Genomic DNA, 576,716 nt, shown 5'->3' with positions numbered 1-576,716 from the left:
TAAGATCCAAGTATATAATATCAAAGTTATGCCCTGCATCCAGTTCCTTTGTGACTGCATCATAGTATCCAATCAAATTGGTCAAGCAAGACTTCCCCTTAACAAAACCATGCTGTGTCCGAGCTATAACTGAAGTCTTGTCTAAATGATCCTGCAGTGCTTCTTTAACTAGTGCCTCCATTAATTTACCTGGAACAGCAGTTAAACTCACAGGTCTATAATTACTTGTGTCAGCCTTTGATCCTCCTTTGTGAATTGGGGTCACATTTGCACATCTCCAGTCTGTGGGTACCTCCCCTGAGTCCAAGGAAGCTCTCATAATTATGGCTAAGGGTTTGCTTACTTCCTCTGCTGCCTCCTTTAATATAACTGGATAGATCCCATCCACCCCGGGTGCCTTTCTTGTGTTTATCTTCAACAATTTCTCCTCCACTTTACTCTCAGTTATTACAAGATTCTCTAGCTTACTGCTAGAGTTGAATACACCTCTGGCTTTCCCCTCGCTAAATAACTCCTCATGTGTGAATGTCGATGCAAAATATTCATTTAGTTTTTTAGCTACCTGAGCAGGATCATCAACAGTTGACCCATCGATATCAAGTGGACCAATCTGATTCATCCCCTTCCTTCTAGAGTTTACATAAGTAAAGAACTCTTTGCTGTTTTTCTTCGCATCCCTTGCCAAGGATTTCTCGTAATCTGCCTTCGCCTGCCTAACCTCCTTTGTAACTTGGTTACAGATCAACTTGTATCTATCATAGGCTTCTGTGTCATGTGTTAATTTGTATGTATCCCATGCATGTTTCTTCTCTGCCATATGCCTCATCAGTTCATCTGACATCCATTTAGGTCTAAACCTCGAACAATATTTCTTGGTTGGTATGTAAAGCCCAGTAGCTTCCAAGATAAGTTCTTTGAATGCTTCCCATTTTGCATTTGCTGTTGGTAACATCATCAGTTGGTCCAACTGTATAGAATTTAAATACTGTCTCAGTCCATCGTAGTCGCCTTTACAAAAGCAATAACCCTACCCTTTACCCCTAATGGTAGTTACCTCTTTGAGTAAATCCCACTTCAGCACACTGTGATCACTGACACCTAGTGGTTCATTTATCTGCAGATTCTTAATGCATGAAGAATCACTGCTGATAATCAAATCAAGAGTATTCCTCCCTCTAGTTGCCTCCCGAACATGCTGATGTAGAAAACAATCATCCAATAAATCCACAAAAGCCTTGCTAGTGTGCGAGTGACCAGCCCCTAAATTCCAGTCAATATCTGGGAAATTAAAATCTCCCATTATAAGACTCTCTGATTTACTGGCCCACTATTTCCCTCTACAGTTTCTTATTATAATCATGAGTCATTAGGCCTATAGCACACTCCTACTCTCAATTTTGATCTCCCAATGCTTATGTCACACCAAACTAACTCGACACTGCACTGTCCAGCGATGTCCACTGGCTTCTTCCTTGGATTTTATGTATTTCTTAACTAATAGCATAACCCCTCCTCCCCTCCTATCCTTTCTGTAGACGTTGTACTCCCCAAATTCCAGTTCTGCATTCCTTATATCTGTGTGACAACACGTCTCTGATATCCCAACAATATCTGCCTTTGATGTTTTGAGCAATACCTCAAATTCATCAAATTTATTTACTAAACTCCTAGCATTGGTGTACACGCAAGTATACATGCACCTATTTCTATTCTTAGCTACTCTAACACAACCCATGTGTTTACTTGTACCGCAATGACTCCCAGCAGTCTCTGAAATATCCTGCATCTTGTTTTTCAGGCTTCTGCTCATTCCAATAGAAGCAGTGCAAGAATCTCTTTCACCTCTGCCAGTGGCTACTGTTAATCTATTCGTCTTTGTCTCCCCCAAAGCTAGCAGTTTTCTGACCCACCTAACACTGCCTCGATAGCATCAGCAAATATACTTGCACCCTTTTTATTTAAGTGTATCCCATTCCTGTAGAAGCAATCTCTCCTGTTAACAAGTACAGTCCAGGCTGAAAAAAATTCTATCCCTTGAGCCTTGCACAATCTTTCCAGGGCCGAATTGATCGACAAGGCTCTCATCATATACTCCCTCCTCTATAGATTATAGAATACTGTCATTATTGCAAGATACAGTAAAGGTGGATTGCATTTGAGGAGACACACTTATAAGTTAATGAAGTACAGCATAGAAGTACACATGAACATATTTCTGCTTATGAAAAAAATCACTATAGCTTTGGAGCTGTGTGAAAAGAATGGTTATTATTACTTAAATAGAAATAAACAATCACAGAAGTAGCACTTTTCTAACTCATGCTTAAGACTGATTAACCTCTAGCTTCTTCAAGTCCAACTGCAATGTGCTTAGCGTAAAGGAAATACTCCATACCTTAGAAACAAAAGCTGCAATACCAGCATTTAAGTGTTTAATAATGAAATGCACTTTCATTTGCATACAAATGAAATATTTAAATGTTTGGAACCCTATTACAGTAACTTAATGATTTACAAATACCATATATTCCTGAAAATATTTCATTCCCACCCATTTTATTTTCAGAAGGTAGTGGTGCTTTTATAAAAGCATGGAAAAGTTAATTGGTCAAAAGCTCATAAATCAGGAGATTTTAGTATTAGCCATATAATGCAAGGAAGCCACTGGCTTTTGCTGCACTAGACAAACAAAAAAAAAAAAAAAAGTATATAAAAAAATACAAATTATGCACTTCCCTCCTCATGTTGCTAACTATCCAGATGACCTTTGAATTCCTTCAAACTGTCAATCACAACTACCTGCAAATGGGGGCACCGCTCATGCCAAGTGGAGGCATGAGCGGTGCCCCCAGTGACCAAGTGATAAGGGAAGATTAGTTAGTGTGTTAATAACTTAGTCCTATATACAAAAAGAAAGTTGTCTTGCCTTTCTGTCGAGTGAGCTAACTTCTTTACTTCAGAAGAGCAAAATTAAATAACTTTACAAAAAAACACTATACTATATAATCAACTGCACTTTTAAGTAAATCGCTGGCAAAATTGCTCAGGAATTGCTATAGTCACTCGCTTGGCACTCAGGGCCAAGTCTGAATCACGTTTCCCAGAACAGAGTGCAATGTAAGTTGAAAGCAAAGGTATAATGAGAGTGGGAGTAATCTACACACCAGAAGATTGTGACGAATATGACAGGAGTTTTTACATGCAGATGGAATGAGCAAACAAGAGTGAATGTCTTATTATGGGTGACTTTAATCTGCCTCAGATTGATTGGAATAAGTGGGGAAAGATTTTTTTTTAAATACTTTAGACGATTATTATTCATACTAGCATGTTAGAGAAAGTACTAGGGATGAGAATATTCTTGACATCATTATTACTAATGAATCAAATGATATCACAGGGCTTAAAGTACAGGAATCATTGTCAGGAAGTGAATTGACCATGCAATAGTCAGTTGGAAGATGAAGAAAGATGGTGCAGTAGTTAAAGGTAAAAGCACAGGTTTTAATCTCAGAAGCAGTGGCGGATTTCTGCAGAGGCGCACGCCTGGGGCCTCTTAAATCGAGGGGGGGGGGCCCTCAAATTTCATGTCTCAAAAAAAAAAAAAAAAAAATTTGTTTCATTTTAAATTTTTACACTCATCTTTATTACCGTTACTGAATAAAACTATAATTTAAGATGAGAAGTTAGTAAACTCTTATGCGAATATCCTATTGGATGATTGTTTTCTACATCAGCATGTTCGGGAGGCAACTAGAGGGAGTAATACTCTTGATTTGATTATCAGTAGTGATTCTACATGCATTAAGAATCTGCAGATAAATGAACCACTTGGTGGCAGTGATCACAGTGTGCTGAAGTGGGAGTTACTCAAAGAGGTAACTACCATTAGGGGTAAAGGGAAGGGGTATTGCTTTCGTAAAGGCGACTACAATGGACTGAGACAGTATTTAAATTCTATACAGTGGGATCAACTGATGATATTGCCAACAGCAAATTCAAAATGGGAAGCATTCAAAGAACTTATCGTGGAAGCTACTAGGCTTTACATACCAACTAAGAAATATTGTTCAAGGTTTAGGCCTAAATGGTTGTCAGATGAACTAATGAGGCATATGGCAGAGAAGAAAAATGCATGGGATACATACAAATTAACACGTGACACGGACGCCTATGATAGATACAAGTTGATCTGTAACCAAGTTACAAAGGAGGTTAGGCAGGCGAAGGCAGATTACGAGAGATCCTTGGCAAGGGATGCGAAGAAAAACAGCAAAGAGTTCTTTACTTATGTAAACTCTAGAAGGAAGGGGATGAATCAGATTGGTCCACTTGAGATCGATGGGTCAACTGTTGATGACCCTGCTCGGGTAGCTAACAAACTAAATGAATATTTTGCATCGACATTCACACATGAGGAGTTATTCAGCGAGGGGAATGCCAGAGGTGTATTCAATTCTAGCAGTAAGCTAGAGAATCTTGTAATAACTGAGAGCAAAGTGGAGGAGAAATTGTTGAAGATAAACACAAGAAAGGCACCTGGGGTGGATGGGATCTATCCAGTTATATTAAAGGAGGCAGCAAAGGAGGTAAGCAAACCCTTAGCCATAATTATGAGAGCTTCCTTGGACTCAGGGGAGGTACAATATTGACTGGAGATGTGCAAATGTGACCCCAATTCACAAAGGGGGATCAAAGGCTGACACAAGTAATTATAGACCTGTGAGTTTAACTTCTGTTCCCGGAAAATTAATGGAGGCACTGGTGAAAGAAGCACTGCAGGATCATCTAGACAAGACTTCAGTTATAGCTAGGACACAGCATGGTTTTGTTAAGGGGAAGTCTTGCCTGACCAATTTGATTGGATACTATGATGCAGTCACAAAAGAACTGGATGCAGGGAATAACTTTGATATTATATACTTGGATCTTAGAAAGGCTTTTGATACTGTTGCACATGGAAGACTGCTGCACAAATTGGAGCAGTGTGGCATTGGAGGCAAGTTGCTGCTATGGATAAAGGGGTGGTTGAGGGGGAGAAGACAGAGAGTGGTAATCAATGGACACTGCTCATCGTGGACTAATGTTATTAGTGGAGTCCCTCAGGGTTCAGTATTGGGGCCTTTATTGTTTTCTGTATTTATAAATGATATTGATGATGGTATATCAGGCTTAATGTCCAAGTTTGCAGACGATACGAAGGTTGGCAGGGTTGTCAAGGACACTACTGACACTATGCTGCTGCAACAGGATTTGGAAAGGTTGAGCAGATGGGCTTCGAGGTGGCAAATGAAGTTTAACATTGACAAATGTAAAGTACTACATATGGGAAACAGCAACCCCAGAGCAGCGTATCAACTCTGTGGTACTACACTGACAGTGGTAGAGAATGAAAGGGACCTGGGGGTGGTGGTGCAGGCAGATATGAAGTTCTCTGAGCAGTGCAGACGAGCTGCAAGAGTAGCTCATGGTGTATTGTCAATGATATATAGGAATTTTTCTAGCAGGGATAAGGAGGTGATTATTCCCTTGTATAAGGCAATGGTCAGGCCACACCTAGAGTACTGTATACAGGCCTGGAGGCCTCATTTCAGGAAGGATGTAGAGCTGCTGGAAAGAGTACAGAGAAGGGCAACTAGATTGGTGAATCTGACAAAGGGGTTCTCTTACGAAGAAAGGCTTAAGTTTTGCAAATTACAGTGTCTGGAAACTAGGCACCAGCGGGGTGATCTGATAGAGGTGTACAAAGCCTTGAATGGTTTGAGCATGCTCAATGCTGATGGGATTCTTCCTCTAGCTCAGAAAAATCACCTGAGTGGGCATAAATTCAAATTGAGGAAAGACAGATGTAGGATAGATGTGCGGAAATTTGCCTTTAGCCAGCGGGTGGTTGGTGGGTGGAACAGACTTCCATCCCTTGTCGTGGAAGTTGATAGCCTAAATAAGTTTAAGGCTCAGCTGGACAGGTATTTCGAACGAACAGAGGGGTGAAGTGGAAGTGGTTATTTTTATTTATTTATGTTACTTTTTTTTTTTTTTTTTTTTGGCTGATGCTGCATAAGCTTGCTTTCTTGCATCAAATGCCTCTACTAATGCTAATGCTAATATCATATGAAATATCTATGCGAACTAAGTGAATCTGAAGTAGAATACATATTATCATTAATGCATAAATTAAACAGTTTCAGTTTTTTCCTGGTGGAGGTAATTCCACGAGTGAAGAACCCTGTGATGATATTGCTCAAGAAATGATATTAGATTTGTTCGCGGGGGCAGTTCAAAACTATTCGCAACTAATTGGGAACCAATAAGCAAGCGCAGTAGTCTTTTAAAGCCTCTGAAATCACTACTGCGCTGACTCACATGTAACGGAGCATCATCTCTTTTTAATAGCTATTGGGAACTAACATATCCCTCACGAATCTGTTACAATTACTAGAGTTTGGTGTGGTTGGTGTTTTAGTGTAGGAGTATTTTTGTTTTGTTATCAAGTAAGTATCTGTAATATCTTACGTATTGTTTATGTATTTATCAAAACTGAATTGCTTGACATTTATAGCAAGTGATAATTGGGAATTAATTTTTTAATTCCCAATTAATAAAATATGTATGAAAGAATTGCACAACCAAAATGATTAAAACCGCAACACCAAATCTAGAGCGCGTGCTATAGTAAAAATGTGCACGTAGAATGCACACTGTAGTGGTACCGAAAATATTTAGAGGGGGGCCTCAAAACTGAATTACGCCCGGGGCCTCTCAAGTGCTAAATCCGCCACTGTTCAGAAGAGTGGATTTGATTTTGACAGTTTAAGATGCTATTATGACATTGGTGAATTGTGTGGATTGCCAAGGGATGAAGAATACATTTGAATTTGCAATACTTTTAAAGCAAAAATCACAGAAGCCATGAATGCATATATACCTTTAAGAAATTATTACAGGAGGAGGAGGATGCCAAAATGTATGACTGCACAAATGGCGAGTCAAATAGGGCATAAAAATATACCGTGGGACAGCTACAGAGCGATGAAAAGTATTGAAGTCTACAACAGGTATAAGTTCATCTCTTATACCACAAATAAGGTTAGGGAAGCCAAGGCTGTACATGAGAAAGCATTGGCTAAGAGTGCAAAGAATAGGGACAAGGAATTTTTCATGTAATAGTAATACAGTCCATTCTGGTTATTTGGGACACATCGGGACTACTACATTTTGGCCTGATTAAGCGGCTGCCCCAATTATCCAAAGTTTCACGTAAATATTTAAAAATACAATGTATCCCCCCCCCTTTTTACGATTAGTTCACTGTACAATCAAATCATGTTACGACAAACTCAACATAGTAAAGTACCGTTCATTATACGATGTGCAGTAAGCGCTGGTCATTGTGATCACGTTTGTGAATTGAATTTTAATTCTATTAACTAGTGATTCTAATTAGCAAAAATAGGAGGAATATTATCCACAGGCTATAAAAGAAAAGATATATTAAGCAGAAATTTACCCTTTATTACCTTACCAATTAAAAAATGTGAAAATCGGAAGAATATACATGATAATCAGAATAATTATTAATATGTACTGTAATATGTACATATGAACTAGTTGACATTTCTGTTCACTGACATTTGTGGGTGAGGGTTAAAATTTAAAACAGTAAAAAGATAAGCAATCAATAACAAAGATCACAGCACACACAAATTGCAAGTAACACAATACTCGCAAGTGAGAATGGAGTAACGAGTTATATTATGATGAATAACCCACAGAATTCCAGCTGTCAGTGTTATTGAAAATTCAGTAAGATCGAGTTTACTGTCCGTTTATGATAGATTCACTAACAGAAAAGCCCAATAAACAGGTGACTGCTAATTATTTTTATTGTTTTATGGTTGACCTCCAGAATTTCGACCAAACCACGTGGTACTGTCGGAGACAATCGTAGGGTAATATCCAGTGCTGAGGTCTCCTGCCCCGATTAAACGGCATGCTGTCCCAATTAAGGGAAGTAAACCTGGCTATTTTCTCGATTGGTTTCTGTTTTTTAAGATTTGCCCCAAATAAACGGCTGCCCTGATTAACCGGTGGCCCAAATAACCGGAATCCACCGTAGTAACATGTAATGCAAGAAAGAAAGCATATTTGGCTAATGCTACATAAGCATCAGCCAAAATAAAAAAAATATTTAAAAAAATTCACACAACCATTCCCTCTAAAAGTTTGTCCAGTTACTCCTAGAATTTAACCAGCAATTAACCACCCAATGGCTAAAGGCAAATTTACACACATCTATTCTAGAGCTGCCTTGCCTCAATTTGAATTTATGCCACCTTAGGTTCTTAATCTGAGCAAGCGGAAGAATCCCATCAGAATTCAGCATGCTCAACCCATTCAAGGCCTTATACACCTCAATCAGATCACCTCGCAGGCGCCTAGTTTCCAGCCACCGCAATTTTCTTTGTAGAACTTAAGCCTCTCTAGGTAAGAGGACCGCTCACCAGTTTTGTTGCCCTTCTCTGTACGCACTCAAGCAAATCTACATCCTTCCTAAGATGAAGCTTCCAGACCTGTATGCAGTACTCAAGGCATGGCCTGACCATTGCCTTATACAAAGGGATAATCACCTCCTTTTCCCTGCTTGCAAAATTCCTGTATATCACTGATAAAACCCCATGACCTGCTCTGGCAGCCTGTCTACAGTGCTCAGAAAACTTCATATCTGTCTGCATAATTACTCCCAGGTCTTTTTTTCTTTTCTATCACCCTAAGTGTAGTACCACACAGTTGGTACATTCCTTTGGGGTTACTTCTACCCATATGCAGTACTTTGCCTTTGTCAATGTTAAACTTCACTTGCCACTTCTCAGCCCGTGTGCCCAAATTTTCTAGATCATGTTTCAGTAGCACACTGCCACTGCGAACTTTGCATCATCTGCAAACTTTGACACTAAGCCTGATATAACTTCATCAATATCATTGATAAAAATACAAAACAGTGAGCCCAACACAGAACCCTGACAACCAGCATCCATTGATTATCACTTTGTCTTCTCCCACTCAACCACTGTTTTAACCATTGTAGCAACTTACCCTTAATACCATTCTGCTCCAATTTGTACAATAGTCTTCCATGCACAACAGTGTCAAAAGCTTTCCTAAAATCCAAGTATATGATATCAAATTATTTTTTGCATCCAGTACCTTTGTAACCACATCATAGTATCCAATAAAATTTGTCAGACATTGCTGCAGTCTTGTCTAGATGATCCTGCAATACATCTTTAACCAGTGACTCCATTATTTTACCAGGAACAGAAGTTAAACTAACAGGTCTGTAATTACTCATGTCATCCTTCGATCCCCCCTTTGTGAATTGGGGATATAGTTGCACATCTCCAGTCTTTGGAGACTTCCCCTCAGTCCAAGAATGCTCTCATAATTATGGCTAAGGGTTTGCTTAGTTCCTTTGCCACCTCCTTTAATATAACTGGATAAATTCCACCCACCCCAGCAGCCTATCTTATGTTTAACTTCAACAATTTCTCCTCCACTTTGCTCTCAGTTATTTCAAAATCATTAAGCACCCTGTTACAGTTTGATAAGCTTCTGGCATTTACCTCCCGTAAAGCTCCTCATGTGCAAAATAAACTCCTTTATGCAAAATACTCCTTTATGCAAAATACTTTCAGTTTTTTAGCTATCTGAGCAGGATTCAACAGTCGAAACATCAATATCAAGTGGATCAATCTGATGTATCCCCTTCCTTCTGGAGTTTATATAAGTAAAGACGCCCTGCTGTTTTTCTTAGCATCTTTTGCCAAAGATTTCTTGTAATCTGCCTTCACTTCCCTAATCTCCTTTGTGACTTGATTATAGAGTAGCTTATAGATATAAGCTACTCTAACCAGGCGATAATTTATACTCAACCCCATGCATTTTTCTTCTCTGCCATGAGTCTCATTAGTTCATTTGACAACCATTTCTTAACCGTATTTTTATCCCATCCCCCATAACCCTAATTTTCAATCTCACTTGAAAATTGGCCCCCACTGAGAGAAACTAATAATTTCCATAATTTCTAGTCAATTTACAAAATTTAAACTCTCAATATACATAAACAGAAGTATATTCTTTGATTTCCTACCTTTAGCGCTCAGCAAAAACTATTAATTCATTCTAAAACAGCAAAAACTATTAATTCATTCTAAAACAGCAAAAATGTACGTTCACATTTCAATTTATTAAATTTTGATGTCGGCAAAACAAGATCCAAGCTTTGTAGGTAAAACGCGTTACAGCATTTGTTCAAAAATTCACGCCTCAGCTCGGCCTCTAGCTAAAAGGAATCAACACACGTGGAGAGATAATTCACTGGTGAAGCTTATGTCATTAGCATTACCAAGGTGATATAAGGAGAAAATAAAACTGTAAACAACTTTCGTGGAAAACAAACAGTTGAGTATCATTACTTGCAAACACTATTTTGCATGGCTCTCTCACAACAGTTTGCTTTACTGCTTTTCGTAACTGTTGTACGAAAGAACTGCAACAAATTGGTTTTGAAGAACAAAAATATCTTCTTTCTTTTCTTCAGTATGTATTGTATCTACTAACAAAAAAATCATGGAAATTCATCTATTGGAAGCTATACTGGAAATGGAAGGAAAAAAAAAAAAAAAACTGTCATAAAACTGATCACCACAATGCGCATTTCATAAAAAAAAAAGTTCCCTTTATTGTAATTGTTTTTAGAGGACTAAATCGGAACAGCAGTTTCATGGATGTATATTTGATCTTCTTGCGAACTTTCAACAAAATATTTCTATTGATAGCTGCATTATAAACTTCGAAAACTTATGTCGAAGAAACTTCGCCTTCATCTCACCTGGTGTGCAAACGAAAGAGAAAAAAAAAAATGCGCTCGAGTAACGGATTGTTTTCACAATCCATTACTTCGATATTTCCTTGATATGCATTTGATACCATCAAAAATTTGAGGCAAAAATTGAATTTTCATTATCACACACACGCTCGAAAAATTCACCATAAAGCGTCATATGTTTGGATGCCTGAATTTCATTCTGAGCTGCAAATGTAATTTCACTTCTCTTGCACTGACAGAGTAGTTGTTTGCCGAATGAAGGAAAACAGAGTTCATTTTCCTGAAATTTCCAGTTCCTTTCATTCACTTTGGGGAAAAAACTCCTTAGGGGAGAGAGTTCTACTTTCTAATCCAACCCTAAGAGAAAGAGACAGAGAGAGAGAAATAAAAATACTCTTTTGGTGGTGGGGAAGGCCAAGAGATTGTCAAAGGTCCACAAATGTAACTTTCACATCACAGATACTGAAGTTCTAGTAAGTCAGAACTTCATCGCAGATTCGAAAGTTCTAAGTCTATTTCTTTATTGCATTCAGTTTCACAACAACAGATGCTAAAGTTCTAATAAGTCAGCATCATCGTAGAATGCTTAAGTTCGGATTAGTCGATTTTTGTCCGGTGTGCATTCGATAAAAAAACTCTTTGTTTTACTGTAATTGTTTTACGGAACAATATTTTGGAATAATCCCTCTGGAAATAGCCAGTGAACTGCATTATATATTTCAAACATCGCTGTATAGCTTGTCCTTGAATACAAATGACTACGGTTACTTTCCTTTGAGTTACCGCCTTGTACAGATGTTTTATTGTGGACACTTCCTTCCAGTCAGTAAAATCATCACTAGTCGTCCTTTATTGTACCTAAAGTAATTCGTTATGTTGGGGGAAACAGTTTTTGCTCCTAACTGAAGTAGCACTTTCGAATTTAGCCCAAGTCGATTATCTGAACACATTGAAAATTAGAAGGACAGTAAAAGAGTTGATAATTGGTGCCATTGGTGGGCAGCATTTTGATGAACAAATTTTCTGTTTATACTCCGGGATGACCAAACGGTCAGAGATCCCGAAATAGAGACAGAGAATACAAGAAACCGCACCGCATTTACTTCTCTTGTTTTGCTCGCAAAACAAGAGAAGTGATGGGGAGAAAAATCTATTTTTCAGCGGGGTTTTTCTTTTTATTACAGCTCAGAACAGCAGATGACCGTGGATTAATTCGGCTTCTGTACTAAAACAGAATTTCTCCCTTTGTGATGACATCAAAGAGTAACAAGCAAATATCTTCTAAGAATACATTTTGAGCAGCCGTTAGTCGTAATCTGTTAGCTTTGTATCGTTAGAAATATTGCAGTTTTGTGAACAATACACATTTCAAGAAACAACCAGTTATTTATAGCGGATGATTTTTTTTTTCCTTTCCTTCGATGCACAAATTTTCGAAGTTTATAACGCAGCTATAAATAGAAATATTTTCTCGAAATTTCATTAGAAGATCAAACCCAGGAAACTGCTGTTCCGATACTGTTTACTAAAATCAATTACAATAAAGCAAACTTTTTTTTTTTTTTAATCAAATGCTTATCAGTTTTACACCAGTTTTTCCTGTTTCCAACAGATGAATTTCCTTGATTTTCTGTTCTAGGAGCAATATACGTTGAAGAAAGGAAATACGTTCTGTTAGCCCTTTCATAAACAGTTGTTGCTACTGTTTCGCTTTATCGACTAACAGTAGCTCGCCGGTGTCTTTTTTTTTTATTTTCTTAGCATCCTGAAGTAGCCGCGCAGAGATATAAGAACGTCGTTTGGCCCCCTCTCGATGCAGCTGTATCTAGGAAGTGTGATGTAACCACCGGCTTCTTTTTCACACCTCGCTCCATTAAAACAATTTCGCTCTGTAAACAGAAACTCCTGCTCCAAAACAAACAAGCGAATCAAGTATCGTGTTTCATAAGCCATACGTTAATTAGGGTGGGTTTAGAAAAAGAAAAATAAAATCAGAAAAAGACCTAAAAAAATGCACAATTGATGTCATATTTTTGTCATTTGCATGAAATTCAATAGAAATTTTTGAAAATTGAAGTGAGAAAATTGAAGAAAACAGTTCTGGCTTCACCTATAGCGAATTTCAGCTCTGTCCACAGAGTAAAAATTATAGAATTTATTAGTTGACCTTTGAACTGGGTCCACCAAACCCAAGGATATAAAAATACGGTTTTAATCAGTATGAAAAGCCTAGTAGCTTCCACGATTAATTCCTTGAATGCTTCCCACTTAGAATTTGCTGTTGGTAACATCATCAGTTGGTCCCACTGTGCAGAATTTAAAAAATCTCTGAGACTACTGTAGTCAAAGTTAAGAAAGCAAAAACCTTCCCTTTACCCCTGATGGCAATTATATCTTTAAGTAAATTCCACATCAGTACACTGTGATCACTGCCACCTAGTGGTTCCTTTATCTGCAAATTCTTAATAAGTAAATAATCACTGCTGATAACCAGATCAAGAGTATTACACTTTCTGGTTGCCTCTTGAACATGCTGCTGAAGAAAACAATCATCCAATAAATCCACAAAAGTCTTGCTAGTGTGCAAGTGACCAGCCCACAAGTTGCAGTCAATATCTGGGAAGTTAAAATCTCCCATTATAAGACATTCTGATTTACTAGCCCACTCTATTTCTCTGTACAATTGTTCATTGTACTTATTGGAGTCATTAGGCCTATAACACACTCTTACTCTTATTTTTGCTTTCCCAGTGCTTATATCACACCAAACTGACTCAATGTGAGAATACAATGAAGAAGAAAGCTTATCAGATTGGACCCTGGTGCACCAGGTGTGGGAAAGTCTTAGGTAAAGCTGATGTTGCAGATGAATTGAACAGGTACTTTGCATTGGTCTTTACTGACAAAACTCTTCATGCTGAGAAGATGCTATGTGAGGGAGGCTGAGCCATATGAAATTAGTGATTTTGTAATTACAGATATATTAGAAAAACTTTTGAGCATAAAAACAAGTAAGGCTCCAAGAGTTGATGGCATATGCCTCTAGTTTTGAAGGAGGCCACCAGTGAGTGTACTGAACCATTGAGATTAATTATGAGGTCATCTTTGGATTCGGGGTGAGATTTCTTTGGATTGGAGAAGTGCCGATGTATCACCAATACATAAAGGCTGTTCTAAGAGTAAAGTCAGCAACTACAAACTGGTTAGTGTGACTTTAGTGGTAGGAAAAATATTAAAGACAATGATGAGGAGTACAATCCAGGAAGATTTAGTTAGATATAGCACTCTGAAGGACACACAACGTGGCTTTGTAAAGGGAAAAATTATGTTTAACTAACTCATTTACTATTTTGACAGTTACTCAAGAGCTGGGTTTAGGGAACAATTTCTACATAGTTTATTTGGATTTTAGCAAAGCATTTGACTCTGTCCCTCGTGACAGTTTGGTGTATAAGCCTGAATGGGTTGGGATTACTGGTAAGATTCTAAGATGAATTGCTGTGTGGCTGCACGGCAGAAGGTTTGATTAATGGATAATCTTCAGATTGGTGTAATGTCCGGAGTGCGGTTCCTCAGGGATCGGTTCTTGGACCACTGTTGTTTCTCATTTTCATATATGACATGATGAAGCAATAGAAGGTGTGATGTCAGAATCTGCAAATGACAAAGATTGTCAGAGTCATTAATGATCAACACCATGCAGTGCTCCTTCCGGATGACTTGAACAGACTTGAAAGATGGTCAGAGAAGTGGCAACTGTGTTTTAATGCTGCTAAATGCAAGGTCTTACACTGAGGAATAGCAACGCTAAAATAAATTATACACTTGGTGGGTTTGAAGTAAAAACAGTAGAGGAGGAAAGGGATCTGGGAGTTATGATACGGGCAGATATGAAATTTTCTGAATGGTGTAAGCAGGCAGCCTAGAAAACTCATGGTGTCCTATCAATGACTTATCAAATGTTATCCTATAGAGAGAGAGATAGAGGTTATAATCCCACTGTACAAGGCAATTGTAAGACCACATTTGGAATACTGTGTTCAAGTATGGAGACCTCATCTGAAAAAATACACTGAGTTTCTTGAATGGGTCCAAAGAGGGATTATTAAAATGAATAAAGGTGGAATGAATTTTCACTGTTATAAAGAATTCCAGAACTAGGGGCCATAAATTCAAACTGTTAGCCAGTGAGTCACTTATTGCTGGAACACTTTGCCCATGTAGGTAGTTAAGGCTAACAGTCTGAATAAATTCAAAGATCAACTGGATGTGAGGAGGAGGAGGAGGGAAGCATATACTTTGTATTCCTTCCCCAATAGTGCAGCAAAAGCATGTGGCTTTCTTGCACTATATCACAAATACTATAACCCATGAAAATAACAACTCATTTAAAGTGGCTGTGATGTAATTTTGTTTTGCTTGCAGCTCTGCCCTGAAGTTCCAAAGGGGCAGGATATTGTCCTCTTACTGAGCCGATAAGTGAATGAAAATGTAATTATACAGGTTCTGGAACATGATGCTATTCATAAAGATAATTATCATGGTGTAACAGTATATAAGTTGTATTATCTCTTAATGGAAATTGTGAAGATAACAACTTGTTTAAAGTGGCTTGCTCTGATAAAAATGGTTTTGATATTCTCAGTGTTGCCCAATCTGTGGGATGTAATAAACATTCCACAACCAAAGTGGTTCATCTTTAATAATTTTTATCTACTACTAAAGCTAAATAAATACTATAATACTACTTAATAATAATATGAATAAGTGATTACACCTTCTTTATGTTGAATGATGAGAAACAGAATTATCACTTTTATTAGCAGAATTTTTTTTTTTTATTTAACATCCCTTATTAATTGCACTGTTCCCACATGTGAAAATGAAGCTAAAAGGGAGGCGGTTTTCCAGTGATGAGGACCTTCTACGGGCTTGGGACAACGAGTGTGCTTTACTCCCTAGTGAAACTTGGCAGAACTGGTTTAAAGATTGGTTTCGGAGGATGGAGAGGTGTATTGAATGTAGAGGAAATTACTTTGAAAAAATTAAATAAACAAAGCTGTATTGCAAAACTTTCCTAGTACCCTTTGTATAGTGTTTAGAAACGGATCATTTCATGAAAAATACGGTATCTGAAAACACCCATTTATGTAACTTCACTTTTGGTTTTTGAAAGCCTGGTAATCAACTTTTACCATGGATATATGTCAAGAAATTTTGGACGTTTTCAAAATCAAAAGCATCACGGGGTTGTCTTGTATATGGTCATGTCAAAAGAAAAAAATGTTAACTTACAAAATTTTTATTTTAATGTAACAGGAAAAAATTTGTACTTCATTTGTACATTTGTTCTTCTCTATGAAGTTCTTCATAGTGTTCTTCATAGAGTGATGCATAGCTTTTTGTATAGCTAGTAGCTACTAATATAATTAGGAAATGACATTCCGTGGTGATTTTCCATGAAAGTTTACTCTAGAAATAAGCACTCTTATATCACTTGGGTTTTTTTTTTTTTTTTAGTTTTTTTTTGTCTTGTGACCACTATACCAGTGGTTCCCAAACTAAGATCTGCGGACCCTTTCAAAAATCAAAATAAGTTTATGGACACCTTCAAAAATCAAAAAAGTTTGAGGACCCCTATATATATATATATATATATATATCTATATAAGTATGTAAGAATAAGTAAGTCTGATGTTTGCATAGATGGAGGTAAAAAGTACACAAAGTGTCAAGGACTAGAAGGGTAAGAAAAGTAAAAAAAAAAAAAAAGTATTGTAGGTTTGTAAAAGGCGAAAGAATGTTAATATCCTAAAAGTTATGATGAATTAAGACAATTATGGGCTGGATTGCAAAGCCAATTATAGGTGGGGAAACTAAAGTAAAATGATTAAACAAATAAAATAAAATAAATAAAAATAAAAGGTGATAAAGCTGTCATCAGACATATGCGGGCAAATTTTATACATATATACAGGGTGTCTCAAAAATATTGGTACGGATGTTTGGGGGAGGTGGGTGACGTCTGAAGGAGTGTCAATTGTGTAGGAGCCCGTAACCGGAAACGTCACCGTAAGTCGGTACACGGCGCTGTTCATCAGTTTGCCAGAGGGAAAATTTCTGATTTATTCATTCAAGCAGTAGTCGCCGCACGAAGAGCATGCATCGATATACGAAATGTGAGCTGTCAGACATGCACCTAGTATATGGATTAGTAGAGGGCAATGGATGAGCCGCTCAACGAATTTATGGAGAACGCTTCCCAGACAGACATGTACCGGACCACTGTTTTGTTTGCACGTGTGCATCAAAATTTGTGTGATTATGGGTCATTTAGAGGTAACAGGAGTAGTGCGGGCAGACCACGTTCGACGTGAACTCCTTCCATGGAAGAAAGTGTGTTAAATGCTGTCCAGAATAATCCTACTACTAGCACACGTGCCATTGCCTCTGCCTTAGGAGCGTCTCGTTGCAGTGTACAGCGTGTCTGGCACGACGATTCCTTACACCCTTTTCATCTCCAAAGGGTTCCCCCAAGATCATCCTGCATGTGTGGCTTTTGTGCAATGGTTTCCTCCAAGAAAGTGTTCAAGACTTGAATTTTTTAGCCTATATTTTGTTAATGGATGATTTCACTCAGGAAGGCTTATTCAATCAGCACAATGCTCATGTGTGGGCTCACGACAACCCACATGGTGTGCACCTCCATGCGGTACAACATCGCTTCCCAATAAATGTGTGGGCAGGTATGGTCGGTGACTGCTTAGTCGGCCCATACCTGTTACCATCCTCATGAACTCTGCTAAATATCGGATCTTTCTTGAACAAGTTCTACCAGAGTTACATGATGATGTCCCAGCAAATGTGAGATGCAACATTTGGTTTCAACATGACGGGTTGCCTGCCCATTATGGAAGATGTGTTCGTGACCATTTGAACAGGCGTGTTGGGCGTCGATGGATTGGCTGTGGTGGACCGGTTGCCTGGCCACCTGATTTATCGAGCCTCGATTTCTTTCTGTGGGGGCCCTGAAATCTATCGTGTATGAATCGCCTGTGGAGATGGAAATGGTCTACACTGCTGCTACTGTCAAAGACACTCCAGGTGTGTTCGACCGTATCCGCCAATCGATGCTGCATCGGTGTCACGCATGCATCGCGTTTCATGGTGGAACCTTTGAGCATCTGTTGTACCATCATGAAATGAATCCATCTCATACTCCATTATTAATATGATGTCAAATGAATGTTTGCCACTAATTACTGTCTTGTGTCATTTCTGCTTCTTGTGCCTCTGCTACTACTTTCCTGTGACGTTTCCGGTTATGGGTTCCTATGCGATTCGCATTCCTTTGAGTGTTGCCTGCCTCCCCTAAACGTTTGTACCAATGTTTTTGAGACACCCTGTATATACACAGTATATATGTGTCTCTGTGTGTGTATATATGTTTGAACACTGGATGTTCTGAAAAGAAAATTCAATTTTATGTTTAAAGCAACTCAACTTTATTCTTATTTTTCCATTTGCATAAATATATAATAACTTTATTTATCATCAGTTTGCTACACATAGAACGAATAATTTGACCAGTTCCAGAGGGTATTTCGCAGACCCCCTGGTCTACGGACACCCAGGGGTCGCAGGCCCCTGAGTGTCCATAGACCAGTTCCAGGGGGGGAGCACTGTACTATACAATTAGTTAACTTTTCCGAAACCTTGCTGTAACCCATCATCATACAATACTTGGCTGCACTAAAGGACAAAAACAAATGTTACAATTAATTAATTAAATTATCCATTACTACAAACCAGTTATATATAATTTGTTAGTTTTATGCAAATAGAGGAAATAATTAATTGTTAGTAGTACCCTTTGACAGAAGGAAAGTCATTTGGCGAGACAGGAGGCAGTTAATAGATAATCCAGCATCTTATTTACTTTTACTTTATTTTACCTTCATTTATTGTTTGTAGTAATGCATAAATTAATTGTAACAATTCGTTTTTCTGCTCTTACAGTTAATTATGATCTGAAGATAGATACGGGCAAGGTTCCCATAATGTTACATAGCTGTATAGTACATTTAGTCAAGGCTAAATGAACTGATTTTTACTTAATTAAATGAACTAATTTTTACCATGTGGTATTAGTGGTTGTTTAGAGACATTTAATGGCTACTTATTACTACTACTTACTACTAATGTTGTGCAATGTTTTGTAGAATATATATGTGAATAAGGAATATATGTAATTTTTTTTTTTATGTAAACCCCAAACACGAGGGGTATTAGAACCTATAGTACTTAGTACCGTGCTTGGGTTGGAGGTTGAGAAGACGAAAGAAGATATTTGTTGATATTGGACTTGAACTTTTGTAGACTGTAATTGTCGGGAAATACGTATGAAGGAAGGTTGTTCCAGAAAACGGCAGTTGAATGAATAAATGAGGAAGATGAAAAGTTGGTTCTTTGAGTTTGAAGTTGGACAGTAAATGTATGTTGGCTGGTGGCTGCACGTGTTCAGACTTTTTTGAAAGAGAGAGAGAGAGCGAGAATTATAGAAACCAATTCAGAAGAACAGTGCCCATGGAAATATCTGTAGAAGAGTCATGCAGCAGAAAGAGTACGTCTATGAGACAGCGAGTGGAGAGACTGTTAGAGATGAATCATTAATTAACCTAACTGCCTTCCATTCTTCTGAATGGAATCAAGAAGCCTGAGAGAGGTTTTGGGGGCACCACCCCAGATGTGGAACAATATTCCATGGTAGGGCAGATTTGCGATTTATACAGAGTAAGCAGCTATTTGGAAGAAAAGTAAAGGCGAGAATGAAAGAGAAAACCAAGTTTTTTAAATGCAGAGGAAGAAATATTTGTAATGTGCATGTGCCAGGAGAGATTAGAAGTTAGGGTAATCCCCAAAAGAGATATATCATTTTGCCTAGAGATTGGAGTGTCACCAAAGATAAGCATAGAAGCAGAAGAATCCTTTTTGCGAGATATAAACCATGACTAGTTTTAGAAGGATTGAAATCAACTAAGTTGTCTTTGCCCTACTGGAGAATTACCTGAAGATCGTATTTAAGGAATTGGTAGCAGATTTTCGAGAAGTTGAAGCTGATTGAGCAGGGCAAGGTTTCTCAAAATGGAAAGTGGAATGCAATGTGCTATCATCGGCAAAACTATGGATAGGATTTCCAGTCAATGGAAGAAAGTCATTAATATACAAGAGGAAAAGAGTAGGGGAAAGAACTGAACCTTTGGGTACACCGGCATTAGTGGAGAAGTTAGAAAACAGAGAGCCATCTACCATCACCCTCAGTGAGCGATCAGAGAGAAAACTGGATAACCAATTACTAAAAACAGTTGGCAAACCATAAAATGGAAGTTTGTTTAGAAGACCTTTATGCCAAACACGATTGAAAGCCTTTGAGATGTCAAGAGCAACTACTTGTGTTTCAGCAAATCTTTCCATTGAATTAGTCCATAAATGGGTAATATAAGCTGGAATATCACCAGTGGATCGAGACTGATGGAATCCATACTGGCGATCGTTGATCACACGGAAGGCTTCTAGGTAGTTTAAGAGTTGGCGGTTAATTGATTTCTCCATTACTTTAGAAAGAGTAGAAGTAATTGCAATGGGACGATAATTGGATGGAAGGGATTTGTCACCCTTTTTAGGAACTGGCTGGATATGAGCAAATTTCCAAGCAGAAGGAAAAACACTTTGGAATAAGAAAGTGAAAAAGGCGGCAAAGAATAGGAGTAAGTTCAGGAGCACAGGTTTCGAGAACAAGCGGAGAAATATCATCAGGACCTGGAGCTTTCTTAGCATCAACATTCATCAAATTGCTTCTGATATCCTTTTGGCGGAAGACCACAGGAGGCAATGAATGGAAGCGTGTTGGGAATGGTGGGAGGTGTTTTATCAAGATCATTAATACATCAGCTGGAAGAAAAATGGGATGCCAGCGGGTCAGCTTTATCCTTGGCTGAAGTGACAACAGAACCATCTGGTTTGGACAGAGGTGGGAGCAGAGATGGGCAAAAGTTGCGGCCAATAGCTTTGGCAAGAGACCAGAATGCTCGGCTACCATTAGGGCAAGAAGCGAATTTTCTACTCTTAGTCTGTTCAGACTCTAGTTTGGACTGATTAATAACTGCTTTAGAATTGTTGCGATCTTTGGTGTAGGCAGAAAATGAAACTAAGGAATTGGAAACAAGCCAATTACAATATGCAACATTCTTCTCTTGAACAGCCTTAGCACATTTATTGGAAAACCAAGGTTTAGATAAAGGACGAGATTTTAAAGTGGAGTGTGGGATAAAGGATTCCATTCCTGCAAGAATAATTTCACTGATACGATCTGAGCAAACGTTGACATCAGAAGTTTTGAAACAGTAATCCGACCAAGGAAAAGAAGAAAAGAAGTCTTGCAGGTCATCCCATTTTGCATTCTTGTAATGCCAAACAACACGAGGTTGGGAATAGCCATGAGATAAAGGTTCCATTGGAGAAGAGACAATCACCACGTTGTGATCTGAAGTGCCTAAAGGACCACTCACTTCGACCGTGTACTTGGAAGGGTTGTTTGCGAGAAAAAGATCAAGCGTATTGGCTGTATGATTAGGATTGTCCGTTATTCTAGTAGGTAAATGAACAATCTGTGTTAAGTCATTAATAATTGCAAAAGCCTCAGCATCTCGACCTGCTGGATCGGTGTGACTAGAAAACGGAAGCCAGCTGGAGTTGTGAACATTAAAATCACCAAAGAAAATTACCTCACTGTTAGGAAAGTTGGACTGGAGAAAGTCAAGTTGCAAAGAGAGGAAGTCAAGGAGCTCCAAGTGATTAGTGGAGTTGGGAGAACGGTAGAGACAACAGATGAATTTTACACAATGAGGTATAGAGATTTTAAGCCAGAGAAGATCAAAGAGACGAGATTCCAAATTGCCAAGTCTCTGACAGGGAATATCAGAATGCACATATGCACAAGTACCACCTTTGAGGCGAAAGGAATCATATAGCGAATAATTTGGGCATCTGAGATGAGCGGTAGTTGAATCAACCGATAACTGAGATTCTGTCAGAAAAAGTACATGGGGTTTGGCAGACTGCAAGTGGAAATGGACATCGTTGAGATTAGAATTGAGACCATGTATATTTGTGAAATGAATTAGGAAGTGCTTGGGAGGTTTAGATCTTTTCGCAGATAAGCTTGCTCTATTAGTTTGACAATTCATGGTGTATTCAATAGTTAGAAAAAGTGGGTGGGACATGCTGTATGAAGTAATGAAATTTTTGATTATGGCGTACACATGGTAAAAATATACCCAGATCCTGGACATAACATGGCCTCAACAATGCTCCCCGCATACACACTACTCGGACTCCCTCCAGTCACTATCTGGCAGAGTAGAGGTAGCACGATTATACACTAGTTGATCTGGAAGCCTCCTAGAGAGTTACCAATAGGTTCAGTCCGGTCTATTAACAAGCGGCCGGCCTGCGAACACCGTTTTAGAGCTGTACCCTCGAAATGTAAGGAATATTGGATCTCGCCACGACGTTCATCATAACCTCAAAAGTCATAAGTCATACTGCATGATGGAAGAGATGGGGAAGGGTTGACCAGATCTTAGCTCTAGAGACTAAACATGGGTTCCACCACTTCAAGGAAAGTGGTGGTATTGCACCGGTTGATGAGTCATTTACCACCTAGTACTGCCTGGTAACATAGAGGGCCGGCATTCCTCCATGTGGTGTGGGCGCTACACCTCGACCCCTGCTTATCTTGGTCTACACCTGTGTCTGGGTGGTCACCCACTATGCACTTGTGCCTGGAAGTTATACCTAGGATTACTAACAGTCCCACCATCGTGAAGGTGCAAGCAGAGGATTTGGCTGTCACAGACTGTCCGGATTTCGCCAAAATTGGGTCCACTTGACTTGAGTGTCACCCGAATATCAGTTCCATCAGCGTTTTAGACTCCCAGGTAGTAAGTAGAACTTGTCTGGCCTATCTGAGAGGATATCTATGATAACCTCAATATCAATAATAGAATATGTATGTATGTATGTATATAAAGAATATGTATGTATGTATATAAAGCCTTGAATGGTTTGAACATGCTCAGTGCTGATGGGATTCTTCCTGTTGCTCAGAATAATCGCCTGAGAGGGCATAAATTCAAATTGAGGAAAGAGTTCTAGGATGGATGTTTGGAAGTTTGCCTTTAGCCAGCAGGTAGTTGATTGGTGGAACAGACTTCCATCTTTTGTTGTGGAAGTTGATAGCCTAAATAAATTTAAGGCTGAGCTGGACAGGTTTTGGAACAAATGGAAGGGTGAAATGGGAGCGGTTTTTTTTGACTGATGCTGCATAAGCTTGCTTTCTTGCATCGTATGTCTCTGTTAATGCTAATGCTAATGCTAATTGTTTCAAGTATTTACACTTTTTTTTTTTCTTAAACCCTCTTCTATTTTATAAACCCAAGTAATATGTTCTTCAGAAATCAAACTTTTTTGTTCCGGTCCCTAAATAAGCTCTTCAGTTTTGAAGTACAGTAAGACCCCCGTATCCACAGGGGATACATTCCAAGACCTACCATGGATGGCTGAGACTGCGGATATAAGCGAACACCTGCTGACCCCATATATAATGTGATTTTCTTGTACATACATACATACATACATATAATAAAGTTTAATTGATAAATTAATATTGCTTATACATAATTATTTATATTTATTTATATCATTAATATTTATATGCTATAAATTAATATTGCTTATACATAATAATAATAAATTGCTATCAGTATTATCGTAAATGCAATTAGATCAAATTTACTACTAGTTTATAACAGATTCCACTAGCAACTGGAAATTGTTTTTATTGTTTTATGGTGGTGACCTCCAGAAACGTGCTTTAGTAAAATTTGAGCTAGTGAGGTCTTAATAGCGTGTCTCTGCCTTTACAGTGTTGTTTATTCAGTTGCTACACGCATGCAGCTTTGTTTATGTATATCAAGCGTGCCTTCTCGTTTTGTAATTGTGCTTTATTCCCTAAAAATGAGTAAAATACTTAAAAGGTGTGAAAAGGAAATGTCCTGGTGAAACCACTACAGATTCAAAGAGAAAAAGAAAAGAAATATCAATAGACAGAGGCAGACTGGGTCAAAAATTCTTACCCGGGAAAATATGTAGCAGCCTCATACTAGCATTTATGGACGAAATCATACCAACCTCCATCGTCTTTTGGCCTCCGGGCCACTGGGGTTTCCGCGGTAAGGTTTATGGCTAGTCCACCTTTGTCGATAGAGAAAAAATATGAAACTGTGAAACACTTTGAGCGAAATGAAAGAAGATGTGATATTGCATGTGCTACAAGCCTAAATGAGGCAATGCCAAGAATTAGAAAGAATGCAGAGAAAATAAAAACAACTTTCATAGCAGGAACAACTCAGAGTGTAACAAAATCCATTAGATCAAGACACAAAGAATTGGAAGAGATGGAACGGCTGTCATCTGTTTGGATAGAAGATAAAACAAAGAGCATTAGCATTAGTAGAGGCATATGATGCAAGAAAGCAAGCTTATTCAGCATCAGCCAAAAAAAAAAAAAAAAAAACACACACCACTCCCATTTCACCCCTCCGTTCGTTCGAAATACCTGTCCAGTTGAGCTTTAAATTTGTTTAGGCTATCAACTTCAACAACAAGTGATGGAAGTCGGTTCCACCAACCAACCACCCGCTGGCCAAAGGCAAATTTCCGCACATCTATCCGACATCCGTCCTTCCTCAATTTGAATTTATGCCCTCTGAGGTGATTATTCTGAGCAAGATGAAGAATCCCATTGGCATTGAGCATGATCAAACCATTCAAAGCCTTATACACCTCTATCAGATCACCTCGCTGGTGCCTAGTCTCCAGACTCTGTAATTTGCAAAACTTAAGCCTTTCTTCGTAAGAGCAACCCTTTGTTCCATTCACTAATCTTGTTGCCCTTCTCTGTACCCGTTCCAGCAGCTCTACATCCTTCTTGAAATGAGGCCTCCAGACCTGTATACAGTACTCAAGATGTGGCCTAACCATTGCCTTATACAAGGGAATAATCACCTCCTTATCCCTGCTAGAAAAATTCCTGTATATCATTGACAAGACACCATGAGCTACTCTTGCAGCTCGTCTGCACTGCTCAGAGAACTTCATATCTGCCTGCACAATTACCCCCAGGTGCTTTTCATTCCCCACCACTGTCAGTGTAGTACCGCAGAGTTGATACGTTGCTCTGGGGTTACTGTTTCCCATATGTAGTACTTTACATTTGTCAATGTTAAACTTCATTTGCCACCTCTCAACCCATCTGTTCAACCTTTCCAGATCCTGTTGCAGCAGCATAGCGTCAGTAGTGTCCTTAACAACCCTGCCAACCTTTGTATCATCTGCAAACTTGGACATTAAACTTGATATCCCATCATCAATATCATTCATAAACACAGAAAACAACAACGGACCCAACACTGAACCCTGAGGAACTCCACTAATAACATTAGTCCACGTTGAGCAGTGTCCATTGATTACCACTCTCTGTCTTCTGCCACTCAACCATCCCCTTATCCATAGCAGCAATTTGCCTCCAATGCCACACTGCTCCAATTTGTGCAGCAGTCTTCCATGTGCAACAGTATCAAAAGCCTTTCTAAGATCCAAATATATAATATCAAAGTTATTCCCTGCATCCAGTTCTTTTGTGACTACATCAAGTATCCAATCAAATTGGTCAGGCAAGACCTGCCCTTAACAAAACCATGCTGCGTCTGAGCTATAACTGAATTCTTGTCTAGATGATCCTGCAGTGCTTCCTTAACCAGTGCCTCCATTAATTTACCCGGAACAGAAGTTAAACTAACAGGTCTATAATTACTTGTGTCAGCCTTTGATCCTCCTTTGTGAATTGGGGTTACATTTGCACATCTCCAGTCTATGGGTACCTCCCCTGAGTCCAAAGAAGCTCTCATAATTATGGCTAGGGGTTTGCTTACTTCCTTTAATATAACTGGATAGATCCCATCCACCCCAGGTGCCTTTTTTATGTTTATCCTCAACAATCTCTCCTCCACTTTCCTCTCAGTTATTACAAAATCATCCAGCTCACTGCCAATGTTTACTTTACCTACATCATTCTCCTTCCTGAATAACTCCTCATGCGTGAATGTAGATGCAAAATACTCGTTTAGATACTTGTCTAGATGATCCTGCAGTGCTTCCTTAACCAGTGCCTCCATTAATTTACCTGGAACAGAAGTTAAACTAACAGGTCTATAATTACTTGTGTCAGCCTTTGATCCTCCTTTGTGAATTGGGGTTACATTTGCACATCTCCAGTCTATGGGTACCTCCCCTGAGTCCAAAGAAGCTCTCATAATTATGGCTAGGGGTTTGCTTACTTCCTTTAATATAACTGGATAGATCCCATCCACCCCAGGTGCCTTTTTTATGTTTATCCTCAACAATCTCTCCTCCACTTTCCTCTCAGTTATTACAAAATCATCCAGCTCACTGCCAATGTTTACTTTACCTACATCATTCTCCTTCCTGAATAACTCCTCATGCGTGAATGTAGATGCAAAATACTCGTTTAGATTGTTAGCCACCTGAGCAGGATCCTCAACTGTTGACCCATCAATATCCAGTGGACCAATCTGATTCATCCCTTTCCTTCTTGAGTTTAAATATGTAAAGAACTCTTTTCTGTTTTTCTTTGCATCCTTTGCCAAGGATTTTTTGTAGTCTGCCTTTGCCTGCCTAATCTCCTTTGTGACTTGGTTACAGACCAACTTATATCTATCGTAGGCTTCCATGTCATCCATTAATTTGTATGTAACCCATGCATTTTTCTTCTCTGCCACGTCTCATTAGTTCATCTGACAACAATTTAGGCCTAAACCTTGAACAATATTTCTTAGTTGGTATGTAAAGCCTGGTAGCCTCCAAGATTAGTTCCTTGAATGCTTCCCATTTTGAGTTTGCTGTTGGTAACATTATCAGTTGGTCCCACTGTATAGAATTTAAATACTGTCTCAGACCATCATAGTCGCCTTTACGAAAACAAAAACCCTTCCCTTTACCTCTGATGGTAGTTACCTCCTTGAGTAAATCCCACTTCAACACACTGTGATCACTGCCACCTAGTGGTTCATTTATCTGCAGATTCTTAATGCATGAAGAATCACTACTGATAATCAGATCAAGAGTATTGCTCCCTCTTGTTGCCTCACGAACATGCTGATGTAGAAAACAATCATCCAATAAATCCACAAAAGCCTTGCTAGTGTGCGAGTGACCAACCCACAAATTCCAGTCAATATCTGGGAAATTAAAATCCCCCATTATAAGACTCTCTGATTTACTGGCCCACTATTTCCCTGTACAATATCTTATTATACTCATCACAGTCATTAGGCCTATAGCACACTCCTACTCTCAATTTTGATTTCCCTATGCTTATGTCACACCAAACTGACTCGACACTGCCCTGTCCATCGATGTCGACTGGCTTCACTTCCTTGGACTTTATGTGTTTCTTAACTAATAGCATAACCCCTCCTCCCCTCCTGTCCTGTCTATCCTTTCTATACACATTGTATTCCCCAAATTCCAGTTCCGCATTACTTATATCTGTGTGACACCACGTCTCTGATATCCCAACAATATCTGCCTTTGATGTTTTGAACAATACCTCAAGTTTACAAGTAAAGTTTATATAAGTAAACAAGTTTGCTTATGACAGAAGCAAAAGCATTAGCAATATTTTATTACAATTATTTATTGTGTTTGGTAATGGTTTTGGTTACTTTGGTTTTACTGGCGCATTAGCTACTAGGGCTATAATGTGCCAAGACCAGGTCATTTATAAAAATTTTTAAATTTTCAGTGACCTAATTAGTTAGGTCACTATGTCAAAAGGTATAACAAATATATAAAAGAAAAATGTAAAAATTTTATATACGAGTAAAAATATTTATTGTTTTTAAAAAGCTAAAAACAGCAGACACGTTGTCATAGTCAGATAAAATCTGACTGAGTGTATACGGCTCAGTCAGATGGTTAAAAGCGGTAAAACGGATATTGGTAAAATCTGGACATTCAATTAAAATGTGTCTAATTGATAAAATTGTGCCACAGGACTCACACATAGGAGGGTCATCAGCCCTCAGCAAAAAAGAATGAGTCAAATGACTATGTCCTATGCGGGTCTGGGCAAGAACAACTTCCTCCTTACGATTCCTGCGCAGACTAGACTGCCACGGTTCAATTACAGGCTTTATACGATACAGTTTATTCCCAGTCTGTCCATTCCACAAATCCTTCCATTGGGAATGTACCTTCTGCTGTATTGTTTGCCTGTAGTCTGTATAGGGGACTGACAGGCAGCGAATCCCAATGTGGCTGGGAATCCAGCAGAAGCGGATATCATATTCATGTCCAAGGAGAAAGTGAATCTTCTGCTGAATACTAGACAGGACTGGATGAGGATTATATCTTAGAGATATTAAAGCCTGTAACACGCTGAGAGAATCGGAATATAAAATGAACCGTTGGTATTGACATTCACTAATGTGATCCAAGGCTAACTCTATAGCATGCAGCTCTGCAGTAAATATACTGTATTCAGAGGGAATCTGCTCCGATGTAGTGCTGTCTGTAAAGACAGCAGCAGATCCCACATATGATTCCGACTTCGAGCCATCTGTGTAAACTGGCACGAAGTCAGAAGGTTCAGCTCAGTGTGCTGAATAAAGCTGCAGGTAGACTGATGATGGAGTGTCCGACTTTCCCCAATTTCTAAGGGACAAGTCGCATGCCGGGACACGAGCATGCCAGGGTGGAAAGGGTTGCTTTGGTGTTTGGGCAACCTTGTCTACCTTAATATTAAGTTCTTTGAGTAGCTCTTGGAGACGAATACCAAAAGGACGATTGGCAGTCTTACGGCTATTGTATAAATTTTCCCATCGTGGCTCAAAAACGGATGGCCACGTAGGATGGTCTGGCAGGGATTTCAGTTTTAAAGCGTACTTTAAAGACAACTGCTTACGTCGAAGCGATAACGGTGGTTCGTTTGCTTCGACGTATAATCACTGGACAGGAGATGTGCGATATGCTCCAGTAGCAATACGTAGGGCCTGATGATGGACGGGGTCCAGCCACCGCAGGACACTGTCTCTGGCTGAGGAATATACCTGGGACCCATAATCTAGTTTGGATCGCACAAGTGCACGGTAAAGCCGAAGAAGGGTACATCGGTCTGCTCCCCAAGATGTAGAGGAGAGCGAGCGGAGAATATTAAGCCCACGTGTGCACTTTGTGCGGAGTTGACGAATATGATCCAAAAAGGTTAGTTTTTTATCGAATATGAGTCCCAAGAATTTTGTGTTCGTTGCTACTGGAATAGCATTTTGTCCGAGCCTTAATTCAGGTTCAGGATGAAGATTACGCTTGCGACAAAAGTGTACGCAAACGGTCTTCTCCGGCGAGAACCTGAAGCCATTAGCAAGTGCCCAGGAATTCAAACTATCGATGGCTTTCTGCAGTTGTCTTTCAATAACCCTCATGTTGCATGACTGACAAAAAATGCTAAAGTCATCAACATAGAGGGCACTGTTTACAGTCGGAGGAAGTTGTTCTGTGATGGAATTTATTTTGATGGCAAAAAGCGTGACACTTAGTACTGATCCTTGTGGTATTCCCTCCTCTTGGCTAAAGGAGCGAGAGAGCGAGGCTCCCACACGAACTTGGAACGATCGATTGGCTAAAAAGGTTTGAATGAAAAAAGGGAGATGCCCTCTAAGGCCTAGGCTATAAAATCTTTTAAAATGCCAAATCTCCAAGTTGTGTCATACGCTTTTTCCATGTCAAAGAACACCGACACCAAGTGTTCGCGTTTTAGGAAAGCATCCCGGATGGATGCTTCCAATCTAATAAGATGGTCCATAGTGGACCGGTTCCTTCGGAAGCCGCACTGGATGTTGGAGAGAAGGTCATTTGATTCGAGATACCATATTAAACGAGAATTAACCATTCTCTCCAGGATTTTGCACAGACAGCTAGTCAGAGCAATAGGACGATAATTGGTGGTGACTTTTGGATCCTTTCCCGGCTTAGGGAAGGCGAGAACGATTGCCTTTCGCCAGGAGTCCGGAAACTGCCCTTCAGTAAAGATTCTGTTATACAGAAGGAGCAGACAATCCATAGATTTTGGTGAAAGATGTTTAATCATTTCATAATGGATGCCATCTGGTCCAACAGCACTTGCTTTGGAAAGAGTGAGGGCTCTTTTCAGTTCCTCTATAGTGAACACCCCGTTGTAGGGATAGAGGCCCTTGAACTTAAAATTAAGTGCTTGTTTTTCCAGCTTATGTTTCAGGACCAGGAACTCTGGGGAGTACGAGGATGTTTTGGAGATGATAGAGAATGTTTCCCCAAGAGCATTGGCTATTGCAGTTGGATCTGCAATAACGTATCCATTATAATCTAGGATTGAAGAAGGGTGGGATGTATATTTCCCCTTCATTTTCCGGCTTTTATCCCAGACTACCTTAGAGTTGGTAGACTGGTTAATAGAAGATGTAAAACGGATCCACGATTCCTTTTGACTCTGACGATGGATGAAGCGTGCTTTGGCTCGTGCACGTTTAAAGGCTATAAGGTTGGTCATGGTAGGATATCGGCGGAATATCCCCCACGCTTTGTTTTGAGCCTTTTTGGCTGCTGTGCATTGTGAATTCCACCAAGGTTTGGGAAATGGTGCAAACCGGGCTGATGTTTTTGGGACAGCATCAGCAGCTGCTTGGACGATGATTTCTGTGATGTACTTTACTGCGTCATTGATCGGCTCCCGACTGACTGTACTGAGGTCGAAATTTGCCTGATGTTGGAAGGCATTCCAGTCACCGTGATCAAACTTCCACCGTGGTAACCTAAAAGGAAGACATGGTCTCACACTGTGTAACAAGGTTATCACAGGGAAGTGATCACTTCCGTATGGATTCTCCTCCACTTCCCAGGTGAGTGAAGGGAGTAGAGAAGGGGAGCAGATAGAGAGATCAATGGCAGAAAAAGTACGGGTAGGCATGTGGAAGAAGGTGTTTGTTCCAGTATTTAGAAGGGAAAGGTCATTGTCATTGAGCATACGCTCTATGACTCGTCCCCTTCCGTTGATGTTAGCACTACCCCACAGGGTGTTATGTCCGTTAAAATCCCCGAGAAGTAAGAAAGGGGGAGGCAGCTGCGTTAGAAGATCATCAAGGTCTGCCTGGGAGATGTCAGTCCCAGGTGGCAAATAAATGGAGCACACAGTTATTAAAAATCCCACTGAAAGGCGAATTGCAACAGCCTCTATGCTGGTTGTAATTAGCAAGGGCTGCACTGGGGTCTGGTTACCCACAAGGATAGCCACTCCCCCATGTACAGAGCCATCCGCAATTCTATCCTTTCGAAAAAATGTGATGTTGTGCATGGTGGGATCATCATTTGCCTTTAGATATGTCTCCTGCAAGCAAAAGCAAACTGGCTCGTGCTTTTGCAGGAGGGCCTTGATGTCATCAATATTTCGCCGGAATCCACGACAATTCCATTGTAGGAATTTAGCCATTATTTTGGCTTGGTGGGTCCATCAGGCGGCTTCCGAGGTGCTGAGGGCTTACTTTTATCAGTCTTGGATTTATCTTTTTTGGGGAAGAATGGACGCTGTCCCGTGTCCATTTCCTCCTCCGCAAAGAGTTCCAAGACTGAATCTTCGGGTACCTCCTTCTGCTCGACATCCATCTTTTCTTGGGTACTAGGGGGGATTCCCCTTTCTTATTCTTTTCTTTCATAATTACCTTTGTTACTTGTGGAGCATTAGGAGGTACAGATATAGGAGTGGCAGCTGATTGGTCCTTTTGTGCAGGTTTTGGAGAACTTAAAAGATATCGCGCGATGGGAGTGAAAGACTCCTTTGGAGGAATGGTCATGTCCGTCTGAGTTCCGACGGAACATCTCCCTGCTACCTTCTGGGCGTAGGTAGGTTTGTTGATATTCAGGGTTTTGACCGATTTACTTGCCTCCTGGTATGATATATTTAGCTCTACCTTCAGCCGTTCAATTTCTTTTTCTTCTTTCCGCCTCTGGCATGCTCGTGAGGAGGCTGGGTGTTCACCTTCACAGTTAACACAGGTGGGTTTTGCGGCTGAACATGCTGTTGTTTCGTGGTCCTTTGCACCGCATCGAGTGCGTGCAAGGAATCCACGGCAGGCCATTTGAGAATGTCCATACTTCTGGCATTTTAAACACCGTAAAGGGTTCGGAACGTATGGATGCACTGAACAGTTGATGTATCCAGCTTTAATCTCGTCAGGAGGTTTAGGAGAGTTAAAAGTCAGGATAACGCTCCTGGTTTTAACAATTTTTCCGTCCCTTCGCGCAGTAATTCTCTTGACGGCAGTAACTCCCTGTGGTTTTAATTCAGAGCAGATTTCCTCCTCGGTTACGTCGAGAAGGTCCCACTCCGAAATGACACCTCTCGATGAATTGAATGTTCTGTGTGGTGTCACTGTTATAGGGATTCCTCCAATTGATGTTACTCATAGTAGATGTTCAGACTGCCTGTCATTTTTTGTTTCAATCAAGAGGTCCCCAGAACGGAGCCTCTTAACTGACTTGGGTGAACCTGCTAACCCATCCAACCCTTTTTGTATAAAAAAGGGTGACATTTTAACAATCGGTGTTTCATTCGTGGAGTGCATAATTAAGAACCTTGGGACAGGCCCTGATGGTAGTTCGGTTCGCTGCCTCTTTGTAGCAATAATGCTATCTGCCTCTCCGTCTCTGTTTTCAGATAGGGACCGGGTTGGGGCCCCTGAAGAAATATATTTATCAGGATTCATGAAGTTTTGAAGTGGTTCATTGCCCGGGCTCTCCACCCACCACGGAGCCCAAAGGGACGCCCACTACCCGGCATGCAATAAATGCGCTCGGGAGTGGGACGCCATTGCTACCCAGACACTATACCAGCACTGCCGCCAGCCTGAATCCTGTCCCTCGGACCATGAGGGTAGGGGCGTGGCATTGACACGGTTGACCCTCGCAGGCGAGCCTACTAGCCGATTGATCCTAGCCGGGCCTTCCAGGACCACTTGTCTTGTTGAAGCAGGGGCCAAAGTGGTGTATTGAAGCTGGGCCCCTCAACCATTCTGGATTCCCCTTTCCGAATTTCCACAGGTCGCAGCGCACAGCAAACACGCCGGATTCCATTTATGTAAGCCTGAAACCTGGGATGTGGGCGTTAGATCCCAGTGAAGCTAGTCTGGAAGTCCAGCAGCGTCACTGGGAGGTCCCTTCACCACGTACAGGTGCCCTCGTCGAGGGGGGTTTTGGTTACAAATATGTGTTCAATCTTGGGTGGTCGACACGCAACCCTATTTTTCCCATAGGGCCTGTTATTTATATTGCACGAGGGTTTCTAGGAACATAACTGTCATGCTATACGAGGACTGACTGTACTAGCTTGGCAAATGGTTTGAAACTTATGAACCGTCTATTTTTTTTATTTCCTGGAACTTTCCAAATTTTTTCTTTTTTTTTTTCCGTGGTTAACAGCGGATAACTGAATCAGCGGATACAGGGGCACAACTGTAACGCACTTGTCAATTGAAAAAAATTTTTTCTTCTTCATCAATATCATTAGTGTCTTCATTTTTTTCAGTATGCATAACCACGTTAACTATTTCATTGTGTAAAAATATTTCCAAGAGATACGTGACTTTCTAGTTTTGAATGAAGTTGTTTAACATGAAAAAGTTGGAAGCACTTCATCCTGCTATCACATGTTTCATGGCAATTTTGCAGCCCACTTGTCAGGAACAGTAAAGTAATACAGTGAACACTATTGAACTTTTATAAAAGCTCAAAAAGATACCTAGCTCTTAACTTTTGTTCATCTATACAAGTAGAAGTTATAAAAAAATTTTCTATATATACATGACTTTCTAATTGGTTTTACATACAAAAATTGTGAGTGCTTTGTACCCACCATTAGAGCTGTTTTGTCTTCAGCTGTGTTTCATGGAAAATCTTTTTCAGCCCACAATGCTCATCAGTAATGCAATGGCAAAGTGCACAGTGAATGTACACTGAACACTCTTACCCAATGGCATAGGAGAATACTTAGCTTTTGACCTTTGTCCTGTGTGGAACATCCTCTTGGGTTTCTGTTTAAAAATTTCCAAGTGGTACATGGCTTTCTAATTTTAGTTGGAGCTGTCTGTTTTGTGTATGAAGTTAGACATACTTGCCACTAGACAATATAGTGAAGTTGTCACTGTGTCACATGGCAATTTCTGCTTACCAATGGTATAGGATATCTAGCTTTTTTAACTTTTGCTTTTTTCAGAAGTTGCTTTTCATTCAAAAGTTAGCTACATTTGCTAGTGGTTGATAACAGTGTCACAATGACTATCAGCCAAAGAGCATACACAGCTATTAAAATTTGGCCTTTTACACCAAAAATCTCTAAATAATTATATTTCTTTACTGCTAAAACTTTGTGTACAGCGAAAACAAAACTGTAAAAGGGATGAACAAGTTGACATGTTACAATGCAAGAGACTCTCTTCATTGAGCATGTAGTGAGAAAGTTACCTTAGCATGTAGCAACATCACATTTTCAGATTTTACCCTGAATCATACTGATTCTTGATTAGTCTGAATTATGGGATTCTGAATTATGGGATTATGGGATTCTGATTCTGAATTCTGAATTAGATTTTATTTAATGCAGAGTGTGAAATTCCCTAACTCATCAATTTTCTATATGTGGCAAAATAAAAAGGTTTCTCTACAACTCTCTGAACATAAAATCAAACATAACAGCATTAAACATTAAATTAGACAAATTAAACATCCTGAAGCAGGAGAACAAGTTGTTGATACCTCAAATCTGAGAAGAGAGCAGTATGGGCTACTGTTAAAGCTTTTGTTACAATCAAAGAATTTTCAAAAACTGCAACTGCTTCTCATATTGTTAATTTGACTGAAAGGTTATTCAGTGTTTTCTGGGATCATTAAAGGATCTGTGATATTATTAGAAACGAATCATTACATAATGATTCATTTCTTATAATATAATTTTAAAAAAAAGGGGAAAAACTGCTGAAACAAAAATTAATATATTTGTTTGCTTCTTTTGATTCTATTTTTATGTACCTTTAAAGAGCAGCAACTCTCAATAATTTTTGGAGTTAGAAAATATAAAGAAAAAAGTTACCTTATTTTTTGGGTATTCAGAAGATACCATATTTGGATATTTTTCAGATATAACATTTGCATTTTGGAGCATCTGAAGTTCTTGCAGTTTCATATCAAGCACGCTTCCCTAATTTCAAGAATATTTTGTTATATATTTATTATCAGATTTAAGACAAATGTAAGTTTAAGTATTATGTAGTTTACATAAATAGCATAAAAAAGAAAATGATTTACATACAATATAGTCAGGGAAGGATGCTGCATGGTTGTTTTTCATTAAGGTTATTATTAAATTAAAACCACTCTTATACCACATGAAATTAATAATATACAGGTAGTTCCAGACTGAGTTGATTCATTCCTAGCATGCACTCGTAAAGCGGGAATTTTTTTTCCCCATAGATAATGTTAAAAATAGGGATTATGTTTTCAACAATGAAATTAGTTAGCTAATTAGTTTATGTTTAAACAATGGTTGATTTATCCAAAGAAATGAAAATGTAGCCTGTAAAAATCAAGCAAATTTTAATAATAAAGGAATTATTTATGACTTACAAATGTTAAAGAATGTTTATTCTTCATCATCATCGACTAAATGCACTCTCGCTGATCACTCATTATTGGCTCGGCACTTGTTGGTTTGTCACACAAGGAGTCATCTTTTTCAGAAATGCTTCAAGAGGCATTTGTTTTATTATTATTGTGAGCCATATGGTGCAAAGAAGCCTGAGGCTTATGCTGCACCAGTCAAAAAAAAAATTTGAGTCACCCTGAGTGAGAGAGAGAGAAGTAGAAGGGAATCACCAAGAAAGAGAAGAAAGATGATATCCAGCTCAGGACCCTGGGTTTGCCAAGCCCATACTCACCAGATATGAGCTTGTTTCCAAGATAATCTTCTCTTTTCTTTATAAATTTTAATAGCATGTGTAAGCATTTTTTAACGGAATGCACAAATTGCAACTAACACGATTTGCACGGAGTAACAAGTTTACAAAGCTTTAAAAAAAAAAGGAATGAGGAGAAGATCTGAAAATTTATGTTTTTTTCACTATAATAACATAAAAAAAAACCACACAATTCCAGCTATCGGTATTTTCGCAAATGCAATAAGATAGAGTTTACTACCCGTTTATAATTGCTTGCAGTACCAGAAAAGCCCAATACACTGGAAAGTGCAAATTGTTTTTGTTTTATGGTTGTGACCTCCAGAAATGTGTTTTTGAAAATATCAACAAAGGCATTCAAAATTGATTCTTATAACAGAACATATGATAACGATGAAAGTGTAGTGCATTTTAACGATTTTAATTGGTAACTAATACAATTTACACTACAAAAACGACCTTTTAGACAGTTATATAGCGAAAATTTTAAATTCTGAGGTTGTGGAATGAATTACCAAAAAACAATGTGTTATTGGGTTCGCATTACAATATTTTCACGACATGATGGTGCCTCTGAAACAGATTAATTAATATCGTAATTAGCGCTTGGCTATTAGCTAAGCGCGTGGTTTGAAATGTGGTATTTATGAATGTTTAACATTAATTTTTTGCAATTAATATTCATATTTTCGATTTTGTTGATACTTGAAAAAAAAAAAAAAACCCTCAAACCTGGGAACTCAAAGCGAAAACTCGTAAAACAGGAACTGCCTGTAGTTTATTAGGCTGTCCGTCTACATTACTAAACATTACGATGATGTTTCAGGTATCTTAGCAATACCCATCATCAGACCAAACTGAAAAAATAGAAAGAGTTACAAATTAACATCAAACATTTCTTTTTTTTGTGACTGCTGCATAAACATTTAGGGAAATTCTGACTTACGTAGAGTTCCGTGGAATGCAACACTTATATATAAGTCGGGGAGTGGCTGTATATATACTGCAGTTTGAAAATACAAATGATGCTGTCATGGTCACATATAAGTTGCAGTGAGTAACTTACTTGGTGCATACAACAGGGCCATGCTTACCATGGATGAAGAATGGCACTGAACAGGAGGTAAATCAAATTTTACCAGTATGAACTGCCCTCTAGAAATCAAATTGAATCATCACTGGATTCAAAATTGAACCAAATCAATGAAACTTTGCAGGACCCTATCCATACAGTCTTTATTGGTGTGAAAGGAAAGTATGCACAAATCACGACTGCAGTGTTTGAAGTCTGAGAAAATTACTGTTACCATAAGTAGAAGAACCACTACATCGGAAAAACTTCAAATTGTGTAAATTAGTACTAAGCAACTCATCTTTAAACAAATGCTGACACCTTAAATGAACTGCAGCACTGTCACCATAGCAACTACAACTTGACACATAGATATCCATTCCAGCAAAACAACTAAAAGTTAAGTGTTATTCGCAATTACTTCATTGAATGATTTTTCAGGTTTGTACATCAAACTTAATTCATGCTAGATACAACAGAGAACTTGAACAACTACAAAAATGTTATTCTTGTAATTAAATGTATTGAAATTATTTAAATGGCTACTTCCCACTTAAATCTTAGATCTGTCCCTAAGTCTGTGAGATCCTCCACTCAGTAGACCATGAGTCTACCAAATGGAGCTGTCTGATAGGTTTTCTAAACTATGTTGGTTGTTTGACACTGTCATCTTTTTCCTTCACTGTACTACTTTTTTCCTCCATATCCCAGAACTTGGAAACTTGAAGAACTTCTTCAACTGTATTCAGATCTGTAACAGTTGATCAACAAGACAATGTCAACACCATTATCTGTTTTGTATCTTGTAATTTTACAGATATTAGGAATTAATAAGTCAGAAGGGGGGAGGGTGGATGACACATGATATGCCATCATATTACATCATGTGACTTTTGGATTGAGATATATGATAGTGGAGATACATTGTACTGGCCACTTCTCAAACAATGAAAATTACTCCCTTTTCTGTATTTCAGCTTTCAATCTCTTAATAAAGGAAGCTGAAAACATGTTTTGTTAAATCTGTAGCGATGACAATTATTTTCTTATTTAATTTACCTGGATGACTTCTATAGTTTATGTGAAAGTTATCATGTGAAATATACAGAATACATTTCATGTGATAACATTTACAGAATATAGTTAACATTTGTAAAATAATAAGAGAAGTTTACCTCAATATATAATTAAGGAAGGACGCTATGTGGTAATAATAACCTTTCCATTAAGGTTATTATTATATTGAAACCACTGTTATAATATGTGAAAATTAATAATATAGTTTATTAGGCTGTTCACCTACATTAATATACATTAAGGTGATGTTTCAAGTATTTTACCGATACTCGTCATCAGACCAAGCTGCTGACAGACTCTTATTGCTGATGCTCCTGGAAACTCCCTATTTGCACACCAGGTTTCTGGGAGCATCAGCAAGAGGAGTCTGTCAGTAGCTGGGTCTGATGATGGGTATTCTTAAGATACCCAAAACATCACCTTAATATATAGTAATGTAGGCGAATAAACTAATAAACTATATTATTAATTTTCATGTGGTATCAGAGTGGTTTTAATATAATAATAATAACCTTAATGGTTTACAGAATAAATAATCTTTATTTTTCTTACCAAATGATTTATAATAATGAAATATACATTCAAGAAACAAATTCCACGAATAGCAGTACAGTGCTAGGCAGTATTTATACAAACATTTTTTTTTATTATTATTATTATTGTTTTCCTCTATTTTCTCATGTTAACAAAATCCAAAAAGTCATTGTCAAATATTAATCTTGTTACCTTTTTTTAACTGTATTGAGACTTCAGAGTAGCAGTGGTTCACTACTTTAAATTTTGAAGCACTAAATAATTTAGGTAAGCAGCAGTCAAACAAAACTGCCTACCTAAATTATTTAGACATCTTTCAAAATATATCCACTTGTAAATAAACAGCCATATCATACCATTTACAAAATTCTGCCAAGAATATAAAAAAATATGTAACCTCCTATTCAGTTTCAAATATCTCTATCCTCGGGTAGATGGTAAACATTTCATTTATTTAAAGGCTTTCTTTTACTTAAAGATATCGAAAAAATGTGGGTGGTTATAATAAGGTTGTCATCACCTGACTGGTCAATAATCAGTGGCTCGGGATATTTAAAACCTCCCTGATACATGAATAAAAATTATTGGTTAGGAGACACCCCTAGGACAGACAGACAGGGCTGTCCCACGATGTCTCCTAATCACCTCATAAAATTTACGCTTTCATCGGTGAAATAGATATAGTGGTACTCAAAAAAAAATTGCATCACTTGCAAAATTCACTGAATTTCTGTGAAATTTGGCAATATATCACCATTTTGTAATAGTATTATCCTATTGCATCATCCATCTCTAGAGCTCTCTTAGAGTGCATAAGCCACGAGCACAAATACAGTACATATGCCATGTGATATATCATCGACAGTATTCTGTGCTATTGCAATGGCTAAGGTTTCACAACACGTAGGAAAAGTGTTGCTGCTGCACTGAATGCGGAGGGACATTCTAATTATGAAATAGCTAAACGAATTCACTGTAATCAGTCAGCAATGGTATGTTTTCAGAAATTGGCAGTCTAAACAGAAAGAAAGGAAGGACGCAGACATCCATGAATATCTTCTACAGTGCAGGACAAATTTCTGGTCCATCTGTGTGTCCAAAACAGAAGATCCTCATCAATAGATCTGAAAACAGCATGGAAGGAAGAGGAGGAGGATACAGGAGTAAAGGTAAGTACTGCTACAGTACATAAACACCCAGTTCTGACAGCCAACAAACTGTTACACGAAGAAGAGAAGAATTTCATTCGGACTGTATTGTCTCCACAATTGCATCTCAAATGATATGGTGCTGTATTTCATAGAAGAGTTGGTCACAGAATTTGTGAAGGGTACAGTGAATGCTGAGGTACAAGGACATTGACATAAAATTACTTTCCACAATTAGAGATCACTATGGGGATGTTGCCAATTGCATTTTTCAGGAAGACTGCTGTCTAAGAGCCAAAACCATAAGTTGCTAATCATAAAATTAGCAAATGTTTTTTAATTTTCATAAATTTAAAGCATTACATTCTTGCTTAAACAATTTATTTTTCTGTCTTTACTGTCCAAAGGTGCAAAAAATGGTTGAAGGATAAATCAATTCACAACAATGGCCTGGGAAGAGTCCAGACCGCAATCCAGTTGGAAATTGTTGGAAAAAATGGGTGTTTCAGTAATGCAAAAGAAACCAAAATCACCCAGGAACCTTATCCAGTTGATGCCATGACAATGTGCAGCAGTCATCAAAGCAAGGGATAGGCCAACGAAATATTGTGTGCACTTATTTGTGTTTTTTGGTTATATTAGCTGCCTGTCATCCTAGTATAAGCAACTAAAAAAAAAAAAAAAAATCACTGCTTTTAAAGATTAGCTGCCAGTATATGGACAAACAACCTAAAAAAAATGAGATAATGTAATTTTTTGAGCAATATTGTAAATTCAGTGGGAATTCCATAGTAGATAATGAACATATTACACAATTTTTGTACAATTAACTTTAAGAAGTATAAATAAAATAGTGCATACATGGGTTATTAAGACTGAGGTTCTAGTGGCTGAAAGCTTTAAAAAAAAAAAAAAAATCAAATAATATTATAGTCTGACTATAGTGATCCACTCATTACTGATTTATTACCTTCACAAAATTACTCTCACACTGTTTGAAAACTGAAACTTCTGAGGACTAATTTTTGTATATAGTACGTCATGTTATACCATCTTAATTTAGCGCACTGTTTTTTTTTTATTTTTATTTTATATTTGATATCATTAAAATAAATAAAATTAATTTAGTATCAATAAAATCACTGTTTTCTAGCTGTCCTATTATCCAACTGTCTGGGTCTTCTGTACTCAAGTAAATTACTGTTTAAATGAAAATTCCAAGTTATTTTAAAATTACTAGCATACTAAAGTTGAAATATCTCAGTGGACCATAAGGAAATTTCATCATTTCCATTAGATATGCTGACACCCTGAGGTGTCAGCATATCTAATGGAAATGATTCTACAAATGAGCCACCTGATTTGTAGAATCTGGAATATGACATCAGCTTGATAGAGCTCTTATTTGTTTGGACAGTTGGGATCGCATGCCTAAATTTTTGTAATTTAAATAACTTAAGTGTCTCTAATTTCAGAGACTTGGGTGAGCCACTACAATTATACAGAGTGTTTCAAAAATGATGGTCAATAATTTAAAGGTGAAAAGTACAAACTAAAATAAGCAAAAAAGTCACTGAACATTGGGCTGCAAATGAACCATTTTCAAGTTAATGCACATTTTCTGTTAAGATCCTTCACTGACTATGGGAGCACTAGTTTAGCAAAAAGCTGTGAATCCTTTGCTAAGGATGGTTTTATTAAACATAAGATAATAAATTTTTAATTTTTGGTTTCAACACCACAGGATTTTACAGATGTTACGTGTTACAGGATATTACAAAAAGTGTTCAAAATGCTGTCTTTGCATCCATAAGCAGCTTTGTAGTCTTTGCATTGAGTTGCGAATCCTCTCAGGCATTCCTAATTTGCGGAAAGGGTCTTTCAACCCAATGCTACAATTCCTCAACTGTGTTAATGTCAGAAGTGTACACCAAGCTTTTTACATGACTCCAGATACAAAAAAAAAAAAAAAAAAAAAAATCCATAGAATTTAAGTCTGACAATCTGGGAGGCCACACTACAGGCCCACCTCTACTTATCTACCATTGACCAAACCTTCTAGTTAGACAGATGTTAGACAAAGTTAGATACAGAGTCAAAACTTCAGCAAAATGTTCTGGCATTGCTGAAGCGGAACATTATCACCATCAAGGAGGTCTGGAAGAACATTCTGCAGGAACTGAAGGTACAGCTCTCCTGTTAGCCTGTTTGGCAGAAAGTGTGGTCCAATTAGACGGTTTCCTAGTAGTCCTGCCCAGACATTCAATGAGAAATGCTGCTGATGTTATGACTCATGAATTGCATTAGGATTTTCGTCAGACCAAACGTGACAGTTATGAAAATTAAAAATACCATCACAAGTAAACCCAGCTTTGTCAGTGAACAAAATGTTGTTTAAAAATTGTGAGTTGAGGACACACTGTTGTTGCATCCACTGGCAGAAGTTCACTCTGGAAGGGTAGTCTGTATTGCTGAGACCTTGTACACGCTGGATATGGTAGGGGTAACTGGCAATGTAAAATTTGCCACACACTGCTATGACTCAGTACACACTCTTGCAGAGCAACCCTTTTTGTCGAAATTCCTGGATTTTGTTCTATTCTTTCTAACACCCTTTCCTCAACATCAGGTGTTATGCTTCTGGGTCTACCTGCTCATACTCTATGTGTGAAGCGTCCGTGTTCTCTATGTACCCTGATGAATGTGCACCTGTTGGGCTGCCTTCGGTGGGGAAATGCTTCTTGGTACAAATGTGCAGTCTCGAGTGCATTGCCATTTACTTTACCATACATGAAGTGCATGTCCGCATACTCTTCATTGCTGTAACCTCTTTCCATGTTGGCTATCTTTTGACAAGTACTAGTATGTCTGCTATGTCTCAGAGCACTGAGAGAGGGGAAAGGGAGAGAATGAGCATAACCTAACCTAAAAAAACAAGTCAGTGGCGGATCCCAACTAGAAATGTGCAATATCTTGAAAAATATCACTTAAAGGACACATGTTTACTAGACTTTTTTTTTTGGCATATTGTAGTCAGTACAGTTCACCATTAAGTTATTGACCATCACTTTTGAAACACCCTGTATATTTTTTAATTAAAATATTAAAAAGTAATTATTTGTCAGTATATTATGGGATTAGAAAAAGAACTTCAGCAATGAACAGATGTTCAGTTATATTTTAAAAAAGTTAAATACATAAAAAGTGATGAAGAGATTTTCTGTTGATTAATTTAGAAATTAAAAATATTTTTGGCTGCATTAAAACTTTTCTCAGGCTAGCTGCAAGCAGAAAGAAAGCATCTTACAGACCAGACATGGCCCATGAGCTACAAACTGAATAGCATTATCACATACAATTGATGAACGAATGCCAAATGCTTTACTAAAATTTCACTGGATAGTTTCTTTAACAATGCATATAGTTTTCCACAATTGATAATGACGTGCTTGTGTTTTGAACTACACTAGCGATGACATTTATTTCACAGTTCACATTGCACATATTCAAATACCCTTTATGGCTTGTAAAATTTAAATAGCATGCCTTTTTATACCTGGAAAAAAAAAAATGCAAGGACATAATTATGATCTTCTCTCCAAGTAACTTTAGTCTTCATGTTGTTTTAAAGACAACCAGATGTAATTGGTTAGGCCATCTTTCTTCATCATATTCATTGAACCAATAAGATTCATTCCACAATAGAGTGGAATGAATCTTATTTTCCACATTAAACTGATAGTTTAATGCCTGTACCATGACTTCATCATACCATTTCCCAAGCATATTAAAACTTTAAACATATCAGTTGTGAAAAAAACTACACTGGCTTTCCTTTTAAGCAGCATATTTAAAAGGCAAATACAAATGAAATATACTAGTAAGAGGGGTTTCCGAAAAGTAAGGTAACACTTTTTTTTCTTAATAATGGTGAAAGGGAATGAGATGAAACGCGGTGGACAGACAGACAGACCCGTTAATAACGTTCAAAAAGACCACCAGTACAGTGTTGCGGTACTGTCGCCTCACAGCAGATTCCAGTTTCAAAATGGCGGCTACCATGCGAGTGTGGTCCAAAACACGTGTTCGTGAAGTTATTTGCTTTTTCTTGCAAGAAAAAGGGTCTTTTCTTGCAAGAAAAAGCAAATAACTTCACGAACACGTGTTTTGGACCACACTCGCATGGTAGCCGCCATTTTGAAACTGGAATCTGCTGTGAGGCGACAGTACCGCAACCAGTCCACAGTGAATGTCACTTGGTGAAGACGAGTGGTTGTAGAGCAAAGATCAAATGCCGCTCTCTTGCAGCTGCAGGAGTGGGCACAAATGCACATGCTCAAAATATCGCCTGAAAAAACCAAACAAATACTTCTAAAAGGTAATTTGGACATGAGAAGACGTCCACAAATCAAAATTAACACAATCACTATAAAAATGGTAACAGAACTAAAATATCTTGGAGTGGTCTTTGATTCAAAATTAACTTTTTACCCCCATTTGATCTACTTGGCGAAGAAAGTGCGAAATTATGCAGGTATGATTGCCAGGATCAGTCGAGCAGACTGGGGACTCAAAAGAAAGACCTTGGCAATCATATACCGTGCAATGTTCCTGCCTGTTATCACCTATGCAGCCGGTGCGTGGTTCATCCGCTCGGCCATAGTAAGAAATAGGACTAAATTAGAATCGATACAAAGGACAATACTACTCACTATTACCAGAGCATGTCGCACGGTAAGCACACCTGCACTACAGTTGCTGGCCGGAACTCTCCCACTTTACCTGGAAGTAGCCAAAAGAGGCTTATATTATAGATTTAAAAAGGTCATACCCACAGAATTTCTGGGGATAGCCCTTGATACAACCAATACCTTCAATGATGAAAGAAAAAGAATAGCCACAAAGCTCCACGAGCTATGGCAAACAAAGTGGGAGCAGGAAACCAGAGGTCTGGTCACCAAACGGTTTCTGCCACTGGTGTCAATGGTTAGCCCAAAGCCACCTAAGTGGTATGCCCCTGGACTTTTTACAACATTTATATTGACAGGGCACGGCTCCCTAAAGGCGAAACTAACCTCCTTAGGCCTGACCGATGACCCAAACTGTACCTGTGGCGAAAGTGAAGACTGGGCACACATTCTCTATGAATGTATAATATATGACATCCCCAGAACAGAGTTAATAGCACAGATTGGTCCCCTTCCCAGGGGAGAAGAGCATCTCTTCATCATAGAAGAGCAAAATTATAAAGCTTTTACATCTTTCACACAGAAAGTTTTCGAAATGCGCAGAGCAATTTCAGCCCCCCCAGCAATTAAACAATAATCAATAGTAAAATTGCCCAAGTTTCCCACCACGCCCAGATGATGACTTAAAAACTGTTAGGATAGCAGTATTCTGCACCCTGACAGAAACCTGACATAACAAAACTCCCCATGACTACCATGCCATGTGTAGGAACCTGGGGCCCCAAACCAATGTAGGGGAGGGGGATGGGAATGCATGCAGAGAAAGTGAATGGGAGTGAGCAGAAGAGCAAATGTAATTGGCCGAAAGAATACAAAGTTAAAAATAACTTGCATTACTTTATATATACTGTACCAACAAACATTTACAAACCACATAAACACTATCACTGCATTCTCCCCTGGCCTGCAAAAAAAAAAAAAAAAAAAAACCTTGCAGCTAGGCCTGCACCACAACTGAAGAATAACAGTAAGTTGCGGTGCCCAGAGAGTGCAGTGCAGAAAGAAAGAGTCGAATAAATGAGATGAGAGCTAGAAGAATGAATAAAAGTGCAAGCGTGAGAGAAAAGAAAACAAACCACAAATGCTAAGTTAAGTACACACTAACCCTGGTTTTAATTAGTATTTAAATTTACGCTACCCATCATTGCATCCCCTCCTGGTGTGTGAGAAAAAGATGAATGAGTTGAGTGAAATAAAAAAAAAAAATTATAAAATAAGAAAAAAGTATAAAAAAATAAATAAATAAAAAAAAAATAATAAAAAATTATAAAATAAGAAAAAAGTATAAAAATAAATAAATAAATTAAAAAAATTATAAAAAAAATAAAAATAATAATAAATAAATAAATAAATAAATAAAAAAAAAAGAATGCAAGTAGAGTGAGAATGCACATTACGAATGAAGTAAATGTGTGCGTCTCCCCCCCCTTCACCTGGTAGGTTCCCCACTGCCAGCTAACATATCCCACCCCCAGAGCGGGATGGGCAGCTGGACCTTCATACCGGATTCGACACTCCTTGGACAAGACACCGACGAAGACATTCTGCGGCTTTGCTGCCAACACGCCATTGGCGATCCGAACTGGGTACTCTAACCTGGTTCCCTTTAAAACCCCATCCCCAGGCAGGGAATGGAGGAGACGGATCTCTGTCTCCTCTCCTCCCTGCCTACCCCCCATATTTCGCCTGGTGGGGCTCGTCTCCACTGACCTCTTTGGGGATGCCTACTCTATCCGTCCCTATTCTTCTATCTGTTTCCTCCCCAGTCTTCAATCTCCCCCCCTCTCTCTCACTAAATCGACTGAGTACACCCCTTAACAATGCCGCCAAATTATAACCAACGTCTAAATTCTACCGGTTTTGTGCAAATCTCTAAGATATCTAACACTATCAGCTTTTATCTAGCGTTACATGTCTAAATTTAATAACATCAAAATTTTGCCCGACCTATTTGGCCTTTAACACATCTCTTTAGTGTTCAACCCTAACCAGCGATTTCCTAACAGCAATCCCATTAAGCATTAATGTCAAATGCATAAACTTTTATTTTATTTTATTTTATTTATTTATTATTATTTTTTAAATAGGCCCTAGCCACTGAAATCCCAGGAAACTAGGTGGCAGGACCTGCCAGAGCAAATTGTTGTGATACTGGATACACCCGGCTAGCCTCCACGTGGCAGGGTATGGGCAACGTTGGGGCCCCACTAGGGGCCTGGCGGCCAATAAGCCGGATAAACAATGGGCACAACATATCACACTGCACAGACACGACCCACACACTTTCAAGTCTCTGGCTTGACAGTGTACTGTCCTCGATACAGCGAAACACACGCGGAGATGGGAGAAATCCCAGGTGCCGTCTGACACGAACATACCTTATGTGGGCTGGTTGCTGTGTATGGAAAAAAGGTGATGACAAAGAAGCAGGTGTGTTTGTGGTGCAATGAATTTAAAGCGGGCCATGTTAAGATTGAAGATCGACATCAGGCGGGCAGGCCTTCATCGAGCAAGACAGAAGACAACATTTTGCGCATTAAGGGCATCGTTCTTGAAAACAAGCGGGTGAAACTGCATGAAATTGCACAAATAGTGAACGTGAGAAATCGTTCATGATGTCCTTGGCTTTCAAAAGGTGTGCTGCAGCTGGGTGCCCCGACAATTGTCAGAGGACGACAAAGCAAAATGCATGGGGATGTGTCTGGAGAACCTGTTGCAATACAGCGATGAAGGAGAGGATTTTCTCGCTTACATAGTCACAGCAGATGAATTTATAACCATCACATGGGTTCATCACTTTACCCTGGAGAGCAAACAAGATTCCATGACGGAAACATTCGCAATCTCCTGTGTGCAAAAAATTCAAAACTGTTCCCAGTGTCTGAAAAGCCATGGCCATAGCGTTCTGGGATCGCGAAGGTGTTCTCGCCTGGTTTATTTCTTGCAGAAGGGAAGAACAATCAATGCACAGCATGCAACATTGGAAAAACTGAAAGCCAGCATTCAAATCAAACGACCAGGACTCCTGACAAGCGGCGTGATTTTGTTGCACAACAATGCAACTCCACACACTGCCAACACCACTTGTGAGTGGTTGCGCTGTAATCATTGGGAAACTGTAACATCCCACAGCCCAGACTTAGTGCCTTCAGACTTCCATTTGTTCGGCCCTCTTTAAAAACACCTTTCAGGAAAGCATTTCACCATGGATGAGGAAGTTCATCAGGCGGTGCGATGTTGGTTACTGCGTGTGGGCACAGACTTCTTCAGTACTGGTGTTGATAAACTGATCCATCGTTGGGACAAGTGCATCAATAAAACTGAAGACTTTGTGGAGAAGTAGTACATGTTCACTTATTTCTTGTATAATTTCAAATTCTTATTATTAAACAACCAGAGAAAAAAATGTTACCTTACTTTTCGGAAATCCCTCGTAAAATAGTATTAGTATATGTTGCAAGGAAGCCCCTCAGGCTTTTGCTATAAAAGCCGAAAAATATAAAAAAATAACCTCCTTATTTGTGTTTCTCTTTGAACAGGAGCTGACCTTTGAATTTCTCCAAGCTGTTGGCCACAACCACCCATGCTGTTAATTTGTTTTAAACTTTCAAATTTTTAGCTAAAAAAGAAAATAAACCTTCCTGCAATCATATCTAAAACTCTTTGGCTGTAATTTGAATTTATGATTCCTAGTTCTAGTGTTATTTATAACCATGAAACTTTCCTTCAATCATTTTAATATCTCTCTCAAAACCTTATATGGCACGATCAGATACTACTAAGTCCCCACACAGTTGAGGTCTTTTCTCCTGAGAGTGCCCTTGTGCCAATATTACCAAGTGCGTTGCCCATGTGTAAATATCTCTCTCTTTCTCCCCCCCCCAGTGCAATCTACCTACTTGGATGCACTATTCTAAGTGAGGTCTCATAAGAGATGGAAGGGGGATAATAATTCCACTATATAAGAGCTTTATACAGTGCGATTATGATCAAATGTTCAATAAATCAGAGAAGGTATCACACAGCCCTCCTTGCCACAGCGAATGGTGCACTTTTGTTTTCCTGTTTAGAAACCTACAAATCTCTTCTTCCTCTACTGTTTTTAATTCATCTCCTCCAAGCATATAAGTTATTCTGGGGTTAAGACCTTGCATTTTGCATCGTTAAAACTTAGTGGCCACTTTTCTGACCATTCCTCAAGTCTATCCAAGTTGCCCTGAAGGAACAGTGCTTGGTGTGTGATCATTAACTACTCTCCCAACGTTGACATCATCTGCAAATCTTCAAGCAACTTGGGCACCAGGCTGCCATGGCAACTAAGAAATCCAGCCTGGCTGCTAGATTTTTACAGATCAGTCTAATGGCTATAAGGAACTACAAATTCTTCGTTTTATGATTGCCACAATGCAATCTTTTCCACAACTGATAATGACCTATGCTTGGGCAATGTTATGATGAAGTCATGGTACAGGCACTAAACTATCAATAGCACTCTATTGTGGAATGAATCTTATTGGTTCAAGGAATGTGATGAAGAAAGATGGCCCAACCAATCACATCTGGTTGTTTTTAACACAGCATGAAGAATTAGTTCTCTTGCATTTTTTTTTCCCAGGTATATAAAGTTATATGGCATGTCATTTAAATTTTAAAAACCATAAAGGGTATTTGAATATGTGCAATGTGAACTGTGAAATAAATGCCATCACTAGCACAAATACAATCATCATATCACATGAATCTTTGGGGAGGGACGATTTGTTTCCAATCAAGAAAGCCATTGAGAGCTATTGCAAAAGAATATAAAGTATGAATGGTAGAGCGCCTCCGTAGCCAAGTGGGCAGGAGCAGCAGTGCGTAGCATGCACTTCTTGATTAGACCAGGGTTTGAGGCCGTGACCACCAAATACGGATAATGCGGAAAGGTCAGTGAATGACCACGCATATCCTCGGAGCAATATGGCCTTAGTTGCTAATGCTCCTATAAACCAAATAACAAACAACAACAATGAATGGTAGAGAAAACAAAAATGGTTAAAAAGTAAGTAGTTAACCAGCATATGAAGAGAAGTGAGAATTGACCTTAGGCAAACATTTTTTCTTTATGTAGTTTGGTATTTTCTTAACTTTTCCAAATTTAGTTATGCTATATGTATCTAGCATTCGTGGGGGAAAGAGATTGTTTCTATTGTAAAACTAGAATAAGGCTAGTCAGATATGATTCCATTTGGTAAAATACAAAATGTTTAATAAGTTTCCAGGTTCTCACAGATGAGATATATTTTTGAAGATTTTTTTTTCAATAACCTGAATCTTCAAATGAATGCATACAAAATAGTTATAATTCATAACTGACAACACTCTGTTTTTTAGGTTGCTGAAGTCTGAGCCTGAATATATGGAAAAATTGAACATCAAGCTGTAATAAAATATCTTTATTTGATGTACACGTTAGTGAAAATGCATAATTTTAGTACACAACAAACTAATAAAGTTGCTAAAGAAATGTCATTTAAGTATATCTCATATTGTGAAGACCTTCACAATGAGTTGCCATGATATTGCACTACCTCAAATAAGTAAGGCTTCACCAATGGAAAAGACTTTTGTTACTTATTCTTGGGAGATACCCTAACGGTACCATTTTGAAGCTTATTGGCTTTTCATCAGTGGGTGGGTAGATGTATCCTGGTGTTGCAATAATGACAACCCAGTTATGAAATATAACTCCACAATATGAGAGATGCCTGATGGTGTGCAAATAGATCAGATTAAAAAGTATTTTAGGGTTAAAGCCTCAGGTTGCATAGAAGTTAATTGAGATTAGCGCAAATGCATCATTTAAGTACTGCATACTAAAACGATGCACTTTAGACACAGCATTAATTCATGCCGTAATGAATTAAGTACTGCGTACTAAATTCATTACGTACACGGTATTAAAATGATGCAATTGCAATAACCTGTCGTTAGTTAACTTCTACGCAACCTGAGGCTTTAACCCTAAAATGCTTTTGGTCTGATCTATTTGCACACCATCAGGAATCTCTAATATACTTACATCACAAACCAGTTATACTTCATAACTGGTTTGTCATCATTGCAAAATCAGGATACCTGCCTACCCACCAAAGAGAGGCCAATAAGCTTCGAAACGGTGCTGTCTGGATGGTGGTATCTGCCCAGAATAAGTAACAATAGTGGTGAAGCTTTACTTATTCAAGGTAGTGCAATATCATGGCAACTTCAGGGGCTCACATCTGATGAGTATGGGCTTGGCACATCCAGGAATCCTGAGCTGGATATCATCATTCTTCTCTTTCTTGGTGATTTCCTTTTACTTTTGACTCTTGTGTTTTTTTTTCTTTCTCTGTCTGTCTGTCTGTCTGTCTCTCTCTCTCTCTCTCTCTCTCTCTCTCTCTCTCTCTCTCTCTCAGAGTAACTCAATTTTTTTTTTGGCTGGTGCAGCAAAAGCCTCAGGCTTCCTTGCACCATATGGCTGCTAATAATAATAACTTGTTGTGAAGGTATTCACAACATGAGATATACTTAAATGATGCCAATTCTTTAGCTACTTTAGTAGTTTGCTGTGTACTAAAATGATGCATTTGCACTAACCTGTACATCAGTTAACTTCTACGCAACCTGGTGCTTTAGCCCTAAAATGATTTTAGTAATATCCTTATTTATAAAAAGAGATTATCAAGCAAGGATATTCATAAAGATGGGGTAAATTAATTAGGAGAGGTTCTACCACATCAAATGTAACTGTCAAAAATTGGGAAGCTAAATTTCACCATGGCAGAATCCAGACTGAAAGTGAACAGTACAGTGGGTGTCCATCAGCAGTAACCAATTCAGAAAAGATCAATAAAATTCTTTTTTTTTTTTTTTTTTTATTTTGGTAGTTGTTGACGCATTGCCTTCTGTGGCCATAGTGCACCTCCCAAGGTTTTTGCAGTACTTTGATCCAAGCCCGAGGCGGGATTGGAACCCGCGACCTTTGGGTTGCCAGGCAGGCACTTTACCCACCTGGCTAGCCCAGTCGGGCAAATAAAATTCATGACATGATGATGGGTGATTAGTGAATAACTGTTATAGAAAGAGTGGTGGCCACAGCCTATTCAACTGAACAGGTGTAAAACAATCTCTCAAATGAATTAAGTAGATCAAAAGATTTCTACATGATTGGTCCCCTCACCTTTTTTACAACCAACCAGAACTGTCTTTTACTCAAAACTTCAATACAACTTTTTGCTCATCACGCAGATCCTGAATGGAAAAATTGAAAAAAACTTTCTGATCAGGTAATATGTAACTATGAATGAAACATGGCTTCATCATTATGAACAGCATCAAAACTGCAATCAAAACAATGGAAGCATGCTGATTCACCGTCTCCAAAAAAGGCCAAGTCAGTCCCATCAGAAGGTAAGAGGTATAGAGTGTCTTCAGGGAGTCAAAAGGGATAATAACAGTAAATTATCTTCCAAAGGTTGGAAGATAATTTACCGTTAAACAATAAGCCGGAGAAACAATAAACGATAATAAGCGAGTTTGACAAATGCCAAATTGTAATGGCCAGATGACTGGGTCAGAGCATATCCGAAACGACATGGCTAGTAGGGTGCTCACGGTCAGCAGTAGTTAGTACCTACCAAAAGTGGTCCAAGGAAGGAAAACCCACGAACCACCAGCGAGGTGTTGGGCAACCACGGCTCGTCAATACTCAAAGTGAGCGAAGGCTCTCCCGGATGGTACGTGGCAAAAGAAGGGAGACTGTGGTGCAACTCGCCGGTAATTGGAATGCTGGTGATGGGAGTAATGTGTCACAACACACAGTACATCAAACCATGCCGAAAATGGGGCTGCGTAGCCGCAGACCTGCTCCGAGTGCCCATGCTAACCAAGGTTCAACCGGCGATAGCACCTACAATGGGCACGCGAGCATCGAAACTTGACCTTAAGTGATTGGAAGAAGGTCGTCTGGTCCGATGAATCACATTTCCTGTTGCACCATGTGGATGGCCGGGTACATGTGGGTGGTTTACCTGGGGAATTGATGGCACTTGGATGCACCGTGGGATGCACAGTGGCGGCAGTGTCATGCTTTGGGCGATGTTCTGCTGGGATACCCTGGGTCCAGTCATCCACTCTGATGTCTACCACCTACCTAAACATCATTGCTGACCAAGTACACCCTTTTATGGCAACGGTCTTCCCCTCTGGTGGTGCCATCTCTCAGCAGGATAATGCGCCATGCCACACTGCCCGAATTGTTCGAGACTGGTTCGCAGAACATGAGAAAGGCTTCCAGGTATTGCCCTGGTCTCCAAATTCCCCAGACATCAATTCCATCGAGCATCTGTGGTTTGCGTTGGAACAGCAATTCCGATCTGCAGCGTCTCAACCACAGACCTTACAGGAGTTAAAGGATCTGCTGGTTACATGTTGGTACCAGATACCACAAGACATTTTGAAATCTTGTAGAGTCCATTCCTCGCCGGGTACGAGCTGTTTTGGCTGCACATGGAGGACCAAAATCATATTAGATAGGTGGTCATATTGTTTTGGCTCATCAGTATATAGCATCGGCCAAAAAAAAAAAAAAAAAACCTTCCCATTTCACCCATCCATTCACTCCAAATGCTTGTCTAGTTCTGCCTTCAACTCATTTAAGTTTTCGACCTCCACTATGACGTGGAAGTTTGTTCCAACTATCAACCACCTGCTGGCTAAAGGTAAATTTCATGGAATGGTCTGTCAGGGAGTTCAAGCTTAAAGGCATACACTGTAAAGACAACTGTTTTCATTGAAGCAACAAGGATGGTTCATTTGCTTCAACATACAGACTTTGGACAGGTGATGTTCTGAATGCACCGGTAGCAATATGAATGGCCTGATAGTGAATGGGGTCAAGCCACCGAAGAAAGCTAATTCTAGCAGATGACCTGAGACCAATAATATAATTTTGACCATACAAGTACATAATACAGATGGAGTAAAGTGCACCAGTCTGCATCACAAAAAGTAGAAGAGAGAGAGAGAGAGCATGGAGAATGTTCAGCCCTCTCACGCACTTTGTGCATAGCTGAAGAATGTGTTGGAGAAATGTCAACTTCTTATCAAATATTAAGTCCCAAGAATTTTGTCTCTGCCACTATTGGAATGGTGCTTTATCCAAGTCTTAATTCAGGTTCAGGATGAAGCTATGCTTGCAACAAAAATTAATGCAAATGATCTTCTCTGGTGGCAACCTTAAACCCTTGACCGTGACCAAGGAGTTAAGACGGTCATTGAATTGTCTCTCAATAACCCTCGTGTTGCATGATTGACAAAATATGCAGAAGTCACCGACATAGTGTACTGTTTATGGTTGGAGAAAGTTGTTCAGTAATGGCATTTACTTTAATGGCAAAAAGCATAACACTTAAAACAGATCCTTATGGTACTCCCTCCTCTTGGCAAAAGGACTGAGAGAGAGAGGGTAGATCCTACATGAACTTGAAAAAAACAAAGGGACAAAAAGTTTTTAAAAAAAAAACAGGAAAGACTGAGGTTATAAAGATCTTTTGAAATCCCAAATCTCTAATTTGTGTCAAGCTTTTTCCATGTCAAAAAAGATGGACACTTGGAGGTCTCTTTTTAGGAACACATCTTGAATAGATGGTTTCATTCTAATTAAGTGGTCCAGAGTGGATGTGTTTCTTCAGAAGCCACACTGAAAGCAGAAGAGATCATTTGATTCTAAGTAAAATAAAAGATGAGCATTTACCATTCCCTTTAATATTTTGTACAAACAAATTAGAGCAATAGGACAGTATTTTTTTGGAAATTTAGGATCCTTTCCTGGCTTAGCAAAAGCAATAATAATCGCCTTGCTCTGCTGTCCAGAAACTGCTCTTCAAGAAAATTTCTGTTGTATAGGAAGAGCAGGTGGTTTTGTGGATTTGGTGATGAATGTTTAATCATTTCATAATGGATATCATCTAGTGCAACAGCATTTGCCTTAGTAAGCATGAGAGCTGTTTCCAGTTCATGTATGGCAAATGGCCCATTATATGGGTAAATACCTTTTGAAGTAAAATCAAGGGTCTGTTTTTCAGTTTGTGTTTAAGGACCAGAAACTGAGGAGTAAGATGACACTGCTGAGATGTTAGAAAATGTTTACTCAAGGGCATTGACTATTGTAATTGAGTCTGCAAGAATGCATCCATTATATTCCAGGACCAATGACGTGTGTAGTATTTTCTCTTCATTTTCCAGATTTTATCCCAAACCACCTTAGATCTGGTTGCTTGGATAACAAAAGTAAAACAGATCCAGGATTCTTCTTGGCTCTGACTTCAGATATAATGTGCTTTGGTGCATGCATCTTTAAAGGCAATGAGATTAGCTGTGGTGGAACATAGTCAGAATATCCCCCAGGTTTTGTTTTGTACCTTTTTTGCTGCTGAGCATTCTGAATTCCACCATGGTTTAGGATATGGTGAAAACTGGGTGGATGTTTTTGGAACTGCAATTTCAGTTGCATAGACAATACTTTCTGTGACGTACATGACTACATCACTGATAAGCTCCTGTCTCACTGTAGTAATATCAGAATTTGTCAGATGTTGAAAAGCATTCCAGTCAGCCTGACCAATCTTCTACCGTGGTAACCTGCTATATAAGTGAGTTAACACAGGGAAGTGATCATTGCCATACAGATTTTCTTTCAAAAAAAGAATCAATAGCAATGGAAAGATCAATGGCAGAAAATGTACAGGATAGCCAAGTGGAAGGTGTTTGTTCCCACATTTAAAAGGGAGAGGCTGTTGTCAGTGAGCATATGCTCTATCACTCATCCCCTTCCACTGATGTCAGCACTACCGCACAATACTATGGCGATTAAAATCCCAAAGTAAGAAAGGGGAAGCAATTGCATAACAAGATTTTCAAGGCCTTTCTGGGGGATGTCAGTCCCAGATGGCAAATAAATAAAACAGACTGTTAACGAAAACCCCCAGTAAACTGCAATAGCCTCTATGCTGGTTTAAGTTGCAAAGTCTAAAATGGAGTCCTTGTCCACAAGGATAGCAACTCCTGCATGAGTAGGGCCATCCACATCCTTACGAATAATACTAATGTTATGCATGGTGGGGTCATCATTTGCTTTTAGCTAAGTCTCCTGTAAGCAAAAACATAATGGTTATCGATTTTAAAGGAATGCCTTGATGTCTTCTGCATTTTGCCAGAATCCACAAAAATTCCATTGTAAGAAGTTAGCAATTACTTGGGCCTGGTGGATCCACTGGTCCACTTCCAAAGTGCTGAGGGCTTACTTTTTTTTCAGTCTTGGATTTATTATTTGGGGGGGGGGGCGTATGGAAAGAGTTTCAAGACTGTTTCATCAGGTATCTCCTTGGTTTCTACTTCTATGTTTTCTTATATTAGTGGCTGTTGATTTTTCTGAGTGGTTACCACTAAATATTTGTAATGCTAGAGTGCAAGGAGATATCGATATGGAAGTGGCAGCTGACTGAGTAAACACCAGGCAATGGGTGTAAATAGCTCTTTCAGTGGTACAGTCATTTTCGTTTGGGTCCTAATAGAACATTTCTTTTCACCCTTTTCAGCACAAGTTGCTTTGTCGCTATTTACTGGTTTAACTGCTTTTATGGCCTCCTGGTACGAAATGTTGAGCTCTCTATCAAGTTGTATTTCTTTTTCTTCCTTTCACCTCTGGCATGCTCGGGAGGTGCTCTCCCTGGCACTTATTATAGATGGGTTTCGCAGCTTTACATGATGCAATTTCATGGTTCTTTGAACCAACAGAGCATGCAAGAGTACCATGGCAAACCATTTGTGAATGTCCTTATTTCTAACACTTGAAGCACCTTAAAAGGATTTGGAACACATGGACATACTGTGCAGTTCAGATAACCAGCTTTAATTTTATTAGGAGATGGCATATTAAAAGTAAGGATGTTGTTCCTAGTCACTCCTTGCGATTATAGTTCTGAACAGATCTCTTCAGACACTTTCAGAAGATCCTATTCAGAGATAATGCCTTGGGATGAGTTCAGTGTCTTGTAGGGTGTTACGGTAATTGTCATTCCCCCCCCCCCAATAGAGGTGGTTTGGAGGAGCTATCTGAGTGTTTTTGTACTTAATTCAATGAGGATATTCACAGAATGCAGCCGTTTTACAGATTTAGGGGAAGACTGCCAACCCTTCTGAATAAAGAAAGGTGACATTTCCCTCTTGGGCCTCTTTGCCGAAGTAGTGGTGTCTGCATCCGTGTCGTGATTCAGTGGTAGAGACCATGTTGGGGCCCCAGAATTTCAGAAAGTTCAGATTATCAGGATCCATATTAGTTTTTATTTTGGTTCGGTGCCCAGGCTCCCTACCCACCAAGGAACCCAAATGAGATGCCCATTACCCAGCAAACAATAAATGTGCTCGGGAATGGGGCAACAGGGCTACCCAGACACTATACCTTCACTGCTGCCCAGCTGAATCCTGTCCCTATGACCGTGAGGGTAGGGCATGGCATTTGACATGGTTGATCCTTGTAGGCGAATCTACTAGCCAAATGATCCTGGATGAGCCATCCCAGGACCACCCATCTTGTCAAAGCAGAGGCCAAAGTAATGTGTTGAAGCTGGGCTCCTCAACCACTAGGATCCCATTTTCCAAGTTTCCATGGATCACAGCACACAACAAATTATGTTCTATGGCAAAAGATGTAAGTAAATATTCGTCACATGACATCATTGGCATGAAATGCAAGATCTATTTTTGCATTTCTTGGTACACATTGAACATTCTCTTAAGGCTATTTGTTTGTAAATGTCTGATTATATCATGTTTCCCACCACTTTAAATTGAAAAATCACATCTACACAGAGCACAATGCAAATTTGTTAGTTTTCAGATTTAACAATACATGGAAAAATCTTGCATATATGCCTTCTGAAAGACATATTTAATTAGCTTTGTAGTACATAATTGAAATATGAAATGAAATGACTGAATAGCACTGTTACAGTACATTTCTATTTTGAACATATACCACGGCACAACTGATGACTAATTCGTTAAAAATAAGAAATTTGCAAAATTTTTAAAAGAATTCAATTTTAATGTAATTTTATTTATTTTTTTTTTTTTGAAAAGAGATGGAGAAGAGGAAAATCAAGTAAAAGAGAGAGAGAGAGAGAGAGAGAGAGAGAGTCTGTCATAAATCTGAAGAGCTGGCAGCTATGCTAATGTATTGAAATGATGTAAATATACGGCATTTAGTTTATATCTTCTGATCAATACCACTGGGAGGACACAGACTGAGAAATTATATTATTTGGTAGGGGCCACAGAAGCAGAACCCACCTGGATTGACAGGTGGGTTCAGTTTATTCTTTTAAAAATAAAAAACAGACAGTGCTTATTCTGCTGGTAGTTGCAACACTACCACCAGAATAAGCACTGTCTGTTTTCTTAGACCAGTATTTTATTTACTTTTCTTACTGTTACATAAAAGCTTACTAAGAATTTATTTAATTTTTCAAATAAGCTTTCAAAAATTATATATACTATTTTTGGCAGTTAACTGAAAAACATATACTGACCATCCACTGCCAAAATAATGGTTCCCCTTCCTTCCAGAGAAGATAATTAATTAATAGTTTATTTTCTCTTTCTAACTGGCTGATATTCTAAAAAAAAAAAAAAAAAAAAAACATGAAAAATTCGGTAATCTAGTTCAGGCAAAAAATGTTAAAATTCATAATTTATGAAAATCTTCCCTTAATGGTTAAATTTTATAAAAAGCAACAGCCTAACATTATCATTTGGTAACAATCACTAAGTCATCATTGATTAAATTGTAGTAAAATAAGACTAAGCTCGTGGTCCTTAATGGGGCAACGCCAACGCCTCCCCTCATGTTAAACGGAAGGCTGACAGAGAGAGAGAGTTGACAAAAACGAACCGGATATGGAAATAAAAGCAAGGATTGAAACGGCCATGCAGTATTTTCTTAAAATGAGACGCACTGTGCAATGGAAACCTGGATCTCCACATTAGAATTTAGATGAGATGTTATGTTTGGTCAGTTTTGTTGTATGGTGCCAAGACATGGACACTGAAAACTAACACCTTGAAAAAACTAAGCATTTGAAATGTGGACATACAGAAGAATTCTAAAGATACCATGGATAGCAAGAGTGACCAATGAGTATCCTGCAGAGAATATGAAAAAACCCAGGAATTTCTGAAGGACCTAAACAAAAGAAAACCCATGTATCTTGGACACCTGATGAGGAACAACAAATATGCAATTCCATGTCTAATTATTGAGGGGAGAATGGAAGGAAGAAGAAAGCACGGGAGAAGATGTACATCATGGCTTGATAACATTAGGAATTGAACAGGACTGAACACCGAGCAGCTGTTCAGAGATACCAGAGACATTTGCCATGGTGGTCACCGACCTCCATTAGGAGATGGCACAGAGAGAGGTAGCAGTAAAATATATGCTAGATAATTATTGTAAGAAAAATAATTCTGCTTCTCTATTAAATGTTAGATTTTTTATATGCAGTTTGCTCAGAAATGGTCTCTGTCCCCTTACTATGCATGCATGGGTGATATAATGTGTAGTTTTCCAGCTTATGATTGCCATAACTGGGAGACAGCTGTTTATGTTACTATCGAATTAGAGAATGGTAAGGCAAGGAGTGAGAGTAGCAACAGGCTTAGAAAGACGAGTTGTGTATATATACATGAGAGAGAGAGAGAGATCATCAGTAAATAAGTCATGAAGTATGGGAAAAAAATAAGAAGTGGGAAACTAACTTGAGTTATTTGTTAATATAATTGCCAGAAACAGTTACCCACACACACTGGTACTGTCAAATTCTGGAAACCCAATGCATACCATTTTCAACCTCCACAGTATCAGAAAAATGTCTACCAATGAGATATTTTTCAAGTGAACCATATAAATGGAAATCAATATGGACAAGGTTAGGCCTCCTGCGAGGATTTTCAAGAAGTTCCCACTGTATGCAGCCTTGTGTTGCAACTTCGCTTCTCAATGGCCAAGGTTGATTTTCTACAAGTTGAGTCCCTAAGTTCTTTCAAAATTATGCAATACAACATAATTTATGGTGCCTCCAAGCTTTTGAAAAGACAAAAAATATCATGACCACCCCAGAAAACAGTTAACATTAACTTCCCTGCTGTCAACACAGCCTTAAAATTCTTTGTGGGTGCATGAGACCTGGGGCAAACAGGTTCACTGAAACCCCCTTTCAATATGCCTGGGACAAATGACCTGCCTGCTTCCCTAGCACTGATGTATATTTCATAGCTTCCAACTTTTTTCTAACTTGAAAAGCTGGAGATTATATATTTGTAAGCAGGAGGAAAACAGGAAAGTTTTTTTTGGCCAAAACAAGTTAAAAAAAAAAGGGGGGGGGGGTTGTATAAAGCAGTTCTTCTCAAAAAACAGAATGTAAACAGGGAGCATTTTTAAAGTCCACCAAAAATTAAATTTCACTGACAAAATACACATTTTATATTAAAATACAGCCCCAAGATTGTGTATCACACAGTACATTTTTAAAGATTAGCTTACCTAATATTTTCTGTCTGTATTTCTGTTTGGATTATCTTTAGACATCAACTGATTATGATTGCTAGAAAAGAGAGATACTGAAGCAGATCTTTCATCTCTTTAGAGATGTTGAGTCAAAGTTTTGTTTATAACAACAGCACTGCTGTTCAGACTTGGTTGTCAAGAGCATTTCCAAATCTATATCAGAAAGAGATCTGAATTCAGTTTTTTCCTTTCTGGTTGTTCTCTGTTGCTCAGCATTGCTATGGGAAATTATTAAAATGACAAGAATAACGTTATGTTTCAAGCTTCCTTGTAGAATTGTCAGTTCTCCAACCAAGGACCACTATACATCAATTCTTTCTTTCTTTCTTTATAATGATGTGTGGTATATTCACACACTGATACTGATGGAAATGATATGAAAAATGCTTATTTCTTTACCTTTGATGATACTGAGAAATAATGGAAACTTTTTTTTTTTTTTAAAGAAATGAATTGGTTTCAGTTTGGTTTAAAAAAAACTAGTCCTCCAAATGGCATTACTGAACGATGAATTAGTTTTTAAATACAATTATACTGAAGTTAAATAATATTTAACTTAAACTTCCGATAAGCTAGTTACACAACCTATCTTATGAATTCTTTTGGAGCTAGCAGACTTTCAACTGTTATAATGAAACACACTTTAATCTTAGAAATTCACAAAGTCAGTTGGCCACAAAATTAAGTCCACACTTTACCAAATTTATTCATAAAGTCATACAGCTGCTGTGAGTGCATTAAAAATTCTTGAAGTTGTAATACTTCACTGGAATGTATCAGCATATAAATCACTTCAATGGCACAATGTGTAGCCAATTGATCAAGCACGAGAGTGCAGAAACATACACATTTGAGTAGACTGGTTCAAGACTGCATGGCTCCTAAATACAAGTGGGGGTTAATAAGTATTTATCCTCATCTAAATTATTTGAGTTAGGGATTTAATATTATGTATATGAAATGTGGCAATCAAGTTCCCGGACTGGTGCTGTTACAGTCATGTTCGATGAGTTTGAAAATAAATGGAAGTAGCATGTTGTAGTTCAAACTTCCTCCAGCACATGGTGGTAAGGAGATTATCCAGTAGGCTGACAGGTTGCAAATAACAATGAAAGAATATGAAATTTTGGTTTAATCTGGGAAAATCTACAACAGAAAAGTAAGAAGTATTAAAAACTATTTACAGCATTAAGTTGTCCCAGTGTGTTCAAATGGTATTAATGATTCAAAGACAGATGTGAGGGGCGCCTTCGTAGCCAGGTGGGAAGGAGCAGCAGTGCATAGCACACACTTCTTGATTAGACCGGGGTTCAAGCCTGTTGCCACAAAGTATGGAGGATGCGGAAAGGTCGGGGAATGACCACTGCATATTTCCAGAGCAATATGGCCTTAGTTTATAATGCTCCTAAAAACCAAATAACAACAACGGATGTGAGGATGCTGATCACCCAAGAAGTGGGCATCCTGGAGTTTTTGAAATAATTCTGAGGTATTTTTATTTTTATAATACTAAACAGTAGTTAATATATAGTTTGAATTCCTATAGTCAAGTAGGTTAGTTTATATTTGGATTTAGATAAGTATTTGAAAAGCTACAGCTTAATATTCAGATAGCCTTTACTATTGTTATTTTGGTGGAAAATTTGTTGAGTAGCTCAAATTTAATCTCACTAGTGGTTAAAAGATTTACCAGCAGTATAATATCTGTAATACTCTGTTAATTTAAATTCTGTAGTACATTGTTAAGTTTAAATTTGTGAAGTATTGTAAGTTTAAATTTGTCTTCAGATAGCCTTTGTTATCAATATTTTGGCTGGAATTTCATAACTTTCATTTGGCTTAAATTTAACTTCTTTGTTGATTTAAGCTTTGTCAACAGTTTAATTTCTGCAATATTTTGTTAACATAAATTCTGTAATATGTTGTAAATTTAAAGTTCGTAATCATTCAAAAGTCCAAATTTGACATAAATTATGGTTGCTACAAGATCCACTTACAATACAAAATCCAGGAACATCGGGGTTCAAACAGAATTCATTTCCAGTGCGAGTCACGACTTTGTAGTTTGTATAGCCTGGGGCATGTATTCTAAGGCTGGTCTAGAAGACAGACCTAGCTCATCTGGCAATTCTATTCTTTGCAACCGATGTAAAGAATGTACCGATCTCAAATTACAAATTGGTTGCGTTATGAGAAGAATTTGAGTCACTAAAGAAATCATGCTTGCCCTGAAAACAAATGGAACTGGGAGCTCGTCAGGGACTCAAGTATCTCATAACCTGCCAAGTGATGCACTCCTGATATGGATCCCAGAAAAGGATAGTCAACTACAGACTGCTCTGTTCAAAGGTCATCTAGTTTTATTAAGAGCCTCTATAGGCAGAGAAACAGGTAACATTTTTTGTAATAAAGATAGGTGGCCCAGAACCACAGTGTTTGCCAAGAGCAACGATTGATGATGTTACCAACAGATTGCCAGATTTCAAGGGAGGTAAAGGAGAATTATTATTCATGTCAGGACTAACAATATTCAACGTACACGACCTAACCATCTGCTGGATAAATATAGGACTATGCTGAAAGAATGCTACAAGTTAGGTCAGAATGTGTATGCAATTCTGCTCAGACACAATAGGAGGGATTGGACATTGAAACCCTTGTGGATTAACTCAAGATATAATGGAATCTGAAAGGCTCTAGGGACGAAATTTTTATCAACATGGCCAGCATTTAGCATTAGCAGTGGTACATGATGCAAGAAAGCAAGCTTATACAGCATCAGCCAAAAAAAAAAAAAAAAAAACCAGACAACCCTTCCCATTTCAAGGATCCATTCATTCCAAATATTTTTGTCTAGTTCTGCCTTGAATTTATTTACTGTTTTGGAAACTATCAACTTCCACAACAAAAGATGGAAGTCTCTTCCACCAACCAACTACCCGCTGTCTAAAGACTGTCTTTCCTCAATTTGAATCTATGCCCCCTCAGGTTTGCAATCTGAGCAAGAGGAGGAATCCAATCAGCATTGAACCTGCTCAATCCATTCAAGGCCTTATACACTCAATCACATCACCTCACAGGTGTCTAGTCTCCAGAAGCTGCAATTTGCAGAACTTAAGCCTTTCTTTATAAGAGCATCCCTTTGTTTCCTTCACCAGTCTTCTTGCCCTTCTCTGTACTCATTCTAGCAACTCTACATCCTTCCTAAAATGAGACCTCCAGACCTGTACGCAGTACTGAAGGTGTGGTCTGACCATTGCTTTATATAAGGAGATAATCACCTCCTTGTCCCTGCTAGCAAAATTCCTATATATCATTGAAAAGACTCCATGACCTACTCTGGCAGCCCATCTGCACTTCTCAGAAAACTTCATATCTGACTTATAGGGTCTCTTTCATTCACCACTACCCTCAGTGTAACACCACCCAGTTCATACATTTCTCTTGGGTTATTGCTACCCATATGCAGTTCTTTGCATTTGTCAATGTTAACCTTCAGTTGCCACTTCTCAGCCCATTTGCCCAACTTATCTAGATCCAGTTGGAGTAGCATACTGTCTTTACTATGGTTAACAACCCTGCTAACCTTTGTATCATCTGCAAACTTTGACATTAAGCTTGATATACCTGCATCAATATCAGTGATAAATATACAAAACAACAATAGACCCAACACCAAACCCTGAGGGATACCACTAATAAAATTAGTGGTGTCGGAGCAGTACCCATTGATTACCGCTCTATGTCTTCTCCCACTCAACAATCCTTTTACCCATTGTAGCAACTTGCCCTTAATGGCATACTGCTCCAATTTGTACAGTAATCTTCCATGTGCAACAGTATCAAAAGCTTTTCTAAATTCCAAGTATATGATATCAAAATTATTTTTTGCATTCAGTTTCTTTGTGGCAACATAGTATCCAATCAAACTGGTCAGACAAGACTTCTCCTTGACAAACCCATGCTGTGTCGAAATTATTACTGCTTCCTTGTCCAGATGACGCTGCAATGCTTCTTTAACTAGTGACTCCATTACTTTCCCTGGAACAGAAGTCAAACTAACAGGTCTGTAATTAATTGTCACCCCCTATCGTGAATTGGAGATATATTTGCACATCTCCAGTTTGTGAGGACTTCCCCCGAGTCCAAGGATGCTCTCATAATTATGGCTAAGGGTTTGCTTATTTCCTTTGCTGACGTCTTTAATATAACTGAATAGATCCCATCCACCCCAGGTGCCTTTCTTATGTTTAACTTCAACAATTTCTCCTCCACTTTACTCTCAGTTATTACAAAATCATTCAACTCCTCGTCAGAGTCTGATAAACATCTGGCCCTCTTCTCCTTGAATAACTCCTCATGTGTGAATGTAGATGCAAAATATTCATTTAGTTCGGCAGCTATCTGAGAATGATCATCTACAGTCAAACCATTGATATCAAGTGGACCAATCTGATTCATTCCCTTCCATTTAGAATTTATATAAGTAAAGAAGTCTTTGCTGTTTTTCTTTGCATCCTTTGCCAAAGAATTTTCATAATCTGCCTTCGCTTGCCTAACCTTCTCTGTGACTTGACTACAGACTAGCTTCTATCTACCATAGGCTTCTGTGTCGCCTTACAATTTATGTGCATCCTATGCATTTTTCTTTTCTGCCATGCATCTCATTAGTTCATCTGACATCCAATTGGGCCTAAACCTAGAGCAGTATTTCTTAGTAGGAACAAAAAGCCTAATAGCTTCCAAAATTATTTCCTTGAATGCTTCCCATTTAGAATTTGCTGTTGGTATCATCATCAGTTGGTCCCACTGTATAGAACCTAAAAAATCTCTTGAGACCACTATAGTCACCTTTACGAAAGCAAAAACACTTCCCTTTACCCCTAATGGTAGTTACATCTTTAAGTAAATCCCACATCAGTACACTGTGATCACTGCTACCTAGTGGTTCCTTTATCTGTAAATTCTTAATGAATGAATAATCACTGCTGATAATCAGATCAAGAGTGTTACTCCCTCTTGTTGCCTCTTTAACATGCTGCTGTAGAAAACAATCATCCAATAAATCCACAAAAGCATTGCTAGTGTGTGAATGACCAATCCACAAGTTCCAGTCTATATCTGGGAAGTTAAAATTCCCCATACTGGCCCACTATTTCTCTGTATAATTGTTTCTTGTACTCATCAGAGTCATTAGGCCTATAACAAACTCCTAACTTCGTTTTTGCTTTCCCAGTGCTTATGTCACACCAAACTGACTCAACATTGATCTGTCCATCTATGTCAACTGGATGCACTTCCTTAGATTTTTTGTGTTTCATACCTAACACCATAACCTCTCCTCCCTTCCTATCCTGTCTGTTCTTTCTGTACACATTGTAATCCCCAAATTCCAATTCTGCATCCCTTATATCTGAGTGGCACTATGTCTCTGATATCCCAACAATATCTGCCTTGGATGTCTTAACCAGCACTTCAAATTCATCAAATTTATTTACTATACTCCTAGCATTGGTATACATGCACCTGTTCTTACTCTTAGATACACTAACACAGCCCATGTATTTACTTGTTTCATGATCCCAGCAGTTCCTGAAATCCCCAGCAACTGGCTTTCCAAGCTGCTGCTAATTCCAATAGAAGCAGTGCAAAAACCATTTCCACCTCTTCCTGCGGCTACTGTTAAACTATTAGTCTGTGACCCCCCCCCCCAAGCTAGCAGTTTTCTGACCTACCTAACATTGCCTCAATAGCATCAGCATTTGTAGGTAGAAGGAATCTATTTTGTAGAGATGGTATTCATTTCAACAAAGGCAGTGCAAGGATTTTTGTCAGTATCATTAACGATACCCTAAGGGTTAAGGGAAAATGTTTGTTGGGGAAGAACGGTAATTTAGATCTGCATTTACCTGATGGTCAAAGTAATACTTGCACTCACCTCATAAATTCTTGTGTTGCCACAACAGTGAATATTCTGAGGATAGAAATGTTTCAAAGGAAACCTTGGATATAACCCTAAATAACTTCGAGGGATGTGATAGGTAGTAAACTGAAGAAGATTAATATCAGGAGTGTTGTCAATAAAATAGCTGAATTTGAACTCCTAGTTAGGCCAACTAATGCCAATATCAGAGGGCTAACAGAAATGTGGTGCTGCCTAGAAATTGGTGATGAAGAGTTCCACTATGGTATGTTTAATGAATTTAGGAAAGATAGTGAAGACAGAATGGTGGTATCATGCTTCTTATCAAAAGCAGCTGTTTGTTTCTTAGTTATTTGGTTTTTAGGAGCATTAGCAACTAAAGCCATATTGCTCCGGGGATATGTGGTGGTCATTCCTCGACCTTTCCGCATCCTCCATATTTGGTGGCGACGGGCTCGAACCCTGGTCTAATCAAGAAGCATGTGCTACGCAGTGCTGCTCATTCCCACCTGACTACGGAGGCATGGAGTAATCTACAGACAAAAAAATTCTGAAGAATATGACGACAATCTTCCCATGCAGATGGAATGGGCAAGCAAACTTATATAGCATCAGCCAAAAAAAAAAAAAAAAAAAAACCCCTTCCCATTTTGCTCATCCAGTCACTCCAAATGATTGTCTAGTTCAGCCTTGAATTTATTTCAGCTATCAACTTCCACAGCAACAGATGGAAGTCTGTTCCAGCAATCATCTACCTGCTAGATAGAGGTAAATTTCCCCACACCAATTCAACAAATGTCTTTCCTCAATTTGAATCTATGCCCCACTCAGGTTCTTAATCTGAGCAAGTATACGATCAGTATTGAGCCTGCTAAAACCATTCAACGCCTTATACACCTCGCATGTGCCTAGTCTCCAGATGCTGCAACTTGCAGAATTAAGCCTTTCTTCGGACGTGCACCCCCTTGTTCCTCTCACGAACCTTGTTGCTATTCTCTGTACTCATTCTAGCAACTCTACATCCATCCTAAAATGAGGCCTCCACACCTGTATGCAGTACTCAAGGAAGGTGTGGCCTGACCACTGCCTTATACAAATGGATAATGACCTTCTTGTCTCTGGTAGCAAAATTCCTATATATCAACAAAACTCCATGACCTGCTCAGGCAGCCCATTTTCACTGCTCAAAGAACTTCATATTTGTCTGCACAATTAGCCCCAGGTGTTTTTTAATCTCAAACTCCCTGAGTGTAGTACCACACAGTTGGTACATTTCTATTAGGTTACTGCTACCATTATGCAGTATTTTGCATTTGTCAATGTTAAAACTTCAGTTGCTAGTGCTCACCCTCTGAACCCGCTTTGTGAATTGAGGATACCTTTGCACATCTCCAGTCAATGGGGACCTCCCAGAATCTAAGGATGTTCTCATAATTATGGCCAAGGGTTTGCTAGCTTCCCTCGCTGCCTCCTTCAATATAACTGGATAAATTCCATCCATCCTAGGTGCCTTTTTTATGTTTAACTTCAACAATTTCTCCTCTACTTTGCTCTCTATTATTACAAAATCACTTAGCTCCCTGTTAGTTCAGTAAACCTCTGTCTTCCTCCTTCCTCATGTATGAATGTAGATGCAAAATACTCTGCAATTCGGCCCAGACACGACAGAAGGGAGTATATGATGAGAGCCTTGTCGATCAATTCGGCCCTGAAAAGATTGTGCAAGGCTCAAGGGACAATTTTTTTCAGACAGGTCTGTAGTTGTTAACAGGAGAGACTGCTTCTACGGGGATGGGATACACTTAAATAGAAAGGGTGCAAGAATATTTGCTGCTGCTATCGAGGCAGTGTTAGGTTGGTCGGAGAACTGCTAGAATGGGGGGGGATACAAGGACTAAAATGTTAAAAGTAGCCACAGGCAGAGGTGAAGGTGATTCTTGCACAACTTCTATTAGAATAAGTAGCGACCTGGAGCGAGGGGGTGTTGGGGGTTTCAGGGACAGATGGCAGTCATCGTGAAATAGGTGGGCATATGGGATGTGTTAGTGTAACTAGGAATAGGAGCATGTACGCTTGCATGTATACCAATGCTAGAAGTATGGTAAATAAATTTGATGAATTTGAAGTATTGGTCAAGACATCAAAGGCGGATATTGTTGGGATAGCAGAGCTGTGGTGTCACACAGATATAAGGAATGCAGAACTGGAATTTGGGGAGTACAATGTGTACAGAAAGGATAGACAGGATAGAAAGGGAGGAGATGTTATGCTGTTAATTAAGAAAAACATAAAATCAAAAGAAGTGCACCCAGTTGATATAGATGAACAGTGCACTGTTGGGTCAGTTTGGTGTGACATAAGCACTCCGAAAGCAAAAATAAGAGTAGGAGGGTGTTATAGGCCTAATGACTCGAATGAGTATAATGAACAATTGTACAGAGAAATACAGTGGGCTAGTAAATCAGAATGTCTTATAATGGGGGATTTTAACTTCCCAGATATTGACTGGAACTTGTGGGTTGGTCACTCACACACTAGTCAGACTTTTGTGGATTTATTGGATGATTGTTTTCTGCAGCAGTGTGTTCGAGAGGCAACCAGAGAGAGTAATACTCTTGATCTGGTTATCAGCAGTGATCATTCGTGTATTAAGAATTTGCAGATAAAGGAACCACTAGGTGGCAGTGATCACAGTGTACTGATGTGGGATTTACTTAAAGATTTAATTACCATCAGGGGTAAAGAAAAGGGTTTTTGCTTCCGTAAAGGTGAGTACAGTGGTATCAGAAAGTTTTTAAATTCTGTACAGTGGGATTAACTGACAATGATACCAACAGTAAATTCTAAGTGGGAAGCATTCAAGGAATTAATCATGGATGCTACTAAAAGTTTCATACCTATTAAGAAATATTGTTCAAGGTTTAGGCCTAAAAAAAAAAAAAAAAAGGTAAACTACAGCCATTATCAACCCACTGCAGGATGGAAGCCTCCTCAACAATTCACGTTGAGAGAAATGGACCATAATCTGCCACGCTGGTCCAGTGTGGGTTGGCAGATCGACCGTATTTAGCAGTCAGGGGCTTGAAACCCAGGCTACTCAAAGAGCATGTGCTACTGCACTCCCGCTCCTGACCATTTGGCTACAGACAGTTATATAATGAACTAATGAGACTCGTAACAGAGAAGAAAAATGCATGGGATGCATATAAATTATCGAGCGACTCAGAAGCCTATGGCAGATATAAACTAGTCTGTAATCAGGTCACAAATGAGGTTAGGCAGGCGAAGGCAGATTACGAGAAATCCTTGGCAAAAGATGCTAAGAAAAACAGTAAGGATTTCTTTAGTTATATAAACTCTAAAGGGAAGAGGATGAATCTGATTGGTCCACTTGACATAGATGGTTCGACTGTTGATGATCCTGCTCAGATAGCAAACAAACTGAATGAGTATTTTGCATCTACATTCACACGTGAGGAATTATTAAGGTTTGAAAATGGCAGAAGGTTATCAAATTGTAGCAGGGTACTTAATTATTTTGTAATAACTGAGAGCAAAGTGGAGGAGAAATTGTTGAAGTTAAATATAAGAAAAGCACCTGGGGTGGATGGGATCTATCCAGTTATATTAAAGGAGGCAGCAAAGCAACTAAGCAAACCCTTAGCCATAATTATGAGAGCATCCTTGGACTCAGGGGAGGTTCCCACGGACCGGAGATGTGCAAATGTATCCCCAATTCACAAAGTGAGATTGAAGGGTGAAACGAGTAATTACAGACCAGTTAGTTTAACTTCTGTTCCGGGTAAAATAATGGAGTCACTGGTTAAAGATGCATTGCAGGATCATCTAGACAAGACTGCAGCAATAATTCAGACACAGCATGGTTTTGTTAAGGGAAAGTCTTGTCTGACAATTTTGATAGGATATTACGATGTGCTTACAAAGGAACTGGATGCAAAAAAAAAAAAAAAAATTTTGATATCATATATTTGGATTTCAGGAAAGCTTTTGACACTGTTGCGCATGGAAGACTATTGTAAAAATTGGAGCAGAATGGTATTAAGGGTAAGTTGCTACAATGGATAAAAGGATGGTTAAGTAGGAGAAGAAAGAGGGTGGTAATCAATCGGTGCTGCTCTTTGTGGACTAATGTTATTAGTGGAGTCCCACAGGGTTCGGTATTGGGTCCACTGTTGTTTTGTTTATTTATCAATGATATTGATAAAGGTATATCAGGCTTAATGTCGACAGATGATACAAAGGTTGCCAGGGTTGTTAATGACAGCAATAGCAGTGTGCTACTGCAACAGGATCTAGATAATTTGGGCAGATGGGCTAAGAAGTGGCAACTGAAGTTTAACCTTGACAAATGCAAAGTACTCCATATGGGTAGAAGTAACCCCAGAGAAACGTACCAACTGTGTGGTTCTACACTTAAGGGTGGGGAAAAAATGAAAAAGACCTAGGAGTAATTGTGCAGTCAGATATGAAGTTTTCTGAGAAATGCAGACAGGCTGCCAGGGCAGGTCATGGGGTTTTGTCAATGATATATAGGAATTTTGCTAGCAGGGAAAAGGAGGTGATTGTCCCTCTGTATAAGGCAATGGTCAGGCGACGTCTTGAGTACTGCATACAAGTCTGGAGGCCTCATTTTAGGAAGGATGTACATTTGCTTGAGCGTGTACAGAGAAGAGCAACAAGACTGGTGAGGGGAATGAAGAGATCCTTTTACCAAGAGAGGCTTAAGTTCTGCAAATTGCAGTGGCTGGAGACTAGGCACCTGCACGGTGATCTGATTGAGGCGTATAAGAAGTGGCATGAATGGGTTGAGCACACTGAATTCTGATGGGATCCTTCCACCACTTGTTCAGATTACGAACCTAAGGGGGCATAAATTCAAATTAAGGAAAGACAAATGCAGAATAGATGTGCAGAAATTTGCCTTTAGCCAGCGGGTGGTTAACTGCTGGAAGAAACTTCCATCTGTCGTGGAAGTTGATAGGTTGAATAAATTTAAGGAGGAACTGGACAGGCATTTGGAGGGAATGGTGTGATTTTTTTTTTTTTTTTTGGCTGATGCTGCATAAGCTCATACACTTGCTTTCTTGCATCACATACTACTACTACTACTACTACTCCTTCAGTTTATCAGCTATCTGAGCAGGATCATAAACAGTCGAACCACCAACATCAAATGGACCAATCTGATTCATCTCCTTCTTTCTACAATTTACATAAGTAAAGAAGTCTTTGTTGTTTTTATTTGCATCCTTGGCCAACAATTTCTCATAATCAGCCTTCGCTTGTATAACCAGGAGGTTATGATAGAAACAAAGGATTGTGACTTGATTACAGACTATCTTATAACTGCCATAGGCCGCTGTGTCACCTGATAATTTATATGCATCCCACACATTTTTCTTCTCTGCCACAAGCCTCATTAATTAAACTGACATCCATTTAGGTCTAAATCTTGAACTGTATTTCTGAGTTGGTATGAAAAGTAAAGTCGTTGCTTCCAAGATTAATTCCTTGAAGGCTTTCTATTTAGAATTTGCTGTTTTAAACATCATCAGTTGATCCCACTGTATAGAATTTAAAATCTGTCTGAGACCACTGTAGTAACCTTTACAAAAACAAAAACTCTTTTTTTTTTTTTACCCTTGATGGTAGTTACATTAAACGAATCCTTATTACTTTAAGTGAATCCTACATCAGTACACCGTGATCACTGTCACCTAGTGGTTCCTTTATCTGCAAATTATTAAAGCATGAATAATCACTGCTGATAATCAGATCAAGAGTATTGCTCTCTCTGGTTGCCCCTCAAACATGTTGCTGTAGAAAACAATCCTCCAATAAATCCCCAAAAGTCTTGCTAGCGTGCAAGTGGCCAATCCACAAGTTCCAATCAATACCCGGAAAGTTAAAATGCCCCATTACAAGACATTCTGATTTACTGGCCCACTCTATCTCTGCACAATTGTTCTTTGTACTCATCAGAATTATTAGGCCTATAACACCCACCTCCTCTCATTTTCCATTTCCCAATGCTTACACACTAAATTGTCACACTAAATTGACTCAACATTACACTGTCCACCCATATCAACTGGATGCACTTACTTAGATTTTATGTTTCTTAACTAACAGCATAACTCCTCCTTCCTTCCTACCCCGTTGATTCTTTCTGTACACATTGTACTTCCTAAATTCCAATTCTGCACTGCTTATATCTGTGTGACACCGATAACCGAACAATATCTGCCTTTGATGACTTGAGTACTTCAAATTCATCAAAATTTATTTACTATACTTCTAAGATTGGTGTACATGCACCTGTTCTTACCCTTAGTTACCCTAACACAGCCCATGTATTTACTTATTCCATGATGACTCCCAGTAAGTATATGGAATCCCCAGAAACCTGCTCTCCAGGCTGCTGCTCATTACAATAGAAGCAGTGCAAGAATCACTTTTGCCTCTGCTTGCAACTACTGTTAATCTTTTAGTCAATGAACCCCCCCCCCCAAAGCTAGCAGTTTTCCGTCCAACCTAACTTGCCTCTATAGCATCAGCAAATATTCTTGCACCCTTTCTATTTAAGTGTATCCAATCCCTGTAGAAGCAGTCTCTCCTATTAGCAAGCACAGACCATGCTTATTTGGGTGACTTCAATCTGCCCTAGAGTGACTGGAATAAGTGAAAAGGAAACTCGTCATTGATGAAAATTTTTTTTTGAAATAAACTAGATTATTTGTATCAGCACATTAGAGAAAGTACTAGGGGTGAGAATATTCTTATCTCATCATTACTAACAAATCAGATGACATAACTTTCCCTGATTGCTACTGAGCAGACTGTGTGCATATGCCAGTACTTGTCCAGCTGTTGCATGAAGAGTTTTTTTAGTTGTGTGTCACTGATGATCATTTTGAAGCAAATATCATGTCAGACATACAGATTGAACAGCCATATATGATTCATTATTGTGTCAGAGGGGCTCAAATGCATTGGAAACAGTTAAAGAGATGAATGAAGTGTATTGAGTGTCTTGGTAGGATGGCCATATTTAAATGGTACAAGTCATCCAGTGAAGGCCATGAGTGTTGTAGATGACCTATAATCTGGTTAGCCTTCCTCCTCACCAACTCCTGAGCAAATTGCAAAAGCCCAGGTAATCTTGGATGAAGACAGGCAAATAACACTTTGTGAATTAGCTGTTAGAATGTCCATTTCGTATGGCAGTGCTCACAATATTGTGAAAGATCACCTGAAAATGTCATGAATCTGTGCACGCTGGATTCCCAACAATTTGACTCCAAAACAAAAACAGCAAAGAATACACTTGTGCAAAGAAATACTTGATAGTTTTGAAATGCAGGGTCAAAACTTCTTAAATTGAATAATGACTTGTGATGAAACTTGGATTTTTCACTATGATCCAGAGACAAAACAACAGCCGAGTGGAAGCATTCTGATTCACCAAGACCTAGGAAATCTTGAGTTTCTTGTTTCTCACAAGTGGCACTTGCCGTGCCATTTGTGAGAAACATCAGAACTTTCCAGTGTGAAGTCGTTTCTTTATCAAGACAATGCCAGGCCCTATACGGCTAATATTGGGCAGCCAGTGATCACTGCCATAGGTGCTAAGGTTCTGTCACATCCCCTAACTCACCGTACATAACTCCCATGTGACTTCTTTCTGTTTTAACGTGTCAAGAAAGCTCTGAAAGGCAAGCATTTTGTGTCCAACAATGATGCTCGCAGAGCCACAACAAAAGTACTTCAGTCTTTTGAAAAATGGCACGACGAGGGCAAAAGTGTGTAAATTTCAAGGGAGAGTTTTTAAAGAAAGAGAAATTCATAGAAGATTCTGATCATGACGATTAAGACAAGATCTTGCACACACACACACACACACACACACACACACACACACACACACACACACACACACACACACACACACACACACACAGTCTGCAAATTAAATGATTGCCCCTTGTATTACTAACCTACTGAAATGAGGACAGAGTTGCAAAAGTTCAGAAATTGTGGCAAGAGATCATCATTTGAACCTCAGAATGATAGCTGATTGTTGGATAGGAATAAGGAAACTATTCATCAAATTCTGCATTGAAAATTTAGAGAAAAGGGATGTCCATGCAAAATTTGTGTCTAGCAGATGAGCAGAAGCAACAAAGAACAGCATCTTGTAAAGACTTATCCAGAATTGTCAAGACTAATTTCTTTGACTGTATTGTCACTGGAGATCATTGTTGGGTGTTTCAGTACAACTTAGAGACAAAGCACGAATCATGCAATGAATTTCGAAGTCATCACCAAGGCACAAAATTTTGTTTATAGAAGTCCAGGATCAAGGCAATGCTAATCATATATTTTGACAAATAGGGTGTGATTCACAAGGAATTTGCAGCTGATTCTTGTTGAATGAAATGGTCCCCGCGAATTCCACACTTGTTATAAAGACATTTCTATGAAACATACCATTGTACTGATCAACCATTCACCCTACTCTGCCAATCTAGCAACACTTCTTTCTCAAGGTGAAAACTGCCCACAAAGAAAGAGATTTCAGGATGTTGAGGTCATAAAGAAAATCATAACCACCGAACTGAACATCTCTTTGGATGCCTTTGCTGATCATTGTACTAAAACATAAAATGAATTGTACAAGTGAATTCTTCCCTTGTACAATTCATTCCCTAGTAAGTGTTGTAATCCTACAGATTCATTTGATGCTGTTATGGATTTCAAATATGCATTTCTGATACACTAATAATAGGATAATAGAATAATAGAATACATTGTAATAAGATATGCTTTACTGTGAGTGGCAAATAACAAAATGAGCAGGCAGGTGGATCTTCTATGGTAAATTGGAAAAGATGCATTGAAAGATTATGATCAATGTATACTCAAGCAAGGACGACTTCTTCGTGTCAGGCTTTTCATTAGCTGGAATTCCATGCCTATGGTCTAGGCTTTAATTGTAGCAGATTATTATGCCTTTAATTCTGCTGGATTTCATCCACCACTTAATACACTCTTGTATAATGGGTTTGAGTATAGGGAACATGGAAGAGAGTCCTAAAATCGCTCAAGATTTTATTTTTCATGACCAAATAAGATAAAGATTTATTTTCTGTAGTAACAGTACTTAAAGCGTCAGTATATATTATGATCATAAGTTAGGCAGACTGTTAATATTGTCTAATGCCAATGTGACAGTAAAATGTTCAGCAGCATAAACATTCCATTCAGATGGAAGCGAGACAGACACCAGTTGGTAGTGAGAAAGAACACAGTAGATTTTGGGCCATCAGTATATAATTGAAGATCTGAGTTTGCTGAAGAGTGCTCTGCACACAGCTGCCAGATATTTAGATTTTTAAAAGTGTTTTCCCCACTAATGGAAGTTTTCCACGGAGTTTCTGCTTCTTCTTCTCTTTTGAAATATGTTATTCAGAACGTTCCACATTTTGAGTAGCACTGCTCTACATAAATGCTCTGAACTAGGAATATTCTGAAAGCCCCTAGGGCTATTTTAGGAGCACTATGCTGAATTGGATTGACCCAGCACAAGATGCTTGACCTTTTAGCATTAGGACTTAGCATTAGTGGAGGCATATGATACAAGAAAGCAAACTTATGAGGCATCAGCCAAACAAAAAAAAAAAATACCCTGCTCCCATTTTACCCCTCCGTTCGTTCCAAATACCTGTCCAGCTGCCGTAAATTTATTTAGGCTATCAACTACCACAACAAAAGATGGAAGTCTTTTCCACCAACCAACTACCCGCTGGCTAAAGACAAACTTCCGCATATCTATCCTACAACTGTCTTTCCTCAATTTGAATTTATGACCTCTCAGGTGATATTCTGAGCAAGAGGAAGAATCCCATCAACATTGAGCATGCTCAAACAATTCAAGGTTTTATACACTTCAATCAGATCACCTCGCAGATGCCTAGCCTCCAGACACTGTAATCTGCAAAACTTAAGCCTTTCTTCGTAAGAGCAACCCTTCATTCCATTCACTAATCTTGTTGCCCATCTCCGTACTCATTCCAGCAGCTCTACATCCTTCTTGAAATGAGGCCTCCAGACCTGTATGCAGTACTCAAGGTGTGGCCTGACCATTGCCTTATACAAGAGAATAAACACCTCCTTATCCCTTCTAGAAAGATTCCTGTATATCATTGACATGACACATGAGCTACTCTTGCAGACCGTCTGAACTGCTCAGAAAACTTCATGTCTGCCTGCACAATTACCCCCAGGTCTTTTTCACTCTCTACCACTGTCAGTGTAGTACCAGTGTTGATATGTTACTCTGGGGTTACTGCTTCCCATATGCAGTACTTTATATTTCTCAATGTTAAACTTCAGTTGCCACCTCTCAGCAAATCTGTTCAACTTTTCTGTATCCTGCAGCAGCAGCATACTGTCATTAACAATGCTTCGTATCGCCTGCAAGCTTAGACATTAATCCTGATATACTATCATCAATATCATTAAATAATACAGAAAACAACAATGGACCCAACACTGAACCCTGAGGGACTCCACAAATAACATTAATCCATGATGAGCAGTGTACATTGATTGCCAGTCTGTCTTCTCCCACTCAACCATCCCTTCATCCATAGCACCAATTTGCCTCCAATGCCACACTGCTCCAATTTGTGCAGCAATCTTCCATGTGCAACAGTATCAAAAGCCTTTCTAGGACCAGGATATGTCTGCCAGGTGCAAAGGTTGACGACGTTGTAGATGGGATCTATCCATTTATATTAAAGGAAGAAGCAAAGGAAGTCAGCAAACCCTTAGCCATAATTATGAGAGCTTCCATGGACTCGGGGGGGGGATACCCATGGACTGGAGATGTGCAAATGTGACCCCAATTCACAAAGGAGGATCAAAGGGCGACACAAGTAATAGTAGACCAGTTAGTTTAACTTCTGTTCCAGGGAAATTAATGGAGGCACTGGTTAAAGAAGCACTGCAGGATCATCTACACAAGACTTCAGTTATTGCTCGGAAACAGTATGGGTTTGTTAAGGGGAAGTCTTGTCTGACTAATTTTCTTGGATACTATGATGTGGTCACAAAACTAATGGATGCAGGCAATAACTTTGATATCATATATTTGGATCTTAGAAAGGCTTTTGAAACTGTTGCACATGGAAGACTGCTGCACAAATTTGCACAAATTGGAGCAGTCCGGCATTGCAGTTAAATTGCTGCTATGGATAAAGGGATGGTTTAGAGAGAAGACAGGGTGGTAATAAATGGACACTGCTCTTTGTGGATTAACGTTATTAGTGGAGTTCCCCGGGGTTCAGTGTTGGGTCCATTGTTGTTTTCTGTATTTATAAATGATACTGATGATGGTATATCAGGCTTAATGTCCAAGTTTCCAGACGTTACGAAGGTTGGCAGAGTTGTTAAAAGTTCAGCACATGGGCTGAGAGGCCCAAATGAAGTTTAACATTGACAAATGTAAAGTACTACATACGGGAAGCAGTAATCCCAGAGTAACGTATCAACTCTATGGTACTACATTGACAGTAATAGAGAATGAAAAGGACCTGGGGATAATTGTGCAGGCAGATATGAAGTTTTCTGAGCAGTGCAGACAGTCTGCAAGAGTAGCTCATGGTGTCATGTCAATGCTATATAGGAATTTTTCTACAAGGGATAGGGAGGTGATTATTGCCTTGTATAAGGCGATGTTCAGGCCACACCTTGAGTACTGTATACAGGTCTGGAGGCTTAATTTTAAGAAGGAAGTAGAGCTGTTGGAATGAGTACAGAGAAGGGCAACAAGATTATTGAATGGAAAAAAGGGTTCCTCTTATGAAGAAAGGCTTAAGTTTTGCAGATTACAGTGTTTGGAAACTAGGCACCTGCGAGGTGATTTGATTAAGGTGTATAAAGCCTTGAAAGGCTTGGGCATGCTCAATGCTGATAGGATTCTTCCTCTTGCTCAGAATAATCATCTGAGAGGGCATAAATTCAAATTGAGGAAAGACAGCTGTAGGATAGATGTGAGGAAGTTTGCTTTTATCCAGTGGATAGTTGATTGGTGGAACAGATATCCATCTTTTGTTATGGAAGTTGATAGCCTAAATAAATTTAATGCTGAGCTGGACAAGTATTTAGTACGAATGAAGGAGTGAAATGGGAGTGGGGGTTTTTTTTGGCTGATGCTGCATAAGCTTGCTTTCTTGCATCATACGCCCATACTAATGCTAATATATAGGAATCTTGCGGCAGGTATGAATGGAAGGAATGGAGGGGTGAAATCGGAGTTTTTTTTTTGGCTGATGCTGTCTTGCATCGTGTGCCTCTACTAATGCTAAGTTCCAAATATATGATATCAAAGTTCTTCCCTGCGTCCACTTCCTTTGTGACCACATCATAGTATCCAATCAAATTGGTTAGGCAAGACTTTCCCTTAACAAAACCATGATATGTCCGAGCTATAACTGAAGTCTTGTCTGGATGATTTTGCAGTGCTTCTTTAACCAGTGCCTCCATTAATTTTCCTGGAACAGAAGTTAAACTCACAGGTCTTCAATTCTTTGTGTCGCCCTTTGATCCTCCTTTGTGAATTGGGGTCACAAGGCCTCCGTAGCTGAGTGGTCAGGAGTGGGAGTGCAGTAGCACACGCTCTTTGGGTAGACCGGGGTTCAAACCCCTGACTGCTGAATACGGTCAATCTGCGAACCCGCACTGGACCAGCATTGCAGGTTATGGTCCATTTCCCTCAGCATGAATTGTTGAGGAGGCATCCATCCTACAGTGGGTTCATAGTGGCTGTAGTTTACTTTTTTTTTTTTTTTTTTTTTTTTTTTTTTGCACATCTCCAGTCCATGGGTACCTCCCTTGAGTCCAAGGAAGCTCTCATAATTATGGCTAAGGGTTTACTTACTTCCTTTGCTGCCTCGTTTAAAATATAACTGGATACATCCCATCCACCCTGGGTGCCTTTTTTATGTTTTTCTTCAACAATTTCTCCTCCACTTTACTCTCGGTTATTACAAAATCATCTAGTGCAATGTCACAGTTTAATTCACCTCTGGCATTCCCCTCCCTGAATAACTCCACATGTGTGAATGTAGATGCAAAATACACAGTTTGTTAGCCACCTGAGCACGATCATCAATAGTTGAACAATCAATATCCTGTGGACCAATCTGAGTTATCCTTTTCCTTCTAGAGTTTACATAGGTAAAGAACTCTTTGGTTATTTTCTTTGCATCCTTTTCCAAAGATTTCTCATAATCTGCCTTTGTCTGCCTAATCTCCTTCTGACTTGTTTACAGACCAGCTTATATCCATCATAGGCTTTCATGTCACACATTAATTTGTATGTATCCCATGCATTTTTCTTCTCTGCCATGTCTCATTAGTTCATCTGAAATCCATTTAGTCCTAAACCTTGAACAATATTTCTTAGTTGGTATGTAAAGCCTAGCCATTTTGAATTTGCTGTTGGTAACATCATCAGTTGGTCCCACTGTATAAAATTTAAATACTGTCTCAGACCACCGTAGTCACTTTTAAGAAAGCAAAAACCCCTCCCTTTACCACTGATGGTAGTTACTTCTTTGAGTAAATCCCACTTCAGCACACTGTGATCACTGCCACTAGTGGTTCCTTTATCTGCAGATTCTTAATGCATGAAGAATCACTACTGATAATCAGATCAAGAGTTTTATTCCCTCTAGTTGCCTCCCGAACATGCTGATGTAGAAAACAATCATCCAGTAAATCCTCAAAAGCCTTGCTAGTGTGTGAGTGACCAATCCACAAATTCCAGTCAATATCCAGGAAATTAAAATCCCCCATTATAAGACTGATTTACTGGCCAACTCTATTTCCCTGTACAGTTTCTTATTATACACATCAGAGTCATTAGGCCTATAACACACCCCTACTCTCAATTTTGATCTCCCAATGCTTATGTCACACTAACTGACTAGACACTGCACTGTCCAGTGATGTTGACTGGCTGCACTTCTTTGGATTTTATGTGTTTCTTAACTAATAGCATAACCCCTCCTCCCTTCCTATTCTGTCTATCCCTCCTGTACACATTGTTCTCCTCAAATTTCAGTTCTGCATTCCTTATATGTGTGTGACACCACATCTCTGATATTCCAAGGTTTGGTTTGGTTTGGTTTAGATTTTATTAGTGCATTAGCAAGTAAGGCTATAAAGCGCCAAAACCAGGTGATATATAAAAAAATATAAGCTTTCACTCACCTAATTACTTAGGTCACCATGTCAAGATATAAAATAACAAAGGTATAAAATGTAGAAAAGATAAATCAATAAATAAAAAAAAACATGTAATTTTAAATACAAGTAAAAACCTTTATTGATTTAAAATAGCTAAAAACAGCAGACACATTGTCATTGTCGGATAAAATCTGACTGAGTGTATACGGCTCAGTCAGATGATTAAAAGCGGTAAAACAGATATTGCTAAAATCTTGACAGTCAATTAAAATGTGTCTGATTTATAAAATTGTGCCACAGGACTCACACACAGTGTTGCCATTTTAGCGGTTTTCCCGCTAGATTTAGCGGAATTGCTTCAGGTTTAGCGGATAAAAATATGAAATAGCGGATAGCGGATTTTTTAGCGGGAGGAGTGTAAATGTTTAGCATTTTATGTAATTTGGCAATGTAACATTTAAATTAAGAAATATTCATTTAAGAAATATTAAATTAATTGTTCAATTGATTATTTAATTAATAATAAAAATAATTCATAATTGAAATAGTAGGGATATCATATTTCATAGTTTTTTTTTTTATAAATCGAAGAATCGGTTTTATATTATTCTGGATTTCCCTGAGGAGAACCCCAACAATTTTACATAGTTACGCTCGCGGTCAAACGACCTGATCATTGGGTCATAGCTTTAAATTGTTGGATCAAATCTAAAAATGTGGAAAAAATTCTAATGACGCCTTTTTTTGAAACTGCGAAGGAATGGCATTGGATAATTTTTCTTCGTCGTATTTGTTTGGCTTCAAAGAAATGCGATCCGAATTACCGACATCTCTTTCAACGTTTCTAATAACCACAGAGCAATAAGTAATAAGAGTAATAAGTAATAATTATTTCTAATAACCACAGTGTAATAATATCTTAGTATAGTCAGTCCTCGTATAGTACGATAGTTGTATTCCTAGAAATCCTCGTGCAATATAAACAACAGGCCCTATGGGAAAAATTGGGTTAGGTGCCGACCACCCAAGATTGAACACACATTTGTAACCAAAACATTACCAAACACAATAAATAATCGTAATAAAATACTTACGTATTTTATTACGATTATTACGTATTTTTTTATTACGTAAAGGTCGTAATAAAATATTGCTAATGCTTTTGCTTCTATCGTAAGCAAACTTGTTTTTTGTTTGATTTTCTATCCAAACAGATGACAGCCGTTCCATCTCTTCCAATTCTTTGTCTTAATCTAATGGATTTTAATTACACTTAGTTGTTCCTGCTATCAAAGTTGTTTTTATTTTCTCCGCATTCTTTGTAATTCTCGGCGTTGCCTCTCATTTAGGTCTGTAGCACGTGCAATATCACATGGTCTTTCATTTCGCTCAAAGCGTTTCACGATTTCATATTTTTTTCTCTATCGATAGAGGCGAACTGGCCATAAGCCTTACCTTACGGGATGGCGGACAAAAACAAAACGAAATATACCCAAAATTTTCGGAAGGAATGGTTAGCTTTTCCACAATTCAAAGGCTGGTTAGTAGAGATTCCAGGACATCCAACTCGAGCAAGAAGTAAATATTGCAAGTCTGATTTTACTGCTAAAATTTCGGACATTAAAAGTCATTTAAAAACTTTCAAACCTATTAAGTCAGCAGAACCATTTTCACCTAATAGATCAGGCAACCAATCTAACTTAAATTTTCCCACCAAGAATTTACAAACAGCGGAAGCTGAAGCAAAGTTAAGTTTGTTTGTTTGTGCTCACTCGTCAATACTGGCAATAGACCACCTTGGTGAATTATGTAAGAATGCATTCCAAGATCAAACAGCCAAAACTTTAAAAATTCATCGAACAAAATGCAGCGGCATTATAAAATATATCCTACACCCCCGCTTTCAGAAAGATTTATTGAAGTCAGTGCTCAATGGCTTTTCAAACTATAGTTTGTTACTAGATGAATCAAACGATATTAGTGTAACAAAACTATTAGGTATTGCAATTGTGTATTATGATGAGCAATTCGATAAAAGAGTTTCTACATTCTTAGCTCTTGTAGAATTAGATAAGTGTAACGCTGAAAATATTTCAAATTCAATTAAAATAACGCTGGGAAATTTTAAACTTCCTTTAAATAATCTTGTGGCATTGGGACAGATAATGCTAGCGTTATGATTGGAGTTAATAACAGCGTTTATACACATTTGAAGTCCGATGTACCGAACTTGATATTAATTAAATGCGTATGTCATTCTTTGCAATTAGCAGTATCTCATGCAACCCGCGAAACATTCCCTAGAAGTCTAGAATTCATGATAGCTGAAACTTATAATTGGTTTAGTAAATCCACCAGCCGACAAAATCAATTCAAATATTTATACAGTGCCATAAACGATGGTGCAGATCCGAAAAAGATAGTTCATTCGTGTCAAACAAGGTGGTTATCCATTGAAGTTGCTATAACAAGAATTTTAGAACAGTATATTGAATTAAAAGCCCATTTTGAAATAACTCGTTTGACTGACAAATGTTATACTGCAGAACTTCTTTATTCAATGTTTAAAGATGAAAGTAATTTAGCGTATCTTTTATTTTTGAAACCTGTCTTATCTGAAGTACAAAGAGTAAACAAATCTTTTGAATCAAATACTGCCGATCCTACATTATTACTACATGATTTAAACACGCTATTGTCGATGATTGCCAATAAAATGTTTTTACCAAATACACATATTGAAAGGATAATAATAATTATTTAGACCCTAATCCATACCAATTTGAAAGAAAAATAAATGAATTAATAATGAATAAACTTATCACAACAACAGATGAAATGGCAATAAGAGAGAGATGCCGTATTTCTTGATTGGTTTGTATCAACAATTAAAACAACGCCTTCTAGACAACATAAAAGAATTAGAAAAAATATCATTAATCTCAGTTAACAATATATTAAAGAAAAATTTTCTGTTAAATTTATTACAAAAACTTAAAATTGTCTGAAGTAGAAATTGAAAAAATTGAGAAACAGTATATAAACATTACTCTCATTAAATGGGAAAACTTCAACAATACAATGAAGTTTTGGTTAGAAGTTTCGAAATATCGATATGCAAGCGGTGAAAATCCATTTAAAGAAATTAGCGAATTTGCATTGGGTATTTTAATTTTGCCATTATCCAATGCAGATGTGGAAAGAATATTCAGCAACTTAAATCTAGTAAAAAACAAAACACGCAACAGAATGAGTGTTGGCACGGTTAATGCAATCTTATCAGTACGATACGGGCTCAAAAGAGTTGAAAAGTGTTGTAAAAATTATGTTTTACCTGAAGAAGGTAAAAGATGAGGCGGTATTGAATTTCGAAATTAATTTAGATTTTTAGATATTGATTTTATATTAAAAAGAGAAAAATAAATAACTATTTATATGTACTATTTGTTTGTTTGTTTTTATTCACTACAAAGTACAAACAAATGAAAATTTAAAAAAATTGGCGGGTCAAGTGCTAAAAATAGCGGATTTTGAGTATGCGGCTAGCGGGAAATATTATTAAGAGTTGGCAACACTGCTCACACATAGGAGGATCATCAGCCCTCAGCAAATACGAATGAGTCAAATGACTATGTCCTATGCGGGTCCGGGCAAGAACAACTTCCTCCTTACGATTCCTATGCAGACTAGACTTCCACGGTTCAATTCCAGGCTTTATATGATATAATTTGTTCACAGTGTGTCTATTCCAAGAATCATGCCATTGGGAGTATATCTCTTGGTGTATTATTTGCCTGTAGTCTGTATAGGGGGGCCTGACAGGCAGCGATTATTATTGGGAATTGCTGATTTGGCTGCGGTGGATATCCCAAGAATATCTGCCTTTGATGTAGTGAGCAATAAATTCATCAAATTTATTTAACAAACTCCTAGCATTAATGTATACACAGAGTATACATGCTCCTGTATTCTTAGCTACCCTAACACAACCCATGTGTTTACTTGTACCACAATGACTCCCAGCAGTCTCTGAAATACCCTGCATCTTGTTTTCCATGGTGACATGGAAGCCTATGATAGATATACGCTGGTCTGTAACCAAGTCACAAAGGAGATTAGGCAGGCAAAGGCAGATTATGAGAAATCCTTGGCAAAGGATGCAAAGAAAAACAGAAAAGAGTTCTTTACCTATGTAAACTCTAGAAGGAAAGGGATGAATCAGATTAGTCCACTGGATATTGATGGTTCAACAGTTGAGGATCCTGCTCAGGTGGCTAACAAACTAAACGAGTATTTTGCATCTATATTCACACATGAGGAGTTATTCAGGAAGGGCAATGCCAGAGGTGAATTAAACTCTGGCAGTGAGCTAGATGATTTTGTAATAACTGAGAGGAAAGTGGAGGAAAAATTGTTGAGGATAAACATAAAAAAGGCACCCGGAGGGGATGGGATCTATCCAGTCATATTAAAGGAGGCAGCAAAGGAAGTAAGCACACCCTTAGCCATAATTATGAGAGCTTCTTTGGACTCAGGGGAGGTGCCCATAGACTGAAGATGTGCAAATTTGACCCCAATTCACAAAGGAGGATCAAAGGCTGACACAAGTAATTATAGACCTGTGAGTTTACCTTCTGTTCCAGGAAAATTAATGGAGGCACTGGTTAAAGAAGCACTGCAGGATCATCTAGACAAGACTTCAGTTATAGTTCGGACACAGCATGGTTTTGTTAAGGGAAAGTCTCACCTGAGAAATCTGATTGGACACTATGATGCAGTCACAAAAGAACTGGATCCAGGGAATAACTCTGATATTATATATTTGGATCTTAGAAAGGCTTTTGATATTGTTGCACATGGAAGACTGCTGCACAAATTGGAGCAGTGTGGCATTGGAGGCAAATTGCTGCTATGGATAAAGGGATGGTAGAGGGGGAGAAGACGGAGTGGTAATCAATGAACACTGCTCATCGTGGACTAATGTTATTAGTGGAGTCCCTCAGGGTTCAGTGTTGGGTCCATTATTGTTTTCTGTATTTATAAATGATATTGATGATGGTATATCAAGCTTAATGTCCAAGTTTGCAGATGATACAAAGGTTGGCAGGGTTGTCAAGGACACTACTGACACTATGCTGCTGCAACAGGATCTGGAAAGGTTGAGCAGATGGGCTGAGAGGTGGCAAATGAAGTTTAACATTCACAAATGTAAAGTACTTGTAGGCATATCAAGGGCATGTAGAGCCCACAGGAAATGTTTGGAGATTCTCTGTCCACCAGCATATGTCTCAACAAAAATAAATTAGTTTTCCTTTAATTTTTTGAAACTGTTTACTTTTCTTTTGAATCACCTTATATTTAATAACATGAATCTTACCTATTTCCTTACCTCACAGATTAGCTCATAACTATCAAGTATTCCACCCTGAGTCATGTTCAGATCAGAAGCAAAATGCTTTTTGGCTTTTTGATGAAACTAAAATAACAATAATTATAAATAAATTTATAATAACCATAATTTTTTCATTACCACAAGTTAAAAAGTGAATAAATTAGATAACTATTTGTTATCCTGAATAAGGGTGGTAAAACCTGATTATTATTATTACTCATAATTGTTACTAAATAATATGAACCAGATACATCGGCAGATAATGAAAATCTTGAACTGACTGTAATTAAAGTAATGCATCACTATCAAATGAAAATTCAATTATGATTAAATCTTCAAATGTTGTGGAATGATAAACAATACTAAGTTCTACGTACCGACTATTTTCATTCTTTTACCAACTGCTAATGAGTGTGATTGAGAGGTTATAATCAATTTGATTATTACAAATCATTCAAATGATTACTTAGTAATGATAAGCATAGCAGAGAGGTTAAAACCAATACATTGAAGGAAACTCATCGAATTACACTCATATAATTCAAATCATTAGGAGTTAGTATATTTACGTGTCAACATCTCAGTTAATGACAGTGTTCACTAAGGACATTCCAAAGATGGTTAATATTTATTACTCTTCTTTGAGGGACTATTTTGAATAATTTCAGTCAAAATCAAATTGGCTTCCAGTCTTTTAACTATTTCATTTATCATTTGCATATCAAATATAATATTAAGGATATACATCAGCTCATCCTGCTATAAGATGCCATCTTACAATGCACAGAAATTTGAAGTTATTAGCATGAAACCCATCATCATGTGTATGCTTGTTTTGAGTGTGGGCAATTTTTGAAGAGGAAAATGAGGAAAAAAAGTAAGATAGGCGAACAACTTTATTTTCATCCTTCTTTTAAAAAAGAGAAATGAATAGCCCAATACAAGATTTCCCCTCCGCTTCCAACTGAAAAAATAGCCATCCAAAATGAAATAATACTCTTATGTATGTATGTATGTTTTCTTTCAATTAATAACCTTTGAGGTTTTAATGTTATTTATCATCATAGCATAATATGTAGCAATAAAAAAAAAGTTTGAGAATGGGGTTATTATTGACAGTTTATGAAACCTATCCCTGCCTGTTATATTAAAACGTGAAAGCTGTAGGGCATATTGCTACTGTGAACAATTTTTTTTTAAGAACATATGTCCCACATTGCAGAAAGATGAGCTAGTGATGGACATAATCAAAATAATCAATTATGGTATAGTAGTAGTAGTGGTGGTGTCATCTGATGCAAGAAAGCAAGTGTATGAGCTTATGCAGCATCAGCCAAAAAAAAAAAAAAAAATTTACACAACCATTCCCTCTAAATGTTTGTCCAGTTCCTCCTTAAATTTATTTAACCTATCAACTTCCACAATGACAGATGGAAGTTTGTTCCAGCAATTAACCATTCGCTGGCTAAAGTCAAATTTCCACACATTTATTCTACATTTGTCTTTCCTTAATTTGAATTTATGCCCCCTTAGGTTCATAATCTGAACAAATGGAAGAATCTCATCAGAATTCATCAGGGTGCTCAACCCATTCAAGGCCTTATACACCTCAATCAGATCACCACACAGGTGCCTAGTCTCCAGCCACTGCAATTTCCAGAACTTAAGCCTCTCTTGGTAAGAGGATCCCTTCATTCCCCTCACCAATCTTGTTGCCCTTCTCTGTACATGCTCAAGCAAATCTACATCCTTCCTAAAATGAGGCCTGCAGACCTGTAAGCAGTACTCAAGGTGTAGACTGCCATCTGTATAAGACCATTGCCTTATACAGAGGGACAATCACCTCCTTTTCCCTACTAGCAAAATTCCTATTTATCATTGACAAAACCCCATGACCTGCCCTGGCAGCCTGTATGTATTGCTCAGAAAACTTCATATCTGACTGCACAATTACTCCCAGGTCTTTTTCATTTTCTACCACCTTAAGTGTAGTACCACACATTTGGTACATTTCTCTGGGGTTAGTTCTACCCATATGCAGTACTTTGCATTTGTCAAGGTTAAACTTCAGTTGCCACTTCTCAGCCCATCAGCCCAAATTTCCTAGATCCTGTTGCAGTAGCACACTGCCATGACTGTCATTAACAACCCTGTCAACCTTTGTATCATCTGCAAACTTCGACACTAAGCCTGATATACCTTCTCAATATCATTGATAAATATACAAAACAACAGTGGACCCAACACCGAACCCAGTGGGACTCCACTAATAACATTAGTCCACGAAGAGCAGCACCCATTGATTACCACCCTCTGTCTTCCCCCCCACTCAACCATCCTTTTATCCACTGTAGTAATTTACCCTTAATACCATTTTGCTCCTACTGGTACAGTAGTCTTCCATGTGCAACAGTGTCAAAAGCTTTCCTGAAATCCAAGTAAATGATATCAAAATTATTTTCTATATCCAATTCCTTTGTAACCACATCATAAAAAACAATCAAATTTATCAAACAAAACTTTCCCTTAACAAACCCATGCTGTGTCTGAATTACTGCTGCTTGTCTAGATGATCCTGCAATGTATCTTTAACCAGTGACTCCATTATTTTACCCGGAACAGAAGTTAAACTAACTGGTCTGTAATTACTTGTGTCACCCTTCAATTCCCCTTTGTGAATTGGGGATACATTTGCACATCTCCAGTCCATAGGGACCACCCCTGAATCCAAATATGCTCTCATAATTATGGCTAATTGTTTGCTTACTTCCTTTGCTGCCTCCTTTAATATAACTGGATAGATCCCATCCACCCCCCAGGTGCCTTTCTTATGTTTAACTTCAACAATAAGAGCCTCCGTAGCCAGGTGGGCAGGGGCAGCAGGGCGTAGCACACTCTTCTTGATTAGACCGGGGTTCGAGCCTGTGACCACCAAATACGGAGGATGCAGAAAGGTCAAGGAATGACCACCGCATATCTCTGGAGCAATGTGGCCTTAGTTGTTAATGCTCCTAAAAACGAAATAAACTTCAACAATTTTTCCTCCACTTTGCTCTCAGTTATTACAAAATCATTAAGCACTCTGCTACAATTTGATTACCTTCTGGCATTTTCAAACTTTAATAACTCCTCATGTGTGAATGTAGATGCAAAATACTCACTCAGTTTGTTTGCTATCTGAGCAGATCATCAACAGTCGAACCATCGATATCAAGTGGACCAATCAGATTCATCCCCTTCCTTTTAGAGTTTATATAAGTAAAGAAATCTTGCTGTTTTTCTTAGCATCTTTTGCCAAAGATTTCTCGTAGTTTGCCTTCACCTGCCTAACATCCTTTGTGACTTGATTACAGACTAGCTTATATCTGCTATAGGCTTCTGTGTCGCTTGATAATTTATATGCATCCCATGCATTTTTCTTCTCTGCCACGAGTCTCATTAGTTCATTTGACAGCCATTTAGGCCTAAATCTTGAACAACATTTGTTAATAGGTATGATACTTTTAGTAGCTTCCATGATTATTTCCTTGAATGCTTCCCACTTGGAATTTGCTATTGGTAACATCATCAGTTGATCCCACTGTACAGAATTTAAAAACTGTATGAGACCACTGTACTCACCTTTAAGGAAGCAAAAACCCTTTCCTTTATCCCTTATAATTACCATATCTTTAAGTAAATCCCACATCAGTACACTGTGATCGCTGCCATGTACTGGTTTCTTTATCTGCAAATTCTTAATACACAAATGATCACTGCTGATAACCAGATAAAGAGTATTACAATCTCTAGTTGCATCTCGAACATGCTGCTGCAGAAAACAATCATCCAATAAATCCATAAAAATCTTACTAGTGTGTGAGTGACCAACCCACAAGTTCCAGTCAATATCTGAGAAGTTAAAATCCACCGTCATAAGACATTATTAATAAATTCATTATTAATAAATAAAAAAATGATAATGGAAAGATTTGGTATTGCAAGCAAGCATGCTAGTATGACTATTGCTTGCCCAAGTGGTAATAACACTAGTTTTGATAACATCAGATTGAATACCATCACTATCATTTTTATTATTCTTTTTGTCAATTTCATAATCAACTAATTGGCATGTATTTAATTATTTTGATTATTCAATTATGCCCATCACTAGGATGAGCTATATATGTTAACACTGATCAACAAATTTAGTAGTAGTAGAGGAGGTGATGCAAGAAAGCAACCTTATGTAGCATCAGCCAAAAAAAACTCCATTTCATCTAAATGTTTGTCCAGTTACTCACTGAATTTATTTAAGCTATCAACTTCCACAACGACATATGGAAGTTTGTTCCAGAAATCAACTATCCGCTGGCTAAAGGCAAATTTCCGCACATCTATTCTATAACTGTCTTTCCTCAATTTGAATTTATGCCCCCCAGGTTCGTAATCTGAGCAAAAGGAAGAATCCCATCACCATTGAGCCTGCCCAACTCATTCAAGGCCATATAAACCTCAATCAGATCACCTTGCAGATGCCTAGTCTTCAGACACTGCAATTTGCAGAACTTAAGCCTTTCTTGGTAACACCCCCTTTCATTCCCCTCATCAATCTTGTTGCTCTTCTCTGTACTTGTTCAAGCAACTTTTGGCTGATGCTTCCTAAAATGAGGCTTCCAGACTGGTACGCAGTACTCAAGGCATGGCTTTGACCATTGCCTTATACAAAGGGATAGTCACCTTTTCCCTACTAGCAAAATTCCTGTATATCAGGATTTCTCAAAGTTTGTCCGTGAACAACTTATTTGAAATATACTTACATAAAACTATAAGAAAATTTTCTGAAGAAATGAAAATGTAATAAAATACCAAATACCAAGTTATACTCAAAATACTCCTTAAATAAATATTTATTTGCCCAAAAACAGACTCAAAAATATGTTAATTTTATGTAAACTTTTGATAATAAACAAAGAAATGAATTACCTATCTTTTAATATAGGAGGGAGTATATGATGAGAGCCTTGTCGATCAATTCGGCCCTGGAAAGATTGTGCAAGGCTCAAGGGGTAGAATTTTTTTCAGCCTGGACTGTACTTGTTAACAGGAGAGATTGCTTCTACAGGGATGGGATACACTTAAATAGAAAGGGTGCAAGAATATTTGCTGATGCTATCGAGGCAGTGTTAGGTGGGTCGGAAAACTGCTAGCTTGGGGGGAGACAAAGACCGATAGATTGACAGTAGCCACTGGCAGAGGTGAAAGAGATTCTTGCACTGCTTCTATTAGAATGAGCAGAAGCCTGAAAAACAAGATGCATGGTATTTCAGAGACTGCTGGGAGCCATTGCGGTACAAGTAAACACATGGGTTGTGTTAGGGTAGCTAAGAATAGAAACAGGTGCAGGTATACTTGCGTGTACACCAATGCTAGGAGTTTAGTAAATAAATTTGATGAATTTGAGGTATTGCTCAAAACATCGAAGGCAGATATTGTTGGGATATGGGATATCAGAGACGTGGTGTCACACAGATATAAGGGATGCAGAACTGCAATTTGGGGAGTACAACGTCTACAGAAAGGATAGACAGGATAGGAAGGGAGGAGGGGTTATGCTATTAGTTAAGAAACACATAAAAACCAAGGAAGTGAAGCCAGTCGACATCGCTGGACAGTGCAGTGTGGAGTCAGTTTGGTGTGACATAAACATTGGGAGATCAAAATTGAGAGTAGGAGTGTGCTATAGGCCTAATGACTCTGATGAGTATAATAAGGAACTGTACAGGGAAATAGAGTGGGCCAGTAAATCAGAGTGTCTTATAATGGGAGATTTTAATTTCACAGATATTGACTGGAATTTGGGGGCTGGTTACTCACACACAGGACTTTTGTGGATTTATTGGATGATTGTTTTCTACATCAGCATGTTCAGAAGGCAACTAGAGGGAGTAATACTCTTGATTTGATTATCAGCAGTGATTCTTCATGCATTAAGAATCTGCAGATAAATGAACCACTAGGTGGCAGTGATCACAGTGTGCTGAAGTGGGATTTACTCAAAGAGGTAACTACCATTAGGGGTAAAGGAAAGGGTTATTGCTTCCGTAAAGGCGACTACAATGGACTGAGACAGTGTTTAAATTCTATACAGTGGGACCAACTGATGATGTTACCAACAGCAAATTCAAAATGGGAAGCATTCAAAGAACTTATCTTGGAAGCTACTAGGCTTTACATACCAACTAAGAAATATTGTTCAAGGTTTAGGCCAAAATGGATGTCAGATGAACTAATGAGGCATATGGCAGAGAAGAAAAATGCATGGGATACATACAAATTAACACATGACACAGAAGCCTATGATAGATACAAGTTGATATGCAACCAAGTTACAAAGGAGGTTAGGCAGGCGAAGGCAGATTATGAGAAATCCTTGGCAAGGGATGCAAAGAAAAACAGCAAAGAGTTCTTTACTTATGTAAACTCTAGAAGGAAGGGGATGAATCAGATTGGTCCACTTGATATTGATGGGTCAACTGTTGATGATCCTGCTCAGGTAGCTAACAAACTAAATGAATATTTTGCATCGACATTCACACATGAGGAGTTATTCAGCGAGGGGAATGCCAGAGGTGTATTCAACTCTAGCAGTAATCTACAGAATCTTGAAATAACTGGGAGTAAAGTGGAGGAGAAACTGTTGAAGATAAACACAAGAAAGGCACCCGGGGTGGATGGGATCTATCCAGTTATATTAAAGGAGGCAGCAAAGGAAGTAAGCAAACCCTTAGCCATAATTATGAGAGCTTCCTTGGACTCAGGGGAGGTACCCATAGACTGGAAATGTGCAAATGTGACCCCAATTCACAAAGGAGGATCAAAGGCTGACACAAGTAATTATAGACCTGTGAGCTTAACTTCTGTTCCAGGAAAATTAATGGAGGCACTGGTTAAAGAAGCACTGCAGGATCATTTAGACAAGACTTCAGTTATAGCTCAGACACAGCATGGTTTTGTTAAGGGGAAGTCTTGCCTGACCAACTTGATTGGATACTATGATGCAGTCACAAAAGAACTGGATGCAGGGAATAACTTTGATATTATATACTTGGATCTTAGAAAGGCTTTTGATACTGTTGCACATGGAAGACTGCTACACAAATTGGAGCAGTGTGACATTGGAGGCAAATTGCTGCTATGGATAAAGGGGTGGTTGAGGGGGAGAAGACAGAGAGTGGTAATCAATGGACACTGCTCATCGTGGACTGATGTTATTAGTGGAGTCCCTCAGGGCTCAGTGTTGGGTCCATTATTGTTTTCTGTATTTATAAATGATATTGATGGTATATCGGGCTTAATGTCCAAGTTTGCAGACGATACAAAGGTTGGCAGGGTTGTCAAGGACACTACTGACACTATGCTGCTGCAACAGGATCTGGAAAGGTTGAGCAGATGGGCTGAGAGGTGGCAAATGAAGTTTAACATTGACAAATGTAAAGTACTACACATGGGAAACAGCAACCCCAGAGCAACGTATCAACTCTGTGGTACTACACTGACAGTGGTAGAGAATGAAAGGGACTTGGGGGTGGTTGTGCAGGCAGATATGAAGTTCTCTGAGCAGTGCAGATGGGCTGCAAGAGTAGCTCATGGAGTATTGTCAATGATATACAGGAATTTTTCCAGCAGGGATAAGGAGGTGATTATTCCATTGTATAAGGCGATGGTCAGGCCACACCTAGAGTACTGTATACAGGTCTGGAGGCCTCATTTCAAGAAGGATGTAGAGCTGCTGGAACGAGTACAGAGAAGGGCAACAAGATTAGTGAATGGAACAAAGGGGTGCTCTTACGAAGAAAGGCTTAAGTTTTGCAAATTACAGTGTCTGGAGACTAGGCACCAGCGAGGTGATCTGATAGAGGTGTATAAAGCCTTGAATGGTTTAAGCATGCTCAATGCTGATGGGATTCTTCCTCTAGCTCAGAAAAATCACCTGAGAGGGCATAAATTCAAATTGAGGAAAGACAGATGTAGGATAGACGTGCAGAAATTTGCCTTTAGCCAGCGGGTGGTTGGTTGGTGGAACAGACTTCCATCCCTTGTGGTGGAGGTTGATAGCCTAAATAAGTTTAAGGCTCAGCTAGACAGGTATTTTGAACGAACAGAGGGGTGAAGTGGAAGTGGGTTTTTTTTTTTTTTTTTTGGCTGATGCTGCATAAGCTTGCTTTCTTGCATCAAATGCCTCTACTAATGCTAATGCTAATGATGTTAATGAATAACTAATTGCATTATTACTGGTATGTTAAATGTCCTAATGGTAGTGTCATTGTTTCCTGAAACTACAAGTATAATTATTGAAAATACTTTCATTTACAGCTATAGGTGGCCATGAAAAAAAAAAAAAATCTGTGAACACCGGTCCACGTTTCAAAAAGTTTTGGAAACTCTGCTGTATATCACTGACAATACCCCATGACCTACTCTGGCACACTGTCTGCACTGCTCAGAAAAGTTCATATCTGACTGCACAATTACTCCCAAATCTTTTCATTTTCTACCGCCATAAGTGTAGTACCATACAGTTGATATGTTTCTCTGGGGTTACTTCTACCTATATGCAGTACTTTGCATTTGTCAATGTTAAACTTCAGTTGTCACTTCACAGCCAATCTGCCCAAATTTTATAGATCCTGTTGCAATAGCACGCTGCTATTACTGTCATTAACAACCATGGCAATCTTTGTATCATCTGGAAACTTCGACATTAAGCCTGATATACCTTAATCAAAATCATTGATAAATATATAAAACAATAGTTGGCCCAACATCGAACCTGGGAAACTCCACTAATAACATTAGTCTACAACAAGCAGTGTCCATTGATTACCACTCTGTCTTCTCCCACTCAACCACCTTTTTTATCTATTGTAGCAACTTACCCTTAATACCATACTGCTCCAATTTGTACAGTAGTCCGCCATGTGCAACAGTGTCAAAAGCTTTCCTGAAATCCAAGTAAATGATATCAAAATTATTTTCTATATCCAATTCCTTTGTAACCACATCATAATAACCAATCAAATTTGTCAGACAAGACTTTCCCTTAACAAACCCATGCTGCGTCTGAATTACTGCTGCAGTCTTGTCTAGATGATCCTGCAATGCATTTTTAATCAGTGACTCCATTATTTTTCCCAAAACAGAAGTTAAACCAACTGGTCTGTAATTACTAGTGTCATCCTTAACTCCCCCTTTGTGAATTGGGGATACATTTGCACATCTCCAATCTGTTGGGACTTAACCCAAGTCCAAGGATGCTCTCATAATTATAGCTAAGGGTTTGCTTACTTCCTTTGCCGCCTCCTTTAATATAACTGGATAGATCCCATCAACCCCAAGTGCTTTTCTTTTGTTTAACTTCAACAATTTCTCCTCCACTTTGCTCTCAGTTAATACAAAATCAATTGGCTCACTGTTAGAGTTTGATAAACTTCTGGCATTCCCCTCCTTGATTAACTTCTCATGTGTGAATGTAGATGCAAAATACTCATTCAGATTATCAGCTATCTGAGCAGGATCATCAACAGTCAAACCATTGATATCAAGTGGACTAATCTGATTCAACCCCATTCTTCGAGAGTTTATATAACTAAAGAAGTCCTTGCTGTTTTTCTTAGCATCCTTTGCCAAAGATTTCTCATAATCTGCCTTCACCTGCCTTACTTCCTTTGTGACTTGATTACACACTAGCTTATTTCTATCATAGGCTTCTGTGTCGCCTGATAATTTATATGCATCCCATGCATTTTTCTTCTCTGCCATGAGTCTCATTAGTTCATCTGACATCCATTTAGGCCTAAACCTTGAACAGTATTTCTTAATCGGTATGAAAAGCCTAGTAACTTCCCAAATTACTTCCTTGAACGCTTCCCATTTTGAATTTGATGCTGGTAACATCATCAGTTGGTCCAAATGTATACCATTTAAAAACTGTCTGAGACCACTGTAGTCTCCTTTATGGAAGCAAAAACCCTTCCCTTTACCCCTGATGGAAGTAATATCTTTAAGTAAATCCCACATCAGTACACTGTGATCACTGCCACCCAGTGGTTTTCCTTTATCTGCAAATTCAAAAATAATCACTGCTGATAACCAGATCAAGAGTATTACTCTCTCTGGTTGCTTCTCTAACATGTTGCTGTAGAAAACAATCATCCAATAAATCCACAAAACCCTTGTTAATGTGTGAGTGAATAACTCAAAAGTTCCAGTCAATATCCTCCATTATTAGACAATCTGATTTACTGGCCCACTATTTCTCTGTACAACTGTTCGTTGTACCCTTCAGATTCATTCGGCCTATAACAACACACTCCTACTTTCATTTTTGCTTTTCCAGTGCTTACATCACACCAAACTGACTCAACATTGCACTGTCAACTAGATGCACTTCCTTAGATTCTGTGTTTCTTAACAGCACAACCCCTCCTCCCTTCCTATCTGTACACATTGTATTCCCCAAATTCCAATTCTGCACTGTTTATATCAGTGTGACACCATGTCTCTGATATCCCAACAATATCCACCTTTGATGTCTTGACTAGCACCTCAAATTCATCAAATTTATTTACTAAACTCCTAGCATTGGTGTACATGCAAGTATACATGCACCTATTCTTATTCTTAGTTACCCTAACACAGGCCATGTATTTATTTGTTCTGTGATGACTCCCACCAGTCCCTGAAAACCCCAGCACCCTGCACTCCACTCTAAAAGAAGCAGTGCAAGAATCACTTGCACCTCTACCTGCAGCTACTATTAATCTTTTAGTCTATGAATCTAGCAGTTTTTCGACCAACCTAACACTGCCTCAATAACATCAGCAAATAAACTTGCACCGCTTCTATTTAAGTGTATCCCATCCCTGTAGAAGCAGTCTCTCCTGTTAACAAGCACAGACCGTGCTGAGAAAAATTGTACCCCATGAGCCATGCACAATCTCTGCAGGGCCAAATTGATTGACAAGGCTCTTATCGTCTACTCCTTCCTATTGTGTCTGGGCAGAATTGCAGACGCTTTCAAATTTAACCCTAATTCACAAAGTTTTTTCAACATTGACCTATAATTGTTAAGTAAGTCTGCAGATCTACTCTTAATGTCATTAGTGGCAATGTGTACAACAATATAACCCTTTGTGCCCTTAAAATATTATATCTCCTCTATAATGTCAACTTTTTCCCCGGCAGACATATCCTGGTCCTATTCCACCTATCCTTTTTTACAAAATATATTACCCGTCTTCCCGACAATGGAGTCACCAAACAATAACTATCTCCTGAGGGACCAGCGCATTCTGACTCGGAGATAGCTTCTGTGTAGCCTGATGCACAAGGGGTAGCTGTCATTGAATTGAGTAGCTGAGAGCTTGATGGATCCATACCTAATATTTCCGAGGGCATTTAGCCGACTCTTCCAATTCTCATAAGGCTCATCAGAATGCTGAGTTGGTGCCTAAATTCTTGACACTCTCTGCACTTAGCATACACAAAGACATCCTTCTTCGCTAGATCATGTCCTGTTCCAGAATGATCTGCAAACATTTCACAAGCCACACATTTGAGGATGTGATGCATTGGAGAACCACCCTCCTTGGTTCTCCTCCAAGCCACAGCACTCCTGCTACTTTGTGTCATTGATTTGCTGCTCTAGTATATTACCCGTCTCCCTGACAATGAGAGACTAAAATGTGCTGGTCCCTCAAGAGATAGTTAATGTTTTATTGCTTTTAAGATAGTTTTCTTACATCCTTTGGTTTGCAACATATCCAACAGGTTTGCATACACATTAAACATTTTTTGTCTTCATCATGCCCTTCTGCAGCAGATTTTCAAGAAATTTTATATTTGCATTAAAATCAGACCAATCTGGCATTTTTTTATATATATATATATATATGTATAATTTTGAGTTATCCCTGTACATGAATCAAAGTATGCTTCAGATGCTTGAACACTGCAATATAAGGAAAAGGCAGGTTGATACCAAGTTTACAGAATATGCTCCTTTAGTCATTGGATTTATTCCAATTCAATATGACCCACCCCAGTTCCCCACCCTCTACAGAAATCTATATTAGTTTGGAATATGGAAATTTTCTTGAGAAGAGAGAGTCATATCAATACCAAACTTTCAGAATGTTCTGTTGGTTCTTTTGAAGCTTTTAGAGTTAACTGCAAAAGACTTCAGAACATTAACATGACACATTATCATGTTGGAATAGTTTATTTCTCAATGGGTATCCATATCACCCACAAAGAAAATGTCTCTTTAAATGCATGATTAAAACTTCAGAATGTATTTAGAATATTATTTTAGACCATCATACCAAATATCATGTCAACAGGTTAACTCATATGCATCCCCCCCCCAAAAAAGAATCAATAAACAAACCGCATCTCGTGGCTACATCACATGGTGAGGTTTTAGCAAATAACTCAAGTACAACATATAAGTTTTAACTCCTGTTATTTGATAATCAAACGTGCCTGAAATGGAAAGAAATGTACATTATCTAACTTTACATTACCTAACTTTATATGTATATATTACTTTGAAATCACTATGACTTATGTCATAGTGAGTTCAAATATGAGAGAAAATTCCCCAGCATCCAATTGTTCAGAAATTTCCACCTTGTTTTGCATAAAAATACAGTATTACAAAATTAAATGACTATTCAAGAAAAGGGAAATTAAAAAAAAAAAAAAAAAAAAAAATCAATTGATAAAAAAAAATCTGTGATTTGGCACAAACATTGTATCACAGAACTAGTAGTGTAGTATCAGGTAGTGGAATTCTGGGGTTTTAATGGTGGTAAATAAGTAGCTTGTAGATTGGCTTTTATTTATTTATTTATTTTTTTAGCTCAGAAATTTTATTTCTAGTAAGGAAATAACTAATTTAAAACTCTACGAACATAACAGCATAGCACAACACATAACGTAGACTTGGTGTAATACATATTATTTCATTTGAGTATCTATTCATTTAGTGTAGTATTCTCTCAAATTAAACTGAATTTAAACAGAAATTGTGTTCAGACTAGTGCACCAAAGCATCAGGCTCAAAATATTAGAAGTACTGCAGCTGGAAGGAGAACTGAAGAGGAAGGGTCTCCTAAAAATCACAGCCTTACAAATTGTGCTGCTTGTGCAATGTTTGCAGCTTTTTTGGAATGCAGCATGATACAACCAAGGGAGATTTATGTTTGGCAGAAAGAGTATGGAGGAAATTGGGCACAAACTTAGTTTTTTGAAAGGCATTTATGAGAACTTAAAGAATAGGGTGAATGCCCTCAAAGGAATTAAAATGGGGAGCCCATCAAGCTCTCAGCTGCCCAACCCAATGCCGGAGCTTACACTTGTGCATCAAGCAACACAGTGGCAACCCCCAAGGCAGAATGTTCTAGTCCTGCAATAGGTAGTTATTGTCAGTGATTCTATTATCAGGGAAATGGGAAATATATTTTGCAAGAAGGACAGGTGGAATACGAGCAGATGAAAATGAAGTTGTAGAGCAGATATCCTCTTTTAAGGCACGAAAGATAGTATTGAGTACATTAATGATACTAAGAGTAGGAGATCTGAGGCTTACTTAAAAAGCACAGGGTAATATTGGAAAAAACTGAGAGTTAGAATTAAGTTTGAAAGTGTCAGCAATTCTGATCAGACACAAAAGAGGGGAGTGCACGCTGAGAGCCTTGTCAATCAATTGTGCCCTGAAGAGACGATTCAAGGCTCATTGGGATAGAATTTTTTTCAGTGTGGGCTGTGCTTCTTAACAGGAAAGACCATTTTTACAGAGATGGGATACATTTAAATATAAGGGTGCAAGAATATTTGCTGTTGCTATCAAGGAAGTGTTAGGTGGGTCAGAAAACTGCTAGCTTAGGGTGACATGAGGTGTGGCTATTAAATAATGAAACTGTTGCAATGAAATAAATATAATCAAATATTTTATACCTTACAAGTTATTCCCTTCAAAATAATTGCCTTGGGCTTGCACACACTGTCCCATATATTTCTTCCAAGCACAGAAATAATTCTGGAAGTTATCTTCTCTAAACACTATTAACACTTCAGCTTATTTTTTTCCTGAGTGTCCAAATATGAGAGAATTTCGCAGCACCCAATTTTTCAGAAATTTCCACCTTGTTCTGCATAAAAATACAGTATTACAAAATTAAATATGTAAAAATGGGTTCCCTTAAGTACAGTTTTCAGTTTAGGGAGGAGAAAAAAGTCACAAGAAGCTAGGTCTAGTGAGTAGGTTCCATGTGCACACACAGGAATTTTGTTTTTTGGCCAAAAACTGGCAAACAGACAGTGGCAACGTGTGCTAGACATTATCTTGATGAAGCATCCAATCATCCTTCCATGATTCAAATCTCTTCCTTTGAATATTTTTTCACACAGCCTTTAATCAGTCAGAACTTCAATGCAGTAAGTTTGACTGACAGTCTGATTTGATGGGACATACTCAACCATAATAATTCCTTTAATATTGAATAAAACAAGCAGCATGGTTTTCATTTTTGATTTTGACATTGCTATTTTTTGGTTGGGGTGATTGTTTTGTCTTCCATTGCATTGACTGTATTTTAGTTACTGGGTCATACTGTTCCAGTATTTTATTATTTCTGACTACTTTAATTAATTTCATTGCAAGTAATTACAGTAGTCAGAAAGTCTAGATCTTCAATTTTTTAAAAAACATCTTCTCAAACTTGAAGTCTTCTCATTCTTTGACCTTCATTCAAAATTTTTGGTACCACCTTGGCATACACTTTTCCCATGCCTAACTTTTCAGTTAAAATTTGTCTAACTGTTTCTCTGTACATATTGAGTTCTGATGTAACCATTCTAATGCTTAAACAATGATCACTTCTAACGAATGTACTTAACCAATCCACATTTTCAGTAGTTTTTATGGATAACAGATGGTCTGGATGTTCACTGTCTTCCACATTCTCTCTTCCTGCCAAAAGCCTTTGATGCCATTCAAACATACCAGCTCTTGACATAGTCTCGTCCCTGTAAACTTGATGTAATAACTCAACTTTTAATTGGTGGGGTTTTTTTTTTTTTTTTTTAGTTTTGTTAAAAATCTGAGGTTGATTCATTATTTCATTCTTTTGTCTGTCATTTTTCCAGCAAACCACAAAAACACAAGGAAATGAAAACCTGTCTCACAAATAGGGAAAGATTCAAAGTCAACTGCTGTGCCGTAGTGGCTGCACGTGCAGTCCTGCTATTTAATAGCCACACATTGTATAGAGACTAATAGATTAACTAGAGGATTCAGGCAGAGGCTGCACAACATTAGCAATAGCATCATTAAATGCAAATGATGCAAGAAAAAGCTTATTTAGTACCAGCCAAAAAAAAAAAAAAAAAAAACCTTTTTATTTCATCCATCCACTCGCTCCAAATGTTTGTCTAGTTCTGCCTTAAATCTATTTAAGCTATCCACTTCTATAATGACAGATGGCAGTTTGCTCCAGCAATCAACCACCCGCTAGCTAAAGGCAAACTTCCACACATCTATTCCATCAGCACTGAGCATACTCAAACCATTCAAGGCTTTATACACCTCAATCAGATCACCTTGCAGGTGCCTAGTCTCCAGACACTGTAATTTGCAAAACTTAAGCTTTTATTTGTAAGAGCAACCCTTTGTTCCATTCACTAATTTTGTTGCCCTTCTCTGTACTCATTCCAGCAGCTCTACATCCTTCTTAAAATGAGGCCTCCAGACCTGTATACAGTACTCAAGGTGTGGTCTGATCATGCCTTATATAAGGCAATGATCAGGCCACAAGAGACTAATAATTGGATAATCACTTCCTTATCCCTGCTAGAAAAATTCCTATATATCATTGACAATACACCATGAGCTACTCTTGCAGAATGTCTGCACTGCTCAGAAAACTTCATATCTGCCTGCACAATTACCCCCAGGTCCTATTCATTCTCTACCACTGTCAAGTGTAGTACCACACAGTTGATACGTTACTCTGGGGTTACTCCGTCCATATGCAGTACTTTACATTTGTCAATGTTAAAACTTCAGTTGCCACCTCTCAACCCATCTCCTCAACTTTTCTAGATCCTGCTGCAGCAGCGTAACAACCCTGCCGACCTTCCTATCGTCTGCAAACTTGGACATTAAGCCTGATATACCATCATCAATATCATTAATAAATACAGATTTATTTCTGGTTTCAGATGAAGGTTCCATTTGCAACAAAGATGTATGCAAACAGTCATCAGAGCAGAGAACCTGAAACCATTAGTTACTACCCGGGAGCTGAAGTAGTCAATAGTTTGCTGTAATTATCTTTTGACAGTCCTCATGTTGCACGAATGCATAAAAAATACTGAAATCATCAACAAAGCGGGTACTGTTTACAGTTTGAGGAAGTTGTTCTGTAATAGAATTAAATTTGATAGCAAAAAAAATATGGCACTTACGGCTGATCCTTTGGGAACTCCTTCCTCTTAGCAAAAGAGAGAGAGAGAGAGAGAGAGAGAGAGAGAGAGAGAGAGAGAGAGAGAGAGAGAGAGAGAGAGGCCCACATGAACTTGAAATGAAGTTCATTTTGCATAAAATCCAGTTTGTATGAAGATTATTTAATTATAAAAGAATTGCAACATGACCCACACAGACAGAAGTACATCTTTTAAAATTCTAAGTCTCCAAACCAAGTTATTATTTTTTTTTAATCACAATGTTATTTTATTTTATTTTTTTATATATATATATATATACACCAGGCCCCCGTTATAATGCAGTTCGCTTTACGCTGATTCGCTATAACTCTGTTCTTATATTATAACCCGTATCTGACTATAATGCTGTCACAGATCACTATAATGCTCTTTTACAGATTGCATTTCTGGCATATTTAACAAAATAGTTTCATTTGATGTAGTCGATAGCTTGAAAATGAATAGCAAAACAGCATTAAAACGTTTCCCATGCCGACTTGAAAAATTTTCCCACACTCAGTGAAATTTTCTGGAACGCTAATTTAATTGCAGTACAGTGACTTGTTACGTAGTTTCGAGATCAACGTTTTAAAAAATGATCAAGTATATTGCTTGTAATATTTGCGTTTTATGCATTTATCCGAAGTCTAATCATCACTCAGTACAGTATTAGACATTGTATCGTAATTAATGCAACCAAAGCAGTTACATTTTAGAAGAGTTAATAATGGCCGATAAGAATGAAAAAGCAACGTCTGAGCACAGCACGAAGACTATAAAAGTAAGAAAAAGACTGAATTTGAAAATTAAATTAGACATTTTGAAGCAAATTGATTCCGGTCAACAACAAGCAGATGTATGCCATAATTTAGGACTTGCAAGTTTAACTGTAAGAACAATTATAAAAAAAATAGAGAATTAATTTTAGCAGCGGGAAAGATAGCTGTTCCATTGCAAGCAACTAGGGCTAGGCCGGCTATTAGGATTGAAATGGTAAGACTAACTAATTTTATTGAAGATAATATCCAATGCAGAATTCAGTTAAGTTAAATATTATAAAAAAAAAAAAAAAAAAAGAGAGAGAAAGAGATTAGCCAATATGATTATCCGAAAAAAACTCACCTAAAAAAAAAAAATGTGGAACCATTTAAAACTGGTAAGGGCTGGTTGAATAGATTTAAAATCCAGGGAGAAGCCACAAGTGCAGATCAAGGAGCCGAAACTTTCAAAAAAGAACTTGTTAAAGTTATTGAAGAGGGGTATTATGTGTTATACTTTTCAACAAGTTTTTAACATAGATGAAGCAGGACTTTTGTGGAAACGAATGCCTAAAAGAAGTTTCATATTGAAAGAAGAAAAAAACATGCCAGGTTTCAAAGCAGCGAAGGATTGGTTGACTTTATTGTTGAGTGGTAATGATGCAGGGGATTTAAAATTAATACCCCCTTTAGTTTATTTGGAAGAGGGCCAAAGTTCAATCCAAAATCGACACATTTTTCATGATTATATTCATCAATTAAATTAAATCAATTTAGATCAATTAAATTCATGATTTTAATTGGAATTTTAAGTTGAATTTTGATACTTAAATAGTTATATACATATGTAATGTAGAATATTTTATACGTACAAATATTTGAATATTAAATATTTTGACTGACATTTGTGCATCTTTTCACTACCGTTTATTATTGATTAGGAAATATTCTATGGCACCGACCGCAACTCACAAATACATACGTTACCTTATGGAAATGTGGTGCTCACTTAACGGATTCACTTAGCACTCTGATTTTCCGGAACAAATAATCAGCGTTAAGCGGGGGGGGGGGGGTCACCTGTATATCAAAGAAAACACTTAGTGCTCACATTTGAGGAAAGTATCTTCTCAGATAGATTTTTTCCAGTCAAATTAAATAGTCAAGGGTTGATCTGTTCCTCCAGAATCTATACTGCAACCTGTATAGGAAGTCATTTGCTTCCAGACACCACATAAGGCAGGCATTGAGGAACCTTTTTCAGGATCTTACACAAGCAGCTGGTCAGAGCTACAGGGCAATAGCTGCTTGAGATTTTTGCTCCTTTCCTGGTTTGGGAAAGACTAGCATGACTGCCTTATACTAAGATTTTTGAAACTGCTCTTCAAGATGGATTCTGTTGTAGAGACAGAGCAAGTGATCCATATATTCTGATGAAAGATGTTTGTTTATTCATGTCAAAATGAATGCCATTAACCAACAGCTCTTGCCTGTGAAAGTGAGAATGCTGTTTTAAGTTCTTGCTGAAGGAACAGCCAGTTGTAAATCTCAGAGCTGTTAGAAGACAGCTTCAATTTTTGTTTCAAGTTTCTTCTTCTGAGCAGGAAACTTTGGGAAATACAATATTTTTGCAGACACTGTAGCAAATGTTTTGAACAGAGTGCTGGAAATTGCAGTGGGGTTGCCAATTGCACATCCACTATGTTCTTGGATCAATTAAGAGTACAATATATTTGCATTTCAATTTACAGACTGTTTCAGACAACCTTGGGAATGGTTGACTTGGCAATAAAAGATGATCCCCAAAATGACTAAAAATGACTTTTACTGCCGCTACCAATAACACACACCATCTGTGAAGTTGTTTTCATATCAGGTTAAAACAGCAGGAAAGGGGGGGATAAACACCCTTAGACTGAGGCAGTCTGGAGGGTGTATCCGTAAATAAAATTCAGCCGTGAAGGAATTACACTCAAACTCCAATAATCTGCTTGTAATAATGAGAAAAAACTAATCAATACATTGTTATCAATTTCTATTGCCACTACCAATAACACGCACCATCTGTTTAACGAGAATGCAGGGAGAAACTGCGATAACGAGAAATGATTTTTCCCAGTAAGTTTTCCCAAAGTTTCTGTTGGTTCTCGTGTTGGCTTTCTTTACCTTAGCCAAACCATAATGTCTTTAAATTTACTTACTGAATAATTTAAGGCTAGCATGAAAGTATATCAAATCATTTATAATACTCAACTGAGAATTAGATTAAATACATAATGCCATACATATAAAAATGGTGCTTACATCGTCTTGCAACTTAAGCCTTCTAAGCTGAAGAGAAAGCAAGGCTTTCAGAGAAAACTTCAGATGTCCAAAAGACCACATTAACTGCTGAGCCTCATCTGAATTTGAACTGGAAAATGAAGTTATTTTGCTATGCAGTTTCTGCAAGTATTAAAATGCTTATAAGTTCAAAATGGAAAATTTTATACATTTTTTTAAAATTCACTCAATGCATTTATGTCCCAAGAACATTATCCCTATCCTTACAAAGAGCTTACAAAGTTCATAAGAACAAGTAAACATTCAATTCATAAATAAATGTAATATCTGTATAAATAACATTACAAAATAAGATTGTAATAAAAATTTTGAGATCTGATTATATTCAGATTATAATTTCAGATACACACTCTTAAAATAAGCCGTTTATCTTTACAACTGACAACAGTGTAACTTGTTCATATAGGTCGTTCCATGTGAAATTACTAAAGAGTTGTTTTTTATTTTAATTTTTTTATGATTTCTTTCCACATCATGGTATAACATGAATTAACTTTAAAGAACATTTGGGTAAGTTGCACATTTGACCCCTTCTGAGATACAGATCAGAATAATGGCCTGTTTAGATCACTTTGGACTATAAAGCACTACAGGATTTTGGGCCCCTATATTGCATTTCTTAAATTGCCTTCATGTTATGTTGGCAATTCAGATTTGATTTCCATAAAATCACGACAAGTGGGGGGGGGGACATGTTTTAATGACATAATGACTGTTGAATATGGCATACACTATATTGCTATAGATACATGAGTATAAGTCAACCCATTAGTTTTGGGCCTCAAGAAGTCAGAAAATGTACCCACATATAAGTCAGTATCAGAAAATATGCACTGGGGACATTGCCAACACTGCCCAATTTTGTACATTTCAGCATAACCAAACCATTTCAACATAATCAAGTGCAGATCTATTTGATCCTTTTTTTTTTTTCAACAATGAATTGAATATTTTTATTAATGTGTTGTATAAAATCAGTGTATATCACTTACCTTAATATTAAATGACTAAAGTAAGTGATAAGTAGCATTTTTTTGTAGTATCTTTTTGTGACCTCTACTAAAATAAGTATTTCAATTTAAAGGCTGCTTCATATGCACTTATTTTCAATTTATTTCAGCCATACATCCACTTTTTATGAAAGAATTAATAAAATTGGTTTTTACGTGATTACCAGTACCTATCAACTGTATTTCTGATTAAAACGAAAGAACTTTAATATCAATTTCCAATTACTGTAAAAAGACAAGTGTAGGCACTATAAAAGTTGAAAAATAAATGCATGTATTTGTTATACAAAACACTTGGCAATAAAAATTAGTAGCAACTAGATGTGCACTAATCTATGCCTCACACTCACTTTCTAAAGAACTAAGAACAAGATAATTTTTTTCCAATAACATTAAAAAAATTATTTTAAGTTGTTAACATAAAATTTTCTCTGTACTTAGAAAGGTGACCTGACTCATAAATAAGATAATCCCATACTTTTTGATTTTTAAAATGTCCAAACTTACTTGACTTACACTGGAGTATTCACGATAATTTTTTTTTTTTTTTTTTTTTACTATTGCTGTATGTTATTAAACTTTTGAAAAACATTTCAAATTCTGAGGGCCTTGAATATTGGGGGCTCTAGGTGTATTTCTATGCTTAAATATGTCACTGGGTCAGACAGCATGCTGAAGTTGGCAAAGTGATTTCCAATAGCACAACTATCAGTGCTACTGATATGCAAGAGTGTAGGAAATACTAACAACCTGATCTACCACAGCAGATATAATATAAACTGTGCCATCAAAGTTCAAAGTCAATGATACTACTCTGACAAAATTCAAATCCCATGAAGGGAGAGAAAGAAAAATGTTTTTGTTTTGTTTTTTTCCCTCCCTCCCTCTCTCTCTCTCTCAGAACCTCACCTGGTGCTTAAAATGTTTATGTAGTTCAAGTTGTGATGCGGCCCCTTTCTAAAAAAAAAAAAAAAAATTTCATTAGAAAATTTGTGAAAATACACTACTGTATTCTAGTTTGAAAACCAAATAAGCGATACTACTAAATGCATTGGTAAGTTAGTTTTCCTACACCTACTTGTCTATTATTACAGTGACTTTTGTTGTTATGCTCACCTGTCCAATTTCAAACTCTCATGTGTCATCCAGGAGTCACTGACCGAATGATCAGGAGCAGGAGTGCAATAGCATAAGCTCTTTGAGTAGACTGGGGTCAAGTCCCTGAATCCTAAATACAGTCGATCTGCCAACCCGCACCAGACCAGCGTGGCAGATTATGGTCCATTTCCCTCAATGTCAATCATTGATGAGGCTTCCATCCTGCAGTGGATTGATAATGACTACAGTTTTCCTTTTAACATGGGTCATTCTATGCAAAATCACTAAAGTGGTAGCTACATTTTATTGTATTTTTTTTATGATTTCTTTACATGTCATAGTACAACATAAGAACATCTGGGTAAGTTGCACATTTGACCCCTTCAGAGTTGGAAGTAAGAACAGTGGCCTATTCAGATCAGTTAGGACATAAGTGTGTCCACTCGTCCATTTTAGCAATTTCAGCACTTATTTTTAAATAAAGGCATAAAAAGATATCTAGCATTTAACTTCTATTTCTGTATGCAGGGTCACTGTTAAAAAATTCCCATGTAAGTTGGCATGATTATTCCATAAATGACATTTCTTTTTATTTACTAAAGCTTATTACATTCAGCAAATGTAAATTTCTGAGTGGAACTGAATTTTATCTCCCATCAGAATCCATCCTCCTGCTGTATCTGCTACAGCTGTATTTCCCTCAGTGACCTCTGAGCACTGCTACAGCTCATGCAAATTCAAGCCATCAGAGCTAGTTCACTGTCTGCATGTGTTACAGCCATGTTTCATGGGATTCTTTTGAATCTGGGCTGCAAAAGAATCCCATGTTTCATGGGATTCTTTTGCAGCCCAGATTTGGCAATGATTAAGTTACATATCATTTTTTGCCAATGGCATAAGAGGACACCTGGCTTTTGACATTTGTTTCTGTAGGTGGGATCATTGCTAAAAAATTTCTAAACAGTATGCAACTTTTTTCTTTTAATGGGAGCTATTTTACATGTAAAAGTCAGTACACTCCATTCTTGCTATTGGAGCTCATTTTCCCTATGTGTTACTGCATTTTTTAGCAGCCCAGATGGGGAATAATAAAGTGAATTTTTTACCAACATAAGAGGATACCCAGACTTTAACATTTGTCTCTGTATGTGGAGTCATTGTTAAAAAAAAATTTTCAAAACTACATATCTCTCTCTCTCTCTCTCTCTCTCTCTCTCTCTCTCTATTTACAGAAAACCTACTGACACTGGATCTCTCCTCTGTTTGCATTATCAAACAATAAATTAAATACAAAAATAGGTATACTGAAAGGCTTCATCCTGAGGGCCTGAAATTATGCAAAGGCCAGGTTCACAAGGGTAAAATCATCCAGATAACAGACATCTTCAGTAACTGTGGTAATAGTCATATAGTGCAAGGAAGCCACAGGCTTTTGCTGCACTGGCCAAAAAGGGGAGGAAAAAAAAAAAAAAAAAGACTAGATAAGAAAATGCAAATTATTTCCTTTCCCCATGCTCACATATGTAGGTAACATTAGTAGAGGCACATGATGCAAGAAAGCAAGCTTATATAGCATCAGCCAAAAAACCCTTCCCATTTCATCTCACTGAACGATCTCCATCCATTCACTCCAAATGTTTTAGTTCTGCACTGAACTTATTTAAGTTCTTGACCTCCACTACAACAGATGGAAGTTTATTCCAACTATCAAAAACCTGCTGTTAAAGGTAAATTTCCACACATCTATTAGCATTAGATGTGCAGAAATTTACACATCTAAAATTTGTACCTCTACTACAACAGTAGTAGAGCTTCCAACTAACAAACTTCCATCTGTTGGAACAGATGGAAGTTTGATAGTTGGAACAAACTTATCTGTTTTGGTAGATGGAAGTTTGTTCCAACTATCAAACACCTGCTGCTAAAGGTAAAATTCCACACATCTATTAGCATTAGTAAAGTCTTATGATGCAAGAAAACAAGCTTATACAGTATCCCCCCCCAAAAAAAAAACAAAAAAAAAACTTCCAATTTCACCCATCCATTCGCTCCAAATGTTTGTCTAGTTCTGCCTTGTTTGTCTAGTTATTTCCACTTCTACAACAGATGAAAGTCTGTTCCACCAACAAAATATCCGCTGGATAAAGGCAAATTTCCGCACATCTGTCTTTCCTCAATTTGAATTTATGCCCTCTCAGGTGATTATTCTGAGCAAGAGGAAGAATCCCATCAGCATTGAGCATGCTCAAACCATTCAAGGCTTTATATACCTCTATCAGATCACTTTGCTGGTGCCTAGTCTCCAGACACTAATTTGCAAAACTTAAGCCTTTCTTTGTAAGAGCAGCTCTACATCCTTCTTGAAATGAGGCCTCCAGACCTGTATACAGTACTCAAGGTATGACCTGACCATTGCCTTATACAAGGGGACAATCACCTCCTTATCCCTGATAGAAAAATTCCTATATATCATTGACAAGACAATATGAGCTACTTCTTGCAGCACATCTGCACTGCTCAGAAAACTTCATATCTGACTGCACAATTACACCAGGTCCTTTCATTCTCTACAAAACCCTGAATGTAGTACAGGTCGACCATCACTAATCCGGGCCCACTGCTAATTCAGACATAATTTCTACGAATGTAATTTCAAATTTCCTGGATCGGCGCACCGACCTGCCGCTACTGTTTCGGCGGCTTTCGTTGCAGCATCAGCTGTTGGCACGAACTCGTAAACACTGGCAAGCCATTCCCACTTGTTTTTCTACATTTATTATTATAACCTGCTCATATTCAGCCCCAGCCATGGTTCCAATGCATAAAGGAAGTGCCACTAGTGGTGTAAAGCGCAAACACAGTACATTGTCCATAACAGATAAAGTTGAACTTCTGAAAAAACTCGACAGCAGTGTGTCTGCAAGAAGTTTAACTCTGCTTAATTGTAAATTCCAGCACTTTCTCTAAGTTCCTCTTATCTTAGTAATTTTCTTTTAGCCATTCCTTTTTAGATTTTTTTTTTTTTTTTGTTACAACACACTTATACAAACTTGCGGAAAACACAATACAATATGATGGATAATACAGCGTGCTAACGAACTTGTTTTCACAAAACCTCTAACAATACTGACAAACTTATTGCGATGTTTTAGAGTTTGTTTTATCGTAATTAGTTTTATTGCAGCGCTTACTGCGCATGTAATAAACTAATCACAAACAACCTTCATATGTATGCCGTAATAGCGACACACGTATGTGGCCACATCGGCCACATATATGTAAAATAAAAAAAATAAGAAAAAAGACTTTTTTTTTTTTTTTATATTTTAAGCGAAAGACTAACATTACAATATTATAACATTACAACACTAACATTACAATATTTATTTTAGAATTACTAATCAAATTATTTCCTAAATTTTTTTGACCCTGGGGAATTTTTTTCTTAAACTAACTTGGCAGGCAACATGTTAAAGGCAGGTGGTGGTTAGCTGTTGGGTAAAATGTATGTGCTAAAATAACCACTGGTGATCCGAAAAACTCACTAATCCAGCACCCCACAGGTTCCAACACTGCCAGATTAGTGATGGTCGACCTGTAACACACAGTTGATACATTACTCTGGGGTTACTGCTACCAATACACCGTACTTTACATTTGTCAATGTTAAACTTTAGTTGCCACCTCTCAGCCCATCTGCTCAACTTTTCTAGATTCTGTAGTAACGTACTGTCATAGTGTCAGTACACTACAGCAACAGTAGCATACTGTCATTAGTGTCATTAATAACCCTGCCAACTTTGTATCGTCTGCAAACTTAGACATTAAGCCTGATATACCTCCATCAATATCATTAATAAATACAGAAAACAACAATGGACCCAACACTGAACCCTGGGGAACTCCACTAATAACATTAGTCCACAAAGAGCACCGTCCATTGATTACCACTCTGTTTCTCCCACTTAACCATTCCTTTATACAAGCAGCAAATTGCCCCCAATGCCATACTGCTCCAATTTGTACAGCAGTCTTAGATATGCAACAGTATCAAAAGCCTTCCGAAGATCCAAGTATAGGTAAAAAAAAAAAAAAAAAGTAAACTGCAGCCTTTATCAAACCACTGCAGGATGGAAGCCTCCTCAACAATTCATGCTGAGGGAATTGGACCATAATCTGCCACGCTGGTCCGGTGCGGGTTGGCAGATCGACCATATATAGCAGTCAGGGGCTTGAACTCCGGTCTACTCAAAGAGTGTGTGCTACTGCACTCCCACTCCTGACCACTCGGCTATGAAGGCCGGTATATGATATCATAATTATTCTTTGCATTCAGTTTCTTTGTGGCCATATAATATCCAATCAAATTGGTCAGACATGACATCCCCTTAACAAATCCATGCTGTGTCTGAACTATAACTGAAGTCTTGTCTAGATGATCCTACAGTGCTTCTTTGATCAGTGCCTCCATTAATTTCCCTGGAACAGAAGTTAAACTAACATATCTGTAATTACTTGTGTCACCCTTTGATCCTCCTTTGTGAATTGGGGTCACATTTGCACATCTCCAGTCCATGGGTACCTCACCTGAGTCCAAGGAAGCTCTTATAATTATGGCTAAAGGTTTGCTTACTTCCTTTAATGCCTCCTTTAATATAACTGGATAGATCCTATCCACCCCAGGCACCTTTCTTATGTTTATCTTCAAAAGTTTCTGCTCCACTTTGCTCTCAGTTATTATAAATCATTTAGCTCACTGCCAGAGTTTAATTCGCCTCTGGTATTCCCCTCCCTGAATAACTCCTCATGTGTAAATGTAGATGCAAATTTATTCTACAATTGTCTTTCCTCAATTTGAATTTATGTCCCTGAAGACAAATAATCTGAGCAAGAAGAAGAATCCCAGTAGCATTGAGCTTACTCAAACCATTCAAGGCCTTATACACCTTGTCAGTTAGATCACCTTGCAAGTGCCTATTCTCCAGATGCTGCAGTTTACAGAACTTAAGCTTTTCTTGGTAACAGCAACCCTTTGTTCCACTCACCAATCTTGTTGTCCTTCTCTGTACTCGTTCCAGCAGCTGTACATCCATCCTAAAATGAGGCCTCCATACTTCTATACAGTAATCAATGTGTGGCCTGCCCATTGCCTTCTACCACAACAATCAACTCCTTATTGCTGCTAGCAAAATTCCTGTATATCATTGACAAGATATCGTGAGCTACTCTTGCAGCATATCTGCACTGCTCAGAAAACTTCATATCTGACTGCACAATTACCCCCAGGTCTTTTTCATTCTCCACTGATACGTTACTCTGGAGTTACTGCTACCCATATGCAGTACTTTACATTTGTCAATGTTCAACTTCAGTTGCCACCTCTCAGCCAAATTTTCCAGATCCTGTTGCAGTAGTCTATCATTACTGTCATTAACTCTGCCAACCTTCGTATCATCTGCAAATTTAGACATTAACCCTGATATACCTTTTTCAATATCACTGATAAATACAGAAAACAACGGGCCCAACACCGAACTTTTGGGGACTCCACTAATAACATTAATCCACCAAGAGCAGTGTCGGGCCCATTGTTGTTTTCTGTATTTGAATTTATTCAAACTGTCAACCTCAACTGCCTGTGAAGGCATCTTGTTCCAGCAATCAACAACTCACTGGCTAAAAGAAAACTTCCCGCAATTTAATCCCTTGTAATTTGAATTTACGCCCCGAGATCTGGAATTCTCTATAACAGCAAAAATTTTGCCTTCATTCATTTTACCAATCCCTCTCAGAGCATTATACACCTCAATCTGGTCCTCTCAGGTTCCTAATTGCCAAGCTCTGCAGCCCAAATAATCAGAATTTTTCCTCATATGGTCTCACCCTTTTTGTCAATCTAACCTTTTGGCAATTCAAGATGGTCAATGTCTTTTTTCAGATGAGGTCTCCCTACTTAAACACAGTATTCCAAATGTGATCTTACAATTGCATTATACAGTGGGATTATGACATCCATATCTCTACAGGAAAATGTTTGATAAATCATCAATAGGACACAAGGGCTTTTCTGCCTGCTGTTTAAACTACTCAAAAAACTTCATATTTGCCTGTATTATAACTCCCAGATCCATTTTATCCTCTACTGTATTCAACCCCACCAAGTGTACAATTCATTTTGGGGTTGCTATTCCACAAGTGTAAGATTGCTGCATTAAAACATTGCTGCTTTTCTGACCATTCTTGCCTGTTCCATCATCCTGAAAGAGTATTGCTTAGTACTAATCATTAACTATTCTACCAAATCTTTATTGTCATCTGAAAATTTTTACATTCGAGCCTTCTATCCCATCATCAATTTCATTTATTAAAATCATAAAAAACAGTGGTCCAAGAACTGAGCCTTGGGCAACCCCACTTCTGAGTTCACCAATCTGAAGAATATCGATTAATCACAACCCTCTACCTTCTGCCCTACAGTCACCCAGCAATCCATCTTAGAATTTTCCCAGTAATCCCAACAAACATGACCCAAGTTATACAGTAATCTCTCATGAGGGACTGAGTTAAATGTCTTGCCAAAATCCAAATAAACTATAGCAAAATTGTTCCCTGCATCCAGCTCATAAGTAGCTGTCAAAATAGCTGTCAAGTTAAATAAAGATGATTTTCCCTAACCAAGTTGTGTGTTATTCAAAATGCCATATCTATCTAAATGTCCTTTAATTGCTCTCTTAATCATTGCCTCTAAGATTTTTCCTACCACTGAAGTCAGATTAACTGGTCTGTAGTTGCCAGCTCCTCTCTTACAATCATCTTAATGTATTGGTGATGTGTTGCCACTTCTCCAATCCAAAGGTATCCCACCCAAGTCCAAAGATGCTTTCGTAATTAGTCTCATTAGTTCAATACATTCAATGGAGGCCTCCATCAAAATTATGGGTATATGCCACCAACTCCAGGAGTATTACTTGCCTTTGAGTGTGAAAGTTTTTCTAATAAACAGTCATCTGCAATTTCAAAATCAATAATTTCATATGACTTGGCCTCACTCACACAGTCTCTTCTCAGCATGATCTTTCTTCAGTAATGACAGATGCAAAGTATCTGTTCAATTCATCTGCAACATCAGCTGGGTTGCCTAAGAATTTTTCACAACAAATACACAAGGGTCTGATCTGATTCACTTTTTCTTCCTTATATTTGTATAAATGAAAAAGTCCATGTTCCAATTCTTTGCTCTCTTAACCAGTGCTTTCTCATACTCAGCCTTGGCCTCTCTAACCTTATCTGTGGTACTATTACAAATTAACTTGCAGCTGTTGTAGACCCCAATACTTTTCATTGCTTTTCAACTATCTCATGCTCTTTTTTTCTGCTCTATTTGACTGACCAGCCCTGCATTCATCCATTTCAGAATTCTCCTCCTGCAATATTTTTTTAATGGTATGTATGCATTCATGGCTTCAGTAATTTTTTCTTTAAAGATATTCCATAATTCCAATGTATTTGCCTTCACTCTGCAGTCTGCCTAATTGATAGATACCATATAGTGCCTTACACTGTAAAAGTCCCCTCTTCTGAAATTAAAACCCATGCGTGTACTTCTAACAACTGAAGACTGAGTGATCACTAACTGCCAATGGTTACTGTATTTTAAGCCCTGTGATGTAATCTAATTCGTGAGTAATGATGAGGGCAAGAATATCCTCATCCCTTAAGAGGCTTAAGTTCTGCAAATTGCAGTGGATGGAGACTAGGCACCTGCGCGGTGGTCTGATTGAGGTGTATAAGGCCTTGAATGGGTTGAGCACACTAATTCTGATGGGATCCTTCCACTTGTTCAGATTACAAACATAAGGGAACACAAATTCAAATTAAGAAAAGACAGATCTAGAATAGATGTGCGGAAATTTGCCTTTAGCCAGCAGGTGGTTAATTGGTGGAACAAACTTCCATCTGTCGTGGAAGTTGATAGGTTGAATAAATTTAAGGAGGAACTGGACAGGCATTTAGAGGGAATGGTGTGATTTTTTTTTTTTTTTTTTGGCTGATGCTGCATAAGCTCATACACTTGCTTTCTTGCATCACATGCCACCACTAATACTACTGGTCCACCTATCTTTCTTACAAAAAATATTACCTGTTTCCCTGTCTCCCCATTATAACTAAATCACCTTCAACCAGAGCAGTATTCACTTTACTATTCTTATCTGGGATCTAAATCAGATGTGCATCACCTGGTAGGTCAAGAGATATCTGAGTTCCAGACGAGTTACATCACATTTGTTTTAAGGGCAAACCCTCGTTTCCTCAGTGACTCAAATTCCTCATGTAATGCACCAAGTTCTAATTTGAGAGTGGCACACTCCTTACATCAGGTACAAAGACAAGAATTATCAGTTTAACTAGGTTTGTCCACAAGATCAACCTTAGAATATATGCCACAAGCTATACAAATGAACTCATGACTTATACCAGAAATACCCACAGGCATTTCCGTCTGGTCAGGAGATCCTTGGACTTTGTATTGTAGCTGATCTGGTAGCAACCATTATTAACAATTCCTATCAATCACCCTAGAAACAGAAGATCTTAACTGGTAAAGTTTTCCAACAATATTATTTAGATTATATAATTTAGTTCATTTATTTAACTTTTGTCTTATTCCATTCTATTTTAATTTAAACAATATTTATTTGTATTTAATTTTTATCACATATCCTTAAATGTGTATCAACATCCCCCCATTACCCATTAAGCCAATACCTGCAATAACAATACCCTCAGGGAACAGATAAAACCTGGGGTTGAGACTACAAAATACAATCCCTTACTCTTTTCTACCAAACAACCTAGTAATAAGATTAAGTAAACCACAATATATATACGTTTCACCCATAAACAAATCAACACCTGGTTCTTGTGACTGAAGTGATCAGTTGTGACAGTGATGTTGCAGAAACAACTGGTAAGTGTTTAAATATTATTGTTATTTACTATATAAAAATTAACCTTAAAACAAAATTCTTCAAATTAAATCTTAGTTTTATTTACTAAAACTTTTAATTCAACTAAAAAATTTTAATAATTCCATAATAATAACCCTTTGTTACTGTCTTTACATTCACAAAAGTGATAAAAAAAAAAGTACCACAAAAATATTTGATCCCATTATGTACATAATTCCAATTTGGAAATAAGCATAATAATACCAAGGTAGGTAGGTTTTGAGACTGTGTTAGTGACATCTCCATTATCCCAATATATTTGTTTATCCAAATTTAGCTAAAATGTCTGACAATGAGAAAGATGAAGTGGAGTCTGAGCCCTAAATGCCATCAACAGAACATCCCAAGCCTCAATGCAACTTGAAAGTGTTGACAGGCACCTCATTGCCTCTGAAAAGCAAATAACCCAGACACAACCATGCACAGTTCTTGTGATTGAAGTGATCTGACTGAACTGACTCACCTTCTCCACTTACCACTCTTTTGGAACTTCCCAGATGAGACACTGACTTAACAAAATTACCCACAAAGGATAAAGAAATCTGCATACCTGATGGCACCCCCTTGGCTCAAGTCATGCATATCGGGGTTGAATTGGAGAACTGTGGCCAAAACAAAGATAATAAGCATCTGGAGCAAAGTAGACACCATCCTTCTTAACCTACATAAAGATAACGAGCACTTTAAAGCTCAAACTGACCTCTTGTCCATGAGTTGTAGGAACCAAATGCCACAGCACCTCTGCTCATATCTGAAGTGCTGAGGACCTGTACTGAAGCTACACCTGCATTTAGGAAGAGTCTTTTGAAGGCTTAACCTCATCATCACTCAACCAACCAAGGAAACTAAACTTTAATCGAGAAAGCAGTTAAAGACACAGTCATTAAGAAACTAACATCACAGTTCAAGACCATCAAAATAAATTGCATTCATAAAAATAGAAATCCTAACATCATAACCAAGACAGCCACCAGGGAGGAGGTTGACATAATCATACATAACTCTAAAGTTGCCAATATTGCCCTGAGAGCTGAAGGCCACTCAGGCAAGAGGCCCATCAACTGTCATCATCAACATTGATAAGTCCTTAATATCTGATAATATGATGGATGAGATCCACCAGCACGACTTTAGAAATATCATGGACAGCCAGACATTCACCAAAGAATTTGTTCCCAAGAAATCCAATACCTCATGCATCTGGATGATTGAACTGACACCCAGAGTTTGGAAAATCCTTAAAACACAAGAATTTCTTCCGCCACTGAAAAATGGCTTCATCTTCATACAAGCATAATTTGCACACTTCCGATGGGTTCCATTTCCTTAAACAGTTTGAGATTTAAACATGGTTTTTCAGAATGATCGACACAATACTGGAAATGACACAAAATTTTAAAGCAATTTTTGTTTTGTTTTTTTAACACCCCAACCCACATTATTAAGCACTTCCTAGGTGGTAGATGACTCTCATCGACCAGTACAATACCAGTTGTTAACAGGAGAGACTGCTTCTACAGGGATGGGATACACTTAAATAGAAAGGCTGCAAGAATATTTGCAGATGCTATTGAGGCAGTGTTAGGTGGGTCGAAAAACTGCTAGCTTGGGGAGATTCACAGACTAAAAGGTTAAAAGTAGCTGCAGGCAGAGGTGAAGGTGATTCTTGCACTACATCCATTAGAATAAGCAGTAGCCTGGAGCGAGGTGTGCTGGGGGTATCAGAGACTGATGGCAGCCATCATGAAACAGGCAAATCTGATGAATTTGAACTGTTGGTCAAGACATCAAAGGTGGATATTGTTGGGATATCAAAGACGTGGTGTCACACATATAAAGATGCAGAATTGGAATTTGGGGAGTACAATGTGTACAGAAAGGACAGACAGGATAGGAAGGGAGGAGGGGTTATGCTGTTAATTAAGAAAAACAAAATCAAAAGAAGAGCATCCAGTTGATATAGATGGACAGTGCACTGTTGAGTCAGTTTGGAGTGACAAAAACACTGTGAAAGCAAAAATAGAGTAGGAATGAGCAGGAATGTGTTAAAGGCCTAATGACTCGAATGAATACAATGAACAATTGTACAGAGAAATAGAGTGGGCTAGAAAATCAGAATGTCTTATAATGGGGGATTTTAACTTTCCAGATATTGACTAGAACTTGTGAGTTGGTCACTCGCACACTAGTAAGACTTTTGTGGATTTATTGGATAATTGTCTTCTGCAGCAGCATTTGACAGGCAACCGGAGAGGAGTAGTAGTAGTGGCATGTGAGGCAAGAAAGCAGGTGTATGAGCTTATGCAGCATCAGCCATAAAAAAAAAAAAAAAAACACACACCATTCCCTCCAAATGCATGTCCAATTCTTCTTTAAATTTATTCAACCTATCAACTTCCACAACGACAGATGGAAGTTTGTTCCAGCAATTAACCACCCGCTGGATAAAGGCAAACGGTAATACTTTTGACCTCGTTATCAGCAGTGATCATTCATGTATTAAGAATTTGCAAATAAAGGAACCACTAGGTGACAGTGATCACAGTGTACTGATGTGGGATTTAATTAAAGATATAATTACCATCGGGGGTAAAGGTAAGGTTTTTGCTTCCGTAAAGGTGACTATAGTGGTCTCAGAGAATTTTTAAATTCTGTACAGTGGGACCAACTGATGATGTTACCAACAGCAAATTCTAAGTGGGAAGCATTCAAGGAATTAATCATGGAAGCTACTAAAAACCTATTTAGAAATTAAATGGTTGTCAAATGAACTAACGAGACTCGTGACATGGGATGCATATAAATTATCAGGCGACACAGAAGCCTATGACAGATATAAGCTAGTCTGTAAACAAGTCACAAATGAGGTTAGGCAGGCGAAGGCAGATTACGGGAAATCTTTGGCAAAGCATGCTAAGAAAAACAGCAAGGATTTCTTTACTTATATAAACTCTAAAAGGAAGTGGATGAAGCTGATTGGTCCACTTGATATCGATGGTTTGACTGTTGATGAACCTGCTCAGATAGCAAACAAACTGAATGAGTATTTTGCATCTACATTCACACATGAGGAGTTAAGGATTGAAAATGCCAGAAGGTTATCAAATTGTAGCAGGGTGCTTAATGATTTTGTAATAACTGAGAGCAAAGTGGAGGAGAAATTGTTGAAGTTTGTTATTTGGTTTTTAGGAGCATTAACAACTAAGGCCACATTGCTCCAGGGATATGCGGTGGTCATTCCCTGACCTTTCCACATTGTCCATATTTGGTGGTCACATGCTCGAACCCCGGTTTAATCAAGCAGTGTGTGCGATGCACTGCTGCTCCTGCCCACCTGTCCACAGAGGTGCCTATTGTTGAAGTTAAACATAAGAAAGGCACCTGGGATGGATGGGATCTATACAGTTATATTAAAGGAGGTAGCAAAGGAAGTAAGCACACCCTTAGCCATAATTATGAGAGTATCCTTGGACTCAGGGGAGGTCCCCAAGGACTGGAGATGTGCAAATATATCCCCAATGCACAAAGGGGGATCGAAGGGTGACACGAGTAATTACAGACCAGTTAGTTTAACTTCTGTTCCGGGTAAAATAATGGAGTCACTGGTTAAAGATGCATTGCAGGGTCATCTAGACAAGACTGCAGGAATAATTCAGACACAGCATGGGTCTGTCAAGGGAAAGTCTTGTCTGACAAATTTGATTGGATATTTTTATGTGGTTACAAAGGTACTGGATGCAAAAAATAATTTTGATATCATATATTTGGATTTTAGGAAAGCTTTTGACACTCTTGTGCATGGAAGACTATTGTACAAATTGGAGCAGAATGGTATTAAGGGTAAGTTGCTACAATGGATAAAAGGGTGGTTGAGTGGGAGAAGACAGAGTGGTAATCAATGGACACTGGTTGTCCACAGATGATCACAGTATCTAATGCTCTCTTTCCAGTAGGTCCCTAAAATGTTGAACTTGTTGAATACTGAAGGAGTTGAGAAGAGAATAAGAGAATGGAGATTCAATGTCATGTTCCTGAAATTAGTTAGCAACCCGTCAGGCCTTGTGGCATGTTTCATTTTCTTGTTAATTGATGCCAGAGTTGTCTGGATCATTATGAAGGGGATGGGCCTGGTCAGAGACAATAGAAAGGCAGGCATTCCATAAAACCATAATTATCTGATTGCAAGCATCCTGCAAGCTCTGATTACAAATCAGAAGATGCAGGCAAGCCACAAAAACAGTCCCCAAACCATAACAGTACCGCCTCCAGCCTGCCAAACACAACAGTGCATCCAAGTGCCATGGCCTCATGTTGCTTTCTCTAAATGTGGATAAGCTTGTCAGCATAATACAATTGGAATTCATCAGACCAAGTGACAAATTTCCATGTCCATGGTCCAGTTGGTGCTGATATGCCCGCCGCCTCCGTAGCCAGGTGGGAAGGAGCAGCAGTGCGTAGCACACGCGTCTTCATTAGACTGGGGTTCGAGCCTGTCACCACCAAATACGGAGGATGAGGAAAGGTCAGAGAATGACCACCCATATCCCGGAGCAATATGGCCTTAGTTGCTAATGCTCCTAAAAAACCAAATAACAATAATAACAAGCTGATATGCCCATGCAAGGCACAGTTTATTGTGTCTCACAGTAAGCATGGGTACCAGTTGACTGCTACAGCTGATATGAGTTAATGTCTGACACATAGTGGGTGGTTAGCTGGGCCACTGTACTGCACTGCTGCTGCATTACAAGAGAAGACACGTGACGCATACCAGGTCCATGGACCACACATCTGTTGCAAGTGTAAGCTTTCTTTGGTTGTTCAACTGCTGCTGAGACAGTCACTGTAAACTCATGACACCACAGAACAGAGCACTTAACCATTTTGGCTGTTGTCAAGATACTGGCACCTGCGAGTCTTCCCCCCCCCAATAATCATTCCTGTTCAGTGTAAGAAAGAACTCAATGCCAACTCATTCTTCCTTATAGACACACAAAAGCCAATCGTCACATGTGCAAACTAGAATCTTATATCAGCTGTTCTGGACTTTGAACCCTCACCAGCATCATAAAACAGTCCATTTCTTATACAAGGGAGGTACTGCTAATGCAAAACCAACTCAGTGTATAATTCAAAAAGATAGTACTAATCTCACTCAAGGAAGAAAATGATTATAAACATTTTATTTGTCTAACTTTATAAACTGCTCTTGTCTCTATTAGGGGCAGGCATTCCCATCATAAACAAGGGAACAAATTTTGCCTGCTGATTCTTTTCTCAGGAAAAAGGTTTTGTCTAAAGATAACAGAGGTAAGAATTTTTCTTGATTCAAGCTTTGATACTGACAAATTAATGTTACATTGCAAAATAACATATGGTGATAAAGCAACAAGTTACACAAAATGAATCTTTTAACAAATATTGTTATTCAAAATTTATTCTTAGTTTTCTTTATACAAAACAGCATGCTAAAATTGCAATACTAAATTATATTTCATTATCAACAAGTTCAAATTTTTTATTGCATGTCTTTTATATGTCTTTCTTACTTGTTCTGAATCATAATCTTCATGCTTACGAACTGAAGTAGTATTATACAGTTCTGATAGGAAGTCCAGTGGTTTAAACATAGCCATAATCCACCCTATTGCAAGCAAGATTTCTCTACTATTTACATAGCTGTTATGGATGTCAAAGAAATTACCACATTCATATCCAAGATTAACAAAAAGTTCCTTCTGTATCACATCAGAGCCTGAAGAATCTGAAATAATATTCAAAATAAAAAAAAAATAAAAAAAATAGGAATTATGGAAACTTGACAGTGAAAAATAAAAATTTGCAATTATTTACTTCAGATTAACAACAGGTTCTTAGCTACACTATTATTTAAAGTTATACACCGGTTTGATGCATTCTAATCCAATAACTTCTCCTTATGGTGGACACACTAGCCTTCAACACTAACTGGAACAGAAGTTATGAAAACAATAGCCCATAACAAGAATGACACCTCAATGAAAACTGGTGTACAAGCAAGCAAAAAATATATAAAGAATTTAAAGGATTATAAGTAAATTTCAATCAGAAATTTATATAAAAAAATTCATAAAAATTAGTTTTTAATTTTGTATGAAAAATCTGTTAAATTAAGGGTATTCAAAAGTAGAAAATGTGCTGAAAAATCAATGAAAGAGAATAGAAAAGGTTGTAATTAATTAAATAGATAGTGTAATGCCTAAAATCTCATAATCTCAGGACCTGGAGTTTGCCAGAATAATAAACATAACTTAATATGAAATGTCAAAATGCAAGCAGGGATAAAAGGGAGGATTCATCAGCAAACAAAGCCATATAGTTTTTGATAATTTTTCTATGCAGTTAATTTAATTTTATTAACTATTATTATTCTTATTTATTCTTTTATCACTTAGACCATTGAACAAAATTTGGAAACAAGAAACTTGAGATAACAAAATAACCACAGCAATCACTTACAAAAATCACTCCAGTAATATCCATAAAAAAAATACAATAAAATAATGAGAAAAAATACAATAAAATAATGAGGAAAAATACACAGAAACAAAATAACACACAGGAAACTTTTTCACTATACAAGACTTTTTACAAAAAAAGGCAAAGGTTTCAGGATCTCTCCCACACATTGCATGAACGACACTGAACACTTTCACACTGCTTCATCAGCCAGAAATGTTTTCCATGACATTAAAGTGATATATATATCTCCAGGTATGAAAAAGCAAATATTAAATGTTATAATAAATATAAATATTATAATAAATATTAAGTAGTCACATAACCAATTAATGCCATCTAGTACGATTAAACATTACATCGGTATGTATAAATATGAATATGAGTTAAGTTGATAGTGGTAAGAGTTTATGCCTAACAATAATTATAGCTCTTTCTATAATTTTAATTTAAAATTTTGGCTATCCGTCGGGCTAACAGTCATCTTGCCAGCTTACTGCTAAATTTTGGATTAATTAACAAAATTTTATTACTACCATTTGGCTCTAAATAACTAATTTTATTACTACCATTTGGCTCTAAATAACTAATTTTATTACTACCATTTGGCTCTAACTTACTACAAAAATTTTATTCTCGTCACTACCTTTTGGCTCTAACCTACTACAAAATTTTATTCTCGTCACTACCTTTTGGCTCTAACTTACTACTATTTTACATATATTTGGACATAGTTATGCTGGACGATGACTACAGAAACGGATAGCTCGTTAATTATGGTTGATACATTGAAAGGGTTAGCCCTCGAAAAAGTCCCTTTCAATGTATCTTATTGCCATAATTAACATTTTAATGGTATTTTTATATATGTTTATAATTTATTGCTTATGTCATAGCATAGATTGATTTTTTCCAGGTCACGTCGGGTACCCGCAATGGTTTATGGTTTGTCTGATAAGCTAGTATATCATATTTTACCTTTAAAAACTCTTACCACTATCAACTTAACTCATATTCATATATATATATATATATATATATACAGGGTGTCTCAAAAATATTGGTACAAACGTTTAGGGGAGGTAGGTAACATCTAAAGGAATGTGAATTGCATAGCAACCCATAACCGGAAATGTCACTGTAAGTCGGTACACGACACTGTTCATCAGTTCACGAGAGGGAAAATTTATGGTTTACTCATTCAAGCAGTAGTCGCCGCACAAAGAGCATGCATCAATATACGAACTGTGAGCTGGCAGACATGCACCTAGTGTATGGATTAGCAGAGGGCCCACACGGTGTGCAACCCCATGCAGCAGAACATCGCTTTGCAATAAATGTGTGGGCAGGTATGGCCGGTGACTGCTTAGTCAGCCCATACCTGTTACCATCCCACATGAACTTCACTAAATATTGGATCTTTCTTGAACAAGTTCTACCAGGGTTACTTGACAATGTTCCAGCAAATGTGAGACGCAACATTTGGTTTCAACATGATGGGCACCTGTGCATTATGGAAGGTGTGTTTGTGACCATTTTAACAGGCGTTTTGGGCGTCGATGGATTGGCCGTGGTGGACCTGTTGCCTGGCTCCCAAGCTCACCTGATTTATCGAGCCTTGATTTCTTTCTGTGGGGGGCCCTCAAATCTATTGTGTATGAATCGCCTGTGGAGACAGAAATGGATCTCGTGGCAAAAATCGTCTGCGCTGCTGCTACTGTCAAAGAAACTCCAGGTGTGTTTGACCGTGTCCACCAATCCATGCTGCGTTGGTGTCACGCATGCATCGCTTCTCGTGATGGAGCCTTCGAGCATCTGTTGTAACATCATGAAATGCATCTATCTTGTACTCCATAATATTATGTCAAATTTGACATAATATTATGTTAATATTATGTCAAATAAATGTTTGCCACTAATTACTGTCTTGTGTCATTTCTGCTTCTTGTGCCTCTGCTACTACTTTCCCCATGATGTTTCCAGTTATGGGTTCCTATGTGATTCACATTCCTTTAGATGTTACATACCTCCCATAAACGTTTGTACCAATATTTTTGAGACACTATATATATATAAACCGATATCAAATTAATTTAAGAATATCATGATGCAAGAAAGCAAGTTAATACAGCATCAGCTTAAAAAAAAAAAAAAAAAAACCCTTCTCATTTCACCAATCCACTTGCTCCAAATATGTTTGTCTAGTTCTGCCTTGAATCGGTTTAAGCAATCAACTTCTACAATGACAGATAAGTTTGTCCCAGCAATCAACCATCAACTGGCTGGCTAAAGCCAAACTTCCACACATCTATCCTACAACTGTCTTTCCTCAATTTGAATTTGTGCCCTCTCAGGCAATTATTCTGAGAGCAAGAAGAAGAATCCCATTAGCATTGAGCATGCTCAACCCATTCAAGGCTTTATACAACTCAATCAGATCACTCACAGTTGCTTAGTCTCCAGACACTAACTTTCAAAACTTAAGCCTTTCTTCGTAAGAGCAATTAGTGAATGGAACCCTTTGTTCCATTCACTAATCTTGTTGCCCTTCTCTGTACTCTTTCCAACAGCACTACATCTTTCTTAAAATGAGGGCCTCCAGCCCTGCATACAGTACTCAAGGTGAGGCCTGACCATTGCCTTATACAAGGGGATAATCATCTCCTTATCCTTGCTAGAAAAATTCTTATACATCATTGACAAGAAACCATGAGCTACTCTTGCAGACCATCTGCACTACTCAGAAAACTTCATATCTGCCTACACAATTACGCCCAGATCCTCTTCACTTTCTAACCCTGACAGTGTAGTACCACACAGTTGATACGTTACTCTGGGGTTACTGCTTCCCATACGCAGTACTTTACATTTGTCAATGTTAAACTTCAGTTGCCACCTCTCAGCCCATTTGCTCAACTTTTCTAGATCCTGTTCCAGCAGCATACCGTCATTAGTGTCATTAACAACCCTGCTGACCATCGTATTCTCTGCAAACTTGGACATTATATCTGATACACCATTGTCAATATAATTAATGAATACAGAAAACAACAATGTACCCAACACTGATCCCTGGAGGACTCCACTAGTAACATTAGTCCACGAAGAGTAATGTCAATTGATTACCACTCTGTCTTCTTCCACTTCTCCCACTCAACCATCCCTTTATCCATAGCAGCAATTTGCCTCCAATGCCACGCTGCTCCAATTTGTGCAGCAGTCTTCCATGTGCAACAGTATCAAAAGCCTTTCTAAGGTCCAAATATATGATATAAAAATTATTCTTTGCATCCAGTTCCTTTGTGACTACATCACTGTATCCAATCAAATTGGTCAGACAAGACTTCCCCTTAACAAACCCATGCTGTGTCCGATCTGTAACCGAAGTCTTGTCTAGATGATCCTGCAATGCTTTAACCAGTCCCTCTATTAATTTCCCTGGAACAGAAGTTAAACAACTAGTCTGTAATTAATTGTCTCCCCCTTTAATCCTCCTTTGTGGATTGGAGTCACATTTGCACATTTCCAGTCTATGGGTACCTCCCTAGAGTCCAAGGAAGCTCTTATAATTATGGCTAGGAGTTTGCTTACTTCCTTCACTGCATCCTTTAATATAACTGGATAAATTCCATCCCCCCCCCCAGGTGCCTTTATGTTTATCAGCAATTTCTTCTCCACTTTGCTCTCAGTTATTACAAGATTATCTAGCTTACTGCCACAGTTTAATTTAATACACCTTTGTCACTCCCCTCCCTGAATAACTCCTCATATGTGAATGTAGATGCAAAATATTCATTTAGTTTGTTAGCTACCTGAGTATGATCATCAACAGTCGAACCACCGATATCAAGTGGACTAATCTGATTCATCCCCTTCCTTCTAGAGTTTACATAAGTAAAGAACTCTTTGCTGTTTTTCATTGCATCCTTTGCCAAAGATTTCTCGTAATCTGCCTAACCTCCTTTGTGACTTGGCTACAGACCAGCTTATATCTATCATAGGCTTCTGTGTCACCCGTTAATTTATATGTATCCCAAGCATTTTTCTTCTCTGCCACATGTCTAATTAGTTCATCTGACATCCATTTAGGCCTAAACATTGAACAATATTTCTTAGTTGGTATGAAAAGCTTAGAAGCTTCCAGGATTTATTCTTTGAATGCTTCCCATTGTTAATTTGCTGTTGGTAACATCAGTGGTCCCACTATATAGAATTTAAATATTGTCTCAGACCACCGTAGCCATTTTCAATCCACTGCAGGATGAAGGCCTCACTAGTAACTTTCCAGTTCCTTCTGTTTTGTGAAATGGCCATCCATTTACTACCCACAAACTCATGCATTTCATCTGTCCATCTCCATCATTGTCTTCCAGGTTTTCTTCTAGCTCTCTGGGTAGCATTCTGTTATTCTCTTAGTCCATCTGTAATTTTTTCGAGCTATGTATCCTGCCCAAGACTATTTTAGTTCTTTAGTTTTGATAGGATGTCCTTTATTTGAGTTTGCTGCCTAATCCATGTGTTGCTCTTCTTATCTAACAGTCTGATTACCAATATAATTTGTTCCATTCGTCACTGTGTCATTCTCAGCTTCCCTTCCATTCTTTTGTTGAGTCCCCAAGTTTCACTTCCATAAGTCATAGTGGGCAGTATACACTGGTTCATTATTTTACATTTCAGACAAATTGGGATATTGCTCCTCAGTAGGTGACTATATTTCCTGAGTGCTATCCATTCAAAATTTATTTTCTCTGGATTTCCAGCCATTTATCATTATTACAGCTAATGACTTGTCCCAGGTAAGTATATGAATCCACCTTTTCAGTTACTTGAATGGTTATATCCCTTTCTGTGGCACACTTTTTCATCATTACTTTTGTTTCAGCCATATTCATCTTCAGTTCAAAATCCTTAATAACTCTGCATAACTGATTAATATTTTCCTCTTTGGGATCATGGCTTATGACCACAATGTCATCTGCAAATCATAAATGGTTTAGGTACTCTCCATTCACATTGAATTCTTTCTGAGACAAGTCTGATCTTCTGAGAGCTTCCTCAAGGGCAGCAGTAAACAACTTTGGAGATGCTGTCTCCTTGTCGAACACCTTTCTCAATTTTAAATTTGCTACTCTCTTTGTATAGTCTAATAAAGGAGGTAGCATTCTCATATATTTTCTTCAAAATCATAATATATGGGGTATCTATGCCTTTTTCTTTCCAGTGCCCGAAACATTGCCTTACACTGTATGGAGTCAAATGCCTTTTCATAATCCACAAATTCCAGGCATAATGGTGTTTCATATTCATTTGCTTTCTTCATTAGCTGTGACATTACGTGAAGGTGATCCATAGTTGAGAATTCTGTCCTAAAGCCAGCTTCCTCTTTCGGTTGATTCTCATCAAGTATTCTTTCTAATCTGTTAGTAATGACGCGTGTGAACAACATCTAGATGTGGGAAGACAAGCTAATTGGTCTATAATTTCCAATTTCTGATTTATCTCCTTTCTTATGCAGTTTTGCTGCATAAGAAAGGAGATATACTCAATTTTCTCCTTGTCAGTGTTTACTTTGCTCTTCATTTGTCGTCTTCAGTTCATATGGCTATTTTTTTCTTCTTTGGATTTCTTTTTACCTATAGGTTTCTTGGGCTTTATCACTTTCAGAAAGTTGTAATATTCCTCGTTGATATCTTGGTCCTGAGCAGTCTGCAGAAGCTCAAACTTGTTCTTAAGTTCCAGTATATACTGTTTTTTCTCCTCTTCTGTTATCTAAAAGACCTTCTTATTATTTAATCGAGTCAGTTTTTTCCTTTCTTTTCTTACATCTATATCAACGTTGCATCTTACCATTCTGTGATCACTTACAACATTTACCTTGTTCAGGATGATAACGTCATTCACAATATATCTCCTGTTAGTGAGGGCAAAGTCAATTTCATTAGTTGTTAATACATTTCGGCTCTTTATATCCACTTTCTGTTCACCAATTTCGACAATCCTCGAGATTCTGTAAATTCTACTAGTCTTTCACCTCTTTCGTTTCTTTCACCAATTCCAAAATTTCTTATAGTTCCCCTTTCTGCATTGTTTTGTCTCTTTCCAATCTTAGCATTGAAGTCACCCATAATGATAGTGTAGTGGGTTTTCTGCTCATCTAGAAGACTCTCAATTTCGGTGTATATTTCTTCAACCCTCTTCATCATCATGGCTTATGTCACACCAAACAGACTCAACATTGCATTGTCCACCAACATCAATTGAATGCACTTCCTTAGATTTTATGTGTTTCTTGACTAACAGCATAACACCATCTGCCTTCCTGTCCTGTCTATCCTTTTGTACACATTGTTTCCCAAATTCCAATTCCGCAAGACTTATTTTTTTTTTATGTAAACCCCAAACGTAAGAGGTATTAGAACCTATAGTACTTAGTACCGTGCTTGGGTTGGAGGTTGAGAAGATGAAAGAAGATATTTGTTGACATTGGACTTTAACTTCTGTACACTGTCATTTTCAGGAAATACGTATGAAGGAAGGTTGTTCCAGAAAACGGCAGTTGAATGAATAAACGAGGAAGATGAAAAGTTGGTTCTGTGAGTCTGAAGTTGGACAGTAAATGAATGTTGGCTGATAGCGGCACGTGTTTGGACTGTTTTGAAAGAGAGAGAGTGGGAATTATAGAAGCCAATTCAGAAGAACAGTGCTCATGGAAATATCTGTAGAAGAGGCATGTAGTAGAAACAGTACATCTATGAGACAGCGAGTGGAGAGACTCTGTTAGAGATGAATCATTAATTAACCTAACTGCCATCTTCTGAACAGAATCATGAAGCCAGAGGTTTTGGGGGCAGCACCCCAGATGTGGGAACAATATTCCATGGTAGGGCGGATTTGCGATTTGTAAAGAGTAAAGAGAATTTGTAAAGAAGAAAGAGTTTAGAAGAAAAGTAACGTCGAGAGTGAAAGAGAAAACCAAGTTTTTTAGATGCAGAGGAAGCAATATTTGTAATGTGCTTGTGCCAAGAGAGATTAGAAGTCAGGGTAATCTACAAAAGAGATATATCATTTTGCCTAGAAATCAGAGTGTCACCAAAGATAAGCATAGGAGCAGAAGAATCCTTTTTGCGAGATATAAGACAAGACTGAGTTTTAGAAGAGTTGAAATCAACTAAGTTGTCTTTGCCCCACTGGAGATCGGCATTTAAAGAATTGGTAGCAGATTTTCGAGAAGTTGAAGCTGATTGAGTAGAACAAGGTTTCTCAAAATGGAAAGTGGAATGCAATGTGCTATCATCGGCAAAACTATGGACAGGATTTCCAGTCAATGGAAGGTCATTAATATACAAGAGGAAAAGAGTGGGGGAAAGAACTGAACCTTGGTTGTTTGTTATTTGTTATTTGGTTTTTAGGAGCATTAGCAACTAAGGCCATATTGCTCCGGGATATGCGGTGGTCATTCCTTGACCTTTCCGCATACTCCGTATTTGGTGGTGACGGGCTCGAACCCCGGTCTAATCAAGAAGCATGTGCTACGCACTGCTGCTCCTTCCCACCTGGCTACGGAGGCGCCCGCTGAACCTTGGGGGACACCGGCATTAGTGGAGAAGTTAGAACACAGAGAGCCATCTACCATCACCCTCAGTGAGCAATCAGAGAGAAAATTGGATAACCAATTACAAAAAATAGTTGCAAACCATAAGATGGAAGCTTGTTTAGAAGACCTTTATGCCAAACACGATTGAAAGCATTAGAGATGTCAAGAGCAACTGCTTGTGTTTCACAGAACTTTTCCATTGAATTAGTCCATAAATGGGTAACATAGGCCAGAATTTTACCAGTGGATCGATACTGAGGGAATCCATACTGGTGATCATTGATCAGACAGAAGGTTTCTAAGTAGTTTAAGAGTTGGCGGTTAATTGATTTCTCCATTACTTTAGAAATAGTATAAGTAATTGGAATGGGACAATAATTCGATGGGAGGGATTTGTCACCCTTTTTAAGAATTGGCTGGACATGAGCAAATTTCCAAACAGAAGGAAAAACACCTTCGGAATAAGAAAGTGAAAAAAAGGCAGCAAAGAACAAAAGTAAGTTCAGGAGCACAGGTTTTGAGAACAAGTGGAGAAATACCATCAGGACCTGGAGCTTTCTTAGCATCAAGATTCATCAAAATCCTTCTGATATCCTTTTGACGGAAGCCCACAGGAGGCATTGAATGGAGAGTGTTGGGAATGGTGGGAGGTGTTTTACCAAATTATCAATACATGACCTGAAAGAAAAATGGGATGCTAGCAGGTCAGCTTCATCCTTGGCTGAAGTGACAACAGAACCATCTGGTTCGGACAGAGGTGGGAGCAGAGATGGGCAAAAGTTGCGGCCAATAGCTTTGGCAAGAGACCAGAATGCTCGGCTACCATTAGCGCAAGAAGCAAATTTTCTACTCTTAGCCTGTTCAAACTGTAGTTTGGACTGATTAATAACTGCTTTACAATTGTTGTGAGCTTTGGTGTAGGCAGAAAATGAAACTGAAGAATTATAAACAAGCCAATTATGATATGCAACATTCTTCTCTTGAACAGCCTTAGCACATTTATTGGAAAACCAAGGTTTAGATAAAGGACGAGATTTTAAAGTCAAGTGTGGGATAAAGGATTCCATTCCTGCAAGAATAATTTCACTGACACGATCTGAGCAAATGTTAACATCAAAAATTTTGAAACAGTAATCCGACCAAGGAAAAGAAGAAAAGAAATCTCACAGGTCATCCCATTTTGCATTCTTGTAATGCCAAACAATACGAGGTTGGGAATAGCCATAAGATAGAGGCTCCATTGGAGAAGAGACAGTCACCAAGTTGTGATCTGAGATGCCTAAAGGACCTCTCACTTCGACTTAGAAGGGTTGTTTGTGAGAAAAAGGTCAAGTGTGTTGGCTGTATGGTTAGGATTGTCCGGTATTCTTGTAGGTAAATGAACAATCTGTGCAAGGTCATTATTAATTGCAAAAGCCTGAGCATCTCGACCAGCTGGGTCAGTGTGACTAGAAAACAGAAGCCAGCTGGAGTTGTGAACATTAAAATCACCGAGGAAAATTACCTCACTGTTAGGAAAGTTGGACTGGAGAAAGTCAAGCTGCAAAGAGAGGAAGTCAAAGAGCTCCAAGTGATTAGTGGAGTTGGGAGAACAGTAGAGACAACAGATGAATTTGACACAGTTAGGTAGAGAGATTTTAAGCCAGAGAAGATCAAAGAGAGGAGATTCCGAACTTCGAAGAACCCACCCAGACCTGCCACCATGGTTCTCTCCAGGTCTTCTGACTTCATACCTTCTTACTGGCCACGGGGCCATTAGAGCGAAGCTAATCACAATGGGATTAATGGAAAATGCTTCCGGTTCCTGCGGTCTCCTGGAAACATGGCAGCATCTAATGAATCATTGTCCCATCTATGAGGACTTAAGATGCATCCTAATCACAAGAATCCAATTCAACCACAAAGACCAGGAGCATTTTCTGACGGAATCTCAAGAAACATAACGCTTTCTCCTCTTTTGCCCAGAAGCGTTTTGGAAGATGACGAACCCTTCCTTCACCATAAATCCAGAGACTGGAGCACCAGTCAAAAGTAACCAGACCTCACCAATTATGGAAAACTTAAGATATACCTGCAACAACTACCAAGTCAGGGCTCTGGTCCCATGCCAGTCCTTATCTAGTCCCATTATGGAACCTGACCAGTGGACACACACACATGAATGGGGCACCAACACAGTCAACTGTTAGACTTATATTAAAGAATGCAACCAAGCCACATGATCTGCCACAATCTTACCGGCCCATTGCACTGCTTCCAGTTTTCAGCAAACTTCTCAAATGGATGATCTCCCATAGAATAGAAGCCCACTACAATGATGCTGGTCTCTCCTCGCCTAACCAGTACAGTTTCCGGAACGGACACTCACAGTAGATGCACTGGAAACAATCATTGAAGCTGCTACCAACTGTAACTCCAAATACTTTCTACTAATCTCCAACTTTGCTGGTGCCTTTGATTCCCTCTGGTGGCCCAGCGTTCTGAGCGGGCTCCAGAGGGATCTCAGAAAACTTATATAGATGCATCCAGAACCGGCAAGTTGCCCAAATGGAAGTGACTGCCAACGAGGCCATCTCTACCCTTCAAGCTTGGGCAGAGCATAACAACCTAAAGACCCCCCCCCTGGAGAAAACCAATTCAATCCTACTAAAAGGTACCCTTGATCCGAGAAGACCACCCCAAATTAAGGTCAATGGTGTTACAATCAAACTAAAAACAGCTTAAATATCTAGGTTTGATCTTAGACAAAAACCTTTCCTTCACCTCTCATCTAGACCAACTCACGATTAAGATCAGGAAGGACGCTTCTCAAGTCTAAAGAGTTGCCCGGAAAGACTGGGGCTTGAAGAACAGAACTCTCTCCCTCTTCTATAAGGCAGTTTTCATCCTGTTTATCACCTATGCCTCTAGAGTCTGGTACAAGAAGGCCAATACAGCTGTAAACAGATCACACCTAGAAACTATCCAGTGCTCTCTTCTTCTGTCCTCGCATGGCTGTCATATTGTCAGCACCCATGCACTCCAGGTCCTCACTGGATCCCTTCCCCTGTAAATTGTTCATCATGGATTGCACTACCAATTGGCCAAAGGAAGAGCAGTTACCTGCACAGGTTTCACCACTGACCCAGCAAATAATAGAAACACTGAAAAGAGACTTAATGAACACCTAACAGACACCTAGAAAGAAAGATGGCAGATCCCAGTTAAAGGTGCTGTCACCTAAAAGATTCCCCCCGGATATCAGGGCCTCTTACCCCCTCACACGTGGCTGGTTTTCACCGGGACTCTACACTACCTACCTCCTCACTGGACATAGCTCCTTCCAGAAAAAACTACGTGTCCTCTGAATTACAGACTCACCCCTCTGCCACTGTGGAGAGGATCAGATGTGGGAGCACCTTGCCCACAGCTGTGAAATCCACGAGAACTTAGGGAGGATCCTAAAAACTAAACTACACTTCAGCTACCAAAACCAAGAACGCCTCACTCTACAGAATGAAGAAACTTACCTAGCCATCATCCAATTTGCAATGGACCTATTTACCAGTCAGAAAACGCTACCACCACCATAGTATCCGAATCAATAGGTCAAACAACCATGGCTGCAAACTGTTGCTGCACATCACTGAGCCTCGGATGCTAATGCGTTGGACCAAACTTACACAAGACTTGACCAACAAACCAACCGGTGGAGAGAACCTAACTTGACCCCTCACATTTTGAGTAGTTGACTGGTCTCCCCACCTGGTTGGGACAACACAAGTGGTGCAATCAAAGACAGGGTTCCCACACACACCTTGACAAATGCCTCATCATTGACTACTGGACCAACTTCCCCACTGCATGTGACCTCATCAAGAAGGCCCCTGGACTTGACTATTCTATCTTGAACTCCCGGTTTTGACCTCCCCACTATTTATTATCAGGGACTACTGGACCAGCCTTCAGTCTGATGCGACACAGAGTCACCAAATGATGACACCTGGACTAGACCTTCCCGAACATGACCTATCCACCATAGCAGCACACGTGCCGCTGGCGCCTCCACTCAAATGCTGATAATGTGACAGGCATGCGAGGACAGGAGGAGGAGGGAGCACTGGATAGTTTCTAGGTGTGATCTGTTTACAGCTATATTGGCCTTCTTGAACCAGACTCCAGAGGCATAGGTGATAACCAGGATGAAAACTGCCTTATAGAAGAGGGAGAGTTCTCTTCTTCAATTTCCACAAGTTGTTGGCTCCTACTGACTGGCCGTGTTGTTTGTACCTACCCTGCACTTGTGGGGTATCTCTTTTTGGGGGGTTGCCCCACCCCCACTCTCCCTCTGGTGAGGCATTGGGCATGCCACACTGTTTGCAGGGGCCATCTTCACTATCGGCCCCTTCCTTCTATTTCCTACCCTCCAGTCTTCTACCTTCCCCCTTACTTTCTCTTATACATTTTTTTTTCATACCCCAAAGGTCTAAATCTAAATACATCGAAATTATTGCCCAACCTATTAAGCCCTAGAACAAGCTATCAGTGAACAACCCTAAGCTCTGTTAAAATTACAACTGTTGCTCAAGAAACAGCAATCATCTCCTTCTCAAATCTGGTCATAGCCACTGAAATCCCAGGAAAGCAGGTGGCAGGACCCGCCAGAGTATTCTTCATCAGTGGTACACCCAGTCAGCCTCCCCGTGGCACGGTGTGGTAACGCAGGTCCCAATAGGGGCTTGACAGTTAATAGAAAAACAAAGCACAACACAACATACCACTCATGATCCCCACACACCTTCAAATCTCTGGCCTGATACAATGTATACTCGCAGAGAGGAGCCGTTAGACACTAACATACCTTACCTTACTTATTAACATTGTCAAACCTGTCCAATGGGAAGACTACCACTTTCCTAGACTATACCACAGACATAACTAACAACTGGTCAACAGAAGAAAGATGACTCACCATCTACCTACAAAAGATTTGGCAGCAGAGATGGGAGACCTCTGGAAAAGGGGCAATAACCAAGAAATTTATACTGGATGTAGGCAAAACCTTTCTGAAATCCCCACCCTGGCTATTCGCAGGCCTGAGAACCACATACCTATTAACCAGCCACGGTGCACAAGAAAAATACACAGCTTTCTCAAAATTTGCCCAAAATCTCTTTGCGAGATGCTGGACAAGAATCTCGCAAAACAACCTAACACACTCACAAGTGACTATAAAAAAAACTAAAAAGAAGACACCTGCATCAAGAGCTTCATCATTACATTTGACTTTTGATCTGCATCATTAACTGTGTTAGAATTTGAGAAATACTGATGTAAAATATTAAAAAAATCACCAAGTAGGCATGTGTGCACCAAATGATTGCTCCTGTTATTATTATATTATTTTTTTTTTGGTTCATCTGCTTGAGGGTTAATTTATTTTTATTTTGGATCATGCCAACCATTTCAGAAGTGAGACATATATACACACACACACACACACACACACACACACACACACACACACACACACACATACATACAGGGTGCTTCAAAATTATATACAGGGGCTCACATCTGGTGAGTAAGGGCTTGGCACACCCAGGGTCCTGAGCTGGATATCATCATTCTCTTTCTACTTTTGGTGATTCCCTTCTACTTCTACTTTCTTGGCGATTGCTTTCTACTGTATTCACTAATAGAGAAGCCTATTGTTACTTATTCTCAGTGGGCACTACCACCCTGACACCACCATTTCAAGACTTGTTGGCCTTTCATCGGCGGGTGGGTGGGTGGGTGGGCAGGTATCTATGTACGTGATAATGTTTAAGTATGACTAAATGCAACTAGGCATAATATTTTTAAGAGTATAATTATCTATATAATATTGGTGTAGATACACCATAGACAACTCAAACAAAAAACTATGATAGTAGTGTAAAGGACCTCATTTCACCTGTATCTCATATGCACAATATGCACAAAACCAAAGGAAGCACAGCAATAAGCAAGGCCTCTGTTTCTGTTATGATGTATACGTGGCAGAAGTGAGCAGACGTATACATCATAGCCGACCCAAGAGAGAGACCTGACAGAAAAGGAATAAAAAACTAAACCAATATAATAATAAATTAATAAAAAGTAAAATGCAAAATTATGCTAAAATTAAAACCAAATGATTCCCGTTAAAGAAAGAATGAAATGGAAAAAATAGAAAGATAGCAAACAATCCTACATAAAATTAAAGAAAAAAGCATAATTTCAGGACAAAAGAAAATAGTCAGGAAATGACAACTTACTGATGAACCGAGGGAAGCAAAAGCAACAAGGCTGTACTGCAGACCAAAGAAGTAAGCCAATAGTTCCTAGGGAATTTAATAAAGTAACCAAGAGTGTGTGTGTGTGGGGGGGGGGGAAGGCGTAAATTGGTCAGAGTGAACCGTACCCATATGACAGAGAAGTTGCCAATTAAACAAATGAAGCAAATGAATTTTGATTTGATTTGATTTGATTTAAGAGTTCTTGGCGCAAGAGCTACTGTGGCTAAAATGCGCCTGTAAGATTTAATCTTTCGGTTTTGTTCTAATTGGTATATTGCTGCTAATAATTTCCAAGAGTAATAGATAATACTTGGTTTTATATTTGATTATAGTAATTTATTTTCTTGAGGAACTGAAAAACATCTGGTATATTTTTTCTATCTTCCAGTATGGTTTTGAGAGTGAGAGGGTGATGTTTGTTTAGCTCCTTGAAGGAGTTTCGGCGATCATCTGCAAAAGCTGGACAAGTAATCAGTACGTGTTCAACTGTTTGTTGTGTGTGACAGATAGGGCATAGGGGGGGGGGGATCTTCTCGCAAAAGATAAGAGTGACTGAAATACGTGTGTCCTATCCTTAACCTAGCAAGTATCACTTCATCGCGCCTATTTTTCTGAATGCTGGATTTCCATGGCTGGAGTAATATTTTAATCTGATGCAATTTGTTAGTGGTAAGTACTTGCCATTGCTGCTGCCAGTGATGTTTCCCACTGCGATCAATAACGTGTTTGTAGTCAGAAAAAGAGATATATTCTGATGCAGAAATATTGTTCTTGGTTTCTTTAGCAGCTCTGTCTGCTTTTTCGTTACCATGTATTCCGACATGGCTTGGGATCCAGCAAAATCTAATGTTACGATGTTGTTCAAGGAGTTTTGATATTTTGTATTGAATCTGCTGTTGTAGTGGATGTTTGTTAGAACTGATATTTTGTATTGCCATCATGGAACTACGGGAGTCAGTAAAAATTATGCTGTTTTGAAAACTTGAATGGTCAATTTCGTTTAATGCTAGCATAATGGCTTGCAGTTCTGCAGTATAAATGCTACAGTCTTTGGGGAGTTTTTGAGCCAATGTGATGTCAGAAAAGTAAACTGCCGCTCCCACATGAGAATCAGTTTTGGATCCATCTGTATATAGAAAGCAATGATCTGAAAATTGTGCCTTATAAGCAGCGTGCAGCTGTTGATGGTTTATATGAGAAAGGGTTTGTTTTCCCCAAGTGTGGAAGGAAAAGTCGCATAAAGGTTGTCGGATTATCCATGGTGGGGTAGACTGCTTCGTCAGTGGAATTATGTTATCCAGGTTAAGCTCTCTACTGAGAAGAAGGTTTTTTAATCTCACATTCGCAGGTTTATTGATTCTTTGTTGTTGCTGATAATGTTGTTCCCATTCAGAAGTAAAAAGAGTTTTCTGTAGAGGGTGGTCTGGTAAGGATTTTATTTTAGCTGCGTAAGAGAGTAATTGATTCTGTCTTCTGATTTGCAGAGGAGGTTCTTGGGCTTCAGCGTACAGGCTCTGCACGGGTGAGGTGCGGAAAGCTCCAAGGGCTAAACGGAGTGCGCAGTGATGTACCGGGTCGAGCCATCTCAGGGCACTAGGTCTTGCCGAGTCAGACTGGGGCACCATAGTCTAGCTTAGACCGAATGAGAAGGCGATATAAACGTAGTAGGATTGTCCTGTCTGCTCCCCAGGATAAAGCGGATAGGACCTTCAAGATGTTCATTTTCTTCAAACAGTGGACTCTTATGTGACTGATATGCTCTAGGAAAGTCAGTTTTTTGTCAAAAACTAATCCTAAGAAACGGACACTATTTTTAACTGGGATGATCTGTTCTTTCAGCCTGAGTTCTGGGTCAGGATGGAGATTCCTTTTTCTGCAGAAATGTATACATGCAGTCTTTTGTACCGATATTCTATATCCATTTCTTTCTGTCCATTTTATGACTCTGTTAATGGCTACTTGCAATTGCCGTTCTATTGTCCTCATATGCTGCGCTTGATAAGAAATGCTGAAATCATCAGCATAAACAGTTGTAAAAATATTGTTTGGGATTTGTTCTATTATTGTGCTGAAGTGGATTGCAAAAAGTGTGGCACTAAGTACAGATCCTTGAGGGACCCCTTCTTCTTGATAATATATATTAGAAAGTGTATTGTTCATTCGAACTTGGAAGGTCCGATTCTTAAGGAAGTTATGTATGTAGAGGGGTAGATGTCCTCTAAGGCCAAGTTGATGTAACCTTTTAAGTATACCATATCGCCACGTGGTATCATATGCCTTTTGGATATCAAAATTAACCATGACTTGGTGTTGTTTCCTGAGAAAAGCATTTCTTACTTGATTTTCCAGTTGTATAAGTACATCCAAGGTACAGCGATTTTTTCTAAAGCCAAATTGTTCTGAGTTGGGAAGACCATTATTTTCTAGATACCATGTTAGTCTATTGTTGACCATTTTCTCTAAGATCTTGCCTAAGCAGCTAGTCAAAGCTATGGGACGATAGCTCTGTGGGTCTGATAGATCTTTTCCCTGTTTTGGGAAAGCTAGTATTATTGCATGGTGCCATTTGCTTGGGAAAGAATTTTCAAGGTATATTTTGTTGTATAGATCTAACAGGGCTAATTGGGACTGTTCATCTAATTGTTGTATCATTGCATAGTGGATTTCGTCAGGACCGACGGCACTGTGTTTTACCTGTAGCAAAGTTTGTTTTAGTTCTGCTACAGTGAGCGGCAAGTTGTATTGTTCACACTGATTGCTAGAAAAGTTTAGTTTTATTTTTTCGGCCTCTTTCTTGTACGTTTTGAAAGCAGTGGGGTATGCACAATTAGCAGATGTATTTGAAAAATTTTCACCAAGCACATTGACTATATCTAAGGTATTTGTAACCAACTGTCCCTTCCAACTTAGCAATGGTGAGGGGTTTAATTGAGAACTGTTTGACATCCTTCTGATCTTTTTCCAGATAAGTGTAGCTGGTGTGGAAATAGTTATAGTGGATGCAAATTTCATCCAAGCAGCTTTTTTGCTTATTTTTTGTACTTTCCTGACCTTAGCTCTGGCTCTCTTGAATTGTATCAGATTGTCTGTTGTTGGATTTCTGCGAAAGAGGTTCCAGGCTCTATTTCTCTCTTTTTTAGCTTCCCAGCACTCTTTGTTCCACCATGGTTTTGGATATATTCTAATGTTAGAAGATGTTTTAGGTATTGTCTTTTCCGCAGCTTGAAGCATACTATCAGTAACATAGGCTACCGATGTTTGTACTGATTCTCGTTTAATAATGTTGCAGTCTAACTTGGCTAGTAACCTGAATGTTTCCCAATCTGCATCATATATTTTCCATCTGGGGTGCCTACTGGCTTGACATGGCGTTTTCTTCATGATTTTCAAAATAATGGGGTAGTGGTCACTGCTCAATGGAGTCTCGTGCACGCTCCATTTAGTCATAGGGAACAGTGTTGGGGAACAGATTGATAAGTCTATTGCAGAACTGCTTTTTGATGGAAGGTGGAAATATGTGTGTGTGCCGTCATTTAAAATCATTAGGTTGTTATCGACAACTAATTTTTCTATTTGCTTACCCTTTTGGTCTATTTTGGGATCGCCCCATAGTGGGTGATGTCCATTTAGGTCACCTAAGATACAGAATGGAGATGGTAGTTGAGTGATCAGCTCTTCGAAATCCTTAAATTGGAATTCTTGATTAGGGGGTAGGTATATTGAGGCTATGGTAATGTTGAATCCTATTGCTAGACGGACTGCAACTGCTTCTAATGGTGTGTTCAATGGTATTGTTTGGGAAGGTACATGTCTGTTAACTAATATTGCAACTCCTCCTCTCGTTGTTCCATTCGTTATGCGATCCTTTCTATATATGATATAAATTTTGATTATACTATTGTCCTGTGGTTTTAAATAGGTTTCTTGTAGGCAGATACTTAGTGGGTGGTACTGGGTGATGAGGTCTATAACATCATTAGTGTTTGAGCGAAAACCTCGACAGTTCCATTGGATAATTGTACCTGTCATTTGAGGTTAGATGTTCCCTCGGATTGCTTCCTTTGGGCTGATTTAACTTTGTCTACCTTGGTTTTGTCTTTCTTTGAAAAATATGGTCTACCTGTATCCATTTCTTCTTCAGTGAAGATTTCGAGAATTGGTTCCTCTCCTTGGTTTCTTGCATCTGTATCCATTTGTTCTGCAATCTTTTTTCCTGTATTACCTATCTTTTCTTTGTTTCCTTTTCGCCTTACATTTTCTGAATTATCTGGTGGGAAAGATAACGGAGTATTGATAATCTTTTCTTGTTTTTGTGATGGAGATGGTTTGTAAAACTCACGAACCCATTCTGAGATGGATTCTCCTGGGGGGGATTGTGACATCCGTTTGTGTGCCACGACATTTTGAAATGGGTAATTTAATTTCCGGAGCCTTTTTGGTTGTGGTAATCTGCGCATAAGAAGGTTTGTTTGCTATATTTATTGTAATCGCCTTTTTAGCTTCCTGATATGAAACTCCATTTTCTGCTTTGTATTTTTGTATCATTTTTTCCTTCTTCCAAATTTCACACTCCCTTGAGTATGCAGTATGTTCCCCTTTACAATTTACACATTTATGATTTCCAGCTGTGCAAGTAGAAGTGGCATGTTCTTGCGAACCACAGTTTGCACATGTTAATTTTCCTCTACATACTGTCTGCGAGTGACCAAACTTCTGACAGTTGAAACAACGGAGAGGGTTCGGGATGTACGGTCTTATATTGCAGTGTAGATATCCAGCTTTTACTGATCTGGGTGCTTTAGGCGTGTTGAAAGTGAGTATCAGATTCCTGGTGGGGGTGATTATCCCTTCTTTTTTAATTGTAATTCTTTTAACACTAATGACTCCTTGTTCCTGAAGCTCGATTTGAATTTCCTCTTCGGGCACATTTAGAAGGTCCCATTCCGTAATGACACCTTTTGAGGTATTTAATGTATTGTGTGGGGATACCATTACTGGTATTCCTGCAAAGGTTGTCATTTGTTATAATTTTTCGGAGTGTTTAGTATTGGCTGTTTCTACCAATATGTCGCCTGATTTTAGTCTTTTAACTTGTTTTGGTGGGCCAACATAACTCTCAAGAGTCTTTTGTATGAGAAAGGGTGACAATTGCCCTACCGCTTTCTCAGTATTTGAATGGATAATAATGTATGTTGGGGAAATTAAAACTTTAACGTCTGTTTTTAATCTCTTTGTGGAGACAGAGTCATTTGTATCGCCTTTTCTGATTGCCTTAGAGGTGTCTCCGAAAGAACTAGATTTCTCAAATCTTGGGTCAGTTCTATTCGGGTCCGTTGACCCAGTGGATTCCTGGGTATTGGAGTCAGTTCGCTCCATTTCGCCCTGGAAGGGAGAGCTTTTCCCTTCCAGGTTACCAGCCCCGCCACGTGGAGGCAAATGAATCAGCAAAGGATATTGATAACAATATTGATATTAACAATGTAATTGCTGGTTGATCTCTTTTTACATTCAGGCTTGTACATGTGTAGTAACATATCTCCTAGCTTCTGTTGTGTCTCACGGTGTTGAAAGCCTGTGCCCATGGATTGGCTAACTTTGGGAGTATTATATTTTTGTCTTGCTAACTATTTGGTCATCTTTATTATTTTAAGTTAAGTTCAGTATGATATTTGTAATAACAATACCATTACTGACTTAAACACATGAGGCATATGTCCAGGGTCCTACTTTTGGTACAGGTTATGCAACCCTAGACTGTCTGAGCACTACTATACATCCCTTCTTCCATTTACTTTCTGCTGTTCTTAAACTCTACATCTTATATCTCGTACACAATTAGGCTGGCCGAAAGCAATATTTGAGATACTATTTTTCTGCTATCGCTCCTTTTTTTCTCCTAAAGCAAAGTTAGTCTTTTTAATGCTACTTTGTCAGGCTAGATCTCTCCCCTTTGCAGGTTCATTTGCCTCATTTGTTTAATTGCTGACTTCCCCATCACATGGGTACAATTCACTCTGACCAATTTACACCTTCTTCCCCTCCCCGACACTTGGGGTTACTTTAGTTATTATAAATTTTCTGGGAACTATTGGCTTACTTTGGTCTCTATTACAGCCTTGTTGCTTTTGCTTCCATTGGTTCGTCAATAAGTTGTCATTTCGTGACTTTTCTTTCATCCTGAAATTATGCTTTTTTTTGTTAAATTTTACATAGGATTGTTTGCTATCTTTCTTTCCCCCCCCCCCCATTTAATTCTTTCTTTAACTGTAATCATTTGGTTTTAATTTTGGCATAATTTTGCATTTTACTTTTTATTAATTTAGTATTATATTGGTTTAGTTTTTTTATTCCTTTTCTATCTGGTCTCTGTCGGGTAAGCTATGATGTATACATCTGCCACGTATACATCATAACAGAAACAGAGACTGCTTACTGCTGTGCTTCCTTTGGTTTTGGCTGCCGGCCCTTGATGACATAGTTAAAATCTTAGGACATACAGCATTAAGTAGCGCTTATATATTTTCATTTAATTTAATTATATAAATTTGTTATGTGATCTGCTTTTATTTTTCAGGCTCTTAATTTTTTCCATTGTTGCCATACCTGTCAGGTCAACGCCCCTACCCATACACTAATCTATTTTCCTATTTCATTATGGTAGCTGGGCATTTCTACTATTACTGTCCCAGATCCATATTCCATTCTAAGATTTTTTTTTTCGTTCTTTTTTAGACTTTCCGTATATCAATACAATCAGTCCTCGTATAACACGTATTTACACTGCATGAATTCAATCATACACGATTTATAAATAGGGGAACGATATCGTATATAACACAAACCGAATTCGCTTATGCGTGATTCGCCTTTGTGTTTACAAGAAATGGCAGTCGGACGCGGAATCACCCCAACCGAAGCAACACGATAGGAATGAAGAGAAGATTCTGAAAATGTATTTATGTTTTTTATATCAGTGAAGGGGAAACACATTTCACAATAATAAAGTAAAATTTCAGCTATCGGTATTATCGCAAATGCAATTAGATCGAGTTTACTACCAGTTTATAACAGATTCCACTAGCAGGAACGCAACTGAAAATTGTTTTTATTATTTTATGGTAGTAACCCCCAGAAATGTGCTTTAGTAAAATGTGAGCTAGTGAGATGTTAACAGAGTTGTCTCTGCCTTTACAGTGTTGTTTATTCAGCTGCTACACGCACACAGCTTCATGTGAATCAAGCGTGCCTCCTCATTTTGTAATTATGCTTTATTCCCTAAAAATGAGTAAAATACTTAAAAGGTGTGAAAAGGAAGCGTCCTGGTGAAGACACTACAGATTCAGAGAGAAAAAGAAAAAGCAATATCGATAAATAGAGGCGGACTGGGTCAAAAATTCTTAGGCAGGAAAATTTGTAGTGGCCTCACAATAGCGTTTATGGCCAAAATCACACCGGCCCACGGGGGTTTCCCTGATAAGGCTCATGGCCAGTCCGCCTCTGTCAATAGAGAAAAAAATATGAAATTGTGAAACACTTTGAGCGAAATGAAAGACCATGTGATATTGCACATGCTACAGGCCTAAATGAGGCAACGCCGAGAATTACAACAAAGAATGCAGAAAAATAAAAACTTTCACAGCAAAAACAACTCAAAGTGTAATTAAAATCCATTAGATTAAGACACAAAGAATTGGAAGAGATGGAACGGCTGTCATCTGTTTGGATAGAAAATCAAACAAAAAACATGTTTGCTTATGATAGAAGCAAAAGCATCAGCAATATTTTATTATGTAATAGTTGTATTAAAATACTTAAGTATTTTAATTATGATTATTTATTGTGTTTGGTAATGTTTTGGTTATAAATGTGTGTTCAAATCTTGGGTGGTCAGCACCTAATTCTATTTTTTCCCATAGGGTCTGTTGTTCATATTGCACGAGAGTTTCTAGGAACACAACTATCGTGCTATATGAGGACTGACTGTACAACCTATTTTTATTAATTATATAACACACACATATATATTTTTTTTTTCCCCCCACTCATTCATCCTTTTTCTCACACACCAGTGGAGATGCAATGGTGTGTAATGTAAATTTAAATACTAATGCATAATAATTAAGCTAAATAAGAAAGAATATAAAAGATTAAAACCAGGGTTAGAGTGTACCTAACTACTTACTCTTTCATTCATTCTTATGGCTTTCATTTCATTTGTTCAACTCTTGCTTTTCTGCACTGCACTCTCTGGTTTTTTTTTTTTTTTTTGATTTGGTAGTTATTGGCGCATCGGCTTCTGTGGCCATATTGCACCTCCCAAGGTTTTTGCAGTACTTTGATCCAAGCCCGAGGCGGGAATCGAACCCGCGACCTTTGGGTTGCCGGGTAGGTACTTTACCCACTCGGCTAGCCCGGTCGGCGCACTCTCTGGGCACCCCAAGTTACTATCATTCTTCAGTTGTGGTGCACGCCTAGCCACAAATTTTTGCAGGGCAGGGGAGAATGCAGAGATAGTGTTTGTGTTGTTAGTAAATGTTTCTTAGTATATATAAAGAAATGCAAGTTCCACACATTCCCATTTACCATTCACTCATTGACTCTACTTTCCCTCATGCTGGGTCGCTCTTTCTTTCACCAAAAGTGAAATTTATTTCCTTCTACCATAATTCCTAATTCATTCTTTTACTCCATGCCCAGCCTATTCATTCTGTCTTTCATTCATTCATTCATTCATTCATTCTGTCTTTCATTCTCGTTCATTCATTCATTCTGTCTTCTTTCATTCTACATTGCATTCCCTTGCTACTAGCTTACTGATATTTTTCAGCTAATCTGCTTCCCTGGCTGCCTGCACATCTCCCAGCACGTGTTTTATTGGGAAGAGACTATCACCTATGGGTGAAGTCCTTCCAAAACTGAATAACGTTGAGGTTGTTGACACTGTCCATGGCCTCAAAGATTCGGCCCATACAACTCTTCATGTAGTTGGCCGTAGAAGCCTTGATTACCCCCTGGTCGAGCAGCAGGTTAAGGGATAGAAAGACACCTCTGTCTTCATTTGCATCATGTGAGAGTCCTGGGACATTGTCTAACACAAGGGGAACTTTAAATGGAAGGCCCTTTTCCTCCAGGTATTCCTTGACTTTGGGAATGAAGCAGTGGTGGAACCAGTTCAGAAAGAGGTCCTTTGTCATCCAGGCTTTTGTATTCTACATCCAGTACACAAGCAATATATTCTTGTTACGTCCTCTAAGAGCTCTTGGGTTATGCGTTCAGAAAATTAGGAGAGGCTTTGTCGTGTGGCCTGCCATATTGATGCAAACTAGCAGTGTAACTTGATCTCATGCAGCCTTGAATCCTGGAGTCTTCTTCTCTTTGACAGCTGTACAGGTGCAATGAGGCATCTTCTTCCAGAATAATGCCACCATCTCATCGACATTGAAAACCTGTTCAGGTTTTCAATCTCTTCTCCTCAATGAGCTTCTTGAGTTACGCAGGGTAGGCCTTAGCTGCCTCATATCAGCTGAAGCAGACCCTCCCGTAATCCTTGCATTACAGAGTGAATAACGGCTTTTGAATTTCTGGAACCAGCCTATGCTGGCAAAGAAAGTGGTTTCCGTTGTGCTGCTGGCACAGGGGGTTGCTGCTTAAATCTGTTGAAAACAATGAGGGCCTTAGCAGAAATCATACAGATGTTCACAGGTAAGTTTTTCTTGTGCTGTCTTCAACTCAAATAAATAGTGAATTCTCCATTTTTAATATCACTTTATCATGTACATAAGCCGCATATTTAGCAGTAAAAATTCCATCAGTTTGCACTGCCTCTCTGATCTCAGTTTCTTTTTTCCTTATGTATCGTACTGTACTTTCATTGATACCAAACATGCGGCCTATGGCCGCATATATGACTCGATCTCAACATTTATCTAGAATCTGCACTTTCTCATTCAAAGTCTGCACTTTCTTGGCCCTTTTAGGTTTTTGTCTGCCACTAGACGCCTTTCATTTAGAATCAATGGGTATTCACATTAAGCTCAGTAATATTTTAAGCACAAATGGTCAACACACAAAGGTCACAAGCCATTCTACTCAGATGACACTCACACTGCGAGAATGAAGACATGCATGCCCACCTTCACTCAGGGTAAATGCAGTGACTAACAGCCAAATTTTTAGTATAAATTTTGCGACTGCCAACATGTAAACATGAATCCGCAATTTTGGAGACAATCTTATTGCACTATCATAAAACACACACACACACACAGTCGAAGCTCTTTAGAGTGACCCTCTTTTTAACATACCACACATTATAACATCCTATGCGGTTGGTCCCAGCCAATTTCTCATTAATCTAATGTTATTTTAAGAACAATCAATATAATACCCTTCCAACATAACAACAGTTTTCTCATTCTCCTGGGTATGTATCAGATTGAAATATCATAGTACCTCACCTCCATATCCTATGGTGGTCAGTCTGAAAATGTTCAATTTTCCCACCTTCATTAGGTTTTATGTATGTAGTACTATTTTTCCGTAGCCGAGTGGTCAGGAGCGGGAGTGCAGTAACACACACTCTTTGAGTAGACCGGGGTTCAAGCCCCTGACTGCTGAATACGGTCGATCTGCAAACCCGCACTGGACCAGCGTGGCAGATTATGGTCCATTTCCCTCAGCATGAATTGTTGAGGAGGCTTCCATCCTTTACCTTACTATATTTTGCGTAGACATACCAGTTTTTATCCATAGTGTGATAGTTCACCTTGCCATAAGCAAAATCTAATGCTTTGCATTCCTAAGAGAGTGCTTTTATTAAAATAAGATTAAAGAAGACATCACATACTACAGGTACATTGATGATGTACTTGTCATCAACTATGGAGATTTCGACAATATGGCTAAAAAAATTTATCACGAAGAATTGACTATAGAAAGAACCAACACAGAAAGCAACCTACAAGCCACCTACATAGATAGTCAAATCACAATAACAAACAACTTTGTATAAGCCAAACACTATGATAAAAGAGACCGGTTCAGCTTCTCAGATATTAAACTAACTGGGAAACTAAATTAGCCAAAAATATACATGGAAACATGATCAGAAACCAAACCAACAGAATCATACCCAGAATAGCCAACAAAGCATTATGGATTTGAATTTGAATTTGATTTTGGGTTTATTGGTGCAAAAACAACTAAGGCTATACTGCGCCAGGAAATGATTAAAATAACAATAAATATAAATTCTGGTAACCTTTAAAAAGGTTACCTCGTCAAACTGTTATTTTTATATATATATATAAATATGTATAAAGCAGTATAAGTTTAAAAATAAATGATCCAATTTATATATGTGTGTATATATTAATAGCTTGTAAAAACTTAAAAACTGCTGACACATGGTCGTTGTTGTCTGATAAAATCTGACTGAGTGTATAAGGCTCAGTCGGATGAGTAAAAGCGGTAAAATATATATTGCGAACATGCGTAAAATTAACGCAATCTATTAAAATATGCTTTATTGATAAAATGGTGTCGCAAGACTCGCACATAGGAGGGTCATCCGCCCTCAGCAAAAAAGAATGTGTCAGATGACTGTGTCCTATGCGGAGTCGAGCAAGAACAACTTCCTGGCTCCGATTCCTGCGCAGACTAGACAGCCATGTTTCTATTACAGGCTTTATTTGATATAATTTATTTGTTCTCTGTCTGTGCCATAGTTCTTGCCATTGGGAATATATCTTGTTGCGTATTATTTGGCTGTAGTCTGTATAGGGGACTGACAGGCAACGATTATGAGTGGGTGTTGCTGATTTGGCTGCAGCGTCAGCCAAATCATTTCCCTTTATCCCAATGTGGCTAGGAATCCAGCAGAAGTGGATATCAAACTTGCATTCATGAAGAGAATGTCTCTTCTGCTGAACCCGACAAAGAACTGGATGAGAATTATGTCTCGTACATAATAAAGCCTGTAATACACTCAAAGAATCGGAATATATTATTGACCTTTGGAATTGACAAGTTCGAATGTGATCCAAGGCTAGCTCTATAGCATACAGCTCTGCAGTGTATGTTTTTTTTTTTTTTTTTGGTTTTTAGGAGCATTAGCAACTAAGGCCATATTGCTCCGGGATATGCGGTGGTCATTCCCTGACCTTTCCGCATCCTCCGTATTTGGTGGTGACGGGCTCGAACCCCGGTCTAATCAAGAAGCGTGTGCTATGCACTGCTGCTCCTTCCCACCTGGCTACGGAGGCGCCTGCAGTGTATGTGCTGGATTCAGGAGGAATCTGCTGAGATATTATAGTGTCCGGAAAGACTGCAGCAGATCCTACGCACGATTCAGACTTCAAGCCGTCTGTGTAAACGGGCAGGAAGTCTGAGTGCTCAGCTTGGTGTGCAGAGTAGAGCTGCTGGTAGACAGATGATGAGTTCTCAGACTTTACCCATTTCTTAAAGGGAAAAGTCGTACAGTGGGGGATGAGCATGCCAGGGTGGAAGAGTTTCTTTTGGTGTTTGTGCCACCTTGTCTACCATGATGTTAAAATCTCTGATTAGCTCTTGGACACGAATACCAAAAGGTCGGTTATGATATGTTAAGCTCTGCCTTCAGCCGCTGAATCTCTTTTTCTTCTTTCCACCTCTGGCATGCTCGTGAGTAGGCCGGGTGTTCGCCTTCACAGTTAATACAGGTGGGTTTTGCGGCTGAACATGCTGTTGTTTCGTGGTCCTTTGCACCGCATCGAGCGCATGCAAGGACTCCACGGCAGGCCATTTGAGAATGTCCATACTTCTGGCATTTAAAACACCGTAAAGGGTTCGGAACGTATGGATGCACTGAACAGTTGATGTATCCAGCTTTTATCTCGTCAGGAGGTTTAGGAGAGTTAAAAGTCAGGATAATGCTCCTGGTTTTAACAATTTTTCCGTCCCTTCGCGCAGTAATTCTCTTGACGGCAGTAACTCCCTGTGGTTTTAATTCAGAGCAGATTTCCTCCTCGGTTACGTCGAGAAGGTCCCACTTCGAAATGACACCTCTCGATGAATTGAATGTTCTGTGTGGTGTCACTGTTATCAGGATTCCTCCGATTGATGTTACTCGGAGTAGATGTTCGGATTGCCTATCATTTTTAGTTTCAATTAAGAGGTCTCCAGAACGGAGCCTCTTAACTGATTTGGGAGAACCTGCTAACCCATCTAACCCTTTCTGTATAAAGAAAGGTGACATTTTACCAGTCGGTTTTTCATTGGTGGAGTGCATGATTAGAAACCGCGGGATAGGCCCTGATGGTAATTCAGTCCGCTGCCTCTTTGAAGCAATAGTGCTGTCAGTGTCTATATTTTCAGATAGGGACCGGGTTGGGGCCCCTGAAGAAATAAGTTTATCAGGATTCATTGAGGTTTTTATATTGTTCAGTGCCCGGGCTCCCCACCCACCACGGAGCCCAAAGGGACGCCCACTACCCGACATGCAATAAATGCGCTCGGGAGTGGGACGCCAGGGCTACCCAGACACTATACCCGCACCGCCGCCAGCCTGAATTCTGTCCCTCGGACCATGAGGGTAGGGGCGTGGCATTGACACGGTTGACCCTCGCAGACAAGCCTACTAGCTGGGCCTTCCAGGACCACCTGTCTTGTCGAAGCAGGGGCCAAAGTGGTGTACTGAAGCTGGACCCCTCAACCACCAGGATCCCCCTTTCCGAATTTCCACGGGCCGCAGCGCACGACAAAAACGCCGGATTCCATTGATGTAAGCCTGGAACCTGGGCTGTGGGCGTTGGATCCCAGTGATGCTAGTCTGGAAGATCAGCAGCATCACTGGAAGGTCCCCTCACCACGTACAGGTGCCCACGTCGAGGGGAAGCATTATGGAAGCTTTAATAAAACTGAAAGACACACTCATCAAAAACAATATACCTGACAATTACAGCAGACACTACATAAACACAGACGCACAAGCTAAACTCAAACAGCAACTTACTAACATTAATCCTAATAGTATATTTTCCACGGAACATAAACAGCTCCATTTAGAGCTGTAAATTGGGCCCCATTTGAACCCCAGGTAAATTGCACATAGGTGAGGCTCATCACCTATCCACACAGTACCTGGATGTCCAAAACCAAATCCCCACTAGCAGAGTTATTAACGCCATGAATGAAAATACACAGGTCATCATCACCGTGCAGGTATATTGCATTCCACTAAAACGAGATTTATGTACAAACACGGAATATAACGAGAAAATTGATAAACGTCGTGGCGAGATCCAATATTCCTTACATTTCGAGGGTACAGCTCTAAAACGGTGTTCGCAGGCCAGCCGCTAGTTAGTACACCGGACCGAACCTATTGGTAACTCTCTGGGAGGCTTCCGGATCAGCTAGTTTATAATCTTGCTACCTCTACTCTGCCAGATAGTGAATGGAGGGAGTCCGAGTAGTGTGTATGCGGGGAGCATTGCCAAGGCCACGTTATGTCAAGGATCTGGGTATATTCTTACCATGGGTACGCCATACCCAAAAATTTCATTACATCATACAGCATGTCCCACCCACTTTTTCTTACTATTGAATATACCATGAATTGTCAAACTAATAGAGCAAGCTTATCTGCAAAAAGATCTAAACATCCAAGCACTTCCTAATTCATTTCACAAATATACGTGGTCTCAATTCTAATCTCAACAATGTCCATTTCCACTTGCAGTCTGCCAAACCGCATGTACTTTTCTCAGAGAATCTCAGTTATCGGTTGATTCAACTACTGCTCATCTCAGATGCCCAAATTATTCGCTGTATGATTCCTTTCGCCTCAAAGGTGGTACTTGTGCATATGTATATTCTGATATTCCCTGTCAGAGACTTGGCAATTTGGAATCTCCTCTCTTTGATCGTCTCTGGCTTAAAATCTCTCTCTACATCATTGTGTCAAATTCATCTGTTGTCTCTACAGTTCTCCCAACTCCACTAATCGCTTGGAGCTCTTTGACTTCCTCTCTTTACAACTTGACTTTCTCCAGTCCAACTTTCTTAACAGTGAGGTAATTTTCCTTGGTGATTTTAATGTTCACAACTCCAGCTGGCATCCATTTTCTAGTGACACCGACCAGCTGGTCGAAATGCTGAGGCTTTTGCAATTTCTAATGACCAAGCACAGATTGTTCATTTACGTACAAGAATACCGGACAATCCTAATCATATAGCCAATACGGTTGATCTTTTTCTCACAAACAACCCTTCTAAGTACACGGTCGAAGTGAGAGGCCCTTTAGGCACTTCAGATCACAACTTGTGATTGTCTCCAATGGAACCTTTATCTCATGGCTATTCCCAACCTCGTGTTGTTTGGCATTACAAGAATGCAAAATAGGATGACCTGCGAGACTTCTTTTCTTCTTTTCCTTGGTCGGATTACTGTTTCAAAACTTCTGACGTCAACGTTTGCTCAGATCATGTCAGTGAAATTATTCTTGCAGAAATGGAATCCTTTATCCCACACTTCAATTTAAAATCTCGTCCTTTATCTAAACCTTGGTTTTCCAATAAATGTGCTAAGGCTGTTCAAGAGAAGAATGTTGCATATCATAATTGGCTTGTTTTCTAATTCTTCAGTTTCATTTTCTGCATACACCAAAGCTCACAAAAATTGTAAAGCAGTTATTAATCAGTCCAAACTAGAGTTTGAACAGGCTAAGAGTAGAAAACTTGCTTCTTGCGCTAATGGTAGCCGAGCATTCTGGTCTCTTGCCAAAGCTATTGGCCGCAACTTTTGCCCATCTCTGCTCCCAAATCTGTCCAAACCAGATGGTTCTGTTGTCACTTCAGCCAAGGATAAAGCTGACCTGCTAGCATCCCATTTTTCTTTCAGGTCATGTATTGATAATTTGGTAAAACACCTCCCACCATTCCCAACACTCTCCATTCAATGCCTCCTGTGGGCTTCCGTCAAAAGGATATCAGAAGGATTTTGATGAATCCTGATGCTAAGAAAGCTCCAGGTCCTGATGGTATTTCTCCACTTGTTCCCAAAACCTGTGCTCCTGAACTTACTCCTATTCTTTGCCGCCTTTTTTCACTTTCTTATTCCAAAGGTGTTTTTTTCCTTCTGCTTGGAAATTTGCTCATATTCAGCCAGTTCCTAAAAAGGGTGACAAATCCCTCCCATCCAATCATCGTCCCATTGCAATTACTTCTACTCTTTCTAAAGTAATGGAGAAATCAATTAACCACCAACTCTTAAACTACCTAGAAACCTTCTGTCTGATCAACGATGGCCAGTATGGATTCCGTCAGTGTCGATCCACTGGTGATATTCTGGCTTATGTTGCCCATTTATGGACTAATTCAATGGAAAGGTTCGGTGAAACACAAGTAGTTGCTCTTGACATCGCAAAGGCTTTTGATCGCATTTGGCATAAAGGTCTTCTAAACAAGCTTCCAACTTATGGTTTGCCAACTGTTTTTAGTAATTTGTTATCCAGTTTTTTGTCTGAGAGCTCACTGAGGGTGATGGTAGATGGCTCTCTGTCTTCTGACTTCTCCACTAATGCCGGTGTCCCCCAAGATTCAGTTCTTTCTCCCACTCTTTTCCTCTTGTATATTAATGACCTTCTTCCATTGACTGGAAATCCTATCCATAGTTTTGCCGATGATAGCACATTGCATTCCACTTTCCACTTTGAGAAACCTTGTCCTGCTCAATCAGCTTCAACTTCTCAAAAATCTGCTACCAATTCCTTAAATGCCGATCTTCAGGTAATTCTCCAGTGGGGCAATGACAACTCAGTTGATTTTAACCCTTCTAAAACTCAGTCTTGTCTTATATCTCGCAAAAAGGATTCTTCTGCTCCTATGCTTATCTTTAGTGACACTCCGATTTCTAGGCAAAATGATATATCTCTTTTGGGGATTACCCTGACTTCTAATCTCTCTTGGCACAAGCACATTACAAATATTGCTTCCTCTGCATCTAAAAAACTTGGTTTTCTCTTTCACTCTCGGTGTTACTTTTCTTCCAAACAGCTGCTCACTCTGTATAAATCGCAAATCCGCCCTGCCATGGAATATTGTTCCCACATCTGGGGGTGGTGTCCCCAAAACCTCTCTCAGGCTTCTTGATTCCATTCAAAAGAAGGCAGTTAGGTTAATTAATGATTCATCTCTAACAGAGTCTCTCCACTCGCTTTCTCATAGATGTACTGTTTCTGTTGAATGCCTCTTCTACAGATACTTTCATGGGCACTGTTCTTCTGAATTGGCTTCTATAATTCCCGCTCTCTCTTTCAAAACAGTCCGAACATGTGCCACCATCAGCCAACATCCATTTACTGTCCAACTTCAAACTCACAGAACCAAATTTTCATCATCCTTGTTTATTCATTCAACTGCCATTTTCTGGAACAACCTTCCTTCATGCTTATTTCCTGAAAATTGCAATCTACAGAAGTTCAAGTCCAACGTCAACAAATATCTTCTTTCGTCTTCTCAACCTCCAACCCAAGCACGGTACTAAGTACTATAGGTTCTAATACCTCTCGAGTTTGGGGTTCACATAAAAAAAAAAAAAAACCACAGGGTTAATATTCACAATAAAAGAGGCTATATATATTTGTAAATAGTTATCCCCAAGGGCATATACAGGGCTGACGTGCTTAGAAAAGCATTGCCAGTCCACCACCTAGGAAAATCATGTTTAATTTTAAGATCTATTATTTCAGTTTAATTTTAATACTACCAAGTCAATTTTTTCTATTTATTTCTATTATTTTTCATCTTTGGCTTAAATTGATATATTGTATCTGCTTCCCACAATAATACAAGCAAAAATATACAATTCCCCAAGCTTGAAATTATAACTAACATCCAGCCCACTCTCAGGAATGCAAAGCATTAGATTTTGCCTACGGCAAGGTAAACTATCACGCCACAGATAAAACCTGGTACGTCTGCGCAACAAATAGTACTAAACACATAAAACCTAATGAAGGTGGGAAAATCAAACATTTTCAGACTGACCACAACAGGATATGGAGGTGAGGTACTATGATGTTCAATCTGATACACTTCCCTGAATGTAGTACCACCCAGTTGGTACGTTTCTCATGGGTAGCAATAACTGAAGAGAAACGTACCAACTGGGTGGTCTTACACTCAGGGAAGTGGAAAGTGAAAAAACCTGGAGGTAATTGTGCAGCCATATATGAAGTTCGCTGAGCAGCGCAGATGAGCTGTCAGGGCAGGTCATGGAGTCTTGTCTATGATATAGGAATTTACTAGCAGGAACAGGGAGGTGATAATCCCATTATACAAGGCAATGGTCAGGCCACACCTGGAGTACTGTGTACAGGTCTGGAGGCCTCATTTTAGGAAGGATGTAGAGTCGCTAGAATGAGTACAAAGAAGGGCAACAAGATTGACGAGGGGAACAAAGGGGTGCACTTACCAAGAAAGGCTTAAGTTCTGCAAATTGCAGCACCTGGAGAGTAGGCACCTGTAAGGTGATCTGATTGAGGCGTATAAGGCCTTGAATGGGTTGAGCAAGCTGAATGCTCATGGGATTCTTTGTCTTGCTCAGACTAAGAACCTGAGGGGGCACAGTTTCAAATTGAGAAAAGATAGTTTTAGAATAGATGTGCAGAAATTTGCCTATAGCCAGCAGGTAGTTGATTGGTGGAACAGGCTTCCATCTTTTGTTGTGGAAGCTAATAGTCTAAATAAATTTAAGGCCGAGCTAGACAGGCATTTGGAACGAATGGAGGAACGAAATGGGAGAGGTTTTTTTTGGCTGATGCTGCATAAGCTTGCTTTCTTGCATCGTATGCCTCTACTAATGCTAATCTCCTATCACAGTTTGCTGTCATATAAGTAAACCACCCTGTTTATTTAAAATTAAGTACGTAATTTAAAAATTTACTCTCATTATTCCAAATTATTCACCAAGTAATTACCTAAAGTTAACCTAGCAAAACTGTTATAGAGATTACAGAAACGGGTATGTATAATACATTACTCTAGTAGGGCTATATGTCTGCTTAAAGCCCTTGACAAAGTAGCAGAGGTATGGCCATGAGGGAGAATGTTAATTTTCACTAACTTTTGCTAATTTTCTCCAGCTTTCTCTAATCTTCCTTAAATTTACATTAATTTGTTGTTTTTTTTATGTATTTATCTAAGTTATATATTTTTATATATAAGGCTATCCATACCAGGACTAGATTTATATATAACTTGCAGGTTGGTTAGGGTCACTACAAACCTATGCTCCCAAGTAGTACCATAATAAAGTTATAAAATTCTTGTAGTACTGTGATAATAGACTAAATATAAAAATAGCGAAATGCTTAAAGTGCGGTACTCACCTTGAATATAATCTGCAATAGTTTTATGAAAAGACTGATGGCTAAATATAAGGTGGAATGGTTAAGTTAATGCATTAAGGTGGGATGAGATTTAATTTAACGGAATTTTAAAATAAGCGCAAGGAAGCAGAAGTGCACTACTCCGTCCCTGGTTGTCATAAAGTAGAAAATAGTTAATCTCCAACATAAAAGAATTGATATTGCCAATAGTCGTGACGACAGACTTTCGTTAAGTTATAACGTCTTCAGTTGGCGGTGTTAAATGAGAAGTAACGCATGCTGTATTTTAAGGAATTTTCTATACTCTCGTGATGCTCTTTGGGACACGTGGGAATCTCAGATGTGAGAGATTCCAAGCCGAGGAAAGGTGAAAGGGAAGTTTTGCATTTTGGATATTGAGATTAGTATTGTGTCGAAACCATTCGATAACGAGGGCTTCATAGTGAAGAATTTTGTGGCTGGTTTTAAGTCTTATAATGGTGATAGCGGAGTCAATTAAAGGAGTGTGATTGTGGGTTTGGACATGAATGGTGAGTTCTGTACTAGCTTGTTCCGATCTAAGACTATTATAGTGGTAGTACGCGCTAGTGTTGGAGGTTTTGGTAGAACCAAACTTGGTAGTAGTACTACCAATATAACAGGCATCACAGTTTGGTTGACATTTAATCAAGTAAATTATATTGTTCAAATTGTTGGTTGGGTATTTGTGTGTATCTTGTAAGTGTTGAATAAGGATCCAAGTTTATTATAAGCTGAAAAAATAAGGGAGATATCAGTACCTGTAAACACAAGTCGGAATTGTCCAGCAAGTTCATTATGGTATGGGAGGATGATGCATATATTTGCGTTGGTGGTGGATTTTGGTGGATTGTTAATTTTACTTTTGGCAGTGGAAATAGTGTGTTGAATGAGTTGGGTTGGGTAGTTCCTAGCTGTAAATTTTTCTGTGAGGTATTGAAGTTCATTGGTTAAGTCATTTTGTGAGGTGCTATATTTGAGGGCATTATGTATTTGGTTGTATAAAACTGCTTTTTTTGTGCAGAGGGGGTGGTGCGAAGCAAAATGTAGGTATTTGCCTGTATGTGTATTTTTTCTGAAAATCTTTGTGCCTAGTTTGGTACCTGTTTTGTAAACAGTGAGGTTGAGAAAATTAATTTGGTTGTTGGTTTCAATTTCAAGAGTGAGTTTTAACCTATCATGTATTGAATTAAATTTTAAAAAGAGATTGTCTATAGGGGACCTATTGCCTATTATGAGTATGTCATCAGTGTAATGGGTGTATAATTTTATTTCTGGGGGAAGGGTTGTAGGATTTGGTTCTCTATTGTGGCTAGGTAAATTTCTGACAGGGGGGCAGAGATACCTAAACCCATGGGTAAACCGAATATTTGTTGGAAAATTTTATTATTGAATCTGAAATATCGGGCATCTAGTAAAAGCGAAGTAAGTTCAAGGATGTTATTAATAGAAAGAGAGGTACGTTTAGTCAAAGTGTTACCTGTTGTTAAGAATTTCCGTAAAGCCTGTAAAGTGTATGGGATATGCACGTTAGTATATAGAGATATTACGTCAAATGATGCTAGGATATTTCCATCAGAAATTGTAGTATTGCTTATTTTCTGAAAGGCCTGATTGGTGTTACTGATTTTGAATTCTGAGAATCTGATAAGAGGAGATATAATTTTAACTAAGTAGGTGGATAGATTTGCAAAAGCTGACTTACTGAAAGAGATAATTGGTCTTAATGGGTGGCCAGGTTTGTGTAGTTTGGTGATGCCAAACATGTGAGGAAGGATGTTGTTGCGGATTCCTATCTGTTGCAGTGTGTATAAATTGATTTCTTTATTAAAACCAGACTTAAAACCAGCCACAAAATTCTTCAATATGAAGCCCTCATTATCGAATTATTTCGACACAATACTAATCTCAACATCCTAAACGCAAAACTTCCCTTTCACTTTTCCTCGGCTTGGAATCTCTCACATCTGAGATTCCCACGTGTCCCAAAAAGCATCACGAGAGTATAGAAAATTCCTTAAAATATAGCACGCGTTACTTCTCATTTAACACCGCCAACTGAAGACGTTATAACTTAACAAAAGTCTGTCGTCACGACTATTGGCAATATCAATTCTTTTATGTTGGAGATTAACTATTTTCTACTTTATGACAACCAGGGACGGAGTAGTGCACTTCTGCTTCCTTGCTCTTATTTTAAAATTCCATTAAATTAAATCTCATCCCACCATAATGCATTAACTTAACCATTCCATCTTATATTTAGCCATCAGTCTTTTCATAAAACTATTGCAGATTATATATTCAAGGTAAGTACCGCACTTTAAGCATTTTGCTATTTTTATATTTAGTAGTACCATAATTTAATGAGTAATAATGTATAAATAAGTTAAGCACGTTTATAACCCATGCACATATAATGTCTAATTGTCACAGGACAATAGCATTAACGTAGGAGCCAATACGTAAACCACCCATTTTAACTATTTAATATTTAAATCTAATTGTCATTAGACATATATATATATGTCTAATGACATATATATATATATATATATATATATATATATATATATTTTTTTAACACATGCAAAAAAATAAATAAAAAATATTCAAAAAATTTTTTTATGAAAATCACAAAGATGTAATATGTTTGGAAGTTTCAAAAAATAATAATAAAATATTTAATTTCATTTATAGAGGGTCTATAAAATTAGCACTTGCAAAAAAGAAACAAAAAAATAAAAAAATATATATACAGCCACACCCTGACTTATGTAATACTCCACTTACGGAAATTGGACTTCACATAAGTTTTTTCTGGCCGGTGCAAATTTAAAAAATTCATGGAAACGTATTTTGCATCCCATAGGAATAAATGGAGGTATTGTGAAAATATCGTAATGTGAACCCAATAACACATTGTTTTTTTGTTTTTTTTTTGGAATTCATTCCAAGACCTCGGGAGTTGAAATTTTCGCTATATAACTAAGCTATTTATCTCTATAAAATGTCATTTTTAAATGGAAATTGCACTACACTTTCATTGTTATCATATATTCCGTTATAACAATCAATTTTGAAGGTTTTGTGATATTTTTCTAAAACAAATTTCTGGAGGTCGCTACCATAAAACAATAAAAACAATTTGCACTTTCCAGTTTATTGGGCTTTTCTATTAGTGAAATCTATTATAAACGGGTAGTAAACTCGATCTTACTGCATTTGCGATAATACCAATAACTGGAATACTGTGGGTTTTTACGTTATGGTATTATGGTGAAATGAGTTCCCCTTCATTGAAATCTTCAATCATAGAAAAAACAAATTTTCAGAATCTTCTCTTCATTCCTATTTACTTATTACAATGGTGAATGGAAAGGACCAACCAAAAGTGCAAGTGCTGGCAGTGCTAGGAAACAAAACAAAATTGATTTAGAAATGAAGATGATTAATTAAGAAGTAAGACAAAGTTTGTCATCTATTGCGCGGAATTAGGTCTCGCTGCTTCAACAGGGAATGCTATTTCAAAGAACAGTGCATGTATAAAAGAACATGTTACAGGATCAACGCATTTAAGATCAACAGTGATCACAAAACAGCGTTCAGGTGCTATATCGAAGATGGAACAGCTATGAATAATGTGGATGGAAAATTAGATTCAGAAGTGAGTACCCCTGAGTCTAATGACAATTCAAGCAAATGCAACAAGTATTTATGAAGATATTAAGGATTACTACTGCGAACCCCAAGCCAAGTTCGTGGCAAGCAACGGGTGGTTTAATAGGTTCAAGCACCGCACTGGTTTCCAAAACATTAAAGTATGCGATGAAGTCACCAGTGCCGATTCTGCAGCTGCAGAGAAAAACTTGCTGCCTTGTCTCCTCTCTTTTTTGTAATTTTATATTTTTTGTAATTTTGTACACTTTGTAATTTTTCCTGCACATGACATAAAAAAAATTGAATAAATAATTCTAATTACATGTTCGTCGAACATTTATTGCTTCAATCAAATTTGCAAGTGCTGCATAAGCATTTAGGGAAATCGACTTATGTAGAGTTCCACAGAACGCAACCCTTACATAAGTCGGGGAGTGGCTGTGTGTGTGTGTGTGTGTGTGTGTGTGTGTGTGTGTGTGTGTGTGTGTGTGTGTGTGTGTGTGCGTGCGTGCGTGCGTGCGTGTAAAAACACGTGAAAGAAAAAAATAAAAAATATTCAGAAGTGCACAAATTTTGAGGAATCTACCCCACGCAACCATTTGTCTCACAAGAACTTCACTCTGCAGCAGTCACAAGATGTAACAGCTGCAGATTGAAATTCTAAAATAACAAAAAACTGTTCAATGGAAAGAGGGATTACTTCTGACTGGGGCTAAAGATGTAACATATAACAGTATAGCATAGAGGAGAGTGGTGAATCGAAGGCTAATAATCCAAAATACTCCAGAAGGAATATTTGTACTATCATAGTGACCTCTACACTTACTTTAGTAAAACAGATCTGGAAGATGATAATGTAAGAAGATAAGTTAAATAGACTTGCTACGATAGCAAATGACACTTTTTTTCCTCGAGATCAATTTAACACCACTGGGACATGGTATTCAGAATATTTTTTTATTTTTTCTTTCGGCCACTTAATTTTTCTTTATCCACTTTACAATTGTGGCAAGCAACGGGTGGTTTAATAGGTTCAAGCATCACGCTGATTTCTAAAACATATTCTATTATGAAACTTGTTTCTTTTATTATCCATTGTTAAGGAATAAATTTTTTTGTTTAGCCTGTTATTATGCCAAAACTGTTGTTACGGGCAATTGTTATGTTTGCTCAATAGTTTGAAAAAGTCCTTGCAGGAATCTATACTACAGCTGAATAATTCAATTTTGGGTGACAAATGAGGTTATTCCTGAAGCTATCTCAGCAAGTTTCTACTTTTAATTATACCTAATACAGAATACACTTTTATATTAAAAAATTACTTTAGTATTAAATGTAAAAATGAACTCACCATCTAATAATTTCTGTACCTCAGATTTTATGCCTTCATCAAATTTTCTTTTTTTAATGCAAAACACAAGCTCTCCTAGCAATCTCCATAATGTGGTTACCTAAACATGACATAGAAGTACTGTTTTATTATTAAACACAAACACAAAATAAAAGTTCTATATTTACAGTGGTTACATTCTCAAAAATGCAAAAAATATCACAGTAATTTTAAGAGACCAAAAATAAATAATTTTCAAAATACAATAGAATATTATTTTATTTTTGATTTACAGTCTTCATGTTAGTTTGTTGCTGTCAGCAGTAAAAAAAATTAAGTAACTGCAGTGCAAACTGTAGTGAAGTTCTGTAAACATTGTGGTATACTAAACAGTAAAAGAGATGAGATAAAAATTATACTGTATTGGACCAGTTTCTTGCATATAGTTAGTTGGTTGATATGTTATTTAATGGCACAAGGGATGCTAAGGCCATATTGTGCCTAGTTTCATATAGAAAACACCATCCAACTAGTAATGTGCATAATCAAGAGGTGTTAATCGATTATTTTAATTATAACAAATCATTTGATTGTTTCAAATATATCATTTAAATGATTGATTCGATTATGAAAAATCATTAGGTTATATTATTTGAATATAATTCAATTCATACAATTATAATATCTGAGTGATATCATCTAGTAGCATCATTTCATCTAATTATGTCATTCTGTTATTTCATTCAAATGATATTTGATTATTTTTATCACTGAAATTGTCTCGATTACTAATCATTCGATTATAACCATCACACTACATGCAACTCTTATCCAAAATGGACTAACTCAGCTACAATATGAAAAAAAAAAAAAAAAAGATTTCCTGTCTAACACCATGCCACCTATTTGATAATGTGCAGACTGCTTCTACTACTCAGGTGAACAATGTGGCGGGCAGATACCCTGATATTGCAAACATGCCATCACATATATTATACCATAAACCCATATCATATTTGGGCTGGCAGGTACCCTGCATTATCAGGGTACCTGTCTGCCCACCGAAGATAAAGCCAACTAGCTTCGAAATGGTGCCGTCTAGGTGGTGATGCCCACTGAGAATAAATAACAGTAGTCTCCTCTACTAGACGAGCGTTATTTATTCAAAGTAGTGCAATACCTAATATCTCGTAGTGGAGGCAGCCACAACATGAGATAAAATTAAATGATGCCTTTACACTACGTATGTAGTTAAATTTATAGGTTAACTATGGTGTATCTATACCGATATTATATAATATAATATAATATATTATAAAACTTCAATTGCCACTCTTCAGCATATCTGCCTAATATTTTTAGATCTTGTTGTTGTTGTAGCAAACCTGTTTACTGTCATTAACCAACCTATGCATCATCACCAACCTTAGACACGAATCCCGATATGCCATCATCAGTGGCATAGCTACGTTTTTTGGGCTCTTAAGCAAGAAAATCATTTCAGCCCCTTATTTTTATTAGGTATAATATAAAAAAAATGTGAATCATTTTAATAACATAAATATTTTATTTACAATTTCTTTATAATTTTACAAACATCAAAAACATGAAAATTAATATTACAATATTATACTACTTCTTATTAAATACAATTTGACAAACAAAAAATTATACTATAGCTAATAAATTTAAGAAAAAAGTTAATGTTACTTTTAGCGCTTTTCCATTTGCGAAATCATTAATAAAATCCATTTTACTGGCATATTTATACTCAATAGCCAACATTGCAAGATAGCACAGTCTACTTCGATCAATGGCATTTCTTTTATAATCTTTTATTATTCGCAATTTACTGAATGATCTTCTTTTGGCAGAGGCAGCTGGCAGGGTAATAAATAACATAAACAAAGCAAAAATTCTGAAAAGTCAAATAAAAAAATTGTCTGATAGACATGTCTGCTGATAAATTTTGTTTAATAAGTGTGATTAACTTCATTCTTTCAAAACGAGTTTTAATTTGTATTATAATTTTCTAAAACAGTAAAAAGCACTGATTTAAAAAAACCAAACTAATCTCTATTCATCTTCAGCAGCCATTTTCAATCCACTGCAGGATGAAGGCCTTTCCAGTTCCTTCTGTTTTGAGCACTGGCCATCCATTTACTACCCAATAACTCATGAATTTCATCTATCCATCTCCGCCTTTGTCTTCCAGGTTTTCTTCTAGCTCCTCTTGGGTACCATTCTGTTATTTTCTTAGTCCATCTGTCATCATGTCTTCGAGTTGTGTGTCCTGTCCAAGACCATTTTAGTTCTTTAGTTTTGATAAGAATGTCCTTTACTTGAGTTGGCTGCCTAATCCATGTGTTTCTCTTCTTATCTAACAGTCTGATTCCCAATATAATTCGTTCCATTCTTCGCTGTGTAGTTCTCAGCTTCTCTTCCATTCTTTTGGTGAGTGCCCAAGTTTCACTTCCATAAGTCATGGTGGGAAGTATACATTGGTTCATTATTTTATGTTTCAGACAAACTGGGATATTGCTCTTCAGTATGTGACTATATTTCCTGAATGCTATCCATCCAAAATTTATTCTTCTCTTGACTTCCGGCCATTTATCATTATTACAGCTAATAACTTGTCCCAGATAAGCATATGACTCCACCTTTTCAATTACTGCTACTTCAATCATTATTTCCTTTTCTGTGGCATACTTGTTCATCATTACTTTTGTTTTAGCCATATTCATGTTTAGTCCAAAATCCTTACTAACTCTGCATAACTGATTAAGATTTTCCTCTAATTCTTTGGGATTGTGGTTTATTACCACAATGTCATCTGCAAATCGTAAATGGTTTAGGTACTCTCCATTCACATTGACTCCTTTCTGCGACAAGTCTAATCTTCTGAAAGCTTCCTCAAGGGCAGCAGTAAACAGCTTTGGAGATATTGTGTCTCCTTGTCGAACTCCTTTCTCGATTTCAAATTTCCCACTGTCTTTATCTAGTCTGATAAAGGAAGTAGCACTCTCATATATGTTCTTCAAAATCATAATATATGGGATAGCTATGCCTTGTCTTTCCAGTGCCCGAAACATTGCCTTATGCTGTATGGAGTCAAATGCCTTTTCATAACCCCAAATGCCAGGCATAATGGTGTTTTATATTCATTTGCTTTCTCCATTAGCTGTGATATTACGTGAAGGTGAGCCATAGTTGAGAATCCTGTCCTAAAGTCAGCTTGCTCTTTCGGTTCATTCTCATCAAGTATTCTTTCTAATCTGTTAGTAATAACCCTTGTGAACAACTTGTAGATGTGGGATAACAAGTCCCACATCTATAAGTCTAATTGGTCTATAATTTCCAATTTCTGATTTATCTCCTTTCTTATGCAGCAAAACTATGATTGCATTATTCCACTGCTTAGGCTTCACACCTTTTCTAATGCACTTTGTGAAGAGCCCTGCCAGTTTTTGTGTTATGTCTCTTCCTCCCAATTTTAACAACTCTACAGTAACTTCATCTTCCCACGGAGCTTTCTGATTCTTCATTTTCTTCAATGCATGTTCTACCTCATCAGGAAGAATATCGGGTATGTTGTATGTGTTGCTACTTTGCAATCCATCTTCCCCACTGCTGGCATCATTCCCTCGCTCCTTATACAAGGAGCGAGGAATTCTCTATAGTAGTCTTCTGTATTTGAATTATGCCTTCTCTGCTGTTTATAAGTACACCATTGCTATTCTTCAGTTTCAGTATCATTTGTCTTTCTGTATTACTGCTCATGGCTGCTGATTTAAATCCCTTGTTTCCCCTTAATGCTTGTTCTACTTTTCTTGTGTTAAATCTTCTTATGTTCTCTCTGAGTCTCTTTCTAATGGCTTTGCATAACTCAGTATACTCAATTTTCTCCCTTTCAGGGTTTTTCTTGCTCTTCATTTGTCGTCTTCGGTTCATCATGACAAGTGTTTGACTAATTTTTTCTTCTTTGGATTTCTTTTTCCCTATACGTTTCTTGGGCTTTATCACTTTCTGAAAGTTGTTGTATTCCTTGTCGATATCTTGGTCCTGAGCAGTCTGCAGAAGCTCAAACTTGTTCTTAAGTTCCTACATCTATCCTACATCTTAAGTTCCTTTCCTACATCTATATCAAGTGTACATCTTACCATTCTGTGATCACTTCCAACATTTACCTTATTCAGGAAGGTAACATCATTCACAATATATCTTCTGTTAGTGAGGATGAAGTCAATTTCATTAGTTGTTAATCCATTTGGACTCTTCCATGTCCACTTTCTGTTCACCCTTTTCTTGAAAAAAGTGTTCATTACTGACATTCCTTGAGATTCTGCAAATTCCGCAAGTCTTTCACCTCTTTTATTTCTTTCACCAATTCCAAAATTTCCTATAGTTCCTCTTTCTGCACTGTTTTGTCTTTTTCCAACCTTAGCATTGAAGTCCCCCATAATAATAGTGTAGTGGGTTTTCTGCTCATCTAGAAGACTCTCAATTTTGGTGTACATTTCTTCAACTTCTTCATCATCATGGCTTGATGTTGGTGCATAAATCATTATAATCTTTTAACTTGTACCTCTTAGAAATCTTGAGTATTAGTCTTGACACCCTTGGTGATGTACCTTTGAATTCCAAAATGTTGTTTTTAAAATCTTTATGGACCAGAAACCCAACTCCACCTTCACTCCTTTCCATTGGTGTACAGCAGATTTCCACTTGATAAACTTATAAGTGATTCATTTCTTCTTCTTGTTTCAGCCAAACCGATGATATTCCAATTCACATTTTCTAATTCCTTTTCCAGCTCTAATATCCTGTCTTCACTGATAAGTGATCTTACATTATAACAGGCCAAGTTCAGTTTCCGTGCATGGCAGCCTGGTCGTACCCAGAGATTCTTAGCACCCTCTGCTTCCACTCTGATCCTCTCGCTGCCGTAAGAGGGAGAGTTAAAGCTGCTGGAGACTGAGGGCCATTTGCTTTGTTGTGCTGTCATATGCTGGAGGGTTTGGTCTTTTCCTCTTCACGCTGACCAGGCGTCTTGAAGAGAACCACTCTACACATTTGTTGCCACCTAAGTTACGTAACAGGGCTTACCATCGAGCAGGTGTGCATGAGTGGATTTTAGGGAGGCAGGCCAACTGGACTTCTAAATCTTCTGTAATAGAGAGATATTGGATCCATCAGTGTTTCAGGCTGAGTGTCTGATAACACACAGGATACCTATTCCCCTCTATTATCAAACAAAAAATCTGAAGCTAATTCATAGTACTGTCTTTTAGTTCTACGTTGTCGTTTGTCTTCAAATTTAGAATCTACCTCGAACTCCTTGGCAATTTGCTCAGATTCATATTTAATTTGTTCGTATGAATTTCGAACGTTTTGTAAATTTTTAGTAACTCGATCCAATACAGAAATACAGAAGTACGAGGTCTATATCATGCTTCTGTAGAGTTTTTGAAGCATAATTAATTTCGCACATCATGTTGTTCAAAAATATACAAATGAAAATAAAATCAAATGTCATCATTTGCTTCATTATTCTACGCATTTTTTTTTTTTGGTTGATTTAAGATACATTTCTGTCAAAGCTTTTATAATATCTGCAAAATAAACTTTCACAGCTGTTATTGACTGTAATCTACCAGACCAGCAAGTAGAGTTGAGTTTTTTTAATGTAACTTAAGATTGTCCAGTAAATTTAGAAAGCAGATCCCATCTTTTTGTACTATTTCCAAAAAAATATATACAAAATTTAATGAATGTCAAGGAATGATGAAACGTTATTAATTTACGCTATCATTAATAACTAAATTTAAATTGTGACTTGCAGCACAAGGGATGTACTCGGCATTTGATTGGATCCTTTTAATGTGTGACGACACACCATTATAAACCCCACTCATGGCATTAGCCCCATCATATCCCTGACCATAACATTTTTCAATGGGAATATTTAGTTTGTGTAATATTTTCATTATATTATCCATCATCATTTCTGCCAAATGATCAATCACGTCATAGAATCCTAAAAATGTTTCACAAATTTCAAAATCTTTGGATTTTTCATTTTTGTCGCGAATTATGTGAACATGTCATACAATAACACTTAATCTTTTTTTGTGAGATCTTGAGTAGTATCCAAAATTAGTGAATAGAATGGTGCTGAATTAATTTTGAATGTAACACTTTTCTTTTGTTAATTTTGTACCTAAACATTCTATTAACTCATTTTGGATAGTGGGGCTTAAATAAGTTATTGAACCAGATGGCTTATTAATAATTTGTTTCATTACATCATCATCATAGCAAGAAAGTAAACGGACTTGCGATAAAAAATTGCCATTGTAATCTTCTGAAAATCCTTCCCGATGACCGCGAAATGCTAAAGAATTTTTAGCCAACATAAGCGTTATCCAAAATAACTGTTCTAGTACCATTTTCCAAAATGAGGATCTGTATCTTACTTGTTACTCAAGATCTTTATCAATCACTGCGTTTTTTGCCACATTTCACGTATAGCGCATGCCTCGATATGATGTTGAAAAACACGTAGTTTTTATCCGAAAAAATAGATTTTTCCAATCTCGTAGTCCGGAGTAGCGCAGCCACAATGAGAAACTGGACCATATCTTGAAGCAGAATAGTAGTACTTGTCACTAAAACTTCTATTTTGTTGTTCAGGATCTCTTGGAAATGGTCCTTTAGGTCTCTGAGGTGACAAACTCATGTTTATTTTTGTTTCATCGGAAATGTTGATGTCCATGTATTCTCCAAGATCGCTTGAGGGAATAAACAATGCAGTGCATTCAACACTAATTTCCAACAAAGGCATATCTATGATTGTTGAATTGTTTTCATTTGATGACCCTGCTTGATTTAAATGATCTGCAGATATATTTACACCAGCAGCATTCTTTTCCGCATTTTCCGATTCAATACTGGTCTTTTCTTTACCTTCTTCTGAATATAATTCATTAGTGTTTTGTAAAGATGTGATCTAAGTTAGGTAATTTATTGACTACTTGTTCTTTTGCTTTCTCCATTGTTCTTTTTTGGTCTCAACTCTTTCCCTTTTTCTTTTAAACAAAAATGTTTATTAATTTAAATGCAAATAGCAATAATAAACAAATACATTTTTGTATGTCAATTGCTGTTTTGATAATGACTTGAACAAACTTCAATTGAAATTAATCAACTAACAACTTTTGACCACCGTATTAGCTAAATGTTTGTATACAGTGGGGCCTATCACCCCTGTCCTCCTGTCAAGTTGGGGAATCCCGAACACCATAAGATATGACACATACAGTAACCGAACAGGTGTCCGATCAATATACAAAGTTGCATTTGTGAAAGCAAAATAAAGACTGCTGCCGCTTGGGTTTATGTTTTGCCGATAAGATATAAGAATTCCTTCCTTATTCTACATGTTCTTTTGTTGATTGTCGAGGAGCTCAGTGAGAAAAATATTATCATTACATATTGAATCTGTCTACAGGCCCTAGCATAGTACAGGCAACCCCTACTTGCATCTGTTTATGGGCCTTGGTGAAGTAGGGCCCCCTGGGCTTACCTACTTTTGTTATACAGTAGATATGCCCCTGGCTATAATTAATAAATATAGAAAACAACCCTGAGCACAGCACTGAACCATGCAGTTGACTATAGTATAACTGCATTCCTGTCTAACTGCATAAATTCTTTAATCAATGACTCCATTATTTTTCCTGGAACTAAGTCAAACTAACAGGTCTGTAATTACACATCACCCCTTGATCATCCTTTGTGAATTTGAGATACATTTGCACATTATCCCAGATTCCAAAGATGCTCTCAAAATTATGGCTAAAGGTGTGCTTCCCCTTACATCATTGGAGAGATCCCGTCATGCCCAGGTGCCTTTTTTTTATGTTAGGCTTCAACAATTTCTCAAAATTCTTCATGTCTGAATGTAAATACAAAATATCTATTCAGTTTTTCAGCAACCTGAGCAGGATAATCAATAGTTAAACCATTCATATCTAGTAGACCAATGTGATTCATCCCTTTAGTTCTTGTTTTTACACAAGTAAAGATGTCTTTGTTGCTTTTCTTTGCATTCTTTGCTTTGCACATCTAGTAATCTACCTTTCATCAGTTGGTCCTACTGCACAGAATTTAAAACTGAGACCATTTCAGTTGCCTTTACAAAAGCCAAAGCCCTTCCCTTTACTGTTCATAGTGGTTACATCTTTAAGTAAACCCCACATCATTACACTATGTTCACTGCCATCTATTGGTTCTTTTCCTGCAGTTGTAACTTGCTTGCAGACTAATATATATATATATATATATATATCTGATAATTAAAATAAATATGATATTTAAAATAAAAACATCAGCCATAGTAGTACGGCAATAATGCAGAGGCGAAACGAAACGCAAAATAATATAAAATAAACAAACAAGGAAGGGAAGATAGAGATAAAAGGTAGTCGATAACCCCCTGTAAAATTTAGTCATTAAACCCAATTAATAAAAAATGTAAATTTAAAATAATGCCAATTATAAATAATTTAGCGGTACCCCCCTCGAAGGTACCAGTTCCAAAAAAAGTGAAATATCACCAAAAAAGGGTTAAAGAAACTACCAAAAAACTAAAATATCAAAATGATAGACTGACCATCATGCCCCATATCGACAGAGGACCACGAGACCAATAATGGTCATGGAATCGCTGCATTTCAATCGTCATACAAATCATCGCAAAGGCAGAAATATCGAAGAACCAAACCACCCTTCCATTCTCCGATAGATCAACGAATGCAGAGGGTTTGCATGGCGGTGGTCCTTATGCAGCGAAAAATAAACTATAGAACAGAGAACACTCTAGATCAGAGCCACACCACTGACATAATGCAAGCTTAACCAGCTTATATAATAGAAAGGAAAAGAATAGATGGCGGCACAGGCGCTGCTTATTTAGCATATCAACCCACTACTACCACTAATTTATATTATATGAGGAAAAAGTTAGGCAAAAGTAATAAAAATAGATAAATATGGCTATGTAGCTATCATTAGAGGCAGCAAATGCACATCCTCCACATGATGCCTAATTATATCTGATAATTAAAATATGATATTTAAAATAAAAACATTCCATGACCATTATTGGCCTCGTGGTCCTCTGTCAATATGGGGCATGATGGTCAGTCTATCATTTTGATATTTTAGTTTTTTGGTAGTTTCTTTAACCCTTTTTTGGTGATATTTCACGTTTTTTGGAACTGGTACCTTCGAGGGGGGGTACCGCTAAATTATTTATAATTGGCATTATTTTAAATTTACATTTTTTATTAATTGGGTTTAATGACTAAATTTTACAGGGGATTATCGACTACCTTTTATCTCTATCTTCTCTTCCTTGTTTGTTTATTTTATATTATTTTGCGTTTCATTTCGCTCTGCATTATTGCCGTACTACTGGCTGATGTTTTTATTTTAAATATCATATTTATTTTAATTATCAGATATAATTAGGCATCATGTGGAGGATGTGCATTTGCTGCCTCTAATGATAGCTACATAGCCATATTTATCTATTTTTATTACTTTTGCCTAACTTTTTCCTCATATAATATATATATATAGTTGTACATGGTGTCACTAATGATATCAAGAGTAGGAGACCGGCAGAATTACTTAACAAGTAAAGGTCACTGTTGAAAAAAAGCTGTGAATTAGGGTTGAATTTGAAAGTGTCTGTAATTCTGCCCAGACACGATAGGAGGGAGTATATGATGAGAGCCTTGCCGATCAATTCGGCTCAGAAAGATTGTGCAAGTCTCAAGGGGTAGAATTTTTTTCAGCCTGGACTGTACTTGTTAACAGGAGAGACTGCTTCTACATGGATGGGATACATTTCAATAGAAAGGGTGCGAGAATATTTGCTGATGCTATAGAGGCAGTGTTAGGTGGGTCGGAAAACTGCTAGCTTGGGGAGATACAAAGACTAATTATTTTAACAGGGGAGAAAGTGATTCTTGCACTGCTTCCATTGGAATGAGAAGCAGCCTGGAAAACAAGATGCAGGGTATTTCAGAGACTGCTGGGAATCATTGTGGTACAATAAACACATGGGTGGTGTTCGGGTAGCTAAGAGTAGGAACAGGTGCATGTACACCAATGCTAGGAGTTTGGTAAATAAATTTGATGAATTTGAGATATTGCTCAAAACATCAAAGGCAGATATTGTTGGGATATCAGAGACGTGGTGTCACACAGATATAAGGAATGCAGAACTGAAATTTGGGGAGTACGTCTACAGAAAGGATGGACAGGATAGGAAGGGAAGAGGGATTATGCTATTAGACAAGAAACACATAAAATCCAAGGACGTGAAGCCAGTCACCATCGCTGGACAGTGCAGTGTCGAGTCAGTTTGGTGTGACATAAGCATTGGGAGATCCAAATTGAGAGTAGGAGTGTGCTATAGGCTTAATGACTCTGATGAGTATAATAAGAAACTGTACAGGGAAATACAGTGGGCCAGGACATCAGAGAGTCTTATAATGGGGGATTTTAATTTCCCAGATATTGACTGGAATTTGTGGGTTGGTCACTCACACACTAGCAAGGCTTTTGTGGATTTATTGGATGATTGTTTTCTACAGCATGTTCGGGAAGCAACTAGAGGGAGTAATACTCTTGATTTAATTATCAGTAGTGATTCTTCATGCATTAAAAATCTGCAGATAAAGAAACCACTAGGTGGCAGTGATCACAGTGTGCTGAAGTGAGATTTACTCAAAGAGGTAACTACCATCAGGGGTAAAGGGAAGGGTTATTGCTTTCATAAAGGCGACTATGATGATCTGAGACAGTATTTAAATTCCATACAGTGGGACCAACTGAAGATGTTACCAACAGCAAATTCAAAATGGGAAGCATTCAAAGAACTGATCTTGGAAGCTACTAGGCTTTACATACCAACTAAGAAATATTGTTCAAGGTTTAGGCCTAAATGGATGTCAGATGAACTAATGAGACATATGGCAGAGAAGAAAAATGCATGGGAATCATACAAATTAACACGTGACACAGAAGCCTATGATAGATGCAAGTTGATCTGTAACCAAGTTACAAAGGAGGTTAGGCAGGCAAAGGCAGGTTACAAAAAATCTTTGGCAAGGAATGCAAAGAAAAACAGCAAAGAGCTCTTTACTTATGTAAATTCTAGAAGGAAGGGGATGAATCAGATTGGTCCAATTGATATCGATGGGTAAACTGTTGATGATCCTGCTCAGGTAGCCAACAAACTAAATGAATATTTTGCATCGACATTCACACATGAGGAGTTATTCAGCGAGAGGAATAACAGAGGTGTATTGAACTCTGGCAGTAAGCTAGAGAATCTTGTAATAACTCAGAGTAAATTGGAGGAGAAATTGTTGAAGATAAACACAAGAAAGGCACCTGGGGTGGATGGGATCTAGCCAGTTATATTAAAGGAGGCAGCAAAGGAAGTAAGCAAACCCTTAGCTATAATTATGAGAGCTTCCTTGGACTCAGGGGAGGTACCCACAGACTGGAGATGTGCAAATGTGACCCCAATTCACAAAGGAGGATCAAAGGCCGAAACAAGTAATTATAGACCTGTGAGTTTAACTTCTGTTCCAGGAAAATTAATGGAGGCACTGCTTAAAGAAGTACTGCAGGATCATCTAGACAAGACTTCAGGTATAGCTCGGACACAGCATGGTTTTGTTAAGGGGAAGTCTTGCCTGACCAATTTGATTGGATACAATGATGCAATCACAAAAGAACTGGATGCAGGGAATAACTTTGATATTACATACTTGAATCTTAGAAAGGCTTTTGATACTATTGCACATGAAGACTGCTGCACAAATTGGAGCAGTGTGGCATTGGAGGCAAATTGCTTCTATGGATAAAGGGGTGGTTGAGGGGGAGAAGACAGAGTGGTAATCAATGGATACTGCTCATCGTGGACTAATGTTATTAGTGGAGTCCCTCAGGGTTCAGTGTTGGGTCCATTATTGTTTTCTGTATTTATAAATGATATATCAAACTTAATGTCCAAGTCTGCAGACAATACAAAGGTTGGCAGGGTTGTCCAGGACACTACTGACACGATGTTGCTGCAACAGGATCTGGAAAGGTTGAGCAGATGGTCTGGGAGGTGGCAAATGAAGTTTAACATTGACAAATGTAAAGTACTACATAAGGGAAACAGCAACCCCAGAGCAACGTATCAACTCTGTGGTACTACATTGACAGTGGTAGAGAATGAAAAGGACTGGGGGTAATTGTGCAGGCAGATATGAAGTTCTCTGAGCAGTGCAGACGGGCTGCAAGAGTAGCTCATGGGTCTTGTCAATGGTATACAGGAATTTTTCTAGCAGGGATAAGGAGGTGATTATTCCCTTGTATAAGGCAATGGTCAGGCCACACCTTGAGTACTGTATACAGGTCTGGAGGGCTCATTTCAAGAAGGATGTAGAGCTGCTGGAACGAGTACAGAGAAGGGCAACAAGATTAGTGAATGGAACAAGGGGGTAAGGGGGTACTCTTACGAAGAAAGAGTTAAGTTTTGCAAATTACAGTGTCTGGAGACTAGGCACCAGCAAGCTGAGAGGTGTATAAAGCTTTGAATGGTTTGAGCATGCTCAATGCTCATGGGATACTTCCTCTTGCTCAGAATAATCACCTGAGAGGGCATAAATTCAAATTGAGGAAAGACAGATGTAGGATATATGTGCGGAAATTTGCCTTTAGCCAGCGGGTAGTTGGTTGGTGGAACAGACTTCCATCCCTTGTTGTGAAAGTTGATAGCCTAAATAAATTTAAGGCTCAGCTGGACAGGTATTTCAAATGAACGGAGGGGTGAAGTGGAAGTGGGTTTTTTTTTTTTTTTTTTTTTTTTTGCCTGATGCTGCATAAGCTTGCTTTCTTGCATCATATGCCTCTACTAATACTATATATATATATATACATACACACTGTAGCTGTAGGCTTCTGTAGTGCCTGTTACAAAAGGAGGCAAGCTTGCCTAATATCCTTTACTACTGTGGAACATATCTGAAATCATCACAGCTTTACATTTGAGATGGTTGTCAAAACAATCTTTGGCAATATGCCTTTGTTTAAAAATCAAAAAAGTGAATGAACCATAAATGTGGAACAATTCTAAAGTAATCAAGGCCTCCCCATTTCAGTTTACTAACTAACATCCTTGTAGGGGGATAAGGTATGTCATCCTCCACACACCAAAAGTGAATAACCTTATGCCCTTTTTTAAAAAATGGAAAAGTGAATGAATGGTTAAAGTGAAATAAATCTGAAATTATTACTACTTTCCTTTTCAGATTATTAACAAACAACCTTATGGGGTTAGAGGATCTATTCCTCTCAGGCTAATGTTTAAAAATGGGAAAAATTAATGAATCATTAATGTCACACACTTTTAAAATTATCATTACCGTACTTTACTTTTCAGAAACCAACAGCAATATTATCTAATCAGTTAATCCTTACTGACAGCGAAACTTAGTTTAATCAGTTTAACATCATATTGTTTCATGCTATGCTATATTATTTTATTCATTAAAATTTAAAGTAAATTTCTTTAAATTTTAATGAAAATAACAATATAGCACATTTAATGAATATAAAATTATAGTGAGGATTAATTACTATATACTTAATTAACCCTCAGTATAATGTTAACTAAATCTGTATCTGATGTACTTACAGCTACAAACAGGTACAAGATAGAACTTTAGTTAATCTTTCAGTGCAAGTTAATTGAATATGATAAATATAAATATTATTTGGTTTTCATTTTATTTGGCTTTCTGGGTGCTCTTTTTTTTTCTTGCATTTAATTATTCGAATGGTGACACTGCAAGTACTATATTTAATTAGTATTAGTGGTAGAAAACAATGCAAAGAAGCAAGTTAATACAGCATACATCTAAAAATAAAACTTAATTTAATTCCTCCTGAAATTTATTAAAACTACCCACTACAACACATGGAAATTTGTTGTAACAACCATTATATAACAGAAAGCAAACTTCAACTCATCTATCCTGCAACCATCCTATTTCAATCTAAATTTATACTCTTATATGCAAGGATGCCATCAAAATTTTGCTTACTTAATCCATTCAAGGTGCTAAATACTTTAATCAGATCTCCTTACAGATACCTATTTCCCAGATGCTACAATTTGCAAAACTAAATTTTTCCTTGGTAAGAATACTCTTTATTCCCCTCACTAATCTTGTTACTCTTCCTGCTCTCCAACAGTTCCACATCCATTATAAAAATGAGGCATCAAGATTTCTATGCAGTACTCAAGATGTGGCCTGACCCTTGCTTTACACTGAAGAATAATTACTTCCTTATTTATGCCAGCAAAATTCCTGTATATGTTTGAAAAAACCTTGAGTTGTGTGAGCAGCTCATCAGCACTCAGAGAACTTCATGTCTCACTGCACAATTATCACCATGTATTTTTCATTCACCGGCAGCTTGGGTTTGATGTTATTCTGGGATTTGAATACCCCTAAGCAGGACTTCACATTTGTCAATTAAACTTGAATTGCAACTTCTCAATTCCTCTAATTTCTGTAGAAATTAGAGGAGTTGAGAAGGAAATTTCGGTTACAGTAGCACATTAGGAGTTGAGAAGAAAATTTCTGTTACAGTAGCACATTACAGGAGTTGGGGAAATTTCTGTTACAGTAGCATATACTGCTGCTACAAATTGGAGCAGTATGGCATTAAGGGCAAGTTTTTGCTATGAATAAAGGGATGGTTGAATGGGAGAAGACTAAGTGATAATCAATGGACACTGCTCTTCTTGGACTAATGTTATTTATTAGTGGAGTCCCCAAGGGTTCGGGGTGTTTGTTCTCGTTGTTTCTCATATTTATCGGAAGGCATATCAGGCTTAATGTCCAAGCTTGCAGACGATATGAAGATTGGCAGGGTTGTTAATGACAGTAGTTACTGCAACAGGATCTAGAAAAGTTGGACAGGTGGGCTGAGAGGTTGCAACTGAAGTTCAACATTGACAAATGCAAAGTACTACATATGGGAAACAGCAACCCCAGAGCAACGTATCAACTCTGTGGTACTACACTGACAGTGGTAGAGAATGAAAAGGACCTGGGGGTAATTGTGCAGGCAAATATGAAGTTCTATGAGCAGTGCAGACAGGCTGCAAGAGTAGCTCATGGTGTCTTATCAATGATATACAGGAATTTTTCTAGCAGAGATAAGGAGGTGATTATTCCCTTGTATAAGGCAATGGTCAAGCCACACCTTGAGTACTGTATACAGGTCTGGAGGCCTCATTTCAAGAAGGATGTAGAGCTGCTGGAACAAGTACAGAGAAGGGCAACAAGATTAGTGAATGGAAAGAAAGGGTTGCTCTTACGAAGAAAGGCTTAAGTTTTGCAAATTACAGTGTCTGGAGACTAGGCACCGGCGAGGTGATCTGATAGAGGTGTATAAAGCTTTGAATGGTTTGAGCATGCTCAATGCTGATGAGATTCTGCCTCTTGCTCAGAATAATCATCTGAGAGGGCATAAATTCAAATTGAGGAAAGACAGATGTAGGATAGATATCCGGAATGCCTTTAGCCAGTGGGTAGTTGTTGGTGGAGTAGACTTCCATCCCTTGTTGTGGAAGTTGATAGCCTAAATAAATTTGAGGCTCAGCTGGACAGGTATTTCGAAAGAACAGAGGGGTGAAGTGGAAGTTTTTTTGTTTTTTTTTTTTTTTTTTGGCTGATGCTGCATAAGCTTGCTTTCTTGCATCAAATGCCTCTACTAATGCTAATTTTCCCTGGAACACAAGTCAAGCTAACAGTAAGTAAGCTTGACTTCTGTTCTAAGGAACAAAATGTGATCTGTGAAGTGAGTAGTCTGTAATTACTCACTTCACACTTTGTGAACTGGGAAAACATTCACAAATCTCCAATCCACATAGACTTTGCTGAATCCAAGGAATCTCATATAATTATGGCTCAAGAAATGTTTCTTTGCTACATCTCATTCTAAGATTAAATGGATGCCATCCACCCCAGGTGCCATTTTTATGTTTGGCTACAATTTCCAGTTTTCTCTCAGTTAACACAATTTCATTTAGAATTTGATATGCTTCTGGCATCCACATCCCTAAATAATTCTGCACATGTGAATGTAGATGCAAAATAATTATTCAGATTACTAGAAAACCTGAACAGGACTATCAACAATTATACCATTCATATATAGTTTATCGATGTTATTTATCCATTTCCTTCTAGTGTTAAGTAAAGAAGTCTTTGGTACTTTTATTTGCATTCTTTCCCAGAGGCTTCTTCTAATCAGTTTTAGTTTGCCTAACTCTCTTCATGAGTTGATTGCAGACTATACTGTGCTTTCTGTAGGCTTCTATATCTCCTCATAATGTATATACATCCCTGCATTTTTCTTTTCTGCTACTAAACCCATCAGTTCATCCAACATCCATTTATGTCTAAGCTTTGCACAGTATCTCTCAGTTGGTATAAAAGCCTAATATACTTTACAGTTACTTTCCTGAATACTTCGAATTTAGAATTTGCAGCTGGTCTTGAATAAATCTTAAAAACTGTAATCATAGTAATCATTTTCATAAAGAAAAATCCTTTTACACTTAACAGTAGTTACATCTTTAAGTAAATCCCACATCACTACACTGTGATTGATCACTGACACTGTTTCCTTTATCTGGAGATTCCTAATGCACTAAAGAGTCACTGCTGATAATCAAATCAAAAGGACTATCACTGCCTCTAATATGTTAGCATAGAAAACTGCCATCCAATAAATAGAGAAAGTCTTGCTACCAGGTGAATGACCAATTCACTAAATTGTTCCCTCAGAAATCCAATCAATAACTAGAAAGTTAAAATAAGATATGATCTATTGGCCCACTCCATTTGCCTGTATAGCTGTTCTTTATACTAATCACTCATTTGTCCTATAACACACTCGTACTCACATTTTTGTTTCCCTGTACTTATGTCACACCAAACTCACTTTTGCATTGGCCATGCATATTATCTGGGTGCAGTGCCTTAAATCTCATGTACTTCTTAATCAAGAGCATAATTCCTCCACTCCCTCCATTCTGTCTATACACTGTACTAACCATATTCAAATTCTGTATCCCTTATGTTTGAGTACAATCAGGTTTCCCATATATATATATATATATACACACACACACACACAATGGCTACTTTTCAATATTTAACCAATACTTAAAATGTGTTTAATTAAATTAATATAACCTAGCATTAATGTACAAGCAAATATACATGCATCTGTTTCTGCTCTTAGTAAGCATAACACAATGTGTTTACTTGTCTCATGAGGACCCCAGGAAATCTCCAGCACCTCACTTTCCAGGCTGCTTTATGTCCCAATAGAAGCAGTGCAAGGATCACTTTCACCAGTGCCTACAACTGCTCTTAATCTGTTAGTCTGTTTCCCCCATCCCATCCCCCAAGAAAATTTTCCAACCATCAAGACAGCATCAGCAAATATTTTTTCTCTCCACTATTGTAAAAAAAGAGTTTCTCCTACTGACAAATACAGTCCACTGATAAAAATTCTATCCCGTGAGCCTTGCACATTCTCTACAGTGCCAAATTAATTGACAAGGCTCTCATCATGTACTCCCACCTATTATATCTGGGAAAAACTGCAGATTTAATTCTAACTTGACTTTTTCTCAACACTGCCCTGTACTTGCAAATCCTCAGATCTCCTACTGTTAGTATTATTACCAACATATACATGTATACTCTTAAAAGATGACAGCTGCTCAACTTTTCTCTTAGTAGCCATACTCTGGTTCTATTCAACTATCTTTTTTGCAAAATAAATATCCCCAAGTGTCACTGACAATAGCTACTTCCTGTGGGACTACAACAGAATCCTCCATGGTGCCATGTAGTAGTAGTAGTGGCATGTGATGCAAGAAAGCAAGTGTATGAGCTTATACAGCAGCAGCCAAAAAAAAAAAAAAAAAAAAAACACACCATTCCCTCCAAATGCCTGTCCAGTTCCTCCTTAAATTTATTTAACCTATCAACTTCCACAACGACAGATGTAAGTTTGTTCCAGCAACTAACCACCCGCTGGCTAAAGGCAAATTTCCGCACATCTATTCTACATCTGTCTTTTCTTAATTTGAATTTATGCCCCCTTAGGTTCGTAATCTGAAAAGTGGAAGGATCCCATCAGAATTCAGCATGCTCAACCCATTCAAGGCCTCATAACACCACAATCAGATCACCGTGCAGGTGCCTAGTCCCCAGCCACTGCAATCTGGAGAACATAAGCCTCTCTTGGTAAGAGGATCCCTTCATTCCCCTCACCAATCTTGTTGCCCTTCTCTGGTACACGTTCAAGCAAATCTACATCCTTCCTAAAATGAGGCCTCCAGACCTGTAGGCAGTACTCAAGGCACAGCCTGACTATTACCTTATACAGAGGGATAATCACCTCCTTTTCCCTGCTAGCAAAATTCCTATATATCATTGACAAAACCCCATGATCTGCCCTGGCAGCCTGTCTGCATTGCTCAGAAAACTTCATATCTGCCTGCACAATTACTCCCAGGTCTTTTTCATTTTCTACCATCTTAAGTGTAGTACCACACAGTTGGTACGTTTCTCTGGGGTTACTTCTACCCATATGCAGTACTTTGCATTTGTCAAGGTTAAACTTCAGTTGCCACTTCTTAGCCCATCTGCCCAAATTATCTAGATCCTGTTGCAGTAGCACACTGCCATTACTGTCATTAACAACCCTGCCAACATTTGTATCATCTGCAAATTTTGACACTAAGTCTGATATACCTTCATCAATATCATTGATAAATATACAAAACAACAGTGGACCTAAAACCGAACCCTGTGGGACTCCACTAATAACATTAGTCCACGAAGAGAAGCACGCATTAAATACCACTGTCTGTCTTCTGTCACTCAACGATCCTTTTATTGATTGTAGCAACTTACCCTTAATACCATTCTGCTCCAATTTGTACAAGTCTTCCATGCGCAAAAGTGTCAAAAGCTTTCCTGAAATTCAAATATATGATATCAAAATTATTTTTTGCATCCAGTTCCTTTGTAACCACATCATAATATCCTATCAAATTTGTCAGACAAGACTTTCCCTTAACAAACCCATGCTGTGTCTGAATTATTGCTGCAGTTGTCTAGATGATCCTGCAATGCATCTTTAACCAGTGACTCCATTATTTTACTTGGAACAGAATTTAAACTAACTGGTCTGTAATTACTCGTGTCACCCTTCGATCCCCCTTTGTGAATTGGGGATACATTTGCACATCTCCAGTCCGTGGGGACGTCCACTGAGTACATGCTCTCATAATTATGGCTAAGGGTTTGCTTAGTTGCTTTGCCGCCTCCTTTAATATAACTGGATAGATCCCATCCACTGGAAACAATTATGCGATGCATAATTGTCTCCAGTGTTCTGCTCGGCAGCTGACTGCTTGATTGGCACCTCTTTTTAATTTCTTAGGGCACCAGGACATCTTGAGGATAAGCGCTGATTCCCTTCAGGGAACCAACCCTTTTCCTCAAGCCATTATATAAGCCCATCAGAATGGTGAATTGATGCTGAGTGGAATCTTCTCAACGAAAGCACACTCATCACACTACCACATTTAACTTTAACAAAAAAGGAGAAGAGCAGCACACTGTATGCAGTTCATATTCACAAACACCAGTTTTATTCCAAACCAAAGCATTCCCGCAGCTGTGTGTTTTTTGCTTTACTGCTCTCCTTTGAGGTATGATTTTAGTTTAAATGAAAATTAAAAGTATTTTCACTTCAAGATTTATTTTTGGGTTTCAGATTTTTTTTTTTGCATTTTTTCCAGGATTCTTATTGGATGGGCAAGGCCTAAAGCAGTAATTATTACAATCAGTTTTCATCATTACCTGACTGTAAAAAAAAAAAAAAAAAAAATCATTTACAACATAACAGAGGAGCCTATAGCCCCCCCTCTCCAGTACCACCACTGCTTGGGGCTAATGGAAACAACTCTTTCAAAACTAGAAAATGCTTTCAGCCCTCCTACGATACATTTATGTAGGAACAAGCTCTCTGCCAGGATTTTGGCAGTAACTTTTTACCCAAAACACTGGAGAAAATTTACAAGCATTTAAGATGGACCAAGCTGGCTTGCTCTGAGCTACACACTTTCAGTCAACTTTTAGAGGTGGAAGATGCCACCCTGTTGTGCTGCTTTTTTTTTTTTTGTAATGCTGGCAGGAAGTGTTTCATAAAATGGATGGCATTCACCTTATTCCACTCACTTGAGTCCTTTGTATTGCTCATTTTCTTCAATATTATATCTGACAACCCAACACCACAATGGTAAAGCTCGCACAAATGAACAAGAAAATTACAAACCATAGTGGATCCAAGAGGATTTAACAACCGTCTGAAGGAGTAGTGCATACACAGACCATGGCTGTTTTCACATTTACAACCTAAAATAATACACTCAACTCAAGCCCGGTTATGCATTGCTGATTTGGGTCCAACATTGTTTTTAGCATTAGTAGAGGCATATGATGCAAGAAAGCAAGCTTATGCAGCATCAAACAAAAAAAAACACTACTTCCACTTCACCCCTCCATTCATTTGAAATACCTGTCCAGCTGAGCCTTAAATTTATTTCAGCTATCAACTTCCACAACAAGAGATGGAAGTCTGTTCCACCAACCAACTACCCGCTGGCTAAAGGCAAATTTCCGCACATCTATCCTACATCTGTCTTTCCTCAATTTGAAATTATGCTCTCTCAGGTGATTATGCTGAGCAAGAGGCAGAATCCCATCACCACTGAGCATGCTCAAACCATTCAGAGCTTTATACACCTCTAGCAGATCACCTCGCCGGTGCCTAGTCTCCAGACACTGTAATTTGCAAAACTTAAGCCTTTCTTCATAAGAGCAACCCTTTCTTCCATTCACTAATCTTGTTGCCCTTCTCTGTACTCGTTCCAGCAGCTCTATATCCTTCTTGAAATGAGACCTCCAGACCTGTATACAGTATTCAAGGTGTGGCCTGACCATTGCCTTATACAAGGGAATAATCACCTCCTTATCCCTGCTAGAAAAATTCCTGTATATCATTGATAAGACACCATGAGCTACTCTTGCAGCCCATCTGCACTGCTCAGAGAGAACTTCATATCTGCCTGCACAATTACCCCCAGGTCCTTTACATTTTCTACCACTGTCAGTGTAGTACCACAGAGTTGATACGCTGCTCTGGGGTTGCTGTTTCCCATATGTAGTACTTTACATTTGTCAATGTTAAACTTCATTTGCCACCTCTCAGCCCATCAGCTCAACCTTTCCAGATCCTGTTGCATCAGCATAGCATCAGTAGTGTCCTTAACAACCCTGCCAACCTTTGTATCGTCTGTAAACTTGAACATTAAGCTTGATATACCATCATCAATATTATTTATAAATACAGAAAACAATAATGGACCCAACACTGAACCCTGAGGGACTCCACTTATAACATTAGTCCACGATGAGCAGTGTCCATTGATTACAATTCTCTGCCTTCTTCCCCCTCAACCACCCCTTTATCCATAGCAGCAATTTGCCTCCAATGCACACTGCTCCAATTTGTGCAGCAGTCTTCCATGTGCAACAGTATCAAAAGCCTTTCTAAGATCCAAGTATATAATATCCAAGTTATTCCCTGCATCCAGTTCTTTTGGAACTGCATCATAGTATCCAATCAAATTGGTCAGCCAAGACTTCCCCTTAATAAAACCATGCTGTGTCCGAGCTATAACTAAAGTCTTGTCTAGATGATCCTGCAGTGCTTCTTTAACCAGTGCCTCCATTAACTTTCCTGGAACAGAAGTTAAACTCACAGGTCTATAATTACTTGTGTCAGCCTTTGATCCTCCTTTGTGAATTGGGATCACATTTGCACATCTCCAGTCTATGGGTACCTCCCCTGAGTCCAAGGAAGCTCTCATAATTATGGCTAAGGGTTTTCTTACTTCCTTTGCTGCCTCCTTTAATATAACTGGATAGATCCCATCCATCCGAGGTGCCTTTCTTGTGTTTATCTTCAACAATTTCTCTTCCACTTTACTCTCAGTTATTACAAGATTATCTAGCTTACTGCCAGAGTTGAATACACCTCTGGCATTCCCCTCGCCGAATAACTCCTCATGTGTGAATGTCGATGCAAAATATTCATTTAGTTTGTTAGCTACCTCAGCAGAATCATCAACAGTTGAACCAACGATATCAAATGGACCAATCTGATTCATCCCCTTCCTTCTAGAGTTTATATAAGTAAAGAACTCTTTGCTGTTTTCCTTTGCCAAAGATTTCTCCTAATCTGCCTTCGCCTGCCTAATCTCCTTTGTAACTTGGGGACAGACCATATATCTATAATAGGCTTCTGTGTCACATGTTAATTTATATGTATCCCATGCATTTTGCTTCTCTGCCATATGTCTTTGATGGATGTCTCTGCCATAGTTCATCTGACATCCATCAAATTTATGCACATCAATTCCACAAATGTCTTTCCTCAAATTCTATGCCCCCTCAGGTTCTTAATCTGAGCAAGTGAAAGTATTCCATCAGCATTGAGCCTGATCAAACCATTCAAGGCCTTGTACACCTGAATCAGATCACCTCGCAGATGCATAGTCTCCAGATGCTGCAACTTACAGAAATGAAGCCTCCCCTGGTAAGAGAACTCCTTTGTTCCTCTCACCAATCTTTAGCATTAGTAGAGGCATACGATGCAAGAAAGCAAGCTTATGCAGCATCAGTCAAAAAAAAAAAGCTCTCCCATTTTACCCCTCCATTTGCTCCAAATGTCTGTCCAGCTAAGCATTAAATTTATTTAGGCTATTTGCTTCCACAACAGATCGAAGCCTGTTCCACCAATCCCCTACCTGCTGGCTAAAAGCAAATTTCCACACATCTATTCTACAACTATCTTTCCTCAGTTTGAAACTATGCTTCCTCAGGTCATTAGTCTGAGCAAGAGGAAGAATCACATCAACATTCAGCTTGCTCAACCCATTATAAACCTCAAGGCCTTACAAACCTCAATCAGATCACCTCACAGGTGGTTACTCTCCAGGCGGTGCAATTTGCAGAACTTAAGCCTTTCTTAATAAAGAGCACCCCTTTGTTTCCCTCACCAATCTTGTTGCCCTTCTTTGTACTTGTTCTAGCAACTCTACATCCTTCCTAAAATGAGGCCTCCGGACCTGTACACAGTAATCTAGGTGTGGCCTGAACATTGCCTTGTATAACGGGATAATCACCTCCCTGTCACTGCCAGCAAAACTCCTATATATCATTGACAAGACACCATGACCTGCATTGGCAGCCAGTATGCACTGCTCAATGAATTTCATATTTTATTGCACAATTACCCCCAAGTCTTTTTCACCTTCCAATTCCCTGAATGTAGTACCACTAAGTTGGTATGTTTCTCTTTGGTTACCGCTATCCACATGCAGTACTTTGCATTTGTCAATGTTAAACTTCAGTTGCCACTTCTCAGCTCATTTTCCCAACTTATCTAGATCCAGTTGGAGTAGCATACTGTCTTTAATGTCATTAACAAACCTGCCAACCTTTGTATCATCTGCAAACTTGGACATTAAACCTGATACACCTTCATCAATATCATTGATAAATATACAAAACAACAATGGGCCCAACACCGACAAATGTTGTTAGGCCCGGACAAATGTTGTTAGTGGTGTTCCCTGGGGAACACCACTAACAACATTTGTCCACGAAGAGCAGTGTCCATTGATTACCACTCTCTGTCGTCTCCCACTCAACCATCCCTTTATCCATTGTAGCAACTTACCCTTAATGCCATACCTCTCCAATTTGTACAGCAGTCTTCCATGTGCAATAATATCAAAAGCTTTCCTGGAATTCAAGTACATGATATCAAAATTATTTTTGGCATTAAGTTCTTTTGTAACCACATCATAGTATCCAATGAAACTGGTCAGAAAAGACCTCCCTTTAACAAACCCATGCTGTGTCTCTTAACTATTACTGCAGTATTGTCTAGATTAGTGTTTCCCAACCTTTTTTTTACCATGTCCCACCTAAGTCTTTCTAAAATTCTGATGCTCCCTATGTAACATATACATATTTTTTATATTCAAAAATTAAATTATTCCCTAAATGAAGCCTAATTACAACTTGTTCAGGACACAAGACTTAGGTTTTAGGAAGAAATCATTCGGAAATTAAGAAAAAAACAGTAAGTAAATTTTCAAAACATATAACAGACAACTAAAATTCAAGTACAAAATATGAAAGATTTTTCTATAATATTTTAATTTTTAGTAATTATTATTTAATTGTTTAATAATTAAATGAGTGCACTAAATTTAGTGAGACCCTTGTGCTTGATGCTTGCCGCACAGCTTCAGTCTCAAGTCTCCTCGTTTTGTAATATCCAGTCAATTTCTTTTCTTTAGTAACAAATCATTTATGGCACTAAACCCACATTCAACTAAATATGAAGATGGAAACGGTAACAATAGCTCTTTTGCAAAGTTGGTTGAATTTGGGTATTTAATTTCTGTTTCATCACAAAGCCATGCCATCGCTCCTTTTATATTGAATAAAGTTTTAACTGACTCATCATTTTGCATTTCTGAGAGTTCTTCTTGATACTGCATTGATACATCAGACAAATCCGCTAACATTGGTTGCATCATCCAGGTTGGAAAATCAATTTGTTTTGAATCAGAAAACCTTTCTTTTAAATCAGCGGACAGCAATTTCAGATGATCGACAATAACAAGTACAGCGGTATCAGTCACTTCACATTTTTGCAGCCAACGAAATTGTTCAAAATTTTTGTTACAAATATATTTTTGACCTAATTCAATAAATGTAATGAAACCAAATATCTTCGCTTTTGCATCGACAAGAGTTTTACTTGTTCCTTGAAGCTGTTTATTTAATATATTTAGTTTTTCAAAGATATCGGCAAAATAACTCACAAATACTTTACCATCGACCATTAACAGATGCTTCATTTCAGGTTTGTCACTTAAAAAGTCACTAATAGTTTCAAATAGTTCCATAAATCTTTTCAAGCAGTTCCCTTTTGAGAGCCACCTTACTTCAGTGTGAAGTAAAAGTCTCACATGGTCTGCATTTTGTTCTTCACAAAAAAGCTTGAAGAGATGCTCACATTTGGCATTAGCTTTGATAGCATTGACACACTTGACAACTGATTTTAGTACTTCATTAAGAACAGGCAAAATATTTTTAGCTACCAAGTTTTCCCTATGAATAACACAATGCACAAGACGCATTTCTGGATTCTCATCTTTCATCAATTTTAAGCAGCCATTTTTCTTGCCCATATTAGGAGCACCATCTGCAGCACAAGATGTTATATTTTTCATTCGTATATTATTGTCATCTATGTAATTTTTTAGCTTATATATATATATATATATATATATATATATATATATATCTTTGGAGGTAGTGGTGCTCTAATGATTTACAGAATAACATTTCTTCAGCAAAATTACCTTTATCAATATATCTTACATAAGTTATCAGTACAGTTTCACTGTGTCTCAAAGTTGATTCATTCATTTGCACTGAGAATTTTCTTGTTCTCAGCTTTCCAACAAGTTGTATTTCAATATCTTCACTCATTTCATCTATTCTTCTGCTAACAGTATTGTTATTGAGTGGCATAGCTTTCACGTCTTTGTCATCTTTTTCCAGAACTGTTTTAAGAAATGCTGATATTGATGGTTTGATTAAATTCTCTCCTATAGTATGATTTTTTCCAGATTTAGCAATGAGTAAAGAAATTTCAGAACTAGCCTCAAGAGTACGATTGACAGTTGCAGTATGAGCAATAAACAGTGACTTTAATGTTGCTCTTTTTTCAAAATTCTTCTTTAAAGTTTGAAAGTAATTTAAATCTGAATTTACATGAGCATTATGTTTTGCCTTTAAATGCACTTCATTGATTCGTTGGTCAAGCATTGTTGGCATAAAAGACAAAAAGGTGACCTTTGATCGTGGACAGCGGGTAAAAAACCAAATTTTAAGTATTCCTCTGAATACTGACACACTTTTTTTTTACTTGCACTACTCATTTTACTGTGCAACTGAAAGAAATAAATATAAGATAAATCAAAAACTAAAAATAAACTATGCATTAAAGTTAATTTAATTTTAATATATCAAAATTATTTATTAGTATGCTTTTTGAATGAATAAATCACACAAATTACTGAATTCGGGCTATTAAATCTGTGGTCTCTGTGAACAAGCAGTTAAGTCTAATTTGTCAAAAATTAGTTAAGTGTACTATAATAAAGTATTTGTTATTTACTATTATGTGACATGCAGATATCTTCGTTATTGCAGTTTTAGCGTGAGTAATAAATATTTGTATATTCGAATATATGCATGTTTATGAGAGTGTGAAGTTTATTTTTCCTCTCCTGCAAATTCGAGTTTTTGGACTTATTTGCTTATTTACTGAGACCACAGAAATATACATATACGACAAATACATACCATTGTGTATCACGGTTCTTCATTAATAATAATTCTGTGCACAGACAAAGTAATTTTTTATTTTAATCTGAGATCCAAACCTATCCAAATGTACAGTCACGACACCCAAACGAGCGTTTGTATGAAAGGAATTACCTATTTCCTATAACATGCAGAGTTTACAGTAGGCTACAGTAGACAACCACTTTGCTTGTGCATGCCATAAGCAATCGTCCAGTACAGTGCGCACTATTCCTTCACTAGGCATAGTAAGCAATACTCTCCGAGCAAACTGTAGTTGATATTACTCCAAACTTTCAAGTGCAGCTCTATAGTAAGTACAACATTTAACGAATGCTTATTTCAAATTGAGATACCAACAATTCTTCTTTTGTACAAGTTAAATCATAGTAGGCAGTTGTTTTAAACTCCAGACGAGCAATTTTTGAATTGCCCCCCCTGAACAATCAAATTTCCCCCATGTGGGGCGTGGGACCCACGTTGGAAAACACCGGTCTAGATGATTCTGCAATGCTTGTTTAACCAGTGACCATTATTTTCCCAGGAACACAAGTTAAAGTAAAAGGTCTATAGTTACTTGTGTCACCTTTTGGACTTCCTTTGTGAATTGGTGATACTTTTGCACACCTCCAGTCCGTGGGAACCTCCCCTGAGTCCAAGGAAGCTCTTATAATTTCATTCGGCTAAGGGTTTGCTTACTTCCTTTAATACAACTGGATAGATCCCAACCACTCCAGGTGCCATCCTTATGTTCAACTTCCTTATGTTTAACTTCAACAATTTCTCCTCCACTGTGCTCTCAGTTATTACAAAATCACTTAGTTCCCTATTAGCATTTGATAAACTTCTGGCACTCCCCTCATTGAATGACTCATGTGTGAATGTAGATGCAAAATACTTATTCAGTTTGTCAACTACCTGAGCATGATCATCAATAGTCAACCCATCTATGTTAAGTGCTCCAATCTGATTCATCCCTTTCCTTCTAGAGTTTAAATAAGTGAAGATCTCTTCGCTGTTTTCCTTTGCATCCTTTGCCAAAAATTTCTCGTAATCTGCCTTCACCTGCCTAACCTTCATGTTAGGCAGATGTGCGAATGTATCCCCAATTCACAAAGGGGGATCAAAGGGTGACACAAGTAATTACAGACCAGTTAGTTTGACTTCTGTTCCGGGTAAAATAATGGAGTCACTGGTTAAAGATGCATTGCAGGATCATCTAGACAAGACTGCAGCAATAATTCAGACACAGCATGGGTTTGTTAAGGGAGAGTCTTGTCTGACAAATTTGATAGGATATTATGATGTGGTAACAAAGGAACTGTATGCAAAAAATAATTTTGATATCATATATTTGGATTTCAGGAAAGCTTTTGACACTGTTGCGCAGGGAAGACTATTGTACAAATTGGAGCAGAATGGTATTAAGGGTAAGTTACTACAATGGATAAAAGGATGGTTAAGTGGGGGAAGACAGAGGGTGGTAATCAATGGATGCTGCTCTTCTTGGACTAATGTTATTAGTGGAGTCCCACAGGGTTCGGTGTTAGGTCCACTGTTGTTTTGTTTATTTATCAATGATATTGATGAAGGTATATCAGGCTTAATGTCGAAGTTTGCAGATGATACAAAGGTTGGCAGGGTTGTTAATGACAGTAATGGCAGTATGCTACTGCAACAGGATCTAGATAATTTGGGCAGATGGGCTAAGAAGTGGCAACTGAAGTTTAACCTTGACAAATGCAAAGTACTGCATATGGGTAGAAGTAACCCCAGAGAAACGTACCAACTGTGTGGTACTACACTTAAGGTGGTAGAAAATGAAAAAGACCTGGGAGTAATTACTCACTCACACCATCGACGGTACTCCAACTCAGATCTTTCTTACCCGGTGTGACAGGACGGCGAGTCTACCAACTGTGCTACCCACGAGGGCACCGAATCCCAGATTCTTCTCCGCCAAATGAAGTTTTCTGAGCAATGCAGACAGGCTGCCAGGGCAGGTCATGGGGTTTTGTCAATGATATATAGGAATTTTGCTAGCAGGGAGAAGGAGGTGATTGTCCCTCTGTATAAGGCAATGGTTAGGCCACGCCTTGAGTTCTGCATACAGGTCTGGAGGCCTCATTTTAGGAAGGATGTAGATTTACTTGAGTGTGTACAGAGAAGGGCAACAAGATTGGTGAGGGGAATGAAGGGATCCTCTTACCAAGAGAGGCTTAAGTTCTGCAAATTGCAGTGGCTGGAGGCTAGGCACCTGTGCAGTGATCTGATTGAGGTGTATAAGGCCTTGAATGGGTTGAGCATGCTGAATTCTGATGGGATCCTTCCACTTGTTCAGATTACGAACCTAAGAGGGCATAAATTCAAATTAAGAAAAGACAGATGTAGAATAGATGTGCAGAAATTTGCCTTTAGCCAGCGGGTGGTTAATTGCTGGAACAAACTTCCATCTGTCGCTGTTGAAGTTGATAGGTTGAATAAATTTAAGGAAGAACTGGGCAGGCATTTGGAGGGAATGGTGTGATTTTTTTTTTTTTTTTTTTTGGCTGATGCTGCATAAGCTCATAACATTTGCTTTCTTGCATCACATGCTACTACTACTACCTCCTTTGTGACTTGATTACAGACTAGTTTATACTTGCCATAGGTTTCTTGTTATTTGTTATTTGTTTTTTTTTAGGAGCATTAGCAACTAAGGCCATACTGCTCCGGAGATATGCGGTGGTCATTCCCTGAGCTTTCCGCATCCTCCGTATTTGGTGGTCACGGGCTCGAACCCCGGTCTAATCAAGAAGCCACTGCCGCTCCTGCCCACCTGGCTACGGAGGCGCCCATAGGTTTCTGTGTTACCTGATACTTTATATGCATCCCATATATTCTTCTTCTCTGCCACGAGCCTCATTAATTCATCTGACATCCATTTAGGCCTAAACCTCGAACGGTATTATTATTATTATTATTATTAACTATATGGTGCAAGGAAACCTGAGGGTTATGCTGCACCAGCTTAAAAAAAAAATTCCGAGTTACCCTGAGAGAGAGAGCTAGAAGGGAATCACCAAGAAAGAGAAGAGTGATGATATCCAGCTCAGGACTCTGGGTGTGCCAAGCCCATACCAGATGTGAGCCCTCGGATTAAATTTTGTTTCACTTATTAAAAACTAATTTTTAGCTTTATTACTGAATTGAAAATTTTGATCTATTAATTATGATTTACTAAACCAATTAAAAATACTGAATGAAAATAACGATTGTTATCGCTTTCAAAATTTTCTGTTCATGTGGCATCTTGCAAATGCAACACCAATGTCTATTTTTGTCATTTCAAGTATTTGCATATTTCCTTTCTTATTTCTAAAGTGTCACCCAGGGAAATCAAAGCTCAATGTGAAGATTAAATGCCTATCAGTGGTGTCTCACAGGTACCACATGGGAATGGGAGTTGCCTAAAAGAAAGGTAAATGCCTTTGCTCATCTGGCATCTGTTAACATATTTGCTGCCAGAATGCAAACAAACTGAAAATTTTTGTGTTGCAATGCAAATATGCATCCATTCAACTGCAGTCAATACATATGTGCTGTAAAGGGAAAAGCATATGAAATAAACTAAGTGACATTGGCACATTGACTGACCAATGGACTTGCTGAAATTTTTCTTAGCATCAATCAAACTAACTAGCAAGTGCTATAAAAGCTGTATTCTTGGTTCACAGTTTTATTTGTTCTGTGCTTACGTTGAAGTTATTTTATGTAGTTTGGTATTTTCCACATGAAGAAAAGGTAAAATTTTTTGAAAATTATGCCTCTTGAATTTTAATTCCTTAGTTTGTGACAGACAAAACATCATCCTTATAGTGTAAAATGTGTTTTCCTATAAAATTTTACCCAACAATTTTATAGGAAATTTTAGTGAAATAGAATTCTATTCAAGTGATGCAGATTCTGAATCTCATTCAAATGCATTTGTTGTTATTAGATTGCTGTAAACAACAGAGGCTGGCATTACTTGGAGGGCCGATTTTTCACAGATGAAATTCATTTATTATAAACTGCCTACTTGTTCCAACACTCATGAGAAGCACTGCACAGCAGGCATAAAGGACCCTTGCAAACATAAAAGGCAGTGAATGTGTTAATGCAAAAATAAAAATTTGTAACCTGCTGATTTGCAGGTAGCAAACTTATTAATTTACTAACAAATTTATTAATTCATAGTATATTGAAATTAAAATATTAAAATATATATATATTTTACAAATAAAAAATAAATAAAAGTGGTCTCTGTCAGACACCATGTTAGCAATTGAATGTTAAGGTCCATTTTATCAGCTTTTTTGTGTTCCAGTGCGGTGAATTCATTTAATCTGGTTGTGGAATTTCTTTTATAACCTTTTATTATTAAATTTAATTTGTCAAATGATCTCTCATCATTAGCCACTATTACTAGAAAAGTAAGATTTCTTATCAATTTGATTCAATACTGGATTCACTTTTGTTCTGAGAAATTTTTAAAAAAAAAAGTTTTTTTAATTAAAAAATGTTTTTTCACTCACCAAATTGGCTTTGGTTAGTTTTTACAATCTGGTACCCCCTCTGATTGATTGCCGCAATCAGCAGTGATGACATGCCTAGCCATTTTGGTTAGCCTTAGGCAGTGCTGTACTTACACTTCTCAGAGCCTGAGGCACTAAGCTTTTGCGGGAGACATCCTTTAAAGATACAAGGGCAAAAAAAAAAAAAAAAACTTGCACATAAATATAATCTGAAAAAAAAAAAAAAACATTATTTTTACCAATCTGTTTAAATACAAACATTGTAATACTGCAAAATATAAAGAATAGTACTGAATTAAACTCTGTGTCACACATTGTTTGCACCTCTGGCCTTTAGGCAATAGAGCTGCTGCTGTAGAATGCGCAAATTAAGATCTTAAGGGATATTCCACAATTTACCGTATCCATAATACATTTACAACCAACTCCCACATACTGTATTGAGTAGTTACACTGGTCAACTACTTTCTTGTGTTCACAGTCTGTGGAAAAGATTGTGGCATATTCCCGATATGGATAATATGCTGTGTTCTACTGTTACACCCTATTAGAGAATTAGGAGAGAGTGATTTTCCTTTATTCTGGAAATTAATCTGTTCTTTCGCAGAAATGAGTCAACCACACTCTCAGTACTATTTTCACCTGTTTCTGCTTATGGTAGATACAACTGGCCCTAGTTTAGATCAGGGCATTAAGAAAAGAAATCGCTTTAAAAATTTGGGATCACTGAGGCCATGCAAGACCACTCCTCAATGGGGAGGCCAGAGGCTAGCGCCTCATATGCCTGTTCATAAGTACCGCCCTGATCTTAAGGTGTTTATTCTTCTCTTGCCACTGTTTTAAAATCGGGAATTCGTTTTCGGTTATTAAAAAAGAGTCAAGGTGGGGATAAACAACCTAACCAAGACTAACCATAGTGGGCTAGGCATGTCATCACTGCCACTCGCAACGATCAATCGTAAGGGATAACAGATTGTAAATAATAATGAATATATCTTATTTTTTTTCTATCAGTGGTATTCAACCAGGGGTGTGCATACTACTCCTCGGCATGCGAGGTGCTTTCAGTGGGTACGCTGGCTTATGAAATCGGCTTTGTTGAAAAATCACCTGTAAATCTATTTTTTAATACTATATGGTAAATGTATTTGTATCATCTGTTTGGGGTTAATTCGTCAATCGCTATCTCGAAAATATACGCAGGAGACATATTTCGTATTAAAAAACAAAAAAACATGGGGACACAGTATTGCTCGAGAAAATTGTAAGCGATATGACAATAAAAAAAAATGTTGACTACCATTGTTCAATATGTTTATAAAATCGTAAAATATTTCTCAGTTGGAATGAAAAGCCTAGTAGCCTCCAAAATTAAGTCCCTGAAGCCTTCCCATTTAGAATTATGTTGGTAACACCATCAGGTGATCTCACTGTACAGAATTTAAAAACTGTTTGAGACCACTGTAGTCACCTTTTCGAAAGCAAAAGCCCTTTCCACATCAGTACACTGATGTGGAAAGGGAAATTTCCACGTCAGTACACTGATCACTGTCACCCAGTGGTTCCTTTATCTGCAAATTCTTAATGCATGAATAATCACTGCTGATAATCAGATCAAGAGTATTACTCCCTATGGGTTGCCTCTTGAACATGTTGACGTAGAAAACAGTCAACCAATAAATCCACAAAAGTCTTGCTAGAGTGCGAGTGACCAATCCACAAGTTCCAGTCAATATCTGGAAATTTAAAATTCCCCATTATAAGACATTCTGATTTACTGGTCCACTATTTCTCTGTTACCCTTCTCGTTCTAGCAAATCTACATCCTTCCTAAAATGAGGCCTGTATGCAGCACTCTAGGTGTGGCCTGACCATTACCTTATACAAAGAAATAATTGTTTGCTAGCAAAATGCCTATATATCATTGACAAAACTCCATGACCTGCTGTTGCAGCCTGTTTGCACTGCTCAGAGAACTTCATATCCGACTGCACAATTACCCAGGTCTTTTTCATTCTCCACCTGCCTGAGTATAGTACTATACGGTACGTTTCTTTTGGGTTACTGTTACGCATATGCAGTACGTTGCATTTGTCAATATTAAACTTCAGTTGCACATATTGTCACTTATCCTAAAAATAGCTTTACTGCAACCATTAAATGCACAAACCTGCAAGTCATATTATCATCTTCATGCTAGACAAAAATCTGAAAAATGAAGTCTCCTTTTATTTTTTATTTCTATTTCACTGATTATTAGATAGTTGATTTATAAAATACAGTAACTTACCCCGGAAACACGATTAAATTTTCCTTGACGAAATATTTCTGGCTCAATCTCGGAAAACCCATGAATGCTTAAACAACTACACAGCCTCTGAATAGCTTCCCTAATTTCCATCTGAATTTTAATTTACATGAAATTCATATTTGTAAGTAATATCACATGCAGAATCGCCATCTTCTAGTAGTATTCAACGATAACCTGATACCATTTGTAGTCACAATATTCATACTACTACTACTCTATCCTTACGTGATGTCAATGCACCGAACGTTGGGTTTGCTGATAATTTTTGAAACGAACGAAACAAGAGAAGTGCCGTTCACGAACCAAATAATCAAAATGAATGGGCCATCAAGACAACCATGTAAACAAAACTATTTTAATTAAGGAAACGATCACCGACAGTACAGTGTGTAGTTTGGATAATCCTACACTTTAGTGTCTTAAGTAACGGCCAAGCCACTGCCAACCCACAGAGTAGTATCTTACTTCTCTGTGCCAGTGTTGCCAACTCTTAATAATATTTCCCGCTAGCCGCATACTCAAAATCCGCTATTTTTAGCACTTGACCCGCCAATTTTTTTAAATTTTCATTTGTTTGTACTTTGTAGTGAATAAAAACAAACAAACAAATAGTACATATAAATAGTTATTTATTTTTCTCTTTTTAATATAAAATCAATATCTAAAAATCTAAATTAATTTCGAAATTCAATACCGCCTCATCTTTTACCTTCTTCAGGTAAAACATAATTTTTACAACACTTTTCAACTCTTTTGAGCCCGTATCGTACTGATAAGATTGCATTAACCGTGCCAACACTCATTCTGTTGCGTGTTTTGTTTTTTACTAGATTTAAGTTGCTGAATATTCTTTCCACATCTGCATTGGATAATGGCAAAATTAAAATACCCAATGCAAATTCGCTAATTTCTTTAAATGGATTTTCACCGCTTGCATATCGATATTTCGAAACTTCTAACCAAAACTTCATTGTATCGTTGAAGTTTTCCCATTTAATGAGAGTAAAGTTTATATACTGTTTCTCAATTTTTTCAATTTCTACTTCAGACAATTTTAAGTTTTTGTAATAAATTTAACAGAAAATTTTTCTTTAATATATTGTTAACTGAGATTAATGATATTTTTTCTAATTCTTTTATGTTGTCTAGAAGGCGTTGTTTTAATTGTTGATACAAACCAATCAAGAAATTACGGCATCTCTCTCTTATTGCCATTTCATCTGTTGTTGTGATAAGTTTATTCATTATTAATTCATTTATTTTTCTTTCAAATTGGTATGGATTAGGGTCTAAATAATTATTATTATCCTTTCAATATGTGTATTTGGTAAAAACATTTTATTGGCAATCATCGACAATAGCGTGTTTAAATCATGTAGTAATAATGTAGGATCGGCAGTATTTGATTCAAAAGATTTGTTTACTCTTTGTACTTCAGATAAGACAGGTTTCAAAAATAAAAGATACGCTAAATTACTTTCATCTTTAAACATTGAATAAAGAAGTTCTGCAGTATAACATTTGTCAGTCAAACGAGTTATTTCAAAATGGGCTTTTAATTCAATATACTGTTCTAAAATTCTTGTTATAGCAACTTCAATGGATAACCACCTTGTTTGACACGAATGAACTATCTTTTTCGGATCTGCACCATCGTTTATGGCACTGTATAAATATTTGAATTGATTTTGTCGGCTGGTGGATTTACTAAACCAATTATAAGTTTCAGCTATCATGAATTCTAGACTTCTAGGGAATGTTTCGCGGGTTGCATGAGATACTGCTAATTGCAAAGAATGACATACGCATTTAATTAATATCAAGTTCGGTACATCGGACTTCAAATGTGTATAAACGCTGTTATTAACTCCAATCATAACGCTAGCATTATCTGTCCCAATGCCACAAGATTATTTAAAGGAAGTTTAAAATTTCCCAGCGTTATTTTAATTGAATTTGAAATATTTTCAGCGTTACACTTATCTAATTCTACAAGAGCTAAGAATGTAGAAACTCTTTTATCGAATTGCTCATCATAATACACAATTGCAATACCTAATAGTTTTGTTACACTAATATCGTTTGATTCATCTAGTAACAAACTATAGTTTGAAAAGCCATTGAGCACTGACTTCAATAAATCTTTCTGAAAGCGGGGGTGTAGGATATATTTTATAATGCCGCTGCATTTTGTTCGATGAATTTTTAAAGTTTTGGCTGTTTGATCTTGGAATGCATTCTTACATAATTCACCAAGGTGGTCTATTGCCAGTATTGACGAGTGAGCACAAACAAACAAACTTAACTTTGCTTCAGCTTCCGCTGTTTGTAAATTCTTGGTGGGAAAATTTAAGTTAGATTGGTTGCCTGATCTATTAGGTGAAAATGGTTCTGCTGACTTAATAGGTTTGAAAGTTTTTAAATGACTTTTAATGTCCGAAATTTTAGCAGTAAAATCAGACTTGCAATATTTACTTCTTGCTCGAGTTGGATGTCCTGGAATCTCTACTAACCAGCCTTTGAATTGTGGAAAAGCTAACCATTCCTTCCGAAAATTTTGGGTATATTTCGTTTTGTTTTTGTCCGCCATCCCGTAAGGTAAGGCTTATGGCCAGTTCGCCTCTATCGATAGAGAAAAAAATATGAAATCGTGAAACGCTTTGAGCGAAATGAAAGACCATGTGATATTGCACGTGCTACAGACCTAAATGAGAGGCAACGCCGAGAATTACAAAGAATGCGGAGAAAATAAAAACAACTTTGATAGCAGGAACAACTAAGTGTAATTAAAATCCATTAGATTAAGACAAAGAATTGGAAGAGATGGAACGGCTGTCATCTGTTTGGATAGAAAATCAAACAAAAAACAAGTTTGCTTACGATAGAAGCAAAAGCATTAGCAATATTTTATTACGACCTTTACGTAATAAAAAAATACGTAATAATCGTAATAAAATACGTAAGTATTTTATTACGATTATTTATTGTGTTTGGTAATGTTTTGGTTACAAATGTGTGTTCAATCTTGGGTGGTCGGCACCTAACCCAATTTTTCCCATAGGGCCTGTTGTTTATATTGCACGAGGATTTCTAGGAATACAACTATCGTACTATACGAGGACTGACTATACTAAGATATTATTACACTGTGGTTATTAGAAATAATTATTACTTATTACTCTTATTACTTATTGCTCTGTGGTTATTAGAAACGTTGAAAGAGATGTCGGTAATTCGGATCGCATTTCTTTGAAGCCAAACAAATACGACGAAGAAAAATTATCCAATGCCATTCCTTCGCAGTTTCAAAAAAAGGCGTCATTAGAATTTTTTCCACATTTTTAGATTTGATCCAACAATTTAAAGCTATGACCCAATGATCAGGTCGTTTGACCGCGAGCGTAACTATGTAAAATTGTTGGGGTTCTCCTCAGGGAAATCCAGAATAATATAAAACCGATTCTTCGATTTATAAAAAAAAAAACTATGAAATATGATATCCCTACTATTTCAATTATGAATTATTTTTATTATTAATTAAATAATCAATTGAACAATTAATTTAATATTTCTTAAATGAATATTTCTTAATTTAAATGTTACATTGCCAAATTACATAAAATGCTAAACATTTACACTCCTCCCGCTAAAAAATCCGCTATCCGCTATTTCATATTTTTATCCGCTAAACCTGAAGCAATTCCGCTAAATCTAGCGGGAAAACCGCTAAAATGGCAACACTGCTCTGTGCTCCAACCTGTCGTGAATCGTATTCTGACGGGCAGTTCCGACCTGCTGAGCATGCGTGACACTCACCCTATCTTCTGGTTGCCACTGTATCTGCCAGTCTAGTCTGGGCAGGGAATTGTCACGGAGCATGCGCGACACTCTCCGTATATGGCCGTTAACATATTCTGACGAGCAGTTCCGACTTGACTGAGCATGCGCGACATTCACTATATCTGCCGGTCTGTGTTTTTAATTGCCAGGGAGAAAGTGTGATACTCACAACATCCCCTGGCCTATCTGTACACTGGCAACGTACTGCGTTGACGCAGTAATTTTTATTTATTTATTCGTTTTCAGAAAGAACTTCTTGATTTAAAATTAGATTAAATAAAATTAGATAGTTATAAAAACAATAATGGACAAACCTATATACCTTTTTTTTTTTTTTTCGTTCTCACAAAGAATAAAAAACAATTTCCTGACTACATAAGAATTTTATTATTATAAAAATAAAAGTAGATACAGTAGTTATAAAACAGATAATGGAAATAGGTAATTATTATTATTTTCAGGTAATATATTTTGTATTTGCTGAAAATAATAATATGAGTAGAAGCTTACATTCTCTAGTTTCAGGTGTAAATACCCCTGTCACCCCTCTCTTACGCAGCACTGTAATATACTGCAAAGACTGCGACAGCTTCTGCATAGGAGAGACTTCGAGACCGCATTGCAGAACACGACGAGGTTGAAGCTAAAAAGGCTAGTGGGAGTCAGAAGTGTTCAAAGCCGCTAAGTGGATTTTCTTATTTATTGATTTGAAATTATTGTTTTTCTAAAACTTTTGATTTAAATTTAGTTGTATGGCATTATTTTGTGATTTTCTGATTAATCTGATATATTTATTCTATACTCGGCCTTGTAATTGCATAAAAGTATTGGTAAGGGTGTCAAATCCACGTGTTACAAGTTGCAGCTCCGCTGAACGAGAAGTTTTTAGCCATATTTAGCCGCTTTATTGACCAATTGTTACATCAAATTATTTTCTATAAGTAGCTTATCGTCACCGTCCTCCCCACACTGGGTGGAAAAGGCCTGGGTTCGAATCCCGTCGATGACGCAAAGAACTTTAATGGGCTTTTTTCACTCCGTGGCTGAGGTAGTTGGTCTCAGGCGTAGATAGCAAGGTTTTTCTCCCCAGTAACTGGCGTTTTTTCGTCCAGCAAAACAGGCAAATCAACCATAGAACATACGCAATTTACAGACACAAATACGGGTTAATGTATTTAATTACGGATAACCATAAAATAATATTTTTTTAAATTTTATCCCCAACTAGATAGCGTAAGCTTAGTATAGTACAGTATATAATATAATATTGTCAATTAATCAGTAAAATCTATTAATTTTGTTAAACTTCGTTGTAAATTAAATTGTACTTTTAACTAAATACATATAACGACTTAAATACATATAAATCAAAAGAAGTGCATCCAGTTGATATAGATGAACAGTGCACTGTTGAGTCAGTTTGGTGTGACATAAGCACTGCGAAAGCAAAAACAAGAGTAGGAGTGTGTTCTAGGCCTAATGACTTGAATGAGTACAATGAACAATTGTACAGAGAAATAGAGTGGGCTAGTATATCGGAATGTCTTATAATGGGGGATTTTAACTTCCTAGATATTGACTGGAACTTGTAGTTTGGGCACTCACACATTAGTCAGACTTTTGTGGATTTATTGGATGATTGTTTTCTGCAGCAGCATGTTCGAGAGGCAACCAGAGAAAGTAATACTGTAATCTTGATCTCGTTATCAGCAGTGATCATTCATGTATTAGGAATTTGCAGATAAAGGAACCACTAGGAGGCAGTGATCACAGTGTACTGACGTGTGATTTACTTAAAGATTTAATTACCATCAGGGTAAAGGAAAGGGTTTTTGTTTCCGTAAAGGCGAGTACAGTGGTCACCGACAGATTTTAAATTCTGTACAGTGGGATCAACTGACGATGTTACCAACAGTAAATTCTAAGTGGGAAGCATTCACGGAATTAATCGTGGAAGCTACTAAAAGTTTCATACCTATTAAGAAATATTGTTCAAGGTTTAGGCCTAAATGGTTGTCAAATGAACTAATGAGACTCTTATCAGAGAAGAAAAATGCATGGGATGCATATAAATTATCAAGCGACTCAGAAGCCTATGGCAGTTATAAGTTAATCTGTAATCAGGTCACAAAGGAGGTCCGGCAGGCGAAGGCAAATTACTAGAAATCCTTGGGCAAAAGATGCCAAGAAAAACAGCAAGGATTTCTTTACTTATATACACTCTAAAAGGAAGGGGATGAATCTGATTGGTCCACTTGACATCGATGGTTCAACTGTTGATGATCCTGCTCAGATAGCAAACAAACTGAATGAGTATTTTGCATCTACATTCACACGCGAGGAATTATTAAGGTTTGAAAATGGCAGAAGATTATCAAATTGTAGCAGAATACTTAATGATTTTGTAATAACTGAGAGAAAGTGGAAGAGAAATTGTTGAAGTTAAACGTAAGAAAAGCACCTGGGGTGGATGGGATCTATCCAGTTATATTAAAGGAGGCGGCAAAGCAACTAAGCAAACCCTTAGCCATAATTATGAGCATCCTTGGACTCAGGGGAGGTTCCCACGGACCGGAGATGTGCAAATGTATCCCCAATTCACAACGGGGGATCGAAGGGTGACACGAGTAATTACAGACCAGTTAGTTTAACTTCTGTTCCGGGTAAAATAATGGAGTCGCTGGTTAAAGATGCATTGCAGGATCATCTAGACAGGACTGCAGCAATAATTCAGACACAGCATGGGTTTGTTAAGGGAGTGTCTTGTCTGATAAATTTGATAGGATATTATGATGTGGTTACAAAGGAACTGGATGCAAAAAAATAATTTTGATATCATAAAATTGAATTTCAGGAAAGCTTTTGACATTGTTGCACATGGAAGACTATTGTACAAATTGGAGCAGAATGGTATTAAGGGTAAGTTGCGTTGCCAAGGCAACCAGTCACCCCCCTTTTATTCTAATATGTAGTTACTACAGCAGCTGTCTATTAATAATTGACATTATTCAAATCATAAACATATTCCGAATCTGTTCAAGACAAAACAGATTCTGTGTGAATCAACATTTTCCAAGTGAAAGTTTTGTGTTTCCTGCTACGGAAGTTAATCTTTTTCAGAGACATTAAATCCGCCACAAGTCTATACTTTCCTTAGTGCTAGAGTCAAGGAGACACCCAGTAATTCCTGGTCATTACCAAGTCTGAAACATAACTGAATGCATAACTGAATATCGTTTATACATCAGGGAATCACATTAAGAATGGTGATCGGTTTTGACAAAGAAGGGGAACGTATATGGATAGAACTCTCAAAAGGGAGCGAATTGCTATTTTATTAGTTGGGGATTTAAATTACAAGAGAGTTAACTGTTTTGTTTATGAATCTAATTAGACAGAAAAAGCTCTGCTATAAAAGTAAAGGCAAGTCTATATTAGTTAAATACATTCATTGAATATGAAAAAAAAAGAATACGAAAAGAAAGTTAAGTCACCAGTCTCGCCCACATCCTGATTCCTGTCACAGATAATGTTATCAACAGTACCAGATGGTGAATGCTGCAGTGGTAAGCGAGAAAGGAAATCGAGTTAATGGGCACAGCCTTGTACACAAGGATGCAGAGATAGTGGGCCTGCAAGTCAACAGGATGGAAGCAGATGCCCAGCCAGCATGTGCGTAGGTGCGTGCACCAAGACCTGGAAAGGTCCCACTAGAGGGCTGTTGACATTGTCTCTAGGTCATAATCCTCATTGGACGGCAAGGGTCGCCCCAGGAATTTAGTGTCCAATCCGAAACTCCTTTATGTTTGTGAGGTTATGTAAAAAGGGAAGGCGCGGAGCTGAAAAGAGGAAGAAGCCAGGTCGTTAACGTAGACCAGGAGTGAACGTCTTACCCCCCCTACCCGTAGTGCGGTCGCCACGTCCACGGTGGACACGAGTCCTCAAAAATTCGCCTGCATCAGCATTCTTCCCAGTTCTCCTTAGAAACTACTGACGTTGAAGTACACAAAAGTCCGTGAAGTTGATCGGTAAGTGCTCCTTCTTCCAAGCGTTTGCTTATTTAGGCACCCCGGACTCGTGACACCGCCCCACACACACACATACCCACTCCACACAGATCAGTACATCCCTCTTAGGTAGACAGCTCCCGAACCGAATTCCAACAATGCTAGGGTTAAAGAATTATGTAATGTCGTGAATCATTTAATGGCGTGATATTGATCATTGAATCAACTTAGTATAAACGAATAAGGTAATGTACCACTACTCAGTTGTCTAAGGGCCCACTCTAGAGAGGTAATTGTAAGGTGTATGGCCAATAACTCTGTTGTCTTGACTCTTGCCCATAACCACCATATGTGGAATAGTTGTATTGTTAATAATCCTGTGTTTTATTAAAATGTTTATCTATTAATCCATTAATGTGTCCATGATCCTTTTATTTACTTGGGGGCATAAACTGAACTAAGAGTCATATATAAATAGATAAGTGAACAGATATATATATAGAGAGAATCTAGTTAGAGCAAGAAGTCTCTAGATAAAACAAAACCGACAACAAGCATAAAGGTGGGAATAAATCAGCTAAGTAATATCATTTTAATACGGGTTATTGCGGCTCTAGGTTGAAAAGGAAGACCCAACCTGGAAAACCTAGGTATTACACAACGCACTCTAAAGGTCTGACCCTGCAAGTGAAAATAAACCCTTTTCACGATGGGGGGCGGATTCGTCCTAGACTCTTCTTTGAGTTGAAAACCACTAGTCCCCAGTTGGAGGTTTAATCGCCAACTGAGCATTAGCTAACGATTCCATTTAATGATGTTATTATAAGGCCAGGGGATTATACCTCACAACAATATTGGTGCCGTAACCAGGATTATCTTAATTATAACAAATAGAACAATATTGGTTTCCATGTCCAGGATTATCTTAACTATAACAAATAGGACAGTTCGACTGTAACATTCTAGTCTCCCCTAACTTATTATTATTGTCAATTGCCGTCTATTATAGTAAACAACAAAAAAAAAGGATACACGTATATATATGTATATATATATATATATATCTTGCATAAGTGTAAGTGTTGAGAACTTGTTTGGTATGAAATTATGGGAGTGATAATATGTTTAATAAAATGTTATAGTTTCAGAATGAGGAGCTCTTCGACAACAGAAAGGTAAGATAGAAAAAAAAATTTGTGTTTTGGTAGCAATTATTTCTAATTTTAGTTGACTTGAATGTCAAGTGTGTTTGTGTGGGAAGGTAGCGTACATTCCTTAACGTATTATGGAGAATAACATGGAACAGAATGGGCAGGATCAACTCAGAGCTGCCGCACCCCTATTACAACCCACAATTGCTGGATTTTCTAACCTAGTACCTGTGTTATCAGGCTCGCCAGAAGATTCAATTTCCCCTAGCCATTTTTTTGATAGTTTAGAGGAAATAGGTGGTCTAGCTGGGTGGAACGACTTAGTTAAAATTATAGTGGCAAAACGTCGCCTGAAGGGACCAGCATTTGATTTCCTATGTGAATCAACGGATCTGAAAAGAGAAGTAGACTTTGAGCAATTTAAACAAGCTTTCATAACTCGATTTGAGAAAACTGAATCGTTGATAGTGCAGTTGCAGAAGTTTAATTCTGCCAAACAGGAGAATGGAGAGAGTGTGGTTCAGTTTGCTACCAGGCTGAAAAACCTGTGCCGTCATGCATTTAAGACTAGAGGAGATAACGAAGCAGCAAGAGAATTAAGGGATCAAACTTTATTGTCTCAATTCTTAGCTGGGCTGCAAAGTAAAATTAAGAGATTAGTGTTATCCCAGAATCCTCCCGATTTTGAAACAGCTTTTGCTTGCGCCAAGTTGGAGGAGGAGAATGAAAGTTTAATGAAGAAACAGTCTCATGTTGGTGTTTTAGAAGTGATGGAAAGAAAATCTAAGAGTGGTAAGGAGCCGAATAAGAGTCCTAGAAGTTTGGAGGAGCCGGGCAAGAAAGAGGCTCAATCAGACCTAGGGATAGGGAAGTTAGAAAAACAAATAGCAGCGTTGAGCACTGCAGTAGAGAATCAAATGGTAGATTGGCGACATAGAGTGGAGCATTCACAACCAGTTGTTTCTCCCTCGGCTGTGAATCAACCTCTGACAAGGGAACCTTTAATTCTCTTGCCTAATGAGGACACTCTAACTCTGCAGCCAGAAAGATCAGGAGGGCGGTATGTGAATTATGTACCTGTTGATAACCAGTACACTCCACAAGGGCTGTCGTCTAACATCCCTCGCTACAGGTATGGCAATCAGAGTCCATTATCTTATTGTAGTTCGGATGCACAAGGTTTTCGACCACGGTTTTCTCCAAGAGGAAGGAGGGTGCATTTTGATATGGCACCACGCCCACAAAGGGAACAGTATTTTCCTCCAAATCGAACCTATCGTTCACAGGTGGGCTTCTATCAACGAATGCCCAGGAATGCGGCTGTGCAACCTACTCAGAGATGGTCTGGTGTGGGTAATACTCGAGCAACTTTTCAGTCAAACCGACAAACACGAGAAGGAAGGTATGCTACCTACCCTAAAGAGAGATGGCCCCCTAGACAACTTACTCCGGTACAGAATGTTTCACAGTCTAATACGCCTGTTAGCTATAATAATCCAAGCGCTAACCGGAAAGTAGCAAATCGAGTCTATCCTTCCGACACAAATTGTGAATATAAGGGTAGGAGGCCTCAAACGGTCAATAACGTAAATGTAAACGAAACAGGGGGATTTTCGAATGATTGTGAGTGTTCTGAGCAAAACGATTCTTGACTAACTAAGAGAGGTAGGTTAGGCGCGAGGTCAAAAAGGGTTAAATTTGAGTGCGGGAGCGTATCGAAATTAGATGATAATATTTTGCCTATTGTTAAAGGCCTAGTCCAGGGTATTCCAACCTTGTTTCTGGTAGATTCAGGTGCATCGGTCTCATTGCTCTCCCCTGAGATATTTTCTAAAATACCTCATAATGACCAATTGCCAAATAATCAAATATTTTGGGGGACGGTTTATTCTGTTACGGGTCATGAACTTCCAGTGCAGAATAAAGTGACTTTACGCATTTCCTTAGATGGTGTGGAATTCATTGAAGATATTCTTGTCTCAGAAAGTAAACTGAGTGATAAATATCAGATGGTTTTGGGGGCTGATTTGCTGCGGAAGCACGACTTCGTAATACACATGGGGACAGGTATGATTAAGTCAGTGCCAAGGCATGTCTGTATGCGTGAAGAAGGTGTTAGGGACAGAATAATGAAGTCATATGAACATACCCCAGGTAGAACTGTTACACAGGAAATAATTCCACCTCTCACGGAACGTGTTCTAATGCTACAGTGCAACGATCAGTTAAAGGACGAGTGTGAAGTGGTTATAGAACCTAACCCTAAATTTAAGAATGACTCTTTGGCAATTAAATGTGTTCTTTCATGTCTCAATGACAAAAGACAGGCCCGTGCTGTCATAGCTAATTTATCTACAGAACCAGTACGCCTGCAAAAGAACTCTAAAGTAGTTCAGGTTCACACCATAAGTGACCAGCAGTTTAAGTTAGCTTCTGAATCTTCAGGAGGAATGGATGAAGACATTATTACTATGGACGATTTTGAATTAGATCATTTGAAGATGCACGAGAAAGAACAACTGCAAGAGTTGTTATCGAGATATTTGGATGTCTTTGCAAAAGCACCGCATCAGTTGAGTGGTTCAGATGTTCTCAAACACAGAATTAAACTCACAGATGATAGACCTATCAAACTGAAACAATATCGTGTTCCACATGTTTTCAGACCTGAAATCGACCGCCAAATACAAGAATTGTTAGATGCCGGAATTATTGAATATAGCAAGTCACCATTCGCGGCACCATTAGTGCCAGTTCGGAAGAAAGATGGCAGTTTACGCATCTGCATTGAGTTTAGGAAATTAAATAGTATTACTGTACCAGATGCTTATCCAGTGCCAAACATGGAAGATACTCTTAGTATGATCGGGAAGGCTAAACTATTTTCGAAAATGGATCTTGCATATGGTTACCATCAGCTATTTGTACATGAAGCTGATCGTTTCAAGACAGGCTTCATCTGTCATGCCGGGTTATTTAATTACCGACGCTTGCCTTTTGGGCTTCGAAATGCGCCTGCAACGTTTAACCGTGGCCTTCAATTTGCTTTAAGAGGTCTCCAATCCGAAGCCATCTTCATCTATCTGGACGATATCATTTTGTGTTCAGAAACGTTCTCTGACCACCTCCGCAAACTTGAATTAGTGTTTGCAAGATTGAGACAATATAATCTGAAATTAAAGCCTAGTAAATGTGAGTTTCTGAGAACTGAGATTGATTTCTTGGGACATGTCGTTAGTGCCGAAGGAGTGAAACCCGACCCCAGAAATGTGAAAGCTGTAAGGGAGTGTAAACCCCCAAAAAACGTGAAACAAGTTCGTGGATTTTTAGGAATGTGTAACTTCTATCGCAAATTCATCCCAGACTTTGCTAGTATTTGTCTTCCTTTGACAAAACTAACAAAAAAATCAGTGCAGTTTGTATGGGACGAAGCTGCAAATAAAGCTTTTGAGAAGTTAAAAGAACTGTTGACTTCTGAACCAGTTCTTATATATCCTAATTTTAAGAAGGAATTTTATTTAACTACAGATGCCAGTGAAAAAGCGATCTCTGGAATTTTGGAACAATGTGGACAAACTGGTGTTCGCCAACCAATAGCGTATGTGAGTAGGCAACTAAGGGCGGCCGAGTTAAATTACAGCGTTACAGAAAAAGAAGCATTAGTAATTGTCTTCTCCATTAAACAGTTCCATCCTTTCATATATGGACGACAAATGGTTATAGTAACAGACCAGAGACCCCTGCAATACTTACTTCATCTGAAGAATCCAAATGCACGTCTTACACGTTGGAATCTTATGTTGATGGGGTACGATTTTACATTTCAGTATCGCCCGGGAAAGAAAAATCAGAACGCAGACTATCTGTCTAGACCAGTTAGTGCACTAGACACACAGATGCCAATTGACTTGAACCAGGTCAGTCAAGATGGGAGCAATAGCAACAGTGGCGATCCACAAGAGTTCACTCGTAAATTGCAACAAGAAGATCCAAAACTAAAACCAATTTTGGAACAATTAGAAGGGAAGACAGAGTCTCTTTCCCCCAAATTAGCAAACCAATACTTTGTAAGAGACGGACTGTTGTATCACTATTCCCTACCATCAGATAAGTCAACTAGGGGTGAACCTTTGGAACAACTAGTAGTACCAAGCAAATTAAGAGGTGAGATATTAAAAGCATGCCATGATGCACACTGTTCAGGACATATGGCTCTCACCAAGACTCTTCAGAGAATCAGGCAGGACTATATATGGGACAACATGTACTCCGACACAAAGAATTATGTTAGTTCTTGTCCAAGTTGTATGGAAAAACGAGGTTTTAAACCTAAAGCCAAAGCGAATTTGGTTAGAGCTGAAGCGGAAGCAAAACCTTTTTATAAAATTGCAGTCGATGTGTTAGGACCGTTACCAACTTCAGAAGAGGGTTACAAGTATATCTTAATGGTAGTGGATCACTTTACACGGTATGTGGAGGCATTTCCTATGCGTACTCAAACAGCTCAGCAGGTCGCGGAAACCCTCATCGATGGAGTATTAAGTCGTCATGGGATACCATCCATAGTACTCTCAGATCGTGGCAGTAATTTTGTATCACAGTTAATGCAAGAAGTGTATGCAAAACTTGGAGTTAGAGCAGTACGAACGAGTGGATATCATCCCTCAAGTAATGGAAGATGTGAAAGAATAAATCAGACATTAGAGAATATCTTGTCACACATGGTGGCCTCTGCTCAACATGAATGGCCTAAATTTTTGCAGATTGCTTTGTTAGCCTATCGCTCTGCATTTCACAGTGCTACAGGAGAAACTCCTAGTTTTCTACTGTACGGACGTGATATTGTATTGCCACAGCACATCTGGAAATCTGATGTTCAGCCAACATATTCGTCATTAGAGAATTATAGTGAAGCATTGTGTGCACGACTGAAGAGAACTTATGAGATTGTCAAAGAAAACCTAGAGGAGGCTGATGAAGAACAAGAAGCCTATAGATGGCGGAAAGCAATTGACAAGAAAATACGAGTTGGCAGCGTAGTTTATTTGTATGTGCCTAGAGTGAAAAGAGGTTTTACACGTAAGCTGGCTCGACAAAATGTGGGACCGTATCGAGTTATTAGTCAGACATCTCCTGTAAATTATGAAATTCAGAATTTAACAAAACCAAAAGACAGACAACTCGTACATGTGGATAGACTTACAAAGATTACTGAAAGGAAACCCTTTTTGGAAGTGAAAACTAGAATAGAGGAGCAAACCGCTCCAAAGCATATGGAGGTACACCCTAAGGCGACCTCAGTTGAAATAGAGGAAGGAGAGGAGAGCGACCAAGAAATTTGGTGGGATGCTCTCCCTGGTCAGCTGGGTAGGACATATCGGCAAATAAGATCGGTATCCAGACCAACAGATGAGTCAAACAGGACAATTAAGCGATCAGTATCATCGGAGCAAGTTCAACAAGCACCACGAAGTGACCCACAAGAGTATCCTGACTCTAGAACATGGTTAAGTCGACCAACACATCACTATCACTTAAGAAGTAGAGATCGCCAATTAGAACGAACCTCAGAAGAAGCAGATGTCAAGAGTGCTGATGAAAGGCGTAAGCCAACTGTTATTTTTTTAAGCCAAGAAAAGGAAATTCCAACAGATGGCGAGGCATCACTATCCACAGGTGAAACAACTCATGAGTTCGAGGTATCTCCAACGGAGGAAGATGATGTAACAGATGACGTTGAGACAGATAATGATGTTGAAGGAAGAAGACTATCCACAACGGAAGGAGTTTCAGATGTTGAGGGTACGGAAGAACGGTCATCGCAAGATGCTCTAGAATGGTTTAAAGAAACGGTTGGTAGATGGAAAATTTAAATAAAAAAAAAAATAATAATAAAATAAAAATAATGAAATAAAAATATATTTATATATATATATATATATAACAAAATGAAAAAGTACATCATCTCCTGAGGAAGATATTGATGGAACAGGTGAGGAGCATCTACATCCTCCAACTTGCATGTTTTCTAAAGGCTTTGATAAGTGGCTTTGATAAGGTAAATAAACAGAATACATATATACTCATAGTTTGTGTGCATATGATTACTTCGTATTCATTCATCTCATTCAACTTTGTACCAGTTGGTTTTACCTTGTAGGTTTCCTCCTGTGAAATAAGGCTATACTGAAAAGGCAAGACTAATAGAATCATAAATATCATGAGTCCATGGTTTGAATCTTTAATATCACGGAATGTATGGATGATAGGATGTTTATTAATTATAATAGTAAAGGAAGCTGAGGCTTATGAGATAGAAAAATGTACCATAGTAAACGGCAGTTATCGCTGCACATTTGTAAAACCAAGTGAAGTGAAGCTCGATTTAATGGTAGAAGGCGGATGTGTTAAAAATAAATGCAGAAATTGTTTAAAACAGTGGGTAACAAGAATACTGTATTCCAATGGATCATTGGGTATTCCTCAACACTTTATTATTAATCAAGTGATGCGTAGAAACGGTACTTCTCAGGTTTATCGATGCCAAAAGGAAGGAAGACCTTGTCACTGTTCACGTCAGAAGTGTAATGGGTCGATGGAATTCTGTTTTCAGATGGAATGCAACCAACAGTCGGATTGCATTTGTGATATCGAATCAGCCGAAACAAGATGGTTAGCATTAACGGATGGAGGAATTTCAGTAAATCCAACGCTTATCTCTTTTAAACGCTGCACTGTGCTGCGACCGTCTTCGAGGTCACATCGACAGTTATTAGCTGAGGAGATGGCTAAGTTTGAGGAGCAGGGAATTAAAGTGCTGTTTACGGATTCAGTATTTACATTAGATAGGAAAGGAACTTTAATTATTCGAAAACAAGGTATCGAAAAGATAATGCGTGTCACTGAACCTTTACAAGCCCAAGTACCTTTAGAAATGTTAAGAATCCCAGGAGCATTAAAATTTTCCTTCATTACTGAAAAGGGCAATGTACTGCAGGGTGTAGTACATGTTTCTGGAAGAAATGAATGTTATCAGTTGAATTGTGTTTTTTGTTGGGAGCTGATTAAAAATAGGCATTGTCTACCAGAAACTTTAGTGTATTGTACTTATGTAACTGTAGGCATTACGACATTAATGGCTGTCTACTACAGTAAAGTACTGATACAATTATTGTGGCAAGTTATCAGAGCCTTAACATTGCTATTAAGGGCCGGATGGCGGTTAGCGAAATTAGCAGGTCACATTTCAGCCATCGCAGGAATTAATACTGGTGAAAGAATAGCCCAAACGACTGAGCGAGTCAGTCAACATTTTGAGAATCATGCGAGAGGAATGGGTAGAGTAAATGATCAAGGGCCATTGATTGCAACTGTTATTATGTTGCTAGGGTTAATAATAACCACGCTAGCTGTAGACGAATGTAGTAATCATCAAGTTATACCATCCGAAGTACGTGAGTGTGATGGAAACGAAGGCACAAATCCTTGTGAACTGTTTACCCATGCTCGAGTTACACTGAGGAATCTTGAATTTACGCAGTGTCTATGGTTCACCTCAACTACTGATCAAACAGTGTTTCAGCTAAAAATTACATTTAAAGAAGTAAAATGCCGATGGTCAACAACGCGACTTTATTATACGTTTCCTGTGGATGAGCATCTAGTCAGCCAAACTAGCTGCCCACAAAATCAGTTCTGTCGTTGGGGAGATGTATGCCACAGAGACTTCAACTTCCCCGCTTTGACAAAGGAATCTTTAAGTTGGCCTGGGATTACGAACTGTCTAGCTGGAGATAGCGGTTCGATATGTTTGATAATCGATAGTCAATCATGTATCCATTACCGAGTATGGCTTGTCCCTGACTTTACGAAATCATACGAAGTAAGAAAAATCAATGGTATGTCTTGTTCCTATGTAGTCATTGCTCACACAGAAGAGGACGGACGCGATGAAGAAATAATCTTCGAGGAGTATGCTCGAACACAGAAGGGAATAGAAATGCAAGTGGTTGGTGCATATGACCAGCCAACAGGAATCACGGATTCCCAGTTAATTTTGCGAGTGGGACAGCCCCAGGAGGCATACTTGGATAAGGCTGCTCCTATATCAAGGCCGAAGTATGGTGAGATAGGAGACGTCCAGTCTAACTATGGTGTTTCGAAGGATTTCATTTTTGATGAAAATATGATCACATGTCATTTGTACGAAGCAAGAGTTACTTGCGGTAGGAAAGAGTCATATTTGCTGAGGATGGTGAAAGGAAAAATTAACAAATTGCCGAAAACACGAACATATCATCAGTTCTACACAGAGCAGTCGGGACAATTATTATCAAAAATGCTTCGATCTGCACCTTTAGTGCTAGATCTGAACTTTAATGGATATACATTCTTCATGGAAACTCATACTGTATGTCCAAAACTATCACCTGAAATAACAACTCCAGTGGGATGCTATGTTTGTGACACAATGGTAGTAACTCGGGTGACAGCATCATCAACCTGTTTAGCCGGAAGAGTTGTTGTCACTTTTAAGAATATTGAAGTAGCTACTAAATCTTTATATTTGACTACCACAGCCACAGATTTTGAAATACAATTTAAAACGGATCAGAAGTGCCATGAGGAAAAGATTTGCCTCATTGGACGCACAATCTCGGATTGCCGCGATTTGAAATTTTGTTTAGACGACCCTACAATACTAGTAATGCATCTAAACTATTCACAGGTAAAGACCCAACCAAGTTTCACGCCAGGAGAAAATCCATGGGAAGCCTTTGTAAGGCTTATTCGAGGAACCAGTATGATTTCTTGGCTCCTCTATCCAGCGATCCTAGCTGCCATTGTTTTAGGAAGTTTATTTATGATTGGGGCTTGTTTGGCCTGTATAAAAAAGTAAGTCACAGGAAGTTCAAGGAATGCTCAAGAAAAAAAAAAAAAAAAAATATGCATATACAGATATATCTCATGATTTTGGCATCTCATTTTAACCAACAGTATTGATTAAGAACTTTAGGAATCTAGAATAATTGGATAGGTAGTAAGGAAGGTTAATTAGGTTGAAGTTCAAGGGAGAAGAAAGGTGTGAAAATTTGCCGGTCTCATCCTTTCTTTATAACTTACGAAGAAATGGAATGAGAGAAGAGCTAGAATAGTAAATTAGTCGTCATCTCTGTCTCTTTCTTTACAGAAAAGAGAAAAGAAGAGGAGGACGTATTGTAACGTTCGGAAAATTTGACTAGCAGTAGCCCTCGCCACAACTTTCTACTGAAAACAATGGAATGGAATCACCGAGTCACAGGAACATTGGAAGCCGCTATTGCACAACAACTATCCACTGTCCCCACAATCTATTATACCAGGTTGACGCGTAATGCGTACGAACCAATGCGAGAGACGTTTCCATCACTGGGGTATGTAATTCTAAATCCAAGAGGATGTGTGATTCCGTCTGGATCACATCGAACCATTAATACTGGATTAAGGATCCTAATACCACCTGGTTGCATAGGTTTTGTTGCCCCTCGTGAAGGCCACACGGTGTTGCCATTAGGGTTGAGATTGGAAGCTCAAATAATTACTCCAATAACCACTGAGCCACTACAAATCACTTTTTTTAATGTCAGTTCCAGGAGACTTGTGATTGGGCAAGGCGTGAGAATGGCCTGGATAATCTGCGAGCGTGTCGAATTCCCAGATCTAATGGAGAGACGATTAGGATGCAATGTCACTCCTCATAATACTGAACCCTCTTTTTCGATTCCTCAACAGGTCCTGGGAGAAGAATTTTATCGAATGAATCACAGTACGAAAGGAGTTTGTGTGATCTTGTGTAACCGGATATTTGAAGTAACACCGATAAGATGTGATGAGATGAGTGCTTCTCAGGATGCGGAGCGTGTGCGTGGGTGTTTTGCATCCATGGGATTCCTAGCCCAGATTTATTATGATGCATCAGTGGTAGAAATTGGTACGATCTTAGAGGGCATTGCGGCTGAAGACCAGTCACATGTAGACTGCTTTGTCTGCTGTATCATCACCCATGGGGAAGATAATAAGCTGCTTGCACGAGATGGTTCGTATACTTTTGATCACATCACCTATCCCCTCCTGGAAGTGAATGCACCTACTTTGAAAGGTAAACCTAAAATATTTTTCATCCAGAACTGCCATGGTGTCGGGCTAACCGGCTCTGAAGTACCGCCGGCAGAGATAAAAATTGACCCATCAACCATTCAACCCTTTGCCCATGCAGATTTTCTTTTAGTACATTCAGCAGTACAGGGATGCCAATCCTGGCAAATGAAGAAAAGTGGTAGTTGGTTTCTTCAACGTCTTTGTGACAAGTTAGAAGGAGCCAATGGAGCAATCAATTTATTAGGGGTTCTCACCACCATGAACAGGGAGTTTGTGCAGATTTTCGAAACAATGCAAGACCCAAAACCAGTACCCATAGAGGGAGTACCATGTATCGCGTCTTGGTTGACTAAATCAATATATTTTGCTCCAAGTCTCAGCCTCTTGGCTATCGAAGATCCCTGGGACATACTTGACGCCCTGGAGGGTCCAAAGACCCCAGACCATTCAGACGGCCCCAGCGACAAAGAAAATTGCGTGGAACTGATAGGTTAGGGAAGATGAGCATTCATAAATGATCAAAAAAAAAAAAAAAAAAAAAAAAAAAAAAGGGGGCCACCATTATTTCAAAAAAAAAAAGGGAAAAAAAAAAAAGGATCAAAACAGACCTCTTTGTTTTGTAATTTTTATACAAAAAAAAAAAAACTGTATATCTATAGATATATATACTAATGAATAACCACACTAATAGTAATAAGAATAATCTTTGGGAAAAATGTTATTGATCAAAAAAAAAAAAACCCAACATTCTCAACCACTCTGCCTAAGGCAAACTCATCATGTTACAGGCAAGTCAAGACAGCAAGGAAAATCTTAGCAGGGCATGGCTACCAGAGGAGCTGACCCCGTAGAGGATATCGAGGAGGTATTGAATAATTTGAGAATGGAAGTGCATCAGGCCCAAAGATACTATCTACACCCACGGGTGTCCACAAACTTGACTACTCAGGAATGGTTGCAGCAAGCTCTGACGAATTCACTACGTATACAAGGACTATCTGTCCTGTGCCTCCGTCAGACTGAAACCTTAGTCTCTACGATCGAAGAACGAACCGAGAAAGAAGCTCTGTTCGCATCTGTTAAGAAACACATCCTGAGTATGTATCCCGATTCTAGAGTATCGATAATTGGTTCAACCTCTACTGGACTTGATACATGGAATTCGGACTTAGATGTCCATGTGAAGTTGTCAGGTGTGCACTCTAAGGTGAGAAAGGTCTCCGAAACAAGAGTACTAGAAACCATATGCTCTGGACCTCGGAGGCGCACGAATTGTATGGGAGCAGACGCCATTGTTCAGGCCCAAGTTCCCATAGTTAAAGTACTCTATAACAGCCAGGGTCCAAGACGAGAGACTATGTTGGTCGATATATGTCTAAACAATCGATTCGCCGAAGCCAACAGCGCTTTACTTCGTTTGTATGTGGAGATGGATATAAGGGTAAAGACTCTTATCCTAAATCTAAAACACCTAACGAGGAAGTTCCATATTGAAGGAGCAGGGCATAATGGGATATCGTCATACACAATCTCACTAATGGTAATCTATTATCTGCAGAAGGTTCATCCGCCAGTTCTCCCAGTCCTACAGGAGTTACCTGGAACTACCGAGGACTACTGGAAAAGGAAGTCTCCTGCCCACATTCAGCATGAAGTAGAATGGACATCTAAAACTTGGCCCGGACGGGAAAAGAATCGCGATGGAGTCGGGGAGCTATGGCTCCGAATGCTATTATACTATAGCGAGGAATTTAAGTACCAAAACGTCATTATTTCGGTAAAAAGAGATGAAATGTTGTTTAGAAGTGCCAAACCGGCGTGGAGCTCACCGCTCGTAGTCGAGGATCCCTTTGAGGACGATCGTAATCTTGGAAGACCACTCAGTTGGCCGAATTTCAAGATGTTTCGACAGGTTCTCAGATCTACACTCTTCGTGGCTACCACCACGGAAACTATCTTGGAAAGAAAGACTGCTGAAGTCTTAAGAAGGAGTAAAAGTACCTTCGCCAGCTCAGGGAAATAATCTGTACAAAAAGACAAACGAAGTGAATAACCAGTGACGTAATAAAAAAAAAAAAATGTAAATAAATAATAAATCCTTGTATTCGCTATTCGAAAATGCAAATATTGAATTTTCTTCATCCTGGAAATAAAAATTTGGATATTTTTGTTGCTGTTAGGAATAGATAAAATAAAATCTGAACGGAAGGTATGTCTATTATTTAGGTATAGACCTAAGGCTTTCAAGAGGACACGACAGAGATGAGTGGAGTAATGATTATAATCCTTGGAGTCTTCCTGACCTATATCCAGGCTGTAGTCACCGAAGACGTTTTTCTCATGCAGCCGATCAATCGGACGGCTATTTTGGGGCAATCAGTGATCTTGCCGTGTAGCAGTACAACCCCGGTGAAAAACTGCGAGTGGTTTAGAGATGGTAGATCCCTAGGAGATGAATATCATATTGGAATCTGGACCAGATATGGTATTGTTTCCACTGTGGCGAATACATACAATCTGCAAATCAAGCCTGTCGAATTGGAGGACGAAGAGAGTTTTCACTGTGAATTAACCCTCCTTGATGGGAGTGTAAGTGTTTCCTCAAGAGCTTTTCTGACAGTATTGATTCCCCCAGATTCACCCTTTATTGTGGAAGGTGCCCAGTTTAACCTAATAGAAGGACAAGAATTAATACTGACCTGTCGAGTGATCTCAGGTAAGCCATCCCCAAGTGTATTTTGGAGAGATTGGGGTCAACAAATAGTGACGTCAGATGTGACGTTAAAGGAGCGAGTAGATTCTGTGAACAAGACGACAATTGTAGATGTAACGTGGAGCCTAAAATCGATCAACGATTCTTGGGACCAGAAAATCATTACCTGCGTCACGGAGCACCCGGCGCTGACTGAAATTCGTTATGCCTCGGTTGTCATTAATGTGAAATTCAAGCCTAGAATAACTATGCAACTTATGAAGAGCCCAAAAATGGTGGGTGATGACCTACAAATTTTCTGTCATGCCAGAGCGAACCCCAGCAAAATGAATTATTTCTGGTATCGGAATAATATAACACTTCATGAGACCAGTCGACCCTTATTGGAAATACGCGACTTGCAGGAAGAGAATGATGGAGATTTAATTTCCTGTTTAGCGGAAAATCAATTGGGGTTCTCAGTCAAATCCTATCGTATTGACATTATGTATAAACCTGTATTATTGTCCAAATTAAATGACACTGCCGCCCAGGTCGGCGAAACAGTCATTCTGAATTGTACCGTGCGTGCAAAACCCCAAACACAAATTAAATGGAAGAAGGATGGAGTAATTCTCCACAATGCCCACTCACAGGAGTTAATCATTGACAACTTGCAAGAACGAAAAACTGGAAGATATGAATGCTACGTTTCTTGTTCCCCATTTCCCACGATTCAGGATGATTGTCTTGTATTTATTTCAGGTCCGCCTCTGGTGCACTGTAGGTTAAACCACGAAGCAGAATTGGAAGAAATTCTACACCTCCCATGTATGATTAAGAATGTGCCACCAGTCAGAAACTGGTATTGGTCGTTCGAAGGACGGGCGCTTCCAGACCAATTTCGATGGGATCTTAAGGTTCACAACTATACCAGTTACACTCGTGTTACATTGATCCTTATAAGAGTCACCTCTGACACCTATGGTCAGTACATCTTTCACGCGATCAACGAGTGGGGAACAACAGAAATAAAAGTGATGGTAAGTCCACAGAAAACGAATTTTGAATTTATAACTTTAGTGTTAGCAGTGGCCAGCAGCCTAGGGACACCAGCAGCTACCTACTTAGCGCCAATAGCTGGAATTGTTGAATACGAGGTAATTCTTTAAAAGGATTAGTCTAAAACAAAAAAAAAAAATAACAATAATAAAAAAAAAAAAAAAAAAAGGGAGAGATGTTCTTTTCAACCTCATCTACCTCATAACTCTACAATCAAAAAAAAAAAACAATATTCACAACTACAAATTCAGAATGAGTCGGTGGAGAAGTTTTCAGAGTAGTAAAGGTCGTGTCGTGTGTAAGTACACTTCCCCCACAGCGGGCGAACCACACACAGGGTGTTCTACAGTTTCAGATTTAAAAGGCCAATCTCTCACTCGCTATGCGATGGACTCAACAGAAGAAACCCACTGTGAGATGTGTAGAAGAGTCCGTAAGCGTAATCGAGACGTAAAGCGAGGTGCCATGGAGTTTGTTAGCCAAATTGACCAGATTCGCAGTCCATTCTTACATGTCTGGAAGAAATATTGTCAACAAAGAATAGACACTTAGTATTAGTAACGGCCATATGGTGCAAGAAAGCCTATGGCTTATGCTGCACCAGCCAAAAAAAAAAAAAATCCGAACAAAACAATGATAAAAACAAAAATTAAATAAATAAATAAATAATAATAATTAATAAATAAATAAAAATAATAAAATGAAATTAAAAATTAAATAAAAAGGAAATTAATCCTATCATCCTATGCGTTTCCCTTACCCGAAAGTACTATCCAGATGACCTTTGAATTTCCCCAAACTGTCGGCCTCTACCACCCATGAAGGCAACTTATTCCAGTAATTTATAACTCGCTGGCTAAAATAAAACTTCCTGCAGTCCAATCTAAACATTTCCCCGCGTAACTTGAATTTATGAATCTATAACACTTATCCTCTGACAAGAAGTGTATCAACACAAACAGTCATCAGCATCGTAGAGAGTAACGTTATGAAGTCGGGACATGTAGCCAACAATTTAAGTACCACCGAGAACTCGAAACAACCGGATAGTGCAGATTGGATCTATGATGAAGAGGCCCTTCCTCCTTTACCACTTTTATGTCTTCTCAGAAATTAAAAAAAAAAAAAAAAAAACATTTAAGTAGCTTGAGAGTCGTCAACTTTTTGAGAGTTACTATCGCTACATCATGATCATCAGAGTCGATTCCGACATCAACTAATATTGCTATGTGTTAAGTAATCACCACATATAGTATGTGTATCATGAACAGCATATAACCTATGCACTAAATATGCCTACCTCTAATATATACATGCATAGATAAAAGAAGGAAGTAGTTAAGAAATTTAGTAAAGACAAGAAAGTTGTTCTTATAAACCATTATTTATAACCACACGAACACCCAACGCTTACAAGAAAATTCATCATTTTACAGGCGAATAAATTCATCAAGTGGACAAAAAGAGATCAATTATGGCAAGTGGAGGAGATGAATCGGTAGAAGCCCTCGAACGAGAGTTGACCATTTGGAAGATAGAAGATCCGCACACTGAGGAATGCTGCCCACGCTCACAACTTTCTGCCGACATGCCATATGACAGTCAAAATAGGGTGATACAAGCACTGGCTAATCCACTACGATTACGGGCTTTGACTACATCTTGTAATCGCCATACCTTCAAAAAGAACCCCACCAGAAGCGAATGGAAGGAGAAGGAAACATTATTTGCGTACGTTCGAGGATACATCTCTAAGACATATCCTGGCTCCAGTCTATCAGTTATTGGTTCCTCAATTACCCGACTTGATGCCTGGTACTCAGCGTTAGATATTAATGCCAATATTCCAGTCCTCGAATCCGAAGAGAAAAGAATTTTAGTGGAGAGAACCATCGAGGAAATATGTACAGGTTTGAAAATCCACACATTGTGCATACAAGCAGACGCGATTGTTCATGCACGAACACCAGTGGCGAGATTAGATTTTAAGAGTCGTGGGCCTCGACGAGAAAAACTAAGAGTTACAATTTGTCTGAATAATTCACTTGCTGAAGCTAGCAGCTACCTTCTCCAAACTTACGCAAGACTAGATGTAAGGGTGAAGATCCTCGTAGGAAGCCTAAAAAAGATCACCAAGAAACTTCACAAGGAAAAGGTTGGAAAAAGTGGCCTACCCTCCTACGGACTATCTTTGATGGTCATTTATTACCTACAACAGGTTCGTCCACCCGTTCTCCCGGTGTTGCAGGATATACCCGGAATGACAAAAGACTGGTGGATAGAGCGACGGCCTATATCTTTTCAGAATACCATAGGAGAAATAATCAACACTTGGCCCATATGGAAAAGGAATCAAGATCAAGTTGGAGAACTTTGGTTACGTATGTTACTCTTTTACAGCGACGAATTTGATTACCAGAACACAATCATGTCGATCACACGTGGAAGAATGTGCTCCAGAAGGGCTGAGTGGGAATGGAATTCCCCACTAGCCATTGAAGACCCACTTGAAATAGAACGAAATCTAGCAAGGCAAGTTAGCCGATGGAATTTTCTTCAATTTAGACAAACTCTCCGGTCAATACTCATAAAGGCTGCCACTACGGAAACAGAGTTAGAACGAAAAGCGACCAAACTGATTGAGAGTAACCCTTCCTTTGATAACCTCGAGGAAGAAATTGCTAAAAAAAAAAAAAAAAAAAAAAAGGTTGTATACAACCTTGCCTTCCAAATATTATTTTGGGTAATCCATTGGTAGGTAAACTATGTTAAGACGCAATGTTAATTTAATTGGTGTATTAAGTATGCACTCTATTCCTTCGTAAAATATTCACATTGTAAAGAAGTCCGAGATTAAATGTTACTTAGATGAAAAGGTTGCTGACAGATGATAAGTAATATTCTCAATGCATACTTATATGTAATGATTTAAACTTCTTTGGTTTAATTTCTGAAATTGAGAGGAAGGATGTTAACAAAATATATATATTGTAATAACCTTTTTAATGAATATTGTTAATTCGATGTAACTTTAATTGAAATGGTTAGTTTATGGTCATGTCATATTACTATATTCATATTCTTATATCATATGATATTATTATATCTCACTATGAGTATGTTATCTCAAGATATTAGGTAACTTAACGTATTGTATCGTATTATAGTATATCCCATACGGACATTTAACTATGTAGTTCCATTTGAACTGGGTTGGTTTCGGATATATCAAACGAAAAGCCACCCAGAAATGTATTTTTGAAGTTTAAGAAGTTAATTTGACCATGTAACATTTAACTTTATCATTTGATGTTTAAGGTACTGTATTTATCTATTTATTATAGTGATATGTATAACTAAGATATAGTGTTAAATCAAGAAATATAACATTGATTGAAATGGATACTAATAGTCAATTGTAAAATGACCTAATATATCATACTATGAGCTGATTTGTAATACTGATATTACGTTTTGTTCTTTTTCTTTCATGTAAATGGGCAATGAGTGCTGACAAGAGAGATGTGCCATCATCAAGGTTGGGCCGATGTTTTCTTAGTGTTTCTCAATGTATTAGGACTTGTCTTAATGTAAGTGCCATTTAAAGAAGAGAAATATAGATCTATGTAACTATGTAACTCCCTAGGACTCAAACACACCAACATCCTATTCCGTTCTTCTTCAGACAGACTAGAACTTTGTTCAAATAAGGACTTGCTCTCCACAGCGACGCTGTCGTTCCAGAAGTGAATCCGTTAAGTAAGGCTATTTGTGTTTTCCTACAAGATTTTCGCAGAAAGCTGTTGTCGAACTTTCCAAATTAGACTTTTAGTTCCACCTTCCTAAAGTGCCAACGAACTGTTCCAGAAGTGTGTGTGATACAACAATGAAGATTTGTTCACCAACTCTGGTGATCTATTGTTGTTAAATTTTGTTTTGATAAATTAATATGAAGTTTGGTAAAGAAATTGGATCAATGATCAATGTAAATTTCTCACAAGTTACAGGTATAACTGCGGAAATTAATTTAAAAAAAAAAAAAAGGAAGTGTCGATCTGGAGTCGTTATACTCTCTTCTTGTATTCGAGATTCGGTGATAACTTAGCAAACTTTAAGCGCAAACGAGACACATACTTAGAAGATTCGCGTTTCACAATTTTAAGCTCAGTTATTACTCTTTCCTGATAGCATACCGTAAATTAGAAAGGGTGGAAAGGGCCTGCGGCTCCTAACGGCACCCTGAAACTTCTTCAGTCAGTCGCACTGAACTTTTACCGAGGAGAACTCCTACCACACAAAAGAACGCACTCATATCACGTACCTTTTTAAAAATAATGATAATAATAGATAAAAAATAAAGCAATAAAAAGAATAAGAGGAATAACAATACTACTAGTAAATAAATGGTAAAGTTTATCAGCTTACATTTGGTTTACCTCCGGGGAGGGAGAGTGTTTTCGACCAATCCTTGGTCTTCACAGTTGGTGAAGGGAGGAACGTTGCCAAGGCAACCAGTCACCCCCCTTTTTATTCTAATATGTAGTTACTACAGCAGCTGTCTATTAATAATTGACATTATTCAAATCATAAACATATTCCGAATCTGTTCAAGACAAAACAGATTCTGTGTGAATCAACATTTTCCAAGTGAAAGTTTTGTGTTTTGTTCCACAGGCTTTTCCGTCATATTATGCTCTTGCCTATCAATATACTCGTGAATCACTCGCTACAGCAAGAAGCACAATATCATGTGAATTCCAGAAAACCCTGGGTTTTGAATGATCTGTCTAGCGGTTCAAGTTAGGACAAATATATCTAGCGTTCTACATTTACTCTGAGAAGTAAAGAGCAAATGGCAACAACTAGACGCGTTGTGTTTTTCATCCCGAGACACCTCTTAATCAAGGGCTACTCGAAATGCCGCCATTATTGATTCTTTAAAAAAATGATTGTTAGTGATTTGCATGTATTGAAAAAGAATGATCACGACATAATTTTAACAAACAAAACAGGTTTATTTAACATATATGTATACAAATAAGTACAATATAATTGGTACATAAGTTAGATTAGTTGGTATGTAATTGTTAAGTAAACTAACTGGATACAAGCAGTATCTTGCTTTAGCAATATTATAATTTTGTAATGTTCTTCATGTGACTTTTACACTAATTCTCTATCAAGTACAAAATTCTAGAACAGGGAATTATATTAACAGGAAAAAACTAGAACAGGTAATTATATTAACTTAATAGTGTAATTAATATTCGACCATTAAATTAATAAGTCGCATTTTCCATTAAAACTGAATACTAAGAAAATAATACAATTGTCGGGGTATATTTATGTGAGGAAAGGTGTCTTATAAATGCATTAAAACGTATGCAGATAATAGGTTGGCTTTTGGGTGATTTAATACAGTTTGTTATTAAACAATAAGGGTTGTCTTACCCGAAAATATTCTGCAACGCCTCGGGGGGGGGGGGGAAATCTGTATCAGACATCAATACGATTCTTTTCTCATCTTTTCCTATTAATTATTAATTTACCTCTTCTTCACATAATGACAAAAATCGGCCAAAACTATCACTACTCTTTCTTCAGTCATGTCTTGCACCAAGATCACTGTGTCTCTGTGTGTCCGTCTTTTTTCCCCTTTTCCAATATATACCTCCGCATCCCCTCAACTGCGCTCCCTAAGAATTGTCTTATTCTCACGAGTCAACTATGTGGGGGGGGGAAGAATTAAATGGATACTGTACCATGCACGGAGTCGTAGTGACAATTAATATCTTTATAAAGGTCTTGTTATGCAAGACCTGCTGTGTCTTGTTCTGGTAATTTCTACTCATATACAATTCACCGTTCTTCGGACCTTTGCGTTCGATCAACATTCTTGTCCGCTCAGGAGAACGGGTGACGTCACTGTGGTGTAGTATTACGGCGAGCGCACCCCTGGGGTGTTTGAATTCGAAAGTAAAAGCTTAGCTCAAGTGACGCTATCGTTATATAATTTAGTTGTATAGGCCGTGAAAAATATATCAGGCATTATTAGGCCAAATACCTCTTGAAAATAAGTGAAAGGGCTGAAAATGAAAAATATTTTTCACACACCTTCCCCCTACGGATAAGAAATTCTGAGCGCCGAGAATTTCACAAGCTCAAAATTTCTCAAGTTTTTTTTTTTTTTTTTTTTAAAAAAAACGTGTAACATGAATTCTACCGGTGTAAAAAAAAATGAAGTGACAGACATCTTTCCTCTTACAGAATTCGGATTGTTCTCCACTATGATAAATGGTACCCCAAACAAAAAGAAAAAATGTGTCTACATACTTTTCAAAATCTTCTGAGTCCTCTAATCCTACCTTGGATGAGCCAACAACTTGGTCTGCAGACCTTAAACAAAATCCCATATTAGCAAGTAAATTTTCACAAGAGGTGTTTATCATATATGCAATGTCTATATTGTAGCAATGTTTATTTTTGTATTAACACAAATTGTTGTAGTATGTTGCACTGAATGTTCTCTACACAAACGTCTGAACTGGACAATTGAAGCACTGGAATACTGATAGGATTGTTCATTGTTGGTCAGGGAAAAATACTGAAACTTCTTCTCAAAGAATTCTTTGGTCACATTTCCTTTATAACAGCATTGACTCCGCACAATAGTATTACATGCAACAAAAAAAATCAAAGAATCTGTATCTATTCTTTTTAACATAATTAGTATAGTATGACACTAGATATACTATTCATTATGACAGTTAGCAACTGAGACAACACAAATGTTCAATACATATGACATCCTTTTATAATAAATGTATTTAAAAATATATCAAGTAAACAGCAAAAAAAAAATATTCTTCTAACAGGTGAACATTTATTTTACTTATTCTATCTTATTTATTTATTTATTTACCCCCTTTTTTTTTTTTTTTTAAAGAAAAAACATAGCAAACATCAAACATTAAATGATTATATGATATAAATCCTCAAATATAATTAAATTCCTGCAACTAATATACAGAATTTGCAATAAGAACAAAAAATCAAAGAATACATTGAATAAATATGGCTACAAGTACTAACTTATTCTTGCAAAGTTATAAGACTACAAACTGAACTGTAAAAATTTAGGCAGTTATATCAACTGACCAATTGTATAGTTTTAACTGTTCAGCACCTTCTGATGGTGCAACCATCATCTGTGGAGAATATCTCACTAACTCTTCAGACATAGAGAGAGTTCTTGGGTTCACAAATCCTTAAAGTTTAAGGCCACTGAGTACACTTGTCAGCTGTGAAGACTGCATCATATTCCTTGAGTGATTTCATGGAGATAGTCCTTCACTATTAACTGGAACACCATGTCAGAGCATGAGAAAGACTAAATGTTCACTACAGTTCTGAATGGGAGAACTTTTTGCATGCCTTCAGAGGAAGGACAACCATCATGCACATAAAACTGAGACTTCCTAAAAAAATATCCTCTAAGCAACTGAGCAAGAAGATAGTAAAATGTTAAGTGGATCTCATTTTCTCTTTTTGTCTTTCTTTTTTTCTTTCTGGACAATTTGTTCAACTGATAGGTTCACAAACTTTATTCATCTTTTCAGATTTGTTTTGACTTGTAGGAGAGAGGGTGAGGTCTCATGCCATTTACCCTTCATCTATACCTTTCCACTCACTTTTCTTGTACTTATTCACTTTCCAAAACTGTCACCTCCTTATTTCCTTTCATTTCTTTTCAAAAAATGGATTTTTCTCTTCATTTTCTAAACAGAAACACACAAGTCACTCATGACCGATAAACAAGATTCCCATAAAAGGAATTGGTAACCAATCTCTAAACTTGAAAAAATGAGCACTGATCTTCTCAATCAGTGCACTATTTTAATTATCAGCTATTTGGATTATCAAAGGCAAGAGCACAAGATTGATACTTCAACAGTTTGCTTTCTGTTCCCTTTTCATTGTAGTTGATATTGACCAAGTATGAGTACTATTCAAACTCTCTTTACATTAATACAATATCATTAACCTTTCTAATGTCATGCATGATAAAGTTCCAATTGGTGGATAAATTTCCTTCCAAAAAAAAAATATTGGTGGAACTAGAACTCTGATTTATATTGTTTCAAAACTTTAACTCAGAATGAGGCTGAGTATTCTTTTTCAAAATGGTACAAGGAAAGATTCTCTTATCTTCATCTAGAAACACAGGTGTTACTATTTATTACACTCTACTCTTCTCTTCGGAGGAACGACAAAACAAGCAGTAACTGGGCGGAACCAGCCGTCCTCAGGCCACTTATTACATCCGATCTTCAAAAGAAAAAGCCTAAATATATATATAGACATATTCATATCTTCAGAATCTTTTCTCTTATACTGTAATTTTAGTCAGCAATGAGAGAGAGAGAAAACAAAAGAAACTAGGGGGTGCACCCAAAAGGCCCTAGTATCCACTGCAACCTTCCTCTCAAAATTGGCCTATACAATTGCAACATGTTTTTGTGGAATGAGGGTGATAATATAGGTTCCATAAGAAAATATTTTCCTCAATGGTCAAATTTGAATAAGAGTTCTAGTATTTATCTTCTTTTACCTCCTCTTTTTTTTTTTTTAAAACAACTCCTGAAAATAACTCTTGTTTTTATTTGAAATCCAGATTCTCTTTCCATGTTTTCACCTTCATCCTTTAATCCCCTTTGCTCACTGCATCATCCATAACAAAACTGCTGATAAACACAATGCTTGTGTCTGATGAGAACTAACCTTTCTTTTCCCTTTGTAAATAAAAACTTCATGGGTCTGATACTCTAATTAATCAGAAACTTCATTTAATGTATCTCTTAGCTTATAATCAAATCATCTTCAACCGAATGCAATATTCATCTCATGACACTATGCATCAATTTAGCATGATACTGGAATCATTATTCTTATATAACTTTCCCTTTCCAAGAACTGACTTCTTTTTTTTAGAGATGGAGGAAACACAATAACAAACTTTTCCTCATACTGTTTTCTCTTTCTCACAAATTTCAATTTTGCTTCTTTTTACTTTTAATCTCTCCACGCATCTCTGATAAGACCTGCAAAATCAAAACCCTTATCACTATTTTGTGAATCCAGTCTCGAAGCAAGTGGACCTAGCATCCACTGAATAGTCCTATCTAATCCACTGGGTTGATCAGCGTGATCAGCACTTCCATGTTCTTCTGTATTTTGATCAGAAGATTCGCCTCTCTGCATCTCTGTTTCATGAGAGGAGCTTCCATGTTCTGTTCCTACTCTACTGTCAGAAGCTGATTCGTGAATTCTCACTTCATTTTGTGACGGTGGATTGAGGGTTACCACATATGGTGTGTGAGTTACACGACTACGACTGCGCAAATTATAGTCATGTGTCTGTGCTGGCTTATGGGTAGATTCAACTGTCTCTTCAGACTGTTTTATCACTGACGGCCTATTTTGGTTCTCATTTGAAGATGTCGTCATAGGTTCTGAAATAGGTGCAGTTCTGGTTGGCTGCAAATACACAGGTTGGGGGTCTATGGGTGGGATTAAATCACATTCTTCTATTATGGGGTCATCAAAGATCCATGTTTCTTTTGGCACTTTTGGCACCGTCTCTGTACCAGATTGATCTTGTATTTCACCATCTTCTGATTCTTCTGACTCTTCTACTCTAAGTTCAGGAAACACTTTCCTATTTACCACCTTTGTCAATCTGTCAACATGCACTAACTGCTTGTCCTTAGGTTTATTTATATTCTGTATTTCAAAATTGACTGGAGAGGTCTGATTGATCACACGGTAAGGTCCTGTACTCAATCGAGCCAGTTTCTTCGTGGTACCGGCTTTCACCTTAGGAGTGAAAAGGTAAACAAGACTTCCTACTCGAATATTCTTATCCACAGCCACTGCTGCTCTACGTTGTTCTTGTTTCTGCACTGCTTCCTCCAAATGTTCAGAGACCATTTCATAAGCTCTACGGAGTCGTGCACACATTTCTTCTGAATAGTTCTCTAAGGATGCGTAACTTGGCCTTAATTTTGCATGCCATAAATCTGAAGGTAACACTAAATCTCTGCCATAGATTAAAAAGTTGGGTGTTTCTTGAGTAGAACTGTGAGTTGCAGCATGATATACAGCCACAGCCAATGGAATCATTTCGTCCAAGTCAGTCTGAGTCTGATTTATGACATGGGATAATATGTTCGCTAAGGTACGATTTATACGTTCGACTTTTCCGTTTGCTTGTGCATGGAAGCTAGATGTATGTAGTTGATGAATGCTCAACTTCTCACACACTTGTCGCAATAATGAGGACATGAAATTTGTACCTTGATCTGTGAGTATGTATTTAGGAATTCCATGTCTCGCTATCACATTGTTTATAAATGCTGTGGCTACTTCATCTGCCTTCTGAGTTTTGAGTGGAACTGCTTCAACATAACGCGTGAAATTATCCACTGCTAACAATAAATATTTGTGTCCTCTCAAGGACATAGGAAGTGGTCCTAGGATATCTAATGATACTCGCACCCAAGGTGAATTTTCACTGGGAACTCTCATCAGAGCTGCTTTAGCTTTCGGATTGTACCCTTTTCGTTCCAAACACGATGGACATGACTCAATATAATTCTTAATGTCGCTGTAAATCCCAATCCAGAAAAAATTCTTTTTTACCTTCTCTAATGTCTTCTGTAGAGACCAATGGCCTCCGTTGTCGTGGCATGCTTTCAATACCTCCTCTGTCTTCAAGCCCACGGGGACCACTAATTGTTCTGTTGGCTCTTCTCTTGTCGCTCCAGGGTCAGATAAAGTGTAATGATATAGTATTCCCTCTTTAGATAAATAGAAGGAATCTGGGATTTTTGCTGATGCCTGGGGTATTCCTTCCAATTGTTCAATTAAGTTTTGCAAAATTGGATCTTCTCTTTGCAGGGTTTTAATTAAATTTCTGGTTTGTTGCTGGGGCATCACCAATGATTCCATGGTTAAATCAGCTGATATTGGAGCTACTAACTCAGTTGTTTTAGCCTTTCTTAGCCCTTTTTTCTTTTCATCCTCTTCTAACACTGGCCTTGAAAGAAAGTCTGCGTTTGAATGTACTTTACCAGGACGGTACTGAATTTGGAAGTCGTATTCTTGTAAAAGCATACTCCATCTCGCTAAGCGGGGGGAAGGATTCTTCAGATTGAGCAAATAACTCAAGGGTTGGTGATCTGTTATCAGGGTGAAATGATTGGACACTAAAAAAGGTCTGAACTTTGTTACTGCGAAAACAATAGCCAAAGCTTCTTTCTCTGTCGTACTATAATTCAATTCTGACTCCTTTAATAGCCTAGAAGCATAGGCAACTGGCTGTCTTGTATCTTCATCCATCTGAAGCTCGAGACAGGCCCCTACACAGTACGCTGAGGCATCAGTAGATAAGAGAAATGGTTTTGTAAAGTCAGGAAAAACCAACAGAGGTTCAGTTGTCAAGGCAGTTTTCAGTTGATCGAAAGCGTGCTGCGTGGAACAGTCCCAAACAAAAGGTTTTTCTTTTTTTGTTAGCGAAGTGAGAGGTCTTGCTATCTCTGCATAATTGGGAATAAATTTCCTATAGAAACCTGCCATTCCAAGAAATGATCGGACTTGTTTTACGGACCGGGGGGGGGCGTGCGTCTCGAACGGCGACTAAGTTTTCTCGATCCGGACGGATGCCTTCAGAACTAACTAAATGCCCAACATATTTAAACTGTTCTTTCAGGAGCTCACATTTCTTAGGTTTTAGCTTAAGGTCGTATTCTCTCAGACGCTGGAAAACCTTTCGCAACCTCAAGAGATGCTCATTAAGGTTGGGCGATGCAATAATTATATGATCAAGGTAAGCGAAAATCGATTCTTCACCGAGTCCATGAAGCACTAATGATAAGGCTTTCAAGAATGACGAAAATCCATTCTTTAATCCATGTGGCATTCGAGAAAACTCAAATAAGGCTTCTCCAGTAGTGAAGGCGGTTTTGTGACGATCAGCTGGGTGCACCTCAATTTGATGGAATCCACTTCGCAAATCAAGTGAAGAGAAGTAGCGCGCTTTCCCTAAAAGTTGGAGAATTTCATTTAAATCTGGGACAGGATATGCATCTGAAACCGTTTTCGCATTCAATCTCCGAAAATCAATACACAGCCTATATGATTGGTCCTTTTTGCGCACCAAAACAATTGGCGCTGAATATGGGGAGTTGCTTGGTTGTATGATGTTGGATTCCAAAAGTTCATTTACCTGCCTTCGAACTTCATCTTTCAACAAGAAAGGAACTCTATAAGCTGACTGCTTAACCGGTATACTGTCCGTCAATTTAATTCTATGTTTATATACCTTTGAATTTCCTAGCTGAGCTGGACACTTGGCAAAAATGTCTCTATATTCATACAACAAGTCTGATAGTTCATGTTTCTGATCGCCAGTCAAATGATCAAGATTAAAATCACTTAAAGTCACAGGAGATGTCTTATTGTCTTCTACTTCCTTACCTGCAAGAGTAACTGGATTAATTTCAACCCTTTCCAAACTAGCAATACCCATCCCCTTTGGAAGATATAAAGGCTCAGTTGACAAATTTGCCACCAGGACTGATACTAATCCATCGGCCTGTACTTTGTCCACTGAACAACGGACAGCTAAGTCCTCATGACCAAGGTTATAATTAGGCTCTGTAACACCAGTTGTTCTGTGGAAACAGCAAGCTGGTTACAATAGGCTGTCAAAACCCTTTCGGACGATCCTGGTAGTACATGTTTACATGTGAGTTTAGCTACCATGGGTTTAGAACTCATAATTCGTTCCTTAACACCTACTTCTCTTAAACAAATATTCAATGGGATTGAGCGAACCATTTTTTTACCTAAGTCAATTATGAACGAAAAACGTCTCAAAACATTCAATCCTAATATAACATTATATTGTCCGGTGAAATTTCCATTAGCTACCAAAACATTATCTTGAAAACATGCATTATCCAGTTTAATGTTTACTGTAATTTCAGTATGGATCGGCACTACATATCCAAAAACACCCGTTCCGTCAAGTTTGGAGCTCTTGGATTTAGAGATTTATCTTTTTTAATTTTATTAAATAAATCTGTACTAATTAAAGTTACGCTAGCGCCTGAATCTACCAAAAATTTAGCCTCAACATTTTGAACTGATCCCATGATCAACGGCAATTGAGAATCGTTATCTAAGATATAAACTCCATGTTGCACATTTTTGTGGTTGGCATATGATTTAGCTCCTCTATAATAATTTTGACCTGGTAACACATTTCTATGACGCTGATAGTCCCTTCTATTTCCTTCAGACATCCGTTTATGTCAGAAATACCTATCGCTACCTTGTCTGTAACTTACATTATCTACCTGGTTAATTTGCCTACCAAAAATCGCTTTAGGGTGAGTTTGCCCCTGATTAAACTTATTTCTAGGCATTTCTTTTGTTGCCCCTGTGTAAGAGTTCATATCTGTCCTATTTCGATTATTATAATACATTTGGTTTGCATTTTTCACCCCATTTCCATTAAAATTGCAACTTTGTGTATTAACATAGGGCGGCCGATATTTTGGTAACGCAGTGTATTCACGCGCTCCGCGACTCGGGCACGGACGGTTAGAATAAGTTGGCGTCGGTCGGGAGCTGCTCGGACGACGGCAAGCGGCATAGCGTCTTACTGCCTGTCTTGCTTCGTACGTAGGGTTACAGTATACATGCTTCCCAGCATAGCACGGAGCAGGAACGCGTCTCTCACTTCTGGCGAGTTCATTGCTACTGACGCCTGAGGGCATAGCGTCTCTTCGTTCGTCAGACCGCGAACACGTATAACTGGACGCTCTATTATTGTAGGGTGAAAAATATGGATAAGCCGCAGTATCAAAATTTTGACATCGTTCCGTTTCGTAAATTGGCGTTTGTAAATTATTACAAGTCGCGTTACTTACAGCTAAGGCTTTAAACGATTGTTGTAAATCTAGTATTTCATCTTGTAAAGGTTTAATAAATTTTTCAAAATAATTTTCCTGCTGGCTACCGACTACTTCATTATTAGATTGACAGTATATGGCATTAATTGGTCTGTGTTTTGTTTCTGTAATAAGTTCATTTGTCTCCTCTCGTTTCGAAATAATAATTGCTTGATGGAAAGTGAGGGGGTTTTGTGACAAGACTATCCTTTTAATTTTATTTGAAACACCCCTAAGAAATTGGGCTAACATTGCCTGATCTAAAATCGACTTTGCTTCAGGGGTTTCATTTTGTATCTTAAACGCCTTTCTTGCCAGATTTTGAATTCGGGCTCCAAAGCTGGCGACATTTTCGTCAGGTTTTTGCACAGTATTAGCGAATTCGCTTAAACAAGTGACTATGAGTTCCGTTTTTTCAAAGTGAGCTAAGAAAGCATTTTTGAACACGTTATAATTTTTTTCCTCCCGTAATTCAATGGATTGTGCTAGAAATTCCGCAGCCAAAGAACGAAATTTCACTCGACAAATCGAGATGAGTTCGGAATCACGCCAATATGCTAGTTCCCCTACGCTTTCTAAAGTTTCAAAAAAATATTGGGCAGATGGACCTTCATCTGTACCAAAAAAAGTAGGCACAAGGCCAAGAAAACCTGCGATATTAGCCACACGCAGTCTGTCAGATCCGGGAGGGGATTGCGTTTGTTGCGTATCAAACAATGGGGCAGAAAGGTCGGTTGAAGTTTGTGGGATTTGTTCTTCCATGTTGGATTTATAAGTGTCTATGTTAAATTAGGTGACTCTATTAATATTTGAGTAAAATTCGGGGTGGGAAGGTCCCTCCAAAACAGTGTACTTACCTTTACGTAGCTGAAATAGAACTAAACTGTTAGTACTGAGCAATGCTAAGATCAAAATGAGTTTCTAACACATATAGCAACCAAAAATTTTTTTTTTGTAATTTATTATTATTATTTGTTTTGACAAATCAATTAACTACTACTAAATGCTTCTAGTTGTATGTATTACTACTGTGTATGTACTTGAGGACTATGTTATTTGTATTGCTGAAAAAGAAAAAAAATAATAATAAAATGTCTCTAACCATTCTCTGTATACACACAAAATCACTAGTGTTAGACGTTTCCCTTTTATTCTATTACCACATTAATCCCTTATTTGTCTTCTATTCACAGTTACTCTTGTTGTGCTTTGCTCTTCAGTTTACAGTAATCCTCATAACTCACAAGCTTTCATATATAAAAAAAAGAGGTTTTTCATCCCGCAAAAGCACATTTCATCCTGGTCACGGCACCAGTGTTCCACAGGCTTTTCCGTCATATTATGCTCTTGCCTATCAATATACTCGTGAATCACTCGCTACAGCAAGAAGCACAATATCATGTGAATTCCAGAAAACCCTGGGTTTTGAATGATCTGTCTAGCGGTTCAAGTTAGGACAAATATATCTAGCGTTCTACATTTACTCTGAGAAGTAAAGAGCAAATGGCAACAACTAGACGCGTTGTGTTTTTCATCCCGAGACACCTCTTAATCAAGGGCTACTCGAAATGCCGCCATTATTGATTCTTTAAAAAAATGATTGTTAGTGATTTGCATGTATTGAAAAAGAATGATCACGACATAATTTTAACAAACAAAACAGGTTTATTTAACATATATGTATACAAATAAGTACAATATAATTGGTACATAAGTTAGATTAGTTGGTATGTAATTGTTAAGTAAACTAACTGGATACAAGCAGTATCTTGCTTTAGCAATATTATAATTTTGTAATGTTCTTCATGTGACTTTTACACTAATTCTCTATCAAGTACAAAATTCTAGAACAGGGAATTATATTAACAGGAAAAAACTAGAACAGGTAATTATATTAACTTAATAGTGTAATTAATATTCGACCATTAAATTAATAAGTCGCATTTTCCATTAAAACTGAATACTAAGAAAATAATACAATTGTCGGGGTATATTTATGTGAGGAAAGGTGTCTTATAAATGCATTAAAACGTATGCAGATAATAGGTTGGCTTTTGGGTGATTTAATACAGTTTGTTATTAAACAATAAGGGTTGTCTTACCCGAAAATATTCTGCAACGCCTCGGGGGGGGGGGAAATCTGTATCAGACATCAATACGATTCTTTTCTCATCTTTTCCTATTAATTATTAATTTACCTCTTCTTCACATAATGACAAAAATCGGCCAAAACTATCACTACTCTTTCTTCAGTCATGTCTTGCACCAAGATCACTGTGTCTCTGTGTGTCCGTCTTTTTTCCCCTTTTCCAATATATACCTCCGCATCCCCTCAACTGCGCTCCCTAAGAATTGTCTTATTCTCACGAGTCAACTATGTGGGGGGGGGAAGAATTAAATGGATACTGTACCATGCACGGAGTCGTAGTGACAATTAATATCTTTATAAAGGTCTTGTTATGCAAGACCTGCTGTGTCTTGTTCTGGTAATTTCTACTCATATACAATTCACCGTTCTTCGGACCTTTGCGTTCGATCAACATTCTTGTCCGCTCAGGAGAACGGGTGACGTCACTGTGGTGTAGTATTACGGCGAGCGCACCCCTGGGGTGTTTGAATTCGAAAGTAAAAGCTTAGCTCAAGTGACGCTATCGTTATATAATTTAGTTGTATAGGCCGTGAAAAATATATCAGGCATTATTAGGCCAAATACCTCTTGAAAATAAGTGAAAGGGCTGAAAATGAAAAATATTTTTCACAGTTTCCTGCTACGGAAGTTAATCTTTTTCAGAGACATTAAATCCGCCACAAGTCTATACTTTCCTTAGTGTTAGAGTCAAGGAGACACCCAGTAATTCCTGGTCATTACCAAGTCTGAAACATAACTGAATGCATAACTGAATATCGTTTATACATCAGGGAATCACATTAAGAATGGTGATCGGTTTTGACAAAGAAGGGGAACGTATATGGATAGAACTCTCAAAAGGGAGCGAATTGCTATTTTATTAGTTGGGGATTTAAATTACAAGAGAGTTAACTGTTTTGTTTATGAATCTAATTAGACAGAAAAAGCTCTGCTATAAAAGTAAAGGCAAGTCTATATTAGTTAAATACATTCATTGAATATGAAAAAAAAAGAATACGAAAAGAAAGTTAAGTCACCAGTCTCGCCCACATCCTGATTCCTGTCACAGATAATGTTATCAACAGTACCAGATGGTGAATGCTGCAGTGGTAAGCGAGAAAGGAAATCGAGTTAATGGGCACAGCCTTGTACACAAGGATGCAGAGATAGTGGACCTGCAAATCAACAGGATGGAAGCAGATGCCCAGCCAGCATGTGCGTAGGTGCGTGCACCAAGACCTGGAAAGGTCCCACTAGAGGGCTGTTGACATTGTCTCTAGGTCATAATCCTCATTGGACGGCAAGGGTCGCCCCAGGAATTTAGTGTCCAATCCGAAACTCCTTTATGTTTGTGAGGTTATGTAAAAAGGGAAGGCGCGGAGCTGAAAAGAGGAAGAAGCCAGGTCGTTAACGTAGACCAGGAGTGAACGTCTTACCCCCCCCTACCCGTAGTGCGGTAGCCACGTCCACGGTGGACACGAGTCCTCAAAAATTCGCCTGCATTAGCATTCTCCCCAGTTCTCCTTAGAAACTACTGACGTTGAAGTACACAAAAGTCCGTGAAGTTGATCGGTAAGTGCTCCTTCTTCCAAGCGTTTGCTTATTTAGGCACCCCGGACTCGTGACACCGCCCCACACACACACATACCCACTCCACACAGATCAGTACATCCCTCTTAGGTAGACAGCTCCCGAACCGAATTCCAACAATGCTAGGGTTAAAGAATTATGTAATGTCGTGAATCATTTAATGGCGTGATATTGATCATTGAATCAACTTAGTATAAACGAATAAGGTAATGTACCACTACTCAGTTGTCTAAGGGCCCACTCTAGAGAGGTAATTGTAAGGTGTATGGCCAATAACTCTGTTGTCTTGACTCTTGCCCATAACCACCATATGTGGAATAGTTGTATTGTTAATAATCCTGTTTTTTATTAAAATGTTTATCTATTAATCCATTAATGTGTCCATGATCCTTTTATTTACTTGGGGGCATAAACTGAACTAAGAGTCATATATAAATAGATAAGTGAACAGATATATATATATAGAGAATCTAGTTAGAGCAAGAAGTCTCTAGATAAAACAAAACCGACAACAAGCATAAAGGTGGGAATAAATCAGCTAAGTAATATCATTTTAATACGGGTTATTGCGGCTCTAGGTTGAAAAGGAAGACCCAACCTGGAAAACCTAGGTATTACACAACGCACTCTAAAGGTCTGACCCTGCAAGTGAAAATAAACCCTTTTCACGATGGGGGGCGGATTCGTCCTAGACTCTTCTTTGAGTTGAAAACCACTAGTCCCCAGTTGGAGGTTTAATCGCCAACTGAGCATTAGCTAACGATTCCATTTAATGATGTTATTATAAGGCCAGGGGATTAGACCTCACAACAGTTGCTACAATGGATAAAAGGATGGTTAAGTGGGAGAAGACAGAGGGTGGTAATCAATGGGTGCTGCTCTTCGTGGACTAATGTTATTAGTGGAGTCCCACAGGGTTCGGTGTTGGGTCCACTGTTGTTTTGTATATTTATCAATGATATTGATGAAGGTATATCAGGCTTAATGTCGAAGTTTGCAGATGACACGAAGGTTGGCAGGGTTGTTAATGACAGTAATGGCAGTGTGCTACTGCAACAAGATCTAGATAATTTGGGCAGATGGGCTAAGAAGTGGCAACTGAAGTTCAACCTTGACAAATGCAAAGTACTGCATATGGGTAGAAGTAACCCCAGAGAAACGTACCAACTGTGTGGTACTACACTTAAGGTGGTAGAAAATGAAAAAGACCTGGGAGTAATTGTGCAGGCAGATATGAAGTTTTCTGAGCAATACAAACAGGCTGCCAGGGCAGCTCATGGGGTTTTTGTCAATGATATATAGGAATTTTGCTAGCAGGGAAAAGGAGGTGATTATCCCGCTGTATAAGGCAATGGTCAGGCCACGCCTTGAGTACTGCATACAGGTCTGGAGGCCTCATTTTAGGAAGGATGTAGATTTATTTGAGCGTGTACAGAGAAGGGCAACAAGATTGGTGAGGTGAATGAAGGGATCCTCTTATCAAGAGAGGCTTAAGTTCTGCAAATTGCAGTTCCTGGAGACTAGGCACCTGCGCGGTGATCTGATTGAGGTGTGTAAGGCCTTGAATGGGTTGAGCATGCTGAATTCTGATGGGATCCTTCCACTTGTTCAGATTACGAACCTAAGGGGGGCATAAATTAAAATTACGAAAGGACAGATGTAGAATAGATGTGCGGATATTTGCCTTTAGCCAGCGGGTGGTTAATTGCTGGAAGAAACTACCATCTGTCGTTGTGGAAGTTGATAGGTTGAATAAATTTAAGGAGGAACTGGACAAGCATTTGGAGGGAATGGTGTGATTTTTTTTTTTTTTTTTTTTTTTTTTTTTGGCTGATGCTGCCGAAGTTCATACATTTGCTTTCTTGCATCACATGCCACTACTACTACTACTACTACTTAGATTACAAACGTAACATAATTAATTAATACATAACTTGCTACAGAAGTTATATAAACGGAACTCGTAGATCATACTCGATACTGAAAAATATATATAGCGTTATAACTGTGTTGGGATACAAGTTTAGGGTTTTAATTTTCTCCTTTAATCGAAATTTTATTGAAATTAAATCGAAATCATGACTCAGACCACAGCAGCAAAGCAAAAGGCTCAAGCTAATGGGAGTGCTATGGCTCAGGGGAGAACTGAAGGGGGGAGGGTGGTTGCCCTCTGAATCACAGCCTTTTAATGCACTGCTTGCATGATGTTTGTGGACATTCGGGTACAGGACATGATATTGCCATGGTGCGTGCGGGATGCAAGGAGTGTAACGAAATTAGGTATTAACCCAGGGTTGTTATGGACCTATATGAAAGCTTGAAGGACAGAGTGGATGCCCTCGAAGGATCTAAATTGGGGGCCCATCAAGCTCTCAGCTGCCCACATCAATGCCAGAGCTTACATTTGGTCGTCACGCAACACAGCGGCAACCCCCAAGGCTGAATGCGCTAGTCCCATAGGAATTAGTATTTGTTGGTGACTCTATTGTCAGGGAAACGGGGAACATGCTTTGTAAAAAGGATAGATGGAACAGGACCAGGGTATGTCTGACAGGGGCAAATGTTAATGATGTTGTAGAGCGGATATCAACATTTAAGGGCACAAAAGGTGATGTAGTTGTACACGTTGGCATTAATGATATTAAGAGTAGCAGACCGGCAGAATTACTTAACAAGGACAGGTCACTGTTGAAAAAAAGCCATGTATTAGGGTTGAATTTGAAAGTGTCTGCAATTCTGGCCAGACACGACAGGTGGGAGTATATGATGAGAGCCTTATCGATCAATTCGGGCCTGGAAAGATTGTGCAAGGCTCAAGGGGTAGAATTTTTTTCAGCCTGGTCTGTACTTGTTAGCAGGAGAGACTCCTTCTACAGGGATGGGATACACTTAAATAGAAAAGGTGCAAGAATATTTGCTGATGCTATCGAGGAACTGTTAGGTGGGTCGGAAAACTGCTAGTTTGGGGAGACACAAGGACTAATAGATTAACAGTAGCCAATGGCAGAGGTGAAAGCGATTCTTCCACTGCTTCTATTGCAATGAGTGGCATCTTGGAAAACAAGATGCAGGATATTTCAGAGACTGCTGGGAGTCATTGCAGTACAAGTAAATTCATGGGTTGTGTTAGGGTAGCTAAGAATAGGAACAGGTGCATGTATACTTGCATATACACCAATGCTAGGAGTTTGGTAAATAAATTTGATGAATTTGAGGTATTGCTGAAAACATCAAAGGCAGATATTGTTGGGTTATCACAAACATGGTGTCACACAGATATAATGAATGCAGAACTGGAATTTGGGAGTACTATGTGTACAGAAAGGGAGGAGGGGTTATACTATTAGTTAAGAGACACATAACATCCAAGGAAGTTAAGCCAGTCGACATCGCTGGACAGTTCAGTGTCGAGTCAGTTTGGTGTGACATAAGAATTGGGAGAACAAAATTGAGAGTAGGAGTGTGCTATAGGCCTAATGACTCTAATGAGTATAATTAGAAACTGTACAGGGAAATAGAGGGGGCCAGTATTGACTGGAACTTGTGGGTTGGTCACTCACAAACTAGCAAGGCTTTTGTGGATTTATTGGATGATTGTTTTCTACATCAGCGTGTTCGGGAGGCAACTAGAGGGAGTAATACTCTTGATCTGATTATCAGTAGCGATTCTTCATGCATTAAGAATCTGCAGATAAAGGAACCACTAGGTTGCAGTGATCACAGTGTGCTGAAGTGGGATTTACTCAAAGAGGAAACTACTATCAGGGGTAAAGGGAACGGTTTTTGCTTTCATAAAGGCGACTACGATGGTCAAGACAGTATTTAAATTCTATACAGTGGAACCAACAGCAAATTCAAAATGGGAAGCATTCAAAGAACTTATCTTGGAAGCCACTAGGCTTTACATACCAACTAAGAAATATTGTTCAAGGTTTAGGCCTAAATGGATGTCAGATGAACTAATGACACATATGGCAGAGAAGAAAAATGCATGGGACATATATAAATTAATATGTGACACAGAAGCCTATGATAGATATATGCCTATCTGTAACCAAGTTACAAAGGAGGTTAAGCAGGCGAAGTCAGATTACGAAAAATCTTTGGTAAAGGATGCAAAGACTTCTTTACTTATGTAAACTCTAGAAGGGAGGGGATGAATCAGATTGGTCCACTTGATATCGGTGGTTCAACTGTTGATTATCCTGCTCAGGTAGCTCACAAATTAAATGAATATTTTGCATCGACGTTCACACATTCACACACAAAAAGTACCACGCAAGGGAGCGTGGCAAAGTAAGCTTAATGGCAGCAGCTGAGCTGTGCTTCTGAGTGTCATAGCTGGTACGAAGGTCCCGTTCCATCTTGTCTTCTTTTTCAGAGTCTGGCAAGGCTGTCACACTTGGGACTGTATGTAATGTGTCCTGCCTGCTGTATTCTTGTCATTACGAGTTTGGAGCTCTCAGGTCTGGTCGTCAATTGTGTTATCACTGGACTGTGTCACTAGTACGGGTTTCACTGCGGATTTGTCCCTTTTGTTAAGTCAAAATTAGAGATGTATGTTCACTGCCGTCTGAATTGGGGGCAGTTTCAGGGGCTTCTATCCATTTAGTCGCTTGGTCAGCAGAGCTGCATAATATCACAATATGTAAAGAGTCTATATCAGGAAGGTCCAAAACAATGTTGTCATTCGTGGAACAGGGATCCCATCCCAATAACGATGGTAGTCATTGACAGTCCAGCTTGAAATTGATTCAGCAGAGCTGCATAATATCACAGTTTGTAAAGAGTCTAAATCAGGAAGGTCGAAAACAGTGTTGTCGTTCATGGAACTGAGGTCCCATCCCATTAACGATGGTAGTCGTTGACAGTCCAGCTTGAATTTGGGCAAGACGAGTTAATGAGGTGTACGTTCGTTCCAGATGTAGGGATCTTCTTCTTGTGAAGAGTTCCTGGCAGTATTGCGAAAAGGCCTTGTACTCTCTGTCGCTGTCCAACAAGTAATGCTCCTGGAGTTTTGGATTGAAGTTAATTTTGGTAATCAGAAAGCAGCGAAGGTCCTCATACAAAGGGCAGTCATACATTAGGTGAGACCAACTCTCCAGCTCTCCACAATGGCAGAGGGGATCATCAATAATTCCAAGATTTGAGGGTTTGGCTCTGATAGATCCGTGACCTGTTAGCATGAAAGTTGTGTACAGGCCGGGAGAAAGCCATGAAGGAGACTTGGGATATACCTTGTTATTTTTGTGGAATAAATTTCTTAGTGATATCGCCTTTAGTAGAGTTAGCCCATCTATCTTGCCATATCTGCTGTAAATGGAGGCAAAGGCGCTTCTTTTCAGCAATCAAGTTATTAGTGGGATCAGTGTGTGTTCCATTAACGTCACCGATGTGCCTTTTGATAGTTGGTAGAGGAGCCCGGAACGTATCACCTCCAGTTCCAAAGGAAGGGCGCCTGCCAGCACCTGAAGGGTACGGGTGCTGACAGTACGGTAGGCACTGGTAATGGTGAGGAGGATAAATCTTTGAATAGTTTTGAGCTTCTTTCTGTTTACTGCTATTTTTGCTCTCGGATACCATATCACTGCAGCGTATGTAATCGCCGGTAGAAATACTGCTTTGTAGGACAGCGAGAGAATGCGGCGGTTGAGGCCCCAATCCTGACGCGTAACTCTGGCGACAAGGGAGTATAGTTCCTAAACTTTGTCTGCAGGTGTTTCAAATGTGGGAGGAATGTAAGTCCTGAGTCCAGAATGTGTGAAACCATATGTTAAACAAACAAACATTAGCATTAGCATTAGTAGAGGCATATGATGCAAGAAAACAAGCAGCATCAGCCAAAAAAAAAAAAAAAAAAAACTTACTTCCACTTCATCTCTCCGTTCGTTCGAAATACCTGTCCAGCTGAGCCTTAAAATTATTTAGGCTACAACTTCAACAACAAGGGATGAAAGTCTGTTCCACCAACCAACTAGCCGCTGGCTAAAGGCAAATTTCCGCACATCTATCCTACATCTGTCTTTCCTCAATTTGAATTTATGCCCTCTCAGGTGATTATTCTGAGCAAGAGGAAGAATCCCATCAGCATTGAGCATGCTCAAACCATTCAAAGATTTATACACCTCTATCAGATCACCTTGCTGGTGCCTAGTCTCCAGACACTGTAATTCGCAAAACTGAAGCATTTCTTCATGTAAGAGCAACCCTTTGTTCCATTCACTAATCTTGTTGCCCTTCTCTGTACTCGTTCCAGCAGCTCTACATCCTACTTGAAATGAGGCCTCCAGACCTGTATACAGTACTCTAGGTGTGGCCTGACCATTGCCTAATACAAGGGAATAATCACCTCCTTATCCCTGCTAGAAAAATTCCTGTATATCATTGATAATACAACATGAGCTACTTTTGCCGCCCGGCTGCACTGCTCAGAGAACTTCATATCTGCCTGCACAATAACCCCCAAGTCCTTTTAATTCTCTACCACTGTCAGTGTAGTAACACAGAGTTGATACTTTGCTCCGGGGTTGCTGTTTTCCCTATGTAGTACTTTACATTTGGCAATATTAAATTTCATTTGCCACCTCTGAGCCCATCTGCTCAACCTTTCCAGAACCTCTTGCAGCAGCAGCAGCAGCATAGCGTCAGTAGTGTCCTTAGCAACCCTGCCAACCTTTGTATCGTCTGCAAACTTGGACATGCTCAAACTCACAGGTCTATAATTACTTGTGTCAGACTTTGATCCTTCTTTGTGAGTTGGGAACGTACATGTAGAAGTCACTGTAGTAGAAGTTAAACGTAGAAGTCACTGGGCCTATGTTCGAGTTGTAGCTTTAATGATAAAGTCAGGAAAAAAGATACGCTCTTTGATGACAAGCTGATATGACTCAGTAGTTTAGTTAATGTGAACCAAAATTAGTATGGAACTGGGATAGGAACAGACGCTCATGCCCTTGCATAACTTCCAGAATGTGGTAAAAAATATTTTAATGATAGCGAAATGCATATGAATGAATATAGTTTTGTATATACAGGGTGATTCACTACCAGTACGACAAACATTCAGGAGGTGTAGGGGGCACAAAGACGAATCGGAATCACATAGCATTGCAGGCTCCGAAATGCTTTCGTTCATGCAGTAGAGGACGTTGAACGGGAGGTCGCGTGAACCGCGATTCCGCTGGAAATCAGCATTTGCGAACCGTTTCTGTTGAAGAAACCAAGTAGCAAAAGTCCTCCGGAGTGGGTAATCCGCAGGCTCCAATGATTGGACGCGTTGCAGATGGTATGAACTCATTTGGTTTGTTGACAGTATCCTCCATACAGTGGATTGGGAAATATCCAATCGTTAGCCTATCGCTCGAGTACTCGTACTCGGATTGCCTTCTGCAAGACGTAGGTCATTCTTCTCATTGTCTGGCGTCCTCGTCCTTTCCCTCTCGATTCATGGTACCTCTCGTGAAACAACCAGTCTCACGTAACCTTCTGTGCATACGTGCGAAAATCGTATGATGAGGATCACGCCTGTGCCGGAAACGTTCCTGGTACAAGCGCAGAGCGGCGCACCCGTTACAGTCCGCAGCTCCATACGCGAGGTGCGTGTCGCCAGTTCAACGTTTGAATATCGTCCATCATACTGCCTCGGGAACCGGTTCGCAAATGCTGACTTCCAGCGGGATCGCTGTTCACGCGACCTCCCGTTCAACGTCCTCTACCGCATGACGAAGGTATTTCGGACCTTGCCATGCTATGTGATTCCGATTCGTCTTTGTGCCCCCTACACCTCCTGCAAGTTTGTCGCACTGGTAGTGAATCACCCTGTATATTAGTGTAACTATTGGTATTAATAAAATGATTGAAGGAAGCAAGGCTGTTGCTCATTCATTATAATAATTTTTAGATTTTTTAAAATTTTATTCAAATTGCTCCCTTTCACAACACTAGAAATGTAGTTTTTCCAACCACATATATACAGTGTATATGAATTCCAATATTTATTGTAATTGCAACGTTTAATTACTCCCTGATAGTAGGAAAATTTCCCTACATTTATTTCGAACTATTCTTTTGAAGTTTTAATTGGTTTCCATTTTTGTGTGTAAACAGGGTTCTGTTTTCACAGATTACAAAAAATGTAATATAATATAAAAAAAATCTAATGAATATAATACAATAAAGGAACAAATAGTCTCAATATTGGTTTAGAGCAAAATTATTCCCTTACACTAATTGAAATAAAATGGGGAGTCAGAAAGAGAACAGGGAATCTTTGGAATACTAGTTTCAGGAATTGTAAAACTGGGTATTGTGTTGAGGTGGGAGTGTAATGTTTTTTTTTTTTTTTTTTTTAAAACTTCTAAGCTCGTATTGATGTTCGTTATTATTGTAATATTATGTACTTTTATTTACAAGATTTTATCATGTTTACTTTTGTTATTAATGAATACTAATTTTTATCAAATGTATTCAAGAAAATCTACAGTATGAATGTAATCTACAATCCAGAATAGAATTTTCACGAATTATATAATATACATAGTTTTATTTTATATATTTTTTTATTTCGCTTTCAGATTTTATAACCGAAACAAGCTGAGTCTTTGAGTGAAACTCACCAATTTTTAAACGGGGTTTTTACCACAGGGAAGTAAGATATGTTTTCACCTTTGTGTAAAGGTGAAAACATGGTTTGTGCTATTGTTCGGGTAATTGCATTTTTTTTTTTTTTTTTTAGAATATAGGGTAAAAGTAGTGCATTTATGAGGTGAGTTGTTCATGATGCAAGTTTTGTAGTGAGTAATCGTAAGATACTACGGTTTACTTAGGGGTAGGCCGTAAAACAACAGAACAGATAAACCTTAACACAAATTGTATTCATTTGTTGATCACATGTAGCTTCTGTAATAAATACCAAGAGCAGTGTGACCATTTTTACACCCGTATGGATGTAAAAATGGTTAAAAAGATATGCAACCACATGAAAAGGGGCTATAAATTATTGTATAGCCTCTTTTCATGTGTTGCATATAACCTCCATGGTTAGTGTTAGTTCAGGTGTTTATCCACCCCCTCCCCCTTGCCACTGTTTCAAAATCGAGAACTCATTTTCCTATTTTAAAGCAGCGGGAAGTGGGGGGAATAAACACCCTAAGACTGAGGCAGTCTGGAGGGGGCGGGAACCTATTTTAAAGATCGGTGAAGATATTTATGCAGCAAAATCAGTGGTTTGTTTTCCTCTTGGAGTGGATCAGTTCTGCCCATTTCTGTCAGTTGATAGACAATTTTTTTTTAGGTTGTGGAGATATTTTCTCTTGAGGAGTAAGAATCCACTGACAGAAAGGACCCATAGTTGACTTCTGCTGTTCCCATGAGATTGTTAATGCCCCCATTAGCTTTAAAAACTATATGATACTGGTTGTTCCCCTCTACCCCTCCATGGTTGTGGATGACCTAGCAGTATGGTAGTTTTGCTACTGTGTGGGTTGGAGCTACTCAAATTTTTGAGCTGGTTCTTCTCATTTCAGTGATTGCAGTGATTTCAAAATGCCATCAGTCAAGGGGAGCACTGTTATCCTCCATTTAAACTAGTAGTGGCATCCCAATTGTTTCAAAGATAGTGGTGGGTCCTTGACACATGACTCACGAGTAGTGTTTTAAATCTGTCAGTCTCTTCCATTTTTCTGACTTAAAAACTGTGAAGTTCTTGAACTGTTAAATGTGCACATGCATATATTTCTGCTGTTTTTTCCATGGTCATTGTGTGTTTAATACTTTTTAAAATGTATATATATTTATATGTTATGAGTCTTTTCTGTATGTATGCAATTTTTGGGTATCTCTACTAGCCTATCCTGCAACTTGCTGCTAAGACATTTTATTATGTGTATATGCTCATTTTGTGCACACGTTGTGGTCACGGGCAAATGTATAGCAGTTTATTTAACAGTAGACAAGATTGACAAAGGAATTAGGATAGAAATAGACACTCTTGCCTGCACATAAGCTAATAGCCCAGAGTGTGGAAAAAAAAATTAGTTGGAGGAAAGTGAACAGTATATGAATAAAAGAACACACCCCAATGGATGCAAATCGGGTTAAGAAAAGGAGGAATTATCTCTACGATGTCTTGTAGAACACTTCAGTGCTGTTACTCTCTGTTGTTGAATCAACTATACAAATAGTTTACATGTATTTCACACCCTCAGACAAAATCAACGATCCAATGCACCACTCAATCGGAGGCCTGCAGACCCCAAGTGTGACCCCAAAATACATTGAATCTATTAAATGAATGAAGAATAAAAAGTTAGGTTATCTGGGAGTGTTTCCTTCCCTTCCATGCTAGTGGTGGCCCTAGATATTGTAGATATGTGGATCAGTAAATGGTTGTATGTATACAAATATATTTTCTTGTTCCTGGATTAATGAATCTTATAATAATCTCATACTTAAAGATTATCGTTTAATTATCTTACAGTTATGGGCAAATAGTTGTATGTGTACTAATATAACTATTCCATTACTAATTATACTATCTTATAATTTTAATCTTTAATATATCTTATAATTATCTGATGTGTTTAAGTAACTAGCTGATGTATGTGAAACAGTATCTCATTAGTATGCCACCCCATTTCATATAGTATAATGAAATGGGGTGGCATAATTTATATGCAGCTTATAACATTTCAATAATTTCCTTTTCCTGTTTATATACCTTTGTTGGTTAGCCTACAAAATCTAAATACCAACTTGAAATCTAATATATATACAGTAAAATCTTGATAATACAAACTTGTATTTTACGAAGTACTCATTTATATGAAGCACATACCATTCTCCTGCAAAAGGATAGACTTTTCTATGTAAATATATTCATTTATTACAGTTAATATGTATTACAAAGTTATTTTTCACCCTGTGAGAAATAAATATTGTCATTTTGTATGTTTAATACAAATCTTGGAAGAGTTGTCGGATTATTGCCTCTTGCCTCCTCCCGGCTTCCTACTTCCCGAAGGATGGCACTGACTTGTTAGAAATTAGTTTTGTGTAAACAAAAGCAGTTTATGTTATCTACAACGTCAAGTGCATTCTGAAAAACATCATTCTGAAGGATGAGTTGTTAAATTAGCAAAAGAATAAAAAGTTTTTCTAAGTTGTTTACATGTATTCCCTCGCTCTCCATGGGAATAAGGTCAGTTGCTATTGTTACCCCAGTTCAAAGAGTCTTCTGTTTTATACAGCAGTCTATTTTTTGTGCCATTTTGTCTGAGCCGATGTCTTTTTTGGAACTTGTATCTTTAAATTAATTTAAAATTTGTTTATATTAAATCTTATAAAGCAGTGTTATGGCAACAAAACGTAAATAGATGGAATTAAGCTTGGAAATTAAACTAAAAATTATACAAGAGGCTGATAGGATGGAAAGAAGCAAAACAGACATTGCAAAGGATTACAACATCCCTTTACCTACTTTACCTACAATACTGAAAAACCAAAAAAGACTTGAAGTGCGTGACATTGGAGCAGCGATGAAAAACAGGAAATGAATTTGTGATGCAAAACATGAGGAGCTTGAAACAAAACTTTTCGTGTGGTACCGACAAATGGCGTGCACCTATTTTGCCAATATCAGATCCGATTTTGCAAGAAAAGGCAAATTATCTAGCTCAGCAACATGGGATTAGTGACTTCATATGCAGCAGTGGCTGGCTCCAAAGATTTAAAGACAGGAATAACTTGATTTCATGAAATGTTTGCGGTGAGTCTGGATTACTCAACAAAGAAAAGGCTACAGACTCTTTGTGTTCTGTATGGTCCATTCTTGAAAAATATTAGGCAAAGGATATTTTTAATCTTGACGAGACAGGTTTATTTTATAATTTGATGCCAAACAAAACATTTGCTGTTTGAGGAGAGTCTTTCATGGCAGGAAGTTTAGTGAACAAAGACTCACAGTTCTGTTATGCTGCAATTCAGATGGCAGTACAAAACTACGCCCACTTGTGATTGGTAAGTTTTCTAAGCCAAGATGATTATGAGGCGAATAGAAGTGCTTGGCTTACAGTCAAAATTTTTCAGTCTTGTTTATCAAAAGTGGACAGAATGGCTTCAGAAAAAGGAACATTTTGATGATTTTAGATCATTGTTTTTACCCTCCAATACCACCAGTTTAATGCAATCAATGGATTGCATTATTTATAACCTCAAGAGAGCATACAGAGCCACCTGATAAGGTACTTGATATGCAACGTAGGAGGAGGAGGGAACGAATTACAGCCAAATTGGAATGTCTTGGATGCTATCCGTAATCTTGTTATTGCTTGAGACAGTATTATATCAAGTGTAATAATCAACTGCTTCAGAAAGAGTGGCTTTGGAGAGAACATCATCAAAAAACATGGTCTAGCAGATAAATGTGATAGCAACATTGAGGAATGGAGGAATTTTAAGGAGGATTTTGTTGGCAAATTTGAAGAGTTTCTGAAGGTGGATGATGAAGTTGCTACCACTGCAATGCCAACACCAGAAGAGCTGCAGAGCACTAAACAAAACGATGCTTTTGTTACCAACGAAAGTGAAGGAGCACGTACACTGCCATCAAAGAAGTTGCCCAAATGCATTGAACATAACAGAGAATGTATTGGCCTGCAGTAATGTTGATAAAGAAACAACTATTGCATTTGATAATGTCTGTGCTCTAGTTAAAAATGCATATAGGACAAAAACTGTGTAAACAACATTGGATTCTTTCTTTAAATTAGATTAATTTATTAAAAAGTTAGTGGTTTGTGTGGCTCCTTTTATATTAAAGGAGCCACACAAAGAGGGTGTACATATTTTGATATATATAATATTTTAACGTGATACTAAAATATTATATATATCAAAATATGTACACCGAATTCTGTTTTTGCACAAACTATTTTTACACGAATTTGATTTAACACGAATTCAAAATAAATATTTCATTCTCTTTTTACACGAGTCATTTTGATTTAACACGATTTCTGTGAATTTTTTTTTTGCCTAAATTCTAAGAAAATTTTTTTTTTATTTGTGGCATATTAGTATCATTTCTATATTACACGCACCAATAGATTGTATAACAGCTAGTGTGTGCGTTTTGAAATGCATGCTTTTGTTTACCAATGTGTATGTCTAGGTATCATCAACGTTTTTATTGAATTTGGTGCACATCTATGGTATTCGTGCATTGTATCTTCGGAAGACATTTAATAGTAAGCTCTATTTCAAAGTGAAAGAATCTTTAGTGAAATTTGTGCACATATAAATTTATTAATTTTGCCGATAGTCAATAAATTGAAGTTTACAAATTTTTCATACCTTTTTTTTTTTATTAATTATAACTGAGGTATTTTTCTGTAGCCGTTATATAATGTTGAATAATTTGCCTATTACCAAAATGAAAAGGAAAGCAATTTCTTCGGAACTTAAAATTCAAATTTTAGATCGTCTTGCAACTGGACAAGGGGCTACATCTGTAGGAAAGCATTTTGGTACACATGAAGCTACTGTAAGAACTACATGTGTGTATTAAGAAAAATGAAGCTGCAATTATGAAGTCGGTATGTTCTGGAACAAAAGTAAGTGTTAATTCATCATCATATTCAAGAGATATTGTCAAGGAAAAAATGGAAAAGACTCTGGTAATATGGATAGAAGATCAGTCACAAAAAAGAGTAACGTAGATGGAAATGCCATCAAGCAAACAGTACTAAGAATTTACAGACAGATTAAAGAAAAGGAGCCAAGCACTTCATCTCAGTTAAACAGAAAGTATGAATTTTGCGAGTACAGATTGGATGACAGAGTTTCTTAAAAGGAACGCTCTTCATAATATAAAAATTAAAGGTGAAACTGCATCTGCTGATGAATCGGCTGCTAAAGTATTCCCGCAAGAACTTGCAAAAATTATTGAAGATGGAGGATACACTCCTGATCAAGTGTGGAATGCAGATGAAACTGGTTTCTTCTGGAAACGAATGCCGAACAGAAAGTATGTAGCCAAATCACAGAAAACTGCTGGTGGTTTTAAGGTAGCTAAGGATCGTGTGACCTTATTATTTTCCTCCAACGCTTCAGGAGATCGTATGTTGAAACCACTGCTGGTAAATCAAGTCCTAAACCCACGTTCGATGAAAGGTGTAGATATCAATAAACTGCCTGCTCACTGGATGGCAAACAAGAAGGCCTGGGTGATTGTTTGTTTGTTATTTGGTTTTTAGGAGCATTAGCAACTAAGGCCATATTGCTTCGGGATATGTGGTGGTCATTCCCTGACCTTTCTGCATCCTCCGTATTTGGTGGTGACGGGCTCGAACCCTGGTCTAATCAAGAAGCGTGTGCTACGCACTGCTGCTCCTTCCCACCTGGCTACTCAGGCGCCAACCTGGGTGACCACTGCTGTCTTTACAGAATGGTTCGACAAATGTTTCGTCCCAGAAGTCAGACGTTATATGAATTTGAAAGGTCTCGAATTTAAAGTTCTTCTGATTCTTGACAATGCACCCAGCCATCCTGTCTTGGAACACCCGAACGTACAAATTTTATTTTTTTGTCACCTAATACTACATCTTTGATACAACTGCTAGACCAAGGTATAATTGTGACAATTAAAACATACTACGTAAAACAAACATTCCAACACGTTGTGGACAAACTGAATGATGAAACACTATCATTGATGTGTGGAAGAAATTCTCAATTATGGATTGTATCAATCAAGTTGAATTAGCGTTAACTGAATTAAAACCAGCAACTTTAAATGCATGTTGGAAAGCGGTTTGGCCACAATGTGTAAAAAGCAAAGATCCCATCATCCCTAATACGACCGGATTTCCCAACATCATTCCAGTGGCACACAAAATTGGTGGAGAAGGATTCGATGATCTATCGTTTGAAGATATTGATGAATTGTTAACCGACAAAGCGCTAAGCGAAGATGAAATATTAGAGGTTGTCCTTGGGACTCCTTATCCCACAGAACGTAGTGATAATGAAGAAAATGATGCTGTTCTAAATACAGATTTAATAAAAGGTCTGGAACTGGCCATAAAATTAGGTAATCATTTTGTCAAACATGACCCTAACGAGGAACGCACTGGGAAATTTCAACATGAACTGAAGTTGTCGACAGCCTCTTACAGAGAATTATTTAACGGCCTAACCAAAACACGAACACAACGATCAATAACTGAATTCGTTCGTAAAACCGGTGAAACCTCAGCACCAGAGGAGACTCGTGCTGATTTTGCTCAAGAGATCACAGAAAGAATTTCATTAATAGAGGAAGAAGACGATGTATGCGCCGTTTATTATCAGAAAGTGAAAATGAATAAAATCTTTTTATGTGTAAAAAGATTTTTTTTGTTCATGAAGAATTTTTTTCATTTCATATGCATACAAATTTACTTTAATACATTTTCATTACATGTGTATTTTGTTGAAATGAAATAAAATAATAAGCTTAAAATGAAAATTTTTATGTGGGTTTTTTTTTTTTTTTTTTATTATTTTTACTGATTTTTTTAAATCCGGAACCAATCTTCTTTTCTTCCATAAATACAATGTCTTTTTTTACACGAATTTTTTTTACACGTATTTTTCAGGAACGTATCTATCGTGTAAAAACAGAATTAGGTGTACTGTACAATATTTTCATTTCCGTTAATTGCTTTTTCTTAGTTTATCTTACAAATAGAATAATCTTTAAAAAATATGTTATTCCTATTGCTTGTATTGTTAGACAAGGCTTTCGTTTTTATTTTATTTTTATTATTTTATTTTATTGATTTAAATTAATTTATTTTTGATATTATTATTTATTATTATTCTTAGATACATAATATGTACCAAAAAAAAATAAAATAAATAAAAAAATAAATGGTAAAATTTTGATACTTTTGTTGGGGGGGGGGGCTCATTACTACAAACCTCGTTATTATAAAATGTGAAAATTTAAGTCCCTTGAACGAGATTCGACTGTGTGTGTGTGTGTGTGTATTCTGTTCTTACTGAAGACTATATATGTATATTAGTCAAATTTATTTTATGGTATCTATCTGTGGGGAATTAGGTGCATAAGGACCAAACTAACAAGTTAGTAAAAGTAAACTAGCTTTAGCCTGGAAGGCCAATATATGTGAATATAATACACATATATTGGAAGTTATGCCGTGTATTGGAAAATACACGGCATAACTTCAGGAATGAGTTCCTCATATGTAGACAATAAAAATAATTTTTATCGACATAGTTCCGACTGCTTGGTTTCCGAGTTTTGAAGGTCTGTCTATGACACTTAACTGTTCACATCACCTTATAGTAATTGTTCAAAATGTCCACCTTCTGCCTGAATACAGTCCTCACATCGACATCTCATGGACTCGTGAAGACGATGCCAAATTCCTGGTATTTTTCTTATCGTCTCACAACCTGCCATAATTCAATTGCGGAGAGTTTCCACATCAGCTACCAGAGTTGAATACACCAATGACTTTAAATGGCCCCACAAGAAGAAATCTAGTGGGTTTAAATCAGTTGAGTGTGGAGGCCAGGCAGTTGGTCCACCGCAGGAAACCGATCAGGAAACCTTCGATTCAGGTAATTGTGGGCTAGGTGGCTGAAATGTGTGGGAGCGCCATTGTGCACGAAGTGTGCTTGTTGACGAATGATCAGTGGCATGTCGTCCGAGAAATCAGGCATGTTGTTTTCCAGAAAGTTTCTGTATGCCTGCCCTGTGAGTTTGTTTGGAAGTACATGGGGCCCAAATAACTTATCACCAAAAACACCTGCCCAGATGTTGAGGCTGAATTGCTGTTGTTGATGTGATGAAAAAATTGCATGTGGGTTTCCTCAGCCCATACATGCTGACTGTGAAAGTTTTGGATTCCATCTTGTGTGAACTGTGCTTCATCTTTTAATATCACTAAGGTAGGAAAGTGAGGAGTTGTACCACACTAGCATTAGCATTAGCATTAGTAGAGGCATTTGATGCAAGAAAGCAAGCTTATGCAGCATCAGCCAAAAAAAAAAAAAAAAAAAAGTAACATAAATAAATAAAAATAACCACTTCCACTTCACCCCTCTGTTCGTTCGAAATACCTGTCCAGCTGAGCCTTAAACTTATTTAGGCTATCAACTTCCACGACAAGGGATGGAAGTCTGTTCCACCCACCAACCACCTGCTGGCTAAAGGCAAATTTCCGCACATCTATCCTACATCTGTCTTTCCTCAATTTGAATTTATGCCCTCTCAGGTGATTTTTCTGAGCTAGAGGAAGAATCCCATCAGCATTGAGCATGCTCAAACCATTCAAGGCTTTGTACACCTCTATCAGATCACCCCGCTGGTGCCTAGTTTCCAGACACTGTAATTTGCAAAACTTAAGCCTTTCTTCGTAAGAGAACCCCTTTGTCCCATTCACCAATCTAGTTGCCCTTCTCTGTACTCGTTCCAGCAGCTCTACATCCTTCCTGAAATGAAGCCTCCAGGCCTGTATACAGTACTCTAGGTGTGGCCTGACCATTGCCTTATACAAGGGAATAATCACCTCCTTATCCCTGCTAGAAAAATTCCTATATATCATTGACAATACACCATGAGCTACTCTTGCAGCTCGTCTGCACTGCTCAGAGAACTTCATATCTGCCTGCACCACCACCCCCAGGTCCCTTTCATTCTCTACCACTGTCAGTGTAGTACCACAGAGTTGATACGTTGCTCTGGGGTTGCTGTTTCCCATATGTAGTACTTTACATTTGTCAATGTTAAACTTCATTTGCCACCTCGAAGACCATCTGCTCAACCTTTCCAAATCCTGTTGCAGCAGCATAGTGTCAGTAGTGTCCTTGACAACCCTGCCAACCTTCGTATCGTCTGCAAACTTGGACATTAAGCCTGATATACCATCATCAATATCATTTATAAATACAGAAAACAATAAAGGCCCCAATACTGAACCCTGAGGGACTCCACTAATAACATTAGTCCACGATGAGCAGTGTCCATTGATTACCACTCTCTGTCTTCTCCCCCTCAACCACCCCTTTATCCATAGCAGCAACTTGCCTCCAATGCCACACTGCTCCAATTTGTGCAGCAGTCTTCCATGTGCAACAGTATCAAAAGCCTTTCTAAGATCCAAGTATATAATATCAAAGTTATTCCCTGCATCCAGTTCTTTTGTGACTGCATCATAGTATCCAATCAAATTGGTCAGGCAAGACTTCCCCTTAACAAAACCATGCTGTGTCCTAGCTATAACTGAAGTCTTGTCTAGATGATCCTGCAGTGCTTCTTTCACCAGTGCCTCCATTAATTTTCCGGGAACAGAAGTTAAACTCACAGGTCTATAATTACTTGTGTCAGCCTTTGATCCCCCTTTGTGAATTGGGGTCACATTTGCACTTCTCCAGTCAATGGGTACCTCCCCTGAGTCCAAGGAAGCTCTCATAATTATGGCTAAGGGTTTGCTTACCTCCTTTGCTGCCTCCTTTAATATAACTGGATAGATCCCATCCACCCCAGGTGCCTTTCTTGTGTTTATCTTCAACAATTTCTCCTCCACTTTGCTCTCAGTTATTACAAGATTCTCTAGCTTACTGCTAGAGTTGAATACACCTCTGGCATTCCCCTCGCTGAATAACTCCTCATGTGTGAATGTCGATGCAAAATATTCATTTAGTTTGTTAGCTACCCGAGCAGGGTCATCAACAGTTGACCCATCGATCTCAAGTGGACCAATCTGATTCATCCCCTTCCTTCTAGAGTTTACATAAGTAAAGAACTCTTTGCTGTTTTTCTTCGCATCCCTTGCCAAGGATCTCTCGTAATCTGCCTTCGCCTGCCTAACCTCCTTTGTAACTTGGTTACAGATCAACTTGTATCTATCATAGGCGTCCGTGTCACGTGTTAATTTGTATGTATCCCATTCATTTTTCTTCTCTGCCATATGCCTCATTAGTTCATCTGACAACCATTTAGGCCTAAACCTTGAACAATATTTCTTAGTTGGTATGTAAAGCCTAGTAGCTTCCACGATAAGTTCTTTGAATGCTTCCCATTTTGAATTTGCTGTTGGCAATATCATCAGTTGATCCCACTGCATAGAATTTAAATACTGTCTCAGTCCATTGTAGTCGCCTTTACGAAAGCAATACCCCTTCCCTTTACCCCTAATGGTAGTTACCTCTTTGAGTAACTCCCACTTCAGCACACTGTGATCACTGCCACCAAGTGGTTCATTTATCTGCAGATTCTTAATGCATGAAGAATCACTACTGATAATCAAATCAAGAGTATTACTCCCTCTAGTTGCCTCCCGAACATGCTGATGTAGAAAACAATCATCCAATAAATCCACAAAAGCCTTGCTACTGTGTGAGTGACCAGCCCCCAATTTCCAGTCAATATCTGGGAAATTAAAATCCCCCATTATAAGACTCTCTGATTTACTGGCCCACTCTATTTCTCCGAACAGTTTCTTATTATACTCATCAGAGTCATTAGGCCTATAGCACACTCCTACTCTCAATTTTGATCTCCCAATGCTTATGTCACACCAAACTGACTCGACACTGCACTGTCCAGCGATGTCGACTGGCTTCACTTCCTTGGATTTTATGTGTTTTTTAACTAATAGCATAACCCCTCCTCCCTTCCTATCCTGTCTATCCTTTCTGTAGACATTGTACTCCCCAAATTCCAGTTCTGCATTTCTTATATCTGTGTGACACCACGTCTCTGAAATCCCCACAATATCTGCCTTTGACGTTTTGAGCAATACCTCAAATTCATCAAATTTATTTACTAAACTCCTAGCATTGGTGTACACACAAGTATACATGCACCTGTTCTTTTTCTTAGCTACCCTAACACAACCCATGTGTTTACTTGTACCCCAATGATTCCCAGCAGTCTCTGAAATATCCTGCATCTTATTTTCCAGGCTGCGGCTCATTCCAATAGAAGCAGTGCAAGAATCACTTTCACCTCTGCCAGTGGTGAAAGTGATTAGTCCTTGAAAGTGATTAGTCCAGTGGTGAAAGTGATTAGTCTATTAGTCCTTGTATCCCCCCAATCTAGCAGTTTTCCGACCCACCTAACATTGCCTCGATAGCATCAGCAAACATTCTTGCACCCTTTCTATTTACGTGTATCCCATCCCAACTACTGCAAGAACCACTGGCAGAACATTACTCGCGCAGGGTAATCTGCTGGTGACAAGACCTGTACCTGTTGCAAATGGTAAGGATACAGCTGGTATTCTTGTAACTCTCTCCAAATAGTCGAACGTTGAACAGCCAATTGCATTGCTGTTCTGCATGTGCTGATTCCAGGAATGGCATGCACAACATCCAAAATCTCCTCCTCTACTTCAGGAGTCGTAGATCTTGGTCGTCCTAGCACGAGGTGTAAAGGTCCCATGTTCACAAAGGCGGCGATGGATACCTTCAAACATTTTTCTGTCTGGACATCTTCATTCTGGGAACCTTTCATGGTACAAATGACGAGCCTCCAGAGCATTGCTGTCCGCCAAACTGTATATAAAGTGCATATCTGCTTGCTCTTTATTTGAGTACATGGTCGGAATGGAAAACCACCAGATTCTGTCAGTACCTTGTGATGGCCCCAGGGGCTAATCTTGGGGACTTGACTAAGTGACTTATTAGAAGTGTAATTAGTGAAGTTTGATTGAAATTTCTTTCATCATCATCATCATCAGCCATTTTCAATCCACTGCAGGATGAAGGCCTCTCCAGCAACTGTCCAGTTCCTTCTGTTTTGAGCACTGGCCATCCATTTACTACTCGAAAACTCATGAATTTCATCTATCCATCTCTGCCTTTGTCTTCCAGGTTTTCTTCTAGCTCCTCTTGGGTACCATTCTGTTATTTTCTTAGTCCATCTGTCATCATGTCTTCGAGCTATGTGTCCTGCCCAAGACCATTTTAGTTCTTTAATTTTGATAAGAATGTCCTTTACTTGAGTTTGCTGCCTAATCCATGTGTTTCTCTTCTTATCTAACAGTCTGATTCCCAATATGATTCGTTCCATTCTTCGCTGTGTAGTTCTCAGCTTCTCTTCCATTCTTTTGGTGAGTGCCCAAGTTTCACTTCCATAAGTCATGGTGGGGAGTATACATTGATTCATTATTTTACGTTTCAGACAAACTGGGATATTGCCCTGAATGCTATCCATCCAAAATTTATTCTTCTCTTGACTTCCAGCCATTTATCATTATTACAGCTAATAACTTGTCCCAGATAAGTATATGACTCCACGTTTTCAATTACTGCTCTTTCAATCATTATTTCCCTTTCCGTGGCATACTTGTTCATCATTACTTTTGTTTTAGCCATATTCATCTTTAGTCCAAAATCCTTACTAACTGTGCATAACTGATTAAGATTTTCCTCTAATTCTTTGGGATCGTGGCTTATGACCACAATGTCATCTGCAAATCGTAAATGGTTTAGGTACTCTCCGTTCACATTGACTCCTTTCTGCGACCAGTCTAATCTTCTGAAAGCTTCCTCAAGGGCAGCAGTAAACAGCTTCGGAGATATTGTGTCTCCCTGTCGAACTCCTTTCTCGATTTTAAATTTGCTACTGTCTTTGTCTAGTCTAATAAAGGATGTAGCACTCTCATATATTTTCTTCAAAATCATAATATATGGAGTATCTATGCCTTGTCTTTCCAGTGCCTGAACCAAGCCTTTCCATTGCCTTATGCTGTATGGAGTCAAATGCCTTTTCATAATCCACAAATGCCAGGCATAATGGTGTTTTATATTCATTTGCTTTCTCCATTAGCTGTGATATTACGTGAAGGGGATCCATAGTTGAGAATCCTGTCCTAAAGCCAGCTTGCTCTTTCGGTTGATTCTCATCAAGTATTCTTTCTAATCTGTTAGTAATGACCCTTGTGAACAACTTGTAGATATGGGATAACAAGCTAATTGGTCTATAATTTCCAATTTCTGATTTATCTCCTTTCTTATACAGCAAAACTATGATTGCATTATTCCACTGCTTAGGCATCACACCTTTTCTAATGCACTTTGTGAAGAGCCTTGCCAGTTTTTGTGTTATGCCTCTTCCTCCCAATTTTAACAACTCTACAGTAACTTCATCTTCCCCCGGGGCTTTCCGATTCTTCATTTTCTTCAATGCATGTTCTACCTCATCAGGAAGAATATCGGGTATGTCGTATGTGTTGCTACTTTGCAATCCATCTTCCCCACTGCTGGTATCATTCCCTCGCTCCTTGTATAATTCTCTATAGTAGTCTTCTGCTATTTGAATTATGCCTTCTCTGCTGTTTATAAGTACACCATCGCTATTCTTCAGTTTCAGTATCATTTGTCTTTCTGTATTACTGCTCATGGCTGCTGATTTAAATCCTTTGTTTTCCCTTAATGCTTGTTCTACTTTTCTTGTGTTAAATCTTCTTATGTCCTCTCTGAGTCTCTTTCTAATGGCTTTGCATAACTCAGTATACTCAATTTTCTCCCTGTCAGTGTTTTTCTTGCTCTTCATTTGTGGTCTTTGGTTCATCATGACAAGTGTTTCTTGACTAATTTTTTCTTCTTTGGATTTCTGTTTCCCTATAGGTTTCTTGGGCTTTATCACTTTCAGAAAGTTGTAATATTCCTCGTCGATATCTTGGTCCTGAGCAGTCTGCAGAAGCTCAAACTTGTTCTTAAGTTCCAGTATATACTGCTTTTTCTCCTCCTCTGTTATCTCAAAGACCTTTGTATTATTTACTCGAGTCAGTTTTTTCCTTTCCTTTCCTACATCTATATCAAGTGTACATCTTACCATTCTGTGATCACTTCCAACATTTACCTTATTCAGGACGGTAACATCATTCACAATATATCTTCTGTTAGTGAGGATGAAGTCGATTTCATTAGTTGTTAATCCATTTGGGCTCTTCCATGTCCACTTTCTGTTCACCCTTTTCTTGAAAAAAGTGTTCATTACTGACATTCCTTGGCGCCTCCGTAGCCAGGTGGGAAGGAGCAGCAGTGCATAGCACACGCTTCTTGATTAGACCGGGGTTCGAGCCCGTCACCACCAAATACGGAGGATGCGGAAAGGTCAAAGAATGACCACCGCATATCCCGGAGCAATATGGCCTTAGTTGCTAATGCTCCTAAAAACCAAATAACAAACAACAACTGACATTCCTTGAGATTCTGCAAATTCCACAAGTCTTTCACCTCTTTTATTTCTTTCACCAATTCCAAAATTTCCTATAGTTCCTCTTTCTGCGCTGTTTTGCCTTTTTCCAACCTTAGCATTGAAGTCCCCCATAATAATAGTGTAGTGGGTTTTCTGCTCATCTAGAAGACTCAATTTCAGTGTACATTTCTTCAACCTCTTCATCATCATGGCTCGATGTTGGTGCATAAATCATTATAATCTTCAGTGTATCTCTTAGAAATCTTGAGTATTAGTCTTGACACCCTTGGTGATGTACTTTTGAATTCCAAAATGTTGTTTTTAAAATCTTTATGGACCAGAAACCCAACTCCACCTTCACTCCTTTCCATTGGTGTACAGCAGATTTCCACTTGATAAACTTATAAGTGATTCATTTCTTCTTCTTGTTTCAGCCAAACCGATGATATTCCAATTCACATTTTCTAATTCCTTTTCCAGCTCTAATATCCTGTCTTCACCGATGAGTGATCGTACGTTATAACAGGCCAAGTTCAATTTCCGTGCATGGCAGCCTGGTCGTACCCAGAGATTCTTAGCACCCTCTGCTTCCACTCTGATCCTCTCGCTGCCGTAAGAGGGAGAGTGAAAGCTGCTGGGGACTGAGGGCCATTTGTATTGTTGTGCTCTCATTGCTGGAGGGTTTGGTCTTTTCCTCTTCACGCTGACCAGGCGTCTTGAAGAGAACCACTCTACACGTTCGTTGCCACCTAAGTGACGTAACAGGGCTTACCATCGAGAAGGTGTGCATGAGTGGATTTTAGGGAGGCAGGCCAACCGGACTTCTCCTAAATCTTCTGTAATAGAGAGATATTGGATCCATCAGTGTTTTAGGCTGAGTGTCTGATAACACACAGGATACCTGTTCCCCTCTAAGCCCCGAAATTTCTTTATTGATTTGTTACATTTCAAGTTTTCTGTTGCACGAAGTGCATAGATTAGCTGCCATACGTTCTCGACGTCTGGGGTGAGCGGTTAGGGGTTCATCCCCCTAACCGGCTAAACGGGTATTGAGTTGGTGGGGCAGAGTGAATTTGGTTTAAAATTATATTTTGTATTGTAAAGTTAAAGTTGTAAATAGTTGGCAATTACAGCCTTTTAATATGTTCGGCAAAAAGTCGAGCACTGGCTCTCTTTCCAAGAAAAAAGCACATATTGAGAGGAAAGCGGATAGTGATTCAGAAGATTCAGAGAGTGGAAACTCTGAGGTTCAGGAAGAAGTGGAAGAAATAGTTCCTGAAGGTTCTGGGACACCACAGGATACAGCTTCTAAAAAGGGAAAGCAGGAGAATTGGACACCAGAAAAGAAATTAGAAATGATACATAATATGAAGAAGTTGTTGAATTCTATGATAAAATGTTCAGGACAAGGACCTGTGGTAACTAGTTTAGAAAAAATAGTGGAGGCACGAGAGAGATTAAGGGCTCTCCTATTACAAAGAGAACATCGAGTAGCGGGCAATGTAGCAACCAAGATTATGGAAATATGGGATGAACTAGAAATGGTCATAGTAAAGTTGGAGATAGACCTACAAGTGAGTAGGGTTGAAAACAAAGATACTCAAGAACAAAATAAAAAGGAATATGCTACAGTGGTAAAAGAAAAGTGTGCTGCAAAACCCAGGGTAGCAATTATTACTACCAAGAACAGTAAACATAAATGTAGTGAAGATATTAAAAAAGATCTAATTAGAAATGTGAGACCTGAACTACAGAATGTTAAAGTCCAAAATTTAAGAACTGTTCTGGATAAGAAGATCGTCCTTGAAGTAGAGTCAGAAAAAGATATAGATATGCTCGCTGATTGTCCAAAGTTTAAAGAACTAAAATTGTGTGTAGAAAAGGTACAGAAGCGAAATCCTAAAGTTTTGATTTACGATGTGGAACTAGATGTGAATAAAGATGAATTGAAAGAACAATTATGGATTAAGAACTTGAAAGATTATGGAGTAAACCAAGAAGTATTCCAAGAAAGTTTCAACGTGATATCTGTGAACAAAGCAAAGAGCAAGAATTTGAATAACTGGATAGTGCAGATAGCAGGTCCTGTCCATAAACAGTTGATCAGAAAAGGAAAAGTGTTCGTCAATTGGTCTGCCTGTCGGGTCCGTGACATTGTCACGGTAACCCAGTGTTACAGATGCATGACTTTTGGCCATATTGCAAAGTCCTGTAAAATGAAAGCGTTCTGCGGACATTGTTCCACCGAAGGACATTCCTATAAAGATTGTGTGAACAAGGAAAAGCCACCTTGCTGTATAAATTGCAAACGTAGAAAACAGACAGCAGAACATAATGCTGTAGACCATACTTGTCCCGAGTATGAAAAGGCAATGGCCTTAAATCGAAGAAGAACAGATTATGATTAGAGATAGTGCTGTGCTTGGAGAGAGACTCAGTGTGAGACTACAATTTTATCATGATTAAAATTTTTTTTAACCGCCGTACGAGTAGAGGTCTTCCTCCACGAGGAAGGGGCGGTAACTGTGGTCACACGGGATATTTGCTTATCTCTGTGTGACTACAGGCTAAAGACCGATATAACGAACTATTTAATCAACAGAAATGTTTAGAATAATTTTGGCCTAATAACTATTGCAGTGATGATAAATCACACAAATAAAACTGTAATAAAACAAAAGATTAAGACTTTTGCGCAGATAGGCAAATTGCCTGGGTGGCGCACTGAAGGTTCTGTTGCTTAAATGGAGTACCTTGTGATGAAGGAAATCACCTGTGGGTGATAAGACATTCTGATTAATAACTCAGGAACCAAGCATTTCCGGAACTATGTTGATTTAAAATATTTTTATTGTCTACATATGAGGAACTCATTCTTGAAGTTATGCCTTGTATTTTTGAGACACCCTGTATATATGTGTATATACTGTATATAAAAAATGATAAAGATGCAATGAAATTACTGAAAGTCCTAGTAAACCTGATAGGAATGAGAAATTAAAATTTTATAAAAAATATATATAAGACTGGGTTATGGATCCGGGGTACTACGGTAAACGTAGAAAAAACTGGTAACCATAATGAAAAATAGTCAAAAAGCTAATTATCAGTGTATTTGTGTATTTGGTAGGGGAGTTGAGCTATCAGGTGTAATAACCATGGAAGAATTGAGAACTGTTTGAAACAAAGTATTGTTTTTTAGCATGCAGGTTCTCTCAATATGTGTGTGTGTGTGTGTGTGTGTGTGTGTGTGTGTGTGTGTAATTACGAATAATAAAAATAAAAATAAATAGAGAAGCTGTATGGTATGTGTGGGGGAAGAAAATTAAGATTTAGATGGATTAGAATTGCGATATTATGGATCAGGGACACTGCAAGCGCAAAGGTACCCTACAACCATAATATATACATAAAATTATTTTTATGTGTAGAATATAGTAAGTATACATATTAGTATCGAATTTAACTAATGCTACTAATGAAAATACGGTGTACCCTGGGAGCGATACATGTGTTGAACAAAGGGTGGAAGAAAGGAAAAGAAAAAAGTGTAACGAAATAAAATGAAAAGAAAAGAACAAAATGCAAATTTTGAAAAAACAACGACCAAGGTAGAAATAGCATTGCAGTATCTTTCATAATTTTTGTCTTCTTCAGAGGTCATCCACCAAAATTATGAAAAAGAACAGCAATACTCTCACTTCTGTTTCTGACATGTTCTGTATGTCAAAGAGCACGTGTAAGAAACCACGTGGTAAAATCTAAAACCCAACTACATATTTCTAATTTAATCATCTTTTTACTTTACTAGATTCTACATTTTATGCTCTGTGCGCCATTAGTTTATCGAACACTATACCAGAGTACTATTTTTCTTACTATACCCAATCTATTTTTTCGCCTTAACAAAGTTTAGCTGCCTTCTACTGCTACTTTGTCAGCTATTATATTTCTTAGCTATCCTGGGTGTTTGAGCATCATGTACTTAATCTTAGCCTAGTGCAGCTCCACTGCCTACGTAAATTCGTTACATAATATACAGACACCAAAATTCGTCTAACGCTAGGCGCCGCTAGCGTATCTACACATATATACACGGGTTAGCCTCCTGCACAGTCTTTTCTGTCAACACCACCATTAGCGGTAAGTCCTTGTCATTCGGTTACTCTTTTCCTTTGTCTTCGCCTATTTCACTTTCATAGCGATCTACTTACTTCTGTAAGGTCATCCATGTTCTGTATGTAATACTTTAGTAACACATAATAGTTTTGCATAACTTGACTTTAATTATTTATTCTAAATTTGTATTCAAAATTCCTTTTAGATTTTACCACGTGGTTTCTTACACGTGCTCTTTGACATACAGAACATGTCAGAAACAGAAGTAAGAGTATTGCTGTTCTTTTTCATAATTTTGGTGGATGACCTCTGAAGAAGACACAAAAATTATGAAAGATACTGCAATGTTATTTCTACCTTGGTCGTTGTTTTTTCAAAATTTGCATTTTGTCCTTTTCTTTTCATTTTATTTCGTTACACTTTTTTCTTTTCCTTTCTTCCACCCTTTGTTCAACACATGTATCGCTCCCAGGGTATACTGTATTTTCATTAGTAGCATTAGTTAAATTCGATACTAATATGTATACTTACTATATTCTACACATAAAAATAATTTTATATATATAGATAAGTAGATTAGAGTATAAACAGAGGAATGCTGACCACATCAGATGTTTAACAGTGGAAAAAATAAATAGGTACTTGTAAAATAAAAGATAAAATTAAATAAAAATACATATAGTACTTAATGCTATAGATCCAATGATTTTAACTTTGTCATCAAGGGTTAGCAACCAAAACCGGTGGAAATATAGCAAGAAGCAAGGCCTCTGTTTCTGATAATTAATATACGTAGCAGGGTCATTCCATGTCAAGTGGCCTAGGGGTCCCTTCGTGATTGTCTTCAATTTTGTTGAAACTTGGTGTGGATGTTTAAACAGGTTTAAAATGAAGCTGTGCAAAATTTCAGTTCAAAATATAGTGTGCTTGAGGCACCAGCACCTTTTTTGTGGAGGTCACTTGTGTTATGTGGAATAAATCACAAAAGAATTTCAAAGTTTTAAGTGTTACTGTTGCACAACAGTGAGAGGTAGTGCTCTGAAACTTGGTATACCTAGTTTACTTTTGGCAGAGAATGCAAAACGTTTGGTGTCCAGGCTCAAAAACCTTCACATTTTTTACAATATGGTCTAAAACTGGCACCTAAAATCTGTTGCGACAAATTTAAGCAAGACTTTTGAAAGTCATAATTTTGAAATAAAATCCTTGGTACCTTCTTCTTTGGGCATTCCATTTAACATCTGCATGAATTCAGCCTAACTAAATATGAGCTCTTATACTTTTTTGCTGGCTGAGATATTTTCATTAAAAGATATACTCAAAATTTGAAAGTCAAATATGACCTATCTTATGGGGCAAATATCTTAATGTGGGACACCTTCAATTCTCTTGTTTTTTGCCACCACTGGAAAGAGCAGTTTCAGCTACAAGGATCATGGTTTATCTGTTTTGTGCCTTTGCACTTAAGGCTTTAAAATTATGCCTAAACATCAAGTAGTTTTTTGTGCCATATCTTTTTTTGTTGCAGAACACTTCTTAATCCTGCCTAATGTTTATAATAATCCAGAAATAGAGTATATTCTAGAATAATACCCAAGGATTATAGAATATTCTGGAATATTCTAGAATTCCAGAACATTCTAGAATATTCTTGAATTCAAAAAAAAAAAAAAAAAAAGAAAAGAAAAGAAAAAACTGATGAACATTCTAGAACTCTGGAATATTCTAGAATCATACAAAAATAGTATAAATAGCTGATATTTGAACAATGCGCTCATTAATGTGTTTTATCTTCATGACGAACAGTTTGTTTATTTTGTTCCTCTATTTTTTTTATTGTTTGACCATAATAAAGTTAATTAAGTTTTCATTGCTTTCAGAAAAGTCCACGTATTAGTTAGCATGAAAGCCATGGAATCAGAAGATTTTGCTGGAGATAAGCTGGACTCATGCACCATCAGTCATATGGATAATTCTAAATGTCATGTGCTATCCTATACATGCAAAACTGGGTTAAAATTATTTAAAGAATTTGAAGAACAACAGCTGATAGGTCGATGTTGTGGATTAAAACTGGGTGAAGAAGACACAATTTGTCTACATCGTGAAGCTTTGCTTTTGATAAAATTTGAATTTTTGCAGCATTCATGTTGCAATCCTTTCCAGAAGAAAAATCATATGGTGAAAAAAAAGTTTACAACCAATTTATTTGTCACTGGCAGACTACCTGCTACCTGAAAGACCTAACAAAAAAGGTAGACATAAAACCAGGTCAGAAGCTGTGTCCGTTTTGCCGAAAAGAGTCTAACAGCCGAAAAGCAGCAACAGGAACATCAACTTCATCTGGATCAGACCATGTGACTGAAAGCTTGAACACAAGTTTGATGGCTGTTGGTATTTCTCCTCTGAAATTTCAGCGAATGGCTAAGAGAGACTCATAAAGCTATGTCAAAAGGAAGGCAAGTCAAGTACAAGATGTAATTGCCAGCATCTGTCGGTGACTTGGATCTCAATTACATCATGGAGCCAAGTGCAAGTCATCAGTGTGGAAATTACTTAGATTAAAATGAGCTGCTGAAAGAATTGAAAGAAAAGTTGATGGTATCAAGTCATTCAGAAAAACTTAAATATTAACACTAGCTCCAGTTAGTTGAAACAGGACCAGGGTATGTCTGCCAGGGGCAAAGGTTGATGACGTTGTAGAGCAGATATCATCTTTTAAGGGCACAAAAGGTGATATAGTTGTACATTGGCACTAATGATATCAAGAGTAGGAGACCGGCGGAATTGCTTAACAAGTACAGGTCACTGTTGAAAAAAAGCCATGAAATAGGGTTGAATTTGAAAGTGTCTGCAATTCTGCCCAGACACGATAGGAGGGAGTATATGATGAGAGCCTTGTCGATCAATTCGGCCCTGGAAAGATAGTGCAAGGCTCAAGGGGTAGAATTTTTTTCAGCCTGGACTGTACTTGTTAACAGGAGAGATTGCTTCGACAGGGATGGGATACACTTAAATAGAAAGGGTGCAAGAATATTTGCTGATGCTATCGAGGCAGTGTTAGGTGGGTCAGGAAACTGCTAGCTTGGGGGGAGACAAAGACGAATAGATTAACAGTAGCCACTGGCAGAGGTGAAAGAGATTCTTGCACTGCTTCTATTGGAATGAGCAGAAGCCTGAAAAACAAGATGCAGGATATTTCAGAGACTGCTGGGAGTCATTGTGGTACAAGTAAACATATGGGTTGTGTTAGGGTAGCTAAGAATAGAAACAGGTGCATGTATACTTGCGTATACACAAATGCTAGGAGTTTAGAAAGTAAATTTGATGAATTTGAGGTATTGCTCAAAACATCAAAGGCAGATATTGTTGGGATATTAGAGACGTGGTGTCACACAGATATAAGGAATGCGGAATTGGAATTTGGGGAATACAATGTGTATAGAAAGGATAGACAGGACAGGAGGGGAGGAGGGGTTATGCTATTAGTTAAGAAACACATAAAATCCAAGGAAGTGAAGCCAGTGGACATCGCTGGACAGTGCAGTGTTGAGTCAGTTTGATGTGACATAAGCATTGGGAGATCAAAATTGAGAGTAGGAGTGTTCTATAGGCCTAATGACTCTGATGAGTATAATAAGAAACTGTACAGGGAAATAGAGTGGGCCAGTAAATCAGAGAGTCTTATAATGGGAGATTTTAATTTCCCAGATATTGACTGGAATTTGGGTGCTGGTCACTCACACACTAGCAAGGCTTTTGTGGATTTATTGGATGATTGTTTTCTACATCAGCATGTTCGGGAGGCAACTAGAGGGAGGAATACTCTTGATTTGATTATCAGCAGCGATTCTTCATGCATTAAGAATCTGCAGATAAATGAACCACTAGGTGGCAGTGATCACAGTGTGCTGAAGTGGGATTTACTCAAAGAGGTAACTACCATTAGGGGTAAAGGGAAGGGAAGGGTTATTGCTTTCGTAAAGGCAACTACGATGGACTAAGACAGTATTTAAATTCTATACAGGTTGACCAACTGATGATGTTACCAACAGCAAATGCAAAATGGGAAGCATTCAAAGAACTTATCTTGAAAGCTACTAGGCTTTACATACTAACTAAGAAATATTGTCAGATGAACTGTCCTAAATGGATGTCAGATGAACTGATGAGTCATATGGCAGAGAAGAAACATGCATGGGATACATACAAATTAACACATGACACAGAAGCCTATGATAGATACAAGTTGATCTGTAACCAAGTTACAAAGGAGGTTAGGCAGGTGAAGGCAGATTACGAGAAATCTTTGGCAAGGGATGCAAAGAAAAACAGCGAAGAGTTCTTTACTTATGTAAACTCTAGAAGGAAGGGGATGAATCAGATTGGTCCACTTGATATCGATGGGTCAACTCCTGGTCAGGTAGCTAACAAACTAAATGAATATTTTGCATCGACATTCACACATTAGGAGTTATTTAGCGAGGGGAAAGCCAGAGGTGTATTCAACTCTAGCAGTAAGCTAGAGAATCTTGTAATAACTGAGAGTAAAGTGGAGGAGAAATTGTTGAAGATAAACACAAGAAAGGCACCCGGGGTGGATGGGATCTATCCAGTTATATTGAAGGAGGCAGCAGAGGAAGTAAGCAAACTCTTAGCCATAATTATGAGAGCTTCCTTGGACTCAGGGGAGGTACCCACAGACTGGAGAAGTGCAAATGTGACCCCAATTCACAAAGGAGGATTAAAGGCTGACCCAAGTAATTATAGACCTGTGAGTTTAACTTCTGTTCCAGGAAAATTAATGGAGGCACTGGTTAAAGAAGCACTGCAGGATCATTTAGACAAGACTTCAGTTATAGCTCGGACACAGCATGGTTTTGTTAAGGGGAAGTCTTGCCTGACCAATTTGATTGGATACTATGATGCAGTCACAAAGGAACTGGATGCAGGGAATAACTTTGATATTATATACTTGGATCTTAGAAAGGCTTTTGATACTGTTGCACATGGAAGATTGCTGCACAAATTGGAGCAGTGTGCATTGGAGGCAAATTGCTAATGTGGATAAAGGGGTGGCTGAGGGGGAGAAGACAGAGAGTGGTAATCAATGGACACTGCTCGTCGTGGACTAATGTTATTAGTGGAGTCCCTCAGGGCTCAGTATTGGATCCATTATTGTTTTCTGTATTCATAAATGATATTGATGATGGTATATCAAGCTTAATGTCGAAGTTTGCAGACAATACAAAGGTAGGCAGGGTTGTCAAGGACACTACTGACACTATGCTGCTGCAACAGGATCTGGAAAGGTTGAGCAGATGGGCTGAGAGGTGGCAAATGAAGTTTAACATTGACAAATGTAAAGTACTAGATATGGGAAACAGCAACCCCAGAGCAACGTATCAACTCTGTGGTACTATGCTGACAGTGGTAGAGACTGAAAGGACCTGGGGGTGGTTGTGCAAGCAGATATGAAGTTCTCTGAAAGGTGCAGACGGGCTGCAAGAGTACCTCATGGTGTATTGTCAATGAGATATATAGGAATTTTTCCAGCAGGGATAAGGAGGTGATTATTCCCTTGTATAAGGCAATGGTCAGGCCACACCTAGAGTACTGTATACAGGTCTGGAGGCCTCATTTCAAGAAGGATGTAGAGCTGCTGGAACGAGTACAGAGAAGGGCAACAAGATTAGTGAATGGAACAACGGGGTGCTCTTACGAAGAAAGGCTTAAGTTTTGCAAATTACAGTGTGTGGAGACTAGGCACCAGCGAGGTGATCTGATAGAGGTGTATAAAGCCTTGAATGGTTTGAGCATGCTCAATGCTGATGTGATTCTTCCTCTCGCTCAGAATAATCACCTGAGAGGGCATAAATTCAAATTGAGGAAAGACAGATGTAGGATAGACGTGCAGAAATTTTCCTTTAGCCAGCGTGTGGTTGGTTGGTGGAACAGACTTCAATCCCTTGTCGTGGAAGTTGATAGCCTAAATAAGTTTAAGGCTCAGCTGGACAGATATTTTGAACGAACAGAGGGGTGAAGTGGAAGTGGTTTTTTTTTTTTTTTTGGCTGATGCTGCATAAGCTTGCTTTCTTGCATCAAATGCCTCTACTAATGCTAATGCTAATAAAGAAAATGGAAGAGTTTAGTGTCTCAGAAAGAATGGTCAAGAAAGCTAGAAAACTTAAAGCAGAAGAAGGAATCAAGGCCATACCTGGAAAAAAGCTTTCTGAGCAAGTAAAGCAAAAAGTGATGGAATTTTTTGAAGATGATGAATTTAGTTGGCTATGCCCTGGAAAGAAAGATTACATTTCCATTTAGAAATGTGGATTGGATGGAATAAAAATGCAAAAGCAACTACTACTCAGCAACTTGAAGGAAATGTTTATAACTTATCGAGATAGAAATGGATCTTACATTGGATTTTATAAATTTTGTGAACTTCGACCCAAGTGGTGTGTCAGGTTGATGCACCAGGAGCACATTCTATATGTGTATGCACAATCCATCAAAATGTCAAGTTAATGCTAGCAGCAAGTCCTGTTGAATATTATTACAAGGTTCTCGTTGGTAAAACGTCTGTGATTTGGAGTCAAAAGATTGTATGTTTCACTGGTGTGAAAAATTTCCAGGAATAGATGAATTAAAAAGGTTTCTAGAGAATATTTTTGAAAACAATGAACCAGAAGATATTATTAAATTCAAGCAATGGATACACACTGACAGAGATACACTGGACACAAAGTAATTAACAACAGAAGATTTTATTGAAGAATGGAGTACAAAGATATTTAACCTTTCCTGTCATCACTAAATTGCTAAACATCAAAGCTACTATTTGAAGTCAACAAAGGAAAGCCTAATGACAGGAGAATTGATCATATTGATGGATTTTGCAAAAAATTATTCATTTGTTGTGCAAGATGCTGTTCAAGGGTTCCACTGGGAGAATATCCAGGCTACATTGCATCCATTTGTCATTTATTACACAGATGTTGAACTTCAGAATATAAGTTTGCATAATCAGTTACTGCCTTCAACATGACACAATTGTAGTGCATGTTTTTCTAACCAATTAATTGAATATTTGAAGAGTTTCATGACAGAAATCAGGCACATTTACTACTTCAGTGATGGTTCTGCATCTCAATACAAGAATTTCAAGAATTTTATTAACTTGTATCATCATTGGAAGGATTTTGACATCAGTGCTGAATGGAGTTTCTTTGTCACTAGCCATGGCAAGTCACCATGTGATGAAAAATGGTGGAACAACAAAATTATTGGCAACACGTGCAAGTCTCCAATGCTCAATTGAAAACCAAATCCTGACACCAAGAAACATGTTTGAATTTTGTGACAAGCATTTGACTGGAATAAAATTCTGTTTTGTTTCTAAAGAGGAAATTGAGCAAGTAAGGCCATTTCGAGAGAAAAGATTCATAGCTGGTCATACTATTGTGGAACAAGAGAAAATCATCACTTTATTCCTATTGATGCAAGACAGATTCGTGTTTGCAGAGTATCAAATGACAAACCATCATTTATAGCTCATGTAGATCAGACTAGTGAAACCAATATTCAATATGTGCCAATTGTTAATTTACAACCTGGCCAATACATTGCCCGTATTTATGATAATAATTGGTAGATTGGAAATATTTGTGAAATTTCATTTGAAGACATGATGTATTGATAAATTTCATGCATCCTCATGGAGCAGCTCACTCATTTCATTGGCCTGCTAGGCTAGACAAGATGTCTGCTGGATTCCTGAACAACAAATTGTTTCCAATCTTCCAGTGGAAACAATGGGACAACAATATAGCTTGCCTGATGTAGTAATATTAACCACCAATGAAAAATTCCAGTTCATTACGAAGCAGTGATTCAATATCTTCACACTCACTTGCTTATTTCAAATTGTATTGTGTTTTAAATAAATTTTGTTGCAGTTATAACTTCTTTCAAGCTTAGAAACCAATAGAACATGATCTTTATGCTTGGAATCCTGAATAAAGACCACTTTTCAGGCTTGGGAACTTGCACTAAAGAAATCCATGCAATTTCTTTCTGGTGCCTCCGTAGCCGGGTGGGCAGGTGCAGCAGTGCGTAGCACGCACTTCTTTATTAGACCGGGGTTCGAGGCCGTGACCACCAAATACGGAGGATGCGGAAAGGTCAGGGAATGACCACAGTATATCGCCGGAGCAGTATGGCCTTAGTTGCTAATGCTCCTAATAACAAAACAAAAAAAAAACAACAAACAATTTCTTTCTTGCCATTTGCACCCTCATTGTAAAAAATACAGATCTCTTCATGCATTGGCAATATATCCTTTCTCCTTAAACCAAAGGGCAGAGTAATTGCAGAAAATTTCACTTTTGTAAATGCAACAATTCTGTCCTTATTGAGATGTGAAACTTCATCATCAAATAAGTATGCAAATTTTATGTGGAAAATATAAAATGTTTAAGGCCATTTTTAGGTCTTAAGTAACAAGACACAAAACTGAAATAACCATGATTCTTGTTGCTTAAAACCTTCTCTTTCCAATGGTTGCAAAAACAAGAGAATTGAAGAGGTCCCACATTAAGATATTTGCCCCTAAAAATAGGTCAAATTTTTACTTTCAAATTTTGAGTATCTCTGAAGGAAAATATCTCAGCCAGCAAACAAGTATAAGAGCTCATATTTAGTTAGGCTGAATTCTGCAGATGTTAATGGAATGCCCAAAGAAGAAGGTACCAAGGATTTGATTTCAAAGTTATGACTTTCAAAAGTCTTGCTTAAATTTGTTGCGACAAATTTTTGGTGCCAGTTTTAGACCGCATTGAAAAAGATTTGAAGGTTTTTGAGCCTGGACACCAAAAATTTTTATTTTCTATGCCAAAAGTAAATTAGGTATACCAAGTTTCAGAGCACTACCTCTCAATGTTGTGCAACAGTAACACTTAAAAACTTGAAAATTTTTTGTAATTTGCTCTGTGTAACACAACTGACCTCCACAAAAAAAGGTGCTGGTGCCTCAACATACTATATTTCGAACTGAATTTTTTCACAGCTTCTTTGGAAACCTGTTTAAACATCTACACCAAGTTTCAACAAAATTGAAGATGGTCGAGCAGAGACCATCTTAAAAATTAGGCAGCATTAGCAAGGGCATACGATGCAAGAAAGCAAGCTTATGCGGCATCAGCCAGAAAAAAAAAACAAAAAAAACCACTCCCATTTCATCCCTCAGTTCATTCCTAATACCTGTCCAGCCAAGCCTTAAATTTAATTAGGCTATCAACTTCCACAACAAAGGATGGAAGACTGTTCCACCAACCAACTACCCGCTGGCTAAAGGCAAACTTCTGCACATCTATCCTACATCTGTCTTTCCTCAATTTGAATTTATGCCCTCTCAGGTGATTATTCTGAGCAAGAGGAAGAATCCCATCAGCATTGAGCATGCTCAAACCATTCAAGGCTTTATATACCTCAATCAGTTCACCTCGCCGGTGCCTAGTCTCCAGACACTGTAATTTGCAAAACTTAAGCTTTTCTTTGTAAGAGCAATCCTTTGTTCCATTCACTAGTCTTGTTGCTTTTCTCTGTACTCGTTCCAACAGCCCTACGTCCTTCTAAAAATGAGGCCTCCAGACCTATATACAGTACTGAAGGTGTGACCTGACCATTGCCTTATACAAGGGGATAATCACCTCCTTATCCCTACTAGAAAAATTCCTGTATATCATTGACAAGACACCATGAGCTACTCTTGCAGACTGTCAGCACTGCTCAGAAAACTTCATATCTGCCTGCACAATGATCCCTATGTCCTTTTCGTTCTCTACCACTGTTAGTATAGTACCACAGAATTGATACGTTACTCAACTTTTCTAGATGCTGTTGCAGCAGCGTACTGTCATTAGTGTCCTTCACAACCCTGCCATCTTTTGTATCGTCTGAAAACTTGGACATTAAGCTTGATATACCATCATCAGTATCATTTATAAATACAGAAAACAACAATAGACCCAACACTGAACCCTGAGGAACTCCACTAATAATATCAGTCCACGAAGAGCAGTGTCCATTGATTACCACTCTGTCTTCTCCCACTCAACGATCCCTTTATCCATACCAGCAATTTGCCTCCAATGCCACTTTGCTCCAATTTATGCAGCAGTCTTCCAAGTGCAACACTATCAAAGGCCTTTCTAAGATCCAAATATATGATATCAAAGTTATTCTTTTCATCCAGTTCCTTTATGACTACATCATGGTATCCATCCAAATTGGTCAGAAAAAGACTTCCCCTTAACAACCAATGCTGTGTCTGAGTTATAACTGAAGTCTTGTCTAGATGATCCTGCAATGCTTCTTTAACGAGTGCCTCCATTAATTTCCCTGGAACAGAAGTTAAACTAGCAGGTCTATAATTACCTGTCTCCTCCTTTGATCCTCCTTTGTGGATTGGGGTCACATTTACACATCTCCAGTCCATGGGTACCTCCCCCGAGTCCAGGGAAGCTCTCATAATTATGGCTCAGGGTTTGCTTACTTCCTTTGCCGCCTCCTTTAATATAACTGAAGAGATTTCATCCACCAGGTGTCCATCTTATGTTTATCTTCAACAGTTTCTTCTCCACTTTACTCTCAGTTATTACTAGATTGTCTAGCTTACTGCTAGAATTTAATACACTTCTGGCATTCCCCTCCCCAAATAACTCCTCATGTGTGAATGTAAATGCAAAATATTTATTTAGTTTGTTAGCTACCTGAGCAGGATCATCAACAGTTCAACCATCAATATCAAGTAGACCAATCTGATTCATCCCCTTCCTTCTAGAGTTTACATAAGTAAAGAACTCGTTGCTGTTTTTCTTTGCATCCTTTGCGAAAGATTTCTCGTAATCTGCCTTCGCCTGCCTAATCTCCTTTGTGACTTGGTTACATACCAGCTTATATCTATCATAGACTTCTGTGTCGCCTGTTATTTTATATGTATCCCATGCATTTTTCTCCTCTGTCACATGTCTAATTAGTTCATATGACATCCATTTAGGCCTAAATCTCGAACAATATTTCTTAGTTGGTATGAAAAGTCTAGTAGCTTCCAAGATTAATTCTTTGAATGCTTCCTATTTTGAATTTGCTGTTGGTAACATCATCAGTTGGTCCCACAGTATAGAATTTACGTACTGTCACCTTTCCGAAAGCAAAAACCCTTCCCTTTTCCCTTGATGGTAGTTACCTCTTTGAGTAAATCCCACTTCAGCACACTGTGATCACTGCCACCTAGTGGTTCATTTATCTGCAGATTCTTAATGCATGAAGAATCGCTGCTGATAATCAAATCAAGAGTATTCCTCTCTCTAGTTGCCTCCCGAACATGCTGATGTAGAAAACAATCATCCAATCAATCCCTAAAAGTGTTGGTAGTGTGTGAGTGACCAACCCACAAATTCCAGTCAATCTCTGGGAAATTAAAGTCCCCCATTATAAGAGACTCTGATTTACTGGCCCACCATTTCTCTGTACAATTGCTTATTATACTCATCGGAATCATTAGGCCTATAACACACTCCCACTCGCAATTTTGATCTCCCAGTGCTTATGTCACACCAAGCTGACTCGACACTGCACTGTCCGGCGGTGTCGACTGGCTGCACTTCCCTAGATTTTATGTGTTTCTTAACTAACAGCATAACCCCTCCTCTCTTCTTATCCTGTCTATCCTTTCTGTACACATTGTACTCCCCAAATTCCAGTTCTGCATTCCTTATATCCAGTTGTAAGCCGTAGTGGGCTCGCATGGGCTCATTATTATTTTTTTTTTAAATTTGCGAGCCCATTGTTGAGATTTATTTTACAAATGAAATCCTGAAAGCAATTATTGAGTATCCAAAATCGAAACTAAGGTGGTGCGAGTGGGGCCCCATTCCGAGCATTTTAATGGCGCAATCGATCGGTTATGTATTTTAAAATTGCTTCATTTTTGATTTAATTACAGTTGGACCTCTGTTTAACGAACTTCTTTATAGTGAATTTTTTTGAGTCCCCTTGGTAATTACATTTAAAATAGTTTCCGTTGAACAAAGAAAATTTTCATGTAATGAACGGATTAGGAGAGACAACTGTGTATGCATTATTCCCACCTCTGGCCTTTAAGCAATTTAGGTAATTAGAAAGTGCGAATTAAAGGTGAAAGGGATTACCGTTTCACAATGTTAGTGGTGTCCGTAAAACCTATGCAGTCACATACCGAGAAGTCGCGCTAGTCAATATGCTTTCCATAGCCAGTCAGAGGATTATGAAGACTCTCGACATGGATTATAGTCTCTGGTCAACCTGTGTTGTGGTTCCCCTTTACTCCGGCCAAGGAACATATGTTTTTCGGAGAAGTGAGTGATCCATGCCTTACAGTAAATTTCTCCTGTCTGTGTTTACATGTCGCAGTAGTAGAATATTCTTGTGATTTAGACATTTTGCACAGTATTCAAAGAACTAGTGAGAGTAACATAGTGAGAGCAACATAGAGGAGGGGGGGATTGAGGCAACTAAGATATATAAACTTTACGAAGATGAAATGTTGGCAGATTTTGAAACTTTGTCGAGCCTTTCACTGTGTAGAAAATGTTCTAAAATATAATGGCATACAGGCAATAATTAAAAAAAAAAAACTGTATCATCAATCTCTAAAAAACTAACGTAAATTAAGGATGAATGCTAAAGAACTCGATGTGGAAACTATAAAAAAAAACAACTCTTCTGACCGTTTGGTCATCCTGGAGTATAAACAGATTATTTATTATTAAGATCGGTCATGTGATCGGGCCACGATTAGTAGCTTGCAGATGGTAATTGTGGGTTAAGGGAATTATCCTGCACTGCGCAAACATTTTGAATCAGAAGTTAAATATTCCATATTATTAAATGGACTTTTAAATTTAAGTTCTTAACCGTTTAGAACTAATGGTCGACATCCTGCAAGAGCTCTCTTACCTTTCAGAAGCTTAACAGAATCACAATGGTAAAAATCATATAAATTAATTATTTGAACTATCAATGCGATTGCTAATTTGAAAAATTCTGAAGGAAATTATGAAGTTAATGTTGAAGTAGAAAGAATTTGAAGGAATCAAAATTTAAAGTAAAAAAATTACATCGTGACAGTTATTAAATGCATTATTTTATCCTTAAAGGATAAGTTATTAATGGAACAGGGTGATTTTAAAATAAAGAAAATAATGATACCATTGAAAAAAATTTTAAACATATGCTACTCGAAATCGTGAATTTGAAAGAACTTTCATCTCAGTGGCAAGACAGTGAAAACCAAATAAAAAATTTAAGTTTTCTGATAAAATATGAAATAAAAATTAATGATTTTATGGATTTTGTCGAAGACAGTTTATCTTTAAAATCGAGTGAAATTACCTTTTCAATTAAGAAAGCCAGAAAATATCTTTGAAACCATTGCCATTAGCAGTGCTGAAGCTGAGTGAGCTTTCAGCGTAATGAATACTATTGAGTGAATAGTAGTTAGTAGTGGCATGTGATGCAAGAAAGCAAGTGTATGAGCTTATGCAGCATCAGCCAAAAAAAAAATCACACCATTCCCTCCAAATGCCTGTCCAATTCCTCCTTAAATTTATTCAACCTATCAACTTCCACAACGACAGATGGAAGTTTGTTCCAGCAATTAACCACCCGCTGGCTAAAGGCAAATTTCCGCACATCTATTCTACATCTGTCTTTTCTTTCATTCATTCATTCAAAGAATGAATGAATGAATATGTTGATAATTAAACACATTGCAGATCATGATGAGCATACATCTAAATGGAAAACCATTGCTTCAATTTGATCCAGATCGTTATGTCAAATCATTCCTCTGTAATCATCGCTCAGCTATTGATCAAAGCAGATCGACAACAAATATTAATAAAGCAGTAAATTATATATGGCAATTTTTAGAATAAATTTTTCTTGAATATTTGTGAAATAATTTTTTTTCATGTAATCTTTGATTTTTTGTGTACTTTTTCTGGAAAGTTTGTTTTTTATGTAATATTTGTTTTTTTTTATTGTGGAATGCTTTGTGATAGTTTTTATGTTATTTGTGATATAGGAAATATTTTGTTATTTTTTATTTGCAATATTAAAATTTTTATCATGAAAAAAAATATAACCATTATATTTCCCTAGTTAAAAAAAAAAAAAAAAAAGTCGAATAAAAAAGTTGCGTGGATGCCGAGCACGCACGGTAGATGGTTTATGCGAAACGTCCTTCGCATTTCTTTTAGGCATTTTGATTTGTATATATCGATTACGAAATAAAAAAGCTTTTTTATTGTAAATATTTTATTGATCATTCGCACATTTTCATAATTTCTGGAAGACAAGATACAATGCATTTATGATAATTAAAGTAAGAGATGTATACTTGCTACTGCAATGCATCTAAATATCTCTGTAAAATAGCACCGATTGACGTACTGATCTTTCAGTTGAAGCAACATACGCAGCTTTTAGGGGCACCTAACAATGTAATGTAATTAAAATGCAGGACGAAAAAAGAAATTGTTGACAAATATTTGTATTGTTAAAATCATACTGCAGTAGTAACTTCAGGAAGCATGATTGTGACATCATACTATTCAAAAATTCTAATAAGTTAGAACTCCAGACACCATCGTATCCAGTTATCATCGTAAGGCGAGGCATGATGACCAGGTTTTTTTTTTTTTTTTTTTAAATAGACCTAGGAACATTTTACACCTTCACTTATACGCATGGTTAAGGGGGTAATAAGCTGTATCTTTCCCCCCTAAATTCGCCCTTGACTCCAGATATCATACCTGTCACGAAAAATGCATTACGCGCTATAATCACAGTCCTAGTAGTGCGAGCGTGGGAAGCGTCTCTAGTGGAAGTCGCAGATGACGTCACTTCCGTGACCGATAAAATTTACTCAGTAGAAAGTCGGAAAAACTGCGAGCCCATTGTTAAAATATTCACAGCTCACCACTGCTTATATCTGTATGACACCACGTCTCTGATATCCCAACAATATCTGCCTTTGATGTTTTGAACAATACCTCAAATTCATCAAATTTATTTACCAAACTCCTAGCATTGGTGTACGTGCAAGTATACATGCACCTGTTTCTAGTCTTAGTTACCCTAACATAGCTCATAGTGGAACAAGTAAATACATGGGCTGTCTTAGTTACCCTAACACAGCTAATGTATTTACTTGTTCCACTATGAGCTATGGGTGAGCAGTCATGGAATGCAATTTAAAGGCAATAAATGAAATGCAGTTACAAGTTAAAAAAACTACTCCTTACACTCATTACTGCCTTGTCTCAGGCCCCCTCATGACCATGGGTCCTCTTGCTGTAACTCCCCCACCGATCCTGGTGAATCTGCTTTAATAAAAACAATCTGGTTTGGTTACCCTGTCATATTAGTATTAGGGGCTTAGAGGGGTACCCTGTCATATTAGTATTAGGGGCTTAGAGGGGAACAGGTATCCTGTGTGTTATCAGACACTCAGCCTAAAACACTGATGGATCCAATATCTCTCTATTACAGAAGATTTAGGAGAAGTCCGGTTGGCCTGCCTCCCTAAAATCCACTCATGCACACCTCGATGGTAAGCCCTGTTACGTCACTTAGGTGGCAACGAACGTGTAGAGTGGTTCTCTTCAAGACGCCTGGTCAGCGTGAAGAGGAAAAGACCAAACCCTCCAGCAATGAGAGCACAACAATACAAATGGCCCACAGTCCCCAGCAGCTTTCACTCTCCCTCTTACGGCAGCGAGAGGATCAGAGTGGAAGCAGAGGGTGCTAAGAATCTCTGGGTACGACCAGGCTGCCATGCACGGAAATTGAACTTGGCCTGTTATAACGTACGATCACTCATCGGTGAAGACAGGATATTAGAGCTGGAAAAGGAATTAGAAAATGTGAATTGGAATATCATCGGTTTGGCTGAAACAAGAAGAAGAAATGAATCACTTATAAGTTTATCAAGTGGAAATCTGCTGTACACCAATGGAAAGGAGTGAAGGTGGAGTTGGGTTTCTGGTCCATAAAGATTTTAAAAACAACATTTTGGAATTCAAAAGTACATCACCAAGGGTGTCAAGACTAATACTCAAGATTTCTAAGAGGTACAAGCTAAAGATTATAATGATTTATGCACCAACATCGAGCCATGATGATGAAGAGGTTGAAGAAATGTACACTGAAATTGAGAGTCTTCTAGATGAGCAGAAAACCCACTACACTATTATTATGGGGGACTTCAATGCTAAGGTTGGAAAAAGGCAAAACAGTGCAGAAAGAGGAACTATAGGAAATTTTGGAATTGGTGAAAGAAATAAAAGAGGTGAAAGACTTGTGGAATTTGCAGAATCTCAAGGAATGTCAGTAATGAACACCTTTTTCAAGAAAAGGGTGAACAGAAAGTGGACATGGAAGAGTCCAAATGGATTAACAACTAATGAAATCGACTTCATCCTCACTAACAGAAGATATATTGTGACTGATGTTACCGTCCTGAATAAGGTAAATGTTGGAAGTGATCACAGAATGGTAAGATGTACACTTGATATAGATGTAGGAAAGGAAAGGAAAAAACTGACTCGAGTAAATAATACAAAGGTCTTTGAGATAACAGAAGAGGAGAAAAAGCAGCATGTACTGGAACTTAAGAACAAGTATGAGCTTCTGCAGACTGCTCAGGACCAAGATATCGACGAGGAATATTACAACTTTTTGAAAGTGATAAAGCCCAAGAAACCTATAGGGAAACAGAAATCCAAAGAAGAAAAAATTAGTCAAGAAACACTTGTCATGATGAACCAAAGACCACAAATGAAGAGCAAGAAAAACACTGACAGGGAGAAAATTGAGTATACTGAGTTATGCAAAGCCATTAGAAAGAGACTCAGAGAGGACATAAGAAAATTTAACACAAGAAAAGTAGAACAAGCATTAAGGGAAAACAAAGGATTTAAATCAGCAGCCATGAGCAGTAATACAGAAAGACAAATGATACTGAAACTGAAGAATAGCGATGGTGTACTTATAAACAGCAGAGAAGGCATAATCCAAATAGCAGAAGACTACTATAGAGAATTATACAAGGAGCGAGGGAATGATACCAGCAGTGGGGAAGATGGATTGCAAAGTAGCAACACATACCACATACCCGATATTGTTCCTGATGAGGTAGAACATGCATTGAAGAAAATGAAGAATCGGAAAGCCCCGGGGGAAGATGAAGTTACTGTAGAGTTGTTAAAATTGGGAGGAAGGGACATAACACAAAAACTGGCAAGGCTCTTCACAAAGTGCATTAGAAAAGGTGAGATGCCTAAGCAGTGGAATAATGCAATCATAGTTTTGCTGCATAAGAAAGGAGATAAATCAGAAATTGGAAATTATAGACCAATTAGCTTGTTATCCCACATCTACAAGTTGTTCACAAGGGTCATTACTAACAGATTAGAAAGAATACTTGATGAGAATCAACCGAAAGAGCAAGCTGGCTTTAGGACAGGATTCTCAACTATGGATCACCTTCACGTAATATCACAGCTAATGGAGAAAGCAAATGAATATAAAACACCATTATGCCTGGCATTTGTGGATTATGAAAAGGCATTTGACTCCGTACAGCATAAGGCAATGTTTCGAGCACTGGAAAGACAAGGCATAGATACTCCATATATTATGATTTTGAAGAAAATATATGAGAGTGCTACATCCTTTATTAGACTAGACAAAGACAGTAGCAAATTTAAAATCGAGAAAGGAGTTCGACAGGGAGACACAATATCTCCGAAGCTGTTTACTGCTGCCCTTGAGGAAGCTTTCAGAAAATTCGACTGGTCGCAGAAAGGAGTCAATGTGAACGGAGAGTACCTAAACCATTTACGATTTGCAGATGACATTGTGGTCATAAGCCACGATCCCAAAGAATTAGAGGAAAATCTTAATCAGTTATGCACAGTTAGTAAGGATTTTGGACTAAAGATGAATATGGCTAAAACAAAAGTAATGATGAACAAGTATGCCACGGAAAGGGAAATAATGATTGAAGGAGCAGTAATTGAAAACGTGGAGTCATATACTTATCTGGGACAAGTTATTAGCTGTAATAATGATAAATGGCTGGAAGTCAAGAGAAGAATAAATTTTGGATGGATAGCATTCAGGAAATATAGTCACATACTGAAGAGCAATATCCCAGTTTGTCTGAAACATAAAATAATGAATCAATGTATACTCCCCACCATGACCTATGTAAGTGAAACTTGGGCACTCACCAAAAGAATGGAAGAGAAGCTAAGAACTACACAGCGAAGAATGGAACGAATTATATTGGGAATCAGACTGTTAGATAAGAAGAGAAACACATGGATTAGGCAGCAAACTCAAGTAAAGGACATTCTTATCAAAACTAAAGAACTAAAATGGTCTTGGGCAGGACACATAGCTCGAAGACATGATGACAGATGGACTAAGAAAATAACAGAATGGTACCCAAGAGGAGCTAGAAGAAAACCTGGAAGACAAAGGCGGAGATGGATAGATGAAATTCATGAGTTTTTGAGTAGTAAATGGATGGCCAGTGCTCAAAACAGAAGGAACTGGAAAGTTGCTGGAGAGGCCTTCATCCTGCAGTGGATTGAAAGTGGCTGATGATGATGATGATTAGTATTAGGAGTTGTGAATGATCCATGAAAGCAAGTTATACTGCATCAGCCAAAAAAAAAAAAATAAATAAAATAAATAAATAAAATAAAATTTCCAAATCACCCATACTTCCCCTCTAATAGTTTATTCAGCTCTTCCTTGATTTACTAAGACTACCCAGGTTTTGCAGAATAACAATTTCCTTACCATAAAATTCTTATTCTTGTTCTGCAAAACTGTATTGTCTGGAGACACGGCACCTACAAGAAGATCTGATTGAGGTGTTTAAAGCTTTGTTTGAGAACGATTTAGGATGCCATCATTAAGTTTACTCAATCCATTTGAATTTTGTGAACTCTCATATGTGTAGTCTAAGCAAGAGGAAGGATGCCATCAGCATTGAGCTTACTCATTCCATACAAAGCTTTAAACACCTCAGTCAGATCTCCTTGTGGGTACCTTATCTCCAGACATTGCAGTTTTGCCGAATAAGAATTTCCTGTTAAGGAATTCTCCACTGCCCCGAGTGTGGCACCAAACAGCTGATACATTAATCTGGGATTACTGCTCCCATACGAAGTACCTTGCATTTCTTAATATTAAACTTCAGTTGCCCCTTCTCAGCCCATTTGCCTAATATTTCTAAATATTGTTACACTAGCATATCCAGATCACTGTCATTAACCTGACAACCTTTGTATTGTCTGCAAACTTGTATATTGTCTGATATGGCTTTATCAGTATCATTACTGAATATAGAAAATGAGGGGCCAGCATCAAACCGTGGTGTCTCCACTAATAACGTTAATTCAAGAAGTGCAATGCCTATTTATAAACATCTGTTTTCTGCCACTCAACTATTCCTTTATCTATAGCAGTAACTTGTCTATAGTGTCACATTGCTTCAATTTGTATAGTAGTCTTTTATGTGGAATAGTATTGAAAGCTTTTCTGATCTCTAAATACGTGATGTCAGTATTATTTTTTGCATCCAGTTCCTCTGATACTGCATGATAGTATTCACTCATTTTGGTCATACAAGCTTGTAAATTAACAAATCCATACTGTGAATGCAGCATCACTATATATCTGTGTCACTAGTCCTGCATTAGTTCTTTAACTAGTGGCTTCATTATTTTCCCCTCGAACAGAAGTCAAACTAACAGATGTGTAATTACTTATATCACCCTTTGATCACCCTGCCTTTGTGAACTGGGGTATACATTTCTGGTCCCTAAGGTCCTTCCTTGAATCCAAGGATGCTCTCATAATTATGGATAAAACTTTGTTTACCTCCTTTGTTGCCTCCCTTAATATAACTGCATCCACTCCAGGTGCCTTTTTTACATTTAACTCCAACAATTTCTCTCACTTTTCCTTGTGTTATCATAATAACATTTAGCTCTCTGTTAGAGTGTTTAAACTTCTGGCATCTCCCTTCCTAAAGATATCCTGCATGAATGTATCTGCAAAATACCTATTCAGTTCGTCAGCAACCTAAGCAGGATTGTAAACAGGATTGCAAACAGTATTATTATTAGCCATATGGTGCAAGGAAGCCTGAGGTTTATGCTGCACCAGCCAAAAAAAAATTCCCATGTTACCCTGACAGAGAGATCAGAAGTAGAAGGGAATCACCAAGAAAGAGAAGAATGGTGATATCCAGCTCAGGACATCACCCTGGGTTTGCCAAGCCCATACTAAATTCACTGTTCAGTGCTTGTTAAGTTTAGTCAATTCACAGTTAAACCATATCAGTGGACCAATGTGTTTCATCTCCTTCCTTGTAATCTTTACATAAGAAACATCTTTGCTGCTTATCTTTGCATTCCTTGCCAGGAACTTCTCATAATTTGCTTTAGCTTACCTGATATCCTCTGTGACTTGATTGCAGAATAGTTTATCTGTTGTAAGCCTCTATATCACCTATAATTGAAATGTGTCCTATATATTTTTCTTCTCTGCTATGAAACTCATCAGTATGTCTGACATCCAGTTGGGTCTAAATCTTGAACGATATCTTTTAGTTGGTATAAAAAGCCTAGTAGCTTCTGTGATTACCACCTTGAATATTTTCCATTTAGAATTTGCTGATGGTAACATCATCAGCTGGTTGCACTGTGTAGAATTTAAAAACTATCTGAGACCATTGTAAGTCACCTTTACGAAAAAAAAACCTTCTCTTTGCACCTCAATATTTACATATTTAAGTAATTCCTGAATCAGTACATGGTCATCATTGCCACCTACTGGTTATTTTTCCTGCAGATTCTGAATACATGGAGTCCTGCTGATAATCAGATCAGAAGTATTGCTTTCTCTCAATGCCATGCTGGTTTAGAAAATAAATTGGTCATCCAATAAATCCACAAAAGCTTTGTTACTTTGGGTGATTGACCAACCCACAGGTTGTTCAATCAATAAATCCACAAGTCTTACTAGTGTGTGAATGACCAACCCATAAGTTCCAGTCTATATCTGGGAAGTTAAAATCCCTCATTATAGGACATTCTGATTTACTAGCCCACCTATTTCTCTGTACAATTGTTCATTGTACTCATTCAAGTCATTAGGCCTATAACACACTCCTACTCTTATTTTTGATTTTGCAGCGCTTATGTCATACCAACTGACTCAACAGTGTACTGTTCATCTATATCAACTGGATGCACTTCTTTTGATTTTATGTTTTTCTTAATTAACAGCTAACACCTCCTCCGTTCCTATCATGTCTATCCTTTCTGTACACATTATACTCCTCAAATTTCAGTTATGCATTCCTTATATCTGTGTGGCACCACGTCTCTGCTATCCCAACAATATCCGCCTTTGATGCATTGACCAACACTTCAAATTCATCAAATTTATTTACTATACTTCTAGCATTGGTATAAACGCAAGTTTACATGTACCTATTCTTATTATTAGTTATCCTATCCTATCCTATCCTATCCTATCCTATCCTATCCTATCCTATCCACCCACCTGTTTCATGATGACTGCCATCAGTCCCTGAAAACCCCAACATTCCTCGCTCCATGCTGCTGCTTATTCTAATACTTTTAAGCTACTTTTAACCTTTTAGTCTGTGAATCCCCCGAAGCTAGCAGTTTTCCAACCCACCTCACACTACCTCAATGGTATCAGCAAATATTCTTGCACCCTTTCTATTTAAGTGTATCCCATCCCTGTAGAAGCAGTCTCTCCTGTTAACAAACACAGACCAGGCCGAAAAAAATTTTACCCGTTGATCTTTGCACATTTCCTCCAGGGCCGAATTGATTGACAAAACTGTCATCATGTACTCCTTCCTATCGTGTCTGGTCAGAATTGCAGATACTTTCAAATTTAACCCTAATTCACGACTTTTTTGCAACATTGTCCTGTACTTTTTAAGTAAATCTGCAGATATCCTACTCTTAATGCCATTGGTGCCAACATGTACAACAATATCACCCTTTGTGCCCTTAAAAGATGATATATGCTTTACAATGTCATCAACTTTTGCCCCTGGCAGACATACCCTGGTTCTATTCCATCTATCCTTTTACACAATAGAGTCACCGATGATATCTAACTCCTGTGGGACCAGTGCATTCTGCCTTGGAGGTTGCTGCTGTGTTGCCTGATGCCCAGGAGTGAGCTCTGGCATTGAGTTGGGCAGCTGAGAGCTTGACGGGCCCTTCATATTAATTTCTTTGAGGGCATCTACCCTACACCTCAAGCTCTCATAGACGCCCGCTTTTTCAGAGCCTGTAAGTGGAGGGGTGGTAACATAACCTTCTTTCTTTAGAATCACAGTCATATTTAGAAATACATTCATAAAAAAATTAAATATTTTTTGACTGTATTTTTATTTTCTTGTTCAATAATATGCCCTAATGGTGAAAAAAGGTCAGGTTAAGAAATATAACGAAAAATAAAGAAACCTTTTTCGTAACCAAACCTAAATCAACAATATAGTAAAAACACTCATGAACTCCAAAAATCTGCATTTAATAATGAGAAAAAAACATAATGAAGAACATAAAAATGAATGGAACTTAAAGTTTATTTAGTTTTCATCAAAAAATGAACCAACATTTTATTTTTCCTATTTTTAAAAGATTCATCGTTGCTATTACCTGTTTATCGTTCATCACAAAATTATTATGCACCGTTCTTTACTCATAAATATACGATAATGCCAAACAATGACTACACAGTAGCTTGTCGTCTGTCGTGCCCACCACCAATCATTTCATTGTTTGCCACGCCTACCTGTCAATCAATATATCTTTCTTGATTTCGGCTCCAGACTGATAACACCTACCATCTGTTTACCGAGTGAGTAGCGCTAGAGTCTGGTGTCAGGAAACAAATTTTCCGCTTAAGTTATCTGATGTTTCTCGTCGTTCTTGTGTTGGCTTTCTTTACCTTGGCCAACTTATCTAGCGATGCTATTATGATGGAAGAAGATGCACTATAGTTTGCATCCAATGTTGTGAGTGACGTATTTGATTCAGATGAAACGTTAGAGGGAAGTATCAGATAGAAAGAAGGCCACAATGCAGCCTCTAATTCTTATTAATCATATACACCAAAAATTCAGTGGAAAAACATCGAGATCAGTTTGCCAAAAATAAATACAAAATATATAAGAAATCGATACACTAGTTTGCATTACGAGAACATAATTTTGAGTGCTTTAATCTTACTCCAAATGTTTTGGAACTCTGTTCTTTTGTTTGTTTTTTTGGACCCTTTTCTTTGGTAAAGCTAAAATACTTTACAATTTAATTATAAAACTGAAAAAAATACTCGACATTGTTATGTACATGTTGCATCATCCGAATTCTGCTAAGCTGTTGCTTAGGTTAACAATTGTAAAGTATTTTTATCTGTTTTATCCATAGAAAAAGGAGCTGCAAAGCTTGGAAACATCTGGAGTAATATTATGTTGAAGCTAAAGTTGTTCTTTAGCTACAACACGACCATGGTTTATGGAAGCACAAAGTGTTTCAATTATCCAGACAGTTTAGTGCAAGTTCGGCAAGGCATCTCCGTAGGCAGGTGGGCAGGAGCAGCAGTGCATAGCACACACTTCTTGATTAGACCGGGGTTCGAGCCCGTGACCACCAAATACGGAGGATGCGGAAAGGTTATAGAATGACCACCGCACATCCCCCGAGCAATATGGCCTTAGTTGCTAATGCTCATAAAAACCAAAACAACAACAGCAAGTTTGGCAAAATTTTTTACTAAATTAATGTACTTTAAATTTGGTAACTTTTTCTGTTTTAACAAAATTTTTACTAAATTAATTTATTTTAAATTTGCTAACTATTTTCTATTTAAAATTTTGTACATATAATCTGAATGGCAGAATCTTCAATATACTTTGTAAATGGTGCAGTAGAGTGAAAGTAATTGTTCTTATAAACCAACTAGTGTAATCTACTTTTAGCATTAGCATTAGTAGAGACATTTGATGCAAGAAAGCAAGCTTATGCAGCATCAGCCAAAAAAAAAAAAAAAATAAATAAATAAATAAATAAAAAATAACCACTTCACCCCTCTGTTCGTTTGAAATACCTGTCCAGCTGAGCCTTAAACTTATTTAGGCTATCAACTTCCACGACAAGGGATGGAAGTCTGTTCCACCAACCAACCAACCACCCGCTGGCTAAAGGCAAATTTCCTCACGTCTATACTACATCTGTCTTTCCTCAATTTGAATTTATGCCCTCTCAGGTGATTATTCTGAGCAAGAGGAAGAATCCCATCAGCATTGAGCATGCTCAAACCATTCAAGGCTTTATGCACCTCTATCAGATCACCTTGCTGGTGCCTAGTCTCCAGACACTGTAATTTGCAAAACTTAAGCCTTTCTTCTTAAGAGCACCCCTTTGTTCCATTCACCAATCTTGTTGCCCTTCTCTGTACTCATTCCAGCATCTCTACATCCTTCTTGAAATGAGGCCTCCAGACCTGTATACAGTACTCTAGGTGTGGCCTGACCATTGCCTTATACAAGGGAATAATCACCTCCTTATCCCTGCTAGAAAAATTCCTATATATCATCGACAATACACCATGAGCTACTCTTGCAGCCCGTCTGCACTGCTCAGAAAACTTCATATCCGCCTGCACAACCACCCCCAAGTCCCTTTCATTCTCTACCACTGTCAGTGTAGTACCACAGAGTTGATACGTTGCTCTGGGGTTGCTGTTTCCCATGTGTAGTACTAACATTTGTCAATGTTAAACTTCATTTGCCACCTCTCAACCCATCTGCTCAACCTTTCCAGATCCTGTTGCAGTAGCATAGTGTCAGTAGTGTCCTTGACAACCCTGCCAACCTTTGTATCATCTGCAAACTTGGACATTAAGCTTGATATACCATCATCAATATCATTTATAAATACAGAAAACAATAATGGACCCAATACTGAACCCTGAGGGACTCCACTAATAACATTAGTCCACGATGAGCAGTGTCCATTTTGGTATCCAGATGGTCCCCATGTAGGCAAAAAAAGATTGATAAGTTGTGTTGATTAAGTATGATGAATAATAATAATCATCATATGATGATTATTATTCATCATACAGTTTTATACAACAATTTTTGTTTAAAACTGTTTTCAAATTGCAAATAATTAAGATGTTACAGATGATTCTGTAGATCATTTTGGACTGTTAACAGTTTTCTGTTTTAAGTAATGTATTTTCTTATGTAAAGAAGTATTTAAAAATTTCTTATTGATAATTTAAGACACCAATGCACTATCCTCTCAAAAGTATTTATACAATAGTAATGTTTAAGAAAATTATTAGTGCACTTAAAAATGTTCGAACTTGTGAGCTTCAGGTCTTCTATGCTCCCTGTGCATTACTTTTTAGACAGTGTACATACTGGGAGTTATGTCAATGTTTAGAGTTCTGTCAGGTTTATTAGAGACATTTTCAGTGATGATATATAATATCCTCTTTAAGGTTCACGGATCCATGTCCATAGATTTTCTAGACCTACCAGATTGTGGTTGTGTAAATGATCATTTATTTTTCTTCATATGCTGAAAAATATTGGCCCAGTTTGTTGTGGCATACACTGTCAAATTACTTATATGACAATCAATAACCCTGGTCAACACATAAAATGTTACAAAAACGAAAATACCCAATCTTAACTAATTTTATGCTACTGAACCAAAAAATCACATTAAAATTTGTCGACTGGCACTTGTTTTTGAATTACAGTTGAGGTCTCATGTTAGTGAGCTACTCTACATTATCAACTACGGCTTTTGGCAAAATGCATGGCAATACCACAGTTCCATTATCACCATGCTCTTATCACATGATCGGGAACTGTTACTTCGCTCTGCGCCACGTGATAAATAGTTGTCACCTCAAATGGGTCTTAAACTCTGCAATAACTCTTGAATACGACTAGATACTGGGTGATTTGTACTGGGTGATCTGTGAGATTCCTACTTTTTACGCAATATTTGTGTCATGTAAGATTAATATGACCCGTAATTGTATGAATTGTCTGGATGACCTATTACATATGGTAGAAGTCACGTTAGCTTCTGTTCATCAAAACTCAATGTGTGGGCGAATCGAAAGGGATGTTTTATGCCTTTCACAGTGCCCGTGATATGGAGGGAGCCAGCAAATCACATCACAGACTGTTACTTCTGTATGGTGTATCCTATTAGAAAAGGAGGACAGTGAAGAAAAGTCGTCAGTGACATACCTAAATATACCATCTGCAATTCGTCTCTTGCCTCACGGTGATGTATTACCTATTCCAGAACCACCTACCGTTTTCCTGTACATTCTGAATAAGATGAAGACACTGATGAACATCAAATTGATCCACCAAGGGATCGACCATTTTGTCTAAACCTTTATCCTTCTGAACCACATAACAGAAAGTGTGCTTAATGACCTCATCAGGGATCTCGAACTGCCAAAGAATAAAGCAGAGATTTTGGCCTCGAGGCTACAACAGTGGAATCTTCCAGATCAGCATTTCCCAAACTGGTGTCCATAGACCAGTTCCAGGGGTCTGTGAAACGGACTGTCTGGAACTTGTCAAATTATTCGTTCTATGTATAGCAACTTGATGATAAATAAAGTTATATATTTATGTAAAAATAAGAATAAAGTTGAGTTGTTTTAAACAAAACTGAATTTTCTTTTCCAAAAACCCAGTGTTCACACACACACACACACACACACGCACGCACACACACACACACACACTGCAAACTTTTTTTGGTTTTTAGAGGGGTCCATAAACTTTTTTAAAAATTTTTGAAAGGGTCTGTAGATCTCAGTAGGTTGGGAACCACTGTTATAGATCATTCTGTGAAGGTGACAACATTTGGTTCTCGAAATAAAGACTATGGAAGATTATGATAAATTCTTTCAAATAGAAGGTGAGCTCACTGTTTGTAAGGATGTTTTTTTTATTATTATTATTATTAGCCATATAGTGCAAGGAAGCTTGAGGCTTATGCTGCACCAGCCAAAAAAAAAAAAAGAAATCTGAATTACCCCGAGAGAAAGGGAGAGAAAACAAGAGTCAGAAGCAAAAGGGAATCACCAAGAAAGAGAAGAATGATGATATCCAGCTCAGGTTTGATGGTCTAATGGCAACAGTGAACATGAGGCACGTTCCTGAAGAATGGCAGCTATTTATAGATGTTTCTAAGGTTATACAATGGAAACGTGCTGCCTTCAATACTTCTTGTGTGTGTGTGTGCCAAACATACGCAAACATGGAACACATCCTCTTAGGTGTACACTATCAGAAGTATGAGTGGCAGATATGTGGTGATTTCAAGGTAATTGCCATTTTATTAGTACTATAAAAAGGTTACACTAAGTATTGTTGCCTTCTCTGTGAGTGGGATAGTTGTGCCAAGGATATGCACTATGAGAAGAGGAGTTGGCCTTGATGAAAATCATTAGCACCTGGAATGAAGAACATAGCATTTGAACCTGTGGTAGATCCAAATCAAGTTATGCTTCCACCACTCCACATCAAACTGGGACTCATGAAAAATATCATGAAGGCTTTGGAATTTGCATTCAGATACTTGCAAGAGAAATTCCCAAGATTTAGTACAGAGAAGATTAAGGCAGGCGTTTTCATTGGACCATAAATATGGCAACTTTTATGGCAAGTGATAGCAAGAAATCAGCGTCAAAAGCCTTTTGAAATGTTTCGACTGGTTTTCTAGGAAATCTTAAAGTTAGCAACTACAGGCAGCTTGTGGAAGATCTCATTACCTATTACGAAAAACTGGGGTGCAACATGTCACTGAATATGCATTTCTTGCACTCGCACCTGGATTTCTTCCTGCCGAACTGTGGTGTCATCAGTGATGAACATGGTGAGTGCCTCCATCAGGGTGTCACAGTGATGGAACAAAGATACAAAAATAAATGGAGAGCTGCCATGTTAGCTGATTATTGTTGGATGTTGAAAAGGGATGCTCCCAAAGCTTGAATACAAGCAAAGGATTGTAGTTTGTTTTGGAATTGTGACAGCTTAGTAGTAGTAGTGTGTACTTATTTTGTTTATTCAATGAATTATTATGCTGATGCCGTGGTTTTCTTTTTAAAAAATCGCATTTTACTTATTTGAATTATACTTAGAAGTTAAGATTAAAATGGCAGTCTGCAGATTTTTTTACAGGGAACCTGTTACTTCGGTGAAAGATGTTGTTATCTCGAACCTGATTGACAATTTTGAAATGTCCAACAAAATAATTATAACTATCAGTCACAAAGAAGTAAGTTTACTCCTGATAGACAATTTTGAAAGGCAAAAAGGTCCCATGTTTGATACAGGTATGTTCGTAGCTACACCTTATTGCCATATAAATAAAAAAATACCTTGTATAAATATAAAAAAATTACTTTTTTTTGAAAACCAATCTGAAAGAGCCAATCTGCCATTTTAAGCAATATTGCAATGTTCAGCACCCCCTTTGTTCAGTGTAAACAAACCTTTTTGAAACTCCAAGTACTGTACATTGATTCATACTGATCTTTCTGTATCTGCCCACTTTTATGCTTGCTCCTTAGCTGCATACACTGGGTTTACATAGTTCATTGCCTTCAGATATTTCCGAGTTATTTTGAGAGAATTATGCATGTCATGTATGCATACGCCTATCTGTCTATATATATTTATATATTTATTGTGTTGCCATGGGGATCTCTGCTTAGTGATGAGAGCCATATTGCTTATGTATATACCAGGTACTATAAGTTAAGACTTAAAAAGAGACTTGCCGTTGCTTGACTGCCTCGCTGTACATTACATTCACATCGATACAAATTGAGTTGGTCGCCTGCTTATTAGTCATGTTTTGGTGTTCACTTTTTATTAGTGTTTGTAAGTAGAAGCTTTTTGTGCATCTTGGCTAACATAATAAGAAGACATCCAGAGCTGACCATCAGGATATCTGTGGGCTTAAGTACAGTATGTGCCCTATACGCGGATCGGACATGTGCTTATGAGCTCCCGCCCTTTTGTCCTTTTCGACGTTTGTCTGCGAGAACCCTCAGTCAAGACTTACGTTTCGATTCCTCTTCGGAAGAGCTTTCGAGTAATAATAATTGTGTGTGTGTAGATTTAGCGGAGTTTGAGTTAGGTTAGAATTTAAATTTTTAACTTTAGCCATGGAAAGCTGGACATTCCAGTAACGGCTTATTCCACCCCACACCCATCCCATCTATTGCCTCCAGCTATGGCCAGCGAAGGTCAAACAACCACAGTAACGGAACCTACAGCTGCTGCCAGCAGCGACCAAACACCGGAAGCCACACCCTGCGACAACAGGTGAATACCTCAAGGTCCAAAATGTCAGTAACTGTTAATACTTATGCTAATGCCGTATCTAATGGATTATGCTTGACGCCAGCACAAACCCCTCTCTCGCGACCAACAATAGTACACATGTGGTCGAACAACGCTCTTACAAATGAAGCAACCACTATTACTTCCCGGGAAAATGGAATAGTAATTTTTGTTACCAAGGAAAACACCCCGTTAGAGCAGTACCTCACAGCGATCGCGGAGAAAGTACCCCCGAAAAATATTACCCACGCATCCCGTGTGGCGGGAACTGTGCAGGTGTATTTCAGCCACCCCTCATGGGCGCAAACTATCCTGCAAAATGGAATAGACATCGGTCTTCATCACCTAGAAGTGCCGCCAATTGCCTTAGCACCAACAAAAGTTACAATTTCAAATGTCCCACCTGAAATCCCTCATCAATTTCTGAGAGGAATTTTATCCACATATGGATCAGTTACTGGGAAAATACGCACACTCTCTGCAGCAACCACGAAACTGGAATTTTCGCATATAAAAAGCTTCCGCAGGCAAGCACTTATGCACTTTGCCAACAATGACGCAGCAAACATCCCAAAACTCATCAACGCCGATCTAAACGGAATAATTTACACCTTCTATACCTCCATTTCCTCACAATGTTTCTTCTGCCACGAAGAGGGTCATATCAGGAAAAACTGCCTGCATATCTCTAATTCTTCTGAAAGTAATACCAAAATTCAGGCGGCACCAACCTGGGTCAGGCCAGATGCACAAAGCGAGCTGACTGTTGTAGATAATGGGGATGCTGAAGAAACTGTCAAACAGTCTGAGATGCTTCCCACAACAAACTTTTCAGAAAAAAGAAAATTCAAAGACCACAGAAGACCAGGACGCAATCTCTTCAGGAGACCGACCAACCGAAACAAGAGTTTTATCTCTGAATCAACCCCCAAGGCAGACCACGTCCAAAGTCACAAAATAGAAGAAGAGGCGGCAGGAAACGAGCAAACCGCTAACAAAAACAACAGGGGCGACGAAAATAAATACAGAACACCACAGAAGACAAACGGTCAGATCTCAAATAAGTCTATCATACCACCAAGTATGGAAATAAATAAACAGCTACAAACCACTCACGATCCAAATGAAGAAGAACCCGAATTTCTGGGCACTGAAGAAGAGACCAACTGTGATTCTCACGATTCAAGTGCTTCAGAGGACGAGGAAAGCTATTTTCCTTACACTAAAGGTCCTTTAATTGTGGAAAAACTACGCCCCTTTCTACGGGAAGTATGCAGCTCCCCACAGAAGCTGGTGACAGCTCTGAAGTTCACCTCCAACATACCCGAGCTAATCTCACAACTTACGGATCTGCGTTCCAAACTAAAAGGAAAGAAGGACAGGGCAGATGTGAATAGATCCAAGTGCCTGTACTACTTGATTAACGGCTCGAACAGCAATATCATCAATCAGGATGTTAACCACCCCAAAACTGCAAAACCCTTACCTTTATTCCTGCAGATAATGCTGACTCTTAGCATGCTATCACTTAATGCAAGAGGATGCACCTCTGCATTGCGCAATAAGCTGATCCTTCACCAGGTCCAACGACATCATGCCGACCTACTCTTCCTACAAGAAACAAATATTAAAATAGACACAAGGCCATCCTTGAAATTGACAGATTGGCCATATGTATTCTATCATTCTCCAACACAACATCATGGAGCAGGAGTGAGTGTCAGCCTTCATCAAAAGTTCACCTGCAAGTTCAATGTGATAGCAGAGATCGCTGGCTACGCAATTTACACCCGCCTGGATACACCCCAGAAGGAAACCCTGCACCTTTTTAACATCTACATGCCACAGCAGGACAGACTTCCTATTCAAATAACCAACTTCATACAAAACCACCTCTCTACTATAGATCAAGAACACATCATTCTTGCTGGCGACTTCAACTGCACTCTTGACCCAGAAATGGACAGCACGATGCACTGAGCACCGCACAACATTAATCAACAACCTGCAGGCCTTGATAAACAACAATGAACTGGTCGATGTATTTAGACACCAGCACCCAGAAGAAAAGTCCTACACCTGGAGATCAGCAAATACAGCATCTGAAAGACTACCTTACCAAGCCCGACTGGACAGATACTACATCCCAAACACACCATTCCCCTGGTCAGAAGCATCACACATTTGCTATCTTATATCTCAGATCACTCCTTTATCAAATTACATCTCTCCTCACCCAATCACTACAAAAGTGGAGGTGCTTATTGGATGTTCAACAATAGTCTTTTTCAAGACAAGGAATACATCTCTAAGCTGCAAGACCTGATATCCAACCTTTCCCAATCCAAAGGCAGATTGGAGCCCATGAACACATGATGGCCTAGATTTAAAAGTAAGCTGAAATCATTCTCGCAAACCTACAGCCATCAGAAAAGTCAACAAAAGCGTAATAACCTCTATCAACTTGAGCAAAAACTGAAAAATCTCCCATATGATAGTCAGACCTATCAGTCAACACTACAAGCCATACAAACCAACTTAGAACACTCTGCAAAAGGTGCCCTGCTCAGATCGAGATACACCCACATAAATCTTTCTGATGCCCCGACCAAATACTTTTTCTCATTAGAAAGCAGACATCAGAAATCAACCACCATCACTGCCATTCAGCTGCAAAACAGAAACATCACTGAGGACCCAGAGGAAATCTCTGAAGTAACAAGATTTTATAGAGAAATTTACAGTTCTCAAGAAACCTCTACAAAGACAACGGAGGAAATCCTTTCAGGACTTAAAAAAATCTCCCATACGGCCCAGTGCAGTATGGTGAAACAAATCACCCTACAAGAACTAACAGCAGCATGCAAAGCCCTTTCCAAAAATAAATCACCAGGTCTGGATGGACTGACTTCTGACTACTTCCAAACATTTTGGGATCAACTTGGAGTGCTACTCTTTCGAATGCTTGAAGAAACTCAGTCCCATGGACTACCAGCTTTGGTCACCACCTCTGTCGCTCGACTGATTCCCAAGAAAGGGGATCGCACCAATTTACAAAACTGGCGCCTGATTTCCTTAATGAATACGGACTGTAAAATCATTTCCAAAGCCATCGCCAATAGATTAAAAGCCACTCTCCCTGCTCCCTGATATCATCGATCACCAACAAACATACTCTGTACCTGGAAAATCGATTCACGATAATCTACATCTGATCCGAGTCTTCCTCTCCACTGCAAACAGCGAAAGAGAATTCCTAGCACTAATTAGCCTTGACCAGAAAAAGGCATTCAACAGCGTTGAACACAGCTACCTATTTCAAACCTTGAAAGCCTTTGGATATGGACCTTACATCATCGGAACAATCCATCTGCTATACAAGGAAGCCAAATTCTGCCTGAAACTCAACAACCAGCTCACCTGCCACTTTCCGTATTCCAGAGGGATAAAACAAGGCTGCCCACTCTCTGGACAACTCTACGCAATTGCCATAGAACCATTCCTTAATAAAATTGCCACCAGTATACAATCCCGACGAATGCTGCTACCAGAATATAACCTACTCAGCATATGCAGATGACGTCACAATTGCAATATGCCACGAGAGCAAATTTGAAGTCATTCAAAAGGCTCATGATCTCTATGCTCAAGCATCAGGTGCAAAACTCAACCACTGTAAGACCAGCGGCCTGTGGGCTAGCAACTGGAAAACTAGAACCGACTCCCCCATCCAATGCACATGGTCCAGCGAGGGGCAGTAATACCTAGGTGTGTACCTCGGCAATACCCTCCTTTTCTCCCAGAAGAACTGGCCCGAATTGCTGAGTCGTTTCAACAAAGTACTTGGGAAATGAAGCGTGTGTGCCACATCTTCGCTTGAGAGGGAGAGTGCTTGTGGTCAATCATATGGTGGCAAGCGTTCTCTGTCACACCTTCAAAATTCTCACTCCACCTGTTGACTTCCACCAAATCCAGGCATTTGTCTGAAGCTTTCTTGGGAACAAAACCAACTGGATGTCCTGCTCCAAACTTAGCCAGCCACTTACTCACGGCGGTCAAGGGTTGGTCTCTCTTGACGACAAAATCACAGCATTCTGGATCACCTTTCTTCTTAAGACGCTGCAAACAAAATACCCACATTCCGACACTACGGATAAACTACTAGCAACAGCCACTAGAGGACTATCTCTTTCAACAATATTGAGAATGGATATGGCACCAGTACCACTCAAACTACCGCTGGAAAAAGCTAAGCCTTCACCCTAATCTTGAGAGAACATCCCTTTCCGGAATACTTTCAGAACCGCTCTTCTACAATAAAAGAATAATAGACCCTGCAATTGATGATATTCTCTTCTTCCCTATGTGGAACTGGGCAGTAATATGAATCATAGGCGACCTCCTGACACCAAGCCTTGAATGGAAAGGATCAGAAGATTTGCCCATTAAAACTATAAATGCAAAGCAGCAACACATACATCTAAAATCAGCGATCACACAAGCTCTTCCAGACATCACTACAACTAAAGGGATTGGAAATGTCACTGGATCCTCGCCTTCACCAACCTTCATCATCACATCACCAGAAGACACGGTACCTCTGTTTCCTGCACCCTCCAAAAAAGTCTATCAGCTAATCATGTCTCGCCATACAACCACGATTTTCCCGCCATCCACCTGCCAAGCTGTCCCTACACTCCTCTCCACTCCCCACAAGCTACCATCAAACTTTCAGTGGAACCTTCCGTACAGGACGAAATGTTCCAAATCGGATGAAGTCATCCAGTGGAGACTGTGGCACAACATCCTTCCCACCCCAGTCGGGTTACGCTTCTCAAACTACTGTCTCTTCTGCGCCGCCACTCCAGATACCCTGGAACACATATACCTGGCATGACCTGTGAACAAGGAACTCGTCAAATACACTTTGGATGCAGCAAAGCTTGCCTGCAACCAAGCCCACACTCCGGAGGACTACTGGTACCTACTTCACTCTGAGCAGACAGCACACACCACCTGCAACTTCCTATTCATTGCGGCCAAGGCCGTCATTTACAACTTCTACTTGAAGCACACAAGAAGCAGTGATGACGTGCCTCCTGTCAACACATCGGCGCAACATCTGAAGTGGAGCCTACGGAGGATGTTGCAGAGCAGACTTCTACTCGAATTCCACAGCAAAAAACCAGAAACTGTGGATCATCTTAACAGCGAATGGAACAGTGGCGGTCACCTCTTCACCATCACTGAACAGTCCATCACCTTCAACGTGTGACACTTAATATGAGAATGATCCAACGCCAAGAAACTGTTTTTCTTAATTCCTGAAATTAAAATGTTGAAACGTTTGTATTTCATTCTAAAAAGTTTTCTTTATCTTTCCTTTTTTGCTTTGTACATACAATGTAAATAGTTGTTTTTGAAAATGTATCTACTGTTCACATTTTAATAAAAAAAAAATATATATATATATATATATATATATATATATATATTCTTTTTTTTTTTTTTTCATTTAGGTAAAATTATGTTGTGCTGTAATTGAAAGGTTTATATATAATTATGACACCCTTGGAAAAATTAGAAGATTCAGCACCAAATAACCAAGGTTAGTAGGAAAACGTTTGCATTTCTGTTGTTGTTTTTAACTTTCATGAGCTTTTATTCAGATTTAACTCGGTAATTTCTAAACATTGATTGGATGAAGTCTCACAATAATTGCCGGAACAAGCTTCCAACCTGGTGGAGTTGAGAATCTTATATAAATTCATTTTGCTGAAATAGATAACTGATTTTCAACTGGGATGTTGCGGAACTTTTGAGGATTGCAACTGATTAAATCACTGTTACTATTAGGACAGTGGTGTTTAAAATAAGTGTCAAAGCAAGTAAAGCCACATGGCACCATTATATTATGTCTACATAGTAATATCCTTGTTTAATAAACTCCACTGACCCATAGAGTCAGCAGATTTTATAGAAGACTGCAAAAATATTACTATATTTTGTGGTGCCATGTGGATTTGAACATGTCATAACTGTGTTTGCAAACTGGCTGCTGAGCTGCAGTCATTGGGCATAGGACTGACTTGGACAAGGTGTAAGAAAGCCCAGAAATTCTTCTTGAAATGGTGTTCAAGTTCAGATGTTTTCCTTCTCTATTTAGATAATTGGCAATCACTTTTTAGGGTTGACAAAGGCAGAAGTTTTAACTCCCAAGTGTGTCAGGGAGTTAAAATTTGACACCACTTAAATTTAAAGTAATGAATAAAGAATATGAGCAGGTGTGATTAAAAAGTGGTGGTAGTAGTAGTAATGGAGGCATGTGATGCAAGAAAGCAAGCTTATGAGCTTCTGTAGTATCGGCCAAAAAAAAAAAAAAAATCCCAATTTCACACATCGATTTCCTCAAAACGTTTGTCCAGTTCCTCCTTCAATTTATTTATTTATTCTAGCAATTAACCACATGCTGGCTAAAGGCAAATTTCCACACATCTGTTTTACAACTGTCTTTCCTCAATTTGAATTTATGCCCCCTCAAGTATGTAATGTCAGCAAGCAGAAGAATCCCATCAGAATTCAGCGTGCTCAACCCATTAAAGGCCTTTTACACCTCAATCAGATAGATCACCTCGCAGGTGCTTAGTCTCCAGCCACTGCAATTTGCAGAACTTAAGCCTTTCTTGGTAAGAGAACCCCTTTGTTCCCTTCACCATTCTTGTTGCCCTTCTCTGTACATGCTCAAGCAATTCTACATCCTTCCTAAAATGAGGCCTCCAGACCTGTATGTAGTACTCGAGGTGTGGACTGACCATTGCCTTATACAAGAGGATAATCACTTCCTTTTACCTACTAGCAAAATTTCTGTATATCATTGACAATACGCCATGACCTGCTCTGCAGCCTGTCTGCATTGCTCAGAAAACTTCATATCTGACTGCTCAATTACTCCCAGAACTTTGACTTTTTACCACCTCGTAATTGTAGTGCCACACAGTTGGTATGTTTCTCTGGGGTTACTTCTACCCACATGCATTACTTTGCATTTATCAATGTTAAACTTCAGTTGCCACTTCTCAGCCCATCTGCCGAAATTTTCTAGATTCTGTTGCAGTAGCACACTGCCATTCATTAACAACACTGCCAACCTTTGTATCATCTGCAAACTTCGACATTAAGCCTAACATATCTTCATCAATATCATTGATAAATATACGAAACAACAGTGGGCCCAACATTGAACCTTGGGTGGCTCCACTGATAACATTAGTCCATGAAGAGCAGTGTCCATTGAATACTACTCTCTGTCTCCTCCCACTCAACCACCCTTTTAGCCATTGTAGAAACTTACCCCTAATACCATACTGCTCCAATTTCTACAGTAGTATTCCACGAGCAACAGTGTTAAAAGCTTTCCTGAAATGCAAGTATATGATATCAAAATTATTTTTTGCATCCAGTTCCTTTGTAACCACATCATAGTATCCAATCAAATATGTTAGACAAGACTTTGCCTTAACAAACCCATGCTGTCTGAACTATAACTGAAGTCTTGTCTAGATGATCCTGCAGTGCTTCTTTGACCAGTGTCTCCATTAATTTCCCTGGAAAAGAAGTTAAATTTACAGGTCAGTAATTACTTGTGTTACTCCCTTTGATCCTCCCTTGTGCATTGGGGTCACATTTACACATCTCCAGTCCATGGGTAGCTTCCCTGAGTCCAAGAAAGCTCTGATAATTATGGCTAACGGTTTGCTTACTTCCTTTGCTGTTGCCTTTAATATAACCCCATCTACCCCAGATGCCTTTCTTATGTTTATCTTCAATAGTTTCTGCTCCACTTTGCTCTCAGTTATTACAAAATCATTAAGTACCCTGCTACAATTTGATAAACTTCTGGCATTTTCCTCCCTTAATAACTTCTCATGTGAATTTGGATGCAAAATACTCATTCAGATTATTAGCTATCTGTGCAGGATCATCAATAGTTGAACCATCGATATCAAGTGGACCCATCCCCTTCTAGAGTTTATATAAGTCCTTGCTGTTTTTCTTAATATCCTTTGCCAAAGATTTCTCATAATCTGTCTTCGCTTGCCTAACCTCCTTTGTGACTTGATTACAGACTGGCTTATATCTGCCCTAGGCTTTTGTCACCTGATAATTTATATGCATCCCATGCATTTTAAGATATAATACCATCTAGAAGATGATATTTGTATTAACTGTAGTTAATACAAATATCATCTCCTAGATGGTGTTATTATGCAGTTTGATAAATTAGTAGCCATTTATTTCAAAACCATTTTCAATATCATTCAGATATGATTCATTGTACTGCTCTCTGTGATTTATAATTTTCAGAAAATTACCGAGTTTAACCTTTAATTAGTTGTAAGGTATATAAGAGATGCCACTTCATCTTCTGGCTTCCACAACTCTAGATGGGAGTTTATTCCAATAATCACTTAATATCTTCCTGAAGGCAAATTTCTGCATATCTGCTCCGAAGCCAACCATTTTTCAGTTTGTTCCTTTGTGTGTGTGTGTGTCTGCTGAAAGTCTTTCTTGGTAAGATTAGCTTTTTATCCCCCTGATTATTCTTATTTCTCTTTTCTGTACTCTTTCAAATAGATCTGTTCTTATTAAAATGAGGTTTACAACCTGTACTCAGTATTCAAGATGTGACCCAGCCATTGGTGTAGCATATTTGATGCCAGCCACTTGATGTGTGTGTGTGGGTATCAGGGTGGGTTTTATCCATCTATATAAAAATGACTTGACTTTTAAGAACCCTTTTCATTCTACTTGTTGGATGAAAAAGCCTGTTTTTTCATTGAGCAACCCTTGCTCTACTAACTCAGCAATTTTAAAAAGAAATCTCATAAAAGTCTACCTTTCCCTATCTAGACAAGGTGTGTAGGACAGCAGTCATGGATAGCAGTGAAAGTGTTAACAGTAGGATAACCACGTGTTTATCTCTGCTTGCAAAGTTCCTGCATGTTATCAACAGAATCCTATATCTGAACTGCTCAGAGAGCTTCGTGTCTGAATATATAATTACTTATCCTTTGGTCTATTTCATTGTTTTGAGTTATTATCTTGAGTATGAGGCTACCCAAATGGTGCATGCGTTGTCCTGGGATTGCCAGGGCCCACATGTGGTATGTTGCATTAGTTGGTGCTGTATCTCAGTTGCTATTTCCAGTTAATAGTTTATCTACATCTTGTTGAAGTAGTAGTATAACCTGATTAATGTCATTAACCCCACTGCCCATGTCTGTATCATCAGAAAACTTAGGCATCAAATTGGAAATACCTGTGTTAGTATCATCAAGAAGTATTAAAAACAGTGTCTAACATGAGAATTTGTGGTACCCTACTCATAAAATTAGTCCAAGAATAGCATGGTTATTTATAACTACCCCATGTCCCATACCAGTTAGTCATCCCTTTAGCATTGTTATTAGCTGTATGATGCAAATCATACAGCTAATAATAAAAGAAATCATAATACAATCCATTCTATGCTATAATTCTTTCCCATAATTTTATTTTATGGCTGGTAGATTTCACCCTCCTCTATTTTGCTTTCCTCCCTCAGAGCCTTATATGTATCAATCAGGTTCCCTCTAAGGAATTTAGTTATAAAACTGTTGCCCACCTATTTGAAGTTTTTCTTGGTAAGATGGGTGTCCAGATGAAGAAAAAAGTTTTTCTTCATCTGGACACCCATTTGTTTGAAAGAGCTTGAAGATGGATTCATTGTCCATCTTCAGGCCCTTGAGATAAGATGATCTTATTTATCTTATCATTATTCTTATCCAGATTACCTTCTTTAACTATTGGCTCCACAGTTTTCTGTGGCACAGGCAAACTGGCAGGTCTCTAATATACTCGCTTCACTCTTTGAACCACTTTTGTGAATAGGAGGGACATTTGCATATATCCAGTTTGTTGGCACTACCCCTCAATGCAAATGTTGTCATTATTATAGCCAAAGGTTTGATTACCTCTTTTGCGGCTCATTTAGTATACAGTGAAACCTCTCATGTTGACCATCTGTGGTCCCATTCAAATGCAGCCAACTTACAAAATAGGGTTAATATTTCTCGTTTTTGTGTCTGTAGTGTATATTTAACTGTGGTAGTGTGATACTTTTGCTATTACCTAACATTAATTAAAGTCCTGTTTTGTTTCTGACCCTTCGAGTACCAGGTGAGTCACAAACTTAACCGTAAACTAGTACGGTGTGGTCTCCAGATTGCATTGACATTTAAATTTCTTGCTTGCGCTGATTTTTTACTTCACTTATAGTCATAAATTTCACTATCTTTGTACAACTATATTCTTACAAATTTGTAACCAGCTAACATGTTTTGTTTTTGTGTAATTAATTATTAAATTTGGCTTGTAGTCCGACAGATTGTATTGTACTATTCACATAATATTTTTGAGTATATAATAATTAATGTGTAATTAATTTTTTCAAGTATAAATTAATTTTTCTTATTGCATGTATTTATATAGTATTTTTTTATTTTTATTTTTTTTTTTTGATTTTTAAAAACCAATTTTTTTGCTAAACTGGTAATGTTTAAACTGTTTTTAAATTTCAAAAAAAGTAGTAAAATTTCAAAATGTTTAATTTTTCTGTGTATATGTAACACTTTTTGTAAAAGAAATAAAAAAAAGAAAAATTTATCAAGTTTTCTATAAGTTATTTTTTGTAATTTTGTATGTTAACCCAGTGGTGGCGGTGGCATCCCCATTTGCAGCAAATTCTGGCTATTTTCTTTTTTTTAGAATTTTTTTTTAAAATTCTGCTTGAACAGTGCCAATAATTTATCATAATTTCTTAATGGATTGCAATACTTATTATATATAATATTTTTAGTTTAAAAAAATTTAAATTTTAAAACATGCAGTGTTTTACATTTTTTATTTTTGGAAAAACAAAAAAAATTAATTTTGCTAAAAATTACAAAAAAATTATTAGACGTAAAATGAAAACCTCAGTCTCTCTCTGCCAATTTAAAAGACCATTAAGTGCTTGAAATTTTAAACTGCACATGTATTTGTATTTCTACTTTTTATGTATATAAATATTATTAAAAAATTAAAAACATGTATGTTTGATACTATTAGTTACTTCTATTTTCGGGCATATTTCAAAATTTATGGCACTCTTTACAGCTTGCAAAATTTGAAACTACTTATGTTGCTTCTCATGTGACTTAAACATATGTTGACTTAAATCAGCAGTCATGAGCAATAATACAGAAAGACAAATGATACTGAATCTGAAGAATAGTGATGGTGCTTATAAATAGTAGAGAAGACATAATCCAAAAGTAGCAGAAGACTACTAAAAAGTATTATATAAGGAGCAAGGGAATGATACCAGCAGTGGAGAAGATGGATTACAAATTACCAACACATACGACACACCTGATATCCTTCCTGATGAGGTAGAAAATGAAGAATCAAAAAGGCCCCAGCTGAAGATGAAGTTACTGTAGAGTTGTTAAAATTAGGAGGAAGAAACATGAAACAGAAACTGGCAAGACGTTTCACGAAATACATTAGGAAAGGCGTGGCCTCTAAGGAGTGGAATGATGCAATCATAATTTTTCTTCATAAGAAAGGAGATAAATCAGAAGTTGGAAATTATACACTAATTAGCTCGTTATCCCACATCTACAAAGTGTTCACAAGGGACATCACTAACAGATTAGACAGAATACTTGATGAGAATCAACTGAAAGAGCAAGCTGGCTTTAGGACAGGGTTCTCAACTAAGGATCACCTTCACATACCATCACAGCAAATGAATATAAAACACCATTATGTCTGGCATTTGAGATTATGAAAAGGCATTTGACTCCATACAGCACAGCGCAGTGTTTTGGGCAGTGGAAAGACAAGGCATTGACACCCCATACATTATGATTTTGAAGAAAATATATAAGAACGCTATCTCCTTTATTAGACTAGATGAAGACAGTAGCAAATTTAAAATTGAGAAAGGAGTTCAACAAGGAGACAATATCTCCAAAGTTGTTTACTGCTGCTCTTGGAGAAGCTTTCAGAAAATTGGACTGGTAATAGAAAGCAGTCAGTGTGACTGGAGAATACCTAAACCATTTATGATTTGTCGATGACATTGTGATCATAAGCCAGATCCCGAAGAATTAGAGAAAAATCTTAATCAGTTATGCAGAGTTAGTAAGAATTTTGGAGTAAAGATGAATATGGTTAAAACAAAAGTAATGATGAACAAGTATGCCACAGGAAGGGATATAATCAATGAAGGAGCAGAAATTGAAATGTGGATTCATATACTTATCTTGGACAAGTCAATAGTGCAACAATGCAACAATGCTAAATAGCTGGAAGTCAAGAGAAGAATAAATTTTGGATGCATAGCATCCAGGAAATATAATCACATAAAAAAAAAAAAAGGTAGTGCAGCCATTATCAACCCACTGCAGGATGGAAGTCTCCTCAACAATTCATGCTGAGGGAAATGGACCATAATCTGCCACACTGGTCCATTGCGGGTTGGCAGATCGACCGTATTCAGCAGTCAGGGGCTTAAACCCCGGTCTACTCAAAGAGCATGTGCTACTGCACTCCCGCTCCTGACCACTTGGCTACGGAGGCATTATAATCACATATTGAGGAGCAATAACCCAATTTGCCTGAAACGTAAAATAACTAACCTTAAGTCTCACTTCCATGACTTATGGAAGTGAGACTTAAGGCACTCACCAAAAGAATGGAAGAGAAGCTGAAAACTACACAGTGAAGAATGGAATGAATTATATTAGGAATCAGACTGTTGGATAAAAAGAGAAACACATGGATTAGGTAGTAAACTCAAGTAAAGAACATTCTTATCAAAACAAAAAACTGAAATAGACTTGTGCTGGACACGCAGCTCAAAGACATAATGACAGATGAACTAAGAAAATAACAAAATGGTACCCAAGAGGAGCTAAAAGAAAATCTGAAAGACAAAAACGGAGATGGACAGATGAAATCCATGAGTTCGTGGGTAGTAAATGGATGACCATTGTGCAAAACAGAAGGAACTGGAAATTTGCTGGGTAGGCCTTCATTCTTCAGTGGGTTGAAAATGTCCAATGTTGATGGTCGTTTTCAAAGAATACTGGGTTTCATTTTATCATTTTTATTCTGTGAAAACAATAATAAATCTTTAAAAAAACATAGTGTAAGTAGGTAAATTTTTATTGACCTAGTGGGAGAGGAAAAACCAGTAACCTGAAACTTTAAACAACATAGCATTAGCCCCCTTGCAGTACCATGCCATTTTTTGTGCAAAATCCAAATAGATGCAAAAACGATAGCAGGGCATCTGACAGGTTCTCACATCCAATTTCTGTAGGCTACAAGCGTGAGGCTTAACTTACCTAGAAATAATCTGTAGTATATCTATTCTCTTTTCCACGATCTTTTTGTATCAGTCAGTCTCATATTATTGCACCTTGTACGTTGTCTTGTGTTGATATCAAACGAATCGGTAAGTACCTATAAAAGCTCATTTTCAGTACTGATTTTTTTAACGTAGAATATGTTGTATTGGAGGACCATCGACATATAGAATGGACTGCGCATCATACGGTTTGATCTGTTCACGGCTTAGATAAAGAGGATAAAACCGTGGGGCACATACTGCTCTTTTTTTATGTCTTTTGATTGGTGCATATCATTTCCAGGGTCGCATATTATCAGTGTACGGTACTGGAAAAGAGAGCGACATATGCTCCACAGTTTTACCCTCTTTATCTAAGCCGTGAACAGACCAAACCGCATGATGCCCAGTCCATTCTATATGTTGATGCGGAGGACCAACCCAGAAAATCCGTTATGTTATGTTTTTCTTTTTTATAATTGTCCATATCTAGTAACAGCATATATGCAGTGACGAGGTAGACGTATGCAATCTTCAACTAATATTATCATTAATATTTAAATTAAACAGTTCAAGTTTTTGACCATGTAGATAGTGGATCTTCCCTTGCGTGCGATCTGAAGTTATATTGCTTATATGCTAACTGCATACAGCTTGTGGTGTAAAACTTTTAAATTACTTAAAAATTGTCAAATTAATTTTTATCTGTCAAAATTTGTAAAAATCTTCTGCAATATTGATTAACATATTTTTAGTCAACTACACATCTTTATTATTATATTAATATAAACTTAACTTAAATATTTTAATATAAAAATAATTATAAAAACAAAATAATACATACCGGGTCACAGCCAGCTGATAGTGTAATCGGTAATCAGTTATATAAAATAATCTTGGTTCAAATCTCGCATCTGTTTAATTTTTTTTTTCATTTTTGTTGATTCTATTATTTTACAATAATTATATCTAAAAAAATATTTTTTACAGACCTTCAAAATGAACAAAAAACCATCTGGTTACCAATATAGAAAACGAAAAGCTGAAAAAGACAATGTTTTGAAAAAACAAGAAGGTGCTTTCTTAAAATACTTATGTCAAGAAGATTGTCAAAAAGAAAATGTTGAAACTCTTAATACAATATCTAAGGAGACGGTGACCAAAACAACAACTGAAGAGGTGAAATCTTCATCAACTTTTCTGGGTATTGTCGAGATCGATTCCGAAGCTGAATGTTCGGCAGGTGGTACTGTTGGTACTGAAGAAATCAGTTTTCAAAATTTAAGTTATGATGATCCAGCAACATGGAGTAAATTAAAGATTTTAAATGTTGATAAATTATGTCAACTGTTAGTTGAACCTGGACCAAAACAAATTTATAATTTCGACTTTCCAAAAGATAACAACAGTCGAAGATTTTCAACAACACACTATACTCGAAAGTTATTTAACGGCGAGACAATACAGCATTCGTGGTTAATGTATTCAAAATCCACAGATTCTGCATTTTGCTTTTGTTGCTTGTTATTTGATCATTGAAATATTAACGTTGCTGATTCTGGCTTAAAAAACTGGAAAAATATTTAGTCAATTATAAATGCTTATGAGAAAACCCAAAGGCATGTCGAAAATTATCATAAATGGAAATAACTGGAGATAAGAATTAAAAAACATACAACCATTGATGAACAGAACTTAGAGTTATTAAAAAAGAAGAAAAACATTGGTTGCAAGTTCTAGAATGACTGTTTACATTAGTTCAAACACTGGCTGTACAGAATTTCTTTTCAAGGAACAAACGAAACATTATTTGCTTCCTCCACACACACAAAAACACACGTGTGTGTGTGTGTGTGTGTGTGTGTGTGTGTGTGTGTGTGTGTGTGTGTGTGTGTGTGTGTGTGTGTGTGTGTGTGTGTGTGTGTGTGTGTATATATATGTATAAACAGTAGGTTTGCTGAAAAGAAAATTCAAAGTTTTATGTTGAAAACAATTCAACTTTATTTTTACATAAATATAGAATAATAACTTTATCATCAATTTGCTATACATAGAATAAATAATTTGACCAGTTCCAGAGGGTTGGTTCCCCCCCCCCCCCCCCCGGAACTAGTCTGCTGACCCAGTTTGGGAAATGCTGCTCAATAATTTTGTTTTCTTCCATCATTTGCCACTACTAATACTAATTTGAATTTCAACTCATGTGGGTAGTCTCAGCAAGAAGTAGTCTGAGATCTTTCGGTATACGGTCTTTAACCTGGGACACCATGTGCACAGCCTCCGCCCAGGAAGCTGCACACAGCGTGTCTTATAACCCCGTCAAATTCTCGCCAGATGCTCAGTAAGGCCCGGATAGAAGGGGATGTATGTGGTGGCTACCAGGACGAACAGCTCCCTACGTTCAGACACTCCTCTGCTATATCTATCCAGGATCCTCTGGGGTATCCGCACTTTCTAAGTTCTGCCGTGACACGATTAATTTCTTTTTCTTTATCCTCAGAAGTGATACAGTGTGATCCTACTCTGTCAAATAAAGCTTTTACTACACTATTCTTGTATTGTCCAGCTTGTGCTGAATTGTAGCCTCTGCACATGGGTTTTTTAAAAACTGACGTCTTAAGTCTAGAACCCACCCTAGAGACCAATACATCCAAAAATGACAGGGTATCATCCGTTTCCACCTCTGAGGTAGATTGAATAAACTGGGAGAAGCTGTTAAGCCAGCAAACGGCATCATCCCCCCCTCCCCTTCTGGACCAGGGCAAAGGTATCATCAACATATCTTTTCCAATTTCTAATAGGAAACGAACACCCACTAAAAACCCTGCTTTCTAATTCCTCCATGGCCAAGTTGGCCCCGGTGGCACTAATGGGTGAACCCATGGCCGTACAATGAACCTGTTTGTACACAGTTCCTTGAAATAACATGGTAGTACTAGCCAGACATAATTCTACCCCGGCACGAATATCTTTAACACCAAGCAGTGATCTATTACCAAGTGAGACATCCCTGTTCAATGCCATTTTTATACAATATATTGCATGATTAATAGGGATACATGTGAATAAAGATACAACATCAAAAGAGATCATGCTCTCATTATCATTTATAGTCAAATTCCCCACAAAATTTACAAACTCTCTACTGGCTTTAATAACATATTCGGACTGCCCCACTATGGGTGCAATTAATTTTGCCAAGTACCCTGATAGTGCATAGGAAGGACTCCCTATAAATGAAACTATAGGCCTCAAGGGTACTTCTGCCTTATGAATTTTTGGTAGTCCATAAAATCTTGGGATTGACTACCTGTAGTGTGTAATGACCAGAAAGTCTCCTTGGAAATCTTCTCCATATTCAACCAGGATTGCACCAATTTGTTGACTCGCCGTTCCAGGCCCACCACAGTGTTCCTCTGGATCACCTTATAAGTGTTATTATCTTGCAGAAGATCTAATGCCTTCTTATTATAATCCTCTGTATTTAGTACCACCCATTGATCTCCCTTTGTCTGCTCATAAAACAACTATTCCTTCATCTCTTCTCAATTCTTCTAGGGCTCTCTTTTGGCTAAGGCTGAGATTCGGGGGTGCCTTCCTCATCTGACTCAACACCGCGGAAGACTTCACCCGGATTTCATTAGCTAAAGGCTCAGGAAAATTATTAATGGCCCGTTCAATACCCATTGCTATCTCAGCAATGGGAGGTTTAGAAGATACCAGCGTGAACTTGGGGCCTAGACTAAGGACTGCCTCCTGTTCTTTCCTGAGCTGTCTATTATTCAAGTTATGTATAAAATGAGTGCTCCTATCATATCGTTGTACCACATTTTCACTCACCAACCTATTGAACTTCATGATTTGTCTTTGCCTATATGATTCTGCTACCCTAGAAACTTTATCCGAGGCTAACCTTCTGATAAGAACCAGGTGTCTGGAAGAAGACACCTGAGCCTGCTATATAAAGAGATGTTGCAAGAAGTCTTATTACTGTTGAGGAAGGGAGCTGACGCTCTCGAAAGCTTCAGGTTTTTTAGCGCTTTTAACTTTTATATTTTAGCATATTTTATAGTAAATGATTTTATTTTATTTTAGCTTTTAGTATTCCGTAATATACAACCATCAGTTTATTTTAAATAATTTGGTTTTTGATATTATTTGTATAAACTTCAGTTACAGTAAAAATATTTAATGGTCGGCATATGAGTTTATTTATTCCTAGAAATAGACAAACTGTTAGAAGAGATTGACAGGTGATATGGGAAGGTTTTTTTTTTTTTTTTGACTGATGCTGTATGAGCTTGCTTTCTGCTTCATTTGCCACTAATAATACTGATACTAACTATGCACCTGCAGAACGGTGATGTTCTGCATGCTGGACTGAGATATTCCACTCCTGAAGCTTACTACTGGTAGTCTATTCCCAATTTACAAAAAAAATTCTGACTGGAAAGAATTTTCTTAATTTTGGGTTTTTCTTAAAAACCTTCAATGCCTGCCACTGCTTGTTTTTTAGCACACGATCAGATGAATGAACAATTAGAATACAAATATTAGTGGAAAACTCAAAAACAACGTATTGTGCTTATAAACAGATGGTGTGCTTATTTTCTGAGTTGTCTACTTTCATTTTATATGAGTGGTAATTCATTTATGCCTTTGATACACATTTCTTTTTAAGTTACCACTGTAAGGGCTGTTTTCTAGTGCTAAATTACACATATCCCTCAGTGGCCACTTGCAAATGGCTCAATGTCCAGCAAATATATTAACAATGCCTTTGTTTCTAATATAATTGCATTTTGTAATGATAATTGGATATTGGTTGAATTAGAGGCATTTGAAAGAAACCTAGCATTAAGGGCATGTTACTGCTATGGATAAACAGATGGTTAAAAGGAAGATGACAGAGAGTGGTTATCAATGGGCACTGTTCTTTGTGGACTAATATTATTAGTGAAGTTACCCAGCATTCAGTGCTGGGTACATGGTTTTCAATATTTATCAATGATATTGATGAAGGTATATATGGCTTAATGTTTAAGTGTGCAGATGATATAAAGGTTGGCATGGTGGTAATGGCAGTCATCAGAGTGAGTTACTGCAACAGGATCTAGAAACGTTAGGCAGATGGTCGGAGAAATCACAAACTGAACTTTAACATTGATAAATTCAAAGTACTATATGAGTAGCAGTAACCCCACAGTAATGTACGAACTCGTTCTATTGGAATGAGCAGCAGCCTGGAAAACAAGATGCAGGGTATTTCAGAGACTGCGTCATTGCGGTACAAGTAATCACATGGGTTGTGTTAGGGTAGCTAAGAATAGGAACAGGTGCATGTATACTTGTGTATACACCAATGCTAGAAGTTAATTAATATAAATTTGATGAATTTGAGGTATTGCTCAAAACATCAAAGGCAGATATTGTTGGGATATCAGAGACTTGGTATCACACAGATATAAGGAATGCAGAACTGGAATTTGGGGAGTACAATGTGTACAGGAAGGATAGACAGGATAGGAGGGGTTATGCTATTAGTTAAGAAACGCAAAATCCAAGGAAGTGAAGCCAGTCGACATCGCTGGACAGTGCAGTGTCGAGTCAGTTTGGTGTAACATAAACATTGTGAGATCAAAATTGAGAGTAGGAGTCTGTTATAGGCCTAATGACTCTAATGAGTATAATAAGAAACTGTGCAGGGAAATAGAGTGGGCTAGTAAATCAGAGAGCCTTATAATGGGGGTTTTAATTTCCCAGATATTGAGTGGAAATTGTGGTTTGGTTACTCGCACACTAGCAAGGCTTTTGTGGATTTAGTCGATGATTGTTTTCTACAGAGCATGTTCGAGACAACTAGAGGGAGTAATACTCTTGATCTGATTATCAGTAGTGATTCTTCATCATTAACAATCTGCAGATAAAGGAACCACTAGGTGGCAGTGATCACAGTGTACTAAAGTGAGATTTACTCAAAGAGGTAACTACCATCATGGGTAAAGGGATGGGTTTTTGCTTTCATAAAGGCGACTACGGTGGTCTAAGATAATATTTAAATTCTATATGGTGGGACCAACTGATGATGTTACCAACAGCAAATTCAAAATGGGAAGCATTCAAAGAATTAATCTTGGAAGCTGCTAGGCTTTACATACCAACTAAGAAATATTGTTAAAGGTTTAGGCCTAAATAGATGTCAGATGAACTAATGAGACCTATGGCAGAGAAGAAAAAAGCATGGGATACATATAAATTAATGGGTGACATGGAAGCTTATGATAGATATAAGCTGATCTGTAACCAGTTCACAAAGGAGATTAGGCAGGCAAAAGCAGATTATGAGAAATCTTTGGCAAAGAAAAACAGCAAAGTTTACCTATGTAAACTCTAGAAGGAAAGAGATGAATCAGATTGTTCCACTGGATATTGATAGTCCAACTGTTGATGATCCTGCTCAGGTGGCTAACAAACTAAATGAGTATTTTGCATCTACATTCACACATGAGGAGTTATTTAGGGAGGGGAATGCCAGAGGTGAATTGAACTCTGGCAGTAAGCTAGATGATTTTGTAATAGGAGAGGAAAATGGAGGAGAAATTGTTAAAGATAAACATAAAAAAAAGGCACCCGGGGTGGATGGGATCTATCCAGTTATATTCAAGGAGGCAGCAAAGGAAGTAAGCAAACCATTAGCCATAATTATGAGAGATTCTTTGGACTCAGGGTAGGTACCCATGGACTGGAGATGTGAAAATGTGACCCCAATTCACAAAGGAGGATCAAAGGGCAACACAAGTAATTATAGACCTGTTAGTTTAACTTCTGTTTCATTAAAATTAATGGAGGCACGGTTAAAAGAAGCACTGCAGGATCATCTAGACAAGACTTCAGTTATAGCTCAGACACAGCATGGTTTTGTTAAGAGAAAGTCTTGCCTGACCAGTCTGATTTGATACTATGATGCAGTCACATATGAAAACTAATGCAGGGAATAACTTTGATATATATTTAGATCTTAGAAAGGCTTTTGATACTGTTGCACATTGGAAGACTGCTGCACAAATTGGAGCAGTGTGGCATTGGAGGCAAATTGCTGCTATGGATAAAGGGATGGTTGAGTGCGAGAAGACAAGAGAGTGGTAATCAATGGTCACTGCTCATCGTGGACTATTGTTATTAGTGGAGTGCCTCAGGGTTCAGTGTTGGGGCCATTGTTGTTTTCTGTGTTTATAAATGATATTGATGATGGTATATCAAGCTTAAATGTCCAAGTTTGCAAACGGTACGAAGGTTGGCAGGGTTGTTAAGGACACTAATGACAGTATGCTGGTGCAACAGGATCTAGAAAAGTTGAGCAGATAGGCTGAGAGGTGGAAAATGAAGTTTAACATTGACAAATGTAAAATACTACATATGGGAAGCAGTAACCCCAGAGTAACGTATCAACTCTGTGGTACTACACTGACAGTGGTAGAGAACAAAAAGGACCTAGGGGTAATTGTGCAGGCAGATATGAAGTTTTCTGAGCAGTGCAGATGGTCTGCAAGAGTAGCTCATGGTGTCTTGTCAATGATATACAGGAATTTTTCTAGCAGGGATAAGGAGGTGATTATCCCCTTGTATAAGGGAATGGTCAGGCCACACCTTGAGTACTGTATTCAGGTCTGGAAGCCTCATTTTAAGAAGGATGTAGTGCTGTTGGAACGAGTACAGAGAAGGGCAACAAGATTAGTGAATGGAACAAAGGGGGGGCTGCTCTTACGAAGAAAGGCTTAAGTTTTGCAATTTACAGTGTCTGGAGACTAGGCACCTGCGAGGTGATCTGATTGAGGTGTATAAAGCCTTGAATGGTTTGAGCATGCTGAATGCTGATGGGATTCTTCCTCTTGCTCAGAACAATCATCTGAGAGGACATTAATTCAAATTGAAGAAAGACAGATGTAGGATAGATGTGCAAAAGTTTGCCTTTAGCCAGTGGGTAGTTGGTTGGTGGAACAGACTTCCATCCTTTGTTGTGGCAGTTGATAGCCTAAATAAATTTAAGGCTGGTGTGGACAGGTATTTGGTCCGAATGGAGGGTTGAAATGGGAGAGTTTTTTTTTTTTTTTTTTGGCTTATGCTGCATAAGCTTGCTTTCTTGCATCATGTGCCTCTACTAATTCTAATGCTAACTGTGTGGTACTACGCTCAGGCTAGTGGAAAATAAAAAGAGAGGTAATTGTACAGTCAAATGGTAAGTTCTGAGCAGTGCTGATAGGCTGCCAGGATACTTCATGGGATTTTGTCTGTGTTATACAGGAATTTTGCTTGCAGATATGAGGAGGTGATTATCCCATTGTATTAGGCAATGGTCAGATGACATCTTGAGTAATGCATATAAGCCTGGAGGCCTCATTTTAGGAAAGATTTGGAGCTCCTGAAATGAGTGCATAGATGGACATGAGATTGGGGAGTGGAACAAACGGGTTCCCTTACCCAGAAAGGCTTCAATCTTGCAAATTGCAGTGGCTGGAGACTAGGCACTAGAGCAAGCTCAATGCTAATGGGATTCTTCCTCTTGCTCAGACCACACATATGAGGCGGAACAAATTCAAATTGAAAATTGAGTGTTGGTTGGGTTTTATTGGTTCATTAGCAACTAAGGCTGTAATGTGCCACAAATTGAGGAAGGATGGTAATAGAATAGATGTGCAGAAGTTCGCCTTTAGCCAAACTTCTGCACTTTTAGCCAGAAATTTGCCTTTAGTAGTTGATTGTTCGGAAAAACTTCCATCTGTTGTTGCAGAAGTTGATAGCTTAATTAATTCTAATGGGAGGTCATTTTTTTTTTTTTTTCTCTTTGTTGATGCTGTATAAGCTTGCTTTCTGGCATCATTTGTTACTGCTAATGTTAATTACAAGGGATATTGTAATTTCTTTGAATTAATATAAAATGAATTTCCAACTGTAATACAGCCGCTTCTTGACTTAAGTAATGGTTGTGTTCCGCAGAACTTTACTACACAAATCGAATTTTATCTAAGTTGGAATTTCCCTAAATGCTTATGCAATGAATTTGATTGAAGCAAAACAGAAATATTCAACGGATGTGTAAATATAATTATTTATTAAATTTTTTTTTTCAAGCGCAGAAAAAATTACAAAATTGTGCAATGAGATTCATATGATCGGGCAACTGCGAGCGTATGGGTGTGTATGTCGGAAGCATTGTATGGAGCATATTCAGCATTTCATTTAAAACAGAGATGAATTACAATATAAACACAATGAATGTTGTATGTACTTTTTTAAGGCACTTGCCTTATGGAGTTATGTAGTCTGTATTTTTGCCGTCTAGTCCGCCATTTATTTTCTACGTGATGCAAAATACGCTTCCATGATTTTTTTAAGTTTGCACCGGCCGACGGAAATTTACTTGAAGTCGAATTTGCGTAAGTTGAGTATTATGTAAGTCGGGATGTCGCCGTATATTCATAGTTGCAGAATTGCAGCATATCCATTTTGTTTCACCTTGATTGCAATGTCTGAAAATTTATAATGAGAATATTATAAATTATCATCTGATCGTTGGTTTGTAAGCACCGGAGTCAACACTTGCTGAGCAGCTCAGCATTTTGAAATAATTGTTTAAAATTCCATGACATTTCTGTGTGAAATGTTGATAATTTCTGCAAGTTTTTCAACAGTTGCAAAACAGTTTTGATGCAGGAGTTGTTTGTCTGTTTCAGTTAATCAGGCATACAAGCAGTAAAAGGTTGTTCAGCCTGGTCATTGTGTGCAAAACTTTCTCTTCCTTCTTTAAATCTATGATGCCATTCAAACATTGTAGTACAAGACAGAATTGTCTCCATAAACCTGATGCATCATTTACAGTGTGTCAGAAAAGTTCTCCCTTAAGTATTGGCAAAATGTTATGTTTGTGCTATTTTACAAAATTGTTATTTTTCTCATTAAGAAGTCATGATAGAATAAATGCACTAAAGATGCATATTGCAATGTACTGAATGATTAACAAACTTCTGAGTATCTGTTTGAAACTTAATTTGCAGTACCACCTCAAGCACTTCTGCTCAGTATCATTTTTGGTGTGAATAAACTATTAAATATCCAGTCTTCGCTATGGAAACATCATATTTACAAATTATGTTTTATCTCAAGAGCACCACCACCCATTTACTTTTTTTAGTATGTTAGTAATGTTTATTGAGTTCCTTTTTAGCAGACTACAAACTGTTTTTCACTATTTTATTTTTTTAATAGAGCAGTGAGGTTTCAAAGGTAATTTGTGCTCTGGTATAATAATCTATCATTAGTATATGAACTTATTCCATATGTAACTTGTACATCCTGTTAAAGTTCAAGATTTAAATAGTACAGATTCCCCATGGACGTCTGTGACAGTTATTTTCTAAACTGGGGAAAGCATTCTCTTGACAAAATTAAATTTTGATATGACGTATTGATATTTTGATTTTAATATGCAAAATTAATCGGGCCTTTTTTATTTTTTGTGTGAGGAGGAGCTTCTTAGGATGACGGGCTACAAATGGCCTGTGCGGACGAATCTCTTTGACGCTCTTGGAACAGAGAAGTTTTTCCTGATTTATTTTCTGATTTATTAGCTTAAATTGGCATATTAACTTATTTTCTAGAGTAGCTTTATATTCCTAGTTACGATACTTAGTTTAAAGTTTAACTCAGACAGAGATTTTGTAGGTGTTACATAGTATCGGTAACGGTATCAAATCCACATGTTACAAATTGCAGCTCCGTTGAACGAGAGGTTTTTTTTTTTAACCAAATTTAGTTGATTTATTAACCAATTGTTATATCAAATTATCTTCTATAAGTAGATTATAGACCTAGTCAGGATCCTTAGTTTATTCTAAATTGAGATAGCGAGATTTGGAAGCTAATCAATACTTACGAGTCCGTAGAAGTACCGTTTGTGAATTCCCGCCATTTTTACACGATAGCATAAGCTTAGGGTAGTATAGTGCATAATATAATATTGTCAATTAATCAGTAAATCTATTAATCTTGATAAACTTTATTGTCAATTAAATTGTACTTTTAACTCTATATATATACATATATATATATACATATATATATATAACGACTTAAACGTAACAAATAATTAATACATAACTATAGTGGTACATGTGATACGGAAGTTGTATAAAGGGAACTCGTAGAAAACACTTGATACCGAAAAAATAAATATAGCGTTATAACTGTTTGGGATATAACTTAAGGATTTAATTTTGTTCTGAAATTGAAATTTTATTGAATTAAATCGGAATCATGACTCAGACCAGAGCAGCAAAGCAAAAGGCTCAAGCTAATGGGAGCGCTGTGGCTCAGGGGAGAACTGAGGGGGACAGTTGCCCCCTGAATCACAGTCTTTTAAAATGCACTGTTTGCTTGATGTTTGCGGAGCAGTCGGGTACGGGACATGATACTGCCAAGGGGGATATCTTTGTGTGTGCACGATGTAAGGAGTGCAAGGAGATCAGGCTACAACTCAGCATTGTTATGGGCCTTTATGAGAGCTTGAAGGACAGGGTGGATGCCCTGGAAGGAAATAAATTGAGGGGCCCATCAAGCTCTCAGCTGCCCACAACAACGCCAGAGCTTGCACTTGGTCATCATGCAACACAGAGGCAGCCCCCTAGGCAGAATGTGCTGGTCCCACAGGAACTAGTAGTTGTTGGTGACTATTGTCAGGAAAACGGGGAACATGCTTTGTAAAAAGGATAGGTGGAATAGGACCAGGGTATGTCTGCCAGGGGCAAAGGTTGATGACGTTGTAGAGCGGATATCATCTTTTAAGGGCACAAAAGGTGATATAGTTGTACACGTTGGCACTAATGATATTAAGAGTAGGAGACCGGCGGAATTACTTAGCAAGTACAGGTCACTGTTGAAAAAAAGCCATGAATTAGGGTTGAATTTGAAAGTGTCTGCAATACTGCCCAGACACGATACGAGGGAGTACAGGCATACCTCGAATAACGAATAGGATGCGTTCCACGAAATTACTTCGTTAAGCGAAACTTCGTTTTCAGAGGTAAAAATACTATGGCCAGAATAGGGATATGTTCCTACGTAAAGAAAATGAAAAGCTTTTTTTTCGAACAAAGAAAAGTTTTATTAAATAAACATTCAACTTACATACAAAGTGAAATCACATTTTAAAATATGAGTCTAAAGTTGATTGCTTATGCTTTTTTTCTCTTTCATTTAACAATTGCCTATACGGAGTTATTGCATTTAACACTGATCGCTTAACAATAAAACTTCTTCCTAAATCAGGATCATTTTCACTAAAAAAGTTTAAACGTTTTCAATGTCATTTAAGCAGCTTTTTAAATCTTTGTTTGTTAACACTTTTTCGGCAGGAACTTCTTTAACTTCGTCTTCATTATCTTTGTCTTCGTTGCTAACAAGGTTTTCTAAATCTTCCACTGAAAAACCATCATCTTCTGCATTCAATAAATTTCTAACATCCTCTTCATTGACATTTTCGAAACCTATTGATTGAGCCATCTGGATAACTTCCTTTCTAATTTCTTGGATGCTATTTTCTTCTTCTAGTACAACTTCTGGCCATATTTTGCGCCACACTCCATTTAAGCATTTCTTAGTGACTTCTTTCCAAGAACTATCAATGTTTTCAATTGCCTTTTTAATGGTGTAGTTTTTCCAAAAAGTTTTAACTGTCATTTCCTCTTTATCCTCTAGTTCAGTTAAATTGCTTAATGTTCGACGCAGATTATAAGCTTTAAATGGTGCTATCACTCCCTGATCCAATGGTTGAATCAGAGAAGTTGTGTTTGCTGGAAGAAACACAACTTTGACAGGAATGCATGTGTCCAACGTGTTAAGATCAGTAGGATGTCCCGGAGCATTGGCTAACAACAAAAGAGCTTTTTCTTCAAAGTTTTTTTTTTGACAATACCGTTTTACTTCAGGACAAAAGTGGTTAACAAACCAATCAGTAAATAACCCCTTGGTAACCCACGCTTTTCTATTTGCTTTCCATATTACAGGTAAATTCATTTTTATGTTACCTTTTAACGCCCTCGGATTTTCTGAATGGTAAACTAATAACAATTTTAATTTATAATCGCCAGAGGCATTTGATCGAAAGAGTAACATTAAACGGTCTTTAGCTGCTTTGAACCCAGCATCTTGTTTTTCTTCAATAGAAATGAAACTTTTTGTTGGTAGCCGTTTCCAGAACAAACCGCTTTCGTCAACACTGAAGACCAAATTTGGTGGAAATTTTTCACGTTCAATTATTTCCTTTAGTTTTTCTGAAAACTTATTTGCGGCTTCTCCTGTTAATTTTACATTATGAACCCTGGCCCGTTTTTTAAATTTTTCGAACCAACCACGAGAAGCCCAAAAGGTTTCCGTAATTTCGTCAGTTTGTTTAGATTTCAGGTGATTAAACCGGAATATTTTTTTTATATTAAATAGGGCTTGAAATTGCGGACTTCGTTATATCGCAGCTTCGTTATCAGAGATAACGTTAACCGAGGTATGCCTGTATATGATGAGAGCCTTGTCGATCAATTCGGCCCTGGAGGGATTGTGCAAGGCTCAAGGGGTAGAATTTTTTTCAGCCTGGTCTGTACTTGTTAACAGGAGAGATTGCTTCTACAGGGATGGGATACACTTAAATAGAAAGGGTGCAAGAATTTTTGCTGATGCTGTCGAGGCAGTGTTAGGTGGTTCGGAAAACTGCTAGTTGGGGGGGATACAAGGACTAATAGATTAACAGTAGCCACTGGCAGAGGTGGAAGTGATTCTTGCACTGCTTCTATTGAAATGAGCAGAAGCCTGAAAAACAAGATGCAGGATATTTCAGACTGCTGGGAGTCATTGTGGTACAAGTAAACACATGGGTTGTGTTAGGGTAGCTAAGAACAGAAACAGGTGCATGCATACTTGCATGTACACCAATGCTAGGAGTTTGGTAAATAAATTTGATGAATTTGAGGTATTGCTCAAAACATCAAAGGCAGATATTGTTGGGATATCAGAGACGTGGTGTCACACAGATATAAGGAATGCGGAACTGGAATTTGGTGAATACAATGTGTATAGAAAGGATAGACAGGACAGGAGGGGAGGAGGGGTTATGCTATTAGTTAAGAAACACAAAATCCAAGGAAGTCAAGCCAGTCGACATCGATGGACAGGGCAGTGTCGAGTCAGTTTGGTGTGACATAAGCATAGGGAAATGAAAATTGAGAGTAGGAGTGTGCTATAGGCCTAATGACTCTGATGAGTATAATAAGATATTGTACAGGGAAATGGAGTGGGCCAGTAAATCAGAGAGTCTTATAATGGGGGATTTTAATTTCCCAGATATTGACTGGAATTTGTGGGTTGGTCACTCACACACTAGCCAGGCTTTTGTGGATTTATTGGATGATTGTGTTCTACATCAGCATGTTTGTGAGGCAACAAGAGGAAGCAATACTCTTCATCTGATTATCAGTAGTGATTCTTTATGCATTAAGAATCTGCAGATAAATGAACCACTAGGTGGCAGTGATCACAGTGTGTTGAAGTGGGATTTACTCAAGGAGGTAACTACCTTCAGAGGTAAAGGGAAGGGTTTTTGTTTTTGTAAAGGCGACTATGATGGTCTGAGACAGTATTTAAATTCTATACAGTGGGACCAACTGATGATGTTACCAACAGCAAACTCAGAATGGGAAGCATTCAAGGAACTAATCTTGGAAGCTACCAGGCTTTACATACCAACTAAGAAATATTGTTCAAGGTTTAGGCCTAAATGGTTGTCAGATGAACTAATGAGACATGTGGCAGAGAAGAAAAATGCATGGAATACATACAAATTAATGGGCGACATGGAAGCCTATGATAGATATAAGTTGGTCTGTAACCAAGTCACAAAGGAGATTAGGCAGGCAAAGGCAGACTATGAAAAATCTTTGGCAAAGGATGCAAAGAAAAACAGAAAAGAGTTTACCTACATAAACTCAAGAAGGAAAGGGATGAATCAGATTGGTCCACTGGATATTGAAGGTTCAACAGTTGAGGATCCTGCTCAGGTGGCTAACAATCTAAACGAGTGTTTTGCATCTACATTCACGCATGAGGAGTTATTCAGGAAGGAGAATGACGTAGGTAAAGTAGACATTGGCAGTGAGCTAGATGATTTTGTAATAACTGAGAGGAAAGTGGAGGAGAGATTGTTGAGGATAAACATAAAAAAGGCACCTGGGGTGGATGGGATCTATCCAGTTATATTAAAGGAGGCAGCAAAGGAAGTAAGCAAACCCCTAGCCATAATTATGAGAGCTTCTTTGGACTCAGGGGAGGTACCCATAGACTGGAGATGTGCAAATGTAACCCCAATTCACAAAGGAGGATCAAAAGTTGACACAAGTAATTATAGACCTGTTAGTTTAACTTCTGTTCCAGGAAAATTAATGGAGGCACTGGTTAAAGAAGCACTGCAGGATCATCTAGACAAGAATTCAGTTATAGCTCAGACACAGCATGGTTTTGTTAAGGGCAGGTCTTGCCTGACCAATTTGATTGGATACTATGATGTAGTCACAAAAGAACTGGATGTAGGGAATAACTTTGATATTATATATTTGGATCTTAGAAAGGCTTTTGATACTGTTGCACATGGAAGACTGCTGCACAAATTGGAGCAGTGTGGCATTGGAGGCAAATTGCTGCTATGGATAAGGGGATGGTTGAGTGGTAGAAGACAGAGAGTGGTAATCAATGGACACTGCTCAACGTGGGCTAATGTTATTAGTGGAGTTTCTCAGGGTTCAGTGTTGGTCCGTTGTTGTTTTCGGTGTTTATGAATGATATTGATGATGGTATATCAAGTTTAATGTCCACGTTTTCAGATGATACAAAGGTTGGCAGGGTTGTTAAGGACACTACTGATGGTGTGCTGCTGCAACAGGATCTGGAAAGGTTGAACAGATGGGCTGAGAGGTGGCAAATGAAGTTTAACATTGACAAATGTAAAGTACTACATATGGGAAACAGTAACCCCAGAGAAACGTATCAACTCTGCGGTACTACACTGACAGTGGTGGAGAATGAAAAGCACCTGGGGGTAATTGTGCAGGCAGATATGAAGTTCTCTGAGCAGTGCAGACGAGCTGCAAGAGTAGCTCATGGTGTCTTGTCAATGATATACAGGAATTTTTCTAGCAGGGATAAGGAGGTGATTATTCCCTTGTATAAGGCAATGGTTAGGCCACACCTTGAGTACTGTATACAAGTCTGGAAGCCTCATTTCGAGAAGGATGTAGAGCTGTTGGAACGGGTACAGAGAAGGGCAACAAGATTAGTGAATGGAACAAAGGGTTGCTCTTATGAAGAAAGGCTTAAGTTTTGGAAATTACAGAGTCGGGAGACTAGGCACCGGCGAGGTGATCTAATAGAGGTGTATAAGGCGTTGAATGGTTTGAGCATGCTCAGTGCCAATGGGATTCTTCCTCTTGCTCAGAATAATCACCTCAGAGGGCATAAATTCAAATTGAGGAAGGACGGATGTCGGATAGATGTGCGGAAATTTGCCTTTGGCCAGTGGGTGGTTGGTTGGTGGAACCGACTTCCATCATTTGTTGTTGAAGTTGATAGCCTAAACAAATTTAAGGCTCAACTGGACAGGTATTTCGAACGAACGGAGGGGTGAAATGGGAGTGGTGTGTGTTTTTTTTTTTTTTTTTTTTTGGCTGATGCTGAATAAGCTTGCTTTCATGCATCATATGCCTCTACTAATGCTAATGCTAAAGTCCATTTTTGAAGAGGTGTTTTCTAACTGTTACTGCACTTGCTACCACTCCTGTTGTATGTTCTTCCCATTCTCTTTCTTCCCAGCCAAAAAAAAAAAAAAAAAAAAAAAACACCACTCCCATTTCACTCCTTTGTTCGTTCGAGAGCCCTGTCCGGCTGAGCCTTAAATTTGTTTAGGCTATCAACTTCCACAACAAGTGATGGAAGTCTGTTCCACCAACCAACTACCTGCTGGCTAAAGGCAAATTTCCGCATATCTATCCTATATCTGTCTTTCCACAATTTGAATTTATGCCCTCTCAGGCGATTATTCTGAGCAAGAGGAGGAATCCCATCAGCATTGAGCATGCTCAAACCATTCAAGACCTTATACACCTCTCCAGTGCCTAGTCTCCAGACACTGTATTTTGCAAAACTTAAGCCTTTCTTCGTAAGAGCAACCCTTTTTTTCCATTCACTAATCTTGTTGCCCTTCTCTGTACTTGTTCCAACAGCTCTACATCCTTCTCGAAATGAGGCTTCCAGACTTGTATACAGTACTCAAGGTGTGGCCTGACCATTGCTTTATACAAGGGAATAATCACCTCCCTATCCCTGCTAGAAATATTCCTGTATATCATTGACAAGACACCATGTGCTTGCAGCTCGTCTGCACTGCTCAGAGAACTTCATATCTGCCTGCACAACTACCCCCAGGTCCTTCTCATTCTCTACCACTGTCAGTGTAGTACCACAGAGTTGGTACGTTGCTCTGGAGTTGCTATTTCCCATATGTAGTACTTTACATTTGTCAATGTTAAACTTCATTTGCCACCTCTCAGCCCATCTGCTCAAACTTTCCTGATCTGGTAGCAGCAGCAGCATAGCGTCAGTGGTGTCCTTAACAACCCTGCCAACCTTTGTATCGTCTGCAAATTTGGACATTAAGCTTGATATACCATCATCAGTATCATTTATAAATACAGAACACAACAACAACAATGGACCCAACACCGAACCCTGTGGAACTCCACTAATAACATTAGTCCACGTTGAGCAGTGTCTGTTGATTACCACTCTCTGTCTTCTGCCACTCAACCATTCCTTTATCCAGGTGCCTCCTTAGCCAGGTGAGCAGGAGCAGCAGTGCGCAGCACATGCTTCTTGATTAGAGCACCAAATACGGAGGATGTGGAAAGGTCAGGGAATGACCACTGCATTTCCCGGAGCAATATGCCCTTAGTTGCTAATGATCCTTAAAACCAAACCAAACAACAACAACCATCCCTTTATCCATAGCAGCAATTTGCCACACTGCTCCAATTTGTGCAGCAGTCTTCCATGTGCAACAGTATCAAAAGCCTTTCTAAGATCCAAATATATAATATCAAAGTTATTCCCTGCATCCAGTTGTTTTGTGACTACATCGTAGTATCCAATCAAATTGGTCAGGCAAAACCTTCCCTTAACAAAACAATGCTGTGTCTGAGCTATAAATGAATTCTTGTCTAGATGATCCTGCAGTGCTTCTTTAACCAGTGCCTCCATTAATTTTCCTGGAACTGAAGTTAAACTCACAGGTCTATAATTACTTGTGTCAGCCTTTGATCCTCCTTTGTGAATTGGGGTTACATTTGCATATCTCCAGTCTATGGGTACCTCCCCTGAGTCCAAAGAAGCTCTTATAATTAGGCTACTTTCTTTGCTGCCTCCTTTAGTATAACTGGATAGATCCCATCCACCCCGGGTGCCTTTTTTATGTTTATCCTAAACAATTTCTCCTCCACTTTACTCTCAGTTATTACAAAATCATCTAGCTCACTGCCAGTGTTTACTTCACCTACGGCATTCCCCTTCCTGAATAACTCCTCATGTGTGAATGTAGATGCAAAATACTCATTTAGTTTGTTAAACACCTGAGCAGGATCCTCAACTGTTGAACCATCAATATCCAGTGGACCAATCTGATTCTTCCCTTTTCTTCTTGAGTTTATGTAGGTAAACTCTTCTCTGTTTTTTTCTTGCATCCTTTTCCAAGGATTTCTCGTAATCTGCCTTTGCCTGCCTAATCTCCTTTGTGACTTGGTTACAGACCAGCTTATATCTATCATAGGCTTCCATGTCACCCATCAATTTGTATGTATTCCATGCATTTTTCTTCTCTGCCATATGTCTCATTAGTTCATCTGACTCCATTTAGGCCTAAACCTTGAACAATATTTCTTAGTTGGTATGTAAATCCTGGTAGCTTCCAAGATAAGTTCTTTGAATGCTTCCCATTTTGAATTTGCTGTTGGTAACATCATCAGTTGGTCCCACTGTATAGAATTTAAATACTGTCTTAGACCATTGTAGTCACCCCTACGAAGGCAAAAACTCTTCCCTTTACCCCTCTGATGGTAGCTACCTCCTTGAGTAAATCCCACTTCAGCACACTGTGATCACTGCCACCTAGTGGTTCCTTTATCTGCAGATTCTTAATGCATGAAGAATCACTACTGATAATCAGATCAAGAGTATTGCTCCCTCTAGTTGCCTCCCGAACATGCTGATGTAGAAAATAATCATCCAATAAATCCACAAAAGCCTTGCAAGTGTGTGAGTGACCAAACCACAAATTCCAATCAATATCTGGGAAATTAAAATCCCCCATTATAAGACTCTCTGATTTACTGGCCCACTCTTTCCCTGTACAGTATCTTATTATACTCATCAGAGTCATTAGGCCTATAGCACATTTCTACTCTCAATTTTGATTTCCCTATGCTTATGTCACTGACTGGTCCCTGCACTGGCAATCGATGTTGACTGGCTTCACTTCCTTAGATTTTATGTGTTTTTTAACTAATAACATAACCCCTCCTTGCTTTCCTGTCCTGCCTATCCTCTATACACATTGTATTCCCCAAATTCCAGTTCTGCATTCCTTATATCTGTGTGTCACCACGTCTCTGATATCCCAACAATATCTGCCTTTGATGTTTTGAGAAATACCTGAAATTCTCAAATTTATTTACCAAATTCCTAGCATTGGTGTACATGCAAGTATACATACACCTGTTCTTATTCTTAGCTACCCTAACACAACCCATGTGTTTACTTGTTCTGCAATGACTCCCAACAGTCTCTGAAATATCCTGCATCTTGTTTTCCAGGCTGCTGCTCATTTCAGTAGAAGCAGTGCAAAAATCACTCTCTGCCAGTGGCTACTGTTAATCTATTAGTCCTTGTATCCCCCCAAACTAGCAGTTTTCTGACCCACCTAACACTGCCTCGTAGCATCAGGAAATATTCTTGCACCCTTTCTATTTAAGTGTATCCCCTCCCTGTAGAAACAGTCTCTCCTGTTAACAAGTACAGACCAGGCTGAAAAAATTCTACCCCTTGAGTTTTGCACAATCTTTCCAGGCCCGAATTGATCGACAAGGCTCTCATCATATACACCCTCCTATCATGTCTGGGCAGAATTGCAGACACTTTCAAATTCAACCCTAATTCATGGCTTTTTTTCAACAGTGACCTGTACTTGTTAAGTAATTCTGCCGGTCTCCTACTCTTAATGTCATTAGTGCCAACGTGTACAACTATATCACCTTTTGTGCCCTTAAAAGATGATATCCGCTCTACAACGTCATCAACCTTTGCCCTTGGCAGACATACCCTGGTCCTGTTCCACCTATCCTTTTTACAAAGCATGTTCCCCATTTCCCTGACAATAGAGTCACCAACAACTACTAGTTCCTGTGGGACCAGCGCATTCTGCCTTGGGGGTTGCTGCTGCTGTGTTGCATGATGGCCAAGTGCAAGCTCTGGCGTTGATGTGGGCAGCTGAGAGCTTGATGGGCCCCTCAATTTATATCCTTTGAGGGCATCCACCCTGTCCTTCAAGCTCTCATAAAGGCTCATAACAACCTCAGTTGTCGCCTGATTTCCTTACACTCCTTACATCGCGCGCACACACAAAGACATCCCCCATGGCAGTATCATGTCCTGTACCCGATTGCTCCACAAACATCAAGCAAGCAATGCATTTTAGAGGGTGATTCAGAGGGCAACTGCCCTCCCTCATTTCTCCCCTGAGCCACAGCACTCCCATTAGCTTGAGCCTTTTGCTTTGCAGCTCTGGTCTTAGTCATGATTTCGACTTTAATTTCAATAAAATTTTAATTTCAGTACAAATTTAAACCCTAACTTGTATCCCAACTCAGTTATAACGCTATATTTATTTTTCAGTATCGAGTGTTATCTACGAGTTCCCTTTATATAACTTCCTTATCAAGTTATGTATTAATTATTTATGTTACGTTTGTAATCTAAGTCGTTATATGTATATAGTTAAAAGTACAATTTAATTGACTATGAAGTTTAACAAGATTAATAGATTTACTGATTAATTGACAATATTATATTATACACTATACTATACTAAGCTTATGTTATCTAGTTCGGGATATAGTGTTGTATCGTGTAACAATGGCGGTAATTTACGAACCGTAAATGTACGGACACTTAAGTATTGATTAACTTTCAAATCTCGCTGTCTCAATTCAGATTAAACTAAGGATCCCGACTAGGTCTATAAGCTACTTATAGAAAATAATTTGATATAACAATTGGTTAATAAATTGGCTAAATATGTTTAAAAACCTCTCGTTCAACGGAGCTGCAACTTGTAACACATGGATTTGATACCCTTACTGATACTAAGTAATACCTACAAAATCTGTATCTAAGTTATACTTTAAACTAAGTATCGTAACTAGGAATATAAATCTACTCTAGAAAATATGTTAATATGCCAATTTAAGCTAATAAAACAGAAAATAAATCAGAAAAAACTTCTCTGTTCGAGGAGTGGCAGTAAGCTGCGTCTGCCCAGGCTGCTCTCATTCTTAAACTCCAATTATGCCTTATGTTTTTTAAGGCATAACTGCTTCAAAATGCGGTCCTGTTTTGGCATAGAGGGTTGTGTGCAGCGCCTGGTTCCTTTTTTCCTATCAGCAGAACTAGTATTCTTGAGTTTGGAAAGAAATCTAATCTGTCGACTGATTACAAGACACTCTATAAGCAATATGACGGGAAGAACATCCTTCCTCACATAAAGCAACAATTGCTCTTTCTTCATGGCGTCAACTGCAAGTAACTTGCAATTCTGACACAAGTAAGGAATGACTGCAACTCTTGCAGAGGGTGCTTATATAGCTGAAAGTAACAGCTGATGCAATATTAAGTCATCACCTACGCATGCCAATCTTATCTCATGCAATCTGTAAGAAATAATTGCCATATACTTAGGTTATTAGGACGAGAATTACAGTTTTAAGGGGTGATGCACTTTCTTTGAATACCAGTGTATGTATAATATTTAATGATTGTTATTTCTTCTAGAAAGATGTCTGTTCTGCAGAACTCTCATAAATGATGAAGTGACCCTAGGAAAATTCTTGTATTTTGGAAAAATGTCAGTCCATTATTTCTGCATGGTATGTGATTATTTTTACTTTTGTATTTTCAAGTTTGAAACAAAAGAAAGAAGGTTCTTAATGTATTTTATATTATTTATATCAGTAAGGCTTATTAGCTGCTTTCAAATGGCCTTGAGGGATGTCTGTTCCCATTTGTGAAAATTGTAATATATGGGGATCACTAAAAATTTCTGTGTAGCAAATTTTAAATCTATTCAAGAACTCCATGTATTGCACCTCACCTTTGTGTATATATAGTGCTAGTTACAGTTGGAGTATTACAGTATGTTATAAAAATGAAGTCATGCATGATCAGAGAGAGGGAGATTTGAAACAACTGTTGCAAGTTGTCATAATCAGTGTCTGTTATGTAATTAGACAAGATCAAACATATTGGATCTTGTCTGATATGTAAGTTCGGCATTATGTTTGGTACACCAGCTATCTAAGAATACGTGATGTGTTCTCCATCCACCCATTTCATTTAAGTTTTTGACATTATTTTGTGTATTTTCAGTACAGGTACAATTGAAAAATCAGCTATATAAAAACCAGACATTTTAAAGCATGTTCAATAAAAAATATTTCTGGACAGTTAGTGCTCACACCAGCTAATTGGAATTAATGCTAGACTATCACTATAAGGAGCTCTGCTGGATTAAAATTTTGAGTAGCTGCAGTTTTACAACTGGTATAATTTTCTAAATTTTGGACTTGTGCAATCGAAGCTTAATAAGTCTATCCATGAAGCTGTATGTAAATTTTTTGTTTAGATATTTAAAATATCAAAATTACTGGTGCAGCAATACAGGAAGATAACGATAAATGTGGTGGTGAGAAATGGGCACAAAATTTGTTTTGGGAAATAATAGAATGAATGTTGGTGATGATGTAAATATCCCAAGGTCATATACAATGAAAAAAATTAGGCTTAAGTTCTGCAGCTGAAATTTCCTGTATGGTAGTCTGAACGTTAGCACTGAAAAATGCTACAAAAACATGGAATAATGTTCTTGAATGTATGGTTAATAGTGAATAACTGCTGATAAAAGAATGAATATTCACTGAAACAAATGAACGAATTTAGTAGATGATGTTTAATAAATATTTATTGTGCACAGTATTTTCTCTGTGCAAGAACTCAACTAGAGTTTAGAGATTTTATAGGTTTAGGATATGACTATATTAACATCAAAATATACATATCACAAAGCGTTATAATTAAATTAAATCATTAGAAAATTGGTTTGAAAAAAATGTTTGAAAAAAAATTTAAATTGAATAAAGACATTCAAAAAACTATGGTGTAATACTGAAAGCATACAAGCTCATTGGTAATTTCCAAATTACATTATGTGGAAGGGGATGAATATAAAGTGGGACATATTAAACAACAAAGACAGTCAATAAGTACATGAACTATCAAAATGAGAAGTAGTGTGTGTGTGTGTGTGTGCGCGCGCGCACACACACACACACACACAGTAGAGATAAGACATAGACTTAAGATGCTAAGAAAAACAGCAAGGATTTCTTTACTTATATAAACTCTAAAAGAAAGGGGATGAATCTGATTGGTCCACTTGATATTGATGGTTCGACTGTTGATGATCCTGCTCAGATAGCAAACAAACTGAATGAGTATTTTGCTTCTACATTCATACATAACTCCTCATAACTCTACCTTCACACATAACTCCTAAGGTTTGAAAATGGCAGAAGGTTATCAAATTGTAGCAGGGTGCTTAATGATTTTGTAATAACTGAGAGCAAAGTGGAGGAGAAATTGTTGAAGTTAAACAAAAGAAAGGCACTTGGGGTGGATGGGACCTATCCAGTTATATTACAGGAGGCGGCAAAGCAACTAAGCAAACCCATAGCCATAATTATGAGAGCATCCTTGGACTCGGGGAGGTCCCCATGGACTGGAGATGTGCAAATGTATCCCCAATTCACAAAGGGGGATCGAAGGGTGACACGAGTAATTACAGACCAGCTAGTTTAACTTCTGTTCTGGGTAAAATGATGGAGTCACTGGTTAAAGATGCATTGCAGGATCATCTAGACAAGACTGCAGAAATAATTCAGACACAGCATGGGTTTGTTAAGGGAAAGTCTTGTCTGACAAATTTGATAGGATATTATGATGTGGTTACAAAGGAACTGGATGCAAAAATAATTTTGATATCATATATTTGGATTTCAGGAAAGCTTTCGACACTGTTGCGCATGGAAGACTATTGTGCAAATTGGAGCAGAATGGTATTAAGGGTAAGTTGCTATAATGGATAAAAGGATGGTTGAGTTGGAGAAGACAGAGGATGGTAATTAATGGGTGCTGCTCTTCGTGAACTAATGTTATTAGTGGAGTTCCACAGGGTTCAGTGTTGGGTACTCTGTTGTTTTGTATATTTATCAATGATATTGATGAAGGTATATCAGGCTTAGTGTCGAAGTTTTCCTATGATACAAAGGTTGGCAGGGTTGTTAATGACAGTAATGGCAGTGTGCTACTGTAACAGCATCTAGAAAATTTAGGCAGATGGGCTAAGAAGTGGCAACTGAAGTTTAACCTTGACAAATGCAAAGTACTGCATATGGGTAGAAGTAACTCCAGAGAAACGTACCAACTGTGTGGTACTACACTTAAGGTGGTAGAAAATGAAAAAGACCTGGGAGTAATTGTGCAGTCAGATATGAAGTTTTCTGAGCAATGCAGACAGGTTGCTAGGGCAGGTCATGGGGTTTTGTCAATGATATATAGGAATTTTGCTAGCAGGGAAAAGAAGGTGATTGTCCCTCTGTATAAGGGAATGGTTAGGGCACGCCTTGAGTACTTTACAGGTCTGCAGGCCTCATTTTAGGAAGGATGTAGATTTGCTTGAGCATGTACAGAGAAGGGCAACAAGATTGTTAAGGGGAATGAAGGAATCCTCTTACCAAGAGAGGCTTAAGTTGCAGCGGCTGGAGACTAGGCACCTGCGCTGTGATCTGATTGAGGTGTATAAAGCCTTGAATGGATTGAGCACGCTGAATTCTGATGGGATCCTTCCACTTGTTCAGATTACGAACCTAAGGGGGCATAAATTCAAATTAAGAAAAGACAGATGTAGAATAGATGTGCGGAAATTTGCCTTTAGCCAGCAGGTGGTTAATTGCTGGAGCAAACTTCCATCTGTTGTTGTGGAGGTTGATAGGTTAAATAAATTTAAGGAGGAACTGGACAGGCATTTGGAGGGAATGTGTTTTTTTTTTTTTTTTTTTTGGCTGATGCTGCATAATACTTGCTTTCTTGCATCACATGCTGCTACTACTACATACTTGCGAGCAGATTTAGTTCTGACGTTTTATATGTGCCTTTTCATTTGGTTACTAGATGGCCTAACATCCCATCTGTTATTCCATGTAGTGATCCATTGCCTGTACTTTTTATCATTCACAAACTTGTGGAGAGCAGTATCTACAGTTTAAAATGAATGGAGATTCTGCCTTGGTCAAAGAGGACATGTTTTGCAGACCACAGATGAAGATTGTAGGTTGGATTGTGGTATTCTGCAATGGCATGTATGTTGTGGTGGGTGAGATTATTCCAGTTAGCATTTTGGTTGTTAGGACTAGTCTCCTTTATCTACAGTGGCATTCAATTCAGATTTGTGAAGTGCAGGATGATTGCCATCTCTGTGGTTTGTAGGAGGGTGGGGAGATGCAGTTTTTAGTGTATCCATAACAGGAGCCAGTATTCAGATGAGTGGCTCTTCTTTACTTTAGTTTGTGCTACTGATGTCCAGATTTCAGATACATACAGGAGTTTTGATTATGGATGTTCACTAGTTCGTTTTGCCACCCAGCACAGCTGGCAACTTCATTTGAAATTTTTTTAGGTGTTATGTGAAATGTTAATTTATGGTTGAATTCTGTGCCTAAATCAATATACATCACTTATCCTCCAAGCGAGGGATGGATAAGGGTGGATTGCCTTTTGAGGGAGAGAACACCATTTGGGCAGACTTAGTTTGGTGGATGAATAGTTGGGCGTTTAGGTACTCTTAAGTTCCCAGAGTTTTTGATTTATTGTATCATATATTAGAGTGGGATCATATGGCTAAACTGGGTTATAACTTGGAGCTCATATGCATAACAGATTGTCTGTTCATGTAGGTTTGGGAAGATTATAATGGAGAATAGGATGCACTATTGTGGTGTACCAGATCACAACAACCTTCTGCTAGTGTCATCTTTGGAGGTTAGCTTGATAGATCTTTGAAGGAGAGCATGGAGAAACGATAGAACACCATCTTGAATAGAGTAACTTTTCCAGCAGATATATGTTAACTGGAACATTGTTTACAACAAATGCTGGTTCCAAATCAACATACATGATTGCAAGATCCATTTTGTTTTCAAAGTCCTGCTGGATCACAATGGCTGTGGTAGTCAGATTAGTAATGGTAGAACTGCTTAGGATGACATAATGAATTTGAGGTAGATTTTGTGGCATGATTTGGTATGTGACTATTTGGGGGGGACACTTTTTTCCCCATATTTTTAGCAGACTGGGCGTGTATGAGATGGGTCTGAATTGATGACAGGTTTCGGCTCTGGACACTTGCAAAGGGGTCTTATTCTACATAAGTTGGAAATAGTGCTGAACAATATGCTGTTGATGTAGCTGAGCAGTCAAGTGTTAGAGTGCAGTAATGTATGTGCACTTGAGTAGGCCATGGTTCAAGCTCTTGTGGCTGCTAAATATGGTTAATGATTGTATTTATTGTCAGCATGATTAATTGTAAACTTCTTTGATCTAATGGTCATGCTGGAATATTAGTATTAGCTATGGCCACATGATGCAAAGAAGCCTATGGCTTATGCTGCACCAGCTAAAAAAAAAAAAAAAAAAATATATATATATATATATATATATATATATATATAATAATAACAAAAAAATAAATAATAATAAGAAAAAAGTTTAAAAAAATTAATAAATTAGAGAAAAGGAAATGGACAACCTAAGCGTTTCCCTCCTTCCGTAGGTAAGGAGGGAAACGCTTAGGTTAGGTTATCCAGCTGACCTTTGAATTTCCCCAAACTGTCAGCCTCTACCATCCATGTAGGTAACTTATTCCAGTAATTTATAACTCGCTGGCTCAAATAAAACTTGCTGCAATCCAGTCTAAACGTCTCCCCCGTAACTTGAAATTATGGTTCCTTGTTCTAGAATCATTTATAACTGTGAAAATTTCATCCTCGTTCATTTTGCTTATGCCTCTCAGAGCCTTAAACACCTCAATCAAGTTTCCTCTAAGGTGCCTAGTTTCTAAGCTCTGCAACCCACATATTCAAAGTCTTTCCTCATATTGACGCCCTTTTGTCCATACCCGTCACCAGGTGAGTTACCCATCTCTGGACCCTTTCAAGAAGCACAATGTCTTCTTTAGGTGTGGTCTCCATACCTGAACAGAGTATTCCAAATGTGGTCTAACAATAGCCTTTTATAACGGGATTATGACATCCTTATTGCTACTAGCGATTGTTCGATAAATCATCGATAGGACACCATGGGCCTTCCTTGCAACCTGTCTACAGTGCTCAGAGAGCACTTCATGTCTGACCGTATCATAACACCCAAGTCCCTTTCCTCCACTACCAGCTGTAGTTCAACTCTACCAAGTGTGTAAGTTATTTTGGTGTTACTGTTCCCCAGGTGCAATACCTTACACTTTGTTGGATTAAAGCATAGCTGCCATTTTTCTGACCATCCCTGAAGTCTATCTAAGTCATTCTGAAGAAGCTCTGCTTGGTGGCGATTATTAACTACTCTACCAATCTTTACGTCACCTGCAAATTTAGACATCACACCCTCTATCCCTTCATCGATGTCATTTATGAAAATCAAAAACAACAGTGGTCTTAATACTGATCCTTGGGGAACCCCACTTCTTACATCAACCCAATCTCTGGAATAACTATTTATCACAACCCTCTGCCTCCTGCCCTGAAGCCATCCAGCTATCCATCTAAGGATTTTCCCTGTGATTCCAACCTGTTCCAGCTTCTAAAGTAACTGCTCATGTGGGACTGAGTCAAATGCTTTGATGAAATCCAAATAAACAATGTCGAAATTATTCCCAAATTCCAGCTCTTGAGTGACCCTGTCAAAATAGCTAACCAGATTTGCTAAACATGATTTTCCCTTTACAAAACCATGCTGAGTATCCTTCAGAATTCCATTCTATCTAAATGATCCTGAATTCCAACTTTGTTCATTTTCTCCATGATTTTCCCTACTACTGAAGTTGGACTAACCGGCCAGTAATTTCCCACTTCACTCTTAGAACCTCCCTTATGTATTGGAGATACATTAGTACTTTTCCAATCCAATGGAATCGCTCTCGAGTCCAGTGATGCCTGCATAATTAGCCTCAATGGTTCAATGCACTCACTTGCCTCCTCCCTTAAGATTATGGGGTATATGCCATCAACCTCAGGAGCCTTACTGGCCTGTAGGCTTGAAAGTTTTTTTATTAAATAAACATGTGAAATTTCATCATCATTAATTACATTTTTTCAACTTCACTCCCATAATTTCTCATTGACGTAAAGGGTTTTTCTTCTATAAATATTGATGCAAAGTAACTGTTGAGTTCATCTGCAACTTCAGCTGGGTTATCTAATACTATCCCACGTTCATTACATAAGGGTCCAATCTGGTTTGTTCTTCTCTTCTTTGTATTTACATACATGAAGAATTCCTTATCCTCCCCCCCCTTCTTTGCTCTCTTTGCCAGTAATTTCTCGTAATCTGTCTTTACCAGCCTAACCTTTTCTGTGGTATTATTACAGATCAATTTATAGCTGTTATTAGCATTAGCATTAGTAGAGGCATTTGATGCAAGAAAGCAAGCTTATGCAGCAACAGCCAAAAAAAAAAAAAAAAAAACCCACTTCCACTTCACCCCTCTGTTCGTTCAAAATACCTGTCCAGCTGAGCCTTAAACTTATTTAGGCTATCAACCTCCACGACAAGGGATGGAAGTCTGTTCCACCAACCAACCACCCGCTGGCTAAAGGCAAATTTCCGCACGTCTATCCTACATCTGTCTTTCCTCAATTTGAATTTATGGCCTCTCAGGTGATTATTCTGAGCAAGAGGAAGAATCCCATCAGCATTGAGCATGCTGAAACCATTCAAGGCTTTATACACCTCTATCAGATCACCTCGCTGGTGCCTAGTCTCCAGACACTGTAATTTGCAAAACTTAAGCCTTTCTTCGTAAGAGCACCCCTTTGTTCCATTCACTAATCTTGTTGCCCTTCTCTGTACTCGTTCCAGCAGCTCTACATCCTTCTTGAAATGAGGCCTCCAGACCTGTATACAGTACTCTAGGTGTGGCCTGACCATTGCCTTATACAAGGGAATAATCACCTCCTTATCCCTGCTGGAAAAATTCCTGTATATCATTGACAATACTCCATGAGCTACTCTTGCAGCCTGTCTGCACTGCTCAGAGAACTTCATATCTGCCTGCACAACCACCCCCCAACTCCCTTTCATTCTCTACCACTGTCAGTGTAGTACCACAGAGTTGATACGTTGCTCTGGGGTTGCTGTTTCCCATGTGTAGTACTTTACATTTGTCAATGTTAAACTTCATTTGCCACCTCTCAGCCCATCTGCTCAACCTTTCCAGATCCTGTTGCAGCAGCATAGTGTCAGTAGTGTCCTTGACAACCCTGCCAACCTTTGTATCGTCTGCAAACTTGGACATTAAGCTTGATATACCATCATCAATATCATTTATATATACAGAAAACAATAATGGACCCAACACTGAGCCCTGAGGGACTCCACTAATAACATTAGTCCACGATGAGCAGTGTCCATTGATTACCACTCTCTGTCTTCTCCCCCTCAACCACCCCTTTATCCATAGCAGCAATTTGCCTCCAATGTCACACTGCTCCAATTTGTGTAGCAGTCTTCTGCAACAGTATCAAAAGCCTTTCTAAGATCCAAGTATATAATATCAAAGCTATTCCCTGCATCCAGTTCTTTTGTGACTGCATCATAGTATCCAATCAAATTGGTCAGGCAAGACTTCCCCTTAAAACCATGCTGTGTCTGAGCTATAACTGAAGTCTTGTCTAAATGATCCTGCAGTGCTTATTTAACCAGTGCCTCCATTAATTTTCCTGGAACAGAAGTTAAGCTCACAGGTCTATAATTACTTGTGTCAGCCTTTGATCCTCCTTTGTGAATTGGGGTCACATTTGCACATTTCCAGTCTATGGGTACCTCCCCTGAGTCTAAGGAAGCTCTCATAATTATGGCTAAGGGTTTGCTTACTTCCTTTGCTGCCTCCTTTAATATAACTGGATAGATCCCATCCACCCCGGGTGCCTTTCTTGTGTTTATCTTCAACAATTTCTCCTCCACTTTACTTCCAGTTATTTCAAGATTTTCTAGCTTACTGCTAGAGTTGAATACACCTCTGGCATTCTCCTCGCTGAATAACTCCTCATGTGTGAATGTCGATGCAAAATATTCATTTAGTTTGTTAGCTACCTGAGCAGGATCATCAACAGTTGACCCATCAATATCAAGTGGACCAATCTGATTCATCCCCTTCCTTCTAGAGTTTACATAAGTAAAGAACTCTTTGCTGTTTTTCTTTGCATCCCTTGCCAAGGATTTCTTGTAATCTGCCTTCGCCTGCCTAACCAGGCGCCTCCGTAGCCAGGTGGGAAGGAGCAGCAGTGCATAGCACACGCTTCTTGATTAGACCGGGGTTCGAGCCCGTCACCACCAAATATGGAGGATGCGGAAAGGTCAGGGAATGACCACCGCATATCCCGGAGCAATATGGCCTTAGTTGCTAATGCTCCTAAAAAAAACCAAACAACAAACAAACAACAAACCTGCCTAACCTCCTTTGTAACTTGGTTGCATATCAACTTGTATCTATCATAGGCTTCTGTGTCATGAGTTAATTTAAGTTCACTTTTACTAATTAAAAATAGAAATTAAACAAATTATTATTAAAGCAGAAAAGCAATAAAAGTAAGTGTTGTACTCTATGTGAGAACATTTTTTATTACTATAATGGATTAATATACCAAATTATTTATTTTTTATATACATAGCTGCCAGCTCTTTGGAATTATGATGGAGAATCTGTTTTTTGAATCTTTCTCCATCTCACAATTCTAACATAGTTTCTCTCTTGTCTTTTTCTCAAAAAATATAGTAAAATTATGTTTTACATTCATCATTTTAAAAATTCTGCAAATTTCTGCTGCTTAATTTTCATTAAAGAATTGGCTGGCAGACTTCTCTGTAACACAACGTATATGGTAAGTTGAAATATGGGGAAAAAGCATTGTTTTCTGTACTATGTAACTGCAGTGTTTCATCCTGCCCATGTGTTGCAAAGCTAATTTACAGTGTCCTTTATTAAGATGCCAAAGCAATACAATAATTCAGATGTGTGTACAAGATTTTACATGTATTGTAAAATATGGAAAATGTACCACATTTTCTTTGTGTTCTGTATGTAGCTGTAATTTTCATTCGGTTTCAAGTCGCAGGAAACACAGGGTAATCAGACATTTGCAAACAAATAAATATAAAGGCAACATGCACAGTAGAAGGGAATGCAAAAATAGATGTAGTATTTCATCATGACATTAATACATTCTTTGTTATGGTGAAATGGTTATTGTGCAGAATGGTTAGTCGCATCATTTATAATATAATCTTCCTATGAGTTGTGCTAATCATGCTTGTGGGTTGTTCAGAATATGTTTCATGATGATAGTGAAATAGTAAAAAAAAAAAAAAAGAAAAAAAAAAAAAGACTATAGAAGTGCAAAAATGCAGGTATTGTTAGTGAAATAGCAAAGAGAGAAAAAAAAGATGTGGTGATGGCTCTGAAAAGTGTGCCATTTGTTATGGCTCAAAATGATTCCAAGCTATACAGGGTGTCTCAAAAATATTGGTACAAACATTTAGGGGAGGTAGGAACATCTAAAGGAATGTGAATCGCCTAGGAACCCACAACCGGAAACATCACGGGAAAGTAGTAGCAGAGGCACAAGAAGCAGAAATGACACAAGACAGTAATTAGTGGCAAACATTTATTTGACATAATATTAACAATGGAGTACGAGATGGATGCATTTCATGATGTTACAACAGATGCTCGAAGGTTCCACCACGAGACGCGATGCATGCGTGACACCAATGCAGCATGGATTGGCGGACACGGTTGAACACACCTGGAGTTTCTTTGACAGTAGAAGCAGAATAGACGAGTCTCGCCATGAGATCCATTTCCGTCTCCACAGGCGATTCATACACGATAGATTTGAGGGCCCCCCACAGAAAGAAATCAAGGCTCGATAAATCAGGTGAGTGTGGGGGCCAGGCAATGGGTCCACCACGGCCAATCCATCGACACCCAAAACGCCTGTTCAAATGGTCACGAACACACCTTCCATAATGGACAGGCGCCCCGTCATGTTGAAACCAAATGTTGCGTCTCACATTTGCTGGAACATCGTCAAGTAACCCTGGTAGAATTTTTTCAAGAAAGATCTGATATTTAGCGGAGTTCAAGCGGGATGGTAACAGGCATGGTCGGTGACTAAGCAGTCATCGACCATAATTGCCCACACATTTATTGCGAAGCAATGTTGTGCTGCATGGGGGGTGCACATCGTGTGGGTTGTCGTGAGCCCACACATGAGCATTGTGCTGATTGAATAAGCCTTCCTGAGTGAAATAAGCCTCATCCGTGAACAAAACATAGGCTGGAAAATTCAAGTCTTGAACACTTTCTTGGAGAAACCAAGAAAACCAACATCAAACCACTGCGCAAAAGCCACACGTGCAGGATGATCTTGGGGGAGCAGTAACTGAACTCTTTGGAGATGAAAGGGGTGTAAGGAATCGTCGTATCAGACATGCTGTACACTGTAACGAGACACTCCTAAGGCAGAAGCAACGGCACATGTGCTGGTAGTAGAATTATTCTGGACGGCATTCAACACACTTTCTTCCATGGTGGGAGTTTGCCTCGAACGTGGTCTGCCCGCACTACTCCTGTTACCTCTAAATGACCCATAATCGCACAAATTTTGATGCACACGTGCAAACAAACGGTGGTCCGGTACATGCCTGTCTGGGAAGCGTTCTCTATAAATTTGTTGAGCGGCTCGTCCATTGCCCTCTGCTAATCCATACACTAGGTGCATGTCTGCCAGCTCACAGCTCGTATATCGATGCATGCTCTTTGTGCAGCGCCTACTGCTTGAACGAGTAAACCAGAAATTTTCTGGTCTATCATGTATCGCATGGATCGTATAAGAACCCATAAACCATGTATCGCATGGATCGTATAAGAACCCATAAACCATGTATCGCATAGGAACCCATAACCGGAAACATCACCGTAAGTCGGTAGACTTACGGTGATGTTTCCGGTAGACTTACGGTGATGATTCCGGTTATGGGTTCCTATGCGAATTCACATTCCTTTAGATGTTACCTACCTCCCCTAAAAGTTTGTACCAATATTTTTGAGACACCCTGTATATACAGAGAAGTCTGCCTTTCCTAATTAAAAATAGAACCGATAAAAAACGAACACGGCTTGCTCTCGGCATCAGCATCATAAGGCGGTTACTCCACAGCATACAATATTGGGCTTCTGGACAACCTCCAAACATGTGGGGAAATTGCAAGACAGTTTAGAAACTTCCTTGCATGTAGTCTTGATAACATTCACTGTTATGGTAAAACTCCCTAAAAACTGGAGTAGTAAAGGTATTAAAAGAGGAGATGAGCACTATGGCTGTCTATGTCATCGCATTAATATGTGTGCTGAGGACGGTATGCCTTCCTGTGAAAGTGAATGAATATTTGGTGGATATTTACTACCATCTAGAAAGAGGAGTTAAAAGGAAAATTAGATTTAAAAGAGATTCGGTTAATTGAATGCCACCCAAGTAAAAAAATTTCGAAGCATGTATGTGCACATTGGCTGACAGTAAAACAGTGGCATCCTCTGACAAGTCCACTGAAAGAAAAGGTTAATTGAAAATTTTCAACGAGCGATCAGCTAGTGACATTGATTTGTGTGCAAATCCATTTCGTGATTCAAAAGAAGTTTTGAAAGCAGACAAATTAATGGTTTTTATGCAGAATGGAATGCAAAAATGAAATCTTCAAGGGAAAGAATTTTCTACATAAGCTTCTGGTGAAAGCAATCCTAAACAGACTAAGGAAGCCAATAATTCTAGACATGTTATGCTTGCTCTTACAGAAAGTCTGTTCATATTCCCCTCTTCTGGCTTATTTATTAAGCAATTTGATTGTTTCTTTTAAATGTTATGCTAATGTTTGAAATCCCAATATAGCTGTTGAATGTAACTGCAGTTAACCTTCAACAGATATGTTGGGATTTCAAATTGCAGTGTAATTGCCTCACCTCCATGTACTGAGGTCATTATCCCCTAGATACGATGAAGAATGTAATTTGTAAATTTTTTTATATCATATCGTCCATTTCTCTTTTGGAAGTAGACTACTAAACTAGACAAAATCAAAAGGATGATTCTGATTTAGTTATAAGCATTTCTACTGCCAAGGTTGTGTTAAGTCTAAAACAAGAGAAGATTCTGTTCAGTGAGGAGAACTTAATATCTGCATGTGCCTACATATTATGCAAATTTCCATTGAATAATATTCATATGAATACCAATGTAGTAGACATTTTATGTCATTAAAGATAAAGAAATAGATGTTTTGTAGCATCAGGTTTGTCATTTCAGTATGAGATTTCAGTATGACAGAAGCTATAATGAAAGAAAAAAGAATTGATGTTCAGTGGGCCTTCTGGCACACTATGGCCGTAGATGCTGATGTGCCTAATAAATCCCAGGGGCTCACATCTGGTGAGTATGGGCTTGGCACACCCAGGGTCCTGAGCTGGATATCATCATTCCTCTTTTTCTTGGTGATTCCCTTCTGATTCTTGTTCTCTCTCTCTCTCTCTCTCTCTGTCTCGGTAATTCAGAATTTTTTTTTTTTTTGGCTGGTGCAGCATAAGCCTTAGGCTTCCTTGCACCATATGCTAATAATAATAATCCCCAAACAAACATTGGGCCTTCAAGGAAGTATAATCTTTTAAAATATAAAAGATTATCCCAAGTCATGCTTGACATTTTAAGAATTCCTCACAGCAGTGCAGAGTGTGAGAGAATATTCAATCAGGTAATCAGGTATATATAAACAAACGAAGAAAAAAAAAAAAAAAATAGGGTTGTTTTCCAAAGTTTCTCTGTATGGTGAAACTTTGGAAATGCCCTAGTTAGCTATTGTTATTAATGAAACTTTGACTCAGTATTTCTGAAAAGAGAAAAATCTGCAAACATCTTTTTGAAGCAGTCATAATGAGTTGATATCTAACTGATAACCCAAACAAAAATCTGCTGACAGAAAAATCATAGGTAAGCTAATGTTGTTGAAAGTACTGTATGGATAAACAATCCTGTGACTCCATTTTAATAGAAACGCACATGTTGCCAGTGAAATTTTATTTAAACTGAGGAGCTTGGACTTAAAAACCTTCTGTTTTTTTCTGAAAATCTTCTGCCTTCCTCTAGCTTTTTCCAGGAAAGCTCCTGTTTTCCTCAATTTTGGCATACAGGTCTTCAGTGTTAACAGGATGGGTTGGTGCATTGAAAAAAAAAAAAACAAGCAAGGTTGTCTTTTTCAACCATGGAAAAATTATATTTCTTATAATATTCTTTATGAAGAATGAGACTTTTTGTCTCTTCTCATTCTTTATGAAGAATGAGAAGAGGCAAAAGTTTTTTAAATTAGAATTTAAAATTCAAAATGTTACATAGAAATGATGTAAATCATACTGCTTGTGTATTTACAGTCTCTCCTAGACTTATGACTTATGACAATCTAGACTTATGAAGGTTGTTTCCAGAAAGAAATTTAAAATATTTTACTTGGCTGTGATGCTGCTCGGTGACTATTTCAGCTACCTGTGCAGCAGTAGTATTAAAGGGAGCATCTGTACAGATATCCCATGAAATTGCCCAAAGTCATAAATTTCAAGTTAAATGCATTTTTTTTCTAATAATTAATTCTATGTATCTGCATTTGAAAACCCATCTATATATGTAAATTATGCCTATATGGATTAAAAAAAAAAAAAAAAAAAAAATGGAGAAAGATCCTTCTACTTTGAAGTCTAGCAACAGACTGAGACATAAGAATTCCAACTGTATTAATTCTTATCAAGGAGACTTCTGACAACTTATTTAATGTATATAACATGAAATATCTGGTCAAATGATGACAACACTGACACTACTAGATGATGAGTGTTTGGAAGTTATACGTGCTGTAAAGAAACAGATTTTATTGATTTGTAAAAACTTATAAAGTATAAAATATAAATCTAATAAAATGCATTATTAGTTTAATGCATAATTTTCATTGTTATTTTAGTTTTATAGCTATACTAATTAATAATAATTAGTATAGCTATAAAACTAAAATATAAAATAAAAATAAATATAGTTTAATAAATAAATAAACAAACAAACAATTAAAAAGAGAAATAATAAATTCATTATGTATATATGAAAAACACAGAGTGATGTAATTTCTGGCTCATCAAAAGCTCTTTTCATATTCAGGCTGCTTTTGATAAGAAGCTGACCTCATCACCCCCTCTATCATCCTTATCTTTCCTAAATACATTATATATACCATAATGGAACTCTTCATCCCCCAATTTTATGTTTCTGTTAGCCCTGTTATATCAGCATTAGTTGTTCTAATTAGGAGTTCTAATTCAGCCATTTTTTGACAGCTCTCCAGAGGTAGGGGTATTGGGTGTCATAAGTGAAAGCAGTGAATTCAAGCTCCAAGAAATATAAGTTTTTTTTTTTGAAAACTGTTGCCATTTTATTTTTGTCATATTATGTCATACTTTAAAAGTAGTTTTATAGTCCTAGTTATGCTCGTTATTTTCATTTTTAATTTAGATTTTGTAGGTTACTACTTATTATATGTAAAACTGGTGTTTCATTCAACCAAAGTATCAGTGACAGAAATCATTGACAACCTCAACTGAATTTGGCAGGTGTTCTTTTAGTCAAACAAAAACTACTTGTTATAACATTTTTTGGTTTTATTTGCGAGTATTTATATCTTTTTCTCTTGTTCAACTCTTTTTTTTCGAAAGAATTAAGAAAACTGTACAGAGGGCAGAGTGCCATAATTGAAAGTAGTGAATTCAAGCTCTTAGAAATATATATTTTTTTGAAAACTTTTGCCATTTTATTTACTTAATTGTCATATTATATGTACTTCATAAGTAGCTTTACTTATGAAGTAAATAGTCCTCGTTACATTTGTTGTTATTTATTTTTAATTTTTAGATAGAGATTTTGTAGGTTACTACTTTATATACAAAACCATTTCGTTCAAATCTTGCTGCCATTGTTTTAATATAGAGTGAGTGGCAAGGAATTCAAATTTTTTTAATTGTGGTAAATAGGTAGCTCTAATGTAAGACTAGATAGTGTAATATATATCACTGCCTGAAGGAATCTATTAGATAGTGTAGTATTGATAATTAATTAATTAACTTAATTAATCTTATTAATTTTCATTGTTAATCAATAGTGTTCAATTGGATATCATGCCCCAGACTAGAGCAGCAAAGCAGCAGGAGTGCTGTGGATTGGGGAGAACCGAGCGGGGCTATTCTCCAACGCATCACTTATGAAATGTTTGCAGAACTTTCTGTAGCAGGATATGATCTAGCCAAGGAGGATGTCTTAGTGCAGAGAGTGTCAAGAAATTAGGTGTCAATTCGGTGTTCTGATGGATGCCTATGAGGGTTTGAAGAGTCAGGTAGAAGTGTGGGACCCGTCGAGTTCTCAGCTGCTGAACTAAATGCCACAGCTCACTCTTGCGCATCAGGAAACACAGTGGCAATCTCCAAGGCAGAATGTACTGGTCACACAGTCACTGACAAGTTATTGTCAGCGACTCCATTGTCAGGGAAATAGGTAATATGTTGTGTAAAAAGGATAGGTGGAATAGGACCAGGGTATATCTGCCAGGGGCAAAAGTTGATGACATTGTAGAGCAGATATCTTTTAAGGACACAAAGGGTGATATTGTTGTACACGTTGGCACTTAATTACATGTCAATGTTGAAAAAAAAGTGGGTTAGGGTTAAATTTGAAAGTGTCTGCAATTCTGCCAAGACATGATAGGAGGGATTACATGATGAGAGCCTTGTCAATCAATTTGGCCCTGATTAGAATTGTGCAAGGCTCATGGGGGTGGAATTTTTCTCAGCGTGGAATGTGCTTGTTAACAGGAGAGACTGCTTCTACAGGGATGCTTCTACACTCTTGCACCCCTTAAATAGAAGGGGTGCAAGAGAGTTTGCTAATGCTATCGAGGCAGTGTTAGGCAAGTCAGAAAACTGCTAGCTTGGAAGAATTCACAGACTAAAAGATTAATAGTAGCCTCAGGCAGAGGTGAAAGTGTTCTTGCACTGCTTCTATTAAAATGAGCAGCGCCCTGGGGGTAGGATGCTGGAGATTTCAGGGATTGGTGGGAATCATGGAACAAATAAATACATGGGCTGGGTCAGAGTAACTAAGAGTAAGAACAGGTACATGTATACTTGCATGTACACCAATGCTAGGAGTATAGTAAATAAATTTGATGAAATTGAAGTGCTAGTCAAGACATCAAAGGTGGATATTGTTGGGATATCAGAGACCTGGTGTCACACAGATGTAAGCAGTGGAATTGGAATTTGGGGAGTACAATGTGTACATAAAGGATTGACAGGATAGGAAGGGAGGAATGATTATGCTGTTAGTTAAGAAACTCATAAAATCTAAGGAAGTGCATGGAGTTGACATAGATGGACAGTGCAGTGTAGAGTGTGTTTAGTGTCAAACGGCACCAGAGGCTTCCCCCATCTCCATGTAGTGTACATTGTAGGTATGAAACAGACCACTGTCAATGCCAGAGGTTTAAAAGTGTATGGATCCTGTATATGTGTAGTGTTGTGTACTGTTGTTCCTCTGGTTATTTGGCTGCTGGGCCCCTAATGGGACCCAACGTCACCCACACTCCGCCCCATGGAGGCAGACCAGCTACACGAGTATTATAGTTATTTACTCTGGCAGATCCTGCCACTTAATTTCCTGAGATTTCAGTGGCTAGGACCTTAAAAAAAAAAAAAATTCCATTATAGATAGGGGTCAGCCAAAAGGAGTACTAGTTATGCGATTTGATGTCATTAAGTTTTGGATGTAGGGCTCAAGCAATTTAACAATGATTCGAATGCTAGTAGTTGTAAGTTAGAGGGGGGAGGGGAGGCAAAGGATCATGCAAGGGAGCTTGGCTAGGAATGCCTAATGGCAGCAGCTGAGCTGTATCGGTGGCTGTATCCCACCTGGGACAGCAATCCACAGCATACTGGCTAGGAACAGACAACAGCATGGATGACCTTGTGGTCCATAAGGTTCCTATGGCCAACTGCCCATCTGGTTGAGAGGTTGGAATAGAACATGCAATTTATATCATTCGCTCACCCACAAATTTTTTTTTTTTTCCCTTTACATTTTATAATTTTTTTTCTTTTTTCTCCTACGTTTCAAGGCAACATTTTATAGTTTTTACATTTTACAACTTTATTCTACTTTTTTTTTTCCCTTCTTTTTCAATTCATTTATTATTCTCATTCACACCAGGGAGAGGTATTAAACAAGCAAAGCTCTCATAATCCTGTCCAATTATTGCTTTTAAGTAATTTAATGCTTGTTTAACCATTGCTTTAAAGACAGTGCAACAATTTAAACAAGCAAATAATTTAAATAAAGCTAACACAATTTAAATGACATGCAAATAATCAAAAAAAAAAAAAAAAAAACACATTTATATAACAATTATACTAATGGTAATTTTTTTTTTTTTTTTTCATTCAAACAAACTTCCTGTCATACTTTTACATTCTGCTTTCGACATTTATACATTCATTCACACATCCATGCCCACACTTTTACACCCTTACATTCACACAACCCATTTCACTCAGACTCCACAGTCATTTGTAATTTTACTCAATTTCCACATTTACTCTTTCAGCACTCACCCCTTCTCACACATTCATCCCTCACACACCCAGAGGCATAAATTATCATTAACTCACCTGTCCTAGCATTTTCTTTCATACTGTCGCCTTTACATGCACTGCAGTTCTCATTCATACTAGCATACTTCAGAAACCTGCAGCTTACTGGTTTTTCCAGCTGACAGGTAACCCTGGCTGCATGGCTATACCAGTCTCTTTAAAGTCCTTTCCGTGAGTGTTGTCATGTTTGGTAACTCAGTCTGTTTTGGTTGGACATATGCTATGATGAGGGCAGTACCCAGCCTGCCTTTATTCCCATCAGTCACATTTGGTTATTTTCCTACTTCTATTGTCCACTGGCAATGAGCCAGAGGAGTCCCCAGGGGCAGGGCATCAACTCTGGTAAAGTCCTGGTAATTTCTGAGTCAATTCAGGTATGTTCAGTCATGTAGAGATTTTGTCATTCACTGGGCACGGGGAGGGTAATGGGCTGGTTATATATTTGGTCTATTGATTTGCTACATAGCATTAGCAAAGGCACATGAGGTGCATAGCAGCGGTTTCCAAACTTTTTTTGTCGCGTAACACCTATACACTGTTTCAAAAATTACGGAACTATAACTATATATATAGTTATTATATTAAAAAAAATATTTGGATAAAAATGTTTTACAAAATTATGGTAGTGGCATTTATTGAAAACATGTTTGCTACAACTTTTAATACAAAAAAAACTGAAATAAATGCAATACATTTTCACAAACTTTTATTTATATAAATGAGACTGAAAAGTAACAGTTTTAAAAGTTAACATTCAATTTTATTTCATTCCTAAAAACTAGAAAACATTAAAATGAAAAAAAAAAAAAAAAAAAATCCTGTAATAAGTAAACTACCTTTTATGATTTGTCTTTGTTTCATATTTATATTTTTCACATAGTGTGAGAATTATTATTATTATTAGCCATATGGTGCAAGGAAGCCTGAGGCTTATGCTGTACCAGCCAAAAAAAATTCTGAGTTATCCTGTGTGTGTGTGTGTGTGTGTGTGAGAGAGAGAGAGAGAGAGAGAGAGAGAGAGAGAGAGAGAGAGAGAGAGAGAGAGAAGTAGAAGGAAATCACCAAGAAAGAGAAGAATGATGATATCCAGCTGAGGACCCTGGGTGTGTCAAGCCCATACTCACCAGATGTGAGCCCCTGGGGTTGATGATTTTTTGATTGATCATACCGTTGACTCATTGATTTTATAATGTTTTGCCACCAAGAAGACACTTTCACCATTAGAAATTTTGTCTAATAATTCAATTTTATTCGCCAATGTCATCACCTTCTTTGATAATTTCAAATTCACATTTCCCTTGTTATTCGTAGCCATATTTTTGTAGGGGTTAGAAAGAACTTGTCCACAATAAAGTCACTTTCTTCCTTAACACACTCGAAAAAGTCTGTTTTACACTGCAAAATGGTAGATTTATCAATTTTTTAAGCATATCAATTTATAAATTGATAAATTTATTCAATTTTAAAAGCATATAAATTAAAAACAAACGACGAAACCTTTCATGGCAAGCGCATAACACATATTGAAAAAGGATTAGCGAGAAACATCCACGCTCGCGATTTTGTCACCCCTCTCCCCCCACCCACTGAGCGCTGTTTTGACTGGCAAAGATAATTTTAGCCACACCCATGTTTTTTTATGGCGGAAAATGTTCACGGCGCTTTAAAATTCACATTTTTTTAGGTTTCATTTTATGTTAAATCAGCAACCACGAAACCGCGAATACAGATACTGCGAATAGTGGGGATTTACTGTACATATTTCAGATTCCATAATGAAATGTATTTCATGCATTTAAATAATGAATAACATAATTTTTTTATATTTTTCTTGAGTAACTTTTTACATAACTTAAATTCTTTCATTTTTTTAAAATACCTACCCATTTTTATGAAACAAGAAAGATATAAAGGGCGCCTTGTCTCGTGGAACCACTGAATTTTATCAAGTAACCCTGGGGTTCCACAGAATACACTTTGAAACCCTTATTTCACCCATCCACTCGCTCCATATGTTTGTCAAGTTCTGCCTTGAATCTGTTTAAGCTATGAATTTCTACAATGACAGATGGAAGTTTGTTCCACCAATCAACCACCCACTGGCTAAAGGCAAACTTCCGCACATCTATCCAACAACCGTCTTTCCTCAGTTTGAATTTATGCCCTCTCAGGCGGTTATTCTGAGCAAGAGGAAGAATCCCATTCGCATTGAGCATGCTCAAACCATTCAAGGCTTTATACACCTCAATCAGATCATCTCGCAGGTGCCTAGTCTCCAAACTCTGTACAGGAATACCTTGTATAGCGCAGTTCATTCGTGCCAAAAATATACCGCGCTATGTGAAACCGCGCTGATCGAGGTATTATTAGTATGTCTTTTAATGTAATGTGTTCCGACAATTTGATTATATGAGTCAAGTTGCAAAAATATATGGGTGTTTGTTTACTATAAATTGATTCACACAAAGTTCTTGCAAAAAAGAAACTAAAATGATAAAAATGAAAAATACTAGTAATTACAGTACAAATGATTTTTATCGCAGTATGTAAATACCAAAAGAATATAAGTGAAGTATGTACTGTACTTTTATTTTGAAAAATAACTGATCAGCTTAGTTTGCACAGTTTTTTTAATTCTTTTTATCTACATACATCTCTTTATAACATTGAATGACATTTTGCAACGCCTGACTTTTTTAAAATTCTTTTTATCTGCATACATCTCTTTATAACATCGAATGGCATTTTGCAACGCCTGCCTTATACCTTGTTCGATGTTTGGATCGAGAAGAACACTCAGCGGCATTACATTTCTTCTTTAGACTCATATTTGCGTATAAAGGTGTAACGTTTATAAAAAATAATCTTTAATAAAAATACACATCGAAAAATATTTGTACAGCTTACGCACAATCAACGACCTCACCGCTCAGAATCTAGAGTGTTTACTAATTTATGAATGCCAGCAGAGTCCGTATATAAAGTGCGTTGCGACAAGTCAGATGGCCTTGAATCCACAATGCATTGGCCTACATGCTGGCATAATACATACATACATATGAAATGTATTGGTACCTAACGCAGTTAATTTTTCTTAAATTTGTAAACCGTGCTATAGTGGGACCCATGCTGTTCGAAACCGTGTTATGCGAGGTATTCTTGTAATTTGCAAGATTTAAGCAACCTTAAAAAGGCAAACGTAAGAGCAACCCGTTGTTCCATTCGCTAATCTTATTGCCCTTCTCTGTACTCATTCCAACAGCTCTATATTCTTCTTAAAATGAAGCCTCCAGACCTGTATACAGTACTCAAGGTGTGGCCTGACCATTGCCTTATACAAGGGGATAATCACATCCTTATCCCTGCAGCTAGAAAAATTCCTGTATATCATTCACAAGACACCATGAGTTATTCTTGCAGACTGTCTGCACTGCCTAGAAAACTTCATATCTGCCTGCACAATTCCCCCAGGTCCTTTTCATTCTCTACCACTGTCAGTGTGGTACCACAGAGTTGATACATTACTCTGGGATTACTGCTTCCCATATGTAGTACTTTACATTTGTCAATGTTAAACTTCATTTGCCATCTGCTCAACTTTTCTAGATCCTGTTGCAGCAGTGTACTGTCATTAGTGTCATTAACAACCCTGCCAACCTTTGTATCGTCTGCAAACTTGGACGTTAAGCCTGATATACTGTCATCAGTATCATTTATAAATACAGAAAACAACAATGGATCCAACACTGAACCCTGAGGGACTCCACTAATAACATTAGTCCACGAAGAGCAGTGTCCATTGATTACCACTCTCTGTCTTCTCCCACTCAACCATTCCTTTATCCATAGCAGCAATTTGAAACAAATTGGAGCCACACTGCTCCAATTTGTACAGCAGTCTTCCATGTGCAACAGTATCAGAGGCTTTCTAAGATCCAAATATATGGTATCAAAGTTATTCTTTGCATCCAGTTCCTTTGTGACTACATCATAGTATCCAATCAGATTAGTCAGACAAGACTTCCCCTTAACAAACCCATACTGTGTCCAAGCTATAACTGAAGTCTTGTCTAGATGATCTGCAATACTTCTTTAACCAGTGCCTCCATTAATTTCCCTGGAACAGAAGTTAAACTAACAGGTCTGTAATTACCTATCTCCCTTTGATTCTCCTTTGTGGATTGGGGTCACCTTTGCACATCTTCGGTACCTTGCACATCTTGCACATCCATGGATACCTCCCCTGAGTCCAGGGAAGCTCTCATAATTATGGCTAAGGGTTGCTTACTTTCTTTGCCGCCTCCTTTAATATAACTGGATAGATTCCATCCATCCCCAGGTGCCTTTCTTGTGTTTATCTTCAACAATTTCTGCTCCACTTTACTCTCAGTTATTACAAGATTATCTAGCTTACTGCCAGAGTTGAATACACCTGGCATTCCCCTCCCCGAATAACTCCTCATGTGTGAATGTTGATGAAAAATATTCATTCAGTTTGTTAGCTACCTGAGCAGGATCATCAACAGTTGAACCATCGATATCAAGTGGACCAATATGATTCATCCCCTTCCTTCTAGAGTTCACATAAGTAAAGAACTCTTTGAAGCCTTTGTAACTTAGTTACAGACCAGCTTATATCTATCATAGGATTCTGTGTTACACGTTAATTTATATGTATCCCATGGATTTTCCTTCTCTGTCACATGTGTAATTAATTCATCTGACATCCATTTAAGCCTAAATCTTGAACAATATTTCTTTGTTGGTATGAAAAGCCTATTAGCTTCCAAGATTAATTCTTTGAATGCTTCCCATTTTGAATTTGATATTGATAACATCATCAGTTGGTTCTACCGTATAGAATTTAAATACTGTCTCAGGGCTCCTCCTTAGCCTGGTGGGCAGGAGCAGCAGTGCGTAGCACACGCTTCTTGATTAGACGGGGGTTCGAGCCCGTGACCACCAAATATGGAGGATGTGGAAAGGTCAGGGAATGACCACCGCATATCCACAGAGCAATATGGCCTTAGTAGCTAATGCTCCTAAAAACCAAATAACAAAAATAACAACAATACTGTCTCAGACCACCGTAGTCATCTTTTTTATGAAAGCAAAAACCCCTCCCTTCACCCTTGATAGTAGTTACCTCTTTTGAGTAAATCCCATTTCAGCACGTTGTGATCACTGCCACATAGTGGTTCCTTTATCTGCAGATTCTTGATGCATGAAGAATCACTACTGATAATCAGATCAAGAGTATTACTCCCTCTAGTTGCCTCCCGAACATGCTGCTGTAGAAAACAATCATCCAATAAATTCACAAAAGCCTTGCTAGTGTGTGAGTGACCAACCCACAAATTCCAGTGAATATCCGGGAATTAAAATTCCCTATTATAAGACACTCTAATTTTCTGGCCCACTCTGTTTCTTTAAACAATTGCTCATTATACTCATCAGATTCATTAAGCCTATAACACACATACCTACTCTCATTTTTCCTTTCCCAGTGCTTATGTCACACCAAACATTGTCCACCCACATAAATTGGATGCACTTTCTTAGATTTTATGTATTTCTTAATGAACAGCATAACCCCTCCTTCTTCCTGTTCTGTCTATCCTTTCTGTACACATTGTACTCCCCAAATTCCAGTTCTGCAATGCTTATGTCTGTGTGACAACATGTCTCTGATATCCCAACAATATCTGCCTTTGATGTCTAGACTAGCACTTCAAGCTCATCGAATTTATTAACTATACTCCTAGCATTGGTGTTCATGCAAGTATACATGCACCTGTTTCTACCCTTAGTTACCCTAACACAGCCCATGTATTGACTTGTTCCACTATGACTCCCAGCAGTCCTGGAAATTCCCATTACTTTGCTTTCCAGGCTCCTGTCCAATTGCATTTCAATAGAAGTATCGCAAGAATCATTTTTACCTCTGCCAGCGGCTACTGTTAATCTATTAGTGCATGTATCTCCTCAAGCTAGCAGTTTTCTGACCCACCTAACTCTGCCTCGATAGCATCAGCAAATATTCTTGCACCCTTTCTATTTAAGTGTATCCCATCCCTGTAGAAGCAGTCTCTCCTGTTAACAAGCAGAGACCAGGTGGAGAAAAATTCTACCCCTTGAGCCTTGCACAATCTCTCCAGGGCAGAATTGATCGACAAGGCTCTCATCATATACTCCCTCCTATCGTGTCTGAGCAGAATTGCAGACACTTTCAAATTCAACCCTAACTCACGGTTTATTTTTCAGCATTGTCTTGTACTTAAGTAATTCTGCCGGTCTCCTACTCTTAATATCATTAGTGACAACGTGTACAATAATATCACCCTTTGTGCCCTTCAAGGATGATATCTGCCCTACAATGTCATCAACCTTTGCCCTGGCAGACATACTCTGGTCCTGTTCCATCTATCCATTTTGCACAATATGTTCCCCAGTTCCCTGACAATAGAGTCGCCTACAACAACTAGTTCCTTTGGGCCAGCGCATTCTGCCTTGGGGGTTGCTGCTGTGTTGCGTGAAGTTCAAGTGCAAGCTCTGGCATTGATGTGGGCTGCTGAGAGCTTGATAGGCTCTTCAATTTAAATCCTTCGAGGGCATCCACCGTCCTTTTTGATCTGGTTTCAGCAGTGATTATTCGTGCATTAAGAATTAGCAGATAAAGGAACCACTGGATGGCACTGATTGCATTGTACTGATGTGATATTTACTTAAAGATAGTACTACCATCTGGGATAAGGGGGAAGGGTTTTTGCTTTCATAAAGGTGACTACAGTGGTCTCAGACAGTTTTTAAATTGTATACAGTGGGACCCAACTGACGATGTTATCAACAGCAAATTCTAAATGGGAATCATTCAAGGAATTAATCGTGGAAGTTACTAGCTTTTCATACCGATTAAGAAATACTGTTCGATTTGTAGGCCTAAATGGATGTCTCATGCACTAATGAAAGTTGTGGCGGAGAAGAAAAATGCATGGGATGCATATAAATTATCAGGTCACACAGAAGACTGGTAGGTATATGCTAGTCTGTAATGTAGTCACAAAGGAGGTTAGATATTATGAGGAGGAGATGGATCAGATGGGTCAACTTGATATCGATGGTTCGACTGTTGATGATTCTGTTCAGATAGCCAACAAACTGAATGAGTATTTTGAATCTGCATTCACACATGAAGAATACTCTAGGGAAGTGGAGGAAAGAAGCTTATTAAACTCTAATAGTGAGTGAGCTTAATGATTTTGTAATAACTGAAAGCCAAGTAAAAGAGAAATTGCTGAAGTTAAAAATAAGAAAGGTACTTTGGGGGGGGGGATGGGATCTATCCAGTTATATTAAAGGAAGTGGCAAAGTAAGCAAGCATTCACAAAGGGGAAATCAAAGGGTGATGTGAGTAATTACAGACCTGTTAGTTTAACTTCTGTTCTGGGGAAAATAATGGAGTCACTGATTAAAGAAGCATTGCAGGATCGTCTAGACACGACTGTAGTAATAATTCAGACACAGCATGGATTTTTTATGCATGGAAAATAAACTCTCAGTCTCCATTGAGAAGAGCAAAACCCTCCTATTAAAAGGCAAACTGGACTTCTCAGACCTCCTGTCTTGTCTGATTTCATTGGATACTGTGATGTGGTTACAAAGGAATTGAATTTGATAGTATAAACCAGAGCAATGATGCTTAGTACGTTCTATGTTGATTGCAATATTTGTAAAAGATTAAGAGAAGTTTACCTCAATATGATATGTAGAATACTTCCATATAACACTCTCCAGAAATTAAAATGAAAAAAGTATTAATGCAAAATAATTAAAATAAATTGAAAACAATTAAAATCAATTGAACACAATTAAAAAAAAAGAATTAAAAATTAATTACAAAAATGTTTAACATAAATATGAAAAATTATTTTTCTTCCTGAAGCTGACAACGCTTTTTGACCACATGTCGTGATTACAGGAATGAAAATTACTGCGTATGTGTGAGCATGTATCTTAAATAGAGATTATTAGTCTTCGTGCATGTGCTTAAAAGACTATGAATTGGAGATTAGATATGGCCAGCAAACGTTAATAGAATTCTCATGTAATTTAATTTCGACGGTTTTTGAAATTAATACTTTCGTATAGTTTCGTTCTAAGTATTTTGGCCTTGTTGAATAAAAATGCATGTGTTTCATTAACGGCACGAAAAGCTAATTCTGACACTGTTGAACAAGAAGCATGAGCCGAGGACGTGTGCTGTTTAATGTAAAAATTCTGAGGAAATGCGTGGAATCTTGATAAGACGAGTCACAATTACCACACGAAATGTATACCAGGTCATTTACTTGTGTTGCGAAAGGGCAAAGTATTGAGCGATTGTTCAATATAGACCGTTTGTAGGTGAACTGGTGTTCTGAGCTGTGTATCATCATTCTTCTCTTTCTTGGTGATTCCTTTCTGCTGCTGACTCCTGTTTTCTCTTTTTCTTTCTCTTAGGGTAATTCAGAAGTAGTTTATTTTTAGCTGGTGCAGCATAAGCTTCAGGCTTCCTTGCACTATATGGCTAATAATAATAATAATAATGCAGAACCATACCGGTGCTTGTTGGTTTATGATAGATGTTAAATTGGATTTTATTCGAGTCCCGAGTAAGCACTAAATTTAGTGCTACTATCAGTAATAATGAGAACATAATCTAAATACCTCCCATAGTATGTGATACTGGGTAGAAAAGGTGTGAAATGTATATGCTCAATTGTTGAAAGATAGAACCCTGATATCAAACCGCTTAGACTTAATTCCATTGGCAAACCAAAAATTTGTTTGTATGCTTTGTCTCGAAAGGTGATATAGTTGGCTTCAACTAATGTGATGCTTACCCCCGGGGGCTCACATCTGGTGAGTATGGGCTTGGCACACCAAGGGTCCTGAGCTAGATATCATCATTCTTCTCTTTCTTGGTGATTCCCTTCTACTTCTCTCTCAGGGTAATTCAGAATTTTTTTTTTTGCCTGATGCAGCATAAGCCTCAGGCTTCCTTGCACCATATGGCTAATAATAATAGTTAAGTGAAAAATTTCTTTAATAGGAATCTTCGTATAATTAATTAGTATAGCATTATTATTTAATGCAAAATAATTAAAATAAATTGAAAACAATTAAAAAATCAATTGAACACAATTAAAAAAATAATTAAAAATTAATTGCTTTGGCCACAATCTTAAATTCGGTATCTTTAAAGAATGTGTTAAGCTGTTTGTGCCACTGTTTAACGTATGGAACAAAAATAAAGTATTTTTGATGCTACTATTGTTAATTGTAGTTTTTTGTCTCCTCTCCTTAGCTTGTACCCTAATTCAGTTTATAGTCGCAAGGGGGTAACCCCTGTTTAAAAATCTGCTGTTTAATATCTGTATTTTTGAGTCTAAAGCAGATTCTATCATAACCTAATGATGCACAATTATGGGGGATTTTTCGAACAGCTTGGTGCAGAATTACATTAGATTAACACTAAGATACCCGGCTCAAAGTTACCATATTTCTTTCCTAAAATATTGCCTTAAAAACAACAAGTGACAATGGTCTTGCATTACCTTGTGATAAACAAATGCTTTTAGAGAGAAAAACCACCCCTTTTGTTCTGCTCTGCTTTCCTTTCCTTTTCAATGATGGTTGCTGTGGTTTCTGTAAAGTTTCATAATGTGCACTTTTGTGTATTTTTATTCCTTGCAGCATAAATTCAATCAACAAAACTCCTTTTTTTGTCACAGAAAATAGCCATGATTTTTTTTGCCAAAATTGTATTTGAATTTCTTTGTTTGATAAGAGCCCATATGCTTTCACTGTAGTGATTGTTGTTTACTCTCCATGGGGTGGGATGACTAACCCAGGTCTCATCACTGTCCTGTTTAACCAGGAATCTTTCTTCTATGTAAGAAAGAGAAAGGTATTAGTTAAGCCAAATGCTGCTAGGAAGTGGATTTTTTTCTGTGCCAGTCACAAATATTCATTTATAAATAAAATACAGCAGAAAATTTATACCATTCCCACAGAGTAACCATCTAATTCCATTTTGAATTGTAGTCACTCACTGCCATGTTCAGAGACAGCTTATTCCAGCATTTGATGACCTGCTGCCCATAGGTGAACTCCATGAGATTCAATCTTCTTTTATTCCCTGATAATTTGTATTTGTGCCTTCTACTTCTTTTCTCACCTATGTGGAAGAATAAACCTTCCTCGTTCATTTTACTCAAACTTTTCAGTGCTTTATACTCTTCATTCAGATGTCATAGATATCAAGTGTCAAACTTGGCATTCGACACCTAAACTGTTCTTCATATTTGCATCAATTGCTATCTGGTTACCCTTCTTTGAACCCTCTAATGCAGTCTAACTATTGCCTTGTTTAGAGGAATGATGAGATTCTTCTTACTAGCAAAAGTCCTATAAATCATGAACAGGATTCCTCCAAGCCACCTGTTTACAACGAATAGAAAATTTCATGTCAGACTGAACTAGGGCTTTCTCTTGAACCGCTAAAACATAGGGAGAGGGGCTAAAAGCCCCTCTCCCTACATTACATCAGGATTTCTGTTCTCCAAATGCATAACTTCATATTTAGAAGTATTAACTTTCCTGTTGTTTTTTTTCTGACAATGGTTTCCACGGATTGAAAACTACAGGATTGAGTCAATCTGGATTGGAAAGGGCAGAAACATTTTTGGGCATTCCTCTCACTATGACCTAATTAAGCCCCTGGTGAAGGTTGCTTGACAAAAATATCTGGATTTTCTTCTGTCAACTTGGAAGAAAAGTTCTAAAAGTAGGGTGGTTTTTCCTTCCCAGTGGATTAAAATCTGAAGCCGCATATTTGTATTCAAGTTACAGTAAACTTTAGTTGCTGTTTTTTTGCATCATACATCTAAGCAATCCAAGTCTTTTTGAAGCATCCTGGAATGTTAGTGTGCTTGCTGCTTATTTTGCTTTGTAAACTGGTTAACATTTTTGATAACTACATGGCACTCAATTTGCAGTTCATATACTGCCTCACAATTTCATAAAATAGTAACAATTGAGATAATGGTGGATACTGAGAGCTTAGGGCAGCGTTTCCTGAACTGTATTCCTTGAGATGAGAACAAGTGTTCTGCAAAAATTTGTAATTAATAATTAAAAAAAATAAAATAAATAAATTTTGCATATTTGTAGCGTACACCACTTTTGTATCATTATAATTTTTAACATTATTTTTTTTTGGTTATTAATATACTGGCATATACTAATAATCAAATAGACTGCAGAACACTTTATTTTGGCAGACTTTACATAGAAAAGTATGCGGAGAGGTAATGCCATCTACATTACCTCTTGCATAGTAGCAATATAGTGGTCTAATATGCCATTCGTATGCAATTTAGCCTGGAGTACATGGGTTGAAGGCGAGGGGGGGAAGCAAACATATCATAACTAAACTTATTTCCTTATATACATTTTTTTTTTTTTTGATAATTATCAGTATTCTGAAATATTATTATTTAAATAAATGACCATGGATTTGTGGTAGAAAAAAGGAACTTTAAAACGAGAAGCAAGTACTTTTAGTATTGCAACTGGTCAATGAAAACGAACACAAATATTGTCACACTTCAAAGTGAGGATGAACAATCGCAACCTTTTGTTCCCCAAAAATCCAAAATGAAAAAAAACAGGAACCAACTAATAAAGGACTAAAACGAAAATATGATGAGAGTTATTTGAAATTCGGCTTTACATGTGTTGGAAATAAAGATGCTCCTGATGCACAGTGTTTCGTATGTAATAAAATATTAGCAAATTGCTTCTCATTTTAAAGTTCCTTTTTTCTACCACTTTGGCTTCTGCTAAGCTAGTGTTTTGTAAGTGTTCCATAAATATATTGTGAGATGAAAAGTGTTCCGTGACTAAAAAAAGTTTGCAAAAGGAATGCTGGCTTAGGGAATGATATTCCTCCAGATAGTGGAGACTTCTCTCCCCCCACCAACTGCCTGGACTTGAGAAAAAAATGTTTTAATAAAGTAGCAGAAAGAGATGTAAGAAAGCAAGCTTATGTAGCATCAAAAAAAAAACCCATATCTTCTCACATCACCTGTCCTATCCCTCTAATAATTTGTCCAGTTTTTCCTTAAATTTATTCGAACTGCCCACTTGAACAACACCATCCAACAATCAGCCTGCTGGCTGAAAGCAAATTTCTGTATATCTGTCCTGCAACTGTCCTTCCTCAATTTAAATTTATGCCTCCTCATGTGTGTTATCTAAGCAAGAGGAAGGATTCCATCAGCATTTAGCTTACTCATTCCATTCAAAGCTTCAATTAAATCTTTTTGCAGGTGCTTAGTTTCCAGATGCTGCAATTTGCAGCAACTGAAACCTTTCTTGGTAAATGTACTCTTTTTGTTTCTCTCAATAATCTTGATGCCATTCTCTTCACCCATTCCAAAGATCCAAATCCTTCCTAAAATGAGGCTTCCAGATCTGTATGTAATACTCAAGATGGTTTAACCATTGCCTTATACAATGGAATAATCATCTCCATAATCAAAGTCTGCTGGCAGAATTCCTATTCGTTGACAAAACTCCCGAGCTGGTCTAGCAGCCTATCTGCATTGTCCATGCAACTTCATATGAGACTGCATAATTATCTATTCACACTCAAGCATAGATTTGCTTTAACGTGTACAGAGAAAGGCAGTAAGCTTGGTGAGGTGAATGAAAGGGTCCTCTTACCTTTCTTGCATCACATGCCTCTATTACTATTACTATCCCCAGGTCTTTTTTGTTCTCCATTGCTCTGTGTGGTAGCACACAGTTGGTTTGTTATTCTGGGATTACTGCTGCCACATGCAACACTTTGCATTTGTCAATGTTAAACTTCAGTTGCCACTTCTCAGCACATCTGCCTAATTTTTTTAGATCGTTTCAATAGCAAACCCCATGCCCTCCTTGGTATCCTTTGCAAACTTAGACATTAATCCTTGGTATCCTTTGCAAACTTAGACATTAATCCTTGGTATCGTTTGCAAACTTAGACATTAATCCTTGATATGCCTTCATCAATATTATTAATAAATATTGAAAATAATAATGGGCCAGCTTTGAACTGGGAGACTCCACTAATATTAGTCTAAGAAGAGCAGTGTCCATTGATAACCACTGTTGGTTACTACTCAACCATCTCTTTATCCATAGTATCAACTTTCTCCTAAAAGCCACACTGCTCCAGCTTGTACAGAAGTCTGTTATATGGAGCAGTAATAAAAGGCTTCCTGAAATATAAATATGTGATGTTAAAATTATTTTTTGCATCCAGTTCCCTCTGTTGCTCTGTCATAGTATCCTGTCAGAAAGAAACAAGAAAGAAAACTTTAAAAGTATCAGCCAAAAAAAAAAAAAAAAAACTTCTCACATCACCTGTCTATCCCCTTCAATAATTTATTTAATTTTTCCTTGAATTTATTCAAACTACCACCTTCTACAACACATGGAAGTGTCTTTAAACAATGGACCACCTGCTGGCTGAAAGCAAATCTCTGCATATCTGTCCTGCAACCCTCCTTTCTCAATTTGAATTTAAGCCCCTTTTGTGCAGTTTGAGCAAGAAGCACTGGGTTTTGATGATGCCATTCAAAGCCTCAAGCACCTCAGATTTCCTCGCAGCTACCTAGTCTCTAGATACTGCAGTTTTCAGAATTGAAGCCTTTCTTGGTAAGAGCATTCCATCTATTCTCCTCACCAACCTCATTGCACTTATCTTATCTGTTCCAGCAGCTGTACATCATTCCTAATGTGAGGCCTCCAGATTTCTATTCAGTACCCAACATATGTGGCCTAACCACTGCATTTTTTACAATGCGATAACCACCTCCTTATACATGCTAGCAAAATTCCTGTATGTCATTGACAAAAACCCCATGTACTGTTCTGGAAGCCTGTCTGCACTGCTCAGAGAACCTCATATATGCGTGCAACATTACTGCCAGATCATTTTTGTTCTTCACTACCTTGTGTGTGGTACCACATGGTATGTTAATCTGGGATTATTGCTACTCATATTGAAGTGCCTTGCATTTGTCAATGTTGAACTTTAATTGCCACATCCTCAGCCCACGGCGCCTCCGTAGCCAGGTGGGCAGGAGCAGCAGTGCGTAGCACACGCTTCTTGATTAGACTGGGGTTCGAGCCTGTCACCACAAAATACGGAGGATGCGGAAAGGTCAGGGAATGACCACCGCATATTCCGGAGCAATATGGCCTTAGTTGCTAATGCTCCTAAAAACCAAATAACATAACATCCTCAGCCCATCTGCCTAATTTATCTAGATCTTGTTGCAGTAGCATGCCCTGATTACTGTCATTAATCATCCTGACAACCTTCGTATCATCTGAAAACTTATACATTTTTGCCTTATATGCCATTATCACTATCATTATTAAATATTGAAAAGAACAACAAGCCTAGCACTGAATCCTGGGGGAACTCCATTGATAACATTAGCATTAGCATAAGAGCAGTATACCCATTGATAACCACTGTATATCTTCTGACTCAACTATCATGTTATTAGCATTAGCATTAGTAGAGGCATTTGATGCAAGAAAGCAAGCTTATGTAGCTTGCATTAGCCAAAAAAAAAAAATAAAAAATAACCGCTTCCACTTCACCCTTCTGTTCGTTCGAAATACCTGTCCAGCCGAGCCTTAAACTTATTTAGGCTATCAACTTCCACGACAAGGGATGGAAGTCTGTTCCACCAACCAACCACCTGCTGGCTAAAGGCAAATTTCCTCATGTCTATCCTACATATGTCTTTCCTCAATTTGAATTTATGCCCTCTCAGGTGATTATTCTGAGCAAGAGGAAGAATCCCATCAGCATTGAGCATGCTCACACCATTCAAGGCTTTATACACCTCTATCAGATCACCTCGCTGGTGCCTAGTCTCCAGACACTGCAATTTGCAAAACTTAAGCCTTTCTTCGTAAGAGATCCCCTTTGTTCCATTCACCAATCTTGTTGCCCTTCTCTATACTCATTCCAGCATCTCCTACATCCTTCTTGAAATGAGGCCTCCAGACCTGTATACAGTACTCTAGGTGTGGCCTGACCATTGCCTTATACAAGGGAATAATCACCTCCTTATCCCTGCTAGAAATATTCCTATATATCAATGACAATACACCATGAGCTACTCTTGCAGCCCGTGTGCACTGCTCAGAAAGCTTCATATCTGCCTGCACAACCACCCCCAGGTCCCTTTCATTCTCTACCACTGTCAGTGTAGTACCACAGAGTTGATACGTTGCTCTGGGGTTGCTGTTTCCCATATGTAGTACTTTACATTTGTCAATGTTAAACTTCATTGCCACCTCTCAGCCCATCTGCTCAACCTTTCCAGATCCTGTTGCAGTAGCATAGTGTCAGTAGTGTCCTTGACAACCCTGCTAACCTTCATATCGTCTGCAAACTTGGACATTAAGCTTGATATACCATCATCAGTATCATTTATAAATACAGAAAACAATAATGGACCCAATACTGAACCCTGAGGGACTCCACTAATAACATTAGTCCACGATGAGCAGTGTCCATTGATTACCACTCTGTGTGGTAATCAATGGACCACCCCTTTATCCATAGCAGCAATTTGCCTCCAATGCCACACTGCTCCAATTTGTGCAGCAGTCTTCCATGTGCAACAGTATCAAAAGCCTTTCTAAGATCCAAGTATATAATATCAAAGTTATTCCCTGCATCCAGTTCTTTTGTGGCTGCATCATAATATCCAATCAGATTGGTCAGGCAAGACTTCCCTTCGAACCATGCTGTGTCTGAGCAATAACTGAAGTCTTGTCTAGATGATCCTGCAGTGCTTCTTTAACCAGTGCCTCCATTAATTTTCCGGGAACAGAAGTTAAACTAACAGGTCTATAATTACTTGTGTTGCCCTTTGATCCTCCTTTGTGAATTGGGGTCACATTTGCACATCTCCAGTCCATGGGTACTTCCCCCGAGTCCAAGGAAGCTCTCATAATTATGGCTAAGGGTTTGCTTACTTCCTTTGCTTCCTCCTTTAATATAACTGGATAGATCCCATCCATCCCAGGTGCCTTGCTTGTATTTATCTTCAACAATTTCTCCTCCACTTTACTCTCCGTTATTACAAGGTTGTCTAGCTTACTGCCAGAGTTGAATACAACTCTGGCATTCCCCTCGCCGAATAACTCCTCATGTGTGAATGTCGATGCAAAATATTCATTTAGTTTGTTAGCTACCTGAACAGGATCATCAACAGTTGACCCATCGATATCAAATGGACCAATCTGATTCATCCCCTTCCTTCTAGAGTTTACATAAGTAAAGAACTTTTTGCTGTTTTTCTTTGCATCTCTTGCGAAAGATTTCTTGTAATCTGCCTTTGCTGCCTAACCTCCTTTGTAACTTGGTTACAGATCAACTTGTATCTGTCATAGGCTTCTGTGTCATGTGTTAATTTGTGTGTATCCCATGCAGTTTTCTTCTCTGTCCTATGTCTCGTTAGTTCATCTGACATCCACTTAGGCCTAAACCATGAACAATATTTCTTAGTTTGCATGTAAAGCCTAGTAGCTTCCAAGATACGTTCTTTGAATGCTTCCCATTTTGAATTTGCTGTTGGTAACATCATCAGTTGGTCCCACTGTATAGAATTTAAATACTGTCTCAGTCCATCGTAGTCGCCTTTACCAAAACAATAACCCTTGGTAGCAATGGTAGTTACCTCTTTGAGTAAACCCCACTTCAGCACACTGTGATCACTGCCACCTAGTGGTTCATTTACCTGCAGATTCTTAATGCATGAAGAATCACTACTGATAATCAAATCAAGAGTATTACTCCCTCTAGTTGCCTCCCGAACATTCTGATGTAGAAAACAATCATTCAATAAATCCACAAAAGCCTTGCTAGTGTGTGAGTGACCAGCCCCCAAATTCCAGTCAATATCTGGGAAATTAAAATCCCCCATTATAAGACTGATTTACTGGCCCACTCTATTTCCCTGTACAATTTCTTATTATACTCATCAGAGTCATTAGGCCTATAGCACACTCCTACTCTCAATTTTGATCTCCCAATGCTTATGTCACACCAAATTGACTCGACTCTGCACTGTCCAGCAATGTCGACTGGCTTCACTTCCTTGGATTTTATGTATTTCTTAACTAATAGCATAACCCCTCCTCCCTTCCTATCCTGTCTATCCCTTCTGTAGACATTGTACTCACCAAATTCCAGTTCTGCATTCCTTATATCTGTGTGATACCACGCCTCTGAAATCCCCACAATATCTGCCTTTGATATTTTGAGCAATACCTCAAATTCATCAAATTTATTTACTAAACTGCTAGCATTGGTGTACACGCAAGTATACATGCACCTGTTCTTTTTCTTAGCTACCCTAATACAACCCATGTGTTTACATGTACCCCAATGATTCCCAGCAGTCTCTGAAATATCCTGCATCTTATTTTCCAGGCTGCGGCTCATTCCAATAGAAGCAGTGCAAGAATCACTTTCACCTCTGCCAGTGGCTACTGTTAATCTATTAGTCCTTGTATCCCCCCAATTTAGCAGTTTTGCGACCCACCTAACACTGCCTCGATAGCATCAGCAAACATTCTTGCACCCTTTCTATTTAAGTGTATCCCATCCCTGTAGAAGCAGTCTCTCCTGTTAACAAGTACAGACCAGGCTGAAAAAAATTCTACCCCTTGAGCCTTGCACAATCTTTCTAGGGCCGAATTGATCGACAGGGCTCTCATCATATACTCCCTCCTATCATGTCTGGGCAGAATTGCAGACACTTTCAAATTCAACCCTAATTCACAGCTTTTTTTCAACAGTGACCTGTACTTGTTAAGAAATTCCGCCGGTGTTCTACTCTTAATATCATTAGTAAGATAAGGGTTAAGATAAGTTTCTCATTAACTGAACAGTTACCATCCCATGAAAGTATACAAGATTAGCCAGTACACAAGAAGATTAACATAGGAGAATCTTATGACTGCAGAAAATTTTTGCACCCTGGGATTTTTTATATTTTAAAAAAAAAGTCCAAAAATATATTAAATAAGAAAAAACACGAAAAAGGAATAAAAATTATTCAGCGCTGCTTACAAAAATACCCTGGAATGTCTATTTTTCTTCAAAAGTGTTTCTTTCATTTGTTCACAAATCTTGCAAAAAAAAAAAAAATAATAAATAAATGAATAATAATAATAATAAAGGATTTAAGAAAAATCTTTTTTTATATTCAGTTATATATTCTTGCATCATATTAACAACACTGCAAAGCATTTCAGGTCAGAATAGAAGAAGGAATATTTGTTAGACGATAAATCAGAAAGTTCACATGAGATCTGTTTGACCAAAAACCTTAAGACTGAATTAGCATTTGCATGGCAGTCTTTTAAAAATGTGGTTGAAGGCATTAAGAAATAAAAACAATAGCTTCTACAAAGAGAAAGTAACACTATGATATGATTACCATAAACCACAGTAGTGAGAGGGAAGCAATTTTGCTTTCTTTTGTAATCATCCTTCATTTTCCATACTGGTTGACTAATCTTAACATAGTCAATGTGTCTTGTGGCTGTACAATATATGTTCAAGACCAATTTGCATGTTTCTGTGTGAGCAAAAAAACAGAGAATAACTTATGGGAGGACCTCTGCCTGCAATAAGTTAACAACTCTGACTGAAGAAGCCTTAAAGAATCCCTCCAATTACAGAGAGGAACCGAACCCAGACCTCTCCAAATGGGTGGCACATAGTGATCATGCCAACTAAGCTGCCATGGCATGATCACTATGGCATGCCAACTAAGCTGCCATGGAGGCAGCTTAGTTGGCATGTATAATGTATTACTCTAGAACAATGTATAATTTTCTAGAGTAATTTTACAATTAAAATATGTAATCCATGAGAATGGCACTTTTTTTTAATTACTTTACTATCATAAATCTTGGTTTCAATTATGTGTTCATTGTTTTATATAATATGTACTGCTAAAAATATGCAATATGGAAGAAACTGTTGACATGTTATCTGAGCAGTATAAACATGTGACCTGGAAAGCCCATGGTGTCCTACTGATGATTTATTGAACAACAGCCTATAGAGTTAGGGAAGTCATAAACCCCACTATAAAAGGTAACACCACACTTGGAATACTGTGTTCAAGTATGGAGAAATGACATCAAGCTTCTTGAAAGGGGTTCCAAAGATGGGCAACCCGTATGGTGAGATCAGCAGAAGGGCACCCATATGAGAAAAGAATCTGATTATGTGAGTTACCCTTGTGGCAGCCAGTTATCTTAGAGGGGGAACTGACTAAGGTCTATAATTCTCTGAGAAGGCATAGTAAAATTAATGAAGACAAAATTTTCACTTCTATAAAAGGTTCCAAAACTAAGGGCAATAAATTCAAATTACAGGAGGGGGAATGAGGTTTAGAGGGGATTGTAGGAAGTTTTCTTTTAGCCAGCAAGATGTTTATTATGGGATCAAGTTGCCTCTGTTGCCTCAAGGCTGACAGTTTGAAGAAATTCAAAGGTCAACTGGGTCTTATCCACTTTTCATATCTTCTATTTTTTTTTGTTTTCCTTTATATTTTTATATTTTAATTAATTTTTTTGACTAGCGCAACAAAAGCCTGTTGTCTTCCTTTCATTGTATGGCTATTGTGGCTATTTCACATATGTTAATACTGAATATCTCAAAACCTTAAATTAACATTTAATTTTGAGAATAATTTTTGAAATCAGGATATTTATATTAATCATAATTCACTCTGTTAATTTTTTATTATTATTTTTTTTTGTTGTTCATTGTAATCCTTGCTTTAACACTTGGCACTGTTATTTGTACTGTAAATAAATGTACTTACTGAAGTTTTGACACCAGCTGGTCCTTGAGGTTGCCACAGACATTCTCTCAGATATGCCAGACAAGCTGTACTTGCTATCTGGTAGTCTAAAACGCTGATGGAACTGATATTCGGGTGACACTCAAGTCAAGTGGACCCAATTTCGGCGAAGTCCGGACGGTCTGTGACAGCCAAATCCTCTGCTTGCACCTTCACGATGGTGGGACTGTTAGTAATCCTGGGTATAACCTCCATGCGCAAGTACATGGTGGGTGACCAACCAGGTGTGAACCAACGTAAGCAGGGGTCGAGGTGTGGCGCCCACACCACATGGAGGAACGCCGCCCCTCTATGTTACCAGACAGTACTAGGTGGTAGATGACTCTCATCAACCGGTGAAATACCACAACTTTGCTTATTGGAGGCTTGAAATGGTGGAACCCATGTTTAGTCTCTAGAGCTAAGTTCCGGTCAACCTTTCCCTATCTCTTCCATCATGCAGTATGATTGATGACTTTTGAGGTTATGATGAACGTCGTGGCGAGATCCAATATTCCTTACATTTCGAGGGTACAGCTCTAAAACGGTGTTCGCAGGCCGGCCGCTAGTTAGTACACCGGACTGAACCTATTGGTAACTCTCTAGGAAGCTTCCGGATCAGCTAGTGTATAATCTTGCTGCCTCTACTCTGCCAGATGGTGACTGGAGGGAGTCCGAGTAGTGTGTATGCGGGGAGCATTGTCGAGGCCACGTTATGTCAAGGATCTGGGTATATTCTTACCACATGTACGCTATATCCAAAAATTTCATTACTTCATACAGCATGTCCCACCTACTTTTTCTTACTATTGAATACACCATGAATTGTCAAACTAATAGAGCAAGCTTATCTGCGAAAAGATCTAAACCTCCCAAGGACTTCCTAATTCATTTCACAAATATACGTGGTCTCAATTCTAATCTCAACGATGTAAATTTCCACTTGCAGTCTGCCAAACCCCATGTACTTTTTCTGACAGAATCTCAGATATCGGTTGATTCATCTACTGCTCATCTCAGATGCCCAAATTATTCGCTGTATGATTCCTTTCGCCTCAAAGGTGGTACTTGTGCATATGTCCGTTCTGATATTCCCTGTCAGAGACTTGGCAATTTGGAATCTCCTCTCTTTGATCTTCTCTGGCTTAAAATCTCTCTACCTCATTGTGTCAAATTCATCTGTTGTCTCTACCGTTCTCCCAACTCCACTAATCACTTGGAGCTCTTTGACTTCCTCTCTTTGCAACTTGACTTTCTCCAGTCCAACTTTCCTAACAGTGAAGTAATTTTCCTTGGTGATTTTAATGTTCACAACTCCAGCTGGCTTCCGTTTTCTAGTCACACCGACCCAGCAGGTCGAGATGCTGAGGCTTTTGCAATTACTAATGACCTTGCACAGATTGTTCATTTACCTACAAGAATACCGGACAATCCTAATCATACAGCCAATACGCTTGATCTTTTTCTCACAAACAACCCTTCTAAGTACACGGTCGAAGTGAGAGGTCCTTTAGGCACTTCAGATCACAACTTGGTGATTGTCTCTTCTCCAATTGAACCTTTATCTCATGGCTATTCCCAACCACGTGTTGTTTGGCATTACAAGAATGCAAAATGGGATGACCTGCGAGACTTCTTTTCTTCTTTTCCTTGGTCGGATTACTGTTTCAAAACTTCTGATGTCAACGTTTGCTCAGATCGTGTCAGTGAAATTATTCTTGCAGGAATGGAATCCTTTATCCCACACTCCACTTTAAAATCTCGTCCTTTTTCTAAACCTTGGTTTTCCAATAAATGTGCTAAGGCTGTCCAAGAAAAGAATGTTGCATATCGTAATTGGCTTGTTTCTAATTCTTCAGTTTCATTTTCTGCCTACACCAAAGCTCGCAACAGTTGTAAAGCAGTTATTAATCAGTCCAAACTAGAGTTTGAACAGGCTAAGAGTAGAAAACTTGCTTCGTGCCCTAATGGTAGCCCAGCATTCTGGTCTCTTGCCAAAGCTATTGGCCGCAACTTTTGCCCATCTTTGCTCCCACCTCTGTCCAAACCAGATGGTTCTGTTGCCACTTCAGCCAAGGATAAAGCTGACCTGCTAGCATCCCATTTTTCTTCCAGCTCATGTATTAATGATCTTGGTAAAACACCTCCCACCATTCCTAACACGCTCCATTCAATGCCTCCTGTGGTCTTCCGTTAAAAGGATATCAGAAGGATTTTGATGAATCTTGATGCTAAGAAAGCTCCAGGTCCTGATGGTATTTCTCCATTTGTTCTCAAAACCTGTGCTCCTGAACTTACTCCTATTCTTTGCCGCCTTTTTTCACTTTCTTATTCCAAAGGTGTTTTTCCTTCTGCTTGGAAATTTGCTCATATCCAGCCAGTTCCTAAAAAGGGTGACAAATCCCTCCCATCCAATTATCGTCCCATTGCAGTTACTTCTACTCTTTCTAAAGTAATGGAGAAATCAATTAACTGCCAACTCTTAAACTACCTGGAAACCTTCCGTCTGAACAACGATCACCAGTATGGATTCCGTCAGTGTCGATCCACTGGAGATATTCTGGCTTATGTTACCCATTTATGGACTAATTCAATGGAAAGGTTCGGTGAAACACAAGTAGTTGCTCTTGACATCTCAAAGGCTTTTGATCGTGTTTGGCATAAAGGTCTTCTAAACAAGCTTCCATCTTATGGTTTGCCAACTGTTTTTAGTAATTGGTTATCCAGTTTTCTCTCTGATCGCTCACTGAGGGTGATGGTAGATGGCTCTCTGTCTTCTAACTTCTCCACTAATGCCGGTGTCCCCCAAGGTTCAGTTCTTTCCCCCACTCTTTTCCTTTTGTATATCAATGACCTTCTTCCATTGACTGGAAATCCTATCCATAGTTTTGCCGATGATAGCACATTGCATTCAACTTTCCATTTTGAGAAACCTTGTTCTACTCAATCAGCTTCAACTTCTCGAAAATCTGCTACCAATTCGTTAAATGCCGATCTTCAGGTAATTCTCCAGTGGGGCAAAGACAACTTAGTTGATTTAAACCCTTCTAAAACTCAGTCTTGTCTTATATCTCGCAAAAATGATTCTTCTGCTCCTATGCTTATCTTTAGTGACACTCCGATTTCTAGGCAAAATGATATATCTCTTTTGGGGATTACCCTGACTTCTAATCTCTCTTGGCACAAGCACATTACAAATATTGCTTCCTCTGCATCTAAAAAACTTGGTTTTCTCTTTTGTTCTCGGCGTTACTTTTCTTCCAAACAGCTGCTCACTCTGTATAAATTGCAAATTCGCCCTGCCATGGAATGTTGTTCCCATATCTGGGGTGGTGCCCCCAAAACCTCTCTCCGGCTTCTTGATTCCATTCAGAAGAGGGCAATTAGGTTAATTAATGATTCATCTCTAACAGAGTCTCTCCACTCGCTTTTTCATAGACGTACTGTTTCTGCTACATGCCTCTTCTACAGATACTTCCATGGGCACTGTTCTTCTGAATTGGCTTCTATAATTCCTGCTCTCTCTTTCAAAACAGTCCGAACACGTGCCGCCACCAGCCAACATCCATTTACTGTCCAACTTCAAACCCACAGAACCAACTTTTCATCTTCCTCATTTATTCATTCAACTGCCGTTTTCTGGAACAACCTTCCTTCATACGTATTTCCTGAAAATTACAATCTACAGAAGTTCAAGTCCAATGTCAACAAATATCTTCTTTCGTCTTCTTAACCTCAAACCCAAGCACGGTACTAAGTACTATAGGTTCTAATACCTCTCGTGTTTGGGGTTCTCATAAAAAAAAAAAAAAAAAAGCTACAACACAGGTTCTGCATATAAAACAAACAAACATATCTTCCTAACACTGGCTTTGAAGTCCACATCTAATCATGACTTAATCACTTTGTCTCAACACACTCTATGATGCAGATTTGAAAAACAAAGCACTAATGTAGCTAAAATTTTACTGGTAAATCAATATAATTGCTATCTACACAGGTAACCACAAAACCATAATAAAACTAGCAACAAAAGTACTATAAAGAACAAAGATTGGCAAAAAAAAAATAACAGGTCAGACCAGTGGTTTTCAACCTTTTTTTAATAACAGCACCCCTAAGTAATTTATTTTATTTTGGGGCATCCCTACTCAATTTTATAATTACATTTCATAATTTGTATTATGAAACGTAATTATAAAAATTACATTTCATAATACAAATTATATATACTAATATAATAATTTTATTCTTTATATAGAGGTACTAAGTAAACATCAATTATAGATTACCACAAAATTAAAAAGATACCGTATACCTTTTTATAATGAAATAAACATATAAATTAAAAAATAATAATAAGTTTAAGTAACTTAAACCCAAATTACGTGACACCCCTGGAATGTTGTTGCCACATCCTAAGGTGCCATGGCACCCCGGTTGAAAACCACTGGGTTAGACAAAGGGGCAAAAGTTTATGATGTTGTAGAGCAGATATTATTTTTTATCTCATCTTAGCAAAGTTTTGTACATGTTGGCACTAATGATATTAAGAGTAGGAGACCGGCAGAATTACTTAACAAGTAGTCACTGTTGAAAAAAAGCCGTGAATTAGGGTTTAATTTGAAAGTGTCTGCAATTCTGCCCTGACACGATAGGAGGGAGTATATGATGAGAGCCTTGTCAATCAGTTCGGCCCTGGAAAGACTGTGCAAGGTTCAAGGTGTAGAATTTTTTTCAGCCTGGTCTGTACTTGTTAACAGGAGACTGCTTCTACAGGGATGGGATACACTTAAATAGAAAAGGTGCAAGAATATTTGCTGATGCTATCGAGATAGTGTTAATAGTGGGTCGGAAATCTGCTAGCTTGAGGGGGGGGATACAAGGACTAATAGATTAACAGTAGCCACTGGCAGAGGTGAAAGAGATTCTTGCACTGCTTCAATTGGAATGATCAGCAGCCTGGAAAACAAGTTCAGGGTATTTCAGAGACTGCTGGGAGTCATTGCGGTACAAGTAAACACATGGGTTGTGTTAAGGTAGCTAAGAATAGGAACAGGTGCATGTATACTTGCATGTACACCAATGCTAGGAGTTTGGTAAATAAATTTGATGAATTTGAGGTATTGCTCAGAACATCAAAGGCAGATACTGTTGGGATATCAGAGACGTGGTGTCACACAGATATAAGTAATGCAGAACTGGAATTTGGGGAGTACAATGTGTACAGGAAGGATAGACAAGATAGGAAGGGAGGAGGGGTTATACTATTAGTTAAGAAATACATAAAATCCAAGGAAGTGAAGCCAGTCAACATCGCTGGACAGTGCAGTGTCAAGTCAGTTTGGTATGACATAAGCATAGGGAGATCAAAATTGAGAGTAGGAGTGTGTTATAGGCCTAATGACTCTGATGAGTATAATAAGGAACTGTACAGGGAAATAGAATGAGCCAGTAAATCAGAGAGTCTTATATAATTGGTGATTTTAATTTCCCAGATATTGACTGGAATTTATCTATAGTAGTAACTTGCCCTTAATTTGACACTACTTCCTCAGTCTGTATAGCAGTCTAGATCAAGATCAGCATGATTGGAGGGGGGGGGGGAGAGAGAGGAGAGAGAGAGAGAGAGAGAGAGAGAGAGAGAGAGAGAGAGAGAGAGAGAGAGAGAGAGAGAGAGAGAGAGAGAGAGAGAGAGAGAGAGCGCATCAGAATATTAGTAAATTTACTTTATTTTTTCTTCTGAAAACTGATAAGAAATTTCATATAGTTATTTTCAAAATTGGGTCATACTGGAATTTGTTGCTCTAGAATATAGTAGTGTTCAAAATTTACTGAAAAGATAATTATGTAAAGTAATTATCTTTCCTTATAAATTATTTAGATTTGTATAATGCTTATGCATTGTCCTTAAAATTTGACAGCTTCTTTCGAGTGGATTGGTCCAGCAAGGAGATCCTGAACAGGAAGGGGTTTTAGGATTTCTCCCACAAGATATTAAGAAAGAAGTTTCACGTGGCAAAAGAATTGTAAGTTGAAGGTGTGGAGTAACATTGTTAATTTTTTCATTAATTCTAGGGAAAATTACTAAAAAAAACTATATTTACTTTGTAATTTTATTAAAGGAGGTTTATTTAAGATGCATTTTATAACGATAAGAATATCTGGTCATCTTTTTTATGTTGATGTTGGCAATGTCAATAGACTAAATATTAGTCTTATGAGGACTATATTCTTACTTTAATATTAATAGTCAAAATAATATTAGACTATAAGAGGACTGTATTCCCACTTTAATCTGTCTAGTGTTAATATATGCAGATGTGCTAATATGTACCAGTGCTTCTTGTTTTTACCTGTAGTGGTATGATATCCTGGCATTTCTGTTCACAGAAAAGCTTATTTAAAATGCATAAAGAACAAAAGAAGCTTAAATAAAGATTATCTTTTTTTTTTTTTTTTCTGGAACTTATTTTTATTAGTTTGAAATGAGAAAAAAAGAGAATAAAAATGACTCCCACAAGAACTGAGTGAGTTAAAGGTTTAAGAAATAACATTTCTCCTAAGTAGAGTGTGTCAAGTTGAACTGGTATTCTGCTACCTTTTATCTGTATACGAAGCAGTTCAGATTAAACTAATTTCAAATTAGTTGACTAAAATACTTTCTGCCACTCATGTTGAATAGAAAATTCATTTTCATTACAGTTGCTTCTTTAAATTTGATTAATCTGGTAATCTGTTTATCCTAGCAGTTAAAAGAGGAATCTGCAGTTACTCATAGGTTTTGTTTTCCTGTATTTTATTATATTGAAATTTAAAGGTTTTTTAAATTACTTTAATGATTGATACCAGAAATTACTCTGAATAGGAGGGGAAGGATGATGACGACGACTGTATTTTTTTTTGTGGCTGGAAAGATTAAAACTGTCCAGTTAATGCAATAGCCTTAATGTTCATCATTTCAGTCCAAGTTACTTTGAAACAAATTATATGGGTATAAGGTGTTTCATGTGCAGGCTCTGAGGAATGCACATATCTGTCTGTATATATATATACAGGGTGATTCACTACCAGTGCGACAAACTTACAGGAGGTGTAGGGGGCACAAAGACGAATTGGAATCACATGGCATTGCAGGGTCCGAAATGCCTTCGTCATGTGGTAGAGGACGTTGAACGGCAGGTCGCGTGAACAGCGATCCCGCTGGAAGTCAGCATTTGCGAACCGTTTCTGTTGAAGAAACCAAGTAGCAAAAGTCCTCCGGAGTGGATATCCGCAGACTCCAATGATTGGACACGTTGCAGATGGTATGAACTCATTTGGTTTGTTGACAGTATCCTCCATACAGCGGATTGGGAAATACCCAATCGTTGGCCTATCGCTCGAGTACTCGTACTCAGATTGCCTTCTGCAAGACATAGGACATTCTCCTCATTGCCTGGCGTCCTCGTCGTTCGCTCTCGATTCATGGTACCTCTCAAGAAACAACCAGTCTCACGTAACCTTCTGTGCACACATGTGAAAATTTGTATGATGAGGAGCATGCTTGTGCGGGAAACGTTCCTGGTACAAGCGCAGAGCGGCGTGCCCATTACAGTCCGCAGCTCCATACGCGAGGTGCATGTCGGCCAGTTCAACGTTTTGAATACTCGTCCATCCTACTACCTCGGGAACCAGTTCGCAAATGCTGACTTCCAGCGGGATCGCTGTTCATGCGACCTCCCATTCAACGTCCTCTACTGTATGACGAAGGCAATGCTATGTGATTCCGATTCGTCTTTGCGTCCCCTACACCTCCTGCAAGTTTGTCGCACTGGTAGTGAATCACCCTGTATGTGTGTGTGTGTGTGTGTGTGTGTGTGTGTGTGTGTGAGTGAGATCCTTGCACCTCCTATTGCAGTTTTTCATGGACAATCTGTGCTATTCAGAGGTTGATTATATTCATTCATTGGTAGAACAAGTTATTTTTATTTATCTTTATCTGCTAAATCTGTCCCAGCAGTTGTTTTGTCGGTACTTGCTTTTCCAATATGCTCACTAGCCACTTTGACATAACTTGCCTGTCAGTTATCGGTTTTGATGCATAATTTCATTCATTATAAGTTTTTGCTGCAAATCCCTCTCCCCTCCTCCTCAGACATGGCTGTGTGAATATGCTTACAGCTGATTGCAGCTTTTTTACCTACTTTGTAGCTGGGTTTCTTGGTGTATATACAGGGTGTTTCAGTTAAACGTTTCAGAACTTCTAAGAGGGGTAGGGTACATCCCGACAACTCGAAATCATATAGCAATGTGGGGTCGGAAATGCTTTCCTGAAGCGGTGTTGTACACAGAAGCACCATAAAGAAAAGAGACCGTAAGTGAGAAATCGTTTTAATAATACATGAAAAGAAGCAAAAGGTACATGGATTAAAGTAAGTGTTCGAAGTTTCTTCCACGGGCTACAATGCACGCTTCACATCTCCGACGCATGGACATCCAAACATTCTGGAATACTCCAGGCGAATTTCGAATTTCTTCGGCAGCTACTGCGATTCTTGCAACCAGCTCCTCAGCATTGTCAACAGGGGTGTCATAAACTAGCGATTTCATATGACCCCAGAAATAAAAATCAAGACATGATAGGTCGGGTGACCGAGCAGGCCAACGCACGGGACCACCACGTCCGATCCACTGTTGACCAAATGTGACATCCAGGTAGTTACGAACATCTCCGCTATAATGGGCAGGGGCTCCATCGTGTTGGAACCACATTGTCTGTTGCGTCGATGCAGAAATCTGTTCATCTCTCAAAAGTTGTGGCAATACTTGCTGCAGAAAGATCAAGTAGATAGGTCCGGTTAGACGACACGGTAACAGGTAAGGTCCGATGAGGTGATCTCCCATAATACCGGCCCATACATTGACCGAAAATCGAATCTGTGCTGCACGACGTCGTATTGCATGCGGGTTCTCGACCGCCCAGATATGGTCGTTATGCGTGTTGAAAATTCCTTCCCTTGTGAAGGATGCCTCATCGGAAAACAACACTTCAGCAGGAAAAAGGGGATTTGTAGCACATTTTCCAAGGTACCACTGTGCGAAAGCAATACGAGGTGCATAATCCTCCGGTTGCTGTGTCTGGACACGCTGCACGTGAAACGGATGCATGTCTTGTTCTCGGAGAATCCTCCAGACGCTGCAATGGGAAACCCCGATTGCGTTTGCTAGACTTCGTGTACTCGTTCTTGGATTCCCCTGTACATGCTGCAGCACATTCTGTTCGACGGCTGGAGTCCGTGCTGTTCTTACCCTGTCCCTGTCAGCTCTTTCAAATGAACCTCTCTCAGCTAACCTCTGGTGCAGTCTTGCAAAGAAATTATGACTGGGAATACGCCTCGTCGGATATCGTTCCGCGTACAAACGCTGTGCGGCTGGCCCACTACAATTTGCAGCCCCGTACGCCAAATGCATATCGGCTAACTCTGCGTTCGTGTAATCATCCATCCTACTAACTTGGCGTTCTTGTTCAAGAAATTCGAAATTCGCCTGGAGTATTCCAGAATGTTCGGATGTCCATGCGTCGGAGATGTGAGGCGTGCATTGTAGCCCGTGGAAGAAACTTCGAACACTTACTTTAATCCATGTACTTTTTGCTTCTTTTCATGTATTATTAAAACGATTTCTCACTTACGGTCTCTTTTCTTTATGGTGCTTCTGTGTACAACACCGCTTCAGGAAAGCATTTCCGACCCCACATTGCTATATGATTTCGAGTTGTCAGGATGTACCCTACCCCTCTTAGAAGTTCTGAAACGTTTAACTGAAACACCCTGTATATATTTAATCTATTATGAAATATTGGAATAGATGTAAAGGTATGTCAGATCAGATTAATGCCATCAATCGTAGTTTGAACATTACATCAGTCTGTGGCACATTATAGCCGTAGCGACTTATGTGCCATTAAACCTCCACAACAACAGCAACATCAGTCTGTAATCTAATTACTATTGTAACAGTATAATTGGTACTATATCGGTATTCAAAGTTTATAAAAACATTGGCATAAAAGTACTCAGCGGGCCAAGAACCAATAAACACTAAGATAGTCCGTGTTGGTTTACATTGCTGTACCCTAGAAATAACCATATAATTAGCAATAAAATAAAATAAAAATATAATGATTATGCAGATAATTATTGATAATTGGATACATTGAAAGGCTATCTGTTTCTGATTGTTATCTGCCTGTTTAATTAGGTCCAAATAATTAAACATAAAGGCACTCTAGCCTGACAGATAGCTTTGAAACGAATATACAGAATATAATACAGAAAACGAGTGCCAACCCTAATTTTAACTTCAGGTATGGTGTTTTTTTTTTTTTTTTTATTTATTTTATACATGTGCAAAAGAAAGCTCATGCTGACTTAATAAGAAAGGAGGCAAGAATAAGTATAGTAATAGTACCTCAATTTTCCTCAAATTGCTCTAAGAGATCTTAAGGTATGAAATTTTAGTTTGAAAGTAAAAAGTGAAAAGCAAAGAAAATAGCTTTTTTTTAGCATTAGCATTAGCAAAGGCACATGATGCAAGAAAGCAAGCTTATATGGCATTAGCCAAAAAAAAAAAAAAAAAAAACCACACACACACACACACACCCGTCTCATTTCACTTATCCATTCACTTCAAATGTTTGTCTAGTCCTGCCTCGAATCTATTTAAGTTATCAACTTCTACAATGACAGATGGAAGTTTTGTTCCAGAAATTAACCACCAGCTGGCTAAAGGCAAACTTCCAGACATCTATCCTACAACTGTCTTTCCTCAATTTGAATTTATACACTCTCAGGTGATTATTCTGAGCAAGAGGAAGAATCCCATCAGCATTGAGCATGCTCAAACCATTCAAGGCTTTTTACACCTCAATCAGATCACCTTGCAGTGCCTAGCCTCCAGACACTGTAATTTTCAAAACTTAAGCCTTTCTTCATAAGAGCAACCCTTTGTTCCATTCAATAATCTTGTTGCCCTTCTCTGTACTTGTTCCAACAACTCTACATCCTTCTTAAAATGAGGCCTCCAGACCTGTATACAGTACTCAAGGTGTGGCCTGACCATTGCCTTATACAAGGGGATAATCACCTCCTTATCCCTGCTAGAAAAATTCCTGTATATCATTGACAAGACCGTCTGCATTGCTCAGAAAACTTCATATCTGCATGCACAATTACCCTCGGGTCCTTTTCACTCTCTACCACTGTCAGCGTAGTACCACACAGTTGATACGTTACTCTGGGGTTACTGCTTCCCATATGCAGTACTTTACATTTGTCAACGTTAAACTTCAGTTGCCACCTCTCAGCCCACCTGCTCAACTTTTTTAGATACTTTTGCAAAGTGTACTGTCATTAGTGTTATTAACAACCCTGCCGATCTTTGTATCGTCTTCAAACTTGAACATTAAGCCTGATATATTATCATTAATAAATGCAGAAAACAATGGACCCAACACTGAACCCTGGGTGACTCCACTAATAACATTAGTCTACGAAGAGCAGTGTCCATTGATTACCACTCTCTGTCTTCTCCCACTCAACCATCCCTTTATCCATAGCAGCAATTTATCTCCAATGCTACACTGCTCCAATTTGTGCAGCAGTCTTCCATTTGCAACAATATCAAAAGCCTTTCTAAGATCCAAATATATATCAAAATTATTCTTTGCATCCAGTTTGTTTGTGACCACAACATAGTATCCAATCAAATTGGTGAGACAAGACTTCCCTTTAACAAATCCACGCTGTTTTTGAGCTATAACTGAAGTCTTGTCTGGATGAATCTGCAATGCTTCTTTAACCAGTGATTCCATTATCCTCTCATCCACACCAGGTGCCTTTCTTATGTTTATCTTCAACAATTTTTCTTCCACTTTACTCTCAATTATTACAAGATTATCTAGCTTACTGCCAGAGTTTAATACACCTCTGGCATTCACCTCCCTGAATAACTCCTCATGTGTGAATGTAGTTGCAAAATATTCATTTAGTTTGTTAGCTACCTGAGCAGGATCATCAACAGTTGAACCATTGATATCAAATGGACCAATCTGATTCATTCCAAGCACCATTTTTATGTGGTACTCGGGATATACCAGGAGCGTAACTGTCTGGCACTTTAGTAAGGGATCCTGGTATAACTACAAAGGGTTAAAGGATTGTATTTAATGGACAAAAACAGGATTACAATAATGAAGAAATATCTTAATTATTGAAGATATTTCAAGATCTCAAGATCTATTAGAGCAATTTTAGGGAAACTGAGGTACTTTTAGTATACTTATTCTTACCTCCTTTCTCCTAAAGTCAGCTTAAGCTTTCTTTTGCATATGTATAAAATAAATAAAAAAAAAAAAAAAAAACACCCCTATCCGGAGTGAAAATTATGGTTGGCACTCTTTTCTTTGTATTATATTCTGTATATTCGTTTCAAAGCAATCTGTCAGGTTAGCTGTTATCTTGCCTGTTTGTTGTTAAATTTAAAGTTTAGCATAGATTGCCTTTATGTTTAATTATTTGGGCCTAGTTAAACAAGCAGATAACAATCAGAAACAGATAGCCTTGCTAATTATTGGTGGGATATATTGAATGGTGTTAGTCCTCGAAAAAGTGCCATTCAATGTATCCGATTATCAATAATTAGCTGCATAATCATTATATTTTTATTTTTTTTTATTTTATTGCTAATTATATGTTTATTTCTAGGATATAGCAATGTAAACCAACACGGGCTATCTTAGTCTTTATAGGTTCTTTTGGCTATATGGCCCGCTGAGTACTTTTATGCAAATGTTTTAATACACTTTGAATACCTATATAGTACCAATTGTACTCTTACAATAATAATTATATATATATATATATATATATATATATACTGTTACTTTTTACATGTACATCATAACAGAAACAGAGACTTATTGCGGTGGTTCCTACGATTTTCACTACCAACCCCTCTTTGCTGAAGTAGTTAAAGTCCTAGGACCCACGGCTTTAGGTACTATCATTTATTGTTATGTTAAACTTTAATTTCATTTTATTTCAGGTAATCTGTTTTTATCATACTGTGTTCTCAATTTTTCCATTGTAATTACATTTGACAGTTCAGCACCTCCACCTAATACACTGATAATAATATATTGTCGATATATATATATATATTTATAATTATATTAGTGATAAAAAAGGAAAGAAAGTTAAAACGACAGTAACTGTAATAATATTTATTGGCCAATGCAGTTGCAGGCAATCATGTAATACACCCATAATGTCTATAGAATATTAAGGATAATAGAAAATTATTAGAAAAAGTAAATCAATCCAATAATAATACCATCAGAGACCTAAGAAAACGCAAAAAAAAAAAAAAAATATATTATCGCTTTTTACCAACAATCTAGATGACTTCAACTGGGGCCAACCACCCAGACTGAAGGCAAAAAACGACAAGAGGTTCTCTGTTTCTGTGATGATCAATATATGCTAAGTAATTTAAATCTAAACCAAATATAAACCAGTATAGGCCAAATATAAATCGAATGTAAATAAAAAGTTAAGAAATTTTAGAATTATTAGAATCAAATGTAAGAAATATAAGTAAAATATAAATGTAAGCATATATTAATCATCGTTGACCCGTCAGAGAACGTAATTTAATGATTAAAATAAGATTAAATATATAATACATACTACATATTGACCGTATCTAGGACATAATGTAGTAGTCGTCAAAATGATATGTGGTGTCCCCTATGTGATGGATACGGTAAAAATAAATATAAATAAATAATTAAATTTAAGTTAACGCAAAGAGAAACATGCAGATAGTAAGAAGAAAAAGTAAAGGAGTAGGAATAATAGAACCTGAACTCCACAAAGGTGAAAAATAGTGGTATAGATAAGAAATAGTTTCTCCTACGTCCTCGGATTGCACTAATAATTTCGGAGAAATAAAAATAAAGAGTGTAGGACAGTTTAAAGACATTACAAGATATAAGTTGTGGCTCGGGTATGCGCGGGATCTCAAACATGTTCCTATAGTAGGACCCTGAGCTGAATTTGCATGTTACCTCAGCGTGAACTTAAGTAAATTTAAATGAATTTAACTATATATATATATATATATATATATATAAAAAAAAATGATACACTGTAATTTGCAAGCTGGTGGGTACAAGTTTTCTACGCCGTAAGATGCCAAGAATGCAAAGTGTATCCTATGTACATATATACATGGCATTAAATATGACAATTATATTGAAAATTATATTGAAACAATAGGTTCAGAAAACTAATTTTTGAAATTAATTATGCTATCGCTTTCCTGAAGTGATATTTCAGTAAGCGATAGGGAAGTTGATTAATAATAATTTCCCTATCGCTTACCTGAAATATCACTTCAGGAAAGCGATAAGCATAATTAATTTCAAAAATTTGTTTTCTGAACCTATTGTTTCAATATAATTTTCAATATAATTGTCATATTTAGTGCCATGTGTATATGTACATAGGATACACTTTGCATCCTTGGTGTCTTACCCCACCGGCTTGCAAATTACAGTGTATCATTTTTTTTTATATATATATATATATATATATATATATATACACATATAGTTAAATTCATTTAAATTTACTTAAGTTCACGCTGAGGTAACATGCAAATTCAGCTCAGGGTCCTACTATAGGAACGGGTTTGCGATCCCGGGCATACCCGAGCCACAACTTATATCTTGTAATGTCTTTAAACTGTCCTACACTCTTTATTTTTATTTCTCCGAAATTTATTAGGGCAATCCGAGGATGTAGGAGAAACTATTTCTTATCTATACCACTATTTTTTGCCTTTGTGGAGTTCAGGTTCTATTATTCCTACTCCTTTAGTTTTTCTTCTTACTATCTGCATGTTTCTCTTTGCGTTAACTTAAATTTAATTATTTATTTATATTTATTTTTACCATATCCATCACATAGGGAGCACCACATTATTTTGACGACTATTACATTATGTCCTAGATACGGTCAATATGTAGTATGTATTATATATTTAATCTTATTTTAATCATTAAATTACATTCTCTGTCGGGTCAACCATGATTAATATATGCTTACATTTATATTTTACTTATATTTCTTACATTTGATTCTAATACTTCTAAAATTTCTTAACTTTTTATTTACATTAGATTTATATTTGGCCTATACTGGTTTAGATTTAAATTACTTAGCATATATTGATCATCACAGAAACAGAGAACCTCGTCGTTTTTTTGCCTTCAGTCTGGGTGGTTGGCTCCAGTTGAAGTCTGGTTTAGATTTAAATTACTTAGCATATATTGATCATCACAGAAACAGAGAACCTCGTCGTTTTTTTGCCTTCAGTCTGGGTGGTTGGCTCCAGTTGAAGTCATCTAGATTGTCGGTAAAAAGCGATATTTTCAATATTTTTTTTTTTTTTTTTGCGTTTTCTTAGATCCCCGATGGTATTATTATTGGATTGATTTACTTTTTCTAATAATTTTCTATTATCCTTAATATTCTATATATATATATATATATATGGTGGGTTTTTCTTTTTAGAATCACATTTGGAAATTGAAATTTGATTCAATTAACTAGTTGATTCACTTATTGGGTTTTTTCCCCTTTAAAAGTAATGTTCGGAGAAAACAATTTTTATTTAGAGTACAATAATTATAAATTTATAAATTGCATACAGTAAATTAAGTCAAATATACTTAACACATAAACATAAAATAAAATTACAAAAAGTATAAACTATGACATTGTTTAGTGCAAATGTATCACTACATTTTGTAACACAAGTGACATTGCATTGCCTGATGTGCCTCACATTTTAACTTTAATATATGAAAAAAAGTAGTCACTTTTTTTATAATACTTGGAGTGTAATAAAGTTTGAACTTTTACCAGTAGTTGAATTTTAAGACCAGCTAAAGTTCATATATAGCATCATTATTATTCTCATATTGTGAAATCAGCCAATTTGTTTTAAAATTCAACTGTGTAGGAATAATATACTTGCACTAAATAATTTCATAGTTTGAGGCTTTATGCCCTAAAATTTTATTAGTTTAAGAGAAATGAGGTGATAAGGCTATTAAATTTGCAGACGATCAGGCCATACTAGCAGGTTGCCCTGCTACGCTGCAAAAAATGATCAAAAGACTAAGTAAGAAAGCACTGAAGTATGGAATGAAGACAAACATGGTGAAAAAAAGGCAATGATGATGATGGGTAAAAGGTTAATTCCCTTCCTAATTGAGATCAATGGAGTAAGAATAGAACAGGTAGAGCAATTTAAGTATCTGGGGCAGTTTTTTACACAGGATATTTCATTAGCGCACTATGGCCATAGACACCAATGCACCTAACAAATTCCCAGACAAACAAATAAACAGGACATTTCATGACAAACTGAGATTCAATCCAGAATTGCAATGCCAAAACAATTTTTCAAAAATAAACTGTCATTGATTACACAGAAGATGTCGCAGGAAATTAGGAAGAAGATAGTAATGATATCTGGTCTGTGCCACTATATGCAGCAGAGACATGGATTCTAACAAAGAGAGATAAAAAGAGACTAGAGGCCTTCGAGATGTGCTAGCATGGGATGGAAAAAATTAAATGGACTGAAAAAGTGTCAAATGTGGAAGTATTAAGATGTGTCCAAGAACAAAGGAAAATTCTAGGTAGAATAAGATCAACTAGACCCAAGTGGGTGGGGCACATGATTCAACTTGGTGGTTTACTTCTGGAGGCAGTGGAGGGGATTGTGGAGGGAAAACGCCCTAGAGGTAGACAAAAAAAAAAACAAACCTTCATCGGGATGTTGTTGATTGAAAAAGGACTTGAAATTTTGAGGAACTAAAACAAATGGCACAGGAGAGACAAAGATGGTGACAGCTCATCAGAGGAACTGACCAGTCACAAGACTGAATTACTGATGATGGTGAAGAGTAATGAATTAATAAAAATTATGAAACACTATACAATATCTTGTGATATGTAAAATTACAATAAAGCTTGTACAGTAAAGTCTCTATTCAATTTAACCAAAAATTGTAAAGTATCCTCTGTACCACAACCAGGAGTAAAGCCATATTGTTTATTTGGGAACCCCAAACTTTTCTTGCATATATTGCAATATTCGCTGTGAAAGCATGCATTCATAGACCTTGCACTTAGCATTAGCATTTGTAGACGCATATGATGCAAGAAAGCAAGCTTATGCAGCTTCAGCCAAAAAAAAAAAAAAAAAACCTTCCATTTTACCCCTCCGTTCATTTGAAATACCTGTCCAGCTGAGCCTTAAATTTATTTAGGCTATCAACTTCCACAACGAGGGATGGAAGTCTGTTCCACCAACCAACTACTCGCTGGCTAAAGGCAAATTTCTGCACATCTATCCTACATCTGTCTTTCCTCAATTTGAATTTATGCCCTCTCATGTGATTATTCTGAGCAAGAGGAACAATCCCATCAGCATTGAGCATGCTCAAACCATTCAAGGCTTTATACACCTCTATCAGATCACCTCGCTGGTGCCTAGTCTCCAGACACTGTAATTTGCAAAACTTAAGCCTTTCTTCATAAGAGCAACACTTTGTTCCATTCACTAATCTTGTTGCCCTTCTCTGTACTCGTTCCAACAGCTCTACATCCTTCTTGAAATGAGGCCTCCAGACTTGTATACAGTACTCAAGGTGTGGCCTGACTATTGCCTTATACAAGGGAATAATCACCTCTCTATCCCTGCTAGAAAAATTCCTGTATATTGACAAGACACCATGAGCTACTCTTGCAGACCGTCTGCACTGCTCAGAAAACTTCATATCTGCCTGCACAATTACCCCCAGGTCCTTTTCATTCTCTACCACTGTCAATATAGTACCACAAGAGTTGATACGTTGCTCTGGGGTTGCTGTTTCCCATATGTAGTACTTTACATTTGTCAATGTTAAACTTCATTTGCCACCTCTCAGCCCATCTGCTCAATCTTTCCAGATCCTGTTGCAGCAGCATAGCGTCAATAGTGTCCTTAACAACCCCTCCAACCTTTGTATCATCTGCAAACTTGGACATTAAGCTTGATATACCATCACCAATATTATTTATAAATACATCACCAATTATTTATATATACTTATTTATATACTTATTATTTATATATACCAATTATTTATATATATTTATAGTATTTATAAATATTATTTATAAATACCATCACCAATATTATTTATAAATACACTTTTTTTATAATACTTGGAGTGTAATAAAGTTTGAACTTTTACCAGTAGTTGAATTTTAAGACCAGCTAAAGTTCATATATAGCATCATTATTATTCTCATATTGTGAAATCAGCCAATTTGTTTTAAAATTCAACTGTGTAGGAATAATATACTTGCACTAAATAATTTCATAGTTTGAGGCTTTATGCCCTAAAATTTTATTAGTTTAAGAGAAATGAGGTGATAAGGCTATTAAATTTGCAGACGATCAGGCCATACTAGCAGGTTGCCCTGCTACGCTGCAAAAAATGATCAAAAGACTAAGTAAGAAAGCACTGAAGTATGGAATGAAGACAAACATGGTGAAAAAAAGGCAATGATGATGATGGGTAAAAGGTTAATTCCCTTCCTAATTGAGATCAATGGAGTAAGAATAGAACAGGTAGAGCAATTTAAGTATCTGGGGCAGTTTTTTACACAGGATATTTCATTAGCGCACTATGGCCATAGACACCAATGCACCTAACAAATTCCCAGACAAACAAATAAACAGGACATTTCATGACAAACTGAGATTCAATCCAGAATTGCAATGCCAAAACAATTTTTCAAAAATAAACTGTCATTGATTACACAGAAGATGTCGCAGGAAATTAGGAAGAAGATAGTAATGATATCTGGTCTGTGCCACTATATGCAGCAGAGACATGGATTCTAACAAAGAGAGATAAAAAGAGACTAGAGGCCTTCGAGATGTGCTAGCATGGGATGGAAAAAATTAAATGGACTGAAAAAGTGTCAAATGTGGAAGTATTAAGATGTGTCCAAGAACAAAGGAAAATTCTAGGTAGAATAAGATCAACTAGACCCAAGTGGGTGGGGCACATGATTCAACTTGGTGGTTTACTTCTGGAGGCAGTGGAGGGGATTGTGGAGGGAAAACGCCCTAGAGGTAGACAAAAAAAAAAACAAACCTTCATCGGGATGTTGTTGATTGAAAAAGGACTTGAAATTTTGAGGAACTAAAACAAATGGCACAGGAGAGACAAAGATGGTGACAGCTCATCAGAGGAACTGACCAGTCACAAGACTGAATTACTGATGATGGTGAAGAGTAATGAATTAATAAAAATTATGAAACACTATACAATATCTTGTGATATGTAAAATTACAATAAAGCTTGTACAGTAAAGTCTCTATTCAATTTAACCAAAAATTGTAAAGTATCCTCTGTACCACAACCAGGAGTAAAGCCATATTGTTTATTTGGGAACCCCAAACTTTTCTTGCATATATTGCAATATTCGCTGTGAAAGCATGCATTCATAGACCTTGCACTTAGCATTAGCATTTGTAGACGCATATGATGCAAGAAAGCAAGCTTATGCAGCTTCAGCCAAAAAAAAAAAAAAAAAAACCTTCCATTTTACCCCTCCGTTCATTTGAAATACCTGTCCAGCTGAGCCTTAAATTTATTTAGGCTATCAACTTCCACAACGAGGGATGGAAGTCTGTTCCACCAACCAACTACTCGCTGGCTAAAGGCAAATTTCTGCACATCTATCCTACATCTGTCTTTCCTCAATTTGAATTTATGCCCTCTCATGTGATTATTCTGAGCAAGAGGAACAATCCCATCAGCATTGAGCATGCTCAAACCATTCAAGGCTTTATACACCTCTATCAGATCACCTCGCTGGTGCCTAGTCTCCAGACACTGTAATTTGCAAAACTTAAGCCTTTCTTCATAAGAGCAACACTTTGTTCCATTCACTAATCTTGTTGCCCTTCTCTGTACTCGTTCCAACAGCTCTACATCCTTCTTGAAATGAGGCCTCCAGACTTGTATACAGTACTCAAGGTGTGGCCTGACTATTGCCTTATACAAGGGAATAATCACCTCTCTATCCCTGCTAGAAAAATTCCTGTATATTGACAAGACACCATGAGCTACTCTTGCAGACCGTCTGCACTGCTCAGAAAACTTCATATCTGCCTGCACAATTACCCCCAGGTCCTTTTCATTCTCTACCACTGTCAATATAGTACCACAAGAGTTGATACGTTGCTCTGGGGTTGCTGTTTCCCATATGTAGTACTTTACATTTGTCAATGTTAAACTTCATTTGCCACCTCTCAGCCCATCTGCTCAATCTTTCCAGATCCTGTTGCAGCAGCATAGCGTCAATAGTGTCCTTAACAACCCCTCCAACCTTTGTATCATCTGCAAACTTGGACATTAAGCTTGATATACCATCACCAATATTATTTATAAATACATCACCAATTATTTATATATACTTATTTATATACTTATTATTTATATATACCAATTATTTATATATATTTATAGTATTTATAAATATTATTTATAAATACCATCACCAATATTATTTATAAATACACTTTTTTTATAATACTTGGAGTGTAATAAAGTTTGAACTTTTACCAGTAGTTGAATTTTAAGACCAGCTAAAGTTCATATATAGCATCATTATTATTCTCATATTGTGAAATCAGCCAATTTGTTTTAAAATTCAACTGTGTAGGAATAATATACTTGCACTAAATAATTTCATAGTTTGAGGCTTTATGCCCTAAAATTTTATTAGTTTAAGAGAAATGAGGTGATAAGGCTATTAAATTTGCAGACGATCAGGCCATACTAGCAGGTTGCCCTGCTACGCTGCAAAAAATGATCAAAAGACTAAGTAAGAAAGCACTGAAGTATGGAATGAAGACAAACATGGTGAAAAAAAGGCAATGATGATGATGGGTAAAAGGTTAATTCCCTTCCTAATTGAGATCAATGGAGTAAGAATAGAACAGGTAGAGCAATTTAAGTATCTGGGGCAGTTTTTTACACAGGATATTTCATTAGCGCACTATGGCCATAGACACCAATGCACCTAACAAATTCCCAGACAAACAAATAAACAGGACATTTCATGACAAACTGAGATTCAATCCAGAATTGCAATGCCAAAACAATTTTTCAAAAATAAACTGTCATTGATTACACAGAAGATGTCGCAGGAAATTAGGAAGAAGATAGTAATGATATCTGGTCTGTGCCACTATATGCAGCAGAGACATGGATTCTAACAAAGAGAGATAAAAAGAGACTAGAGGCCTTCGAGATGTGCTAGCATGGGATGGAAAAAATTAAATGGACTGAAAAAGTGTCAAATGTGGAAGTATTAAGATGTGTCCAAGAACAAAGGAAAATTCTAGGTAGAATAAGATCAACTAGACCCAAGTGGGTGGGGCACATGATTCAACTTGGTGGTTTACTTCTGGAGGCAGTGGAGGGGATTGTGGAGGGAAAACGCCCTAGAGGTAGACAAAAAAAAAAACAAACCTTCATCGGGATGTTGTTGATTGAAAAAGGACTTGAAATTTTGAGGAACTAAAACAAATGGCACAGGAGAGACAAAGATGGTGACAGCTCATCAGAGGAACTGACCAGTCACAAGACTGAATTACTGATGATGGTGAAGAGTAATGAATTAATAAAAATTATGAAACACTATACAATATCTTGTGATATGTAAAATTACAATAAAGCTTGTACAGTAAAGTCTCTATTCAATTTAACCAAAAATTGTAAAGTATCCTCTGTACCACAACCAGGAGTAAAGCCATATTGTTTATTTGGGAACCCCAAACTTTTCTTGCATATATTGCAATATTCGCTGTGAAAGCATGCATTCATAGACCTTGCACTTAGCATTAGCATTTGTAGACGCATATGATGCAAGAAAGCAAGCTTATGCAGCTTCAGCCAAAAAAAAAAAAAAAAAACCTTCCATTTTACCCCTCCGTTCATTTGAAATACCTGTCCAGCTGAGCCTTAAATTTATTTAGGCTATCAACTTCCACAACGAGGGATGGAAGTCTGTTCCACCAACCAACTACTCGCTGGCTAAAGGCAAATTTCTGCACATCTATCCTACATCTGTCTTTCCTCAATTTGAATTTATGCCCTCTCATGTGATTATTCTGAGCAAGAGGAACAATCCCATCAGCATTGAGCATGCTCAAACCATTCAAGGCTTTATACACCTCTATCAGATCACCTCGCTGGTGCCTAGTCTCCAGACACTGTAATTTGCAAAACTTAAGCCTTTCTTCATAAGAGCAACACTTTGTTCCATTCACTAATCTTGTTGCCCTTCTCTGTACTCGTTCCAACAGCTCTACATCCTTCTTGAAATGAGGCCTCCAGACTTGTATACAGTACTCAAGGTGTGGCCTGACTATTGCCTTATACAAGGGAATAATCACCTCTCTATCCCTGCTAGAAAAATTCCTGTATATTGACAAGACACCATGAGCTACTCTTGCAGACCGTCTGCACTGCTCAGAAAACTTCATATCTGCCTGCACAATTACCCCCAGGTCCTTTTCATTCTCTACCACTGTCAATATAGTACCACAAGAGTTGATACGTTGCTCTGGGGTTGCTGTTTCCCATATGTAGTACTTTACATTTGTCAATGTTAAACTTCATTTGCCACCTCTCAGCCCATCTGCTCAATCTTTCCAGATCCTGTTGCAGCAGCATAGCGTCAATAGTGTCCTTAACAACCCCTCCAACCTTTGTATCATCTGCAAACTTGGACATTAAGCTTGATATACCATCACCAATATTATTTATAAATACATCACCAATTATTTATATATACTTATTTATATACTTATTATTTATATATACCAATTATTTATATATATTTATAGTATTTATAAATATTATTTATAAATACCATCACCAATATTATTTATAAATACACTTTTTTTATAATACTTGGAGTGTAATAAAGTTTGAACTTTTACCAGTAGTTGAATTTTAAGACCAGCTAAAGTTCATATATAGCATCATTATTATTCTCATATTGTGAAATCAGCCAATTTGTTTTAAAATTCAACTGTGTAGGAATAATATACTTGCACTAAATAATTTCATAGTTTGAGGCTTTATGCCCTAAAATTTTATTAGTTTAAGAGAAATGAGGTGATAAGGCTATTAAATTTGCAGACGATCAGGCCATACTAGCAGGTTGCCCTGCTACGCTGCAAAAAATGATCAAAAGACTAAGTAAGAAAGCACTGAAGTATGGAATGAAGACAAACATGGTGAAAAAAAGGCAATGATGATGATGGGTAAAAGGTTAATTCCCTTCCTAATTGAGATCAATGGAGTAAGAATAGAACAGGTAGAGCAATTTAAGTATCTGGGGCAGTTTTTTACACAGGATATTTCATTAGCGCACTATGGCCATAGACACCAATGCACCTAACAAATTCCCAGACAAACAAATAAACAGGACATTTCATGACAAACTGAGATTCAATCCAGAATTGCAATGCCAAAACAATTTTTCAAAAATAAACTGTCATTGATTACACAGAAGATGTCGCAGGAAATTAGGAAGAAGATAGTAATGATATCTGGTCTGTGCCACTATATGCAGCAGAGACATGGATTCTCTGCTGCATATAGTGGACCCAACACAATAATGGACCCAACACTGAACACTGAGGGACTCCACTAATAACATTAGTCTATGATGAGCAGTGTCCATTGATTACCACTCTCTGTCTTCTCCCCCTCAACCACCCCTTTATCCATACCAGCAATTTTCCTCCAATACCACACTGCTCCAATTTGTGCAGCAGTCTTCCATGTGCAACAGTATCAAAAGCCTTTCTAAGATCCAAGTATATGATATCAAAGTTATTCCCTGCATCCAGTTCTTTTGTGACTGCATCATAGTATCCAATCAAATTGGTCAGGCAAGACTTCCCCTTAACAAAACCATGCTGTGTCCGAGCTATTACTGAAGTCTTCTCTAGATGATCCTGCAGTGCTTCTTTAACCAGTGATTCCATTATTTTCCCCAGAACACAAGTTAAATGAACAGATCTATAATTACTTGTGTCATCCTTTGATTCTTTGTGAATTGGGGTCACATTTGTACATCTCTAGTCTATGGGTACCTCCCCTGAGTCCAAGGAAGCTCTCATAATTATGGCTAAGGGTTTGCTTACTTCCTTTGCTGCCTCCTTTAATATTACTGGATAGATCCCACCACCCCAGGTGCCTTTCTTGTGTTTATCTTCAACAATTTCTCCTCCATTTTACTCTCAGTTATTACAAGATTATCTAGCTTACTGCCAGAGTTGAATACATCTCTGGCATTCCCCTCGCTGAATAACTCGTCATGTGTGAATGTCGATGCAAAATATTCATTTAGTTTGTTAGCTACCTGAGCAGGATCATCAACAGTTGAACCATCGATATCAAGTGGACCAATCTGATTCATCCCCTTCCTTCTAGAGTTTACATAAGTAAAGAACTCTTTGCTGTTTTTCTTTGCATCCCTTGCCAAAGATTTCTCGTAATCTGCCTTCGCCTGCCTAACCTCCTTTGTAGCTTGGTTACAGATCAACTTATATCTATCGTAGGCTTGTGTCACGTGTTAATTTATATGTATCCCATGCATTTTTCTTCTCTGTCCTATGTCTCATTAGTTCATCTGACATCCATTTAGGCCTAAACCTTGAACAATATTTCTTAGTTGGTATGTAAAGCCTAGTAGCTTCCAAGATTAATTCTTTGAATGCTTCCCATTTTGAATTTGCTGTTGGTAACATCATCAGTTGGTCCCGCCATATAGAATTTAAATATTATCTTAGACCACCGTAGTTGCCTTTATGAAAGCAAAAATCCATCCCTTTACCCATGATGGTAGTTACCTCTTTGAGTAAATCTCACTTCAGTACAGTGTGATCACTGCCACCTAGTGGTTCCTTTATCTGCAGATTCTTAATGCATGAAGAATCACTACTGATAAATCAAGAGTATTACTCCCTCTAGTTGCTTCCCGAATATGCTGATGTAGAAAAAATTATCATCCAATAAATCCACAAAAGCCTTGCTAGTGTGTGAGTGACCAACCCACAAATTCCAGTCAATATTTGGGAAATTAAAATCCCCCATTATAAGACTCTCTGATTTACTGGCCCACTCTATTTCCCTGTACAGTTGCTTATTATACTCATCAGAGTCATTAGGCCTATAGCACACTCCTACTCTCAATTTTGATCTCCCAGTGCTTATGTCTCACCAAAATGACTCGACACTGCACTGTCCAGCGATGTCGACTGTCTTCACTTCCTTGGGATTTGTGTTTCTTAACTAATAGCATAACCCCTCCGGCGCCTCCGTAGCCAGGTGGGAAGGAGCAGCGGTGCGTAGCACACGCTTCTGATTAGACCGGGGTTCGAGCCCGTCACCACCAAATACGGAGGATGCGGAAAGGTCAGGGAATGACCACCGCACATCCCGGAGCAATATGGCCTTAGTTGCTAATGCTCCTAAAAACCAAATAACAACAATAACATAACATAACCCCTCCTCCCTTGCTATCCTGTCTATCCTTTCTGTAGACATTGTACTCCCCAAATTCCAGCTCTGCATTCCTTATATGTGTGACACCACATCTCTCATATCCCAACAATATTCGCCTTTGATGCTTTGAGCAATACCTCAAATTCATCAAATTTATTTACCCAACTCCTAGCATTGGTGTACACGCTAGTATACATGCACCTGTTCTTTTTCTTAGCTACCCTAATACAACCCATGTGTTTACTTGTACCCCAATGATTCCTAGCAGTCTCTGAAATATCCTGCATCTTGTTTTTTGTTCAAAAGAAGAAAAATATTGTTTAATTAAAAAAAATCTATCTAAAGTTAATTGTTTGTATTTTCTCTAAGATGAGAATTTGAATCAATTTATATCTTATACAAATGGCCAAAATCTTCTGGTTTCCCATATCTTAACCTTGGCAGTAGGGGTTTCCCATTTTGTAATGCAAATGATATTGCATAGCCTGATAGGTCCCATATTTTAACTTTAATATATGAAAAAAGTAGTCTGTTTTTTGGTTATATTTACCAGTGGTTAAATGCTTATTAATTTTCTTTCTTTTTTTTCATTAATAATTAAAAATTTATGCTATATTTTTGGCCATCAAAAACACTTATGTACAAAGTTGTAAAATACTCAGTTTTAATGAAAATTTTTTTTATTAATTTTACTTCAATTTTCAGAAAAAATGTTTGTTAAAAAAATAGAAACATGAAACGATCCTAGGGGTTCACATCTGATGAGTGTGGGCTTGGCACACCCAGGGTCCTGAGCTGGATATCATCATTCTTCTCTTTCTTGATGATTCCCTCTGCTTCTGACTCCCCTCCCCACGATAACTCAGAAATTTTTTTTGGCTGGTGCAGCCTAAGCTTCAGGCTTCCTTGCACCATATGATTAATAATAATAAATTTATTTCTATCCAATTTAAGTTTGTGGAGGTATTAATTGCAAAAATATTGTCATTACTCATACACAACAAATTAAGCCAATTTTTATGAAAAAAAAAAAAAACAAACCCACTTTGAAATGAATGTATTCCAATAAAAGAAAATAATAATAAATTTCTATTAATTCTGCCTATTTCTGTAGCAGTAACTTGAAGTTATTCATATCCTTTTTTCCCAAAGTTCTTGTGATATTCCCCATATGAAAATTCTGCATGATTGAAATACAAAAATATTGGCAATATGTCACTTTGAGTGCTCCTCTTTTATCATGAAAATTTTTATTTTTCTTACAATAGCTGCATTTGCATATTATCACCTGCAAATGTTATGTGCAAATAATGTCTCCTAAATTTATTAGGTTAAAAAAAGTGTATAGTATTTGTCTGACATTATATTATTATTATTTTTTTTTAATGTAAACCCCAAACACGAGAGGTATTAGAACCTATAGTACTGTGCTTGGGTTGGAGGTTGAAAAGATGAAAGAAGATATTTGTTGACATTGGACTTGAACTTCTGTAGACTGTAATTTTCAGGAAATACGTATGTCTGATAGACGTACATAAACAGTACGTCTATCAGACAGCGAGTGGAGAGGCTCTGTTAGAGATGAATCATTAATTAATCTAACTGCTCTGTTCTGAATGGAATCAAGAAGCCTGAGAGAGGTTTTAGGGGCACCACCCCATATGTGGGAACAATATTCCATGGCAGGGCAAATTTGTGATTTATACAGAGTGAGCAGCTGTTTGGAAGAAAAGTAACGCTGGGAGCAAAAGGGGAAACCAAGTTTTTTAGATACAGAGGAAGCAATATTTCTAATGTGCTTGTGCCAAGAAAGATTAGAAGTCAGGATAGTCCCCAAAAGAGATATATCATTTTGCCTAGAAATCGAAGTGTCACTAAACATAAGCATAGGAGCAGAAGAATCCTTTTTGCGAGATATAAGACAAGACTGAGTTTTAGAAGAGTTGAAATCAACTAAGTTTTCTTTGCACCACTGGAGAATTACCTGAAGATCGGCATTTAAGGAATTGGTAGCAGATTTTCGAGAAGTTGAAGCTGATTGAGCAGGGCAAGGTTTCTCAAAATTGAAAGAAGAATGCAATGTACTATCATCGGCAAAACTATGGATAGGATTTCCAGACAATGGAAGAAGGTCATTAATATACAAGAGGAAAAGAGTGGGGGAAAGTACTGAACCTTGGGATACACCGGCATTAGTGGAGAAGTTAGAAGACAGAGAGCCATCTACCTTCACCCTCAGTGAGCGATCAGAGAGAAAACTGAATAACCAATTACTAAAAATAGTTGGGAAACCATAAGATGGAAGCTTGATTAGAAGACCTTTATGCCAAACACGATCGAAAGCCTTTGAGATGTCAAGAGCAGCTACTTGTGTTTCACTAAACCTTTCCATTGAATTAGTCCATAAATGGGTAACGTAAGCCAGAATATCACCAGTGGATCGACACTGACAGAATCCATACTGGCGATCGTTGATCAGTTGGAAAGTTTCTAGGTAGTTTAGGAGTTGGTGGTTATTTGATTTCTCCATTAAATTAAAAGAGTAGAAGTAATTGCAATGGGGGCGATAATTGGATGGGAGGGATTTGTCACCCTTTTCAGGAACTGGCTGGATATGAGCAAATTTCACCCTTTTTAGGAACTGGCTGGTATGAGCAAATTTCCAAGCAGAAGGAAAAACACCTTTGGAATAAGAAAGTGAAAAAAGGCAGCAAAGAACAGGAGTAAGTTCAGGAGCACAGGTTTTGAGAACAAGTGGAGAAATACCATTGGGACCTGCAGCTTTCTTAGCATCAAGATTCGTCAAAATCCTTCTGACATCCTTTTCATGGAAGACCACAGGAGGCATTGAATGTAGCGTGTTGGGGATGGTGGGAGGTGTTTTACCAAGATCATTAATACACGAGTTGGAAGAAAAATGGGATGCTAGCAGGTCAGCTTTATCCTTGGCTGAAGTGACAACAGAACCATCTGGTTTGGACAGAGGCGGGAGCAGAGATGGGCAAAAGTTGCGGCCAATAGCTTTGGCAAGAGACCAGAATGTTCAGCTACCATTAGGGCAAGAAACAAGTTTTCTACTCTTAGCCTGTTCAAACTCTAGTTTGGACTGATTATTAACTGCTTTACAATTGTTGCGAGCTTTGGTGTAGGCAGAAAATGAAACTGAAGAATAAGAAGCAAGCCAATTATGATAAGCAACATTCTTCTCTTGAACAGCCTTAGCACATTTATTGGAAAACCAAGGTTTAGATAAAGGACGAGATTTTAAAGTCGAGTGTGGGATAAGGGATTCCATTCCTGCAAGAATAATTTCACTGACACGATCTGAGCAAACGTTGACATCAGAAGTTTTGAAACAGTAATCCGACCAAGGAAAAGAAAAAAAAGAAATCTCGCAGGTCATCCCATTTTGCATTCTTGTAATTCCAAACAACACGAGGTTGGGAATAGCCGTGGGATAAAGGCTCCATTGGAGAAGAGACAATCACCAAGTTGTGATCTGAAGTTCCTAAAGGACCTCTTACTTCGACCGTGTACTTAGAAGAGGAAAAGATCAATTGTGTTGGCTGTATGATTAAGATTGTCCGGTATTCTTGTAGGTAAATGAACAATCTGTGCAAGGTCATTAGTAATTGCAAAAGCCTCAACATCTCGACCAGCTGGGTCGGTGTGACTAGAAAACGGAAGCCTGTTGGAGTTGTGAACATTAAAATCACCAAGGAAAATTACCTCACTGTTAGGAAAGTTGGACTGGAGAAAGTCAAGTTGCAAAGAGAGGAAGTCAAAGAGCTCCAAGTGATTAGTGGAGTTGGGAGAATGGTAGAGACAACAGATGAATTTGACACAATGAGGTAAACAGATTTTAAGCCAGAGAAGCACAAAGAGAGGAGATTCGAAATTGCCAAGTCTCTGACGGGGAATATCAGAATGGACATATGCACAAGTACCACCTTTGAGGCGAAAGGAATCATGAAGCGAATAATTTGGGCATCTCAGATGAGCAGTAGTTGAATCAACCGATAACTGAGTTTCTGTCAGAAAAAGTACATGGGATTTGGCAGACTGCAAGTGGAAATGGACATCATTGAGATTAGAATTGAGACCATGTATATTTGTGAAATGAATTAGGAAGTGCTTGGGAGGTTTAGATCTTTTTGCAGATAAGCTTGCTCTATTAGTTTGACAATTCATGGTGTATTCAATAGTAAGAAAAAGTGGGTGGGACATGCTGTATGAAGTAATGAAATTTTTCCATTTGGATATTCAAAATTTTGAATATACCCAGATCCTTGACATAACGTAGCCTCAACAATGCTCCCTGCATATACATTACTCGGACTCCCTCCAGTCACTGTCTGGCAGAGTAGAGGTAGCAAGGTTATAAACTAGCTGATTCGGAAGCCTCCTAGAGAGTTACCAATAGGTTCGGTCCGGTGTACTGACTAGTGGCTGGCCTGCGAACACCGTTTTAGAGCTGTACCCTCAAAATGTAAGGAATATTGGATCTTGCCACAAAGTTCGTCATAACCTCAAAAGCCATCAATCATACTGCATGATGGAAGAAATGGGGAAGGGTTGACCGGAACTTAGCTCTAGAGACTAAACATGGGTTCCACCACTTCAATCCTCCAATAAGCAAAGTGGTGGTATTGCACCGGTTGATGAGAGTCATCTACCACCTAGTACTGCCTGGTAACATAGAGGGGCAGCATTCCTCCATGTGGTGTGGGCGCCACACCTCGACCCCTGCTTACATTGGTTCACACCTGTGTGGTCACCCACCCACCCACCCAGGTGTGAACCAATGTAAGCAGGGTATAAGCTCCATGTACTTGTGCATGGAGGTTATACCCAGGATTACTAACAATCCCACCATCGTGAAGGTGCAAGCAGAGAATTTGGCTGTCACAGACCGTCCGGACTGTGATTGGGTCCACTTGACTTGAGTGTCACCCGAATATCAGTTCCATCATTGTTTTTGACTCCCAACTAGCAAGTACAGCTCGTCTGGCATATCTGAGAGAATGTCTGTGACAATCTCAAGGACCAAATATGTAGCATACAACTCATTTAATCATTTTGCTTTTTCTCTCCTTTTGTTGAATTGTAAAATATGACAATCTGTTCTCTCCCCCCCCATTGAACCATTGGTTTTACAGCCAGGATGAACACTTGGATTGGGACATGCAGCAGCAGCCTTGATAAGAAAGGTGTCAGAGATTACAAGGCTTAATGTTACTTGTTATCACATGATAAGCAAATACATGGGTTGTGTTAAGGTTACCAAAAATAAAAAAAATGTGCATGTTTACTTGCTTATACACAAATGCTAGGAGTATAGTAAAAAAGATCCTTGCGGACATCCTCAAATAGCAGATCTAGTTACCGAATTCCAACTAGACTTAATTGTAAAAGATCTTTCCTTAAAATAATCCACTATGATGCTATAAAGCTGATGGGAGCATTTTGCAAGGCGAAGCATCAATAACACACTGGCCCAAGATATTATCAAAAACCACTTCAAAATCAACAAAAATACCAAGAACATATTTTGCATTTGAATCTCTAATCAATTTAACCAAAGATTGTAAAGCATCCGGCCCCGAGTGCCAAGCGATAGTTCCCAAGCGATCTTTATAGTGCGTTTTCTAGCGTTTTTCCTAGAGTGAGTACTAGTGCTTTCATAAACCCTCCACCGCTCGCAACGTCACTGCTGACCGCTCGCAACGTTACTGCTTCCCTCGCTGAGCAACGTCACTGCTTCACCGCTAGCAACGTTACTGCTAACCCCGCTTGCAACGTCACTGCTATCGCTAGCAACGTACTGCTCTCTTCTTCTGCTGATCGCTTGGTCACTGGTTGGCACCGCTCCTGCCTCCACGTGGCGGGGTCGGTAACCTGGGAGAAGGAATTCCCTCTTCCAGGGCTGAAAGGAGCAATGATGGATTGTGATGCATATCCACCGCTAGAGCCCACGAGCTCCATACCTGTCAACTCTGATTCAGAGCGTGACTTGAATCGTCCGAAGAGACAGCGGACTGAAAAACAGAGTGCAGATATGCCAGCATTTCTAATAATGCACTCATTATCCACACAACCTGTAGGCAAGTTATCGCCATTTCTAATACAGAAATGTTTAGAATCGGTTGTTGGATCTCCTAAAATGGTGAAGCGTCTTCAATCTGGAGACCTTCTAATTGAAGCTTCCAAGCCAAGCCATTCAGAAAAATTGTTAAAATTGACAACTTTTAACAGCATTCCAGTGTCAGTTACGCCACATAACACCCTGAACACCTCTAAAGGCGTCATCAGCGAATGGGACTTACTAAATGTCTCTGAACAAGAAATAATACAAGAGCTTAGTGATCAAAAAGTGACTCATGCACGGAGAATCATGACTAAAAAAGATGGCAACCTACTACCAACCAGGTCCATCATTTTAACTTTCAGTACTCCGACTCTTCCATCTTCTGTTAAAGCAGGTTACCTAAATTGTAAGATTCGTCCTTACATCCCAAACCCCATTCGCTGCTTTAAATGTCAGAAGTACGGTCATTCTCAAACAGCATGCCGAGGCGATGTGTGTCCTCTTTGTGGTTCCAAGGAGCATTCTCAAGAAGACTGTACAGCTTCCACTCCTGTTTGCCCAAACTGTAAAGGAAGCCATCCTGCATTTTCTAAAGCGTGTGACCTTTGGAAAACAGGGAAAAAAATCCAAAAGTATAAAGTGGAGCATAAAGTCACATACCCTGAAGCAAGAAAGCAAATAATGCTAACCATGCCTAGCCGATCATATGCATCGGTCACAAAAAATAGCCGCTCAGCTGTAACCCAAACAGATGTCTCCATCGAACCGAATATTTCCTTTGCCGCCTGGGCCAAAACTGCGCTAACTTATAATAAGAAAACTACAGTCAGTGAGACCAGCAACACCCCAATCAGCATCCCAACTGATGCTATCTCAACCTTGCCAGAAACAACGAAATCAGCTATTATTGAAAACCAGAAGAAATCGAAACCAAGGATTAGCAACATGGAAATGGAGGTTCAGTCAGAGGATGAAGAGACAGTACTTGAGTTACATGCGAATGATACCATGGATACAGGACGCCCAACATTTCCCAGAAATGAAAAATCGAAACTAAGCAGACAGAAACCTTCCCAGAAAAAACAGTCAGATCAATCTTCCTCCAATAAATCCAGCAAATGAATAAATTCCTTCAATGAACTGTAGAGGATTACGCAGTAATATAGATGACTTGAATGATTTACTAATACAAACTAAAGCAATAGGTGTATGTTTACAGGAAACCTTTTTATCACCACAAGTTTCTCTGAAAATTAAAAATTATTCTATGTTTAGGCGAGACAGGGATTCTGACACTCCTGCTCGTGGTGGGGTGGCTATTCTTATTAGAACTAACATACCGTCAAGACATCTCCAACTACAAACCTCTTTAGAAGTTGTAGCGGTTCGGATAGCAATGGGAATATCGTTAACCCTTGCATCCATTTATATCCCACCGAATTATCCTTGCTCCCAGATTGAACTTGACAACCTTATCACACAATTGCCACCTCCAGTCTGTTTACTCGGCGATTTCAACGGTCACCATCCATTGTGGGGATCTCCCATCATGGATAGGAGAGGCCAATTAATAGAAATGTTCCTGGATAACCATAACCTGACTCTGTTAAATTCTGGCTCTCCAACTCACATCCAACTACCTACAGGTAGTACATCAGCCATAGACTTATCAATATGTTCAGCATCTCTTTTTCCAAGCATGGAATGGTCAGTGCTAAATGATCCATTCCACAGTGACCATTTTCCTATTATCAATACAATTCAAACACAGACGGTATCATGTCCTAAAGGCAGTACTTCTTGGAACTTTCATAAAGCAGACTGGAAAAACTATTCAACTTGTGTTTTACTTGACAAACTATATGTACAACAAAATCATATTGATGTTGTAACTGACCACATTACAAGTCATATATTATCTGCAGCAGAAATTTCCATTCCAAAATCCAACCAGAGCAAGCGGGTACACCAAAATCAATGGTGGAATGAAGAATGCTCCAAAGTGAAACGAGAAAAAAACCGTGCCTGGAACCAGTTTCGCAAATTTCCAACTACTGCCAACCTAATTATGTACAAAAAACTCAGAGCCAAAGCAAGACAAATTAGGAAGACAGCAAAACGTGACTCCTGGATTAAATTCGCCTCAGCTATTAACGAAAATACTGACACTAGAATCATTTGGAAAAAAATTCAAGCTCTCAATGGGAAATTTCTACCGCAGCAATCTCCGATAATACAATGCAATGGGCAGGACTTATCCTCTCCTACTGACATTGCAAATGCTTTAGCCGAATCTTTTTATAACATTTCTGCCTGTTCCTCTTATGTGATCTCCTTTCAACGCAGTAAAACTGAATCAGAACGTCATAAGTTTAATTTCGCAACTAGACTTTCACTTCCATATAACCAGCTGTTTACTCTATCTGAACTGAGAGAATCTTTGAGCAAATCTCCGAACAGCGCAGCAGGACCATACGGCATTCACTACAGTATGCTGAAGCATCTGTGTGAAGCCGATCTCGGCACACTATTACTCTTTTATAACCGGATCTTCTCTGAAAATACATATCCTCTGTCATGGCGTCATTCCTATATTTGTGCTATTGCAAAACCAGGCAAAGATCCTTCTCTAGTTGAGAATTACAGACCGATATCGTTGACAAGCTGTCTGGGCAAAATCTTTGAAAGGATGGTACATAAGAGGCTCACCTGGATTCTCGACTCCGAAAATCTCCTTTCTTGATCACCAATATGGCTTCCGTAAAAACAGGTCCACCCTAGATGTACTTGTAAAAATTGAATCAAACATTCGTAATGCCTTCGTGAGAAAACAACATCTAGTGATGGTCAACCTGGATATTCATAAAGCATTTGACACCACATGGCGTCATGGTATTATTAAAGATATGCATCAGTTGGGGCTGAGAGGACATCTCCCTTTAATAATTCAGAACTTTTTAAAATTGCGTACATTTCAGGTCCGATATAAAAACATGCTGTCAACATCTCACATTCAAGAAGAGGGTGTCCCACAGGGTTCCATATTGAGTCCAACCCTATTTGCAATTAGGATCAACAATATTTTGGAAGAACTTCCAAAAATGATTGAAGTATACATGTATGCTGACGATCTCACTATATCCTGCCAATCGCAAAGCATGAATACTATCGAAAGACAGCTACAAATTGCTTTAACGAAAATTCAATCCTGGACCTTACGAAATGGATATAATCTCGCTGAACAGAAAACCACTACCACTCATTTCTGCAAACTTCGGTCACTTCATCCTGATCCAGAGCTAAAGATAAATAACGTGCCAATTCCTCTTGCTCACAATATCCGTTTCCTTGGTCTGATACTAGACAGGAAACTGAACTTTCAAGCACATGTGGCCTATCTTCGTACCATCTGCTTGAAGAAATTAAACATCCTCCGGTGTGTGTCATCCATGTCATGGGGTGCTGATCGTCATACCCTCATCCGTCTGTATAGAGCTCTCATCAGGTCTCGCTTGGACTATGCCTCTCCAGTATATGATTCAGCGAGGAAAAGTACTTTAGAACGACTAAACACCATCCAGCACTGTGCTTTGAGAGTCGCTCTAGGCGCTTTCAGAACCTCCCCGGTTCAGAGCCTGTACATCGAAGCTCATGAACCTCCCTTACATCTTCGCAGAAAATCATTACTTCTGATGTATGCTGCAAAAATCCGTAGTCTGCCGTCTCATCCTTGTTGGAGATGTCTCTACAATACTGAATGCGAGTCATTTTATATCAGTAAACCTAATGAAAACCGACCTGCTGCACTTAGATTTAAGGAACTGGCTCAATCATGGAACATAGATATCAGCAATATATTTCAGGACAAAACACCACCAGAACCACCCTGGGCAAATATCTGTGCAATATATGATGACTACTTTCAACAGTGGGGAAAGAACACGCTGTCTCCTTCCAATATCGCACAGTTACATGCAACTTACACTCTTTCTAATTCAAACGCATGTGAAATCTATACAGATGGATCAAAAACCGAGACCCAAGTAGGTGCTGCTGCAATCTTCCCAACATTTAGCACTTCTGTCTCATTGCCAATAGAATGCAGTATCTTCACTGCTGAGCTCTATGCTATAAACTTAGCTCTGGATCTCATTATTGAACAACTAATTCCGTCTGCTTTAATATTCACTGACTCACTCAGTGCTGTCTCTGCCATAAATACTAATACCAAATCCTCTCACCCTGTAGTAAAACAGATTCATTCTAAGTTACTTGCCTGTATGGAATTGAACCAAACTGTGACATTCTGCTGGATCCCAGGACATTCTGGAATATCCGGCAATGAAAGAGCAGATCATGCAGCCAAACAACCAGAAACCACTATTTCGCAGACTTTTCAAGTTCCATATACGGATTACAAACACATTATCCGTAAAGCAGGTTATAACAGCTGGTCATTAATCTGGAAAGGTTATCCAGGAAATAAACTCTACCAAATAAAACCGGAACCAAAGCTGTGGCCCTCCAGCTTCCAGAAAAGCAGACGAGAAGAAACAATCTTAGGAAGGCTCAGGATTGGGCATACTCATCTCACTCACCTGTATCTGTTAACTAATGAAAGCGCTCCACAATGTCCATCATGTCAAGTACAACTGACCATTCGTCATTTGTTAGTGGACTGTCCTCTCTTTCAAAACATCCGCTTAGACACTTTTAAATCGTTAACTAATATGCAGACATCAATAAATTTATCTCAGATTCTGGGAGATGATCCTAATAAAAAAGAACTGTTTACTTTCCTAAACCGGATAGGGATATATAATAAAATATAGTTATTTCATATTCACCATTAGAAGACACAATATGGCCCAAGTAGCCTATGTGTCGTTAAACACAACAACAACAACAACAATGTAAAGCATCCTCTGTACCACAACCAGGAGTAAAGCCATATTGTTTGAGAACCCCAAACTTTTCTTGCATATATTGCAATATTCGCTGTGAAAGCATGCATTCATAGATCTTGCCCAAACCTGGAAGAAGCGCAGTTGGATGATAAGAAGAGGGCTCGGTTTTAGGCTTTTCAGGTGACTTCAAAATGATCTTAAGAAGAGCATCATTCCAAGGCGAAGAAAAATTCGTTCAAGCAGGGATTTGTTGAAAACCAGAAGAAGATGCTCAGGAAATAATTTGAAGAAAAGCTTAGTAACTTCTACAATGAGGGCCATAGCAGGACACCTGTTATTATGAATTTTGTTAACAGCTGAATTAAGATCTTCCATTGAAAATGGTTCATCTTGAATATCGCTAACACAATCACAATTTAACCGATCAGTTCTATCAGAATGCTCCACATGCTGCGATCCATTGACTAGGTGATCAACATTAATACTGCTGAGCCAATCTACAGTTTCAGTCTCCACAATGCATAGAACTTATCACATCCTCTTATGGCCTTAATTTGTGTAAACACTACATATAGCCAATACCCTATGAATCCTCATTACCAGCTGTTTGCACTAAGTTTTTCCATGCATCAAATTTCCTTTTAGCTATTAAATGGGTATATTTTCTTTTGATCAATTGATACTCAGTTTTCAACCTAGCAGTAAATTCTTTGTTATCCCACAATTTCTGACGTTGGAACTTCATATGTGCCCTGTTGATCATATGTGCCCTCTGTAGATCAGTAAGATCAGAGGACCACCATTGCTCTGGAATATGTTTACTTTGGTTTAATTTCATGGACTTCCTCGAGGCGTCAAATAACTTCTGCTGTAATAGTTGAACCAAATCAAATGTATTAATTCTATTCAACTCAGCTAACAACATTTCACCAAAAATTGTCCTAACAAATCCATCAAACTTACCCCAAAATCATTGTGTTTAATCACAAATCTTTGAAGTTGTAATAAATGAGGCTCAATAAATCTACTTCTAACACAGCCTAAGTTGAAAGTAATCGCTCTCTGATTACTTTTAAATGAAAAAACCGCTAGGGGGATGCTTGTGTCCGGCTGCTTGTATGATGCGCTCTGTAAACTTTTCTTGATTTGTGTGTTTTTTAATTAAAGTATTAAGTTCCTATTAGTGCTACCACATAAAGATAGGCCCTTGCATTGCCAGATGCAAGTGCTTTATTAATTGAGCAGACTTTTCTTGGTGCAGTATAACCTTAGTTGTTTTTGCGCCAATAAAATCAAAATCAATCAATTGAGCAGACAACAGATAAGTATTAAATGAATTTCTGCATGTTCATTCTGCTTCTTTATACAAGCGCATCCAGTCATCTTGTAGTTCAACTTATACACGTGTCCAACAGACACTTGACCTTGATCCAGCATTAGAGTTTCGCATAGCCGCTCTGCCTCCCCTCCTTACTTATACCCCTGCGGGACAACTAAGGCGACTGACTGGTCACTGTGCGAATTATTTGCAAAACCACAACTGGTGGTGATATTGATATTGTTCAGTAACCCTACAGTATCTGATATGTCATTCACTCAAAATGCTCAGCTCTATTGAACTGCCTCTTCTGGGATTTTCCTAAGAAAATAACGAACAAACAATAGGGTTACAAAAACAATAAATAGTAATAATATTGGCAATAACATATAGCACGAGTATATGTAGAATTCCATACTTATGTAGAAATATATACATGCATACCTCAAATAACGAATACGATGCGTTCCACGAAATTACTTCGTTAAGTGAAATTTCGTTTTAAGAGGTAAAAATACTATGGCCAGAATATGTTCCTACGTAAAGAAAATGAAAAGCTTTTTTTTCGAACAAAGAAAAGTTTTATTAAATAAACAGTCAACTTACATAAAAAGTGAAATCCCATTTTAAAATATGAGTCTAAAGTTGATTGTTTATGCTTTTTTCTCTTTCATTTAACAATTGCCTATACGGAGTTATTGCATTTAACACTGATCACTTAACAATAACACTTCTTCATTTCCACTAAAAAAATTTAAAACATTTTCAATGTCATTTACGCACCTTTTTAAATCTTTGGTTGTTAACACTTTTTCTGCAGGAACTTCTTTAACTTCGTCTTCATTATCTTTGTCTTCATTGCTAACAAGGTTTTCTAAATCTTCCACTGAAAAACCATCATCTTCTGCATTCAATAAATTTCTAACATCCTCTTCATCAACATTTTCAAAACCTATTGATTGAGCCATCTGGATAACTTCATTTCTAATTTCTTGGATGTTATTTTCTTCTTCTAGTACAACTTCTGGCCATATTTTGCACCAAACTCCATTTAAACATTTCTTATTGACTTCTTTCCAAGAACTATCAATGTTTTCAATTGTGTTTTTAATGGTGTAGTTTTTCCAAAAAGTTTTAACTGTCATTTCCTCTTTATCCTCTAGTTCAGTTAAATTGCTTAATGTTCAATGCAGATAATAAGCTTTAAATGATGCTATTACTCCCTGATCCAATGGTTGAATCAGGGAAGTTGTGTTTGCTGGAAGAAACACAACTTTGACAGGAATGCATGTGTCCAACGTGTTAAGATCAGTAGGATGTCCCGGAGTATTGTCTAACAATAAAAGAGCTTTTTCTTTAAAGTTGTTTTTTTTGATAATACCGTTTTACTTCAGGACAAAAGTGGTTAACAAACCAATCAGTAAATAACTCCTTGGTAACCCAAGCTTTTCTATTTGCTTTCCATATTACAGGTAAATTCATTTTTATGTTACCTTTTAACACCCTCGGATTTTCTGAATGGTAAACTAATAACAATTTTAATTTATAATAGCCAGAGGCATTTGATCCAAAGAGTAACGTTAAATGGTCTTTGGCTGCTTTGAACCCAGCAGCTGATTTTTCTTCAATAGAAACGAAGCTTTTTGTTGGTAGCCGTTTCCAGAACAAACCGCTTTCGTCAACATTGAACACCAAATTTGGTGGAAATTTTTCACGTTCAATTATTTCCTTTAGTTTTTCTGGAAACTTATTTGCAGCTTCAACATCTGCACTTGCAGCTTCTCCTGTTAATTTTACACTATGAATCCTGGCCCGTTTTTTAAATTTCTTGAACCAACCATGAGAAGCCCCAGGTTTCTGTAATTTCTTCAGTTTGTTTAGATTTCAGATGATTAAACAAAAATAATGCTTTTTCTTGAATCACCATTTGACTTAAAGGCATATGACGTTGTGACATATCATCTATCCACAAACTTAACATTTTCTCCATTTTTTCTAAAATTGGATTCCTTAAGTGAGTTAATTTTGCCACTGTAACATCTGTACAATTCTGAGCAGACTGTTTTATTTTTTCTGATTGACTTAGTATGGTTGTTAAAGTTGATTGCGCTAATCCTAAAGAATGTGCCACATCGGATTTTCTTTTGCCGCTTTCAACATGTCGTACGATATTTAGTTTAGTTTCCAAAGAAATTGCTTTTCTTTTCTTTGATTCTGACATTTTAATTAACTAAAACAAAAATATTTCTATTAAAATTTACAAAATCACGTTATGTAATGCTATCAAAGAACCTATGTCGATTATTGCAATGCGCCACACTGAAACAACGTCAATCATGTAAAGGAAATGGAGGACAGTTAAAAATCACGATCTGGCATACCAAGAAAACTGACAGATACGGATCATTGCAATACACCACACTGAAACATACCCTATGAAGTGTAAACAACAACTAAATTAGGCGAATGAAGTGCAAAACTGTTATAACAGACACACCCGCAGCTTGGGAGCACTCGAGATTACGTAACAAGTTGCCGTCAGTCACCAATCGGATGATTGTCAGGCATTGGCCTTAAATTGGAATTTTTTTTTAAGATAAATGGGGCTTGAAATTGCGGACTTCGTTATATCGAAGCTTCGGTATCAGAGGTAACGTTAACTGATGTATGCCTGTATATATATTTCAATCTATTAATTCAATATGACGAATACTACCTTCTGTGAAAATTCTAGCGTCTACACCATCAGCTCTGACCCCACTATCCAATGTATTGAAAATAAGCAATTAATATGCAATGACTGTTACCCACTCTGACCTGAAAAAATTAAATAAAAGTTTTCTGAAATCATTCTGTTGTGACAGATGTCGACTCTGAAATTCTCAGAAAAGCCCTGTAACCGTTGCAATGCAAAACAGCATGGAACCTGAGGCACTTCCCTTCTTTTCCGCTATCAAAGTTGAAATGGCCTACTCTGGTTCACTTTAGTCAAATATCGTGCCAATAACCAGAAATACTGACTCTGAACCTTACGTGGAAGAATCCCCTAATTTCTGCTTGTTGTCTCTGGGGGTCACATCAACTTTCAGATGCATCAACTCAAACACAAGTGTCTCAGCTCTAATTCCTCCTCTACTGACACTCAGAATCCAACCTTTTCTATTCTACAATCAAATAAATTCCAGGAACTACTCTTCAATACTATGAAGAAAATCCTCCATCAAACTCAGCTAATCAGTGTACCTCATACTGCAAAATCTGATATTTCCCTGGATTCTAATACACTCAATGAGGAAATTATGAGCTATCCACAGAAATTCGTAGTGTAAAATCAATATTAAATAATGAACAGGCTGAAATTTCTGACATCAACGCCCAAATTAAAAATCTATGTCAATTATGTCTTGCCACTTAAGGGAAGCTAGGAAGAACTCTAACCCTACTCTTGAAACTAATGTTCTCAAAGTGAACAAGAATTCAGCATTACCTAACGATGCCCTTAGTATTGAGACCAGATCTTCATTTTTCACCGTCCTCAATACTTCTACTGCTGCATATATTAATCTGCCAAAGCCAGTTAACATTCATGATTCAAGTCATTCAACAGAGCAATTTACTGCCAAACAGACACTGTCAGATTATTCTTCTGATATAAATCGAACTGCTCCCACCACCTGTTCTCCTCTGCGGAATACTTCTGCTTGTACCTCTACTTTACAATCAGAGTCATCAAGGGAATCCTCTTCAACATCAGTTAAGGCAACATATGCAAAAATAACTGCTGCCACATTTAACGAGGTCTTCAAACCTGTCTATAGGGCTGATGCCACAGTAAGTAAACCTGCTTCTGATTGCCAGTTTCAAATTCCACACCAAAGATCAAAACAGAACAAACTCTCAGAAAATGCTAAAGCCTCTATATCTCAAGCTACTTTTTCCAAGCTTCCAGCCAAAATGCACAAAACTCAGAATGTAACTAATGCAGATAAATCTCAATTACTCAAACAAAAGTACAATATCACAATTATTCCCGCTAAAGACTGAATTTTTGTTTCTAGTACAGTAATACCCCGACTTACGCTACCCCGACTTACGCGAACTCGAAGTTACGCGGTTCCTGATTTTTTCGTTTGGCAACGCTGCCGCCCACTATCTTCAAGGTCGTTTTTCATATGTTATCGATATACGGTGCGACGGCGGAGAATGAGAGCGAAAGATGAACAAAATTCAACTTTGCTGCTTTTATGTTTTTTATATCAGTGAAGGGGAAACACACTTTCACCATAATAACATAAACACCAACACAATTCCAGCTATCGGTATAATCGCAAATGCAATTAGATCGAGTTTACTACCAGTTTATAACAGATTCCACTAGCAGAAACGCAACTGGATTTTTATTGTTTTATGGTAGTAACCCCTAGAAATGTGAGGTGTTAATAGTGTATCTCTGCCTTTATGGTGTTGTTTATTCAGTTGCTACATGCGCGCAGCTTTGTTTATGCGTATCAAGCGTGCCTCCTCGTTTTGTAATTGTGCTTTATTCCCTAAAAATGAAAAGGAAGCGTCCTGGTGAAGACACTGCAGATTCAGAGAGAAAAAGAAAAGCAATTATCGATAAACAGAGGCGGACTGGGTCAAAAATTCTTACCCGGGAAAATTTATAGTGGCCTCATACTATGGTTTATGGCCAAAATCACACTGGCCCACCGGGGTTTCCCCGGTAAGGCTTATTGCCAGTCCGCCTCTGTCGATAGAGAAAAAAAATATGAAATTGTGAAACGCTTTGAGCGAAATGAAAGACCATGTGATATTGCACGTGCTACAGGCCTAAATGAAGCAACGGCGAAAAGCACATGACAATTGCAAACTTGACAGGTTGAAAATTGAAAAGGGCTCAATTGTAAAGGGCTTAAAAATTTTAGAAAACATAGACTCCAACGAAGAACGCGTTATAGCTACAAAGCAAGGAATAAAAAAATTATTAGCTTGCTACGAAGAAATTCTGCGTGAAAAAAAGAACGCGCTGTGTCGTCAGACGAATTTGTTAGATTTTATGAAGCCATCGACATCGAAATAACTTTTTAACGTAAGTCATTTGTTTTTTAATACGTATTTTGTTTTAATATGTATAAAGAACTGCAATTTTATTAATATTTTTCTTCTAAACTAGTGTTTTTGTTAGTCCTTGGTCCCAATTAAGCAAAATTTATATGTATTTATATGCAAAGTTGTACCCCGACTTACGCGAATTCGACTTACGCGATTTTCGTCGGACCCACCTATCGCGTAACTTCGGGGTATTACTGTATTGGACCCACCACTAAATCTTGAAGATCTTATCAACCTAATTAAAGAAGAATATGGTTTTGGTGTGGATGTCCATTCTCTGAAGACACTGTGTCCTGCCTACTCATCTTTTATAATACATGCCTTCCATCACAAACGGAAAAAGTGCTAAATCTAAGATCCCTCTTATCAGAGGCTCTAGTAAAACGCTTCATGGACAGACCGCCAAAGGAGTCCAAAATCTCTTCTCCACATGCATAGCAATCAGTGGCCCTGCTAATACGCATACTACACTCTCCTCTCATCATAGAATCCTCAGATCTCAACTGTTCAGTGTTTACCTTCAGAATTGCAGGAGTATAGTTAGCAACCTAAACCACTTTAGAGCAATCCAGGGCTCACATATTTATGACATTTACCTGCTCACTGAAACCTGGCTCTCCACAGATATTGATGATCAGGAGATTATAGATGGGCAATATACAATCCATAGAAAGGACAGAGGATCTTGTGTAGGCAGAGTAGCTATTATACATTCTAACCATATACTCTGTGAAATTGCATCAAATTTCGCAAATATTGAATCATTATATTGCCTTCACCATCTTGGCAAGTTAAAAGTTTTATTAGTATTACTTTATTTTCCACCTCCCATAACTAATAGTGACCTTCAGTACTTAGAAAACTCACTGGACTCTATCTTCCCTAATTCAATCTGCTGACATAGCAATGGTTTTGGGTGACTTTAACTGTCAACTGGCCAATTTAGGATCTTCTCCATCACTACAGACTAGGGCTCTGTTTAATATGTTTCACAGCTATGGTCTTGAACAAGTTTGCAATTTTCCAACCAGAGAAAATGCCTATCTTGACCTAATATTCTCCTCTACTGGTATTGAGGTTCGCAAAGACAATCCTATATTCCACTCGGATCATTTGCCAATTACTTTTGACATCACTGTGACTTCTCATAACTTTAAATGCAGCTCTCGTTCTCCATGATTCAGTTTTAGGATGGCTGACTGGCTTCTGCTTGACCTAGCTCTGAGCAATATGGACAAGCAGCTCTTTGATGCTGTTGATGACATCGATGTGCTCACCAATAACCTGATCAACTGTATCCACTCAGTTATATCTCACATTGTTCCTCAATCCCATCTGACAGCACGCTCTACCTACCCACACTGGTATAACAATGATTTAATACATAAAATTAAATCCAAAGAGTTCTATAGAAACAAGTATAAGCAATCAGGTGATAGTCAATACTACGAAATATTCAGCCAACTCCACAAAGAAATGAAAACCCTCATATTAAAATCTTACAACATGTATACAGAATCAATTCAGGACAGTTTACTTACTCACAAAGATATTAAACCATTCTGGAATTTCATGAAGCATAATGCAGATGGAACTCCATAATGCAGATGGAATTCTCTTATTGGATGAATTCAGTATTGCTCAAGAGTTTACCAGATGATAAGCACGAGAAATTGACTATACTAGAGGTCCAGATAATATTCCTGGCTTATTTTGGAAAATGACTGTCGCTACCTTAAAACCCCTACTGCTGTGGATTTTCAACTTGTTTCTCAGGCAGGGGAAGTATCCCAAGCACTTTAAGCAGGTCAGTATAGTTCGAGTTTTCAAGAAAGGTGATAAAAATGATGTAACTGATTACAGACCCATATTGTTGCAAAGCATTCTGGCTAAACTCTTTGATACAGCAGTACACAAACATCTCTTTGAATTCTTCAGGCCTTTCATTGATCAGAACTAACATGGTTTTGGCAATGGCAAGTCTGTAGTCACAAATTTGCTTCCTTTCTGGCAATACACCTTTGAAGTTCTTGATAACCACCTTCAAATTGATGCAGTCTACACATATATCTAAGGCATTTGATAAAGTCCCTCATTAAAAACTTCTGGAAAAACTTAAGCGATATGGTATCCGTGACCCTTTGCTCTCATGGCTACGCAGCTATATTATGCATTGTTCCTTGAGCATTATCATCAATCAAGTGAACTCGGACCGTTTTATACCACTAAGCGGAGTACTTCAAGGCTCTCCCCTAGGTCCTCTACTTTTCATTGTTTTCATAAATTATCTTCCTTCTTTCATCTGCACCTCCAATATTCAAGTTGCTCTCTATGCAGATGATCTTAAGATTTACTCAGCAGTGAAGGAGATAACGGATTCTCAACAGCTTCATTGTGCCCTCAATAAATTCTCTGTGTGGCTATCTCTGAATGGATTGTCTGCTAACCCCCTCGAAGTGCAAAGTAATCTCTTTCTCATCCTGCAGGTCTCCACAACTAATAAATACAGAGTACACTATTAGCTCTGTGATCATTGAAAAGTGTGATCAAGTTAACGACTAGGGGATTCTCTTCTCCAGCAGTGCTAAATTTGATGGTCATGTCCTTAAAATCACCAGCAAAGCATTCAGAACACTGGGATTTATCAAACGGAACACCTAAAGTTCAAAAACTACAGATATGCTGTCATCCTTTATAAAACTATAGTTCTCCCAATCCTTGAATTCAGCTCACCATCTGGAATCCTCACACGAAAACTTTAACAAAATTAAACCAGTCCAAAAAAATTTATATCGTTACCTTACGTTCCATAATCCTCTATTTTATCACACAGTGTACTATGAATCGCTGTGTGATTACTTTCATTTGGAGCCTCTGTGCACTAGAAGAGTTATTGCTGACATCACCCTTCTAGCCAAAGTAATCACTGGAACTTAAGAAGCATCTGATATCCTTAGTAAAATAAACTTCAGTGCTCCTTATAGACAAGTTAAGAACCTTACACTGTTTTTCCTTGACTCTGCCACCATGGACTTTATGAATTTCAGTCCACTGAACCAAATCAGCAAATGACTCTCTTATTGACTTCTTTGAAGACTCCCAATAACTGATGAACTCCATCCACAAGTTTGCCTCTTCTCTTAAACTGCAAAGTGACTAGCTCTCATCTAATTATTGTAGTTTATTATTTATTTATTTTTTATTATTTTTCTATTCTCTAACTAATTAATTTATTATTTGTTTTACTGGTAACTTAACTTAATGCAATCCTCTTTTGTACATATTATTTTAATTTTTAAAGCTATATCAATGTTTATCTTCCTGTTGGATTTAATATTATTGTTATCAATTGTGTTCATCATTCTGCTCTCAGATACACTATTAATGGTTACCTGTTGTGTGTCTTGTTGTTAATAAAATAAAAATAAAAATTTCAGGATTTGCACATGGGGGTTATACCCAGGGTTACTATCAGTCCCACCATCATGAAGGTGCAAGCAGATGATTTGGCTGTCACATCACCAAGGACCCTGCAGTGATGACAAATGACACATGTCCACGATGCCACCTGGCCCCAGAAAACAGTCCAGCACACCACCATGGGATGTAGCATTACTCAGACAGATTACACTTTTAGACATGATCGGGTCTCCAGGATAATGCATTAGAAGCCAGTGCAAAAATACCAATGAATCAAAAGAAGTGAACTGTATTACAAGTACAAACCACAGGCCATACTAGTGACTCCTACTCATAAACTATTCTGGGACTGTGCCATATTGATGAACAAGATGATCCCACACAACAGACCAGGCATAAGTCTTGTTGACAAGAAGGAAATGGCTGACATAGCAATGCTAGCAACTTCCAGAAAACAACATATGAGGAAAAGATCAGGAAGTACACAGACCTAAGACATGAAGTCAAAGAAATGTGACATATGGAAAAAGTAATGACCATCCCAATCACCATGTCAACCACCAGTGTGGTGCCAAAGAGCCTCTCAGAGAACACTTATATGGAACCGCAGAAAGCCATGATTCTGAACACCTGTAGGATAGTCAGAAAGTTTCTCGACCAATAACAGTAACTGGAAATAACCCTCCACATACCTGGTACATGTACCCATCATAGGATTAGAAAAAATCCATTAGGGAAGAAAAGAGATAATAACTCTCTACCCCTCTACAAACTCTGGCTGTATCAGGGTAATTTCTGCTGATGTCTGGACTTTGTGTGACCCAACATGGGATAACGAGGATATGCTGCTGCCTGTCTTTGTCACTGACTGTTTGTCTATATACTTGGTATAGGACATATATAGTGTAGGATTACACTATATGTGTCCTCCTTATAGTGTAGGATTCAAGCACATTTTTGCTGTTGTAACTGACAGTGTGCATGTTATGTTAAAATTTTAGCATAAGTGGTATTCATCACCAGCTGTGTTTTGAACATAGATTTCACTTTATAAAAAGAAGTATTTTACAAGTTCTGAGTTTGATGTTGAATATGAACTGAGTATCCAATTACTAGGAAATGAAATAATATAGAAGAAATTACAGATGAAATAACAGGAGATGGTGAATTTGCAACTGCTACAAAAATAAGCAACAATGATTTAGAATTTTAGATGATGTTAATGAAAAATTGAATTGGAAACAATGTTAGTTTAGCTGTTGTAATTTTCAAAGTACAAAAAATTGTCAAATTATTTCTCAAATTGCCATTAAAAAATGAAATTTTACAAAAATATGTGAAACTTGAGCATAGTATGGAACTACAACTTATATTCAAAAATATGAATAGCTCACTCATATGTTAGAGAGATTCATAGCTTTCAGAACATGCATTTTAGCATTAGCATTAGTAGAGGCATATGATGCAAGAAAGCAAGCTTATTCAGCATCAGCCAAAAAAAAAAAAAAAAAAAAAACACACACCACTCCCATTTCACCCCACCGTTCGTTCGAAATACCTGTCCAGTTGAGCCTTAAATTTGTTTAGGCTATCAACTTCAACAACAAATGATGGAAGTCGGTTCCACCAACCAACCACCCACTGGCCAAAGGCAAATTTCCGCACATCTATCCGACATCCATCCTTCCTCAATTTGAATTTATGCCCTCTGAGGTGATTATTCTGAGCAAGATGAAGAATCCCATTGGCATTGAGCATGCTCAAACTATTCAAAGCCTTATACACCTCTATCAGATCACCTCGCCGGTGCCTAGTCTCCAGACTCTGTAATTTGCAAAACTTAAGCCTTTCTTCATAAGAGCAACCCTTTGTTCCATTCACTAATCTTGTTGCCCTTCTCTGCACCCGTTCCAGCAGCTCTACATCCTTCTTGAAATGAGGCCTCCAGACCTGTATACAGTACTCAAGATGTGGCCTAACCATTGCCTTATACAAGGGAATAATCACCTCCTTATCCCTGCTAGAAAAATTCCTGTATATCATTGACAAGACACCATGAGCTACTCTTGCAGCTCGTCTGCACTGCTCAGAGAACTTCATATCTGCCTGCACAATTACCCCCAGGTCCTTTTCATTCTCCACCACTGTCAGTGTAGTACCGCAGAGTTGATACGTTGCTCTGGGGTTACTGTTTCCCATATGTAGTACTTTACATTTGTCAATGTTAAACTTCATTTGCCACCTCTCAGCCCATCTGTTCAACCTTTCCAGATCCTGTTGCAGCAGCATAGCGTCAGTAGTGTCCTTAACAACCCTGCCAACCTTTGTATCATCTGCAAACTTGGACATTAAACTTGATATCCCATCATCAATATCATTCATAAACACCGAAAACAACAACGGACCCAACACTGAACCCTCAGGAACTCCACTAATAACATTAGTCCACGTTGAGCAGTGTCCATTGATTACCACTCTCTGTCTTCTGCCACTCAACCATCCCCTTACCCATAGCAGCAATTTGCCTCCAATGCCACACTGCTCCAATTTGTGCAGCAGTCTTCCATGTGCAACAGTATCAAAAGCCTTTCTAAGATCCAAATATATAATATCAAAGTTATTCGCTGCATCCAGTTCTTTTGTGACTACATCATAGTATCCAATCAAATTGGTCAGGCAAGACCTGCCCTTAACAAAACCATGCTGCGTCTGAGCTATAACTGAATTCTTGTCTAGATGATCCTGCAGTGCTTCTTTAACCAGTGCCTCCATTAATTTACCTGGAACAGAAGTTAAACTAACAGGTCTATAATTACTTGTGTCAGCCTTTGATCCTCCTTTGTGAATTGGGGTTACATTTGCACATCTCCAGTCTATGGGTACCTCCCCTGAGTCCAAAGAAGCTCTCATAATTATGGCTAGGGGTTTGCTTACTTCCTTTGCTGCCTCCTTTAATATAACTGGATAGATCCCATCCACCCCAGGTTCCTTTTTTATGTTTATCCTCAACAATCTCTCCTCCACTTTCCTCTCAGTTATTTCAAAATCATCCAGCTCACTGCCAATGTTTACTTTACCTACATCATTCTCCTTCCTGAATAACTCCTCATGCGTGAATGTAAATGCAAAATACTCGTTTAGATTGTTAGCCACCTGAGCAGGATCTTCAACTGTTGAACCATCAATATCCAGTGGACCAATCTGATTCATCCCTTTCCTTCTTGAGTTTAAATATGTAAAGAACTCTTTTCTGTTTTTCTTTGCATCCTTTGCCAAGGATTTTTCGTAGTCTGCCTTTGCCTGCCTAATCTCCTTTGTGACTTGGTTACAGACCAACTTATATCTATCATAGGCTTCCATGTCACCCATTAATTTGTATGTATCCCATGCATTTTTCTTCTCTGCCACATGTCTCATTAGTTCATCTGACAACCATTTAGGCCTAAACCTTGAACAATATTTCTTAGTTGGTATGTAAAGCCTGGTAGCCTCCAAAATTAGTTCCTTGAATGCTTCCCATTTTGAGTTTGCTGTTGGTAACATCATCAGTTGGTCCCACTGTATAGAATTTAAATACTGTCTCAGACCATCATAGTCGCCTTTACGAAAACAAAAACCCTTCCCTTTACCTCTGATGGTAGTTACCTCCTTGAGTAAATCCCACTTCAACACACTGTGATCACTGCCACCTAGTGGTTCATTTATCTGCAGATTCTTAATACATGAAGAATCACTACTGATAATCAGATCAAGAGTATTGCTCCCTCTTGTTGCCTCACGAACATGCTGATGTAGAAAACAATCATCCAATAAATCCACAAAAGCCTTGCTAGTGTGCGAGTGACCAATCCACAAATTCCAGTCAATATCTGGGAAATTAAAATCCCCCATTATAAGACTCTCTGATTTACTGGCCCACTCTATTTCCCTGTACAATATCATATTATACTCATCAGAGTCATTAGGCCTATAGCACACTCCTACTCTCAATTTTGATTTCCTTATGCTTATGTCACACCAAACTGACTCGACACTGCCCTGTCCATCGATGTCGACTGGCTTCACTTCCTTGGACTTTGTGTTTCTTAACTAATAGCATAACCCCTCCTCCCCTCCTGTCCTGTCTATCCTTTCTATACACATTGTATTCCCCAAATTCCAGTTCCGCATTACTTATATCTGTGTGACACCACGTCTCTGATATCCCAACAATATCTGCCTTTGATGTTTTGAGCAATACCTCAAATTCATCAAATTTATTTACCAAACTCCTAGCATTGGTGTACACGCAGGTATACATGCACCTGTTTTTATTCTTAGCTACCCTAACACAACCCATGTGTTTACTTGTACCGCAATGACTCCCAGCAGTCTCTGAAATATCCTGCATCATGTTTTTCAGGCTTCTGCTCATTTCAATAGAAGCAGTGCAAGAATCACTTCCACCTCTGCCAGTGGCTACTGTTAATCTATTAGTCCTTTTACCCCCCCCCAACTAGCAGTTTTCCGACCCACCTAACACTGCTTCGACAGCATCAGCAAGAATTCTTGCACCCTTTCTATTTAAGTGTATCCCATCCCTGTAGAAGCAATCTCTCCTGTTAACAAGTACAGTCCAGGCTGAAAAAAATTCTACCCCTTGAGCCTTGCACAATCCCTCCAGGGCCGAATTGATCGACAAGGCTCTCATCATATACTCCCTCCTATCGTGTCTGGGCAGAATTGCAGACACTTTCAAATTCAACCCTAATTCACGGCTTTTTTTCAACAGTGACCTGTACTTGCTAAGTAATTCCGCCGGTCTCCTACTCTTCATATCATTAGTGCCAATGTGTACAACTATATCACCTTTTGTGCCCTTAAAAGATGATATCCGCTGTACAACGTCATCAACCTTTGCTCCTGGCAGACATACCCTGGTCCTATTCCACCTATCCTTTTTACAAAGCATGTTCCCCGTTTTCCTGACAATAGAGTCACCAACAACTACTAGTTCCTGTGGGACCAGCGCATTCTGCCTAGGGGGCTGCCTCTGTGTTGCCTGATGACCAAGTGCAAGCTCTGGCGTTGATGTGGCCAGCTGAGAGCTTGATGGGCCCCTCAATTTATTTCCTTCGAGGGCATCCACCCTGTCCTTCAAGCTCTCATAAAGGCCCATAACAACGCTGAGTTGTCGCCTGATTTCCTTGCACTCCTTACATCGTGCACACACAAAGACAGAATCATGTCTTGGCAGTATCATGTCCCGTACCCGATTGCTCCGCAAACATCAAGCAAACAGTGCATTTTAAAAGACTGTGATTCAGAGGGCAACTGCCCCCCTCAGTTCTCCCCTGAACCACAGCACTCTCATTCGCTTGAGCCTTTTGCTTTGCTGCTCTGGTATTTTAAAAGCAATGGTTGATATTAAACAATCTCTAGATATTTCTGAACATGAGTTTGATGTTATTATCATCAACATAATATCATCATCGCAACTATTTAAGATGAGAATTGAAAGGCTTGCTAGAAGAGATGCTACATTGCTTTCAGCAGCATGTGTATTAATGTTTATATTGGAAAATTTGGGCCAACAAAATACTTTTTTTTTTTAATATCAAATCACACAAACTATACAAAAATGCATAGAAAAACAACAAAATAAAAATTTAATTGGTTTGCTTTAATATTTAAATAATGCTTCGAGCTGTGAAACAAATTTTTACTCTGGTTTGTCACTACCTTCAAAATCAACACTGCAAGCCAATCCTAAAAAATTGCTTTGTTTGTGTATTATGTTATTTATTTATGTTGTTTATTATTTTCTATGTATGCTTTGAACAATAAGGCATTGTTTCCATGATTTTACCTGATTTTAGTTTCAAGTAGAATTTCGGGAATTTTACATTATCCCAAGATTTGTATTAATGCCTTTCCAGAATCAACGGGGCTGATAAAATACCAGGAAATGTTAAACCCTAGTCATATAACAAGCTCAGGATCTCCTTTTTGTTCCCTACTCAGCTTATTTTATTCCGATATTGAACATGCTCAGTGAAGGAAGTCTCCCACAAGGAACAACCTGAGTGAAATACCTTACAGGACATTTCTATGCCTCATCAAATGTGGCCTCATCAAACTGAGATGGCCTTTTATCAGCATCACTACTATCTGAGATCTGGAGATGGGGGCTTATTCACTCAAATATGTTGATCAAACAGGTATCCACTTTCTGCTTTAGCTTTTTTTATTGGTATTCCACACACTAGAAGAACCAGCTTATCTGCATAAACTACTTTCTCAATACCCTCCAAGTCATGCTCAAAATTTTGAGTACAGTATTCTATATGGAAGGCTCCGGGATCCTGATGGTAATTGTGTAAAACATTTCTTGACCTTATCCAGTTCTAACAATTTTTAACTTGTCTGTTCCCAAAGTAATACCTTTGAACGTGATAGATTTTTTGTAAAAGAACATCTGTATTCCTGCATAGAATACTTTCCTGCCACAGGGCATCGAAAATACCTTTAAAGTTGATGAATATACTCAGGAAAATTTGCCCAGAGTAATTCATTGACAATGCCAATGACAATACCCAGCAGATCAGTTTTTTAATGCTGAATTGCCTGTGTAAAGATAATTTTTTCAAGTCATACAGTGCCACAGATCTAATTTACAGCTATGCTATTTATTTTTATCTTTTAATTTACAGCTATGCTATTTATTTTTATCTTCTAATTTACAGCTATGCTATTTATTTTTATCTTGCTAAAATGTGATTTCTTCAAAAGACATTTTTTATATTTTATTTTTGTATTATATTATTTTTGAGATATGGAAACTTGCATACATATAATATTGTTATATTTTTTGCTAGTAAAATTGGCCCATAGTTCATATGATAGAATTAAACATATCAATATTTTATGGTATTCCTCAATAAACATAGACTTCAGGTTCTTTACCACATGATTAAGTATGAGAATTGCTATAGTAAATTCATATATGTTTCTTAAAAATTATAAATAATAAGTGAATTGTTCAAATTAAAAAGTTTTAATTTCAAAAATATTGAAAATATTAAAGAATGCAATTTAGAGAAATTTATATTTTAACTATAAAATTGACCATTTATAGATCTGCATAAAACAAATTTTTCCACTTAAGTCAGAAAAGGTTGTCACTGTTGAATACCATGTAACATGACTTTGCACTGCAAAAATGTTAACTGTACTTGACATTTCATTGCCATGGAACTTAAGCAAAAACTAATTTTTGTCCTGAAGCTAGAGAAAGTTGTCACCATTGAATATCATATAAAATGAATTTGCACTACGAAGAGTTAACTTAACTTGACATTTAGGTGAATGCCTAATTTCACATCAGCAAACTTGTGAAATTTGGTATATTTCATTAGAATCAGCAAATCCTTTATATGGATTTACTCTTGTGCCTGTTGATTAACTAGATTCTCAATTTGATTTATTACACTACATAATTTTCTTAGAAATTTAAGTATCTGAGTTTTATTTTCAGAAATGTGCATACTGTAAGCTAACTGGTGCAACTATTAGTTGCCAAGTGAAAAATTGTCGCAAGACCTTTCATCTTCCTTGTGGGATCAAAAATGACAGTTTGCACCAGTTTTATGGAACATTTGTGTAGGTAAAAATTCAGTTTGTTATTAATTTTTATTTTATCAGTGTAATTCTTATCTTTTTCTTAATGTTTATTAATGATTAAATGAGTTATAACCTGTGTGAATTGAATATCTGGTTATAACGTGTAAATATGGCTATAACTATATAGATATATATTGCTATCTCAACATCTTAGGATGAGAGAGAGGAAAAAAAGAGATTAAAATTAACTTTGGAGAGGGAAGGATTTATTTTGTGTAATTTTTTGTTCTTAACTTCAAGTTCTTTTAGTTATTTAGCATTACATTTATTCATTATATAATTTATTGGAATATTGTAATCGATGGATCAGCTGAGAATGTTTTTTGTTAATATTCTAATTTCCAAACAAATTTCCTTAATCCTTCTTCTTTACCAATGTTAATGTGGATTAGCAAATAAAATTCAGTATCATAGAAAAAAAAATTAATGAAAGTTTAAAATATTATACACAAACAAATCTTAACTACACGGAAAGGTTGAAAAGTTTCTAGCCTCTCAAAGAAGGAATGCTAGCAAGTTGTGAAAACCCATTTATTTTTCAACATAATCTCCCCTTAAGTCAACACATTTTCTGGCATGATCTCCTAGCTTTTATAATCTGCTCAAATAAAATTCAGAAGATTTTGATTCAAACCAGTTGATGACTGCATCCATCACATCATTGTCACTATCAAATTTCTGTCCTTTCAAGTCTTTTTCAGATTTCGAAATATAAAATAGTTCGGAGCAAAATCCGATGAGTAGGACGGAAGCTGTAATAGCTTGAAACCATGGTTACACAGCGTTTCCCGAGTCATAAACACTGTGTGTGTATGCATGTCCACCAGTGCATTGTCTTGATGCAAGTTCTTTCTGGCCAATTTCCACTCTTCTTCAGCTTCAATTCCTCACGGAAATGTCTCAGTAGGTTAGAATAATATTCTGCATTGATAGTGGCATCTTATTCTAGGAAATCAACTGTGATTGCTCCTTCTGTATCCCAGATGATGGATGTCATGACTTTCTTGGCCAACTTCTGCACTCTAAACATTTTAGGAGGGGAAGAAGAGGAATGCTTCCACTGTTTTGATTATTCTTTTGTTTTGGGTTGAAATGATGCACCAATATTTCATCCACAGTGACATACTGCCGCCAAAACTGAGCTTCATTAGCTTAATTGTGCTTCAAAATGCCACACTATCTCACGAAAACACCTCACTCTTTCCTGCTTCTGATCTGTTACAGTGCTTTGAAGACCCACCTTGAAGAAACCTTCATTCTTCAAAGGTTCACCACAGTATCATGAGCTTGCTCATGAGAGATACTGAATGTTGTTTCAATGTGGTCTTGCATGATCAGGTCATGATAGTATCCACATTTGCAAGTGTTGACACAGTAACACCTCCCATTGTGTGATGTATCTTGAACACTATTTTGTCCATGCTTATATTCTGCAACCTAGTTTTTGACCGTGGCATATGAAGAACATGATTCCCCTAATGTTTGCTGCATGTCTTGAATTTCTTTTGGCAACATTCCCTTTAAATGAAGGTACTCGATGACTGTGAGGTTCTTGATTCTTTCAATTGTTTGCCATCTTCATCCACCTTCAACACTTCAATGCCCTCTATAAAGGAAAATAATATACAGGGTGTCTCAAAAACATCGAAAGAAATGTGAATTACATAGGAACCCATAACCGGAAATGTCACGGGAAAGTAGTAGCAGAGGCACAAGAAGCAGAAATGACACAAGACAGTAATTAGTGGCATTTCTACTAATTACTGTCTAATTAGTACTGTCTAATTTCTACTAATTACTGTCACCATGAGACGCGATGTCACGCATGCATCGCGTCTCATGGTGGAACCTTCAAGCATTTCATGATGTTACAACAGATGCTTGAAGGTTCCACCATGAGACGCGATGCATGCGTGACACCGACACAGCATGGATTGGTGGACACGGTCGAACACACCTGGAGTTTCTTTGACAGTAGCAGCAGCGCAGACGAGTCTCGCCACGAGATCCATTTCTGTCTCCACAGGCGATTCATGCATGATAGATTTGAGGGCCCCACAGAAAGAAATCAAGGCTCGATAAATCAGGTGAGTGTGGGAGCCAGGCAACAACGGGTCCACCACGGCCAATCCATTGACGCCCAAAACGCCTGTTAAAATGGTCACAAACATGCCTTCCATAATGGGCAGGCTCCCCGTCATGTTGAAACCAAATGTTGTCTCTCACATTTGCTGGAACATCTTCAAGTAACCCTGGTAGAACTTGTTCAAGAAAGGTCTGATATTTAGCGGAGTTCATGCGGGATGGTAACAGGTATAGGCCGACTAAGCAGTCACCGACCATACCTGCCCACACATTTATTGTGAAGCGATGTTGTTCCGCATGGGGGCGCACACTGTGTGGGCCCTCTGCTAATCCATACACTAGGTGCATGTCTGCCAGCTCACAGTTGGTATATCAATGCATGCTCTTCGTGCGGCGACTACTGCTTGAATGAGTAAACCAGAAATTTTTCCTTTCGCGAACTGATGAATAGCGCAGTGTACCGACTTACAGTGACGTTTCCAGTTATGGGTTCCTATGCGATTCACATTCCTTTAGATGTTACCTATCTCCCCTAAACGTTTGTACCAATATATTTGAGACACCCTGTAGTTACAAATGTGACATTTCATGTGAACACATGAGAGTCACATCACAGATTCTTTCACGAAAACCTTTGTGATCTATTTAATAAGTACAGGGCAATGTTAGGAAAAAGTTGCGAGTTAGGACTGAATTTGAAAGTGTCTGCAATTCTGTCCAGATACGATAGGAAGGAGTACATGTTGAGATCCTTATCAATCTATTCTATATTTAGATGAAAACTTTTCAGCTAAATATAGATTGCAAAGGTGAATAATAATAGCTTGAGAATAAGAATAGTCTTTATGACATGAAAGATTTCATGTTGCCTTTCATTTTAGCATTACAAAACCAAGCCAACACAAAAATTTATTTTTCTCTGCTTGCTCTTTGCTGTTAGTGTGTGTGTGCAGTGATCTAGTAGGTGTAGTGCAGTGAAATAGCAGCGTTCACTTGTGATAAATAAGTAGCTTGAAGGTTCTGATCACTCGTTAGGCATATTTTTTTTTTAGCCAAGAAATTTTACTTTTTAGTAAGGATATAACTAATTTAAAACTGCGATCATAACGGTATAGCATAACATATCTTGAACGATAGCCTAAGGCAGTAGTGTCAAACCTTTTCCTGTACGGGGGCCATATTCAAAGTTAGATTTGTTTTACAGGTTGCACAGAGTGATTTGAGGAAAAATTGGGTCACATTTTCTATATCTTGTTACTCGTAAAAGGAAGTTTCTATTTTCATGTTACCGTTTTTTTCTTTTCAAGCTATATATTAAAAAATGCAAATTTGCAGCAATTTTATGTGCAACAAATCTATTTCAGTGATTTATTTTTTAGATTTTATTAAAATTATTAAATTATAACTATTTTTTTTTAAGTACTTTACCTTTGTTTCTGTTTGAAAAACTTCACTTTTGTTTAAAAAAAATTACTTTACTTTTGCTTTTAAATGCTCATTTTAGAAATTTACAACTTGAAAAGGATTACTGCTTTTCAATATTAAGGTGAATAAATAAATATAATGATAAACTTAAAATTGAAATATTCGAAAATTTTATTAAGTACAATACACAATAACATTTACTGGACAAAACTTAACATTTAATCAGATGATTGAGGCTAGATATTTTTAAATAATTGTTCAAAATTTGGTTGCAAATTTGTGACGGCAATCTCAATACATAATGAAGATTATGTCCTGATGGTATTTCTCCACTTGTTTTCAAAACCTGCACTCCTGAACTTACTCCTGTTCTATGCCACCTTTATTCACTTTCTTATTCCAAAGGTGTTTTTCCTTCTGCTTGGAAATTTGCTCATATCCAGCCAGTTCCTAAAAAGGGTGACAAATCCCTCCCATCCAATTACTTCTACTCTTTCTAATCACTTAACTCTCAACTTTTAAACTACCTAGAAACCTTCCGTCTGATCAACCATTGCCAGTATGGATTCCGTCAGTGTCGATCCACAAGTGATATTCCGGGCTATGTTACCAATTTATGGACATTTTCAATGGAAAATTTCAGTGAAATACAAGCAGTTGCTCTTGACATCTCAAGGGCTTTTGGTCATGTTTGGCATAAAGATCTAAACAAGCTTCCATCTTATGGTTTGCCAACTGTTCTTTGTAATTGGTTATCCGATTTTCTCTCTGACCACTCGCGGAGGGCAATGGTAGATTCCAAAAGTTGTTCAAACAAATTCTTTCCAATATCTTCTACTCTTTGCATAATTGTTTATTAAGAGAAACTAATGTCTTGTATCATGTTCGTTTCTCTGTACAAATTTCTTCCACAACTTTTAACAAACAACGCTTGACAAATTCACTATCATTGAACGGTTTACTTTCAAAAGCAATCAAATGTGCAACTTGATAACTGGCATGTACAGCAGATACGTTTTCAGTATGTTTTGTTGTTTTCTTAATTTGTTTTGTAACTTTGAACAGTTTTATTTTTGCGGCACTCCATTATGTTGATCATAAGATTTATGATTGGAATCAGTGTCGTTTTAAATTATATTCTTTAAAAACTCCTCACACAGTCTCCTAACACACAACACACTACTTTTTCTTGGTAATAAATGAAGAAATAGTCTTCAGTTCACCTTGCATCAAAAACATGACACTCCAAATCGATTTTCCCCTTTTGGAACATTTTTAAGAATGAATTTTTTTTAAATTCAATACACAATTAATAATTAATTCAATGCAAGGAACAAGCTATATCAAAATACATAACTGTATTATTATTATTTATTTTTTATGAAAACCCCAAAACACGAGAGATATTAGAACCTATAGTACTTAGTACTGTGGTTCTGTTGAAGGTGGAAAAAAATGTAAGCCCAGGGGCTCACATCTGGTGAGTATGGGCTTGGCACACCCGGGGTCCTGAGCTGGATATCATCATTCTTCTCTTTCTTGGTGATTCCCTTCTACTTTTGTTTCTCTCTCTCTCTCTCTCTCTCTCTCTCTCTCTCTCTCTCTCTCTCTCTCTCTCTCTCTCTCTCTCTCTCTCTCTTAGGGTAACTTGGGAATTTTTTTTTGGCTGGTGCAGCATAAGCCTCAGGCTTCCTTGCACCATATAGCTAATAATAATAATAAAGACGATATTTGTTGACATTAGACTTGAACTTCTGTACAATACATTGTAATTTTCAGGAAATATGTATGAAGGAAGGTTGTTCCAGAAATGGCAGTTGAATGAATAAACAAGGAAGATGAAAAGTTGGTTCTGTGAGTTTGAAGTTGGACAGTAAATGGATGTTGGCTAGTGGCGGTATGTGTTTGGACCGTTTTGAAAGAGAGAGCGGGAATTGTAGAAGCCAATTCAGAAGAACAGTGCCCATGGAAGTATTTGTAGAAAAGGCATGCAGCAGAAACAGTACGCCTATAAGACAGCGAGTGGAGAGACTCTGTTAGAGAGGAGTCATAAATTAACCTAACTGCCCTCTTCTGAATGGAATCTAGAAGCCTGAGAGAGGTTTTGGGAGCACCGCCACAGATGTGGGAATAATTTTCCATGGTAGGGCGGATTTGCGATTTGTACAGAGTGAACAGCTGTTTGGAAGAAAAGTAACGCCAAGAGCAAAAGAGAAAACCAAGTTTTTTAGATGCAGAAGAAGCAATATTTGTAATGTGCTTGTGCCAAGAGAGATTAGAAGTCAGGGTAATCCCCAAAAGAGATATATCATTTTGCCTAGAAATCAGTGTGTCACCAAAGGTAAGCATAGGAGCAGAAGAATACCTTTTGCAAGATATAAGACAAGACTGAGTTTTAGAAGGAATGAAATCAACTAAGTTGTCTTTTCCCTAGTGGAGAATTACCTGGAGATTGGCATTTAAGGAATTGGTAGCTGATATTTGAAAAGTTGAAGCCGATTGAGCAGAGCAAGGTTTTTGAAAATGGAAAGTGGAATGCAATGTGCTATCATCGGCAAAACTATGGATAGGATATCCAGTCAATGGAAGAAGGTCATACAAGAGGAAAACAGTGGGGAAGCACCAGCATTAGTGGAGAAGTTAGAAGACAGAGAGCCACCTATAATCACCTTCAATGAATGATCAGAGAGAAAACTGGATGACCAATTACAAAAAACAGTTGGGAAACTATAAGATGAAGCTTGCATTAGCATTAGAAGAGGCACATGATGCAAGAAAACAAGCATATATAGCATCAGCCAAAAAAAAACCCCCTTATTTCACCCATCCACTTGCTCCAAATGTTTGTAAAGTTCTGCCTTGAATCTATTTAAGCTATTAACTTCCAAGATGACAAATGGAAGTTTGTTCGCGCAATCAACCACACGGTGGCTAAAGTCAAATTCCGCACATCTAACCTAAAACTGTCTTTTCTCAATTTGAATTTATGCCCTCTCAGGTGATTATTCTGAGTAAGAGGAAGAAACCCATCAGTATTGAGCATGCTGAAACCATTCAAGGCTTTATAGACCTCAATCGGATCACCTCGCAGGTGCCTAGTCTCCAGACACTGTAATTTGCAAAACTTAAGCCTTTCTTCATAAGAGCTACAATTTTTTGTTTCATTCACTAATCTTGTTGCCCTTCCTTCTGTGTACTCATTCCAACAGCTCTACATCCTTCTTAAAATGAGGCCTCCAGAATCTGTAGCCTGACCATTGCCTTATACAAGGGGATAATCACCTCCTTATCCCTGCTAGAAAAATTCCTGTATATCATTGACAAGACACAGCTACTCTTGCAGACCATTTGCACTGCTCAGAAAACTTCATATCTGCCCGCACAATTACCCTCAGGTCCTTTTCATTCTCTACCACTGTCAGTGTGGTATCACAGAGTTGATACGTTACTCTGGGATTACTGCTTCCCATATGTAGTACTTAACATTTGTCAATGTTAAACTTCATTTGCCACCTCTCAGCCCATCTGCTCAACTTTTCTAGATCCTGTTGCAGCAGTGTACTGTCATTAGTGTCATTAACAACCCTGCCAACCTTCGTATCGTCTGCAAACTTGAACATTAAGCCTGATATACCATCATCAGTATCATTTATAAATACAGAAAACAACAATGGACCCAACACTGAACCCTGAGGGACTCCATTAATAACATTAGTCCACAAAGAGCAGTGTCCATTGATTACCACTCTCTGTCTTCTCCCACTCAACCATCCCTTTATCCATCGCAGCAATTTGCCTCCAATGCAGTTTTTCATGTGCAATAGTATCAAAAGCTTTTCTAAGATCCAAATATATGATATCAAAGTTATTCTTTGCATCCAGTTCCTTTGTGACTACATCATATTATCCAATCAAATTAGTCAGACAAGGCTTCCCCTTAACAAACCCATTCTGTGTCCGAGCTATAACTGAAGTCTTGTCTAGATGATCCTGAAATGCTTCTTTGACCAGTGCCTCCATTAATTTCTCTGGAACAGAAGTTAAACTAACAGGTCTGTAATTACCCGTGTTTCCCTTTGATCCTCCTCTGTGGATTGGGGTCACATTTGGAACATCTGCTGTCCATGGGTGCCTCCTCCGAGTCCAGGGAAGCTCTCATAATTATGGCTAAGGGTTTGTTTACTTGCTTCACCACCTCCTTTAATATAACTGGATAGATTCCATCCACCCCAGGTGCCTTTCTTGTGTTTATCTTCAACAATTTCTCCTCCATTTTACTCTCAGTTATTACAAGATTATCTACTTTACTGCCCGAGTTGAATACATCTCTGGTATTCCCATCCCTGAATAACTCCTCATGAAATGTTGCGAAATATTCATTTAGTTTGCTAGCTACTTGAGCAGGATCATCAACAGTTGAACCATCGATATCAAGTGGACCAATCTGATTCATCCTCTTCCTTCTAGAGTTTACTTAAGTAAAGAACTCTGCTGTTTTTCTTTGCATCCTTTGCCAAAGATTTCTCACAATCTGCCTTCGCCTGCCTAACCTCCTTTGTAACTTGGTTACAGACCAGGTTATATCTATCATACGCTTCTGTGTCACATGTTAATTTATATGTATCCATGCATTTTTCTTCTCTGTCACATGTCTAATTAGGTCATCCATTCTGACATCGATTTAGGCCTAAATCTTGAACCATATTTCTTTGTTGGTATGAAAAGCCTAGTAGCTTCCAAGATTAATTCTTTGAACGCTTCCCATTTTGAAATGCTTTTGGTAACATCATCAGGTGGTTCCACCATATAGATTTTAAATACTGTCTCAGACCACCGTAGTCACTTTTACGAAAGCAAAAACCCTTCCCTTTACACTTCAGTACACTGTGATCACTGCCACCTAGTGGTTCCTTTATCTGCAGATTCTTGATGCATGAAGAATTACTACTAATAATCAGATCAAGAGTATTACTCCCTGTAGTTGCCTCTCGAACATGCTGCTGTAGAAAACAATCATCCAATGAATCCACAAAAGCCTTGCTAGTGTGCGAGTGACCCACCCACAAATTCCAGTCAATATCTGGGAAATTAAAATCCCCCATTATAAGACACTCTAATTTACTGGCCCACTCTTTTTCTGCACAATTGCTCATTATACTCATCAGATTCATTAGGCATATAACACTCACCTGCTCTCATTTTTCCTTTCCCAGTGCTTATGTCACACCAAACAGACTCCTCATTGCATTTTCCACCAACATCAATTGGATGCACTTCCTTAGATTTTATGTATTTCTTAACTAACAGCATAACCCCTCCTCCCTTCCTGTCCTGTCTATCCTTTCTGTACACATTTACTCCCCAAATTCCAGTTCTGCAATTCTTATGTCTGTGTGACACAATGTCTATGATATCCCAACAATATCTGCCTTTGATGTCTTGACTAGCACTTCAAGCTCATCGAATTTATTAACTTTACTCCTAGCATTGGTGTACATGCAAGTGTACATGCACCTGTTTCTACTCTTAGTTACCCTAACAGAGCCCATGTATTTACTTGTTCCACTATGACTTCCAGCAGTCGTGGAAATTCTCATTGCCTTGCTTTCCAGGCTGCTGCTCAATTGCATTTCAATAGAAGTAATGCAAGAATCACTTTTACCTTTGCCAGCGCCTACTCTTAATATATTAGTCTGTGTATCTCCCCCCAAGTTAGCAGTTTTCCGACCCACCTAACTGGCTCGATAGCATCAGCAAATATTCTTGCACCCTTTCTATTTGAGTGTATCCCATCCCTGTAGAAGCAGTCTCTCCTGTTAACATGCACAGACCAAGCTGAGAAAAATTCTACCCCTTGAGCCTTACACATTCTTTCCAGGGCTGAATTGGTCGACAAGGCTCTCATCATATACTCCCTCCTATTGTGTCTGGGCAGAATTGCAGACACTTTCAAATTCAACCCTAACTTACTGCTTTTTTTCAGCATTGTCTTGTACGTGTTAAGTAATTCTGCCAGTCTCTTACTCTTAATATCATTAGTGCCAACGTGTACCACAATATTACCCTTTGTGCCCTTAAAGGATGATATCTGCTGTACAATTTCATCAACTTTTGCCCCTGGCAGACATACCCTGGTCCTGTTCCATCATCCTTTTTGCACAAAATGTTTCTTGTTTTCCTGACAATAGAATCACCTACAACAACTAGTTCCTTTGGGACCAGCGCATTCTGCCTTGGGGGTTGCCACTGTGTTGCGTGATGTTCAAGTGCAAGCTCTGGCATTGATGTGGGCAGCTGAGAGCTTGATGTGCCCTCAATTTAAATCCTTCAAGGGCATCCACCCTGTCCTTCAAACTCTCATTTAAGCCCATAGCAATGCCGAGTTGGTGCCTGATTTCCTCGCACTCCTTACATTGCACACACACACACACACACACACACACACACACACACACACAAAGACATTCCCCTTGGCAATATCATGTCCTGTTCCTGATTTCTCCACAAACATCAAACAAGAAGTGTATTTCAATAGACTGTGATTCAGAGGACAACTACCCCCTCAGTTCTTCCATGAGCCACAGCCCTTCCACTAGTTTGAGCCTTTTGCTTTTCTGCTCTGGTCTGATCATGATTTCTATTCCAGTTCATTAAAATTCCAATACAAAATATAACTCTAATCCTATATTCCAATGCAGTTATAACACTATATATATATGTATTTTGGTATTGAATATTATATCTGAGTTATGTTATATGACTTTCTTATCCCCTGTCAACTTATATATATTAATTATGATGTGATGTTTGTAATAACTAGGTCGCTATATTTATTTAGTTAAAAAAGTACAATTCAATTGACAATGAAATTTAATAAGATTAATAAAATTTACAGATTAATTGATACTACTATACTCGCTATCTAGTTTTCTGTTAAACCTTAAACTATCTAGTTTTCCGTTAAACCTTACGCTATCTAGTTTTCCATTGAACCTTATGCTATCTAGTTTTCCATTGAACCTTATGCTATCTAGTTTTCCGTTAAACTGTATGCTAGCACACGTATCTTATAACAATGGCGGCAAGTTACGAATGGTTAATCTACGGACATGAGGTATTATTTACTTTCCAACTCGCGCTATCTAAATTCAAAATAAACCACATAGCTTGACAACATCTATAAGCTACTTATAGAAAATAATTTTATCTAACAATTAAGTCAATAATTCTGCTAAGTATAATTAAAAACTTTTCGTTTTCGGGAGCTGCAAAACCTGTCCATACATGGATTTGATACCCTTACCGATACTTGTTTAGAAGACCTTTATGCCAAACACGATTGAAAGCCTTTGAGATGTCAAGAGCAACTGCTTGTGTTTCACCAAATTTTTCCATTGAATTTGGCCATAAAGAGGTTGTTGTTGTTATTTGGTTTTTTAGGAACATTAGCAACTAAGGCCATATTGCTCCGGGATATGCGGTGGTCATTCCCTGACCTTTCCGCAACCTCCGTATTTGGTGGGCTTATGGGCTCGAACCCCTGTCTAATCAAGAAGCGTGTGCTACGCACTGCTGCTCCTGCCCACCTGGCTATGGAGGCGCCCCATAAAGAGGTAACATAAGCCAGAATATCACCAGTGGATCGACACTGACGGAATCCATACTGGTGATCGTTGATCAGACAGAAGGTTTATTGGTAGTTTAAGAGCAGTTAATTGATTTCTCCATTACTTTAGAAAGAGTAGAAGTAATTGCAATGGATGATAATTGGATGGGAGGGACTTGTCACCCTTTTTAGGAACTGGTTGGATATGAGCAAATTTCTAAGCAGAAGGAAAAGCACCTTTGGAATAAGAAAGTGAAAAAAGGCAGCAAAGAACAGGATTAAGTTCAGGAGCACAGGTTTTGAGAACAAGTGGAGAAATACCATCAGGACCTGGAGCTTTCTTAGCATCGAGATTCGTCAAAATCCTTCTGACATCCTTTTGGCTGAAGACCACAGGAGGCATTGAATGGAGCATGTTGGGAATGGTGGGAGGTGTTTTACCATTAATACATGAGTTGGAAGAAAAATGGGATGCTAGCAGGTCAGCTTTATCCTTGGCTGAAGTGACAACAGAACCATCTGGTTTTGACAGAGGTGGTCTCAGAGATGGGCAAAAGTTGCGGCCAATAGCTTTGGCAATAGACCAGAATGCTTTGCTACCATTAGGGCAAGAAGCAAGTTTTCTACTCTTAGCCTGTTCAAACTCTAGTTTAGTCTGATTAATGACTGCTTTACAATTGTTGCAAGCTTTGGTTTAGGCAGAAAATGAAACTGAAGAATTGGAAACAAGCCAATTACGATATGCAACATTCTTCTCTTGAACAGCCTTAGCACATTTATTGGAAAACCAAGGTTTAGGTGAAGGATGAGATTTTAATGTGGAATAAAGGATTCCATTCCTATAAGAATAATTACACTGACACGATCAGAGCAAACGTTGACATCAGAAGTTTTGAAACAGTAGTCTGACCAAGAAAAAGAAGAAAAGAAATCTTGCAGGTCATCCCATTTTGCATTCTAATAATGCTAAACAATACGAGGTTGAAATAGCGATGAGATAAAGGCTCGATTGGAGAAGAGACAATCACCAAGTTGTGATCTGAGGTACCTAAAGGACCACTCACTTCGACCGTGTACTTAGATGAGTTGTTTGTGAGAAAAAGATGAAGCGTGTTGGCTGTATTGTTAGTATTGTCCGGTATTCTTGTAGATAAATGTATAATCTGTGCAAGATCATTAGAAATTGCGAAAAGCCTCATCATCTTGACCAGCTGAAGTTGTGAACTTTAAAATCACTAAGGAAAATTACCTCACTGTTAGGAAAGTTGGACTGGAGAAAATCAAGTTGCAAAGAGAGGAAGTCGAAGAGCTCCAAGTGATTAGTGTAGTTGGGAGAATGGTAGAGACAGCAGATGAATTTGACACAATGAGGTAGAGTGATTTTAAGCCAGAGAAACTGAAAGAGAGGAGATTCCAAATTACTAGTTCTCCGACCGGGAATATCGGAACAGACATATGCACAAGTACCACCTTTGAGGCGAAATGAATCATACAGCGAATAATTTGGGCAACTGAGATGAGCAGTATTTGAATCAACCGATAACTGAGATTCTGTCAGAAAAAGTACACGGGGTTTGGCAGACTGCAAGTGGAAATGGACATTGTTGAGATTAGAATTGAGACCACGTATATTTGTGAAATGAACTATGTAGTGTTTGTGTTTGGGAGGTTTTAGTGTAAACATGACTGCAATAAACCACATGTACATATTTGATACAGTCAAGCTGGATGTTTGCATGCCTGTACACGCGGTGGCGATCAATGCTGTATTATTTCACTTTCCGTGTGGGCCATATAAAAATTATTCGTGGGCCGTAGGTTGGACACCATTGGCATAAGGTATGACATAAACTTGATAGTGTAATATGTATCACTACATTTAGGATTCTTTTAGCTTAGTGTAGTATTGTCAATTAATCAGTTAAACTGATTAATTTTATTTAAACAGAAATCATGCCACAGACTAGAGCAGCATTTCCCAAACTTTTTTAGTCTTGGTACACTTTTGATCTTACAACATATTCACGTAACTTTTCATCTCACAGCCTATTCACGGAACACTTTTGATCTTATGACATATTCACGGAACTTTTCATCTCACAGCATATTCACGGAACACTTTTCATCTCACAACATATTCATGGAACACTTACGAAACTCAAGTTTAGCGAGAGCTGAAGAACTGTTGCTAATATTTTATTATATATGGCACACTGTGCATCAGGAGAATCTTTATTTCCAACACATGTAAAGCTGAAATTCAAATAACTGTCATTATACTTTTGTTTTGGTCTTTTATTTGTTGGTTCCTGTTTTTTTACTTCGGATTTTTGGGGAACAAAACGCTGCGATCTTTCATCCTCACTTTGAAGTGTGACAATATTGTGTTCATTTTCATCGACCACAATTGCACTACTAGAAATATTTTGATTCTCATTTTAAAGTTCCTTTTTTCTACCACAAATCCATGGTCATTTATTTTAATAATAATATTTCAAAATACTAATAATTATCAAAAAAAATTATACAAGGAGTTTAGTTATGATATCGGTTCCCTTCCTCCTGTCCTTCAATCCTTGTACTCCAAGCTACATCGCATACAAATGGCATAGTAGATCACCTCATTGCTACCTTTTCGTAGGTGTCATTACCTCTGTGCAAAGTCCACCAAAATAAAGTGTTCTGTGGTCTATTTGATTCCGTTGTGTATGCCAGTATATTAATAACCCCAAAAAAATTATGTTATAATGAGACAAAAGTGGTGTACGTTACAAATATTCAAAATTTATTTATTTTATTTTTTTAATTATTAATTACGATTTTTTGCGGAACACTTGTTTACATCTCATGAAACACTAGTGTTCCACTGAACACAGTTTGAGGAATGTTGGACTAGAGTATCAAAGTGACAAGCACAAAGTAGTGGGAATGGCTTGGGGGAGAACCAAAGGGGCGATTTTCCTATGAATAATGGCATAACAAAATGTGCAATTTGTGCAATATTCTTTGATCTTTCTGGAACAGGACACGATGCAGCCAAGATGGATTACTTTGTGTGTGTTTGGTGCAGAGTGTGTAAACAAATTAGGTGCCAACTGACCATTCTGATGGGTGTTTATGAGAGTTTGAAGAATAGGGTAGATGCTGTTGAAGGAATTAAAATAGGGGTCCATCAGTCTATCAGCTTCCCAGTTCAATGCCACCGTTCACACAAGTGTGAACATCGGGCCACGATGCACAATAGCAATCTCCAAGGCAGAATGCACTCAAACAGGAAGTAGTTATTGTCGGTGACTCTATTGTTAGGGAATGGAAAATATATTGTGTAAGAAAGATTGATGGAATAGGACCAGGGAATAGGACCAGAGGCAAACATAGATGACGTTGAGCAGATATAATCTTTTAAGGTCACAAAAGGTGATATTGTTCTACGTGTTGGTACAAATGATATTAATAGTGGGAGATCTGAGTACTTATTTAACAAGTGCAGGTCAGTGTTGGCAATAAGTCGTGAATTAGGATTGAATTTGAAAGTGTCTGCAATTCTGCCCAGACACGATAGAAGGGAGTACATGTTGGGAACCTTATCAATCAATTCAGTCCTGGAGAGAATGTACAAGGCTCATGGGGTAGAATTTTTCTCGGCATGATCTGTGTTTGTTAACAGGATAGTCTGTTTTTGCAGGGATGGGATACACTTAAATGTAATGGGTGCAAAATATTTGCTGATGCTATTGAGGCAGTGATAGCTGGATTGGAAAACTGCTGGCTTGGGGGGGTAGGGGATTCATAGACTAATGGATTAATCAGAGCTGCAGGCAGAGGTGAAGGTGATTCTTGCACTGTTTCTATTGGAATATGCAGCAGCTTGGAAAGAGGTGTCAGGGATTACAGGCCCTGCTGTGAGTCATCATGGAAGAAGTGAATACATGGGCTGTGTAAAGGTAACTAAGAGTAAGAACATGAACATGTATACTTGCATATACACTAATGCTAGGAGTATTGTAAATAAACTTGATGACTTTGAAGTACTGATTAAGTCATCAAATGCAGACATTGTCGGGATAGCAGAGACATGGTGTCACTCAGACATAAGTGATGCCAAATTGGAATATGGGGAGAAGTACAGGTGATCCCCTCAAGCACGGGGGGGTTACGTTCCGACCAACTTCTGTGCACGGTGATTCTGCGTTCGGCAGAGTACCACTGTTATAGAAAAATGAGGGTTAGGTTCTGGAACTTTTCATGTAGGAAATTAATATAATCTGTGTTTTTAATTGTTTGTATCGATGGGGGTGGGACATGGTGACCAGGTGTTACTGCTTCTCACCTGCTAAGAACCAGGCACTGGCTGAAAACATAACAGAACTCATCATAACCCTTACATGCCCAACACACTACATACAAATGGCCGGTTTTGGTGTAAGCTTCAACACAAGAAGTACAATAGCGACTAATGGGGGGAAACCCTGGGGTCCGCCACAACAACAACAACACATGAATATCCCTGAATATCCCAGTTTGTATTGATGATTCATTGTGCTCATATTCTTTAGCTAAAGATGCATACATTCTTTCTTGTGCCGTTTTTCCCAAAATAATCATTTTCTCATGCAATGATAGAATTTTTCTGGATTTTTTCTTCCCAGAATCACTTTTGGATGGAGAAGCACACTTTGAAGCCATTATGTTAGGGTTGCTATTGAATTAAAATATAAATTCACTCAACAAAACACACACAATGAAGTCACTTTTCACTCAACTTGGTAATTCACACTGAAATTGTCACTAGCAAAGACTGAAGCCAACTAAGGGGTCATTTGAGCACTACATCATGTTATGCTTTTTTTTCTGAGAACTGCTGAGTTGAAAGATATATAATGAAAAATATGTTGTAGTAATAAAAAAAGTTGGTACAATGTAGAGAGGCTATATTTTGACTGATCACGAAACTGCAAAGTGCCACGAAACAGCTGTCTCTGATAACAAAGTCACTTAGAATGAAATCGATGACACTATAAATTCAATCAAAATAAAGCAACTAGCAGGTGATATTGCAGGCCGACTCACATTTCTGTTCAAACAAATTTCTGGAGGTCACCACCATAAAACAATAAAAACAATTTGCAGGTCCTGGTTTATTGGGCTTTTCTGTTATCCAATCTAATTTGATGGTACCGGGGGGAAGCCCCGGTGCCATCAGACAACTAACACACTTTAAAAAAAAAACTAACACACTTTAAAACACTACTTTGAACAAGAAAAATTAAGCAACTTGATCAGAGATTTGGGCTTACTCAAAGAGAAGGCTGAATTACTCAGACCCAGTAAAAGATTGATCGATATTTTCATAATCAGGACATTAATTTTGTTCAGTATAACCAACTTTCATTCAAGAGGTATGACAAAAAAAAAAAATTGTTGGGTAGTGAATTATCATAGGAAATATGTTCAAAAACTCAGATATGTGCTGAAATTTGTTATCACCCTCATTTTTCAAATGTCGTAAGTTAATGACCGAAAAAGAGACCTGTAGTTGGTTTAATCATCTTTTGCATCTGTTTAATTATTTATTTTTTAAATTTCTTTCCTAGGAATATTTGGAAGAATTCTAGAGCATTCAGGATATTTCTACAACATTTGAAAATTAGCATTAGCAGAGACATATGATGCAAGAAAGCATGCTTATGCAGCATCAGCCAAAACCTCCTATTTCACCCCAAATGGATAGTTATTGCTTATGGGTAGTTATTGCTACCCATAAGCAGTACTTTGCATTTGTCAATGTTAAACTTCAGTGTATGACATGGAGTAAAAAAATATGTGGAGCTCCTAAAGTCTCGAATCTTTATTAGACAGTTGGGCAGACAACTTGAGTAGTCGAGACCTGCTTGGGTCTCGACTGCTCAAGTTGTCTGTCCAACTGTTAAACTTCAGTTGCCACTTTTCAGCCCATTTGTCCAACTTATCTAGATCCAGCTGGAGTATCATACTGTTGTTAACAACCCTACTAACCTTTGTTGTATCATCTGCAAACATGGACATTAAACCTGATATACCTTCATCAATATCATTGATAAATATACAAAACAATAATGGGCCGAACACCGAACCCTGAGGAGCTCTGCTAATAAAATTAGTCCACGAAGAGCAGTGTCCATTGATTACCACTCTGTCGTCTCCCGCTCAACCATCCCTTTATCCATTGTAGCAACTTACCCTTAATGCCATAGCTCTCCAATTTGTGCAGCAGTCTTCCATGTGCAACAGTATCAAAAGCTTTCCTGAAATCCAAGTATTATAATATTAAATTATTTTTGACATTCAGTTCCTTTGTGACCACATCATAGTATCCAATTGAATTGGTCAGACAAGACCTCACTTTAACAAACCCATGCTGTGTCTTAACTATTACTGCAGACTTGTCTAGATGATCCTGCAATGCTTCTTTAACCAGTGATTCCTTATTTTCCTTGAAACACAAGTTAAACTAACAAGTCTATAATTACCCGTGATACTTTTTTGAACCCCCTTTGTGAATTGGTGATACATTGACACATGTCCAGTCCATGGGGACACCGCTTGATTCCAAGGAAGCTCTCATAATCATCGCTAAGGGTTTGTTTACTTCCTTTGCTGCCTCCTTTAATGTAACTGGATAAATCCTGTCAACACTGGGTGCCTTTTTTATGTTTAACTTCAACAATTTCTCCTCCACTTTGCCCTCAGTTATTACAAAATCACTAAGCTCCCTGTTAGAATTTGATAAACTTCTGGCACTCCGCTCATTGAATAACACCTCATGTGTGAATGTTGATGCAAAATACTCATTCAGTTTATCAGCTACCTGAGCATGATCATCAATATTAACCCATCTATGTTAAGTGGTCCAATCTGATTCATCCCTTTCCTTCTACAGTTCAAATAAGCAAAGAACTCTTTGCTGTTTTTCTTTGCATTCTTTGCCAAAGATTTCTTGTTCTCTGTCTTCGACTGCCTAACCTCCTTTGTGACTTGATTACAGACTAATTTATATGTGCCGTATGCTTTTGTGTCGCCGGCAATTTATATGCATCCAATACATTTTTCTTCTCTGCCATGAGCATCATTAGTTCATCTGACATCCATTTAGGTCTAAACCTTGAACAGTATTTCTTAGTTGGAATGAAAAGTCTAGTAGTCTCTAAATTTGAGTCCCTGAAGTTTCAACGTTGGTAGCATCATCAGTTTATCCCACTGTACAGAATTTAAAAACTGTCTGAGACCCCTGTAGTCACCTTTACGAAAGCAAAAGCCCCTCCCTTTACCCCCGATGGTAGTTACATCTTTAATTAATTCTCACATCAGTACATTGTGATCACTGTCACCCAGTGGTTCGTTCCTTTATCTGCAAATTCTTAATGCATGAAAAATCACTGCTGATAATCAGATAAAGAGTATTTCTCCCTCTGGTTGCCTCTCTCTTGAACATGTTGCTGCAGAAAACAGTCATCCAATAAATTCATAATAGTCTTGCTAGTTTGCATGAGTGACCAAACTACAAGTTCCAGTCAATATCTGGAAAGTTAAAATCCCACATTATAAGACATTCTGATTTACTGGTACACTCTATTTCTCTGCACAATTGCTCAATATACTCATCAGATTCATTAGGCGTATAACACACACACACCTACTCTCCTTTTTCCTTTACTAGGGCTTATGTCACACCAAACAGACCCAACATTGCATTATCCACCAACATCAATTGGATGCACTTCCTTAGATTTTATGTGTTTCTTAACTAACAGCATAACCCCTTCTCCCTTACTGTCCTGTCTATCCTTCATGTACATATTGTACTCCCCAAATTCTAATTCTGCACTGCTTATATTTGTGCGAAACCAGTGTCTCTGATATCCCAATACAGCAGACCCCCGTTATAACGCGGTTCTCTTTATGCTGATTCGCTATAACGCTGTTCTTATATTATAACCCGTATCTGACTATAACACTGTCACAGATCACTATAACGCTCTTTTACAGATTGCATTTTTGGCATATTTAACGAAATTGTTTCATTTGATGGAGTCGATAGTTTAAAATGAATAGAAAAACAGCATTAAAACGTTTCCCACACCGACTTGAGAAATTTAGGACTTGCAAGTTTAACTGTAAGAACAATTATAAAAAAATAAAGAATTAGTTTTAACAGCGGGAAAGATAGCTGTTCAACTGCAAGCAACTAGGGTTAGGCTGGCTATTGGGGTTGAAATGGAAGGACTTTAACTAATTTTATTGAAGATAATATTCCAATGCAGAATTCAGTTAAGTTAAATATTATAAAAAGAGTGAGAGAGAGAGAGAGAGAGAGAGAGATTAGCCAATATGATTATCTGAAGAAAACTCACTTAAAAAAAAAAATGTGGATCCATTTAAAACTGGTAAAGGCTGGTTGAATAGATTTTAAATCCAGGGAGAAGCCGCAAGTGCAGATGAAGAAGCCGAAACTTTCAAAAAAGAACTTGTTAAAAATTATTGAAGGGGGGGTATTGTGTGTTATACTTCTGAACAAGTTTATAACGTAGATGAAGCAGGACTTTTGTGGAAACGAATGCCTAAAAGAAGTTTCATATTGAAAGAAGCAAAAAAAACATGCCAGGTTTTAAAGTGGCGAAGGATCGCGTGAATTTTTTGTTGGGTGGTAATTAAACTGCGGGGGATTTAAAATTAATACCCCTTTTAGTTTATTTGGAAGAGGGCCAGAGTTCAACCCAAAATCGACACATTTTTCATGATTAAATTAAATCAATTTAGATCAATTAAATTCATGATTTTAATTGGAATTTGAAGTTTAATTTTGATACGTAAGTAGTTACTACATAATTATATACATATGTTTTGCAGAATATTTTATATGTACAAATATTTGAATATTAAATATTTTGACCGACATTTGTGCATCTTTTCACTACCGTTTATTATTGATTAGGAAATATCCTATGGCATCTACCGCAACTTACAAATACATATGTTACCTTATGGGAATGCTGCGCTCACTTAGCGCGGATTCACTTAGCGCTTTGTTTTTCCGAAACGAATCATCAGCATTAAGCGGGGGTCACCTGTAATATCTGCCTTTGATGTCTTGACTAGAACTTCAAGCTCATTAAATTTATTAACTATACTCCTAGCATTGGTGAATTAGCATTAGCATTAATAGAGGCATATGATGCAAGAAAGCAAGCTTATGCAACATCAGCCAAAAAAAAAAAAAACTACTCCCATTTCACCCCTCTGTTTGTTCTAAATACCTGTCCAGCTCAGGCCTAAATTTATTTAGGCTATCAACTTCCACAACTAAGGATGGAAGTCTGTTCCACCAACCAACTACCTGCCGGCTAAAGGCAAATTTGTGCACATCTATCCTACATCTGCCTTTCCTTAATTTGAATTTATGCCCTCTCAGGTGATTATTCTGAGCAAGAGGAAGAATCCCATCAGCATTGAGCATGCTCAAGCAATTCAAGGCTTTATACACCTCAATCAGATCACCTCACAGGTGCCTAGTCTCCAGACACTGTAATTTGCAAAATTTAAGCCTTTCTTCGTAAGAGCAACCCTTTGTTCCTTTCACTAATCTTGTTGCCCTTCTCTGTACTCGTTCCAACAGCTCTACATCCTTCTTAAAATGATGCTTCCAGACCTGTATACAGTACATAAGGTGTGGCCTGACCATTGCCTTATACAAGGGGATAATATTCTCTTTATCCCTGCTAGAAAAATTCCTGTATATCCTTGACAAGACACTATGAGCTACTCTTGCAGACCGTCTGCACTGCTCAGAAAACTTCATATCTGCCTGCATAATTACCCCCAGGTCTTTTTCGTTCTCTACCACTGTCAGTGTAGTACCACAGAGTTGATACGTCACTCTGGGGTTACTGCTTCCCATATGTAATACTTTACATTTGTCAATGTTAAACTTCTTTTGGCACCTCTCAGCCCATCTGCTCAACTTTTCTAGTTCCTGTTGCAGCAGCGTACTGTCATTAGTGTCCTTAACAACGTTGTCAACCTTCGTATCGTCTGCAAACCTGGACATTAAGATTGATATACCATCATCAATATCATTTATAAATACAATAAACAACAATGAACCGAACACTGAACCCTGAGAGACTCCACTAATAACATTAGTCCACAATGAGCAGTGTCCATTGATTACAACTCTCTGTTTTCTTCCAATCAAACCACCCTTTTATCCATAGCAGCAATTTGCCTCCAATGCCACACTGCTCCAATTTGTGCAGCAGTCTTACATGTGCAACGGTATCAAAAGCCTTTCTAAGATCCAAATATATGATATCAAAGTTATTCTCTGCATCCAGTTCCTTTGTGACCACATAACAGTATCCAATCAAATTGGTCAGTGAAGACTTTCCCTTAACAAAACCATGCTGTGTCAGAGCTATAACTGAAGTCTTGTCTAGATGATCCTGCAGTGCTTCTTTAACCAGTGCTTCCATTAATTTTCCTGGAACAGAAGTTAAACTAACAGGTCTATAATTACTTGTGTCGCCCTTTGTGAATTGGGGTCACATTTGCACATCTCCAGTCCATGGGTACCTTCCCTGCCACCCCAAGTGCCTTTCTTATGTTTATCTTCAACAATTTCTCCTCCACTTTCCTCTCAATTATTGCAGAATTGTCTAGCTCACTACCAGAGTTTAACTCATCTCTGGCATTCCCCTCCCTGAATAACTCCTCATGGGTGAATGTAGATGCAAAATACTCATTTAGTTTGTTAGCCACCTGAGCAGGATCATCAACAGTTGAACCATCAATATCCAGTGGACCACTCTGATTCATCCTTTTATTTCTAGAGTTTACATAGTAAAGAACTCTTTGTTGTTTTTCTTTGTATTCTTTGTCAAGGATTTCTCATAATCTGCCTTTGCTGCCTAATCTCCTTTGTGACTTGGTTACAGACCAGCTTATATTTATCATAAGCTTCCATGTCACCCATTAATTCATAATTATCCCATCTTTCTTCTCTGCCATATGTCTCATTAGTTCATCTGACTTCCATTTAGGCAGCTTGTAGGTTATGGATGGCAATTGAGGGTTGGAGGAATTATCCCGCTTTGTGCAAACATTTTGAATCAGAAAGTTAATTAATTATTCTGGATTATTAAGCCGACTTTTCAATCTGGAATTTCTTAACAATTTAGCACTAATAATCGACATCCTGCAGGATACCAGAAGAATGACTGAGAGTGTGTATGGGAGTGTGAAAGAACATAAATTAATGTTGAATCTGATTACTAACCTCCAGTCTTATTTCTGCAGTTATTAGTTATTAGATTTTAAATTAGTTATTTTAAATTATTAATTTAAAATAAATGTTTATTTTAATTTAAAATTTTAAATTATTATTAAATTAATTAGTTATTAGATTTTATTACATTAAGTTACACTATATACCATTGCATATACCATTGCAACAAGAAAGATGATGGATGTGTGAAAAAAAAAATATATATATATATATACAGTCAAGCTTGGTTATAACGAGCATCAAGGAACCAAAAAAATTTCCTTGTTATAACTGTTACTCGCTATATCAGTGATAGTGGAGATGGGGGAACCTTGGAGTGATTAAACAATGAACACTTTATATTAGTGATGAGTTAAATCTACCTCCTATTTTTTCTAAATAATTTAATAAAAAGATAGGTTCAAAAAACAAAAGAGATATTGGAGAGAAAAAAATATAAGTACATACCTACATATTATTTGTATTGATATGCTTGTGTAAACTACAATACTTTATATTATACACAATTTATTTCTCTGTAATTAAAAAAAAATTCTTTAATAATAAACATGATTTCAATTAGTCTTTATTTATGAATCTTAAAACTGACGTTTGTTTTAAAGTTTCACTATGATATTTCTTCAGTTTCCCCTTAAAACACTCAACGTGTTAAAAGTCTCCTTACTTGCCTCAGTTCCTTCAAAAAAATTGACTGATGTGTCCATTGCACCTTGAGCTTGTGAGATTGTCAGCAATGATTTTGATTCAACTTTCACTTGTCATCATATCATCATCACAATCATTGTCTTTACCATCGTTGTTGTTGTCGTCTTTGTTGAGCACAGCATCTACAATGTCACTCTGTAGGAAGACCACTAGTTAATAAGTTGTCATTGACTCGTACAAATTCATCAATGTTATCTTTTTTTTTTTTTTATGAGAACCCCAAACACGAGAGGTATTATAACCTATAGTACTTAGTACCGTGCTTGGGTTGGAGGTTGAGAAGACGAAATAAGATATTTGTTGATATTGGACTTGAACTTCTGTAGATTGTAATTTTCAGGAAATACGTATGAAGGAAGGTTGTTCCAGAAAACGGCAGTTGAATGAATAAATGAGGAAGATGAAAAGTTGGTTCTGTGGGTTTGAAGTTGGACAGTAAATGGATGTTGGCTGGTGGCGGCACGTATTCAGACTGTTTTGAAAGAGAGAGCAGGAATTATAGAAGCCAATTCAGAAGAACAGTGCCCATGGAAGTATCTGTAGAAGAGGCATGCAGCAGAAACAGTGCATCTATGAGAAAGCGAGTGGAGAGACTCTGTTAGAGATGAATCATTAATTAACCTAACTGCCCTCTTCTGAATGGAATCAAGAAGCCTGAGAGAGGTTTTGGGGGCACCACTCCAGATGTGGGAACAATATTCCATGGCAGGGCGGATTTGTGATTTATACAGAGTGAGCAGCTGTTTGGGAGAAAAGTAACGCCGAGAGCGAAAGAGAAAACCAAGTTTTTTAGATGCAGAGGAAGCAATATTTGTAATGTGCTTGTGCCAAGAGAGATTAGAAGTCAGGGTAATCCCCAAAAGAGATATATCATTTTGCCTAGAAATCGGAGTGTCACTAAAGATAAGCATAGGAGCAGAAGAATCCTTTTTGCGAGATATAAGACAAGATTGAGTTTTAGAAGGGTTGAAATCAACTAAGTTGTCTTTGCCGCACTGGAGAATTACCTGAAGATCAGCATTTAAGGAATTGGCAGCAGATTTTCGAGAACTTGAAGCTGATTGAGCTGGACAAGGTTTCTCAAAATGGAAAGTTGAATGCAATGTGCTATCATCGGCAAAACTATGGATAGGATTTCCAGTCAATGGAAGAAGGTCATTGATATACAAGAGGAAAAGAGTGGGTGAAAGAACTGAACCTTGGGGGACACCGGCATTAGTGGAGAAGTTAGAAGACAGAGAGCCATCTACCATCACTCTCAGTGAGCGATCAGAGAGAAAACTGGATAACCAATTACTAAAAACAGTTGGCAAACCATAAGATGGAAGCTTGTTTAGAAGACCTTTATGCCAAACACGATCAAAAGCCTTTGAGATGTCAAGAGCAACTACTTGTGTTTCACCAAACCTTTCCATTGAATTAGTCCATAAATTGGTAACATAAGCCAGAATATCACCAGTGGATCGACACTGACGGAATCCATACTGGCGATCGTTGATCAGATGGAAGGTTTCTAGGTAGTTTAAGAGTTGGCGGTTAATTGATTTCTCCATTACTTTAGAAAGAGTAGAAGTAATTGCAATGGGACGATAATTGGATGGGAGGGATTTGTCACCCTTTTTAGGAACTGGCTGGATATGAGCAAATTTCCAAGCAGAAGGAAAAACACCTTTGGAATAAGAAAGTGAAAAAAGGCGGCAAAGAATAGGAGTAAGTTCAGGAGCACAGGTTTTGAGAACAAGTGGAGAAATACCATCAGGACCTGGAGCTTTCTTAGCATCAAGATTCATCAAAATCCTTCTGATATCTTTTTGACGGAAGACCACAGGAGGCATTGAATGGAGCATGTTGGGAATGGTGGGAGGTGTTTTACCATTAATACATGAGTTGGAAGAAAAATGGGATGCTAGCAGGTCAGCTTTATCCTTGGCTGAAGTGACAACAGAACCATCTGGTTTTGACAGAGGTGGGAGCAAAGATAGGCAAAAGTTGCGGCCAATAGCTTTGGCAAGAGACCAGAATGCTCGGCTACCATTAGGGCAAGAAGCAAGTTTTCTACTCTTAGCCTGTTCAAACTCTAGTTTGGACTGATTAATAACTGCTTTACAATTGTTGCGAGCTTTGGTGTAGGCAGAAAATGAAACTGAAGAATTAGAAACAAGCCAATTACGATATGCAACGTTCTTCTCTTGGAGAGCCTTAGCACATTTATTGGAAAACCAAGGTTTAGATAAAGGACGAGATTTTAAAGTGGAGTGTGGGATAAAGGATTCCATTCCTGCAAGAATAATTTCACTGACACGATCTGAGCAAACATTGACATCAGAAGTTTTGAAACAGTAATCAGACCAAGGAAAAGAAGACTCGCAGGTCATCCCATTTTGCATTCTTGTAATGCCAAACAATACGAGGTTGGGAATAGCCATGAGATAAAGGTTCCATTGGAGACAATCACCAAGTTGTGATCTGAAGTGCCTAAAGGACCTCTCACTTCAACCTTGTACTTAGAAGGATTGTTTGTGAGAAAAAGGGTTGTTTGTGTGGTGTATTTATTCTTTACTTGGCCTTGTAATTGCATAAAAGTATCGGTAAAGGTTTCCACGTGTTTCAACTCCGGTACCGTTTGTAATTTTCCCGCCTTTGTGATACGATAGTTATATATCGTACTAGATAGCGTTAGTTGAACTTCATTAGCAGTTAAATTGTACGTTTAAATAAATACATATAATGACTTAGATTACAAACGTAATATAATTAATTATATTTAACATAATTAATAACATAACATAATTAATTATAATTAATTAATAAATTAATAGAATCATGACTCAGACCAGAGCGGCAAAGCAAAAGGCTTAAGCTAATGGAAGTGCTGTGGCTCAGAGCAGAACTGAGGGGGGCAGTTGTCCTCTGACTCACAGCCTTATAAAATGCACTGTTTGCTTGATGTTTGCAGAGCAATCGGGTATGGGACATGATACTGCCAAGGGGGATGTCTTTGTGTGTGCGCGATGCAAGGAGTGTATCGATATCAAGCAACAACTCGGCGTTCTTGTGGGCCTATATGAGAGCTTGAAGGACAGGGTGGATGCCCTCGAAGAAACTAAATTGAGGGGCCCATCAAGCTCTCAGCTGCCCACATCAACGCCAGAGCTTGCACTTGGGCATCACATGACACAGAGACAACCCCCAAGGCAGAATGCGCTGGTCCCGAAGGAACTAGTAGTTGTTGGTGACTCTATTGTCAGGGAAACGGGGAACATGCTTTGTAAAAAAGATAGGTGGAACAGGACCAGGGTATGTCTGCCAGGGGCAAAGGTTGATGACGTTGTAGAGCAAATATCATCTTTTAAGGGCACAAAAGGTGATATAGTTGTACACGTTGGCACTAATAATATTAAGAGTAGGAGACCGGCAGAATTACTTAACAAGTACAGGTCACTGTTGAACAAAAGCCGAGAATTAGGGTTGAATTTGAAAGTGTCTGCAATTCTGCCCAGACACGATAGGAGGGAGTATATGATGAGAGCCTTGTCGATCAATTCGGCCCTGTTAAGATTGTGCAAGGCTCAAGGGGTAGAATTTTTTTCAGCCTGGACTGTACAGTAAACCCCTGCTATTCACGGTATCTGTATTCGCGGTTTCGCGTATTCGCGATCGCCGATTTAATATAAAATGAAACCTAAAAAATGTGAATTTTAAAGCGCCGTGAATATTTTCCGCCATAAAAAAACATGGGCGTGGCTAAAATTATCTTTCCCGGTCAAAATAGCGCTCAGTGGGTGGGGGGAGAGGAGTGACAAAATCGCGAGTGTGGATGTTTCTCGCTAATCCTTCTTCAGTATGTGTTATGCGCTTGTCATGGAAGGTTTCGTCGTTTGCTTTTAATTTATATGCTTATAAATTGAATAAATTTATCAATTTATAAATTGATATGCTTACAAAAATGATAAATCTACTGTTTTGCAGTGTAAAACGGACTTTTTCAAGTGTGTTAACGGAAGAAAGTGACTTTATTGTGGACAAGTTCTTACTAACTCCTACAAAAATATGGCTAAAAATAACAAGAGAAATGTGAAAATATTAAAGAAGGTGATGACATTAGCGAATAAAATTGAGTTATTAGCTAAAATTTCTAATGGTAAAAGTGTCTCCTCAGTGGCAAAACATTATAAAATCAATGAGTCAACGGTACGATCAATCAAGAAATCGGAAGGAAAAATCCGCCGTAGTGTCCGTAAAAACGTGCTAAATGCTTCAAAAATTTGCTCTGTAACTCGTGATGTTAAATTAGAAAAAATAGAAAAAGCTTTAAACATGTGGATAGAAGACCGAACTCAAAATAAAATTCTGTTAAGTTCACTCATCATTCGTGAAAAGGCAAAACTCCTTTATCAACACTTTAGCGAAACTGGTGATAGCACTGGCGGGATAAGTTTTTTTGCTAGCAAAGGCATATTACATTTAATATTAAATTGTATCTTATTTTCATTTCGATGCCATATGCTTGCATTTCACTATGTACTGTCTATGTACACAGTCATAAAATATGTGAAGGTACATATAATACATACATAGAAAATATTTTAGACTAGTTTTTCTTATATATTTCATACTTTGGAACGGAACCCCTTTATTACTATGGGAGCCATAACTCAGTATTCGCGTTTTCGGTATTCGCGACATTTCTCAGGAACGTAACCCCCGCGAATAGCGGGGGTTTGCTGTACTTGTTAACAGGAGAGATTGCTTCTACAGGGATGGGATACACTTAAATAGAAAGGGTGCAAGAATATTTGCTGATGCTATCGAGGCAGTGTTAGGTGGGTCGGAAAACTGCTAGCTTGGGGGGAGACAAAGACCAATAGATTGACAGTAGCCACTGGCAGAGGTGAAAGAGATTCTTGCACTGCTTCTATTAGAATGAGCAGAAGCCTGGAAAACAAGATGCATGGTATTTCAGAGACTGCTGGGAGCCATTGCGGTACAAGTAAACACATGGGTTGTGTTAGGGTAGCTAAGAATAGAAACAAGTGCAGGTATACTTGCGTGTACACCAATGCTAGGAGTTTAGTAAATAAACTTGATGAATTTGAGGTATTGCTCAAAACATCAAAGCCAGATATTGTTGGGATATCAGAGACGTGGTGTCACACAGATATAAGGGATGCAGAACTGCAATTTGGGGAGTACAACGTCTACAGAAAGGATAGACAGGATAGGAGGGGGGGGTTATGCTATTAGTTAAGAAACACATAAAAACCAAGGAAGTGAAGCCAGTCGACATCGCCGGACAGTGCAGTGTTGAGTTAGTTTGGTGTGACATAAGCATTGGGAGATCAAAATTGAGAGTAGGAGTGTGCTATAGGCCTAATGACTCTGATGAGTATAATAAGGAACTGTACAGGGAAATAGAGTGGGCCAGTAAATCAGAGAGTCTTATAATGGGAGATTTTAATTTCCCAGATATTGACTGGAATTTGGGGGCTGGTTACTCACACACTAGCAGGGCTTTTGTGGATTTATTGGATGATTGTTTTCTACATCAGCATGTTCGGGAGGCAACTAGAGGGAGTAATACTCTTGATTTGATTATCAGCAGTGATTCTTCATGCATTAAGAATCTGCAGATAAACGAACCACTAGGTGGCAGTGATCACAGTGTACTGAAGTGGGATTTACTCAGAGGTAACTACCATTAGGGGTAAAGGGAAGGGTTATTGCTTCCGTAAAGGCGACTACGATGGACTGAGACAGTATTTAAATTATATACAGTGGGACCAACTGATTATGTTACCAACAGCAAATTCAAAATGGGAAGCATTCAAAGAACTTATCTTGGAAGCTACTAGGCTTTACATACCAACTAAGAAATATTGTTCAAGGTTTAGGCCAAAATGGATGTCAGATGAACTAATGAGGCATATGGCAGAGAAGAAAAATGCATGGGATACTTACAAATTAACACATGACACAGAAGCCTATGATAGATACAAGTTGATATGCAACCAAGTTACAAAGGAGGTTAGGCAAGCAAAGGCAGATTACGAGAAATCCTTGGCAAGGGATGCAAAGAAAAACAGCAAAGAGTTCTTTACTTATGTTAATTCTAGAAGGAAGGGGATGAATCAGATTGGTCCACTTGATATTGATGGGTCAACTGTTGATGATCCTGCTCAGGTAGCTAACAAACTAAATGAATATTTTGCATCGACATTCACACATGAGGAGTTATTCAGCAAGGGGAATGCCAGAGGTGTATTCAACTCTAGCAGTAAGCTACAGAATCTTGAAATAACTGGGAGTAAAGTGGAGGAGAAACTGTTGAAGATAAACACAAGAAAGGCATCCGGGGTGGATGGGATCTATCCAGTTATATTAAAGGAGGCAGCAAAGGAAGTAAGCAAACCCTTAGCCATAATTATGAGAGCTACCTTGGACTCAGGGGAGGTACCCATAGACTGGAAATGTGCAAATGTGACCCCAATTCACAAAGGAGAATCAAAGGCTGACACAAGTAATTATAGACCTGTGAGCTTAACTTCTGTTCCAGGAAAATTAATGGAGGCACTGGTTAAAGAAGCACTGCAGGATCATTTAGACAAGACTTCAGTTATAGCTCAGACACAGCATGGTTTTGTTAAGGGGAAGTCTTGCCTGACCAACTTGATTGGATATTATGATGCAGTCACAAAAGAACTGGATGCAGGGAATAACTTTGATATTATATACTTGGATCTTAGAAAGGCTTTTGATACTGTTGCATATGGAAGACTTCTACACAAATTGGAGCAGTGTGACATTGGAGGCAAATTGCTGCTATGGATAAAGGGGTGGTTGAGGGGGAGAAGACAGAGAGTGGTAATCAATGGACACTGCTCATCGTGGACTAATGTTATTAGTGGGGTCCCTCAGGGCTCAGTGTTGGGTCCATTATTGTTTTCTGTATTTATAAATGATATTGATGATGGTATATCAAGCTTAATGTCCAAGTTTGCAGATGATACAAAGGTTGGCAGGGTTGTCAAGGACACTACTGACACTATGCTGCTGCAACAGGATCTGGAAAGGTTGAGCAGATGGGCTGAGAGGTGGCAAATGAAGTTTAACATTGACAAATGTAAAGTACTATACATGGGAAACAGCAACCCCAGAGTAACTTATCAACTCTGTGGTACTACACTGACAGTGGTAGAGAATGAAAGGGACTTGGGGGTGGTTGTGCAGGCAGATATGAAGTTCTCTGAGCAGTGCAGACGGGCTGCAAGAGTAGCTCATGGAGTATTGTCAATGATATACAGGAATTTTTCCAGCAGGGATAAGGAGGTGATTATTCCATTGTATAAGGCAATGGTCAGGCCACACCTAGAGTACTGTATACAGGTCTGGAGGCCTCATTTCAAGAAAGATGTAGAGCTGCTGGAACGAGTACAGAGAAGGGCAACAAGATTAGTGAATGGAACAAAGGGGTGCTCTTACGAAGAAAGGCTTAAGTTTTGCAAGTTACAGTGTCTGGAGACTAGGCACCAGCGAGGTGATCTGATAGAGGTGTATAAAGCCTTGAATGGTTTAAGCATGCTCAATGCTGATGGGATTCTTCCTCTAGCTCAGAAAAATCACCTGAGAGGGCATAAATCTATATTGAGGAAAGACAGATGTAGGATAGACGTGAGGAAATTTGCCTTTAGCCAGCGGGTGGTTGGTTGGTGGAACAGACTTCCATCCCTTGTGGTGGAGGTTGATAGCCTAAATAAGTTTAAGGCTCAGGTGGACAGGTATTTGGAACGAACAAAGGGGTGAAGTGGAAGTGGGGGTTTTTTTTTTTTTTTTTTGGCTGATGCTGCATAAGCTTGCTTTCTTGCATCAAATGCCTCTACTAATGCTAATGCTAAAAGATCAAGCGTATTTGCTGTATGATTAGGATTGTCCGGTATTCTTGTAAGTAAATGAACAATCTGTGCTAGGTCATTAGTAATTGCAAAAGCCTCAGCATCTCGACCTGCTGGGTCGGTGTGACTAGAAAATGGAAGGCAGCTGGAGTTGTGAACGTTAAAATCACCAAGGAAAATTACCTCACTGTTAGGAAAGTTGGACTGGAGAAAGTCAAGTTGCAAAGAGAGGAAGTCAAAGAGCTCCAAGTGATTAGTGGAGTTGGGAGAATGGTAGAGACAACAGATGAATTTTACACAATGAGGTAGAGAGATTTTAAGCCAGAGAAGATCAAAGAGAGGAGATTCCAAATTGCCAAGTCTCTGACAGGGAATATCAGAACGGACATATGCACAAGTACCACCTTTGAGGCGAAAGGAATCATACAGCAAATAATTTGGACATCTGAGATGAGCAGTAGTTGAATCAACTGATAACTGAGATTCAGTCAGAAAAAGTACATGGGGTTTGGAAGACTGCAAGTGGAAATGGACATCGTTAAGATTAGAATTGAGACCACGTATATTTGTGAAATGAATTAGGAAGTCCTTGGGAGTTTAGATCTTTTCGCAGATAAGCTTGCTCTATTATTTTGACAATTCATGGTGTATTCAATAGTAAGAAAAAGTGGGTGGGACATGCTGTATGAAGTAATGAAATTTTTGGATATGGCGTACATGTGGTAAGAATATACCCAGATCCTTGACATAACGTGGCCTCGACAATGCTCCCCGCATACACACTACTCGGACTCCCTCCAGTCACTATCTGGCAGAGTAGAGGTAGCAAGATTATACACTAGCTGATCCGGAAGCTTCCTAGAGAGTTACCAATAGGTTCAGTCCGGTGTACTAACTAGCGGCCGGCCTGCGAACACCGTTTTAGAGCTGTACCCTCGAAATGTAAGGAATATTGGATCTCGCCACGACATTCATCATAACCTCAAAAATCATCAATCACACTGCATGATGGAAGAGATAGGGAAGGGTTGGCCGGAACTTAGCTCTAGAGACTAAACATGGGTTCCACCACTTCAAGCCTCCAATAAGCAAAGTGGTGGTATTTCACCGGTTGATGAGAGTCATCTATCACCTAGTACTGCCTGGTAACATAGAGGGGCGGCGTTCTCCATGTGGTGTGGGCGCCACACCTCGACTCCTGCTTACGTTGGTTCACACCTGGGTGGTCACCCACCATATACTTGTGCATGAAGGTTATACCCAGGATTACTAACAGTCCCACCATCGTGAAGGTGCAAGCAGAGGATTTGGCTGTCATAGACCGTCCGGACTTCGCCGAAATTGGGTCCACTTTGACTTGAGTGTCACCCGAATATCAGTTCCATCAGCGTTTTAAATCAGCGTTATCTGTATTAAAACCTAAAACACTGTTATGTAGCAACCATTTGGATAATGGTGAGTTGTTTTCTTCGTTTCCATCTTCAGCATCTGCAATTGAAATTTCATTTGAATTTAATTTCGATTTCTTGAAGCAATTTGATATGATTGTTCCACGCATCATAATTTATAGCATACAATATCGATATAGACTCGGTAAGTTTCTATTCTTTGATCAGATGTCAAACTAGAAACCTTTTATACCTATCTCCATTGGTTGTAAAATTGATGTTGCATTAGGATGCAGAAACGCTAGCTTAATTATTATTATTTTTTGCCGTATGGTGCAAGGAAGCGTGAGGCTTATGCTGCACCAGCCAAAAAAAAAAAAAAAAAAATTTCCCAAGTTACCGTGAGAGAGAGTCTGGCACAGGACCCTGAGTTTGCAAAGCCCATACTCACCAGATGTGACCCCTAATGTCGGACAAATTTTTAATCTGGGGATGTGCAGGACAGTTATCAACTAACAAAATATTTTCCTTCTTTTTGAATAGTCCCTTATTCCAATCATTTATGTATTCCCGAAAAATATCCGAAGTCATCCAAGCTTTCTTGTTCGCATTGTAATCCACAGGAAGTTTCCTTGCATTTTTGAAACATTGAGGTTTTAATGATTTTCTTATAACAAACAGTTTTTTTTTTTATCAGTTTCTGTCATATTTGAGCATATAAGCATTGTCAAGCGAGCCTGGGATTTTTTCCACCAACGCATTTTTCCCCTTTCAATTTAAATGTAGTCAGGTGTCATATTATAAAAACATCCTGTTTCATTGGCGTTGTAGTAGTAGTAGTAGTAGAAGAGACACATGATATAAGAAAGCAAGCGTATGAGCTTATGTAGCATCAACCAAAAGAAATTCACACATCGATTCCCTCTAAAAATTTATTCAGTTCCTCCTTGAATTTATGTAAGCTATCAACTTCTACAATGACAGATGGAAGTTTGTTCCATCAATTAACCAACCCGCTGGCTAAAGGCAAATTTCTGCACATCTGTTCTACAGCTGTCTTTCCTCAATTTGAATTTATGCCTTCTTAGCTTCGTAATCTGAGCAACCAGAAGAATCCCATCAGAATTCAGTGTGCTCAACCCACTCATAGCCTTATATACCTCAATCAGATTACTTCGCTGGTGCCTAGTCTCCAGCCACTGCAATTTGCAGAACTTAAGCCTTTCTTGGTAAGAGGATTCCTTCGTTCCTCTCACCAATCTTGTTGCCCTTCTCTGTACACGCTCAAGCAACTCTACATCCTTCATAAAATGAGGCCTCCACACCCACCTGTATGCGGTACTCAAGGTGTGGCCTGACCATTGCCTTATACAAAGGGATAATCACCTTCTTTTCCCTGCTAGCAAAATTCCTGTACATCATTGACAATACCCCATGACCTGCTCTGGCAGCCTGTCTGCATTGCTCAGAAACTGCACAATCACTCCTAGGTCTTTTTCGTTTTCTACTACCCTGAGTGTAGTACCACACATTTGGTACATTTCTCTGGGGTTACTTTTTAAACTTCAGTTGCCACTTCTCAGCCCATCTGCCCAAATTTTCTAGATCTTGTTGTAGATGTCTTCATCATTGAAATTTTTCCTGATTTCTGCCTGAACCATGCATGTATACCAATGCTAGAAGTATAGTAAATAAATTTGATGAATTTGAAGTGTTGGTCAAGACATCAGAGGCGGATATTGTTATTCAGACAAAAAAAAAAAAAAAAAACAGTTCACCCATCCCTACCTTCCAAGAATTTGTCTAGTTCGTCCTTGAATTTATTGAACCTATTCACTTCCACAAAAACAGATGGAAGCCCATTTCAACAATCAACCACTCGCTGATTGAAGGCAAACTTCCACACATCAATCCTGTAACCATCCTTCCTCAACTTGAATTTGTGCTCCCTTGTGTGTGTAGTCTCAGCAAGTCAAAGAATACCATTGACATTCAGCTTATTCAATCCAGTCAACACTTTAAACACCTCAATCAAATCTCCCTGCAGATACCTGCAGGTTTCAAGACATTGCAATTTGCAGAACCGAAGCCTTTCTTGGTAAGAGTATCCTTTTGTTCACTTCACCAATCTAGTTGCCCTTCTCTGCACCCATTCCAACAGATCTACATCCTTCCTAAATTGAGGCCTCCAGACATGTATACCGTACTCAAGGTGCAGCCTAACCATGGCCATATACAAAGGGATAATCACCTCCTTATCTCTACTAGCAAAGATTCTGTATATCACTGACAAAACCCCATGAGCTGTCCTGGCAACATACTGCACTTCTCAAAGCATTTCATGCCTGAGTGCACAATTACTCCCAAATCTTTTTCATTTTCCACTACTCGAGTGTAGTACTACACAGTTAATAAGTTACTTTGGGTTGCTGCTCCCCATGTGTAGTACCTGGAATTTGTCGATATTACAATTCAGTTGCCATTTTTTAGCCCTCAACCCAAATTTCCTAGATCTTGTTGCGTAGCTCACCCTGATGACTATCGTTAAAGACCCTGCCAAACTTTGTATCATCTGCAAACTTAGACATTAAGACTGATATACCTTCATCACTATCATTGATAAATATTAAAAACAGCACTGAACCCTGGGGAACTCCACCAATAACATTAGTCCACAAAGAGCAATGCTCGTTGATAACCATTCTCCATCTTCTTCTACTTAACCATCCATTTATCCACAGCAAACTTGTCTTTAATGCCACATTGCTGCAGGTTGTACAGCAATCTTTTATGTGCAACAGTATCTAAAGCTTTCCTGAAATCCAAGTAGGCGATGCCAAAATTATTTTTTGCATCTCGTTCCTTGGTCACTGCATCGTAGTTATCCCATCAGATTGGTTAGACAAACTGCACCTTGACAAATCCATGCTGTGATTGCAGTATAATTGCATGCCTGTTCAGATGGGCCTGTGCTACTTCTTTAACCAGTGATTCCATTATTTTCCATGGAACAGACTTTAAGCTAACAGGTGTGTAATTTCTCATGTCTCCTTTCATGTTCCCCTTTTGACTCCTCTCTGAATCCAAGGATGCTCATGAATTATGGCTATGGGTTTGCTTCCTCCTTTAATATATTTAGATTAGTTAATATTAAATTTTATATTAAAATTTTTTAATATTTAATATTAATATTAAAATTTCATCTGCCCTATATGCCTTTTTTATGTCCATCCTCAACAATTTCTCCTCCCCTTTCCTTTCAGTTACCACAAAGTCAAATTCCTAATGTGTGAATGTTGATGCAAAATACCTAATCAATTTGTCTGCAACTTGAGCAGGGTTATCAACAGTTAATCCATAGACATCAAGTGGCCTGATGTGATTTAACCCCTTCCTTCCTTCTACTGTTAATATAACCTTAGAAGTCTTTGCTGTTTTTCTATGCATTCTTTTCCAGAGACTTTTCATAATCTGTGTTAGCTTGCCTAACCTAACTTTGGGACTTGATTACAGACTAATTTAGATCTACCATAGCCTTCTATAATTCTATAATTTATATGCATCCTACGAACTTTTCTTTTCCGCCACATGTCCCAATAGTTCATCTGTCATCCATTTAGGCCTAAGCCTTGAACAGTATTTCTTTGCTGCTATTAAAAGCCTAGTAGCTGCTTTGATTATTTCCCTGAATACTTCTCATTTAGGATTTGCTGTTGGTAACATCATCAGTTGGTCTCACTGCACACAATTTAAAAATATTCCTGTTAAGACAGTTCAAGGTTTATTTGAATCTATTACTATGTAGAATACAAGCTCTTGTAAAAGAAAAGGGTGACCACTATATTAGTGCATAACAGTAACTATTATCAAAACCGATAAATGTTTCATTATTTTGTCCACCTGTATTTTCAATGTCAGCTATATCATCTCCATAGAAGGTGGATATTTTTGGTATTAGTATTGCAAATAACAAAGAAGCAAGCTTATACAGCATTAGTCATTTAAAAAAAATAAAAAAAAAACCTTCCCATCACTTACACTTATTCATCCCTCCTCTGATAATTTGTATAGTTCTTCCTTAAATTATTCAGATAAATTAATTTATTTGATATTTATCCACTTCCAGAACATCAGATTGTTCCGGCAGTGAACTACCTGCTATCTGAAAGCAGTTTCTGTACATCTCTCCTGCAACAATCCTTTCTCAATTTAAACTTGTACTCCTTGTATATGTTGTCTGAACGAGAGTAAGGGTGCCATCAACATTTAGCTTACCAAATCCATTGAAAGCATTAAAAACCCAAATCAAATCTCCATGCAGGTGCCTAGTTGCCAGATGCCACGATTTGTGGAACTGAAGCCTTTCTTCCTAAGAATACCCTTATTGCTCTTCTCCTCTCTTCATCTTTTCCATTTAATCCACATACTTCCTAAAATGAGGTCTCTAGACTTGTATGCAGTACTCAAGATCTCCCTTATATAATTGGTTAACCACCTCCCTATCCTTGCTGGCAAAATTCCTGTATCTTCATCCTTTGTCTCTCTTTATCTGATTCACTGCAGAATGGGCTGTGTGAGGACAGGTATTATCGTGCTGCAGGCATGTGACCAAGAAGAGCAAACCACAATTTTTTTTTGAATTGCTTACTTTAAATGGTTCAGAAGCACATTAAAGTATTTATTACTCATCGCCATTTCTTCTCTCTTCAGATAATGTTCCAGAATCACTCTTTTATGATCCCAGAATACAGTGAGTAACACTATTCTGGCTGATGCCTGGACATGGACTTTCTTCAGTAAAGGTGAGCCTATGTAGTACTGCTCTGAACTTGCATGTTTGCTTTCTGGTATGTAAGAACACATCTCCTTTGTGGTCATTCCATTGTAGAAGTGCCAAAGACCCTTTTTTTTTTTTTTTTAGGTGCATTACCATATACGTGTAAAGCACCTCTTTGTCTTCACCATATCCATCTGTTGTGTCTGTCTCTCAATCTGCATCCATCTAGTAACTCAAATCTTGGTGGGTAGATTTTAATTAAATTTTTATGATGGGGTCTTTCAGAAAGATTTATTGTGCCACCCAAATGTCTTTAAAATCAGATCTATAGAAAATCTAGTGGTTATTATTAGTATTTTTTTCATAGAAATTATTATTATTGTTATTATGTCTCTTTTTCATAGAAATCATTATTATTATTTCTTTTTTCATATCACATAGGCCATCCTTATACTGTACATTATAGCTGAAGGAGCAGATATTGTGTTTGTTGACTTGCACTGATTGGAGGAAGCAAATGGATAATATAACAGATTTGTAGGAGTGAAATGTTCTTGTTTTAAGCATAAGTTGTTGCTTTACTAAATACATAAATCATGAATTTTTGTTACTATTATTACTATTTGCTTATTATGTTAATCAGAGCAGTAACATTAAATATGTTTTCATGTTTTATTAAAATCCAGGAAGTAATAAGTAAATTGCATTGTGATGAGTATATTGTTATTTTTAATTTATTAAATTACACACTGAAATACTTGTTGCATGTCATGCAGTGTTGAAATATGCCTGAAATGTAACACACAGTACACGTTAACTAACTTATCCTAGTATTAAAAGACAGGAAATTCATCCAACAGACACTAATGGTTATCACTTGAAGAATTAACTTCTTGCCAATGAAACTGTGCTCTGAACCAATGCTAATCTACTATTCCACAACAGTTTCTTCAGTAGTAGTGTGAAGGTTTCCTTGTTTATCTTCAGCTGCCACTATGACTTCTGTCAAGACATTAAATGCTTGCCCTGGTTTAGGAGAATCCTCAGTGCTCTCAATGTTGTTCTTTACACTTATAAACACACTCATAAAAATGCCATTGTCTTATGCCTGCTTCACCATATTGAGCCAACATTCTGCAGTAAAGTTCAGTAGTATTATTAAAGAGGCCTATGTGCTCTGGATTCATTATTATTGTGGATTGTTGTGTGACACAGAGCGAAATGAAAGACAGAATAAATAATGACAGGTTTAATACTAATTGTAAAACGTATATTAAATACATACAGTATAAAAGCTTTTGATTATTATGGTAACCTTCATCAGTCAAACTGAATTAAGAGTGTGGAACATGAGGGCATGTACTGCCAGTCATGTATATGAAACTGCATGGTTAATTGTTTGATGTTGAAGCCTGTGGCTGTGACATATGTGAATGTTGCCAACATTTGTCATTCATCAAAATGGTTGCTTCAACAATAGGGTGGACATGACATCCACTGCTTCTGTTGACTGAGGTATTAGAGCATGTGATGTTCAATGACTCTGACCAGGTGCGTCGCCGGTAGTGGCGGGACCTATCTACACTCACAACATCGCGGTGTGGGTCAATGTCATGGCGGGTTGACCAGAAGTGTTCACAACGGCCGAGTGTTCTATGTCTGCTAAGCGGATGGCTCTTTTGTGTTCTGAAAGGCATTTGCCAAGCCGTCTCCCAGTTTCCCTGGTGTAGCAGCTAGTGCAGTCACGGCAAGAGATGCGGTAGACTAGACCACCTTGTAGTAAGGTGGGAACCAGTGTTTTCACTCTAGAGATGAGGGATCGCAACTTTCTGCCTGGGAGCTGTACACACTTTATCCCATGTGATTTTAGGACCCTAGAAACCTGTTGTGAGAGGTTTGGGCAGTATGGGATAAAGGCACTTGCGGTTGAGTCATTACCTTGGATGTTCCTGTTGGTTGCTACATGGTCGTGTTTGTAGGTCACACCTGTCAAGGGTACTGATGGGATAGCCACACCTCGCAAGATCCGCCTTGACTTTAGCAATCTCGGTGCACCTCTCATCTGCAGAACTAGAGTGACTCCAGGCATGGGTTAACAAGATCCGTGCAGTGCCAAGAAGATGGCTGCGTAGCCATCTTCTTGGCTGACTGAAAGTTGGTAAATTGGCCAGCACACGTTGGTTTACGGTAGACAGTTGTCTTCAAGCACGTGCCCTTATGTCGGACAAGGGTGTCTAAGTATGGTAGGGTATTGTCTGATTCTAGTTCGATGGTCAATTTTATGAAAGACGACAGAGAATTGACGTGTTCTAAGAGCCAGTTGCCCGAATCTCTGGGGATAACCACAAACCCATCATCCACATAGCAACACCAAAAGGTGACGGGATCTGGAACATTTGTAATTGCATGACCCTCTAATTCTTTCATCGCGATATTTGCCGTGACTGAACTAACTGGGGAACCCATGGCTGTGCCGTGCACCTTTTGGTAAATGGAGTCATTGAACATAATTGCACCACCTGTTAAGCACAGTCTTCTGTCTTCCGTTTCACTCTGTGTCACACAACAATCCATAATAATAAAAAGTTCAGCAGGTTTTATTCCTTCTGCATTCAAAAATTAAATTACAGATTGCACCCCCCTTGTCTTGATACATGACAACAGAGATGCTGACATTTGACAGTTTCCAAATAATGCTAGCAGATTGTTTGTTTCTTTGTTTCCAACAGACTTCATTTAGTAATCTGACACAAGATTATCATCCGTTTTTACGTAATATACATTTTTTGTTGGTTTTGCAGTTTCACTTGAATGAACTTTGCATAAGATGGATCAAAAATATTTCAATGTATCAGAAAATAGAATGTAGTGACTTGTGACTGAAAAAAGAATCACTTATAATCATTTAGTTTAAATTTAAAATCTGTTACCATTCTTTTATGTTAAAAAATATGCTGAGTATTGTTTTCTTGTTAATAAAATTTATATTTTAATATGTGATATTTTATTGCAGTTCTTTTTGCAGTAAGCATAGACGAAATCAAATTGTACCAAATCACGCAGTTAAAAGTGTTCCAAGTCAGTGTCCAATATGCTTAAACTCAGTTCAGTCCCATGTCACATCTAATACTATTTTTGCCCCATGCTGTCAAAGTAATTGGTTTCACAGAGCTTGTATTCAGGTAATTTTATGTACATTTCCTTATTTTTTGGCAGTATGGTTTTATTTATTTTATTTAATGCGTTCGTTGCACTAAGTGTATCGGCAGATTTTTATATACATATTTTTATATGAAAGTGGGGATTATGTTGAAAGTTTTTCAACATAGTCCCCACTTAACACATTTTCTGGCACAGTCCACTAGCTTTGATAATCCACTCAATACAATTCAGAAGTTTTTTTTATGAAACCCCAAACACAAGAGGGTATTAGAACCTAATAGTACATAGTACCATGCATGGGTTGAAGGTTGAGAAGGTGAAAGCAGATACTTGTTGACATTACACTAGATGACATTTTGACTCAAACGATTTGTCAACTGCATCCGTTGCAGCAAATTGTTACTGTCCAATTTCTCCTTTCAAGCCTTTTTTGCAGGAAATGAAAAATAGTCTGTGGAGCCAAATCTGATGAGGAGGACAGATGCTGTAATAGCCCAAATCCATGGTCACACAGCGTTGCCTGAGTCACAAACGTGTGTGTGTGTTTGTGACTCAGGCAACGCTGTGTGTGCTTGTGTGCACGTACATACCCATGCACCAGTGCATTTTCTTGATGCAAGATCTCTCTGGTCAATTTCTGTACCTCTTGAGCTTCAGTTCCTCATGGAAATGTCTCATTGGGTTAGAAGAGTACTTGGCATTGATAATGGCACCTTGTGACAGGAAATAACTGTGATCACACCTTCTGTATCCTAGAAGATGTATGCCATGACTTTCCTGCTGACTCATTGGGTTAGAAGAGTACTTGGCATTGATAATGGCACCTTGTGACAGGAAATAACTGTGATCACACCTTCTGTATCCTAGAAGATGTATGCCATGACTTTCCTGCTGACTTCTACTTGGCATTGATAATGGCACCTTGTGACAGGAAATAACTGTGATCACACCTTCTGTATCCTAGAAGATGTATGCCATGACTTTCCTGCTGACTTCTTTTTTTTCTGCACTTAAAAAAGTTTTAGGAGGGGAAGAACAGGGATGTTTGCACTGTTTTGGTCATTCTTTTGTGTCAGGGTTGAAGTGGTGCACCCATGTTTTGTCCCCAGTGACTCACTGCCTCCAAAACTAGCCTCAAAATGCTGCACAATCTCAGGACAGTACTTTACTCTTTCCTGCTTCTGATCTGCTTTCAGTACTTTTGGGACCCATCTCATAGAAACCTTCATTTCTAAAACATTCACCACAATATCGTGAGCTTGCTCATGGGAGATGTTGAATGTTATTTGAATATGCTTCATTGTTATTCTGTGGTCTTGCATGATCAGTTCACAAATGGTATCCACATTTGCAGGTGTTGACATGGTAACAGACTTCCCACTGGATGGTGCTTCTTCAACACTATCTTGTCTACTCTTAAATTCTGCAATCACAGTTTCTGATCGTGGCATATGAAGATCAAGATTCCTTTAATGTTTGCTGCATGTTTTCATGATTTTCTTTTGGCAACGTTCCTTTTAAATGCAGGTACTCAATGACTGTGAGATTCTTGATTCTCTTGACAGTCACCATCTTCATTCATCTTCTCACTTCAACGGCCTCTGTACAGGAGAAGAATATAGTTACAAATGTAAAATTTTCTGTTAATATTATATTATCTTTCACAAAAACCTTTGCAATCTATATTGGGCTAAAATCCTATTAACCCCCTCTTTAAACAAGTTTTATTTCTCCAAAGGAGTGAAATTTTTTATTTCACTAAAAAATTAAAGGAGGAATTAAAGACCTTTGCAGGACCTGTAATTAGAAAGTTTCAGGCAAAAAATAGGGCTTTGTCTCCTCTGAGGTATTCCAGATTTTTCAGCATGCAAAAACCTAGGAACAAACTTTATATATAGAATAAGAGATGATGCTATAGGAACTGGCTTGCTATGATCAGAGTACTTGATGTTCAAAAAAATCCTAACCAAATAATTGGCTGGCTGGGTTTTATTTTTACAGCTTGTAATTTTATCTTCTTTGTCATGTAAATACCATTGAGGATTTAGCTTGCCAATCAATACAATTTTAGCTCTTTGTTGTGGGAGTCGTAAATCTTCAGAGTTAGTGCTAGTGTTGGCAGAATAATGCAAGGAAGCAAGATTATGCTGCATTAACTGGGGGGGGGGGAAGAGAGAGAGAGAGAGAGAGAGAGAGAGAGAGAGAGAGAGAGAGAGAGAGAGAGAGAGAGAGAGAGAAGAAACAAAACTGAGTATAACCATATTGGCTTTCTCTACTTCATTTACCTATTTCTTTCAAGTATGTGTCCCATTTCTTTTAATTTTTTAGATCTCTATTCTACAGTTATCTCTTCAAAATTTAAATGTATGCTCCCTTGTTTGCATCACATCACTAAGTAAAGTTATCCTCAGAATTTAGTTTATTCAATAATTTAACACCTTGATCAGGTCATTTCTAGATTCTTGATTTCCAAAGACTAACTTATAGAACTTAAGACTCTCTTGGTAAGAATACTGATCTGTATCATTGTTTCTGTACCTTCTGCAATTACTTCTTTCTGAAAATGGAGTTTCCAATTGCAATATTCAAGATGCAGCCTAACTGTTGCTTTCATCATAACCATTCAAAACCATCGTTACTTCATTAAAGGACTTCTTTCTAGTCTGTTCTAGTGTATTTCCTAAATTCTAGCACTACAAGATCAGATTTTAATTTCAGGTTTCCTATCATTCCCCCTTTCTTCACAGGTGTTTGTTGCTTATATTCAAAAGTAGTAGTAGTAGTGGCATATGATGCAAGAAAGCAAGTGTATGAGCTTATGCAGCATCAGCCAAAAAAAAAAAAAAAAAAACACACCATTCCCTCCAAATGCCTGTCCAGTTCCTCCTTAAATTTATTTAACCTATCAATTACAACGACAGATGGAAGTTTGTTCCAGCAATTCACCACACGCTGGCTAAAGGCAAATTTCTGCACATCTATTCTACATCTATCTTTTCTTAATTTGAATTTATGCCCTCTTAGGTTCGTAATCTGAACAAGTGGAAGGATCCCATCAGAATTCAGCGTGCTCAACCCATTCAAGGCCTTATACACCTCAATCAGCTCACCACGCAGGTGCCTAGTCTCCAGCCACTGCAATTTGCAGAACTTAAGCCTCACTTGGTAAAAGGATCCCTTCATTCCCCTCAACAATCTTGTTGCTCTTCTCTGTACACGCTCAAGCAAATCTATATCCTTCCTAAAATGAGGCCTCCAGACCTGTATGCAGTACTCAAGGCGTGGCCTGACCATTGCCTTATACAAAGGGACAATCACCTCCTTTTCCCTGCTAGCAAAATTCCTATATATCATTGACAAAACCCCATGACCTGCCCCGCAGCCTGTCTGCATTGCTCAGAAAATTTCATATCTGACTGCACAATTACTCCCAGGTCTTTTTCATTTTCTACCACCTTAAGTGTAGTACCATAGAGTTGGTACATTTCTCTCGGGTTATTTCTACCCATATGTAGTACTTTGCATTTGTCAAGGTAAAACTTCAGTTGCCACTTCTTAGCCCATCTGCCCAAATTATCTAGAGCCTGTTGCAGTAGCACACTGCCATTACTGTCATTAACAACCCTGCCAACCTTTGTATCATCTGCAAACTTCGACATTAAGCCTGATATACCTTCATCAATATCATTGATAAATATACAAAACAACAGAGGACCCAACACCGAACCCAGTGGGACTCCACTAATAACATTAGTCCACGAAGAGCAGCACCCATTAATTACCACCCTCTGTCTTCTCCTACTGAACCATCCTTTTATTCATTGTAGCAGCTTACTCTTAATACCATTCTGTTCCAATTTGTACAATAGTCTTCCATGTGCAACAGCGTCAAAAGCTTTCCTGAAATCCAAATATATGATATCAAAATTATTTTTTGCATCCAGTTCCTTTGTAACCACATCATAATATCCTATCAAATTTGTCAAATATGTTAGGATACTCTACTTTATGCTTGGATTTCCCAGAAAAACCAGAAATATTGATCATGCAGAAGTAACAATTGTTTATGTGGGCTTGAAGTTCCCACTATATCACCACTATAGCATCAAAAGGCATCAATTTATGACCACCTCTAAGCCAGCCTGTTAATGTCTTTGAACGTGATTACAGGAAATCTTCAGAGCCAATACTTTATCTTGATCTCTGAGCTTACATCCAAAATAGAGTTCATAGGCTTTTCTTACAGGTTGTGTGAAGGAAGCGGAAGCCAGTTGTTTTTCACAAGTGGCTTTCACTGCAATTTTAATACCACTTCTCCACAAATGTAGCAAAAGCTATCAGTCTATTTCGGCAGGAACAAGAATAATAAGACTGACAGCACAGGAACCAGTAGCAGGAAGTGATCACGGAGTTCTTCGGTGAATGATGAAGAGAGAGAGAGAGAGAGAGAGAGAGAGAGAGAGAGAGGTAGCAGTAGCTAAAGGCAAAGGAATGGGGTTATAATTTCAACAAAGGAATTTATGATGCCTTAAGGTGCTATTGGCCTCTATTAACTGGTTAGATATTGCACAGCCGACCGGGCTAGCCGGGTGGGTAAAGTGCCTGCCTGGCAACCCAAAGGTCACGGGTTCGATTCCCGCCTTGGGCTTGGATCAAAGTACTGCAAAAACATTGGGAGGTGCATTATGGCCACAGAAGCCTATGCGCCAACAACTACAAAAAAAAAAAAAAAAAAAAGATATTGCACAGAGAGCAGATACAATTGAATTATGGTATACCTTTAAAACATTAATCACATAATGTTTTAAAGTTAAAAAATATTCCACGAGGAGGATTCCAAGTTGGATGAATAATGAAGTTGCCAGATTACTTGAGCAGAAAAAGACAGCATGGAAAAGTTTTAGAGCAATAAGAAGTACTGAAGCCTATAATAGCATCAAAGTGATCAGAATTAGTGCAACAGAAGAGGGTAGGCCGGCAAAGTTAGATTATGAGAAATAGCTCACAAAGAGAACAAAGAGTGGGGATAAGGAAATTCATCCAAAAATTAATTTAATGAGTTTAGTGGTGAAAAATCTGAAAGTTCTGTATCTGGCCTTTTGGGGGAGGGTTATCTCCCCAACTCACACTGTTGAGTGTTGTGATGATGTTATTGGGCATTTATTGTGATAAAGTGCACCAAAAAATCTGCACAGATTAACCTCTCTGAATGCCATAAGACTGAAGTTATGACATTGCCAAAGGATATTTGGGTTTTGAATTTTTTTTAGCTTGTGGGAGAGTTCATGGAATGGCACCATTCCATGCATGCTTGTTGCTCTCAGGTGTATCGTTGTGGATCCATGTCTTATCACATCATGATGTGGTCAAGAAATGCATTCCTCTCCCTTCCTGACACTTAAAATGCTTAGAAGAAACCCTCAGCTCTTAATGCTTTCTGATTCTGATTTTAGAAGCAAAGGTTCTTGTGATGGCTATCTCTACACTGCTGACACCGTTGTGTTCATTTCTAGTGAGATTTCATACACAGCAATGTGATCATTATCTATAATCTTTTCAGCTTTGTTAATATTCATGATTGCTCTCTGAGGCCATGCATCATGGATGAGATTTCTCAGTCTTGCAGCTGTCCTTGAATGCAGTGCACCATTTAATACATCTGTGTTTTTGACAGTGTATCATTTATGAACTGGCTGCCCCGGAATAAAGCTCATGACTGCCACTATGTGCATTGTGCAGTTGAGCCTGCATGCTGCCATAAAATATGCACAATTCATTGTTAACTGCTGCAGTAGTATATTGGCTACAAAAAAAAAAAAAAAAAAAAAAACAGCTACAGTGAAATTTAAACTGTTATATTTACTGTGGGGCTGAATTGAATATAAAAGTTTTTTTTATTTTTTTATTTTGTTCATCCTTACAATGTACCCCAAATATTTTCTGAATATCTGAAAATTTATGCTTTCTTTGAACACATATTGGGTTACACATTATGCAACTTTCTTGCTAATTTCTATGGATGATATATAAAGTATGATTAAGCACATGGCTATAAGTACAATAATTGAGAACAAGTGAGAAATATGGAATTGAAATAACTGTGCAAAAATGATATCACATTATTGTTTATAAAAAACAACAAAAATTCCACATAAAATTTGAACACTCCCTAACTTGTAACAGTGCTGTTTATTAAAAGCAAATTGAAACTTAAATGAGACATGTTTACAAAGTTGGATTGTGTATATGTACACAAAGTTTTAACTTGTTAGTTACAACTCTAGTGGAAGGCTGCTTTGATAGAACACTTGTTTTTCTTGTTTTTTGTGTGAATTGAAAAGCAACAAAATAAATTACTTTTCTGAACCACTAAACATGTTGGTTCCTATTTCTTTCTTGATGGAAATAATTGCTATTGTTGCTACCTAACAATCTTATATAGTCAGTGAGAAACAATCCTTTTTTTCATGTAATTTTATTAGCTGGATTGCTTATTTGATAAATGATATTTATTTTTATTTACTAATGGTATTAGTACCTTCAATAAATATGTAAATTTATTGAGGCTTAACATGAGGCGTCCAGATCTGTAGGCAGCACTCAAGATGGCCTAACCATTGGCTTGTCTTGTCTTGGGATAATCTCCTTGTTGTCCCTGATGGCAATATTCCCTGAACAGCTCATGGGCAGAACCCCATGAGCTGTTCTAATAGTGTTTCTGCACTACTGAGTGAACTTCATGTCAGACTGTACAATTACCTTGAGGGTGATAACAACACATAATTGGTATGTCTTTTTGGGATTACTGCTGCCCTGGTACCTTACATTTAAACTTGGATTGCCATTTCTCAGTCCATCTGCCTAATTTTCCTATACCTAGCTTGATTCCTCAACCATCCTGCCAGCCTTCTTATCATCTGCAAACTTAGACATTAAGCCTGATACATCTTCATAAATATCATTAATAAATATTGAACACAACAATGGGTCAGGCATTGAACCTTAGGGATTCCAGTAATAATATTAGTCCAAGAAGAGTATGCCCATTTATACCACCTTCTGTCTACTGCCACTCCACTCAGCCATCCATTTATGTATACCAGTAACTTTTCTCTAATGCTAAACTGCTGAAATTTGTACTGCAGTCTTTCTTGTAGAAGTAAGACTGCAGTACAACTCCAGTGCAAAATCTCTATTCAGATCTAAATATATGAAGCCAAAATTATTGTTTTCATCCATCTTCCTTGTTACTGTGCCATAGTAGCTAATCAATTGAGCAGGCAGGATTCCCCCCACCCCACCAACAAACCTATTGTGTTTGTTGGTGGGGGTGTGGGTAATTCCATTTCTGTTAAATGATCCAGCAATACTTTAACTACTGACTCCATTATTTTCCCTGGAACAGAAGTCAAGCTTACAGGTCTATAATTGCTATGGCACCCTTGGATCCCACTTTGTGAATAAGAGACATTTTCACATCTCCAATCTATAGGAAACTCCCCTAAATCCAAAGGTGCTCTCATAATATGGTCAAGGGTTTGTTGACCTCTTTTGTTGCTTTTAATATATAACTGGATAGATAGATCCTCAGCCCCAGTGCCTTTTTTACTTTAGCTTCTGCAATTTTTCTTCCACTTTCCTCTCAGTTATTATATAAAAAAATCATTTAGCCCCAAGTTATATAATTTGGTGTGCTTCTGATATTCTCATTCCTAAAAACTTCTTTATGCTTGAATGTATGCATGTGAAATATTTATTTAGGTTGTTAGCAACCTGAATAGAATCATCCTTAGTTATCACATTTGTATTTAGTAGGTCAACGTTGTTCATCCTTTTCCTTCTAATGTTAACATAAGCAAAGAATTCTTTGCTACTTTTTTTTGCAGTCTTACCCAAGGAATTCTTATATTCTGCTTTAGCTTGCCTATTCTTCCTTATTAACCTGATTGCAGACTAGTTTGTTCTTGCTGTAGGATTTGATGTTCCCTGCTAATTTATAATTTCATTTAGACCAATATGGCTGATCAGTTGATCTGATATCCATGTTGATCTAAACTTGAACCCTATTTCTTAGTTTATATGAAAAGCCTAGTACCTTCTCTGCTTACTTCCCTGAATGCCTCTTATTTAGAACTTGCATTTGGTAACATCACCAGTTGGTCCCACTGATGAACTGAGCAAATTTAAAAGTTGACTAAGAACACCCTGGTTGCCTTTATGAAAGCAATATCCCTTATCCTTGATGGTAATTATATCTTTAAGTAAATCCTGCATCAATATATAATGGTCACTGCTGATAATCAAATCAAGAGTATTGCTTTCTCTTGTTGCTTTCCTAACATGCTGCTGCTGCTGTAGAAAACAGTCATCCAATAAATGCAGAAAATTTCTGCTACTATATTATTGACCAATGCACAATTCAGTTAAGTGGAAAGTTAAAGTCCTCCATTATGAGGCATTATGATCTGCTGGTCCTCACTACCTGGATGAATTACAGAGTTGGCCAGTCTAGTAGAGCATAAAAAGATGACACGGGATGGTTACAGAGCAAAACATTCTATGATTGTAATCATTGAAAAGTTTAGGTTGGCAAGGACTGAGTATGAGAAATCAGCTGAGAGCAAAGAATAGTGACAAGGACTTTTCATGTATATGAATACGAAGGAGGAGGAAACAAATCAGGTCAGACCCTTGCATAATGGGAGTGGAAACATCTTAGATAACCCAGTGACATTGCTGATGAATTGAACAGGTACTGTGTATTGATATTTATAGAGGAAAGACCCTTTATAATGAGTAGATGTAAGCGAGAGACTAAATTTATTAGTTAGCAATATTTCAATTATGGCTTATTGTTTATTAGAAAAACGTTTGAGTCTAAAGTTGATGGCATATATTGAGGGAGTAATTTTGAGGGAGGTGACAACAGAGTACATTGCACAATTAATTTTACTTATCAAGGCATTGCTTGACTTGAGAGTTCCTTTGGACTAAGAAGTGACGTATTGCCAATACATAAAGGTAGTTCTAAGAGCAAAGTGGATAACTATAGACTTGTCAGTCCAAATTCAGCATTTGAGAAAATAATGATGGAAATGATAGAATATGCATTTCTATCAAAGGAAAATAATGTTCAATTAACTGGGTTAGCTATTTTGGCACAGTTACTCTTTAGGTGGATGCTGGAAATAATTTTAGCATTGTTTATTTCAATTTTGGTGAAGCATCTGGCTCAGTCCATAACTATTCCCACACAGACTATTATATCTACCTGCCAGAATTCTCCTCTAGTGTCAAAACTTCATACTTAATGTGCTACATAAGTCCATAGATCCAAAACCCACTATTGTTTCTGTTGTCAATATTTTCACTTCCCAAAGCAGTTGCCAATGGATCTCCACCTGTGCCAAATGTGTATTCAAAGATTATAACAGTGAGGAATGTTTGGAGTCAGGACCCCAAATACCTTAATTGCAAAGGTGATCATCTTGCCTTGTCTGGACAATACAATTTTTGGGAAAACGGAGAAATTAATACAAAATAAAGTAAATGAAAATAAAGTAGCATAACAAGAGGAAAACAAAGAATCCTACCTGCAGGTTCAAATAGAATAATGTATTATTAGTATGATTAGGTCACAAATGATGCAAGAAGCCAAGCTTATAAAGCATTGGGGAGGGGGGAGAAGAGAGCCTAAGAGATGATACACGAAGAGACAACACTTCCTGTATCATTTGTCCATTCCATCCAACAGTTTGTCTAGTTATTCCTTGAATTTATTTTAACTATCCACTTCCACAACACCAGATGTAAGTTTTTTCCCAACATTCAACCATCCACTGGCTGAAAGGAAATTTCCAGATGTCTACCCTACCATGATCCTTCCTTGATTTTAATTTATGTCCTTTCATGTGTGTATATTCTGTGCAAGTGGCAGGATGTGATCAGCATTCAGCCTACTCAGTCTATTCAAAGCCTTAAATGCCTCAATCAAATCTCCTCACAGGAGCCTAGGCTCCAGACATTGTAGTTTACAGAGCTGAAGCCTTTTCTGGTAAGGGCATTCTTTTTTCCTCTCACTAATCTTGTTCTATTTTTTGCATCCATTTCAACAGACACACACATCCTTCCTAAAATGAGGCCTCCAGACTTGTATGCAGTCCTTAAGATATGACCTAACCATTGCCTTATACAATGGGATAATCACTTCCTTATCCTGTTGGCAAAATTCTTGTATATCATTGACAAAACCCTATGTGCTGTCCTAGCAGTTGAGAATATGATTAGCTAAGATGTTCCCCCAGGAAATGTTATTATTATTATATGTTAATAAGAAAATGTTTAGTGGATTGTTATTACTTATTTGGGGAGTGGAGACTCCACCATTAACATTAGTCCAAGAACAACAATACCTGTTGATAACACCACTCAACCAGCCCTTTATAAATAACATTAACTTGCCCCTAAAGCCACACTGCTCCAATTTGTACAGTAGTCTTTAATGTACAACAGTATCAAGTATACAATGTCAAAATTATTTTTTGCATCCAATACCTTTGTTACTGCATCATAGTATCCAGTCAGATTGGTCAAACATGATCGCCCTTTAACAAATCCATGCTGTGACTGCTGTATAACTGCATTCCTGTCTAAATTATTCTGCATTATTCTTTTAACCAATGATTCCATAATTTTTCCCAGAAAAGAGGTTCAGGCAAACAGGACTGTAATTACTGCTCTCATTGAATCCCCTTTGTGAAGTGGGGATGCAGCCCACATCTCCAGTCTATAGGGACCTGAATCCAAGAATGCTCTCGTAATTATGGCCAAAGGTTTGCTCACCTCTTTTGCTGCCTCCCTTAATGTAATTGGATAGATTCCATTTCCCCCAGGTGCTATTTTTTGTTTAGCTTCTCTTCCACTTTCCCTTTGTTTATCACAAAATCATTTAGCTCCCTGTTGGAATTTGATACACTTCTGGCATTCCCCATCCCAAAAAAATTCCTTGTGTGGATGTAGACAAAAGATATCTATTCAGTTTGTGTGCCCTCTAAGCTGCAATTTTATTAATGTTTGCAACTGTGTTAGCAACCAACCTACAGCAAGGTCAAATGTGAGGATATTTGACTGGAATAAAGAATTCCAGGATGAATTTGGATGGCTGAGAGTGAGAAGAGTGGCTGAAATTATTTTTAGGTGTGGGTAAAGAGAGAGACAAAATGATTGATATAAATAGACTAGTTGTCTTATTTTTCTTTTAAGATACTCATTAAAATGAGATTGTTCTTGTTGTTTTTTCTTTATTGAAATAGCATCCAAACTTCATTACAATAGTAAGCATTCTCTAATATTTAAATTATAAAACTCTTTTTTTTGTTAATCATTTGCCTATTATTACTATTATATAAATGTTATTAATAAAAATTTATTTAATAGATGTTTAGTTTCTTTAATTTTTTTATTTAAATAGAACCAATTAAAAGAAAGCCGCTATGCTTCCAAAATCAACAATTAAAAGAAAGACAGAATTTTTAACCTCTAGTTTCCATGTAATACTCTCCACCGGTTTTATTTTTGTAAATGTCCTTCAATATTTTTTGCTATTTAGCCTTCAAAGAGGTGACCAATTCTGCTTTATTTTTGGGTGGTCTCTCTTCACACACACACACACACACACACACACACACACACACACACACACACACACACACACACACACACACACACACACACACACTCCAGATGACTCCATTTCGTGCCAGAGGTTCAATGCGGGATAGAGGTCAGGGATCTGGGCCGGCCAGTGCAACTTTTTGTCACTTACATCTCCATATCAGTCTATTATGATGCAAGCAGTATGATGAGTGTTATTCTGCTGATTCACGTATGGGCTTACCCGAAGTGGTGCCAAAACGTTGGCAATACATTGCTGTCCAGGATGTCTAGATATACCTCAGCATTTGTGATTTTGTCCAAAACAACCAATGGTTCCTGTCCAAGCCATGATAAACAGCTCCAAACCATCAGGCTACCTCCACTAAACTTCATGGTCAGAACAATACACTCTGGCAAGTAGCTTTCCCTGGGCATTTGCCACACCCAGGCATTATGGTCAGACTGGTAGGCCATGTACTGTGATTCTATATTCCAAAGTACAGCTTTCTGTTGATTTATGGTTAAAGAATGGCAGGTCCTATATCATGCTGTACAGCATTTGCTATTAGTTGGAGTGATGGACAGCTGCTAACCTATATAATGCAGCATCCTACACACTACTGGTGTTGACACATTTCCCAGTCATCACACCATGGGCCTGTATGTGCTGTGACAACATATGCTGGATGATTGGAACCTGTGTTCCAATCGTCCAGCATATGTCAGATGATTGGAATACAGGTTTGGGGATTTTCCGGGTCATTTTGTTTATGGCTTCAGCAACAGGCCACTTCCATTTGCAGATCAGTTCATAAGTCTGTTGGTGCCTCCGTAGCCAGGTGGGCAGGAGCAGCAGTGCGTAACACACGCTTCTTGATTAGACTGAGGTTCGAGCCTGTGACCACCAAATATGGAGGATGTGGAAAGGTCAGGGAATGACCACCGCATATCCCCGGAGCAATATTGCCTTAGTTGCTAATGCTCCTAAAAACCAAACAAACAACAACAACATAAGTCTGTTAATTCTGTCAGTCACAGAGTCTTGCATTCACGATTGAACTACTGTTAAAGGCTTCTGATCATTATTTATAGTTGTGTATGTCATTATATGATCCTTCACATTGTGAGGAACGACACAGTGCTTGGATAGGACTTGCCAGCTATCAGTGGAAGAGTGTACAGAAGGATAGTGTGTATGAAAGTATATTGTTCTGTAATAACTGTTTTCATTAATATTTATAATTATAATCAGTATGTATTAAATTATTTATGTATCTTAATTCAACTGAGTTTTTGAATGGGATTCACAGACTAATAGATTAACAGATGCCGCAGGCAGCAGTGAAAGTGATTGTTGCACTGCTTCTATTGGAATGAGCAGCATCCAGCAAAGCAAGTTTCTGAGGATTTCAAGAACTGCTGGGTGTCATCATGGAACAAGTAAATACATGGGCTGTGGGCCATGTATTTACTTGTTCCATGATGACACATGTGGGCCATGTATTTACTTGTTTGGGATATCAGAGACGTGGTGTCACACAGATGTAAGTAATGCAGACTTTGAATTTGGGGAGTACAATGTGTACAGAAAGGGTAGAAAGGGAGGAGGGGTTATGCTGTTAGTTAAGCAACACTTAAAATCTAAGGAAGTGCATCCAGTTGACATAGATGGACAGTGCAATGTTGAGTCAGTTTGGTGTGACATAAGCACTGGGAAAGCAAAAATGAGGGTAGGAGTTTGTTATAGGCCTAATTGACTCTGATTAGTACAATGAACATTTATAGAGAGAAATAGAGTGGGTCAGTAAATCAGAGTGTCTTATAATAGAGGATTTTAACTTCCTAGATATAGACTGGAACATGTTGGTTGTCTGCTCACACACTAGCAAGGCTTTTGTGGATTTATTGAATGATTGTTTTCTACAGTAGCATGTTAGAGAGGGAGTAACACTCTTGATCCGATTATCAGCAGTGATTATTCATGCATTAAGAATCTACAGATAAAGGAACCACTAGGTAGCACTGATCACAGTGTACTAATGTTGGATTTACTTAAAGATGTAACTACCATCAGGGGAAGGGTTTTTGCTTTTGTAAAGGCGACTACAGTGGTCTCAGAGATTTTTTAGGTTCCATACAGTGGGACCAACTGATGATGTTACCAACAGCAAATTCTAAATGGGAAGCATTCAAGTTGTAATTTTGGAAGCTAATAGGCTTTTTGTTCCAACTAAGAAACACTACTCTAGTAATGTTTCTTAGTATGCAGTACTTATGCATTGCAAATGCAAAGTACTGCATATGGGTAGCAGTAACCCCAGAGAAATGTACCAACTGGGTGGTGTACACTCAAGGTAGTGGAGAATGAAAGAGACCTGGGGGTAATTGTGCAGTCAGATATAGTTTTCTGAGCAGTGCAGACAAGCTGTCAGAGATAAAAGGCCATATTCTTGCCTTCATTAAGCAAAGAAAGGATCCTAAATTTCCAAAAACTACAGCAGAATGGATATCGTATGTCAGAACAAGAAACAGTTGCAATTCACTTCTGCAAAAAACGCAAGCTGCATCTGGAACCGGAACTTCGGCTAAAGAACCACCTGATACCACTCGCCAGTAATCTTCTTTATCTTCTTTTCCTAGGTTTAATGCTGGACACCAAACTTAACTTTGTTTCTCACATAACATATCTCCGAACTGTTTATTTATAGAAACTAAATATTCTTCGGTCCATTTCTGCCATGAAATGGGGTGCCGATAGATACTCTTTCCCACATCTGTATCGTGCTCTTATCAGGTCTCGATTAGATTATGGAGCCGTTGTCTATGACTCTGCTAGGAAAAGTGCACTAACCAGACTGAACACCATCCAACATAGTGCCCTTCATACTTCGCTAGGAGCCTTTAGAACATCCTCTATGTAGAAGCGTATGAACCTTGACTTCACCCTAGAAGGAAAATGCTGCTCCTTAATTATGCAGCCAAAATTCAAAGCCTTCCAGCCCATCCTGTTCGACCATTGCTTCTCAACCCTGATTGGATCACGTTCTACAACAGCAAAGTTAGAGAAAATAGACTCACTGGTATTCGATTAAAAGAATTGATACATGCCTGGGACATAAAATTTGACAATGCTTCAAGAGAATGATGTACCTGATCCACCCTGGTCTGTAACTCTCCCTCACTGTGATACCTATTTTCAGCAATGGGGAAAGAAATCCCTGCCAGATGAAAGTATTAAACAGCTACATAAAGGCCATGTTCTCAACAATGCTCAGTGCTGTATAATATATACAGATGGTTCGAAAACAGACTTCTGTTGGTGCTGCAGCTGTCTTTTCCTCTTTTACACTTTCTGTATCACTACCAGTTGAGTGTAGCAGTTACACTGCAGAATTATACGCAATAAAATTAGCCCTAGAAAATATAAACACTTCCCACAATACAGATTCCATGAGTGCAGTGTCTGCATTAGACAATAAACTTTCAATATTGCATCCCATCATGAAACAATTTTTTTCCTGCTTAAACCACCTATGAACTAAGAATCATGCAGTGTTATTTTGCTGGATCCCAGGGCACTCTGGTATCATAGGTATAGTGTATAGTGTGTTTAGGGTCTAACAGCACCAGGGGTTTCCCCATCTCCGCGTAATAATCATTGTGGTGTGATACAGAACACTGTAGAGGCCAGAGGTTTAAAAGTGTATGGATATTGTGGTGTGTAATGTTTTGTACCATTGTTCATCTGGTCTTTTAGCTGTTGGGTCTCAAATGAGACCCACCATTGCCCACACTATACCTCGTGGAGGCAGACCAGGTACACCAGTATTTTAGAAATTTACTATTTACTATGGCAGGTCCTGCCACCTAATTTCCTGAGATTTCAGTAGCTAGGACCTTAAAAAAAAAAAAAAAAAAAAAAGTGGAGGGGGGGTGGAAACGCTAGAAATTGGGTCAGGCCGAAAGAGATATAAGTTATACGGGTTATAGTTAATTTTTTTTTTTTTTTTTGTGTGGGGCTTGTGTAGTTTTGGCAAGGGTCAAATGCTAGTCGCAAGATAGCTAGAGAGGGAAGGGAGACTGAAGACTGGGGGGTGAAAGACAGAAATAGGGAGTCAATAGTGAAGATAACCCCAAAAGTCGGCGGGGCAGGCCCATGCCTCACCAGGTGAAGATAGGGGATGGCAGGGAGGAGGGTACAGAGTAACCATCCCCTGCCAAGGGAAGGGAAAGAAAGTGAACCGAGTGAGGGTACCTGGTTCAGATCGCCTAATGATGTTTCAGCAGCAAACTGCATAATGTCTTTGTCAGGTCTTCGTATGCTATTCCTGGGACATGTTGTTCCGTCCGTGTGAGTGGTCAAGTCCAGATAATGACTCCAGTTTAAGCCAGTGGTCAGATCCAGGTTAAGTTAATGATTAGTTTTTCAGATTGTAGCTGTTAGGTTTTTGTTTGGTTGACACATCTAAGGATCTTTATTATGGATGATGAGTGGTTAGTTTGTGGGAAAATTCCTGCTAAGGTTGTATGTATGTTCTTCTTCTAGGTATCATAGGTAATGAGAGAGCAAATCAGGCAGCCAAACAACCAATCAGTACAATACCATCACATTACCAAGTACCATACATAGATTATTTGAAGCGCATTAAAAAAATCTATACAATTCAGTGGTCTGAAATCTGGAGGTCACAAACAAACAACAAATTGCTCGAAATCAAAGAGAAACCAGCACTATGGAAAACTAGCTTCAGGCAAAACAGACAAGATTGTGCTAGCAAGATTACGCATAGGGCATACACATCAAACCCATATATCTACTCAAGCAGGATGTTCCACCTCAATACCATCAAGCATATACTCTTAGATTGTAAGCAGTATTCCTATTTCCGAAAAAATTGTTTCCTTTCACTGTCATGACTGAAAGAGCCTCTATCACTTGCCAATATTATTGGAAACAATGCGAATTTAAATGAACAATTTACCTTTCTTAAACAGATACAAATATATGATTTTCTATGATGACAAACTGGAACGAAACATATAAAAACATGTCATAGGAACAGGCACATTTTGGCCCTAGTTGCCCTTGTGCCCAAAAACACCAATACCAATTTCCAACAAACTATCTTCCTGTCATTCTGACTAGTGGCTTGTGCAGAATCTGGAGAGAATGTTCAAAGCTTATCTTGTAGTGGTAGTAGTTCCTGGACTGGTGCAATAAAAAGGACAGAAAGTGAAGGAGCTCAAAAATTATTTTATTTTTATTCAAAGTAATCCACCTGATTGATCCACCATTCTAAAAGTTTTTGAAAAGAGTCAATGAAGGCATCCAAAGAGATGATGTTTAGTTCGTTAGTTACATTTTTCTTTATGTCAGCAACATCCTGAAATCTCTTTCCTTTGAGGGTAATTTTCACCTTGTGAAAGAGGAAGAAGTCCACTGATGCTAGGTCAGGAGATTAGAGTGGATGATTGAACTGTACAATGCTAGGTAGGTTTCATCAAAAATATCTTCACAACAAATGCAGAATAGTTTGGGACATTGTCATGCAAGAACCAGCTGCCTTTCTCCCAAAATTGTGGCCTCACCAGGACGGTGTGCTTCAATGGTCTTTGCACACCAGTAAGTAGAATGCCACATTGACTCTCTCCCCTTTAGGCACAAATTCCTTGTGAATCACACCCTATTTGTCTAAAAACATGATCAACATCATCTTGATCTTCGACTATTGTAAACAAAACTTTTTGGGCCTTGGTGATGATTTTGAAGACCACTGCATGCCCTGACGTTTCATCTCTGGGTTGTAGTGAAACATCCAATACTCATCTCCAGTAACAATACAGTTGAATGAAATTAGGATTACCTTCACAAGTTTGGAAGTTTTCTCATGATGACACTCTTTGTTGTTTCTGCTCATCCATGAAGCTGTGTAGCATGGATTTTCAGACTTTCCTTTTCCCTACATCTTCTTGCCAAATTTGACGAGTCATCTCCTTATTCATATCCTACTAATCAGCCATCATTCTGAGGGTCAAACGACGATCTCTTTCCACAATTGCTCAAATTTTTGCTACTCTGTCCATTGGATTCAGTATACACTTCTTTGTTCATTTTGCAAATATGTGTGGTCTCAGTTCCAACCTCAGTGATATCCTTTTACACTTACAGTCTGCCAAGCCCTCATGTAATTTTTCTGACAGAATCTTACTTATCAGCTGATACATCCACTGCTTTTTTTTTTTTTCAGTTGCCGTAATTATTCACTGTATTTTTGCTTCAAAGGTGGTACTTGTGCATATGCCCATTTTGATATTTCCTGTTGAAGACTTAATAATTTGGAATTCCTCTTTTTGTTCTTCTCTTGCTGAAAATCTCTATCTCATTCTGTCAAATTCATGAGTTGTCTCTGTTCTTCTCCCAACTCCACTAATCACCTGGAACTCTTTGACTTTCTTTCGTTGAAATTTAACTTTCTCCGGTCCAACTTTCCCACTAGAAATTTAAGATATTTTTCCTTGGTGATTTTAATGTTCACAAATCCAGCAGGCTTCTGTTTTCTAGTCACACAGCCAGTGGGTTGAGATGCTGAAGCTTTTGCAATTACTACTGACCTCGCATAGATATTTCATTTATGTACCAGATTACCAGACAATCCTAACCATGCAGACAACATGCTTGTTCTTTTTTCCACAAACAACCCTTCCAAGTACACAGATGAGGTGAGTGGTTCTCTAGGCACCTTAGATCACAACTTGTCTTTTCCAGTGGAGCCTTTCTCTCTCTCTCTCTGGTGGCAAGTCTTAACCTTGTTGTTTAGCCTTACAAAAATGCAAAATAAGATGTTCTGTGAGGTTTCTATTCTTCTTTTCCTTGGTTCGATTACTGTTTTAAATCTTCTGAGGTCAGTGCTCAGATCATGTCAGTGAAATTATTCTGGTAGGGATGAAATCCTTTATTCCACACTCCACATTAAAATCTTGTCCTGTATCTAAACCATGGTTTTCCAATAAATGCACCAGGCTGTTTAAGATAAGAATGTTGCATATTGCAATTTGCTTGCATCCCAATCTCCAGATTCATTTTTTATTACCCTCACTAAAGCTTGCAACAATTGTAAAGCATTTATTAATGTCCCAACTAGATTTTGAACACCTCCTATCATTCCCAGTACACTCCATTCAGTGCTTTCTGTGATTTTCTGCCAAAAAGATGTCAGAAGAATATCGATCATTCTTGATGCCAGGAAAGCACCAGGTCCTGATGGTATTTTTCCACTTGTTCTCAAAGCCTGTGCTCCTGATCTGTATTGGTCCTGTTCTGTGTTGTCCCTGTTCTGTGTTGAACCTTAGTCCTGTTCTATGTTGGCTTTTTACACTTTCTTAATCTACAGGTGATTTTCCTTCTTGGAAATTTGTTCACATCCAACTAATTCCTAAAAAGGATGACAAATCCCTCACATCTGATTATTCCATTGCACTTACTTTTACTCCTTCTAAAGTAATTGTGAAATCTATTAACTGCCAACTCTTAAACTATCCAGAAACCTTCCATCTTATCAGTGATTACTTCCATCATTGCTAGTATGAATTCCATCAGTGTCGATCCACTAGTGATATACTGTCTTATGTTACCCATCTATGGATGAATTCAATGTAAGCTTTCGTCTTATGGTTTGCCAACCATTTTTTGTACTTGGGTATCCAGTTTTTTGTTTTGCCGCTCACTGCACATGGTGGTAGGTGACTGTCTGTCTTCTAACTTCACTAATGCTAGGTTCTGCAAGGTTAATTTAAACCACTTGCCATGGATTAATTCTTCAAAACATAATGCTGTAAATTCTAATCCTCAGGGTAGGATACTAGTAGACACTGAGTAAGGCAGCTCAGTATGTTATAAGTTTACTACTGAAAACCCTTTTCTTAGGGTAGGATATCTTTTGATGACTTCACTGGTACATCAGAATTATAAAATTTGTTTACTATACTCCTAGCATTAGTGTACATGCAAGTATACTTTAGATGTGTTTTTACTGTTAGTGTCCCCAACACAGCCCATATATTTGTTTGTCCCATGACAACCCCTTAGCAGGGCTCTGCAATTCTGACACCTTGCTTTCCACTTTCCAGGCTGTTGCATGTTCCAATATTTTTTGCTAAAAAAGATTTCTAAAAATATGCACTGGAAACTTAATTCAATGGATTGTCATTACCCCCAAAAATTCATAACCCAGGTATATGAATTTTTCATATATTTCATAACCCAAAAATTCATAACACACATTTTTTTCAAAATTTCAAAGATTTTATCATTGCAGAGTGCAAGATCACGGCTTCTTTTGATGTGATCTCCTTGTTTTATGTCCATTCCACTACGAGTGGTTACCTATATGAAAACAGCTTCTGCACAGGATTCTGCTTTGAAGTACCTCGCTCTCTACTGATGATATTTGCACTGCTTTGTGTTTGTTTAACTGATAGCAAAATTGTATTTATTGATTCTTTGTACTGACAGTGACATAGCCATGGATGTTCATGTTAGTTGCATCATTGCTAATAGTGCCACATATTTCCTGTAATAAGTTCAGTCTATCAGCTCAAGGTTGAAGTCACTCATACTTTTGTTTTTATGAAGCAGCCCCATTTACTGTATTAAATATCCAAATTGTGGGTATGATATATTGGTGAGACTGCCAGGAAATTTGAAGATCGTGTCTCTGAACTAGAGAATGATCTGCTTGCACTGCTAATTTTGATCCCTTTGCCATTGCTGAATGCTATAATGCTACTAGAATGAACAATGCAACTGTGATCTCTAACCCATCGTGATATCCAACATATGGATTACTCACACTATTGCCACTAGTGCCATTGGCTTGAAGCCCTCCATATTGCAGGCCACACTGTGAATTGCATATATATAATGTTGGGTACTTGCATCCATTCTGTTATGAAGTCATTCTGCAATATGATGAATTCTGGTACTTGCTCAACCAACATTATATTACTAGTTTTTGCAAATCTGCATGGTCATTCATACTGATAATAATCATGCCATGTGAATTTATATATACTCAGTATGCCATTCTTTCAAGCTGAAGAAGAGGAACTTTGCCTTGAAAGCTATTGTAATTTATTCTTCTGTATCTTGAGGCCTTTATTTTTAATTGTATTTTAACACTTTTAGTGATTTTTTAATTTTATTTATTCCATTTTAGTATTTGTTTATTACATTAAAGTTTATTTTATTTTAACTCTATAATGTTGGTTGTTCTAAGAAAAATTTTTCCCTGTGTGTGTGTGTACAGGGTAAAAAACTAGCAACCTGAGTTCTTATGTTTGAAGAACTCAGGTTGCTTTTTTGTCTCTAGTTATTTTTGCTTATTTTGCTTTTTTGTCTCTAGTTATTGAATTGCTGTCAGTTCAGCTAGTCCATATTGCATAAAAACTTGCAAAACAATGTTACTATAAATAAATAAATAATCCTGTATTTGAAGATTGAGTTTACTCTTTGTTAGATATGTGTCAAATTAAACCATATTTTCTTTTTGTATGTGTGTGAGAAGCTAAATTTGATTTAATAGTATTTTTCAGTAAGATGCCAAAGAAATATGTAGTAGTAGTAATAGTAGTAGTAGTAGTAATAGTGGCATGTGATGCAAGAAAGCAAATGTATGTACTTTTCAAGAAAGTGTATTTACAATATTTTCTAGGTATTATAAAAATCAGAAAAGGTAACTGCTTTATGTATTGTATGTAGATGTGATTTTTTTTAAAATTTTACAATTGCATCAGACATTTGCAAACAAATAAGCATAAGAGCAATTTGCAGTGCTTAAAAAGAAATCTGAAAATAAACAATATTTTACAGCAAAGATTGTGCAGTGCTGAATTTGTGAAAAACTTGATTTTGAGGTGCACTTCCTTGGCCTCTCTCCATTTATCTTATCATTCAAACAGGTACCTTTTATACTCTCACTAAACCCTTTGGGTTGTTAACAGTGCATGTAGTTGCACTAATTTGAAAAAGAAAATGAACAAAGGCACATTTTCCTGAAACTCAGCACAGTGGTGCTGAGTTTCAGGGACTTACCCCAGATGCGGATTACAGGAAGTCTTCTGATGTCTAAACAGTGGTGAGCTGTAGTGGGCTTGCGAGAGCCCATTGTTATTTTTTTATTTATTATTTTTGTTTTTGAAAATTTGTGAGCCCATTGTTGCCTTGATGTGCAACAGTTGAACTGCATTAGATAGCCCAGCAGTTGCAAGCAATAACAATGACATATTGTGCAATCTGCTCCACATGACCATCAAAAGTCTTATTAGTATTACTGCAATGAATATAACTTTCACCTTTCCTTCCTAGTAAACTTTTATTAACTGTAACGACTTTGACTTTCACTTGCCTTCATTGAAAATGCCCTAGAAAGGGCATTTTCAGTTATCCTAGAAAGTGTTCCATTTAATGAGATTGAAAATCCCAAAAGAACCTCTATTGAAGTGTCCACATTTGTATTAGAGAGTGTCTGTTTTGGTGAGATCATGTAACATGTAATTTCTGTTACTTTTGGCTGGGATCTAAACCCTAAGAGGTGTCCATCCATTAAGGGAGGTTTTATTGTATAAGTTTATTTTTTTTGAGTTTTAGTGAGGTGTATTTTAAAGAAATATTTAGTGGTGGTTTCTTTGTAATCCTAAAAAGATAGATAGTTAGACACATTCCGCTCTCAAAATTTTTTCAAAAACAGTATGCCAGTATTTCAGAGTTTTAAATTTCCTATAATTTTACTTTTTTTTAAAAAAAGGTTTGTGGATGTAACATTTTTATATCATATTGCAGTTCAATTTCTTTATATATTATAATTTTTCACTCACATCAATTTCTCTCATTTTTAGAAGCAGGCGATCTCTGCTGGATATTTTTTCAAATGTCCTTTATGCAACAATAAAGAGAAGTTTAAAGATGAAATGCTCTTTCTTGGAATCTATGTGCCTGAACAGTTAGTAACACTTTTGATTATATTTTTAAAGTAAATGATTATCAGGATTTAAATATTTAATGTTAAGGAAAAAAATGCAGGTAGTTCTCGACTTTACAAGTTAATTCTTTCCTAGCATAGGCTCGTAAAGTGGGAATTCATTTTAGCATTAGCATTAGTAGAGGCATTTGATGCAAGATTATGCAGCATCAGCCAAAAAAAAAAAGAAAGTAACATAAATAAAAATAACCACTTCCACTTCACCCCTCTGTTCGTTCGAAATACCTGTCCAGCTGAGCCTTAAACTTATTTAGGCTATCAACTTCCACGACAAGGGATGGAAGTCTGTTCCACCTACCAACCACCCGCTGGCTAAAGGCAAATTTCCGCACATCTATCCTACATCTGTCTTTCCTCAATTTGAATTTATGCCCTCTCAGGTGATTATTCTGAGCAAGAGGAAGAATCCCATCAGCATTGAGCATGCTCAAACCATTCAAGGCTTTGTACACCTCTATCAGATAACCTCGCTGGTGCCTAGTTTCCAGACACTGTAATTCGCAAAACTTAAGCCTTTCTTCATAAGAGCACCCCTTTGTCCCATTCACCAATCTAGTTGCCCTTCTCTGTACTCGTTCCAGCAGCTCTACATCCTTCTTGAAATGAGGCCTCCCGGCCTGTATACAGTACTCTAGGTATGGCCTGACCATTGCTTTATACAAGGGAATAATCACCTCCTTATCCCTGCTAGAAACATTCCTATATATCATTGACAATACACCATGAGCTACTCTTGCAGCCCGTCTGCACTGCTCAGAGAACTTCATATCTGCCTGCACAACCACCCCCAGGTCCCTTTCATTCTCTACCACTGTCAGTGTAGTACCACAGAGTTGATACGTTGCTCTGGGGTTGCTGTTTCCCATATGTAGTACTTTACATTTGTCAATGTTAAACTTCATTTGCCACCTCGAAGCCCATCTGCTCAACCTTTCCAAATCCTGTTGCAGTAGCATAGTGTCAGTAGTGTCCTTGACAACCCTGCCAACCTTCGTATCGTCTGCAAACTTGGACATTAAGCCTGATATACCATCATCAATATCATTTATAAATACAGAAAACAATAAAGGACCCAATACTGAACCCTGAGGGACTCCACTAATAACATTAGTCCACGATGAGCAGTGTCCATTGATTACCACTCTCTGTCTTCTCCCCCTCAACCACCCCTTTATCCATAGCAGCAATTTGCCTCCAATGCCACACTGCTCCAATTTGTGTAGCAGTCTTCCATGTGCAACAGTATAAAAAGTCTTTCTAAGATCCAAGTATATAATATCAAAGTTATTCCCTGCATCCAGTTCTTTTGTGACTGCATCATAGTATCCAATCAAATTGGTCAGGCAAGACTTACCCTTAACAAAACCATGCTGTGTCCTAGCTGTAACTGAAGTCTTGTCTAGATGATCCTGCAGTGCTTCTTTAACCAGTGCCTCCATTAATTTTCCGGGAACAGAAGTTAAACTCACAGGTCTATAATTACTTGTGTCAGCCTTTGATCCCCCTTTGTGAATTGGGGGTCACATTTGCACATCTCCAGTCCGTGGGTACCTCCCCTGAGTCCAAGGAAGCTCTCATAATTATGGCTAAGGGTTTGCTTACTTCCTTTGCTGCCTCCTTTAATATAACTGGATAGATCCCATCCACCCCAGGTGCCTTTCTTGTGTTTATCTTCAACAATTTCTCCTCCACTTTGCTCTCAGTTATTACAAGATTCTCTAGCTTACTGCTAGAGTTGAATACACCTCTGGCATTCCCCTCGCTGAATAACTCCTCATGTGTGAATGTCGATGCAAAATATTCATTTAGTTTGTTAGCTACCTGAGCAGGGTCATCAACAGTTGATCCATCGATCTCAAGTGGACCAATCTGATTCATCCCCTTCCTTCTAGAGTTTACATAAGTAAAGAACTCTTTGCTGTTTTTCTTCGCATCCCTTGCCAAGGATCTCTCGTAATCTGCCTTTGCCTGCCTAACCTCCTTTCCATAGATATAATGTTAAAAACTAGGGTTACGTTCTCAACAGTAAAATTTGACCATAGTAATGCTAAATAAAGGTCAACAAAACAATAATTTAAACTTAAACAATGATTTATTTATTCAAAGAAATTAAAACATAGACTTAAAATCAAGCAAATTATAATAATAAAGAAATTATTTTATTTTTGTGGCACTTCCATAGCCAGGTGGGCAGGAGCAGCAGTGCGTAGCACACGCTTCTTGATTAGACTGGGGTTCGAGCCCGTGACCACCAAATACAGAGGATGCGGAAAGATCAGGGAATGACCACCGCATATCCCTGGAGCAATATGCCCTTAGTTGGCCATATTGCTCCAGGGTTTTTAGGCTAATGCCCCTAAAAACCAAATAACAACAACATTTTATTTTTGTCATACAAATGTTAAAGAATGTTTATTCCTCGTCATAATCGACTGATGATGATGAAGAATAATGAGATCACATTTGCTTATGATCTCATATTTTGTTTCCAATGTTATTCCTCTTTGCTGTTTCTTTTTATTAATATCACTCTCAGTAGTATTACTTCGTTTTGGCTTACTGTACAGTATTAATAAGGGGGATAAATATGAAATAAGATAAGAGAGCGAAAATGAAGAGCAACACAACCACTCTTTGTAACATCAGCGTGTTAACTGCTTTATGTTAAGTGAATCAGTGAGACACTCTCATCTGCCTGAACAAACAAACAGTAGTACACATAGCTATACAACATTAAGTAGTACTGTAGTATTGTATAGCTACGTGCATGGCTTGAAATGCCATATTTATTGAATGTTTAGCATTTATTTATTGCAGTTAATGTTTATATTTTTGGTTTTGTTGATACTTGAAATAAAGAACTCGTAAACCTAGGAACTCATAAAGCAAAAACTTGTAAAGTGGGAACTGCCTGTACTGCGTAATAAATGATTTATTGTTTAATGTGGCATTTACAGATATCCCTATGTTATGTGAGTTTTAAATATGTACTGATGTTTGAGCTAATAAGAGTCTATAATTATCTCACCACCAAAAACTTAAACTTAAAAAACTTATATTATTAGAACTGCAAAAATATTTTGAGATCTAAACATTTGTTAGAACTGTTAAAAAAAAAAAACACTGCTTCAGGGCATCTTCATGTGGTTATCATGAAATTTACTACAAACCAAGGTCTTTTTACATCCGTACAGAATATAGTGTGCATATTTAAATAACTATATTATTAGAACTGCAAAAATATTTTGAGATCTAAACATTTGTGTTAGAACGGTTAAAAAAAAAAAAAACACTACTTCAGGGCATCTTCATGTGGTTATCATGAAATTTACTATGAACCAAGGTAACTCGCATCTGCCCATCTTCTGGCAAAAATGGTTTTGTAGAACATTATTATTTTTTAAAGTAAAAAAAAAAAAAAAAAAAATTTACCCTTTAAAAGAATTTTGTCATATGTGTTGGTACTAATGATATTAAGAATTGGTGAATGGAGGATTTACTTCACTGATATCAGGTATTGTTGAAAAAAAAATCTGTGAATTAGGGCCAATTTGAAAGTGTTGGGGGAATTTTGCCCATTTGTTTAAGCCCTGTAGAGATTGTGCAGAGCCCACAGAATAGAATTTTTTGAAGCATGGCTTGTACTCATTAACAGAAGGGTGCTGATTTTATGGATATTATGCTCTTAAATTGAAGTGCTGCAAAAATATTTGCTATTGCTATCAAAGAAGCGCTACATGGGAAAACTGCTATTTTGAGGGGGATATATGCAGACTAATTGTTTGAATACAGACATAAGCAGAAGCAAAATTGATTCTTGTAGTGCTTCTATTAGAACATGGTGCTGTGTGTGGAAGTTCCCATAGAAGCAAACATGCAAAAGCATATTCCAAAATACTTGCAGCCTAGTTTCCAGGCTAATGTAGGAATTGAGCCTGTGTCATATGTGCAGTAACTCAGAAATTTGGATAGGGGTTCTTGGCAAGGGGCCTAGCTTCAACACACCACTTTGGCTCTTGCTGTGACAAGGTGGGAGATCCTGGGGTGGTTTACCTAGGATCAATAGGCTAATGAATTTGCCTGCAAGGGTCAGCCATCCAGATAATCATATCAGTAAAGAGACTGAGAACCGAACTGTCAAGTATTGATGTGGACATATCTGGTATGGAATCCTTAACCAGTTATATTACCACAGTCTAGGTGGTCATTTGCCTACCTTCATCCAAAAATTCCTACAACACTACACTTTCCAAGTATGCTTCAAACTTCACTATTGAAAGTTTTCCTACAGGAGGAAGTTGTCTCCTGTGTGCTAGTATTGGGTTCTACCCTTTTTATAATGACAATAAACTCTGTGGCAGAACATCTCCCAAGCACAATTGATATGTCATTGTTGATGATCTTGGCATTTCCTACCATTTGCAAAACATGTTTAGCCATCTAAGGAGCCAATATTCAACCCCCAGGAATCTCTTCAGTTGAGTAGAGGAAGCTCCTGACCAGAGTACTGAAGTGTAGAGCGGTGCGGGTGTTAAATTTCTTTGGACGTATTCCAAGAGGAACTCCTGAGGCCCAAGATCGACGAACTCCTGTCGGATTGCCCAGTATGCCGCAAGCATTTTTAGCCTTACCATCTTGAGGTGGTCTTTGAAAGTAAGCCCATCATCCCACTTCAACCCCAAGTCCGTGTGAGAGTGAACCTTTTTAATGGCGGTCCCATTTATTGTGAGCATAATTTCATTAATAGTCCTCCTTTTTTGTGAAAGTCATCTGAGCTGCTTTTTGAGGATTCAGTTTAAGTCCCAGACATCCTAGATAATCCTGGAGCTCGAACAGTACTATCTGATTTTCATAAGCGACTGCCTCAGCTTTTGCTGGATCATCAGATGTGATCAACATCTTAAGCTCATCAGCTTATGAAATGAAGTTTGGGTGCTTTGCAAGGAAGGGCTCTAGTGCCGTGGCAAAAAAACCATGATGAGAGAACCGTCGGCATCCCCCTTGTGGGATGCCAACAGAGGTCGTGGTGGTCATCTCCAACCTGTAGTCATATTTGATAAATATTTGCCTGTTGATGGAGGACAGCAAGAAGATTACCTTCGATTCCAAAATAATGCTTCACAATTTTAACTAGCTCTGTTGTGCTGAGTGTCAAAAGCTGCTTGTATGTCTAGGAATAAGATTTCAAGATGTTCCTTTGAGTTAAGGGCTTTTTGGATTGCTCAGCTGGTCATTAATAGATTTGATAGCATAGACCTCCTAGGAATTACAGTATAAAGATGTTGTGGACGCCCGTTGAAGCAGTGATCGACTAAGGTGGACTGCATCGTTTTTTCAAACACTTTTAGTTAGTAGTCCACAGGAAATAGAGATTGCTCTGTAGTCTCTGGGATGGGATCTTTTGGTTTATTAGTTTTAGGAACTGGTAAAGCACGGTAGACATTCCATATTGTCACTGTGAAACCAGTCTCGAGGATGCGGTTGAAGAGGTGATGTAACAGGTCAATCACATAGAAACTGCATATTTTGAGAATAAAGAGTGGAAATCCATCGAGACCAACTGTAGATTTATTGGAAAGGCTGTTTATTTCTTTCATAATCATTTCCCTTGATACCTTAACATGCACAAGCTCGGTCCTGGCGTTATCTGCGATGGCTGCTACAGGGAGGGGCAGATGTTTTTCCCAGTATGTGAAAGCATTAGCGTTTAGGACTAATATTTGATCATAAACTGACTTTACACAAACAAATTAAACTTCACTGCCAGCATGAAAAAGTTGAACATATTGAGTTATTTCAACCAATGGGATCTGACTGCCTCGCTATACTTCATTTGTATATGGTTCTAATCCGGGCCAAGCTTTTGACTACACAGACTTAGTTTGTACTTGGTACATAGTTTTAACTGGGCCATATTTGAATATGGAGCACAGAATATAACTTAGCAAAACCCAGTGCTTTTTCTAGCTTGATCCTATCTACCATAGTGTTTTACCTCTCTCTCTCTCTCTCTTGGAGCTTTTATAGCCTATATGCTTAAGCCCACAACCTCTTTTCATGATTAGGAGACAAGAACTAATGTTGCTGCAATACAATCTGAAATACAATCTCTGCCTCAAAATTCAAATTTACTGATATTATTCATTTCATGCTGGGAAACTATATCAAATTTGGCCTTTCTTCAGTAGACCTTTAAGAATACAACTTTGACAAGCACTAGTACATTTATAGTTGCAACTAGACAACACCACTACCACTCCAAGATCCCTCATCCACCTTGGAGTACAACTCTTTTTTTTTTTTTTTTTCTTGGCTGATGCATACTGCAACACATGGGAAAGACCACATGGATCTTATCTGAATCCATGAGTCTTTCCCTGTTAGCTTGCTTTCTTGCATCATTTGCCACTACTGCTCCTACTACTACAACTGTGAAAACATCTCCACCATAGTGCAATCTTGTGCTATAGAAGTGGAGCAAAAATATACTTCTCAAAGAGAATATTTTACAACTGCATTCCATCATCAATGAGCAGTACTGGTCATTTCTTCTGGAACAGAAATCAAGCTAACAGGTTTGTAATTACTCGCATCGCTCTTTAACCCACCCTTTTTGAATTGGGAGGATATTTAAACACCATGAATCCGCAGGAACCTCCCCTGAATCCAAGAGTACTTTCATAATTATGACTAAATGTTTGTCTACCTCTTCCTGCTTCTGGTAATATAATTGGATAGATCTCATCAGCCCCAGATGTCTTATTTACTTTTATGTTCAACAGTTTCTTTTCCAGTCTTCTCTCACTCACAAAATCATTTAGCTCTCTGCTAGAATTTGATGTCAAACATTGATCCAAAATATCTATTCAGTTTGTCTGCAACCTGAACAGGCTCATTAACAGTTGCGCTATTAATATCTAATGGACCAGTGTGATACATCCCTTTAATTCTAGCGTTAATATAAGTCTTTGCTCCTTTCCAGTTCCTTTGTTACTGCTTCATGGTAGCTTATAAGATTGTGATACAGATCATCTAACAGTAATCCATGCTGTGATTACTGTTAGATGATCTGTATCATTTCTCTGACCACTAAATCCATTATATTTCATGGAACAGAAGTCAATCTTACATGTCTGTAATTATTCACTTTGCTTTTAACCCCCTTACAGATCATTGTACATTTCTGCATCTCCAGTCCATAGGGATCTTGCCTAAACCCAGAGATGTTCTCATTAAATATGGCAAAGATTTGTTTACCTTGTTTGCTACTTTTTTTAATATACATGGATAGATTCTCTCAGCCCTGGTTACCTTATTTGCATTTTTGCTTCAACAATTAGTTATTATTTATCTTCCACTTTCTTCTCAATTATTTCAAAATCATTAAGTACAATTTATAAATTGGTATATTTCTGGTATTTCCATACCTACAAAAAATTCTTCACATGTGAAAGTAGATTCACAATATTTATTAAATTTTTTAAGCATCCTGAGCAGGATAGTCAATAGTTACGGCATTTGTTTCTAATGGACCAATGTGGTTCAACCTTTTTCCTTCCAGTGTTAATGTAAGGAAAGAACCATAAGTAAATAGTTACTAATTTTCTCTGTGTTCTTACCTGAAGCAAAATAGCAGTAAGTCTCTTTGTGTTCTTACAATTTTCCATAATCTCACTCTCAATATTTAATTCCTATCCCCCCCACCACCACTCCACAAAAGTCTTCAGTTTTGCAAATAGCAGCACTTGCAATCTAGACGCATGCAAAGAGATCTGGATGAAATGTTTAAGAATTTAAATGGGTTGAGCAAACTAATGAATGCTGCTGGCATCCTTACCCTTTCTCAGTAAAAATATGCATAAAAAAATATAAATTTAAAAAGGATGGCTGCAGGACAGATGTATGAAAATTTGCTTTCAGCCAATGAATAATTGATTGTTTTGCAACAAATTGTTGTCTGGTGTTGTTGAGTGAGTACAAATTGTTATAGATAATTAACAAGCTAGTGTTTTCCCCTCTTTTCCCTCCCTCTGTCTGATGATGATGTAAAAGCTTGCTTCCTTGCATAATTTATCACTATGACAAGTTCGTTCACATCTCTCTCATCCACCTCCAGACCCATGGATTTTCCCAGAGAAACAATCTCCTCCACCACTGACACTTCGGGTTCCAATCCTTCAAAAGCCCTTTCAGCTACAGCCTCAGGCCACAGCTTCTTCCGTGCAGATATTAAGGTCCTCGTTGTAACACCCAGCCAGGCCTGATCAATAATTCTCAGGCATATCACGATGTTAAAGTGGTCCTTCCAGAACTCTCGAAGGGTAAGGTTTGTGTTCTCCATCACTTCAAAGCAGCGCCGAAAAATGTGCTTGGTGTACAACTTCTTAAAATTAGAAATCACCTGCTGATCCATGGGCTGCAGGATAGGAGTGGTGTTAGGTGGTAGGTAGAGAACCTTTATAAACTTGAACTCTTCGAGTAAATCATCTTCGAGATTTGTTGGGTGAGTAGGGGCATTGTCGAGGACGAGAAGGACTTGCATGGGTAGGTTGTTTTCCTGTAGATATTTTTTAACAGAAGGGCCAAACACCAGGTTTATCCACTCCACAAAGAATTTCCTGGTGACCCACGCCTTCGGATTTGCCCTCCACATAACTTGTAGTTTTTCTTTTAAAATCTTATGTGATTTAAAGGCTCTGGGATTTTCCGAATGGTATACTAGCAGAGGCTTGATTTTGCAGTCACCACTCGCATTGGCGCAAAGTGCTAGAGTTAATCTATCCTTCATGGGTTTGTGACCTGGCATCGTCTTCTCCTCTGCCGTTATGTAAGTCCTATTCGGCATCCTTTTCCAGAAAAGCCCTGTCTCGTCACAGTTGAAGACTTGCTGAGGGATGTATCCTTTGGCTTCTATCAGTTCGGAAAACGTTTTGATGTAAACCTCAGCTGCCTTCACATCCGAACTTACTGCCTCACCATGCCTGACGACGGAGTGAATGCCGGTCCTTTTCCTAAAGTTGTCAAACCAGCCCCGACTGGCTTTAAACGAGTCTTCCGATTCCTCGTTTGTGGAAGTGTGTGGGATCTGCTTCAGCAAATCACCGTAAATCGCTCGTGCCTTCTCACATATGATACTTTGTGTTAAGAATCCTCCTTGAAGCTGCTTCTCTGTCACCCACACCATCAGTAGTTTCTCCATTTTCTCATGGAGAGAGGTCCGGAGCTTAGAAATTATAGTAATGCCCTTGGCTGGCGTTATACCCTTTATCAACTTCTTCTGTTTAAGCACAGTACATATCATTGACGTGCTACGCCCGTACATCCTTGCCAAGTCAATTACTCGCACACCTTGCTCATATTTTTCTATGATTTCACGCTTTAATTCAATAGACATCATCTTCTTCTTCAGACCCATGGTTATAAAAATAAATTTGATAATGTTTTGTAAATGTACAAAAACCAAAAAACACGAACCCAACTTATCAAAAATGCTACGAAAACGAGGGAAACAAGCACACAGACTGAAGTCTAGTCTGAGGTGGGAGAAACTGTTAGACGTTGCACACGACCCCAACATGCGCCCCGCATGTTGGGGTCGTATGCAGCGGTGTAGTGTGCGATTCCTCGTATCTCAAATCTTGCTCTCATCTCAAAGCAAAATATCGCTCGCTCGGCGGCTCGTATCTCACTCGTATATCGAGGTACCACTGTATTTGTTATTTTTATAAATTTTTATTAATCACTATTTTGATTAATTGGCATCCTTGATTTATTTCTTTCCTCCAATCTATTTGTTGCATACTTAAATGTTTCTGTTCACCTCTTACTTGGCTTGCCAAACAACTGGCATATTCTTATTTTACATTGATTATGTTTCTTCAACATGTGGTAGGTAATGCTTTGCGGCCACAGATGTTTGCTGTTTGCTGTACTGATTCCTCCTCTCCCCCATTTCCATTTTTCTTTTGTTATTTTTTATCATCATATCTTTTCTTATTACCTCTTATTATTATTAATTTTTATTATCTTATCTTTCCTTATTATTTTTTTATTACTTAATTAAAGTTCATTTATTTGCACGCATGCGTACACACACACAATGCAAGAAAACAGTTCTGTCATCAAAGTATAACATTTTATGTTTTTAATTACTTATTTTCTTGCCATCACTAGAGATGCTGCTTGGGAGTTAGAAAGAAATGCTTATCAAGATTTATATGTTCGATATTGCAAATGTGATTCAGTCCATTGTCTGTCATCTCAGGGAAGAAACTATACTGGTCGTGGGTAAGTTAGATAGTGTTTTTCTTTTCTTTTTTTTAGTGGATGTTATAAATCCATCCTATGAAACGGCACTGATTTTGCAGATCCTCAGCAAAATATCTATTGCATGTTAGTCACTGGTTTAAGATTAAGCCAAAAATGGTCCTGTCATAGTCTGCACACCCACTAGTAAGAGGTGTGGGGGGAGATGAGAGCCTATATGCTGCCATGAAAAATGCACTGCCCATTGCCATTGAAAATTGTATCAAAAATCTGGCTACTAAGGGGGGGGGGAAATATATATATATATGCACAGGTAACTCTCATATAACATGGTAGTTAGATTTCTATAAAATCTCACGTAGCAGGATACCATGTTATTCGGGACTAAGAATCAGTACAAAAAGGGGATTATGTTCCAAAACTAAAAAAACATCTTTTTTTTTTATAACTATTAGAAACTTAATTTTTATTAAAAATCGTAATATTCAAATTCGTCAATCCAAATACTGAGTGATTTTTCCATTTTCTAGTGCCTAGGGGTGAGCTGTCATATTTGTGGAAAGATCCTACAGCAACAGCAGTTCTAATTTTCTGTTTATTTTTCTTTATGGTCTGGATTGTTGCTTCATTTAAATTTAAACTCTTTGCAATGTATGATACCTTTCCCCTTTTTTAAGATGTTTCTATAAAGTTTCTTTTGAGGGGTGCTTTTTTTACTTTCCTTAGGCATAATTTAGGGCTGGAATTTAATTCACAACAAAGAAATTATTCCAATACGGTTCTTAAGAATAAAGTTTAGTAATACATATCCAGAAAAATTTATAAATGATCAAATGAAAACCAAAATAACCATACAAAAATCTTAAAAGTCACAAACTGCACTCTTTGAAGTCACAAATTTTTATGGTCTCAAACAAGCAGAAGTTCAATAGCACAGAACCTTACATGGGGATTTCCCAACACAGGTATCCCTCGTTTTGCGCAGGTCTGATTTGTGCCGATTCGCAATAGCGCCGATCACTAACCACATTGCCATTTTTATTTATTTATTTTTGCAATTTTTTTAAAAAATTTTTTTTATAAATTGAAAGTTTAAAATCGTCAGACAAAATTTATCGGTATCATACTGTGCTATGTATCGTGCACTTTTTTACGTGATTTAGGACAATCTGAGCCAATCAGCAATTAGCGCATTCGTATCAGAGACGATAAAGATTCCTGCCCTCAAAGTAACCACTCATGGATACAGGTAGTAAAGGTCCATGTGGTGAAGCATTCAGTTGGTAGTTGTTTATGCTATTTACAAGTGTTGAAAATTTATTACGCTAACATTTTTTTATTAATTGTCCTATTAATTAATTGTGTTATAAAGTTTTTATTTTTTAATTTAATAGAATAAAGACACGCCATGTCTGGTAAAAGTAGTTAATTGAATCCTGGTGCAATATTCGGAGGATAGAACCTGATGAAAGCAGCCCTGATGTGTGTGTAGGACTATGAATATACCTCCATTGACTATTACTACAACTATAAAGTATGCTAATAAAATAAAACAATTGATTAGGTTCAGAGCACCAAAAAATTTTTGGTGCCCAGAACCTAATCCGGTGATTTCTGATTGACCTCATTATATAAAGGGTTCCATTTGCACCTGTCCCCCGAGGAACCTAACCCCAATGTAAATCGAGGGCTACCTGTATTTTTTTTTGGCTTAGTTGGCAAGTCAACACTGAGGAGTCAGAAAAGAATAGAAATGTTGAAAAATGACATTCAACATAACAGTAGGGTTCCCCCACACAAAAGCTCAAAAAGACCGTGTTAAGCAAGGCTTGCCGCAATTCTCTAACCGTATCTTATATAAGTACCATGTTGTGCGAGGATTGTTGCAATTTATGAATTGTGTTATAGCGAAACTGTGTTGTAGAAGAACCGTGTTATATGGGAGCTGCCTATATATATATATATATATATATATATATACTATCGTTGAATTATATTAAATATTAACATAAATTAAATTATAATAAAGTGAGTAAATAAATAAATAATTAGGCGTTCATTAGAGGCAGCGACATGCAATTCCTCCATATGAAGCTGAAATACATCCAATATTATAAATTAAATAAAATAAAACATAAGCCAGTAGTATGGCAAAAACTGTAGAGCGAAAATTAACATAAAAATAACCCAAATAAACAAACGAATTCGTTTGTTTATTTGGGTTATTTTTATGTTAATTAAAAAAACAAACGAATTCGTTTGTTTATTTGGGTTATTTTTATGTTAATTTTCGCTCTACAGTTTTTGCCATACTACTGGCTTATGTTTTATTTTATTTAATTTATAATATTGGATATATATATATATATTCATATACATGTACTTAACTTATTTATACATTGTTACTTTTTAAATTATGGTACTATACTTTTGAGCATCAGGTTTGTAGTCACCCCAACCAACCTGCTAGTTATATATAAATCTAGCCCTGGTATGGATAGCTTATATATAAATATATAACCTAGATACATAAAAAAATAACAAAATTAATGTAAATTTAAAGAAGATTAGAGAAAGTTGGAGAATTAGAGAATACTGGAGAAATTGGAGAAAAATTAGCAAAAGTTAGTGAAAATTAACATTCTCCCTCGTGACCATACCTCTGCTATTTCCTCAGGAGCTTTGAGCAGACATATAGCCATGCTACTAGAGGAATGTATTATTCATACCCATTTCTGTAATCTCTATACCAGTTTTGCTAGGTTAACTTTAGGCAATTACTTGATGAATAATTTGGAATAATGAGAGTAATTTTTTTGAATATATGTACTTAATTTTAAATAAACAGGGTGGTTTACGTATATGACAGAAAACTGTGACAGGAGATTCAAAGCCCTACAGGTATGTATCAGATTAAATCATTATTGTACCTCACCTCTATATCCTGTGGTGGTCAGTCTGAAAATGTTCAATTTTTCCGCCTTCTTTAGGTTTTATGTGTGTAGTACTATTTATTGTGCAGACATACCAGGTTTTATCTGTGGTGTGATAGTTTACCTTGCCATAGGCAAAATCTAATGCTCTGCATTCCTGAGAGTGGGTTGGATGTTAAATTGTAATTTAAAGCATGGGAAAATTGTATATTTTTGCTTGTATTATTGTAGGAAGCAGATACAATATGATATCAATTTTTATATTTATGTTTAATGCATTAAATTAAGCTAAAATTGAGAAATAAATGGAAATAAATTGACATGATAGACATTAAAATAAGAAATAATAGAATTCGAAAATTGTAGATCTCTTAAAAGTACCATTTTAGAAATAATAGAAATAAATGGAAATACATTGACATTCATGATGCCCTGTATGTGCCTCAAAACAGGGCATTTAGGGTAGGTAGGAATATCTAAAGGAATATGAATCGCATAGGAACCCATAACCGGAAACGTCACTGGAAATCAGTACACGGCGCTGTTCATCAGTTCGCGAGAGGGAAAATTTCTGGTTTACTCATTCAAGCGGAGTTGCCTCACGAAGAACATGCATCGATATACAAACTGTGAACTGGCATACATGCACCTAATGTATGGATTAGCAGAGGGCCCACACGGTGTGTGACCCCATTCAGCACAACATTGCTTCGCAATATATGTGTGGGCAGGTATGTTCGGTGACTGCTTAGTCGGCCCATACCTGTTATCATCCCGCTTGAACTCAGCTAAATATCGGATCTTTCTTGAACAAGTTCTACCAGGGTTACTTGACGATGTTCCAGAAAATGTGAGACGCAACATTTGGTTTCAACATGATGGAGTGCCTGCCTATTATGGAAGGTGTGTTCATGACCATTTGAATAGGCGTTTTGAGCGTCGATGGATTGGCCGTGGTGGACCCGTTTCCTGGCCCCCACGCTCACCTGATTTATTGATCCTTGATTTCTTTCTGTGGGGGCCCTCAAATCTATCATATAGAGATAGATTTGAGGGCCCCTTAAGACGGAAATGGATCTCGTGGCGAGACTCGTCTGTGTTGCTGCTACTGTCAAAGAAACTCCAGGTGTGTTTGATCGTGTCCGCCAATCCATGCTGTGTCGGTGTCACACATACATCGCGTCTCATGGTGGAACCTTCGAGTATCTGTTGTAACATCATGAAATGCATCCATCTCTTACTCCATTGTTAATATTATGTGAAATAAATGTTTACCACTGATTACTGTCTTGTGTCATTTCTGCTTCTTGTGCCTCTGCTACTACTTTCCCCTGAAGTGAATGGATGAGTGAAATGGGAAGGGGTTTTTTTTTTTTTTGGCTGATGCTATATGCTATAAGCTTGCTTTCTTGTCTCTACTAATGCTAATATGCATCCCATGCATTTTCTTCTCTGTCATGAGTTGCCTTAATTCATCAGAAATTGATTTACATCTAAACCTAAACAGTATTTCTTAGTTGGCTTAAAAAGCCTAGTAGCTCCTACAATTACTTCACTGAATGCTTTCCATTTAGAGTTTGCAGTTGGTCCCTCTGTATAGAATTTAAAAATGTCTGAGACCACTGTGGTCACCTTTATGAAAGCAACCACCCTTCCCTCTATTGTCTTGTGTCCCTTAATCTCAGTTGCATTAGCATTAGCAAAGGCACATGATGCAAGAAAGCAAGCTTATATAGCATCATCCGAAAAAAAAAAAAAAAAAACAAACCCCTTTATTTCACCCATCCACTCACTCCAAATGTTTGTCAACTTCTGCCTTGAATCTATTTAAGCTATCAACTTCTACAACGACAGATGAAAGTTTGTTTCAGCAATCAACCACCCACTGGCTAAATACAAACTTCCGCACATCTATTCAACAACCGTCTTTCCTCAATTTGAATTTATGCCCTCTCAGGCGATTATTCTGAGCAAGAGGAAGAATCCCATCAGCATTGCGCATGCTCAAACCATTCAAGGCTTTATACACCTCTCCAGACACTAATTTGCAAAACTTAAGCCTTTCTTCGTAAGAGCAACCCTTTGTTACGTTCACTAATCTTGTTGCCCTTCTCTGTACTCGTTCTAACAGCTCTACATCCTTCTTAAAATGAGGCCTCCAGATCTGTATACAGTACTCAAGGTGTGGTCTGGCAATTGCCTTATACAAGGGAATAATCGCCTCCTTATCCCTGCTAGAAAAAATCCTGTATATCATTGACACCATGAGCTACTCTTGCAGACAGTCTACACTGCTCAGAAAACTTCATATCTGCCTGCACAATTACCCCAAGGTCCTTTTCATGTGCAACAGTATCAAAGGCTTTTCTAAGATCCAAATTAGAAATTAATAAGAGGAGTTTACTTCAATATAGTACGTAGAACACTTCCGTATGATACCCTCCACAAATTAAAACGGAAAAAACGAAAAAATCGACAACTTACTGGTACATTAAAGTTAAATATAAATAATTAAATAATCAATTTAACACAATTCAAAATCAATTTAAAACAATTAAAATTCAAATTAACGCAATTAAAAGAATCTAACGAAAATATTCAAAACGATTTTCCTTCCTGAAGCTGACAATGCTTATCGACCGACTGTCGTGATCACAGGAATGAAAATTCCTGTGATCACGACAGTCTTTCTAATATTATTATCAACGTAGAACATATTGAGTATTACAGCTCTGATTCATACTATTTAAGATCCAAATATATGATATCAAAGTTATTCTTTGCATCCAGTTCCTTTGTGACCACATCATAGTATCCAATCAAATTGGTCAGACAAGACTTCCCCTTAATAAACCCATGCTGTGTCCGAGCTATAACTGAAGTCTTGTCCAGATGATCCTGCAGTGCTTCTTTAACCAGTGCCTCCATTAATTTCCCTGGAACAGAAGTTAAACTAACAGGTCTGTAATTACTTGTGTCTCCCTTTGATCCTCCTTTGTGGATTGGGGACACATTTGTAGATTTCCAGTCCATGGGTACCTCCCCTGAGTCCAGGTAAGCTCTCATAATAATGGCTAAGGGTTTGCATACTTCCTTTGCGCATCCTTTAATATAACTGGATAGATTGCATCCACCCCAGGTGTCTTTATTATCATTAGCATTATAAGTAGACGCAAATGATGCAAGAAAGCAAGCTTATACTGCATCAGCCAAAAAAAAAAAAAAAAAGGAAACATTTTCCCTTTCACCCATTCATTCCTTTAAAAGTTTGTTCAGTTCTTCCTTGAATTTATTTAATCTGTCAACTTCCACAATGACAGATGGAAGTTTGTTCCAGACAAATTTCCACACATTTGTCTACAACTGGCTTTCCTAAATTTGAATTTATGCCCTCTCAGGTGCAGAATCTAAGCAAGAGGAAGAATCCCATCAACATTGAGCCTGCTGAAACCATTCAAGACCTTACACACCTCAATCAGATCACTTCGCAGGTGCCTAGGCTCCAGACGCAATACTTTGCAGAGCTTAAGCCTTTCTTGGTAAGAGAACTCCTTCGTTCCCTTCACCAATCTCGTTGCCATTCTCTGTACTCGTTCTAGCAACTTTACATCCTTCCTAAAATTAGACCTCCAGACCTGTACACAAAACTTAAGGTTGTCCTGACCATTACCTTATACAAAGGTATAATCACCTCCTTATCCCTACTAACAAAATTCCTGTGTATCACTGATAAGATTCCATGACCTGCTCTGGCAGCCTATCTGCGCTGCTCAGAAAATGTCATATCCGACTGCAAAATTACCCCCAGGTCCTTTTCATTCTCCACTACCCTGAGTGTAGTACCGCACAGTTAGCATTAGCATTTCTTGTGTTTACCTTCAACAATTTCTCCTCTACTTTACTCTGTTATTACAAGATTATCTAGCTTACTGCCAGAATTTAATACACCTCTGGCATTCCTCTCCCTGAATAACTCCTCATGTGTGAATGTAGATGCAAAATACTCATTTAGTTTGTTAGCCACCTGAGCAGGATCATCAACAGTTGAACCATCAATGGTCAACCGGGCTAGCCGAGTGGGTAAAGTACCTGCCCGGCAACCCAAAGGTCGCGGGTTCGATTCCCGCCTCGGGCTTGGATCAAAGTACTGCAAAAAACCTTGGGAGGTGCAATATGGCCACAGAAGCCGATGCGCCAACAACTACCAAATCAAAAAAAAAAAAAAAAAAAAAAAGAACCATCAATAGTTCCACTGATCATCATCAGTGGACCAATCTGATTCATCCCTTTCCTTCTAGAGTTTACATAGGTAAAGAACTCTTTGTTGTTTTTCTTTGCATCCTTTGCCAAGGATTTCTCATAATCTGCCTTTGCCTACCTAATCTCCTTTGTTACTTGGTGATTACAGACCAGCTTATATCTATCATAGGCTTCCATGTCACCCATTAATTTATATGTATCCCATGCATTTTTTTTCTCTGCCATATGTCTCATTAGTTCATCTGACATCCATTTAGGCCTAAATCTCAAACAGTATTTCTTAGTTGGTATGAAAAGATGTAAGATTAATTCTTTGAATGCTTCCCATTTTGAATTCGCTGTTGGTAACATCATCAGTTTTTTCCACCATATAGAATTTAAATACTGTCCAGACCACCATAGTCACCTTTACGAAAGCAAAAACCCTTCCCTTTTCCCCGGATGGTAGTTACCTCTGAGTAAATCCCTCTTCAGAACACTCTGATCACTGCCACCTAGCGGTTCTTCTATCTGCAGATTCTTGATGCACGAAGAATTATTACTGATAATCAGATCAAGGGCATTATTCCCTCTAGTTGCCTCGCAAACATGCTGCTGTAGAAAACAATCATCCAATAAATCCACAAAAGACTTGCTAGTGTGTGAGTGACCAATCCACAAATTTCAGACAATATCTGGGAAATTAAAAGCCCCCATTTTAAGACACTCTAATTTACTGGTTCACTATTTCTCTGCACAAGTGCTCATTATACTCATCAGATTTATTAGGCCTGTAACACACACCTACTCTCATTTTTCCTTTCCCAGTGCTTATGTCACACCAAACAGACTGAACATTGCATTGTCCACCAACATCAATTGGATGCACTTTCTTAGATATTGTGTTTCTTAACTAAGAGCATAACCCCTCCTCCCTTCCTGTCCTGTCTATCCTTTCTGTACACATTGTTCTCCACAAATTCCAGTTCTGCACTGCTTATGTCTGTGTGACACAATGTCTCTGATATCCCAACAATATCTCCCTTTGATGTCTTGACTAGCACTTCAAGCTCATCGAATTTATTCACTATACTCCTAGCATTGGTGTACATGCAAGTATACATGCACCTGTTTCTACTCTTAGTTACCCTAACACAGCCCATGTATTTACTTGTTCCCTGCAGTCCTGGAAATTCCCGTTGCCTTGCTTTCCAGGCTGGTGCTCAATTGCATTTCAATAGAAGTAGTGCAAGAATCGCTTTTATCTGTGCCAGCGGCTACTATTAATCTATTAGTCCATGTATCCCCCCCAAGCTAGCAGTTTTCTGATCCACCTAACACTGCCTCGATAGCATCAGCAAATATTCTTGCACCCTTTCTATTTAAGTGTATCCTGTCCCTGTAGAAGCAGTCTCTCCTGTTACCATGCTGAAAAAAATTCTACCCCATGAGCCTTACACAATCTCTCCATGGCTGAATTGGTTGATAAGGCTCTCATCATATACTCTCTCTTGTCATGTCTGGGTAGAATTGCAGACACTTTCAAATTTAACCCTAACTCATAGCTTGTTTTCAACATTGACGTGTACTTGTTAATCAGATCTGCAGGTCTCTTACTGTTAAGATCATTATTGCCAACCTGTACAACAATAACCGTTTGTTCCCATAAAAGATGACTATGCTCTACAACGTCATCAGCTTTTGCCCCTGGCAGCCATACCCTGGTCCTATTCCACCAATCCTTTTTGTAATATATTCCCCGTCTCCCTGTCAATAGAGTCACCGATAATAACTATCTCCAGTGTGGGGTTAGCACATTCTGTCTTGGACGTTGCTACTATGTTGTGTGTTCCACAGAGTGAGCTCTGGCATTGTAGCTGACAGCTTGATGGGTCCCTCATTTTAATTCTTTTGAGGGCATCTACTGTACTCCTCACACTCTCATAAATGCCTATCAGAATTCTGAGCTGGTGCCTAATATCTTCACACTCTCTGCATCTAACACACAAAGACATTCTTCTTGGCTAGATCATGTCATGTTTCAGAAAGGTTTCCATACGTTTGACAAGTTGCACATTTTTTTAGACTGTAATATTTTGGAGAATCATCCCCTTCCGTTCTACCGCAAGCCACAGCACTCCCGCTACTTTGTGCCTGTTGCTTTATTGCTCTGGTCTGGGGCATGGTTTCTGTTTAACTTCAATTTAATTGGTCAATTGACAACACTACACTAAGCTAACAGATTCCTAAATGTAGTAGTACATATTATGCTATCAGTTTTATGCTTACGTTGTGCTGTCATGTTAGAGATATATGCTATGCTATACCGTACGATCTAATTTACTATAACAATGATGGCAAGTTTCAAACGGATAACCGTTCTATGTATATTAAGTAGTAACCTTCAAAATCTCTAGCTAAATTCAAAAGAAACTAAGGAGCATGACTAGGACTTTTTTTTTTTTATTATTTTTTTATTTATTTATTATACTAGGTGGTGCTAGCCAGCTTTCCTGGCATCACAGCCATTAATCACAATACTGTACAGATATTTACAGACATTCATCATTATTCCCATTCCATTACAAGATATTGAAGTTCTGCACTTCATGTTACTGCACAATTATAAGACATTGAAGAGCTGCAGTTCATATAAAATTAATTTGTAGTCCCTGCTACGGAAAGTAGCTAGTAAGGAATTGCCATCAGTGCATACAATTTCAATGTAATGTCCAGTCTGAGAAAGAAAAGTCTTTTTAATAAATGAAATATTATCCGGAAAGCTGAATTCCACACCAGTGAACTATTCTCATTAGTAAATTGTAATCAGGCTGGAAAAGTACTCTCATCAGTAAATTATATTTAGAAGATGAACACATATATATTGCAAATATATCAATTTCATAAGCATTGAAATATGTTTAGTTAGAGGTTGACGTTTCCAATGGACTTGTCCAGTACACTGACTTAAAAGACCAATCATGATGAAATGCACAACCTGAATCACCTATCCTCGTCGAGTACTCAGAATTGAAATACCACTCGGAGAAGCACCTGTCCTCAAATACTCTGCCTTGAAAGAGCACTCGCTGATGAAATGTGGGCAGACTAGGGATGCTTGTTTGGCCTGTTGTACTAGTCCTCTTGAATCATTAGTGATTGTCTACCGGGTTCCAAAGCTCGTGCTTGCAGTTTCAGGAACCGCATCACACAGCTGTCGTCCACAGCACAAGGAACCCCCCCTTGCTGTAATCTAATGATCGACAAATGAAACAGCTCACCTTAGGACATCATGTTGTGGGAACTAGTGACACCTTGGAATTACAATTTTAGTATGATTTAGCTGGAGGATCAACTCATTAAGCAAGGATTATTCAAGAAAATGTTATAGGAGCTTTCACGGCGTGGTTTGAAATTGTTTTCAATACGATGTTGCATGGTTTACAACTAGAAAATAACTTAATATGAATTAAGTCAATAAAATGGCAAAAATTTATCAAAAACTTATCCGTTTGCTGGAGCTGAAAATTCTTTTCCCGCTCATGTAAGTTGGCTAAATAGGTACATGAGCAGAGACCTCCAGTCACCCTAGCAGCAAACCCAGAAAGGTGACCATCAGGAGAGTGGGACAGTGTAAGACAACTATTCCAAATGAGGGAATGAGCATGGTAGTAGAGCTACTTGTGTGAAGGAGCAATACGGTAGCAGGGAGAATTTACTAGAGAAGGAACAAGTTAAAACAAGGGGGCGGGGCAGTCACTAATGACACAAGAAATCAAAAAATGGGCATTTGCCATGGGACAGAATAGTGGTAACAGATGGGCAACAACTTGTGAAGAAGGTGGTTCTATCAGAAGGAAATAATGTTAGTTTGAATCAGGTGGATGCTGTGGTGACTGTGGGAACCAGTATTATTTTTATTGTGCTAGTGTTGTGTCTCTTGTTTGCTTTTGTTGAATATGACATTGGCAAATGTTTGAACTGCTTCAAATGCCTTTTTTTTTTTTTTTTCATGGTCAGCAGAAAATATGCCCAGTTAAATTATTAGGTGTTATCTGTATACTGTATGTATTGGGGGTAATAAGAATGTAGAAAATGAGACTGCCTCAGCGTGGCGTCTCCGTAGCCAGGTGGGAAGGAGCAGCAGTGCGTAGCACACACTTCTTGATTAGACCAGGGTTCGAGCCCGTCACCACCAAATACGGAGGATGCGGAAAGGTCAGGGAATGACCACCGCATATCCCGGAGCAATATGGCCTTAGTTGCTAATGCTCCTAAAAAAAAAAAAAAAAAAAAAAAATAACAAACAAACTGCCTCAGTGGCAGGTTTGTGTGTCATCGATGCCTGCGTCTGACCTGTCAATAGGAATGTGACATAAGTACCAGCCTGGAACTACTTCCTGATTTTGGAGTTTACATAGGACAGACATGACATGACAGGATGGTGGAGAGGGGATTATGCTTTTTGCTAAGAAGCATATATGTTCTTAAACATTGGACACAGTGCACCACCATAATGTTGAGTCAGTCAGATATGACATAAAACTGAGAAAACAAAGATTGTACTATTTTGTTGTAGCCAAAATGACTATGAAGAGTATAATGAACAACAGAGACAGATAGAGCAGGCCATCAAATCAGAATGTCTTATTATGGTGGATTTTAACTTTCCAGATATTGATGGGAAGTTGCGTCATCAGCTTCTTGGTTGCAGGGAAAGGAAAGGAAATCAGATGGAAAATTTTGCAGATATCATGTATGTGTTTAGCTTTATTTCTGATTTTTCGAATTGGTTCAATAATTTTTTGTTATTTATTTATTAATTTTTTGACATCAGGAGTTGTGCCAGTAACAAGTGCTGTGTGGACATATGTGTCACTACGTGAGGGGATGCTTCTTGAAAGGCAGTGTGTACTGAAAGTGTAATCATTGAGTCTCAAATCTCAAAATCCTATATATTTATGAGCATTTGAAAAGACAAATAGCCATTGGGCCAATAAAGCTCTTTACATGGAGAAGGTGGCAAGAGGTCTTACAATCTTTTTTCTTCATTGCTTCACATAACTCATTTAGTATATGCATACTGTAGACTATATATGCTAAATGATGTTTATCTATTAGTGCTAATAGCAAGAAGACTTTTGTGAAAGCTCTGTACGTTCATATTCAAAGAAATTGCATGTGAACTCATATTGCATCCTCAACTCACTCTCAATGTAGTGGGAGACATGGATCTCTGGTGCACTTTACTATAAAAAACATTTTGATAGAAATGTCTGTCAATTATTGCAAAATAGGAAAAATTCATGACTATGTTAAACCTAATTATATGCTTATGTTGATTTGACATCTGTCATATACAGTTATTGAAAGCAAGCTTGCTTTACTGCCTCATGCTTTCCTCCAATTGGTAATGTTCTACGGCTTAGTGACATTTATGCGTCATCTCGAATCAAATTATTGACATGCTTGTGTCTTATGTTTCATGCAGCAAGAGCTGCTATTATTGATAGGATGGTGTCTAATTGCAGAAATTGTTGAAACTCACTTTTTTAAAATTTATATTTGCTTGCCAACAGGTTTAAAGGAATTTTAATTTAAAAAATTATAGGTTTTTAGTTTAGAATGTGTATTATTCACAGTTCTGTTCAGTAAGCTTGAAAATAAAGGTGGCATCAAAAAAATAATTTTGAATTTTATTTTTGCTTAATTTTCAAATTTTTGTGTGCACAGTGAAATTTCAAATTTTTGCACACTTAATTCAAGGTTAAGTTTGGGATCACATATGACCAATCTGATTATTTACTATGATGTAGTAGCAAATAATAAGTTTGACTTCCCATATTTAGACATCAATAAAGCCTTTGTTCCACATGAAAGACTGCTGTGCATATTGGAGCTGTCTGACATTGTGGACAGAAGTTACTCCTATGATTAAAGGGATGGTTGAGTAGTGGAAGACAGATGGTGGTTATCAGTGGGCAATTCTTTTCTTGGCTTAGTGTTATAAGTGCAGTCCCTCAGTGTTCAGTGCTCTGTCCCTTACTGTTTACAGCATTTATTAACAATATAAATGAAGACATATCAAGCTTATTGTCCAAGTTTTCAGATGATACAAATCTTGGCAGGGTGGTTAATGACAGGAATCAAGCATACTACTGCATAATCAAGCATATTAAATAAATTAGACTGATGGACTGAGAAGTGGCAACTGAAGTTTATAACATTGGAAAATGCAATGTATTGCATATGGTCAGCAGTAATCCCAGAGTTGCATACCAGTTATGTGGAAAAGAGAACCTAGTGATAATTGTACAGTCCAACATGAAGTTCTCTGAGCATTGCAGACAGGCTGCCAGAACAGCTCATGGGGTTCCATCAATAACATATGGGAATTTTGCCATCAAGGCAATGATTCGTTGCCACATCTTGATTACTGCATATAAGATTCTTTTTAAGAAAAATGTGGATATCTTGGAACATATGTAGAAAAGAGCAACCAGATTAGTCAAAAACACAGAGGTATCCTTACTGTGCTTGTGAGGAGACCTGTGTGATGCTATATAACCTTGATTCCTTGCATCATATACCAGTATTACTACTAATACCAATAATAATTAATAGCAATGCACACTTTTATACAGTATTGTATAAAATTTTAATAAATCACACATTCTGAAATACAATACATTAGCTATAACTGACATTAATTTTAATCTCAGCTATGTCACACATAACTGACATTGTGTGTGTGTGTGTGTGTGTGTGTGTGTGTGTGTGTGTGTGTGTGTGTGTGTGTGTGTGTGTGTGTGTGTGTGTGTGTGTGTGTGTGTGTGTGTGTGTGTGACAATGTCTCACATGCTGTAATTTTATCATTTTTTAAATTACATGCTCAGTATTAATCACAAGTTTTGACTACTCTAATAGTTCAAACATTTCTACTAATTAATTATTCTAGAAAAAATTATTCAATTTTTACCGACAGTTATTTTTGTAGTCAGTAATAACTGATTGTGAAACGTTAAATAAATATATTTAATATATGTAATTATAATCAAATTTTCATTAAAAGTTTATAAAATAGGAAGAAAGACATCTGCAAAAGCAACAGACTGATAATTTGAATGTAACCAGGCTGATGGTTTGAAGTTCTTGAATGTAACCCAGCCTTATTGCATTATTTTACATGTATGTAACTTGTTCCTATGTTCCCTTTTTCTGCTTGTAATGTTTCTGCTTGTTCTGCTTGTCGTTCCCCATGCAAGGAATGAGATTAAGAACAACAGTGAATTGAATGGTCAATGTTGCAGTCGTAAGGCTCAGTAATTTTAATCGTATGGATGAATCTGGTTTATAAAGGTGCATTATCCAGCCCATCATTTAAAAAAGTAAACAAAAAGTAGTTTAGGGCATGGTGAAAATTGTATTCTTATATAATTATTTGATGATTAAATTCAAATTTCCAGTTGTATCGAATTTGTGAGTTTCATTTATAGTACATTTAACTGATATACTAGAATTATGAAATTTAGTAGTATAACTTCAAAATTTGTTAGCAGTTAATTGTAAAATTTAATTGAATGTACAGTACAGTTGATAAAATGTGTATAATGTTCTGATGTATTGCTTTCTAAATTACACACTAGTTCATTTTTATGAGTGACGATCAATCTATTACAGAAAATGGAAGATTAAAGTGTGTAAAACTTGTGGTTCTCAAGGTTGTCATATTGCTTGCATCCCCAAGGCATCATCTAATGAGAAATGGGAATGTGAAGACTGTAAAACCATTTTAAGAAGTAATTATTATTTTAATCATCATTCTTATTTTACTCATCATTTTACAAATACATAATTTTTATACTTTCAGAGAAATCATTTCTAAAGCATGACTATTACTTTCACTGTTCATTCTAAAATAAATTTCCACAAGCAGATAGAAAAAGATTGCATGAATTAGGTGATGAAAGACTAATTTCAAAAATAATTCATAAAGCAAAACCCCTTCAACACGGGCACCTATACATGGTGGAGGGAGTCTCTGTAGCAAGGTGTGCAGGAGCAGCAGTGCATAGCACACGCTCCTTGATTAGACCGCGGTTCGAGCCCGTGACCACCAAATACGGAGGATGCGGAGAGGTCAGGGAATGACCACCGCATATCCCCGGAGCAATATGGCCTTAGTTGCTAATGCTCCTAAAAACCAAAACAACAAACAAATGTGGTGAGGTGACATTGAGTAATGCTGCTGTTCCTCTAGATTAGTTTCACAGGGATCCAACGTTTACATCCTAGGTTTGAGGCTAACATCATAGGAATCCAGCATGTTTGCTAGATTCCTTTAACAAGGGCTTAATATTATTTCCATCCTTTTATCATCTTCATGGCGTGCTTATCGATGTACTGTACTACACTTCAACCATGCTCTTGTCTGCTCTAAACATGACTATAGCTCCTAAGTTTATTCTTCTGCTAGGGACAGTGCAACAGGCAATATGCAGTCAAGGTTGGACTGAATGCCCACCGAGAAATTAGTACTTGATATAAGTAATTGTTCGTGTAAAAACTTAAATAGAACAATTACAATTCGAAAATTGTAGAACTCTTAAAGTACCATTTATAACTGACACAATATAATAGCATAGCTTAATTTAATTTATTATGGTACTCACCTTTTTATAATCTGCATTGATGTTACAATAAAATGGATGATAATTTTAAATTTAAGTTAGGATTTAAAAACAGAATTAAAAATATGCGCAAGGAAGTAGAAGTGCACGTCTTCGTCCTTGGTTGTCAATGTTGAAATTGGAACAATTGAAGTTATATGGTTGAAAACAGAAGGCCAATAGCCATAACAAGTGGCTTTCGTTTTACACGTCTTCAGCTGGCAATGGTAGAATGAGAATGAATGCATTTATTTAAGAAGACTAAGTTCCCGTGATGCTCCTGGATACGCGTGGGAATCTCAGGTGCATGAGATTCCAGACCGGTGCTATGTTATAGGGTAGTTTGGAATTTAATACTTGGAGAGTGGAATGGCGGCGAAACCATTCTATAAATAGGGCTTCATATTGGAAAATTTTAAAACTGGATTTTAATTTGATAATAAGAATGGCTGAATCTACTAAGGGGGGTGTGGTTGTGGGATTGAACATGTGTTGCTAATTCGGTATTGGACTGTCCCATCCTAAAGCTATTGTAGTGGTAGTACGCACGTGTGTTTGATGTTTTGATAGAACCATATTTTGTGGTGGTGCTACCAATGTAGCAAGCATTACAGTTATGTTGACATTTTATTAAGTAGATAATATTATTCATGTCACTAATGTGGTAATTTTGTGTGTCTTAGAAGCGATACAAAACTAGGAACAAGAATTTTCAGAAAAAATACTCACACGGACAAACACTTTGAATCGCATCATCCCCTTAACACAAAAATAGCAGTCCTTTATAATCAAATTTACAATGCTATAAAATACAGTTCCACACATTACGACTTAATAATGAACTCCAAAATCTTACAAGTAAATTCATATCTAGGAAATATCCTATTCAATTAATCAAACTATTATCACAGTCCAAAATAATATTAACAACCCACCCAAACACATTTCCAATAATAATTCATGTATTATCCTCCCTTACCATAGTAATTTTGCCAATCAATTCTGCCATTTATTCAAAGGTACCGATACCACCCTTACATTCTCATCTTATAATAAACTAGGTTCATTATTCAACTCATATAAAGACACACAAAATTACCACATTAGTGACGAATAATATTGTCTACTTAATAAAATGTCAACATAACTGTAATGCTTGCTACATTGGTAGCACCACCACAAAATACGGTTCTATCAAAACATCAAACACACATGCGTACTACCACTACAATAGCTTTAGGATGGGACAGTCCAATACCGAATTAGCAACACATGTTCAATCCCACAACCACACCCCCCTTAGTAGAGTCAGCCATTCTTATTATCAAATTAAAATCCGGTTTTAAAATTTTCCAATATGAAGAAAGGGGTGCTCTTACGAAGAAAGGCTTAAGTTTTGCAAATTACAGTGTCTGGAGACTTGGCACCAGCGAGGTGATCTGATAGAGGTGTATAAAGCCTTGAATGGTTTGAGCATGCTCAATGCTGATGGGATTCTTCCTCTTGCTCAGAATAATCACCTGAGAGGGCATAAATTCAAATTGAGGAAAGACAGATGTAGGATAGACGTGCGGAAATTTGCCTTTAGCCAGCGGGTGGTTGGTTGGTGGAACAGACTTCCATCCCTTGTCGTGGAAGTTGATAGCCTAAATAAGTTTAAGGCTCAGCTGGACAGGTATTTCGAACGAACAGAGGGGTGAAGTGGAAGTGGTTATTTTTTATTTATTTATTTTATTTATTTATTTATTTTTTTTTTTTTGGCTGATGCTGCATAAGCTTGCTTTCTTGCATCAAATGCCTCTACTAATGCTAATGCTAATGAAGCCCTAGTTATAGAATGGTTTCGCTGCCATTCCACTCTCCAAGTATTAAATTCCAAACTACCATATAACATAGCACCGGTCAAAGACGTGTAAAACAAAAGCCACTTGTTATGGCTATTGGCCTTCTGTTTTCAACCATATAACTCCAATTGTTCCAATTTCAACATTGACAACCAAGGAAGAAGACGTGCACTTCTACTTCTTTGCACATATTTTAATTCTGTTTTTAAATCCTAACTTATTCACGCTAACTTAAATTTAAAATTATCATCCATTTTATTCTAACATCAATGCAGATTATAAAACAGGTGAGTACCATAATAAATTAAATTAAGCTACACTATTATATTGTGACATATACTTATATATCTTTTAATATAACTGAAATTAACAACTACAACTGGTATAAAAGCAAAAAAATTCTAAGTATAGAAAAATAAATAATTCTGTTTTTTTAAAGCCCCAGGTTACATAAATAGTTTAACTAATGTACAAGTTAGTGCATTTGCAGCCATCTACATAAATAGTTATAAATCGGCATCATTAGGTATATCTCATATTGAGAATACCTTTGCAATGAGTTGCCATGATATTGCACTACCTCGAATAAGTAGAATAAGATCACAGTGTGTACTGAAGTGGGATTTACTCAAAGAGGTGACTACCATCAAGGGTAAAGGGAAGGGTTTTTGCTTTCGTAAAAGTGACTACGGAGGTCTGAGACAGTATTTAAATTCTATACAGTGGGAACCAACTGATGATGTTACCAAGAGCAAATTCAAAATAGGAAGCATTCAAAGAACTTATATTGGAAGCTACTAGGCTTTACGTACCAACATAGAAATATTGTTCAAGGTTTATGCCTAAATGGATGTCAGATGAACTAATGAAACATGTGGCAGAGAAGAAAAATGCATGGGATACATATAAATTAATGGGTGACATGAAAGCCTACGATAGATATAAGTTGGTCAGTAACCAGGTCACAAAGGAGGTTAGGCAAGCAAAGACAGATTATGAAAAATCTTTGGAAAAGGATGCAAAGAAAAACAGTAAAGAGTTCTTTACCTATGTAAACTCTAGAAGGAAGGGGATGAATCAGATTGGTCCACTGGATATCAATGGTTCAACTGTTGATGATCCTGCTCGGGTGGCTAATAAACTAAATGAGTATTTTGCATCTACATTCACACATGAGGAGTTATTCAGGGAGGGGAATGCCAAAGGTGAACTAAATTCTGGCAGTGAGCTAGATGATTTTGTAATAACTGAGAGGAAAGTGGAGGAGAAATTGTTGAAGATAAACATAAGAAAGGCACTTGGGGTGGATGGGAACGATCCAGTTATAATAAAGGAGGTAGCAAAGGAAATAAGCAAACCCTTAGACATAATTATGAGAGCTTACCTGGACTCAGGGGAGGTACACATGGACTGGAGATGTGCAAATGTGACCCCAATTCACAAAGGAGGATCAAAGGGCGACACAAGTAATTATAGACCTGTTAGTTTAACTTCTGTTCAAGGGAAATTAATGGGGGCACTGGTTAAAGAAGCACTGCAGGATCATCTAGACAAGACTTCAGTTATAGCCGTGGATAGTGACGCTACAGAGGAATGGAAGGAAATTGTGTAAAAAATGTTTTGCTGACCTATGACCAAAATAACATCGTCAGTGTTTGGACATGTGTATACGTATAGGGCGGTACCTGGATTGTCTGTTCAAGAATCTGCAGATAAAGAAACCACTAGGTGGCAGTGATCACAGTGTGATCGGGATTTAGTGAAGTGGGATTTACTGAAAGAGGTAACTACCATCAGAGGAAAAGGGAAAGGTTTTTGCTTTCGTAAAGGCGACTGCAGTGGTCTGAGACAGTATTTAAATTCTATACGGTGGGACCAACTGATGATGTTGCTTGATGAAATTACAGAAAATTCAAAATGGGAAGCATTCAAAGAAATAATCTTAGAAGCTACTAGGCTTTTCATACCAACTAAGAAATATTGTTCGAGATTTAGGGCTAAATGGATGTCAGATGAACTTAATGAGACATATAGCAGACAAGAAAATGCATGGGATACATATAAATTAATGGGTGACATGGAAGCCTACGATAAACTGGTCTGTAACCAAGTCACAAAGGAGATTAGGCAGGCAAAGGCAGATTATGAGAAATCTTTGGCAAAGAATGCTAACAAGAACAGCAAGGACTTCTTTACTTATATAAACTCTAGAAGGATGGATCTGAATCAGACTGGTCCACTGGATATTGATGGTTCAACTGTTGATGATCCTGCTCAGGTGGCTAATAAACTAAATGAGTATTTTGCATCTACATTCACACATGAGGAGTTATTCAGGGAGGGGAAGGCCAGAGGTGAGTTAAACTCTGGCAGTTAGGTAGATGATTTTGTAATAACTGAAAGGAAAGTGGAGGAGAAATTGTTGAAGATAAACATAAAAAAGGCATCGGGGATGGATAGGATCTATCCTAGTATACTGAAGGAGGCAGCAAAGGAAGTAAGGAAACCCTTAGTCATAATTATGAGAGCTTCTTTGGACTCAGGGGAGGTATCCATGGACTAGAGATGTGACCCCAATTCACAAAGGAGGATCAAAGGACGACACAAGTAATTATAGACCTGTTAGTTTAACTTCTGTTCCAGGAAAATTAATGGAGGCACTGGTTAAAGAAGCACTGCAGGATCATCTAGACAAGACTTCAGTTATATCTCGCACACAGCATGGGTTTGTTAAGGGGAAGTCTTGTCTGACCAATTTGATTAGATACTATGATGTGGTCACAAAGCAACTGGATGCAGAGAATAACTTTGATATCATATATTTGGATCTTAGAAAGGCTTTTGATACTGTTGCACATGGAAGACTGCTGCACAAATTGGAGGCAAATTGCTGCTATGGATAAAGGGATGGTTGAGTGGGAGAAGACAGAGAGTGGTAATCAATGGACACTGCTCTTCATGGACTAATGTTATTAGTGGAGTACCTCAGGGTTCAGTGTTGCGTCCATTGTTGTTTTCTGTATTTATAAATGATATTGATGATGGTATATCAGGCTTAATGTCCACGTTTGCAGATGATACGAAGGTTGGCTGAGTTGTTAATGACACTAATGACAGTATGCTGCTGCAACAGGATTTAGAAAAGTTGAGCAGATGGGCTGAGAGGTGGCAAATGTTTAACATTGACAAATGTAAAGTACAGCATATGGGATGCAGTAACCCCAGAGTAACGTATCAACTCAGTGGTACTACACTGACAGTGGTAGAGAATGAAAAAGGACCTGGGGGTAATTGTGCAGGCAGATATGAAGTTTTCTGAGCAGTGCAGACGGTAAGCAAGAGTAGTTCATGGTGTCTTGTCAATGATATACAGGAATTTTTCTAGCAGGGATAAGGAGGTGATTATTCCCATGTATAAGGTGATGGTCAGGCTCCACCTTGCATACTGAAATAGGTGGGTATATGGGATGTGTTAGGGTAACTAGGAGTAGGAGCATGTATGCTTGCATGCATACCAATGCTAGAAGTATAGTAAATAAATTTGATGAATTTGAAATGTTGGTCAAGACATCAAAGGCGGATATTGTTGGGATAGCAGCGATGTGGTGTCACACAGATATAAGGAATGCTGAACTGGAATATGGGGATTACAATGTGTACAGAAAGGATAGACAGGATAGAAAGGGAGGAGGTATTATGCTGTTAATTAAGAAAAACATAAGATCAAAAGAAGTGCATCCAGTTGATATAGATGAACAATGCACTTTTGAGTCAGTTTGTTGTGACATAAGCGCTGCGAAAGCAAAAATAAGAGTAGGAGTGTGTTATAGGCATAATGACTTGAATGAGTACAATGAACAATTGTACAGAGAAATAGAGTGGGCTAGTAAATCGGAATGTCTTGTAATGGGGGATTTTATCTTCCCAGATATTGACTGGGGCGCCTCCGTAGCCAGGTGGGAAGGAGCAACAGTGCGTAGCACATGCTTCTTGATTAGACCGGGGTTCGAGCCTGTCACCACCAAATACGGAGGATGTGGAAAGGTCAGGGAATGACCACCGCATATCCCGGAGCAATATGGCCTTAGTTGCTAATGCTCCTAAAAACCAAACAACAACAGCCCAGATATTGACTGGAACTTGTGGGTTGGTCACTCACACACTAGTCAGACTTTTGTGGATTTATTGGATGATTGTTTTCTGCAGCAGCATTTTCGAGAGGCCACCAAAGAAAGTAATACTCTTGATCTGGTTATCAGCGGTGATCATTCGTGTATTAAGAATTTGCAGATAAAGGAACCACTAGGTGGCAGTGATCACAGTGTACTGATGTGGGATTTACTTAAATATTTAATTAACATCAGGGGTAAAGGAAAGGGTTTTTGCTTCCGTAAAGGTGAGTACAGTGGTCTCCGACAGTCTTTAGATTCTGTACAGTGGGATAAACTGACGATGTTACCAACAGTAAATTCTAAGTGGGAAGCATTCAAGGAATTAATCGTGGATGCTACTAAAAGTTTCATACCTATTAAGAAATATTGTTCAAGGTTTAGGCCTAAATGGTTATCTAATGAACTAATGAGACTTGTAACAGAGAAGAAAAATGCATGGGATGCATATAAATAGTCAAGTGACTCAGAAGCCTATGGCAGATATAAGCTAGTCTGTAATCAGGTCACAAAGGAGATTATGCAGGCGAAGGCAGATTATGAGAAATCCTTGGCAAAAGATGCTAAGAAAAACAGCAAGGATTTCTTTACTTATATAAACTCTAAAAGGAAGGGGATGAATCTGATTGGTCCACTTGACATTGATGGTTCGACTGTTGATGATCCTGTTCAAATAGCAAACAAACTGAATGAGTATTTTGCATCTACATTCACACATGAGGAATTATTAAGGTTTGAAAATGGCAGAAGGTTATCAAATTGTAGCAGGATACTTAATGATTTTGTAATAACTGAAAGCAAAGTGGAGGAGAATTTGTTGAAGTTAAACATAAGAAAAGCACCTGGGGTGGATGGGATCTATCCAGTTATATTAAAGGAAGCGGCAAAGCAACTAAGCAAACCCTTAGCCATAATTATGAGAGAATCCTTGGGCTCAGGGGAGGTTCCCACGGACTGGAGAAGTGCAAATGTATCCCCAATTCACAAAGGGGGATCGAAGGGTGACACGAGTAATTACAGACCAGTTAGTTTAACTTCTGTTCCAGGTAAAATAATGGAGTCACTGGTTAAAGATGCATTGCAGGATCATCTAGACTAGACTGCAGCAATAATTCAGACACAGCATGTGATTGTTAAGGGAAAGTCTTGTCTGACAAATTTGATAGGATATTATGATGTGGTTACAAAGGAACTGGTTGCAAAAAATAATTTTGATATATATTTGGATTTCCGGAAAGCTTTTGACACTGTTGCACATGGAAGACTATTATACAAATTGAAGCAGAATGGTATTAAGGGTAAGTTGCTACAATGGATAAAAGGATGGTTAAGTGGGAGAAGACAGAGGGTGGTAATCAATGGGTGCTTCTCTTCGTGGACTAATGTTATTAGTGGTGTCCCACAGGGTTCGGTGTTAGGTCTGCTGTTGTTTTGTATATTTATCAATGATATTGATAAAGGTATATCAGGCTTAATGTCGAAGTTTGCAGATGATACAAAGGTTGGCAGGGTTGTTAATGACAGTAATGGCAGTGTGCTACTTCAACAGGATCTAGATAATTTGGGCAGATGGGCTAAGAAGTGGCAACTGAAGTTTAACCTTGACAAATGCAAAGTATTGCATATGGGTAGAAGTAACCCCAGAGAAACGTACCAACTCTATGGTACTACACTTAAGGTGGTAGAAAATGAAAAAGACCTGGGAGTAATTGTGCAGTCAGATATGAAATTTTCTGAGCAATGCAGACAGGCTGCCGGGGCAGGTCATGGGGTTTTGTCAATGATATATAGGAATTTTGCTAGCAGGGAAAAGGAGGTGATTGTCCCTCTGTATAAGGAATGGTCAGGCCACGCCTTGAGTACTGCATACAGGTCTGGACGCCTCATTTTAGGAAGGATGTAGATTTACTTGAGCATGTACAGAGAAGGGCAACAAGAGTGGTGAGGGGAATGAAGGGTCCCTCTTACCAAGAGAGGCTTAAGTTCTGCAAATTGCAGTGGCTGGAGGCTAGGCACCTGCGCAGTGATCTGATTGAGGTGTATAAGGCCTTGAATGGGTTGAGCACACTGAATTCTGATGGGATCCTTCCACTTGTTCAGATTTCGAACCTAAGGGGCATAAATTCAAATTAAGAAAAGACAGATGTAGAATAGATGTGCGGAAATTTGCCTTTAGCCAGTGGGTGGTAATTGCTGGAACAAACTTCCATCTGTCGTTGTGGAAGTTGATAGGTTGAATAAACTTAAGGAGGAACTAGACAGGCATTTGGAGGGAATGGTGTGATTTTTTTTTTTTTTTTTTGGCTGATGCTGCATAAGCTCATACACCTGCTTTCTTGCATCGCCTGCCACTACCTCTACTACTACTACTACTGTATACAGGTCCGGAGGCCTAATTTCAAGAAGGATGTAGAGCTGTTGGAATGAGTACAGAAAGGGCAACAAGATTAGTGAATGGAACAAAAGGTTGCTCTTATGAAGAAAGGCTTAAGTTTTGCAGATTACAGTGTTTGGAGACTAGGCACCTGCAAGGTGATCTTATTGAGGTGTATAAAGCCTTGAATGGTTTGAGCACTCTCAATGCTGATGGGATTCTTCCTCTTGCTCAGAATAATCACCTGAGAGGGCTTAAATTCAAATTGAGGAAAGACAGTTGTAGGATAGATGTGCGGATGTTTGCCTTTAGCCAGCAAGTAGTTGATTGGTGGAACAGACTTCCATCTTTTGTTGTGGAAGTTGATAGTCTAAATAAATTTAAGACTTAGCTGGACAGGTATTTGAACGAATGGAGGGTGAAATCGGAGCTTTTTTTTTGGCTGATGCTACATAAGCTTGCTTTCTTGCATTGTGTGCCTCTACTAATGCTAAAGTAACGCTTCAGCATAGGAGAAGACTATTGTTTCTTCTTCGCAGCAGATACCATCACCCATACGGCACCGTTTTGGAGTTTATTGGCTCCTCATTAGTGGGTGCCGTATGGGTGATGGTATCCGCTGAGAATAAGTAACAATAGTCTTCTCCTATGGTGAAGTGTTACTTATTCGAGGTAGTGCAATTCGTGGTAACTCGTTGTGAAGGTATTCACAACATGAGATATACTTAGTGATGCCAATTTATAACTACTTATGTAGTTGGCTATATACAGAAATGATGCAAATGCACTAACTTATACATTCGCTTTTTTTTTATTAAATAAACCAGGTACAAAAACACAATGGGTACTTTTATGATTAAATAGAATTATGGCATCGATAAATTCTATATTCTGTGCCCGTCTTTAAATTGCAGCTGTAAAATATCTTCCTAATGTTGGTACGTAAATATGATTTTATTATTTTTAATATTTAAAATGCACATTCACATATTTCTTGTGTGGATGACAATGTCTATATATTTCAGGGCTGTGCAAATGGGGGTGCATTGGATGCACTGCACCAGGGCTTCCCAATGGAGCCATCAAGTCTCAACATAAATGAACCTCTTAACCCCTTTTGTGTCAGGGGGCCCCCAAGTACCTTTGCATGACCCTGTATATTTGTATGCCATATATAAATTAGAATACATGCAAATATGCATATTGTATCTTCTAATAACTTTAAATATGCAATGACTGCAACCTTGGCATGAATTCATTCAAGGTTGTTTGCTAATGTACAAGACAGTTCAGTTTTTTTTTTTTTTTTTTTCATTTCTAAATTTTGGTAATATTCACTAAAGTGAATCAGTTAATCTCGCAGTTCTATACAGGGTGTCTCAAAAATACACGGCATAACTTCAGGAATGAGTTCCTCGTATGTAGACAATAAAAATATTTTATATCAAAATAGTTCCGGAAATGCTTGGTTCCCGAGTTATTAACCGGAGTGTCTTATCTTCTGCCTAGGTGATTTCCTTCATCACAAGGTACTGACAGAATCTGGTGGTTTTCCATTTCGACCATGTACTCAAATCAGGAGCAAATGGATATGCACTTTATGTACGGTTTGGCAGACGGCAATGCTTTGGAGGCTCGTCGTTTGTACCATGAAAAGTTCCCAGAACAAAGATGTTCAGACAGGAAAACGTTTGAAAGGTATCCATCGCCGCCTTTGTGAACATGGGATCTTTACACCTCGTACTGCTGACAGAGGACGATCAAGATCTACGACTCCTGAAGTAGAGGAGGAGATTTTGGATGTTGTGCATACCACTCCTGGAATCAGCACATGCAGAATAGCAGTGCAACTGGCTGTTCAACGTTTGATTATTTGGAGAGTGTTGCGAGAACTCCAACTGATGTGGAAACTCTCCGCAATAGAATTGTGGCAGGTTGTGAGACAATATGAAATATGCCAGGAATTTGGAATTGTCTTCACGAGTCCATGAGACATCAATGTGAGGCCTGTATTCAGGCAGGAGGTGGACATTGTGAACAATTACTATAAGGTGATGTGAACAGTTAAGTGTCATAGACAGACCTTCAAAACTCGGAAACCAAGCATTTCCAGAACTATGCTGATGTAAAATATATTTATTGTCTACATATGAGAAACTCATTCCTGAAGTTATGCCGTGTATTTTTGAGACACCACGTATAGTCAACATTTTGCAAATTAATGTCATTATTATTATTATAGCTGTTTATTAATTCATTTATATTATGTAAATTTCTTGGATTGAGAAAGAAAAAAATCCTCATTTTTTTATTCAGTGTCATTTAAAAAAAGATAAACGCCTTCATTCTTTCCTGTATAACTTATTCCTTGTTACTTCGTCTCATTTTAGGTCTAAATCATTCTATTAATGAAATTTTCTATATTGTAATGTTTTTTGGCCCGAAAATAAGATTCTACTCGACATGCTCATCCAATGGTTTTATCGAAACGAGAGACAATTAGTTCACTGGGAATAGTTATACACCATACATACACTACAAACTACTTTGATTAAGTCAATAGAATATAATAACTATTGTCTTGAAATTTTATCATTATTGTACATATCTCAAAAATATAATATAATTTCATTAAAAGGAAATTTTTTATTTTTAAAATCTCTGGTCCGGCTGTATGGGGTGATATGATAAAAACATCAATTTTTCAGTTTGTGATGAATTAGGATTTGGTGCAATAAACTTATTTAACACCACACAATAAGGATCATTGGTCACTTTCATTGGTCTTTTCTAAAGTTTCGTGTTCTTCAGATTTCTCTAAATTATCTTTTTCATCAACTTCATCATTATATTGTGTTTCATTGTATGCTTTTTGGCTTTGGCTCTGAACCCTTTCTTATATTATTATTTTCAATATACTTGTATATACAATGAACAGTTCTTCTATTGTTTTCTATTTTATATTACATTTTTTGTAGAAATTTACAAAACTAATTAATAATGCAGTAACAAGTATTGAGTTTAAATTTGAAATAAATAATAAAAAAAAAATATATGAGGATATTTTTCTTCCTTGATCCAAGAAAACTATATAGTATAAATGAATTAGTAGAAAGCAATAATAATGAGGCATTAATTTCCACATTGAAAAATATTAATGTTGACTATATAGAGCTGTGGAATTAGCTGATTGATTTTAATGAAAATTATTAAAATTTAGAACTGACTTACACAGTTCAGTTTATTCATGGGGGATAATTCATGCCAAGTTTGAACTCCTTGCATATTTAAAGTTATGACGATACAATATGCATATTTGCATATACAGTAAACCCCCGCTATTTACGTTCCTGAGAAATGTCACGAATACTGAGTTATGGCTCCCATAGTAATAAAGGGGTTCCGTTCCAAAGTATAAAATATATAAGAAAAACTAGTCTAAAATTTTTTCTATGTATGTATTATATGTACCTTCATAATATGACTACGTACATAGACAATATATAGTGAAATGCAAGCATAAGGCATCGAAATGAAAATAAGAAACAATTTAATATTGAATGTAATATTTATTAGAAATTTCAAACAAATCTTTCAAACCAGCGCCTTTGCTATAGCTAAAAAAACTTATCCCGCCAGTGCTATCACCAGTTTCGCTAAAGTGTTGATAAAGGTGTTTTGCCTTTTCTCGAATAATGAGTGAATTTAAGGGAATTTTATTTTGAGTTCGGTCTTCTATCCACAGATTTAAAGCCTTTTCCATTTTTTCTAATTTAACATCACGAGTTACAGAGCAAATTTTTGAAGCAATTAGCGCATTTTCACTGACACTACGGTGGATTTTTTCTTCCGATTTCTTGATTGATCATACCATTGACTTATTGATTTTATAATGTTTTGCCACTGAGGAGACACTTTCACCATTAGAAATTTTGTCTGATAACTGAATTTTATTCACTAATGTCATCACCTTCTTTGATCTTTTCACAGTTCCCTTGTTATTCGTAGCCATATTTTTGTTGGGGTTAGAAAAGAACTTGTACACAATAAAGTCACTTTCTTCCATTAACACACCCGAAAAAGTCTGTTTACACTAACACACTGCAAAACGGTAGATTTTTTACTTTTGTAAGCATATCAATTTATAAATTGATAAATTTATTCAATTTATAAGCATATAAATTAAAAGCAAACCACGAAACCTTCCATGACAAGTGCATGGCACATACTGAACAAGGATTAGCGAGAATCATCCATGCCTGCGATTTTGTCACCCCTCTCCCCCACCCACTGAGTACTGTTTTGACCAGGAAAGATGATTTTAGCCACGTCCATGTTTTTTTATGGCTAAAAATGTTCACGGGGATTTAAAATTCACATTTTTTAAGGTTTCATTTTATATTAAATCAGCGACCGCAAATATGCGAAAACAGATACCGCGAATAGTGGGGGTTTACTGTACTCTAATTTATATATGGTGTACAAATATATATTGACATTGATAGTCATCCACAAAAGTAGCATGTGCATTTTCAATATTAAAAATAATAAAATCGCATTTTACGTGCCAACATGGGGGGAATAAATTTTACAGACTAATTTACAGGCACAGAATATAAAAAATTATTGATGCCATAATTCTATTTAATTAGAAAGTACCTATTTTGTTTATGAACCTGGTTTATTTAATAAAAGAAGAGAGTTGTTTATTTTTTCTACACTTAATTAGAACGTTTTTTTTTTTATTTTTTTATACCAGTTGTATTAAATTCAAAAATAGCAAAAGCTTAAATTTCCAGTACTCACCTTTGATCGATCTGCAATTGTTATGGTTTTAATAATAAGAGATTGGCTAATTTTAAGGTGATTGGTTTTTAAAAAATTAAGAGGATGAATAAGTGGTAATTACGATGAAAATGGGATTAAAATATGCACAAGGAAGTAGGAGTGCACTAACTCCGTCCTTGGTTGTCGTGAAGTTGATTAAAGTTGAAATTCTAAACAGTGAATAAGCCAATAGTCGTAATGGTGGACTTAACGTTGAAACGTCTTCGGTTGGCAAGTTAAGTGAAAGGGAACGTGTACTGTATTTAAGAAGAATTTTATAATCCCATGATACACGTTGCCGCTTGCGGGAATCTCAAATTGGTGAGATTCCAAACCGGAGAAAGATTGAAGGGGAGTTTCACATTTAAAATGTTTAGATCGGAGTGGTGACGGAACCATTCTATAATGAGGGCTTCGTATTGCAAGATTTTGTAATTGTTTTTTTATTTTAATATGGTGATAGCTGAATCAACTAGGGGGATATGGTTGTTGGAGTGTACGTGTAAAGTAAGTTCAGTGCTGGATAGTCCCGTGGATTTGGTTATAGAACACTTTGGTTAAGTGTTGTGGGTAGTTTGTTCTCTATAACCAAATCCACAATGCCATTAAATACAGCACCTCACAAGACGACCTATCCAAAGAGTTACAATACCTCACAAAAAAATTCATAGCCAGAACACTTAATTCAACATACTATTTCCATCGTAAAAAATAATATTAATAACTCTATAAAACGCATCACAAATAGCAAAACACGTCTCGTTCTCCCTTACCATAGTAATCTTGCAAGACAATTTCGGCGAATATTTGCAGGCATGGACATTACACTTATTTTTTCTACCTACAATAAACTTGGATCACTTTTCAATAAATATAAAGAAACACATAAATATCCAACAAGCGAAATGAATAATATTATTTACTTAATTAAATGTCAACAAAATTGTAATGCCTGTTACATTGGCAGTACCACAACCAAATTCGGTTCAATCCAGTCATCTAATACAAGAGCTTATTATCACTACAATAGCTTCAGAATGGGACAATTCAGCACTGAACTTACTTTACATGTACACTCCAACAACCATATCCCCCTAGTTGATTCAGCTATCACCATATTAAAATTAAAAAACAATTACAAAATCTTGCAATGGTTCCATCACCACTCCGATCTAAACATTTTAAATGCGAAACTCCCCTTCAATCTTTTTCTGGTTTGGAATCTCACCAATTTGAGATTCCCGCAAGCGGCAAAGTGCATCACGGGATTACAAAATTCTTCTTAAATACAGTACACATTCCCTTTCACTTAACTTGCCAATTGAAGATGTTTCAACGTTAAGTCCACTGTTACGACTATTGGCTTATTCACTATTTAGAATTTCAACTTTAATCAACTTCACGACAACCAAGGACGGAGTTAGTGCACTTCTACTTCCTTGCGCATATTTTAATCCCGTTTTCATTGAAATTACCACTTATTCATCCCCTTAATTTTTTAAAAAAACAATCACCTTAAAATTAGCCATAAAATTAGCCAATCTCTTATTATTATTCAAACCATAACAATTGCAGATCGATCAAAGGTGAGTACTGGAAATTTAAGCTTTTGCTATTTTTGAATTTGGTCCAATAAAACAGTACTTTAAGACATACTTCTAAATACCAGTTGTATTTGTTAATTTCAGTTATAATAAAAGAACTATAAGTAATTGTTTTGTTTAAGTTTTTAAACAGAACAATTACTTATATTTCCAAAACTGGGAATCATAGCCAAGTTTAGAGCAGACAAGAGCATGGCTGAGGCACAGTAGAGTGCATCAGTAAGCACCCCATGAAGATGATGAAAAAAGGGTGCAAATAGTATTAAGCCCCTGTTATAGGAATCCAGCAAACATGCTGGCTCCTATGATTGTTATGCTGGAATCTAGGTTGTGGATGCTGGATCCTTGTGATACTATTCTCGAGGAACAGCAGCATTACATCTTGTGTTAACAGACTATATTAATGTTATGGATAACCTTTAGTTCCAAGGTTGAAATGACAGTAAAAAGATTGGAAATGTAAAATACTGGAATTTACCTCCCAACTGCTTATGTGTTAATGGATAAGGTAAATTAAAGAGCTGTGGATATTAAAAAAAAACTGGATAAAATTAAATTGCATAGAAGAAAGTGCACCTTTCTCAATACTTGTTGTATGGATTTCACTATATAAAATCGCTGTTGAACCAAGATTCTTAATGGGAAACTTTTGAATCATTATCATTTGGTCAGAGTTAGCAAATTAAAAAGTACAACAAGCGATCACTAGTCAGTGTCACTGACTCATGTTCAAATCCAGTTTGTGATCAAAAAGTTTTGATCACAAACTGGTCAATTATTTAATTGACCAGTTTGTGATCAAAACTTTTTGATCACAACAGGCAGCTCAAGGTCAGTCAGTTTCTTCCTCAGTGCTAATGTTATGGAAGAAAAATCGATGAGTGGCTTTGAGTTGTCTGTTGTTTTTTTTTTTTTCCTGCTATAGTTTGTCCAAGAGGCGTCATTATATTACATTTTATGTTTTTTATAACCTAAAAAATCATTAGGTATGAAACCAACTTTATATATTCAGACTTCCTGGTCACGTCTTATTTTTATTTATTTATTTTTTTACTTGTTCACTGTTGTAAAACAGTTCATAATATAATTGTTCTCCATATTTCTATAATAACAGTTTTTCTCAGTCTTTTTGTCAAAAAAAAAAGTTAAAATGGAAATTTTTAAAAAATTCCAGTTTAACTCTGAATTTATTTTCATTAACAAATACAGCACTAATATACTGAGAATAGTTTCTCGTAACTATTAGCCATAAAAAAGAAAGCAAAACTTTATTATGCAGGGATTTTTTTTTTTTTTCTAACACATTGGATACGATATGGCCCAGGGCTGATACCCTCTCTTCATATAGGAATCATTAAAGAACTTACAGTTTATAAAAAATAATATCATTAAAGATTTATTTTGAAGGATATGAACGCATGGGATGGCAACTCCCCTAACTCACATTGCTGGTAGTCTAGAAATACAAGCCAAAACACTGCCCTCCCGTATGAGTAAATTAATAAAGGCCATTTATTAATTTACTGACCAGTTTGTTAATTATTAGAAATTGATAAATTCAAGAAAAAGAACTATCACAAAATTCTGGCCAATTAAGCCATCCTAGATAGGATAAGCAAACAAGTAATTATAAGAATGTTATTATCATTCATGCAAAAAGTCTGTTCATATTCTCTCTTCTGGCTTGAATAAAGTAATTTACTTGTTTCTTTTAAGTGTTATGTAAATTTTTAAAATACAAATCCAGTGTACCTTACATCCAGCTACTGAGGTCATTACTTCTAAGATATGTTGAAGAATATTATTTGCAAATTTATTATTGGCATTAGTAGTGGCAAAAGATGCAAGCTTATACAGCATCAGCCTACTTTCGTACATCATCTGTCCATCCCCTCTAATAGTTTGTCTAGTTCTCCATTAAATTTAATCAAACTTTAATTCCACTTCTATAATACCAGATATAAGTTTGTTCCAGCAATTAACCGTCTGTTGGGTGCTGGTATATATTTTACACATCTATCCTGCAACCATCCTTCCTTGATCTATTCAATGCCATAATACTTCAGTCAGATCTCCTAGCAGGTGCCTAGTCTCCAGATGCTGCAATTTTCACAATTGAAGACTTATAGAGCTCAGTACCTTTTTGTCCCCTCATAAATTCCTCGCTCTTTTCTGCATTCCAACAGATCCATATCCTTCCTGAAACAAGGCTTCAAGACCTGTATGCAGTACTCAAGATGTGGGCCCAAACATTCCCATATACAATAGGATAATCATCTCCTTATCACTGCTAGCTGGATTTGTTAATGTTATACCAATTCCTGTATATCATTAACAAAACTCTGAGTTATCCTGACAGCGTATCTGCATTGCTCAGAGAACTTCATATGTCAGAAAAAGCTTTTCTTAAATCTAATTATATGATATCAAAATCATTTTTGCATCTAGTTTCTTTTTTTACTGTATCATAGCATCTCCATCAGATTGGTCAGACAAGATTTCCCCTTAACAAATCCATGCTGTGACTGCAGTATAACTGCATTCATATCTAGATAGTCCTGCATTACTCCTTTACTTTACTATCTATTCCATTATTTTCCCTGGAACAGAAGCCAAACCAACTAGTCTGTAATCACTCGTCATCTTTACTGAATCAAGGATACATCACACATCTGCAGTCTGTAGGGACCTCCCCTGAATCCAAGGATGCTCTCATAATTATGACTAAAGATCTGCTTACCTGCCTCCTTTAATAGAATTGGATAGATCTCACCCATCCCTGTATTTTTTATGTTTAGCTTCAACAATTTCTCTTCTACTTTCCCTCAGTTATCACAAAATCATTTAGCTCTCTGTTAGAATTTGTTAAACTTCTGGTATCCCCATCCCTAAAAAAATTCCCCATGTCCTTCCTGATGTAGGTGCAAAATACCTATTCAGTTTTTTAGCAGCCTGAGCAGGTTCATCAGCAGTTAAATCATTCATATCTAGTGGATTAATTGTGATTATCATGCAAACAGATTTTTAAAAGTCACACTTCCATTTTGGAGGTTGATTACCATATCAAACTAAATCAGAACAGTGATTGTGTTTAATCATAGGCATTTCTACTGCGAAGTCTAAAAAGAAGAGAAGGTTCTGTTCTTTTGCTTAGTGCAGGGATACTTTATTGCTGCATTTAATTACATAGTGCATAAGTTTCCATTGAAAAATTATGTTCTTCCAAACAGTGGTGGTAAAAATTTCATCATTTGGCAGTCCATCATTTTTAAATTTTTTGTAGACAAGTTTCCAATATGTTTTAGCATCAATAAAGATAATCAAGTATATAAAACAATAGTTGTTCTGCAGCATCAATTCTGTCAGAACCTAACAGACACTTATCAAAACAGAAAGAATTGATATACATTGCCCCTTCACTGGGATACTGACAAGTGCACGAGGATGCTTGTAATACAGGGTATCTACAAATCATTACCCTGATTACATTTTTTACAAAAATTTTATTACTATTGAGAGGTTAACAAAATTTAACCAAATTGTACACTAATATTAAAAGTTTTTATCAATACACAAGGACTTTAAAGAACTTCAACATGAGCACCTCTTGTCGCACGTAGAATATCAAGGTGATATTTAATCTCTCTCCATACGTTTTCTAACATCTGTTAGATGATGCATTCAACTGCACATGTAATCCGTTCTTGTAATGTTTCAATATCTGGAACAGCTGTCGCATACACCAAGTCTTTAACATATCCCCCAAAGAAAGAAATCCAGTGGGGTTATAGTAGTAGTAGTAGTGGCATGTGATGCAAGAAAGCAAGTGTATGAGCTTATGCAGCATCAGCTCATACACTGATGAGGTGTTATGTCTGGTGACCTTGGGGGCCACGGAATTGGTCCATCCCTGCTCGTCCAATGGTTTGGAAATGTCTTATCCAAAGTGTCACGAACAACTTGAGCCCAATGAGCGGGTGCTCCATCCAGCTGAAAGATAACAGTAGGCTGCCTCTGTTTCAATTGGGATATAGCATAGTTTATGAGCATGTCTAAAAACATGTTTGCACTAATTGTGTTTCCAATAATGTAATCATGAAATAGGGCGCACCACACATTGATTGTGGGACTGTTACGAATATGCTCTCTTGCCACATGTCAATTTTCAGATCCCCAAATATGCACATTGTGTCTATTGACTACACCACTAACATGAAATGAGGCCTCATCCAAAAAACAAACGTTCTGCAAAAACTGATTATCTTCGTCAATTTTATTCAATATGAGTTTAGCAAATTCCTCACGTTTGCGATGACTATTTGGTTTCAACTGTTGAAGTATATGAACTTTTTAGGCATATAGTTTTAGATGTTTCCATAACACTTTGTGCACTGTAGACTTTGGTACTTGTAACTGCTGTGAAGCTTGTTGCACGGATTTACTAGGTGATCACGTAAAAGCATCTTGAATTGCACCCACTGTTTCTTTGGAAACGGACGGTCTGCCAATGCTTTTCCCTTTCTCAACTGACCCAGTTGCCAAACACTTTTCCATCCATGATTTAATAAGCTTTACATCTGGAGGATTTCTACTGTACTTGGCTCTAAACATTCTCTGCAAGTCACAGGAGATTTTGTTTTGGCTAACCAAACAACACACTGAGCTCTCTCTTGTACAGACATCTTGAATGAAAGATGTGGCAGCTCTGCTAGCGGCAACAACAGTAAACTTAACTCACTGGGCTTAAAACTCTATAATTGTATTAATGTATTGATAAAAACTTTTAATATTAGCGTACAATTTGGTTAAATTTTGTTAACCTCCCAATAGTAATAAAATTTTTGTAACAAAATGTAATTAGGGTAATCATTTGTGGACACCCTATATAACAAATTATTGCAAGTCATGCTTGGTATTTTAACAGTTCCTCATAACGCTAGTGCAGAGAAAATTCAGCCTTGTGAATAAAACACAAACTGAGTTCTGATCTTCTTTCTGGTGAAACCTTGGAAATGCTCATGACGGCCAAGTCTAGTCAAACAGGACCATTTTATGAACAACAGTTTGATTCAACAAGTGTGAAGAAGACAAAGGCTCTCAAATCTATGCCCTCCCCTGTGAAGCAGTCAAGTTTACCGACTACAATATGTTCCAGTTGTTAAAAAAATAGAAAAGGCTTATTGATGTAATCACTTTGTGAAAGTATTAAGGTTTTAGTCAAAACTAGTTTTGCATCAGAATCAAGGAAGTTCTATTCAAGACTATTGAAAAGTTAACTAATAAAAAGCAAAACGTCATTGATATTATCTGTGAATATTGGATTTTTATGGAAAATTTAATGGATGTGTGCACTGTGGCTTGTAAGTGATTCCAGAACAAACAGACAAATAGGAAATCATTTTTATTGAACATGTAGAAAAGAAGAAAACATGAACATACATATTACAAAAAATTAAAAAAGATTTTTATTAAATGAAAATTTTAATAAGATCCTTGAGCTTGATGTTCCTGTGCAAGTTTTTTAATGTCCAGCTCCAAATTTCGATAATGATAGAAGAAGGTCACCTCTTGTTGTACTATCAAGTCTGTTCCGAGATTTTGTCAAGGAAACTACCTTCTGAATCCACATTCTACCAAATGTGTTGAGGGAAAGGCAATGAAAAATTCTTGGGCCTTTTCCTAGTTTTAGGAATCTATTCAGTTGATTGAACTTATGGCGTGTAATTATATCACTCCGAAGATCAATTAAACTCTCTTGAATTTCTGCCTCAACATCGGTGGGTTGTTCCTCAAATGGATCTAAAATCCAATAGGAGATATCGAGTTTTAACAGGTCATTAAATCTTTTCTGCAGATCTGTTGATATTTCCTTTAGATGTTTCACATAAACAGTAATGTTTTCATCCTTCAGTGCTTCTGCGATCATCTTCAGGTTTGAAAATTGAAAAATTCCCATCATCCGATATTAGCATTAGTAGAGGCATTTGATGCAAGAAAGCAAGCTTATGCAGCATCAGCCAAAAAAAAAAAAAAAAAAAACCACTTCCACTTCACCCCTCTGTTCGTTCAAAATACCTGTCCAGCTGAGCCTTAAACTTATTTAGGCTATCAACCTCCACCACAAGGGATGAAAGTCTGTTTCACCAACCAACCACCCGCTGGCTAAAGGCAAATTTCCCCACGTCTATCCTACATCTGTCTTTCCTCAATTTGAATTTATGCCCTCTCAGGTGATTTTTCTGAGCTAGAGGAAGAATCCCATCAGCATTGAGCATGCTTAAACCATTCAAGGCTTTATACACCTCTATCAGATCACCTCGCTGGTGCCTAGTCTCCAGACACTGTAATTTGCAAAACTTAAGCCTTTCTTCGTAAGAGCACCCCTTTGTTCCATTCACTAATCTTGTTGCCCTTCTCTGTACTCGTTCCAGCAGCTCTACATCCTTCTTGAAATGAGGCCTCCAGACCTGTATACAGTACTCTAGGTGTGGCCTGATAAGGCAATTCCATTGCCTTATACAATGGAATAATCTCTTTATCCCTGCTGGAAAAATTCCTGTATATCATTGACAATACTCCATGAGCTACTCTTGCAGCCTGTCTGCACTGCTCAGAGAACTTCATATCTGCCTGCACAACCACCCCCAAGTCCCTTTCATTCTCTACCACTGTTAGTGTAGTACCACAGAGTTGATACGTTGCTCTGGGGTTGCTGTTTCCCATGTGTAGTACTTTACATTTGTCAATGTTAAACTTCATTTGCCACCTCTCAGCCCATCTGCTCAACCTTTCCAGATCCTGTTGCAGCAGCATAGTGTCAGTAGTGTCATTGACAACCCTGCCAACCTTTGTATCATCTGCAAACTTGGACATTAAGCTTGATATACCTTCATCAATATCATTTATAAATACAGAAAACAATAATGGACCCAACACTGAGCCCTGAGGGACTCCACTAATAACATTAGTCCACGATGAGCAGTGTCCATTGATTACCACTCTCTGTCTTCTCCCCCTCAACCACCCCTTTATCCATAGCAGCAATTTGCCTCCAATGTCACACTGCTCCAATTTGTGTAGCAGTCTTCCATGTGCAACAGTATCAAAAGCCTTTCTAAGATCCAAGTATATAATATCAAAGTTATTCCCTGCATCCAGTTCTTTTGTGACTGCATCATAGTATCCAATCAAGTTGGTCAGGCAAGGCTTCCCCTTAACAAAACCCTGCTGTGTCTGAGCTATAACTGAAGTCTTGTCTAAATGATCCTGCAGTGCTTCTTTAACCAGTGCCTCCATTAATTTTCCTGGAACAGAAGTTAAGCTCACAGGTCTATAATTACTTGTGTCAGCCTTTGATCCTCCTTTGTGAATTGGGGTCACATTTGTACATTTCCAGTCTATGGGTACCTCCCCTGAGTCCAAGGAAGCTCTCATAATTATGGCTAAGGGTTTGCTTACTTCCTTTGCTGCCTCCTTTAATATAACAGGATAGATCCCATCCACTCCGGGTGCCTTTCTTGTGTTTATCTTCAACAGTTTCTCCTCCACTTTACTCCCAGTTATTTCAAGATTCTGTAGCTTACTGCTAGAGTTGAATACACCTCTGGCATTCCCCTTGCTGAATAACTCCTTATGTGTGAATGTCGATGCAAAATATTCATTTAGTTTGTTAGCTACCTGAGCAGGATCATCAACAGTTGACCCATCAATATCAAGTGGACCAATCTGATTCATCCCCTTCCTTCTAGAGTTTACATAAGTAAAGAACACTTTGCTGTTTTTCTTCGCATCCCTTGCCAAGGATTTCTCGTAATCTGCCTTCGCCTGCCTAACCTCCTTTGTAACTTGGTTGCATATCAACTTGTATCTATCATAGGCTTCTGTGCCATGTGTTAATTTGTAAGTATCCCATGCATTTTTCTTCACTGCCATATGTCTCATTAGTTCATCTGACATCCATTTTGGCCTAAACCTTGAACAATATTTCTTAGTTGGTATGTAAAGCCTAGTAGCTTCCAAGATAAGTTCTTTGACGGAAGCAATAACCCTTCCCTTTACCCCTTATGGTAGTTACCTCTTTGAGTAAATCCCACTTCAGCACACTGTGATCACTGCCACCTAGTGGTTCATTTATCTGCAGATTCTTAATGCATGAAGAATCACTGCTGATAATCAAATCAAGAGTATTACTCCCTCTAGTTGCCTCCCGAACATGCTGATGTAGAAAACAATCATCCAATAAATCCACAAAAGCCCTGCTAATGTGTGAGTAACCAGCCCCCAAATTCTAGTCAATATCTGGGAAATTAAAATCTCCCATTATAAGACTCTCTGATTTACTGGCCCACTCTATTTCCCTGTACAGTTCCTTATTATACTCATCAGAGTCATTAGGGCTATAGCACACTCCTACTCTCAATTTTGATCTCCCAATGCTTATGTCACACCAACCTGACTCAACACTGCACTGCACTGTCCGGGGATGTCGGCTGGCTTCACTTCCTTGGTTTTTATGTGTTTCTTAACTAATAGCATAACCCCTCCCCCCTTCCTACCCTGTCTATCCTTTCTGTAGACGTTGTACTCCCCAAATTCCAGTTCTGCATCCCTTATATCTGAGTGACACCACGTCTCTGATATCCCAACAATATCTGCCTTTGATGTTTTGAGCAATACCTCAAATTCATCAAATTTATTTACTAAACTCCTAGCATTGGTGTACACGCAAGTATACCTGCACCTGTTTCTATTCTTAGCTACCCTAACACAACCCATGTGTTTACTTGTACCGCAATGGCTCCCAGCAGGCTCTGAAATATCATGCATCTTGTTTTTCAGGCTTCTGCTCATTCTAATAGAAGCAGTGCAAGAATCTCTTTCACCTCTGCCAGTGGCTACTGTCAATCTATTGGTCTTTGTCTCCCCCCCCCAAGCTAGCAGTTTTCCGACCCACCTAACACTGCCTCGATAGCATCAGCAAATATTCTTGCACCCTTTCTATTTAAGTGTATCCCATCCCTGTAGAAGCAATCTCTCCTGTTAACAAGTACAGTCCAAGCTGAAAAAAATTCTACCCCTTGAGCCTTGCACAATCTTTCCAGGGCCGAATTGATCGACAAGGCTCTCATCATATACTCCCTCCTATCGTGTCTGCGCAGAATTGCAGACACTTTCAATTTCAACCCTAATTCTCGGCTTTTGTTCAACAGTGACCTGTACTTGTTAAGTAATTCTGCCGGTATCCTATTCTTAATGTCATTAGTGCCAACGTGTACAACTATATCACCTTTTGTGCCCTTAAAAGATGATATTCGCTCTACAACGTCATCAACCTTTGCCCCTGGCAGACATACCCTGGTCCTGTTCCACCTATCATTTTTACAAAGCATGTTCCCCGTTTCCCTGACAATAGAGTCACCAACAACTACTAGTTCCTTCGGGACCAGCGCATTCTGCCTTGGGGGTTGCCTCTGTGTCATGTGATGCCCAAGTGCAAGCTCTGGCATGGATGTGGGCAGCTGAGAGCTTGATGGGGCCCCTCAATTTAGTTTCTTCTAGGGCATCCACCCTGTCCTTCAAGCTCTCATATAGGCCCACAAGAACGCCATCTGGAAATCGTAAATGGTTTAGGTACTCTCCATTCATATTGACTCCTTTCTGCGACCAGTCTAATCTTCTGAAAGCTTCCTCAAGGGCAGCAGTAAACAGCTTCGGAGATATTGTGTCTCCTTGTCGAACTCCTTTCTCAATTTTAAACTTCCTACTGTCTTTGTCTAGTCTAATAAAGGAGGTAGCACTCTCATATATTTTCTTCAAAATCATATTATGCGGAGTATGTATGCCTTGTCTTTCCAGTGCCCGAAACATTGCCTTATGCTGTATGGAGTCAAATGCCTTTTCATAATCCACAAATGCCAGGCATAATGGTGTTTTATATTCATTTGCTTTCTCCATTAGCTGTGATATTACGTGAAGGTGATCAATAGTTGAGAATCCTGTCCTAAAGCCAGCTTGCTCTTTCGGTTGATTCTCATCAAGTATTCTTTCTAATCTGTTAGTAATGATCCTTGTGAACAACTTGTAGATGTGGGATAACAAGCTAATTGGTCTATAATTTCTAATTTCTGATTTATTTCCTTTCTTATGCAGCAAAACTATGATTGCATTATTCCACTGCTTAGGTGTCACACCTTTTCAAATGCACATTGTGAAGAGCCTTGCCAGTTTTTGTGTTATGTCTCTTCCTCCCAATTTTAACAACTCTACAGTAACTTCATCTTCCCACGGAGCTTTCTGATTCTTCATTTTCCTCAATACATGTTCTACCTCATCAGGAAGAATATCGGGAATGTCGTATGTGTTGCTACTTTGCAATCCATCTTCCGCACTGCTGTCATCATTTCCTTGCTCCTTGCATAATTCTCTATAGTAGTCTTCTGCTATTTGAATTACGCCTTCTCTGCTGTTTATAAGTATACCATCGCTATTCTTCAGTTTCAGTATCATTTGTCTTTCTGTATTACTGCTCATGGCTGCTGATTTAAATCCTTTGTTTTCAGGCGTCTCCGTAGCCAGGTGGGAAGGAGCAGCAGTGCGTAGTACACCCTTCTTGATTAGACCGGGGTTCGATCCCGTCACCACCAAATACGGAGGATGCGGAAAGGTCAGGAAATGACCACTGCATCTCCCGGAGCAATATGGCCGTAGTTGCTAATGTTCCTAAAAAATTAATAAATAACAATAACAAGCCTTTGTTTTCCCTTAATGCTTGTTCTACTTTTCTTGTGTTAAATCTTCTTATGTCCTCCCTGAGTCTCATTCTAATGGCTTTGCATAACTCAGTATACTCAATTTTCTCCCTGTCAGTGTTTTTCTTGCTCTTCATTTGTTGTCTTCAATTCATCGTGACAAGTGTTTTTTGACTAATTTTTTCTTCTTTGAATTTCTTTTTCCCTATAGGTTTCTTGGGCTTTATCACTCTCAGAAAGTTGTAATATTCCTCGTCGATATCTTGGTCCTGAGCAGTCTGCAGAAGCTCAAACTTGTTCTTAAGTTCCAGTGCATACTGCTTTTTCTCCTCTTCTGTTATCTCAAAGACCTTTGTCTTATTTACTCGAGTCAGTTTTTTCCTTTCCTACAGCTATATCAAGTGTACATCTTACCATTCTGTGATCACTTCCAACATTTACCTTATTCAGGACGGTAACATGATTCACAATATATCTTCTGTTAGTGAGGATGAAGTCGATTTCATTAGTTGTTAAACCATTTGGACTCTTCCATGTCCACTTTCTGTTCACCCTTTTATTGAAAAAAAGTGTTCATTACTGACAGTCTTTAAGATTCTGCAAATTCCACAAGTCTTTCACGTGAAACTCTTTCATTTCTTTCACCAATTCCAAAATTTCCTATAATTCCTCTTTCTGCACTGTTTTGCCTTTTTCCAACTCTTAGAAATCTTGAGTATTAGTCTTGACACCCTTGGTGGTGATGTACTTTTGAATTCCAAAATGTTGTTTTTAAAATCTTTATAGACCAGAAACCCAACTCCACCTTCACTCTTTTCATTGTTTCCATTGGTGTACAGCAGATTTCCACTTGAAAAACTTATAAGTGATTCATTTCTTCTTCTTGTTTCAGTCAAACTGATGATATTCCAATTCACATTTTCTAATTCCTTTTCCAGCTCTAATATTCTGTCTTCACCGATGAGTGATCTTACATTATAACAGGCCAAGTTCAGTTTCTGTGCATGGCAGCCTGGTCGTACCCAGAGATTCTTAGCACCCTCTGCTTCCACTCTGATTCTCTCGCTTCTGTAAGAGTGGGAGTGAAAGCTGCTGGGGACTGAGGGCCATTTGCTTTGTCGTGCTGTCATATGCTGGAGGGTTTGGTCTTTTCCTCTTCATGCTGACCAGGCGTCTTGAAGAGAACCACTCTACACGTTCGCTGCCACCTAAGTGACGTAACAGGGCTTACCATCGAGAAGGTGTGCATGAGTGGATTTTAGGGAGGCAGGCCAACCGGACTTCTCCTAAATTTTCTGTATTAAAGAGATATTGGATCCATCAGTGTTTTAGGCTGAGTGTCTGATAACACACAGGATACCTGTTCCCCTCTAAGCCTCCTTATGTTAAAAGTCTCTAAATGTTGTTTTAGCTTGCTTGGCCTCATGCTTTTATTTGAAAGTGTATTTCATACAAATCAAACACATGGGTAGAGAAGGGTTTTGTGGAGATGTAATGAAATCATAAGCTAAGTATTCTACCGAATACTGATGACACTTCTTTTTTGCTGAGGAACTCATGGGCAAAATTTTTGCTGAAAGTAATAAAAATTAACTATTACAGAACAAAAGCACTTCTTACAAGGGTTAGTTCAAAAGTCGGCTTAGATTTTATGGAAAATAATCAACAATACATATCTTCTTCAATAAAAGCCGAATTTAGAATGGCTTCAGCCCTCATGGTGTCCCGCGTGTGTTAAGAATTTAGAATTTGTATTCACACTAATTAATGTACGTAAAATCTTTTGACGATCTCACGCACCTTTTGTTTCTTAATTTCTCTCCTTCAGCCCCTACCTAAAATTGGGAGAAGGAAAAAAGCTGCAAAGCAGCAAAAGACCTTTTCCTCTTTCTAAAAAATGTTTAATACATTCAGTTTCTATGGCCCCCTATAAACCTTTCCCCCATTACTGTTTTCAGTCTGTGGTCCCCTTTAAATGTATTGCACTCCAGGGGAACCATACGCCCCTCCCTGGAGACACAACGCATTTAAAGAGAATGGTTGCTCTTCAGCAGTGTTTCTCAACCTGTTTTCTGTGGAAAATGCAAATAAAAGAAATTAATAAATCCGAGTTTTATAATAAAAATTAATTCGAATAAAAAAAAATTCGTTTATTTACGCTGCACCAATCCCAGCCCCTTCCAGTGGTCATTGTGACATCACGTTTTGATTCCTAGTACTAGATCTATTCACCTTTTGATTCCTAGTTGTAGATATGTTCACCTTTATTCAGCCATTCTTATCACTTGAGAGACTTACCCAGGCACCTTGTAAGCAGCATAGTAAGAAATTTCCTTCGTGTTTTTTTTCTTAAAATGTCATATTCAGTTAATTCGTATAGAATAGGTATTTTCAATTAAATATTAGTTTCTAGAAGTAACTTCAATTTTTTTTTTTTAAATTATTAGCAAAAGAAAATCATAAGAGACAACTTGATAACAATGAGCTTGGAGAAAATGACAAAAACAAAAACGAGCAACCATCAACTTCAAAAAAGAATAAAACATGTTGTTGTAAATATGATGATTATTTGGTGATGGGATTTCCTTATACTGGTACCCAAGATTGTCCTCAACCTTTATGCATGGTATGTGGTTTAAAATTGTCGAATAAATCAATTGTGCCGAGTAAATTGCAGCGTCATTTTTCTACAGAACATGAGAATTTATTGTTCAAAACTATGGAATATTTTAAGACTGCAAGCCTCTACTAGAAAACAAGGTACAGAATTTTATAATATGGCTAAAATATCTGATAAAGGGCAAGCAGCTATTTAGTAGCCGAACTGGTGGCAAAAAAAAAAGAAAGAAATCTCACCTGAATATAGAAAGGCTGATTTTACCAGCATGTTGGGTAATCGTGAAAAGTATTTTGGGAGAGGAAGCTGAAAAAAAAGAATAACGACAGTACCACTTTCGAACAGCACAATTAGCAGGAGTATAAAAGGAATATTCGATGATATTGAAGAACAAGTTGTTCAACATATTAATAATTTTGGGCGACTGTTTGCATTGCAAGTAGATAATTCTACAGAGGCCTCCGTAGCCGAGTGGTCAGGAGCGGGAGTGCAGTAGCACACGCTCTTTGAGTAGACCGGGGTTCAAGCCCCTGACTGCTGAATACGGTCGATCTGCCAACCCGCACTGGACCAGTGTGGCAGATTATGGTCCATTTTCCTCAGCATGAATTGTTGAGGAGGCTTCCATCCTGCAGTGGGTTGATAATGGCTGCACTTTACTTTTTTTTTTTACTTTTAATTCTACAGATATTAGGGCAAAGTCCAATTAATGGCATTTGTCAGGTTTATTGAAAACGAAACAATTAATCCTTTTTTTTTTTGTTGTTGTTGTAAACAACCAGCCAAGATATTTTTGAAGTAATGATTAATTATTTCCAAAAGTGGTATATTAGGGAAGTCGTGCAGTGGCATATGTACCGACGGTGCTCCCGCGATGACAGGCAGGGCCAGATTTACACATAAGCTAAAGAAGCTACAGCTTAGAGCCTCATATTACAAGGGGCCTCACTCCATCTTAAAAAAATATACTTTTTTTAATATTATCATAGGTGAACTGTAAGAGAGAAGGAGCTCATACATGTTATAGGGCATAAACATGTACATGTAGTTTAAACTTGTGTTATAGCACAAGTTTAAACTTAGTAAAACGACACTTTTCAAATATTATAACAACACACTGTTTTATACACAGACAAGTTCTAGTAACAAAGACAGTCCTACCTGATTTAAAACTTGTACTTGATCAAGCAGTTAAAATGGTCAATAATATCAAAACTAGACCACAAAAAATATGTATTTTTGGAAAATTATGCGTGGAACTGGAGTCTGATCATTTCTCTTTAATAATGCACTGAGGTTCAATGGCTTTCGAAATGGAATGTACTCATGCGTTATGTAAGTGTTGCTCACATTTTTTTCACTGGAGCAATCAGAATTTTGTGATTATTTAAGAGGTGAAATTTGGTGCTGTAAATTAGCTTTTCTAGCAGATTTATTCGTGTAGCTTAATAAATTAAATATCAGTATGCAAGGCCCAGAGGAAAATTTACTCACTTCTACTGACAAGTTGTTCGCCTTTAAAGAAAAGTTGAGTATATGGAAAAAATATGTAAATGAAAAAAAATTAGAAATGTTTCCCTTGACCGCCAAAACGAATTAAACTAAAATAATTAATGTAATAAGCGCAGCATTAGAGCTGTTAAAGACAAAAATTGAGCATTACCTTCCATCCCTTGATACTAAAAAATATTTGTGGGTAGAGAACTATTTGCAACAAGAAACCTTCCAACGTTAGAACTTAATTTGCAAGAGGAAGAAGAATTGGCTGAGATCTGTAGTGACTGGTAACTGGAAATTCACTTTAATGACACTAATATTAGCAAATTTTGAATTAAAATGAATATCCATGAATTTCCGAAAAAGCAATTAGAATTTTATTGCCATTTTCCACTTCCGTCTTGCACGAAACTGGGTTTTCCGCTTTAAAAAAGATTAAACGAAAAAAGAGAGAGACTAGTCAGTAAAAGAGGAGCCAAGAGTAAGCCTATCCACAATAAATCGTCGTATTAAAAAACTGTGCCTCCCATCAAACCAACCGTCTCACTGATTAAAATGTTATAATTGTATATTTTTTTGTATTTATATAATTATGTTAATTTTTTACATATTTTCTTTTAAATTTCATACAGTTCATGTATGTTCAAAATTAAGTCATATAAAACAAATAATAAATGTATTATTAAATACACCCAACAGAAATAACTTATGTATATATAATATAACTGAGTATAATAGCGATCGTAGTGTGCTGCAAAATTTTAGCGTTTTTAAAAGTGTGCCACAACAATGAAAAGGTTGAGAAACACTGCTCTACAGTATCCTTCTCGAATCATTCAAAATCAGTTGATGTAGAACAGAAAATCTGTATTAATGTTTGAAATCACGCTATCTAGGGAACTATTTTGTTTGCATTTTAAAATAAAATGTCTATTTTTTCAGTTAACTTTAATTTATAGTGGAGTGTCGACTTTAAAAAATCCTACATTATCTGAAAAATGTTGTTTCCCTCCTGCTTACAATTACCTGATCTCCACTTTTTTTTAAATTAAAAAATTTAAAAGAAATAAAGCTGAATTTATCATCATGAAAACATCAGTTTCAACTTCTGATCCAGATCGTAGCAGTACAAACATGAAATTGTAGGTACAAAAAATCTTCAGTACGAAAAATCTAGAGAAAATGATACACACTTACGATGGGAAAATAAAAAAGAATATAGAAAGAAAGAAATAAAGGATTACAATTATTTCAAGTGATAGTTGAACAGAGCAGGTAGCAGATTTTCTCCTTATTAAATCCAATAATGAACTGGAATGGACAAGATATTGTCACCCAAAAGAGATTGATTTTTTGCTGACATCTTCACACATCAGCATTTCAGAGACTTAAGTCAGAAGTCTCTGAAAGAAATCAGAAGCAGAAGACACCGCATTCTCAATTTCAGCACTATTTGCCAAGCTGCATGACAATCATCCTTTCGTGACATAAAATATTCGAAATATCAGTATTTAATGAGTCCAATCAGATCCAGGTTGCGCTTGTTAAACACTGATTAAACAAATTGATAAGAACCCATTTAATACAGGCACTCCCAAACTTTATGTAAAAAATTTCAAAAAAAAAAGTCTGTGTGAAAATCAGCTGTAATTGGTGACTTCAAAGGTACCTAGCCCAGTCTCTGGTAGGAATATTCCAAGGATGCCAGACAACAACATTGTCCGTGTACATAGTGCCCACTACTTATCACGTGACGTGCAATGACTTGTATTTATCTAGGATGGGAGCTTCTTGTTAAACTATTCCTTCTTTCGTCTCATTTTTTACACACCCCATTATTTATACTATCACAGACCTGCATCATGGATAACTATTTCTGTTTTTTTTTTTTAATTTATTGCCTCTTATCCTAGTCACTATGGCAGGAAAGCATGTGAGTGGACCTGGCAGTGTTGCTGTTTCGAAAAAGTGGCATACAATATCCTGAAAAAGGCCTCTGAGGTTGGGCAAATTCATATTTTAACAATAAATAGACTCATATACCAACCATGAAAATAAGTATTTTACTGTAACTAAAATATTTACAAAAACTGCTATTATATTAAATTAAATTATGTACATTGTAAAAAACATTAAAACTATGATGAAATCCTTGCGATAAAATACACTAAAATAAACCGGATTAAAAGCGATAAAAATCTGGAGTTTTCGGAAGCCTCGGCTTCCTTCCTGAGCAGTAAAAAAACTTCCTGCAGCATGTCCTTATATAACAGGCTCACGGTACTTATACACGTGGTTCAGTCGGTGCATGGTCTGAACTGGAAGCGGAAACAGCTCGGGAACGTGTCAAGCAAAACCGTTCATCCGTACTTAGGACGACAGTTTCAAACAGAGGATGCATACACATACCTCTGTCCCCATTCATAATATTGTGGTCGGATGAACAGATTCGTAGGCTCTCGAGCCATTCACGATTCCAGAACCCATGCACTCGATCCACAATAACCACATCCTCTGGGGAGATTTGATGCTGCTTCTCCCAAAAATGTTCGGCCACAGCAGACTTATTGTAATCAGCGGTTTTTATAGCATTTGCATGTTCCCCCAGACGATCTTTGAGCCGTCGTTTTGTCTCGCCCACATAACATTCCCTACAATCCGGGCATTTTATCCTGTATACTACTCCACTACTCAGGTCCTTTGCTATTGGGTCTTTTACCTGAGACAACACTGTGTGCAACCTCCGCCCGGGAAGCTGCACACAGCGTGTTTTATAACCCCGCAAAACTCTAGCAAGATGCTCAGTAAGGCCCGGATAGTAAGGAATGTATGCGGTAGCCGCAGGAACAAATAGTTCCTGACGGTTGGACTCTATTCCTCTACTAAATCTGTCTATGATCCTCTGGGGGTATCTGCATTTTCTAAGGTCTGCTGTGACTCGTCTAAGTTCACATTCTTTGTCCTCAGATGTAGTCCAGTGTGACCCTGCTCTATCTAGTAGAGCTTTCACTACACTATTCTTATGCTGCCCAGCTTGTGCTGAACTATAATGGGTGTACTGGCCTCTGCACATAGGTTTTTTTAAACACTGAAGTTTTAAGCCTAAGGCCTATCCTACAGGCCTATCCAAGAATGGAAGGGTACCTCCTGTCTCCACCTCTGAGGTAAATTGTATAAATTGGGAGAAGCTATTAAGCCAATGGAGTGCATCATCCTCTCTCCCCTTCTGGACCACGGTGAAGGTATCATCAACATACCTTTTCCATTTCTTTATGGGAAACTGACATCCACTAAAAACCCTATCCTCTAACTCCTCCACGGCCAAATTGGCCACGATGGTGCTAATGGGAGATCTCATGGCTGTACCGTGAATCTGTTTGTACATAATACCATAGTGGTGCTGGCCAGACAAAGTTACACACCAGAACAAATATCCTCTACATTTAAAAGTGATCTATTATCCAAAGAGACATCATTACTCAAAGCTTTTCTAACACAATATATTCCATGTTTAATTGGAATGCATGTGAATAGTGACACCACAGCAAAAGAAATCATGCTCTCGTTTTCATTTACAATCAAATCTTTCACAAAACTCACAAATTCTTTACTGTCTTTTATGACATAGTTGGACTGGCCCGCTATAGGCGAAATCAATTTAGCCAAATACCCTGACAAAGCATATGTGGGGCTTCCTATAAATGATACAATAGGTCTGAGTGGGACTTCTGTCTTATGAGTTTTTGGAAGACCATAAAACCTAGGGAGTTAACATCCAGTAGCATGTAAGAACCAAAAGGTCTCTCTGGAAATCTTGTCTGCCTTTAACCAAGCCTGTACCAGTTTATTAACGCGCCGCTCTAATGAGATCCGGGTGAAATCTGCCATTATTTTGAGCCAGGTAAAGAAAGTATCTCCGAATCTTAACTTTAGTCAAAAAAAGCCTTGAATGAACCCGTTGGTTGGCCTGGAGCGGCGCGTTAATAAACTGGTACAGGCTTGGTTAAAGGCAGAGAAGATTTCCAGGGAGACCTTTTGGTTCTTACATGCTACTGGATGTCAACTCCCTAGGTTTTATGGACTTCCAAAAATTCATAAGACAGAAGTCCCACTCAGACCTATTGTATCATTTATAGGAAGCCCCACATATGCTTTGTCAGGGTATTTGGCTAAATTGGCTAAATCGTCTGGGGGAACATGCAAATGCTATAAAAAATGCTGATTACAATAAGTCTGCTCTGGCCGAACATTTTTGGAAGAAGCAGCATCAAATCTCGCCAGAGGATGCGGTTATTGTGGATTGAGTGCATGGGTTCTGGAACGTAAATGGCTCGAGAGCCTACGAATCTGTTCATCCGACAACAATATCATGAATAGGGACAGAGGTATGCGTATGCATCCTCTGTTTGAAACTGTCGTCCTAAGTACGGATGAACGGTTTTGCTTGACACGTTCCCAAGCTGTTTCCGCTTCCAGTTCAGACCATGCGCCGACTGAACCATGTGTATAAGTACCGTGAGCCTGTTATATAAGGACGTGCTGCGGGAAGTTTTGTTACTACTGAGGAAGGAAGCCGAGGCTTCCGAAAGCTCCAGATTTTTATCGTTTTTATCGCTTTTAATCCGGTTTATTTTAGTGTATTTTATCACAAGAATTTCATCATAGTTTTAATGTTTTTTACAATGTACATAATTTAATTTAATATAATAGCAGTTTTTGTAAATTTTTATTTTAGTTACAGTAAAATTCTTATATTTTCATGTTGGTGTACGAGTCTATTTATTGTTAAAATAAGTGGCATACAATTACATTGATCAAAAATTAGACATTATGAAAATGTATGAAGGTGGAAAAAGAATAAAGGCCATTTCTTGTGTTTTAAGGCTAGCAACATCCACTGTAAATACAATAGCGAAAGATAAAGAACGAATAAAAGAGCATGCAAAAGTTCTGCACCTTTAAAGTCTACTGTGAGAAAAAGAAGGCATTCATTCAAACCTCCCTACATAAATTTGTGAGAAAGATTGAGTGATCTCAACTTGTAGAATCTATGATTACAACTTCAGTGCCATACCCATCTTTAGCACCATACTTCTACAGGCCTTCTACTTATTCAGCTATTTTGGAGCCAGAAGAGTGGTCTGATATTTACTATGTGATAGCTCTCTCTTCAACATCCTCCTCCAACTAATATCAGTGTCATATATAACCCTCCCCCCCACTCCCTCCCTCCCTACATTCACCAAAAATAAGTTGTATATATACATACTTTAAAAATTTTATTTTTAAATAATATTCTAAAAATGCCATAAGACAATAAATATGGTGTTTTTAAATAGCAAACTTAGGATCCCTGGTGCCGCTTGACAAGCAACACTATACGCTAATTGGCTTTTCTACTCCCCATATTTAAATTATTTAAATTATATTTATATTATATTGGTTGGTCCAGGCCAATTTCTCAATTAACCTAATGATATTTTACATTCGGTATAATGACTTTTAAAATAAAAGGATTTCTCTATAACAACCATAAATTTCTACCTCTTAATCTGAATTTTCACTTTCTTATTACAATTTTTGCATTTAAAAATGACAGAATGCTTCTAATATATAGTAATTGCAGCCTGACCAGGAGAAATCATTTTTTAAAGATTTCTCACACTCTTTTCTCACAGTGCAGTAATCAAATGAACATCAGCTAAAAGTAAGTTACACTGTAACTTACTTTTAGCTGATTACAGTGTTAAGTTACAGTGTAACTTACTCCAAGAAAGCAGATAGCAGCTGTTCCAATCGCAGAAAATTAGAATTTTGCAAGCTGTAGATAATGGTGTGCATTCTAAAACTAACATCGCCAGACAGTTCCACATTCCTATGAGTACTCTGTTCTCTTGTCTGAAAGATCATAGAAAGTTTAGAGAAATCTGCTGCTGCCGCTCTGGGTAGAATTTGAGCACAAAATACGAAGTATCCTGATCTTGAAAAGGTAATTTTGCAATGGCTAATCATAAGGTTGGCAAAAGAAAGTTCCTATAGATGATAACCTTTTAAAAGCTAAGCCCCATTCGTTTGCACATCGAATGGATATTGAAGAATTTAAAAGTTCAGATGGATGGTACCAGAAATTTATGGCCTGTCTTTCGTGGACTTTGTATATCACCAGGAAAGTGTGTGGTGAAAGTGCAGCCATGGATAGTGACGCTACAGAGGAATGGAAGGAAATTGTGTAAAAAATGTTTTGCTGACCTATGACCAAAATAACATCGTCAGTGTTTGGACATGTGTATACGTATAGGGCGGTACCTGGATTGTCTGTTCAAGAATCTGCAGATAAAGAAACCACTAGGTGGCAGTGATCACAGTGTGATCGGGATTTAGTGAAGTGGGATTTACTGAAAGAGGTAACTACCATCAGAGGAAAAGGGAAAGGTTTTTGCTTTCGTAAAGGCGACTGCAGTGGTCTGAGACAGTATTTAAATTCTATACGGTGGGACCAACTGATGATGTTGCTTGATGAAATTACAGAAAATTCAAAATGGGAAGCATTCAAAGAAATAATCTTAGAAGCTACTAGGCTTTTCATACCAACTAAGAAATATTGTTCGAGATTTAGGGCTAAATGGATGTCAGATGAACTTAATGAGACATATAGCAGACAAGAAAATGCATGGGATACATATAAATTAATGGGTGACATGGAAGCCTACGATAAACTGGTCTGTAACCAAGTCACAAAGGAGATTAGGCAGGCAAAGGCAGATTATGAGAAATCTTTGGCAAAGAATGCTAACAAGAACAGCAAGGACTTCTTTACTTATATAAACTCTAGAAGGATGGATCTGAATCAGACTGGTCCACTGGATATTGATGGTTCAACTGTTGATGATCCTGCTCAGGTGGCTAATAAACTAAATGAGTATTTTGCATCTACATTCACACATGAGGAGTTATTCAGGGAGGGGAAGGCCAGAGGTGAGTTAAACTCTGGCAGTTAGGTAGATGATTTTGTAATAACTGAAAGGAAAGTGGAGGAGAAATTGTTGAAGATAAACATAAAAAAGGCATCTGGGATGGATAGGATCTATCCTAGTATACTGAAGGAGGCAGCAAAGGAAGTAAGGAAACCCTTAGTCATAATTATGAGAGCTTCTTTGGACTCAGGGGAGGTATCCATGGACTAGAGATGTGGAAATGTGACCCCAATTCACAAAGGAGGATCAAAGGACGACACAAGTAATTATAGACCTGTTAGTTTAACTTCTGTTCCAGGAAAATTAATGGAGGCACTGGTTAAAGAAGCACTGCAGGATCATCTAGACAAGACTTCAGTTATAGCTCGTACACTGCATGGTTTTGTTAAGGGAAAGTCTTGCCTGACCAATTTGATTGGATACTATGGTGTGGTCACAAAGGAACTGGATGCAGGGAATAACTTTGATATCATATATTTGGATCTTAGAAAGGCTTTTGATACTGTTGCACAAATTGGAGCAGTGTGGCATTGGAGGCATGCTGGATGGTTGAGTGGGAGAAGACAGAGTGGTAATCAATGGACACTGCTCATCATGGACTAATGTTATTAGTGGAGTCCCTCAGGGTTCAGTGTTGGATCCATTGTTGTTTTCTGTATTTATAAATGATACTGATGATGTTATATCAAGCTTAATGTCCAAGTTTGCAGACGATACGAAGGTTGGCAGAGTTGTTAAATGACAATACGCTGCTGCAACAGGACCTAGAAAAGTTGAGCAGATGGGCTGAGAGGTGGCAAATGAAGTTAAAATTGACAAATGTAAAGTACTACATATGGGAAGCAGTAATCCCAGAGTAACGTATCAAATCTTGGTACTACACTGACAGTGCTAGAGAACGAAAAGGATCTGGAGGCAATTGTGCAGGCAGATATGAAGTTTTCTGAGCAATGCAGACAGTCTGCAAGAGTAGCTCATGGTGTCATGTCAGTGATATACAGGAATTTTTCTAGCAGGGATAAGGAGGTGATTATCCCCTTGTATAAGGCAATGGTCAGGCCATACCTTGAGTACTGTATACAGGTCTGGAGGTCTCATTTTAAGAAGGCTGTAGAGCTGTTAGAATGAGTACAGAGAAGGGCAACAAGATTAGTGAATGGAACAAAGGGATACTCTTACAAAGAAAGGCTTAAGTTTTGCAAATTACAGTCTGGAAACTAGGCACCTGCTGGTGATCTGATTGAGGTGTATAAAGCCTTGAATTGTTTGCGCATGCTCAATGCTGATGAGATTCTTCCTCTTGTTCCAGAATAAACACCTGAGAGGGCATAAATTCAAATTGAGGAAAGACAGATGTAGGATAGATGTGCGGAAGTTTGCCTATAGCCAAAGTGTAGTTTGTTGGTGGAACAGACTTCCATCCTTTGTTGTGGAAGTTGATAGCCTAAATAAATTTAAGGCTGAGCTGGACAGGTATTTGGAATGAACGGAGGAGTGAAATGGAGCATTTTTTTTTTTTTTTTTTTTGGCTGATGCTGCATAAGATTGCTTTCTTGCATCATATGCCTCTACTAATGCTAATGCTAAACTCTGCCTTTTGCTAGACACTAAAAGTGCCAGAAATGTGATTGGTGTAGGTGTGTGTCAGTAGTGTGCATGTTCTTTGGTTGCGTTCTGGCCGCTTGGTACCCAGTAGCATCAGCACCCTGGAGAGATGATTCTGGGTACTCGGCCACACCACGGGAAGATGGGTCAGTCCCAGCAGTAGAGCACATACTGTCTCAAAAGAGACTCAGCCATCTAGTTTTGCCAGAAGTTGGAACAGGATCCTCTGGGGGGGGGACATTGTGGAGGAATCACCGTGGTGCTGGTTATGAAAAGAATAAAAAGCTATTAGCGCTGGTTTTAAAAAAAAAAAATTGGTGCTGGTTAAAAAAAAAAAGCCAGTGGTGCTCGTTAAGAAAAAAAGAAGGGGGAAGGGGTACAGGTAAAAAAAAATATATATAACTGATATTAAATATTAAATCATAATTAATGCCAGTAGCATGGCAAAACTGTTGAGTGAAAAATAATAAATTAAACTTAATGATTAATCAACAGGGAGGGAGAAGAAAAGGTGAGACTAAAAATTTTGGAGAAAATCTCCAAATAATTTAGAAAATCCAATTCAAAATAATAAAAATTTAGAGCCAATTACATAAGAATTTAGTGGTATCCCCCCCCTTGAAGTGCCAGTTCCAAATTATGTGAAATATCACAAATAGCGACTAAACTAACTACAATAAGATAAAACCAAAATAACAAAAATGACTGACCATTATGCCCCATATCAACGGAGGACCACAAGGCCAATAATGGTCAGGGAATCAATGCATTTCGATTGCTAGACAAATCGCTGCAAAGGCAAACCGATCGAAGAACCAGTTTCGTATTTTTCGTATTATATTTAGTACCATTTTTTTTTTATTTTTCAACTACATTATGCTAATATACTCTGTATATTTAAAAAAAAAAAAAAGTGCTCAATAAGTACTCTTGTTTTGACACCCAGGATAATTCAGAAGTAATGCTGATGTCCTTTAAGATCAGTGCAATGACAATCTTTGCAAACACAAACCACAGAAGAAAATATAGCTAATTTTAGTACCATTTTTCTCAATTCACGAGCAACCAACACTATATGGAAATCTCTGAGAGTCCTCTGAAAGTACATTTTGTCATCCAGGATACCAGAAAGGTAAACTGTTGTCCCACTCACACAGGTGCATATGGTGGACTGTTTTGGTTTGCTACTTCGGCATTGATTGTAGAATGACATCTTTAATGCTGATGAAACTTGACTTTTTTAAATTGCTACTGGATGAAACACTTGCATTTAAAGGTGAGAAATGTAATGGTGGGAAAAAAGGCAAACAATGGATTACCATTCTCCTAGCAGCAAACATGACTGGAACAGAAAAGCTTCATCCTTTAATCATTGGGAAAGCCCAGAAGCCTCAATGCTTTAAAGGTTTGAAGATATTATTGACTATGTATCGAGCAAACCAAAAGGCATGGATGACATCATGAAACTATGAAGAATGGATGAGAGACTTAGATCGCAGGGTGAAAAGAATAGGAAAATTTTGTTGTTTGTAGATAACTGTGCTCCTCATTGTCAAGTAAACAACGTACATGCAATCATTGTCGAGTACCTATCACCATATGTGACATCAGTTCTTCAGCCACTTGATCAAGGTGTAATCCAGATTTTTAAGGAAAAACTACCAAAGAATGCTATTAAATAAAATTGTGCTATGTCCTATAAGTAAAATTCAATGTGAAGTTAACATCCTGCAGGCAATGTATTTGTGTTTTAGCATGGAATGAAACTAATATAAAATTGAGCGCCAAATGCTTCAAACGTACAGGATTTACTGCATTGAATGATGCAATGTGAAAAGTTTTGCATGCTTCTTCCTCTATTAATTTAATACTGTAGTATATATAAATAAGATTATACTACATTGTATTAGCAGAATTACATTACATATTCAAGCTTTTACTTGTTTTGTTGGGGATTTTATGAACGATCGATATAACAACCATTTTTCTCATTCCCCTGAAAGGTCGTTATCTAGAGCTTCGACTGTATATTATATATTTAAATTATATTGTACTCTCCACATTTGGCGCACTACAGTCAGTGTAGCTTCTGTGCCATTAAACACCCATAACAAACACACACACACACACACACACACACACACACACACCCCATATTTAAATTATGCATCCCTTTATATCTGATTGACACCATGTCTCTGATGTCTGACCCCTGTATTTGATGAGTTGACCACTTGAAACAGTGCAAGAATCACTTTCATCTCTGCCTGTGGCTATTGTTAATTTATTAGTTCTCTATATCCTCAAAGCTAGCAGTTTTCTGACCAACCTAATGCCTCGATAGCATCAGAAAATATTCTTGCACCCTTTCTAGAGTCATCAACAATAGCTTTCTCCTGCGGGACCAGTGCATTCTGCACTGGGATTTGCCACTGTTTTCCTGATGCCGAAGCGTGAGCTCTCGCATTTAGTTGGGCAACCCGAGAGAGTCTTAAAGTTCTCATAAACACTCATCAAGAACGCTGACTTGGAACCCCCATTTCTTCACACTCTCTGCACCAGGCACATAAAGACATTCCCCTTGGATGTATTATGTCCTATTCCAGAAAGGTCCACAAACAGCACATTTCATCAGGCCATGATTTGTAGGAGAACTGCCCTACCCAGAGCCATAGTACTGCCACTGCTTTGAGCCTGTTGCTTTGCTGCTCTAGTGTAGGGCCTGATTTCGATTTAAATTCAATATAATTGAGAATACTACACTAAACTAATATACTTAAATGCAATAATACCACTCTCTGATTCATCACCAGGCGCCTCCGTAGCTACGTGGGAAGGAGCAGCAGTGCGTAGCACACGCTTCTTGATTATCTTGATTAGACTGGGGTTCGAGCCCGTCACCACCAAATACGGAGGATGCGGAAAGGTCAGGGAATGACCACCGCATATTCCCGGAACAATATGGTCTTAGTTGCTAATGTTCCTAAAAAAAAAAAAAAAAAATCTGATTCACCAGTTTGCATCCCTAATACATTAAATATATTAAGCCAGTGATTTTCAACTGGGGTGCCACAACAACATTCCAGGGGTGCCATGTAATTTGGATTTAAGTTTTTTAAAATTATATGTTTATTTCATTATAAAAAGGTGTAAAGTATATTTTTAATTTTGTGGTGATCTATAATTGATGTTTACTTAGTACCTCTATATAAAGAATAAAATGATTATATACTGTATATATATAATTTGTATTATGAAATGTAATTTTTATAATTATATTATTATAATAACTATCATATAACATATATTTTTTAATATTAGATATTCATGAGTATATAAAACACATTATTATAACACACACACACAAGTTCGAGCCCGTGATCACCAAATACGGAGGATGCGGAAAGGTCAGGGAATGACCACCGCGTATCCCCGGAGCAATATGGCCTTAGTTGCTAATGCTCCTAAAAACCAAATAACACACACAGGGAGAGAACTGGATCTAACAGGAAGAAAATTGTGTAGGAGTGCCACAAAATAAAATAAATTACTTAGCGGTGCCGTTATTAAAAAAAGATTGAAAACCACTGTATTAAGCTATCAAGTTTACATGATATGTATTATGCTATACCATTATATCTGTAAAGTTATAAAATAGATAATAAAATTATCAAACTAATGTGATTCAAACTTTTGAGATACCTATTTAAAACAATTAACCCCCCTAGAATTCCCCTACCACACACACACTATGGTATCTTCACGGCAAATTGTCACTATGTATGAGGGGTTATCATTTAATTCACGGACTGGGGCAAGATTTTATGTTTACTCTGCAAACTTTCCATAACTGACGCTAGAGGTGCTCTCCCTGATTGCTACTGAGCAGACTGTGTGTGTGCATGCCAGTACTTGTCGAGCTAGTGTTGAAGTTGCGTAAAGATAGTGTTTTGATGTGAAAACATCTATGGCGGCACTAGAGTAAAATCGATTGGTAACGAAATTTCTTGTAACGGAAATGATGCAATTGATTGGTAACGAAGAAAGCTGACTGTTTAGATTTTAAATGACACAAATTACGTCACTTCTTATTAAATGGTGCTAACTCAGTCACTAATGTTGATTTGGTAGGGTAAGTAGTTGATTCAGTTGAGTATGTTCATACTAAGATACGGAAATGATCTCTCTTCTTCCTAAAGGCCGCTAACTTAGTCACTAATTTTGATTAGGTAGAGTAAGTAGTGGGTAGTAATATTATGCAAGAATAAAAGCTTTGAAGCCACCAAAGAAGCCTCTCATGTCGAAAAGGAATGAGTTTAAAAACTTGGAGAATGAAAAAAATATTCTTTAATAATTCTTAATAAATAATTCTTAATTCTTAATAAAAATATTCTTTAAATATTCTTCAGATTTTATTAAAAAATATTCTTCCAAGAATATTCTTTCACACAAGATCATTTCATTGCTTAAAATTTAAACAGCCGTGATTCAAGAATGCAACAAAAAAAAACAATCACTTTGACAAACAATTTCTTGCAGTAATTTTTGGTTATGACATCATACTAGTCTACAAATGGATTTCACTAATTATTGAATTGTAAAAATACCTATAAAAGTATTTCAAAGATGGCGAAAACTCCAGCTGAGGGAAATCGAAAGAAGTATGCCAGAATAAAAGCCTGAAAGCCACTGAAGAAGCTTCCCATGTCAACAAAAGAACGAGTTCAAAAACATAGAGAACAAAAAAAAAAAACAAAAAAAATGCAGAGTTTAATAAAATCTGCTTCTCAAGATTTTGATCACCATCAACCTTCTACATTGACTTCTCATCAAGAAGCTGGACCATCAGCATCACAAAATTATATTCAAGAACGTCCTGAAGATTTCGATCCAGAAGATTTGAGTTCAAATGAATTACCTGCGGATTTTTAACTGATTCCTGAACCGGCTAGACAGAGTATAGTGCAGGGGTAGGCACACATGAGGTCAATGAGAGCCACATTCCGGTTTTTCATATATTATCAAGAGCCACACCATAGTTACTTAGTATTGAATACACAAATTCAAATTTAATTTAATTTAATTAATATGATTACATATTCTACACAAGTCTTAAGTGCTATGTAAAGTATACATATATAAGAAAATATAATTAAGGGAAAGAAAATACAAAACAATTATTTCAAAATTTTAAAAATAAAAAGAAAATATAATAAAAATGCATTAATAAAAAGTATAACATTTAACGAAGACCTTTGGTCAAATCTTTGAAATTTGGCGTAAAATTTGTTAAAGCCGTCGGCAGCAATTCAGTGAGATGATGATTGGAGTACAAAGATTCACAGCAAGACCTTTGGTCAAATTTTTGAAATTTGGCGTAAAATTTGTTAAAGCCGTTCGCAGCAATTCAGTGAGATGATGATTGGTCAACTGTGAACGATATTTCGACTTCACGAACTTCATTGTGGAGTACAAAGATTCACAGCAATATGTTTTACCAAAAATTGAAATTAGACGGCAAGCAGCTTTCTTTAAATGTGGATATTTTGATTCTGGCACGAGTTTCCAAAATTCAGTTATAGAAGTAGATTTGTGCTGCATTTGCAATGCCTGATCATCTTTCATCTCTAATAACTCCAATTCGCCAGCCGCTTTTTCAACAAGTATTATTTCAGAAATTGGAAATCCATCTTCAATAATATCACAAATAAATGGGTTCACAAAATATGCAAATGCAGATTTCAAACTTTTCAAATCTTCAAACCTATGTTTGAAATCTGCTTGCAATTCTTCCAATTTTTCTTTGTATTCTTCTAAGTTTTCTTCTTTGATATTAATTATACTTGCTTTTACTTGTGGAAAATGATTAAATATTTTGTTCTTAAGATCATACACAAAAAGCCGAAATTTAGCTTCAAAACTAAATACAGTTTGTGACAAATCAATAATAATTTTTTCCTTTCCTTGTAAAGCCAAATTAAGTGTTTGCAAATGTTCTATAATGTCTATAAGGAACATTAAGTCAGAAAGCCAAGTTTCATTTTCTAATTCTGGGTATTTTTTTCCTTTTTCTTTTGTAAATGTTATGATAGGATTTAGGAGTTTCACAAAACGGCTCAAAACGTAAGTTGAGAGCCATCTTACGACATACCATAGGGATAAATCACTGGGCAATTCATTTGTTTCGTCATTCACTCGCAACTCTTCTAAAAAGTTCTTAAATTGACGATGTGTTTTGGCATTTGTTCTAATTAAATTCACAATCTGCAAAACAATCTTCCACACATTTTCGTATTTGAAGTACTTCACTATGACATTGCTCGTGGTGAATTATGCAGTGAAGAGGTAAGAAACGTGGAATTTTAGGATATTTTAGGATCATTGTTTAAAAGACCACTGAGACCTTGGTTTTTCCCTATCATGCAGGCGCTCCGTCAGTTGCAACACGTACAAGTTTATCACGAGGCAATTCACAATTTTGAATTGAGTGGATATTGAGTTGAAAAGTGGGATGACTTACTTCATAATGTCAACGTAAATTGCTTACTTTGTAGTTTGCATTGTAACTTTACAAATAAGACACGACTTTCCATTATTGTCAATAAAAGCAAAATTTTCTACCCATTCTTCTTGAAAGATTCTATTTTCTTGTTCGTATTTTCATTTTTAGATATTTTCTGAGGTCATGTTATCAAAAAATTTAAATAAATTTAATTCCAAAGTCTGAAATTGAAACTCTTATGGGAGGTCTGGTCACATTTTCTACACACTCCCGGTGTAGTGTTGCACAAGTCCGCTGATGGCGCCAGCAGTGTAAATGTGCGCGGATTTATTTATAATCAAAATATCTAGACAAAAAAAAAATAAATACGACATAAAATCCGTATAACAAAATATTAGTTACTTAGTTAATTTAACAAGATTCAGTGAAAAAAGTTCTGAAATAATAATAATAATAATAATAAAAAAAAAAAAAAAAAAACGGATTTAAATTTTCAATGGGAGCCGCATTTGCCCACTATTGGTATAGTGCAACAACCAGCTTTGACTTTGAGTGACCTGCTAGAATGAAGTCTCATCGGTTTGCTATGTCTAGAGAAATCAATTTAGAAGCTGTACTGATTGCAAGAAGAAGTACGAGTGGTTTGTTGAATAACAACAGAACAATCTTGGCTAAATGAAATCGTTTTCCACTAATATCGGCTTGTGCTATTACCATCAATAAATCTCAGGGAGGTACTTTCATTTCCATAGTTTAAGAACATGAGAAATGTCACGAACAACAACTAGTTTATGTTGCGTTATCTCAATTTACCAATATCAATAATCTTTACATTATTGCTGCAAATGGAGAAAAAAATTTTTATCATGGACTGATAAATGCTACTCCACCCTTGCACTTCGAGCTGAAATGACCAGGTTGTCAAGTAATCCTGTATTTACCATGCAAGATACTTTATACGAGTTCATCAGTAAACAACAAGATCTTTCCATTCTAACTTTAAACTGTCAAAAGTTTACATGCTCACAGTGAAGATTTCACTGATGCAGTCACATAACAATCCAATTTACTTCTACTTTCTGAAATAATGCTAAATAATAAAGAAGTTAGCATACCTAACTTCGATTGTCTTTCAATTCAAACGAGAAGGTCAACAAATTGGTGGTGTAGCAGTTTATTATAAGAGAGATCATACTCATGTTGTTACTTCTCATATGGAAGTGATTTATTGACAAATGGTTGGCAAATCCGTGAGGTTAGACCTGTTGGAGACATTTGTGCAGCTAAATGCCTTCTTCCTGATGGTCATACGATATTGTCAGTAGTCATTCACATTTCACCTAACCAAAAGATTGACCACATCATTAAATTCATCCATTTCGTTTTACTTCCTTACACGATTGAAGGAGCTGCATTGCTACGACAATTTTCTCACAAGAAATGTGACCGAATACCAATGATACTTAGTGGAGATTTCAATGCTAATTTTGCAGATACTCAATCCAAACCTTTGACTGATTTCTTAGTAAATAAATTTAGACTAATATTAAATACTTCTAGATCTGTATCGACTACTAATCATGGAACTATAATTGATGCCATGTTTCAAAGACATTTACAGTCTCAAGTGTATGTATCATATTTTAGCTATCACAGACCCATTGTAAGTAAATTACCTATTGCAACTTCAAATTCATGAAACTGTTTAAAATGTTAAATGTGTTCAGATTCTTTTCATACTAAAACCCTTTAACCTTGTCCAAGCCAAGGATGTTTTCATATAAAATAAATCATCTTTCGTGCATACAGGGTACACACAGTGTTTTATTTTAGCTGCGTGTCACCAATGATCGTTTTGAAGCAAGTATCATATCAGACCTACAGATTGAACAGCAATATATGATTTTTTATTGTTTCAGATGGGGCTTAAATGCATTGGAAACAATTAAGGAGATGAATGAAGTGTATGGTAATACAATGGTAGCACTTTGCAGTCTTTCGAAAAATGGCTTTCAAAGAAGCATTTAATGTGTGTGGGTATGACAGAGGCGAAAATGTGTAAAGTTCAAAGGAGAATATTTCGAGAAGGAGAAATCCACAGAAGTGTCTTGGTAGGACAGCCATATTCAGGTGTCATTTGTGCAAACCTCAGCATATACAGCCACCTGGATTTCTATTCATATGTTGCTTTTTCTTATCCTGTACATTTCTCAACCTTCAGTTGGTACAATTAATTAATTCTGGTGTGACCGAAATTTCTAGTGTGAAGTGGTTTTTCCATCAAGACAATGCCAGGTCCCATACGGCTAATATTGTGCAGGCAGTGATCACTGCCACATCCCCCATATTCGCCACACTTAGCCCCATGTGATTTGTTCCTGTTTCCACATCTGAAGAAAGCCCTGAAAGGCAAGTATTTTGCACCTGACACAACAATGCTTACAGAGCTACAGCAGAAGCACTTTGCAGTCTTTTTGAAAAATGGCTTTCAAGAAGCATTTAATGTGTGGATGTGATGTTGGCGAAAGTGTGTAAAGTTCAAGGGAGAGTATTTCAAGAAGGAGAAATCCACAGATTCATATGATGACAATTATGATAAAATCTTGCACCAGTCCATGAATTAAATAAGATACTCGTACTTTTCATAAGAGTATCTTATTTTTCTCTCAATTTTTTTTTTTTTTAAATAACAAATTTGGATAGTCTAACCTAGGCTACTGAGGTAACCATTAGTTTCTCAAGTCACAGCAAATGCTTTCATCAAAAGAGTCATCATTGTGAGGGCAAGGTTGTCTGAGTAGTTGAGTACAGAACCAACTTCATTTACTCATTGTCGTGAAGTATAATAAAAATGACTTGATATCCAATAAATCTCACAATTTGAGCTGAAACTTTATGTAAAGCTAAGTATTTATTACTCTGTAATTCTGATTAATGGTTTACATTATCCCATGAATGAAAAACATAAATGGGATAATCTAGATCACTTTATCCATTTAATATTAGTCTAAATTAAAATTAGAATTCAAAATTTTAATTGGTTAAGTGCTATATTAACTACAAACTTCTGTTTATGGCTTATTCCCATAACTGACCGTGGGTAATCAATTTATTATTTCTAAAGTTATTCACTTTTGGCCATGATTAATCATGTCTTTAAATGGGACATTTTCTTTGAAAATGTGTTATCCATTCAGAAATGAACAATTCAGATCCTTTGTAGACCACAATAAATGATTTTAATAAACAAGCATTATGTTACAAATAAACGAGCATTACATTATTCACTTTTGCTCTTTATCCATTTATATAGACATACTGACCAAATATGTTATTTATCTTGGTAGTTGCTTAGAGGTTGCCTTGCAAATTATTTTTAATGCTGTTATTCTTTATAATAAGCTTGAACAAGAATAAGTTAGAATATGCTGAGGACTCTTAGTTCATGAAACTAAGGTGGGGGGGATGAAGCTTAAGAGGTAGGACTCACTGTTCTGGCAAAGAATATATGGTTTTTTTGAAAATATTAGAGGGTTTTAAAATGAATTTTAAATATGATGCATCACCTAACTTAACAGTTGGCCATCAGCTTGAAAATGCACCATTTCAAATGAATTTTTTCAGTAATGAACTATTATTTTGAATAGATTTCCATAACTGAAACTATTCAAAAACCATTATATTGGTAGTTAAAGTTATCAAATGGTTTTTGAATTTTTTTTCTTATTTATAGTGTTTTCAGAAAATAATATAATTAACAGTTCAGTACAGTGCAGTAGTTCTAAAGTTAATATTTTTTAAAAATTTTTATAGGAAATTTCCATCAGCAGAGTATATGCACATCGGATGATGACAGTAATAGGGACAGTGGTAATAGTGATAATGAAGATAATGACATCTTTCTTATCAACAACAATAAGAAGAAATTGGAAACTAAAAATAGTAGTAACTATTATGTAAATGGTCCCACCCTTTCTGGTCCTGTTATATGTGATGAAATCCCTAAACCTCTGTTCTTCCAAACACAGCTTAACCTAAAGAGCCTAGTAGAAGATCATTTCCAAAGGCAAAATAAAATGCTAGCAACATCTTCACCCTTAGTAATCAATGCTGTGCCAGTGATTCCTTCAGAAAAAGAACAGAATATATTTATTAAAAAAAGTAATGCTACTGTTGGTGCAATGGACGAAACATTCCCTTCCATTAGAAATAAAATTAATGTTAGAAACGGTAAACCAAATGGAATATTCAAAATGCCGGCATTGCATATGTTGACTGATTCATCAGATGAAGATTCTGGTAAAGGCAGCAAGTCATCTGAAAATTTTCCACAAGAAAATTTCCTTAAAGGTAAGAAACAGAGTTTCTTGTCTGCAATATATTGTAGACCAGCTTGGAGCTCAGAAATGAAAAGACTTGCTAGCAATTTTGTTAATGATGACACAGTTGCCATTACTACTTCACCTTCTAATCATATATCTCAGTGTTCATCAACAAATGCGACATCTCTTATGACATTGGAAAATTTTTTGCAAAAATCTAAATTTCTGAAAGGAAATATTGTAAACATCATTGATAAAAATGAAGAAGAAGAAAGTAAACAGCTTAGCACTATAAAACATGAGACAAGTAAAATAGAGTGTGCTTCTGATAGAGATAAAAAATACATGGCAGATATTCCTTTCAGATTTAATGGTACAAATGGAGAATGCAACATGTTAGAATATAAATTTTATACACAAAGCAATACTCATAATTCTTCTACAAAAGAAATTTCTTATGCTTTGCATCCAAAATTTATAGCAGATCAAAATGTTACAGTAGACATAATTCAGAATAGAAATAAGATAAATGGCATTTCCTCAAAGAGGCCCAATGAGGATGAATTTGAAAATTTTAAAGCCAAACGTAGTTGTTTTAGAATGAACAATCTTGAAAAAACCAAAGTATTAGCTGCTGTTGTACCAGATTTGATATCAACTCAGTCATCCTCGGTTATTAAACAGAATAACTACAGTTCTGTTAGATATTCTCTAGTGCCTTCTGTAAATAGTAAATCTATAGAAACTAATATACCAGATGATTATAATTTTATAAAGAAGGGGAGGGATATATGGAAATGTTCAGATATGATTAGTAACTTTCATTTACAACCCCAGTGGAAACCATTCAATGTTGGGCATAGTAAAAGTGTTCATACTAATGTCCACTCTTTATGTGAGAACAAATTTAGTCCCATTAAAAGACTGACCACCAGCACTTCAGTTGACATTGCAGATATATTTAACAGTATTCATCAGAATAAGATTCTTGAAAAAAACCACAGTTTACCTCAAAATTTTAATAAACTTTTTTATATCAATAGGAAGACAACTGAAGAAGTTATTGTAATATCAGATGATGAATGAAGCATGTTGTAAATGAGATTTAAAAATGGATAAAAATGTGTTTAGTTGGAGAGATTCTAGTGTGTACAATAAATGTATATAAACTTGATAATTTGGTTTAAAATTAATTATAAAGTTTTGGCAGAATAGGAATAATATTCCAATTATGTTAGGAATGATTTCTTATAAATTTATTTTGTGTCATTAAAAACCAGAAAAATTATATATAACATATTTCCAAGGGATCTTCCAACTTCTCTAATTGTTCTGTTATTTCTTCAATGTAGTGGAACTAACCTGTGTTTTATCTCATTTAACTCAGAGGCAGAACCTTTTTTGGAGGTTCTGATAGATCCCTATTAACATTAAATGTTGGTATTTCATTAATACTTTGCTGTAGCAATAGGAATTAAAAACAATAATGTGGGTTACAGCTGAAAATTGAATTATGAATTGATTGTGTTCTAGAGGTTTTTTTTTTATTTGCAACGTAGAACATATTTTTCTATAGAAACAATTTGACTTGCGTAAATTTACAGAAAATTCACAGAACAGCTATAAATGATATAAAATAGTCATTGAAGGCTGTATTTGAATGCAAGTGATTAATGATGAAAATGACTTTTTCCATGTCATTTCAATTGGTTCATATTAGCATTAGTAGAGGATGCAAGAAAACAAGCTTATATAGCATCAGCCAAAAAAAAACAAACAAAAAACCCTTCCCATTTCACCCATCCATTCACTCCAAATGCTTGTCTAGCTTTACCTTGAACTTATTTAATTTGCCAACCTCCACTACAACAGATGGAAGTTTGTTCCAACTATCAACCACCTGCTGGCTAAAGGCAAATTTCACACATCTATCCTATAATTGTCTTTCCTCGGTTTGAATTTATGATTCCTCAGGTTAGTAATCTCATGAAAAGGAAGAATCCCATTAGCATTGCTTACTCAAACCATTTAAGGTCTTATACACCTCAGTTAGATCACTTCGCAGGTGCCTAGTTTCCAGATGCTGAACTTAAGCCTTTCTTAGTAACAGCAACCCTTTGTTCCATTCACCAGTCTCATTGCCCTGTTCTGTACTTGTTCCAGCAGCTCTACATCCTTCCTAAAATGAGGCCTTCAGACCTGTATGCCATACTCAAGGAGTGGCCTGACCAACTCTTATACAAGGGGACATCATCATCAGCCATTTCAATCCACTGCAGGATGAAGGCCTCTCCAGCAACTTTCCAGTTCCTTCTGTTTTGAGCACTGGCCATCCATTTACTACCCAAAAACTCATTAATTTCATCTATCCATCTCCGCCTTTGTCTTCCAGGTTTTCTTCTAGCGCCTCTTGGGTACCATTCTGTTATTTTCTTAGTCCATCTGTCATCATGTCTTCGAGCTATGTGTACTGCCCAAGACCATTTTAGTACTATAGTTTTGATAAGAATGTCCTTTACTTGAGTTTGCTGCCTAATCCATGTGTTTCGCTTCTCATCTAACAGTCTGATTCCCAATATAATTCGTTCCATTCTTCGCTGTGCAGTTCTCAGCTTCTCTTCCATTCTTTTGGTGAGTGCCCAAGTTTCACTTCCATAAGTCATGGTGGGGAGTATACATTGATTCATTATTTTGCATTTCAGACAAACTGGGATATTGCTCTTCAGTATGTGACTATATTTCCTGAATGCTATCCATCCAAAATTTATTCTTCTCTTGACTTCCAGCTATTTATCATTATTACAGCTAATAACTTGTCCCACATAAGTATATGACTCCACCTTTTCAATTACTGCTCCTTCAATCATTATTTCCCTTTCCGTGGAATACTTGTTCATCATTACTTTTGTTTTAACCATATTCATCTTTAGTCCAAAATCCTTACTAACTGTGCATAACTGATTAAGATTTTCCTCTAATTCTTTGGGATTGTGGCTTATAACCACAATGTCATCTGCAAATCGTAAATGGTTTAGGTACTCTCCGTTCACATTGACTCCTTTCTGCGACCAGTCTAATCTTCTGAAAGCTTCCTCAAGGGCAGCAGTAAACAGCTTCGGAGATATTGTGTCTCCTTGTCTAACTCCTTTCTCGATTTTAAATTTGCTGCTGTCTTTGTCTAGTCTAATAAAGGAGGTAGCACTCTCATATATTTTCTTCAAAATCATAATATATGGGGTATCAATGCCTTGTCTTTCCAGTGCCCGAAACATTGTCTTATGCTGTATGGAGTCAAATGCCTTTTCATAATCCACAAATGCCAGGCATAATGGTGTTTTATATTCATTTGCTTTCTCCATTAGCTGTGATATTACGTGAAGGTGATCCATAGTTGAGAATCCTGTCCTAAAGCCAGCTTGCTCTTTCAGTTGATTCTCATAAAGTATTCTTTCTAATCTGTTAGTAATGACCATTGTGAACAACTTGTAGATGTGGGATAACAAGCTAATTGGTCTATAATTTCTAATTTCTGATTTATTTCCTTTCTTATGCAGTAAAACTATGATTGCATTATTCCACTGCTTAGGCGTCACACCTTTTCTAATGCACTTTGTGAAGAGCCTTGCCAGTTTTTGTGTTATGTCTCTTCCTCCCAATTTTAACAACTCTACAGTAACTTCATCTTCCCCCGGGGCTTTCCGATTCTTCATTTTCTTCAATGCATGTTCTACCTCATCAGGAAGAATATCGGGTATGTAGTATGTGTTGCTACTTTGCAATCCATCTTCTCCACTGCTGGTATCATTCCCTCGCTCCTTGTATAATTCTCTATAGTAGTCTTCTCCTATTTGAATTATACCTTCTCTGCTGTTTATAAGTACACCATCGCTATTCTTCAGTTTCAGTATCATTTGTCTTTCTGTATTACTGCTCATGGCTGCTGATTTAAATCCTTTGTTTTCCCTTAATGTTCGTTCTACTTTTCTTGTGTTAAATCTTCTTATGTCCTCTCTGAGTCTCTTTCTAACGGCTTTGCATAACTCAGTATACTCAATTTTCTCCCTGTCAGTGTTTTTCTTGCTCTTCATTTGTCGTCTTCGGTTCATCATGACAAGTGTTTCTTGACTAATTTTTTCTTCTTTGGATTTCTGTTTCCCTTGGGCTTTATCACTTTCAGAAAGTTGTAATATTCCTCGTCGATATCTTGGTCCTGAGCAGTCTGCAGAAGCTCAAACTTGTTCTTAAATTCCGGTACATACTGCTTTTTCTCCTACTCTGTTATCTCAAAGACCTTTGTATTATTTACTCGTCAGTTTTTTCCTTTCCTACATCTATATCAAGTGTACATCTTACCATTCTGTGATCACTTCCAACATTTACCTTATTCAGGACGGTAACATGATTCACAATATATCTTCTGTTAGTGAGGATGAAGTCGATTTCATTAGTTGTTAATCCATTTGGACTCTTCCATGTCCACTTTCTGTTCACCCTTTTCTTGAAAAAAGTGTTCATTACTGACAGTCCTTGAGATTCTGCAAATTCCACAAGTCTTTCACCTCTTTCATTTCTTTAACCAATTCCAAAATTTCCTATAGTTCCTCTTTCTGCACTGTTTTGCCTTTTTCCAACCTTAGAATTGAAGTCCCCCATAATAATAGTGTAGTGGGTTTTCTGCTCATCTAGAAGACTCAATTTCGGTGTACATTTCTTCAACCTCTTCATCATCACGGCTCGATGTTGGTGCATAAATCATTATAATCTTTAGCTTGTACCTCTTAGAAATCTTGAGTATTAGTCTTGACACCCTTGGTGATGTACTTTTGAATTCCAAAATGTTGTTTTTAAAATCTTTATGGACCAGAAACCCAACTCCACCTTCACTCCTTTCACTGTTTCCATTGGTGTACAGCAGATTTCCACTTTATAAACTTATAAGTGATTAATTTTTTTCTTGTTTCAGCTAAACCGATGATATTCCAATTCACATTTTCTAATTCCTTTTCCAGCTCTAATATCCTGTCTTTACCAATGAGTGATCGTACGTTATAACAGGCCAAGTTCAATTTCCGTGCATGGCAGCCTGGTCGTACCCAGAGATTCTTAGCACCCTCTGCTTCCACTCTGATCCTCTCACCATAAGAGGGAGAGTGAAAGCTGCTGGGGACTGAGGGCCATTTGTATTTGTGCTCTCATATGCTGGAGGGTTTGGTCTTTTCCTCCTCATGCTGACCAGGCGTCTTGATGAGAACCACTCTACACGTTCGTTGCCACCTAAGTAACGTAACAGGGCTTACCATCGAGAAGGTGTGCATGATTGGATTTTAGGGAGGCAGGCCAACCGGACTTCTCCTAAATCTTCTGTAATAGAGAGATATTGGATCCATCTGTGTTTTAGGCTGAGTATCTGATAACACACAGGACACCTGTTCCCCTCTAAGCCCCCAAGGGGACAAACACCTCCTTATCTCTGCTAGAAAAGTTCCTGTATATCATTGACAAGACACCATGAGCTATTCTTGCAGCCTGTCTGCACTTAGAAAACTTCCTATCTGACTGCACAATTACAATAGTAGAACTTAAGTGAAATGTATTAAATGTAAATTAGTAGTGGAAAATTATGGCATACCTGCCAGTTCTCCAGATTTACTATAGAGGATCTTATTTTTTATTCAATTTGACTCCCCCCACCTTTCTCAGTTTCATTATTGTAATGTAGTTGGTAGGAAGAGTTTCTCAATTTTTCTACAAAATCTAATTTTTTTTCTACAACCCTTTCTTTCTACAAAAAAAAAACCTGTGTTAAAATTGGATTTTTTTGAAAAAAATCTGAAATTGCTACTTATTTTCATTAACAAATTGGCTTTCAGGTATGTTAGACTACATTTCAAAATAAAAATGCATTGGTTTTATTTGGTAGTGGGATAACAGCATTGTCTCTGTAATGTGTGTTTCATTCATTGTACTACTGTGATGTGAAGCTAATTCACAATGACTTCAGTAAGATGCAAGAAATGCAATGTAAAATTTTATAAGACATATATATATATATAAGTTTTCATGTATTGAAAAACACATACATACATGGAAAATCTTTGTGTATTATATGTAGATGTGATTTTATCAATTTCAGATGATGGAAAATGTGATGTAATCAAACATTTGCATTTGTTAATAAGAATAACAACAACATACAAAAAATAGATGAAGTATTTCATAGTGACACCATGATCGTCATTTTTGCTGAATGTGTAATTGCTTCTTTTGCAAAAATTCAGTGATGGCTCTGAAAAATGTGCCATTTCCAACCGGTACAGGTGACAGTGATCAAAGCAATTCCAAGCTATAACCCATTATTGTGACATTTTTGTAATAATAAAATAAAAAAAATAAAAATAAAAAAATCAGCTAGCTGATTACCTGCATTGGATGGTGATTCTAGAGAATACATTAGGCATCTTCTTCTGAACAGCCTAAAAGCATGTGGGATTGCTTTAAAAAACTGTATGGCGCATTAGTAGAGGCATACAATGCAAGAAAGCAAGCTTATTATTATTATTTATTCTTATTAGCTATATGGTGCAAGGAAGCCCGAGGCTTATGCCACACCAGCCAAAAAAAAAAATTCGCAGGTCACCCTGAGAGAGAGACAGTAAGTAGAAAGAAATCACAAAGAAAGCAAGAAAGAGAAGAATGATGATATCCAGCTCAGAACCCTGGTTGTGCCAAGCCCATACTCACCAGATGTGAGCCCTCTGGGGTATGCAGCATCAATCAAAAGAAAAAAAAACAGCTCCCATTTCACCCATCTGTTCGTTCCAAATACCTGTCCAGCTCAGCCTTAAATTTATTTAGGCTATCAACTTCCATAACAAAAGTTGGAAGTCTGTTCCACCAATCAACTACTGGCTAAAGGCAAACTTCTGCATATCTATTCTACAGCTGTCTTTTCTCAATTTGAATTTATGCCCACTCAGGTGATTATTCTGAGCAAGAGGAAGAACCCCATCGGCATTGAGCATGCTCAAACCATTCAAGGCTTTGTACACTTCAATCAGATCACCTCGCAGGTGCCTAGTCTCCAGACACTAGAATCTGCAAAACTTGAAGCCTTTCTTCACTAGAGCAACCCTTTGTTCCATTCCATTCACTAATCTTGTTGCCCTTCTCTGTAGTCTTTCCAACAGCTCTACATCTTTCTTAAAATGTGGCCTCCAGACCTGTATACGGTACTCAAGGTGTGGCCTGACCATTGCCTTTTACAAGGGGATAATCACCTCCTTATCCCTGCTAGAAAAATTCCTGTATATCATTGACAAGACACCATGAGCTACTCTTGCAGACCGTCTGCACTGCTCAGAAAAGTTCATATCTGCCTGCACAATTACCCTCAGGTCCATTTCACTCTCTACCACTGTCAGTGTAGTACCACAGAGTTGATACGTCGCTCTGGGGTTACTGCTTCCCATATGTAGTACTTACATTTGTCAATGTTAAACTTCATTTGCCACCTCACAACCCATCTGCTCAACTTTTCTATATCCTGTTGCATAGCAGCGTACAGTCATCTATCCTTAACAACCCTGCCAACCTTCATATCGTCTGCAAATGTGGACATTAAGCCTGATATACCATCATCAGTATCATATATAAATACAGAAAACAACAATTGACCCAACACCGAAACCTGAGGGACTCAACTAATAACATTAGTCCACGAAGATCAGTGTCCATTGATTATCATTCTCTGTCTTCTCCCACTCAACCATCCCTTTATCCATAGCAGCAATTTGCGTCCAATGCCACACTGCTCCAATTTGTGCAGCAGTCTTCCATATGCAATAGTATTAAAAACCTTATTAAGATCCAAATATCAAGTTATTCCCTGCATCCACTTGCTTAGTGACCTCATCATAGTATTCAATCAAATTGGTCAGACAGAACTTTCCCTTAACAAAACCATGCTGTGTCAGAGCTATAACTGAAGTCTTGTCTAGATTATACTGCAGTGCTTCTTTAACTAGTGTCTCCATTAATTTCCCTGGAACAGAAGTTAAACTAACAGGTCTATAATTAATTGTCACCCTTTGATCCTCCTTTGTGAATTGGGGTCACATTTGCACATCTCCAGTCGATAGGTGCCTCCCCCGAGTCCAGAGAAGCTTTCATAATTATGGCTAAGGGTTTTCTTACTTCCTTTGCTGCCTCCTTTAATATAACTGGATAGATTCCATCCACCCCTCGGGTGCCTTTCTTATGTTTATCTTCAACAATTTCTCCTCCTCTTTTCTCATCATTACAAGTCATGTAGCTCACTGTCAGAGTTTAATTCACCTCTGGCATTCCCCTCCCTGAATAACTCCTCATGTGTGAATGTAGATTCAAAATACTGATTTAGTTTGTTTGCCACCTGAGCAGGATCATCAACAGTTGAACTATCGATATCCAGTGGACCAATCTGATTCATTCCTTTCCTCCTAGAGTTTACATAGGTAAAGAACTCTTTGCTGCTTTTCTCTGCATCCTTTGCCAAAGATTTCTCATAATCTGCCTTTGCCTGCCTAACCTCCTTTTTGAATTTGGTTACAGACCAGCTTATATCTATCATAGGCTTCCATGTCACCCATTAATTTATATGTATCCCATGCATTTTTCTTCTCTGCCACATGTCTCATTAGTTCATCTGACATCTGTTTAGGCCTAAATCTTGAACAATATTTCTATGTTGGTACGTAAAGACTAGTAGCTTCCAAGATTAATTCTTTGAATGCTTTCCATTTTGAATTTGCTGTTGGTAACATCATCAGTTGGTCCCACCATATAGAATTTAAATACTGTCTCAGACCTACGTTGTTGCCTTTACAAAAGCAAAAATCCTTCCCTTTACTTCTGATGGTAGTTACCTCTTTGAGTAAATCCCACTTGAGCACACTGTGATCACTGCCACCTAGTGGTTCCTTTATCTGCAGATTCTTAATGCATGAAAAATCACTACTGATAATGAGATCAACTCCCTCTAGTTGCCTCCTGAACATGCTAATGTAGAAAACAATCATCCAATAAATCCACAAAACTTATTGTTGATGATGCACCTGTTGTGCTAGGCTTTAAAACTGGAATAGCAAGGGTATTAAAAGAGGAGATTGAGTACTTGGTGGTAAAAAGGCTGGCCTTGTCATCTTATTAATTTATTTGCTGAAAAGTGTGTTGCACATCTTAAATGATTATACAGTGAATATTTACTACTATCTAGAAAGAAGTGCTAAAAAGAAGGCTAAATTTAAACATATTTAACTGTTGCATTGCACTAAAATAAAAAAAGATTTTGAATCATGTGTACACGAATCATTTGCATACATGTTTTTTGCCTTTGGTTAAATGTGTAATTAGACCATCAGAACAGTGATGCAACCTTTGATGAGTCTATTTAAAGAAAATGTCAGAAGTGGTAAAAAAAAAAAAGCCATATTAGTTTTCAGTGTTGGCAAATTAAAAAGTACAAAGAGTGATCACTAGCAAGTGTCACTGACTCATATCAAAATGCAATCCAAAGGATATTTTGAAAGAAGACAGCCCTCTCCAAAAAAAACAACTTTGGATAGCAAACTTTGGTGAAAGCAGTTCTACAAGCCAAATAAGCTGATAATTCTAGGCATATTATCCTAACATGAAAAAAAGTCTGTTCATGTTTGTTTCATCCGGCTTAAGTAAAACAATTTACTAGTTTCTTTTAAACGTTATGCATGTGTATGAAAATTTAAATGTCGTCCTTTAGTCCGGCATACATCACAGCTATTTATTGATTTCATCAATTGGCTGTGTTATAATTTTCAAATTTGAAATTTTTTGTGGACAGGTTTCCAGTATTTCTTAGCATCATTAAAGATAAAACAATAGATGTTTTGCAGCATTAATGTTATCAGATCCAATGCATGAACCCACCAGACACTATTATTAAAGAAGAAAGAATTTCACTACTGTTGTTCTTTGTTGGGGAACTTACAAGCACACAAGGAACTTAGCATTTTAATAATTCATCATAAGAGTACTGAGTGTCAGAGAATATTTAACCTAGAATATTTAAAAAAAAAATCAAGCTTTTCCTTTCAGTGAAGCTCTTGACAGCTTTGTCTCAACATTTCTGAAGAGGTCCATAGTCTGCAACATTATCTTTTCAGAAACCTCTTGATTTTTCCAAAAAATCTCTTATTTTCCTTATTTATTTTATTTTATTTATATATATTTTTTGCAACAAACTGCTGCATCTTGCCAAACACCTGTTTTCCTCCTGCTTGCTTGCAGCTGTCTGATTTACATTTTTTTGAAAGTCAGATATTTCCAGCTGTGTGCAAGGAAGCAAGCTTATACAGCATTGGCCATTAAAAAAAAATAAAAAAAAAAAACCTAAATTATATTTGCCCATCTGTTCTAATAATTTATCCAATCCTTTAAAATTGTCCTAACTACTCACTTCCACAAACACTAGGTGGAGGTTAGTTACAACATTCACTCTATAGTTGGAAGCAAATTTGCACCCATCCATTTCTATTTTTAAAGTGAATCCACACAGTATAAAATTAAACTGGTATTTTAATATAACTGTATAATTTAATAGCCATAACATCAAGGTGGTAAAATAATATACAGTTTATTTAATATATGCATTGCATTACATTTCAAGCATGTTAGCAAATAGTAATAATTCATGATTTATAAAAAAAGCAAAAAGCAACGATTCTTAATGTGAACTGAGAACATTTCCTTCCTGCTCATCCACCATATTGCCCATTCATTGCTCCAACTAAGCACATGACAACAAACATAACATACAAACATAATAGCCAGGGCTTCCGCTACAGTATATGTATATCCCATGTGACATGTATGGAAAAAAAATATAATAAATAATAATTGCTGGATTTATGTTGGTCCAGTTTTTCTTTACTTTAATTATTTTTTAGGTGCTGACGTGCCTAAAAAATTAATTACAAATTCTAGAGCTTTCTAAAGGCTGAGTTCTCTTCATCAGACTAAAAGAGGCCTTTATGGTTGTACGAATTATTAATGGTGAATCAAACATTTTGATATAACAATAGAAAGTTTCAGTGAAAAAGCATTGTTTGCATTGCAGGTGAAGTCCTATACTCTGTTCACTCAAGTCTGAAATAAACAAATGTTTTCATTGGTCAGTTGCAAAAAAAATGCAGCGTTACTTTGCTAACTGACCAACAAGAATTTTTTGTGCATTTAACATAAAGCCAATTGAAGAATACCTTCATCAGTCATTAACAATAAACAATGTCAGTTATAAAATTCACGTTCACCTTGTGCATTAAGTCCTACACTCTGTTCACTCACACAGAAAATAAACAAATACACATTATTAAATAAAGCTCTTATTGGTTAGTTGCTAAAAAATGCAGTGGTCATTCAGCAGTTGATCAGTGAGAGCTTATTCAGTGTTTTTTTTTTTTTTTTTTTCTGTTTGACATAGAGACAGTTGAAGAATTCAGGAACCGCCCCCCCCCCCATGCACTAGGATGGGGCAGCTGCATCCTGTCATCTTTCGATAACATTCTGGTATACATGAAGCATCTGGATTTCCTGCAAATACAAAATTGGAGCAAAAACCCTGAATCCATTAAAATCAAGTCATTGGTTTAGTTGACATCTCCAAGATCAACCACATCAAGTTTAAGAGCCTAGGAGGCAGTGACATTACACTGATTTTTATAACATTTGTGAAAATTACCACTTTAACCTCCACAAGGAGCACAAACATATTCTGGTGGAGTTTAAGTCTTAACTAGAAATGCAGAGGATACAAAGAAGCCTAATGATACAATCTACCATAATCATGAACAGAATTGGTGGGCTGCATTTCTCCCCACACCTTTGAGGCTCTTCTCACCTTCATTCAGAAACCCTCCCCTAGAACCATAACTAAGCACCTATGTCCATTCATCATCAGCCATTTTCAATCCACTGCAGGATGAAGGCCTCTCCAGCAACTTTCCAGTTCCTTCTGTTTTGAGCACCGGCCATCCATTTACTACCCACAAATTCATGAATTTCATCTATCCATCTCCGCCTTTGTCTTCCAGGTTTTCTTCTAGCTCCTCTTGGGTACCATTCTGTTATTTTCTTAGTCCATCTGTCATCATGTCTTTGAGCTACGTGTCTTGCCCAAGCCCATTTTAGTTCGTTAGTTTTGATAAGAATGTCCTTTACTTGAGTTTGCTGCCTAATCCATGATTGTTTCTCTGCATATCTAACAGTCTGATTCCCAATATAATTCGCTCCATTCTTCGCTGTGTAGTTCTCAGCTTCTCTTCCATTCTTTTGGTGAGTGCCCAAGTTTCACTTCATAAGTCATGGTGAGGAGTATACATTGGTTCATTATTTTACGTTTCAGACAAACTGGGATATTGCTCTTCAGTATGTGACTATATTTCCTGAATGCTGTCCATCCAAAATTAATTCTTCTCTTGACCTCCAGCCATTTATCATTATTACAGCTAATAACTTGTCCTAGATAAGTATATGACTCCACCTTTTCAATTACTGCTCCTTCAATCATTATTTCTCTTTCTGTGGCATACTTGTTCATCATTACTTTTGTTTTAGCATATTTATCTTTAGTCTAAAATCCTTACTAACTGTGCATAACCGATTAAGATTTTCCTCTAATTCTTTGGGATTATGGCTTATGACCACAATGTCATCTGCAAATCGTAAATGGTTTAGGTACTCTCTGTTCACATTGACTCCTTTCTGCGACCAGTCTAATCTTCTGAAAGCATCCTCAAGGGCAGCAGTAAACAGCTTCGGAGATATTGTCTCCCCTTGTCGAACTCCTTTCTCGAATTTAAATTTCCTACTGTCTTTGTCTAGTCTAATAAAGGAAGTAGCATTCTCATATATTTTCTTCAAAATCATAATATGTGGGGTATCTATGCCTTGTCTTTCCAGTGCCCCAAACATTGCCTTATGCTGTATGGAGTCAAATGCCTTTTCATAATCCACAAATTCCAGGCATAATGGTGTTTTATATTCATTTGCTTTCTCCATTAGCTGTGATATTACGTGAAGGTGATCCATAGTTGAGAATCCTGTCCTAAAGCCAGCTTGCTCTTTCGGTTGATTCTCATCAAGTATTCTTTCTAATCTGTTAGTTATGACCCTTGTGAACATGGGATAACAAGCTAATTGGTCTATAATTTCCAATTTATCTCCTTTCTTATGCAGCAAAACTATGATTGCATTATTCCACTGCTTAGGTGTCACACCTTTTCAAATGCACATTGTGAAGAGCCTTGCCAGTTTTTGTGTTATGTCTCTTCCTCCCAATTTTAACAACTCTACAGTAACTTCATCTTCCCCCGGGGCTTTCTGATTCTTCATTTTCTTCAATGCATGTTCTACCTCATCAGGAAGAATGTCGGGTATGTTGTATGTGTTGCTAATTTGAAATCCATCTTCACCACTGCTGGCATCATTCCCTCGCTCCTTGTATAATTCTCTATAGTAGTCTTCTGCTATTTGAATTATGCCTTCTCTGCTGTTTATAAGTACACCATTGCTATTCTTCAGATTCAGTATCATTTGTCTTTCTATATTACTGCCCATGGCTGCTGATTTAGCATTAGTAGAGGCATTTGATGCAAGAAAGCAAGTTTATGCAGCATCAGCCAAAAAAAAAAAAAAAAAAAAACCCCACTTCCACTTCACCCCTCTGTTCGTTCAAAATACCTGTCCAGCTGAGCCTTAAACTTATTTAGGCTATCAACCTCCACGACAAGGGATGGAAGTCTGTTCCACCAACCAACCACCCGCTGGCTAAAGGCAAATTTCCGCACGTCTATCCTATATCTGTCTTTCCTCAATTTGAATTTATGCCCTCTCAGGTGATTATTCTGAGCTAGAGGAAGAATCCCATCAGCATTGAGCATGCTCAAACCATTCAAGGCTTTATACACCTCTATCAGATCACCTCGCTGGTGCCTAGTCTCCAGACACTGTAATTTGCAAAACTTAAGCCTTTCTTCGTAAGACCACCCCTTTGTTCCATTCACTAATTTTGTTGCCCTTCTCTGTACTCGTTCCAGCAGCTCTACATCCTTCTTGAAATGAGGCCACCCCTTGTATACAGTACTCTAGGTGTGGCCTGACCATTGCCTTATACAAGGGAATAATCACCTCCTTATCCCTGCTGGAAAAATTCCTGTATATCATTGACAATACTCCATGAGCTACTCTTGCAGCCCGTCTGCACTGCTCAGAGAACTTCATATCTGCCTGCACAACCACCCCCAAGTCCCTTTCATTCTCTACCACTGTCAGTGTAGTGCCATAGAGTTGATACGTTGCTCTGCGGTTGCTGTTTCCCATGTGTAGTACTTTACATTTGTCAATGTTAAACTTCATTTGCCACCTCTCAGCCCATCTGCTCAACCTTTCCAGATCCTGTTGCAGCAGCATTGTGTCAGTAGTGTCCTTGACAACCCTGCCAACCTTTATATCATCTGCAAACTTGGACATTAAGCTTGATATACCATCATCAATATCATTTATAAATACAGAAAACAATAATGGACCCAACACTGAGCCCTGTGGGATTCCACTAATAACATTAGTCCCCGATGAGCAGTGTCCATTGATTACCACTCTCTGTCTTCTCCCCCTCAACCACCCCTTAAAAGAAACTTGGTTCCGCCCGAGACCAAGTTTCATATAAATCCTTTGTTTTCCCTTAATGCTTGTTCTACTTTTCTTGTGTTAAATCTTCTTATGCCCTCTCTGAGTCTCTTTCTAATAGCTTTGCATAACTCAGTATACTCAATTTTTTCCTTGTCAGTTTTTATCTTGCTCTTCATTTTTCACCTTCGGTTCATCATAAGTGTTTCTTGACTAATTTTTTCTTCTTTGGATATCTTTTTCCCTATAGGTTTCTTGGGCTTTATCACTTTCAGAAAGTTGTAATATTCCTCGTCGATATCTTGGTCCTGAGCAGTCTGCAGAAGCTCAAACTTGTTCTTAAGTTCCAGTACACACTGCTTTTTCTCCTCTTCTGTTATCTCAAAGCCCCTTGTATTATTTACTCGAGTCAGTTTTTTCCTTTCCTTTCCTACATCTATATCAAGTGTAAATCTTACCATTCTGTGATCATTTCCAACATTTACCTTATTGAGGACGGTAATATCATTCCCAATATATCTTCTGTTAGTAAGTATGAAGTCGATTTCATTAGTTGTTAATCCATTTGGACTTTTCCATGTCCACTTTCTGTTCACCCTTTTCTTGAAAAAAGTGTTCATTACTGACAGTCCTTGAGATTCTGCAAATTCCACGTCTTTCACCTCTTTCATTTCTTTCACCAATTCCAAAATTTCCTATGGTTCCCCTTTCTTCGCTGTTTTGTCTTTTTCCAACCATAGCATTGAAGTCCCCCATAATAATAGTGTAGTGGGTTTTCTGCTCATCTAGAAGACTCAATTTCGGTGTACATTTCTTCAACCTCTTCATCATCATGGCTCGATGTTGGTGCATAAATCATTATAACCTTTAGCTTGTACCTCTTAGAAATCTTGACTATTAGTTTTGACACTTTTGGTGATGTACTATTGAATTCCAAAATGTTGTTTTTTAAATCTTTATGGACCAGAAACCCAACTCCACCTTCACTCCTTTCACTGTTTCCATTGGTGTACAGCAGATTTCCACTTGATAAACTTATAAGTGATTCATTTTTTTCTTGTTTCAGCCAAACCGATGATATTCCAATTCACATTTTCTAATTCCTTTTCCAGCTCTAATATCCTGTCTTCACCGATCTTACATTATAGCAGGCTAAGTTCAGTTTCCGTTCATGGCAGCCTGGTCGTACCCAGAGATTCTTAGCACTCTCTGCTTCCACTCTGATCCTCTCACTTCCGTAAGAGGGTGAGTGAAAGCTGCTGGGACTGAGGGCCATTTGTTTTGTCGTGCTGTCATATGCTGGAGGGTTTGGTCTTTTCCTCTTCATGCTGACCAGGCATCTTGGTCAGCACTCTACACGTTCGTTGCCACCTAATTGACTTAACAGGGCTTACCATCGAGGTGTGCATGGGTGGATTTTAGGGAGGCAGGCCAACCGATTTCTCCTAAATTTTCTGTATTAGAGAGATATTGGATCCATCAGTGTTTTAGGCTGAGTGTCTGATAACACACAGGATACCTGTTCCCCTCCATTCAATAATCTACCACAACAAAAACAACAACACACCTGCTACAGGACCAACAGTAGTCAATCCCTACATTGTCACAGGGTTTTCTCTAATTGACAGCTTTAGTATCCAGAACAACAGCTCTCCACTCCAGTGCACTCATGACATTTAAAGGTTTAGGAGATCAGTCTGATTAGAAACTAATTGGACCATGGTCAATAATTCCACTCTGGCAGCTTATTCAGTGAATGCTATTCTGGCTGGTGTCACTCCACAGCCTCCAATTTCGTGTTTTGCAGTCTTCAAGATGGATGCATGCAAGATTTCCTATTTATGTATTCTTCGTATTTCTGAGTCCCTACACAAGTGGGATTTTTAACGTAAAGCACCAAAACCCGCTACTGTTAATCACTGGAAAGGAACACAGAGACATACTGAAATGTTTGATTCACCTTTAATGTTAAGTTTCAGTTTAAAATTTCAAAAATAAACTAATTTTAATGCAGAAAGGAACATTGTTTTGAATTCTCCAACTTGTTTTTTTTGGCTTACCATATCACCTTTAGTAGCCATATCACCTGAATATGGCTACTGGTATCCTTGAGTGAGATCAGCAGTAGAAAGTACAGTTTTTTAATGTCCTGAATAAAGCATTAGGCTGACATACCTGATTTGCTTAACATTCTAAATAATTTAATTGCTGTTCTGCGTAGACTAATACACTTTCATCATGTGTTTGACTTGGGGAAAAAAATTAAAAATAATATAAATTTATAACCTATTGGAAATAATTTGACAAATATGTACACACTAAATTTGAAGACTTGTTACTGGAACTCACAACAAAGCATACAGTTAATGTCATATTGTATTAGTGCATGTTGTTGGATTAGCATGTTGTTGATGATGTCTTAAATGCAAAATAATACCAATTCAAAATTCTCACACATTCTGTGTACGGATCTCATCGATCAGTGCCATAACCCCGGGGCTCACGTCTGGTGAGCATGGGCTTGGCACACCCAGGGTCCTGAGCTAGTTATCATCATTCTTCTCTTTCTTGTGATTCCTTTCTACTTCTGACTCTCTCTCTCTCTCAGGGTAATTTAGAATTTTTTTTTTTTGGCTGGTGCAGCATAAGCCTCAGGCTTTCTTGCACCATATGGTTAATAATAATAATATTTTAGAAATTGCTGAAAGACCATAACATATAGTCTGCAGCTAAATCCAATTGCAAATTTTTGGATAAGACAATGTTTTTTTTTTCTGCCAAAATCTCAGCAACGAGAGAGAACTGATCAAGACCACTATCATTGGGTTGGTTCAGGGTTATTATACTCGAACTACATTAAGTAGATTATATAGTAGCACCATAAAATCTACTTACTAAGAAGTTGTCAAAAGGCTTCCCAACATAATAATATACTTTGACACATTAATTACTGAGTCAAAAAAAAAAAAATCATGCAAAAATGGTTTACTGGTGAGAAAAATCCAGAAAGTTAGGCATTAGGATATTTATAGGATATCCTGATTAAGACATTTTATGATTGTCCTCCTATACTTTTTAAAAGTGCCAAGAATTAATTCCACTTGTGTAGTGTGAAATAG

The 576,716-nt window shown here is 37.8% G+C and overlaps 5 protein-coding genes across 5 annotated transcripts in view; 4 read left to right on the top strand and 1 right to left on the bottom strand.

Annotated features, from left to right (window-relative positions):
• Positions 1–195,431, bottom strand: part of LOC150084581 (tubulin epsilon and delta complex protein 1-like) — a 203,771-nt gene extending 8,340 nt beyond the window's left edge. Inside the window, exons 1-7 of the mRNA XM_090376295.1 lie at positions 194,942–195,431; positions 161,418–161,517; positions 122,177–122,391; positions 105,473–105,613; positions 85,878–85,964; positions 58,253–58,339; positions 35,199–35,306 (exon numbers count right to left, since the gene is read on the bottom strand). Coding sequence (XP_090232421.1) covers positions 35,199–35,306; positions 58,253–58,339; positions 85,878–85,964; positions 105,473–105,613; positions 122,177–122,391; positions 161,418–161,517; positions 194,942–195,052 — 849 coding nt within the window. The 5' untranslated portion in view covers positions 195,053–195,431. The remainder of the gene's footprint in view (positions 1–35,198; positions 35,307–58,252; positions 58,340–85,877; positions 85,965–105,472; positions 105,614–122,176; positions 122,392–161,417; positions 161,518–194,941) is intronic.
• Positions 195,432–214,920: 19,489 nt separating this feature from the next.
• On the top strand, positions 214,921–216,120 carry LOC150084580 (terminal uridylyltransferase 7-like). The gene has a single exon (XM_090376294.1). It carries the CDS (start codon positions 214,921–214,923, stop codon positions 216,118–216,120), a length of 1,200 nt encoding a protein of 399 aa, XP_090232420.1.
• A 239-nt stretch (positions 216,121–216,359) lies between these two features.
• On the top strand, positions 216,360–217,961 carry LOC150084579 (irregular chiasm C-roughest protein-like). Its single transcript, XM_090376293.1, has one exon. The coding sequence runs from the start codon at positions 216,360–216,362 to the stop codon at positions 217,959–217,961; it is 1,602 nt and encodes a 533-aa protein (XP_090232419.1).
• A 1,364-nt stretch (positions 217,962–219,325) lies between these two features.
• LOC150084578 (terminal uridylyltransferase 7-like) lies at positions 219,326–221,601 on the top strand. Its single transcript, XM_090376292.1, has 2 exons — positions 219,326–220,496; positions 221,498–221,601. The coding sequence occupies exons 1-2, from the start codon at positions 219,326–219,328 to the stop codon at positions 221,599–221,601; spliced, it is 1,275 nt and encodes a 424-aa protein (XP_090232418.1).
• A 22,234-nt stretch (positions 221,602–243,835) lies between these two features.
• Positions 243,836–559,986, top strand: LOC150084577 (uncharacterized). The gene is made up of 10 exons (XM_090376290.1): positions 243,836–243,902; positions 298,022–298,110; positions 328,126–328,220; positions 372,369–372,473; positions 420,517–420,641; positions 460,871–461,039; positions 483,568–483,671; positions 493,884–493,997; positions 508,829–508,947; positions 558,392–559,986. The coding sequence occupies exons 2-10, from the start codon at positions 298,065–298,067 to the stop codon at positions 559,984–559,986; spliced, it is 2,472 nt and encodes an 823-aa protein (XP_090232416.1). The 5' UTR covers positions 243,836–243,902; positions 298,022–298,064.
• The last annotated feature ends 16,730 nt before the right edge of the window (positions 559,987–576,716 follow it).

This window comes from Mastigoproctus giganteus, chromosome 6 (genome assembly GCF_048544385.1).
Source record: "Mastigoproctus giganteus isolate SK-2022 chromosome 6, ASM4854438v1, whole genome shotgun sequence".
NCBI lineage: Eukaryota > Metazoa > Arthropoda > Arachnida > Uropygi > Thelyphonidae > Mastigoproctus > Mastigoproctus giganteus.
Note: the sequence above shows the minus strand (reverse complement) of the source record. Positions and strands in the feature narration are given on the sequence as shown.

Bases quoted from the DNA above. Each gene is read 5' to 3' on its own strand.
- LOC150084578 (XM_090376292.1), top strand. From the start codon at position 219,326: ATGGCAAGTGGAGGAGATGAATCGGTAGAAGCCCTCGAACGAGAGTTG. The intron at 220,497-221,497 runs GTAACCCTTCCT...GTAACTCCCTAG, and splicing joins AGCGACCAAACTGATTGAGA to GACTCAAACACACCAACATC.
- LOC150084580 (XM_090376294.1), top strand. From the start codon at position 214,921: ATGGCTACCAGAGGAGCTGACCCCGTAGAGGATATCGAGGAGGTATTG.
- LOC150084577 (XM_090376290.1), top strand. From the start codon at position 298,065: ATGACACCCTTGGAAAAATTAGAAGATTCAGCACCAAATAACCAAG. The intron at 298,111-328,125 runs GTTAGTAGGAAA...TATTTCTTCTAG, and splicing joins TTCAGCACCAAATAACCAAG to AAAGATGTCTGTTCTGCAGA. The intron at 328,221-372,368 runs GTATGTGATTAT...AAAATTTGACAG, and splicing joins CAGTCCATTATTTCTGCATG to CTTCTTTCGAGTGGATTGGT.
- LOC150084579 (XM_090376293.1), top strand. From the start codon at position 216,360: ATGAGTGGAGTAATGATTATAATCCTTGGAGTCTTCCTGACCTATATC.